We start from the raw sequence: 576,716 nt of genomic DNA, 5'->3' as shown, positions 1-576,716 counted from the left end.
CTGCGACTATACTTCGGTCCTTCTACGGTAGGCATCATCCTTGCAAGGGATGAGCTGGCATTTACTGCCTTCTCTTGCGCATAATCCAAGTGTCTCTTGAAACTTAGCTTGATTTTGAGACGATCTCACGATTACCAACCCGGATGGTAACCGTGTTGTTCTTCCTAGGGTTGTTAATGAGGACCGCCTCCGTCTTTTCGTCTGCCAGGTCTAGCTTGGCCATTCGTAACCATGACTTGATGGTATGAATGGCTTCATTTGCATAAAGTTCCACGTCCTCGGGATGCTTTGCAATTGCAACTACCGCCAGGTCGTCCGCAAAACCAATCACCGTTGTCTCCTCCGGCACGCGTAGGCCAAGCACTCCGTCGTATATTATGTTTCACAGCACGGGTCCCAATACAGAACCTTGAGGCACACCTGCTGTCACAATGTACTCCTTTGGCCCGGGGTTTCTATTGTCCTTCTATCTAACAAAGGGGACGCATGCAGGGTTTTTCTGTACATAAACTGGAGACAAATTATTTGCATTTCTGAATTGAGACCAGATTTTTAAATCCCTACACTCTATATTTTTTATTCATTTATGATATTAATGTGTAATTTCTACTCCATAGCAATAGATATTTATTAAAATCCCTGTTCGAACAACGTTTATTCTGCCCCGCCCTCTACAAAGAAAAGCGAGAAAAGGTGTTTGCAGGCCATTTAGAATATTTATCCAAGATTCAAAAAGAAGTTTCACAACGAAAGAAGGAACGTGAGAATCTGACACTCGGTAATTAAAGTGAATATGATATCCGAGTATAGTAATTAAAGCGAATCCTGCTTCGATTCAGTGAAACAACATCAAAATGTTCAACAGTTGGAAAGTAGCACTGCAGAGGATTTACAGCAACTTTCAACCGAACTCCAAAACGAAGAAAACAACGCCAAGATGAATCTGGACAAAATGGAGAAGAAAATAAGTAATATTATCCTTTCATTGGTTGTCAATCGCAAAAGGCTGAGTGAGAAGACGGATGAGGTTAATCTATGGAATTCCTTTCAGGTTCTTTCAAATAAATATTTTTGTTTGCAGACAACATGTGCGAAAAGCCTTCGTGAAAAGCTTCAAACAAACGGAGTGGTTTTAGTGAATTCCGACCAGATTTCACAGGTATGAATACGTTTCGCCTCTGCTTAAATTAATTCATTCCTCCATCAGCAGTTAATGACACAATCATCAGGCAAGCTGGAAAACTTTCATATACCAAAGATTTCCCCGGTTCCATCAACTTCCCAGGATGATATCGAGAATTCCAAAGAGAAAGTTGAAGCTATGTTGTCGCATTTGAAGAGAATAATTAATTCAACGAACAACGATTTGAGGTTTTCACCATCACCAGAAAACGTTCAGAAGAAAGACTCCAACTTTTCAGCATACACCCACACTGGATATATCGAACAGAAATCATACACAGTTTCGTCTTCAGTAACTGTTACTGAAATCAGAAATGGTGTATACGTTGAATCCCAGACACCAGTAGGAAATAACCCATTGAAGAAACTGTCTCCGATGGAAAATGGGATCATGGAAACTTCTGTTCAATCATTAAGAAAAATGTCCCCAATTGGAAAGGATAACATGGAAGCTATTCCGCGTCCACAGATCTGTCACAAAGTTGAACCATTTCCACAAAATAATTTGCCAAAATCTCTGCTCAGCTCGACATTAGTTGCCAATCAACCCCCATTGGTTAAAAGTTTCGCTCTGTCTGCATTGAATGAAAACTTAATAGGGGAGGGGCTAAAAGGCGACGAATCGAATCCTTCAAAATCCCCGCCGGTTGAAAGCCATGTGGAGATAGGCGAATCAAAAAAAGTTACCGTTTTGAGTAATGTCATATTAAAGCAAGCAGAAGATGGTGCGACCAAATCAGATCCAGCTCTATTAGAGCAGATACCTGTCCCAAATGAAGAAGGGATTGATACTACTGCTCAGAGACAATTATTAAGTAACGGACTCAAGAATGAATCTGATGGAATATCCAAATTTGTCGACATTGCTCCATTAAAATCTGTTGAGGATGTGAGTCATGGTGATATCTTAGATAAACAAGCCCTCAAACGTGTTGGGGATAAGCTGCCACCTGTTTTGGAAGTGAAACGACAGCGAATATCAAAACCTGTCCCTAATAAACTATCACCTCCGGCAATCATAGAAGGCATCAAAATAAGGCCGTCTGCGGAAACACCAATTGAACTGAACACCGAAATACCTTCTTCGCATATAACAATACAATCATCAAATGAAAATGCTTCATCTAACGCCCCAATCAACCCCATATCCGAGAATCCTAACAGTAGTCCTCCTCTAGAAAAAACCTATGATATCCTGAACATGTCTAATATATCCAAGTGTGCGTCTCCAGCTGGATCGGATTTCTACAAAGATATATTCAAAGATCTAAATGTGAGCATTACCTCAGCAGAGCCGAACGACAAAAAACGAAAAGCATCACCGAGTTCTACCGGCGGATTTGATTTTGGAGATTTCAATTGTGAGAAGAAACCAAAAGCTGGATCGAAATCTCCAGATGATAACTTCTTTGAGAACTTTCTAACAGAATTCAGTGGCAATGATGGTAAGAATAAGGAAGACGGTTTCATGGACTTTTCTGCTCTTATGGGTTAGAACCAAACGTAAAGGGGAGTCTGGAATCGTGAAGAATTGTTGTTTCCCCTAAGTGAATTCTTAATTATGATGATTTTTTGTCAATGAAGAGTTTAAGATTTTAGTTAAACAATTCAAGTTATTACAACGGATATTTTTCATTTATTTTTCCATTTTTGAATCTCTTATGCCTTTTTGCCCGTGCAATACAGTTATTTTCCAAGCAAAGAGGCATCCATCCATAGACAAGAAAACTATACACAGGAGAAGCAACTTCAGGGACGAAGGGGTGTGTGTGTGTTTGTGTGTGTATGGTGGGGGAGAAGCTTCAGCTTCTGAGCACTCAGGCCGTGATCTAATGCCTGACGCGTCCATAGGCGGGGCATTCACATAGGAAATGCTCCGTGGATTCCGCTTCCTCATTACAGGATCCTATTCTGAACATATGCCCAGCTAGTGAATTATGGCCTGTCAGAATGCCCAGAATACACCTGCAAGTCCTCCTGCTTTTCGACAGGATAAACTTTGCGGTACGTATGTTCGGTTCTGGCAGGAAAAGTTTGGTGTGTCGAGCAGCATTTAGGCTCTGCCACCTGTCATTATGGGAAACTTGTTCCCAGTTTTTGAAAACAGATTTAGCCAATGCTACTGATACTCCAATTGCTGGCTCCGGTCCCGGCATAGGGTAAATTGACCTCTCTTTCGCTAAAGCGTGCGAGATTTCATTTCCCTCTATGCCACAGTGACCAGGTACCCAGAGTAGTTCCACCGTATTGAATCTAGACATAGAGTTCAAACGGTTTCTGCATTCCTGAATGATTTTCGAGGTGATCAAAGGACTGCTCAATGCCCTCAGCGCAGCTTGACTGTCACTGCAGATTGCGATGCGCCTGCCCTTCAACCGCTCGTCAATCACCCAGTTTGCCACCCTTAGAGAATCGGAAGGCACTGTAAGAACTGTATTCAGTCCTCCCAGTAACTCTTCCAATGTTCTGTGCCCCCCACATCCGTTGTTTTTCCATAGATCTAATCGAATTAGCCTATGAGCTGCTCTCATTGCAGTGCTTTGAATAAATATATCCAGGGGCTGCAAATTGAGTAGTGCATTCAGAGCTGCGCCGGATGTCGTACTCATGGCACCAGTGATACCCAGACAAACAGTTCTTTGCAATGCGGCTAGTTTACGGTGAAAACCTTTTTGTCTCATCTTAACCCACCACACTACGGATGCATATACGAACATCGGCCTAATGATGGCAACGTATATCCACATTACCACATGAGGCCTGACTCCCCATGTCGAGGCAAAGGTCCGTCTGCACAGCCCATAAGCTGTGAGAACTCGTTTCATCTTTACCTCTACATGTTTGTTCCAAAGAAGTTTTTTATCTAGAGTGATTCCCAGATATTTCACTTCTTCGGAGAGTTGAAGGGTAGTATCCCTCATCTCAGGGAGACAAAGTCCATCCAGTTTTCTCTTTTTTGTGAATAAAACCATTGTGGTATTATTTGGATTAACTGACAGACCATGTCTAAGGCACCAGCTGTCTATCAAATCAACGGCACGTTGTATATTCCTACACACCGTTCCAAGATCCCGATCAACAGCAAGTACAGCCACGTCATCAGCATAAGCTTGAGCGTGTATTGGCAAATTTTGCAGTTCGCATAGCAGGAAGTCGATCAGCATACTCCACAGAAGTGGCGAAAGCACACCTCCTTGGGGGCAGCCCTTCGTTGCTTCCGTAGTCAGGTAGCGATCGACCCCTACATCAGCGCACAGCAATCTTTGCGTTAGCATAGCATGGATCCACTTAATTAAAGCATCATCAACACCATGCGCTCTGGCGGCATCACAAAGTTTTTGAAAAGGCGCACAGTCAAAAGCCCCTTCAATGTTCACGAACACCCCCATCGCGTACTCACCATTCAAAGTTGCATCCTCTATATTTGTGACCAAAAAATGAAGAGCAGACTCACAGGACTTTCCACGTTGGTAAGCATGTTGGTTTTCACTAAGTGGGTGTGACCTAAGTGCGTTTCCACGAATGTGACGCTCCACCAGTCTCTCCAAATCTTTCAGCAAGAATGAAGTCAAGCTGATCTGTCTGAAGTTCTTTGGATTAGAATAGTCATCTTTCCCAGGTTTCGGTATGAAAACTACCTTAACCTGTTGCCAAGAAGAAGGCACGTAGCCCAGAGCAAGACATCCTCGAAAAATATTTCTTAGAGGTCGCTCTAAATGCTCCATACCCTCCTTTAGCATTGCCGGATAGATGCCATCCATGCCAGGTGCTTTGAAATGTTCAAAGGACAGTATGGCAGCTCTCACCTTTTCATGGGTGATAACCGCTTTCGCAGTGTTCCAGTTCCCCTTGCAACGCTTGCGTGTTGAAGGGGTTGCAAGAACCGTCAAATCTCCCCCTACCACTTCTCTCACCCGTTCTCCCGGGTGGTGTACTTCCAGGAGGGTCTGTACTGAGTCCAGTCTGGAGCTCGTGAAAGTACCGTTGGGTTTTCTAAGAGAATCCAACTTGGCTGACTCATCCCTTTTGAGGACTCTGCACAGCCTTGAAGTCTCTCTTTCGCCTTCCAGTTCCTCACAGTACGCTCTAAAGGAGTCTCGTTTCGAACCCTAACGAGCCTCTTATATTCACGTTGTGAGTTCCTGAAATTTAATCAGTCTTCGTCTTGTTACTTTTGCAAGCACGATTTAGAAGTCGCCTGGTTGATTTCCTGAGTTTTTGCAGTTCTCGGTTCCACCAAGGAACCGTTTTACCGCTTTGGCCTCGGGAAATAGGACAAGCCTCTTCATAACACTCTAAAAGTGTGCAGTTCAGAGTTTTCAATTCATCTTCCAACAGTCCTTAGTTGCCTAGGGAACTGTACTTTATTGCCAAGAAGTTCATTGAACTTTGCCCAATCCGTTTTCCTAGGGTTCCGTCTTTGTATTGCAGACTGTACGCCCGTAATAGTCAGATTGAATTCTAGATATCGGATATCGGTGATCTGACAGTGAGACCTCGTCTAGCACTCGCCAGTGTGTAATCAACTCTAACAATTTTGGGGTACAGATTGTTAGGTCAATTACTTCGCTTCTTCTCGGTCCCACGAACGTAGGGGCGCACCCCACGTTTGCAGTCATAAGACCAGCTGAAGTGATGAAATCAAATAGCTTCTCTCCTCTTGGATTGCATTTGCTACTGCCCCAACAAATATGTTGAGCATTCGCATCGCAACCTATTAAGAGTTCGAGACCATTTGATTCTGCATACGCCACCAGATCCCTAAGCTCTTGTGTCGGTGGAGGATACAAAGAATCATAGGGTAAATAAGCGGAGGCAACTACGATATTTTTCCTCTCGCCAGTTATCTGGTATTATATGATGACCGTAGCTAAGTCCTGGGAACAATATTGTCTCAGCATAGTTGCCTCTAACCGTCTTGACATCAGGACGCAAGCTCTTGGTCTTATGGATCTTTCGTCGTAGAAGATCCTAGCCCCCTTTACTGATCCAATGCCACAGATTCTGTTAAATCAAACCCACGGTTCTTGCACCAGAAAGATATAGGGAAAATCCTGTAGCTTTGTCATTCTCGCTGCCAACAGGTAGGAGGGAGCTTTGGCATGCTGCAGGTTGATTTGACCAATCTTTATGTTTTTCGACATAAACTTAGTTTATTGTCTTATGGAAAACAGTTAGAAGCGTATGCGGCAGTCCGCGTATGACGGGGTTTCCCCCACACCGTACCGCCAGAGACTCGATCCCCTCGTGTTTGATTTCTCTGAGAAAAGCCGTACTTGGAAGTACCGCAATTCCCATGTTCTCATCCACGAAAGATCTCATCTCATCCCGCAGAGCATTCGTCCGTTTTCCACTTAGCACCTTAATTGGTTTGCGGTGTCCGGGTTGCATAGATTCGATCACTCGAACTGGCATCAAGTCAGTTCCGTTCACGTCTCTGGCTTCCCTTCCTTCCGCCTGTTCCTTGGAAGGTATAGGAAAAGTTACTAGCAGGTAGGATTCACTCTGTAGTCCCTTCCCCAGTGCGAGCCCCCATACGGGGGTTCCGCCCCTGTATGCACTATCTTCCGCGCACGTCTCCATTGTGGGAGAGCGCACCGAAGATGCTGCAATTCACCATTGTTCTTCGCTCTCAAAATGGAGATGATGCCCTACAGTTTGCTGATATGACTGAATTTCAGTCTATATAGGAAAAAGTGGAGCACCATATGGTGACTTCCCCTGAGCACATTTAGACTCTGTTGGTCCAGTTTGAATACCAAGTTGAAGCCCTCCACGTTTGTAGATTGGTCCTTCCTGGCATTCATGAACTTTACCCTCCAGTGTGCAAAGTCCATGCCCGGGTTCTGTTCACCCAGCAAGCGGATGATGTCCTCTGCCTTCCCTCGAGGGCCCGGTAGCCAACACCCGACATGTTCTGTCCTGCGTAGCTCACTGTTCACAATAGTGAACTTGGACCGACCGCCGGAACTCAAAGTTGGGATAACCTGCTGGAGCCACTTTAAGGCAGCCTCGTCAGCGCACTCCAAATGGAGAAGCCCATCACGAAAACCTTGATTGTTAAATCGTGGCTTCGTTCCAGGCTCCAGCATTTTTTTCCACAGGCATTCCCGGAGGATGGTAAATTGTCCCTCTGACATTTTGCCATCCTTGGAAGAAACTCCCACGGCAGCAGTCAGAACAGAGGCTGCAGCTTGCGCATACGTCCTCTTCTTTCCCGCCTTCGTGTTCGCATTCCTGTGGGAGGGACCAGCTTCATTGAGATCTCTCTCGCTGATTTGATCACCTCCCGGCACACCGGTCTTAATCCTCGCGAGACGCGTGGATATAAGCCCTGATGTGTTGGTCTTACGCGTCTCGCGCGCATTACCGCTGACAGAAGAGTCTGGAGCGTCCAGTGTGGATCTTACCGGGGTTTCCAGTTCATCCCCACCTTCCGCCGGAGATTCCGCTTCCTTGCGTCCGATTTCTCTGGGCGTTACCGCGCCTAGTGGTACAGCCACGTCCATGTCCTCATTCCCAAGGTGCTTCATCTTCCTTCGCAGTGCTCTCTTCTGCCGTCGGCTTAGGGCCTTTTCAGGTTCACGGTATCCGGACCGCTTGGATCCATTTCCACATACTGGCGTTAAACCAGTAGCGTCCACGTCACCAGCTTCCCTTTCTTCCGCTCTTCCCAGTAAGGATGAAGGAGAAGATACTGATAGGCAGGATTCAGCCTGTAGTTCCCCCTCCTTAGTGGCCGAAATTCCCTTCTGCCGGGCTGTAGTACCGCGGACGGGCCGGCCGTAGTCGGATTTCCAGTTTCTCCCAATTTGAGAGTTTCCGTACTTTCCTTTCCGGCTAACTTCGCCGTAGGCACTAAATGCAAACTTTCCACTGAGTTGGAAAGCATGCCTTCTACAGATTGATTTATCATCATCAGCATCCGCGCCTCGGCCGCGACCTGATTGCTCATGGTCGCGGGTGGATTCGAAGTCTGTGACTTCTTATCACTTGGAGAGTTTATATCCATCGTTTCCATATTCATATTTTGGACACCCTTAGCGTAGTAGTAAACTACTACAGGCTCCCCCACCACGACAAGGTGGTGTCCGAGGGGGAGGGAAGAAGGGCTACGGAATCTCATTGTTCATCTTTCGGCTTGGGACGAGGCAGGTAATATACCAACGTAGGGGCGGATCTACGCTCAATATATGTAATTAGTAGTCATGTTGTATTCTGCTTATATAATATAAAGGCTTAACATCTGCGAACCGCTTCGGTCACGCTGCTCCCAGGGCAGAGGTGAGGCAACGTCTGATGATTTGTCTCTGCCCTGGTAACAAAACCTTAAAGTCGTCTTCGCTTAATATTTTTGAAACTTTGGGTGCTAAGCCCTAAACGAGGGACCCATGGACCAAAAAAAAAGAGGAAGTAAGTTGCTCCCCATTTGGGCCGATCCGACATCAAGTGGATGCGGACTTAATATAATAATTGGATCAACCCCTTGAAGTGTGTGTTAGAGCACTTCATTCACACTGTAGGAGGCAATATGATCAGTACTGCGCTCGCCCAAGATTATTACCCTGATTTGACTCAGGTACTCATTCACAACTGAGTCGACTGGTATCCGACGTCAAAACACGATACAAATCCCACCGTCACTAGTGAAATTTGAACCTCGACCTTCCGTACGACAGCCTTGTGCTCTAACCACTCAGCTATGGGGACATAGCCTGTGTGGAGTTGCCAAATCTCCCATCAGGCGCGTCCCTTCGTGCGGATAAGGGAATGCTCGGCGAATGTGTCATGGCCATGCACATGCATGCATCCGGAGATGTGCGTGTATGGGCATGTTTATGCGCAGGCCGGGTAGGTGGGAAGTAAACGCCCACCCGTGGATAAAAATTGACTTTGGGAAGGATACCCAGAAATAAAACCAAACATGGAGGAGCAGAAGAAGAATGAAGTTACGGTGCAGGGCTTCGGAAACCCAGTGCCGGCGGTTTTTGGGAGTGAGCAAACGGGCTCCCGGCCGTCGATATCCAACGACCGCAGTGCCTCAGTAGTGGGAACCTTGGCTACTGTGGCATCTAATGTTACAAGCGTACGGGAGGAACTTGAACTGGCTCCAGTGATGGATCCGTTCAGAAGGAGCTCGATTTTTCGCAGATCCCCTCCCACACGGGCACAAGCCCCCACGATCGCTACCCCCAGTGGGAAGCGCATAGCGGGAGTCTTCGATGAGGAAGAATCGCTGACGCCGATTCACCCGAGCGATGTTTTGGGCAATGATCAGTCTGGAGCTACCTTTATTGCCCTCGGTAGAAAGATCATGGAGCTGTGTGAGTTTATAAAGGAGCGCAGGAACATCCACCAAAATATAAGGGCCATGATAAGAGGCATCCGTTTGACGTACGGCAAGGCCCAGGATGAACGAGTAGGGAAGTCGCCGATTGGAAAAGTGAACCAGGCAACTCAAGTAACGCCGGTTCAAAACACAAAAGGGGAGAAACCGGGGAAGAGGCTGCGCGAGAAGCTGAATGACTCAACAGGTCAGCAAACCCCGAAAAGAAAAAAAGACTCAACTCCCAAAAAGGCGGAGTTCATGAAAAGTACGTCTGAAGCTACCAGGGAAAATACTGCAGTGGCTACCTCGAGAAAAGGGATCGAACCTTCAAAGGTGGATGCGGAAGCTTGGAGGAAGGTAGAAACGCGGAAAAAAGTTATCGGAGGAAGATTAGACCGGAGGTGATTTTCATTTCCAAACGGGGCGAAGGGTCATACGCCGACATTCTCAGGAAAGTGAAGGCAGACCCCGAACTCACCAATTTGGGAGACAATGTCAGCCGCATTAGACGGTCCCAGAAGGGAGATCTTATGTTGGAACTTAAGAAATCCAAGGATGTAACCGCGGACAAATTCTTGAGCCAAATCGGGAAGACTTTGCAAAGGAAAGGAGGATGTGGACCATCGGCACATTGCAAGCAGCAGCAGGTGGCCGGAATACAGGAGAGCCCTTAGCACAAATCGCAGATGAGGTTAATACAAATCAACCTCAACCACTGCGTGGCGGCGCAGTATCTACTCGCGCAAACCATCCGCGAGAAAAACGTCGATGGGGCCATACTAAGTGAACCATACCGAAACCGCGGTGGTAGCGTTTGGGTCAAAGACCAAACGGGCCAAGCAGCGCTGTGGACTTGTGGAGAACAAGCCTTCCAGGAAATAATGGAGCACCCGGAGGAGGGCTTCATCAGAGCGAAGGTGAAGTGCATCCACATCTACAGCTGCTATGCTCCACCCAGCGCTACACTCGTCGAGTATGAGCGGATGCTTGCTGCTCTTGTTTTGGATGCAAGAGGACGTTGGCCGATCATAATAGGAGGCGATTTCAATGCGTGGGCTCTTGAATGGGGCAGCCGGATAACTAATGTGAGGGGACGTGTTCTCCTCGAAGCATTCGCGGAGCTGGACGTGGTACTGGCGAATGTTGGGTCTTCGTACACTTTCCGGGGAAGGGGCCTGGGGTCTATAGTGGACCTGACATACGTGAGTGCCACTTTAGCCAGTAGAATCGCTTGGCATGTCAGTGAGGACTATACTCACAGCGACCACCAGGCAATCTGCATAGAGATCAAGGGCGGATCGAGCTCGAAAAAGAGTTTTCGCAGAATGCCGGGTGGTATGCTTGGCTGGACAGTGAAAGCGTTCGAGGGGGACACGTTTTCTGCGGTGCTCAAATCCGACATATCCCTGAATGGTACGGCTGGAGAGAAAGCCACCAAGATCACTCGATGGGTGACGGAAGCATGCGATGCTACTATGCTCAGAAGGCGATTGCTCCCCAGTAGGCAACCCAACTACTGGTGGAACAATGAAATCGCAAGTTTGCGAGCCGCATGTTTTCGGGCAAGGAGGCTTTGCCAGAGGCTCAGGGGAAAACCCGGTGGCGACGGTCGAGAGGAGGTACACAAGCAATTGCGTGGCCGCCTAAAGGAAGCCGCCATTCGGAGGAGCAAAAAGAACTGCTTCAAACAGCTGTGCGACCATGCCGACATAAACCCTTGGGGCGAGGCTTACAGAGTGGTGATGAAAAGGCTGCGGAAATCACCCCAGGTGACCTATCCGCGCCTCCTGAAACAGATTGTTACCACTCTGTCCCCTCACCACGAAAATAGGGGAAGGCAAGTTTTTGTCCAGCCAAATGACGGCATAATACCGCCTGTAACTGTGGAGGAGCTGCGGGAAATATGTGGTAGGTTCGGTGATAACAAGGCCCCAGGTTTGGATGGCATCCCCAACCGAGCTTTGAAACTGGCAGTGGAGACTAGGCCCGACCTTTTCGCCAACACCTTCGAGGCGTGCCTAAAAGAAGGAATATTCCCTGCCCAGTGGAAAAAGCAAAAGTTGGTGTTGCTTCCGAAGCCTGGCAAGCAACCTGGAAACCCAGCGTCGTATCGTCCTATCTGCCTGTTGGATACAATGGGGAAGATGATGGAGAGAGTCATCTACAACAGACTCCTGCCCATCGTCGAAGCTAGCAATGGTTTGTCGGAATGCCAGTTTGGTTTCCGACGCGCCCACTCTACGGTGGACGCAATTGGCATGGTGGTAAACCTGGCAAAAGGTGCACTGATTTGTGGCGGCTGCTGTGCCGTGGTGGCGTTGGATGTCAAAAACGCATTCAACTCGCCCAACTGGAATAGAATTAAAGGGGCGTTGGCTGACATAGGTGTCCCCGGATACTTAGCGAATTTGGTGGAAAACTACCTCTCAGAGAGGGCTCTCTGGTACGGGACGGATGAGGGCCCCAAAGAGTACATTGTCATAGCCGGGGTACCACAGGGATCGGTACTTGGTCCCCTGTTGTGGAATATCATGTATAATGGGGTGCTTGCTCTTCCCGTCCCAGAGGGGACTACGATTGTCGGCTTTGCTGATGACCTAGCTGTGGTTGTTGCAGCAAAACACCCAGAAGATGTGGAGGTTTACGCAACAGAAACAGTGAGAGCGGTAAAGTCCTGGCTAGAAAAGGCCGGGCTGACCTTGGCGGACGCGAAAACGGAAGCGGTCTTAATAACGAAACGCAGGAAAAATAATACTGTAAAAGTGGAGGTCGGTGGACATACGGTCGTATCAAAGCCGGCTATCAAATACCTGGGGGTAATAATTGACACCAAATTGAGTTTTAGGGAACACCTAGAGTATGCATGCCAAAAGGCAGTCAGTGCCACCACGGCACTTGCAAAAATGTTGCCAAATATTGGTGGGCCGAAATATTGCCGGAGGTTGGTGCTAGCCGGAGTGGTGCGCTCCATCCTGCTCTACTCGTCGCCTGTGTGGGCAGAGGCGCTTGCAAACTCTCAGAGACGGAAGCAGGTGAACTCGGTTTACCGGCGGATGGCTTTGAGGGTTTGCAGTGCTTTTAGAACCACATCAGATGAGGCAGTATTGGTGGTGGCAGGCATGATCCCGGTTGACATTCTGGCCAAAGAAATGAGTGTCCTGTACAATGCACGACATATGGAGGGGCATGCACAGCGTCGAAATGCGGCACGGTCAGAGTCGCTTGATCTCTGGCAACGCAGATGGGACGAGTCTACGAAAGGTCAGTGGACGCACAGGCTCATTCCCAACATTGTGGCTTGAGCGAAAACATGGGGATACCAACTACCACATTACCCAGTTCCTCACGGGACACGGTGGATGCTACAGGCAGTATCTGCACCGCTTTGGGTTGGATGATTTTCCGAACTGTCCCAGATGCGATGGCATACCGGAGGATCCAGAGCATGTGATGTTTCACTGCCCACGATTTGCGATGGAGAGAAGGAGCTTAAACCAGGTGCTGGGCAGGAGCGGGACCCCGGAGAGCTTGGTTACTGAGATGCTGGAGTCCGAGGAGAAGTGGCTTGCGGTTAGCTCCGCAATCATCCAAATGCAGGAGGAGTTGCTTAAGGAACAAAGATGGAGGAAGGCCGCAAATAGGAGAAGGACGAGTGCCTAAGAGCAAACCTACCCCGCGAAGTAATACCTCAATGGTGGTCCCGCGGGGCTGGGGCTGGAGAGACCGGGGGTGGTTTTTAGTGGGTGTGAATCCCACACGCGCCCGCTGTTGTTCCGCCGTTCGGGCGGCCGAGCTGCGGCGGACGTGTCTTTCTAAGATTTTCCACCTCCGTGTCCGCACAAAAAAAAAAAAAAAAAAAAATGGGGACATAGGACTCCACAATCCTTAGAAAAGTATGTATTAACTGAGCATGACTAATTAAGTATGTAACGCTAACCTACGGAAATATCCAGCGTAGTTACATGATATAAAGTGGAAAAGTGAGAATAATTAAGAACTTATAACTAAACGAACATTTTATGTTGTAACTCGTACTTGAAAACGAGGAAATGAGAGTTTTAGGTACCGGTGGACAGGATTGAGCGACAGATTTGGAGTAAAGCGCAGTTCCTTCTCGTTGGCGATAGCAATCTGAGAAAGGATTTCCTTTTACTCGATTTGGGCTTGTGTAAAAACAGCGACCAAAGGGATGAAGAGGACTGTGGGATTGCAGGAGCATGGATTATTGAGCCTAATTGGTAGAAAAAGGGAATTTAATTCAGGGGAGAAGTTAATGTTTACAGATATCACATATTGTACGGATTAATTGATGTTGATTGACTTGATCTAGACTAGGTAAAAAATAATGAAATGTGATCTACACCTGCGTGAGCATTGACTGCTGGAACATTAGCCCGATGCGGTTAGTCTCTGTGAAAGTTTTTCTCCCCGGATTTGATAAAACGAGTGGTAAAAAAGGGAGAGGAGGCGTGATAGTTGAGAGCCAGCCAGCCAGCCTTGACAGGTAGTACCTCTGCTCGCGTAACGAAACATTACGCGTAGCGAGATTTTTTATCAGTGGGTTAGGGCGGGGCAGCCACAGTCAGTCTGACACGTGACAGTTTGATCATATGCGGAATTATGCTGGGTGGGTGACATGGTAGCCCATGCAGGGAAACAATAGGTCAGGATTGTTCGAATAAGAGTTTTGTATAAAATAGTTTTTTTTGTGGCAGGGAACAGGGCCCGAGATGAGAAGGGTTTTTGTTAAGACAGCTGAGGCATTGGAACCATTGACGTGAGAGCTGGATTAAATTTTGTTGTTGAGAGAGATTCCCAGGCTTGAGAATGTGGTTGGCAATGCTTATATGAAGGTTTTTACTTCCTGGGACTGTGCGCTAGTGGCACTTCCCGCCCGAGTTTCTGAAGCTATTTGCTTCAGACATAAGAGAATTAACGATGAGGGCCCACCCTATTCATTAGGCGTTTGAGAGAGAGAGGCAAGTGAGGGCCTGGGCCCGCTCACATATCGGAGTGTGTCGTCAGCGAAGAGAATCCCTTCTGATACGTTGGGGAGAAAGGGCGGGTGAAGGGCGCCTTATTTATGTTGAGGTAGCAAACACGTGTTTCGGACACAACATGTGTCCTTCTTCAGTGCTTATTTTGTATTTGTATTTTGTGATTATTGTGATTACAAAATAAGCACTGAAGAAGGACACATGTTGTGTCCGAAACACGTGTTTGCTAGCTCAACATAAATAAAATTCTATATATTTTAATCGGGAACCTTTCCTTTTAATAGTTTTCTTTTAAACGGAACTGTAGTAAACTAAGAAACTATTTTTATAAAACTTGTAGGGGCTAAGTTTACGGGAGGGAGAGGAATATCGCGGAGAGTTAAAAAGTTTGGGGCCTAGAATAAAGGTAAGACCCTTCCAAACTCAACCTTTTACCGTTGCTAGTAGTGACTACTGCTGAGTTCCAGGTGAGGTCCACGGGCTATTTAGTTCTGAAAAAGTGACTGAAGTAGTCTACGCAGGCGGATATTTTTTTATCAGGAGAGTGGAACTGGTTTGAGAGATTTGAGGAGTTTCTTGTAGGATGCATTCAGTTCGGACCGAATAACTCCATTGATTTTGCTGGACAGGTCTTTAATGATCTCGGAGAGGAAACGGTAGTCAGCGTTGGATTTGTTCCGTAGCCGTAGGTGAAATAATCGTTTCTGCGATGTTTTTATCTCGAATTAAGAGGAGGGTTGAGGGGGAAAGGCCCCGTATTTGTAGTAACCAGGCTCTTTAACTAAAGCGTGTTTGTCGATTGTAGTGTCGAAAGCAGAGTTGAATTTCCAGATGTGAGTGTCTGGCTCATTATTAGAGTGGATGCGCGATTTGTCCAGGGGAGGACCCAGCGCACTGGAAAAGTCGCGTTGAAAATCATCCCAGTTTGTCAAATTGAAGGAGGGAAAGAAGAATTCGGTGCAGGTGCAGAGCGGCTGTGGGCATGATGGTCGGAGTAGGTTGCCAAAGAGGAGCAGCTCGTGACACATGCTGAAATATTGGACGAAATTTTAAAGCCGTCTCGGAAGGGAGACCATCATGGAAAAGATGGCACTCCAGTGTTAATGATGTCCTCGCTATGGAATGGGCCTTACTGGAACCAATTGAAGAACACTTTGCCGTTTTCGTTGTTAATTTAGTCGCCACAAAATAGTTGCCTCGCGTCGAGGTCACCGCTGAGGATGAAGACATCAGAACTGGCCGCGGTTTTCCATAGTCCAGACAGAATGGGAGTGAGGTGATGACCTGTGCCGCCCGGGAAGTAGAGAGAGCCGATTAGGACACTCCTAACAGGTAGTCTGACTACTGCTAACATGCAGTTTGATGCCAGTGCAGTCGATGGGATGCTGTTTGCTTAACTCCCGATCTGACTAGGATGGTTGTGCCTCTGCCCGCGTCATTGCGAAAAGTAATGTAATCGGGAGCATGTAGTTTCACGTTGGGAGCTGATTGCGTTTAGCAGGGAAGATTGGGATCGGAATTCTCGGGGGGCTTGTGGAGAGCGAAACTTTTGTTGTTAGAAATGTGCGAATTAGTGCTGAGTTTGAGGACCTTCATTTTGGTTGTCTAACAATTTGAAAAGGAATTGTAAGTAGGCTTGGGGTTTGTCTTCATGGGGGAAACGGAAGTAGTTGTGGTAGAAGTCAAAGATTGTATTCCACAGGGAAAAGAAGGACATGTTGAATAGGGATCTGGCTCCCATGAAGAAACCCGTGGGAGTGCTGGATGCTTTTAGCTCTCTCTTTACGTTGGTTTGATTCCAGCTTACGGGGGCATTTGGAGAAGTCGGCTGGGTGACCCAGTTGGCCACAGTTTGTGCATTTGAGAGGCACTGCCGACTCGTTGTCGGCGTTGTCTTGTATAGTCGAACGGGGGCAGTGCCTAGAGGCATGTGATCCCGCACTCTTGACACATCTGGGGTGGTATCCGCAGTTTGAGGAAACGTTGTCAAATTGTTGGCAGTTAAAACGTTGGGTGACATCCCTTTTTCTGGGTTTCTCCCAGCTGATCCGCTGATGAAGTAGGGTATTTTGTTTAGTGACTATGTTGGCACTTGCCGCGGAATTGAGGGCTCGTGGCCACGCAGATCGGCGTAACCTGTGTTATCTCCTTGATTTCCGATGCCACGTCTTCGGGAGTGAATTCGTGAGGAGCGATTCCTCTGGGAATGAGGGTTGGTTTCCTCTTCTCCTTTCTTCAAGGAATGACCTTCCAGTTTGGTGATCTTGATTAGGTGGAGGAGTTTCTTATGGGTGTTGGAGAAATTGAACCGGACTTTGAGCCTGTCGGCCGGTATTTTCAAATTTGGCATTTTTGACGATATCCTTGCTAACAAGGCCTAGTGCCCTGGCAGTCAAACCATACAGAAAAATTGGGGGAAGAAAGTTAATTCTATTCTTATCTTTAACTATCGGCGAGTTGGCTGTGTTGGCAGATTTTGAAGTTCCGGGACGTGCCAGTGTCCCTTCGGGGCGATGCTCGTTGTTAGAGAAAAGATGGAAGCGGTTTTTGTTCGCTGGGGCCTCGGTGTCCGAAATGCCCGAAATCCTTGGGTGTAATTGATAGAGGAATTTACTTCACCGTTCCGAGCGTCAGGCTAGACCCTAGGAGGAAAGCTCTAGTCGTCGTCGATGATTATTGGAGGGCAGTCTATCGTTAATCATTTCTTCGGTCGTAACGGTCTTGGTGGCCGTTGTGGTTTAGTATTCCTCACGTAATGTATTCCACACTCGCGGCGAGAGGATTGTTCTGGCTTCCTGTTATGGAGAAGGCATGCGGATTAAATTCAAGCACAGGCGAGAACAATCGGCAGAACGCACCATTCGCTTAGGCGGACACAACCGAACTCCTCTGCAATATCTATTATGACAGATACTGCTATGTGCTCGTAATAATTTGCAGTCATGTACTCGTAACCACGTGGCCAACACACCAATGCACTGCATCATATACACGGCACTAACAGCAGCATTTATGCGCGGAATTTGCCTCACCCAACTCCCGGCGCGGTCGAACGACTGCTACAATTTTCCATCTCCATAAAATTTCTAAGAATGTGATGGGAGTTGAATTTCCTGTATATAGTCTTCTTAGGTATAGGCTGTGGACAGTTAGTATGACGCCTTAAAAGCTTCTCTCAATACATTCGGTGGCGGTAGAAATGCTAGTTGAAATCCGAGAATATAGAAACACGTTGGCTAACAATTTTAAAATCATTTTAATATAAAATCTCTAGAATTAACATGTAAAAAAATTAATCTGACAATATCATATCTATATCTATTCAAGATCTTCATATTTCTGTTGTCTTCAACAATACATAATTTGTCTTTATTTACCGCTATCAAATAAATAATAGAAGATATTTAAGAACTTTCCAAATCAATATTTAAGCATTTATGCCGGAAATTTTAAACTAGGCGCAATATTATTTTCTAATTCTCTGAATTTCACATATTACGTATGTAAAAAAAAAAACTATAATAAACGATCGCTTAACGGAGTTGCTCTTCCGGAGAATTTTCCTCAGAACGCTGTTCTACTATTCCCCAATCCACGTGCTGGAAGACTATTCGTTTTGGCCGTTGGATTATCACGTGCTTGCGAATGGGCCACTGCAATGCTGAGACATTGAACCCATTCTTCAGCATTTTTACCGTCTTTTGGCTTCAAGATTAATGTTTGATCGCCAGTGAAAATTTCAAACGCTTTAGGTATGTTACGTGCTCCTCGTGATACTTTCACAGAGCGTATTTGATTGACATCGATGCTTTCACCGCCACTCTGAGAAATTTTATATGAAAACATTAACTTGTGTTCAATGCCTGCTGATTCTATGATAACTCAATGAACTGTTGAATGCTACTTACCGATCCTTTACAGGACAAATGTGCTCCCGATAGTGTAAAATATCGAGTTCGCCACCTTCGGAATAACCTCCATTTGCCCTTCTTCTCCTTCAACTGGCCTTCGATCATCGGTTGATTGTTGCCTCGCAGAAAACCAACTGCTTTGTCGGGATGATTACATAAGAAGCATCCCCATTGATATTCAAGTTCATTTGCATTCGGCTTACTCTGATCAGTCTTAATTACTTCAAATACATCTAAAAAGCCTGAATGACGTAGTTCGTTTACGAGAATTTCTTGGTCCTATAAAGAAATGTTAGTGAATCCTGTTAGCTGATACCCCTATCATAGTGCTTATGCTCTCAATAAAATGAAAATTGATGCTAGGAATATAGTAAAAACATTGAAACAAAATTACTATAATAGATAAATCTTTGACTGACGAAAAATGTTATATCTATCGCATCGTTCAGAGGAGAAATAACTCAGGACCAGCATTCAGGAAACGCTTGTCAATGCTGAGAACTCCTCTGATGCCAAGGACATAAAAAAATAATAGTCCTAAGGAACTGAGCGAGAAAAATTGAGTTACCTAAGTTTAGCAGCAGGAAGGAAGGAAGGAACAAAATTACAAGAAAGGAAACCACTGTTCCCCACGAAAAATTCAAAAGGTGCAAAACAGGTTTATGTCGATTGTCGTAATAAAGCGCGTATTTATCGGTCCGAATGACGTTCGAATAATAATAATCATTGGCGCAACAATCCATATTGGATTAGGGCCTTGAAGTATGTTAGAGCACTTAATTCAAGACCGTAACGGTACAGGCTAGCCTGTAGGACGCAATGTGGTCAGCTTTATTATTACCCTGATTTGACTTAGGTACTCATTCACAGCTGAATCGACTGGTATCTGACGTCAAATCCCGATACAGATCCCACTGTCACCAGTGAGATTTGAACCGCGACCTTCCATACAATAGCCTTGTGCTCTAACCACTCAGCTATCCGGACACACGAATGATTTCGGTAAAATCATATCAATTGAAGCCAAGGCTTTACTTGTGTTTCTTCTAGAAACCTAAAGTTTAGGGACTAGGTATAGCAGAAATCGAAGAAGGTAATGGTGACTATTTGATGGTCTACAGCTGGAGTTATCCACTATTCTTTTTTGGCACCTGGAGAAACGATAAATGCACAGAAATGCTGTGCCCAACTCGAGGAAATGCACCAAAAATTGAGTATTCAACGAGCGAGATTAGTCAACAGAGATGGTGTGATACTCATTCGCGACAATGCACGACCTCATGTATCCAGAACAACGGTTCAAAAGTTGAACGAATTGCAGAATGAGACTCTGCCTCATCCACCATATTCACCGGACTATTCGCCAACCGACTACCACTTTTTTAAGCATTTGGATCATTTTTTGAATGGAAAACAATCTAGAAACGAAGAGGCTGCCAAAATTGCCTTCGACGAATTTATCAACACCCGACAGTTGGACTTCTACGAAACTGCCATATATGCTCTTGAATCTCGCTGGGAGAAGTATTTTGAATCGACTGGCATCTATTTTGATTAATTAAATAAATTTTTGTAAGTTTTACGGTCGTTTCAAATTTTAGTACCACATCGGCCATTTCATGTGCAACAACCATTAGGTGGTTTTTAAATGTGTTTTTGTCGAAACTGCATGTTGAAAATCGGCTGCCACCATAGCCCGAAAACTATGCAACGAAATTCTTTGAAATCTTCACGACTTATTCAAAATATACTTATACGGTCCGCAAACTAGGATAATTGCGATTCGTTCGGTAGTTTTTTTTTTATACATTAAAAAAGCCGCGAAAAAACATCAAAATTTACAAAAAAAAGTTTAACAAAGCATCAAAAATTTACCTTTCAATATTTTTTAATAATCCTAGTTCGCGGGCTGTGGTTAAAATGCAGTTTATATTTTTTGTTTAAAATGATCGCAGCGCCATCTAGCGTGGCAGCAGAAAAAAACTTTTTTTGGAGATGGGTATATAAGTTGCTCTGTATTTCAATAACGGACTATGCTATCGAGTTGAAAAATATGCATGCTCAAGAGACCAATAAATATAAGGTGAAAAATTCGTATTTGTACCTTTATCCAGTTCTTCACAAAAAATTTCTAAAAAAAGCGGAAAAAATGGCCTTCACACGGGATGACCCCCTTAAGTGCGCCCCACTTAATTTCTTCTAAGTCCGTTATTCTAATTTGAATTAACAAACGCTTTTCTTGTTGCATAAATACAGATGTGAAGAAGGTATTTGCATTGTTAGATTGTAGTTTCTGGCACTGGAAAGTTTTTGAAGTGCATTAATTAAAAAAAAAAATGGCAAAAACATGTAAAATGGGTGACATCGACAAAGGAGAAATAATTGCCATATTTCATGAAAAATATAGCACACGACAAATAGTGATCGTTGTGGATTTTAATCAGTCTTCTGTAGCTGACTTTTTAAAAAAATTCCAGGCCACTGGGTCTATGGCCCAGAAACGGAGTTCTGAAAGGCCGAGAAAGACTACATCAGCCGAAGACAGACTGATGCCGAAATTTTGCCTGCAGGATCGATTCAAAAGTTCATCGGACATTAAAAAAGAGCTCAAGGATGCCATTTAAGTGGAAGAATGCGAAAGCAACGCTATTTATGTGCAAAGGACCACGGAAATTGGGCCCAATTTAATATTTTTGGGTCGGATGGGATCCACCACGTATGGAGAAGATTAGGTGAGCGATTCAGTGGGGAGTGTATCCAGACCACAGTACGCCAGCCGGTGAGGAAGATGATGTGTGGCTGTTTTTCGTTTTATGGTGTGAAAGGACTGTCATTAATTGATGGAAAAGTCAATGGTACAGCCTATAAACGGATCTTGGAGGAGCATTTGATACCTTGCATTGAAGAGCTATATCAGTATTCAAGTGAGGTCATTTTTCAGGACGATTCTGCGCCCTGTCACAGGTCCCACATTATGTGTAATATTTTTTTTTATTTTCTCTAGCTATTTTATAAGAAATATTGAAGATTTTCCAATAATTTGAGCTTTTGTGCTTTGGAGGTGCGCAACTTTCTGGCCGAAAGATCAGTAAAGCAACTGATTTGGCATGGGAACAGCCCAGTTTTAAACCCCATACAAAACTTGTAGGTACTAATAAAGAAGCTGAACAGAAGCTGAAAAGTCAACATGAGCTGGATTTGATCCTCTTAAGGATGTTCGTGTCCTGCAGATTTTGCAGAATATTATTTCATCAATGCCAGCGACGATTAAAGCCGTAATTAAGACAAAAGGAGGAGTTATTAAGTAAACAAAAAAAAAATTATTGTGACACGACGAGCTTTGTGATTGATATGAAGCATAAACCAAATTTACCTATTTTTCGTAAAGTAAATTAATTTTGAATAAAAATTACTCCTGAAAAATTTGACATAGTTTTTTTTCTCCAAAAACAATTTTTCGTGCAAAATATTAATACAAAAAACCTTCATATTTACTTTTTTGATCAGCTCGATATTTTTTCTCAAAAATCAAATTTTCTTACTGATCGGATTTTTTTGCCCTGTACTGTGCATGCTTATATGATTACACTACATTATTCTCTCTAGTCATCCATTATGACTGACGAGAAATACTCTTTGCTCCACACTACTAAAAGAAGCCATCAACAGCACCAAGCATCGCAAAGCATCCTTCATATCACCTCCTCAAACTCATCGCAATTGTTATGAAGCCAAAGAAAAAGGTCCGCGAGTTCAAGGTCGTCACAATCCGACTTCTGTCATGGTATGGTGGGGCGTCTCATATCACGGAGTGACTAATATTAATTTCTGCGAGGCCGACGTCAAAACCAATGCGAGTGTGTATGAAAAGAGTTTAAAGGATATAGTCGAGCCATTGAGTGAATCTCTATTCGCTGGAAAACCGTGGTGCTTCCAGCAGGACTCGGACCCCGCTCACAAAGCCAAGATAATTCAGCATTGGTTAGCAGCGGATGAATGGGTCTCAGGCCGCCCAGATTTGAATCCTCTGAACTACAGCCTTTATGCTAAGTTAGAGGAGACTGCCTGAGATCGAACTTACACCGATTTTGAGAGTTTGAAGGTCAACATCGTGGGTGCAGCTCGAGAAATGGTGCTGCATATCGTGCGTGAAGTGATCGATGCATGGCCTCACAGACTTCGGGCCTGTATAGCTGCTGGCGGCGGCCATTTTGAATAACTTTTTTTTGTTTGAAAGCTCTATGTTTCCCTTTTGTAATGGTGTACTTTTCGATTGATTTGGAGTATTACTTCGTGAGAAATAAACATTTGTTTGATTGACAGAACTTATGGCTATACTATGTATATGATTATGATTGTATGATTATGTGATTACAACCATATTCACGAGAGCTTGATTATGATTACAATGACGTAATCATGTTTAAGATTTTGCCCCAATCTACCGTGATGCGATACTTTATGGCGGTTCTATTGAAGAGAAGGGACAGGTAGGGGTGGTTTTAGTGAATAAAAATCCCACAAACGCAAAGAGAAAGGCAATTAACCAATTTTAATAAGGTTTCGTTTTATATAAAAATTACAGTCAAACGTGTTAAAATATCATCATCAATGGTGCAACAACCGGTATCCGGTCTAGGCCTGCCTTAATAAGGAACTCCAGAATTCCCGGTTTTGCGCCGAGGTCCACCAATTCGATATCCCTAAAAGCTGTCTGGCGTCCTGACCTACGCCATCGCTCCATCTTAGGCAGGGTCTGCCTCGTCTTCGTTTTCTACCATAGATATTGACCTTATAGACTTTCCGGGTGGGATCATCCTCATCCATACGGATTAAGTGACCCGCCCACCGTAACCTATTGAGCCGGATTTTATCCACAACCGGACGGTCATGGTATCGCTCATAGATTTCGTCATTGTGTAGGCTACGGAATCGTTCATCGTCATTTAGGGGGCCAAAAATTCTTCGGAGGATTCTTCTCTCGAACGCGGCCAAGAGTTCGCAATTTTTCTTGCTAAGAACCCAAGTTTCCGAGGAATACATGAGGACTGAGCTTTGACCCTATGGTGAGACGTTTCGAGCGGAACAGTCTTTGTAAGCTGAAATAGGCTCTGTTGGCTGACAACAACCGTGCGCGGATTTCATCATCGTAGCTGTTATCGGTTGTGATTTTCGACCCTAGATAGGAGAAATTGCCAACGGTCTCAAAGTTGTATTCTCCTATCCTTATTCTTCCTGTTTGACCAGTGCGGTTTGATGTTGTTGGTTGGTTTCTTTTCGATGCTGACGTTCCCACCATCTACTTTGTCTTGCCTTCATTAATGTGCAGCCCAAGATCTCGCGTCTCAAGCCGCCTGCTCGATCTGGATGAAGGCAATTTGTACGTCTCGGGTCGTTCTTCCCATGATGTCGATATCGTCAGCATAGGCCAGTAGTTGGGTGGACTTGAAGAGGATCGTACCTCATGCATTTACCTCAGCATCACGGATCACTTTCTCGAGGGCCAGGTTAAAGAGGACGCATGATAGCGCATCCCCTTGTCGTAGACCGTTGTTGATGTCGAATGGTCTTGAGAGTGATCCTGCTGCTTTTATCTGGCCTCGCACATTGGTCAGGGTCAGCCTAGTCAGTCTTATTAATTTCGTCGGGATACCGAATTCTCCCTTGGCCGTGTACAATTTTACCCTGGCTATGCTATCATAGGCGGCTTTAAAGTCGATGAACAGATGGTGCAACTGTTGTCCATATCCCAACAGTTTTTCCATCGCTTGCCGCAGAGAGAAAATCTGATCTGCTGCTGCTTTGCCTGAAGTGAAGCCTCTTTGGTATGGGCCAATGATGTTCTGGGCGTATGGGGCTATCCGGCCCAGCAAGATAGTGGAGAATATCTTATAGATGCACTGTGTGATATCTCCCTTTTTATGTATGAGACATATAATGCCTTGTTGCCAATCGTCAGGCATTGATTCGCTGTCCCATACCGTGAGCACAAGTTGATGAACCACTTGGCGACCCCATATTTAACCAATTCGGCTGTAATTCCATCGGCTCCTGGCGACTTATGATTTTTTAGCCGATGAATTGCACGGACTGTTTCTCCTAAACTTGGTGGTGGCAGTATTTGTCCGTCGTTTTCAGTTGGCGGGACCTCCAACTCGCCGATGTTCTGGTTGTTCAGTAGCTCATCAAAGTACTCAGCCCATCGCTCTAATATGCCCATTCTGTCGGAAATCAGATTTCCCTCTTTGTCTCGGCAGGATGAGCATCGAGGTGTATAAGGAGGCTTCATCCTGCTGACTTGTTGGTAGAACTGCCGCGCCTGGTGCGGTTGCTCCCTGTACTTTTCTAGTTCACAGACTTGGTTCTCCCAGGCTTCCTTTTTCCGTTTGTGAATTCGCTTCTCCGCTCGACGGAGTTCGTGATAACTCTCTGCGCGTGCCCGCGTTCTTTGAGAATGCAACATTACTCGGTATGCGGCATTCTTCCGTTCTGTTGCTAGCTTACATTCATCGTCAAACCAGCCGTTCGGACTCCTTTTGCGGCTGGGGCCAAGTATATTTGTGGCCGTATCCATGATAACGTTCTTCAGGTGATTGTGAAGATCATTTGTTGATGCTTCATCTCCAGGTCCTCTGTTGACTGCGGTTATTGCAGCATCCATTTCCCTCTTATAGGTGTCGCGGAGGGTTGTGTTGTGGATGGCTTCAGTGTTCACTCTCACCTGATTGTCAGAGGGGATTCTAGGTTGTATTGTTATTCGAGCTCGGAACACCATGCCAACGAGATAGTGATCCGAGTCTATATTGGCCCCCCTATATGTTCTGACATTCATCAAGGCTGAAAGGTGGCGGCGTTCGATCAACACGTGGTCAATTTGGTTGAAAGTGGTCCCGTCTGGAGAGGCCCACGTATGTTTGTGGACTGCTTTCCGCGCAAACCAAGTACTTCCAACAACCATTTCGTGTGACCCTGCTAACTGAATAATCCGCAGTCCGTTATCATTTGTTTTTTCGTGTAAGCTATGGGAGCCAACGTATCGCCTGAATACGGGCTCCTTCCCTACTTGGCTGTTAAAATCCCCAAGTATGATTTTCATATCATATCTGGAACAGGCTTCGAGGGTTCGTTCTACTGCCTCGTAGAATCCTTCTCCGCCTCTGCAGTCTCCTCTGTAGGGGCGTGAACGTTTATGAGGCTTATATTTCTAAACTTGCCTCGCAAGCGCAGAGTGCATAGCCGTTCGCTTATGTTTTCAAAGCCGATAACAGCAGGTTTCATTTTTTGGCTGACTAAGAAACCTACTCCGAGCACATGGTTTACTGGATGACCGCTATAATATATGGTGTAGTGGCTCTTCTCCAGGAAACCGGTCCCTGTCCATCGCATCTCTTGTAACGCTGCTATATCAGCCCTATATTGGGCCAGGGTATCGGCTAGCTGCTCATCAGCTTCATCTCTGTACAGGGAGCGCACGTTCCATGAGAAAATGCGCAAATCGTTGATGCGTTGTCGTTGCCGGGTCCGTCGTTTTAAAGTCCGTCCTGTCCGAGGCTCCTGTTGTTGTGGCTTCGTAACAAGCTGTTTTCCGTGTAGGGTTGTCAGCCCTACTTAACCCCCAACCTGGAGGACCAGTTGGTACAATTTGTCCCGTTTTTAGGCGCGTTAAAATATAAATGGTAAATTGTCTCGTCATATTCCATAATCATAATCCCTAAAAATCGTATCCCGTTTTAGGGTAGAATTCCTAGGTAACAATTTCAGCAAACTCCGTACCATTAATCGCCTATGATGTCTATGGCGTGCAAGAGTACACTTTATATAATCCTTAAGGCGAATGGGATATTTTAAAACAAGTTCGAGCTATTAATTTCTGTCCTTCTTCAAAGGCCAACATTTCGGCCAGTGGGGCGGGCGTTAAAAACAACAACAGAGTTAAAATCAAACTCAAGCAAGAGTCAGAAACAATTTAGATGTTAAAATAGCAATAATAGTTCTAAATCTCACCTTCTGTGATGGAAAATGACTAGTCACTAGTTCTGTAAATGTTCGGTTCTCAAACTTAAGGATTTGCCAAATATTTTTTAAGTTGCTAATGCCCGGCTCCCTTGTACTAAGTACGCATTTCTCTTTCACCTGTAAATAAAAAATCGCTATAACTTCCCGTCAACTTCTACTCATTTAAAAACATCTTACATAATTTCTAACTTGAAAATCTAAAAACATTAAATGTATCCAAGTTTTTGGATTTCGGGTACGCATCGTAAAACATGTTTTTGAATATAAACAATGCGGTCCGCGTATTTGGCAGGCGAAATGTAGTTTTGCCACTTTTTTCGTACGACGTTCTGGAAGTAAAAATTAAAACAACATTTTTTCATTATGGACATATTTTAGTATGATGTCATGAGAACGAATATTCGTCATTGAAATTGATAATCGATTATCATTTCCAATCAGAAAAATATCTAACCAGGGAACAGATTTTATAAATAGCATTCTTATCTCAAGTTTTTTATGCGAAGCATAGTTAAGGTAAGTTTCCTGGAATTATGCTGCCGTCACTAGCTCGGTAATCAAAGCAAGAAAAATAAGATTGATATAGGAATGTATATACCGATCACATAATATTTAGATTATTTTTGCAATTTTCAAAAATAAAAGGGGCAACAAGTGCAGCCGACAAGCGATCTTTAAGGGAATAGAAGCTCTTCCTGATCTTAATATCAACCTTAATTTTTTTCCATAACTAAACTAGAAGGATTCCATACCTTCAATCCCACACCGTGTTGGTGGCGGCAAATGTTGCGACACTTGATCCATATATTTTTTTATCGACTGGAAGTTCTTCTCGCAAAACTGTTGCACAGGATCACGCATTATCTGATATGGTTCGAACGTACTCATGCGTTGATTAATGATGCTATTGTTGGCATTCAGTAAAGTCACACTTGTGTTATCATTTCGACGAGACGTTACTGTTGTGGGCCCGGATACAACGACTTCATTTTCAGCCTGAAAATTCATTATTTAAACACTCTTGTTGAAAATTGGTTCCCTATACTATATAATTAGGTATAATTTTAACACTCACAGCAATTGTAGAATTGATGGGAAGAGTCATCACAGATTTTTGTGTATTTGAATTTTGAAGGGGTGGCGATGCTGGAGAGGCATGATGAACTGATATGCTGTTCTGTTGTAATGCTATCGAACCTGAAAACCATTCCAATTAATTCAAAGTTAATAATAAGAAGGTCGACTCAAGACAAACCTGACGATTGATTCAATGCATCGGCACTGTATTTTCCTAGAGCCCCAGTCGAACCCAATAGTGTGATAGGTCCTTGGGAATGTGGCCTGACTTTAGTTGGGGACGTTGTTACTGTCACTCCACCCGATGTTATTTTCGTAGATGGTATACCCCATTTGTTATGACCCGTTATTATCACATTACTACTCAAAGGAGGCACGGGAGTAACATAAGTTGGACTTGATGGACTCCCTAGGACAGCAGCTACTTGCTGTGCTACATTTCCACTTGAATGACTATTTACATTATTCGAATTTGAACCGTTCTGATTGATTTGTTGCGAAGAACTTAATCGAGTCATACTCTTATGTAATCCACCCACTGAACCTCCTACAAATTGAAAGTGATGAATATTTCAATGTATAAATGCCATTCATGCAGTGAGCGTAGATATTTTGGATGCAAATTGGTTCACGTAACAAGTCAATTATAATCAAAACAGAGTTCGTGAAAAATGCGTGTATCGTACATCGACAAAGGATATACTTTGAAATTTCCAGGAATGCTATATATTGTTAAGAAAATCCTAAATATTAACCTACACAATCATTGCAAATAGAAGTGCTATAATGCCTCTGCTCCGTTGAAAGCAATCATTCTGTTCATAGTTGGGGTATGCAATCATCTTTCAGGTAGTGTTCAACGATTGAGAATCAATAAAATGAATAATTTCCATTTTAGTGTTTTTTTTAAATATTAGCTGTGATTTTATTCACTGAAACACATCTAAAAAAATCGGAAACCGAAGCAATAATTTGATGCTTTTTGGTGTTGAACTTCTAGATTGTCCTATATACAGGGTACGGCAGCATAACTTCCTTTTTTAAAATGCGCGCCACTCAGTTAGTTGATGTCATAGCGGAGCGCTAGTGGCCTCGTTCAAGAGGGGATACTGTAAAGTTTTCTCCCGACACGGTTCAGTCGCCATCATGCGTTGGAATAGTGAGGAGCGTGCCTTTGCCGTTGAGGTTTACTTTTCAAGCGGATGTTTGGTTATTGCAACACAGCGTGCATTTCGCAATCGCTTTAATTTAGCCCCGTTGGCTCCCGTCCCAGACCGCAAATCAATTGTTACATGGGTCACTACATTCAGACAAACTGCAAGTGCGACAAAAGGAAGAACTGGAGTCCCTTGGCCCGTTAGATCACCTGAGAACATTGAAGCAGTGAGAGCATCAATGTTGCGATCGCCACGGCGTTCTGCGCGCAAACACGCATCTGCCCTTGGACTATCCGATCGTTCTGTGAGAAGAATTCTTCGTGATGATCTTCATTTTCATCCCTATAAGATGGCGATAGTGCAGGAACTTTTAGAACGTGACTTCAATTCTCGGATGAACGCGTGTAAGCTTCTTCTTGATGTCGTTCCCGAGGGTGCTATTGTTTTTTAGCGATGAAGCCCATTTTCATTTGTGTGGGTCGGTTAACAAACAAAACATGCGCTATTGGGCTGACACCAACCCTCGAGAATTTCATCAAAAGCCTTTGCATTCACCCAAAGTCACAGTGTGGTGTGCAATTTCCTCAGCTGGAATTATTGGTCCCTGGTTTTTTGAGGAAAATGAAAACCTACACAATCATTGCAAATAGAAGTGCTATAATGCCTCTGCTCCGTTGAAAACAATCATTGCGTTCATAGTTAGGGTATGCAATCATCTTTTAAATAGTGTTCAACGATTGAGAATCAATAAAATGAATAATTTCCATTTTAGTGAAAAAACTGTAGTTCCCTTAACTACAGTTTTTTTTTTAATTTTAGCTGTGATTTTATTCACTGAAACACAACTAAAAAAATCGGAAACCGAAGCAATAATTTGATGTTTTTTGGTGCTGAACTTCTAGATTGTTCTATTGATTCATATTCATATATAATATGAATAAAATGCAGATTGTAAGCACTGAGGAAGGGAGAAACTGGTTCCCGAAGTATCTATACATATATGCAATTAAATATACAAGGGTCGTCCCTATTTAAAAAACAATTTACCCTTTTTGTTCAATCATTTGGTGGCTTTTGTTTTTAGCCAAAATACTTCTTATTTTATTATTTATATACCGTATTTCGGGAGCCAATTGTTCTCTGCTTTAGTATGTCTGAGCATGTGGTAGATTTTAAACCATGTATGTGCTAATTCCTGATTCTGCGGGTGCAGAACATCTCCGCCTTTCGGTGAGTTGCCTCGCGCCATAAGAAATATCATCGTTAACTTGTCAGCATCGCCTCTCTGCCGTCTTCGGATGTAGTATATTTAGAATTTCTTTTGCCTCAGATTTTTCACCATTTCGAGTCCTCACTTGTTGAATTAATCCAGGCTCAGAGTGAAATTATGCGGTGTTTCCAACGATTAATTAATTGAAGTAATAAAAACTTGTTGTTTCTTTTTCGTTGGTGTGGGTATTTATTCTTGCAAATATCGATATTTCGGGAACCACTTGTTCCCTTCATCAGTGCTAACAAGTTGATATTTCGGGAACCACTTGTTCCCTTCATCAAAGCTAACAAGGGAACAAGTGGTTCCCGAAATATCGGAATTTTTCGTTGGTGTGGGTATTTATTCTTGCAAATACCGATATTTCGGGAACCACTTGTTCCCTTCATCAGTGCTAACAAGTTGATATTTCGGGAACCACTTGTTCCCGAAATATCGGTTTTTGCAAGAATAAATACCCACACCAACGAAAAAGAAACAACAAGTTTTTATTACTTCAATTAATCCAGGCTATCTTTCTTTCCAGTTCAGTATCATCTAGTTTTCTAATTGCAGCCCAGGAAAACAATGGTAACTTTCATTACTAGCGCGGCAATATTGTATATATTCTCTTGAGTGATAATTAAATGGGCGCCATAAAAATATTATAGATGTATAGTTGCCTTGGTATGATGTGATCCGATCAGCAGTGCTGAAATTTGTCACGACATAGACACTTGTGACGAGCTGCTATGGGAGAAAAGGGCTTCCGCTGCAATCAGCGGAATATTATATGAAACTTCCCAGAAGTTGAAAGAGGAACCTGGTAGGAATAGACGCGTGTTCAGATGTAAAACAAAGAAATCGAGCTGTAGATTACTTCTTAGTTATGGTTCGCAATGATTACTGTGCAAAAGGAAAAAAAAACAAAGTTGTAACTGTGAAAAAAGGTGATGAAAGCCATTAACAATGCCTGGGTGCATACAGTTTGTCGATGGCGCTTAAGACCAATTAATTTTTCGTTAAAAGGAGGAAGGGGGAAATTTTAGGAAATCGATGATTTTATATAAAACAAAATCTTATTAAAATCGATTTGCCGTCTGTCTGTCACAAGCACTTTTCTCTAAAACGGCTAAAGCGATCCGGACGAAACTTGATGGACAGATGGGAACTATGAAATCCCACGCATACAGTGACCGACATAAATTTCCTCCCCATACATACAAAAGGGGTTTTTTTTCAACCGATATAGTCATGTGGGATATCGAATGAAAAGTCTCGGTTACTCACTTTCCGAAACTAACTCCGCCATGTTATTAACATAGTATGCTAGAGCCAAGCCCAGGTAAAGGAGGAAGGTTTGAGGCAACGTATCTTGTACTATCCTCAGTGAATTTTTGTTTCAAATGAGATCAGGGAAAGCGATAAATGGTGTATAGTTGTAATTATTCCACCATGATATTCCTACCTGATCCCTCTTGCTGGTAGGTCCCGCGACAGACCGACCAAGAAAATGCATACAATTTCGTTAGAAACAAGATGATCGGATTGAGTCACAAGCCTCGGAAAAATGCTAAGGCGTCCACCTCAGTCGACACGGCAGGACGGACCCGGTCCTATCGAGAAATGGGCAAGGATTCTTGACGCATGGACGGCGCCAGGACGTAAGCAAGTTAGTCCGAACAAAACACGCACGCACGCTAGATGTTGGTACCCTAATTGGAAAGACCGAGGAACGCATTGGCCCGCCGCGCATTAAATTGTGGCGATTTCGTGAGAAGAAAGAACAAATGATCTCACATACGCGATTACCAATCATTACGAATATGGAAGAATCGTGGAACCAAATGAAAAACACAATCCACAAAGAGCCTTTGCCTCTGCAAACCTCGGGGTCACCAAGCCGCGTAAGCCGTACATCAACCGAGATACTTGGCTTTGGAATGACGATGTTGAAATGAAGGTCCGTGACAAGAAACTACTCTACCACAAATTTATCGACGATGAAACACTGGTCAATTGGCAAATTTATAAGAATGCCAACCGGGAAGCAACGAAAGCAGTCGCTGTCACCCGAGCAGACCATTACAAAGATCTTTACGATAAACTGGACACTCGGGATGGCGAGAGAGATCTGCATCGACTTGCTAAAAGCCGTAACGAACGCACACAGGATATCGAACACTTCCATTGCGATAATGACAAGAACGGTAATTTCGTCGAGCCGCAACGGATAGATTGCGAGAATACTTCGAGCAAATTTCAACTGAAGAATTCGCTCATCCTCCACTTCCACAATCATTGCCGTCATTTGGATCAATTCCACCTGTCAGCGCAACTGAAGTCGAGGAGGCAATAAACAAATGAAATCGAAGAAATTCACAGGATCTGACGCCATCCCGTCTGAGCTCTGGAAAGCGAAGAGCTGGGAACCAACACTGTGGCTCAGTGAATTCTTTAATCGGGTTATTCAGGAAGGAAGAACACCATCCGACTGGCAAGAAAGTACCACTGTTCCAATATGGAAAAAGAAAGGTAGCCCAGCAGAATGTTCAAATTACCGTCCGATCCGGTTACTTTCCCATACCATGAAGATTTTTGAACGCATTCTTGACCACCGTATTCGCGAAATCGTTAAAATAACCGTGAATCAAACCGGATTTATCAAAAACTGTGGAACTTCGGACGCAATACACGCTACGCGGTTGCATTTCTGGATCTAGAGAAAGCGTTTGCCCGTGTGCCACACGAACTCATCTGGTATGCTTTAAGAGAACACTTAGTGCTAGAAAAACTATTGCGCTGGGTTCAATTGTTCTACCACGATTCGAAAAGTAAAGTTCGAAGTATGGCGGGTGTATCAAAACCGCTTCGTCACTCTGTTGGTGTTCATCAAGGAAGCGCCCTCCCAACACTCCTCTTTGTTCTTGCTATGGACACCGTCACATGGGACATCCAACGTTCAGCACCTTATACACTGCTTCATGCAGATGATGTTTTCCTAGTAGATGGATAGATTAGATAATAGCAAAAATGATCTCGAGCGACTCGCCAAAAAATGGAATGATCGCCTCATGCAACACGGTCTCAGATTGAATGTAAACAAAACTGAATTAGGCACAATAGGCACAATCACTGTCAGCGGCAGTGACCTGCCCAGAACTGAGCGATTTAAATACCTTGGGGCAACGTTGTTAGCCAATGGATAAACTGGCGTTCCACAACTGGTGTTCTTTGTGACCGTGACTTTGTGAATTTATCGCAATGTCGTCCGTCCTGTCGCCCTCTATGGTTCTGAGTGTTGGCCAACTATAAAAGACAATGAACGGCGTCTTGCGATAATGGAGACGAAAATGTTGCGTTGGACTAGTGGCGTGACATGTTTTGATTACATCCGAACTGAGGATATCCGCGATCGTTATGGGGTTGCACGGATCGTGGAAAAATTGCGAGAGACGCGTCTTCGATGGTGTGGTCATGCAATTCGCGCTAACGAGAATTCAGGCCTAAACAACGGTGACTTGATAAACTGGATGGGGATGTAAAAGCCTCAGGATGGTAGCCAGATCAGGCATTTGATAGAGCCAAATGACAAAACCGATCACGGCGAGCCGACCCCGCTGGTGAACGGGGGAAAGGCTGAAGAAAAAGAAGAAGACTTACTTTCCGAAACTGATATTAGTTTTGGCGTAGGTTGCGCGATTAACGAGACAAAATGTGTACACTTAGAGTGGGACATTTTCGGAAAATACCCAATGCAAAAATGTAAAAAAGTCAGGGTGGTGCACTTATACGAAATCCATTCCGATATCTGCCCAAATAAAGTTGTAGAAAGAAACGAGATAACCACGTAATCTTAAATACGAGAAAAGAACTGAATTTTTTAAATCAACGAATTTGCATCCAAAAATCTCAAACAAAAGCAAACATATAAAAGTATGTTAGTACCAGCTATATTAAGACGTGTCATGCTTCGATGCGTATTACTAGACGGATGTAACCGTCCCGTGCTTCTTGAATCGCCCAATTTCGCCCGGCGCGTATAGCCAGTATGCGGTGGTGTGGGCGGAACAGCAGCCGCACCACTATGCGTGCTAATTGCATTGTTATTAGTACTAGGGGTGGTAATAGTCGATGTATGAATGGTAAGAACATGGCCCCCCGACGGCGATATCGAAGCTGTTCCATTCACTTGCGTTCCCAAATGAGTTTGTGGTCCAGATGTTGTTGTAGTTCCTGCATTCGCACCTGATGTTGGTGAGTTCAGTTTAACGATAGTAACACCGCCTGATGTCTTATTACCATTGTTGATGTTAACTTGAGTGGAGGATGACTGTTGTTGGCTGAGTTAGTTTATCGATTTTAATATTTAAATTTTGTTTGTAGAATAAGATTGAATAAGGAATAGATAAAAATATGTAGAATGACTTTATAACGTCAAAAAGTTGGATTATAAAGAAAGTCTCAAATAAGATAATCAAATCCGAATAAATTAAATTCAAGTTTAAGGAAAATACTTTTGATTTGTCTACATAATAGTTGCACTGAACACTCTAAATAGTTTCGAGCTATATTGACGTCACAATTCTAAATATATCAACTTAATCTTATTCGGGTTTGATTATTGAATATATTATTTAAAATAAAATGATATTAAACCTCAGTGAGTTTTTCTGTCGAACACATGCCAGAACTTTATCAGTAAATAAGACCGGATACGATGAACATAACTTAGTTGCTTCATGCAGTAATACGGTTTGTGATGTACGGTCAACATGCGGTAAATGCTCAAGTACAAAATCTAATGCAAATTGTGCTTTGTCCTACATAAAACAAAATAAATGAAATGAATCAAAACAAATTTTACCAAAAAACAAATTGAGTGGAATATTTAGTGGCAATGCTAATAGCAGCAATTGTATTCAGAATGTTTAACCCAAATGAATATTGTAATATTAAATGTTTGACGTTGCCGGCTTAATAGATCGATACCTCCTCTCGGTACTCGAAGGAATACAAAATTTTGATCCATAAAAACGATAGATAATCTTAACTTAATATGTGCCAGCAACGTTCTTCGAAGTGACTTTCAAGTTATTACCAAGTCAAGTTCCTTATTCTAAACGAGCCTGCCATTTCTATCCTTTATATAAGGTTGAGGAAAAAGAAATGTCGTATTTTGTCAATAGATGGCGACACACAAACATATCTTGTAGAAACATGAAAAAGTATGTTTTTAAGGTTCTACCCATTTATTCAACAAGCACCGAGAACGTCGAGAGATAGAGTGTGTAAAAGAGTCGGATGGCGTCGAATTTATATCTTTGCCGATCCATATAGTGACGTTACTTTGTTGAGCATATCAGCTGTTGAAAGGCGTTGCCATGTTGGTGCTGTCATGTCATTACCATGTCGCTACACTGCTCCCTCCTGAGTAGTTTTGACGGTTAACGGCTGGAAAACTACGTATCGAATATTACTCGCCTCTCACTCGCTGGTTTCGCTCTTGGTCCTACATACGTTTTGGGAGCCAAACTTATTGGTCGTTGGGTTGCTTCCGTTGGATCAGATGTTACTTCGAAATAGGCAGGTTTTAGTCGCTCGACGCTGATATTTGTTGCTTTGCCCTGAATTTCCATTTTAAAAACGTTGTCGGAAAGTCTTTCTAACACCTTATATGGTCCTTCGTACGGATGCTCTAGCGGCTTCTTCACTCGATCAATCCGCACGAACACGTGTGAGCACGTAGAAAGATCCTTGTGGACGAACACCTTCTTTCTATCATGTCGAGAGATTGGCGTTGCACGAACTTGCGTCATATGGTAACGAAATTTCTCAACGAAAAATTTCGGATCGGGAGGCATTTCCTCGTGAAGAAAGAACTCTCCAGGAATGCGAATCGTTGTCCCATAGACTAGCTCAGCAGCTGTTGCGCCAATATCCTCCTTAACGCTTGTACGAAGACCGAGCAAAACCGTTGGCAACACTTCGACCCATTCACGGTTGTTGTAGCACATAATAGCTGCTTTCATCGATCGGTGCCATCGCTCAATCAATCCGTTAGAAGCAGGATGGTATGCAGTGGTTCGAATCTTTTTGCAACCCACTAAGTGCGTCAGCGACTGGAAGATCAAGGATTCGAACTGAGATCCTTGGTCCGATGTTAATATAGTAGGTGCTCAAAATCGTGAAATCCAGTTGGTGTAGAATGCGTCTGCGATAACATCTGCCGTAATTGATCGTATCGGAACCGCTTCAGGCCATCTCGTAAATCTATCGATCATAGTCAATACATACGAGTGACCTTGTGATTGCGTTAGCGGTCCGACAATATCGATATGTACGTGACTGAATCTCGTGTCCGGCATATCGATTTGGCCATGCGATGGTTTTGCATGTCGTCCAATCTTACTTCGTTGACACGCTAGACATGTTCGTGCCCACTCGAGAATATCCTTGGATATAGGCCAGACATATTTTCGGCAAATCAGCTTCTTCGTGACGCGTCCGCTTGGATGAGATAGTCGGTGAGTAATCTCAAATATTCTCCTCCTGAGAAGTATTGGGATATACGGCCGTATTTGGGAAGTTGACACGTCGCAGTACAACATTGTATCCTTGTCGTCAACTCGCAACTTTTTCAAATCCAAGGTCGTTTCAGAACGCAGTACATGTTGGAGTTCCTCATCGTTTCGTTGCGCTGTAGCTAATTTTTTGGGCGTTATGGTAACCGGCAATGTAACAGCACTAATTCGGGACAAGGCGTCTGCTGTAACGTTTTCCTCGCCATTGACGTATATGATATTGGTCGAGAATTGGCCGATATAGTCCAGTTGCCTTAATTGCCGTGGACTAGCTTTATCGGCTTTCTGTTGGAAGGCAAACGTTATCGGCTTATGATCGGTTTTGATTAATAACGGACGACCTTCGACCATGTAGCGAAAAAACTTGACTGCACTGTAGATTGCTTGGAGTTCTCGATCGTAAGTGCTGTACCTACGTTGTGTATCGGAGAACTTCTTCGAAAAGAACCCGAGCAGTTCCCAAACATCGTTGTTCCACTGTTCGAGAACTGCTCCCATAGCCGTGTCCGATGCGTCTGATTTGATGGCCAATGGTGCATTCTCAATGGGATGTCGTAGTAACGCAGCGTTGGCAATTTGCTGTTTGCACTTTTCAAATGAGACATCTGCTCGTGGATTCCATTCGATTTTGCGTTTATCCCGTTTCCTTGCACCAATGAGATACTCGTGAAGAGGTGCTTGAATTTCGGCTGCATTCTGCAACGATTTTCTATAGAAATTAACAGCTCCTAGAAATCGTCGCAAATCGGCAATTGTTGACGGTTTTCCGAAATTCAAAATGGTTTCCACTCGTCCTGGAAGGGGCTTGATGCCATTTTCGCTCACCAAATATCCTAAATATTCGGCAGAAGATGTTCCAAAGCTGCATTTATCGACATTGATGGATAATCCGTATTCACGAAGTCGATTAAATATCGTCAATAAGTGCTTCCGATGCTCCTCGTTCGATTTAGAAGCGATAAGAATGTCATCGATGTATGCATAGCAAAAGTCCAATCCGCGGAGTGCATGATCAATGTACCGCTGGAAAGTTTGTGCGGCATTACGTAGACCGAACGTCATTACTCGGAACTCAAAAAGCCCAAAAGGAGTAATGACAGCTGTTTTGGGAATGTCCTCGGGTGCTACAGGAATCTGGTGGTATGCTCTTGTCAGATCAATTGTGGAAAATACCTTGCATCCACTCAGTTTGTGCGCAAAGTCACTAATGTGAGCGATGGGGTACTTATCTGGGACGGTGATAGCGTTCAAACGCCGGTAATCTCCTCATGGTCTCCATTGTCCGTTTTTCTTCCGTACCAAGTGTAACGGGCTCGCCCATGGGCTACTCGATGGTTGGCAAACTCCCTGTTGTAGCATGTAGTCAAATTCGGCCTTTGCTTCGCGCAGTTTTTCGGGCGTTAATCGTCTGGGTCGGTCAAAAACAGGCGGTCCTTTAGTCAGGATATGGTGGTAGATATCATGAGCCATCACTTTCGCTCGGTCAGATGGAATTGTGATGTCGACAAAATCTCTCAGAATGTCATGATAACTTTCGCTAGACTTCAGTGTTGTCATACCACAAGTTATGGTGCCGGTGAGCTTTGCAATGCAGGATAAGTTGGTCTTTTCGTCGATTATCTTCCTCCTGCGTAGGTCCACTAATAAGCCATAATGGTGCAGCAAATCGACACCGATTATTGGTTGACGAACATCCGCTAAAACGAACCTCCAGGTAAACGGTCGTCGTAAGCCGAGGTCGAGCGTTATGATGCGATGTCCATATGTTTTGATCGGCGTATTGTTGGCGGCAAAAAGCTGAAATTGCATTGGCATGTGCTGATTTTTGTCTTTAGGTAAAACTGAAATATCAGCACCAGTATCCACCAGGAAATACATGCAGCTTTTCCGATCGGGTACTAATAATCGGCTGGGTTTACTGTGAGAGGGATCGTCCTCGACCGCCGAAATTCGGGACGACAAATTTAGTTTTCCGAAGTCGCGGCATTATTTTGCCACTTACATGGCGGTCGGCAATTACGCGCTTGTTTTCCAAACCGTTGATGAAAGAAGCAAAACCCTCGATTCCGTGAACCTGATCTTTGCCTTCTGGTGCTCCGTTGTTTGGATCGGGACCGGTTGCGTGTCGTGATTTCCAGTCGGTCAATTCGGCTCAATATTTGCTCCAAGACATCATTTTCCGTGGATGCCTTCTGAACGGTGGAAATGCAAGGCAGTTGTTGCATCTCGATCATTGAATCCGCCATTTTCGCCAATTTATCGACGTCTGCTTCGTTAGAAATCGCTAACACCATTCGAATGTTTTCGGGCAATTGCTCAAGTAGCAACGATCTTAGCATGGCGTCAGTTACCTGCTCTCCGCCAGTGTTTCGCAAGTCCTGCAGGTAATGCGATGGTCTCTTTCCTTCCAAATTCTTCCCTTGGAAAAGTCGTCGCAGCTTGGATTCGGCGGACTCTGCAAATGCTGCCAATATCCTCTCCTTCACGGCTTCGTACTTATTTGTTGCCGGAGGATTGCGTGCCATCGAGATCACATGCGGAAGGATTCCCGGCTCGGCAAATTGTATCACGTACTTAAATCTTGTTTTGTCCGACGTGATGTGATTAGTGTGGAACACAGCCTCTATCTGCTCAAACCAAAATGCCGGGTGGGGTCGATAAAATGACGGAAATTTTTGTATGCGTGCCACTTCCACGAATACGCCTGCTGGTCGATTAGCTATCGGCGGCCGGAAATCACTCTGAAGGGATGTTTTCGGCGTCCCTGGCGATTTGGATTCGGTGGCCATTTTGAAACTCGCGCTTGGTGTCGATTGAACGTATAGAAATTTAAGATCACTGCACTTTTTATTTTAACTCTAGTCGTCGGGGTCACCAATGTAGCAACATGAAAAAGTATGTTTTTAAGGTTCTACCCATTTATTCAACAAGCACCGAGAACGTCGAGAGATAGAGTGTGTAAAAGAGTCGGATGGCGTCGAATTTATATCCTTGCCGATCCATATAGTGACGTTACTTTGTTGAGCATATCAGCTGTTGAAAGGCGTTGCCATGTTGGTGCTGTCATGTCATTACCATGTCGCTACAATCTTGTGTTGTACTTATCACATGAGGCCATACTATACGGCGATTTGAAGACGACAATCTGTGCTATAAGTGTCTCTTTGACAGTGCTGTAATTGTACGTTTCAGTCTCAAGTTATAGCGCCTCAAAGATGGAGTCAACCAAGCAAGAAATTCGGCATATTTTACGTTTTTACTATCTGAGAGGTAAAAATGTAACGAAGGCGGCCGAAAAAATTTGTGAAGTTTATTTGCCCGATACTGTAACGATTCGCACAACACAGTGTTGGTTCGATCGATTTCGTTCTGGTGTAGTGGATGTCGAAGATACACCCCGTACTGGTAAGCCAATCGTCGTAGAAACCGATAAAATCGTCGAAATCATCCAAGTAGACCGACATGTGAGCATTCGCTCGATCGGCCAGGAACTGGGTATAGACCATAAAACCCTTTGGAACCCTTTACAGAATATTGGATTCCAAAAAAAAGCTGGACGTTTGGGTGCCACACGAGTTGACGCAAAAAAATCTCTTGGACCGAATCAACGCCAGCGATGTACTGCTAAAAAGGAACAAATTCGACCCATTTTTGAAGCGGATGGTGACTGATGATGAAAAATGGATCACGTACGACAACCTCAAACGAAAAAGATCGTGGTCGAAGCGCGGTGAGCCGGCCCAAACCATCGCCAAGCCCGGATTGACGGCCAGGAAGGTTTTGCTGTGTGTTTGGTGGGATTGGAAAAGACTCATCCACTATGAGCTGCTCAACTATAGCCAGACCCTCAATTCGGTTCTCTACTGTGAGCAACTCGACCGTTTGAAGCAGACAATTGATCAGAAGCGGCCAGAATTGGTGAATAAAAATGGTGTTGTGTTCCACCAGGACAACGCTCGGCCTCATACATCTTTGATGATCCGCCAGAAGCTACGGGAGCTCGGATGGGATGTCCTATCGCACCCACCGTATAGTCCGGACCTGGCACCAAGTGATTACCATCTCTTCCGGTCCTTGCAAAAGAGGCTTGCGAAAACTAGCTGTCTGAGTTTTTTGCAAGGAAGGGGGCGTGGGTGTTTTATAATAGGGGGATAATGGAGTTGCCTTCTAAATGGCAACAAGTTTGCGAACAAAACGGCGTATATTTGACTTAAATCGGATAATTCTAAGTATGTTAAATAAAGCGTCAAATTTCGAACACAAATACGACATTACTTTTCCCCAACCCAATATATTGTTGTAATTCACCGGCATACAACATGCAATACATCTTTTTTGTTTTCGCTACAATCAAAACGTGCAAAATTTCTCTTTAGATATAAATGCAATTACTGAACAACATCTAAGTTTCACATTCAAATTGAGCAGCTATCTATTGCTGAAAATAAGACATGATTGCATACTTTGCTAATTTTACCCGAGGTCGCTAGTATTTGAGCGGCCAATGATACCGTCGAAGGTGTTTCTTCAGCCGCCGCTTTGATCTTATCAAAATAATTTGCAATAAGATTGGGACGATTCTCAGCCAGTTTCAGGAGAACCGACATAGTTGCCGATGCAGTGGCTGCATCACACAAAAACTCACATAGTTGTGGTACACTAGATTCGAGGACCTGCGAAGAGAAATCGAAGAAAAATGAATAAATTGAAAATGTTAAAATAAAATTAATGTAAAAATTTCAATGCGTGCATGACTAATAATCGTTGGCGATCATGTTGCACTTACCGTTGGCTTTTTTTGTGCGATAAGCGTGAAAAGTTGTAAAAGAGATAATTTTTCTTGGCAATCACAACGAGGCAGGAGCGAAACAAGCAGCGATGCATGAGGTGCCAATTCATCTGGTGATACCTCATAAATTTGTGAAAGTACACGACATAAGCCATAGTTACCTGTAAAATTATGAAATTTGTAATGGACAGAAAATTAGGTTTTATTTATGTAAATTGAAACTAGTTTGCCTACAGAACATTCAAGTTATCAGGCTATTATCCAATAGCTTGAAAATATGGTTGGATTATCAACGAGCAGAACTGCAACCCTCGGGGTCACCAAGCCGGGTAAGCGGTACATCAACCGAGATACTTGGCTTTGGAATGATGATGTTGAAATGAAGGTCCGTGAAAAGAAACGCCTCTACCACAAATTTCTCGACGATAAAACGCCTGCTAATTGGCAAATTTATAAGAATGCCAACCGGGAAGCAAAGAAAGCGGTCGCTGTCACCCGAGCGAACCATTTCAAAAATCTTTACGATAAACTGGACACTCGGGATGGCGAGAGAGATCTGTATCGACTTGCTAAAAGCCGTGATGAACGTACACAGGATATCGAACACTTCTGTTGTGTTAATGACAAGAACGGTACTTTGCTTACTGATCGTCGAGCCGCGACGGATAGATGGCGAGAATACTTCGAGCAGATTTCAACTGAAGAATTTGCTCATCCTCCACTTCCACAATCATTGCCGACATTTGGAGCAGTTCCACCAGTCAGCGCAACTGAAGTCGAGGAGGCAATAAAACAAATGAAATCGGGGAAAGCAACAGGACCTGACGACATCGCATCTGAGCTCTGGAAAGCAAAGAGCTGGGACCCAACACCGTGGCTGAGTGAATTCTTTAACCGGGTTATTCAGGAAGGAGGAACACCATCTGACTGGCAAGAAAGTACCACTGTTCCAATATGGAAAAAGAAAGGTAGTCCAGCAGAATGTTCAAATTACCGTCCGATCCGGTTACTTTCCCATACCATGAAGATTTTTGAACGCATTCTTGACAACCGTATTCGCGAAATCGTTGAAATAACAGTGAATCAAGCCGGATTTGTCAAGAACTGCGGAACTACTGACGCAATACACGCTGCGCGGTTACTCATGGAGAAACACCGTGAGAAGCATCGCCCTCTTTACATTGCCTTTCTGGATCTAGAGAAAGCGTTTGACCGTGTACCACACGAACTTATCTGGTATGCTTTACGACAACACTTCGTGCCAGAAGAACTCGTGCGCTGGGTTCAATTGCTCTACCACGATCCGAAAAGTAAAGTTCGAAGTATGGCGGGTGTATCAAAACCGCTTCGTGTCTCTGTTGGAGTTCATCAAGGAAGTGCCCTCTCACCACTCCTCTTTGTCCTTGTTATGGACACCGTCACACGGGATATCCAACGTCCAGCGCCCTACACACTGCTTTATGCAGATGATGTTTTCCTAGCATCTGATAGCAAAAATGATCTCGAGCAACTTGTCCAAAAATGGAATGATCGCCTCATGCAACACGGTCTCAGATTGAATTTAAACGAAACTGAATTTTTGACGACCGATCCCCATGAAACAGGCACAATCACTGTCAGCGGCAGTGATCTGCCCAGAACTGAGCAATTTAAATACCTCGGGTCAACGCTATCAGCCAATGGAGAGCTGCGTTATGAAATTGCTTCACGCATTAACGCAACCTGGATGAAGTGGCGTTCCACAACTGGTGTCCTTTGTGATCGACGTATCAACGAACGTCTCAAATCTAAAATTTACCGCAATGTTGTCCGTCCAGTCGCTCTCTATGGTTCTGAGTGTTGGCCGACCATAAAAGACAATGAACGGCGTCTCGCGGTAATGGAGAAGAAGATGCTACGTTGGACTAGTGGCGTCACACGTTTACATCATATCCGAAATGAGGATATCCGCGATCGTTATGGGGTTGCACCGATCGTGGAAAAGTTGCGAGAGAGGCGTCTTCGATGGTATGGTCACGCAATTCATGCAAACGAGAATTCACTTGCCAAGATTGGTCTGAACATCGAAGTCGACGGTAAACGACCAAAAGGCAGACCTAAGCAACGGTGGCTTGATACGCTGGATGGGGATTTGAAAGCCTCGAGATTGCACCCAGATCAGGCATTCGATAGAGCCAAATGGCGAAACCGATCACGACGAGCCGACCCCGCTTGTGAACGGGACAAAGGCTGAAGAAAAAAGAACTAAATTATTATAGCATAAACTAAAAAAATCTAACAAAGACTAGTGATGATCCGTTGATATTTCCCGCGACCCAGTTACAAAGAATAAAGGTGAAAATTGCTGGAGATATTCGATTCGAAAAATCAGTACTGAACATTTTACTCAGAATACGAAGACGGCATATGTTCAGGGTGACGATGTCTTTCACTTTAATAGTAAAACAAAGTAATGCAAACGGAACTTAACTATTTGAGGGATAATACCAAATATGGACATTATTTTTCGATTCCCTTTCCAATTCTCGTTATGGCCGCTACTGGAGAAGTATGGTCAAATAGACATTTCCCAAAATTCATCGGAAAAAAAAAATAATTTTCCGAAATATTCCATTTCTCACTACATCAGGGGTGATAGTCGAGTTAATTGTGCGCCAGTCTCTCGATCTCGTTCCCCAGGCTCGAACCTCGGTTCGTCATGGATGTTTGTGTTGGTGTATAAATGCCGTATATTCCACAAAGACGCGAATAGGATACATACATCCAAAGCAAAAAAAGTTACATTGTAGTTTGGTAAAGGTTGAATTGCAACTCCATCCCCTGAGAGGGTGAGGAGGTTATGGAGTTGAATTGCGATGAACATTCGTACCAGTCACCCACCTTTAAAAGGGTTTTTTGTATATCATCATTGTAATTTGAATTTTCGACTCTGCATCATTAAGGATATATTCTCTCCTAAAAGTGAGAGGAGAAACTTTACCTTCTCTAACCCCCTTGAAACATTATGGCGCCCATCGTACCTTAAAACGTCGTGGGATATTCTCATGCCAAAACGGTAAGGCTTAACTTCGAACCCCATCCCCACAGGCATTAAGAGGGTATAAAGGTAGAAGAGAGATCTTCTTTGTCAAACTCCGGCGGTGACTAAAAAGTTATATCGATTCAAATTGGGGGTATTTTTGATATCATCATGATAAAGTTTAATTATTAGCGTCACCCTGAGAAAGAGAGTCGATAAACAGGGTATGCAAGAGGAACAAAAAGGTCCTCCCCTTCTAATGTCGTTGAAGAATTGTGGCGAACATTTTCCGAAAAGGAGCCTGTGCGGGAAAGACAAGGGACAGCGGTGATTGCCCTACCAATAAGCTTGATAATGATTGATATCCGGATGGCTCAGTGGTTAGAGCGCTAGGCGGTGGTGGGTCGCGGTTTAAATCTCACTGACAACAGAGGGATTTGTAGCGGGCCTGGTTGGCGGATACCAGTCGATTCAGCTGTGAATTAGTACATGAGTCAAATCAGGGTAATATTCAAGGGCGAGCGCAATGCTGACCACATTACCTCCTACAGTGTGCTGCAGTGTCCCATTAAGGTCTTGAATGCAATGCCCTAACACACTTCAAGGTACCAACGACCGCCACCAGTTTTCCCCCTTCTATAAGCTTTCACTTATAGTTTTGTTTTACTTTAAAAATATATTATATTTTGGAAAGCATCTGTGACAATTTTAATTGGAATTTGTTTTTTTGATCAATTTATAATAAAACCATATAAAAAAATTTGACAAAATTATATTTGATAATACATTCATACCGACTTAAAATCTCCCGCAGTCAATGTGTTAAGTGTAGGGAGCGGGGCAGGAGAACAAGGTACAAAATCATCATTAACAGCGCAACGACCGATATGGGTTCTAGGTCTGCCTTAATAAGGTACTCCAAACATTCCGATTTCCAATTCGTATCCCTAAAAGCTGTTTGGCGTCCTGGCCTACGCCATCGTTCCATCTCAGGCAGGGTTTGCCTCGGTTTTTTTTCTACCCTAGATATTGCCCCTATAGACTTTTCAGGCTGTATCATTCTCATTTATTCGAACCGCAACCCATTGAGCCGGATTTTATCCACAACCTGACGATCATGATATAATGAAAAAAAGTGAGTTTTTTATTCCTCATATATCGGTATTTCCTCAGTGAGTTTTTGACATAATAAAAAACTCACTATTCGGCATTAAACAATAAAATTTGTCTGCCGGAAAAACGACACACACAACCGAAGAAATGATCATGGTATCGCTCATAGATTTCGTCATTGTGTAGGCTACGGAATCGTCCATCCTCATGTAGGGGGCCAAAAATTCTTTGGAGGATTCTTCTCTCAAACGCGACCAAGAGTTCCCAATTTGTCTTGCTAGGAACCCAGGTGTCCGAGGAATGCATGAGAACTGGCAAGATCATTGTCTTCTACAGTAAGAGCCTTGACCCTATGGTCAGACGTTTCGAGCGGCAAAGTTTTTGTAAGCTGAAATAGGGTCTGTTGGCTGCGTGCACGTATTTCATCATCGTAGCTGTTATCGGTAGTGACTTTCGATCCTAGATAGGAAAAATTATCAACGGTCTCAAAGTTGTAGTCGCGTATCTTTATTCTTCCCGTTTGATTAGTGCGGTTTAATGTTGTTGGTTGGTTGGCTCTCGGTGCTGACATTGCCGCTATATATTTTGTCTTGTCTTCATTGATGTGCAACTCAAGATCTCGCGCCGCATGCTCGATCTGGATGAAGGCAGTTTGTACGTCTCGGGTCGTTCTTCCCATGATGTCGATATAGTCAGCATAGGCCAGTAGTTGCCTATGCATCCTGCTGCTTTTGTCTGGCCTCGCATATTCGTCAGGGTACGATTAGTCAGTCTTATCAATTTCGTCGGGATACAGAATTCTCTCATGGCCGTGTACAATTTTACCCTGGCTATGCTATCATAGGCGGCTTTAAAGTCGATAAACAGATGGTGCAACTGTTGTTCATATTCCAACAGTTTTTCCATCGCTTGTCGCAGAGACAAAATCTGATCTGTTGCTGATTTGCCTGGAGTGAAGCCTCTTTGGTATGGGCCAATGATGTTCTGAGCGTATGGGGCTATCCGGCCTAGCAAGATAGTGGAGAATATCTTATAGATGGTACTCAGCAACGTGATACCTCTATTATTGCTGTACTGTGTGATATCTCCCTTTTTATGTATGAGACAGATAATGCCTCGTTGCCAATCGTCAGACATTGATTCGCTGTCCCATACCTTGAACACAAGTTGATGAACCACTTGGTGTAACTGGTCGCCTCAATATTTAACCAATTCGGCTGTAATTCCATCGGCCCCAGGCGACTTATGATTTTTTAGCCGATGAATTGCACGGACTGTTTCTCCTAAACTTGGTGGTGGCAGTATTTGTCCGTCGTTCTCAGTTGGCGGGACCTCCAACTCGCCGATGTTCTGGTTGTTCAATAGCTCATCAAAGTACTCAACCCATCGATCCAATATGCCCATTCTGTCGGAAATTAGATTTCCCTCTTTGTCTCGGTAGGATGAGCATCGAGGTGTATAAGGCTTCATCCTGCTGACTTGTTGGTAAAACTTCCGCGACTGTTGCGGTTGCTCCCTGTAATTTTCGAGTTCACAGTCGTGTTGGTTCTCCCAGGCTTCCTTTTTCCGTCTGTGAAGTCGCTTCTCCGCTCGACGGAGTTCGTGATAAGTCTCTGCGCGTGCCCGCGTTGTTTGACAATGCAACATTACTCAGTATGCGGCATTTTTCCGTTCCGTTGCTAGCTTACATTCATCGTCAAACCAACCGTTCCGACTCCTTTTGCGGCTGGGGCCAAGTATTAATTATTATAGCGTGACCTAAAAAAATCGAATCCGTTGATATTTCCCGCGACCCAATTCTCGTTAAGTACGATCAAATAAACATTTCCAAAAATTCTTCCCAAAAACAAAAAAATAATTTCGCGAAATATCCCATTTCTCAATACATCCGACGTGATAGTCGAGTTAATTGTGCGCCAGTCTCTCGATCTCGTTCCCCCGGGTTCGAACCTCGGTTCGTCATGGATGTCTGCTATCGCTTTTGTACTGTGTGGGTTCGTCTTTGCACTGCTGTGGGCTCATTACCAAGGCAGTATTAAGTGTGATGACGTGAATAGTAGACATACATCCAACGCAAAAAAAGCACATCGCAGTTGGATAAAGGTTGAATTGCAAATCCATCCCCGGAGAGGGTGAGGAGTTGATGGAGTTCAAATGTGATGAAAATTCGTGGCAGTCATCCACCTTTAAAAAGGTATGGCTCCTCAAAGTGGGTTTTCTTATACCATCATTGTAATTTGAGTTTTCAACTCTACCCAATAAGGAGAGGATATGCAAGAGGAAGGAGAAAATTCACCTTCTCTAACCCCACTGAAAAAGATGTGGCGCCCATCCCACCTGAAACGTGGTGGGTTATTCTAATGTCAAAAAAGGTTTAACTTCGAACCCCATTCCCACAGGCGGTAAGAGGAGATGAAGCAGAAGCTAGAGATCTTCTTTGTTAAACTCCGGCGGTTACTCCCCACTCCTCCTTAAAAAGTTATAGCCCTTCAAATGGGGGGAGGGGGGCATGGTGAAGTTTAACTTGTCAGCGTTACCCTGGGAAGGAGAATCGATAAAAGGGATATGCAAGAGGAACAAGAAGGTCCTCCCCTTCTAACGCCGTTGAAGAGTTGTGGCGATCATTTCCCGAGAAGGGGCGTGTGCGGGAGGGACAAGGGACAGTGACAGACAATAAGCTTGTTAATGTTAATGATTGACATCCGGATGGCTCAGTGGTTAGATCGCTAGGCTATGATTGGTTGTGGTTCGAATTTTGTACCGGGACTGGTTGTCGGATACCGATCGATTTAGCTGTGAATCAGTACATGCGTCAAATCAGGATAATATTCAAGGGCGATCGCAATGCTGGTCACATTACCTTCTGCAGTCTGCTGGAGTGCCCCGTTAAGTGTCCTAACACACTTCAAGGCCCCGACGGCCGCCACGAGTTTTCCCCCTTCCATAAACCTTCACTCGTAGTTTTGTTTTACTTTTAATATACTACCTTGATCAAAAAGTTCCCGGAATGATCGCTGTGTGGCACTCTTAGCACTCGGTTGTCCTTGTTTTTGTGTGTGTGTGTATTGCTCAACTGTCACTGATATTGCCGTCGAAGTTTGGCGTTAATTCATCATCAGTGGTGAAAGTTACGTCTAGTCTGATTGTGTTCATGATTTTCCAGATTTGAATGAGCAAAAACGAGTTTGCATTAAATTTTGTGTTAAAAACGATTTCAACGGTACGCAAACCTTGCAAATGTTGGGAAAGTGCTTCGGTTACGATGCTTTAAAGAAAACAGCCTTTTTCAAGTGGCACGAACGGTTCAGAAAAGGCCGTGAGTGCATTGTTGATGATGAGCACAGCGGCAGGCCATCGACATCGAAATCCGAAGAAAACATTGATAAAGTTAAGGAAATGTTGGCCAAAAACAGCAAATTAACCATCAGAAAGATCGGAGGGGGGTTTGAGCATTTCATTTGGATCCGTTCAAAGCATTGTGGTGAACGATTTGTGTTTCCGTCGCGTTGCAGCCCAGTTGGTATCGAAATACTTAAATTTGATGCAAAAGAAGGACAGTGTGCACATCGCCAAAGACATGATTTTCATGGCTGCTTCTGACCCAACATTCATCAAACGCATCATTACTGGAGACGAGATGTGGATTTATGAGTACGAAACGCAGTCCAGACATCAGGCGAATGAATGGCGCGCGTCGAATGAGCCGATATCGAAGAAACCACGTCGTTTCCAGTCAAAGAAGAAAGCGATGCTCACGGTTTTCATCGATTACCACGCTGTGGTGCATAGTGAATTCTTGCCACAAGGTGAGACTGTCAACAAGGAATATTATTTGGATGTTTGAAAACGTTTGCATGAATCAGTGCGTCAAAAACGCAAGCATTTATGGGCGAACAACTCGTGGATCTTGCACCACCATAATGCACCGGCGCACAATGACATCACCATCACCACCATCCAACAACCACTGAATTCACCTGATTTGGCCCCATGTGATTTCTTTCTCTTCAATCGAAACAAAAAACTACTGAGAAGAAGGCGTTTCAGCAGCAGAGAGGAGATAATGGAAAAATCGGAGATGGCCTTAATGGAGATACCAAATACAGAGTTTCAAAAATGTTTCGAGAATTGGATCAAGCGTTGGCATAAGCTGCGATATTGTCTTTATGGACTTTTTGGACTGGATCATTTTCATCCATACGGATTAAGTGACCCGCCCACCCCAACCTATTACCAGATTTTATCCACAACCTGACGATCATGGTATCGCTCATAGATTTCGTCGTTATGTAGGCTATGGAATCGTCCATCCATGTAGGGGGCAAAAAATTATTCGGAGGATTCTTCTCTCGAACGCGGCCAAGAGTTCCCAATTTGTATCGCTAGGAACCCAGGTCTCCGAGGAATGCATGACTGGCAAGATCATTGTCTTGTACAGTAAGAGCCTTGACCTTATGATGAGACGTTTCGAGCGGAAAAGTTTTTATAAGCTCAAATAGGGTCTGTTGGCTGCCAATAACCGTGCGTGGATTTCATCGTCCTAGCTGTTATCGGTAGTGATTTTTGACCCTAGATAGGAGAAATTATCAACGGTCTCAAAGTTGTAGTCTCCTATCTTTACTCTTCCCGTTTGATTAGTGCGGTTGTTGTTGGTTGGTTGGGTCTCGGTGCTGACTTTGCCGCCATATATTTTGTCTTGTATTCATTGGTGTGCAACCCAAGATCTCGCAATATATGCTCGATCTGGATTAAGGCAGTTTGTATGTCTCGCGTCGTTCCTCCCATGATGTCGATATAGCCAGCATAGGTCAGTAGTTGGGTGGACTTCAAGAGGATTGTACCCCTCGCATTTACCTCAGCATCACGGATCACTTTCTCCAGGGCTAGGTTAAAGGGGATGATAGTACAAACCCTTGTCGTAGACCGTTGTTGAATTGTCTTGAGAGTGATCCTGCTGCTTTTATCTGGCCTCGCACATTGGTCAGGTTACGCCTAGTCAGTCTTATCAATTTCGTCGGGATACCGAATTCTTATAAATAGTACTCAGCAACGTGATAACTTTATAATTGCTGCACTGTGTGATATCTGCCTTTTTATGTATGAGACAGATAACGCCTATTTGTCAGTCGTCAGGCGTTGATTCGCTGTCGCACACCTTGAACATAAGTTGATGAACCACTTGGTGTAATTGGTCGCCTCCATACCTAACCAATTCGACTGTAATTCCATCGGCATCTGGCGACCGATGATTCTTAGGCCGATGAATTGCACGGACTGTTTCTTCTACACTTGGTGGTGGAAGTATTTGTTCGTCGTCTTCAGTTGACGGGACCTCCAACTCGCCGATGCTCTGGTTGTTCAATAGTTCATCAAAGTACTCAACCCATCGCTTCAATATGCCCATTCTGTCGGAAATCAGATTTCCTTCTTTGTCTCGGCAGGATGAGCAACGAGGTGTGTAAGGCTTCATCCTGCTGACTTGTTAGTAAAACTTGCGCGTTTTGTGCGGTTGCTCCCTGTACTTTTCGAGATAACAGACCTGTTGGTTCTCCCAGGCTTCCTTTTTCCGTCTGTGAAGTCGCTACTCCGCTCGCTGGAGTTCGTGATAAGTTTCTGCTCGTGCCCGGGGACAGGGGATCGGCTAGCTGCTTGGCAGCTCCATTCCTGTACAGGGAGCGCACGTTCCATGAGAAAATGTGCAAATCGTTATTCCGTTTTCGTTGCCGGGTTCATCGTTGTAAAATCCATCCTGCCCGAGGCTCCTATTGTGGCTTCGTAACAAGTTGTTTTCCGTGTAGAGTTGTCAGCCCCACCCTACCCCCAACCTGGAGGGCCAGTTGGTACAATTTGTCCCGTTTTTAGGCGCGGGAGACTCGCCTTCATCCAACTCCGTCTGCAGCTTTTCGTTAAGAAAGAGTTCCCAGCGGTCACCACGTGGAGGTGGAGATAGGGTTTGGTAGAGCTGTTGGTGTTGGTTTATCAGGCGTCTCCCAGCTTTTATGCTCCATCGTGGGTACCAATCCACGTTGCGCACCTGGGAGCTACGCAGTTTACTCGATCTGTTAAATTTAGACAAAAACACAATAGTACTCACCGGCGACAATAGACTCCAATATCGGATCAATATGAGGACTTAACAGATATGCATAATCTATGGCCGCCAGTGATAAGTAGCTTGCCAAGTTCGTAGAGAGTTCCTTGTTTCCTTTCGAAAGGAATTTCACAGCTACCGGTAATGCGATTTTCATCACTTCTTTTTTGTCGTAATTCTGTTTGGAAAAGAAAAGACGAAAAATATCAGTGCTTCTAAGGATATGAAAGGTTAACTGTTTGTCACGTAAATCCTGAATCAAGTTAAGTGAGTATTAGTCTGGTTCAGTATATTTAGCAATTCTAAAAATTATTCCATTTAATCTACAAACGCTTTGATAACACCATGGGCTACAGCGTTTCCATCTAGCTTAATTTGTAATTGTCTTAGATAGCCATGCATGATATAGCCCGAAAGTTAATAATTAAAATCTATTCTAATTTTAAATCAACTAGAATGTAAGTATGTCGCACATACCAAGAATATACTTGAGATGATATCAGCTGAGATTTTTGCATGTGGCGGATCATCTCGGCCGGCTCCTGTTGGCTGCAGATTGTAGTTGAGGCAAGTTTCTAGAAGGCCAACTAGCGCCGAGCAGTAACGTTCTGCGGTCTTTGTTTCGCGGATACATGATAGCACTCGTGTTACGCAGATCTCTACCACCGACTGATCATTGGTGTTCTTCAAGTAGTCCGCCTGTGAGATGATCGGTTCTATTTCTGTAAGCTAAGAAGAAAATCAACACTTTCAATAAAATACTCATGTCAAGATCATGCACCGCACTTAGAATGAAAAGTGGGTTTGAGAGACACTTGCAAATGGCTAGAGAACGCAGGGCGAACTTGAATTCCTACATCAACAGCAGTTTCCATGCATTCACTATTTTCAAGTCCTGGTACTATCCGAAACCACTCGTACATGATTCATCTTTATACAGAGTGCGGCAGCATAACTTCCTTTTTTAAAATGCGCGCCACTCAAGAGGGGATACTGTAAAGTCTTGTCCCGACACGGTCCAGTCGCCATCATGCGTTGGAATAGTGAGGAGCGTGCCTTTGCCGTTGAAGTTTACTTTTCAAGCGGATGTTCGGTTATTGCAACACAGCGTGCATTTCGGAATCGCAAATCAATTGTTACATGGGTCACTACATTCAGACAAACTGCAAGTGCGACAAAAGGAAGAACTGGAGTCGCTCGGCACGTTAGATCACCTGAGAACATTGAAGCAGTGAGAGCGTCAATGTTGCTAACAAGAGTCATGACAAACGCCAGAAATCGATTTACGCAATGTATGGAGAATGGGGGATGTCACCTAACAGATTTGATCTTCAAAACAATGTAAATAAAAACTTTAGACATGTACCTACATTATAAAAAATAAATAAATATTTTCCGATGCATACAATAGTTTTTATTGAGTTTTGAAAAAAGGAAGTTATGTTGCCGCACCCTGTAGAATGGTTTATTTCTATTTAGGTAAGCATCTTTTTATTCACAACAACACGGCTTGGTACGATTATTAACCAAAGGTAAGATTTTCTATGGGAATATCTACGAAGACCGCGAAACGAAATAATAAGAACCGGTTTCCACAGATTTAATATCTTTCACAATGAATGACAAATCATCCAGAAGAAATCGTTCCTCTCGTCTTCCAGAATAGACTCCAAATATGAGCAAGTTCACTTCAGGTTCTCTTCAGCCTCCATCAAACCAATCCACATTTACTTTTTGCTGATTTGAATGTTTTGAAATTCGAAGTAAAGTAAAAGTGAAAGTATGCCTGCAGGCTTTCAGTCCAAATACATTACGAACATAATTTCTGTTTCACTGAATTAAGATGACCTCCGAATATGGAAACTAAAACCAGATGCATACGAAATGGCCATTTGAACTCAATTCAGTGGAATGCATTTGTGAAACCTTGAAACAAGCAAGAAATAAAAGCACAATACCCTATTTTTAATGGGAAAAGCTATGACCAATCACAAGTCCTTCATATCCTAGGACGACACCTTTTTAATTCAATTTATTGTGCATATTTGCTTACAGGGAAAGTTTATCAACAAGAATATTTCTGCACTGGACAGAATACAAAAGGGACATTTCAAATGGTAAGGAAATCGACGGAAGTCATCATCATCATCAACGGCGCAACAACCGGTATCCGGTCTAGGTCTGTCTTAATAAGGAACTCCAGACATCCTGGTTTTGCGCCGAGGTCCACCAATTCGATATCCCCAAAAGCTGTCTGGCATCCTGGCTTACGCCATCGCTCCATCTTAGGCAGGGTCTGCCTCGTCTTCTTTTTCTACCATAGATATTGCCCTTATAGACCTTCCGGGTGGGATCATCCTCATCCATACGGATTAAGTGACCCGCCCACCGTAACCTATTGAGCCGGATTTTATCCACAATCGTTTAGCACGTTGCCAACTTATGCTGTTTCTCTCCTTCAAGTAATGAAGATTTTCAAATCTATTCTGAATATTTAAATTTTAATTTACTAATGAAGGGCGATACAAAACAGAACAAAGATCGGTATTAAAATTAATGTGTTCACCGCCGCGGTTGGAAACAGAAGAGACCGGCTTATTTCCATGCGGTCCTTACTGTCCCAACCAACGGCATTTTTCCGCCGCTAATTCTCCACTCCCTTGGTGCGTTCTAAAATGCGTGAGTGGAGAGTTCCGCGCCATCTACCCGTCCGCATCCGCAACATTCGAAATAAATTTCGAATGCTGCAGATCCTGCCGCGCCACATCACTCCGCCCCCAGACGAAACCTAGGGGGTTTCGGCGACGGATCCCGGAACTTCGTTCCCCGTTAATCCACAAAGCGGATACGACGCTGCTTCGGGGCGTACACGGGTTTCAGCCTGGACAAAGAGACCGCCTTTTTGTGTCCACCGATCCCGAGCTGGAAGAAATGTTCTCCCCTCTCGAGAACGCGATACGGGCCCTCATATGGAGGCTGCAGCGGCTTCCGGACGGCATCCGTCCTGATCAGCACGTGCGTGCATGTGTCCAGTTCCTTGGGCGAACAAGCAGGTATGGACGAGTGTCGAGTGGGTGGTGGCGCTTTGATGCGTCGGAGATTGTCCCTCAGAAGATGCACCAACCCCGACTCCGTGACACCCGATCTCTTGTCGAAGACCGGATCGCTTGGGAGTCTTGGGTTCTCCCCGTATACCAGCTCCGCGGGGCTGGCAGCAAATTCCTCTCGGCGGGTTGTACGAAGGCCGAGTAGGACGAGAGGCAAGACTTGAGTCCAGGACGGGTCGTCGTGTGCCATAATGGCGGCTTTCAGCGTCCGGTGCCAACGTTCTAGCATCCCATTGGATTGCGGGTGGTATGCAGTAGTCCGCTGGCGTTTAAAACCCAGGAGTTTACCTAACTCCGAGAAAAGGGTGGATTCAAATTGCATTCCCTGGTCAGTGATGACCACTGCAGGGACGCCAAAGCGTGGTATCCACTCTCGGCAGAGGGCTTCGGCACAAGATTGCGCCGTAATGTCTTTCAGAGGTATTGCCTCAGGCCACCGCGTGAACCTGTCGATGATTGTGAGGCAATACTTGTAACCGTGCGAGTCTCGCAAAGGCGATGTCGAGGTGTATCGTGTGGAAACGCTTGGTAGTGCGGGGGAATGAGCCCACTTCTTTCCTTACATGCCTGGAGACTTTACACTTTTGACATGCGATGCACTCTCTGGCCCAGGAATTGATATCCTTGTTCATGGAGGGCCAGAAGTATTTTCCGGTGACTAACAGGTTTGTTGTCCTGATGCCGGGATGCGCCAAGTCGTGCATGGAACACTTCTTTGCGAAATGTGGCCGTAATGTATGGCCGAGGTCCCTTTTCCGAGTCTTCGCAGCAGAGCGAGACGTTTGAGCTGAAGATGGGCAACTCCCGAAATTTGTATTTGGGGTTGGATTTGAGGCTCTGAAGTGCTGCGTCATCCTCCTGCGCCTTGGCAATAGCCGAGAAATCGAGTGAGGCGGGGATGTTAACCTCGGAGACACGAGACAAAGCGTCAGCAACTATGTTGTCCTTGCCGGACACGTGCTGGATGTCTGACCTAAACTGGTGTCAAAGCTGACGAGCGGACGCTTTGTCGGACTTTTGTTTCAAAGCATAAGTGAGAGGCTTATGGTCCGTGGACACTGTGAACGGCCTGCCTTCTAGGGAGAAACGGAAGTATTTGATGGACAAGTACGCGACGAGCAGTTCGCGATCGTAGGTACTGTAGTTCCGTTGAGCGGGATTCAACTGTTTCGAGAAGAAGCTCAACGGCTGCCAAACTTGATCCACCTTTTGGTGAAGGGCAGCACCTACTGCGATGTCAGAGGCATCAACAAAAACGGCTAGGGGTACATCTTGCTGAGGAAATGCCAAAAGTGTAGCATCAGCCAGTTGCTGTCGGGATTTATTGAACGCGCGGACAGCCTCTTCAGACTACACAATCTCTCGTGTGTCTTTTGTTTTGGGGCCAGACAAGTACGCGTTCAAAACGGACTGGTGATGGGCGGCCTTGGGCAGGAAACGACGGTAGAAGTTTAGCATGCCCAAGAACCTCCTCAACTCCCTCACTGTTTTTGGACGCGGGAAGCTTGTGATTGCTTGCACCTTGTCTGGGTCGGGCTGTATTCCTTCAGAGGAAATGGAGTGGCCGAGGAATCTCACCTGTTGTTGAAGGAATTTGCATTTCTCAACGTTTAGGACTAAACCGGCCTCAAGGACACGCTGAAAAATGCACTTGAGATGGGCTAAGTGCTCAGACTCAGTGGAAGAAGCGACCAAAACATCATCCAAATAGACGAAACAGAAATCGAGGTTTCGCAGGACTGAGTGAATGAACCTTTGAAAGGTTTGCGCCGCATTGCACAATCCGAAAGTCATTCGGGTGAACTCGAAGAGTCCAAAGGGTGTGCATATTGCCATCTTTGGAATGTCTTCAGGAGCTACTGGGATTTGGTGGTAAGCCTTGATTAAGTCCAAGGTCGAAAAGATGCGGCAATTCGCGAGGTGATGCGCAAAGTCGTGGATGAGTGGAATTGAATATCGGTCAGGAACAGTCTGTGCATTTAGCCTTCTGTAATCCCCACATGGGCGCCATTCGCCGTTTGGCTTAGGGACCATATGCAGTGGGGAAGACCAACAGCTGTTTGAGGGCCTGCAGATACCCTGTTGAACGAGTTGTTCAAACTCTTTCCGTGCAATAGCCAGTTTCTGGGATGGTAGAGGACACACCTTCAAGAAAATCGGGGAACCAGTAGTAATAATGTGGTGCTGCACATTGTGCTTCACTGGTTTGGAGAGACTACACTCGGTAGTAATCTGGCTGAACTTTTGGAGAAGTGCCCGAACACGAGAGTCGGTAATGTCTTCTAAAAGAACGGAAAGATTATTGCCTGGGTGAGATACCGTTTGTCCCGACGAATTAAGGTTGGTCGTGGAATCTATAAGAGACTTGTTTTGCAAGTCTACCAGCAATCCATAGTGACACAGGAAGTCTGCGCCTAGTATGGGCAAGCTGACATCCGCCAGGATGAAATGCCACGAAAACGTCCTACGCAAGCCAAGACTCATGTCCACTTGCCTATACCCGTATGTGTTTATGCGGGAGGAATTTGCTGCCGCCAGTTTGAGCGGTTGTGGAAATAGTTGATGTTGCCGAGGTACGGGAAGAACCGAAACCTCCGCACCAGTATCGATAAGGTAGTTGGGTAAATTGTTAGGCGACGTGGCGCTGCGTTCTGGGTGGCCGTCGCCAGGACCCCCCGCGGACCTAGTTTTTTGCGGCAGGCGTGAATTTGCAAGGGATAGTACACTTGGTGGCTTTATCGCCGAATCTGCGGTGGTACCAGCAAATCCCTTGGTCCGTGGACTGTCCTGACGACCTGCTACCTGATCACCCTTTTCGGGTGGCAGACCGCGAGTGAGCTCGTGATCTGGCGCCCGAACGCTGAGCGTCCAGCGTCGCCCGCATCTCAGCCACAGTGGCTGTTAAGGCGGCTATTTCGCGCCTTAAGTCGACAACCTCGTCCGATGGCTGTTGAACGGCCGCTATGGTCGGGCGTACGCGCACCTCGTGCACTTTGTCGGCCGCAGCTGCCAGTGCCTCCAAGGAACCTGCGACACACGCGAGGACCGCCTGGGTGCCTTCCAATTGGCTGGGAGTCCGATCTCCCAACGTTAGGCCTGCCAGCAAGTGATCCAGTTTTGCTGACTCACTTACTGACAGGCGCCTGATTAATTCCGTCTTGAGCAGTGAATATGAAGCCGATTTCACCACGTCAGACACGAGCACGATGGACTCCTCGTCCAGGCCGACCACCGCGTGATTAAAAACATTTTAAAACAACAAAATTTTAATAAAATTATAAATAATAATAGCGCGCCGTTGTTGATGATTGTGGCGGCGGCTACAACGTTGACGCTGGTCTTGACGGCGGCGGCTTCGAATCCCGCGGTGATGACGCTGGTCTTGAGGGCGGTGGCTTCGAAACCTGCGGCGATGACGCTAGTCTTGAGGGCGGCGGCTTCGAATCCTGCCTGCGGTGGCTTCTCACGCACTTTGGCGCATGTTCACGGGATCTTGCTGGCACCGTTTCCTCTTAAAGCTACACTTCTTCCTCCATCTTCGATAGACTTTCCATTTGAGAATTTATTCTGCGTTTTGTTGCTCGGTGGAACCTGGGACAGTTTGGTTCTAAACGTATTTTAATGCGGCGATGTTCGCTCCGGGGTCACCAATATAAGAGTTTCCAGTCAAATTTATGAGCTTGTATTTAACCTTTTATTCTATTATTATTCGAAATAGGTTTTTGACATATTTTTCGTATGTTGCAAAGTTCAATAGGGATTCCCGTATGTTTTCTTTCTGCACGAAAATCTTTCCTTTCACCGTGATTGCCAACCAAGTATTGTTTTTTCTATCTGACGTTTTTCGTCACCTACTCTGTTCTTCACTCTTGTAGCGAGTTCTGAACTGAGTAGAGCGCCGGTGATGTCATCTGTCCGCTGGTATTCACGACATTCGAAATAAATTTCAAATGCCGCGAATCCAGCCGCGCCACATCATCATCAACGGTGCAACAACCGGTATCCGGTCTAGGTTTGCCTTAATAAGGAACTCCAGAAATCCTGGTTTTGCGCCGAGGTCCACCAATTCGATATCCCCAAAAGCTGTCTGGCGTCCTGGCTTACGCCATCGCTCCATCTTAGGCAGGGTTTGCCTCGTCTTCTTTTTCTACCATAGATATAGACTTATAGACTTTCCGGGTGGGATCATCCTCATCCATACGAATTAAGTGACCCGCCCACCGTAACCCATTGAGCCGGATTTTATCCAAAACCAGACGGTCATGGTATCGCTCATAGATTTCGTCGTTATGTAGGCTACGGAATCGTCCATCCTCATGTAGGGGGCCAAAAATTCTTGGGAGGATTCTTCTCTCGAAGGAATACATGAGGAGTGGCAAGATCATTGTCTTGTACAGTAAGAGCTTTGACCCTATGGTGAGACGTTTCGAGCGGTGACTTTCATACGTAACTGAGGTGAGTAGAGTAACATTATACGTCCTTGCGATTAATAATTATGAACTCGCATGGCAGATAAAATTTGAAACCTTTGGTTACAATCTTAAGTTCCAAGTCGTCATAAAGTCCCACCAACTAGAAAACTAAGAAGGATGACATTCAGGAGAGAGGCAATTCAGCAGATGCTGCCTCACCTCTTCTCCATTGATGAGGTTTATCATTAAATTGATGTGGACCTAAAATTCCTCAAGATTTAAAAAATGGAAAAAAAATTCCGCTAAGGCCGGAACCAAAGAGTTTTTGTTCGTTCGAACACATTTCATGTTTGTGAATGAATGAAAGGGATCAAGCGAAACCTGGCTACTAATTTCGGTCACACTGCTTAAAGGGCAAAGGTAAAGTAAGAAACTCCATGATGGGGATAGCCGTGACCATGTCTGGGCACTGTCATAATGGAACAGCCACGTGTGTTCATTGGTAAATGGCACTGTGAAAAAATGGATACAGACTTCCTATAAGGACAAGGATTTAGGGAGACTAAATGCACCAGACACCCCAAGCTTGTTCTGCCAAAACCAAACAAACATGCTGGCAAATTTGTTCTGTTGAAAAAAAATAGCATATACAAAACTGTTGTAGGCAGCCTAAAGGACCGTCTCTGAAAGTAACACATGTTTATCCTGTAACTAGGAAGCGGAATCCACAGAACAATTACAAGTTAAGACTCTGTCTGTGGACATGATTTTCGTTTGCAGTAGGTAGTATCACATCCAACGAAAGTCCTGTGACATGCAACCAGAATTGCAATATTCCTTTAAGCGGGGTATCGGGGATAATAGATCGCCACCATCTGAGTGCTCCGGGGCTGAACGTCTCCTTCACCCTATACAACCCACACACAAGCCGGACTATTCACTTCAACGTGATGCTGACATTGCCTTATGATGAAGACAACTTTGGTTACTATAAATTTGTTAATAATAGTTAGATTTCCATAAAATTGTTCAATATTGTCCTGTATATTATGGTCTATATCCCAAATTTGTACCAGAATGAATGAATGAGGTTCCTATTATTAACTTTATTTGAACAGATATCGGAATGGATGAGGAGTCCTAGATCATATAGGGCGGCATTACAGATTTTCTCTGATTTTTCAGTTTGGTAATTTCTGAAGCCCTTAATTTAAGTTTTTCTGACTCCGTCTAGATAGTCACTTTTAACCCTAAACCCACAAAATTAAACAGTAGCGCACGTGGAGAGGTGGATGACTGTGCCGGAGAAATAGTGGACATTGCAGTGCCGACAAATCGTTTCATACGTTTTGACAATTCCAGGACACGTGAGACACAATTGCGTCAGAATAAGTTGGACCCAATTCGTCATGTCTGGAGCCTTTTTCAAAAATCTGTTTTTGTGCATTCATTGGAGCTCTGTGTCGATGAGCAGCTGTTGGTGACACAGAACAGATGCAGTTTTCGTCAGTATATTATAAAAATATTTGGGATAGTTGATGTAAAAATCAACTAAACACTCCCTGCTGAATTCTATGTGGACATACAGCCGGATGAGGCTCGGTCAACTGGCGTTGCACATGGTGCACATGGGGGCACCCACATCACAATGGATAATTTTTTCAACATTTATCCACTGTTGCGTTGAGTAATTCCCAGAATAAAACAAATTATAATATGAGCACTCTGATATTTGTAACCGCATCACAGGGTCGATGGGGATTCTCAGGTTCTCCCCGTATACCAGCTCTGAGGAACTTCCACCAAATTCTTTTCGATTGGCTGTCCGGAGGCCAAGTAGAACGAATGGCAGAATTTGCGACCAAGAAGGGTTGTCTTGAACCATTGCAGCGCCCTTCAGCATCCTGTACCACCTTTCGAGCATCCCATTGAATTGCGGGTGATAGTCGGTTGACCGGTGGCGTTTGAAGCCGAGGAGTTTGTCCAACTCTGAGAAAAGGGAGGTCGGTGATTGCAATTGCAGAGACACCAAAGCGTGCAATCCATTCTCGACAGAGGCCCTAAGCGCAAGATTGTATAGTAATTTCTCTCAGAGGAATCGCCTCAGGCCACTGTGTGAACCTATCGATGATTGTGAGGCAATACTTGCAACCGTGCGAGTCTCGGAAAGGGGCAATGATATCGAGGTGCATTGTGTAGAAACGCTTGGTGGACTGAGAGAACACGCCTATATCTTTCTTTACATGATTTATCGAATTGCCCTTCTGACATGCGATGAACTCTCTGGCCCAAAAATGAATGGCCAGAAATACTTTGCGGTGAATAACCGATTCGTCCGAATGCCTGGGTGCGCTAGATCGTGAAATACTTCATTTCGGGATCGGCCGGAATATATGGGGTGAGGTGGTATGAATTTGGTCTGAGGAACTGCGTCGTCCTTCTGCATCTCCAAATTTGCCGAAAAATCGATGGTGACGGAGATCTTGACCTCTGCAACACGTGAAAAATCGTCAGCAACTACGTTATCTTTACCAGACATGTGTTGAATGCCGGAAGCGAACTGGTTGATAATGCGCAAGTGCCGAAGTTGAAAGAGGAGACGCTTTGTCGGGCTTTTGTTTGAAAGCAAAAGTTAGTGACTTATGGTTCGTGAACACTATGAACGGCCTGCCTTCAAGGAAACACCAGAAATATTTAATTGCGAGGTACGCGGCTAATAACTTACGATCATATGTGCTGTAGTTTCGTTGAGCGGGACTCAGTTGTTTGGAGAAGTTCAGCAGTTACCAGATTTGGTTCATTTTCTGGTGAAGAGCAACACCTATGGCAATGTCTAAGGCATCGACGAATACGACAAGGGGTGCACCTTGCTGAGAGAATGTCAGAAGTGAAGCATCCATCAGCTGTTGCTTGGTAGTCTCAAACGCTTGAATAGCCTCTGGGGATTATACGATCAGACAGGAGTCCTTGGTTTTTTGGCTAAACAAGTAGGTGTTAAGGATCGACTGACCGTGGGCGGCCTTGAGCAAGAAACGACTATAGAAGTTTAAAATACCCAAAAATCTTCTCAGATCCTTTCGGAAGCTGGAAGTCCAAAATCTCTTGCATCTTGACAGGGTCCGGTTGGATGCCTCCAGGGGTAATTAGGTGGTCGGAGAATCTTACCTACGATTGCAAGGATTTGGTCCTCTTAATGTTCGGATTCAGAGGAAGACACGACCAGACCATCATCCAAATATACGAAACAGAAGTGCAGGTTCTGCAGCATAGAGGGGATGAATCTCTGAAAGATTTGCGCCGCGTTGCATAGTCGAAAAGTCATCCTAGTGAAGACCATTGAGGAAATTTGAAACGCGGTCCTTCACACTTGAAACAAAATACCAGAAGAACACCTGCAAGCATTAATTAGTTGCATGGTAACACGATGCAGAGCACTGATACCCATGAGTGATGGACTATTTATCTGCTAGTTGTTTTGTGGTAGTTTGTTTTAAAACATTATAATAACAACAGAGAATAGTGTAGTAACGCCTCTTTATCGGTTTTCCATTTATTTGTCTCGCCCTTTTGATAGTAGATATCATATTAAGCAAAACTTCCCTGGGTTAAATTACTCTACCTCGATACGAAAAGTCAAATTCGAAATATGGTGGGTGTATCAAAACCACTTCGTGTCTCTGTTGTTGTTCAACAAGGAAGTGTCATCTCACCAATCCTCTTTGTTCTTATTATGGATACACACAGGGCATCCAATGTTTGCAGATGATGCTTTTCTACCGTCTAATATCAAAAATGATCCCGAGCAACTTATCCAAAAATGGAATGATCGCCTCATGCAACACGGTTTCAGATTGAATCTAAATAAAACTTCTGACGACCGATCCCCATGAAACAGGCACAATCACTGTCAGCGGCAGTGATTTTCCCAGAACTGAACGATTTAAATATCTCGTCAGTCAATGGACAACTGCGTTATGAAATTGCTTCACACAGTAACGCAACCGGGATGAAGTGGCATTCAACAACTGATGTTCTTTGTGATCGATGTACCAACGAACGTCTCAATTCTAAAATTTACCTCAATGTCGTCCTTTATGGTTCTGAGTGTTGGGCGACTATAAAAGACAATGAACGGCGTCTTGCAGTAATGGAGACGAAGATGTTGTGTTGGACTGGTGGCGTGACACGTTTTGATCATATCCGCAATGAGGATATCGGCCATCGTTATGGGGTTGCACCGATCGTGAAAAAATTGCGAGAGAGGCGTCTTCAATGGTTGGTCACGCAATTCGTGCTAACGAGAATTCACTTGCCAAGATTGGTTTGAACATCGAGGTCGATGATAAACAGTAGCTTGATACGCTGGATGGAGATATGAAAGCCTCGCGATTGCATCCAGGTCGGGCTTTTAATAATGCAAGATGGCGCAACCGATCACAACAAGCCGACCCGTCTTGCGAACGAAACAAAGACTGAAGAAAAAGATGAATAAGAAAATCAATTTTTCTCTAATCTTTCGTCCATTTTTGTGATTATCCTCATCATCATCATCCGGAAATACGGAGCTAATGCGACTAAACCACCACAGGTTGTACTTTTGATTCAACAAAAAACTAGATTCACTGGGCGGTTTGGCCACGGCTACCCGGAGCCCAGTACCATGTAGCCTTACAATCTTCGACCCCCTCAGCAAACGTTGTTTCCTGGTCGACACGGGCGCTCCATGTACCCCGTCCGAATATCCTTATTCCGCAGAAGTTCTCAAAACTCAATAATTTTTGAGGATGTAGCCGATCATCGCATTTGAAAAAATAAAAACTTGTTGTTTCTTTTTCGTTGGTATGAATATTTGTTCTTGCAAATACCGATATTTCGGGAACCACTTGTTCCCTTCATCAGTGCTAACACGTTTGCTCATCTGTAAGCATTAAGGTTATATTGTTGTTAGCACTGATGAAGGGAACAAGTGGTTCCCGAAATATCGGAATTCACAAGAACAAATATTCATACCAACGAAAAAGAAACAACAGGTTTTTTATTTTTTCAAATAATTAATCGTTGGAAACACCGCATAATTTCACTCAGATCATCGCATTCCTGCACTCCTCCGAAAGTTTCACAACATTAACCAGTTGTTGGTCCTCTCCGCTCCATTTGGTCCCTAAGCCAAACGGCGAATGGCGGCCAATGGCAGATTATAGGCGTCTGAACGCTCAAACAATTCCAGACCGATATCTCATATCACTTATCCACGATTTTGCGCACTCACTAACGAACGTGTTTCTACGACCTTGGATCTAGGCAAGGCGTATCATCAAATGCCTGTACCTCCCGAAGATATTCCGGGAATGCTGCGTCTGCTTAAGGATGCGGTTTCCAAGATGCGGTCGACTCCACTGTCCCGACACGCGACATCGGAGGTCAACACTCCTAGGGATCTCGAGACGCGTGACCAGGTCCTCCTCAGCGTGGTCGCCCCTCGGAGGCCAATGCAACCACCATAAAGCCTCCTCTTTAAAGTGCTTGATCGAACCCAGCATTCATTCAAGCTTGACGTTGGGGGCGGATCCAAGTGGGCCTCCTGTCGAGACTAAAGGTGTTCGTTGGACCGGCGACCGTTCCGAATAAGCGCCCTCGAAGCGTCAGATTCGCCCGATGACCTGCATTGGCGGGGTCATGGGGACAGCTTGCTACGCTGAAACCGCGCGGGTTCAGGGGGCGCACCTGTGTATATACAAAACAGTATCTTCGGAGGCGGCCTAGATTCATGAAATGCGCGCAAGTACACCCACAAGGAAGCCCTCAGACATCCAAGAAAATTGAAAATTTCCACGAATCCCGGTCAACAAAACGGTCACAAAATGCACGGTCGTAGGACTGCGGTGTGGAATGCTTCAAGAATTTTATCACTACAACGTCGGGAAGGCAAGATATCGCGCGAAATGCACCCACGGGGAGGCCCTCGGAAATCCAAGGAAATTTAAAATTTCCCCGGCCAGCAAAAATGGCCAAAAATGCAAAATCGTCGGATTACGGGGCGGGATACCTCGTTCGAAAGGGGAGGCGGCCCACATTCAGGAAATATAAGAATTTTATCACCACAACGTCGGCAAACAAGACATCGAGGCGAATGCTCTTACAGGCAGGCGCTCAGAAACCCAGGAAAATTCAAAAACTTCCACGACCCCCGGCCGGCAAAACTGCCAAATCGTCGGATTACGATGCGGGATACCTCGTTCGAAAGGGGAGGCGGCCCACATTCAGGAAATGCAAGAATTTTATCACTACGGCGTCGGGAAGGCAAGATATCGAGGCAAATGGGGAGAGGGAGGCGCTCAGAAACCCAGGAAAATTGAAAAACTCCACGATCCCCGGCCGGCAAAATTGCCAAATCGTCGGATTACGATGCGGGATACCTCGTTCGAAAGGGGAGGCGGCCCACATTCAGGAAATATAAGAATTTTATCACCACAACGTCGGCAAACAAGACATCGAGGCGAATGCTCTTACAGGCAGGCGCTCAGAAACCCAGGAAAATTGAAAAACTTCCACGACCCCCGGCCGGCAAAACTGCCAAATCGTCGGATTACGGGGCGGGATACCTCGTTCGAAAGGGGAGGCGGCCCACATTCAGGAAATATAAGAATTTTATCACTACGGCGTCGGGAAGGCAAGATATCGAGGCAAATACTCTTACAGGGAGGCGCTCAGAAACCCAGGAAAATTGAAAAACTCCACGATCCCCGGCCAGCAAATATGGCCAAAAATGCAAAATCGTCGGATTACGATCCTTATCGTAATCCCTATGGTGTCAAGAGTTCATTGAGTCATGAATTGATTTCTCTTGGTCTGAATAAATACTGAAATCTTTTTTCCTTCTGAAGTCATCTATTTTATTATTTAAAAAAAACAAACATGAACACTTTAACCGCGGAGTAACCACACAGTTTTGCTAAAAAAGTGAATAGACTCACTTCCCCTTACAATTTATGACTCGATGAGAATAAAAGCATTCCACATTTTATATATTTTTGTTCCGTAATTAATGTGAATCTTGAGACCTCCTGAACAAGATCGCCATCATCTACAATATTCATGAAGATAAATACGTTCCGCAGACTGTACCTGCTCGGAACACATCTGTTGTGGCAATTTCTGCAGAATGACTTAACTAAAATAGTTGGCACTCAGCACCATCTCCTTCCAATGTAGAAATAACTTCACACTTATCTTAAGATACATGCATACATCACTTCGTAAATTGCATAATTTAATTTCATTTAGCTGAGAAAGAAGATATTCACTTACCACCTCGGTTAGGTCATTAACAATTTCCGAATCAGATACCGTAAATAAATCGCCGGCTCGAGAAAGATCACGTTTCGATAGAACTTTCGTGAAAAGTTCATGCATTTTTGGACTACCCCAATCTGATTTTGAAACAAAAAGTCTCGCCTGTTCCTAAGTAATACTAGCGACGATGATGAAAGATGACCTTTTCAGTATGTCTGACGAAATGTTGAGATTGCTTCAGCGTTATCTGCTTATCATCTATGTATCCGTGAGATTAGATGCTTAAACATGTTCCTGAAATAGAGATAAAGTAGCGAACCATTAGTCACAGCGTTAGATGCATCTGTATAAGTGTAGACTTTGAAGTAAATTTCAAAAGCATTAGGTCTAATTCTGCTTGAAGGCGGGGAAACTATTTTCGAAAATTTTGGCAACCAAGTCGCGGTTCATCAGACATGTTAATTACCCAAATTACGGCGGGACCGGGGTTCACTTCATTGCCGGAACATTTCTGGGAATCACAAAACGTCCTAACTCTTGGGCAACCACGTTTACCTAGCATCGAGATCTTTTCAGAGGAAAGAGGCTTGTCTAATGATTAAGTGATTAGGGCTAGACTTAAGTAGGTAATTAGGAAGGTCTTTAGAATGCGGTGACAATATTTTGGGCAATATTGTTTGCCTGTTGTCCACAGCTGGGTAGCAGTCTTTTGAATGTTTGGTATCTTAAAACAGACACTCAATTTCGACACTCGCAAACTCATAATGGAACTGGACGAACTTAGATAGTGCGTAAGTATAATAATTAGGGTGGTTAGTAAAGTCGGCACCGAATCCTAAAATAAAATCTTGAGTAATGAACAGCAGTTCACCTTCATTTTGGTAGGGTTTGGACAAAGTTAGTGAGGTTGCGAAATATTTGGAGCAACGAAAATGAATTCAATATTCAAGTGTGATGCGTCCATAGGCGGGGCATTCACATAGGAAATGCTCCGTGGATTCCGCTTCCTCATTACAGGAGGGACACGTATCATCTTCGGTAATTCCTATTCTGAACATATGCCCCCCTAGTGAATTATGGCCTGTCAGAATGCCCACAATACACCTGCAAGTCATCCTGCTTTTCGACAGGATAAACTTTGCGGTACGTATGTTGGGTTCTGGCAGGAAAAGTTTGGTTTGTCGAGCAGCATTTAAGTTCTGCCACCTGTCATTATGGGAAACTTGTTCCAAGTTTTTGAAAACAGATTTAGCCAATGCTATTGATACCCCAATTGCTGGCTCCGGTCCCGGCATAGGGGAAATTGACCCCTCTTTCGCTAAAGCGTCCGAGATTTCATTTCCCTCTACGCCGCAGTGACCAGGTACCCAGAGTAGTTCCACCGTATTGAATCTAGACATAGAGTTCAAACTATTTCTGCATTCCTGAACGATTTCGAGGTGATCAAAGGACTGCTCAATGCCCTCAGTGCAGCTTGACTGTCACTGTAGATTGCGATGCGCCTGCCCTTCAACCGCTTGCCAATCACCCCGTTTGCCACCCTTAGGATCGCATAAACTTCGGCTTGAAAAACCGTTGCATATTGTCCCAAAGGAAAAGCCCACTTCTCGTTTTATTCGAGAGGTAGACTCCAGCTCCAGAACCCTCTTCTGTTTTTGAGCCATCGGTGTAGAAGACTTCCGTGTATCCCGCCACGCATTCCTCTGGGTCTTCCCAGTCCTCTTTACGCTTCAGGGTAACTACATATCTTCTACCAAACAGATGTATGGGGACACGAGAATCGGAAGGCGTTGTAAGAACTGGATTCAGTCCTCCCAGTAACTCTTCCAATGCTCTGTGCCCCCCACATCCGTTGTTTTCCCATAGATCTAATCGAATTAGCCGATGAGCTGCTCTCATTGCAATGCTTTGAATAAATATATCCAGGGGCTGCAAATTGAGTAGTGCATTCAGAGCTGCGCGGGATGTCGTGCTCATGGCACCAGTGATACCCAGACAAACAGTTCTTTGCAGTGCGGCTAGTTTACGGTGAAAACCTTTTTGTCTCACCTTAACCCACCACACTACGGATGCATATACGAACATCGGCCTAATGATGACAACGTATATCCACATTACCACATGAGGCCTGAGTCCACATGTCGAGGCAAAGGTCCGTCTGCACAGCCCATAAGTTGTGAGAGCTCATTTCATCTTTACCTCTACATGTTTGTTCCAAAGAAGTTTTTTATCTAGAGTGACCCCCAGATATTTCACTTCTTCGGAGAGTTGAAGGGTAGCACCCCTCATCTCAGGGAGACAAAGTCCATCCAATTTTCTCCTTTTTGTGAATAAAATCATTGTGGTTTTATTTGGATTAACTGACAAACCATGTCTAAGGCACCAACTGTCTATCAAATCAACGGCACGCTGTATATTCCTACACACCGTTCCAAGATCCCGATCAACAGCAAGTACAGCCACGTCATCAGCATAAGCTTGAGCGTGTATTGGCAAATTTTGCAGTTCGCATAGCAGTGAGTCGATCAGCATACTCCACAGAAACGGCGAAAGCACACCTCCTTGGGGGCAGCCCTTCGTCGCTTCTGTAGTCAGGTAGCGATCGACCCCTACCTCAGCGCACAACAATCTTTGCGTTAGCATAGCATGGATCCACTTAATTAAAGCATCATCAACACCATGCGCTCTGGCGGCATCACAAAGTTTTTGAAAAGGCGCACAGTCAAAAGCCCCTTCAATGTCCACGAACACCCCCATCGCGTACTTACCATTTAAAGTTGCATCCTCTATCTTTGTGACCAAAGAATGAAGAGCAGACTCACAGGACTTTCCACGTTGGTAAGCATGTTGGTTTTCACTAAGTGGGTGTGACCTAAGTGCGTTTCCACGAATGTGACGCTCCACCAGTCTCTCCAAACCTTTCAGCAAGAATGAAGTCAAGCTGATCTGTCTGAAGTTCTTTGGATTAGAATAGTCATCTTTCCCAGGTTTCGGTATGAAAACTACTTTAACCTGTTGCCAAGAAGAAGGGACGTAGCCCAGAGCAAGACATCCTCGAAAAATATTTCTTAGAGGTCGCTCTAAATGCTCCATACCCTCCTTTAGCATTGCCGGATAGATGCCATCCATGCCAGGTGCTTTGAAATGTTCAAAGGACAGTATGGTAGCTCTCACCTTTTCATGGGTAACAACCGCTTTCGCAGTGTTCCAGTTCCTCTTGCAACGCAGCCGTGTTGAAGGGGTTGCAAGAACCGTCAACTCTACCCCTACCACTTCTCTCACCCGTTCTCCCGGGTGGTGTATTTCCAGCAGGGTTTGTACTGAGTCCAGTCTGGAGCTCGTGAAAGTACCGTCGGGTTTTCTAAGAGAATCCAACTTGGCCGACTCATCCCTTTTGAGGACTCTGCGCAGCCTTGAAGTCTCCCTTTCGCCTTCCAGTTCCTCACAGTACGCTCTAAAGGAGTCTCGTTTCGAGCACCTCACGAGCCTCTTATATTCACGTTGTGAGTTCCTGAAATTTAACCAGTCTTCGTTCTTGTTACTTTTGCAAGCACGATTTAGAAGTCGCCTGGTTGATTTCCTGAGTTTTTGCAGTTCTCGGTTCCACCAAGGAACCGTTTTACCGCTTTGGCCTCGGGAAATAGGACAAGCCTCTTCATAGCACTCTAAAAGTGTGCAGTTCAGAGTTTTCAATTCATCTTCCAGCACCAAAGGAGTCCTTAGTCGCCTAGGGAACTGTACTTTATTGCCAAGAAGTTCATTGAACTTTGCCCAATCCGTTTTCCTAGGGTTCCGTCTTTATATTGCAGACTGTTCGCCCGCAATAGTCAGATTGAATTCTAGATATCGGTGATCTGACAGTGAGACCTCGTCTAACACTCGGCAGTGTGTAATCAACTCTAACAATTTTGGGGTACAGATTGTTAGGTCAATTACTTCGTTTCTTCTCGGTCCCACGAACGTCCTACGTTTCCAGTCATAAGACCAGCTGAAGTGATGAAATCCAATAGCTTCTCTCCTCTTGGATTGCATTTGCTACTGCCCCAACAAATATGTTGAGCATTCGCATCGCAACCTATTAAGAGTTCGAGACCACTTGATTCTGCATACGCCACCAGATCCCTAAGTTCTTGCGTCGGATGAGGATACAAAGAATCATAAGGTAAATAAGCGGAGGCAACTATGATGTTTTTCCTCTCGCCACTTATTTGGTATTGTATGATGACCGTAGCTAAGTCCTGGGAACAATATTGTCTCAGCATAGTTGCCTCTAACCGTCTTGACATCAGGACGCAAGCTTTCGGTCTTATGGATCTTTCGTCGTAGAAGATCCTAGCCTCCTTTACTGATCTAATGCCACAGATTCTGTTAAATCGAACCCACGGTTCTTGCACCAGAAAGATATTGGGGAAATTCTGCAGCTTTGTCATTCTCGCTGCCAACAGGTAGGAGGGAGCTTTGGCATGCTGCAGGTGAGATTTGACCAATCTTTATGTTTTTCGACATAAACTTAGTCTATTGTCGCTGACAGAAGAGTCTGGTGCATCCAGTGTGGATCTTACCGGGGTTTCCAGTTTATCCCCACCTTCCGCCGGAGATTCCGCTTCCTTGTGTCCGATTTCTCTGGGCGTTACCGCGCCTAGTGGTACAGCCACGTCCATGTCGTCATTCCCAAGGTGCTTCATTTTCCTTCGCAGTGCTCTCTTCTGCCGTCGGCTTCGGGCCCTTCCAGGTTCACGGTGTCCGGACCGCCTGGATCCATTTCCACACACCGGCGTTAAACCAGTAGCGTCCACGTCACCAGCTTCCCGTTCTTCCGCTCTTCCTGGTAAGGATGAAGGAGAAGGTTCTGACAGGCAGAATTCAGCCGTAGTCGGATTTCCAGTTTCTCCCAATTTGAAAGTTTCCGTACTTTCCTTTCTGGCTAACTTCGCCGTAGGCACCAAGTGCAAACTTTCCACTGAGTCGGAAAGCATGCCTTCTACAGATTGATCTGTAGGCGAGTATGAATGTGGTGAGGCGTCCAAAATCCGCGCCTCGGCCGCAACATGATTGCTCACGGTCGCGGGTGGATTCGAAGTCTGTGACTTCTTACCACTTGGAGAGTTTAAATCCATCGTTTCTATATTCATATTTTTGGACACCCTTAGTGTAGTAGTAAACTACTACAGGCTCCCCCACCACGACAGTAGCTTAGTAGTATGGTATCTAACTACGCGACAGCCTCCAAAAGACAACGCTCTCTTACGTCAGTGAACTTCCTCATAAAATGGCCCATGCGTTGAAGTCATCGGCTATGACTTTTGGTTTCCGTCCTTTTGCATTCGAGACCAATCTATCCAATATGTCCCCGAACTCAGCCAACGTCAGGCTTGGAGGAGCACAACAGCTGTAGACATATATGCCATCCATTTTTGCCCATACGAACCCTCTTGTGGACCACAAGGTCGCTCCACCTGAGTGGTCTGCAAGAGCAGGTCTTGAGCAACCCTTCAGTGATTGAGGTTGATTTGGATTAACCTGAATACAATTTTGAGTAAAAATCAAAGAAAGAGTTTCTATTTTCCACAAATCTAGAAAAATCGAAAAAAAGACATCCTAACCTACGCAAGTTAGTATCAGGCTCAGAAAATAGCCTGACAAGTTAATATATTCATGAATGATGCAAACATCGATATTATTCAAAATAGCAATGGTGTCATGGCAAAAACGTTAACGAATAAATAATATAAGAATTTGAATCATCATATCATGAACATTTTTTGATAAAGCCCCTCTTGTTGCCTGTTTTCCAAGTTTAAAATGCCATTTTATATAAAAAAAGCCATTAATCAGAGTATCCGATAAACCAGTTTTCATGCAAACAGAAAAGAAATTATGATATCAAAGTGAGAAAATATTCTCCCATAAAATCGCCAGCAGAAAGTGAATCCATGACTTTTTTCTAAATTCTTTCGTCCCATGCCAGAAACCGTGCACCCATCGGCATGGCTCGTCTGATTGTGCAACAACTTGCTAAACTAGTTTGGAGCTGGAACTCCAAAAGGAGAGGTCAATTTCGCACATTAAACTGTTGGCTCTGAAATCTTAAACATTTTCGTCTCCACAGATACATAAAATCTGGTTCTACTTAGTTTTCTGAGTGTTTGAATTTTTGAAATAGTTGCGATATGGCCGAATATAGTTGGAGAAAAAAGTTTGCAGTAAGCTCGATAAAAGTTAGGGTAATAGCGTAATAGTTATATATAACGACTTACGACAGTTCAATTAAATTCAGCCATCCAAATTGTCACGCACCTGGAATTTGCACTTTAAACCGTGGAACTAGTACACAACCATCTATGCACATTCTTCTCGCGGTTTTGCTAATAAAGCGAATTCCTTCTCTTGAAGCTTCGAAGAAACAAGGCCAGTCCATCTGTTGCGAATCAAACGTGAGGTAACTATTCACAAAATCGCCTTATCGAGTGATAATCTGGCCGTTACTCGTTACTCGAGGCATAGATACATAGATTCACCCAACTCGTTCCCCTAAATCGGCAAAAAAAAACATCTATTTATGGTATTGGCTTGCACTAGGCAAAACGGGGAACAAATAAAAAAGATACATAGATAGCAGATAGAAGCAAAGGGAGATTCACTAACGGTTAATACCACTATACAATCGATGGAGGGTACAATGACGATGAAACGACATTTCTTCCAGCAATCCTTGCATGAAATTCTTTAACGGCTTTTTGCATTCTTGCGGTGTTCGCTTACGAGTCCGCACACTTACTAGATACACTACATAAGCTTCTCGGGGCTTTTGTGCAGTCAGTAAATTCCTTTGGGATTAGACGATTAGAAGCGTTAAGAATGTTAAGTTGCCCTGATATCTTGAAATCTTATAAAATCAACCGTAGGAATGCGATTGAAGCTTTGCATTGTTAAATCTTTTGAGAATAAATGCGAATCTCAGCTTCAGTTTGTGAATAACTAAGATTTCTTTAGAGGGAAGCGAACTTTATTTGCAAAACTAGAGGTCATTTGGCTGAAGTCATCATCATCATCATCAGCGGCACAACAACCGGTATCCGGTCTAGGCCTGCCTTAATAAGGAACTCCAGACATCCCGGTTTTGCGCCGAGGTCCACCAATTCGATATCCCTAAAAGCTGTCTGGCGTCCTGGCCTACGCCATCGCTCCATCTTAGGCAGGGTCTGCCTCGTCAAATTTTTGTACCATAGATAATGCCCTTATAGACTTTCCGGGTGGGATCATCCTCATCCATACGGATTAAGTGACCCGCCCATCGTAACCTATTGAGCCGGATTTTATCCACAACCGGACGGTCATGGTATCGCTCATAGATTTCGTCATTGTGTAGGCTACGGAATCGTCCATCCTCATGTAGGGAACCAAAAATTCTTCGGAGGATTCTTCTCTCGAACGCGGCCAAGAGTTTGCAATTTTTCTTGCTAAGAACCCAAGTTTCCGAGGAATACATGAGGACTGGCAAGATCATAGTCTTGTACAGTAAGAGCTTTGACCCTATGGTGAGACGTTTCGAGTGGAACAGTTTTTGTAAGCTGAAAAAGGCTCTGTTGACTGACAATAACCGTGCGCGGATTTCATGATCGTAGCTGTTATCGGTTGTGATTTTCGACCCTAGATAGGAGAAATTGTCAACGGTCTCAAAGTTGTATTTTCCTATCTTTATTCTTCCCGTTTGACCAGTGCGGTTTGATGTTGTTGGTTGGTTGGTTTTTGGTGCTGACGTTACCGCCATATATTTTGTCTTGCCTCCATTGATGTGCAGACGATGATCCCACGCCGCCTGCTCGATCTGAATGAAATCAGTTTGTATGTCTCGGATGGTTCTTCCCATGATGTCGATATAGTCAGCATAGGCCAGTAGTTGGGTGGACTTGAAGAGGATCGTATCTCTTGCATTTACCTCAGCATCACGGATCACTTTCTCGAGGGCCAGGTTAAAGAGGACGCATGATAGGACATCCCCTTGTCGTAGACCGTTGTTGATGTCGAATGGTCTTGAGTGTGATCCTGCTGCTTTTATCTGGCCTCACACATTGGTCAGGGTCAGCCTAGTCAGTCTTATCTATTTCGTCGGAATACCGAATTTTCTCATGGCCGTGTACAGTTTTACCCTGGCCATGCTATCATAGGCGGCTTTTAAGAACAATAATTTAAGTTAAAAGTATCTTTTGAAGCGATCAAATATTTATTATTACTTTTATATTTCTTTATTTGCCACTAAGGCCAAGTGAATTCTGTCGGGTTTTTGACCACTTCCCGACAACTTATTGTAAAATTAGATTTTCATTTCTTACTGTTTCTCTTCTCTGTCTGTAAATCGTTATTCAAAAATTTTGAGAGCCCACAGTGGCCATTAGATTTAAGTTATTTTTGTTATTTTAAAAAGATTGTTTTTTATTGTTCATTTTTCCAATCTATATACTATTGTTACCTATTTCTTAAAAATAAAAATGATTTTAAAAACAAAAACAAGCCCCCTCGAATCTATTCTTGCGAAACCTTCCAGCTGAGGTTATCTTTGAATTGCCTACATCGAAGCAGACAGGAAGTTGCCTTAAATGCAGCCAAAGCACAACACGTTATTACATATGGCCACCATGCACCACATAGGCAAGCAAGGGCATATCTTACGTACTGCGATAGTAAAGGTAGTAGATAGTAAATCAAAAAAGAAAATCAATAAAAATAAGAGCTTCGCTAGATAGTGGCCCTCAAATCAAAATAATTACAGATACCAGTGAAAAAATTGGGATTACAATGTATCAGGTACCCCATATATATTCGAGGTCTAGGTGGAGCATCGCAATAATCGCAGCAATTACACGTTTGCAAAGAAAATAGATGCTATAGCCTTGCCACGTATAACATCCTTTCAACCATCGCAAAGCCTTTCCTTATGGAAAGCTCCATTAATTTTTTAAACTATAATAGAAGGGGGGAGTAGTTCGAGGCCTAGATGTCATATAGGGACATCATGATTTCGTTTGGGTAGTTTCTGAAAATCGCTTCTAAATTTAACTGACATCTCTCTAGCTTCCCTCCCCCTCTTGTTTTTTCCAATGTCAAAATTCAAAGCTGTTTCGAAGAGAATCAAGCCGTTTAAAGTGATTGTTCACATGACTTCATTCGGTTAAAAACTTTGTGTAAGAAAGTATCAGCTTTTGGGAAAATTCCGCGTTAGACTGACGGACATTGATACAGTAAACCGGCTGATAAAATGGTGTTGACTTCGAACTCGAAAGAAATCACCATCTGATCGCCGGCTACATTCGCTAGTTTGTGACTTACGCATCTGCTTGCAAGGGAACGGCACAAACTAACTTTGCAATCGTCAGAGAAGCAGAAGTCATCGTAAATGCAAACGATTTCGTTATTGTATTCCCCTATGCTTACCAATAATCCCGTCAGACTTTACCAATAGACCTCTCAACCACGATGAAGGAGCAACTGAATAAGCTCAAATGGAATAAGGGCCTGGTCTCTCTGTCGATGGCTGGAGCATGATTCGAGCCCCAAGCGTAACATAGCCATTCTGACCGACAGCCAAACGGCCATCAAGGCCTTGTACTCAACGACGACATCTTCCCGGTTGGTGGGGCAGTGCAGAGACACGCTCAACCATCTGGGCGGCACGCTCAAGATAACTCTCCTCTGGGTTCCCGGGCATAGGAACATAGAAGGGAATGAGCGGGCTGACGGATTGGCCAGGCAAGGCTCTGCTCTTGGCAGTCCCTCGGGGAACACAGTCGGTGTTCCGCTGGCGGCTGTCGGGGGCCGAGTCTACTCGCACTACCTAGCAGCCGCGGGCCTGAGATGGCGAAGGCTTACAAGCTGTGCCAAATCAAGGAGAATTTGGCCCGCTTATAACATAGCCCGATCACGAGAGCTCCTGTGCCAGACGCGTGCAAATGCATTCAAGATTACGGCGGTCTGCACGGGGCACTGGCCCATAGGGGACCATGCCGCTAGGCTCGGCTTACCCTACAACTCGCATTGCCGAAGCTGCGGAGAAGGAAGCGAAACCCTCATGCACTTTCTCTGCGATTGCCCGGCTCTGGCTCGAGTCAGGCTGCGGACACTGGGTAAACCATTCTTTGGGGACCTCAGTGAGATTTCTAGTTACAGGGTCGGAGAGCTGCTTTCCTTCGTGAATGCTACGGGCTGGCTCTGAAGATCCGAGCCGGCTGAACTCCGCTTCCCTGTTCCTATAACAACAGTCACGGTCTAAGGAGTTTGTGGCATCAAAACGGCGCACCAAAGCGCTAATTGGGCTCCACGGAGCGGCCACTGATACCTACCTACCTACCCAAGGGCCTGGTGGTTTGACAGTCTTCCTGCAATACTGTTCATTCGTAAATCCTGGAAATCTAATATCTTTCCAGCGAATGTCTTGAATTGTATTGGAGTACTTCGTCCAAGACTGTAACTGTTCGTTGTGAGGGAATGAACGTTCTGCTAGCATGTGATTATTACCCTGTATTATCTTAGGTACTAATCAAGTCATAAGGTCTGGCCAAATAGCTTCGGATTTGGAGAAGGAAATAAGGAAAGTCGGACTAAAGATAAATACTGGTTCCGCCAATTTTTCTATTTCATATAATTAAGGGACTGCCGGTTTAGTACAAATTATCGGAATTACCAATTACCGGGACTACAAAATAAAGAAAATTAACTCTAGGGTTCGAGGAAATTTCTACGAATTAATCGAGGGTACGAATAATGGGGATACGAATTATCGGGATTCCACTGTATCATGAGCATCGAACAGTTTTTGTATGTAAGAGGCGGTGTTTTTGCCGAGGACAGCACTGAATTCCGTCTAAAATCTGAAAATGCAACTACTATAACACCAACACCTCTCAGCGCTGCTATTTGAGATGTGCTGCGGTGACCGGCACGGAAGTTCCAGACTTTCATTAATTCAAGCAAGTATATCGATCAGGAGATGGCTGAAGCCATCGAAAGAAGTTCGAACGAGATCGCTCGTATAACAGCAAAGGATGGCGTTAGCTGGAAATTTATCCCCGTAGCCACTCCTCATTTCGGGGGGCTATGGGAAGCCGGCGTGAAATCTGCAAAGAGGCATATAAAAGGTGTGTTCGACGAATGTAGAATCGTGCCAACTTTTGAAGACTTCTCAACAATTCTATGCCAGATAGAAGCATGTCTCAACTCGAGACCACTTGTACCACTATCGAATAGCCCAGACGATTTAGAAGCATTGACGCCGGCACATTTTTGGTTAGCAGACCACTGATGGCCCTTCCAGAAGTCGACATAACGAATGAATCACTACATGATCGCTGGCAACAGTTAAAACAAATTAATCAGATATTCTGGAAACGGTGGGTCTACGAATATCTTCATCTTCTTCAAAAGAGGGACAAATGGATAGCAGAATCACCTAACTTACGATGCGGTCAAATGGTATTAATCCGAGAAAGAGAAACTCCTCCCACGAAATGGCCATTGGCTCGCATTTTAGAGGTACACCCAGGACAAGATGGGAAGGTGCGAGTGGTCACTATACGATACCATGGTAACAAGTGTAAACAAATTGGTATCGTTAACCTTTGTCCGTTACCAGATAACATTCCTGCAGAACCCACTCCAGGACCATCCATCAGCGACAAACCAGCAACCGCCATCAGAAAACGTCCACCTGTTCCGCGAAGAGCTAACAATCCTCCAAAACCAACGTCCCCATCCACTGCTAACCGGAATCCGAGACGAGCGAAAAAACCCAAAATAGCACCATGCACTTGGGCGAAGGCACTGCTAAACATCGCCATTCTATTTTTTACCTTCGCAACGGCTTTCGCCCAGGATACATCCACAGAGTATTATAAAATCTGGAAACCTCAAGCTGGATACTACGTTGAGAAACTACAACCAGCAAAAATCATTAGAGGAAAACTGAGACTAGAAGTCGATCTTCCTCTGAAAAACGTCAACCAAGACCTAGACGGAATAGCTTCTACTTTGAACAAGAGCCAGGAGATGTGCCAGATGACCCAAGAATTACTTCAGTCCACTCATTGCGACGTATTACTACGACATTTAACCTCCAAGCGCAATGAACTCACCAGGCAAATCGACGAATTAACAGATATTCCAAGAGTTCTAAAACGAGACAGAAAAGGAGTCTTCGGAACAATCATGACAGCAATATTCGGGGTTAACGATGAAGTCTACAGAGATATTGAAACACTTCAAAGAAATCAAGAGATGACTCTAAAGACGGCAACTGAACAGAGTATCCTAATCAACGCTCGCATAGATGACATGAAATTTTCAACCACTCAAAAGCTGAGCGAATTTAACAAGAAACAAGCAGAGGTCATAGATTCTGTAAACTCAATGAAAAAATGGTTCTCGAAGGTGGACCATGCGGCTAGAGGCGTACAGGTGATATCAGCCTATTTAGCTGCTATAAATTACTACGACGAGTTGGCGGACAAATATTCAAAATTTAGTGACTGCCTCTATGGACATGGTAACATTCTTAGCTTCCTGACTATGGCGATGGTGACGAAGACGATCAGCGAGGTCTCAACACAAATTGGACCACAGTTCACTATTTACAAAAGACCTCAAAGCCGAACCGATCTTATTCGTACCCAAGAGGACATCATTGTATATGGGTACTTTTTTATTGTAGAGGTCCACAGCTATGAGCTTCTTCACGTCACAGCAGTTCCACAAAGGTTGCAACCGAACCAGTTCCTTTTTCCTCGAAGTTCCACATCGTTAGTTGCCGTAAATTTTAACCAAGAAGCGTATTTCGAGCTGGATAAAGAGGGACTTGACTCCTGCGAAATCATCGAAGAAGTTTACCTTTGTTCACCTACCTTGATAAAGAACATTAATCGTTTTCCTAATTGCATTATAGATGAAGTTTACAACCGACCGGGCAAATCCAGGTGTCCGCTACTGCCAACGATAGTCAATGAAACGCAATGGAGTGAGCTGACAGCGCCGAATACCTGGCTTTTCACTACAATTCAACCAATAACGGCCTCGATTTCCTGCGCTGGCGAAAGATTCGAAGTTCTACTGAAGGATGTCGGCATAATAAAAACAGCAGGAGGTTGCCTTACAACAGTCGAGGGCATGAATCTACGATCGAGCACCACGAAAACGAAGAAGGTTACGCAAACGTATATGAAGGAGGTTCCATGGTTAACTTCAAAGAATTTCACTAGTCATCCCGTCAATGATACGATCATAATGAAAGTTGCGGATGCAAGCTTGGAGCTACCGACACGAAATAAAACATCGCACGAGGTCCTTCTGGAAAAAATTCATCACCAGAACCTCATCACAATTGCTACAAGTGTGCTATTAGTGGCAGCGGTTATGCTGTTCCTATACCTCCTGATTAAAAGACGATTCAGTATAAGGCCGAGTCCACAATCATCAAACGAAAAGGAAACAGAGGAAGTACAAGACGACGTGCCGCTATCTGAACGATTTGAAGAGCTCATTGCCCGGCCCCCAATATGTTGAATCCATTCAACATTGTACCAATATTTTATAATATCAATATAAAATAATCGTATTCAAAATTTAATCGATAAATTTTCAAATATCTTTTTTTCTTCTTTTTCTTCAGCCTTTGTCCCGTTCACAAGCGGGGTCGGCTCGTCGTGATCGGCTTCGCCATTTGGCTCTATCGAATGCCTGATCTGGGTGCAATCTCGAGGCTTTCAAATCCCCATCCAGCGTATGAAGCCACCGTTGCTTAGGTCTGCCTTTTGGTCGTTTACCATCGACTTCGATGTTCAGACCAATCTTTGCAAGTGAATTCTCGTTTGCATGAATTGCGTGACCATACCATCGAAGACGCCTCTCTCGCAACTTTTCCACGATCGGTGCAACCCCATAACGATCGCGGATATCCTCATTTCGGATGTGATCTAAACGTGTGACGCCACTAGTCCAACGTAGCATCTTTGTCTCCATTACCGCGAGACGCCGTTCATTGTCTTTTATGGTCGGCCAACACTCAGAACCATAGAGAGCGACTGGACGGACGACATTGCGGTAAATTTTAGATTTGAGACGTTCGTTGATACGTCGATCACAAAGCACACCAGTTGTGGAACGCCACTTCATCCAGGTTGCGTTAATGCGTGAAGCAATTTCATAACGCAGCTCTCCATTGGCTGATAGCGTTGACCCGAGGTATTTAAATCGCTCAGATCTGGGCAGATCACTGCCGCTGACAGTGATTGTGCCTGTTTCATGGGGATCGGTCGTCAAAAATTCAGTTTTGTTTAAATTCAATCTGAGACCGTGTTGCATGAGGCGATCATTCCATTTTTGAACAAGTTGCTCGAGATCATTTTTACTATCAGATGCTAGGAAAACATCATCTGCATAAAGCAGTGTGTAGGGCGCTGGACGTTGGATATCCCGTGTGACGGTGTCCATAACAAGGGCACTTCCGTGATGAACTCCAACAGAGACGCGAAGCGGTTTTGATACACCCGCCATACTTCGAACTTTACTTTTCGGATCGTGGTAGAGCAATTGAACCCAGCGCACGAGTTCTTCTGGCACGAAGTGTTGTCGTAAAGCATACCAGATGAGTTTGTGTGGTACACGGTCAAACGCTTTCTCTAGATCCAGAAAGGCAATGTAAAGAGGGCGATGCTTCTGACGGTGTTTCTCCATGAGTAACCGCGCAGCGTGTATTGCGTCAGTAGTTCCGCAGTTCTTGACAAATCCGGCTTGATTCACGGTTATTTCAACGATTTCGCGAATACGATTGTCAAGAATGCGTTCAAAAATCTTCATGGTATGGGAAAGTAACCGGATCGGACGGTAATTTGAACATTCTGCTGGACTACCTTTCTTTTTCCATATTGGAACAGTGGTACTTTCTTGCCAGTCAGATGGTGTTCTTCCTTCCTGAATAACCCGGTTAAAGAATTCACTCAGCCACGGTGTTGGGTCCCAGCTCTTTGATTTCCAGAGCTCAGATGCGATGTCGTCAGGTCCTGTTGCTTTCCCCGATTTCATTTGTTTTATTGCCTCCTCGACTTCAGTTGCGCTGACTGGTGGAACTGCTCCAAATGTCGGCAATGATTGGGGAAGTGGAGGATGAGCAAATTCTTCAGTTGAAATCTGCTCGAAGTATTCTCGCCATCTATCCGTCGCGGCTCGACGATCAGTAAGCAAAGTACCGTTCTTGTCATTAACACAACAGAAGTGTTCGATATCCTGTGTGCGTTCATCACGGCTTTTAGCAAGTCGGTATAGATCTCTCTCGCCATCCCGAGTGTCCAGTTTATCGTAAAGATTTTTGAAATGGTTCGCTCGGGTGACAGCGACCGCTTTCTTTGCTTCCCGGTTGGCATTCTTATAAATTTGCCAATTAGCAGGCGTTTTATCGTCGAGAAATTTGTGGTAGAGGCGTTTCTTTTCACGGACCTTCATTTCAACATCATCATTCCAAAGCCAAGTATCTCGGTTGATGTACCGCTTACCCGGCTTGGTGACCCCGAGGGGTGCAGAGGCCGCTTTGTGGATCGTGTCTTTCATTTGGTTCCATGATTCTTCCACATTCGTAATGGTTGGCAATCGTATGAGTGAGACCGTTTCTTCGTTCTTCTCACCAAATCGCCACCATTTAATGCGCGGCGGGCCAGTGCGTTCCTCACGCCGTTTTATCGGTGGCTTAATTCGCAGGACAGCAATCAACGGCTGATGTTGAGGTGCGATGGTCTCATAGGGAACGACTTTGCAATCAATGACAGTGGTAAAATGTTGACGTCTTATGGGAATATAGTCGATTTGCGTTTGATTGTTCCCACTATAAAATGTGGGAAGATGAGACAATCGTTTGATGAACCATGTATTCATAAGTACAAGGTCATGGGTGTCCGCAAAATCGATTATACGCTCGCCACCTTCGTTGCGCGCTCCGAACCCCTTTCCCCCATGGCACCTGTTACCGTCTGCCTTTTCACCCACATGACCATTAAGGTCGCCGGCAATGATTATGTAATCGTCAGCAGGCACGTGACAAGTCTTTTCATCGAGGAGTTGCCAGAAGGCATCTTTCTCGGCATCAGGTCAATTGCAAGATTCCGGTTTCACATTTCGTCTAGAAAAAATTTAAAGTTAGCATATTTCAATTTATCATAACGTTCCGATCCAAATGTAATTTAATGTAATTGGATCGATCGTTCAATTTTTTCTTCAATCAATAGCTGACCCCATCAAAATCAATGCACATACCATGTAAATTTACAATGTAAACATTATCTATTTTTCACACAATTAATATTAAGATTATTTATGTATAAATACACTTTGTTAGGTTAAGAAAAACCAGTGAGATTATAACGTTGATATAGAAACAACAGTCTTTTCTATAATTCAAATATTAACACAAAGGTTCCTCACTCCCTTTACCCATAAGTGATTTGATCCTACTACAATTGGATCCTATCGCTTTCCTTAAGTTAGATTATACAACGACTGGAGCGGTCGTTCTATAAGCTACCCAACACTATGATTTGTGATAGGGGTACTCTGGCGAGAGACAATAACAAATTGGAAAATTCGACGGTGTTTCCGAATAGACGTATGGTCATACGCTTTAAAAGGGACTAATGATACCTTGTCTAAGTCCACCGTTAGCTCCATTTAATTTCACCTTCAAGGATATGAGAATAGATTCAGATTGGCTTGGAGTGCCGTGGTCCGCAAATTTCTCACTGCTCTGAGCTTCCTACTTTTAACAAAATTTAACCTCGATCTCAAGCCCATGTATGCATGCGACAAAAAAGGACTCTATTGTGGATACGCATAAATCCGCTCTCCTGCGCCACCAGAGTGAACTGGTGAAGGGCTTTTAACATTCACTCTTGAATGTAGTGTCTCCATGTTAATTCGAAGACACTGTCTTCCCAAATATGTGTTTAAACTAGTTAGTAGCTACTATCAGTAGTCGTAGTAGCATCTAGATACGATATTTGTTGTCCTTAGTAAACATATAATAATAATAATCGTCCAGTCACCACCGGCGTCGATAATTGCCTGGCATCTCCGAGGCATGCTTTCTACTAATTTGACGGCGTATTCTAGTGGCAAGGATCTCCAGATCCGACGAATTTCGTAAGACAACTGCTTGAAAGTGTATGTGCGTCTTCCACGAAGCTTCCGTTTAATATATGCCGACACATTTTCAATAGGGTTTGCATCGGGCGACTGCAACGGCCAATCCAATGTAACGATGCCAGATTGAGTCTTCCACTGAGTACAGACCTTGCTCCGGTGTTTAGAATCGTTGTCCTCCTGCAGAATCCAATCTTCATTTCATGTGATGAACCATCGTTTGGCAGATGGCAGTAAAGCCTTTTTGTAGATTTTTATCATTTTCTCGGCATTTAGGTTGCCAGTAAAGAGGTACAAAGTGCCGAATCCCTACTTTGAGAAGCAGCCCCAAAGATGCACCTTTATTCCATGTTTTACGGTCCGCTGAACAAGCCTATTGGTAGAAGTTGACCAGGCTCGCGTGAGGACAGAACGTACCCATATAGAACATTCATCAGTAAAAATGACATTTTCAAAATCTCTATCTCTATCTCATGCGCCCAAGCGAGTCGCCTTGTCACATGTTTTTCAGTCAACAGAGGCTTCGTCATTGTGTTGCGCCATTTCAGATCATGAGTACAAAGATGGGTTCGGATAGTTTTGTAGGATATATCTAAACCTTTTGCCATTAATTTTGCTTGTCCTTGCCGCAGTGTTAAAGCAGGATTCCGTGAAAACCGATTCACTATTCTTTTTTTATTTTTTTTCTTCATTTTTCCTATCGAGCCACGTTCTGGTAAATCATCGACATTTTTAGTCACTTTATATCGCTGTATCCACTTCTGTACAAATGCCTTCGACTTTCTCATATATTTAGCAGCCGCTGATTGCGAGATTTTGGGACCTTTCGGGTGGATGCAAAGGAACACAGCCTTGTAGCGCGACGCGTAATTAGCACTCATGGCGTTTAACGTGATTCTCTTTGAAAAGATCAACAACTGAATCTTTGTTGACAATGCATCAAGGACAAAGCTTCCCTCTATCGGCTCGCGAAGGAATTAGAGCGAAATCTTCCATTACCTATCGGTGAAGTCGACCACGCTCTTGACAGACTGTATATCCCTTATGAACCGATCTATTGATCTTTCCAGTCTAAATAGTAGTTTAGGAGAAAATAAGTTAGACTTATCGGTCTGGAAGTTTTAACATCTATGTGGGCGGATTTCCGAAGTTTGGGAGTAAATATCTTCACGTCCCGACGCAGAAATAATATCATCTGGATCTGAAGATTTGTATCTATGTAGCGAGTTAAATGCCCAAGACTAGTTTCTGGGTTACTTTCTTGTTTTCAATTTTCGTTGTATGGTTGGTTGCATCAAGTCCATAAATAGTCGTGGAAAAGGCGGTTTACCACTAATCTCTTCGACTAGACCAGTTTGCTGCAGGTCTACTCAGGCTATTGCACGTCAATTGGAACCAGACTGGTAACGTACCACTCTGCAGTCTTCTCGGTTCAAGTGAACTTCCGGGAAAGGAAATTTCAGCGACGCGGAGGAGTTTTATCTATTCGCCGCGCTGCCATGGAATCTTAGCCGCGAGCGCAGGCAAATAATAATCGGTGGCCACGGCTCGGCGGCACCGTCACTAATGGCAACAATAATAACAAAAATATCAAAAAGTGTACTGACCTCTCGCTCATATGAAAATCTACAAACACTGAACGCGCCGCGCCTCTGCAAGATTCGCGAATCGCGTTGGCCGCCAGCAAGCGTGAGTCCGAACGAAACGCGTTTGTTTCCCCGAGAGAGACGAGCGATATAACGGTACAGGCACGAAGGTGTCGAGACGAGACGAGATGTGAGCTGTGTGCGTTTTTATTACACCACACACGATTATACACGAGAAAGTTGACAGGTGGGTTTTGTGCAGCACAATTCTGGGTTTCACAGTTCCACGTTTTCCCAAGTCGCGTTGGTTTAGGGTGAGGTAATGCACTCTCCAACACACTGCACACTTGCGTCGTTCTAGCCCCAGACAAAGGGGAGGAGGCGCTGAACCACTTGAATCACTTCTTCAATCACATCAGCACCGAGAAAAATCTAGAGGTGACTCCTCTGGACACAATCTTATCCACTGCAGTGTTTTCGCCTTATCACTGTGGTTTATCACTTGAGCGTAAACTAGCGTGCACTTGCGGGATGTGTGAGCAATGACCTCCACAACAACTTTGAACCTCAATTGATAAAAGCCGCAGCACTTTCTTCACTTCTCAATTCAACTAAAACTCTTCAGATACAATTCAACGGCCTTCGGTCTCCGAAGCATCAACTTGGTACCGTCGCGGCCGAATTCCTACTTATGAATGGAAAATCTACTTTGGTTTACGTAGCGCTCACCCAACTAGCCAGCAATTGACTTCCCAGCCACTATTGCCCCTCAGAACAATCCGAAAGATACTGAACGACAGAAAAGATACACGCATCTATCCGTTGTATATGCATTTCACTCCATCCAATAAGATGCCAAGGAGTCTCGAGTTGAAAACAAACCCACACAGGCCGAGTGCTCTCTGTCACCAGGTGAGATGGGAAACGCACTATTTTCGATGATATCAACAGGTGATTCACGGATCGCCGGCGTCTTTAATTATTTAAATCAAATCTGGACTGGTTAGTATGCACTAAAGGAAACTAAAGTGATTGGCACCAACCCGCTGCACATCACTGAGATTTATATTCCATGGGATGCACTGTGACTCCGCCGCACCTTAACTTCGCCTTTCCCACGCTAATTAGTTACCTGTCTCCTTCGTTCTAGTTTCCAAATTCTTATAGATTGAAAACCCGTGGCAACACTAATGAAGCTCCAATAGCTACGAGTGTTCTCATATAGATGGTGCTACAAGTCGTGGTGCTTAGATTCTCTATCAGCTGATTGTGCCGTGCTAAACGTTATATGTTTTGTTGGAAGAGAGGTCTTCCACCGTTAGTTAAGAATAAAATAAGCTTTCTCCCCCCGATTTTCCTGTACGGTTTGACTGCCAGGGCACTGGGCCTCGTAATCAAAAACATAAACAAAAATGCTACTTTTGAAATCACCAACCTACTGGCAGACAGGCTCAAAGTCCGGCTCACTTGTCCTGTGTATAATATACACAGGAAACTAATACATTTAATTACGATCACCAAATTGGAAGGACATTCCTTCACTCTGAAAGTGGAGAGGAAGCCAACCCTCATCCTCAGAGGAATCTCCCCCCATGAGTTCACCCCCGAAGACATGGCTTCGGAAATCAAAGAACTAACGCAGATCACACCTGTACGAGTAACCAGGCTTTCCACCCCGTTGTCACGAGCCAACAACACTAATCTGAGCCTCTTCCGTGTGACTTTCAACTCTGACGCAGAGGCCAATATAGTCACAAAAAAAACACCCTCCTGCATCAACGGATTAGCTGGGAGAAGCCCCGAAAAGGGGAAGTCACTTGCTTCAATAGCCAACAATTTGGCCACGTATCCGCAAACTGGATACGACCCCAGATGCATGAAGTGCGCGGGCCCACACGCCTCCAAGGATTGCCCCCGCTCCAATGTAGAAGACAACGCCGAAAAGGAGTCGGCGGCACCACTAAAATGTGCAAATTGTGGACAATTGGGTCACCCTGCCAACTAAGTGCCCCCGCAGACTGGAATCTATCCAGCGCAAAGAAAGAGCAAAAAGCATCCCGCACTCTCGATCTGCTTCGTTCTTCCCCCACCTTGACAGACCTTCCCCTGCTCGTGTCTCGCAGCCTAACACTCTGCCTCACGCCAACTGGACCGCCCCTCCCTCACTGACCCCGTCTTTTGCCGCAGTAACCGGGGGCAAGCAAGACCCGAAACCCTTAGCCCTTTATCACCTACACATTCTTCCATTCCATTCTTCATGGAAGCGAGGTCTCTATTCAATATGTCTTTCTCCTCGCTGTGGAGCACAATTTCCGAATTCTATCACAACTATTTCCGTCTCCCCCCTGAAGACAAACCCGAAGCATACCTACAATTCCTCTTCAAATTGCTAGACAACCAAAATGAAGGTGCTTACACTCAACACTAATTCGCTCATTTCTAACGACAAAACTTTCCCTTTCCACAAGCTCTTCGAGGATTCCAATCCTAATCTCGCTCTCCTAAACGAAACCAGACTGGGGGAAGCCCCCAACGTAAAATTACATGCCCTCGGCTACGGTACCTTCCGCAACGACGCGGGGAGAGGCACAGCCATACTAGTCAAAGCGGGACTAAGGGCAAATAGTATCCCATCGGCTGCACTGGCGTCAAACTGCCTGTTAGCAGTAGTCAAACTTCCTGTCAGGGGTGGTGGCACCCTTCGAGTCCTAATCGGCTCTCTCTACTTCCCAGGCGGTACAGGTCGTCACCTCACTCCCATTCTGGACGAACTCTGGGAATTGGCGAGCAGTTTCGACGCCTTCATACTCGGCGGCGACCCCAACGCGAGGCACGTATCCTGGGGCGACTCAGTCAACAACGAAAACGGCAAAGTGCTCTTTGATTGGTTCCAATCAGGTCCATTCCTTAGCGCGGACATAATTAACGCGGGAGTGCCATCCTTTCCTCGTGGATCCTCTTTCCTAGACGGCTTCATAATCTCGTCCAATCTCTCAGCATGTGTCACTAGCTGCTCCTCTCTAGCAGCACACTCGGACCATCATGCATTCAGCCTCTCTCTACATCTACAGCAAAGTCTCCCTTCACTCCACCATTCGCACAAACGCAGATCTTTCAATCTGACAAACTGGGACGAATTCCAATGCTACTTAGACAGTGTGCTGGGCCCTCTCCTGGACAAATCGCGCATACACTCTAATGTTGAGTTAGATACATACATCCGGAAAGTGAACTCTGCCTTCGAATCAACAATCGACAAACACGCCCCAGTTAAAGAACCAGGGTACTACAAATACGGGTGTCTTTCCCCCTCAACCCTCCTCCTAGTCCGCGATAGAAACAGTCTACTGCAGCGCAGGAAACGTTTATTTCACCGATCACGGAACAGATGCAACGCTGACTACCGTCTCCTCTCCGAGATCATCAAAGACCTATCCGACAAAATCAATGGAGCTATTCGGTCCGAACTGAATGCGTCTTACAAGAAACTCCTCAAACCCGGCCCACAAGTTTTCTCAGTAATTAATCGATTGACCGAAAGAAAGAAAAAATATACTAACTTGCACCAAACCCCGATAAAAATAGGTAAACTCCAGTGTCACTCCCCCGAGGAAAAAATATCCGCCTGCGTAGACTATTTCAGCCACTTATTCAAAGCAAAATCGCCAGCGGACCCCATCTGGCACTCGGTGATCGCCAATGCTGTCAACGATAAAAAGTTGAGCTTGGAAGGGTCTTACCTTTGCCCTTTTCTCCCAGATGCCCGGCTGATGCAGTCAGAACAGGCCCGTTCGCCCCCATCTCTTACCTCCCTAGAAGAAGTCGAACTTGCAATCTCCCGGTGCAACAATAAAAAATCTTCGGGCCCCGATGGCATCTCGAACTTCGTTCTGCGGAAGTGTGCGCCTACCATCAGTGAACGGCTCGCCACCCTCTTCAACAACTGCCTGAACAACGGCCACTTCCCGGTATCTTGGAAATCCGCCCTCCTCATACCTATCCCTAAAAAGGGGTGCTCGGGCGATCTCAAAGATATGAGGCCCATCTCTCTTCTTTCCAATATCGGAAAAATCTTCGAACGTATCCTACTAAGTCACCTCAATAGACACTACTCCGCCATCATTCCACTTAACCAATTCGGCTTCGAAAACCTCAGATCCACTGAGCAGGCAATCATGTACCTGCAAGACCATATCCTCAATCAACTGGAAAACAGGCATTGCACCGTAGCCTGCGCCTTAGACCTCGAAAAGGCGTTTGATTCTGTTTGGAAAGAGGGATTGCTCTACAAACTAATCGAGTCCAATTGCCCCCTCCCCTTATTCAGAATCCTCGCAGATTTCATCTCCAACAGAACTTGCCACGTGCGTTTCGATGGACTACGCTCCAGCGACTTCCCGGTAAATTCAGGAGTCCCTCAGGGATTTATTCTAGGCCCCAAACTTTTTAATATCTTCCTCCACAATATTCCTCTTCCTCCCGTAAACTTATCCCTCACGACAACGACAACTCAGGCAGCCCTTCTCCCGCCCTCTTCCCCCAACGACAATGATCCTCCCGCGTCAGGAGGGATCCTCTTCGCCGATGACACCATCCTATATGCGAGTGGTCTCAGGCCCTCAATAGCCTCCCTCTCTCTCAATATCCTAACCAATAGGGTCATCGCTTATTTCAACCGGTGGGCCCTCACCGTTAATTCCCTTAAGTCTGAGGTTATTTGCTTCAGAAACCCCAGTGGGAAGTGCCACTGGCGCACAGTTCCAGAAAGCAAAAACCTGCAGTTACGCATTGCTAACCACACTCTCAAGCCGAAATCAAATATTAAATACCTGGGAATCTCCTTCAACAACAAACTCAAATCCAACCCTCACGTCAGATCTGCTATCGCCAAGGCCTCTAAGGCCTCAGCTGCCTTAAAAAACCTCCTCTCATCCCGGGCCCTGTACCCTGCGACCAAAACCCTTTTATACAAGACTCTCATTCGTCCAACCCTAACCTACGGTTTCCCAGCATGGGCTACCATGTCTCCGAACGTAGCAGAAGCCCTCCAACGCTTTGAAAGGACGATACTCAGGAAATGCACGGCCAAATACAGAAGGCCAAATCTAAAATTCCACCAAAACTCTCTTCTGTACGACCTTTCCGGGGTTTGCCCCATAATTCCGCACATGATCAAGTTGTCGCGCGTCAGACTGAAAAAGTGGCTGTCCCACCCTAACCCGCTGATAAAAAATCTCGCTAAACGCAATGCACTATTACGTGAGCAGAGGTACTACGTGTCAGGGCTGACTCTCCTCTCGGACAGTAACTCTTCTCTCAACCATCATGCCTCCCCTCCTTCCTTCATCCCCTCCTTTTATCAAAACTCCTCCCCGGACTTTCACAGAGGCTAACCGCGTAAGCCCATTGTTCTGGCAGTCAATCCCCCGCGCAGATGTAGATCACCTCCTATTATTTTTTCTCTTTACTTAGTACAGATTAAGACAATAGACACTAATTAGCCTATACATAATGTAATATCGCCAAGCATTAACTTCTTCCCTAAATTAAGGTCCCTCCTTCTACCAATTTAGCCCCACAATACATACCCCGCAATCCCACAGCCCTTTTCATCCCTCCCCCCTTGGGTCACGGTTTAAGCACATGCTATGTCAAATGAGCACTGACATGCACCACCTTCTCACTTTATAACATGTAACCGGCTAGGCCGGATATCTCCGTAGGTTAGCGTTACATACTTAATTAGTCACGCTTGAGCTTTTAAGTTATTATTCCTTTGTACAGCACATGTATTTCTTTTCTTTGCTCAATAAATAAATCTGACATCTGAAATCTTCCTTTCCAGTTTTTCTACTTGAATTATCTTTACCAAATAAAGTATACAACGAAGGATATCTGATTATAAGGAAGATCCTAGCAAAACTACTGAACGAAAGAACGGCACGTCGAACAGTACCAATGAATAATCAGAAGATAAAACACTGAAGGACCAACTGTCCCCGGTCCCCGAAATACGTATTTGTATAGATTAGATACTTTTAGCCAATAAAAAGGAAAACTATCTTCCAAAACAATCTTTCATTTTGAATAAAGAAGTTAAACAATTATACAAACTACTAATCCAGTCCGGGAAGTCTATGGGGGCAATATCTATGGTAGAAAAAGAGGAGCAATGAGATGGCCCAAAAGGCCCGGGATATTGTGCTGCTGAACCTCTGGACTGGGATGTTCTGGTAGCTTCTTATTAAGGAGCAATACCACCTTATGTTTTTTTTTTGACTACTTTTTTAGTCGCTAAAATACTTCCTTAACTTTTCAAAAATATCCAAAAGTATTTTTGTAAGGAACAGATATTTAATAGCCAAACAAGTCGGGAAACGAAGCTGGACGCATCAGGTATGAAAGGTTTTGTTTGCTTCTTTTGTGAGTATATTTGAGTGTAGAACTATCCTATTTGTATGTAGCCCGTTATGTATATGCATTTAGTACGTCAGATTTAGTACTTCGGTTTGTAAATTTGCACGGTAAAGACAATTTTGTGCTACTGTCATTTTGTTACAGGCCTGGGCACCATGTAGAGACAGCTTCATGATTTTTTTTTGAAATTTTTCGGTTGGGTAGTTTCTGAGAGTGCGTCCGTTAAAGAAATCATCAATCATCAAGTAGTAATTAAGACCTTTCTTCTGATACCCCACATGACTATATTCGGTGAAAAAAAATGTTACACCCTCCTTTTACATGTATGGGGACCCTCCCACCACCATTCAGGTATTACTTCGCGGGGTAGGTTCGCTCTTAGGCACTCATCCTTCTCCTATTTGCAGCCTTCCTCCTTCTTTGTTCCTTCAGCAACTCCTCCTGCATTTCGATGATAACGGAGCCAACCGCAAGCCACTTCTACTCGGACTCCAGCATCTCAGTAACCAAGCTCTCCGGGGTTCCGCTCCTGCCCAGCACCTGGTTTAAGCTCCTTCTCCCCATCGCAAATCGCGGGCAGTGAAACATCACATGCTCTGAATCCTCCGGTATGCCAACGCATCTGAAACAGTTCGGAAAATCATCCAACCCAAAGCGGTGCAGATACTGCTTGTAGCAACCACCGTGTCCCGTGAGGAACTGGGTAATATGGTAGTTGGTCTCCCCATGTTTTCGCTCAAGCCACACCCTAATGTTGGGAATGAGCCTGTGCGTCCACCGACCTTTCGCAGACTCGTCCCATCTGCGTTGCCAGAGATCAAGCGACTCTGAACTTGCCGCATTTCTACGCTGTGCATGCCCCTCCATATGTCTTGCATTGTACAGGACACTCATTTCTTTGGCCAGAATGTCAACCGGGATCATGCCTGCCACCACCAATACTGCCTCATCTGATGTGGTTCTAAAAGTACTGCAAACCCTCAAAGCCTCCGCCGGTAAACCGAGTTCCGAGCTTCCGTCTCTGAGAGTTTGCAAGCGCCTCTGTCCACACAGGCGACGAGTAGAGCAGGATGGAGCGCACCACTCCGGCTAGCACCAACCTCCAGCAATGTTTCGGCCCACCAATATTTGGCAACATTTTTGCAAGTGCCGTGGAGGCACTGGCTGCCTTTTGGCATGCATACTCTAGGTGTTCCCTAAAACTCAATTTGGTGTCAATTATTACCCCCAGGTATTTGATAGCCGGCTTTGATACGACCGTATGTCCACCGACCTCCACTTTTACAGTGTTATTTTTCCTGCGGTTCGTTATTAAGACCGCTTCCGTTTTCGCGTCCGCCAAGGTCAGCCCGGCCTTTTCTAGCCAGGACTTTACCGCTCTCACTGTTTCTGTTGCGCAAACCTCCACATCTTCTGGGTGTTTTGCTGCAACAACCACAGCTAGGTCATCAGCAAAGCCGACAATCGTAGTCCCCTCTGGGACGGGAAGAGCAAGCACCCCATTATACATGATATTCCACAACAGGGGACCAAGTACCGATCCCTGTGGTACCCCGGCTGTCACAATGTACTCTTTGGGGCCCTCATCCGTCCGGTACCAGAGAGTCCTCTCTGAGAGGTAGTTTTCCACCAAATTCGCTAAGTATCCGAGGACACCTATGTCAGCCAACGCCCCTTTAATTCTATTCCAGTTGGCCGAGTTGAATGCGTTTTTGACATCCAACGCCACCACGGCACAGCAGCCGCCAGAAATCAGTGCACCTTTTGCCAGGTTTACCACCATGCCAATTGCGTCCACCGTAGAGTGGGCGCGTCGGAAACCAAACTGGCGTTCCGACAAACCATTGCTGGCTTCGACGATGGGCAGGAGTCTGCTGTAGATGACTCTCTCCATCATCTTCCCCATTCTATCCAACAGGCATATAGGACGATACGACGCTGAGTTTCCAAGTGGCTTGCCAGCCTTCGGAAGCAACACCAACTTTTACTTTTTCCACTGGGCAGGGAATATTCCTTCTTTTAGGCACGCCTCGAAGGTATTGGCGAAAAGGTCGGGCCTAGTCTTCACTGCCAGTTTCAAAGCTCGGTTGGGGATGCCATCCAAACCTGGGGCCTTGTTGTCACCGAACCTACCACATATTTCCCGCAGCTCCTTACAGTTACAGGCGGTATTATGCCGTCATTTAGCTGGACAAAAATTTGCCTTCCCCTATTTTCGTGGTGAGGGAACAGAGTGGTAACAATCTGTTTCAAGAGGCGCGGACAGGTCACCTGGGGTGATTTCTGCAGCCTTTTCATCACCACTCTGTAAGCCTCGCCCCAAGGGTTTATGTCGGCATGGTCGCACAGCTGTTTGAAGCAGTTATTTTTGCTCCTCCGAATGGCTTCCTTTAGGCGGCCACGCAATTGCTTGTGTGCCTCCTCTTGACCGTCGCCACCGGGTTTTCCCCTGAGCCTCTGGCAAAGCCTCCTTGCCCGAAAACATGCGGCTCGCAAACTTGCCATTTCGTTGTTCCACCAGTAGTTGGGTTGCCTACTGGGGAGCAATCGCCTTCTGGGCATAGTAGCATCGCATGCTTCCGTCACCCATCGAGTGATCTGGGTGGCTTTCTCTCCAGCCGTACCATTCAGGGATATGTCGGATTTGATCACCGCGGAAAACGGGTCCCCCTCGAAAGCTTTCACTGTCCAGCCAAGCATAACACCCGGCATTCTGCGAAAACTCTTTTTCGAGCTCGATCCGCCCTTGATCTCTATGCAGATTGCCTGGTGGTCGCTGTGAGTATAGTCCTCACTGACATGCCAAGCGATTCTACTGGCTAAAGTGGCACTCACGTATGTCAGGTCCACTATAGACCCCAGGCCCCTTCCCCGGAAAGTCTACGAAGACCCAACATTCGCCAGTACCACGTCCAGCTCCGCGAATGCTTCGAGGAGAACACGTCCTCTGACATTAGTTATCCGGCTGCCCCATTCAAGAGCCCACGCATTGAAATCGGCTCCTATTATGATCGGCAAACGTCTTCCTGCATCCAAAACAAGAGCAGCAAGCATCCGCTCATACTCGACGAGTGTAGCGCTGGGTGGAGCATAGCAGTTGTAGATGTGGATGCCCTTCACCTTCGCTCTGATGAAGCCCTCCTCCGGGTGCTCCATTATTTCCTGGAAGGCTTGTTCTCCACAAGTCCACAGCGCTGCTTGGCCCGTTTGGTCTTTGACCCAAACATTACCACCGCGGTTTTGGTATGGTTCACTTAGTATGGTCACATCGATGTTTTTCTCGCGGATGGTTTGCGCGAGTAGATCCTGCGCCGCCTCGCAGTGGTTGAGGTTGATTTGTATCAACCTCTTCTGCGATTTGTGCTAAGGGCTCTCCTGTATTCCGGGCACCTGCTGCTGCCAGCAATGTGCCGATGGTCCACACCCTCCTTTCCTTTGCACAGTAGACAATTTGGGTCAGCTCCGCAGTCCTTGCTGATGTGGCCTTCCACTCCGCATCTCCTGCATTGCTTTGACCTGTCATTTGGGTTAGTGCATGACTTCGCAATGTGACCAAAGCTAGGGGATCTAAACCACCGTTTTAACGCCACCTGTTATCTAAGGCGACACATAACCCAGCCTATTCTCACTCTCCCTGCTGCTAACAGTTTGAGTGCGTTCTCCACTGGTAGGCTGATGATGGCGGTTTGTGTTCCCCCATAGGCTTTCCTTAGCGTTTTCACCACTGACTCTTGTAGTCCGGGAAGATCGAACTGTTTCTCCAACGCTTCGCGAACCTCCTCGTTCGTCGTGATTTCATCTATATCTTTCCAGATTATAGTGATCTCCGGCCTGCTAGCTCTTATGTCGGCTTCCTGCCCTAAAGTCTTCCCGATTTGGCTTAAGAATTTGTCCGCGGTTACATCCTTGGATTTCTTAAGTTCCAACATAATATCTCCCTTCTGCGACCGTCTAATACGGCTGACGTTGTCTTCCAAATTGGTGAGTTCGGGGTCTGTCTTCACTTTCCTGAGAATGTCGGCGTATGACCCTTCGCCCCGTTTGGAAATGAAAATCACCTCCGGTCTAATCTTCCTCCGATAATTTCTTTTCCGCGGTTCTACCTTCCTCCAAGCTTCCGCATCCGCCTTTGAAGGTTCGATCCCTTTCCTCGAGGTAGCCACTGCAGTATTTTCACTGGTAGCTTCAGACGTACTTTTCATGAACTCCGCCTTTTTGGGAGTTGAGCCCTTTTTTCTTTTCGGGGTTTGCTGGCCTGTTGAGTCATTCAGATTCTCGCGCAGCCTCTTCTCCGGTTTCTCCCCTTTTGTGTTTTGAACCGGCGTTACTTGAGTTGCCTGGTTCACTTTTCCAATCGGCGACTTCCCCACTCGTTCATCCTGGGCCTTGCCGTACGTCAAACGGATGCCTCTTATCATGGCCCTTATATTTTGGTGAATGTTCCTGCGCTCTTTTACAACCTCACACAGCTCCATGATCTTTTTACCGAGGGCAGTAAAGGCAGCTCCAGACTGATCATTGCCCAAAACATCGCTCGGGTGAATCGGCGTCAGTGATTCTTCCTCATCGAAGACTCCCGCTATACGCTTCCCACTGGGGGTAGCGATCGTGGGGGCTTGTGCCCGTGTGGGAGGGGATCTGCGAAAAATCGAGCTCCTTCTGAACGGATCCATCACTGGAGCCAGTTCAAGTTCCTCCCGTACGCTTGTAACAATAGATGCCACAGTAGCCAAGGTTCCCACTACTGAGGCACTGCGGTCGATGGATATCGACGGCCGGGAGCCCACTTGCTGACTCCCCAAAACCGCTGGCACTGGGTTTCCGAAGTCCTGCACCGTAACTTCATTCTTCTTCTGCTCCTCCATGTTTGGTTTTATTTCTGGGTATCCTTCCCATAGCCAATTTTTATCCACGGGTGGGCGTTTACTTCCCACCTACCCGCCTGCGCATAAACATGCCCGTACACGCACATCTCCGGATGCGTGCATGTGCATGGCCATGACACATTCGCCGAGCATTCTCTTATCCGCACGAAGGGACGCGCCTGATGGGAGATTTGGCAACTCCACACAGGGGGACCCCCCCCCCCCTAAATCTCAACGTAGGAGGATATCACTCCCTGTATTTTTTTTTTTATTATTGGAAGGTGGAAAGGTTCAAAACCTACTGCTGTCCTGTCATGCAGTTATGTGAGACTCCTACTCACTAAAACCACTTCCTTCTTCTTCCACTCTCTCCCCGGGACTGCTATAAGCATTGCATCGCGGGGCTGGATCAGTTGTTAACTGCGGCGCATTATTGTTCGCTCCCTTTCTTGATTTCTTCGCAGTTCTTCATGCCTTAGCTGTTGATGAATCATTTTCAGCTCAATTACCACTTGATTCCAAGCCTCTGTTGGGTCCAACATAACCTCCACTATATTAACAGGTGTTAAGCGCCTGTCTGCGATCCCCTCCAGCCTAGTTCGGTGTGCTGTAAACCTTGGGCACTCAAATACAATATGTTCCGCATTTTCAGGTGATTCGTCGTGTCCAAATCGATATAGGTAAGCCCGATATCCTCCATGTCCACTTAACAATAGACTCCCCAATTGCATACATTTTATCGTAGAGACGCCGACCTTCATCCGCCAAGATGTCTATGGGGATTGTCCCTGCCAGTACATATGTTGCTTCTCCTGATGTCGTTCGATAAGCACTGCATACCCGGAATGCACTTAGTCGATACACCATTCCTAGTTTTCTGCAGTTTGATTTGTTTTCCAGAACAGTTGCCTAAACTGGAGCTGCATAGAGTAGCATGGAACTAACTACCCTTGAAATAAGACGACGTCGACTTTGTCTTGGTCCACCAATGTTCGGTAGTATCCTCGAGATCGTTACAGCGATGGAAGATGCTTTAGTTGCAGCGCACTCAATGTGTTTTTTAAAGTTGAGTCTTTTGTCAATCATTACTCCCAAATATTTAGGCGACTCTTTTCACCAACTTTAATTTTCACGGTCGTGTCTTTCCTTCTTTTACTGATTAGCACTAGTTCCGTTTTATGTTCAGCAAGTGATAGACTGGACTTTTTCAACCAGGAATTGATCTCCCATCTTCATTTGCATAGATTTCGATCTCGTCTAAGCGTTTTGTCACTATTGTTACCCCGATATTGTCCGCAAAGCCAATAGTTGTCACGCCGTTAGGAAGGCGTACCGTCAGCACTCCATTGTACATAATTAACCACAGTAAGGGACCTAAGAAAGACCCCTGTGGTACGCCGCACGTCATTGTGAATAATTTCTGTCCATCGTCCGAGTCGCAATATAATCTTCTTCCAAGAAGAAATGCAACAACGATGCGTACAATGTACTTCGGAACCTGTAGTTTGGTTAGAGCCTCTACGATTTTCGTCCACTTTGCAGTGTTGAATGCATTTTTTACATCGAGTGTCCCCACTGCGCAGCATTTGTCATCTTGTATTGCAGCGCGAGTCAGGCCAGTCACCATGTTGATTGCATCGACGGTTGCTCTCCCTTTGCTTGTCGGATAGGTCTCCTTCCTTTTCCGCAACAGTGAGCAGCCTGTTGTATAATACTCGTTCAAATAGTTTACCAATGGTGTTGACCAAACATGGCGGTCGATATGATGAGGGGTCTCCGAATGGTTTACCTGGCTTCGAAATAAGTATTAACTCTTGCAGCTTCCATTGCTCGGAGAATTCTCCTTCTCTAAGGCATGCCGTAAAAACTTTGGCAAACAGACTTGGTGCTGACCTGGCTGCCACTTTCAGGGCGATATTCGGGATTCCATCTGGCCCTGGGGTCTTATTTTCAGCGAATTTCCTTGCTGCATCGAAAATTTCCTCTTCTTTAGGACTTTAGGCAGATTTGTGTAGTTCACATCCTCTGGGAAGAGAGTGTCCACTATGTTTTGTAGTAATTTCGGACAGGTAATCGGTGGGGAGCGCTTGCCTTTCAGTGATGACATTACAGACCTGTAGGCGCCACCCCATGGATCAGAATCAGCTTCAGTACACATCTGCTGGAAATGTTCGGAGTTGCTCTTCGTGATAGCTACTAGCAATTTTTTGCAAAAAAAAAAATCACTCTCTGCATGTCTGGGGGTCTACAGGTCCCATCTTCTCACTAAATTTTGTATCAATCGGTATAGCCGTTTCTGAGAAAAATGCCTGTGACAGACAGACAGATATTGAACCGAGGTAGGTTTTGTTTTGCAAACATACATAAACAGTCATAAACGCCAAAAAATTCTACCTAAATGCAAGTTCCTTCAGATTTATTTCAAATTGAATATAATGGAATCGAAGACGTACGGTAAACGTCGATAATGAAACTTGAAGAACATCATGTAAAGTCCTTTTTATCCTCAGCACGCGGCTGCGAGACATGGCATATTACCTCGCCGCTCAAAAAGCAACTAACGTTCTTAGCTTCTCTCAAATGATGCAAGAACATTAGGTAGGTAGGTGTCAGTGACCGCTCCGAAGAGCCTGATTATCGCTGTGGTGCGCCGTTTTGATGCCACAAACTCCTAACACTGTGACTGTTGCTATGAGGGCAGGGAGTCAGCCCATAGCATTCATGAAAAAAGCAGCTCTCCCACCCTGCAGCTAGAAATCTCACTGAGGTCCCCCAAAGAACGCTTTACCCCGTGTCCGTAACCTGACTCTAGCTGGGCAAAGGCAGACGAAGTGCGTGAGGATTTCTCCCCTTCTCCGCAACTTCGGGAATGCGAATTGTGCGGCATGGTCCCCTATGGATCAGTATCCCGTCCAGACCGCCGTAATCTTATATGCATTTGGACGCTCCTGGCACAGGAGTTGCCGAGCCGGGCTATGTTATAAGCGGGTCAAATTCTCCTTGACTTATCACAGGTGGTTAACCTTCGCCATCTAAGGCCACGACTGGTAAGTAGTCCGAGTGGATTCCGCCTTTGACAGTCGCCAGCGAGACACTGACTGTACCCGCCGAAGCACTGCCAAAAGCCTGGCCAATCCGTCGGCCGGCTCATTTCCCTCTATGTTCCTATGCCCGGAAACCCAGAGGAGGGTGACCTTGATCTGGCTCAACACTGCCACACCAGCCTGGAAAATGGCTGAGTACAAGGCCTTAATGGCTGCTTGATTGTCATACGGAATGGCTATGTTATGATTGGGGCTCGAATCATGCTCCAATCATCGACAAATTTTCGGTATCGCCACTGCTTCTGCTTGGAATACACTGGCGAAACCTGGGAGGCCATACGACTCGGATACACTATGGGGATTCAAGAAAACCGCCGCACAGACTCCACAGACAATCTTTGATCCATTGGTGAAGAATACTGTGTCATAACCTTGCAACACGCCGCCGGTCCTTCACTCTGCCCTGGTTGGAAAGTCCACAGGAAATTTTCTCGTGAAGTTCAGCTTGCGTATGGCATAGTCCGTGGGGAATGCCCAGATTTCCCGAGGAACTACGTCTAGGATGCTACTGTGGCCATAGTTCGTAGAGCCTCGCTGTCCAGCATCCGAACTCACGTAGTCTGACAACAGTGCCCGCAACAACGTATTTAATGTGGAGATCTATGGGGAGGAGATGCAGGACTACATTGAGATCATGTGCCGGGCAGGACTGCAGAGCCCCAGTAGCACCTGCACACTTGGTTCTTTGAATCCTATTAATCTTGCTTATATTGTACGTCTTGCTCAAACCCTGCTGCGGTGAATATCCAGAGAACCATCCTCGGCCGGAAACCCAATTTCTTTGCAAAGGCTCTCTTGCAGGCGTTCTCAGTTCTATGTTCAATCTCCAATTTAGTTTTGGATCAAGGATTACACCCAGATACTTTACATTGGAGGAGAGAACCAATCTTTGTTCATTCAGGCGTGGTAGGTGGAACTCAGGTACCCATGCCTTGGTGGTGAATAGCATCGATTCCATTTTGGTTGAGTTTATGCCGAGCCTGCATCTTGCAGTCCACAGGTACACCTTTCGCAACGCTTCTTCCATGATGTCGCTCATAATGGACGGAAACATCCCTAACACTAATATCACCAAGTCGTCGGTATACGCCACTACCTCTACTCCGCTGCTGACCAATATTCGTAAAGTTTCGCCCATCACTATTAACCAGAGCGCCAGAGAAATGGCGCCACCCTGGGGCATTCCTCTGTTCACAGCTCTGGTCAAGTGGTTGCCTCCTAGATACGAGTGGATTATGCTGGTACTTAGCATGGATATAATGCAAGGCGAAAGATACCCCTCTAATCCAATACCGGTCAAGGCTTCCTTGATGACGTTGGTAGTAACACTGTTGATTGCTCTCTATATATCCAAGAAGGCAGCTAGGGTACGAGTATATTGCTTGTACTGGAACAGCCGCCCAACCAAGCCAATTACTTCGCGGAGAGCGGTTTCTGTGGATTTGCCTTTGAGGTAGGTATGCTGGGAATTAGAGAAAGGCGTTCTCTCCATAATCGCCCTTAAGTGGATATCCAGCACGCGCTCTAGGGTCTTCAACACGCCTCGACCTTTGACTCCACTCTCCAGTTCTCCGCTCTAAGAATCCCATTGTCGGTTAGTAGGGTGATATCAAGGACCTCTTCCCAACCGTCAACTTCTCCGAGCTGGGGAAATGGAAGATTGGTGTACTGCCCCTGTTGCACAACGATAAGTTTGTAATAATAATAAAATCAAAGAATAACCCATCTCTTTCGTTGACTTCCGAGCTGCCCGAAAGCGTATGCTTTGCATTGGCATCGTAGCCTATCAACAGGTTGGCCTTCTTTGTTGCTATGGTGCTCGTCAAATGTTGTAGTTCTGCTAGCGAAGCTGATCGGTCATGAGGCATGTAAGCCGAGGAAATATACAAGTTCTCTGCCTCGCCTGCTCCGGTTTGACCACGACTAGATCACTGTAACTCAGGCCTGGACACAGAAAAGCGTGCAGACTCTTCTTTGCGAGGATACATGCTTTAGGTCTGTCCTATTTATAGTCGACCTTTTCCATTGTCTCCAGGCACTCTCTATTTATACACAGTAGAAAAGGTTGGCTGTGTGTCTGAAGTTAATCCTCCTTGATAACAACCCAGTCGTCCGTAGGAATCCTGGAGCTTTGAAGGCGCAGGGATTGGACGAGCTTGTCGTAATCCATGCGGATTTTCGGTAACCAGATCCGAACGACCGGTCTCCTGGGAATCCCGTTGTAAGGGATGACTTTGAACTTTACGTCCTCCCCGGTGAAACAGGAAGTGCCTGGCAAATTTGTTCTCGCATAATGTGAAACCCATGGAACACCTGATAGGAATCAAAGCAGGGGATGGACCCCGTGTGTTTGCCTTTGGCGTCCAGGAGATGCTCAATGCCCATCTCCGACAGCCTGGCTTCAACACTGGTCCACACCTCCGGCGTTAGTTTGCCGCTAGCGGAATTACCATCGGCCAGCGTCACACGTAAGTGGCCTGGCCACGTCGCTGAAGGGTTTCGCAGTTCGAGCTCGTCGGCTGGCTGCTGCTGCGTACTTTTCTCCAGATGTTGCTTAGCTTCCGAGCCCTTGCTCACTTTGCTCCGCTTGTGATCTTGTTTGGCCTCGTCTTGAGATCGATTGCATTTGAGAGCGGTGGGCTTCGCCTTCTGCTCGTCTGCCAGGCTCAGTAACCGCCTGGTATTTAGTGTGCGATTTGATGTTGTTCGTTCTTTGGTTTTTGGCGCTGACGTTGCCACCATGTACTTCATCTTGCCTTCATTAATGTGCAGCCCTAGAACTTGCGCTGCCTGCTCGATTTGGATGAAAGTAGACTGTACATCTAGGGTTGTTCTTTCCATAATGTCAATATCGTCAGCGGACTTGAAAAGAATGGTGCCTCTCGTGCTCACATCTGCATTTGCGAATCACTTTCTCCAGCGCCAGGTTATAGAGAGCGCATGATAGGACATTCCCTTGTCCAACTGTGATAGCACATCAAAAAAGGCCAAAGAACTTTGTCCGGGGTTGGGCTGTTAACATACTTCTCTCAATCGTAGGCTTACTCCGGGCGGAGTCGAGAGGTTTCAAATAACCATCTAGTTACACGAGGGAGGTTTTTCTTAGAGAAGAGGGAACGGGTGAATTTGCGGTCCACATTTTCAAGGGCAAGACAATCAGAGTTACAGGGGGGACTAGATCACCGAGCAGTAGTCGAAGGTACTCCTCAGGACGGTATCGGTACTACTTCCGCTTGGAATACACTGGCGAAACCTGGGAGGCAATACGACTCGGATACACTATGTGGATTCAAGAAAACCGCCGCACAGGCTCCACAGACAATCTTTGATCCATTGGTCAAGAATACTGTGTCATAACCTTGCAACACGCCACTGGTCCTTCACTCTGCCCTGGTTGAAAAGTCCACAGGAAATTTTCTCGTGAAATTCAGCTTGCGTATGGCATAGTCCGTGGGGAATGCCCAGATTTCCCGAGGAACTTCGTCTAGGATGTTACTGTGGCCATAAGCCGTAGGGCCTCGCTGTCCAGCATCCGAACTCACGTAGTCAGGACAACTCAGGGCGGAATTGAAGAGAGCTAAGGAGGGTTGGATGGAGTCAAAATCAACGAAGGAGCGAAGTATAAAACCTGGAAATTTTGGTGCTCCATTGGTGACTTCAAAGCAATGGGTGTCGAAGTGGAGCTTTTTGTCAAAAATAATTCCGAAGTCTTGAGTAGAATTTAGGTATTATAAGGAATGTCCGTTAAGAAAGTAGGGGAAGGAAGCGGGTGCGAGAGTTACAGTTTCTGATGTTTAGCGCTAAACGATTAGTCGAGCAACAACGAGACAGAGTGTCTAGGCTAGATTGAAGGGAAGCACAGTCCATATGAGACGATATAGCGGAAAACAGCTTAAGGTCGTCGGTATAGAGCAAACAGGGACAAGTAAGGAGGAGGGGGGGGGGAGTCGTTGATAAAAAATAAAAATAATAAAGGACCCCGAATAGACCCTGTGAAACGCCAGAGGAGGGGGAGAAAGAGCGGGATGTGCAGACGCAGCAGGATCGGCTGGAAAGGTAAGAAGCAAGCCATAAAACAAGTGGTATGGGAACGTTTGGATAGACATATCTTGTGATTTGCAATGTCAAAGGGTTTAGCAAAGTCTGTGTACATAGTATGCACTTCCTGCCATGAACTTCGCGATTTAGCGACAAAGTTGGTAAAGTCGAGCAAGTTGGAGGCACCCCTTAAAAAAGACGTGTTGCTCTTTCACTATGTGGTGGCGAAAGTGGGCGAAGGAGGGAAATGAGTCGGTAATTCTCGGCAAGCGTACGATCGCCACTTTTGTGAATAGGGATGATGTCTTTATACAAGCCGAGAAAATGATTCTCTTCCAGTCTCTTGTTGAAAATAAGGGATAGAGGAAGGGGAATGGACTGACCACTAAAGCAAAAAGAGGTTTGGAAGAATGAAACAAAAGTTTGCCAATGAGATACTCAACAAGGAGAAGGAAAAAGAGAGGAATGGTTGGCGATGCGAGGCAAGCTATAATACATCCACTAGCGGGAAAGAAGTGGAGGAAGGAGAGAGACCATAGACTATGGAAAAGTGGCGGCAAAGTAAATAATAAGATAGTTGGAGTGAGTTAGCTGAGGAGCCAGAGAATTGAATGGATGAAGGGGATGATCAACACTGATCATACGTATTAAGGATTTGACAGAAGAACGCGGAGTTTTGAAAAAAAAAATTAAGTCAGCATAGGTTCTAGAGGTTCTGACTTAATTTTTTTTCTTCCTCGCACTATGTTTTTGAAGAAGTTTTTTGTGGACTTAAGTGATGAGCCAGACAGGGTAAGAGCCGAGGAGGGTCGTTAGAGGGAGGAAGATCAAATAAAGTGGAATAGAAGGGGCTGGGCGCTTGGTCACACGTCAATGGAGAGAGGAAGGGAACCCAGTTGATAGTCAGTGTCATTTGTAAGTTCAGACCTTCGAAGTTCGCTTTACGAAAGTTAAACTTGGTAGGCTTGCACGCGACAAGGGAGTGGAGTTGGGATTTCTGAACATCACATTCCAGAAAGGGAAGGCCGGAAGTAGTAGGCCAGGAGAGCATAGGACGATTAAAGTCGCTAGAGAGGATGAAGGGAAGTGAGGGGAATAAAACGGTTAGGACTTCTGATAATCTGTGGAAAAAATTCTCGTACAAAGAAAGGGGGCTGAGGCCTGATAAATACCGTGCAGTGATTCCACTGGTCATTGTATGACAGGTCATTATATAGCAAAAATAATGGGTTAGGTGCCTTTGAATGTTAATAAAAACATTCCAAAAGAAATACAGCTTCCATCTATTTAATATAAATTTATTTTACAAAACAATTTCTCCTGTAAATCGCAATTAATATTGCTTTTCTTAGGAATTCAGCATTTTAAAAAATATATTTTTATGTGTAGGAGCTTGATATCTTTTCAACCAGTGCAATATAAGCTCGTTTGGCATCGTCCTGTGACATACCCTTCCGTCCGTTCCATGCTTCCCATTTGGCTTTTCCCTTGAGGTCTGTCATTCCCGGTTTGGATGTGTTATTATCACCAATGGTAGCTTGCTTGTATAATCCATACAGTTCCAGTAATTCACCATCAGTTGGGCGCTTAGTGTAGGTCTTTGTCTTTGCAGCTGCGGCTTCAAATTGCTGTGGATTAAGGTAAGGAATAAGTTGGTTTCAAAAATTGGTTATATTAAAAAAGTTACCTGGTCCAATGACATAATGATGAGGGTTTATTGTATACCTACAAATGAAACAGAATTTGTTATGAGATACTTGGGTATTGTATCAGTTTCCGTTTATCTTTTCTTTTCAGTCAATTAAAATTATATCTATTTATTACAAGGCAACTAATAATTCTATTTTAATTTGTCCATGCAACTTACTTTGGAACCTTTCCGGGAGGGTTCTAACTCTCAACAAAGTTACTTTGGTAATAGTTCGCTCTGTAGTAGAGCATGTTCTTAAGTACGGAATGATTCTATCTACTGATTGTAAATATAAGCGATAACGAAGTACACATGGGCACTAAAATGTTTTTAGATACCTATAATAATATTTTAATACCCTATTCTGAAAATATCATGGAAAAACGGTTACGTTTCTATGCACTTGGTAGCCGATTTCTGTATATTCGCATATGGCATATCCAATCAGGTACATATGTAACAACACCCTGAACCATAAACCCCGGTGGCTTCTTAAACCTACGATAAGCCGAGAAGAGTTAAACATTAAAATTGTAAATTATTTAGCGGTTTGTTTGGAATGCTATAAATTATGCAGAATAGTGCTAGGTCACGATAAGGTGTGGACGGAAGGCCATACTATGTGTGGCAATGTGCATTTCCACTTTTATTTTGCATAACTTTGCTAAATTCGAGGTCTATCCAAAGTATGCATTTCCATATCTTATAGGTAGCAAGAGTAGTCACCTTAGATTTGGATCTTATTCTATTCAATTAAGAATGGCCACAGGAGTATTTAAGGGAATTTACAGATTTCATATGATGCGTCTAAATTCTTCGTACTAAGTTCGGGCATCGAACTGGAGTGCTGCCTGAGCCTAAAGTATACCTTTTTCCAAGGCATGGCCTGAAACCCAAAGTATCCAGCCCTTGTTGAACGAGCCGAGTGTATTCAGTTTCTCAAGGCATTCCCATACCAGTTTAGAGTGCACCTGGTTGGATCTAAGTGCCTAGATCGCTGCTTGGCTATCGGTGAGAATAGCTATGTTCTGCCCCCAGTAGTTCCTTTCCAGATTAAAGGAGGCACATTTGTCTATGGCGTAAATTTCCGCCTGGAATATGCTAGTGTACCTGCCCATTGGCTCAAAGTACATTTTCCTGGGGCGCCCAAATAAAGAGGAAGCCTCATCAAGTGCCGCGACTGACCGTGCGGAGATGGCAACTCCATTACCTGCCCCTGTTCTGGAAGTAAGCTCAGTGAGAAACGCTAGTCCTGAGCAGATGGATTTGGACACAAATCGAGTGGAAGTGCATTCGACCGTCCTCGCTAGAGCCGAAGAGGAAAGGCTCATCAGAAAGTGCGCAGCAGTGGTGAAACGTATGCGGTCGGCAACGTTCCTTCAGAGAAACGTCAGCAAAGGCGTCAAAAACGGGCTGATGGAACTGGAGGAACTACTGGACCGCATTTCCTTTTATAGACGAACGTGGAGAGCAGCGGAAGACAATTGTAGAGCAGAAACAGTCGCACTCCCCGCTGAGAATGCTGCTTGCGTCAAACGGACCGCAGATAGCCCTCTGCAAAGTGAACTGGGGAAAAAACGGAAAGAGGACGACGTGCCTGAAGGAGACTTTATCGAAGTAGTCTCCAAGGCCCAAAAAAAGAAGGCGAAAAAGGATAAAAAGAAACAACGGACTCCGTCGCCAGAGACACGTCTGTCCAAAAACAAGGAGGCTGCCAACCAAAAGCCAGTAGTGGAAAAAACAAGGAAACGAAGAAGGACTAGACCGTCGGCTCTGCTCATTAAGCCGACGGAAGGCAAGACATTTGCGGAAGTCCTTAGTGAAATCCGCTACAGGATGAAACCCGAGGAGAACGGAGCAAAGGTGTCTTCGATACGGAAAACGAGGAGTGGTGGAGTTCTCGTCGAACTGGGCCCAAAGACGACCAACAAGAGCACGTTCTGCGAAGCGGTCAAGGGGCTATTGGGGGAGAAGGCTCTTGTTTCCAGCCTAGAACCCATGCGCCCTCTAGAAATACGGGATCTTGACTGCCTCACAGAAAAAGCCGAAGTAGAGGAGGCGCTAAAGCGTGAATATCCAGAGGTAACCAATGCCCGGATAGGCATTACCTCTGTAAATGCTCGAGGCCAAAAGCTCGCCGTGGTGGAAGTCCCCGAGCAATATGCGAGGAAACTCCTTAACAGCGGGAGAATCAAAATCGGATGGGTAGTATACAGGGTACGAATGCGGATAGTCCCCACCAGCGTGCAAGGGTCCGGACAGGAGGACAGCATGCCGGAGATGCGGCCAAGTGGGTCATCAAGCGAAGACTTGCAAGAAAAGCGAGAGTTGTGTTCTCTGCAGGGATCGTGGCGCGTCTGGCGAAAACGTCGCACACACTGCGAGCTCGGACGGTGTCCGATCTTCAGGGCGGAATTGGAGAGGGCTAGGGTGTGAACGCCATGATCCGCATTTTGCAAATTAACATGCACCGGAGTGCAACCGCTCACCAGTTGCTAGCACAGTTCCTGCGGAAGTAAATGCTGATCTAGTGCTGATTAGCGAGCAATACCAAAACAAGGACCCGTCCTCATGGTATCTCGACTTATCGGGCACCGCTGCCATCTGGGTTCGGGACAACGTTCGACTTCGTGTTCTTGCCGAAGGCCGGGGGACGGGTTCGTCTGGATCCGGTGTTTAGGGATAACGTTTTTTAGCATTTACTTGACGCCGAATGGGACGATGCCGGACTTTCGGCGCCGGCTTGATACTCTGGAGGACGCCGTTTCAAGCACGGAGGGACGATTCCTGGTTGGCGGTGATTTTAATGCCAGGGCTCTTGAATGGGGCATGCCTCAATCAAACTCCAGAGGGAAACGGATTCTGGAAATGGCGGCGAGAACCGGGCTCGTAGTTTTAAACACCGGATCCACGCCAACGTTTCGGCGCCCAGGTTGTGAAGGAAGCATTCCTGACATCACTTTTGCGTCAGAATCTCTGGCATCATCGGTGGACGGGTGGCGAGTCCTAGAAGACTTCTCGGCAAGTGATCATCAGTACATTGCGTTCGAAGTGTTTGACGCTACTTGCCGGCGAGCACCAACACGACGTTCCCCCTGCGTGTGGAATGTCGCAAGGGTGAACATCGGAAAGTTCGTCGAAGCTCTTGGAGCAGGTAGGGTCGCGCTGGGGGGCACTCCGGGGGGTGGTGGTGTCGCAGCTGACACCGTCGTAAATTCAGTGATGAATCTGATAACGACGGCGTGTGAGGCTTCCATGCCCCGGAGAATCCCCAGGCCCGACAAGCCTTATATGTACTGGTACACGGCAGAAATTGCCGACCTACGGAAGGAGTGTCATAAGCTCCGCCGTTTGGCACAACGTTTGTACGCCAACGAGGAGGCATGTGCCATAAAGGCACAATATAGAGCAGTAAAAAGGAGACTCCACAGCGCTATAAATAAAAGCAAAGCTCGCGGCTGGCAAAATCTTGTTAATAAGGTGAATGATGACCCGTGGGGGCTATAAGCTTGTCACTCGGAAAATCGGGGCTCTGCGGAAGCCCTGCATATTGAGCACCGACCAGATGGACCGCATTGTGCGGGCATTGTTCCCCAGACACCCTGTACGGGTTGATGTAAATAGCGCGGAAAGCGTCGTGGATTGCTCCCTTTTCACAATGGGAGAACTCGAAGAAGCGGTTCTCACTATGAAAAACAGGAAGGCGCCAGGTCCTGGTGGCATCCCGGCGGAAGTTTACAAACTGGTGTTCCGCCAACGGCCAGAATTGCTGCTTGAAGTGTTCAACGCGTGCTTGAAGGAGGGCATTTTTCCTTGTCGCTGGAAAGTGGCCAGACTCGCGTTGATCAGTAAGGGTAAAGGAGACCCGGAGCTCCCGTCTGCATACCGACCGCTGTGTATGCTTGACACGGCCGGAAAAGTGCTCGAGACTCGCTGAAGCGATCCGTGCTACCGGGGACTTATCCGCAAGGCAGTTCGGGTTTAGAACAGGGAAATCTACAGTGGATGCTGTTATGAAGATCGTAGATGCGTTTAATCGAGCCGGGGCACATAGTCGCCGATCTCGACGGATAGTGCTCCTCATAACGCTTGATGTCAGAAATACCTTTAATTCCGTAAGATGGACAGATATGCTAGGAACACTAGAGAACTCCTTTCACGTGCCAAACTATCTCTTGCGGATATTGAGGGATTATCTGAAAGACCGCTCCCTGCTCCATGAGACGCTAGAGGACCAGAGGAGGATGGAAATCACGTCGGGAGTAGCGCAGGGATCCATCCTAGGGCCGGACCTCTGGAACGCTTCCTACGATAGTCTGCTGAGACTCGATATGGCCGAAGAGTCGTGCCTGGTCGGTTATACAGACGACGTTGCGGCATTTGTTGCCGGACGCACTGTTGAACAGGCGCAAAGCAGACTTGGCATATTGATGCGACGGGTAAGCGGATGGAAGACTGCTCACGGTTTCAACCTTGCGCTGGAAAAAACCGAACTATTCATCCTGACCAGAAGGAGAATCCCGACCTTGCGTCCCATATCGATCGGACTATAGAATCAAAACCAGCGATTAAATACCTTGGTTTAATGCTCGACTCGAAGATGAGCTTCTTCGAGCAAATAAAAGCAGCCGCGGACAGGGCGGCAGCAGGAGTCGCGGCCTTGAGTCGCCTAATGGCGAATGTCGGGGTTCCCTGAACTAACAACAACTCCCTTCCTCCCCTCCCCTCCCGTTGGTGAAAGAAATTCCCTGACTTGAAGGTTCCCAAAGCCGGGAGACCGGGAGGGCTAGCCCGAAGTAATGTGTCAAACGGTTCCAGGCTAGTTCTCTGATGACAGGGAGGTGTTTAGTTGGTAGTCCGCCAGCGTGCTGTTGCGGGAGTCCAACACTCTGTGCGTAAATGCATTCACCTACCCTACTCTCAAAACAAAAAAAAAAGTACATATTCCGTGGACCAATGACACCGGCACTCACTCCCTCTGCTGTGAGAGATCCGTCAGTGTACCAAGTAATCAGTTGCTGGTTTAAGCCGTATGTCGCAGCCACGCTCTCCCAGTTTGCCTTGTTACTCCAACGTATTTCAAATTTCTTATCGAAGTGAAACCTCGTTGTCATGTTATCCCTTGGTATCAGTAATTCGGGATACCGCATAGAAAGAATATCAATCTTCCTTCGATTTAGGCAGCTCCCCGCCTCACTCATACCACCGGCCATCCTGAATATTAAATTGACCCTTGCCCTCCAGTTCACTAGGAAATAAAATAATTGACTCATTTTATCAAAGAGAAAACCTTTGTACTTTTGTCGTTCGATCTCATATTGATATCGCCTAATCATAAACTGATAACTGAGTTGACAACCGGCATAAATGCAAGTAGTAAATATCGTTATCAATTCGACTCAGTGCACCAAACAATTAAACCTATTAAGCATCTATCAAGTTCACCATGACCTAGATCGCATTATCTTCCATGTTAAAAAAATTAATCTTTATGGAAAAGGTGTACTTGTTGAGTCGACATTAGTCCAAGCTTTTAAGTTAAAAGATATGAAAGTGAATGTAGTTAAAAATGTGTAAGTCATTTTGATAGGATTGATTGATTTATTTCGGTACTAAAGGTGTTCACCCCTGTCGACAATTTTATCTATCACGGGGAAATTATTTAAGAGTATCTGAGAAAGTAAGTGCAAAAGCCAAAGTGCTGCAAGCGCTACAGTCAGAAGGTATCTGATTTGGCACCCTGTTTTCGTGGTACGTGGATTTCAGTTCTCAGTTTCACAGTAGTATTTTATGCTTGACAGTTAGGCATTTAGGCATCTAGGATTATACACCGACTTTCTCAGAATAGTCGAGGCAGACCTTGAACTAGCAATTTGAGAAAATTCATGTGTAACTGTATGGGAATCAAATTGAAAAGTCCTCATTGCAGGTGGCAGCCACAAGGACTGACAGACAAGAGATAAGATCCCTACGAAAAACACCATGAAGTGTCTTTCGTGGAACATAGACCATGTAGAAAACCAACTCCAATGAAGTTTTTTTTAAGTTTAACCACCGCATTTGCGTAGCGCTGTCATTGACATGAATTCCCACAGTCGGACCGCTTCACAATCTTGGCGCAAGTTACTTATTTCCAAAAGTGGAGACAATAATGAATTAGTGAAACGCGCTACAAATAGGGGACACCGAAAGCAACGAATTTTTGTTTCGATGACTAAATTCGAGCAGCGTCCTTTGTGTACACCCGTCGCAGGGCAATTTCCTGAGACTCATCAGACGTACTGAGCCTTATCGGGAAGCACACATCTAAGACGCCCCGAGGGGTAACCAGCTCAGGTCTTCAGGGTTGCTACGCCTTATAATAGCTTTTACAACCTCGAGTAAGGTAACAATTTTAATTAATACCTAAATTTTCGCGCGCATCTTGTCCCTGTCGCGATGATCGAGCCGTCTACAACAAATAGTCCTGACATGCAGCCGAGACCTCCGTCCAGCCCATTGACTTGCAGTCCATCGGTATCTCGGGATTATTTTTTACCTCCTATGGCGTATCAATCCGACGTGGATGACGTGGTCAACCTCAAATTATTGCTCAAGTGAAGGCACAATTCGCCACCAACCGTATGGCTACTGACATAAGCAAGTTGCACGTCGTCGTTGCCTCATTTGACTCTTTGATGCTAGGTCATGTGGCCGACCTGGTCCTATTCCGTGAGATGACATCTTTAGCAGGAGACCAAGTCTCTAGTGACGTCATTAAGTCTCTTTGGCCTCGGAGATTGCTGGCTTGAGTTCGAGCTATACTTACGGCTGCGGATCGGGTTGAAACAACAATCGAGACCGACATGGTTGACAAAATAGTGCCGGAATATAATTCCTGGCCCACAATTTCAACCGTTACTAGTAACGAACGACCGCAGGATAACGAAGTAAGGGCAATAGATACTTTCACAGAACGCTTCAAGGAGCTGGAACGTAGTTTCCACAACAGAAACCGTCGTAGATTTGACTCTCGCAATCAGTATACACAGCACAGAAGCAGAAGTAACGACAAATGGAAAATCTGTTTTTACCACGAACGTTTTGGTAGTAAGGCTTTTGCCAACCAAAAATGCCAATGTGACTTTCAGAACCAGCCGGAAAATTAGAATCGGCGTCGCCTAGTAGTGCAATAAGTGGCAACGACACGAAACCAATCCGCTGCAGACATACGGACATTGAGTTTCTAATCGACACAGGAGGAAGTGTTTCGGTTATTCCGCGCCCAAATGCCGGTAAATTGGAAAAGCCTGCCCAATTCAAACTTATTCGCCACCGAAAATGCAATAATAAATACATATGGTGAAAAACTTATAAACGTGGATTTCGGTCTGCGCAGTAGCATGCCCTGGTACTTTCATGTTGCCGATATGTCACAGCTGATAATTGGACCAGACTTTCTCAAAAAATTAAACCTGTTGGTCGGCGTCAAAAGGAAACACCTATTCGATGGTACTGCGCAATTTTGTGCAATGGCAGGCGTGTCCGTTCTACAAATTCTCCCAGTTATTGACGCAGTTCCCGCAATTAATTACTTCTGCCAACTTTTTAGAAGGACAACCACATAATAGTGTTCACCGTATTATCACGATAGGCAATCGGATTTCGGAGAAATACGCCACCTGAGAAATACGCTCTGGCAAAAGCGGAATTTGACTATATACTGCAACACGGGAAATTGTAGACCAGGCAGTCCTCGGTCCAGCCCATTCCATCTGGCTCCAAAGAAAGACCGAAAATGGAGACTATGTGGCGATTAACGCGGCCTAAACGCAGCAACAGTGCCCGATAAATACGTGGTCGTAAGTTTTCAGTAAAATTTATCTGGAGCGCGCTTATCACCAGGTACCAATTCATCCGGCCGATAGCGCCAAAACGGCCATTTGCCCACCATTTGGCTTTTATGAATTCAGTCGAATGTCCTTCGCACTTTGCAGTGCAGCACAGATTTTCCAGCACTTTCTGGATACGGTTCTCCCTGGCATACCTTTCTGTTACGCATACCTAGACGATGTTCTAGTTGCATCCGGAAACAAGAAAAAGCATTTAGGACACATTTTTGAACGTTTGTCAACGGATGGAATTGAAGTAAATCCTTCGAAATGTGTATTTAAAAAAAGGAGATAGACTACCTGGGCTATAATCGATCAAAATGGAACCAGGTCAATCCCAACAAGAGTAGAAGGAATCAAAAGTTTTAAACACCCGACAAACTTAGCCGAGTTGTGAAGATACCTGGGAATCGTAAATTTTTACCAGGAATTTCTGCCGAAAGCCGCTGCGCCTTTAAACTCACTTACAAAAAGCAAGCGAAAAAACGATAAAAGATCCATTGAATGGACAGAAGAAGCTCAGGCTGCTTTCGAGTTGAGCAAAAATTGAATTGCCAATGCAACACCTCTAGTGCATCCAAAGCCTGAGACGTCACTAACCTTGTCAACGGACGCATCGGACACAGCCAAAAGCGTAGTCCTGGAGCAATTCCAAGACGGAAATTGGAAGCCACTAGGTATTTTTCTCGGACTACAAACCGCTCACTTTCACCTTCAAGCAGCCCCCAGGCAAGCGCGGCAGCTGGAATATATTGCGCAATCCTTCACAAACATCGTCCACATCGATGGCACACAAAACATCATAGCAGACGCTCTATCGTGATAGGATGATATCAATGCCATTGCTAGGTCTATTACCATTTCCTCAGCTGACGTTGCTGATGCACAACACACTGATTCGGAATTATCATACAACAAATCCTTCGACAAAAACCCCAGAAACGGGGTATACAACCAATATACATCGAAAGGACGAAGATACTTTATTCTGCACTTAGGAGCAACATTTTTAACCAATTTCATGGACTGTCACCCCCAAGCAAATGGCTTCATCAGAAATACATTTGGCTTGGTATGCATGGTGGTCAAAAACTTGCATAGCATGCCCAGCGTCTAAAGTCGGCAGACACGTAAAAAACACCCCTCAACAGTTCTTAACACTTGACACACGCTTTCAACATATTCATTTTGACATCGTGGAATTACTCCCTTTTTTCCATGGATTTATCTACGCGCTCACAATTATTGACCGTTTCATACGTTGGCCAGAAGTCCTCCCTTTGGTCGACGCAACCGCCGAAATGATAGCCGTAGAGTTTTATACACAATGGGTTAGTCGTTTCGAAGCTCCGGTAACCATTACTACTGATCGTGGTTGACAGCTAGAATCAAGGGACGTACCCTGGTAGAACAGGAACCTAGCCAGAATGAGAGCAGAGGTATGAAAACTCTTCAACTGGGCTAAACAAACCGGAGACTGACCGTGGTACAAAAATGCACTGATTGCGTATATCAACGCTATCAGGGAAGCAAAACGAAACAGCTTCAGGGAATTCTGTGAAGGGATCGAATAAATCACAGAAGCAACCAGGCTTTACAAAGCGGTCTGTCTGTTTGAAGAAGGAATAAGGAGGGTAGAGTATACCTGCTTCTGAGAACTCATTTCCAGTGGTTCCACCCTACGGCGGCAGGCGACAACATTCTGTCTGATACCCCAAGAACGAATAAAAGGGGAAGAAAGGAGAACTGGAAACAAGAAAAAGAGGTATGCTAGGGTATGGTGACAGTGGGATCTTTTAAACCATTTAAATCATCCGGAGTAGATGACATCCTCCCAGCACTATTCCAGAGAGGTCTAGAAATCATTTTAGAGCCTCTTCTGAGGATATTAAGGGTCAGCATAAACTTGGCACCCCAAGCGCTAGAGGTGGGCAAAAGTGGTCTTTATTCCGAAAGCGGACCAATTTGCTTAATATCCTTCGTACCCAAAACGGCGGAGAAGGTTATAGACACTATATTAAAATTAACGTTCTAAAGCGTCATCCCCTACATTAGTGTCAACATGCTTATCGGGCAGGACGGTCAATGGAAACTGGTCTATATCAGCTGATGGATGTATTACTTGATGCCATAGAAACAAAAAGAAGTAGCTCTGTGAATATCGAAGGAGCATTCGATAACACATCGCACACAGATATAAAAAAAGGCCCTGAGCCGCAAGGAAGTGGGAAACACTCTGGCTTTCTGGATGGCTAAAATGTTAGAGAGTAGGCAAATAAAAGTTCAGACAGGTACAAATTCAAGGTCATGAATACTACTCAAGGTTGTCCACAGGGCGGGGTACTATCGCCGCTTATGTGGAGTATGATAGAATCCCAACTGGATTAAGGGTTACTAGTAACTGGTGCAGGAAAACGGGACTGCGTATCAATTCAACCAAAACCACCAGAGTACCATTCACTAGGAAACGTAAGCTTGATCACCTGAGAGCCATAAGGTTACATGACATGGAGGTGAAACGAGAAACAGAGGTTAACTTTTTGAGAATTACACTAGATCAAAAATTACTCTGGAAAGCGTATGTTGGAAAGCTACAAGGGCTCTGATGACTTTCAGGTCCATAGCAGGAAAGAAAATGGGGTTGCAGTCCGAAGATATTACTTTAGATATACACTGCAATAGTAGGGCCGGTGAGTCGCACAAACTCGAAAGACTGGCTTGCGTGTGTATCAGTGGAGCAATGAGGATATGTCCAACGGCATTCCTGGTGGTCCTTCTGGGACTAACCCCTCTCCATACGTATATATAGATGCAGGCAAGGAAGATTGATATTCTTTCCTGTGTGGAGTTGCCAAATCTCCCATCAGGCGCGTCCCTTCGTGCGGATAAGGGAATGCTCGGCGAATGTGTCATGGCCATGCACATGCACGCATCCGGAGATGTGCGTGTATGGGCATGTTTATGCGCAGGCCGGGTAGGTGGGAAGTAAACGCCCACCCGTGGATAAAAATTGGCTATGGGAAGGATACCCAGAAATAAAACAAAACATGGAGGAACAGAAGAAGAATGAAGTTACGGTGCAGGGCTTCGGAAACCCAGTGCCGGCGGTTTTTGGGAGTGAGCAAGCGGGCTCCCGGCCGTCGATATCCAGCGACCGCAGTGCCTCAGTAGTGGGAACCTTGGCTACTGTGGCATCTAATGTTACAAGCGTACGGGAGGAACTTGAACTGGCTCCAGTGATGGATCCGTTCAGAAGGAGCTCGATTTTTCGCAGATCCCCTCCCACACGGGCACAAGCCCCCACGATCGCTACCCCCAGTGGGAAGCGTATAGCGGGAGTCTTCGATGAAGAAGAATCGCTGACGCCGATTCACCCGAGCGATGTTGTGGGCAATGATCAGTCTGGAGCTGCCTTTACTGCCCTCGGTAAAAAGATCATGGAGCTGTGTGAGTTTATAAAGGAGCGCAGGAACATTCACCAAAATATAAAGGCCATGATAAGAGGCATCCGTTTGACGTACGGCAAGGCCCAGGATGAACAAGTAGGGAAGTTTCCGATTGGAAAAGTGAACCAGGCAACTCAAGTAACGCCGGTTCAAAACACAAAAGGGAGAAACCGGGGAAGAGACTGCGCAAGAAGCTGAATGACTCAACAGGCCAGCAAACCCCGAAAAGAAAAAAGGACTCAACTCCCAAAAAGGCGGAGTTCATGAAAAATACGTCCGAAGCTGCCAGTGAAAATACTGCAGTGGCTACCTCGAGAAAAGGGATCGAACCTTCAAAGGCGGATGCGGAAGCTTGGAGGAAGGTAGAACCGCGGAAAAGAAATTATCGGAGGAAGATTAGACCGGAGGTGATTTTCATTTCCAAACGGGCGAAGGGTCATACGCCGACATTCTCAGGAAAGTGAAGGCAGACCCCGAACTCACCAATTTGGGAGACAACGTCAGCCGCATTAGACGGTCCCAGAAGGGAGATCTTATGTTGGAACTTAAGAAATCCAAGGATGTAACCGCGGACAAATTCTTAAGCCAAATCGGGAAGACATTAGGGCAGGAAGCCGACATAAGAGCTAGCAGGCCGGAGATCACTATAATCTGCAAAGATATAGATGAAATCACGACGAAGGAGGAGGTTCGTGAAGCGTTGGAGAAACAGTTCGATCTTGCCGGACTACAAGAGTCAGTGGTGAAAACGCTAAGGAAAGCCTATGGGGGAACACAAACCGCCATCATCAGCCTACCAGTGGAGAACGCACTCAAACTGTTAGCAGCAGGGAGAGTGAGAATAGGCTGGGTTATGTGTCGCCTTAGGGAACAGGTGGCGTTAAAACGGTGGTTTAGATGCCTTGGCTTTGGTCACATTGCGAAGTCATGCACTAACCCAAATGATAGGTCAAAGCAATGCAGGAGATGCGGAGTGGAAGGCCACATCAGCAAGGACTGCGGAGCTGACCCAAATTGTCTACTGTGCAAAGGAAAGGAGGATGTGGACCATCGGCACATTGCAAGCAGCAGCAGGTGCCCGGAATACAGGAGAGCCCTTAGCACAAATCGCAGATGAGGTTAATACAAATCAAGCTCAACCACTGCGAGGCGGCGCAGGATCTACTCGCGCAAACCATCCGCGAGAAAAACATCGATGTGGCCATACTAAGTGAATCATAACGAAACCGCGGTGGTAGCGTTTCGGTCAAAGACCAAACGGGCCAAGCAGCGCTGTGGACTTGTGGAGAACAAGCCTTCCAGGAATTGATGGAGCACCCGGAGGAGGGGTTCATCAGAGCGAAGGTGAAGGGCATCCACATCTATAGCTGCTATGCTCCACCCAGCGCAACACTCGTCGAGTATGAGCGGATGCTTGCTGCTCTTGTTTTGGATGCAAGAGGATGTTGGCCGATCATAATAGGAGGCGATTTCAATGCGTGGGCTCTTGAATGGGGCAGCCGGATAACTAATGTGAGGGGACGTGTTCTCCTTGAAGCATTCGCGGAGCTGGACGTGGTACTGGCGAATGTTGGGTCTTCGTACACTTTCCGGGGAAGAGGCCTGGGGTCTATAGTGGACCTGACATACATGAGTGCCACTTTAGCCAGTAGAATCGCTTGGCATGTCAGTGAGGACTATACTCTCAGCGACCACCAGGCAATCTGCATAGAGATCAAGGGCGGATTGAGCTCGAAAAAGAGTTTTCGCAAAATGCCGGGTGGTATGTTTCGCTGGACAGTGAATGCGTTCGACGGGGACACGTTTTCCGCGGTGCTCAAATCCGACATATCCCTGAATGGTACGGCTGGAGAGAAAGCCACCCAGATCACTCGATGGGTGACGGAAGTATGCGATGCTACTATGCCCAGAAAGCGATTGCTCCCCAGTAGGCAACCCAACTACTGGTGGAACAACGAAATCGCAAGTTTGCGAGCCGCATGTTTTCGGGCAAGGAGGCTTTGCCAGAGGCTCAGGGGAAAACCCGGTGGCGACGGTCGAGAGGAGGCACACAGGCAATTGCGTAGCCGCCTAAAGCAAGCCATTCGGAGGAGCAAAAAGAACTGCTTCAAACAGCTGTGCGACCATGCCGACATAAACCCTTGGGGCGAGGCTTACAGAAACAGATTGTCACCACTCTGTTCCCTCACCACGAAAATAGGGGAAGGCAAATTTTTGTCCAGCTAAATGACGGCATAATGCCGTCTGTAACTGTGGAGGAGCTGCAGGAAATATGTGGTAGGTTCGGTGACAACAAGGCCCCAGGTTTGGATGGCATCCCCAACCGAGCTTTGAAACTGGCAGTGAAGACTAGGCCCGACCTTTTCGCCAACACCTTCGAGGCGTGCCTAAAAGAAGGAATATTCCCTGCCCAGTGGAAGAAGCAAAAGTTGGTGTTGCTTCCGAAGCCTGGCAAGCCACGTGGAAACCCAGCGTCGTATCGTCCTATCTGCCTGTTGGATACAATGGGGAAGATGATGGAGAGAGTCATCTACAACAGACTCCTGCCCATCGTCGAAGCCAGCAATGGTTTGTCGGAACGCCAGTTTGGTTTCCGACGCGCCCACTCTACGGTGGACGCAATTGGCATGGTGGTAAACCTGGCAAAAGGTGCACTGATTTCTGGCGGCTGCTGTGCCGTGGTGGCGTTGGATGTGAAAAACGCATTCAACTCGGCCAACTGGAATAGAATTAAGGGGGCGTTGGCTGACATGGGTGTCCCCGGATACTTAGCGAATTTGGTAGAAAACTACCTCTCAGAGAGGACTCTCTAGTACGGGACGGATGAGGGCCCCAAAGAGTACATTGTCACAGCCGGGGTACCACAGGGATCGGTACTTGGTCCCCTGTTGTGGAATATCATGTATAATGGGGTGCTTGCTCTTTCCGTCCAAGAGGGGACTACGATTGTCGGCTTTGCTGATGACCTAGCCGTGGTTGTTGCAGCAAAACACCCAGAAGATGTGGAGGTTTACGCAACAGAAACAGTGAGAGCGATAAAGTCCTGGCTGGAAAAGGCCGGGCTGACCTTGGCGGACGCGAAAACGGAAGCGGTCTTAATAACGAAACGCAGGAAAAATAACACTGTAAAAGTGGAGGTCGGTGGACATACGGTCGTATCAAAGCCGGCTATCAAATATCTGGGGGTAATAATTGACACCAAATTGAGTTTTAGGGAACACCTAGAGTATGCTTGCCAAAAAGCAGCCAGTGCCACCACGGCACTTGCAAAAATATTGCCAAATATTGGTGGGCCGAAACATTGCCGAAGGTTGGTGCTAGCCGGAGTGGTGCGCTCCATCCTGCTCTACTCGTCGCCTGTGTGGGCAGAGGCGCTTGCAAACTCTCAGAGACGGAAGCAGATGAACTCGGTTTACCGGCGGATGGTTTTGAGGGTTTGCAGTGCTTTTAGAACCACATCAGATGAGGTAGTATTGGTGGTGGCAGGCATGATCCCGGTTGACATTCTGGCCAAAGAAATGAGTGTCCTGTACAATGCAAGACATATGGAGGGGCATGCACAGCGTAGAAATGCGGCAAGGTCAGAGTCGCTTGATCTCTGGTAACGCAGATGGGACGAGTCTGCGAAAGGTCGGTGGACGCACAGGCTCATTCCCAACATTAGGGTGTGGCTTGAGCGAAAACATGGGGAGACCAACTACCACATTACCCAGTTCCTTACGGGATACGGTGGTTTTTACAGGCAGTATCTGCACCGCTTTGGGTTGGATGATTCTCCGAAATGTTCCAGATGCGATGGCATACCGGAGGATCCAGAGCATGTGATGTTTCACTGCCCACGATTTGCGATGGAGAGAAGGAGCTCAAAAACCAGGTGCTGGGCAGGAGCGGGACCTCGGAGAGCTTGGTTACTGAGATGCTGGAGTCCGAGCAGAAGTGGCTTGCGGTTAGCTCCGCAATCATCCAAATGCAGGAGGAGTTGCTGAAGGAACAGAGAAGGAGGAAAGCTGTAAATAGGTGAAGGATGAGTGCCTAAGAGCAAACCTACCCGGCGAAGTAATACCTGAATGGTGGTCCCGCAGGGCAGGAGCTGGAGAGACCGGGGGTAGTTATTAGTGGGTGTGAATCCCACACGCGCCCGCTGTAGTTCCGCCGTTCGGGCGGCGGAGCTGCGGCGGACGTGTCTTTCTAAGATTTTTCACCTCTGTGTACGCACAAAAAAAAAAAATATATAGATGCAGGCAAGGAGAGTAATAATCATGCTAGTCGGGATATCAATGAGGCATAGAGCTGACTAAATCGAAGGAAGATTGATATTCTTTCTAGGCGATACTCCGAATTATTGATACCAAAGGATAACATGACAACGAGGTTTCACTTCGATAAGATGTTTGAAACACGTTGGAGTAACGAAGTAAACTGGGAGAGGATGGCTGTGACATACGGCTTAAGCTAACAACTGATTACTTGGTACACAGAAGGATCCTTTACAGCAGGGGGAGCGGGTGCCGGGATCATTGGTCCAAGGAAAATGTACTTGGAGCCAACGGATAAGCACACTAGCATATTACAGGCAGAAATATGTGCCTTCTTTAATCTCCAAAGGAACTACAGGGGGCAGAACATTGCTATTCTGACTGACAGCCAAGCAGCGATCAAGGCACTTTGGTCCAACCAGGTGAACTCTAAACTGGTATGTGCATGCCTTGAGAGACTGAATACGCTCGGCTCGTTGAACAAGGTCTGGATACTCTGGGTTCCAAGCCATGTTGGGTTGGGAGGCAATGAGGTAGCCAAGGAGGGAGCAGGGACGTCTTCACACTTGCCAGAACTCTTCTGCGGAATCGGAAACGGGTAGGTAGTGGCAATTCGCACTGGTCACTGCCGGTTAAGCTGTCACTTAGGGAAGCTAGAGACTGCTGCAAGTTCTGCGCGGAGTGTGATGAAAGCTCTATACACGTTCTGGGACAGTGTCCGGCACTTGTGCAAAGTAGGTCGAGACATCTGGGAGAACACTTAATACCAGATGCAAATTTGAAAGATTTGGAAGTAGGGAATATACTAAAATTCCTAACAGTTATAGGCTTGCTTGAGATACTATGATTAATAGATACACTATAACCAGTAAAAAGGGCGTAATAGTTCTTTAAAGATGCGGTGCGACTTCCCCTTAGCAGAATAATAGTAATAAAAAGTTCGACTCTGAGAACACGGACTGAATAAATATTATATTTTTTTCTATTTCGGAATTTAAACTATTTTCCATAATAAGTTGTCTAAATTTGGTGGGATATAACAAGATTTGGATGTTATGAGATCAATATACCAGCAACCTGTTCACATTTTTTTTTTAGAAAAAGCTCATTTGACTTGAACTGTTACAGAATTAATAATCATGAGTCCATAATCTTGATTTTCTAAAAAGTATATAATCAGGGCACAACGGTGGGCGTAAACAAAATGCTCGATGTGAAAAACTAGATCTGACCATTCAGTGATTCATCACAGTTGAAAGATACTCTATCTCTTAATCAACCTAGAGTTCTGAGGTAGAAGATTTTCGATAGTATACTCCTCCTTCCCTATGAATGCTTCGAATTTAATGTGCTCAATCAAATAATTATGAAGAAAGCCACGCTGACTAAACACGTGTACATTGGATCCTACATTTTCTGCGTGGCCCAAAAGTATCCAGGATCCAGGCAAAAGATGCGAGGATCTTTTAACGATTCAGAAACTATTTAGCATAACAACCACATTTCTTTTAGAGTGAGTATTGTCACTTCCCCTTGCAACGTCAATACGTTTTTAAAAACCTAGTCATGGACATTTTATTACTCATAAAAGATTGGTAACAAAAGACTGCCATGTTAAGTTATTAAGCACACATTGCGAAAGTGTCCATCTCCAAAAGATGTAATCTTGGTCATTGTCACAAGGTCACTTCAATATTAAGCAAACAACTCAACACAAAATGCACAAAATGTTATAACGCTAACAATATTAGCGTCTTCATGCAGCCATTCACCATCACGAACACTCTAGAAGAACTAGCGTGGAAGCACAACCGACTTACCTGCTTATCACGCTAGAGCTGAAGTTCCAAGCGGTTACTGGCCGAATTGATGTCTTGATTGTAACTGAGGAATTGGATTCGAATTTTTACCTAGCAAAGTTCCGATTAATAAATTAACGTACGCTAGCACTCACACAAAGTACTAAGATCTTCCCCCGATCACGCCACGCGGTTCCACCTGCCTTCACACTGCCTTACAGGTGAGTTCGTTGGTTTGTTTTTTTGGAAATAAAGCCCACTAATCACATCTTATACTTTCAACTGGACTTCTCAATTAATGACGTGTATGAAGATTATAATGTATGCATGTGTATCTCAGTTATATTCAGAACAGGTACGCCGGTTTCGCATAATGTTTAATAATGAGGTCTATGAAGGCTGGATCCAAGTATACTTTGATTGTTATTACCGTGATACTAGCCGGTAGTGGTTGCTGGCAAATTTAGATATTGTATCGACCCTTAATCTTAGGGGGTGACGATTACCTAGCTTGTCGTGGTGAGGGAGCTTAGTAAGGAAGATCCTCCAGGAAACGGGAGGTGACACTTGAAGCTAAGCGGTAATCAAAACCCTAAGCCAAGGTGTGACTACCATGCCGAGGGCTGAATGGCCACAGGGGTTAAAATCTGGCCGTAAACGGTGAACTCTGGGTACCAGACGACCCGCAGTTTCAGCTAGCCTTGTCTCGGCAAAAAGAGGCTCTTCCGAGATCGACTTACTTTCCCCGATAAAATTGAGGCCATGGCAGCCAATTATGAAAAAACAAAAACATAAACCTGTTAAGCAAACACAATTAAACCTCGATCGTGACGATCCAACCCCGAGTGAAGGGGCAGCCCTAAGCTCATCGATGGAGAACCTGAGTCTAGACTCAATAGATGAGCTGCCACATTTCCCAAATAAATTTTCAACATGGTAAAGCGGCGACCGCATTTATCAGTCATCGGATGAATAGTTGCAAGACATTTATATACCTCATACAGGAACCGTGGATTGTTGGTGGGGCGGTCAGGGGCCTAAACTTCCAACATGCTGACCTGTTGTATGCCAATGGAAGCGATCGACCCCGCTCCTGCATGGTAGTCCCAAAGAAAGATTGGGTGATGTATAAAATAGAATTGAGCGCCTGAGTGACGATCCCTGGGAAGCGCATCAAATCCATTGCTGGAATTGAGAAGACAACCTAGATCATCATAACTAGCATGAGAGAAGCTTTCGAAGAAACCTGTCCACTCAAGATGCCAAAGAAGGGTAAAACGCCATGGTGGAACTCGGATTTGGCAAAACAGAGAAGAACGGCAAGGATGCTCCTCAATTGTGCTCTGAAGTGCGATTCAGATAATCCAGTTTTCCTTCGACTTCAACATCTCTTCCACCAGGTTGGAGGGCTCGATGTCCGCCCCTAAGATGCTGTTCAACCTCCTTTTCTGCTGCAGAAATCTGGAACATAACGTGCTCCGGGTCCTCGAGTGTAGCACCGCATTCAGGACAGTTGGGAGACTCGTCCAACTCGAAGCGATGCAAGTACTTCCTTTGGCCCCATGCCCCGTAAGGAACTCTGTCAGGTGATAATTCAATTCTCCGTGCTTTCGGTTGACCCATTTCTCGATACACGGGATCAATGTACGGGTCCACTGGTCCTTGTCGGAGTTATCCCATCGTTGTTGCCACTTGCCACACAACTCTCTCCTGATGGCTTTTCGGAAATCCACACTCACATCGGTTGGATTTGCCATCCGTTTTTCGTAGAGCCATTGTGCCTCGCTCGCTAGAAGATCTATAGGGATCATTCCTGCGATGACACACACTGCCTCCGTCGACGCCGTCCTAAATGCGCTACACACCCTTAGCGCAATTAGCCGGTATGCCGAACTTATCTTCCTCCGGTTCACAGGGTGGTTCAACGCTCCCGCCCAGACAGGGGCCGCGTATAGCAGGATCGACCTCACCACTCCCGCGATGAGTAGCCCGCGACTATACTTTGGCCCTCCCACGTTAGGCATCATCCTTGCAAGGGATGAGCTGGCATTTGCTGGCTTCTCTCGCGCATAATCCAAGTGTCCCTTGAAACTCAGCTTGGCATCGATCATCACCCCCAGGTATTTGACAACCGATTTTGAGACGACCTCACGATTACCAGCCCGGATGGTAACCGTGTTGTTCTTCCTACGGTTGGTAATGAGGACCGCCTCCGTCTTTTTGTCCACCAGGTTCAGCTTGGCCATTCGTAACCATGACTTGATGGTATGAATGGCTTCATTTGCATAAAGCTCCACGTCCTCGGGATGCTTTGCAATTGCAACTACCGCCAAGTCGTCCGCAAAACCAATCAGCGTTGTCTCCTCCGGCACGCGAAGGCCAAGCACTCCGTCGTACATTATGTTCCACAGCAGCGGTCCCAATACAGAACCTTGAGGCACACCTGCTGTCACAATGTACTCCTTCGGCCCGTCGTCCGTCTCGTACCAGAGAAGTCTGTCCGAAAAGTAACTCTCGATGAGCCGAACCAAGTAGCTAGGAACACCCAGTTTGGCCAAAGCGCCCTTAATCCAGCCCCAGTTGGCTGAGTTAAAAGCATTTTTGACGTCCAGCGTCACCAGAGCACAGCATTTGCCCATGGCCATTGCATCGACCGTAGAACGGGTTCGCCGAAATCCATATTGCCGCTCTGAAAGACCACCCGCAAGCTCGATGAACGGGAGCAGCCTCTTGTATATCACCCTCTCCAACATCTTCCCCATGGTGTCTAAGAGACAAATAGGGCGATATGAAGAGGGCACGCCGGGTGGTTTTCGAGGCTTCGGTAGCAAGACCAGCTTCTGCCTCTTCCACTGGGCGGGAAACACTCCTTCCGCTATGCACGATTCGAATGTGCTTGCGAACCACCTTGGTCTGGCCTTGACCGCCACCTTCAGAGCCCTGTTCGGAATTCCGTCCAATCCCGGAGCCTTGCTGTCCCCAATACGTCTGCAGATTTCCCAAAGTTCCTCTTCGGTAACATCAGGGATCGCGAAGACGTCCTGCTGAGCTGCCAGTTGGAGTTCTCTTTCGTCCTGCTCCTGCTGCGAGAAAAGAGTTGCAATTATTTGCAACAAGAGCCGTGGGCATGTCACCTGAGGTGATTTTCGCCCGCGAATCTACTTCATTACAACTTGGTAGGCTGTAACCCACGGATTCGTATTAGCCTCCATGCAGAGCTTCTGGTAGCATTCCCGCTTGCTTCTCCGAATGGCCTTCTTAAGGTTGCTTCGCATATCCCTGTATTCCTCCTCACGCTCCTGGTGCTCCGGCCTTCCCCTTGTCCTGTGGGAAAGTCTCCTCGCTCGGAGACAAGAGGATCTCAAGGCAGCGATCTCCGTGTTCCACCAGTAGTTTGGCCTCTTGCCGTGGTGCAAACGTCGTCGTGGCATCGTAGCGTCGCATGCTTCGGTTACACGCTGAGACAGCTGTGTGACCCTTTCCACTGCTGTTCCATCCGGATCATGGGCTCCCTCCAATGCGGCCAGGAATGTCTCCTCGTCGAAAGCTCCGATAGACCAGCCTACCGCCTTAGCCTTTCCACCTCCAGAGCGTCGTTGACTGGTTCCCCGGTTCCCAATGCAGAGGAAGATGGCCTGGTGGTCACTGTGGGTGTAGTGCTCACTCACTTGCCTGGCATGACTTCCTGAATGGCCTGTCTTCCGCACGCCCAGATTGCGGCGTTGCCAGATGCATCCACCGCCCAAGTCGCACCGCCGTGGTTTCTGTACGGCTCGCAAATAACGGCGACATCGACATTCGACACTCGAATGGTTTGCGAGAGCAGGTCCTGAGCTGCCTCACAGTGATTGAGATTGATTTGTATCAATCTCATTTGCCTGTGCGAACCGCGGTAATTAACTTAATAGCTGATTCCGCCAGCAAACTAATAATAGCGGTCTGTGTGCCGCCATATGCCTTCTTCATCCTTTTTATAGCACAGCAGGTCTATATCGCCAAGGTTGAACTGTTGCTTTAGCGCAGCACAGATGTCCTCCCGTGAGGTGACCTCATCTAGGTCCTTGCATTCAACCACTATGTCCTGTTTCCGAGCTCTTACCTCAGCTTCCTCTCCTAGTACACTTTCTACCTTCCCGCGGAAGTTATCGGCCGACTTGTCGGCGGATCTACTTAACTCCAGCATCAGATCCCCTCTCTGTGTTCGCCTGATACGGCTCACACTATCCCCCAAATCCTTCAATTCCGGGTCTGACTTCACCTTTCGGAGGATGTCGGCATAGGACATATTTCCCTTCTTGGAAATAATTATTATTTCCGGGCGGAGCTTCTTTTTGTCCTTTTTCCTCTTGTTGGTCACCTTAGTCCATTGTTCGGGCCTCCGGGCGTTGGTTTCTTCCACTTTTGTAGGTGTTGTGGCTACAATCGTGAGATTACCGACTTTCGCAGGTACTCTCGCCGGCTCCGCCTACTTTGGTGAAGAGGCTTTTTTCTTCTTCGGGACTTGCTGTGGTCCTAGAGGCTCGCTGGTACCGTCTCTAGCCCGTTTTTCTGTCTTTCCGCCTGCCTTATCATGGGGAGGCGTCACCTGCGTTTCCCTTGTGACCTTGCCAACTGACGCTTGGGAATTCTTTTCTTCGAGTGCCTTGATATAAGACAATTTAATGCCTCTTATCAAGGCTCGAATATTTTGGTGGATATTCCGCCTCTCCTTGATGAACTCGCACAGTTCATTTATTCGTTCCCCGAGTATAACGGACGCCATTCCGGTATGCTCCCCTTTGCTTTCGCGCCTTGCGCCACAAGGAATGATGTCGATCAAGGGACTATTCATGTTTTTTTCAGGGTCCTCGACGAATCTCGACTACCAAAAAGAACCATTGTTCTCGGTGGTGATCTCCCAAGCCTAAAAGGATCCGGTGTGGACCTAATTTCCACTCCACCATTATAGTTATAAACTAAACATACTAAACCTAAATAAGGTAGTTAGAAGCTAATCACATACTTAAATTTGAATTTACAATTTTGCTGAGAATTTATTTACTAAAGCAATATTGACCCCACTTTTCATTACTTGGAACTGATTTGCGATATTTACCTGTAATTATCCAACGTTTGCTTACACTTGTCCATCAATATCTCAGTAACGGCTTCCACACTTAGAAGACTTGTGAGTGCCTTCTTGGCCCCATCAATTTCAGCGAAGCTATGTATAAATTTGTTTATTCCACTCCAGGGTTAAAACATACCACTATTCGCTTTAGGCAGTTCATATTTAGATACGGATCAAAACAGATAAGCCTCATTCTGAAGTAAATTATTGTGAGTGTACCGAATAGACATTGTACACGCTCAGTTTCAACAACATCAATTAATCTCGACCAGTTCGACTTTCTTTCTTACGAAAATTTGGCATCTTCGCTTCGAAACAAACCAGTTACCTTTTAAGCGGATTTTTCCAGGTTGCTTAACATGCTCTGGCAGAAAATTCTGTTTACAAATTTTAGATCATGCATCGGATGTTGTAGCAAAAGCGCGAATTTTCAATGGAAGTTTCAAGCTCATGGTCACGGGCATTGGCGTGGTCAACTGTTTTCTAAGAAATGCTGAAGAGTACCTTTCCAGGTGTAATTACACAAGCGTCATTAAAACGCAATCACGGATTTTTACTGGTTCAGTTTTAGTAACATTTTTGTTTGCATTGCTTGGTTAACTTTGAAATTAGTTCTGTTGCAAGAAGAAGATTTGAATCTGGGAAGCAAAAGATTGGGAACCTTCTTTTTTAAGGTTTTGTGTAAAACAAAGCCTTATTAAAATCAAAAGACTCTGGCCTAGGCAAGCCAGACTGTGCTATTTTTACGCACTGAAACTGCCCCTGACTCCCCTTACCCCGTAGAACCACCTTTAGATATTACACCACAGGGTGGAGTTATCTTACTTTAGCTAGGCTTCCTTTCGACTTCCCGCGGGGTTCATAACCGCACCTTCCTCATTTCTTCCGCTTTTCCCAGTTTATTCTGGATTGCCGCGATCATGGAATTGACCGCATCCTCCTAATCCTCCTGGCAAGCTACGATTCTCCAGACAAAATTTTCTGATGATAGCACTTCACCTGGAGTTTCCTCTAGGTTCTTCCTTTCTTCCACGAATCGAGGACAATGGAAGAATGCATGCGCTGAGTCCTCTGGGACTCCGTCGCGGTTTGGATAATTAGGTGGCGTGTCCAATTTAAACCTGTACAGGTATTGACGATATTCTCCATGGACGGTGAGAAACTCGGTGAGATTATAATTGATCTCCCCATGCTTTCTCTTCAGCCACTGCCCAGTGGAAGCGTTCAACCTTTTCTGACTGGTCCCATCGCTGTTCTAATTTGTTAATGGATCTCTCCCTTTCGGCTTTTTAAAGTTTTGTGTGAAACAAAACCTTAGTAGAATCGATTCGATGTCTGTCTGTCTGTTTTTTTCGGCTTTAGAAGGCGGAAAGGTTCAAAACCTACTGCTGGCTCCTGCCACGGAGTTATGTGAGACTTCTACTCACTGAAACCACCTCCTTCTCATTCCAGTCTCCCCAAAGAACTCCTATAAAGTATTGCGTCGCGCGTTTTTCTCCCTTCCTTGTTTTCGTCCTAGTTCTTCCTGCTTAAGCTGTTGGTGAACAGCTTGTGGTTCCTTTACAACCTGGTTCCAAGCATCCGTTGACTCCAGCATGGATTCCACAATGTTTTCTAGTGTTAAGCCCCTGTCTGCGATCGTTCCATTCTTGTTCGGTGCGCGGTGAACCTGGGGCAATCAAATATGATATGCTCCGTATTCGCAGCTACGTCGCCTCATCGTGACCAAATCGATGTAAATAAGCATGATAACCTCCATGTCCACTTAAATAAATACAATATACAATATACAAATACAATAGCAATCCAACGAATGAAATTGGTGAAAACAACAGAACCTGACGCCACCACAGCTAAGTTTTGGCAAGCGAAAAGCTGGGACTCACTATTGTGGCTTAGTAACTTTCTCAATCGCCGTATTGAGGAGGGTAGAAAATCATCTAACTGCCAAGAAAGCGCAACCGTTCCAATATCTAAAAGAAAGGCAGCTGCCTAGAACTGAGCAAGTTAAGTACTATATCTCGGATCAATGCTATCAGTCAACGGTGAACTGAACTATGAAATTGCTTCACCCATCAACGAAACTCGGATGAAATAACATTCCCCAACTGCTGTTCCTTGTGCTCGGCACCTCCAACGAGCATTTCAAATGGAAAATTTCCTGCACTGCATGGTTCTGAGTGCTGACCGGCTACCAAAGGCAATGAACGGTGGTGCCACTCAGTAATAGAGATAGAGATGTTGTGTCGCATCTGAATTAAGAACATCCGGTATCGATGTGGGATTGTACCTATCGTGGAAAAATTGCAAGACAGGCGTCTTCGATGGTATGGAGATCTAATTCGCACTAACGAGAACTCAGTAGCTTAGATTGGTTTGAGCAACGAAGTCCATGGGAGATGACGAACAGACCGATCGAAACAACAACGATTTGACACCCTAGAAAATGACCTGAAAGTAAGGATATACGTTTTTGACATCACTTGCGAATGAAGAGTATCGTCCCTTTTTATGTTTAAGTAATTTTCTGGTTTTTCGCCTAATGTTATTGCCTTTATCTGTTTTGTCTGTAGTAGGTCGCAGGTTTGGCGAGGGGAATTGGAAAAAGGGGAATCCCTCCCGGACGCCCAGTTCTTTCAAAAGTCCCGGAATAGGAATTTCATTGGAAAAGGGATTCGCTTAATTTTGTCTCCATTTCCATATAATTAAAACCCCGGGCCCCATTTTTCTGTAAAATTTCATCCTCGGGCCCGAATTTTCTCTCCACCACCCTAGTAGGTAGTAGGTCGTGTATATTATCGCTGGGCCTCATTTTTCTGTTGAAGCGCTGTTTTGAATTCACTTTTTTGCGCATGGTGGTCGGTCATCATTTTTTATTGTGCCTCTAATTTTCGTCCAACAAGTGGTCAATTCGATAATCGGGAGATTTGATGTCGAAATAACAAGCATATTTTGTGCTAGATGGGACGTCTGCGGGGCGCCGTCTGGCCATCAGTGGCCTCTTTATTAAGACTATAGTCCCCCGTTGTTCCCTAGTTCATTATCTGGCAAGAGGTAGCTTCCTCCGAACTAGAATTTTTGGTTTTAAATGTGAATATATATTTCGGGACGGCAATAAGCTACCCCTTGTCTATCAATTTTAGACTAGGCTACAAGTAGCAGACGAAAATCTAATCTCGTGGTCGTGGAGTAGTGAGTCGTGAAGCCATGTGAAACTGGTCTAGGTGTCTATAAAAATTGTTTTTCATTGCCCTGTTTTTATCTTCCTTTGGAGCATGAACCTTGTTAAGTCCGGCGTAGAAAAACTATGTATTTATTGTTATCTCGTAGCTTAATTCCCCAAGGCTTCGTTCAAACAATCTCCGAATATCCGGAATGATGCGGCATGTCCAACGGCCAGTTTGTCACTCGTCCCATCGCTTTTGCCACTCTTCGATAGATTCGCACAGTGCCAGCTGCCGTCGAAATGCGCTAGACTCCGCAGCTGCATATGTTTTGTCGTAGAGTCGCCGGCCTTCATTCGCCAAGATGTCTATGGAGAACATTCCTGCTAGTACATATGCTGCTTCATCTGATGTTGCCCGATAGGCACTGGACAACCGGAGTGCACTTAGCTGATATGCCATTCCCAATTTTTGGCAGTTATATAGAAATCAGAAGACGTCGACTTTGTCTTGTACCACCAATGTTCGGTAGTATCCTCGAGATCGTTGCAGCGATGGAAGACGCTTTAGTTGCGGAACACTAAATGTGTCTTTTGAAGTTGAGTCCTCTGTCAATAATTACTCCCAAACATTTGAGCGATGGTTGGGAGTAAATTATTTGTTCGCCAACTTTGATTTTCAGGAACCGGATGGTTAAGTACTTCATTATACTTGGTGTTCCATAGTAGTGGGCCCAGTACAGAGCCCTGTAGGACACCCGCGGAGAAAATGTACTCCTTGGGTCCATCATTGATATTATACCAGAGCGTCCGCTCTTGTAAGTAGCTATCGACAATAGCAGCGAGGTAGGTGAGAACACCAATCGTCGCCGAAGACTTCCATATAAGGTTCTAATTGACCGAATTGAATGCATTCCTCACATCCAAGGTGGCCACCATGCAATATTTGCTGGTACAACCCCTTCCGTGAATTGCATTTTCGGTCAAGCCAGTAACCATTTTGATGGCATCAATGTTTGATCTGGCTTTACGGAACCCATACTGCCGAGTAATCTATTATAAATTACCCGCTCCAACATTTTCCACATTAAAACATTCCCTCTTACTCCGCTGGATGGCGAGCTTGAGGCTCTTGCGGGCTTCCCTACAGGCATGCTCCTTTCGCTCTTGATCGATTCTAGCTATTGCTCTCTGATCCATTTTTCTGGCTAGGTGGCAAATCGATCGAAGGCTTCCTTACTTCACCAATAATTGGGTATCCTAGTAGGAGTGAGCATCTCCTAGGCATCGATGGGTTGCATGCTTTAGAGATGCTTTGTGTGGCATGGAGGTGGCTGCTTTACTAGGCAGGTCTAACCACACCTCCATCGCTTTTGCAAACCATCCTGAGGTTCTTTTGGAATTCGGCTTCGGGGGTGTGTGTCTTCTGCTCTGTGGGTTCGTTCTTAGTTCAAAGGTGATTGCTTGGTGGTCGCTGTACGTTAAGTCCTCGCTTACTTTGCCAGGACATATCACGTGCCAGCGCAGGGCTGACAAAAGTCACCATTTAAAAAAATTCCCCCTTTCCGATAAGTGTTTACATCACCTTCGTTGGACAGAATTAAATTCAACTGAGCGAATGCTTTGAATAAGCACCGCCCCCAGTCTCTTGCTGCCTTACGCGATGCCCATGTATTAGAGTACCTAGAGGGAAGAGCTATCCCAAAACCTAAGAGAATTTGGCTAAGTGACCGTAAAGGTCTGCTTGCAAATACTAAAGCTCCATCAAAGTGTTCGGTTGACACGTTCTTCTTGTATTAATACACTAACTATAACCGGCCAATGATACAGCCCAGCCAACACACTTTCGCGAACTGTATTTCTACGGAATTGTACATCAATTCACAAAAATCGAAAAGAAAATCAACAAAAAAACCTTGGAGTCGAAATTAGCATAGCGTCTTCCCAAACAATAATAGAATAATTTCCACAAGTCTCTACCCTCGATGTCACACAATCTGAAGAGAAAAGGACGGCGGAAAGAAAATCAACACTGCCAATGGCCGTTTTTATTGCGATTCAAATTTCCCACTCGATAAAGTAAAAATTTCATTTTTTCCCTTTCATCCCGCTTGGTTATTAACTTTGAAAGTGTTCAGGCTTAAAAATCCACCAACAATCCGAGAAAACTGCACTAATCTCATGGAGAAGTCCTCCGAGCTACAATCTCCTCAAAATCTCCTTCTGCAGTAACTTAGCGGTGCCGCAGATGGATTCTGGACGATGTTCAACGAATCCCCCTAATTTTTTAGGAAATAGAAACAAAAAAGAAAATGCGCACGAAATGGCAAATTCACAACAAAATCTCCCATTTCGATCCATTACGGGCTTAAATGCTTCCTCCAAGTTGGTTGCACAAAGAAAAGCAGTGTCACTCACTTCGTACAGGACGGAAATCTCAACCGAAAATGATTTCCCCTGTCCATCAGCCGCCTCTCGATCAGCCGGTCCCGCTAAGTTTGGTCTTGAACTATTTGAGTTGAGTGAGTTGAGATGTGACAGATCATTCCCCTCTGCCACGATCAAAGTGCAATATGCTGCGAAATTTAATGTAATTGCACACTATGGAATGCATTATTTGATCAAACTAATCCCGAAAAAGGTGAATAAAATCCCGCTCCCGTCCCGAGGTCGCGGCCACTAGAAACTATTTACTGCTTTTCAAATTGGAAAGTTAAAATAGATTACAAATCGCTAGAAACAACTGAAAGCTTTTTTTTTCGTGTCAATTTTACTTTATAAAATACTCAAAACTTTTTTCCCATAACCACCTTTAAATGAGTAAAAACAACGACAGATGAATGCACGTAAATCATTTTTATTTACAGCGACATTTTGAACATTATCAGAAAAACTCGAAATTGTTTTCCATAAAAGTTACGATTCCATGGAAAGTGACGCTTCTGAGTACGAGTAGTGTCTACAAGATGGTGTTGATATCACTGCATTTTCTGAAAGCTCACACTTCCAATGGCGCCTCCGAGGCAGGCATAACTACAACAGCAGCTAACACCGGTTTCGACTGACCTGTTTTGAAGAGTATAACACGCACCATAGAGTTTTCCTCAGTCAAAGTCGGTGGTGGTAGATGCGTTTCAGGATCAAGTACTGCAATTACCTCAAAATCGATCTCCATTTTCATGCCGGCCTCCAAAATTGGTAGCTGATTAAAACAAAGGATTAGGGCGTGATTATGCTCTTAATTAATGATACAACCGAATACTTACTACAGCAGTTGGTTTTGGTAGCTCGTAGTGGTCCGTATCAGCATGCAAAAGAACACGCAAATTAGGGGCTTCATGTTCTGTCGATAGATTTTCCAAAGTGAGGAAAAGACGAAATTCCGGCCCCACCCCACAGACTTCGGCAGATAATTTCAGTTCTGCACTATTTAGACCACCAGCAATTGTACTTTCTGCGCTTCTCAGTGTTTCTACAGCTGCCCGGGCAACGGTTAAACGGAAATTCAAGAGTTCAGCTTGATTACTATTGAAGACAGCTGAGGAGAGAAAATGTGAAATGGATTGGGTTTAAAATCGAGCTGAAAACCCTAAAATGGAGTAACTACATCTCTGTATCGCGAAGAAAACGGAATTTGAATATATTAAACCAGTAAGTGATTACCTGGTACACTGACGGAGTGAACAGACGCAGGTTCCATTGGCCCTTGAACCAACGCCTAAGCATACTAGCATATTCCGCTTCCTTTAATCCCAAAAGGAACAACAGGGAAAGTCCTGGGGGGGTTTAACGTGAGTACCTGTCGTGAAGGCATAATCCCACGGTCCTATTCGCACACGGATTGATTTTGGGACCACAATCAGAGCCCCGCCATGCAAGCACAGCGGTCCTGGTTTATACTGAGTGCAAGCTCAGCATTCATACTAGTGGATGCGAGGTCTATCTAACACCTCTGCCGCAACTAAGGGCACCCGAGTTGTACAGCGCAACTCCACGCTTGAGCTCCGAGGAGTTCTGCCCGCGATGTAGGCATAACCACAACCACCATGCAACTCCCACTAGGGGGTCAACCGCAAATAACCGGGACGAGAACACATCCTCCAAGAATTCTCCTGGAGCATATGCTCTCAGAGGGCCATCCCGGTTCCCATGGTACCAGATAACCTCCGGTGAGCCTTCGTGGCAGAGCCACTTCAGATGAGTCCCTTGCAGACTCGGGTCTGATCGCCCTCCTCGAAGGAACAACAGGGAGCAAAACATTGCTGTTCTAACCGACAGCCTAGTGAAGTAAATTCCAAACTGGTATGGGAATGTCTTAGTAGGTTAAACAAGCTCGGCCCGGATAATAATGTCTGGACACTCTAGGTTCCAAGCCACATTTTGTTAGAAGGCATTGATGCAGCGCTGAACTGGCGAGGAAAGGAGCTGCACAGGCCAGAGCCATTTTGTTGAGTCGAAACTATGCTAAAAATCGGAGAGAAGCGGCTGGGGAGATTTACTGGGCCAACTTACCAAAAATATAACAGTCCAGGGTTCTCGCGTAGGGATATGAACCCAAGCGCTCGAAAGATTGTTTGAACCTTGCTAAGAAGAGCCTCTGGGTCATAGTAGGAATACTCACTGCTCAAGGTAGGCTAAATTATCACCTGGTGAAGCTATGGATATCTATGACGAGGGACTGCGGATTGTTCGTAGCAGTTTTCCACGCGTCTGACAATCAAGTGACAGTGAATACCAGGATGTTTGAAGTTCCTCACTAAGGCAGGCCTAGAACGAATCCTGGTTGTTGCGTTGTTGATGACGATGATGACCAGTAAAGGGGCACAGTAGTTCTTTTAAGAGGCAGTGCGACAAATGAAAGAGGGAAGGGGCTTTCGAGCAGTTTCCATTTTACTATCTGGATATTGGACCACCTACAAAAGTTTTTCTGTGGTTACTTACCTATAGCTTTTTCCTTATTTTTTATTGCCAAGACATTAAATTTTGGTGCTTTTTTTTGTTTCCTTGGCATTCGTTGATTATCCGGAGTTTTCGGTTTAATTTCTTGATTGAATTCAGCTGTCCGCTTCAGTATTTTAACGAGCAAATCGCCTTTCACTGTCACCAGAGATAAAACATGGTCTTCTTGTCCTAAGCGTCCGAAGATCATAGCCGATACATTATCTGTAAAAATAGAGAATTTAGGAAATTTGGAAGAGATTTTACCATGCGACCTTGATTCGTTTCAAACTAGAATGCAGCCCTGAAAACACCTCAGATCGCTTTGATACCTTTCACTTTCATCTCATCCACAAGCATGGTCTGTGAATAAAACTGGACCTTTTGGTTACCCAAAGCTACCGCAACCAGAGTTATACCCAAGTGCGGTAAGTAAATCGGCACTGTACACTTAGCATTGGTTTCCAGTTCGATCGTCCAAAGTTTTTTCCCTTTTTTAGAGTAGCAACTCAGTTCTTGCTCTTCCGTTGCAACAATGATAGTCTGATCCACTGGTAATAGCGTCAAACTGATAATTGGATACTCAGTTTGGAGGATTTCATGACCTTCTAACCAAGCCTTCCTTAGCAGGTAAACATATCCTTCAGATGTTGACGCGACGATGTTGAAATCTGTATCAAAGAGTCCGCTGACTGACATTAGGATTGGAGTAACTTCGTGTGAGTAGAGTTTGGCCTAGAGAAAGTTGACATTTCTTCAAATTTCTTGAAAAGTATTACTACTAATGGTCGTTTACGTGGTAGATGACTCTAAATAGTTGGGCATCAACCATAAAAATGTCTCCATTCTCTGTAGCTAAAATGAGACATGATGGAGGCTTTGAATCGGACGAGGTACGGTTAATGATTGTCATTGCGGTAATATTCGCCAAACGCTCAAGTTTCGCCTCTGCATGCTGCTTGATGAAATCCTGCCAATAGTGGGGTGAAATAATAATTTTTTATTTATTTAATTAACGGACAACAAACAGATAGAATTCCAATTAATTATTGTCCTCAGGAGGAGGAGGAGAAAGTAAAAAACTTATCCTACGTTTAAAATTACTTAAAGTAGGGAAGTTAAAAGGACCAAGCTGTTTTGCATTATAATTACGGCAAAGCCTGGGAATCGGGGAATGAAAATAGACTTCGAGCTCCGCGAAGGGCACGTTGAAAATATCTGCGTTACGTGTGTCATAAGACGCAGGACGGCAGGTGATCTCGTCAGCGGCTGAGCAGTCCATCAGGCCCGAGGAAAGTTTAAAGAATGTGCATAGATCCAGATAGGATCTACGCTGTTGTAGGAAGGGAAGGTTTAGAAAGCGGAGGCGGGAGGGATAATCCACACGAGGGAAGCTTTTCTTAAAGAAGAGAGAACGGGTGAATTTACGTTGCACATTTTCAAGGGCAAGACAATCACAGTTACGAGTGGGTGACCAGATCACGGAGCAATACTCGAGGGTATTCCTCACAAGGGAATTGAAGAGAGCTAAGGAGGGTTGGATGGAGTCAAAATCAGAGGAGGAGCGAAGAATAAAGCCTGACAATTTTGCTGCTCGATTGATGACATCGAGGCAATGGGTGTCAAAGCGGAGCTTATTGTCGAAAGTGACTCCGAGGTCTTGAGTGGAATTTAAGCAGGATAAGGAATGCCCGTCAAGCGAGTAGGAGAAAGAAGTGGGTGAGGATTTTAGGGAGTAGCACATAGAGTGACACTTTCTGACGTTTAACGCTAAACTATTAGTCGAGCACCAACGAACCAGAGTGTCCAGGTTATTCTGAAGGGAAACACAGTCCATAGGCGAGGATATAGCGGAAAACAGCTTAAGGTCGTCTGCATAGATCAAACAGGGACAAGTAAGGAGGGGAGGAAGGTCGTTAATAAAAAATAAAAATAGCAAAGGACCCAGAATAGACCCCTGTGGGACGCCAGAAGAGGGGGAGAAGGAGCGGGAAGTACAGCCGTCAAAAGAGACGCGGCAGGATCGGTTGGAAAGGTAAGAGGCAAGCCATAAAACAAGCGGTATGGGAACGTTTAGGGACGAGAGTTTGGATAGAAGTATCTTGTGATTTACAGTGTCGAAGGCTTTCGCGAAGTCAGTGTAAATGGTATGCACTTCTTGCCGTGAATTTAGACATTTGGCGACAAAGTTGGTAAAGTCAAGCAGGTTGGAGGCAGTGGACCTACGTTTAACGAAGCCGTGCTGTTCTTTCACTATGTGATTGCCAAAGTGGGCGGACAACCAGTCGCTGACATATCTTCCCAGGATTTTGGAACAGGAGGAGAGGAGGGAAATGGGACGGTAATTCTCGGCAAGCAAACGATCGCCACTTTTGTGAATGGGGATAATGAGAGCCTCTTTCCACAAGCTGGGAAAATGATTCTCTTCAAGGCTTTTGTTGAAAATAAGAGATAGGGGAAGGGAGATGGACTTACCAGTTTTGATCAAAAAGAGGTTTGGAAGACCATCGTGGCCAGGTCCGACCCTGGCATCAAGTTCGCCAATGAGGTATTCGACAAGGATAGGGGTAAGAAGGGGAATAGTAGGCGATGCGGGGCAGGCTACATCTACTATCGGGAGGGATTCGGAGGAAGGGGGAGGAACATAGACTGACGAAAAGTAGCGGCAGAGTAAATCACAAGATTGTTGGGGGGAGTTAGCTGAGAAGCCAGAGAATTTAATGGACGGAGGGGATAACTGGGCAGGGTAGCGGGAGTTGCGAATGTCGGACCACAAAGGTTTCAGGTTTCCGCGCTTTAGTGAGTCTTCCACGCTGGACAAATATTCGTGTCTGGACTTACGTATTAAGGATTTGACCGAGGAACGAAGGGATTTGAAAAAAGCTAAGTCAGCAACGTTTCTAGAAGACAGGAACTTCTTTCTCGCAGTCTGTTTTTGACGTAGTTTTTTGTGAATTTCAGTGGTGAACCAGACGAGGTAAGAGCGTAAGCACTTAGGAGAGGAAGGAACGTAACAAGGAAGAAGGTCAGATAAAATGGTATAGAAAGTGTTGAGTGCTTGGTCACATGTAAATGGAGAGAGCAGGGGGGCCCAGTTGATTGACGCCAGGGCTGAGTTCAGACCTTCGAAGTTCGCCTTTCGAAAGTTGAACTTGGTAGGCTTGCGAGCGACAGGAGAGTGGAGTCGGGATATCTGAACATCGAACTCGAGAGCAGGATGATGCGCGTCAGGGGCAACATAAGACGGAGCATGAAGGGATTGGGAAAGATAACGTACAGGAAGGTTAGAGAGGACAAGGTTAAGAGTACGATCTAAGTGATTTCAAGAGAGGTTAAATTGGAGGGCCCCACAGGTGTACATGAAAGTGGATAGAGGAAGGGAAGGGTGGGTCGAGTTATTAGGGAGAGAGGGAAGGCCAGGAGTAACGGGCCAGGAGAGTATAGGAAGATTAAAGTCACCAGAGAGGATGAAAGGAAGTGAGGGAAACAAAACGGTTAGGGCCTCTGATAATCTGTCGAAGAAATCCTCGTACAGAGAAGGCGGGCTTAGGCAGGGAAAATATACACACGACATGATAAAGGGACATACGTTTGGCGGAAGGACACGTATGGTAACGGAATCGTAGGAGGAGGAGGAGGAGGAGGAGGAGGAGGAAAAGATGATTTCGGCACGGAGAGGGGACTTAACAGCTATTAGGGCACCTCCGCCAGTTGTCTTGCCAAGCGCAGCGCAGTCTCTGTCACAACGAAAGACAGAGTAACCTTCGAGGAGCTCAGAATCTAAAATCCTGACATCCAGCCAGGTTTCAGAAATGCATATGACATGATGTTGGAATGCTAAGGCAGACAGTTTAAAATCCGACAGCTTGGTCCTTAGACCCCTTACATTTTGATAAAATAGCGTATAGTTATTGGAATCATTCAAGTTCGGCGAGGCAGGCGGGCGGGCCGGAAATTTTCGCGAATCTTAGACCTCTGATAAGGCTTAACGAAGACCCCCTGTGGCCAAAAGCAGGATTGGACGATAACATCGAAGCCATGGGGATATGTCACTTTGAAGGAAGCTATCACTCGGTCAGGAGAGCCATCCTTCGTCAGCTTCACACAGGAAAGAGGTGACAAAGTTGAGTTGCTTTTGCTTCTGATATAGGCCAGAATTTCGTCGGGCGTAGTGGAGTACGCTAGCCTTGACACGAACAGCTGTTTCGGTGGCGAGGCGACGTTCAATTGGGGGCCGCTCGGACGACATGAGGTCGGAAGGGCCTGCGGTTCAGCGGTGGCGGGCGTCGATGATACACAGGAGGAAGCGTGCGGTGGTGCTAATGTAGCGACTGTAGTATAAACGTCAGAACTTCGCAGCGCATCCGATGTTGCGTAGGGAACTTGCCCCTCGGATGGAGGATTTTTCAGTAGGCTAGCGGACGTCATCGGGTTGATACCATCTTTTATGGACACACCGGAATAGAGCGAGGCAGATGGAGGCAGAGAATTAGAATTAGTCGACCGGGGCGACTTAGGTATGGCGTCAGTTTTGTTGTAATTAGTACGAAGAAGAATAAGAACTTTGCATTTGAAATGTGAAGAACCAGTATACCGGTAAAATTTGGATAGAAAGGACGCTGGAAAACTTTGACAATAAATAAAAGCAAGGAACTGTTAAGATTTTAAGAGATTCTAAGCAACTTTCTAGGAGTTTGCCTCTAGTCCTAATTATTGAATGATATATTTATTTTTTATGAAGAAGCCGTCTTCCTGAACCGCCCCACGTCATTATTTTTTAGAAAAGCTATCTTTAGACCTTCCAAAATATCATAGTGACCTCAACACCGCCAATATGTCATGTACTTAGGAAACTCAAGATCAGTGACATTCTCGCACTTCAAATAAAGCCGCCTAGTTCTTCAGTCCTCTTAGTTGAATTTTCTAAATGTTTCGCTTTAACTTGACTTCAACTTATCCTCCCTATGCTTATCATATTTGGTCATTAAGAGAGCAATGCTAGAAAGAACTCCATAGCTTCATACCACAATTTTCAATTTTCGGAAAGTGGTCGTAATTATTCCTATTCACAAGGTCAGAGGAAGCACTTTTACCGATTATTATTATTCTAATTACTTTCGGAAAGTACTACTAAGTACTATTCTAATCGCCTTCGGAAAGTACTAAGAGAGACATTTCATTTGATATCCCACATGACTATATTTGGTAAAAAAAAATACACCCCCTTTTTGCATGTATGGGGACCCCCCCCCCCTCTTTAAATTCGACGTAAAAGGATGTAACTCACTGTATACGCAAGCGTTCATAGTTTCCACATTTGGTGTAAATCGCTATAACCGTCTCCGAGAAAAAAAGCGCGTGGCAGACAGACAGACAGACAGACAGTAAACCAATTTAATAAAGTTTTGTTTTACATAAAAGCTTAAAAACGTACGTTTCTAATTAATGTCACATTGGCCATGTTTTCCAGAGGTAGGTTTTAAGGTTTTGTGTGAGACAAAACCTTATTAGAATCGAGTCGATGTCTGTCTGCCTTTTTTTGCCGGTGGAAGGTGGAAAGCTTCAAAAGCTTCGGCAGGCTTGTGCCACATGGTTATGTTGGGCTCTTATACACTAAAACCACCTCCTTCTCCTTTCACTCGACTTCGGTCCATAACCGCTTTGCTTCCACCATATTTTCCATTATATTTTCGGGTGTAAAGCGCTCGCCGGTTGTAGTTTCCAATGGAGCCCTTTGGGCTCCGAATCCCGGACAATGGAAAAAAACGTGTCTTGCGTCCTCTGGCACCACTTGCTGTATGTAAATGGAACATCAGACCACATGCTCTTACCAAATTTACTGACAATCGGTCCAGCCGTTTCCAAATAAATTGGGTGTCTGTCACACCCCTACAAGATAGACAAAACAAAAACAGAGAAAACCTTAAAAAGAAGTTTTGGAGCACAACTCCAACGAGAAGTGACTATCACTGTTAGCGACAGCTACTCGCCAAGCACTAAGCAATTTAAATTTTTCGGAAAGATGTTCTTAGTCAGAGACGAACTATGCCATGAAATTCCTTAACACATTAACTCAATCTGCATGAAGTGGCGCTGTATACGATCACAACTCCTCCTTCACAACTCCGGGGCCTTGCCCAACGCCGCCCATCATGAGTTAGTTAATCCTTAACGCCTTCTTATCTGGGCCGAAAACCAGAGAGTTCCATCTGATTATGTGGTTTCCACAGGTTGTCCAGGCTTTTGAGACAACCAAGTAACAGCTGGTGGCTGCTACACTTCTGGCATGCCCTCAGCAAGATGCACTCCTAGCCGTATTCGTCGATGCCTCAGATATTGCCGTAGGTGCTACTCTTCACTAAAAAGTGAATCAAATCTGGCAGCCGTTGAGCTTCTTCTCCAAACAGTTCAATCCCCCTCAACGGAACTAAAGCACGTATGAGTTACTCCCCGCGTACCTTTCAATTTAATACTTCCGGTACTCCCTTGAAGGCAGGCCGTTCACATTGTTCACGGACCATAAGTCACTCACTTTTGCTTTAAAACAAAATTTTGGCACTTGGCTTTATCAACCACTTCACTTTTCACATTCAATACGTGTCTGGGAAAGATAACGTGGTTTCTGCCCCTTTGTCACGTGTTGCAGAGGTCAAGATCGGCGCCACTGTCGATTTTCCGGCAATCGTCGGGGCGCAGAAGGACGACGCAGTTCTTCAGAGCCTAAGGACCAACTTTAAATATATATTCAGGGACTTTCCTATCTTCGACTCATCATCAGGGGTCAAAGCCATATATTCCGGCCAATTTTAGAAAAGAAGTATTTCACAGTGTTTACGATCTGGTGCACCCAGGCATTCGGAGAGCGATTCGGTTAGTCACCGCGAAGTATTTTTGGCCCTCCATAAACAAGGACATTAATTCTTGGGCTAGACAGTGCATCGCATGCCAGAAGTGCAAAATTACAAAGCATATGAGGAAACAGTAGGAGTGTTCCTTCGGTCCTCCAAGCGTTTCCACACAATCCACCTCAACATCGTTGGGTCTCTGCGAGACTCGTAGGTTTTAAGATATTGCCTCACAATTATCGATAGGTTCACGCGGTAACCTAAGGTAATACCTCTGAAAGATATTTTTGTACTATCTTGAGCAGAAGCCCTCTGTCGAGAATGAACTTTGGTGGGAGGGCAATTATAATCACCAACCAGGGAATGCAGTTTTAGTCCTCCTTTTTCTCAGAGTTGGGCAAACTTCTTGGCTGTAAACGCCGCTGGACAACCGCAGTTCAATGGGATGCTCGAAAGGTTGCACAGGATGCTCAACGTCACTACAATGGAGCAAGACAACCTTTCTTAGTCGCAGGTCGTGTCACTCGTTTTTCTTGGCCTTCGAACAGCGAATCCCGGAGAGTTTGCTGGGTCCCGTGGAGCTGGTATGCAGGGAGAATCTGAGACTCCCCAGCGACCCTGTTCTCGACATCAGTTCGGGACTCAACGCTACCGGTTTGTTGCGTCTACTCAAGGACGCAATGCCGAAGCTGAAGGCACCACCATCCGTCAACCACGGAAAGACCATGACTGACATGCCCAACGATCCCGAATCCTGTGTAATTAGGATAGACACTCCTCGGAGCCGCTGCAGCTGTCAGTCCTCGCTTAGATTTTACATTTTAAAAGTTTTGAAACATTTCATTAAATAAAAAAATAAATGAATTAAATGAGTAAAATTAAAAATAATTTAAATTACTTATATTAAAGTGTCTAATTTACATGGGTCTCTGAAAGTCAAAGTGGTTGATGAAGTTTAGTTTCCTATAAAGCAGTTTTACTCTGCAAACCCTTTTACAGAGAGTTACACTTCTTTTTCAGTGATTGCGTTTTTTCTTAGGCTACCTCGTGTACCTGCTTATAACCTTCATACTGTTCACTTACGACTGGCGCGACTGACGAGAGCATTGCGCACACTGCGGAATCGGGGCGGTGTCCAGTTTTCAGAGCAGAACTGGAAAGAGCTAGGATACGGTCAACATGATTCGCATCCTACAAATCAATATGAACCGGAGTGCAACCGCTCACGAGTTGCTAGCGCAGTTCGCTGCGGAGACCAAAGCTGATTTAGTACTCATCAGTGAGCAGTACCGAAACAAGGGCCCAGTTTCATGGCACCCAGACATATCAGGTACAGCTGCCATCTGGGTTCGGGACGGCACCCTCCTGGGGGTTCTTGCCCAAGGCCGAGGAGACGGCTTTGTCTGGATTCGGTGTTCAGGGATAACGTTTTTTAGTGTCTAACTTACGCCGAATGAGACGATGCCGGACTTTCGTCGGAGGCTTGAAGCTTTGGAGGACGCTATCTTAAGCTCGGATGGGCGGATCCTGGTCGGGGGTGACTTCAATGCTAGGGCACTTGAATGGGGCATGCCTCACACAGATTCCAGACGGAAACGAATTCTGGAAATGGCGGCGAGAAGGCGAGAACAGGACTGGTTGTTCTAAACACCGGATCTACCCCAACGTTCCGGCGCCCGGGCTGCGAAGGAAGCATTCCAGACGTAACCTTCGCGCCGGAATCACTGGTGTCGCTGGTGGACGGGTGGCGAGTTCTGGAAGACTTCTCCGCAAGTGATCACCAATACATTGCTTTCGAAGTGGTGGACACAAAATCTCGGTGTGCGCCACCCCAGCGACCTACATGTACATGGAACGTCGCGAAGGTGAACACCGGGAAGTTTGTCGAAACTCTGGGAACGGGTGGGGCCACGCTGGAGGGTACTCCTGGGGGCGGCGGCGCCGCAGCTGACACTGTCGTAAATTCAGTTATGAACCTGATAACGACGGTCTGCGGGGCCTCCATGCCCAGGAAGGCATCGAGGCGCGGCAAACCTTCCATGTATTGGTGGACAGTGGAAATCGCAGAGCTCCGGAAGGAGTGTCACAGGCTCCGCCGCTTAACACAACGTCTAGGCGGCCGGGAGGAGGCATGTACCATAATGACGGAGTACAAATCAGCCAAAAGGAGACTCCGCAGCGCAATAAACAAGAGCAAAGCTCACTGCTGGCAAGATCTGGTCGACGAGGTGAATGGGGATCCGTGGGGACTCGGTTACAAACTGGTAACCCGAAAAATCGGAACTCTGCGGAAACCCTGTTCACTTAAGGCCGAGTAGATGGACCTCATTGTAAGGGCACTCTTCCCTGCCCACTCCGTATGGGATAGTGACGTCCGCGCGGAGAGTGCAGAGGACTGTCCACTTTTCTCTATAAAAGAGTTGGAACAGGTAGTCCTCTCTATGAAAAACAAGAAGGCGCCAGGACCCGATGGTATTCCAGCAGAGGTATACAAACTGATATTCCAACACCGGCCAGACCTACTGCTCGGCGCATTCAACGCTTGCCTGAAAGAGGGCATTTTCCCTGCTCGTTGGAAAGTTGCCAGGCTTGCGTTGATCCCTAAAGGGAAAGACGACCGCGAATTGCCGTCTTCATACCGCCTGCTATGTATGCTTGACACTGCTGGAAAGTGCTCGAAAAGCTCATCAGAAGTAGACTCGCTGAAGCGATACGCGCTGCCAGAGATTTATCTCCCCAGCAGTTTGGTTTTAGGGCAGGGAGATCGACAATTGATGCTGTCATGCAGGTCGTGGACGCCGTTCGACGAGCAGAGGCACATAGCCGCCGAACTCGACGGGTGGTGCTCCTCGTAACGCTTGACGTCAGAAACGCCTTCAATTCCGTAAGATGGAAAGACATTCTAGGCACACTAGACAATACCTTCAACGTGCCGAACTATCTCTTATGGATTTTGAGGGATTATCTGAGGAACCGCTGCCTGCTCTATGAAACACTAGAGGGTCAAAGGTGGATGGAGGTCACGTCGGGGGTAGCACAGGGATCCATCCTAAGGCCGGGCCTCTGGAACGCCACCTATGACAGTCTGCTTAAACTCGACATGCCAGAGGAGTCGCGCCTGGTCGGCTACGCAGATGATGTCGCAGCGCTTGTTGCTGGACACACTGTCGAACAGGCGCAAAGCAGACTCGGCATATTGATTCGACGGGTAAGCGGATGGATGACTACTCATGGTTTCAATCTTGCACTGGAAAAAATCGAAGTAGTCATCCTGACTAAAAAGAGAATTCCGACCCTGCGTCCCATATCGTTCGGCGAGTCGATAATCGAGTCGAAATCAGCGGTAAAGTACCTCGGGTTGGACTCTTGACTCAAAGATGAGCTTTTCTGAGCAAATCCAAGCAGCAGCGAACAAGGTTGCGGCTGGAGTTTCAGCGTTAAGTAGGCTAATGGCAAACATTGGGGGTCCTACGTCTAGTAGGCGACGTCTCCTGATGAGCTCAACGCAGTCTGTCCTGCTCTACGGCGCAGAGGTATGGGCTGGCGCTCTTAAAAAGGAGGTATATCGTAAACGCCTCGCGCAAGTACAGAGACGGGGAGCTTTACGGGTGGCGTCTGCGTACCGCACAGTCTCTGAACCGGCCGTGATGGTGATCGCGGGAGTTATCCCCGTTGCCCTTCTTGCTAGGGAGCGTCAGGCCATATACAAGCGCAAGGGAGGTGGTTGCTCGCGAAGAACGGCAACACACTCTAGACGAGTGGCAGCTCTCTTGGCAAAATGAAACTAGAGGCAGATGGACTACGCGGCTCATCGGCAACTTAGGTGCGTGGCTGAATCAGAAGCATGGTGAGACTGACTATTTCCTTACCCAATTTTTAAGTGGGCATGTAGGTTTTCAGTCTTACCTGCACAAGATTGGAAAGGCGCGTTCTCCGGATTGTGTGTTTTGCAATGGAGTTGTGGACGATGTCCACCACACTTTTTTTTCTTGTGGAAGGTGGGACGGGGTTCGTCAGCAGCTCTATTTAAACACAGGGGATTTCTCTCCAGACAACATTGTCGAAGAGATGCTGAAGACTGCTGACAGATGGAACCGTGTTGCCCATTACGTTCGGGGAATTCTCGTTGCTAAGAAGATAGAACTCGACCGGTGGAGGAGCCGGATGGCAGGGGGTTCCTTGAACTGACAGTTCCTTTCTTCCTCTCCCCTCCCGTTGGTGAAAGGAATTCCCTGATTTGAAGGCTCCGCAAAGCGGGAGCGCTCGGGGACTAGCCCGAAGTAATGTGACAAACGGTTCCAGGCTAGCTCTCTGACGATGGGGAGGTGTTTAGTTGGTAGTCCGACGACGTACCGAATCGGGAGTCCAACACTGTGTGCGTAAATGCATTCACCTACCCTACCCCAAAAAAAAAAAAATACTGTTCACTAAGTCCAATCAATGAATAACTTGAAATATCCTTTCGTATTATTAGAGGTTTTAGGAGCTTTTTACTTTATTATCTCTAAGGACAACAGCAGCCACGGCAGGTTATTCTCGCTGGAATTCAAAATATAAATAATACTTACATCCCGTTCTGATTCCGATATACCAAGGAGTTTCTGCGACTGTGGAGTAAGCTCTTCAAAGGGGATCGTTCCCAACTCTGTAATTAAGGCCCCTTGATTTTCCGGTACTTGAATAGGAAGCTAAAATATAATTTGAATACAAAAAGAGACCCCATTTTGGGTGAAAGCAAAATAAGTTACTTTTCTCCAAATATCTATTTCCAGTGGATTGATTGGTAAACTGGGTAGAGTGTATTTGAAGTAAGGTTTCATATTTCGATAAAAAAGTACGTCAGGTCCTATTGATGCTGCTATAACTAAGGGGGAAAGGAAGGAAATTTAGACCTCAATTGAGCCCAAGAAAATTAGCACTTTCTTACTCGGGGTTTTCGGAGTGGCTTCTTCAGTGTAGAAACTGACTAATGAGGTTGGTATTCCCGGCAAACTGTGTTCACTGACCATTCCAATTCCTTTAAAAACTTTCAATTTAGATTTGGTTTTCGTTTTATCCTCTGGAATTTCGGCCAATACGAGCTTATGGTAGTCATCATTTTTCAAATCGCAAAGGGTCATCAATTGGGAATGCGTTTTTTGTGCCAGTTTCTGGTTCGTTTGTACGTCCAGCCATTTTGATGGTTGCCCCAACCTAGATGCTGTGGAGTAAGGATGTTACGTTATCATCTGTTGACCTGCATTTCAAAGTGTTGAAGTTGTGATAAAGTTTTTGGTCCCCATAATGAGTACTAATTTGACCCAAATAAGAATATATTGAATAAACGAAATAACAAAATTCAACCGATATAACTACTCTCTCCATAAGATGTGGTTAACACTGATAAAAATCGATTATTTGTTATCTGTTTAACCCTCCACATTTATGGCACTAAACATGTTATTAATCCAGATATTTATAAAAATGTATAGTAAACTCACCAACTCTATTAGAATGATTTAACATCAGTGCAAATTCAAAGCAAATAATTATCTATTGTGATATATTCAACTATCAGCAAACTAAGAACTATCTTCGCGGAAGAATGGTATCTATGTTTGCATCTTTTTCAACGATGCATAGAGCGCATGGTTGGTTGCTATGCTAACTTCCACAACACAATGAATTCCTTTGATCCTGGGTCAACATATATTCGATTCTATTAAGTGAAGTGATAATTCCGGATAACTTATATCTTAAATTGAAATATTTGAGCGTACAAATAAAATTGTGGTTTGAAAATGTCCTTTTATTAGTTCTCTTTGATTCTTAGTGGCTAGAATTCGGAGGAATCGGGTGAGTGAGTCCAATTTCAATATATTTTATACATCATAATCATAATCAGGTTCGCAGGTTCGCACGTCAGTGCTCATTTTGTTCACCAGAATCATACTATTTGACAGGCAGAGTAGAGTGCATTTTCTAACAGCGGAAAATGCGATACTTTACTAAATTCAAAAAAATTTCCAAAATTGTGGAATGGAGTGAATGGAACCGTATCTAGAATCCTTTGTTAATTTGGTTTTGATAGCCCCCAAGTGGCCTTCTTACTCTATAATGACATTTTCCATGCCTCTGGTTCTCCTACAACCACCACCTATCCCCACCAAGCGAGGAGTTTCAAAGAGGCTGAGGATTTTGGGTTTTAAGATTGAACTCACGATTTGGCAGGGCCTTAAGTATGTGGTCAATGGGATGATTTTACCATGTTGGCAGTGATGCCGAATTAATAGGTTAGGTGGTCCTCCGTTCTTTCGAAGGACTTTTCCAGTAGCCTAAAATCATATTCTCGAAGTGGTTTCACTTTGGCTCGCCTATATACTTCAGCGTTTTTACCGACCTTTTTTCTTCCAGTTGTGAGACAAGCAGGTGCAGTGTCTAAGAATTCGACATTCGAATACCTCGCATTTTGCCATGGCATTGTTGGAGCATGTAATTCAAGTTGGTGGTCAGTTTGGTTTTGGTGTTGAGACCTACTGTCTTGCGAAGAAACTAGTAGATGCCACTCACTGTACTGCATGCCTTTATAGAGTATTGCGGGGAATAATAAGAAAAAACGATATCTTGATATTACGGACTATCTTCATTGAGATAATCAAAAATATATATAAAAACTGACTGCATCGGATGATGACAACTAACCCTGCCTGGCGGGTACGTCTTTCGAATGTCTGCAGGAGGGATGATTAATGAGCTTCCATGAAACTCGCCGCACTGATGTAGGTGAGTCCCTACAACTGCTCCCTTTCGGAAATTTGCTAAAACTCGCTTTTGAAGACGGGATCGGTATTTGCTTTTCCGCCACTATCGGCGATCGCGCTGATGTCCCGGATATCGAAGTATCGTGACCTCTATATTTTCTCATTCACTTTACTTGCACTTTACCGACCTCGCGGGTTCACTTTTTAATATCGACTTACTCTAACATTTCTTTATGCTTATTCTAGACCTACCATAACCTACTTTCCTATTCTTATTAGCCGACCCACGATTACTTTGAAACATGTTTAAAAGGTCAGTGCTGTTATGCAAACACTCAGCATTCCATAACACAATACTGACCGACAAGTATGTTCCGCATATTGTAATACAAAGCTTGCACTTTCCATCACAATTTCGGTTGCACACTTCCCGGTCGCGGCCAATGAGTCACCTCATCCCTACCACCTTAGATGAAGCTGACCCTGAGAGTGACCTCACAATTGCCCAGAGTCAATCTTGGCCTGCTAAATGATACTACTAACTTAATTTTACTGCAATTACTATATACTATCATTAATTACTCGTTACAATGCGTTTTCTTCTTCTTCTTCAGCCTTTGTCCCGTTCACAAGCGGGGTCGGCTCGTCGTGATTGGCTTCGCCATTTGGCTCTATCGAATGTCTGATCTGGGTGGAATCTCGAGGCTTTCAAATCGCCATCCAGCGTATCAAGCCACCGTTGTTTAGGTCTGCCCTTTCGTCGTTTACCATCGACGACAATGTTCAGACCAATCTTAGCAAGTGAATTCTCGTTTGCACGAATTGTGTGCCCATACCATCGAAGACGCCTCTCTCGCAACTTTTCCACGATCGGTGCAACCCCATAACGATCGCGGATATCCTCATTTCGGATGTGATCCAAACGTGGGACGCCACTAGTCCAACGTAGCATCTTCGTCTCCATTACCGCAAGACGCCGTTCATTGTCTTTTATGGTCGGCCAACACTCAGAACCATAGAGAGCGACTGGACGGACGACATTGCGGTAAATTTTAGATTTGAGACGTTCGTTGATACGTCGATCACAAAGGACACCAGTTGTGGAACGCCACTTCATCCAGGTTGCGTTAATGCGTGAAGCAATTTCATAACGCAGCTCTCCGTTGGCTGATAGCGTTGACCCGAGGTATTTAAATCGCTCAGTTCTGGGCAGATTACCGCCGCTGACAGTGATTGTGCCTGTTTCATGGGGATCGGTTGTCAAGAATGCGTTCAAAAATCTTCATGGTATAGGAAAGCAACCGGATCGGACGGTAATTTGAACATTCTGCTGGACTACCTTTCTTTTTCCATATAGGGACCGTGGTACTTTCTTGCCAGTCAGATGGTGTTCTTCCTTCCTGAATAACCCGGTTAAAGAATTCACTGAGCCACAGTGTTGGGTCCCAGCTCTTCGCTTTCCAGAGCTCAGATGCGATGTCGTCAGGTCCTGTTGCTTTCCCCGATTTCATTTGTTTTATTGCCTCCTCGACTTCAGTTGCGCTGACTGGTGGAACTGCTCCAAATGTCGGCAATGACTGTGGAAGTGGAGGATGAGCAAATTCTTCAGTTGAAATCTGCTTGAAGTATTCTCGCCCTATATCCGTTGCGGTTCGACGGTTGGTAAGCAAAGTACCGTTCTTGTCATTAATACAACAGAAGTGTTCGATATCCTGAATGCGTTCATCACGGCTTTTAGCAAGTCGATACAGATCTCTCTCGCCATCCCGAGTGACCAGTTTATCGTAAAGATTTTTGAAATGGTTCGCTCGGGTGACAGCGACCGCTTTCTTTGCTTCCCGGTTGGCATTCTTATAAATTTGCTAATTAGCAGGCGTTTTATCGTCGAGAAATTTGTTGTAGAGGCGTTTCTTTTCACGGACCTTCATTTCAACATCATCATTCCAAAGCCAAGTATCTCGGTTGATGTACCGCTTACCCGGCTTGGTGACCCCGACGGTTGCAGAGGCCGCTTTGTGGATTGTGTCTTTCATTTGGTTCCATGATTCTTCCACATCCGTAATGGTTGGCAATCGTATGAGTGAGACCGTTTCTTCTTTCTTCTCACCAAATCGCCACCATTTAATGCGCGGCGGGCCAGTGCGTTCCTCACGCTGTTTTATCGGTGGCTTAATTCGCAGGACGGCAATCAACGGCCGATGTTGAGGTGCGATGGTCTCATAGGGAACGACTTTGCAATCAGTGACAGTGGTAAAATGTTGGCGTTTTATCAGAATGTAGTCGATTTGCGTTTTATTGTTCCCACTATAAAATGTGGGAAGATGAGAAAATCGTTTGATGAACCATGTATTCATAAGTACAAGGTCATGGGTGTCCGCAAAATCGATTATACGCTCGCCACCTTCATTGCGTGCTCCAAACCCCTTTCCCCCATGGCACCTGTTGCCGTCTGCCTTTTCACCCACATGACCATTAAGGTCGCCGGCAATGATTATGTAATCGTCAGCAGGCACATGACAAGTCTTTTCATCGAGAAGTTGCCAGAAGACATCTTTCTCGGCATCAGGTCGACCTGTCTGTGGTGCATACGCGGTGAGGAAGTGAATAGTGCGATCAGCTGATATAATGGTGAGCTTCATCAGCCGATCATCAAATCGTTCGACTTCTTTAATGGCATCACGGAAACCCTCTGAGATGGCAATGCCAACACCATATTGAGTGTGTGGGTTACCAAAATAGAGAAGTTTGTAGCCATTTTTACCGCGTTCGCGTTCAATGTGGCAGCTTTTGGCACCAGACCATCGGGTTTCTTGCAGAGCGCAGATATCAATGCACCTTTTCCGAAGGGCTCTTGCGAGTTCCTCGGTCTTTCCAGTTAGGGTACCAACATTTAGCGTGCAGACACGTATTTGTTTTGTTCGTTGTGTGCGGACTAACGTGCTTACGTCTTGACGCTGTCCATGCGTCAAGAACCCTTGTCCATTTCTCGACAGGACCGGGGCCCGTCCTGCCGCGTTGACTGAGGTGGACGCCCTAGCATTTCTCCGAGGCTTGTGACTCAATCCGATCATCATGTTTGTAACGACATTGTATGCATTTTCTTGGTCGACCTGTCGCGGGGCCTGTTACCAAGAGAGATCAGGTAGGATTTAGCATAGTAGAATAACTCCAACTTTACTCTATTTATCTCTTTCCCTGATCTCGGCATTTTATTTTTGTTTTACTGAGGATAGTACAGAGTACGTTGTCTCAAACCCTCCTCCTTTACCTGGGCTTTGGACCAGCATACTATGTTAATAGCATGGCGGAGTTTCGTTACAATGCGTTTTACCCCAAACAATATATATAAAACAGATAGTTTTCCTATTAATATAATTACAATTCACTTAACTTAAACAATGATCGACATGCCGATGATTTCTGTGGATAGCGTCCATTATCGCTGGGTGAAGCTATTTCTCGTCGAGATGGATGTTACTGATATTCGGCACTATTCTTCCCTGATAAAGCCTGGCTCGAAAATGATGCTAACCCCTCTTGTTGTATGGTCCCCTTTACGTGTGTCCAATGGCAAAGGTAGTGGAATCGGAATTTTTACTGGACGGCTCCTCGGCAGGTTGCTGCTTGATAAGGGTGTTCCTTTTCTTAGTATACCCGTATTTTCTGTTTGTTGGCTGTCGACCGAATATGTCTCTTCTTCTGCATTTGACTGATGTCGTCCGACTTAATCGATTGATCTCGTCCTAATAACATAAGAACATATTGCCTAGTCTATTTACTGATGTGTACATATGCAGTCTCCCCGCTGTCTGATGTTGTCGATCGAATCCCTCCTCCTTAACTCGTCGTGCTAGCTCCTCTACTGCCCGACCTTCGCTGCGCCACCAGTCACCTAATCCTTCGGCGTTCAGTACGTCAGTACATCTTGTGATGTCAAGTGAAACCCATCCGCCCGCAAAACGCACCGCCCTCCAAGTACCAACATTTCCATTCAGCTGAGGGTGCTATCCTCTCCTTGCCCATCTGAGCAAAGGAGCGTAACTGCTACTACCTTCCTCAGGATAAAGAGCCAGTGGTTACGTGTGCTCATTTTAATTATCCCAAGGGCTAGCCCAACTGCCACGGCAGCCCTTATTACCAATTTTGGCAAAAATGCTGGTCATACACATCCTTTCAGCCGACATAATGATAGGGACTTTTTGTTCACATGCGAAGCGTGTCTCATCAGCTGCCAAGAACATCGGGGTACATTCGCTAATTCCCTTTTCACTCATCAGGGCGAAAAGTTGTTCGGCACTACTAACCGCCAAATAGTCGGCTTCCAAATGGTAGTAATGAATCCCTCCATCCAGGGCCGCCGGAATAGCATACGCTCGGACGAGTTGAAACAATCGCTTCTCTAGCAATGGCACATCAAGTCGAAGCAGCAGCTCGCGACCACTTTGCACCATTCGAACCTTCATCAGTTGTTCCAGCAATTGATGATCCAGACTCAAAGTCTCCACATTCAGAGGATCCCGAGTTGGTAGCTGTTTCAACAGTGCTAGGAGGTCTTGATTATGAAGTAGATCTGGGTGTAGCCTTTCATATTTCGCGCTCTCAATGATCCCTCTTAGAGTTCGTTGATGGTCCAGCAAAAACTGAATTTCCAACTGCGCTAATAAAAAGAGCTCGATTACATGACTGCGTCGCTCCTCGAAGTTCACCGTTGTATAATTCGTAATTGGACTTCATCACGCTCACCTGTTCCTACAGTAAATGGAAAGTCCGATTCTCCTTGGCATCCAACTCCCCCAGCCCGTCATTAATTCGCTTCTCATCTGTGGAATTCATAGTACCATCAAAGAAAGATCGCCTCCCACGCCAAGGGGTTTTTGTTACCACGTGGTTGTTGCCAGAACTCCACATCTTGCGTCAATTCCATTCGGCTGTGCACATAACCTGTCTGCATTCTTAGAGATGTTCGCCACTATTTCCCCACGATTCGCTTGTATCTTCTAGCTAGATTTGCCTAGTTGAGAAAACTGTTCGTTCACCTAGTTACGAAAATTACCTTATTCATTTGGCTTTCTAGGCATTAATAATTTTCACTCTGTTCACGTGAACTATTCGCAACTTCCCATTCACTAGAATGGATATATTTTCAGGAGAATGGACATTGACAACCTTGTATGGGCCTCAGAAGCTAGAATCCAGTTTGCTAAATCTTCGCGTATCTATCAATAGGACACCATCACCAATGTGTACCTGAATAGAATTCATCTTCCTATCGTACCTCCTCTTAGATACCCCCTTAGCGTTCTCAAATTTTCTTTCGCAGGCGGGAAAACAATTTGTTGATGATGGAAACAATGACTCGCTTTTCGAAAGGACATGCTTGCTTGATGACAATGGTCGGCTTCGTTTAAGGAGGTAGTTGCTTCGTTGGTTTGTTCTCGAAATAATCGGTTGGTATAAACGCCGAATGTTGATGTTGAAAAGGACCTGAATATGGTTGACAAAGTGTTTTTTTCACACCGTCTACACACAGAAATATAAGCGAGCACGATTTGAGTTCTTTAACAAGTCGGGAAACCGGAAGCTGGACGCTTCAGGTACGAAAGGTTTTGTGTATTTCTTAGTACGTAGCACGTAATATATCCATATATTATGTGAGAGTATCCACTTTCGGGTTATATTGACATTCATAGTCTTAAATTTTCAAAGAAGCAACAAATTTGAGGTATTATAACTTTGTTAGTAATAGTGCGATTTCCACCAAACATGGTAAGATCATGCTCTATATTATAGCCTATATCACTGCAAAATTTCATGGTACTAGGATGAACTTAAGGGGGGTTTCTAACCAATTACAAAAAATTATAGTAATATACTATCATTAACTTTATTTAAACAGATATCGGCATGGAAGGTATTTCAGAGCCCAAGCACCATATAGTGGCAGCCTCCTGATTTTTTTCAGATTTTTCGGTTTGGTAGTTTCTGAGAATGGCCCCCTTAAAGAAGTGATCACTTTCAACCCCCCGCGCTCCCCACGCTTCCAACGAATGTCAAAACTAAGATCGGCTTTGAAAAGTACTAATCGAGACCTTTAATTTGATACCCCAGATGACTATATTTGATGAAAAAAAATTTGACACCCCCCTTTTGCATGTATGGGGACCCCCCTTAAATCCGACGTAAAAGAATGTAATTCACTGTATGCGTGAGCGTTCACAGTTCCCATCTTTCTAAATTTGGTGTCAATCGCTATAACCGTCTCCGAGAAAAATGCGTGTGACGGGCAGACAGACTGACAGACAGACAGACAGACAGACGGACAGACAGACTCGTTTGCTGCCAGATAATAGGGAGTAGTCCTTGAACAGTTTCAGTCGAAGAGTTTTGTAAGCTCGGCGAAAAGTACCGATTCAAATTGAGTACCTTGATCAGTCGTTATTACCTTCGGAGTACCGAAACGCGAGACGCAGGTCCTGTAAAAGACTTGAGCTACAGTAGCCGCTGTCTGATCAGGAATAGGGACGGTCTCTGGCCATCACGAGAAACAGTCGATCATGGTTAAAATGTAACGGCAGCCATGGGATGGCATCAGGGGATCGACCAAATCTAGATAGACTTGTTGAGATCCCTGGTCAGGCACCGCAAATTGCTGGAACAAGTTACTAGTATGTTTGATAATCTTGGATCTCTGACATTGTAAACATGACCGAGTCCACTGTGCGACGTCGTTTGCCATTCCTGGTCAAACGAATTTGCGTGATATGACTCGTCTGCCGTATTCCTGGGTGTGAGCAACGATGTTGAAGTGACAACGTGCTGTCTTGTAACAACTTCCCCAGTTTGCTGTTGCTTCTCTATTCCTCGATGAACTTCTGAAGATCGGTATCGCTGGGTATTGTTAAAGAGGTAATTCTCGACAGTGCTGTTTGCCACTCTGTTCGAATCACAGCTGACGTGGACAATATCCGCAGAGAACTCGGAAATGAACGACAATTGTCTAATTCGACGCGCGGTAGTCTTGTTATCCTTTTTTAGGAGAGGCTACGCGAGTGGTTCTAACAAGTATCGTAAATGTTTCAAGCCGCAATAAATCGCCAACAACTCGCGTTCATATACACTATAGCCCTTTTCCGCAGATGACAGTTTTCTTGAAAAGAAAGTGAGGGGCACCACTGTCCATCGTGCAACTGCTCAAGGATAGTACCGATTGCCACATCGTATGCGTGGGTGGTTAATGCTACAGGTGTATTGCACTCGTAATGTCTAAGCAGCTTTGCGTTTTCAAGATTCCCCTTACACTCAGCAAAAGCTTTGAGGACCTCATCTGTCCATATAATTTTCGACTTGTCATTTTTAATGGCCCCACGTAATTATCCCGTCAACGGAACCTGAATAGATCCGGCATTTGGCAAGTGGCGTCTGTAGAAATTTAAAATTCCTAAGAATCGTCTTAAGTTTTTGATAGAGGTAAGTTGTCTGTACCCTCAAATTGCCTGGACACGAGCGAGCGAACTCCTTTTTCGCTGATCCTGTGCCCTAAGTATTCAATTTCCGTGACTTCAAACACACAAAGACACACCGTGTTTACCACCACTCCAGGATCCTTCATTCGCTTTGGACAAGGTACGAAGCTGTATTTCGTGGTCTGATTCGGCCTCAGAATAGACCAGAATGTCATCCAGATAACTCAAGCAAAAATCTAGGCCATGAATTACCCCATCATTGAACTTTTGGAAAGTTTGCGCCGCGTTTCGTAGGTCAAAGATCATCACCGTAAACTCATATAAGCCGAAGGGTATTATGCCTGTTTTCGGAATGTCTTCCTCAGATATCGAAATTTGATAATAGGCGCGGAGTGAGTCTACCTTTGAGAACACTCGCTTCTCATTCAAGCTCCCCACAATATCCTCAATATGTCTCATGGGATATTTATCGGGTTTTGTGACCGCGTTGAGCTTGTGATAATCACCGCACGGACGCCAAACCTTGTCGAAACGACGGGTATTTCGAGAAAATTCTCATGAAAGACTTCATTCCTCCTGAAACGTGCGTGCATCTGGATAGGAGAAATCTTGGTACTGGTAGCGGCACCTTGTTAAGTTCTACCACTTATCACTTGATGGAGTTATGTTGTTTTTTTTTTGTGGATAGGGAGGTGAAATGCATTTTCGCACAAATTAGCGAACATATGTCGAAGACAGACTACGGCTAAACACCTCCCTGTTGTATCTAGGATACTAACCTGGAATCATTTCGTACATTACTTCTGGGGAGGCGTATTAAGTGCAGGAGAACAACCCCGTGGTTCAGGTTCAGGCAGCCCCAGCTACCCTATGGGTCTCCATCTTTTTCGCCTTAAGAATACATTAAGTGTAAGGTGCTACTCTGCTCCACGTGTCCTCGCTCTGAAACATGGCCTAACTTATGGTCTCCGGACATATCGGGCATCCTTCCAACGACAGGTGATGGCGCTCTCATCTTCTACAGAGGAAAATAGGGGAGCAGGCATCATCCACCACATCCTTACAGTAGAGGCAGTCGGCTGACCGTGATTTCTCGATTCCATGCAAATAAGACTGAAAGTACCGACGTTCGTTGAGAAGCTGCGTTAGGTAATAGCTTTCCCGGGCAACATTTCTTGGTTGAGATGCGCGATCTATCTGCCATTCGCTGAAAGGGCGGCCTCTCTATTCGTAAGCGATGGCTTTCATATTTGGAACAACCTTCCTGACGTATACAAACCTCCGCTCAGCAGCATGGAGAGCGATCAGAATAACTGCTGATATTACCATTACTGCTGGCTAGGAGACGGTATGATAGACAGATGTAAGCCCCTCGCCGTTATACTTACGATAGGGACTTGTGGTACATCCCCTTACTGAGCGCTTTAGTCTATACTTCAGAACAATAAAGACTGAATCGCATCTATCAGAAAACGGCACCTGCTACATAAGCCACCTCTGGGATTGGTCATCAGCTGACAAATCACAAACATTCTAGCTGCAGCCTTGCTTGCGGTATTACGAATCTGCTTCTAGGAATTTATCTTCGGGGTCTATTATGACGCCGAGATATTTCACCGCCGACATCGAAAAGACCATGGCTTCACCAGCCTGAATAGGTATAACTGTGGGAACCCTATCTTTCGCCAGTATGATCAATACAGTTTTCTCCAGAACTAAGAAGAATCCATGCTGCATCACCTTTCCTAGTCTGCGCTGATCTTATTCAACTGTACTTGTGGTATCCAGAGCCGCAATGCAATGCGCTGGTTTTGAAAAACAATGAAAGATTGAGTTTTTAACTGTGGACAAGTAGAACTGTCGTGCACTCGAGATACTCCAGTTCAGCCCCCGGGTTCCCGACTTAGCTTTATTTTTTTCAAGAGCGTATTAATCCTAATCAACCCCTGCCATCGAGCCTGGCGCTACTATGTTCAAAAATAATTTATTATTTCATCTGAGATGAACAAAATCAACAATAAATTAATATAATTGAAAAGTAAACAATCACAATGAACTCCTCTAACTCAGCGGGCGATGACCACATTTTTTACGCTTTCAACACTGTGGTGATAGGCACCACGGATTCGGTAATCACATAGCCCCCTGGAAAATTTTGGTAGTTAGGTAGGTATCAATGGCCGTTCCGAGGAGCCCAATTAGCGCTTTGGTGCGCCGTTTTGATGCCACAAACTCGTAAGACCGTGACTGTTGTTATAGAAACAGGGAAGCAGAGTCCAGCTGGCTCGGATCTTCAGAGCCAGCCCGTAGCATTCACGAAGGAAAGCAGCTCTCCGACCCTGCAGCTAGCAATCTCACGGAGGTCCCCAAATAATGGTTTAACCAGTGTCCGCAGCCTGACTCGAGCCAGAGCTGGGCAATCGCAGAGAAAGTGCATGAGGGTTTCCCTTCCTTCTCCGCAGCTTCGGCAATGCGAGTTGTAGGGTAAGCCGAGCCTAGCGGCATGGTCCCCTATGGGCCAGTGTGATGTTGAAGATTTCTCTGGTCAGCTTCCTGAGACTAGAGAGATCTTCGTTCCACCACAGTGGTAGGGTCTTTTTGCTGTACTTAGTAGGGCACGAGACTTTGAAGGTGGTATCAAATGCCTTCTCCAGAGCCCCGACCTTTGACTCCAGTTCGTCTGTCGTGCCAATTTTACCAATTTGCGCACCGGAGAATTTGTTCTTAATTACCTGACCAAACTTTCTCCAGTCGATCCTCCTGGGGTCTCTTAAGGGCTTGGAGACCTCTGCGGCGAGATCTAGACTGAAGAGTATCCAACTGTGGTCAGAGAAGGATGTCTGGAGACTCTCCAGTCCTTCACCCTAAGAATCCTTGATATCACCCTAACCCGTTGTCGGTTATTAGGGTGATATCAAGGACCTCCTCCCAACCGTCACAGTTCTCCGAGCAGGTTGGTGTACTGCCCCTGTTACACACCGATAGATTTGAAGTAATAATAAAATCAAAGAATGACTCACCTCTTTCGTTGATTTCGGAGCTGCCCCAAAGCGTATGCCTTGCATTTGCGCCGCAGCCTATCAGCAGGTTGGCTTTCTTTGCTGTTATGGTGTTCGTCAGATGTTGTAGTTCTTCTGGCGGAGCTGATCGGTCGTGAGCCATGTACGCCGAGGAAATATACACGTTCTCTGCCCCCACCTGCTCCAGCTTGACCACAACTAGGTCACTGGAACTCAGGTCCGGGCACAGGAAAGCGTGCAGACTCTTCCTCGCAAGAATACATGCTCCAGGTTTAGCCTGATCAGCGTCTCCTGTACTGTGGAATAAATTTGCTTTGGAGCCCTTTGATGGTTTGGTCGCTTCCGACCCAGGGCTCCTGTATTAATGCAATGTCGATGTCTTCCTCTAAGAGGAAGACGAGCAGATTAGCCGAGGCGCACTTCGAGTGCTGCAGATTTATCTGCGTTACCCTCAGCATGATCTGCTTGCGTGGTGGGTTTGTCAGCCCCCTCGGACCGTCGATCGTCATCTCCTACAACAGCTCGTTGGCGGCAAGGGCGGCGTCGATTGGGTGAAGGTCGTCATCCGGTTTTGCAGAGCGGAACACTTTTACTTTGGCATTCCTGACTCCGAACCACACTTTATAATCAGCTTTTTTCAGTGCCTCCAGGCACTCCTCGTTTATGCGGAGTAGTACGAGCTGGCTGTTTATCTGAGGTTCCTCCTCCTTTATAACAACCCAGTCGTCCATGGGAATCCCGGGGTTGTGAAGGCGCAGGAAATGGACGAGCTTGTCCTTCTCCATGCGGATCTTCGACACCCAGATGCGAGCGACGGATCTCCTGGGAATCTCGCCGTAAGGGATAATCTTGAGCTTAACGCCCTCCCAGGCGTCGCTGATCTTAGCGACACACGAGCCGAGAAAGTCCTTAGAGAACTGGTCCATGCAAGCTATTACGTGGAACCCACGGACCACCTGAGATGAATCAAAGTGGGGAGTGCGTCCCGGGTGTTTGCCTTTGGTCTCCAGGAGATGTTTATAGACCATGCCCGACAGCCTAGCCTCAACACTGGTCCACACCTTCAGCGTTAGTTTGCCGCTAGCAGAATTGCCATCCGCCAGCGCCACACGTAAGTGACTCCTGGCCACGTCGCTGAAGGGCTGCGCAGTACGTGGCCCGCCGGCTGACGGTTGCTGTACAATTTCCATCGTATGTTGCTTGGCGTGTGCGCTCTTGCCCACTCTGCTCCGCTTCTTATCTTGTTCGACCTCGTCTTGAGATCGGTTGCGTTTTAGAGCGATAGGCTTCGCCTTTTGCTCGTCAGCCCGGCGTTTGCTGTTGTATTCATCAACAATCGCCTGGTATTTAGCAAGGTCTTTTTCATCCCGCTCGTCGACAGTACCGGCCTCCTTATTCTTGGCAATCTTGCCGAGAATATGCATGGCCTTCTGGTACTGGCTCTTGAGCAGGACACCCGTGGACCTTCGCTTCTTAGCCGGTTTCCGGCGACCGACATTCTTGTCGGTTTTCGCTGTCGAGGGATCCCCCGACGCTGAGGGCTTCGGGTCAGGAGTACTATGTCTGGTACTCGCTACACCCAGCTTGACGGCAGTGGGTTCCAGGCTGGAAGCCACTAGTCCGTTTGACGCCTCGCTCCGGGAGGTCCCTGCGGTTGGTTTCAGCACAACGGTGCTACGGCTGGCACCGAGTGTACTGCTCTCGATGGCCACTGTCTCCTGGCTGGAGGCCAGCAGCTCGTCCTCCGATGATGCGCCTGGCATCATCGCCTCATCTTCTATCGTCGTTTTAGTTTTTTTTTGTTAATTGAGTCCATGTCTTGGTCCCACGAGTAGTCCGGGAAGAATGTCCACCCTGGCTAGCCCGGCCACCAGGGTAAGGGTCTTATTTGAAACTGAAGGTGCCCAAGGTATTCAGAGTTCGCATACTAAAGACCAAGTTCCCCATTGGCCACGCAGCCCTCGGCGTATGCTGTTCCACCTTGGCTTGGGGTCCTATTAGCACCTTCTCCGGTGCAGGGAGGACGGACATCACATTTCCTAGTCTGGGCTGATCTTATTCAACTGCACTTATGGTAACCAGTGCCGCAATGCGTGGAACTGTCGTGCACTCGAGGTACTCCAGTTCAGCCCCCGATTTCCCGACTTAGCTTTATTTTTTTCAAGAGCGTATTAACCCTAATCAACCCCTGCCATCGAGCCTGGCGCTACTATGTTCAAAAAAAATTTATTATTTTATCTGACATGAACAAAATCAACAATAAATTAATATAATTGAAAAGTAAACAATCACAATGAACTCCTCTAACTCAGCGGGCGACGACCACATTTTTTACGCTTTCAACACTGTCGTGATAGGCACCACGGATTTGGTAATCACATAGCCCCCTGGAAAATTTTAGTAGAACAAAAAAAAAAGATATGGACTTATATTATTCTTTGAACGTTTAATAAGTCCATATTTAAGTGTACTAACAAATGTCGCAAAAGTTCTTCCAAATATTTATTAGCACAGCGAAAGCTCAAACGAATCAAGTTTGCCATACATCCGCGATATTATCACGTTCCTTATCTTCCCTTATTTCAACAAATTATGTCCATCTGGATCAAAATTTAGCTTAATTAAATTAATCCCAATCTCAGGGGTCTTTCAGAATTTCACACAAGCCATATATCAAGGTACATACGTTCCTTTGTATGATAACAATGATATGTGATTGGCGACAAGATGTACTCCGCAAATATTTGACTAAATCCATTGTGACCATAGTGAGCAAATGATAAAGTTACTATTAAAGTAACGCGAATCTCATCTAGAAATTAATAAGTCTAAGATCCAGATGCGACAGGGTCAGTTCCAATCGTCTCAACAAAATGGAAGTATTTGGTGAAATAAGTGCTCAAGAAGTAGACTCACTAGTGAAACGTTACTGTGATTATAAACTTCAACCGTTCAAGGACTTCGAAATCCTCAAACATACGGTTCGGACTCTGGGCGATAGTCCTCAAGGATTTCTTGGCGCTCACTACTATTTGGAGATCCACCTTGGCAAAGCATCGACATCACAAAACGAGAAAGTCAAATTAAAATATTTTGTAAAAAAGGTTCCAGGAAATGTTGAGTCCTTCATGCAATACATCGATGACATCCAGGTCTTCAAAAAGGAATGCACTCTTTTCAAAGAGCTTCTCCCCCGTCTACAGGATGTCAATTTAAAATATGGAAAATTTTGTCCAGAGTGCTACTTAGTGGATGAGAATCTCGTGATATTGGAAAACTTAGCAGATAAGAAGTTTCGAATGGGTTCACCACAAGGTCAACTTCTAGATTATCCACATCTTTTGTGTGCTATGAAGACATTGGCCAATATGCATTCGGCATGTGTTGTCCTTGAAGGAAAGTTACAGAGTCAATTGATAGACTTGTATCCTACATGTCTTACTGAAAATTCATTCCCTGGTTGGGATAAAAGTAGCCCCCGGAATACCTCTCTTCTAACCGCACTCAAAGCAATTTGCTCCCTCATTGAAGTAATCCCCAAATACAAGGACTCTCCAGAGTTACCTAAAATTTTAGAAGGATTTCAGAAAAAGTTCCTACAAATGCCTGAATTCGTCCGAACATCAACACGGTTTCGCAACGTCCTCCTTCATGGTGATCTTTGGGCGAATAACCTCATGTTCAAATATGACAGTACCGGATCTCCAGTTGATTGCAGAATAGTCGATTTTCAACTAAGTCGATACGGACCACCTGTCTTGGATATCCTTACTGTACTGAGCGCTGCCACGACCAGTGCCTTTCGCAAGATATATTTCGACGTCCTCATCGAAAACTACTATCACTTTGTCGATGACTTTCTTACCGCCCATGATATCAACGTGAATGATCTGTTTACGAAAATCGAATTTAAGGAAAGCGTCAATTACTACAGAATATTTGGACCACTAATGAGTTGCTATATATCACACGAAACTTTGCTGCCCAGTGAAATCACAAAGAGTTTATACACAAATTCGGAGATGTTCAAAGAATTTGCTACTGGAGACCGTGGCAAACTCTGTAGGAAGGCTTTTGAAATCGATCCTCTGTACAGGGAAAGGATGTCTGACATGATCATAGACATCGTTGACAACTTTATTTTGAAAGAATATTGTGAATATAACTATTAGAATTTAAGAAATAAATGAAAAGAAATGGAACATTACAAGGATTATTATTTAATTTTTAGAAGTTCCTTGATTTGTGTACTTGGCTTCAAGAAGCAGGTTTCTGCTTCATCCCACGTCAGTTCTGTCATACAAGTTATTTGGTGTCAAATATCAGTGTCATATAGTACGTTAGATCAACCAGAGCATACCACTCGACAGGTACCATATACGTTGTTTCATTGGGGGCAATTATTATTATTATTCTGTTAAGGGAAAGTCGCACCGCGTCCTTGAAGAACTATTGTGCCCCTTTTACTGGTTATAGTGTACCTGTTGATTATAGTATCTCAAGCAGGCCTGTAACCGTTAGGAACTTTATAATGTTCCCCACTTCCAGAAGTTTCAGCTTTGCATCTGGTATTAAGTGTTCTCCCAGATGTATCGACCTACTTTGCACAAGTGCCGGACACTGTCCCAGGACGTGTATAGAGGTTTCCTCCTCCTCCTCACAGAACCTGCAGGCAGTGTCCGTAGATATCCCTAGCTTCCCTAGGTGATAGTTCAGCCGACAATGACCAGTGAGAATTCCCGCTATGATTCGGAGGTTCTTTTTGGTGAGGTTTAAGTAATCCTTTGTACGCATGGGTTCGTATCCCCCAATAAGCACCCTGGACTGCTCCATTCCTGGTAGGTCCCCCCAATATAGTTCCCTCAACCGTTTCTCTTCGTTTCTTAGATTCATAGCCATGAAACCGTTTCCGATTCCACAGAAGGGTTCTGGCCCGTGTAAAGGCATCCCTGCTCCCTTCTTAGCTAGTTCATCCGCTGCCTCATTGCCTTCCAACCCAGCATGGCCTGGAACCCAAAGTATCCAGACCTTGTTGAACGAGCCAGTCTCTCAAGGCATTCCCATACCAGTTTAGAGTTCACCTGGTTGGACCAAAGTGCCTTGATCGCTGCTTGGCTATCGGTGAGAATAGCTATGTTCTGCCCCCTGTAGTTCCTTTGCAGATTAAAGGAGGCACATTTGTCTATGGCGTAAATTTCCGCCTGGAATACGCTAGTGTACCTGCCCATTGGCTCAAAGTACATTTTGCTTGGACCAATGACACCGGCACCCGCTCCCTCTGCTGTGAGGGATCCGTCAGTGTACCAAGTAATCAGTTGCTGGTTTAAGCCGTATGTCGCAGCCACGCTCTCCCAGTTTGCCTTGTTACTCCAACGTCCAAACTTCTTATCGAAGTGAAACTTCGTTGTCATGTTGTCCCTCGGTATCAGTAATTCGGGATACCGCCTAGAAAGGATATCAATCCTCCTTCGATTTAGGCAGCTCCCCGCCCCACTCATACTACCGGCCATCCTGAATATTGATCTCCTTGTCTGCATCTGTATGTGCAGATGGAGAGGGGTTAATCCCAGAAGGACCTCCAGGGATGCCGTTGGGCATGTCCTCATTGCCCCACTGATACACACGCAAGCCAGCCTTTGGAGCTTATGTAATTCCCTGGCTTGTGTGCTGAGTTGGGTTCTTTCTGCCCAGATTACCGCTCCATAGGTAATCATTGGTCTTACTATTGTAGTATATATCCAAAGTAGTATCTTCGAGCTGCAACCCCAATTTTTTCCTGCTATGGATCTGCAAGTCAACAGAGCCCTCGTGGCTTTTTGACAAGTGTTTCCGACATGTGTCTTCCAGAGTAATTTTTGGTCTAGCGTGATTGCCAAATATTTGACCTCTGTTTCTTGTTTCACCTCCATATCATGTAATGTTATGGCTTTCAGGTGATCCACCTTACGCCTCCTAGTGAATGGTACTATGGTGGTTTTGGTTGGACTGATCCGCAGTCCCACCTTCCTGCACCAGACACTAGTAACCCTTAATCCAGTTTGGATTCTATCACATAGGGTATCTTCATATTTGCCCCTACAGATTAGAACAATGTCGTCCGCGTAGTCCTGGACTTGTATTCCAGTATTAGTTAACACGTCCAGGAGTTCATCCAATACCATACTCCACATCAGCGGCGATAGTACTCCGCCCTGTGGACAGCCTTGAGTGGTGTTCATGATAATAGAATTTGTACCTGTTTGTACCTCTATTTGTCTGCTTTCTAGCATTTTGCCCATCCAGAGTGCCAGGGTGTTTCCCACTCCTTTGCGGCTCAGGGCATCTTGTATCTCTGTGTGCGATGTGTTGTCGAATGCTCCATCGATATCCAAAAACGCGTACAGTGCAATTTCTTTTGTTTTTATGGCGTCCCGTAGTACCTCTGTCAGCTGATACAGAGCAGTTTCAGTTGACCTTCCTGCCCGGTAAGCGTGTTGACAGTGATGTAGGGGATTACGCTTTAGAACGTTAGTTCTAATATAGTTGTCTATGACCTTCTCCACCGTTTTGAGTACGTACGATGTTAGGCAGATTGGTCTGAAAGATTTAGGGTGAAAAGGATCCTTTTTACCCGCTTTCGGAATAAAGACTACTTTTGCCCGTCTCCATGCCCTTGCTATGTAACCCAGTGCTATGCTCCCCCTTACCACCCTCAGAAGAGACTCTAAGATATTCCTAGGCCTCTCTGGATAAGTGCTGGGAAAATGCCATCTGCTCCGGGAGATTTCATTGGTTGAAAGGTTCCCACTGCCCATCTTATCCTAGCTTCTGAGCATACCTCTTTTGCTAGTTTCCAGCTCTCTTTCCTTCCCCTTTTATTCGTTATTGGGGTGTCAGGCAGATTATTGTCGCCTGCCGCCGAGGGGTAGGACCCCGGGAAATGAGTTCTGAGAAGCAGGTGTACCCTGTCCTCCTCATTCTCGGTGAATGTTCCATCTTCCTTTTTCAAGCAGACAGAGGATATTCCCCCGCTACAGCCTTGTACAGCCTGGTTGCTTCCGTGATCTGTTCAATCCCTTCACAGAATACCCTAAAGCTGTTCCGTTTCGCTTCCCTGATCGCGTTGCTATACGCAGTCAGTGCATTTTTATACCTCCGCCAGTCCCCGGTTTGTTTTGCCCGGTTAAAGAGTTTTCGTACCTCCGTTCTCATTCTGGCTAAGTTCCTGTTCCACCATGGTACATCCCTTGATGACTTGACTGTCTTGGCCGGACAGCTGGCCTCATATGCGTCAATGACGATTGTGTTGAGGTCTTCCACCACCGTTTCTAATTCTAATTCGCTCCTGATGTCAACGCTCCCTTGAAGGTGGACAATGTTGTTGCTCAGGTGCATTGTGTAGGATTCCCAATCCGTTCTCTTGGGATTCCTTATTATTCTTTTTATTTCGGAGTTACCCTCAATGTCGAATCTGATTATCCTGTGATCAGACATTGAGGGTTCATCCGACACCCTCCAATTCCTGACCATCCCATTCATTAGGGTATTATCCCGTGATCAGACATTGAGGGTTCATCCGACACCCTCCAATTCCTGACCATCCCGTTCATTAGGGTATTTCCTAGAGTTATATCTAGTACCTCTTGTCTGGTGCTGGTCACAAATGTTGGAGTGTTCCCTACGTTGTATATTTCTAACTTATTACTAAGAATAAATTCGTGAGTACCTTACCTCTACGATTAGTGTCGCTGCTTCCCCACACTTCGTGGTGGGCGTTGACATCGCCGCCGAGAAGAAGTGGTGACGCCCTCTCCTCACAATACTCCGTCAGCTTTGCGACTTGTTCCGGTGGAGCCCGGCTCTCGTCTCCTGGGAAGTATCTCGATGCTACAACTGCCCCTCGAGTGCTCCTCCCGGCTTCCAATGAGACTTGGATAGCCACAAGGTCCCCGGTTAAGAACTCTGAAAGACATATGTATTTTAAATTACGTTTGAGAATTATGCAAGCTCTTGGTTTTTTACAAGAGGAGTCCCAAATTACCTGCATGTCTCCTCCTTGCAGACCGCGAATCTGCCCCCGGTACACCCAGGGCTCCTGAGCCAGCACTATTCCAATGTTCTCCTTTGAATTTGCCCTTGCAATCACTGCAGATGCAGCTTTCGCATGGTGGAGGTTTATCTGGGCTATCCTAGTGCTGGCCATTGGCTCCGTTATTGTTTGGAGCTCTTTTCCACTGTCGGAGTGTCACCCTCCTCCTCCGACATGGCGCTTTCCTGCGCGTCGCTGTCTACTCCGAGCCCTAGGAGTCCTAGGTCTAGGTCGTCCAGCTTCCTGGTTGATCCAGTTCTTTCCGCCTCTATGGCTTCCGCGACTTCTTGAGGGACCTCGGTAAGTTTTCCACCCGATGCCTCCTCCGAGGTCTCTTTCCTTGACTTTTCCTTGTGCACATGCACGGGTATGTTGCCAAATCGGTAGTTGATATGACAACTCCGACGTTTAATTGCCTCCAGGGATCGGTCATCAACCCCGATCGTGAGGAGTTTTCCCTTTCCCTCCACCTTGCTTCTGAAGACTCTCCATAGTCGAGTATGGAGATCTTCATTCTGAGCAATTAGGAGTCTCATAAGGTCTTCTGTTTCTATTGCCGCGGCCTTTGGCAGAAAAACTGTCACCATGTGGGCTCCTGGTATATCATCCCCAGCACATGTTGACAGTTCTACCCCTTCCCAGCCTGGCAATCTAGGAATTATGATTCTAACCCATTCTGCGGTTCCATCCGTCGCGCAGTCCACCAGTATAAGGCCTGGTCGAAAGCGTATTCCGGTGAACACCAGTTTCGACGTCCAACCCTTGATCATTTGCTTGACGACAAGTTCCTCAATGATTTCCTGTTCCTCCCGAGTGAGTATTTGCTCGGGAAACCTTTTTGACCGCACTAGCATAGCTAATGCTGGGCTTCCTGGGTCCTGCCTTCACTCCTGACCTGCCCGGGTTTTCTCCTCCCGTGGGTTCAGGTCTGGATTTTTTGGGAGGATTCCCTTCATGCGGGCTGATCTCTGCTGCTCCCCGCTTTCTCGGCTCCGGTAGAGATGGCTTAGGTCTGTCCTGAGCCTTCTTAAGGGCCTCTTCTGCCTTCCTTCAGATAGCGCAGGTACCATTTAACCCCGGCGCCACTGAGACCTGTCTCCTTCCTGACGTCTGTTATATTTATCTCAGACGTGCTTTTGCTGGTCCCTGCTCTTTGAGCAGTGGTGTTCATTGGCTGTAGTCCACGCAGTATATCAATGCTCACCTTGGATCCACTGCTTGACGTCCCAACTTCTCCCTTCTTGGGTGTAGTCACCTGGCTCTCAGTAATTCGGAGACGTGCCTCCGCCTGATTAACCAGTTTTGGTGCGGTGCGGGGCCCCGCTTTTTTGGTTTTTGTTTTCTTTTCTAGTTTTGTACTCATTTGATTCCCACGAGTATGGGGGTTAAGAGGTCCGCCGTGCCATAGCCCCCCGTAGCACGATAAGGTCTAACTTACTCACTGAGGCGACCAGGTATCAGTGAGGCTCCGTTCGAATACAGTCAGTTACCCCCAACTGTAAACTATCCAATGGGCATGGTTCGCATGACACCCTGGATTGGAGGAGGTGTTTTTCGACTCCCCAGTCTAGATCCGTAGCGTTTTGTTAATAGTAAGGTCACGTCGTACAGGGTGTGGCTACCACCACTCACTAACGGTCTTGGTAGACGAGAGGTTTGGCCCCTGAAAAGGCACAGACCGTCCCAGAGGAGAGACAACTCATCCTTAGAGAGAGATAGGTTGGCCTCAGGGAGCTATGTTCCGCATCAGTTAATCCTGCAGTGCACTGCTTGACCCCATTGGGGGCAATACAACGATGGTCTTATTGTAACGGTAGACGTAACTGAATGGAGTAAAGACCAATGGATTTGTTGTGCCTTTTTGAATAAGTGGCTTATTCTATGTCAACCATATAATCAACACGCTTAAACGTTGTTGAATTCCCTTATTGGCAGTTCTGTTGTTAACGGTGGTCATGGTTCTGTGAGGCTGTCGAATCTTTTTTTAAAAAAAATGTAAACCTCTCTCAAGGGTTTCAGCGAGGATATCTTTCTGGAAAAGTAGAAAGAGGATTGTACCATTCCTTTACATCCACCTTTGGACACTTTATTATGAAGGGACAGCATGGATTTCTTTGAGTTTACTAACTCTGTCACGAAGTCCTTGAAGGATAGAAAAGATCCCCAAACAGTCTATACTGACTGCTCGAATGTTTTTGATTCCGTTGACCATTCTATATTTTTCAAAAAACTCGTACGGCCTTCCTTCAAATGTTTGTATAATCTTCTTCCTTCCTATAATGACAAATGAGAGGGCCAAAAGGGAGTGCTGACCCAAAAACCTACAACGATTGCGAAATTGACCTATTCTTCCCAATAGTGTCTAAAAGGTGTTTTTGGGGCTTCATTGGCAGAACCAACCTCTACCTCTTCCACTTAGCGGGAAAGACTCCTTCGACGATGCACAATTCAAATGTACTTATAAACCATATGGGCCTCATTTTAGCATACAGGCTTTGTTCGGAATTCCGTCCAATCCCGGAGCTTTTTTTTCCCAGTTCGTCTTCAGATCTCTCGTAGTTCCTCCTCGGTCACCCCGGGGATTGACAAGACGTCCTGTTGAACCACTGGATGAGGTCAACTTTCTTCTTGTTATGGGAAAAGGATAACGATTATTTTGAAAAAGAGTCGCGGGCACGTCACTTGAGATGATTTTTCTACGCGAATCTTATTCATTATAACATTGTAAGCACCGGCCCGCGGGTTCGGATTTGCCTCAAGGCACAACTGCATGTAGCAATTCTGTTTACTTTCCCGCATAGCCTTCTTAAGATCGCGGTACTCTTTCTTCGCCTGTCGATGTTCTGGCTTTGGCAAAGCCTTATCGCTCAAAGCCAAGATGTTCTCAACAGCGAGTTTTCTTGGATTCACCAGTAGTTTGGTTTCCTACTATGGTGGAACTTCCGTCGCGGCATTGTAGAGTCGCATGCCTCAGTTACCCATTGACATAACTTGCTCACTTTTCCAGCGCCGTTCTCTTCGGGTCGTGACATCCTTCTAAAGCTCCAATGGACCACCCAGCTATCCTGGTTTTTCCAATTTTGTTGCTCAATATACTTTCGACCTTAGATGGCCCGATGGTGACTGTGGGTGTAGTGTTCACTCACCCGTCAGACCATCACTCTCGGCAATGAGGTACTGAGATAAGTCAAATCGACGATCAAGCCAAGCCCTCTGCCTCACAAGGTGGGCACGCATTCAATGTTGGCTAGTACGATGTCCAGCTCCGCGAAGGTTGCAAGCAGAATTTGGCCCCTGGTGTTCGTCACTCTGGGGAAGTCCACGCGTTGAAATCACCGGGAATGATTTTGGGGCTGTCGATCTCTAGCGTCCAACACCAAGCTGTCTAACATCTCCTCATATTGTACTAATGTTGCGCTAGGAGAAGCGTAACAGCTGTAGATATGGACGCCGTATAAAGTCGGCTCTCGGGAATGCCATTTTTTCTTGAATGGCTTGCCGTCCACATGCCCATATCACCGCGTTTTCCGATGAATCCTTCACCCACGTAGCACTAATGTAATTTCGGTAACGTTCACATATTACCACCAACGTCGATGTTCGACTCCCGAATGGTTTGCGAGAGCAAGTCTTGAGCTGTCTCGTAATGGTTGAGGTTGATTTGTATCAACCCTCCTATATCCCGAGCACCTTCCACCACCTGCAACGTGCCGGTCATCTACTCTGTTTTTCCCTTTCCACAACATACATCGTGGATATTCCGTGCAGTCCTTGATAAGGTGGCCCTTTTCTCCACACTTCCTGCACCTTTTCGACCCATCATGCTCACTAGTACACGCTGCTGTAAAATGACCGAAATCAAGGCATCTGAAGCATTTCTTCTGAGATACTTGCTTCCTAAGTCTGCACACGACCCAACCAATTTTTACCTTGCCTGCGGTAATCACTTTAATCCCTGATTCAACCGGCAAGCTAATAATATCCGTCTGTGTGCCTCCATATGAGGCTCGGGCTCGGATCTCGGAAGTCACCTGGCTGGGATGGGATGACAGACGAGATGTGCATAGCTATCTGGAAGATCATCCCATTTCATGTCCAGTGTTTGTTTGAGTGTTGTTTTCGGGAGGGCTATTTCCCTGCATTCTGGAAGACTGCCAGGGTGGTTGTGCTCCTGAAGTCGCCAGAGAAGGATAATATCTCTTCTCCCGGCCCTTGGCAAGGTCCTGGAGAGGATTATGGTCCAGCGACTGGCGGTGAAATCATCCCATCTGACGTCTGACAGGCAGTATGGCTTCCGCACTGGGAGGTCCACCGACGACGCATTGATGCATGTTAGGAATTTTGTTGTCCGTTGTCCTCGCAAATACGTCCTTGGAATATTTGTTGATTTCAAAGGCGCATTTGACTACCTAAGTTGGTCCTCTGTGTTGTCCAAAATTCGTGAGTGTAACTGCCGGGAATTGGCTCTGTGGAAGAGCTACTTCCACGGTAGAAAGGCATTCGTCCAAGGTGTCAACGAGCGTGTGTGGGTGAATGTTGAGCGCGGCTGCCCGCAGGGATCTATCGCAGGTCCATTTATATGGAATCTGATGATGGACGAACTGTTGGATGAGCTTTCTTCCGTGGCTGAATGTGTTGCATACGCGGATGATCTCTTCATTCTTGTTGAGGGGAGCAGTCGCCTTAAGCTCGAGCAGCAGGCTGCCGAATACATGCGCATCGTTAACGCGTGGTCCTGTAAAGTCGGTGTCGCGATCTCAACGGAGAAGACCGTCGGGATGATGCATAAAGGCATCCTACGTCGTCCGCCTTGTGTGAAGTTGATCAAAGGGTCTTTAAAGATCCGGCAGAAAGTGACCTACTTGGGAGTCATGATCGCGGAACGCATGTGTTTGGTCGTGCACCTGCGCGAGCTCAGGCTACGCTTGACTAAATTGGTGGGCATGTTGAGGCGAGTGATGAGGTGTGAATGGGGTCTAAGCAGGAGAGCTGCTAGATCCATTTATGTGGGGCTCTTCCTTGTATGTTCTGCGTATGGGTCCCCCATGTTGTATGATTTGGCGCTGACGGTGAAGGGCAGGCAGCTACTCTACGCTTGTCAACGAGTGGCTTTGCTAGCGTGTCTTCCTGTGTGTCGTACGGTCTCGACCGACGCCATGCAGGTATTGTTGGGTGTTTCTTCTCTTGATCTGGAGGTAGTTCAGGATCAGGAGGGGCGTACCTTTGCTGCAAACAGATTTAGTAGCTGGTGATCAGGTTGAGGGGTTAGGACCGCTTGCGGTCCAGAAGTTGTTAGACGAGAGTGTAACATCTAAGTGGCAGCTTAGATGGAACGAATGTGGGAAAGGTCGGGTCACGTATAAGTACGTTAGGAATGTGTCTGCCAGAGGAAGTTCCGTTGTGGACTTCGGGCTAGAGATGGGCTTCCTCCTGACTGGGCATGGCAGCTTGAGTGAGTTCCTCTTCAAGCGCAACCTCGGAGGACTGGTTACATGTTCTCTGTGTCTGTCCAGCGTACAGTGACATCCGCAATCTAGACGACATGGGCGTTCACGTACTGAACGGTATCTACGATATTAGCCAGTGCCTTGCTAACAGTGGGATGCTTAAACGCGCTAATGCATTCGCGAGTGCTACCTTCTGACGAAGGAGGGAGCTCCTCGACGCTGCTTCGCTTGCAGTTGATAGGCGAATGGCCTAGTGGCCGTGGTGGACAGCCACCAGTTTTGTGTGTTTGGTGTTAGTGTTGTTTTGTGATGTCCTTTGTGTTGTGTTGTACGCAGAGCGGTAGTTAGCTGGTTAAAGGTTCCGTTGCAGTTCTCCGCCTCGGGCTGATTCCAGTTAACCCGTTGGGGAGTTCCGTCCCCACGTACTTGAGGAGGGCGATCAGACCCGAGTCTGCAAGGAACTCATCTGAAGTGGCTCTGCCACGAAGCCTCACCGGAGGTTATCTGGTACCATGGGAACCGGGATGGCCCTCTGAGAGCATATGCTCCAGGAGAAATCCTGGAGGATGTGCTCTCGGCCCGGTTATTTGCGGTTGGCCCCCTAGTGGGAGTTTCATGGTGGTTGTGGTTATGCCTACATCGCGGGCAGAGCTCCTCGGAGTTCAAGCGTGGAGTTGCGCTGTACCCCTTAGTTGCGGCAGAGGTGTTAGATAGGCCTCGCATCCACTGGTATGAATGCTGAGCCTGCACTCAGTATAAACCAGGACCGCTGTGCTTGCATGGCGGGGCTCTGATTGTAGTCCCAAAATCAATCCGTGTCCGAAGAGGACCGTGGGATTATGCCTTCACGGCAGGTACTCACGTTAAATCCCCAGGACTTTCGCCCACCTTTGCCCATTGTTCGGGTTTGCGAGCTGTGGGCTCTTCCTCTTTTGTCAAAGTTGGAGCCGCAATCGAAGAACTAACCGAAACTCTCGCCGGCTCAACTTTCTTTGGCGAAGAGACTTTTTTCTTCTTGGTCGCTTGTTGGGCACCAAGGGATTCACTTATTCAATCTGTATTCTCACTTATCTTGTGTCTCTCATGTGACTTTGCTACATGACGTTTGGGAGTTTTCCTCCTCCATGGCCCTAAAATAAGACAACTTAATACGGGTATCAAACTCCAAATGTTTTGGTGGATATTCCGCCTCTCATTGATGAACTCACAGAGTCCGTTTATGCGTTTTCCCAGCGAAACAAACGCTATTGCAGTTCGCTACCTTCCACGCATCAGTAATTACGTCAATTCGGGGACTATCCAAGTTTCTTTCCGAGTCCCGCAACGAATCCCGACTGCCTAGGGGTAATGTTACCCTCGGTGGTGCCCTTCCAAGCTTGGCGCTCTTGCAAAAAGGATTCGGTGTGTATCTCATTTCCGCTCCACTAAGATCTCTTGTAGCATTAGATGCTAAAGTAGCCAAGTTTCCCACTACTGAGGCACTGCGGTCGGTGGATATTGACGGTCGGGAGCCCGCTAATTCATTCCCAAAAACGGCCAGTACTGGATTTCCAAAATCTTGCACCGTGAAAAAACTGCCCTTCTTGTCTTCCATATTTGGTTTGATTTCTGGGTTTCCTTCCACTTCTCCACACAATAGGCCTAGTCGTCTCTCCAGCCTGGCGCTACTATGTCCAAAAATTATTTATTACTTTGGATGACGCGAGCATAGGAAACGAATATCACATTTTCTAATCATAAATTAAAAAATTAATATAATAAAATAGTAAACAACCTGGAAGAATGCTTGTTAAATACTAGATGCCAACTCCTATCACTCAGCGGATAATATTCTGACGTCTTCACCCCTTTCGTGCGCCGCAATCGGTAATCACAATAGCCCACTGGAAAATTTCAGTAGAACTAAGTAAAGGTGGTTAACTCCCATCATACTCTCAACGTTTAATAGGTCCATATTTAACTGTGCTAGCAAATGTCGCAAAAGTTCTTCCAAATATTTATTAGCATAGCGAAAATTCAAACGAATCAAGTTTGCCATACATCCGCGATATTATCACTCTTCTTATCTTCCCTTATTTCAACAAATTACGTCCATATGGATCAAAATTTTCCTTAATTAAATTAATCCCCTCTGCGGCCTTTCAGAATTTCACACTAAAGTCATATATCAAGGTACATACGTTCCGCTGTGTGATAAAAATGATTTGTGATCCGCGACAAGGTACACTCTGCCAATATTTGACTTAAGCCATTGTGCCTATACTGAAAAAGTTGCTACTAAATTAACGCGAAATTTAACTACAAACTTATAAGTTTAAGATCCAGATGCGATTGGGTCAGTTCCGATCATCCCAACAAGATGGAAGTATTTGGTGAAATAAGTGCTCAAGAAGTAGACTCACTAGTGAAACGTTACTGTGATTATAAACTTCAACCGCTGAAGGACTTCGACATCCTCAAACAAACGGGGGGGGGGGGGGGGGGACTACCATTTCGGTATTACGTCGCAGGATAGGATCAATTAGAGATTGTGGATCGCCCTCCAAGTTTTTCAGAGGCTAACATTTCATCCACGATGACAACTGCGTCCCGGGGTCAATTTTTGCCTCTGCTCTGTGTGCAGCGAACCTCGGGCAGTTAAAAACGTCTCGCATGATGAACAATATGGGGAGTCGCCACGACCGAAGCGATAAAGGTATGCACGGTATCCTCCCTGTCCGCTGAGGAATTGAGTTAGATCGTAATTAACTTCACCGTGCCTTCGATTGGTTTAGTTTGAAACATCTGGAATAATCCTATAAGTCCAGCGCCCTTAAGTTGACACATCCCAATTTTTTTTGCCACCCTAAAATCGTTTCACTTCGTGCTAATTGCCGACGATATGTGCAGGCCTCGTCGAGTGCATTTGATGTGTCATAGAGGCGTTGACCCTCGTTCGCCAAGATGTCGGTAGGGACTATGCCTGCTATCACACATCCTGCTCCGGCTGATGTTGTACGGTAAAGGCACGATGTTCGCAATGCAATCGGTATGGGACTAGGATTTTTCTTTTATTTGCTTCTAGTTTTAATGTCGATGCCCAGACTAGACCTGCATAAAGCCAGGTGAAGCTGACAACTTTCACCAACATTCGGTAACATTCTTGCCAACAATGTAGCAACCCCGGAAACCTTTGTTGCTACACTAAAGCTGGGGTTTGAATTTTAGTCAACCATGACCCCTAGGTATTCAAGCGTTGGCTGCGAACGTATGATGTGTGCGCCAATTCTGATCTTTATGGACTTTTGCTCCCTTCGCTTGGTGGTGAAAACTGCTTCGGCTTTATACTCTCCAAGTGTCCGACCAGTGTCTCTTAGTCGCGCAAGATTTATTGGCCACTGTTGCTTACTCAGCAATTTTCCTCTACGTACTGATCGCATTGACTGTAGACCTTGTCCTTGGGAATCTGAACTGTCTATCTAAGAGGCCACTCTCGGAGCTGGGATATGGGATCGTTGATAGACCTTACGTTTGTTAGCGATACATTATCTAAGGATCTCCAGTGGCAGGTGAGCGAGGAATATACGGACAGGCGTAAGGAATATATGTGATCAGTACAAGCCTATTGTAGATGGCCCGTTCAAAAAGTTTGCCAACACATTTTAGTAGGCATATATGCCTGTAAGACGAAGGATAACCCAATGGTTTATTTGGCTTCGGGATTAGGACAAGTTTCTGTTTCCCCCACTTTTCCGGGAAAATCCCTTCTTTGAAATACGTCGTAAATGCTTCAGCGAACCACCTTATTCGGAATGCCATCCAAGCCTGGCAATTTATTTTTGACAATCTTCTTCGCAGCTCGTAGGAGTTCTTCAATGGTTACCTCGGGAGGTTCATGCTAATGGTACTAAATCAGGGCTGGTGGCGAAAGTTTCCCACCTTCCCAAGGGTCGGAGTTGGCTTCCTTGCATAACTTCTTGAATTGTTCAGTTTTACTTCTAGGGAGGGCTGCTTCACGCCTTCTTATATCGGTTATGCAACTCTTCAGACCCAGGCTGGTTTCGGTAACATTGACTGTATCTCCTGGTTTTAAGGCAAACTATGCAAAGTTGATCGATTTCGGCATTCCACAAAAAGTTGGCCATTCTTGGTTTCTTGACGACAGTGTGGCGTGGTAAGGAAGCGTCACATGCTTTTTGTATCCTTTCAAGAACCAACGTCACCTTTTCTTCTGCGTTTCCCATCGACACCGCTTCCTGCAAAAGTATTTTCTCGAACATTTGCTTGTCAAGTTTCTAGGATGTCCAACCCGATACTAGAATTTCCTTGATTCGCTTTGCTCCTGTTGTTCGCTTCATCAGGAAGATGATAGCCTGATGTGTATATTCCTCACGCCTGTGCGTATATTCCTCGCTCACCTGCCATTGGAGATCCTTAGATAATGTATCGCTAACAAAGGTAAGGTCTATCACCGATCCCATATCCCGTCTCCGAAAAGTATTGACGCCACCAGTATTTTCCAGAACGACATTTAGACGTGAAAATACTTTGAACAATATGCGGTAAGGCTATTGTGGCCGCCTGAGTACCACCATATGCATTACGGAGCCTTATCACATTGGACTCAAGGATCGAATCTGTCTATCTGTCCGTCACAAGCATTTTTCTCGGAGATGGTTATAGCGATTGACACCAAATTCGGTGGAAAGGTGGAAACTGTGAACGCTCGCTCATACAGTAAGTTAGATCGTTCTATGTTGAATTTAAGGGGGGACCCCCTATACATGCAAAAGGGGAGTGTACATTTTTTTCACCAAATATAGTCATGTGGGGTATCAAATGAAAGGTATTGGTTACTACATTCCGAAGGCGGTCCCAATTTTGACATTTGCTGGAAAGGTGGGGAGTGCGGGGGATCGAAAGTGATCATTTCTTTAGCGGACCCATTCTCAGAAACTACCCAATCCAAAAATCTGAAAAAAATCAAGACGCCTAGGCTAGGCTACATACCGATATCTGTTCAAATAAAGTTAATAATAGTATATTACTATAATTTTTAATAATTGACTGCGAAACCCCCTTAAGTTCATCACGAAATTTTGCCGAAATGTAGGCTATAGTATGGAGCATGATCGCGCCAGTTGGTGGAAATCGCACTATTACTAACAAAGTTATAACAGTTCAAAGTTGTCGTTTCTGTGCAAATTTAAGACTTTGAATGTTAATATCACGCGAAAGTGGACATTCTCACATAATATATGGTTATATTACCCGCTAGGTTCTAATGGGATAAATGCATACTCAAATCGCTTTATAAAAGAAATATACAAAACCTTTCATACCTGAAGCGCCCAGTTTCCGGTTCCCCGACTTGTTTGTTTCGATATTGGTTAAATGGAGCATGAATTTTACGTAATTATTTTTGATTTGAAGACGTCCTTTCTCCGTTCTTTCTAGTCCCCCAAAACCCTATTTTTAATGAGAGACATTCTCTAATATAATGGCCTGATGATGTCATGGCATGGCGGAAACTTCAATGGCCGCGCCTCACAATACGTCTGAGGCAGGGGAACATCGATCGGGGATGTGATCCGTCGTGGATCCTCCTTTTCGATCGCAGCACTCGGGCCCAGAGTTCCATGCGCGCGGTGGAGTTGTTATTTTTTTTATTTTTACATTTCAGGTTTGGCTCGTGTATTGGTTATTTCGCGAATACCTCATTTGTTTATTTTTTTAGGATTCAATGTGGACTCACGCATCGGAAAGGACACGTGAGGGATCAAAGTGTTCGAGGGGCCAACTCCCCTCCCCTCACTTGGTTCATTGTGAGGATGGACGATGTATGGATTTTTAAAGACAGATTTTTGATATTGGCAACCATTTTCGGAGTCATCTTCGTTTTTCCTTTCAGGAGAATTTTTCGGCATTTCTGCAGGCTTAGGACTAGTTTCTACTTAGTGAAGTATCGGTAGAGCTCATCTAAATTTTGATTCAGATGAGCGTCGCCGCCTAGTATATATGTCGTTCGTGGTAGTGTAGCCGATAAGTTCGTCGGCATATTGGAGGATCTTGATAGGATTTGATGTGGAAGTAGATTTCGGGACATTCGCGGCAAAAAGTGGGAAAAGGATTGCAGAGGGTTCCAGCTAGATTGGTATAAGGGGATGATAATTCCTGCTGAACTTTTACTTGGGATTGCCATCCTTTAAGAAAGCTAAATATTAGTTTACATAGGTGAGGATGGACGTGTAATATGTCGTTTAGCTTATAAACGAGTCCGTATTGCCATACGGAGTCAAAAGCTTTCCATATGTCAAGGAGGTAAGCTATTGTCGGTGTTTTCCGACTAATTCCGAGCAAAATGTCGGTTTTCAGGACAAGGAAGGCATGTTCAACCGAAAGACTTCTTCGGCTGGCGAAATGGAATTCCGAGATAGAGTTGTTTCTATCGCAGTGCTCATTTATCATTAACATGATGGTCCGCTCGAAGATTTTGACGGAGGTTGAAAGGATAGAGATAGACCTGTATCTATCCGGGATGAAAGAACTTTCTTTTTTCTTTGGGATGGGTGCGATCTGAGCACACTTCCAGGTCAAGAGGAAATGAGCGTTTACCAAGTAGTGGTTGAATAATGTGGATAGGAACGGGCTAATGGAAGTAGAGCATTTTTTAAGGATTATGGAAGGAATCTTATCATCATCATCATCAACGGCGCAACAACCGGTATCCGGTCTAGGCCTGCCTTAATAAGGAACTCCAGACATCCCGGTTTTGCGCCGAGGTCCACCAATTCGATATCCCTAAAAGCTGTCTGGCGTCCTGGCCCACGCCATCGCTCCATCTTAGGCTGCCTCGTCTTCTTTTCCTACCATAGATATTGCCCTTATAGACTTTCCGGGTGGGATCATCCTCATCCATACGGATTAAGTGACCCGCCCACCGTAACCTATTGAGCCGGATTTTATCCACAACCGGACGGTCATGATATCGCTCATAGATTTCGTCATTGTGTAGGCTACGGAATCGTCCATCCTCATGTAGAGGGCCAAAAATTCTTCGGAGGATTCTTCTCTCGAACGCGGCCAAGAGTTCGCAATTTTTCTTGCTAAGAACCCAAGTTTGCATGATAGCGCATCCCCTTGTCGTAGACCGTTGTTGATGTCGAATGGTCTTGAGAGTGATCCTGCTGCTTTTATCTGGCCTCGCAGGGTCAGGGTCAGCCTAGTCAGTCTTATTAATTTCGTCGGGATACCGAATTCTCCCATGGCCGTGTACAGTTTTACCCTGGCTATGCTATCATAGGCGGCTTTAAAGTCGATGAACAGATGGTGCAACTGTTGTCCATATTCCATCAGTTTTTCCATCGCCTGCCGCAGAGAGAAAATCTGATCTGTTGCTGATTTGCCTGAAGTGAAGCCTCTTTGGTATGGGCCAATGATGTTCTGGGCGTATGGGGCTATCCGGCCTAGCAAGATAGTGGAGAATATCTTATAGATGGTACTCAGCAACGTGATACCTCTATAATTGCTGCACTGTGTGATATCTCCCTTTTTATGTATGAGACAGATTATGCCTCGCTGCCAATCGTCAGGCATTGATTCGCTGTCCCATACCTTGAGCACAAGTTGATGAACCACTTGGTGTAACTGGTCGCCTCCATATTTAACCAATTCGTCTGTAATTCCATCGGCTCCTGGCGACTTATGATTTTTTAACCGATGAATTGCACGGACTGTTTCTCCTGAACTTGGTGGTGGGAGTATTTGCCCGTCGTCTTCAGTTGGCGGGACCTCCAACTCGCCGATGTTCTGGTTGTTCAGTAGCTCATCAAAGTACTCAACCCATCGCTCTAATATGCCCATTCTGTCGGAAATCAGATTTCCCTCTTTGTCTCGGCAGGATGAGCATCGAGGTGTATAAGGCTTCATCCTGCTGACTTGTTGGTAAAACTTCCGCGCCTGGTGCGGTTGCTCCCTGTACTTTTCTAGTTCACAGACTTGTTGGTTCTCCCAGGCTTCCTTTTCCGTCTGTGAAGTCGCTTCTCCGCTCGACGGAGTTCGTGATAAGTTTCTGCGCGTGCCCGCGTTCTTTGAGAATGCAACATTACTCGGTATGCGGCATTCTTCCATTCCGTTGCTAGCTTACATTCATCGTCAAACCAGCCGTTCCGACTCCTTTTGCGGCTGGGGCCAAGTATATTTGTGGCCGTATCCATGATAACGTTCTTCAGGTGGTTGTGAAGATCATTAGTTGATGCTTCATCTCCAGGTCCTCTATTGACTGCGGTTATTGCGGCATCCATTTCCCTCTTATAGGTGTCGCGGAGGGTTGTGTTGTGGATGGCTTCAGTGTTCACTCTCACCTGATTGTCAGAGGGGATTCTAGGTGGTATTGGTATTCGAGCTCGGAGCACCATGCCAACGAGATAGTGATCCGAGTCTATATTGGCCCCCCTATATGTTCTGACATTCATGAAGGCTGAGAGGTGGCGGCGTTCGATCAACACGTGGTCAATTTGGTTGAAAGTGGTCCCGTTTGGAGAGGCCCACGTATGTTTGTGGACCGCTTTCCGCGCAAACCAGGTACTTCCAACAACCATTTCGTGTGACCCTGCTAATTGAATAGTCCACAGTCCGTTATCATTTGTTTTTTCGTGTAAGCTATGGGAGCCAACGTATCGCCTGAATACGGGCTCCTTCCCTACTTGGCTGTTAAAATCCCCAAGTATGATTTTGATATCATATCTGGGACAGGCTTCGAGTGTTCTTTCTACTGCCTCGTAGAAGGTATCCTTCTCCGACTCTGCAGTCTCCTCTGTAGGGGCGTGAACGTTTATGAGGCTTATATTTCTAAACTTGCCTCGCAAGCGCAGAGTGCATAGCCGTTCGCTTATACTTTCAAAGCCGATAACAGCAGGTTTCATTTTTTGGCTGACTAAGAAACCTACTCCGAGCACATGGTTTACTGGATGGCCGCTATAATATATGGTGTAGTGGTTCTTCTCCAGGAAACCGGTCCCTGTCCATCGCATCTCTTGCAACGCTGTTATATCAGCCCCATATTGGGACAGGGTATCGGCTAGCTGCTTATCAGCTTCATCTCCGTACAGGGAGCGCACGTTCCAGGAGAAAATGCGCAAATCGTTGTTCCTTTGTCGTTGCCGGGTCCGTCGTTTTAAAATCCGTCCTATCCGAGGCTCCTGTTGTGGCTTCGTAACAGGTTGTTTACCGTGTAGGGTTGTCAGCCCTACCCAACCCCCAACCTGGAGGACCAGTTGGTACAATTTGTCCCGTTTTTAGGCGCGGGAGACTCGCCTTCATCCTTCTCCGTCTGCAGCTTTTCGTCAAGAAAGAGCTCCCAGCGGTCACCACGTGGAGGTGGAGATAGGGTTTGGTAGTAGAGCTGTTGGTGTTGGTTCAGCAGGCATTTCCCAGGTTTTGTGCTCCATCGTGGATACCAATCCACGTTTCGCCTCGGGACCTATACTACCCTTTGACCACCATCACCATCTTATCAAGCCCGGTCGATTTTTGTTCTAGCTCTGCTTTATGAACATTGCGAGCATCTTGGGTTTAATGAAGTTAGTAGGTGGGATTGTACCAGTAAGACTGTTTGGGAGGAGTGGGTGTTTGAATACTCTCGCTGACTGTTTGGGTATAAGACTCTGAAGATCAAAGGGAGTTAATTGATCCTTAGCTTCAAAGCTTTAGTCAAGCATTTGAAGGGTAGATTAGTGGGCTTTCGAAAAATGGTTAGCATTCTACCATCGAATGTTTCCGGCAGCAACGGGTCTAGGGTCTCACTAGACAAAGATTTTCTTCCGGTAAGCCCGAAAGTGTTTATTTCGGGCCTCAGCCGCCTCTCACAGTAGGTTATTTCGCACCACGTGCTCGAGCCAGGCGATCAGGCCCGAGGGGGACTGATCTGATGTGGCTCTTACCACGAAGCTTACCGGAAGTTATCTGGCACCGTCGGAACTGGGGTGGCACCTGAAGCATATGCTTAAGAACAATTCTTGGGGGAGGGGCTCCCGGCTCGATTATTTGCTGCTTTGCTAATGTTTCAAAGTGGTAATGGTCCTGCCCATATTGCGAGCGGAGCTCCTTGTGGACTATATTGTGGAGTTGTGGTGTACAACTGGGGTGCCATCTTTTAGGTTTTTGGGAGTCTCCAGCCACTCAGGATTGTTTTTTGACTATATGAGCTTATAGTTATCATTACCGCAGACTTGCAAAAACGAACCTATAATAGTCGCTACCATCGTGGCCATTTGAATGTTACCTTCACTCCATCCTTCCATTTGTCATGGCTTAGCTTAGCTGAAAGTGGCATACTGGTATTTTTTCGCTCTCTATAAAGACAAATGATCAGGGTGTTGACCAAAACAACATTTCAGACAATTATTCAATTACGAAGATACGCCCCTTTTCTAAATTACTGTAATTCTTTTATAAATATTCTTGAAATTTCATCTTAGGGTATCAGTACCGTGAAAAGTTTTTGAAAATATTTTTTTTTTTTAATTTTTTAATTCTAATTTAAAAAAATTCAAAAAAAAAATCTTCGACTTTGAGGAGGTGTTAGCAGCTAGGGCATCGAAACACGAGAACTGCAACATAGAGTGGTGTAAATGTCTGTGGTCCATGAATGATATACGAGTACACAGGCCAGCTCTTAGTCTGGCGTCAGTTTGAATGACAAAATTATGGCAAACTGATCGTCTAGTGTATTTTTATGGCACTGGGACTGATAGACTGATGAAAATTTAAATTTTTAAATAAAATCTGCCAGACTGGCTGGACTGATGATAATTTGAATCTAGTGCAGTTGTCATCATCATCAACGGCGCAATAACCAGTATCTGGTCTAGGTCTACCTTAGTAAGGAACTCCAGACACCCCGGTTTTGCACCGAGGTCCATTAATTCGATATCCCTAAAAGCTGTCCAGCGTTCTGACCTACGCCATCGCTTCATCTTAAGCAGGGTCTGCCTCATCTTCTTTTTCTACCATAGATACTGACCTTATAGATTTTTCACGTGGGATCATCCTCATCGATATGGATTAAGTGACCCGCCCACTGTAAAGTATTGAGCCGGATTTTATCCACAAACAGACGGTCATGATACCGCTCATAGATTTCGTCGTTATGTAGACTACGGAATCGTCCTTCGTCATGTAGGGGGCTAAAAGTTCTTCGGAGGATTCTTCTCTCGAACACGGCCAAGTGTTCGCAATTTTTCTTAAAACACGTCAATCCATCAGTCATTTCATCAGTCCATTTTTGATGGGTTGACTTATGGCAGACTGATGAAATACTGATCGTGTTTTAAACTTGTTGTTCAAAAATTGATCGACGATGATTTACTCAAAAATTGTATGCCTATTTTACTGACCCGGTTCAATCAAGGACGGATAGCTCTGTTAAAAATTCCAGATATAATGGGTTGCCCAATTGGCTTTAAAACGATGGAGAGAAGATCGCAATGGACTAAAAAGCTACGACGAAGGAAGCCGCATTCGTACAAAAATGTAGCACAGCAAAAAGAGGAGTAGAAGTATATCGACTCAGGAGCACCTTTTATTATCCATGGATAGCAAATTGAGCAATTTTAAATATTGAAACCTAATTTTGGAAGAAATATTACTCAAACAAAAATTGAAAAACTTTAAAATTGTTTTCTTTCAATCCACATTTTTTAAGGTCTAAGGGCGTCTGCATGATATTTATGGCTGATCTTAGACGGTCAGTATTTCATCAGTCTGGCGTCAGACATAATTATGGCGAACTAGCCGTCAAAGGAATTTTTATGGCAATGATTGTCAGTCTGGGTGAACTGAGGATAAGTTAAATCTATAATAGTAGAGTTGTCATTGTGTTGTTAATCGAAACATGACCTCTGAATGATATGGATCTATATACTGAACATGTCAGCCCATCAGCCCACTTTTGATTGATTGACTTATGATAGATTCATAAAATATATATTTATATAAGTCACATCAGCTGCGTATAAAAGTTTCCAATAATCTTGAGGACGAATTGTTTTGCAAGTTAATTAAGAAGGTAAATTTTTTCTCTTCAAAATACGGTTTTATTTTAATGTAGATTCATAACTCGATAAAAAGCTGATGGTACATAAAAAAATGTAACGAGTTCTTCAGATAACTGTCTTTTTAAATTCGTGCAGTTGTTTGGTAGCAAACTAAATGATAAAATTCAGAATGCAGCTCTTATATCCAACAGCGACCATAAGCGCAATCCCTTCATTATGTTGCCACTTGCTCAAAATTATTTCTCTTCTAATATCCACCCATCTCAACAACCTTAATTGGAATAATGTATTTTGATCCGAGAATATTACAGCTGACCTTTCTTAACGTTTTATGTGAAACAAAACCTTATTAAAATCGATTTACGGTCTATCTGTCTGATTGTCGCACCTATTTTCTCAGAAACAGCTACTCCTATTGACATGAAATTTGCTTGCAACAATTTTCAACCAACGAATGTTTTCAAATATGATATCTTTTTTCCGCATACTGTATCTTATTTTCAATATTCGATAAGTTTGTATTTTACTCCCCCTTTGCCAGCATGGCGAGTGCACTCAATCTCATACTCCACCGGTCGTCAGCATGAGCGAGACCAACTGAGAAATGGAATCAGCTGTGGTTGACAAGCGGCATACAGTTATGAATGGAATGATGGAACTAGCAGCATTTTAACTGTGTTAGTAAATATGTGAGGCTTCTTACAGTCACTTTTTGAATGGATTTGTAGTATTGACAGTAGTGCCAGAACAACAAAATATAGTTGAACGAATATAACAATATTACCAAATGGAAAGATGTCGTTAAGTATAATTAATAATTTTCCGAAATTAGAATGTGGATAAACCATTAATTCTGCATATGGTTCTACAGAGGATTTCATCAAGGCTAGACTCAGGAGATGACTTTATATTACTGGTTATTTTGTTTATTAATAATTTTAGGTTGTAAGATGCACTGTGCCTGGGTAGAATGACAGTGCTAGTAGTTATTTATTCTTCGTTCAATCAAATATGGTTCCAATACCGTTTTTATCTCTGTCTTACCAATGGGATTTGGAACAGATCGTGCGTTGTTTTTGTTAGGGGCACATGTCCAGAAGCTGATTCTTCCTAGCCAGGTAATTTCAACTGGACTTCCATCAAATATTTGTTGATTCAGCGAAATCTCAAATTAGACTCGTTTCAAAGTTGTCACACTATCGTGTTTCTGCCACCTAAAGATATATAGAGGAAATGCTTATGTCCACATTGGTCAGAACTTAAACTCATCTCAACCCCAAAGAACTCCCAAAATTTAACAAAGCCGTATCCATATTTCGGTGGACAATAAAAGTGATATGTGATTGTCAACAACATGCAAGTTTACAAATGTTTAACTAAAGCCACTATGTACATTGAACAATTGATAACGTTTCCATTATCGCAGTGAACTACATGGAAATTACTGAGCTCAGCCCCCAATTCTGGTTGAGTCGTTTTCCATCATTTCAACGAAATGGAAGTATTTGGTGAAATAAGTTCCGAGGAAGTAAATTCACTAGTGAAGCGTTACTGTGATGATAAATCCCGGTCACTGGATGACTTCAAAATCGAAAGCTACATTGTTCGCACCTCGGGCGACAATCCTCAAGGATTTCTTGGCGTACACTACTTCCTGGAGATAAATCTTTGTGAAATATCGGACCCCCCAGATGGGCGAGTCAAATTGAAATATTTTGTGAAAAAGGTGCCAAAGAGTGTAGATTCATTCATTCAATATATAGATGACCTTGAAGTCTTCAAAAAAGAATGCAGCCTTTTCAAAGAAGTCCTTCCTCAACTATTGAATGTTAATTCAGAATATGGAAAATTTTGTCCGGAATGCTACCATGTGGACATGAACCTAGTGATATTGGAGGACTTAGCGGATCAGAAATTTCAGATAAGGTCGTCACCTGGTCAACTACTGGATTATCCATATCTTTTGTGTGCTATGAAGGCACTGGCTAATATGCATTCAGCATCCGTTGTCCTTGAACGAAAATTACAGAGTCGATTGATAGACTTGTACCCTACTTACCTTATAGAAAATGCATTCCCTGACTGGGATGCAAACAGTCCCCGAAGCAACTCCCTTTTAAACGCACTCAAGGTCATTTGCTCGCTGATTGAAATAATTCCCAAATACAAGGACTCACCTGAGTTACCTAAAATTGTGGAAACATACCAAAAAAGATTCCGACAAATGCCGGAGTTTGCACGAACATCAGCGCGGTTTCGCAACGTTTTTCTTCACGGAGACCTTTGGGCGAATAATCTCATGTTCAAATATGACAGCCAAGGTTCCCCCATTGAATGTAAATTAGTCGATTTCCAACTAAGTCGGTACGGCCCACCCGCCCTGGATATCGTCACTTTACTGAACGTCACCACGACTAGTGCCTTTCGCAAGGACTATTTTGATGTCCTTCTCGAAAATTACTATCAGTTTTTCGATGACTTTCTCAATGCACATGATATGAACGTAAATGATTTGTTCACGAAGGTAGAATTTAAAGAAAGTATTAATTATTATAGAATATTTGGATCATTGATAAGCTGCTTTTTATCACATGAAACTTTACTGCCTAGTGAAATAAAAGATAGTTTATATACAAATTCGGAGATATTCAAAGAATTCTCTACTGGAGATCGTGGTAAATTCTGCAGAAGAGCTTTTGAAGTCGATCCTCTTTATAGGGAAAGGATGTCGGACATGATAATGGACATGGTAGATAACTTTATTTTAACAGAGCACTGTGAAGTAGCTATTAGTAGTTAAAAATTAAATAAATCGAAATACAAAGTAAGTGGAATTTTCATTTCATCGGAGGAGGATCGACTGGAGAAAGTTTGGTCAGGTAATTAAGAACAAACTCTCCGGTGCGCAAATTGGTAGGATTGGCACGACAGACGAACTAGAGTCAAAGGTCGGGGCTCTGGAGAAGGCTTTTGATACTGCCTTCAAAGTCTCGTGCCCTGCTAAGTACAGCAAAAAGACCCTACCACCGTGGTGGAACGAAGATATCTCTAGTCTCAGGAAGCTGACCAGAGAAATCTTCAACATCTGCTACAGGCAAAAATACTGGCAGCCATACAAGGACTGCCTAAAGAAGTACAAGTCGGCCATCAGGACCGCCAAGAGGCGGTCTTGGCTAGACTATTGTCAGAACATTGAAAGTACTAGTGAATCCGCGAGGCTGAATAAGATTCTGTCCAAGGAACATAAGAGTCCATCCTTCCTTAAAAAGTCGGAAGGCTCCTGGACGGAATCTTCTAGTGAAACCTTGGAGCTGCTGGTGCAAACGCACTTTCCCTCCAGCGAGGAGGACTGTGAGTCAGAACCTCGCTCGGAGGGTTTGCGGCAACCCCAGCTGTGCGAGACTATCAAATCGGTAATTACCGGGGATAGGATCGGCTGGGCTATAAACAGCTTCTCCGCATACAAATCTCCAGGCCCAGATGGCATAATGCCAGTCATGCTACAGAAGCGGCAGGAAAGGGTTGTGCCGTGGCTTGTTGAAATTTACCGGAGCTGCATCACTTTAGGATATGTACCGCAGTCCTGGAGGCGCGCACGGGTGGTTTTCATACCGAAAGCGGGCAGGCGCAGTCATGAGTCCGCGAAGGACTTTCGGCCAATCAGCCTGACCTCTTTCGTGCTGAAGACCCTAGAACGCGTCCTGGACATTCACTTAAGGACGATTATGGAGAGAACGCCTTTCTCTAAGTCCCAGCATGCCTACCTCAAAGGAAAATCCACAGAAACCGCCCTCCACGAGGTAATTGGCACGGTTGAGCGGTCGCTGCAGTACAAGCAGTATACCCTTGCTGCTTTCTTGGATGTAGAAGGAGCTTTCAACAACGTCAGTACCAACGCCATCAAGGAGGCCCTGATCGGTATTGGACTGGAGGGGTATCTCACGCATTGGGTTATATCCATGCTGAGTACCAGGATAATCCAGTCCGATCTAGGAGGCAACCACTTGACCAGAGCTGTGAACAGAGGCACGCCCCAGGGTGGTACTATCTCACCGGTGCTCTGGTTAATTTTACGTACATTAGACGGCAGCGGGGTGAAGGTGGTGGCGTATGCCGGCGACTTGGTGATATTAGTATCAGGGATGTTTCTGTCCATTATGAGCGACATCATGGAAGGAGCGTTGCGAAAGGTGTGCCTGTGGGCCACAAGATGCGGACTCAGCATAAACCCAACCAAAACGCAACTGATGCTATTCACCACCAAGACAAGGATACCTGAATTCCATCTACCACGGCTGAATGAACAAAGATTGGTTCTTTCCTCTAATGTAAAGTATCTGGGTGTAATCCTGGATCCTAAGCTAAATTGGAGGTTGAACATAGAACTGAGGGTTAAGAAGGCCTGTATAGCCTTCTATGACTGTAAGAAAACCTTTGCGAAGAAATGGGGTCTCCGGCCGAGGATGGTTCTCTGGATGTACACCGCTGTAGTGCGTCCGATCCTGACGTACGGATCTATTGCATGGTGGCAGGCTTTGAAGAAGAAATACAATAGAATGAAGCTTAATAGGATTCAAAGAACCGCGTGTGCAGGTGCTACGGGGGCTCTGCAGTCTTGCCCGGCATATGCTCTCAATGTACTCCTGCATCTCCTCCCCTTGACCCCCACATCAAATATGTTGCAGCGTGCAGTGCCGTCAGATTAAGTGAGTCCGGATGCTGGGCAGCGAAGTCCTATGGCCACAGCAACATTCTAGATGAAATATCTCGAGAAATCTGGGCATCCCCCACGGACTATGTCACACGCAAGCTGAACTTCACGAGAAACTTTGCTGTGGATCTTCCAACTAGGGCAAAGTGGAAGACCGGCGGCGTGTTACAAAACTATGACACGGTATTCTTTACGGACGGATCAAAGATGGCCTGTGGAGTCGGCGCGGGGGTTTTCTCGAATACACACGGTGTATCCAAGTCGTATGGTCTCCCAGGTTTCACCAGTGTATTCCAGGCGGAAGTACTGGCGATATTGGAAGTCTGTCGATGGCTGGAGCGTGATTCGAGCCCCAAGCGTAACATAGCCATTCTGACCGACAGCCAAATGGCCATCAAGGGCTTGTACTCAACGACGACATCTTCCCGGTTGGTGGGGCAGTGCAGAGACACGGTCAACCATCTGGGCGGCACGCTCAAGATCACTCTCCTCTGGGCTCCCGGGCATAGGAACATAGAAGGGAATGAGCGGGCTGATGGATTGGCCAGGCAGGGCTCTGCTCTTGGCAGTCCCTCGGGGAATACAGTCGGTGTTCCGCTGGCGGCTGTCGGGGGCCGAGTCTACTCGCACTACCTAGCAGCCGCGGCCTGAGATGGCGAAGGCTTACAAGCTGTGCCAAATCAAGGAGAATTTGGCCCGCTTATAACATAGCCCGATCACGAGAGCTCCTGTGCCAGACGCGTGCAAATGCATTCAAGATTACGGCGGTCTGCACGGGGCACTGGCCCATAGAGGACCATGCCGCTAGGCTCGGCTTACCCTACAACTCGCATTGCCGAAGCTGCGGAGAAGGAAGGGAAACCCTCATGCACTTTCTCTGCGATTGCCCGGCTCTGGCTCGAGTCAGGCTGCGGACACTGGGTAAACCATTCTTTGGGGACTTCAGTGAGATTTCTAGTTACAGGGTCGGAGAGCTGCTTTCCTTCGTGAATGCTACGGACTGGCTCTGAAGATCCGAGCCAGCTGGACTTCGCTTCCCTGTTCCTATAACAACAGTCATGGTCTTAGGAGTTTGTGGCATCAAAACGGCGCACCAAAGCGCTAATTGGGTTCCTCGGAGCGGCCACTGATACCTACCTACCTACCCCCCTTCATTTCATCGTATTCAGGACCACGACCAGCAGAACAGACCCAACTCAACAGTTTTCCCCGCCCCAGGGAATGAAGTGACAGACAAATATCAGGGTCTGTATCAGATAAACATCTGTCCTTGATAAATATCTGTTTCAGACAAACATGTGCGTTGATTTTAAATAAAGATTGTCCTTAAATCGTCTGCATTCAGGAAAATTTCAGTACTATCAGAAACAAATTCCGTAGAAAAACGGAAACGTGACATTGTGTTACACAGAGTCGCAAGATCCACTTTCTCATAGGCAGTCTTTCCATCCAGCATCACAGCCAGAACCTACTGACCACTCCCTTTAGCTATCGATATGTGTAACAAAACGTCATTAATGCAAGCAGACGTAGATTTGCCTGCAGAGTCGGCGCGACAGTTGGCTGGCAAGACTTTGTATTCATCAATGAAATTATTGATACGAACTTTGATCATCGAATTTAATAGTTTGGCAACCACATTAATGAGGGCGATAGGGCGGTAACTCGTCAGAAATTCAGGGTCCAATCCTCCGGTGGGATCAAATTGCACCAGATGAGGTTAGGCCTCTATAGCAAAGCCGAGAGGGCTTCAGGGGCTAACCAGCGTACATATTGATAAGTGATGTTGTTAACACCAGGGGCAGAGGTACCCTTGTGCTTGAGGAAAACGACAGTAAGCTCTTCTGAAGAGAAGGGCAAAGACACTGTGGGATATCTAAGGACATCAGGAACACCGGGAAAGGGGGGGGGCTGTACTGCCCAGCTAGGTAGCCAACATATTCAACATTCTTCCTAGGATCCCAAGTTAGTGCCTGTCACTAAAATAGATACGGGATTTCACCATGTACCAGAGCTCCCTTTACTAGGAGGAGAGGAGAACACACTAACATTGAACTCAGCAGAGGGCCATAGTAGTTGTTAGACTCCCGAGCAACTTTTTCTTTCAACCACAGTTAAAACACTGCAACGCCCTTAACTTGAAATACGTAACCGTCAGTCTAGTGTAGGCATAAAAGATGTGATCGAGCAAGTCATTCCCCAGCAAAGTTACCCCGATAGTGGTCGAGGGCACTCTAACAACATGCGGCTCAGGACTATCACGAGATAGTTTTTCGGCATTGACAGTTTTAACCGACGATTCAGCATTCACAATCGTCTCCATGTCATAGCTGAGAGGTATATTTCTGATCACCTAATATCTATAGACGCATCCAAAGCGTATGAACCCTCTAAAGCCTAAGGGATGGAAAATGAGGGAAATGGAGCCCTCCTTGTCTTGGGGGCACCAGCAAATGGTTTGATTGTCTTGACAAGCCCAGCCAGAGCCTTACCAGACCGGAATTTTCAAAAAAAAAAAACTTATATAACCCCCTTTTACTACTATTTATAAATTATATTTATACGATCAGCGGAAGGGGCGGCGAGGGCTGACATACCCGATATGACACAGGGACGCCCAAATAAAGAGGAAGCCTTACCAAGTAACGCGACTGCTGGTGTGGGAACGGCAACTCCAATACCCAGTAAAGCACGTCAGCGTGCGGCTACGCCGCCAGAGACACGTCCGTCCAAAGACGAGGATGTTGCAAACCAAAAGCGAATAGCAGAAAAGACGAGGAAACGAAGGGGGACTAAACTGTCGGCTCTGCTCATTAAGCCGACGGAAGGCAAGACATTTGCGAAAGTCCAAATCTGCAACAGGATGAAACCCGAAAACAACAACTAGCTTGTGTACGATCTGTGAAGCGGTCAAGGGATTATTGGGGAAGAAAGCTCAAAATTGGATGGCTAGTATGCAGGGTACAAATACGGATAGTGCCCACCAAGTGCTACAGGTGTTTGGACTATGTACACACGTCAGTAGCTTGCAAGGGACAGGAGGGCAGGGACAACATGCCGGAGATGCGGCCCGGTAGGTCAGCAAGCGAAGATCTGCAATGAAAGCGAAAGTTGCGTTCATTGCAGGGATCGTGACGCGTTTGTTGAGAGTGTCGCACACACTGCGATCTCTGGACGGTGTCCAATCTTTAGGGCGGAACTGGAAAGGACTAGGGCGCGAATGCATGATCTGCATTTTACAAATTAACATGCACTGAAGTGGAACTGCTCACCAGTTACTAGCGCAGTTCGCTGCGGAGGTGAAGGCTGATATAGTGCAAATCAGCGAGCAATACGGAAACAAGGATCCGGCTTCATGGCATCTCGACTTATAGAGTACCGGTGCCACTTGAGTTCGGGACGACATTCGACTTCGTGTTCTTTCACTGGATCCGGTGTTTAGGGATAACGTTTTTTAGTGTTTACGTGATGCCGAATGAGACGATGCCGGACTTTCGGTGCCGGCTTGATGCTCTGGAGGGCGTTGTTTCGGGCATGGAGGGGCAAATCCTGGTAGGCGGTGATTTTAATGCCAGGGTCCTTGAATGGAACATGCCTCAGTCAGACTCCAGAGTGAAACGGATTCTGGAAATGACAGCGAGAACCGGGCTCCTAGTTTTAAACACCGGATCTACGCCAGCGTTTCAGCGATCAGGCTTCACTTTCGCGTGGGAATCTCTGGCACCACCAGTGGGCAGGTGGTAGTCCTGGAAGACTTCTCAGTAAGTCACCAGTACATCGCATTTGAAGTGATTGACGCTTCTTGCCGGCGTGCACCACCCCGGCGCTCCCCTTGCCTGTGTAAGGCCGCGAGGGTGAACATCGGGAAGTTTGTCGAAGTTCTTGGTTAGCAGAGCCGCGCTGGAGGGCGCCTCAGTGGGTGGTAGCGTCACGGTTTACGCCGTCGTAAATTCAGTGATGAACCTGACAACGACGATGTGTGGGACTTCCATGCCCCGGAGGGGTCTTAGCCGTAACAAGCCTTTTATGCACTGGTGGACGTCAGAAATTGCCGATACCAAATAGGCGATGACGGCTCTCTCTCTTCTTACCAGGGCAGAGACAAATCGTCAGACGCTACCTTAGCTTTGCCCTGGTAGCAGCGTGACCAAAGTGGCTCGCAGATGGTAAGTGCTCCCACAATTCTCAAAAAAAAAAAAGAAATTGCCAACTTACGGAGGGAGTGTCATAAGCTCCGTAGTTTGGCACAACACACGTCAACGAGTAGGCATGCGCCATAAAGGCACATTATAGATCAGCAAAAATGAGATTCCGCAACGCGGTAAATAAAAGCAAAGCTCGCGGCTGGCAGAACCTAGTCAACGAGGTGAATGAGGACCGGTGGGGGCTTGACTATAAGCTTGTCACCCGGAATAGCATCGAGGATTGTCCCCTTTTTAAAATGAGGTTCTCATCATGAAAAACAAGAAGGTGCCAGGTCCCGATGACATCCCGCGAAAGTTTACAAACTGATGTTCCGCCAACGGCCAGACTTGATGCTTGAGGCGTTTAACGCCTTCTTGAAAGAAGACATTTTTTCTTGCTCCTGGAAGGTGGCCCCACTCGCGCTGTTCAGCAAGGAAAAAGGAGATCCCGAGCTCCCGTTTGCATAAAGGCCGCTGTCACATTGGCACTTTCTCGACACGGCCGGGAAAATACTCGACAAGCTCATCAGGTGTAGACTCGCTGAAGGGATCCGCGCTGCTGGGGACAATGGGTGTTATTATGCATAGTCGCCGATTTCAATGGATAGTGCTCCTCATAACGCTTGATGTGCTTGATGCTGCAGCTGGAGTCTCGGCCTTGAGTCGGCTAATGCCGAATGTTGTTGGCCCTATATCTACTAGGAAACGTCTCCTTATGGGAGCAACGCAGTCGGTTCTGCGTTATGGCGCGGAGGTATGGGCTGATGCCCTTGACAAAGAGTTGCATCGTAAGTGCCTTGCTCAAGTGCAGAGACGGGGAGCTTTGCTAGTGGCTGATAACATTGAACACACTTTTTAAGGTTTTGTGTAAACACAAAACCTTATTAAAATCGGTTTACTGTCTGTCTGTCCGTCTGTCTGTCTTTTTTTTTTTTTTTTTTTTTTGAGGAGGTGGAAATCTTCAAAAGACACTGGTCTGGACACACCAGCGTGTGGGATTTTTACCCACTAAAACCACCCCCGACTCCCTCCCTGCCCCGCGGCACCACCATAAGGTATTACATCACGGGGCGGAGACAGCTCACTCTAGCTAAATCCCATTTCTTCTATACGCGGCGCACGTGACCGCGCTTTTCTGCTTTCCTCTGCCTTTCGCAACTTATCTTGAATCGATGCGATCATGGAGTTGACCGCATCCCAATTCTCTTGATGTGCTAGCATTTTCGGCACCAGATTTTCTGGTACCAGCACCTCTCCTAGAGTCTCCTCTAGGTTCCTCCTTTCTTCCACAAATCTCGGACAGTGGAAGAATACATGCTCTGGGTCCTCTGGGACTCCATCGCAATTTGGACAGTCGGGTGAGGTCTCCAATTTAAACCTGTGAAGGTATTGGAGATATCCTCCATGTCCCGTGAGAAACTGGGTGAGATTATAATTAACCTCACCGTGTCGTCTCTCCAACCACTCCCTGATGGCAGGAATGAGCCTGTGAGTCCACCGACCCTTTCCCGAGCGTTCCCATCGCTCTTGCCATCTATTTATGGATCTCTCCCTCTCAGCCTTCTTCGTCTGCAAAAGGGGAGAGATTGGCTTCGCATGGTATATATTCGCCATCTCATCTGCCAAGATGTCAATGGGCATCATTCCAGAGATGACGAATGCTGCATCATCTGAGACAGTCCTGAAGGCAGAGCATACCCTCAGGGCTGTCCTCCTGTAGACTGCATTCAGTTTGCTAGTGTTAACTGACATCCGCAACGCCTCGCTCCAAACTGGGGTCGCATAGAGCATAATTGAGGTCACCACCCTGGCTATAAGCAACCTAGAGGTATGCCGTGGCCCTCCCATGTTCGGCATCATCCTGGCCAGGGCCATACTGGCAGTGGATGATTTATCACAAACATACTGTACGTGTTGCTTATAGCTGAGCTTCCTGTCTATCACCACCCCCAAGTATTTGATGGCCGGCTTGGAAGTGATGATATGATTCCCGACTCTAACACAGGCGTAATTTCTCTTCCGGCGCTTCGTGATGAGGACCGCTTCCGTTTTTTCCTCCGCAAGCGTCAGACCAGAGCTCTCTAACCAGCATTTGACAGCACTGATTGCCTCGCTTGAGTATAACTCAGCATCTTCGAGATGCTTTGCGACAACAACCAGTGCAATGTCGTCAGCGTAACCCACCACTGTGGCTTCCTCCGGAAGGGGAAGATTAAGTACATCGTTGTACATGATGTTCCACAGTAGTGGGCCCAATACGGAGCCCTGCGGGACACCCGCGGAAACGACGTACTCCTGCGGTCCGTCATCAGTGTCGTACCAGAGTCTCCTTTCAGTTAAATAACTATCGACAATTGCGGCGAGGTAGGCGGGAATACCAACCTTCGCTAGGGATTTCCGGATTAGATTCCAATTGGCCGAATTGAATGCATTTTTCACGTCCAGGGTTACTACCACGCAATATTTGCTGGTACTACCCTTTCCGTGGATTGCATCTTCGGCCAAGCCAGTAACCAATTTGATGGCATCAATGGTTGATCTGGCTTTACGGAATCCATACTGCCGATGTGAAAGGCCGCCTTGGCTCTCAACTACTGGGAGTAATCTATTATAGATTACCCGCTCTAACATTTTCCCCACCCTGTCCAAAAGACATATGGGTCGGTATGAGGATGGTTCACCTGGAGGTTTACCAGGCTTAGGCAGAAGCACCAACTTCTGCCGCTTCCATACCGCTGGAAATATTCCCTCGGACATGCACGCTTCGAACAACTCAGCAAACATGTCCGGCCTGGATTTCACGGCAAGCTTAAGGGCCTTATTCGGTACTCCGTCCAGACCCGGTGCTTTATTGTCTCCTATTCTGCCGCAGATCTCGAGGAGCTCGTCTCTGGTGACTGGCGGGATTGCCGTCACATTCAGAGGTGGTTGGAATGTGTCGGTGTTCTCCTCTTGCTGGGGGAATAACCCCTGGATGATTTTCAACAAGAGGGCGGGGCACGTGATCTGCGGAGACGAACGGCCTCTAAATCGTCCCATCACGATTCCATAAGCTCTTCCCCACGGATTTACGTCCGCTTCTGAGCAGAGCTCCCTAAAGCATTTCCTCTTGCTTCGCTGGATGGCGAGCTTATAGACAACAAAGACTGGTTTTTCTCTAGCAAGTATTATGCCTAAAATTGGAGTACGAAAGAATAGTCGCCGGACGAAAAGTCACTAGGATGGAGCTGACAGCAACCGTGGGATAATTGCGGAAGGGACCACTAGTCTGGTCGTGTCAAAACACGGAGAATGGAATTACCACTCAATACAGTTGCTTATGGGGCAGAGTGGTTATAGGAAGTACTTACCCCGAAGCGGGGGAAGCGCGAAGGACGTATGACTTAATCGTGCTAATGCAGACTAGTGTCCCCCCGGCGAAATATTATCTCACGGAAGTCTCTCAGGGACATGGGCGGAGAAGCTGTGGTGGCTTTAATGGATGAGTATCTCCCACACTGCTGCAACCTGGTGCAGCAGTGTCTTTTAAAGATTTCCACCTCCATTCATAAATAAAAAAGTCTTAATTTCCAACTTATTAAGCATCAAAGAACTTTTACTCGTAAGTATTGCTCATATCCAATCCACTTCCTACCGTTGATCCCAATAACAACATTTTCGAGTACTCCTGAATTGGAACAAATCTGCATACAATTTGCGTAATTAGTTGGGTATCTTTAAAAAGTGTAACACGGTTTTATCATGCTGGCCATTTGCCCGGGATTTCGAAATGGGAAATATTTTCTTCATTTGAATGCAGTAATATGCATCAAAGTCTTTTCAAACATTTGGTAAGCAACAAAATTACACGAAATTTAGTTGAAATGGAGAAGAAAAGGTTGCGAAGTATCTAATTTTTCGAAAGTAATGCCCAATTGTTCTCCGCCGCAAGCGACGTGCCGAGAAGCTGAATTCACGCAGCAATTTCCACATCATTTGTAGATTAATTAATGGAGCAATACGCGTGACGTTGAAGTAATTATTATGTGACCACATAGTATCTGATATGTATACAGTGGGATAGATATATTTGGATTTTTTCAAGTTGCATCTTTTTTACGAAAACTACGTTTCCACCTATTCTAATCTATAATGGACCATAGGATGCTGAGTTTAATTCACTTATCAGCCTAAAAAGTGGTGAAAATGTGAGATAAAAGCAAGGCATGCTCTGCGAAAACCATTTCTTTCAAGAAAAATGTCTGAAATTGGACAAAGTAAGATTTGCGAAAAAGGCGGGTTAGGCATCCATACCAAATCGGCGGAATTGTTCTATTCAAGCCCCGAAACTGTTGCATGCAATATGAAAAAAAATCGTAACCAATTTATTTATTCAGAGAAGAAATGCCGAATTCTATTCACCACAAACATGCTCCAATCTGAATTGAAAGTTCGTGGCTCATTAGGAACGGCTAGTAGCCGATCGCTTAGAGACAGAATGTCAAACCCATAATACAAGAAAGTCAAAAGCCTACAGAAATAATTATCATTTCGTCAATATTAATAGAAATGTGATAGCGTGCGTATCAGATCATGTACGGGTAATTGTACCCTGACTGGGCAAGCAGCCAGACTAGTTTTTGTGGGATCAGTTGATCGTTGATATGAAGGAGTTGGTGACAAATTTTCGCGGGGAAATTTGGAATTTCAAATGGTTTCACTTTCGCTGAAATAAATTAGATTAAAGTGAAATCAAATCATTTATTATTCGAATTCCAATTTACAGCATTACAGCATCCGCTAACGAAAACATAGGCAAGTGATTTCAAAGAAAATGATAATCACCATTTAAGATTTTACTTGTTGAATTGAAAAATTATGAGCAGAAACGACAATAGTTTGAAATTAAAAACCATAGCATTGTCTTCTTTTGGTTGATTTCTTTTCCCATTTCCATATTCAACTATAAAAGCCACTTCAATAAAGCTTCAACATTGTATTCGTATCTTTACTAGATATACCTTCTTCGATTCCCAGCTTATGGATGCTTAACTGGGTTTTTATTTATTTATTTATTTATTTAATGAGGACAATACACAGAAAGCAAATTTCTTATTACATATTGTCCTCAGAGGGAGGAGCAAGAAAATGGCATATTTTGCGCTTAAAGCTAGAGAGGGACATAGAGTCAAATGAACCAAGCTGTAGGGCATTGTAGGACCGGCAAAACCTCGGGATCGGAGAGTGAAAGTAAATCTCGAGCTCGGCGAAGGGCACATCAAAAATGTCCGCATTACGTGTGTCATGAGACGAGGCGATACGGAGAGTAATATCCGAGTTGGCGGAGCAGTCCATCAGACCATTGCAGAGTTTGAAAAGAGTACACATATCAAGGAAGATACGGCGTTGCTGTAGGGAGAGGAGATTGAGGGTGCGGAGTCGTGACGGATAATCAACCCGTGGAAGGTTCTTTTTGTAAAAGAGGGTCCGGGTGAATTTGCGTTGTACAGCTTCAAGAGCGCGGCCGTCACGGATGCGGTAGGGGGACCAGACTACACAGCAATATTCAAGGATGTTTTTGACAAGGGAATTGAAGAGTGTTAAGGAGGGCTGGATTGAGGTAAAGTCGGACGAGGAACGTAGGATAAAACCAGACATTTTGGAAGCTCTATTAATGATGTCAACGAAGTGGGAATTGAAACGAAGTTTATCGTCGAATATTATACCCAGGTCTTTGAAGGAGGTCAGTAGTGAAAGGGGTTGACCACTGAGAGAATAGGAAAAGGATGATGGGGAGGGTTTAAGGGAATAGCGCATCCAGTGGCATTTGTTGACATTCAGTGTTAGCTTGTTGACCGAACACCAACGGACTAAATTATCAAGGTTGGATTGTAAGAGAGCACAGTCCAATGGAGACGAAACAGAGGCAAACAATTTAAGGTCGTCTGCGTAAAGCAAACACGGACAGGTGAGGATGGAGGCGAGGTCATTGATAAAAAAACAGGAAGAGTAGCGGACCAAGTATAGAGCCTTGGGGAACACCAGAGGAAGGAGAGAAGGAACAAGATGAGTGACCATGAAAAGAAACTATGCAGGAACGGTATGAGAGATAGGAGGAAAGCCAGGAGATGACTGAGGGAGGGAACTCTAGCGAAGAAAGTTTAGAGAGGAGAATGTTATGGTCAACGGTGTCAAAGGCTTTGGAGAAATCAGTATAAACAGCATGTACCTCCTGTCGTGAATTCAAGCGTTTAGCAACAAAGTTGGTAAAGACCAGAAGATTTGAAGCCGTTGATCTATGTTTCACGAAACCATGCTGCTCTTTGACAATGAGGTGACCGAAGTGCGCGGTCAACCAGTCGTTGATGTATCTTTCTAGGATTTTGGAGCAAGAGGAGAGAAGGGAAATGGGGCGGTAGTTCACAGCAAGGGAAGGGTCTCCGCTCTTGAGGATAGGAATGATAAGGGCCTCTTTCCAGAGACGCGGAAAGTAGCATTCGTCTAGACTTTTGTTGTTGATTATACACAGGGGGAGGGAAAATTGTTTTCTACAGTTGAGGAGGAAGAGATTAGGAAGCCCATCGGGGCCAGGTCCGACATTGGGGTCAAGGTTACCAATGAGGAACTCAACCAAGGAAGGCGTAAGGAGAGGAATGGCTAGTGATTCGGAGGAGTCTGTGGTTATGAAAGGTGTAGAGGGTGAAGGGCTCGAGGGAGAAAACACTGAAGAGAAGGTCGCAGGATTGTTGTGGGGAGTTGGCAGTGGAGTCAGCGAAGCTGATAGAAGAAGGGACAGAATGAGTTGGATTACGAGAGTTGCGAGCGTGAGACCAAAAGAGTTTTAAGTTACCGCGGGCAAGGGCGGCTTCGACGCTCAATAGGTACCTTTTACGCGCCTTTCTGACCATTGACTTCACAGTAGATCGTTTGGCTTTAAAGTGAGCAAGGTCGGCGTCATTTTTAGAAGCCCGAAACTTCTTCCTCAGTGTATGTTTCAAGCGAATGTTAATATGAAGTTCCGTTGTGAACCAAGTTGGGAAAGAACGTAGGCAGGGAGGGGAAGAAGGGACATAACAGGAGAGGAGATCAGAGAGGATATTGTAGAAGGTGTTAAGAGCTTGATCACCCGATGAATTACTTAATATATGAACCCAGTTGAAAGACGCTAAAGCTGAGTTCAGACCGTCAAAATTGGCTTTGCGGAAGTTAAACTTAGTGGGTTTACGCTTGGTTATGGGTTTTGAACGAGGGAGCTCCGCTTCAAATTCAACCGCGGGATGGTGAGCGTCGGTGAGAGGTGGCGCTCGGGGAGGTTGGAAAGGAAGAGATCGAGAGTGCGGCCCAAGGAGTTTTTGGTGGTGTTGAAATTCAGGGCAGAGCAAGTATACATAAAGGAAGAAAGTGGGAGGGAAGAATGGGAGAGGTTGTTGGAAGGAATTGGAAGACTAGGATGATTAGGCCAGTTGAGCATGGGGAGGTTGAAATCTCCACAAAGGAAGAAAGGGAGGGAAGGGAATCTGACGTTAAGGAGTTCAGACAAACTGTCAAACAATTCTTCATACAGGTGAGAAGGGCTAGCACAGGGAACATAAACACAAGAAACAATGAACGGGAGGAAGTTGGGTGGGGAGACACGAAGAGCAACACAATCAAAAGGAAAGCCAGAGGAGGAGAAGACGAGTTCAGCGGGGAGTGAATCTTTTATAGCAATTAGGACTCCACCGCCAGTGGACTTACGAGAAGCATCCCGGTCCCTGTCACAACGGAAAGTGGAGTACCCTTCGAGGAGCTCGGAGTATAATATGGCATCGTCTAGCCAGGTTTCGGAGATACAGATGGCATGGTGTTGCTGAGCCAGTGCGGATAAATTGAAGGCCCCCAGCTTGGTTCTTAAACCCCTGACGTTCTGATAAAACATACGGACAGTGAACATGGATCCAGTTATATAGCTCGGCGAGGCAGGCGGGTTGCCCTGAAATTTACCCGCGAATTGGGGCGCTTATACGGCTTTATGAATACACCTTCAGGCCAGAAAGAAGGGTTGCCGAGGACATCAACTTCGTGTGGGTAAGTAACCTTGAAAGATGCAATGACCCGGTCGGTGTTGTCGTCTTTTGTGAGTTTAATGCAGGACAGAGGAGAAAGTAAACCAACTTTGCTCCTTATATACTCCAGAACATCGTCCGTAGACGTTGTGAACGCTAGCCTGGAGATGAAGAGCTGTTTAGGTGGGGACGCCACCTTTAACTTGGGGCCAGTATATCATCAATATATCTAACACAAAAAGTGGGCCGTGCCTGCGGTGGTTTTGTAGTATTCATTCTGTAAGATGAAATAGTTTTCACCCATACATATTGACGCTAACTTTCTCCCTCTTTTCGTTGGTTGAGGTACGGTGTTTGTTGGGCTACGTATCGTAGTTGTGTAGGACCTGTTTGACGGGTACACTTGAAAAAAATGCTTTCACATCAAACGAAACTACGATTTCATGTTGCCTAATTTTAGCATCCTTCAGCTTCTGGACCATTTCGAAGTCGAAGTCACAGATAGCGTTGACTTCTTGTAGTAACCATTTCACAATGTTGTAGGTGGGGAAGTAGGTGTCCGCTATAATTTCTCATGTTTCGATACTATTTTTATGTACCTTAGATTGTATTCTGAACCTAAGTAAAGAAGGATTAGGCATGCGTAATGCGGCTATGTTCTTAACAGGGTCAAATATGTTGCAGCGTGCAGTGCCGTCAGACTACGTGAGTCCGGATGCTGGGCAGCGAAGTCCTATGGCCACAGCAACATTCTAGATGAAATACCTCGAGAAGTCTGGGCATCCCCCACGGACTATGTCACAAGCAAGCTGGACTTCACGAGAAACTTTGCTGTGGACCTTCCAACTAGGGCAAAGTGGAAGACCGGCGGCGTGTTGCAAGACTATGACACGGTATTCATTACGGACGGATCAAAGATGGCCTATGGAGTCGGTGCGGGGGTTTTCTCGAATACACACGGTGTATCCAAGTCGTATGGTCTCCCAGGTTTCACCAGTGTATTCCAGGCGGAAGTACTGGCGATATTGGAAGTCTGTCGATGGCTGGAGCGTGATTCGAGCCCCAAGCGTAACATAGCCATTCTGACCGACAGCCAAGCGGCCATCAAGGCCTTGTACTCAACGACGACATCTTCCCGGTTGGTGGAGCAGTGCAGAGACACGGTCAACCATCTGGGCGGCACGCTCAAGATCACTCTCCTCTGGGTTCCCGGGCATAGGAACATAGAGGGGAATGAGCGGGCTGACGAATTGGCCAGGTAAGGCTCTGCTCTTGGCAGTCCCTCGGGGAATGCAGTTGGTGTTCCGCTGGTGGCTGTCGGGGGCCGAGTCTACTCGCACTACCTAGCAGCCGCGGGTCTGAGATGGCGAAGGCTTACAAGCTGTGCCAAATCAAGGAGAATTTGGCCCGCTTATAACATAGCCCGATCACGAGAGCTCCTGTGCCAGACGCGTGCAAATGCATTCAAGATTACGGCGGTCTGCACGGGACACTGGCCCATAGAGGACCATGCCGCTAGGCTCGGCTTACCCTACAACTCGCATTGCCGAAGCTGCGGAGAAGGAAGGGAAACCCTCATGCACTTTCTCTGCGATTGCCCGGCTCTGGCTCGAGTCAGGCTGCGGACACTGGGTAAACCATTCTTTGGGGACCTCAGTGAGATTTCTAGCTGCAGGGTCGGAGAGCTGCTTTCCTTCGTGAATGCTACGGGCTGGCTCTGAAGATCCGAGCCAGCTGGACTCTGCTTCCCTGTTCCTATAACAGCAATCACGGTCTTAGGAGTTTGTGGCATCAAAACGGCGCACCAAAGTGCTAATTGGGTTCCTCGGAGCGGCCACTGATACCTACCTACCTACCCTAACAGGGTCAACACATTCCCTTAGTGTTTTCTCCGCTCTTTTAATCGAATCGAGAAATTGCCGTTATTAAGTTTTTGGAGTGCCAGGTCTTTGTAGGACGTTGGGTCTAGTATTGCCAGTTTGTTACCTTTATCTGCTCTGAGGTCAATGATCCGCTCTTTGCTATTGTGTCGCTTTGTGCCTTTGCTGCATTGTTGAAGAATATTTTTAACGAGAGACGTTGCCTTATCTCCATCTTTCTTTTCCAGAAACCTAATAGCTCCCTCGACATCCATAATCGTATCTTCGATATTCATCTTCTACTTTTTTAAAACTTTAAAACGAAAGTAATGGAAGTGTGAAAGGGAACTAAGAAGGAATAAGGAAAAATGTTTCATACCAGCAAATAAATTTCTAGGAAGCCCGTCACAAGACAAAGTCAACAAAATGATGCCCATGCCGCGAAGCTGCGAAAAATATGCTATAGCTTTCTCCCTCACGATTCCTTCAGGCAGGGTAAAATCTTCTGATGTAGATCTCAGCATTTTGTGTTCTTAAGGACGTGATTGTGGTGGCTGTGAATTCACACCCTGGTTTCTAATGTGTAATAGTTTGGTTGTCATTAAAGTTTTAGAGAGGCTAAAAGAAGCTTATCTCAACTTAGAAGTTGATCAGTAATTGGATCTATTTTTCGGAATGGTTGAGGGCATCTACCTTAATTTTCTGATCACCTGCCTCACCTCACCATCAGCGTCTGATGAGTTGCCTCTGCCCTGGACGAAACCGTCAGTCAACTTTTTGCCTTTTTTTGTAAACTTGGGTTTAACTCAAAAAAAGAGGATTCCGAGAACTACAAAAGACGGAGTAAGTTGCTCCCCATGTGGTTCGGTCCGTCACTAAGTGGGTGCGGACTTAGGACTCCCAGCATCCTCAACAAAAAATATTATGTACACACATATTTACGTAGTATAACAGTACAACAGATCGTCACACATGGTAGAAAATTTACTCATTTCAGCTCTCAATAAAAACAATCGTTGTTTAGCATCTATCTATCTTCTTTAGTGTATTCCAAGTTTGCCACCAAATTTAGCCTGTTTATATCTATTTTATATGCGTTCCATTTTGTAGTTGATTAAATAATGAATAAGAAAGATGCCCGTTCTCCAACATTACCTAATAAGCATTTTATAGTTATCTGATTACAATCACCCATAAGATAACCAAGAGTTCACTAAATTGCAATCAGTTTAGATTGTTTATATGCAATTTACGAGTATTTGGGAAACGCTTCCTCCTCACAACTTATCTAATATTCCCTCGAGGTTGCTTCGATTTCATGGCGTTTTCCCATCCATTTTCTCATAACATCTGCGGGCCTGAACTGGTCGGATTGAATTTATGGCGAGGCTTGAGTGCAGCTTTCACACGTACTACACTTAACCATTGTTCATCTACTGTGATTATCTGATAACCATGATTAAATTATGTATCAATTAAGTTCAAAATCGAAACACCTTTCATCATAACAGAATAATAGCAGATACGTCCTATTAAGATCACATTGACCTTATAAAAATGTGTTAACTATGTTAATAGGATGCTACATTAGATCCATTTAACAAAGTAGATGACTAATAATATCTGAAGATAGGAAAAAAGAAAAATGGAGAAATTCAAAGCTACCTATGACGGTAGAAAAACCAATAAAGCCAGGTTGAATACGTGTTGTACCACTTCTTAGTCAGGAGAGTATCCATTATTCACCTGAATGTGAATCATTCCTTTGGACTTTACTAGTAACGTAGAAGAAATGTGCAGCTACTGACCCAACAGGTTTTCACGATATCGGAATTTTCGTAAGGTACTAGCCAGGCATGGCACGCAATGGTCAGCAACTTTCGTTTATGTATCATAACGAGGAGACGATGTTGGTTGTTACAAGCAGAGCTAGTTCGGCATTAGACCAGTTTTGTGCGTAGAATCAGTCCCACAATTAAGGCAATTGACAATTTAATCTGCATAGTTAGGTAGTCACAACAAAATCCATAATTACGGATATTCAAATAAACAATGTGGATTTGTATAGTGAGGCATAATAAAAATGAAAATATTGTCTCGTTAAACATGAGGCTTCCAAAAGAAGCGCTATCTTGGTTTCAAGCCTGATATTTATGATTGTTCAAATAGATGATAGTTACATATTTGTTGTAATAGTAAAACGGTGGGAACCAAACGGTATCTAAACTTTAAATATAGTTATTCCAAGAATAGAAATCTGAGAGTTTTTCAACATATTTAAGCTTAACTACTATCATTAGGCAATATTTCAATTGGGAATTTATTACTGACGGAGTTTTCCTTGTCCTCAGACAATTACTACTAGCACCATCATTCATAACTATAATATAACTGACTCCTCCGAATCTCTAGCCATTCCTCTCCTTACGCCTTCCTTGGTTGAGTTCCTCATTGGTAATCTTGACACCAATGTCGGGCCTGGCCCCGATGGGCTTCCTAACCTCTTCCTCCTTAACTGTAGAAAACACATTTTCCTCCCCCTGTGTATAATTTACAACAAAAGTCTAGATGAAGGCTATTTTCCCCGTTTCTGGAAAGAGGCCCCTATCATTCCTATCCTCAAGAGCGGAGACCCTTCCCTTGCTGTGAACTACCGCCCCATTTCTCTTCTCCCCTCTTGCTCCAAAATCCTAGAAAGATACGTCAACAATTGGTTAACCGCTCATTTCGGTCATCTCATTGTCAAAGAGCAGCATGGTTTCGTGAAACATAGATCAACGGTTTCAAATCTTCTGGTCTTTACCAACTTTGTTGAATGTACATGCTATTTATACCGATTTCTCCAAAGCCTTTGACACCTTTGACCATCACATTCTCCTCTCTAAACTTTCATTACTAGACTTCCCTCCCTCAGTCATTTCCTGGCTTTGCTCCTATCTTTCATACCGTTCCTGGAAAGTTTATTTTCATGGTCATTCATCTCGTTCCTTCTCTCTTTCCTCTGGTGTTCCCCAAGGCTCTACACTTGACCCCTTACTCTTCCTGCTTTTTATCAATGACCTTGCCTCCATCCTCACCTGCCCGTATTTGCTTTATGCAGACGACCTTAAATTGTTTGCCTCTGTTTCGTCTCCGTTGGACTGTGCTCTCTTACAGTCCAACCTTGATAATTTAGCCCGTTGGTGTTCGGTCAACAAGCTAACACTGAATGTCAACAAATTCCACTGGATGCGCTATTCCCTTAAACCCTTCCCAACATCCTTTTCTTATTCTCTCAGTGGACAATCCCTTTCACTAGTGACCTCCTTCAAAGACCTGGGTGTAATATTCGACGATAAACTTCGTTTCAATTGCCACTTCGTTGACATCATCAATAGAGCTTCCAAAATGTCTGCTTTTATCCTACGTTCCTCTTCGGACTTTAGCTCAATCCAGCCCTCCTTAACACTCTTCAATTCCGTTGTCAGAAATATCCTTGAATATTGCTGTGTAGTCTGGTCCCCCTACCGCATCCGTGACTCCCGCGCTGTTGAAGCTGTACAACGCAAATTCACCGGGACCCTCTTTTACAAAAAGAACCTTCCACGGGTTGATTATCCGTCACGACTTCGCACCCTCAATCTCCCCTCCCTACAGCAAAGCCGTATTTTCCTTGATATGTGTACTCTTTTCAAACTCTGCAATTGTCTGATGGACTGCCCCCCCCCCCCCCCCCCAACTCGGATATTACTTCCCGTATCGCCTCGTCTCATAACACACGTAGTGCGGACATTTTTTATACACCCTTCGCGGAGCTCGAGATTTGCTTTCACTCTCCGATCCCGAGGTTTTGCCGGTCCTACAATGCCCTACAGCTTGGGTCCCTCTCCAGCTTTAAGCGTAAAATAAGCCATTTACTTGCTCCTCCCTCTGAGGACAATATGTAATAAGAAATTTGCTTTCTGTGTATTGTTTTCATTAAATAAATTAATAAATAAATAAATCACCATAATTAAAACACTATTCGAGACTTAAAGGTTATATTTTTTGGATGGCCTATCATCCAAATAAAAACCCAAAGCGCAGAAGACTGAGTGTTTTATCTTTTCATTTGGGGGACAGATGATCAGAAAAATAAACTAGATACCATCAACCATTCCGAAAAATAGATCCAATTAATGATCAACTTCTAAGTTTAGATAGGCTCCTTTTAGCCTATCTAAAACTGTAATGACTCTTACAAATTAGAAACCAGGGTATGAATCAACAATGCTGAGCTCTACATTAGAGGATTTTACCTTGCCTGAAGGAATCGTGAGGGACGAAGTTGGTATGAAGGATTTTTTCTCATTCCTTCTTAGTTCCCTTCCACACTTCCATTACTTTCATTTCAATTTTATACTTCTCATCTCGACATTCAATCATTTTAAAGTATTAATTTATAACTGTTAATTTTAACTTTCTTTTTACAGCATTAATTGCCTTTTAAAATTCCTGAAATTCCAAAATTCATTTTAATATTTTCAGTAACATCAAAGAAACTTTCAAAAATTTGAAACATGATCATTAACCTTTTTTTGTTGTTGTTTTCACCGAAAACCTGGTAATCCTGTATATTATTAAATGCCTCTTTAGCTTTTGTTTCCTGCATATGCAATTGCGGCAATTTTATTGGGATTTTGTTTTTGTATTTTGGCCGGTTTGGGGCATGATCGCTCGATGCAACATAGAAACAAGTCTTCAGTAATGGATACTGATATTCAAATAAATAACAAGCCGGGAAACCGGAAGCTAGACACTTCAGGTATGAAAGGTTTTGTGCATTCCTTTTATAAATATATTTGAGTGTGCATTTGTCCTATTAGTACTCAGCAGTTTATATATATTCTTCAGCTTTTGTCCCGTTCACAAACGAGGTCGGCTCGTCGTGATCGGTTTCGTCATTTGGCTCTATCGAATGCCTAGTTTCAGAGAATGGGTCCGTTAAAGAGATGCTCATTTTCGACCTCCGCACTCCCCACCTTCACAATAATTCTCAGAACTTAAACTAGCTTTCACAAATTTTGCGTGTATATGGACCTCCCCTTAAATTCGATGTGAAAGGATGTAACTAACTGTATGCGTGAGCGTTCACAGTTCCCACCTTTCCACCAAATTTGATGTCAATCGCTATAACCGTCTCCGAGAAAAATGCGTGTGACGAACAGACAGACAGACAGAGGAAGAGTTGCCAGATCTTCCTTGAGGCGTGACCCCAGTTGGCGGATAGGGGCATACTTATTGATGTGTAAATATGGGCTGTGTTTGCTCATCTCTGGTGCGTGGACAAAAATGACTATGGGAAGGATACCCAGAACATAAAACCACCATGGAAGACGAGAGAAGGAGGAAACTTACATTCCAGGGGCTCGGAAACCCAGTACCGGCGGCTTTTGGGAGTGAGCAAGCGGGCTTGTGGTCGTTGATATCCCTTGACCGCAGTGCCTCGGTGATGGGCAACTTGGCCACCTTGGCATATAATTCTCGAAGTGATTTGGATCTAGAGGTGTTCAAACGAAGTACGACCTTACCGACAACACCGGTCACAAAACCAAACAAAGATGAACTGAAGGCAAATCGTTGGACGACTAAAACTGTGATGACATTCACCGCATATGTTCAAGAGGCAGAACAACAGGAGGTGCTCCAGGACCAAAAAAGGATCCATTCAATGTCAAAAACGGTAAAGGATAAGCAAGCAAAAGTGCAAAATCGTTCAGATGCGATTGTTATCTCCAGTAAGGGCAATCTGTTCTACGCGGGGATACTGAGAAAGGTCAAAGCTGATCTCGACCCAAAAGATCTGAGCGGAAATGTGAACATAATCCGAAGAAAGCCGAAAGGGGATCTCATGTTCAAACTGGAAAGACTCTATGTAGGAAAAACTGATGACTTTTGCACTGAAGTCAAAAGCCTACTTAGGGAAAATGCCGCAGTGCGTGCCCAAAAACATGAAATCTACATACAATGTAAGGATCTTGAGGAAGTGACATCGAAAGGAGAAATTTGTGCTACTCTGAAGAAGCATTTCAAGTTGGAAGAACTTACCGAGGTGTCTGTTGTGGGTTCACGAAAAGTCTATCGTGGTACTCAAACGACCACACAATACGAGCATCAGCGGAGGCTGTGCAGATGTTGTTGGCGGCCGGCAAAATTCAGATTGGATGAGTTGTTTGACGTTTAAAAGAACAAACTTCACTAAAGAAGTGCCTTAAATGCCTCATATTTGGGCACTTCGCGAAGGTATGCAGCATTGATCGATCCGATCGATGCAGAAGGTGTGGGAAGAAAGACCATATTGGCAGGGAGTGCATTAGGGACCCCAGATGTCTGGAATTTAGAAAGGCGCTCACTGCGATGAGAAAATAAGGTTTATTCAAATAAACTTCAATCATTGCAGGGTCACTCAGGGATTTACTTGAGCAGGCCACGTGCGAATTTGAGATGGAAATCGCTATCATAAATGAACCGTATTGAAACCGTCACGGTGGCATATGGGTCACAGGTTCGACTGGTGGAGCGGCGATATGGGCTTGCGGTCGACAGGCCATATAATGTACTGTAAGTTAGGCAGCCAGTGTCTTTGTGTGGTTGAAAATAAATAGTGCATAGGTATCTACTACGTCCCACCAAGTTTAACATTGTTTGAATTCGAGGAAATGCTTGATAGTCTTGTTGTCGACGCAAGATGACGAGAGTGGCGTAGCAGAGAATCAAATGCCAGGGGGCGCAGTTTATTAGAAGCTTTTGCACAGATGGACATTATTTTGGCTAACGAAGGTGCTGTCATCATTTTTGAAAAAGGGAGGTCAGGTTCGTTTGTACACCTGACCTTTGTCAAGCCTTCGCTGGCGCGTGGTATGTCCTGGTGCGTCAGCGAGCGGTACACCCACAGTGATAACCAGGCTGGTCTGCAAAAGCTTTGGACGAGCAGATCTTAGAGCAGTTAGAGCAACCTGATAAAGCAGACGCGTCCATGCCTAGGGGGTGGAAGGCAGGGTAGAAGACTAAACTATTGATGGAATGGTATACTGGACAGCTTTTGATTACCTTGCCGCCGAACTAAAAGAGCGGCCCAGAGGGAGGTTGGTAGAGTCGATCAGGGCAAAAAGCATGCGTCTGTAAGGTAGCCCTCAAAACCCTCAAGCTCGGCATTTAGCGAAGCAAGAGGAAACGTTTTAAGAAGCTCTGCTTAGAAGCGGACGTAAACCCATGGTGCTTATAGAATCGTGATGGGACGATTCAGAGGCCGTTCATCTCCACAGATAACGTGTCATACCCTCTTGCTGAAAATCATTTAGGGGTTACTGTCCCTGCAAGACAAGGGTACCGACACATTCTAACCACCCCTGAATGTGACGGTAATTTCTCCAATCACCGAAGACGAGCTGCTAAAAATCTGCAGTAGAATAGGAGACAAAAACAGCGCCAGGCCTAGACGGAGTACGAATAAGGCCCATAAGCTTGGCGTGAAATCCAGACCGGATATGTTCGCTGAGTTGTTCGAACGGTGTATGTCCGACGGAATATTTCCAGCGGAATGGAAGACAGACAGACCCATTTGTGCTTTGGACACTGTGGGGAAAATGCTAGAGCGAGTAATCTACAATAGATTACTCCCGGTTGTTGAGAGCTTGGGAGGCCTCCGAGATCAGCAGTATAGGTTCCGTAAAGTCAGATCAACAATCAAAATCAAAAGTGTAGTACTAGCAAAATATTGCGTTGTGGTGACCCTGGATGTGAGAAATGCATTTAATTCGGCCAATTGGAACCTAATATGGGAATCTCTGGCGAAGATTGGTATTCCTACTTATCTTACGGCTATTGTCAACAGTTATTTACAAGAACGGAGGCTTTGGTATGACACTGATGACGAACCCCAGGACCCGGGTGTCCCACAGAGCTCCTTGCTGGGTCCACTGCTGTGGAAAACCATGTACAACGATGTACTTAATCTTCCCTTTCCGGAGGAAGCCACGATGGTGGGTTACGCCGTAGATATAGCGCTTGTGGTCGCAAAGGATTTCGAAGATGCTGAGTTATACTCATGCAAAGCGATCAGTACTGCTAAGAGTTGGCTGGAGAGGGCTGGTCTAATACTTGCGGAGGAAAAACGGAAGCGGCCCTCATCACCAAGCGCTGTAAAAGAAATTTTGCCTGTATTCAAATTAGGAATTATATCATCACTTCTAAGCCTGCGATCAAATACTTGGGAATGATGATAGATGAAAAGCTTAGCTATAAGGCACACGTGCAGTATGTCTATGACAAAGCATCCACTGCGAGTGTGGCCCTGGCAAGAATGATGCCGAACGTGGGAGGGCCACGGCATGCTTCCAGGTTGCTTATAACTAGGGTAGTGAGTTCGATCCTGCTCTATGTAGCTCCAGTTTGGGGAAAGGCATTGCGGGTTACATTTAACGGTAACAAACTGAGTTCAGTCTACAGAAGAACAGCCCTAAGAGTGTGCTCGGCATTCAGGACTGTCTCAGATGATGCAGCATTCGTCATTTCTGGAATGATGCCCATTGACATCTTAGCAGATGAGATGACGAATATATATAATGCGAAGTCTATCTCTCCTTTATCGCAGACGAAGAACGCCGAAAGGGAGAGGTTACTAAATAGATGGCACGAACGTTGGGAACGCTCGGGAAAGGGTCGGTGGACACAGGCTCATCCCTGCCATCAAGGAGTGGTTGGAGAGACGGCACGGTGAGATTAATTATAATCTTACCCAGTTTCTCACGGGGCGTGGAGGATATCGCCAGTACCTGTTCAGGTTTAAACTGGATACCTCACCCGACTGTCCAAACTGCGATGGAGTCCCAGAGGACCCAGAGCATGTATTCTTCCACTGTCCAAGGTTTGTGGATGAAAGGAAGAACCTAGAGGAGACTCTAGGAGAGGTGTTTGTACCAGAGAATCTGGTGCGAAGAATGCTAACATGTCAGGAAGACTGGAATACGATCAATTCCATGGTCTATCCAGAGCAAACTGCAAAAGGCAGAGGAGATCAGACAAGTGCGGTTACGTACGTCGCGTAGAGACAAAAGAGGACGAAGCTAAAATCAGCTGACTCCGCCCTGTGATGTAATACCGCACGGTGGTTCCACGGGGCTTGGAGGGAGTCGGGGCTGGTTTTAGTGGGTAAGAATCCCACACGCTGGCGTGTCCAGGCCAGTGTCTTTTGAAGATTTCCACCTCCTCAAAAAAAAAAAAGACAGACAGACAGATAGACAGACGGACAGACGGGCAGACGGGCAGACGGACAGACAGACACCGTCTCGATTCTAATAAGGTTTTGTTTCACACAAAACCTTAAAAATGAGCTGGAGAAGGAAGGAAGGAGGAGGAAAGCTCAGAGGACGAGAGTCGCGAGTGCTTAAAGGGAAACCCACCCTGCAAAGTAATACCAAAATGGTTATCCCGCGGGGCTGGAGCTGGAGAGACCGTGGGTGCTTTTTAGTGTGTGCGAATTCCACACGCGCGGCACAAACGGCGGAGTTGGAGTGGACATGTCTTTCTAAGATTTTCCAACTCTGTGTAACAACAGAACAGAAAACAAGTCGGGAAACCGGATGCTGGATTCTTCAGGTATGAAAGGTTTTGTGTATTTCTTTTATAATGACATTTGAGTCTGCATTTGGCCCGTTAGTACGTAGCACGTACGTGTACATATTAGCTGAGAATATCCACTTTCGCGTGTTGCTGATATTCAAAGTCTTGAATTTGCCACAAATTTGATCTATTATAACTTTATTAGTAATAGTGCTCTGTGTTGTAACCTGTATTGCTGCAGAATTTCGCGGGATGAACCTAAGGGGGGTTTCGCAGCCAATAACTAAAAAGTATAGTAATACACTATTATTAACTTTATTTGAAAGGATACCGATATGGTAGGTATTTCGAAGCCTAGGTACCATATAGTGGCAGCCTCTTGATTTTTTCAGATTATTCGGTTGGGTAATTTCTGAGAATGGTGGATCCATTAAGGAGATGATCACTTTCGACCCCTTGAAATCCCCAGCTTTCCAACAAATGTCAAAACTAAGACCGCCTTCGGAAAGTACTAATCGCGACCTTTCATATCATTTTGATTATATTTGGTGGAAAAAAATGTTTCCCCCTTTTGGCATGTATGTAACTCACTGTATGCGTGACCACCACCAAATTTCATGTCAATCGCTACAACCGTTTGACGTGTGACAGGCAGACCTATGAGGAGTGGCCAGACCTATCATCAGACGAGATCCCAACTAGCGGATTGGGACATACCTATGAATGTGTGTTTTGTTAGTGCTTGCTCATCTCTGGTGAGCCAGTTACACATGACTTGACCCATTCCTCACCTATCCATAGTTGCCAACGTCACCCTCTTATTCCAAGAGTAAACTCTTTCCTAATAACTTGCAACGTTGTATCAATTTCATATTCTTAATTAAAAACCTTGTTATATAAATATCCGTCCTCTCCAGACATTGATATCCCAAATTGCAAGCAAAGCGCTTTTCGCACCTTCATTTGTCTATCCGCCCAAATTCGATTAAGATCTTCTCATCGTGGGAAACTGATAAGAAACTAATAAACAGTATCCAGCAAGAGTATATAAAGAAGAGATCCAGACAGGACCCACGACCGCAGTGCTTCGGTGGTGGACAGCTTGGCCACCGTACCATCAAAAGCTGCAAGTGCTTTAGATTTGGAGTCCAGATCGCTGGACGACAAAAACGGCAACAACACCGATCGCACACATTCAAGACGAGCGACAATAAGAGTTACTCCAGAACAAGAAAAAGACCCTTTTAGAAGAAATTCATCAACTTGGAGATCTCCGCCAATGCCAACATCATAAAACATAAAACGGAGGGAATGAGGTCAATGAACGGCAAATGTGAAGGACTATGTAAAAGTAGTAATCCGGTTAGGACTCATGGAGGGCAGAGCCCTGATCCAGAGGAATTACCTTCACACAGGTTGGTGGGAAATAGTTGAGCTGTCTGAGTTTATCAAGGACAAGCACAACATGCACCAAGCTATAAAAAATGTGGTAGTTAGTTAGTTCAGTTTACTGGGGGAGCCGCAGTTCGGAGCATTCAGGCCATTGTTAGGCCCATCGTACTATCCCCGTAAATCGCCTATTCAAGGACTTCCCGCCTACGCCGTTCGCAGGCTTTAGCGAATCTGAGAACATTCTCCAGAGGCCAGGATCTGAGAACATTCTCCAGAGGCACCCTACTAGGGTTTTCATGTCCCACTTTTTAAGGGATTAAGGATTTTCGCTTGCCGCCAAGAGTTCAAATTTCTCCACTCGGCTGCGTGAATCCTTGCAATTTCACCCTTCAGAGTAGACTTGACAGTGGATAGCTGGATTCCAAAAGCAGGTTCTGGTCCCACCATTGTGGCGAACCAGTCTGTCAGCCTCCTCATTACCAGTTATGTTTGAGTGCCCCGGCACTCACATCAAGAATGTTTCGTTCAGTCGGCCAAGTTTCAGCAACACCTGTTGACAATTCCACACCAACTGGCTTGATTTGTCGTTGCTGTTTAGTGCTGCTAATGCCGCCCGACTGTCGGAACAGATTCGAATGGTGCGACCCTTTCATTTTTGTGGCAGACATTCTTCTGCTGCCAATGAAGTCTAGACTCAGGAGCTCCATCGATGAGCTTAGGGTTTAATTGCATTTGTTTAACAGGTCTCTGTTTTTGTTTTTTGTTTTTTCATAATTGGCGAGGCGAGGTCATGGCACTCAGTTTTATCGGCGAAAGAAAGTCGATCTCGGCGAAGCCTCTTTTTGCCGAGGCAAGGCTAGTTGAAATTGGGGGTCGTCTGGTACCCAGAGTTTACCGTTTACGGCCACATATTAACGTCTGTGACCATTCAGCCGTCGGCACGGTAGTCACACCTTGGCTTGGGGGTTTTGATTACCGCTTGGCTTCAGGTGCCGACTCCCGTTTCCTGGGGAATTTTCCTTACTGAGCTCTCTCACCACGACAAGGTAGCTAATCGGCGGGAGATCGTGGTGTAAGAACTGTTAGAGTGCTCTACAACATACCGCATCAAGAGGAATGAAATTCCAAGGACAAGTCGAAATCTGCTGCCCCAATGGTGTCACAAGGGACCCAAGTGACACCTAATCGTATGGCAATCAATCTGCCACCAAACAAAAGAGTGCGGGAAAAAGATGTGGATCTCCTGGGAAAGTCGCCTAAGAGGAAAAAGGCCTTATAGATAGCTTCAAAAAATAGACCTAAAAGCACCGAAGGGAGAAAACAGGTCTCCCAAGTGCGAGCTCCGAAAAAATGGATGGGTCAAGGTAGTTAATAAAAAGGCAAAAGTACGAATTCGCCCAGAAGCAATTGTGATCTCCAGGAAGGGAAATTTGCTCTACGCGAAGATACTGAAAAAGGTCAAAGTTGGCCCTGACCGAAAAGATCTAGACCCAGAAGGGTGACCTTATGTTTGAGCTGGAAAAATCCAGCTTGGGAAAAACTGATGAACTCACTTGGGAAAAATATCACAGAATGGACCCAAAAACATGAGGTCAAAGAAGAAATTTGCACTGCCTTGATAGAACAGTTCAAGTTGGAGGAGAGGTGCTCGTGCAAGAAAATCTGGTGCGAAGAATGCTAGCATGTCAGCAAGACTTGGATGCGATCAACTCCATGGTCATATCTATCCAGAGAAAACTGCGAAACGCAGAGGAGGCTAGAAAAGCGCGGTTACGTACGCCGTTTTGTTTTACACAAAACCTTAAAAATAGCATATTGCCCTTGGTTTTAATAGTTTGATCTACGAAAAGGAAATCTCCATCCGTATTGTGTGGACTGTATCTAATTTCCCTCAGTTTTAACTTTATCCAGCAAAGCACTCTGTAACAATGTTCATTTCCTAATCAATATCTTTCAGTATCTTTAGGCCTATAATTGCGTATCTCAAATGAACTACGGCTTTCACATCTTGGGGCATTTGGCATCATTCTAGTTACTTTAGCTCTTCTGGTTTTTACTGAATACGTCATACTTTCGGTACCGAGCCGGAATATGATGAAACAATTCCATAAGTAGTGGAGGCATTTAAGTGGCCGATTGATTGTCGACTTTCAACGACAGTCTCCTAAGATGATTGTCTGTATCAAAGAACCTCTGCTCAAATCTTTCACGTTGGTGTAGATACAATATAATCTCAACATTGGTCCAGAGTTTCCGCCTCATATTTTCCAGAGTAAGATGACTGTTTATATGGAATGGAACCTAAAGTTGGGAAGGAATTTGGTCAAAATTTTCAAATATGAATAATATCCGTTGAATTAATGTTTTTGTGATTATCTCAAGACTGAAGTAATTGAAATCCATTCATTAAATTATCTACTATAGACGGAAGGGAAAACTCAATCTTAATAACCAAGGAAAACACAGATAGTAAAACCGAAAGAAGGAGCATATAATTATAAGCTAATCTATATGAGTGTAATTATGCGGTGTTTCTAGCGATTAATTATTTGAAATAATAAAAAACTTGTTTTTTCTTATTCGCTGGTGGTTGATATTTTTATTTTTGCAAATACCGATATTTCGGGAACCACTTGTTCCCTTCATTAGTACTAACAAGAGACTTCTCTGATGAAGGGAATAAGTGGTTCCCGAAATATCGGTGTCAGTACTAACAAGAGACTTCTCTGATGAAGGGAATAAGTGGTTCCCGAAATATCGGTATCAGCACTAACAAGAGACTTCTCTGATGAAGGGAATAAGTGGTTCCCGAAATATCGGTATCAGCACTAACAAGAGACTTCTCTGATGAAGGGAATAAGTGGTTCCCGAAATATCGGTATTTCCAAAAATAAAAATATTAACACAGCGAATAAGAAAAAACAAGTTTTTTTACTATTTCAAAGTTGATCTAGTTCAATATTTGGAATTTGAATTTCATAAAATGCCGATAAAGATTTTTTGTTATTATATCTCAGCAAAAGTATCTTTAGTTGGAACAATTGTTTTTCCTGCTGAATGCGATGTAAAACGATCTCTTATTCTCTATCGTAGGGGGTTGTTATGCTATTTGAAACCATCTACTCTGCATATATCACCGAAGTTCTCTGCCTTCAGGCGCCTCTGCGCAGGTGGTATCCACATGATTTCATATCTTTATATGAGAAGCAGACCAAGCTTACAATGGAGTAACTCGAGCTCAGTTCGAAATTGCTGGTGTCGGTTTATACAACATCAGGTCGACCTCGTACTGTCCACCGTCGGACCAGCAGAAACATCCATTCAGGGGATTTCTATAATTAACACTCTGGAAATTGTGTTAATCGATTTGAAATATTTGGCACACCAAATCGTTGTTGACTGGCGAGTACTAATTTTTCCAAATTTGGAATGTGATCCCAGCATTATTCGTTACCGCGGACAGTGGAAAAAGTGCATTAGTGAATTCCAATTGTTGCTCAACGTCGGCCTTAGCCAATTAGTCTTACAAGGAGAGTGTGATCAGTGCAGAAAGTGGTCTATGTTCGAAGGAGTTCGTCGGAGTGATCGTGTAAATTTCAAATCAATTCAAAATGGAATACTGATGAATCGCTGGATAGTCATACGATAAATCATGGATAGCAAGCATCTCTTGCAACTTCAACGACATAGACAGGTTTTACTTATTCATACTGAAAAGCGTGGACACGTTCTGCAATATATGGAAGTGGATCTACTGAACGACTTTTGGTCTCCTCCGAACACCACACTTGATCCAACATGACTATCGCTTACTATCTCATTACTCGTTCGTAAGCGATGGGAAACCTAAGCTCATTGAATGTTACTTTCCACTTTTAGATGCATTCAATTAAAATTTTCTGCATCCACAAACAATATTGGGACTGGTATCAGCAAAACTTGCGAGAGGCACAAAAGACATCTTCTCACAGACTTTTACTTTCCGCAGCTATTGCTGCTGAGATGGTCTTATTATTTATTGTTTAGAAGAGTATCTGGACCAAGGTTTGACTATTTCCCAACATGGTTATAAGTTTTCGGCACGTATTTTGCTATGCGTTTCAATGTCTTGATTGTTCAATGTAATTTCCAGTTGGTTCTCTGTAAATCCAATCTCATTGCCAGCAAATATGCTTCACTGTGACTAATGGGGAATCGAATATCATGTTTTGATTATATAAAAGCTTCATTGGGATGGAATGTTTTACAGTGACTTCAAGTAATTGCAAAAGACGAACTCCATTTCATCATCATCAACGGCGTAACAACCGGTATCCGGTCTAAGCCTGCCTTAATAAGGAACTCCAGACATCCCGGTTTTGCGCCGAGGTCCACCAATTCGATATCCCTAAAAGCTGTTTGGCGTCCTGACCTACGTCATCGCTCCATCTTAGGCAGGGTCTTCCTCGTCCTCTTTTTCTACCATAGATATTGCCCTTATAGACTTTCCGGGTGGGATCATCCTCATCCATACGGATTAAGTGACCCACCCACCGTAACCTATTGAGCCGTATTTTATCTACAACCTGACGGTCATGGTATCGCTCATAGATTTCGTCATTGTGTAGGCTACGAAATCGTCCATCCTCATGTAGGGGACCAAACATTCTTGGGAGGATTCTTCTCTCGAACGCGGCCAAGAGTTCGCAGTTTTTCTTGCTGAGAATCCAAGTTTCCGAGGAATACATGAGGACTGGCAACATCATTGTCTTGTATAGTAAGAGCTTTGACCCTATGGTGAGACGTTTCGAGCGGAACAGTCTTTCTAAGCAGAAATAGGCTCTGTTAGCTGCCAACAACCGTGCGCGGATTTCATCATAGCAGCTGTTATCGGTTGTTATTTTCGACCCTAGATAGGAGAAATTGTCAACGGTCTCAAAGTTGTATTCTCCTATCCTTAGTCTTCCTGTTTGACCAGTGCGGTTTGATGTTGTTGGTTGATTCGTCTTCGGTGCTGACGTTGCCACCATATATTTTGTCTTGCCTTCATTGACGTGCAGCCCAAGATCTCGAGCTGATCGTCGCCTGCTCGATCTGGATGAAGGCAGTTTGTACATTTCGGGTGATTCTTCCCATGATGTCGATATCGTCAGCATAGGCCAGTAGTTGGGTGGACTTAAAGAGGATCGTACCTCTTGCATTTACCTCAGCATCACGGATCACTTTCTCGAGGGCCAGGTTAAAGAGGACGCATGATAGGGCATCCCCTTGTTGTATACCGTTGTTGATGTCGAATGGTCTTGGGAGTGATCCTGCCTGCCTGGGTCAGCCTAGTCAGTCTTATTAGTTTCGTCGGGATACCGAATTCTCTCATGGCCGTGTACAGTTTTACCCTGGCTATGCTATCATAGGCGGCTTTAAAGTTGATGAACAGATGGTGCAACTGTTGTCCATATTCCAACAGTTTTTCCATCGCTTACCGCAGAGAGAAAATGTGATCTGTTGCTGATTTGCCTAGCAAGATAGTGGAGAATATCTTATAGATGGTACTCAGCAACGTGATACCTCTATAATTGCTGCACTGTGTGATATCTCCCTTTTTATGTATGAGACAGATTATGCCTCGTTGCCAATCGTCCCATACCTTGAGCACAAGTTGATGAACCACTTGGTGCAACTGGTCGCCTCCATATTTAACCAATTCGGCTGTAATTCCATTGGCTCCTGGCGAATTATGATTTTTAAACCGATGAATTGCACGGACTGTTTCTCCTAAACTTGTTGGTAGCAGCATTTATCCGTCGTCTTCAGTTGGCGGGACCTCCAACTCGTCGATGTTCTGGTTGTTCAGTAGCTCGTCAAAGTACTCAACCCATCGCTCTAATATGCCCATTCTGTCGGAAATCAGATTTCCCTCTTTGTCTCAGCAGGATGAGCATCGAGGTGTATAGGGCTTCATCCTGCTGACTTGTTGGTAAAACTTTCGCGTCTGGTGCGGTTGCTCCCTGTACTTTTCTAGTTCACAGACTTGTTGGTTCTCCCAGGCTTCCTTTTTCCGTCTGTGAAGTCGCTTCTCCGCTCGACGGAGTTCGTGATAAGTCTCTGCGCGTGCCCGCGTTCTTTGAGAATGCAACATTACTCGGTATGCGGCATTCTTCCGTTCCGTTGCTAGCTTACATTCATCGTCAAACCAGCCGTTCCGACTCCTTTTGCGGCTGGGGCCAAGTATGTTTGTGGCCGTATCCATGATAACGTTCTGCAGGTGGTTCTGAAAATCATTTGTTGATGCTTCATCTCCAGTTCCTCTGTTGACTGCGGTTATTGCGGCATCCATTTCCCTCTTATAGATGCCGCGGAAGACTGGGTTGTGGATGGCTTCAGTGTTTACTCTCACCTGATTGTCAGAGGGGATTCTAGGTGGTATTGTTATTCGAGCTCGGAACACCATGCCAACGAGATAGTGATCCGAGTCTATGTTGGCCCCCCTATATGTTCTGGCATTCATCAAGGCTGAGAGGTGGCGGCGTTCGATCAACACGTGGTCAATTTGGTTGAAAGTGGTCCCGTCTGGAGAGGCCCACGTATGTTTGTGGCTGGTGAATATAGGCTCCTTCCCTACTTGGCTGTTAAAATCCCCAAGTATGATTTTGATATCATATCTGGGACAGGCTTCGAGGGTTCGTCCTACTGTCTCGTAGAAGGTATCCTTCTTCGACTCTGCGGCCTCCTCTGTAGGGGCGTGAACGTTAATGTGGCTTATATTTCTAAACTTGCCTCGCAAGCGTAGAGCGCATAGCCGTTCGCTTATGTCTTCAAAGCCGATAACAGCAGGTTTCATTTTTTGGCTGACTAAGAAACCTACTCCGAGCACATTCTGGATGACCGCTATAATACAGGGTGCGGCAGCATAACTTCCTTTTTTCAAAACTCAATAAAAACTATTGTATGCATCGGAAAATATTTATTTATTTTTTATAATGTAGGTACATGTCTAAAGTTTTTATTTACATTGTTTTGAAGATCAAATCTGTTAGGTGACGTCCCTCATTCTCCATACATTGCGTAAACCGATTTCTGGCGTTTGTCATGACTCTTATTGGCATAGCAGGTGTTATGTTGGCAATTTCTTCTTGGATGTTGGTCTTCAAATCTTGTAGGGTTCTTGGACGGTTCACATAAACACGGGATTTCAAAAAACCCCATAGAAAAAAATCACAAGGGGACAGATCGGGAGAGCGTGCCGGCCATTCCAAATCGCCTCTAATTGAGATAAGGCGCTCTGGAAAGTGTTCCCTCAAAACAGCCATCGATGCTCTTGAAGTGTGTGCTGTTGCACCATCTTGTTGGAACCAAGTGCCCCCAAATCCAAATTTTCTAGCCGTGGGAAAAAAAAATTCTGTATCATGTTTACATACCGGTCCGAATTCACTGTCACGGTAACCTCATTTTCCTCAAAAAACCAGGGACCAATAATTCCTCTTGTCGCGCTTGAAATTTGTCTGAATGTAGTGACCCACGTAAAAATTGATTTGCGGTCTGGGACGGGAGCCAACGGGGCTAAATTAAAGCGATTCCGAAATGCACGCTGTGTTGCAATAACCGAACATCCGCTTGAAAAGTAAACCTCAACGGCAAAGGCACACTCCTCACTATTCCAACGCATGATGGCGACTGAACCGTGCCGGGACAAAACTTTACAGTATCCCCTCTTGAACGAGACCACTAGCGCTCCGCTATGACATCAACTAACTGAGTGCCGCGCATTTTAAAGAAAGAAGTTATGTTGCCGCACCCTGTATATGGTGTAGCGGCTCACTGCGGCACTGTTGCTCATCAGCTTTATCTCTGTACAGGGAGCGCACGTTCCATGAGAAAATGCGCAAATCGTTAATCCGTTGTCGTTGCCGGGTCCGTCGTTTTAAAGTCTGTCCTGTCCGAGGCTCCTGTTGTGGCTTCGTAACATCGGTTTTCCGTGTAGGGTTGTCAGCCCTACCCAACCCCCAACCTGGAGGACCAGTTGGTACAATTTGTCCCGTTTTTAGGCGCGGAAGACTCGCCTTCATCCTTCTCCGTCTGCAGCTTTTTGTTATGAAAGAGCTCTCAGCGGTCACCACGTGGAGGTGGAGATAGGGTTTGGTAGTAGAGCTGTTGGTGTTGGTTCGGCAGGCATTTCCCAGGTTTTATGCTCCATCGTGGGTACCAATCCACGTTTCGCCCCGGGACCTAAACTACCCTTTGACCACCTTTTGTCAGCCTTAGTTTTTAGGAGGACTATCTGTGAAGAGTATAAGTCAATGAAAATATTTGTGAATTGCGAGTTCAGCGACTAAAGCTACCATCGTTTCAAGGATAACACAATCTATGATACTACAGTCTAAGCAACAACAAATGCAACAAATCCGGATACTGCGAAAAAATTAATACCTCAAACTCATTGTGGCTTTGTTTATTATTCACCTTCTTAAGCCACATACAACTATACCGTGTATATCTTGGATGCGTTTCCATCTTATGGATAATAGATTGTAAAGCAATCATTCAAGATGCTCTTGAAACTATAAACATCCCTTCTCGTTTATAGTCCAAATATTGGGTTGCGACTATAGAAAGCACTTGAAATTCAACTCCTTCCGATTATCTATCCATCTTATTCCCGTTCAGATAAATATACAAGATACCAATCCCAATCCCCGGCTGAAAACATTTGAAAAGTCTGATATAGTATCTTTTACGTCGACATGGAAACAAACATGTTGATATGGACTCTCTGGAAAACTTATACAAAATATTCGAAAACTTGATAAATACTATGATATATTCCTTCTGTATGTCTGGCATTGTTGTGATATCTTAGATGTGGACAACAAAAAAGCAATGCAGTATTGTCACTCTAAATAAGCTTCTGAACAATCCTTTTACCAGAAACATTGGGACAAAACCTTTCAACTATGCAAGACATTTAAAAAATCTCAATTGACGGTGTTTAGCTGCAATGTCTTCCAATACTCCTTTGACACCTGGCAAAAATTCTGCAATCTTCGGTTTAAACATTGATTCACCTTGCTGCTCCATTATCCTATTGATTTGTCTTTCAATTTGGGATTAGGGTACGTGAATGCATTTACGCACACAGTGTTGGACTCCCGATTCGGTACGTCGTCGGACTACCAACTAAACACCCCCCCATCGTCAGAGAGCTAGCCTGGAACCGTTTGTCACATTACTTCGGGCCAGCCCCCAAACTCTCCCGCCTTGCGGAGCCTTCAAATCAGGGAATTCCTTTCACCAACGAGAGGGGAGAGGAGGAAGGGAACTGTCAGTTCAAGGAATCCCCTGCTATCCGGCTCCTCCACCGGTCGAGTTCTATCTTCTTAGCAACGAGAAGGGCCCGAACGTAATGGGCAACACGGTTCCACCTGTCAGCAGTCCTCAGCATCTCTTCCACAATGTTGTCTGGAGAGAGATCCCCTGTGTTTAAATAGAGCTGCTGACGAACCCCATCCCACATTCCACAAGAAAAAAAAGTGTGGTGGGCATCGTCCACAACTCCATTGCAAAACACACAATCCGGAGAACGCACCTTTCCAATCTTGTGCAGGTAAGACTGAAAATTCAAAGCCCACTTAAAAATTGGGTAAGGAAATAGTCAGTCTCACCATGCTTCCGATTCAGCCACGCACCTAAGTTGCCGATGAGCCGCGCAGTCCATCTGCCTCTAGTTTCATTTTGCCAAGAGAGCTGCCACTCGTCTAGAGTGTGTAACCGTTCTTCGCGAGCAACCACCTCCCTTGGCTCATCTCCCTTGCGCTTGTATATGGCCTGACGCTCCCTAGCAAGAAGAGCAACGGGGATAACTCCCGCGATCACCATCACGGCCGGTTCAGAGACTGTGCGGTACGCAGACGCCACCCGTCTCTGCACTTGCGCGAGGCGTCTACGATATACCTCCTTGCCAAGAGCGCCAGCCCATACCTCTGCGCCGTAGAGCAGGGCAGACTGCGTTGAGCTCATCAAGAGACGTCGCCTACTAGACGTAGGACCCCCAATGTTTGCCATTAGCCTACGTAACGCCGAAACTCCAGCCGCAGCCTTGTTCGCTGCTGCTTGGATTTGCTCAGAAAAGCTCATCTTTGAGTCAAGAGTCAACCCGAGGTACTTTACCGCCGATTTTGACTCGATTATCGACTCGCCGGACGATATCGGACGCAGGGTTGGAATTCTCTTCTTAGTCAGAATGACTACTTCGGTTTTTTCCAGTGCAAGGTTGAAACCATGAGTAGTCATCCATCCGCTTACCCGTCGCATCAATATGCCGAGTCTGCTTTGCGCCTGTTCGACAGTGCGTCCAGCAACAAGCGCTGCGACATCATCTGCGTAGCCGACCAGGCACGACTCTTCTGGCATGTCGAGTTTAAGCAGACTGTCATAGGTAGCGTTCCAGAGGTCCGGCCCTAGGATGGACCCCTGTGCAACCCCTGATGTGACCTCCATCCATCTTTGACCCTCTAGTGTTTCATAGAGCAGGGAGCACTTCCTCAGATAGTCCCTCAAAATCCGTAAGAGATAGTTCGGCACGTTGAAGGTATTGTCTAGTGTGCTTAGAATGTCTTTCCATCTTACGGAATTGAAGGCGTTTCTGACGTCAAGCGTTACGAGGCGCAACACCCGTCGAGTTCGGCGGCTATGTGCCTCCGCTCGTCGAACGGCGTCCACGACCTGCATGACAGCATCAATTGTCGATCTCCCTGCCCTAAAACCAAACTGCCGGGGAGATGAATCTCCGGCAGCGCGTATCGCTTCAGCGAGTCTACTTCTGATGAGGTTTTCGAGCACTTTCCCTGCAGTATCAAGCATACATAGTGGGCGGTATGAAGACGGCAGTTCGGGATCGCCTTTCCCTTTAGGGATCAGCGCAAGCCTCGCAACTTTCCAACGAGCAGTGAAAATGCCCTCTTTCAGGCAAGCGTTGAATGCGCCGAGCAGTAGGTTTGGCCGGTGTTGGAATACCAGTTTGTACACCTCTGCTGGAATACCATCGGGTCCTGGCGCCTTCTTGTTTTTCATCGAGAGGACTGCCTGTTCCAACTCTTTTACAGAGAAAAGTGGACAGTCCTCTGCGCTCTCCGCGCCGACGTCACCATCCCATACGGGGTGTGCAGGGAAGAGTGCCCTCACAATGCGGTCCATCTGCTCGGCCTTAAGTGAACAGAGTTTCCGCAGAGCCCCGATTTTTCGGGTTACAAGTTTGTAACCGAGTCCCCACGGATCCCTATTCACCTCGTCGATCAGATCTTGCCAGCAGCGAGCTTTGCTCTTGTTTATTGCGCTGCGGAGTCTCCTTTTGGCTGATTTGTACTCCATCATTATGATACATGCCTCCTCCCGGCCGCCTAGACGTTGTGTTAAGCGGCGGAGCCTGTGACATTCCTTCCGGAGCTCTGCGATTTCCACTGTCGACCAATACATGGAAGGTTTGCCGCGCCTCGATGTCTTCCTGGGCATGGAGGCTCCGCAGACCGTCGTTATCAGATTCATAACTGAATTTACGACAGTGTCAGCAGCGGCGCCACCGCCCCCAGGAGTACCCTTCAGCGTGGCCCCACCTGTTCCCAGAGTTTCGACAAACTTCCCGGTGTTCACTTTCGCGACGTTCCATACACAGAAAGATCGCTGGGGTGGCGCACACCGAGAGTTTGTGTCCACCACTTCGAAAGCAATGTATTGGTGGTCACTTGCCGAAAAATCTTCCAGAACTCGCCACCCGTCCACCAGCGACACCAGTGATTCCGATGCGAAGGTTACGTCTGGAATGCTTCCTTCGCAGCTCGGGCGCCGGAACGTTGGGGTGGATCCGGTGTTTAGAACTACCTGTCCTGTTCTCGCCGCCATTTCCAGAATTCGTTTCCCTCTGGAATCTGTGTGAGGCATGCCCCATTCAAGTGCCCTAGCATTGAAGTCACCCCCGACCAGGATCCGCCCATCCGTGCTTAAGATAGCGTCCTTCAAAGCCTCAAGCCTCCGACGAAAGTCCGGCATCGTCTCATTCGGCGTAAGATAGACACTAAAAAACGTTATCCGTGAACATCGAATTCAGACAAAACCGTCCCCTCGGCCTTGGGTAAGAACCCCCAGGAGGGTGCCGTTCCGAACCCAGATGGCAGCGGTACCTGATATGTCTGGGTGCCATGAAACTGGGCCCTTGTTTCGGTACTGCTCACTGATGAGTACTAAATCAGCTTTGGTCTCCGCAGCGAACTGCGCTAGCAACTCGTGAGCGGTTGCACTCCGGTGCATATTGATTTGTAGGATGCGAATCATGTTGACCGTAACCTAGCTCTTTCCAGTTCTGCTCTGAAAACTGGACACCGCCCCGATCCCGCAGTGTGCGCAATGCTCTCATCAGTCGCGCCACGGTCCCTGCATAGGACGCAGCTTTCCTTTTCATTCCAGCTGTTCGCTTTATGGCCAGCCTGACCGCATTTACGGCATGTTGCCCTTCTGTCAGGTCCCCGACAGTTTGCAGATGTGTGCCCATATCCAAACATCTGTAACATTTGGTTGGGGTGGTCCGAATTCGTATCCTACACACTACCCAACCAATTCTTATTTTCCCGCTGTTTAGAAGCTTCCCCGCGTATTGCTCGGCAACTTCCACCACAGCGAGTTTTTGGCCTCGGGAGTTTGCGGAGGTGATACCAATCCGGACATTGGTTACCTCCGGGCATTCGCGTTTGATGGCCTCTTCTACCTCGTTCTTTTCCGTGAGACAGTCAAGGTCTCGGATTTCTAAAGCACACATGGGTTCCAGGCTAGAAACCAAAGCTTTTTCTCCCAGAAGCCCCTTGACTGCTTCACAGAACGTGACTTTATTTATAGTCTTCGGGCCTAGTTCGACTAAGAGTCCACCACCCTTCGTTTTACGTATGGAAGAAACCTCCGCTCCGTTGTCTTCGGGTTTGATTTTGTAACGGATTTCGCTGAGAACTTCCGCAAAAGTCTTGCCTTCCGTCGGCTTAATAAGCAAAGCCGGCGGTCTAGTCCTCCTTCGTCGCCCCACCTTTTCTTTTGGCACTCCGTCCTTCGTGTCCGCCTTAGTTTTTGGCAGAGGTTTTTCTGATGGCGCGACGTGTTGTTGTCTTTTGATCCTCTTCGCCTTCTTCTTTTCAGCCCTGGAGAGTACCTGAGTGAAGTCTCCTTCAGATGTCCCTTCCTCCTTTCGTTTTTTGCCAAGTTCGCTCTGCAATGGGCTGTCAGCGATCCGTTTGGTACTCGTGGTGTTCTCCTCGGGAAGCGCGGTTGTTTCTGCCTCCTGCGGATTTTGTCTTACGCAGAGTATTGGACTCCCGCAACAGTACGCTGTCGGACTACCAACTAAACACCTCCCTGTCATCAGAGAACTTGCCTGGAAACGTTCGACACATTACTTCGGGCTAACCCTCCCGCTCTCCTAGCTTTGGGAGCCTTCAAGTCAGGGAATTCGTTTCACCAACGGGGGGGGGGGGGGAGGAGAGGAAGGGAGTTGTTAGTTCAGGGAACCGCTTGCCATCCGATCCATTCGCCGGTCGAGTTCAATCTTCTTCGCAATAAGGCGCGACTCGTCGGCTTGGCTCGATGAACTGCATCCACGACTTCCATAACAGCATCCACTGTGGATCTCCCAGTTCTGAACCCGAATTGCCTTGGGGATAAGTCTCCGGCAGCGCGGATTGCTTCAACGAGTCTAGTCCCGATGAGCTTCTCGAGCACTTTCCCGGTGTGTCAAGCATACATAGCGGTCGATATGCAGACGGGAGCTCCGGGTCTCCTTTACCGTTGCTGATCAGAGCGAGCCTGGCAACCTTCCAGGGCCAAGGAAAAATGTCCTCCTTCAAGCAAGCGTTGAATCCTCAAGCAGCAAGTCTGGCCGTTGATGGAATTCTAGTTTGTAAACTTCCATCGGGATGCCACCAGGACCTGACGCCTTCTTGTTTTTCATAGTGGGAACCGCTTCTTCGAGCTCTCTCATTGTGAAAATTGGGCAATCCTCGACCTTTCGGCGCCATCGACATCAACCCGTACAGGATACTTGGGGCATAACGCCCGTACAATGTGGTCCATCTGGTCCATACTTAGTATGCAGGGCTTCCGCAGAGCCCTAATTTTCCGGGTGACAAGCCAGGTGACATAGCCAGGTTCTGCCAGCCGCGAGCTGTGCTTTCATTTATTGCGCTGCGTAGTCTCCTCATTGGCGTGTAAACGTTGTGCCAAATGTGCCCCCATAGGTCAGAAACTTGTGCCGTCCACCAGCACATAGAAGGCTTGTCGTGGCTAAGGCCCTTCCGGGGCATGGAAGCCTCATATGTCGAGTTGGTGCTCGCCGGTAAGTAGCGTCAACCACTTCAAACGCAAAAAAGTCTTCTAGGGCCTGCCAGCGACACCAGTTGTTCCGTCGCGAAGGTTGCATCTACAATGCTTCCCTCGCGGCCCATGTGCCGGAACGTTGGTTTGGAGCCGGTGTTTAAAACTACCAGCCATGTTCTCGACGTCATTTCGAGAATTCGTTCCCCTCTGGAGTCTGGGTGAGGCAGCGTCCTCCAGAGCATCAAGCCTGCATCGTCCAGCATCGTCTTATTCGGCGTTAGATAGACACTGAAAAACGTTATCCCTAAATACCGAATTCAGACAAAGCCGTCCCCTCGGCCTTGGGCAAAAACCCTTAGGAAGTTGCCGTTTCGAACTCAGATAGCAGCGGTACCTGATATGTCAGGGTGCTATGTAACTGGGTCCCTGTTTCGGTGTTGCTCATTGATGAGCACTAATTTAGCTTTGGTCTCCGCAGTGAATTCCACTACCAATTCCTGATCTGTTGAACTCCGGTGCATATTGATTTGTACGATGCGAATCAGGTTGACCGCCTCCTAGTCCTTTCCAGTTTTGCCCAAAACCAAAACCAAAAGGACGAACAATATCGAATCGTACTGGTCAAACGAAAACAATGAAGATAGGAGACTACAATTTTGAGACTGTTGAAAATTTCTCCTATCTAGGGTCGAAAATCACAACCGATAACAGTTTTGCCCTGAGGGGCGCAACTCTCCTTTTCGTTACAAGTGTTTGCCTTATGGCCTATCTGAATGTATTTGCGGTACATTGCCCCTTTGTCAGATCCCCGACAGGTTGCAGACGTGTTTTCCTAATCCAAAAATCTGTAATATTAGGTTGGGGCGTCCCGGATTCGTATCCTCACACTACCCAACCAATTCTAATTTTCCGCTTTTAGAAGCTTCTTGGCGTATTGCTCCGTAACTTCCACTACAGCGAAGTTTTGGCCTTGGGAGTTCGCAGAAGTGATCCCAATCCAGACATTGGTTGCCTCCGAATATCCACGATAGATGGCCTCTTCTACTTTGTTCTTTTCTGTGAGGCAGTCAAAATCTCGGATTTCCAGAGAGCACATCGGTTCCAGGTTGGAAACCGAAGCTTTCTCTCGCTGCTTCAGAGAACGTAATTTTATTTGTTGTCCTTCGGCCTAATTCAACTAGGACTCCACCTCTCTTCATTTTTCGAATTTTTGTACTCCGTTATCTTCGGGCTTGATCCTGCAACGGATTTCGCTGAGGACTTTCGCAAAATCTTGACTTTCGCCGGCTTAATAAGCAGATCGGGCGGTCTAGTTCTCCTTCGTCGTCACATTGTTTCTTTTGGTGCTCCATCCTTCGTGTCCGCCTTAATTTTAAGCACAAGTTTTTCTGATGAAGCGGCGTATTGTTCTTTTGAGTCCTGGAGAGTACCTGAATAATGTCTCCTTCAGATGCCCCTTCTTCCTTTTATTTTTTCCCCAGTTTGCTCTGCAACGGGCTGTCTGCGATTCGTTTAGCGTTCGCGGTGTTCTCATCGGGAGGCGCGGCTTTAATACGAAATTCTGTCCAGGACCTCCTCCAGCTCCATCAGCCGGTTTTCCACCCCTTTGCTGAAGTTTTTCTGGAGGAACGTTTTACCAACGCATTGTGTGCAAGAGAGGAGGCCGCAATAGTCAGGAAAGGGTATACCCTCGGGGCGAAGCCTCTACCGCAGTTCCCTGACCTATGATTAGCTGATTCCCGAACTCGCGGACGGATTAGCGCTCGGAGCAACGCGGTATACTGATACTGGTTTAATGCACCCTACCCGACCAGGGTCCCGAAGGAGCTGACTCCTGATACACGCCACAACTACCACCTTGGCAGAGCTAGGCGCATATCACTCCATCAGTGGCAAGGAGTTGTCGACGGCTCCAGGGACTCCTAGTGTGTCCCGGCGTGTATCGGTCATTAGTAGCTCACTCTTCACCGGGAAACTTTCTCAAGGCTACTACCTAGGTCGCAGGTATTATGCCAGCTTGGGGGTCAAAACTACTTGCTCGGTCACTTCGGGGACGCCACTCCCCTTATTGTAAGCGATTCGTTAAGGCTCGTTGACGACTCCTGAGGGGATGAATAGAGGTAATAGGACAGCCCATATAAGTGTCACCCCGAGCCCCCTATAAGTTCCCCTCTGCAACCGTGTCTCCCCCCAATATTTATACATATATATTTCGAATTGTTAATTATTATAAATGGCATTAAGTTAAACCAAGCCAAAAACAGAGACTCTCGGCCTTAGCAAAATCTCATAACAATTTCTCCGCCATGGTCGAACATGTGTATTTATACGAAGTACATGCTTCTGTAATGTGAAATATCTTAAACAAAAAAAGGTTGATTAAAGAAATTCAACAAGTACTGGTACAACTACTTTTGTAAATAATGCACTAACAATGAAGACAACAATTCTCTGCAGTAGTTACGACAAAACCCAGTGGATGAGCGTTTTAACAAAGCCAACGACAGGTGTTTTCATTGCTGATAGTTTTCTATTCCTCTCAAGGTGATACTCGTATGTATCTTGTTGAACTCACCGACATACATGTGGACACATTTTTACATATGCGCGTCATCCATTTGCAGATGCGATAACAAAATGTAGTTTTGATATTGGAAACCATTTTTTAAAAGAATAAGAAAAGTTATCGAGGAAAAGTATAAAATTTAGATTAGAAACTTTTATAGAAAACAACGTTGCTCTGTGGAATTTCCCTCAACGGACTTTCCGGGTGTGCATTTATTATATTATATGGTGAATGCTGCTCACGGTGTTTAACAAAATGAAGTCTGTTCTCTAAAATTTCTTGTTGTAATTTTCAATAGTCAGTTGCTTCCTTGCTAATACTTACTGGCATATCCTCGGTGCCCCGTGCGAAGCTGGGTGAGATTATAATTAATTTCGCCGTGTCGTCTCTCCAACCCCTCCTTGATGGCAGGGATGAGCCTGTGTGTCCACCGATCCTTATCGAACGTTCCCACCTCTCTTGTCATATATTTATGGGTCTCTCCCTCTCAGCGTTCTTCATTGGGGATAAAGGAGAAATTGGCTTGGCATTGTATATGTTGGCCATCTCATCTGCCAAGCTGTCAATGGGCATCATGCCCGAAGTGATGAATGCTGGATCATCTGAACAGTCCTGAATGACGAGCACACCCTCAAGGCTGTCCTCCTGTAAACTGCACTCAGTTTGTTAGCGTTAACTGACATTCGCAACGCCTCCCTCCAAACTGGGGCCCCATAGAGCATGATTGAGATCACCACCCTAGCTATAAGCAACCTAGAAGTAGCCAACTTTTAACAGCACTGATTGCCTCACCTGAGAATAACTCAGCATCTTCGAGATGCTTTGCGACTACAAGCAGCGTTATGCCGTCAGCGACTCCTATTCTACCGCATCTCCAGCAGTTCGTCACTGCTGACTGGAGATGTTGCCGTCACATTCGGAGGTGGCTGGAATGTGTCGGTGCCCTCTATTTCCTGGGGGAATAACTCCTAGATGATTTTCAGCAAGCGGGTAGGATACGTGATCTGCGGAGATGAACAGTCTCTGAATCATCTCATCATGATTCTATAAGCACTCTCTCATGGGTTTACGTCCGCTTCTGAGCAGAGCTCCTTAAAGCATTTCCTTTTGCTTCGCTGATGGCGAGCTTTAGGGTTTTGCGGGCTGCCTTATAGACGCACCCTTTTTGAACGACTCTACCTACCGCCCTCTGAGCAGCTCTTCTGGCTCGGTGGCAGGCTGATCGAAGGCTATCCAGTTCATCATTCCATCAGTAGTTTGGTCTTCTAATAGGGACTCTTCTGGCTCGGTGGCAGGCTGATCGAAGGCTGTCCAGTTCATCATTCCATCAGTAGTTTGGTTTTCTAATAGGGAATGAGCACCTAATAGGAATGGACGCGTCACAAGCTTTAGCGATGCATTTGTGATCACATGGACGGCTCTTTCCGTAGAGGCGCTTGTTTTGTCAGGTTTGTCAGGTCAACCACACCTCTATGAAATCTTTCTGGGTTTCGCGGGCATGATGAGTCTTTGCCCCATATACCTTAGAGAAGATTGCCTGGTGATCACTGTGGGTGTAGCGTTTGCTGAAGCACCAGGACATAACACGCGCCAGTGCAGGGCTGGCAAAGGTCACGTCTACAACCGAGCCTGACCCCCCCCCCCCCTTTTCTGAAAAATGTTTACACTTAAGCCAAAGCTATGTCCATCTACGCAAAAGCTTCTAATAAACTGCGGTCCCTTGCATTTGATTCTCGGCTACCCCACTCAAGGGCTCAAGGGTTAGACTTGGTGGGGCGTAGCAGCTGTATACACATACACCACTTATTTTCGCCCACATAAACCCATTGGCTGCCTGACATGCAGTACATTGTATGGCTTGTCGGCCGCAAGCCCCTATCGCCGCTCCACAATTCGAATCTGTGGCCTATATGCATCGTGACGGTTTCTATACGGTTCCCTTATAATAGCGATTTCTATCTCAGATCTGAACGTAGTCTGCTCAAGTAAATTCCTGAGCGACCCTGTAATGATTGAGGTTTATTTGAATAAACCTCAGCCAAGAGAGCCTATTTTAGCTTACAAAAACTGTTTCGCTCGAAACGCCTCACCATAGGGTCAAAGCCCTTACTGTACAAGACAATGATCTTGTCAGTCCTCATGTATTCCTCGGAGACTTCGGTTCTTAGCAAGAAAAATTGCGAACTCCTGGCCGCGTTCGAGAGAAGAATCCTCCGAAGAATTTTTTGCCCCCTACATGAGGATGGATGATTCCGTAGCTTACATGACTACGAAATCTATGGGCGATACCATGACCGTCAAGTTGTGGATAAAATTCGGCTCAACTGGTTACGGTGGGAGGGTCACTTAATTTGTATGGATGACGATGATTTAGCTCGGAAAGTCTATAAGGGCAATATCAATGGTAGAAAAAGAAGGCGAAGCAGACACTGCCTGACATGGAGCGATGGCATAGGTCAGGACGCCAGGCAGCTTTTTAAGGGTATCGAATTGGTGGACCACAGCGTAAAACCGGAGTGTCTGGAGTTCCTTTCTAAGGCAGGCCTAGACCGCATACCGGTTGTTGCGTCGTTGATGATGAAACTGCCGAGAGGAAAGAGAAACCCCCACGCACTTCCTTTGTGTAGTTATCGTTCCGATGCTTGTAGTTCTTCTAAAATCCGGTTCAATAGGTTGGGAAACACATTGAGCAAATACGCAATAAGGAACACGAGTGAACTCACTAGCAAGCTGAACAATAATTGATTGGAGGGCCAAAGTGAGAAAATACACTAAGTTGGCATCACTATGCATGAGTGAAAATTATTTGACATTTCGTGAAAAATTTTATAAAACCACAGCGGGAGTCTCCATGGGCAACCCAATGTCACCACTGGTGACGGAAATGTTTATGGCATACGTGGAAACAACCATCGAAGAAAAGGGGATAATGCCGAGGATTTGGTTCAGGTATGTCGATGATATATTTGCCATAGTTGAAAAGGACAGGGTCGATAACACGTTAACAGAAATCAATAGGATACACCCGAAGATCCAATTCACAATAGAAATAGAAGAACATGGATCGTTACCATTTTTGGACCTACGAGTAACAAACAATAGCGGAAAACTCGAATTCGAGATATATAGGAAGCCGACGGCAACCCAAAGAACGATACCAGCAACTTCGGCTCATACCGCAACACAAAAAATGGCTGCCTACAATTCAATGGTATACCGTCTCTGCACATACCCCCTAAACAAAGATGGCTTCCATAAAGAATCAAGAATGGTTACACGGTCGAAATAATCGAAAAACTGATTAAGAGAAAGCAAGACCAGATATGGAAGAACCAACATTCAACATTGGTCGTGGTCGGGTCCAGCAGAGACCCAACACTTAAAAGACGATTAGGAAGCGAAAAGGACCCATTAACGGAAGAGGAAAAAGTGGAATTTATAAAATCAACTGCAATGATTGCGAGATGTTCTACATTGGCCAAACAAAACGTCTCATCAGAACGAGGTTCCAAGAACACGTAAACGAAGAAGATAAGGGGAAAAGACGAGGAACCAACACGGTGCGATCATCGGTAGCTATGCACTTCATCGAAGAGGGTCCTTCTGGAGCTGGTACGACAAGTGAATAAGCCGCACACTTTTGACGCATGGGATAGCTTTGAAATATTGCGAAAGGATGTGACAAAATTGATGAAAACGGATGGGGGGAACTGTGTATCGAGGCTAATTAAAAAACTTGCTGACAAATATAGGGACCGCATCATCCACTAACTACTAATAATTGGTGGTCATTAACGCAAAAATTATAAAATCATCATCCCTACCTGCATGTGCATTTTCTCATTGCAGTCGCCATCTCCCTCAATTCCGAACATTTACCATTTCCCGCTTTTAATTCGTACAACAGGCATTTGGGATCCTTATTGCACTCCCTGGCAATATGGCCTTTCTTCCCACATCTTCTGCATCGATTGGATCGATTAATGCCGTTGGTGGTCCCTTTGCCAAAACATGAGGCATTTAAAGCACCTCTTTAGTGAAGTTAGTTGTCTTAAACAACAGACAACCCATGTAATCCGAACTTTTCGGCCGTTTGAGTACCGCCTTAGGTTCTCCGTAAACCCGCAACAGATTCCTGGCAAGCTATTTCAACTTTAATTGCTCCTTCAGAGCAATACGAATTCCTCCTTTCGATGTCACTTCATCAAAATCCTTACATTGTATATAGATCTCATGTTTTTGGACACACAGGGCGGCATTCTCCCTAAGGGAGTTTTTAACTTGAGTGCGAAAGTCGTCAGTTTTTCTCTTTCTGGGTTCTTCGAATTCTGCTCACCTTTCCGCTCAAATCTGTCAAGTCGGGATCAGTTTTGACCTTTCTGAGAATCTCGAACAGATTGCCCTTACTGGACGAATTCGTTCGTCTTGGGCTTCGCAACGCTAGTTGACTTCCCTGAATTCATTGCTTTCCTTCTTCTAAACTATTAGTGCTGGTTTTCACAATTCCGCCTTCTTCTCTTTTTTCGCGTATCCGTTTATTTCGGCGTGGTTCGGTGGCAGTGCGGTTAGACGTCACTTGGGCCGCTTGTGACACTTTTAGTACAGCAGGGTTCCTTAGAATTCTCTTACTCCTTCTGTGATCTATTATAAAGGGCTCTAATAACCCTCCGCTTATTCTTTATGGCTTGGTGCACGTTGTGCTTGTCCTTGATAAACTCGGACAGCTCAATTGTTTTTGCCCCAAGCTGGGTGAACGGTAATTCCTCCGGATGGGGACTCTGCTGAGATCCGACAGGGTTACTCCTTCTATACGCTCTTTCACTTTTGGCGGTTATTGACCTTGCATGTACCTTGCCTTTTACCGTCTTTGATATTGGTGGAAATCCTACAGTTGACGAGCTTCTTTTGAATGGGTCTCTTTCTTGGTCCTGGAGTACATCCTGCTGGCGCGTATTTTTAAAATATGCGGTAGGTGTTATCATGGTTTTTGTTGTTCAACGATCTACCTTCATTTCATCCCTGTTTGGTCTTGTTACCGGTGTTCTCGGTAGGGTCGTACTCCGCTTGAACATCTCTTTCTCTAGATCCAAATCACTTGTAGCATTAGATGCCACGGTGGCCAAGCTGTCCACCACCGGGGCACTGCGTTCAAGGGAATCCGACGACCAGGAGCCTGTTTGCTCACTCCCAAAAGCCTGTCTGTTGCTCTGTCTGTCTGTCTGTCATACACACTTTTCTCAGAAACGGCTATACTAATTGACACGAATTTGGTGAGAAGTTGGGAACTGTTAACGCGTAGACATCCTTCTACGTTGAGATTAAGGGATGGGGGTCCTCATACATGCAAAAGGGGGAGGTGTACATTTTTTTTCACCGAATATAGTCATATTGGGTATCAAATGAAAGGTCTTGATTAGTACTTTGCGATGATAGTCTTAGCTTTGATATCTGTTGGAAAGTCGGGGGGTACGAGAAATCGAAATTAATGATTTCTTTAATGAACACATCCTCAAAAACTACCCAACCGAAAAATCTGAAAGAAAATGAAGCTGCCTCTATACGTTATCCAGGCCTCAAAATACTCTCCATATCGATATCTGCTCAAATTAAGCTAATCATAGTATATTACTATATTTTTGGGGAAATCAACTGGAAACCTCCCTTAAGTTTATCCTAGAGTTACAACCTAATATAATTTATTGTATGGAGCATGCCCGGTTGCAGTCAGCCTACGTGAGTTTGGATGTTGTACAACGAAGACTAGCTTCACAAAGGGTTTTGCTGCTGGCAAGGTTTGGGAATATGACACAGTATTCTCCAGCGGATCAAGGGCAGTGGAGTCGGTGTGGGGGGTTTTCTTGGATACTCGCAGCGTTGTCTAGTCGTATGGCTTGTGCCAAACGCTTGTAAGTTCATACAAGATGACGACGGTTGGCACGAGCCACCGGCTTATAAGGGATCGCATCGCTATATTCAGCTTGCAATTCGCACTGCCGAAGCTGCCAACAAGAGAAAGAAATCCTCACGCACTTCGTTTGCGATTGCCCAACTCTAGCTATCCTACATATCCTAGCTCTAGCCAAGATACGAACATTAAGTAAATACTACTACTAGGACCTCAAGGGAAGTTCAAGTTGCAGGGTGGGAGAGCTACTATCCTTGACGAATGCTCCGGGTTGGCATTGAAATTCTGAACTAGCCAGACTTTGCCTGGCTTATTCCTACCATAGTAGTAGTCATGCTCTCGGAGCAAGCACTAATACATACCCTACCTTAGTATTAACAACGGTGAGGGTAGAAGCCGAACCTATTTCACGAAAATTAGCTACTAATGCCAACAGACGTGAGCTCATATGTATTAGCTAGTTTGATAATTTGGTCAAGGACCCTTGGGGCAATGATAGCCTACATCTCATTTTATAAAGTATCAGTATCTTATGGCTACCCAATATCAGCCAGAACCAAGATGACGTTCGGCTTGCAGGTCGGATACTGCACTCCAGAATCAAGAAAAGGATAAATCACGGCAGTTGTATTCTGGCTGGATGCTTCCTGTAGTCTTATATGAAGTCAAGATTCGGTTATTGAACCTCCGAACTTACGTCAGCAGTTGGAGATCTAACTACATATAAGGTGCCATATGATCTAATTACATATTATATCCTGGAAGCTAGCACGAGTATTAAGCTTACAATAAGTTTTCATACCTGAAATTATGACGTGTTGACGTAACTTTTGTCATCTACCTTCCAGGAAGTTCATTGTTTTTAATCGGCCGGAGAGCTTATGACGTAGTGAGGCCACTTCTTCGTTCGTATCGATGTAGACACTTGTTCAGTTTTGGGGTCGTCGGAGATCATTCGTAGTATACTGAATAAGGCACTCTTTAGCAGTTAGATATTGCCCCTAGAACTGGATCCTGTAAATCAGCGTTGACGATATGATATCTTTATAGAGCTGACGTTTATACTTGAGTCTTTGCTGAGAATTAAAAACTTTACATCCCTTTTGTCTTAAGCTTCAATTATATTGCTTCAGCGTCAATATGTTTCTTCAATATCAGTTGTCTGCAGAGAATTGACTTCCCTCTTGTAGCACTGTACTTCTGTATTCTGGAATCCGATGTCGGGCTGTTACTGATAGTTAAAGCAAGGTGCGCCCTTGTCACTTGTGGGCAGGTTTCTGACAGGATCTCTGCGAGACTCCCGTCCAGGTCAATAATGCACCAAAGGAGATTTCCAGTAAAGAGGGGAATAATGTTTTCTATGGGCAACTACACCCTGTTTATGAGAACCTTTTTAAAGATGTTTGAGCGTCATGGATTCTTTGAATGCCAAGGAAAGCTCTGATCTCCTGAAAGTGCGGTACAAACATACTTAGATCAACCTCGAAAAGGATCACCACCTGATGGTCTACTGTGCCTCCTTGCGCCTCCATATATCATATGGATGTCGTCCACGAGTGGGAAAACTTTCTTGTTACGCAAATGACACAAATTCTAAGCAATTCACCCGAGAATATTAATGACCACTGGCCCACCATCAAAGGTGCTTTTATCTCTAACGGAGGTCAAGTTATTGGTGGTATACCCCATCATGAAAGACTTTGTGGTGAATTTCTTCTTACACTTAACATCTACTTTAGGACCATTAAAAGACTCACGACTACCTGCGTGAGTCTTTTAATGGTCCTAAAGTAGATGTTAAGTGTAAGAAGAAATTCACCATGATTCTGAATCGAATAATATCCGGTGAAGTTTGGGGGAGCCGCCGCTCCAAGCTTCCAGTCCTTTATATGGGTCCCTAAAATCACCTATACAACGGTATCCCGCCTGCAAATCTGAAAATGTTTCCCAGAGCCAGACAAAACGCAGATTCTTCTTTTAAAAAATCCTATTTGAGGTATCTTCGTCTAATGTCTAAGAAGGCCGATTAGCTACATATCAAATTCAGAGCCGCCTCCTCCTCTTCTTTACATTTGCTGTATATATAGCCGAGAGAGCCACCCTGATTTTTCCATCTGGCAATTTAAAGTCAGCAATAAGCAGTGTCACTTTAAAAGGCTTACTAGGGTTTTTGGAAACCCCATCTTTATAGACATGAGAAATTTCCAGGAAAAGAGGAGGAGTTGACTGCACGTGCGTGAAGTTCTATCAAGAAAATGCCGCGCTCGACGCAGCACCCAACGAAAGAGGCACCGATGGTTGAAACACCTGACGAGACACCGGCATATCTGGTTGCCATTTATCCTACTAAGGATATAGCGCCTAAACCACGCCTACGCGCTATCGTTTGCAGTTGCTTGGCATGTGCTTAAGCATCCCTATGAGTTCCCGAGACGCTCGCACTTATCCCCTCCACTGTTCTGCGCCAAAAGCACTTGGACCGACCCTCGTCGGCCATCTTAGGAGAATTAATTCCACTGCATGGCGTAACCTGCAATGTAATTGTCGCCACTTTTTAAAGTGTGACCTATCCACTGCCACTTCCGTCTTCCTATCACAGTGCGTACGAGTGCCAGGCCTCTATGCCGACCAAATTCTTCATTTGAGATAGTGTCAGGTCAGCGTACTCCGATGACATGACGCAGACATTGATGAAAGCTCCTAGCTTTTGGGTAACAGTGGAATTCACTTTCCATGCGCTACTCCCATATAGCAACAAAGAAAGAACACTAGCACAGAACAGTCTCAACTTGATCCTGGTGTTGAGATAACTGCATTTCCAGATTTTGGACATGGCAGAGAAAGCGGATCTAGCGCTATTAATGCGTGGGGCAATATCCAGTTCGGTGCCACCGTCGGCAGAAACTACGCTTCCTAGATATACAAATTGATCGATGCCTTCGATGTTCTGTCCATTAATTAAGATAGCGAGGGTGCACGAACCTTGGTTTTGTTGGTATTTATCTTCAGTCCAGCTCTGCTTGCCTTTATTTTCAAATCCAGAGCCATTTGGCCAAGGTCCATGACCCGGTGAGAGATCAAACAGATCCCATCAGCATAATCAAGCTGTTTGAAGAAAAATGTCATCGTCTATTGAATTTCTCCACGTCCTCCGGACAAGGCAGCATGGAGAACGTCACCAATAACAAGAAGAAATAATATCGGTGACAGGATGCAACCTTCGCGAACTCCGCTTTGGACCTCAAAATCCTCCGAGCTTTTACCTCGTTGCAACACGTGACATTTTGCGCCCTCATACGTCGCTCTGATAACAATTATTAGTTTTTCCAGAATGTCCCTCCTGCGTAGAGATCTTCAGATACCTTCCCTCTCTATGCTATCGAAAGCTTTCTCGAAATCGATAAATAACAGGTGAAGCGAATACCTAAACTCCGCGCACTGTTCCAGAATAATCCGTAAAGTGCTGATGTAGTCAATGCAGGAAGATCTGAAGCAAAAACCAGCCTGCTCTCTGTCGATCAAGCTTTCGAGATGTTTTTTAATGTATTCCCGGATTATTTCAGCTATTATCTTTGCGATGGCAGGGAGCATGCAGATACCCCTCCAATTGTCACACTCAAAACGGGTTCGCCTCTTTGCGATGTTCACAATCATCCCCTTCTTCCGCTTTGGGAACATCTCGAATTACCAAGATTTCTGTACGAGTGGAAGCAGAAGATCTGAAGTAATTGCAGGTACTACGATAAATAACTGCTGTGAGACATCAAACCCAGCAGCTTTACTCCGTTTGAGTGCGTTGATGGCCGAAATTATTTCTCTTCTGCTTGGAGGAACAATCCTTATCCCCACGTTACGGTGACTAACCATTTCATCCACAAGAGGAGGAACTTCACCGGCTGGAATACGGTTAAATAGGGATAATATTGTGGCCATCTTAGTATGCCGAGTTGAACTGTTCCTCCAAACAGAAGTATCGCTCTCAAGCGGGGTAAAACCGCGGACCTTGACAGTCACTCTGTGGAACTCCCGCAGTGAACGGCTTCACATCGTGCAATGTGTGGAGTTAGATCTCCATTCTGCCTGCTCATCATTGACTTCCAAAAGGCTTTGGTTAGTGTTGACATGGAATATATCTAACATGCTATACTTAGGGGAGAAATTCTGGAGAAATTAATACATAGTTATCCCCAAGGCGACATATGACTGTAGAAAGTGCTACGTGTTGCATCAAGCTGATTCCTCAAAGGAATTTGAGGTACAAAACGGAGTCTGCCAGAGTTGAACTGTCTCTAAGGAAGTGCTAAAAGATTCAATGCAGTAATAGATATTGAAATCCCGGAAAATGGTATCTCAACGAAGAAACCACTTTTCGAACCCTTCCCTCTTTCGATGTCTGCCGAGTATAATGTACATTTAATAAAAAAACGGAAATACAATTCGCTATATATCTTACAATTGTGCGCATTTTAAGATCATAGCAAAAAAAAACGTTGATAAGAGTCGACCTCGGAAACATTCCACATAACACAATAATCTGGTTCTTAAGAATAAAAGTCTAACATCATTAGTAGTGTAAGTACGTATTGAAATGGTTATGATCTTGTCGTACTTAGTGCAACCACATTCTCATAAATCAGAGCAAGTGACGATTTGTATTATTTTTTTCAACAAACAACGCTAAATAATTAGATTTACATTTCAATTATTAGCTTATCTACATATGTATCTATGCCGAGTGACTTGATTTTCCCGAGAACGGTTTTGTTGAAAATAATGTCGTCTGACCGAGATGAGAAATCTTGCTCCGTCGCTTTGCATATTAGATGACTTTGATGACTAAGTTACAATTTAATGACGTATTTAGATAAGTATAAAGTTACAAGCATATGTACAGGATTTCTGTGTATTCATTTGCAAATATTTTTATTGGAAAATATTACAATCATGTGCACAGCCTTCACCAGAATAAATGTTATTACCAATTTTAACTAAACTCTACCAAATGACTGACAGATAAATGTTTTAGCTATAAGCTATACAAACGATGGACGCTTCAGGTATGAAAGGTTTTGCATATTTCTTATATATTTGAGTGAAAGTTTGTCTCATTTAGCGTGATCCTGACGGTCACAGTATTAGATTGCAATAAATAGGTACCAGAATGACAATTTTGCTCTATTACAACTTGGATAGTGTTAGTGTCATTTTCACCCAACATGGCAGTATCATGCTTTATGTTATAGTCCATTTTATTTCATTCTAGAATGAACTTTAGGGAGGTTTCCATTCAATTTCCAAAACGTATAGTAATATGCTGTCATTAGCTTTATTTGAGCAGATATCGGTATGGAAAATACTTTGAGCTCTAGCTCTGTCTCTAGCTCTAGCTCTATAAATTTTTTTTGAGAATTTTTGTTTGGGTAGTTTCTGAGAATGATGCCTTTACATAAATGGTCACTTTCCAGCCTCCACCCTTTCCCTTTTTAGAACTTATGTCAAAATTAATACCGGCTTTGGAAAGTACTAACCGAGACCCCTATTGAACTATATTTGATTATAAAAGAATTACATCTCTCTTTGGCATATGTGGGGACTGCCCTTAAACTCAACGTACAGCGACGTTATTTACTATGTGGTTCCCGTTCATAGCTTCCAAACTCTCACCAAATTTGGTGTCAATCGGTTCAGCAGTTTCTAAGAATAGTGCGTGTGACAGACAGACATTGCACCGATTTTAATAAGGTTTTCTTGTATCTTGCTATCTTGCAAGATATCGTTATGGAAACATGCCAAGTGGAAAACTATTATAAAAAGCGTGTGCGTCTTACAGACCTTTTTCTTCTTTTTTTTTTCAGCCTTTGTCCCGTTCACAAGCGGGGTCCGCTCGTCGTGATCGGCTTCTCCATTTGGCTCTATCGAATGCCTGATCTGGACATATTGAATCGAAGGCACTGAAAATCAGCTGCGGTGGCACAATCCTATCCACGAAAAGATGTTCGTGGTCCTCTATAGTACGAACTTTTGTCAACCAATAAAATGGGCTGATCATTGTACACTCAAGTTGATGCTGTTCCAATTCAATGTAGTAGTAAATATAGGCGGATCACTAATGTTAGTAGAAAGCTCTAAGTTTTCACTAATTCAAGTCTGGGTCATACCATCGAGATACTTTAATTTGAAGCAATAAGAAAGAACGTCACCGGCGAATAGGCTGGATGTGCTGATGAAAAGGCAACAGTTGAAAAAGGGCGACAACCAAATTACCGGTTATACCATGCAATGTAATCCACTATCCTAGAATGACCTACAGATGGATCGTCCGAGAAGTAAGCGGCGCAAAACAGTGGAGGGCAAATACAAACTCCTCAGAAAATTTTCTGCAAATTGACAGCGATGGTGCATACGTATGGCTGACGCACTAAACGTCACATAGGGGTTTATTGTCTTACAGGCAGTAGTGTACAATGAACAGAGATATCGACGACACTAAAAAAATTGAAGTGCCGAAAAATCATGGCATGATATTCCAAGACAATCAGACAAAGGCCAACATTAAAAATCGGGGCGAAATTTGAATGAAGCAAGCGACCCCAATGAAATCAGTAGCAACCCCACCTTTGATATATTTTTTTTTGGTTATACTTCGCGTTGAGCCTAATTGTCAACTTACGCAGAGATCATCATACAGACAGACCCATAACATATTCGGCGCTATCGGAAAAGTGCCCCCAAGAATAGGTCTACGAAAAAACTAAAGCACAAACAAGTACCTAAGAGTTCTAACGTTGAGAGCAAGCAGCATCTTGAAGTGCGCCGAGAGTATGTATGTGGGGGACAATTTGGACTAACTGAAAGTCCTTGCCTAAGGCACCAATTGTCTATCAGATCAACGGCACATTCTATATTTCTTCACGCAGTTCCAAGATCCCGATCAACAGCAAGCACAGGCATTTCATTACCATAAGTTAACAGTTCACTCCCCCGCCGCCCCCCCCCCCCCTACCCACTTCTCTCAGCCTTTCTCCCGGATGGTGTACTGGGGGGTCCATCCGGTTTTCTAAGAGAATCCAACTCATCCCTTTTAAGGACTCTGTATAGCCTCTTTCGCCTTCCAGTTCCCCACAGTACGCTCTAAAGGAGTCTAGTTTCGAACATCTAACGCACCTCGTATTTACGCCTTGAGTTAAGGGAGTTTAACCAGCCTTCGTTTTCTTTGCTTTTGTAAGCATGGTTCAAAAGTCGCCTGGTTGATTTCCTGAGTTCCCAGTTCCACCAAGGAACGAAATGAGTCCTTAGTCGCCTATGGCGCTTGAACTTCCGTCTTTGTATTACAGACGACAGGGCGAACAGCCCGCAATAGTCAGATTGAATTCTTGGTATCGGTAATCTGACAGTGAGATCTCGTCTAGCATCCGCCAGTATGTAATCAACTCTAACACTTTTGAAGTACAGATTGTTAGGTCAGTTGCTTTACTTTTTTCCGTTCCCACGATCATGGGGGCGCACCCTACGTTAGCAGTCATGAGACCAACTGAAGTGATGAAATCAAATAGCTTTCCTCCTCTTGGATTCCATTTCCTATTGCTCCAAGAAATATGTTGAGCATTCGCATCGCAACCTATGAAGAGCTCGAGACCACTTGATTTTGCATAGTTCTTGCGTCGGTGGAGGATACAAAGAATCATAGGGTAAATAAGCGGAGGCAACTATGATGTCTTTCTTCTCGCCAGTAATCGGGTATTGTACGATGACCGGGGAAGAGAACTGTCTCAGCATGGTTGCCCCTAACCGTCTTGACATGAAGACACAAGCTCTCGGTCTTTTGGATCTTTCATCGTCTAAAATATTTTAGCCCCATTTATTGGTCCAATACCCCAGATTCTATTAAATCGATTCCAAGGCTCTTGCACCAGAAAAATGTATGGCCAGCTTTGGCAGGCGGCAGGTTAATTTGACCAATCTTTATGTTTTTCAACATATACTTAGTCTAATATGTAATGGAAAACTGTTAGAAGCATCTGCGTGAGACGGGGTTTCCCCCACACCGTGCCGCCAGACAATCGATCCTCTCGTGTTTGATTTCTCTGAGAAAAGGCGCATTTGGAGGTACAGCAGTTCCCATGTCCTCATCCATGAAAGGTCTCATCTCATCCCGCAGACCATTGGTCTGTTTGCCACTTAACACCGTCACTGGTTTGCGGTGTCCAGTTTGCATAGGCTCGATCACTCGAACTTTTATTTAAATTAAACAGAAAAGCAAACGTTAATGTCAGATAAGATTTTGGTGCCCCTATTGTCAAATTTCGTCCAACCTTGTTAGTCGGAGGAGGAAATGCTTAGATTCTTTTTTGCCTTTTTTGATACTTTTGAATATTTACCCCGGCCTATGTGAATCTTTGCGATTTTATTGACCCATTATGTAAACATGTAGTTTTTATGGACTGGAATATACAACAGACACAGGAAACGAACAATTTAAATTGATTTCCTTCCACTGATACCCTTTGATCCAAATCAATTGAAAGGGTCACGACATCATCAACTCTCAATCAAGCAACGCAACCACCTCTTACGAAACGAAAATCTTAATAAATTTCATAATCGACTTAATCGCTCTTTTGTCTTCTGTTGCTTTTTGGTCTTTTGCACTCCCATCAAATTATGATTCAATTGAGGCAAATCGTCGCATACTAAAGCTGTGAATGCACTCGACTGAGTTGGCGAAATACCGAGTCAGCATCTGCAGCCAGCGAGCGAATGCACTACGTTGCATGCAACAACCACTCAAGTGGATACTAATTATGTTGACAATTCAAATCAAGAAGTTCAAATCTTTTTCTTGCTTCTATTCCGCCACTCGGCTAAGACAGATAGCTGAGTCGAGGCTAGGTTTCGTTTTTGATGATTAAGTAGGTTTATTGCCGCCACTCGTGCTCCGGTTTTCATAGTGATGTTTTTCCATCCCAAGGTAGTGCTTACATGAGTGCATTAGGTAATGTTATAGCGACAAAATGACGGCGGGAAAGCATAAACTATAATTTATAACAGACGGCGGACAATAGAGTTCTAGATCTGAGAGTTCCTCCTAGTTAATTGCGGCCATGGAAATCTGACTTCAAGAAAACTAAAATAAGCCAGCAGTCGCATACTACACTTTTGAATGGGGTGACATTATCTGGAAAATATGTTCAGAATGAATGATTCATTGGATAATTTAAAACTGTTATAATTGTATGCCATTAACAAACAGGCTAAGTAATTTCAAAATGATTTAAATACAATCAAATCTCTCTTTCGAATATTAGGTTGAATATGTTTCCTCAGATTTCAGAAAAGTTTCAAGAAAAGAACTTTTTCTCTCCTTTTCCTCTTTAGGAAGGAGTTCTCGTTTTTTTACTTGCCGTGCTTCAAAAACATTCTTTTTTAGTCTACTCTTCCAGCCCCCCAGGAACGTACCATACTTCAAATATCTGACTGAATAGAGCCAAAAGTCCATTTCTCAGTATAAACAGGAGAGAATGCAGTTCGTGTCCACATTTCGTGGTCATAACAGCCAAAATTACCATTTCGCGATTTAGTTATTCATTTAAATTGTGGAAGAAATTTGATATACTGTCCTGGTTTAGCATCAAATTTCACTGGTGGCTTATTCTATATCACATCATTACGAAAAGTGGCTTATTCCTCTTTGTCGTCCCATTTGTTCGCTATCTCTGACTTGCCGGAATGCCGGATCTATAATAGCAACCTGCCTTAACGTTTGGAATCGGGGTCGGATCGACGTGATCGATTGCGCCATTCTGTTCTGTGATTTGCTTCATCTAGACGCAGTCACCATTGAGCGTATCAAGTGACCATTATTTGGGCCAACCTTTTGGTTGTTGCCCATAGGCTTCGATCTGCAAATCAATCTTGACGAGTAAATTCTCGTTATTGCGAATTACGTGACCATACAATCGAAGACGCCACTCTCGTAATTTTTACACGATCGCTGCAACTCCATATCGATCATGAATATCCTCATTTCAGATGTGATCAAGGCGTGCTACTAGTCTGTCACTAGTCCAACGCAACATCTTCGTCTCCATTTCCGCGAGATGCCGTTCATTATCTTTTATAGTCGGCCAACGCCTAGAACTTTAAAGGTCGACTGGTCGGACGACATTGCGGTAAATTTCAGATTTGAGACATTCGTTGAAGCGTCGATCACAAAGAACGCCATTTTATCCAGGTTGCGCTAATGCGTCTAGCAATTTCATAATGCAGTTCTACATTGGTTCCATTGAAACTAATATTGCCTGTTTTATGGAGATCAGTCGTCAAAAATTCAGTTGTATTCAAATTCAATTTGGGACCGTGTTTCATGAGGCGATCATTCCATTTTTGGACAAGTTGCTCGAGATCATTTTTACTATTGGACGCCAGGAAAACATCACCTTCATAATGTGGTGTATTGGGTGCTGGACGTTGGATGTCCTGTGTGACCATAATAAGAGCAAAGAACAGCTGGGAGAGAGGGCTTCTTAAATAAACACCTACGGAGACACGAAACGGTTTTAATACACCCGCACATCCCGATGTTTACTTCCGGGATGGTGGTAAAGCAATCTAACCGAGCGCACAAGTTCTTCTGGCATTAGGTGTTGTCGTAGAGCACACCAGATCAGTTCCTATGATGTCAATACACAGTCAAACGCTGTCTCCAGATGCAGAAATACAATGTAAAGAGGGCGATGCTTCTGACGGTGTTCCTCCGTGAGTAACCGCTTATTGTGTCAGTAATTCCACAGGTCTTGAAAAACCCCGCTTAAGTTGCGGTTATTTGAACGATGTCGCGAATACGGTTCTCCCGAGTATCCAATTTATCGCCAAGATGTTTTGGACCACTCGGGCGACAGCGATCGATTACTTCGCTAAGCGATTGGCATTCTTATAAATTTACCCACTGTCCAGCGTTATCGTCGGGAAACTTGTAGTAGAGGCGTTTCTTTTCACGGACTTTCATTTGGACATCGTCAGTCCAAAGTCAAGTATCCTGGTTTGTGAACCATTTACCCGGCTTGGTAATCTCGAGAGTTGCACAGGCCACTTTGTGGATTGCGTTTTTAACTTGGTTCTACGATTCTTTCACATTCGTAATGGTTGGTAATCGCGTTAGTGAGAAACAGCAAATAAACGGCCAATGTTGAGGTGCGACGGTCACATAGGGAATGGCTTTGCAATCAGTGAAAGTGATAAAATCTCGGCGTCATATGAGACTATAGTCGATTTGCGTTTTACTGTTCCGACTATAAAATGTAGAAAGTCATGATGAACCGTATATTCCCAAGTGTAAGGTCATGAGTGTCTGCAAAATCGACTATACGCTCGTCATTGCGTACTCCAAACTCTTTTCCCCGGTTATGACATAGTATTCTTCAACGATCGTGTCTGGATTGCTCAAGTGGTTAGAGCACTGGGCTGGGTTAGAGCTGGGCTGGTGGCAGTGGAATTTGTATCGTGTTTCGACGCCGGATATCAGTCGACTCAGCTATCAATGAGTACCTGAGTCAAATCGGGGTAATAAACTCGGGCGAGCGCAATGCTGACCACGTTGCCTCCTACGGTGTACTGTAGTGTACCGTTACGGTCTTTAATTAAGTGCTCTAACACACTGCAAGGTCCTGATTCAATATGGATTGTTGCGCCAACGTTTATTATTATTATTATCGTAATTGATGACGATGACCAGGATGCATTAGAAGTTTTAGTATAAAAAAGGTGAGTTCTGGAGAAAAAAACAGGATGAATTTTAGAATCGCGGGCGGTTGAGGTCCAGACAACCAAGATTTAGTATTCGTTCGAGTGAAATAAAAGGTTGTTTGCATCCTCCATCCAAAAGGCCCCCAGCCCGGACCAGAAAGCCGTTAGCAATTTGACGCACAAATAAATAGAGGCTGCTCGGTAGTTTAAAGGTATCTGATACAATGTGAATCAGGTACTTCTCCGCAACTCTACCAACCGGTCCAAACCATTAAATCGCCGAGGAGCAATGATAGATCAATGGAAGAAAAAAAACGGGGATAGCAGGGAACGCCAAACCGCGAAGAAACTAGAAATATATGTATTATAATCTGACTCTAGTCTCCTTAAAAGGTCATCAATCATGCAAGGATCTCTACTTAAAAAGATTTGATAAAGGTTAAAAAATATATTATACCATCTACACTTAACTCGAAATCGGTCATAGTCCTTGCACTCGAAGATTATGTGTTCGTTAGTTTCTTTAACTATGCAAGTGTTATGTTTCCAAACCTTTTGAGAACACTTTTTTATATGTGTGCTTGGCCTCAAGACGATTCAGTAATTTTTTTTCGGAAGCTGTAAGCGTACGCGTAGCCTCCGGTTAAATTATGGGAATGTTAGAGAAAAATGGTCCTTTGCCACGTAGTGTTGTCAAAAAGTCATCTTCCCACTCTCTATAAGAGGGTTCCTGAATTGCCTTGAGAACATTTACAGGCGAGGGTTTGAGCAAACTTGTGGGACTAGAGCCCAGAGCCTTACGGGCCTCTACATGGGCGGATTCATTTAATGGGTGTCCAGCGGGCACCGAGAACCATAGAACTTTTAAAAACTTAAAAAGGGGGTCAGAAACAAGGGCATGTATTTTGCCCACTAGGTCATACGGTGGCGTAGTTTGTTTGAGTAATTAAAAGGATGGAGAAAGTCTGTAATTATAACAACCTTCTCCTTACCCATCCTGAAAGGAACCTCGATGGCCTGAAATACGGCAAAAAGTTCAGCCGCCAAAACCGAACTGATATCTCGTAGTAGTTTCATGTTAACTCACTTGAGGGTACCTCAGTGAGCCCACAGGACCACTTCTCTGCCTTAGAAATAGCACTATTTGCATTATGGTTTCATAATTTAGTTTGGACCACCATTCTTGTTTTCTAGGACTTAAGAAAAAATCCTAAGGTATTGTTTTATTCCATTTTATTTTTTTGATGAATTCGTCCTGAGTACAATTTTTTTTTTTCACAAATCTAATTAAATACAGTGAAAGCTCCAGTCGCAGACAGCTCACGAAGGCGAAAATCTTTAATGGCCCGACATATTTCTTAGCCCCAAATTTACGGTTTTGTGTGAAACAAAACCTTATTAGAATTGAGTGGATGTCTGTCTGTCCGTTTGCCACACCCGATTTATTCGGAAACGGCTGGACCGATTGTTACAAAAATTGGTGAGAGTGCGTGGTCTGTTGTTTCCTTAACATGCAACAAGTGGCGCTATTTTGTGTTTAATTCGAGGGAGGATACCGGAAGCTGGGAACTTCTGGTATAAAGGTTTTGTGTTCATCTTATCTATGTAGGATTTTCCATTCGTACATAGTTAAGAATAGAAAATATTCTGTCATATTTTGCCGAATTCCAAGATACACATATTTCCCTACATAGGAATGACATAAATACTGTGTTAATACTAAATAAACAAACATTGTCTATTACCGCATGACGATGCATCTAAATTGATCTAACGCATCTTCAGGAATTTCCACTTCCCTTTGTGTCCAAAAACGTACATATATGTTATGTGTGTATATTAAAAACCGCTGGTAACCAAGTACACACATATCTATTATATTGGTGACTACCCGCAAGCTTTATTAGTAAATAACTAAAAAAGTCAAAAAAGAAAAACTACCCCCTCCCTCCCGTTCATATAACTTCACTTCCAGAACTTTGCTAATGATAGTTCGATCGAGTTCAAACTTTCCAGAATTATGTCTTATATTATCGCCTTATCTGATGTCAATTTTTTTCTGGAATGAAACTTTCCGGTAAATTTCTAAAATATGATAATATACTATTATTATTTTTATTTGAACAAATATCGAAACAGGATGCATGTTTTGAAACCTAAATTTCATAGAGATGTATCACCGTGATTTTTTTCAGATTTTTCGGTTGGAGAGGATCTGAGACAGAGACCTGTTCATTTTTTGGGGCACACATTTTACGCCCTAATTCCTCTATGTTTCACCCAATTCCGAAATAAAATCAGTTTCGAAAAATACTAATCGAACCCTTTCATTAGATACCACATGACCAAATTCTGTTTTAAAAAACACACCTCCCTTTCGCATGTATGGGGAGCCCTCTTCAAACTCAACACAAAATGACGACACTCAGGACACACAAATCACATGTTCTCACCAGATTTCGTGAGAATCGGTTCAGCCGTTTCCGAGTAAATCGGGAAGGAAGGAAAAATGGACTGGTGGAAACCGGTCCCAGGAAAGACTCACTGTTCACTTTTGTGTAAATATAGCTGTGACAAAAGGAAGTGTTTTTGGAGCTAGCAAAAAGGCGTGGATACTGCATGATATAATAACTGAGTGGTTGCAAGAGTTAAACAGAAAAATGAGGTATCAGTAGAGGAAAAATCGTTGACGCCTTATGTTTCATCAAAGCCTCCTGGAGAAAGTTGAGAGGGATACTCATAGAAACTGACTCCAGATTTGGCACTGAAAAGTTTGATGCCGAGGATTATCAACAGCAAACTGTCACGGATTTAAACATTAATAGCATTGTTTATACCGAAGATGACGGCATCGAAATTCATTGTGAAACTCTGAATGAAACTAAGGATGTTGTAAGTGATTCTAAAAAACTGATTATCTTATCTTATTCATATGCTGAGGCATTGCAACAAATTGTTCGTTTGAAACAATTTGCGATATACGATTTTGCATCACTTCAACAGTCGACCAATTTACAAAGTCTGCCTTCACTTGATATCAGACAGGACCAAATAAAGAGCAACTTCCTCCCACTCTTTATAGTCCACGGACTCCTCTTTTTGGGTTTAACACTCAAAGTTCAAAAATCAAAAGAGAGACGAAGACGGTTACGGTTTCGTACCAGGGCAGAGGCGAGGCAGCGTCTAATGAGAGCAGCGTGACTAAAGCGACTTACAGGTATTATACACTCTCTTTTATAATTCGCAAAACGCAACAAGGGTGCGAATTATATCTAACATAAATCCGCCCAGATTTCGGACCAAAGATTGGCCGGAGCTAGACAATTTTTGTTTAGAAATTCTGCCTCCACTTGAGGTCGGACCGGACCAAATAAAGAGCAACTTGCTCCCACTCTTTATGGTCCAGGGACTCCTCTTTTTGGGTTTAACGCACAAAATTCAAAAATCAAAAGAGGGGCGAAGACGGTTATGGTTTCGCACACTTGTCGTGTTTTGCGAATTATAAAAAGAAGCGTATAACACCTGCGAGCCGTTTCAGTCACGCTGCTCCCATAGCAAAGGTGAGGCAGCATCTGATGAGTGGCCTCGGCCCTGATTCGAACCCGTAGCCGCCTCCCTCGCCTACGGGAAATGGCGGACATCTTCCTTAATCGGAGAATATCGCTGGATCGTTGAGTGTCCGCCCGCGGGAGCTTTCACTGTATTTCCACTTCATATATTATACGAGGCAATACATATCAATTGTGTTTTTCTAAACTTAACACTGATTTTCATCGCCAAAAGTCTTTTCTTCATAGCTCTATGTCAATATACTTTCTATATTATTTTCGCACATCAATTTTACTGCCATAAGTTGAATATTCCTATCAGAAATAACCTTGCCCCAAGCCAATTCAATTTTCCTAATAATAAACAAGTGATGTATATGTGTAGATCATTACCGAGTAATATATTCGGAAAAATTACAATTTGCTGTATAAGCTGTTGGATAGTAACATCTTTTCGACCATACAGTCACTTCGCTACATTTCTAGGTCTTTTCTCAATCTACATGCGAAACTCGCCCAATCTCCCATTCGACAACAAATCACCAATTCATTCAAAAATTCTGTGAAAGGCACACATCCATATGTATGACATTTTTGGGTCCATTATAACAATTCAAGTTCTCACATCTTTATCCCAAGAACTAAATACATACATTTTAGAGATGTTGGCCTAAGAAAACAGTAACTTGCGAAAACTGGAAATTTAAATATAGAAAATATGTATATGCGCGTGTATGTGTATCTTCATTCTCAAAGTAAAGCTAATATTTGCACATTAACATCGTAAGTGGGTTAGGCACAGCGAAGAAGGTAAAAATCAGATAAATAAAAGCGAAAAGCAAATAAATTTTAAAAACAAAATATTTCAAAGAATTTTCGCGGGGGAGTCATCAAAACCTTTTGTCTTTTATTTCGCAACAAAACGCTAAAACGGTCAACGTTTTCTTTTCCGTTTCATTTATGTCGCTTTCCTGATTTCCGAAAATTTTAACAATGTGGCCAGTGAAAGATTGTTAAATTTTCAAGTATGCACTTACATATGTTCTCCATCCGGAATTTGTAAACAAATTCTTCCGCGTTCAAGTTCATTGGCACAAATTTATAGGTTGGACTCTAAACTTTTACTACCACTATTGATATGATCCATTGCCTTTGAGTTCCCCTGGAAGAACCACAGCTCTAGCTTCAGGTCATAAAAGATGTTTTGCAACTGCTTTTGCAAAGATAAAATCGGGTTTGTCGCTTAAATCTTTCGTTTTATTTTCAGATCATTTCTCTGAACAGGTGAACAATGTGCTAAAATGTTTACCTTCCCGTCTAGTGATGTTAGTGTGCATGAAATGCGATATAATCAACTTTCTTTTGGTTTATCGTGCATTACTCTTGGACAGATACTCACTCAAGATATTCCAGTATGCGCACTGTGAAGAGTCTGATTTGTGGAGTTTTTGATGAGGAGCAAAATGATGAGATACCATTGCAAAATTAACGAACAAAAATTATTAATAAGATATTTCTCAGTTCTTCTCTTTGGTCCAAGTGATCCAAAAGATGAAAATATAACAATTAGCAATATTACATTCCATCATAAAGCGGCACCTTAATTGAATTCTGCCGGTGGCAAATTACGTCTGCGGCAGAGTTGAATGAAATCTTCATTAATTTTACCCGGAAAACTTTGCAGAGTTCTCAAAAGATCGGCAGAGAATCTTTGTCACGTTTTTATTGCCCAACAGAAAAGATGCTTGTCGAGCAAACAACTCCTCGTGCGTCAATGACTTTAACCTCTACTGTCCCCAATTCTTGCCGCATATTTTTAAAATATGTTTGCAGAATAGCCTTAGGTGGAAACCATATTCTGTGCTTATAATTGTCACTGTGGAGGGGCTAAGATGTAAATTATTTCATAAGCGTATGCTTGACTGTAATGGATATTGCTAAAATACGTCAGACTTAAGAGCAAACTTAAAATAGGTTTCTTCTAGCTTCCTTGCCTTCGTTCTTATCTAAGGGTTTTGTTAGCGTGGAATATGCGCAACAATATTAGGAGTATCAACTAAACATGACGGTTTGACGGAGATTTCATCTGATCAGTCGCTTGAACCATCCATGGTTGCCATGCTTTAACCTAAATCCGCATCACAATAAACAAAACAATCTATTTCGACCAGACCTCACAGTCAATCGTGAGTTGAATTACTTCACGCTATATTGGAAAAATTCCATGTGAAATATTATAGAAAATTGCGCTGGCTTACGTCCAGTATCGTATACGGATAATAAGCAAAATAACATAAAGAAAAACAGCCTCTCATTCCATACAATTACTAGTATCTGAACGACACGGGGTCCGCATAATAAATGCGTTAAATTGAAAGCCACAATTCAGAGAAGATGGCACCACGTTAGGCAGAAGGCAACTGTCTGCAGTCATCATTATTATGATGAACGCGAACTCTTTAAATGTTATGTGCGAAATGGCTACGAATAGAGACACATCTTTTATGGGCTAGTGCTGAATTTCTTTATTTACATCTCAAATTGTGATTCAATAAGGCAAGAGAACATTTGGATGTGTTTTGTGAAGGTGATTGAACCTAGTCAAGGCTGTACTATTTTTTTCGTGTAGTACATGGCCTAGATGTGGATTTATATGTGATGTGATTTCGATATTAGCACTACTAACAGGCAATACCATCCAAAAACCACAAGGACGGATAGATGTCATCAAAAAGTCACCGTTAACCTTGTTTGATAGTTGCTGAATTTGCGCTTTGCGGTGTCCATTGTTCATTTTAACAAAATTTATTTGTCCTCATTATCAGGTGCTCAGAGGCGAGGAAGATGGGGCGGCAACCCTATCGGCCAAACCAAAACCAAGTGGTCGAGGAGAACCTCCATAGTGGTGGCACCGGGAGACGCTGTAATTACTTTGGTTTGCCGGCCGTGATTCAGTAGGCGAATGCTCCAAAGACCTAATTAGGGCGATCAGACCCGAGTCTGCACGGGGACTCATCTGAAGTGGCAAATTGGTCACGAAACCTTACCAGGGGTATACTGGTACCATGACAACCGGGAAAGCCCCTGGACTCACATACTTCCGGTGAACTCTTGTTGTATGTGAGGACAGCTCGGTTATTTGCGGTTGGCCTCCCTAGTGGGAGTTTCATGGTGGTTGTGGTTATGCTCAAGCGAGAAGAGACCTTCGGGCTTCGACGTGGTGTTGCGTATCAACACGGGTGCGTACTCCATAGTTCGGTAGAGATTTAGGTAATTCTTGCATCCACCAGTATGAATGCTAAGCCATGCACTTGGTATAGACTGGTACCGTTGTTGCTTGTCTCAACGGGGCTCTGATTGTGGTCACAAAATCAATCCGTGTCTGAAGAGGACCGTAGGATTAAGTCTCACGACAGGTGCCTACGTAAAACACTATGGGCTTCACTGTCCTCATTATCAAATGCAAAGTCCCTTTATTATTATTCTGTTAAGGGGAAGTCGCACCGCACCGAACTAGTGTGTATCCCCAGGAAGCCTAAAACCGTTAGGAATTTTACTATATTCCTTGCTTCCAAATCTTTCAACTTTGCATCTGGTACTAAGTGTTCTCCCAGATGCCTCCACCTACTTTGTGCCGGGGATTGTCCCAGAACGTGTAAAGAAGTTTCATCGCATTCCGCATAGAACCTGCACAGTGCAGCCTTCCAACCCAGCATGGACTTCAGTCTCCCAAGGCATTCCTACACCAATTTAGAGTTCACTTGGTTGGACCTAAATACCTTGATCGCTGCTTGGCTGTCAGTCAGAATAGCAATATTCTGTCCCCTGTAGTTCCTTTAGAAATCGAAGGAGGCACATCTGTCTATGGGGTATATTTCCGCCTGGAATATATTAGTGTGCTTACCCATTGACTCCAAGTACATTTTCCTTGTACCTACTCCTTGTACCTCCCTCTGCTGTAAGGAATCCGTCAGTGTACCAAGTAATCAGTTATTGGTTTAAGCCGTATGTCATAGCCACGCTCTCCCAGTTTGCCTTGTTACTCCAACGTGTTTCAAACTTCTTATCGAAGTGAAACTTCCTTGTCATATTATCTCTCGGTATCGATAATTCGAGGTACCGCCTTGAAAGAATATCAATCTTCCTCCGATTTGGGCAGCTTCCCGCCTCACTGATACTCCCGGCCATCCTGAAGATTACTCTCCTTGCCTGCATCTGTATGCGTAGATGGAGAGGGGTTAATCCCTGAAGTCCCTCTACAGATGACGTTGGGCACATAGCCATTGCCCCAGTGAGACACACACAAGTCCCTTTTGGAGTTTCAATAACTCCCTGGATTGTGTGCTGAGTATAGTTCTTTCTGCCCAGATGACCGCCCCGGAGGTAATCATTGGCCTTGTTTTTGCAGTGCATATCCAAAGTGATATCTTCGGTCTGCAACCCCATTTTTTCCCTGTTTTGGACCTACAAGTCATCAGAGCCCTTGTTGTTTTCTGACAAGTGTTTCCGACATGCGTTTTCCAGAGTAAATTTTGGTTTAGCGTAATTCCCAAATATTTTACCTCTGTTTCTCGTTTCACCTGGGTGTCATCTAACCTTATGGCTCTCGGGTGAATAAGCTTACGTTTCCTAGTGAATACTATGGTGGTTTTGGCTGGATTGATATGCAGTTCCACCTTTCTGCACATGGCACTAGGCCCAGTTTGGATTCTATCACATAGGGTATCTTCACTGCCCCTACAGATTAAAACAATATCGTCCGCGTACGCCATACTTCACATAAGCGGCGATAGTACACCGCTCTGTGGACAACCTTGAGTAGTATGCATGAGGTGATACCATCTACTCCGGGTATTCTCAGTGGTTTAAAAATTCCTAATGCCCACCGTATTCTAGGTTTTTTCTAGTTCCCAGTTCTCCTTTTTTCCCCTTTAATTCGTTGTTGTGGTGTCAGGCAGAAAATTGTCGCCTGCTGCCGTAGGGTAGGACCCCGGGAAATGAGTTCTCAGAAGTAGGTATCATCTGTCCTCTTCACTCTCGGTAAGTGTCCCATCTTCTTTCTTCAAACAGACAAAAGATATTGCCCAATATTCACACAATTCCCTGGTGTTGTTGCGTTTTGCTTCCCTGCTTCCCGCGTTGCTATAGGTAGTCAGTGCACTTTAGTACCTTCGCCAATCTCCGATTTGTTTTGCCCGGTTGAAGAGTTTTCGTACCTCTCTTTTCATTCTGATTAGGTTCCTGTTCCACCGAGGTACATCTTTTGATGATATATATGCGTCAATGACGACTGTGTTGAGGTTTTCCACCACTGTTTCTAGTTCGAGTTCGCCCCACCTTGAAAGTGTACCAAGTTATTGCTCGGGTGCATTGAATAGAAATCCTAATCCGTTCCCCTAGGATTCCATATAGTTCTTTTTATCTCGGGGTTGTCCTCAATGTCGAAACTGATTATTCTATGATCAGACATATAGAGCTCATCAGACACCTTCTAACTCCTGATCAGCCCGTTCATTAGAGTATTTCCTAGAGTTATGTCTAGTACTTCTTGTCTAATGCTGGACATAAATGTTGGGGTGTTCCATATATTATATATTTCTAACTTATTGCTAAGAATAAATTCAAGAAGATACTCACCTCTTGATTGGTGTTGCTGCTTCCTCAGACTTTGTGATGGGCGTTGGCATCGCAGCCGAGTAGAAGTGATAACGTCCTCTTCACACAATACTTCACTAGTTTAGCAACTGAACCCGGACGTCGTTTCTTGGGAAATAGCCTGATGTCACGACTGTCTTTCGAGTGCTCCTCCCAACTTTCAATGACATATATATTTTAGGTTATATTTAATAATTATGGAAACTCTTGGTTTTTCGCAAGAGGACTCCCAAAATTCCTGCATACTTCCTCTTTGCAGACCGCGAATCTGCTTCCGGTACATCAAGGGCACTATTCCAATGTTCTCCTTAGAACTTGCCTTTGCAATTACCGCATATGCAGCTTTCGCATGGTGGAGGTTTATCTGAACTATCTTAGTGCTGGCCATTGACATTGACTCCGTTATTGTCACTGTCGGAGTATCACTTTCCTCCTCCAACCTGGCGCTTCTCTGCTCTTCACTGTTCACCTTAAATCTTAGAAGATTTACGTCTAGGTCGTCCAGCTTATGCTCTTCACTGGGCAGCAGGTCTACTTTCCTGGTTGATCCATTTCTTTCCGCCTCTGTGGCTTTCGAGAGTTCTGCGGGACTTCGGTAAACTTTCCACCCGGTGTCTCCTTCGAAATGTCTTTCCTCGTCTTTTCCCTGTGCACGTGCCCTGGTGTGTTACCAAATCGATAGTTTATATGCCGACTCTGACGTTTAATTGCCTTCAGGGACCCGATCGTGAGAAGTCTACCTGAGAGACCGGGGCTCTGCTCTTGGATGGCAGGGGGAATTTACCTGCATTATTTAGCTGCCGCTGGCTGTGAATGGTAAGGGTAGTCTCTAAAGATCTGAGCCGGCTGAACTCTGCTTTTCTTGCTCTTCCCACAACAGTCAAGGTTTTATGAGTTTTTGTCATTAAAACGGCGTACCACAGTGCTAACTGGGCTACCTGGTAAGACAGATTCCATATAGAGGTCTACAGTGACCACGTACTGTTTCCCTTTCTCGGCTAATAAGAATATTCCTCATTAACGTTGGGTAGATTAATGGAATACTAGATAAGGTTGAATTAGCAGGAAGAAAGTAACACAATTCCGTCAGTTTAGAAACAATTTTTTTTCATCGATACGATTCAAATTAAACGTTGGCCTCTTTGATACATAATTATCCAGCTCTTATCGTCCAGTTAGAGAATTTTAGGAGTGATTTTCAGCTGATCTTTACTATATCCTCCAAACGTTTCCTTGGCTTCTCTTGGCTGTATCTTTTACCATTCGTTTGTGTATCTTTATCTAGTTCATTCAAATAGATGAACCTATTAATATTCTACCTAGTGAAAGCATTCCTTTGAACACTTCATTCCCTAACGTGTCATTTAATTCCACGTGACCTTATTCCGATGCGTAGGTTCGCACTAGAAGGGTGGCCAATTGTTGATTACTTCGCCAACTTCCTTCGGTACTAAAATTTGACAAGTGGGATTATCAGGAAGAACTTACATTCTACAAAATGGCGAGGGTTCCAAGAACGAAGACGGTTGGGCGAAGTCCCACGCATGAACCTTTTTCCACTATGGGCCTACCTTTGGCTCGAAACTTCTACTCTCGGAACCCTGCAAACTCTTGAAAGCCACTGAAGCTTGCAGCAATAGATTAACCGGCGGACAGAATTAAAAGACAAAGACGGTACGCGTTCAAGAAAGAGAGCCAGCAGAATGCATGCAAGTGCTTAAGTACGTTGTGTCTTATAACTTATTTAATTTCTATTCTAAAAATTGTCCAGTTGCATTCATATTAACGACGATCTTTAGATTCTCGAAGACTCATGGCGTAACAAACACCCCAATTAGCAAATTTTTCGGAAAATGACTTCTATCGCATATATTTATAGTTAGATCGTCCTGACACGTATAAAATAAACTGAGCCCCACATTTTAAAGACTTTATATATATAATTTCAAATTTTTCTAAAAATGGCCGATCTCCCTCGAGCTGGCCTCCATGCAACTGTGGAACCGCTAGATCCCAGCATCCACATTCATAATATTTCGCTTTATTCAGAAACAAGCGTTTGTATTGCATTTCATAATGTGTAATATGATTCAATCTATGTGCAAAAAACATCGTTTTGCGAAATGGTGGGCTTTGTGAGAAGGTTTTTGGTAAATAAAGTCATCAAAAAGAATTTAAAAAATTAATATTTTCAAAATATTTCAAATTGAAAGTAGGGTAATGGAGTCGTTGAAGGGAGTTAAGTAGGAGAAAGAAGATATACCAGGAAATGAATCTCTCATCTGGCGAGAAGCCATAGACACTACACCTATGAAAATTTCCATTATGATTTTACTAAGGTTTTGAAATGTTTCATTCCTGGTAACTTTGTCCAATATATTTCCCTCTGCCTTTTCTCCTTCTCCTTTTAGCAATTAGGCGGCATATTTTCCGTTCCTGGCCAGGTCGTCGGCTGTCCTATTACCTTCTGACTCAATGCGGCCTTATTGATGTCTGGTGCTCCCTTGGAGATTACAATGAGCGCACCTATCTATGGCGTATATTTCCACCCGAAAGTTACTGACATACTTACCCATTGGTTCAAAATGTTTTCTCCTTGGACAAATGATCCCTGTGCCTCTCCCCCTGCTCTGAATGATCCAGCAATACACTGAGTAATTAGTTTTCGGTTTAAACCCTGCTACATTTCGCCAGTCCGCCTTGTTGCTTAATTATATTTCAAATTTCTTATTAAAGCAAAATTTTACTGTCATGCTATCCCAGGGTATCCATAATTTGGTATACTGCGTAGAAAATATGTCAGTCCCAGAAACATCGGACATTCTGAAGATTATTTTCTTTATCTACATCTGCATGTTAGGGCGTCCACCTCGGTCGACGCGGCAGGACGGGCCCCGGTCCTGTCGAGAAATGGGCAAGGGTTCTTGACGCATGGACGGCGTCAGGACGTAAGCAAGTTAGTCTGCACACGACGAACAAAACAAATACGTGTCTGCACGCTAAATGTTGGTACCCTAACTGGAAAGACCGAGCAACTCGCAAGAGCCCTTCGGAAAAGGTGCATTGACATCTGCGCTCTGCAAGAAACCCGATGGTCTGGTTCCAAAAGCTGCGACATTGAACGCGAACGCGGTAAAAATGGCTACAAACTTCTCTATTTTGGTAACCCACACACTCAATATGGTGTTGGCATTGCCATCTCAGAGGGTTTCCGTGATGTCATTAAAGAAGTTGAACGATTTGATGATCGGCTGATGAAGCTCACCATTATATCAGCTGATCGCACTATTCACTTCTTCACTGCGTATGCACCACAGACAGGCCGACCTGATGCCGAGAAAGATGCCTTCTGGCAACTTCTCGATGAAAAGACTTGTCACGTGCCTGCTGACGATTACATAATCATTGCCGGCGACCTTAATGGTCATGTGGGTGAAAAGGCAGACGGTAACAGGTGCCATGGGGGAAAGGGGTTCGGAGCGCGCAATGAAGGTGGTGAGCGTATAATCGATTTTGCGGACACACATGACCTTGTACTTATGAATACATGGTTCATTAAACGATTGTCTCATCTTCCCACATTTTATAGTGGGAACAATAAAACGCAAATCGACTATATTCTCATAAGACGCCAACATTTTACCACTGTCACTGATTGCAAAGTCGTTCCCTATCAGACCATCGCACCTCAACATCGGCCGTTGATTGCTGTCCTGCGAATTAAGCCACTGATAAAACGGCGTAAGGAACGCACTGGCCCGCCGCGCATTAAATGGTGGCGATTTGGTGAGAAGAAAGAAGAAACGGTCTCACTCATACGATTGCCAACCATTACGAATGAGGAAGAATCATGGAACCAAATGAAAGACACGATCCACAAAGCGGCCTCTGCAACCCTCGAGGTCACCAAGCCGGGTAAGCGGTACATCAACCGAGATACTTGGCTTTGGAATGATGATGTTGAAATGAAGGTCCGTGAAAAGAAACGCCCCTACCACAAATTTCTCGACGATAAAACGCCTGCTAATTGGCAAATTTATAAGAATGCCAACCGGGAAGCAAAGAAAGCGGTCGCTGTCACCCGACCGAACCATTTCAAAAATCTTTACGATAAACTGGACACTCGGGATGGCGAGAGAGATCTGTATCGACTTGCTAAAAGCCGTGATGAACGCACACAGGATATCGAACACTTGTGTTGTGTTAATGACAAGAACGGTACTTTGCTTACCAACCGTCGAGCCGCAACGGATAGATGGCGAGAATACTTCGAGCAGATTTCAACTGAAGAATTTGCTCATCCTCCACTTCCACAATGATTGCCGACATTTGGAGCAGTTCCACCTGTCAGCGCAACTTTCCGTCCCCACGTACTCGAGGAGGGCGATCAGACCCGAGTCTGCAAGGAACTCATCTGAAGTGGCTCTGCCACGAAGCCTCACCGGAGGTTATCTGGTACCATGGGAACCGGGATGGCCCTCTGAGGGCATATGCTCCAGGAGTATTCATGGAGGATGTGCTCTCGGCCCGGTTATTTGCGGTTGGCCCCCTAGTGGGAGTTTCATGGTGGTTGTGGTTATGCCTACATCGCGGGCAGAGCTCCCCGGAGCTCACGCGTGGAGTTGCGTTTTACAACTCGGGCGCCGTACCCCTTAGTTGCGGCAGAGGTGTTAGATAGGCCTCGCATCCACTGGTATGAATGCTGAGCCTGCACTCAGCATAAACCAGGACCGCTGTGCTTGCATGGCGGGGCTCTGATTGTAGTCCCAAAATCAATCCGTGTCCGAAGAGGACCGTGGGATTAAGCCTTCACGGCAGGTACTCACGTTAAACCCCCCAGGACTTTCGTGTCAGCGCAACTGAAGTCGAGGAGGCAATAAAACAAATGAAATCGGGGAAAGCAACAGGACCTGACGACATCGCATCTGAGCTCTGGAAAGCGAAGAGCTGGGACCCAACACTGTGGCTCAGTGAATTCTTTAACCGGGTTATTCAGGAAGGAAGAATACCATCTGACTGGCAAGAAAGTACCACTGTTCCAATATGGAAAAAGAAAGGTAGCCCAGCAGAATGTTCAAATTACCGTCCGATCCGGTTACTTTCCCATACCATGAAGATTTTTGAACGCATTCTTGACAACCGTATTCGCGAAATCGTTGAAATAACCGTGAATCAAGCCGGATTTGTCAAGAACTGCGGAACTACTGACGCAATACACGCTGCGCGGTTACTCATGGAGAAACACCGTGAGAAGCATCGCCCTCTTTACATTGCCTTTCTGGATCTAGAGAAAGCGTTTGACCGTGTACCACACGAACTCATCTGGTATGCTTTACGACAACACTTCGTGCCAGAAGAACTCGTGCGGTGGGTTCAATTGCTCTACCACGATCCGAAAAGTAAAGTTCGAAGTATGGCGGGTGTATCAAAACCGCTTAGTGTCTCTGTTGGAGTTCATCAAGGAAGTGCCCTCTCACCACTCCTCTTTGTCCTTGTTATGGACACCGTCACACGGGATATCCAACGTCCAGCGCCCTACACACTGCTTTATGCAGATGATGTTTTCCTAGCATCTGATAGCAAAAATGATCTCGAGCAACTTGTTCAAAAATGGAATGATCGCCTCATGCAACACGGTCTCAGATTGAATTTAAACAAAACTGAATTTTTGACGACCGATCCCCATGAAACAGGCACAATCACTGTCAGCGGCAGTGATCTGCCCAGAACTGAGCGATTTAAATACCTCGGGTCAACGCTATCAGCCAATGGAGAGCTACGTTATGAAATTGCTTCACGCATTAACGCAACCTGGATGAAGTGGCGTTCCACAACTGGTGTCCTTTGTGATCGACGTATCAACGAACGTCTCAAATTTAAAATTTACCGCAATGTCGTCCGTCCAGTCGCTCTCTATGGTTCTGAGTGTTGGCCGACCATAAAAGACAATGAACGGCGTCTTGCGGTAATGGAGACGAAGCTGCTACGTTGGACTAGTGGCGTCACACGTTTAGATCACATCAGAAATTAGGATATCCGCGATCGTTATGGGGTTGCACCGATCGTGGAAAAGTTGCGAGAGAGGCGTCTTCGATGGTATGGTCACGCAATTCGTGCAAACGAGAATTCACTTGCAAAGATTGGTCTGAACATCGAAGTCGATGGTAAACGACCAAAAGGCAGACCTAAGCAACGGTGGCTTGATACGCTGGATGGGGATTTGAAAGCCTTGAGATTGCACCCAGATCAGGCATTCGATAGAGCCAAATGGCGAAGCCGATCACGACGAGCCGACCCCGCTTGTGAACGGGACAAAGGCTGAAGAAAAAGAAGATCTACATCTGCATGTGAAGATGAAGAGGAGTTAATCCCAATGGTGGGACTACATAACCACATTGAAGGATACACAAACTGGTCTTTAAAGTTTGTATAACTGTTCCCATTGTTGTATCAAATTTGGTCCTGTCTGCCCAGATTACTGGCCCATTGGTACTCACTGGCGTTACTTCTGTAGAGGTTTTCCGACGTAGTTTTTTTGGGTTACTTTTGTAACAAAAACAGGCTTATTTGGAGGCTCTTTTGTCTTGAAGGTCACGGAAGTCAAAAAGTTTCCTACTTACCGCACTATAGATCAATAGATATTAGTGTTGATGAGAACCCTTTACATGAGTACATCGAGACGTGCCGATACGTACCTGCATTCAACATAATCCAATCTACTTGGGAAACTTTTCTATTTGGTGTCGCTATTTTTCCACACTTTCATTTTCAAGACTTCTACAGTTAGTACACAAACGAGACTTTCCCTTCTACATGGCACATTATAGGAAAATTATTACGCCATAAACTTCAGAATGATATCCGTGAAATTTGATTAAAAATCACTTAATGAGAACCGCACTTGACCCTAGGTTTCTCCCATAAATTTACCGCGAAAAGCAGACGGCAGACAGACAGGTGAATATCTCAGCAAAGTACCTCAATAAAATCTAATTCCATCACTTAATTTTTCTACATATTTCCATAAAGCATTGTCTGCAATTTTAGTCTTCTCAATATTGAATCCCTACGGAGGCTAAGGTGTCTCCGCCAAATAGCACAAATCATGAAAATATCAAGGGGAAAGACATAGAACAAGGTGGCACCGGGCATTACCTGGTGGTTATATTTATCGAATGCTCAGGTAGATGTTATTCGCCATCCGAAGATTACCATGCTGCCTTGTAGGCTGCACACAGGTACTCAAAACAAGTCTTCAGTAAATCCGCTTTTTAATACGTTGGCGTTTCTGAAAAGTACTTCATGACGTATGGCTTACCAAGCGATTTCTTAGGTATACAGTCTGAGTAATTTGTATGCAATCTGTTTCTGCTCCTTTCCAGCATTTTGTGTTGTTGTCACTACATTCTTTGAATATTGAAATTTTTCTTATTAAAAAATGTGTTTCAAAATATCTTTTGATTTTTTTCCAAAATAATCTAAACTGTGTTCATTGTTAGACTAATTCTGCTAAAAATCTGATTTTTGACATACTTTGGTAACTGGAATGAATCTTGGGAATGTATTTGCGCAAGAACTTTTGTATTCACCCAACATAAGAAAACAATTAATATAGATATAGATAAGTAGAAGCGGAAGTCAGTGATCCACTATCTATCCTGACATTTAGGATATTCATGCTAAAAATGGAATACTAGCCCATATTATCTTTCTATCTTCATCTGAAAAATTCATAGTGAATCCATACAAATCACTCAGACTGTGAGCATCTCAGATATCTGAAATGCTCATATGCGTTCATACACACATTACCCTTGACGTAGTAGTAGACAACATAAGTAATATCTTTTCGAATCTTTTGGAAAAATATCTTTTATCACAGATACATATTGCCATAGGTTCGATCAGGAGATAGCGACAACAAAGATAATTGAAATTTCGGAATAATTACAATGTGCCCCGTACTTTTTGCGCTGTACACGGACAGTGGAAAATGATCAATCACCTGGGGAGGTGAGAGTGGCGATAATCGCGTCCGGTTCGATAGTGGGTGCATGAAGATACGATAGTGAATGTGCAATGAATAATGTGAATTTTTTGGCAAGATCAATGAATATTTTCATGTGAAATTTCGAATTATCAGCAAAGAAGTGTTACAGTGACGTGAAATAAATTAATAATAAATGATTGGAAAGTGGTTCTTGTGGTGATATCAAAGTGTTTAGTTCATATACGTACATAGTTGCGCGGCAATCAATTTTATTTGGATAGCAGTTGTGGACAATATAGCCAAAATGTAAGTAGTTTCATATCAAAGATAAGCGGCTCCGTATTTGCAGACCTTTATCTAATAATGTGTATCCAAAAGTATACCGACATCAGTCTGTACTATACTGAACGTCATCGAATTTCTGAGTAGCTGCCCTTAATATCTAGGTTTGTTTAATGCTGTTTGGCGATAATATGTACTTCATATTATCTATATCAAAGCACACAATGAAGGGCCTATGAAAGTGATAACTTCTGAGCACTTCAGATAAAATATTATCTTAAAATTGGTTATTTACAATAAATACCTTTCTGTATACAATGAACAACGAACTCAGTCAAATTTCTGTTGACATCTCCACACAAGGTTATAAATTCACCTCAATATGATATCCTCGAAAATCTCATTGAGCGGTGCTGAAATAATCAACTTTTCAGGGATTATCTCGTTAAGTTTACGTATGATTTGTTGCTCGCGTTTTAATTACGAAATTATCGAAAGCTGTACAACTCAATATATGTAGATCACTTCACCCTTTCTCGCCATCATCATCAATGGCGCAGGAACTGGTATCCGGTCTAGATCTGCCTTAGTAAGGAATTACAGAGATCCCGGTTTATTATCGGGGGGATATCCCTAAACGCTGACTGGCATCCTGACCTGTGCTATTGCTCTATGTAAGGCATCTGATTTGGTCTGGATTATCCTCACTCATACGAATTAAGTGACCTGGCCACAGCAATCTATTGACCAGCATGTTATTCACAACTAGGCGGTCACGGCATAAATTTCGTAGTTATATAGGTTACTAAATTTTGCATTCTCCCGAAGGGGGCCAACAAATTGTCAGAAGATTTTCTTCCCCAACGCGGCTCGAAGCTTTTTTTACAAGATCTCATGTCCTCTCCAACATGCCTGAATGGCTCCTTTCTCAATCTTCTCTTGCTCTTCCCTATATTGCTCCTGATGCCCATCAACTCCCATACTATGCGCAAACCCTCTAAGCTCAACTTTCGTAGGGACAACTTTGAAGGTTTGAACGCAGCCCTGGCGTCAATCAACTGGGCTCCCATTCTCTCACCATTAAGCGGCGACCAAGCCTCCTTTTATTTCATTCTGTCTAATATCCTTACTATTTACGTTCCTTCCTCCCCCAAATCCCTGAGGTCCTACCTATTATGGTTTACCCCTGAAATCCACAAAAAAACTTCGTCTGAAGCAAGCTGCCAGGAATAAGCTTTTATCCACCGGATATTCTGAAGATTATTAGCCACAGTCAATGCTTAGGCCTTAATACCATGATCGCCACGCCTACCGGATCAGCGGATCAGCTTTACCCTGCGATAGTCCTCTGATCCCCTAAAATCGGAGAATCCTTTGATTTACTCGTATATGATAACGTCAAGTCTTGTCCAGCAGTTGATGGTGTTTCTGAAGATATGCACTCCGCTTTTAAATCTTGCAATAATCCACCAAGTTGATTATTTTAGTCACGTGGTATCTCGCCACGCTTATTGCAGGAAACTCAACTTTCGTACTCTCAACATGCTCCAAAAGCTTCCAGAGAGATTCTCTGCCGTTCTCTCGATCTTTTGGTGATTTATAGGAAATAGCTCCGTTAAAGAAATTTTTGGAATCGTAGTCATTCATATGCTTCAAGCTTATATTTGGAAAACTAAATACATTCAATTCGCCTGATGGCCCTGTCCACATTTATTACTAACATTGATTTTGAATTGCTTTCTCGGTCACTCACTGCAAGCGTTATTCCACTAATATCCAAATTTAAAAAAATTAAAAAACCGAAATCCCGCAATCTCAGTTGTCTTCGCAGCACATTTGCATAGGTAAACTCGTTGCAATTTCCAGACATAAATTCCAGAAACGCATTTTTAATTAGATATATTACAAAAGCAACAGCAAAAAAGGTTAATGATGATTTTGGATTATTAGAACATTTTTACATTAAAACTGAAAGTTTGAAATGGAGATCTTTTTCCTTCATTAGCCGTAAAATATGGCCATGATTCCCTATAGATTCGACGAATATGAACGTACGCTCAGCCCTCACCATCATCAACGAGGCGATCACTTTAACACTACTCGACAGTTACTACTGTTATAACTACATACTGCCACCGAGCTTTCTAAGGCCCGAATTTGCGTCCTTTTCTAAGAAACCTCCTCTTTTTAAGATCTTGTGTTCAGTTCGTTCTTAGCTGTTTATTCTAAATGAGCTACTACCACTTTGCGTGGTGTTAATTGCAGTTGCTTTCCTTCCATGCCTCCGCTGCGCTTTTGCTTCTTTTAGCTGGTAGTGGATATCTAACTCGTCTCACCGTGTTTTCGCATAGGCCACATACTTATGCCAGGGATAAGCCTTTGTGTCCACCGCCCATTCTCCGCCTGGTCCCATGCAGCCAATGACCTCATAAGCTCACTTTGCTTGTTTAGGCTTGTTTAGGATTCTCGTACCAACGACTTACCTCATCGGCTAGAATATCCACTAAGATCATCCCCGCTGTAGCTTGAAGCTGTCTGCGAATTTCTCCGATTTTTATCTTCAACGTTCACACTGGTGCCGCTTCATAAAGTATAATAGCTTCTGTTCTTGGAAGTAGTCGAAGATTATATTTAATGTATATTTTGGGGTTTGTGCCACCGTTGAGCCCTTCGTTGATATGATTCCATCTGGCAGAACTGAAAGCATTCTGGATATGGAGATTCGCCAATGCACAGCGTTTCCAATCGTCGTAGGCCTAGCCTGCCTAGCCCAAAAACCAGTTTGGTAACATCAACCGCTGACCGAGCTTCCTATTAGATAAAGAACTGCCACTAACAGTTATTGGATATAGCCGGTTATAGATTACCCGCTCGAGGACCTTGCCTATTGCGTTCAAAAGGCAGATAGGTCCGTAGGATATTGGTTCACCTATTGGCTTACTTGTCCTCGGTATCAATATAAGGGTTTGTATTTTCCCTTTGCAGGAAAGGACGCTACTTTTAGGCAGTCTGCAAATACCTGTGCGAACATGCTTGGTGTCATTCCAATTGCCAGTTACAGCACCTTGTGGGAGATTCGATCAACGTCATGGGCCGCTGTATCTCGGACCCTCCCACGGCGTCCAGGATTTCATCTGTGGTTACTGGAGAGATGACTTCGGCGCTCATTGGTTTGATTGGGAAGGTTGTTTCCGGATGCCGGGGAAGCAATATCGAAACTATCTCCCTAGATAATCTAGGACACATAATAGGCGGGGACTCTTGGTCTTTTATTGCCGACATAACCGACTTGTATTCTCATCCCCATGGATCGGAGTCTGCCTCATCACAGAGCCGCTTCAAGTTATAATTTTTACTTTTCGTGACGGGCTCACTTCAATTTTGTGCGTGATTGTTTATATATTCGAGGTAGTTTTGTGCATACTTCTTCGGCGTTGACTTCGTCTTCTGGTCAGCAGACATTCCGTACGAAACTTCCTTATTTCAGGATTCTACCAGTAGTTAGAATTGCGCTTCCGAGAATGTACACGTCTTGGGATGGAAACTGCGATGCTTTTTCTATGGCCATTCCAGTAAACTCGGTGTTCCACTGAAATACCTTCAGAAAGGTATTTTGCTCTTAATGACCAACCTGTTTCTGGTTTCTTCAGTGAATAACTAAGAGATTAGATATTTGTCTGGTATTTGTAGTTTAGCCTAAAATTGATAGACAAGTAGCTTCCTCTAAACTACAATTTTTAGTTTTCAATGTAGATAAAACTACCTCGTAGCTTTGTTCTGATGAAAGGGGTAAGTTGCTCCCGAAATATACATCTACACTAAAAACTATAAATTGTAGTTCTGGGAAGTTACTTATCTATCAATGAATAACTGATTTATTTAGAAATGTAATTAGCATCCGGCGCGGTTAGTCCAACTTTCTTCTAAATTCTCCCGCAACAAGTTACCACAACATGAGAATGAGAAATGAAATGTTATCACAATTAAGGTGCAGTTCATCGAGGAAGGATAGCTCCAAATTGAAGCTTGTTGCCTTGCCAATTTGGGGCTTCTTCTTTATTTTAATCACATTTTGAAATATGTGCAATTGGAATTAATTGAAGTGAAAGTTAAATAGTGACGGTTCTAATCAAATTTTCTTTTTTTTTGTGTCTAAACCTGACTTGATTTTTCATATACATAAGTATCATGAATTTCATTATATATGATCACCATCTTCAACTCAACACTCTCAAGGTAGCGCTACTGGCATCCCTGAAGAAAAGGTTGACTGTCTCTGGAAAAGCTTTTGCCTCCTAGTTGTATGCAACATAGAAACTAACTTTAGTTTGTTGCTGCACTTTAAGATTAAGTAATCGCTCCTCACCTGAAATCTACAGAAATAATAGATAATAAACCAGAGGACCAGATACTCAGTCGAGTTAGATGTTAAGATTCTTAGTCTGCTTCAAGCTACACTAGTTGCCAGTATTGAAGTTCTTCTCGATAGTACTCGAATCATCAATCTAAATTGCTTCTCCCTAAACCCACCCAAAGTCGATTCCAATCGAGGATAAACTTGGCTAATCCCTGGGCTCATTGACACCCCAGTGTACCCTTGTCGATGGATTGCCCCAATTTGAGGGTTTTCACTCACTTCAAGACTATCTTTTCCAAACAAACAAATCCGTGGAACAAATAGAGTAGAAGGTAATCGGCTGGTCATCCGAATAAGCTGTAATGACTGAACCTTGGATTATCTTGGAGCCAACAGAGACCCCCTCAAGCATAACGCGGGGCTCCGTCAATCACTGCAGATTTCGTTGGAGTGTGAAGGCACCATTTTTACGCTTTGCTATGACCATTAATTAGGTCCAATGGTGACAAAACAATTTTGTAATTTGCCTGAGTTTATCGATTTCGTGACGAGATGTGTTGAGCGTTTGGAGCTACACATAAATATCTAAAGATTGCGATCTGAGGAGCCGCTTGCAAACCGGAGGAGGAAATACTTCTTTTTCGATGCGTTTTGCTCATGCAATCGACGTGTGGGCGGCTGGCTTAGTGGCTAAATGTATTTTTAAACTCATGGAAATGAGATAATTTATGCTAAAAGGCATGTTGCTCGCCTTCAGCAAGAATCTTATAAATAAGCGGAACGTGATATTATCATTTGGGTAATGGAGATGGAAATAACATTGTTACACAAAATTGTAAAATATTGAGGTTTGGTTTTGGTGAGCAGAAATTATTATACGTAAATAGTTGATTAATAATAAAGACTCCTTCAAGAAGATGGCTTCATGTTTGAAAATGTGTAGCAGCAGTTTTGTGTGATGCCTTAATTGATGTATGTATATCCATTGGGATTGTCCAATCCATCCATTCAACCCATTTCCCAATTTATTGCTGGGTGAATACTGTAGTAGCCATAATATTATATTTAGTGCGGATATCGTTCCTTTTGAAAGCATTGAATTTTTTTATCTCGTATCTCGATATCTTTTGCAAACATTACAAGAAAGATTACCCTGAGTTTAGCCGGCTCAGCAAGTTACATCCTGAGTAGTCGAAGACGACCTAGAGGAAAAAGCTATCCCAAGGTCCGCCCGGAAATACTGAAGATCCATCGCGGAGTGCTCGGTCGACACGTGCTTGCACGCCTCTGTACTTACCAGGCTCAGAAATGTGAGGGAGGGGGGTGGGGTCCTTTTCGCGCTATGATCTCTCACGTGTCAGTATTCAAAATTCACGTGTCTATATCAACACGTGGGTCCCCACCGGATCTTGAAAATAATCGCACAAATATAGGGATTCGCGTAAGCCTAACGAGTTAAACCAAAATCCGATCGAGGAGGGGAGATCCACGACGAATCACAGCGTCGATCCCTGTTTCTTCTGCTTCAGATGATTATAGAGGCGTGGCCTTTTCCTTGACATCTTCATTCTGGAGAATGTCCCTAGTTTGTTAGAGTTTTGAAGGGTTAAGGAGGAGAAGAACAGAAGGAAGTCTTCAAATTGACGAGAGAGTTAATTCATAGTTAGAATTATATTCATGAGAAAGAATATACAATAAAAATATTAAATAAATCAATAGCCGAACAGTAGTCAGTCCCAAGCCCGGTTGTGAAAGGAGGAGGGATGGATAGCTTCAGTCTGAACGGCTGTAAGCCACCGCAGCGTCTCAGGGAGTAGGTGAGGAAAGTGCAGGAACTTTGCAGTCTTGCAGATTACTCACTGAGGAAGCTATTCCCACACCTGGCAGCTGGGGATAAAATGCACCACCAAAAGTGAGAAGAAGAAGAAATTTGAGGTCCGATACGGATAACCGGCGGGAGTCGTCCGATTTGGTGACTGGGTCGGGCTTCAGTAATGGATAGCACGGCGTCGAAATCGCTAGTCGTGGGGCAGTTCAACGTCTAGGCGCTACGACGATCAGGAGCATTGCTCCGCTTGCTGCAGCTGTTTCGCCACAATCTCTGGCGACCACTTCAGTAGGTTCACGTAGGCAGCGGATGAAGTAGATTGAGGGAATGAACCTCTTTATCATCGGCTCCTACTACGAAATAACGGCGGGGGCGGGTACAACATCTTACTGCCCCTTGTGGTACCAGAGATTGGTCGAGCGTTTCTCGCAGTTCGTGCACGTGACTGTTCAGCGAGTCGCAGACCAGTACGGCTTTATAACCCGCAGCGACCCAATCCCGGGCATCATCAGGGAGCGTGTTCGACTTGAGGTCATCGCGGAAACTGGTGACCGAGAGTCGATGGGGGCAGAGGCGGTGGAATCAACAACACCACGCCACACTGCAGGCAACAGTTTCAGTACTCGCCGAAGTACTCTTCTCCACCATCCAGCTGAGGTTTCCGCTGAGGTTCGGGATGAATTCCAAAGAGTGTGTACAGAATTCTCGAAAATGGATTCTTTGCATTGGCCAGGTATTCCCAAGCTCTATGCATCTCCAGCAACTCCGGGAATTCTATCTCAAATCCATGATGAGATTGCATTTCAACTGTGTGTTGATATGTCGCTGCTGCAACTACAATCACTTTTGTATTGTGGTACAGTTGCGGCTGTCAGATTGCACGGTCAGAAGATTCGCTTTCGTGTTATTGGTTTGAGTGACTGAAGAGATTCACCATGGAAAATTCGTCTGGAGCCTCGGCGGGACCCACTAAGGCAGGACATTGCCAGACTGATCCAGATCAGTACTGGCAATGCCAATAGACAGGTGAGAAATAAAGTGCAGAGGGTTTATAGAAACTATGCCATCCCCAGTGAGAAGCCCGTAGTTGAAATTTTGTACGCATTAAAGCAGAAACTTTCGGTCGTATGCAGTCGGTTACGATGGTTTAGTGAAAGTTACTCCAGATGTGTCCAGAATGCTATGCATGTGAGGAACCAGTGGTACTTTTTTAGATCATTCAACGAATCCAAACAGAGCGCCCAGACAGTGCATTTTTCGTTAACGGAAGCGAAAGAATATTGGCGTGGACTTTCAGGGTTACTCGCCCAGCATGCTGAGTGGATTACTGCCAAAGGCACCCACCATGCCACTACGCCTGGTATGAATTTTGCGAATGTTTCTGAAGAAAAGGTTCAGTGAGCCATTAACAGCTCGAAGAACTGGAGGAGCCCTGGGTCTGGATCGCGTTCAGAATTTCTGGTATACAAAATTTACCAGTATACAGTGGGCTGGCACATAGCATAAATCAAGCCATTAGTCGGCCTGTGAAATTTCCAGGCCACTGCGGGAATCATCTATCTTGTCCGGCGCAGGACCCCGCAGAAAGAAGCCCGATAATTTGCTTAAAAACCCTCTACAAATTCATAACCTCCATTTCAAGTGGGAGGATCAATGCACACCTCGAGACGTACAACATTCTGTCCGAGGAGCAGGAGAGCTGACGAATTGGGTCAAGGGGTTGCAAAGAGAAACTTATTATCAACTCTGTCGTTGTGGGACACACAACTGGAGACTAAAGAAACCTCTTTAGTTGCTATATCGATTATACCAAGGCTTTTGGAAGCATTCTGCACACCTAGGTAATCGATGTCCTACATTTGTACCGGATTAATCCGGAACTAATAATCTTTTTGGCGATAGTCATGGAAAAGTGGGATTCAATCTCATTAGTACATTAATCTGGGGGTATCAACGCCTCAGAACCTATCCGTATACGGAGGGGCATCTTCCGTGGGGATTCGTTAAGTCCCTTTTGGTTTTACAATGCAAAAATGAACCATTCTGCATATGTGTTCCCGATGAATTCTCATGAATTCTCCCATTAACCTTGCATTGGCCACCATCACCAGAGCATCTTTTTTTTAAGTAGGTAGGATCGTCCGAGCCTGAATGCCTGTCACTTTGCGCTAATATTAGGTAAAATCCATCATCAGCCAAAAATTAAAAAAAAAAATACTAAAGAATGAAATAAAAAAAATAAAAATACCCAAATACCCTACTCTTCTAGAAGTGCATACATTGAAGCTCTCAAAGGAAAGGTTCATACGGTTATATCTTATGTTTTTCAAACATTCCTTTTTCTTTCTGTTGTTTATCTAAAAAGTGCGCCAGTCGAGAGTTCAAGTTCCCTTCGCATATTAACCGAAGGCTGATGGAACTATATTGAGCGGGCCTGCCAGGAATGGTGCGGTCTATGGTGTTTATTGGGGGATTCAAACCCAAGGGCACAAAGGACTGTTTAAACCTCACGAAAAAGAACCTCCGAATCATAGTGGGAGCTCTCACTGGTCACTGTCGACTAAATTATTACCTAGGGAAGCCAGTTAGCTAGTGCGAATTCCCCTTGAGAGAATAATTATAATAACTAGAGGGAAGTTTCCTCAGTGACAGCCCAAGTTCTAACTTTGAGTCCACCTTCTCCACCAGTTTATTTCCCACAGATTCACTTGGAACATATTAAATTAAATAAAGTATAAACATCGATTGAAGTTTTATTGTGGGGATTGAGGTTTTATTGTGTGGACTACTGTCATTGGGCTTACTTACTGAGTGCTAAGAATTATCACACTTACCTACTTTCACAGATATTGAACTCTGTGTTTTCACATGATGAGCTGGATTTCTATTTTCTGATTCCGGATTCACACGGGGACTTTCCAATCACTCGCGAGCATGATTTAGGCTACACTTTAACGGAAAACCCCTCAGTCATCTTTCTGTTGACTATTTCCTTTCCACCTCCGGCGCTTTGGAAATTTTCTAATAATATTTTTCGCAATTTTTTTTTCTCTTCCATACCTGCACTCACGAATTGTCTCGTAAGTGGCGCGAAATCACATTCATCTATCTCAATTCTACTTGACAAAGTCGAAATTACCAATGCCGCGCCGTATTATTCCGGCAAAAGCTCCTCAGATAATCCTTCGACCCAGGCTCCTCAGCTGTGCCACGTCCCGCGGGGTTCCGTGGAGTTCCACAATCAAAAGTTTTTTATTGTACAAGTAGTATCTACTGCAAAGAGCTCCATTTCGAGTTCCTCTTCGTTTTGCTTTAACAGCAATTAATAGGTTTCGATTCAAGTTGAATTACTCCAAAACTGAAGAGTGGATCACGACACACGAAAACTCATCCGAATGGACGAAGAAGGCTAAACTGTATAAGAAACTGGCCGTCAGGTGCATGAGTGAATCCTATTTCACATTCAGGAATATATTTTATAAACAAACCCTCTCTTGCTGCTGCTATGTGAGGTATTTATGGAGTAACTGGAGAATGAACTCGAGGAGATTGGGGCACTTCCGAGATTCTGGATTAGATATGTGGACGATGTATTAGCAACCATCAAAAGAGAAGAAGCAGGAACGACCCTCGCGATAAAATCAACCGGGCACCCAAGAGCATCGACTTCACTATGGAGATCACAAAGGAAGAGGAGGTACCGTTCCTGGGCTTAAAAATAATCCGGGAAAGAGGATTTCGAATTCGACATCTACACGAAAGCGACCCAGACACAACTAATCATCACATACACCTCAAACCACGATTTCCACCTTAAGATGGCAGCATACAACTTTATGATTCACAGGATGGTCACAACATCGTTCAACGAGGAGAAAAGAAATAAAGAGGCGAACACAAGACCTAAGCAATGGATAACATGGCCCTGCTCGGGTCGGACGCAGAACATCAAATTCTGGATTCTGGGTCACCTCGATCAGCAGACGATACCTACTTAGGACCCGGTTACAATCAGTCAAGGACAAAAATGAGTGGATGGAAAAAAGCGGCCTGCGCAGACTGCGACAAGATTCATGTAGGGCAAACAAAACGGCTAGTCTACATCAGGGTATTAAAACACATAAAGGAGGCCGAATCCGCCAAAAATAAGAATAACCCACACATAAAGTCCGCGGGTGCCAGACATATAATAGAACAGGGACACCATATGTCGTTGGACAACGCCAATATCTTGAAGGAGGCGCACAACGTTAGGAGACTAGATTCCTAGGAGAGTCTCCACATCTCGAAAATTCTCCCCGAAAAAAGGCTAATCAGGGACATGGGCAACAATGTTTCTACCTTGGTAGAACTTTTAGGAAGGACTAAGAGACGAAAAGAACCATAATTAAGATATCATAAATATAGGAATAGCTACAGAAAACCCAAATTGTAAAGAAAGTTTTCTGAAAATAAAACACTGAAGAAGAGGACCCCCGAAGTGGCCCCTGAAATACTTATTTGTATACATTACAAATACATTAGTCAATAAAAAGGAAAATATCTTCAAATCTTTCACTCCAAAACTGTGTTATCCTTCGTAGAAATGAATCGCTTGAATTTTTCACTATAACCGAAATTTGTTTAAAGATCCAGTTTTAATTAACACGAGAGAAGAAGGATTCAAATTGTACTCATCCCTTTTGTGCTTTTGCTATAATTTCTATAAAAAATTCTGTTGTTAAAATGTCTTCATATGTATCTTCAACTTTTCAATATATTCGCTTATGATATCATTTTCTGTTTTAATTAAGCGTGAATATTTACAGTTTTTCAATCAATGATTTTTTCTTTTAACTGTAGACTCCATAGTACACTTCATATTACGGATATTAAATCCACAGACGAAAAGATAAATATATCTTGAAGCCGAGAGAAGACCAGATAACCGGTTTCATACATTCCATCACATAACCCATCCGTCTCAATCCTACCTCGGTTATAAATGAAGTAAGAATCTAATAATTCTCTGTGCCCATGCCCATGATAATCACGGAACCTCATCATCATCATCATCATCTCCTTGGCTGAGAATCTTCAGTCAGAGCAGACCAAATGAATTCAATTGAACAAACTTGGAAAGATAGATGAGAAGTACAAGACAGAGGCGTGTTCAGATACTTCCTTGCGAAAGACTTGAATTCGAATTCACTATATAAGAGTTACATACTTACTGGCAAGGTGAAGGTCACGAATGTTGAAAAGATATAAAAACGGACTACGGACAGGTAACAGTTGGATTTGTGGGGTTTGTTGATGGTATCTTTGTTGGTATGTTATTTAGGATGTTGAAATTCGACACGTGCTCTTCATTGAAGATGGAAGAAGAGACTACTTGAAGTGCAGAGTCTAGTCTTTTTTAAAATCCGATGAATGACTGAAGTGTAGTAACTTATCTTCCTGATTTATATCTACACGTAAGTAGGCCACTTCGCACAATAATTTTGCTAGATCTATGTAGTTACCCCAGATTCTAAATTTAACTGCGCAACATTGCGATGAATCTGAGCCAATCCCATAGAGATTGCTTCCTCCTACTCCTTGTTTTTATTCCGAAGGATTCGATGCAGACTAACTGGACCCTGAAGACCCTCCTTTTCTTACAAGTGGTATTAACTCCAACTAATAAAATCAACTCAAAATTGATTATAATTGTTCAATGAGTGGAACTCAAATTCAAGAAACCATCCCTCCCTCCCTCATTCCCAAATCCTCGACCGTCCCACCTGTAAATAATAACCACAAGGAAAGCACGAATTATAGAGGAAACCTGATACGTTGTGACTACTTTCACGCGTTGACCTGTGATGTATTTTCCTCTAATCTCATTTGAATGGCGCTGGATTGTATGTCACAGACCACATTATAGGTAATTGGGTTAGTGCTATTTCTTCAGACACTGTCTCCAACGGTTCAGTTACGAGGAGATATTGATTCATCAATGCCTGAACTGCACACCATATAAATCCATGCTTCAAGCTTCATTTTACCATAAATAATTTATGAAAAATTTTCCATTTATACCTAAACTATCTTTTTTGATTTGTTTCCCCGTTTGTATTCTTCAGATAAGTTTAGTGAGCATAAAATGTTTATTTATGTATCACTTTAGTATCTTTGGGTTTGCATTTATAATGTCCAAAATTTTAACAATTGAAATTACGATTATTGCTTTCGGTGGACTTATAACTCAGGAGTAAGGCCTGGCTGGTGCCTTTATTGATATGAATGTTGTCATTTGAGAGACATTAAATCTCGAAAGTAACAAATTTTAGTTTGTTGAGGAGCTTTATGGGCTATCTCCGTACTTTTTAAAAATTTGATATGAGAGTTTATTGCATAGTTCAAAGGAAATGTTAACCTTTGTTGTTGAGATTTCTATATCTAAAATTCCATAGCGATTCTTGCGAGATGCAACGAAAGTATATTTATAGTGATAAGCCATGACTAGGAAAATTCGTTGATATATTTACATACAACCTGATCACAGAAGGCAGAAAAAGTATACCATTAAGTTAGCCGTTGTACGCGACTGCAGGGATTCTGAAGCTGCATACCACAGGCTCTCGGTAACCTTCCGCACGCCGCATGATGCGAATCATTTTAGGTCCATAAATAGATACAGGACGCACGAAATCATGAAAAGAGGGACGCATACGGCTAGGGTTTCGTACCAGGGCAGAGGCAACTCATCAGATGCTGCCTCATCCAAAGTATATCTAATAAGCAATACCCACACTAAAATGCCCCGACTTGCAAATGTATTGCGGAAACTTATCTGTACATATGATCGGCGCTAAAGAAGGACAGCCCGTAATCTTCGTCACTTATCAGTCGTGGGATCAATAGTTGCAAAACATTTATATACCTCATACAAGAACCGTGGGTTGTTGGTGGGGCAGTCAGGGGCCTAAACTTCCAACATGCTGACCTATTGTATGCCAATGGAAGCGATCGACCCCGCACCTGCATGGTAGTCTCCAAAGTCTTCCAGGCTAACCTGGTTAACGACCTATGTGATGGCGACACCACATCGGTTAAGCTAACCATTAAAAGTCAACAGGGAGATAAAGATATACTATGGTGCTCTGCATATTTCCCCTACGACGCAGAAGACGTTCCCAGTGGAACATTCATCAGAGCTATCCAATATGCCAAAAGTAGAGGCATGGGGATAATAGCAGGATGTGATGTCAACGCTCACCACATATGCTGGGGAAGTTCGAACATCAATACAAGAGGATCGAGACTACTGGAGTATCTAGCAGGAACCGACTTCCAGATCCTAAATGTGGGTAATGAACCCACTTTCTTCAACGTGGTCAGGCGAGTGGTCATCGACATCACGGTGGCATCTCCTGACATCGCGGCTCTGATCGGAGAGTGGAGAGTATCAAACGATATCACACTCTCGGATCACAGACGCATTGATTTCGTTATGGGCATGGATCCACCTCCACCCACTCCATTTCGGAATCCGAGGAAGACAGATTGGGTAATGTATCAAACAGAATTGAGCGCCGAGTCATGATCCCTGGGAAGCGCATCAAATCCATTGCTGGAATTGAGAAGACAACCCAGATGATCACAACTAGCATGAGAGAAGCTTTCGAAGAAAGCTGTCCACTCAAGATGCCAAAGAAGGGTAAAACACCATGGTGGAACTCGGATTTGGCAAAACAGAGGAGAACGAAAAGGATGCTCCTCAATCGTGCTCTGAAGGGTGAATCAAGCACTAGCTGGAATCGCTATAAAGAGGCACAGAAGGCTCTAAAGAAGAGCATAAGATCGGCTAAACGATCATCTTGGAGACGCTTTTGCGAAGAGACTAACTCTCTTGAGGCAACCTCAAAGCTGAAGCGGATTCTGGTTAAAGAACGTAGCCAGAAACTCGGTTATTTACGTTTACAGAATGGGAAGTACACAGAAAGCGATGAAGAAACGGCAAATCATTTGCTTGAAGTACACTTCCCAGGCAGCATCCAAAATCTAATCTCGGGGCCAACAGGTGCATACAGCCCTCAACCGAGAGACTGGAATCTGGCATGCAAAGTAGTATCACTGGAGCGGGTGAAATGGGCATTTAACTCGTTCCATAGATACAAGTCTGCAGGTCCGGATGGCATCATCCCTGCGCTAGTAATAGAAGGAATGAATCCCATGGGTCTACATATTCGGAATATATATCGCGCATGCCTAGCACACGCTTATATTCCAATTAAATGGCGTGATGTGAAGGTATTGTTCATTCCCAAACCAGGAAAACCCACCTACACAGACGCAAAAAGCTTTCGACCGATCAGCCTAACATCCTTTCTGCTAAAAGGACTAGAAAGACTAGTAGATCGGTTCATAAGGGATACACACATTCCTAAATGGCCACTTCACCATAGGCAACACGCCTACCAGAAAGGCAAATCCACGGAGACAGCACTCCATGAAGTTACGGCAAAAATTGAAAAGACGATGTCCGAAAAAGTATACGCCTTAGGCGCATTCATGGACATCGAAGGTGCCTTCAATTATGTCTCATATGCGGCAATTTGTGATGCGGCAAGACAGCATGGAATCGAACCGCTGCTAATCAGTTGGATCCTTCACATGCTAGAGTGGAGAAAAATCCACATATCGGTCGGCCAGAAGTCTATTGAAGCAGGATGTCTCAGGGGCTGCCCACAGGGAGGGGTTCTCTCTCCACTGTTATGGCTCTTGGTGATGGATAGCCTGCTGTGGCTCCTGGAGGACAAAAAAGTCTTCGCGCAAGCATTTGCGGACGACCTAGCCGTAATAATTACCGGCAAGTTTGCGGACACAGTATGTGACCGCTTGAATGCAACTCTGCATGTAATCCACAGCTGGTGCCTCCGCAATGGACTCACGGTGAACGCTAGGAAGACTGAACTAGTTATGTTCACTAGGAACGTCAGGTGGGGTAGCTATACGCTACCCACCTTAGCAGGGGCGGAAATCCAGCTGGCGCAAACAGTCAAGTACTTAGGAGTACATTTCGACTCCAAGTTAACGTGGAAGCATCATATCCAGGAGCAATATCAGAAATCCTGCAGAATGCGATAGGTAGGACCTGGGGACTTTCACCTAAATTGATACACTGGATGTACACATCCATAATAAAACCCATTTTGATGTATGCATGCATCGTCTGGTGGCCAAGACTGAACTTTGCTAACAGTAGGAAACTGCTAACGCAGATTCAGAGACTTGGTTACCTAAGTATTACTGGAGCAATGAGTACTACGCCGACTGCAGCACTTGAAGCTATCCTTAATTTACCCCCAATTCACTTGTAGGTGAAACGGAAAGCGGCCAACGACGCATCTAGGCTCGATACCATTGGGGCGTGGAAAGGCGGCCAATCCAACGGGCATGCGTCTATCTGGAAATTCCTTGAGAAACATCCGGTAGCCCTGATGCCGACCGATCATATGGTTTCCAGATTCGTCTTTGAAAAGACATATACTGTCGTAATCACCGAAAGAGAAGAATGGTCGACAAGTGGCCATGAGTCTTTTCAGATTACAGACCTAATAATCTTCACCGACGGGTCAGTCATGGAGGATGGATCAGGTGCAGGTGTGTTCTCGGAGAATCCGATTATAGAACTGGCCCGACCTCTCGGAAAAATGACGACCATATTCCAGGCGGAGATATATGCCATTTCATTGGCAGCAGAAGAATGTCTGCGACAGAAGTGGAGGGGTCGCACCATTCGAATCTGTTCCGACAGTCGGGCGGCATTATCAGCGCTAAATGGCAATAACATATCAAGCAAGTTGGTGTGGAGTTGTCATCAGGTGCTGCTGAAACTTGGCCGACTGAACGAAACATTCCTGATGTGGGTGCCGGGGCACTCTAACATCGCCGGCAATGAGGAGGCTGACAGACTAGCTCGCCGAGGGTCTGGATCCACAATGGTGGGGCCAGAACCAGCTCTTGGAATCCGACCATCTACTGTCAAGTCTACTCTGAAGAGCGAAATTGCAAAGATTCACGCAACCGAGTGGAAAAATTTGGACTCTTGACGGCAAGCGAAAATCCTTGTGAAGGAGCCTAGAGCCACTAGAGCGGCATTTTTGTTGTCTCTTAAGAAGTCGGACATGAAAACCCTGGTAGGGCTTTTGACGGGACACTAGGCCTTAAACTACCATATGGAAAAGATTGGGGTAGTGGTTTCGGCTGTGTGCAGCCAATGTGATGAGGAGGAGGAGACGGCCCTGCACTTTTTATGCAGCTGCCCGGCATCCTCAGATCTCAGACGAAGACACCTTGGCAAGGTTTTCTTCAATGAAGAATCTGCACACTCTCTGCCTCTGGAGAATGTTCTCAGATTCGCTAAAGCCTGCGAACACCGTAGGCGGGAAGCCATTGAATAGGCAACTACGGGGATAGTACAATGGGCCTAATAATGGCCTGAGTGCTCGGGGCTGCGGCTCCCCCCAGTTAACTAAACTAACTAACTAACTTCTCCTCTATCTTGCTAGGCTCTATCTTGAAAATCGTGCTCGGCCGATCAAAGAGGAATATTTACTGAACAAATGAAAAAACAAGCCGAGAACCCGCAAGCTGGATGCTCTAGGTATGAAAGGTTTTGTGTATCTCTTTTATGAAGACATTTGAGTGTGCATTTGTCCTGTTACATTCTGTAGCACGTAATATATGCGTATATTACGTGAGAATATCCACCTTCAAGTGATACTGATATTCTAAGCCTAAATTTTGCAAGGAAGTGACAGCTTTGACCTATTATAATTTTGTTAGTAATAACGCGATTTCCACCAAACTTGGCAGGATCATGCTCCATATGCTAGCCTATGTTGGTGCAAAATGTGGTGCTAGAATCAACTTGAGGGGGGTTCTGCAGCCAGTTACTAAAAATAATAGTAATATACTATTATTTACTTCTACTATTTCGGAGCCTAAACACCATATAGCGGAAGCCTCTTGATTTTGCTTAGATAGGGTTCGATAGTTTCGGAGAATGGGTCCGTTAAAGAAATGATCAATTTCGACCCCTTCACTCCCAACTTTTCCAACAAATGTCAAATTTAAGACCGACCTCGGAAAGTAGTAGCCCCCTATGTTTGGTGAAAAAAATTGAGTCGATTCGATAAATATTTCTAGTGAAAGGTTACAAGCAAGTCCAAACAAGCCGGGAAACCGGAAGCTGGACGCTTCAGGTACGAAAGGTTTTGTGTATTTCTTAATACGTAGCACGTAATATATCCATATATTATGTGAAAGTATCTACTTTCGGGTGATATTGACATTCATAGTCTTCAATTTTCAAAGAAGCAACAAATTTGAGGTATTATAACTTTGTTAGTAATGGTGCGATTTCCACCAAACTTGGTAAGATCATGCTCTATATTATAGCCTATATCACTACAAAAGTTCATGGTACCAGGATGAACTTAAGGGGGGTTTCTAACCAATTACAAAAAATTGTAGTAATATACTATTATTAACTTTATTTAAACAGATATCGGCATGGAAGGTATTTCGGAGCCCAGGCACCATATAGTGGCAGCCTCCTGATTTTTTTCAGATTTTTCGGTTTAGTAGTTTCTGAGAATGCCCCCCTTAAAGAAGTGATCACTTTCAACCCCCCGCGCTCCCCACCCTTCCAACGAATGGCAAAACCAAGTACGGCTTGGAAAAGTACTAATCGAGACCTTCAATTTGATACCCCATATGACTATATTAGATGAAAAAAAATTTTACACCCCCCTTTTGCATGTATAGGGACCCCCCCTTAAATTCGATGTAAAAGGATGTAATTCACTGTATGCGTGAGCGTTCACAGTTCCCACCTTTCTATCAAATTTGGTGTCAATCGCTATAACCGTCTTCGAGAAAAATGCGTGTGACGGACAGACAGACAGACAGACAGACAGACGGACAGACATACAGACAGACAGTAAACCGATTTTAATAAGGTTTTGTGTTTACACAAAACCTTAAAAAGGTAACTTTTGGGAAATCACGTTTAAAAACAACTCGGGAAACTGGAAACAGGACGCTTCAGGTATGAAAGGTTTTGTGTATTTCCTTGAGTGTGCATTTTTCCCATTAGTACGTAGCACGTAATATATGCATACATCATATGAGAATGTCCAGTTTCGGGTGATATTTACATTTAAAATTTTGAATTTGCAATGGAACGACAACTTTCTACATTCGACTATGATATCTACTTTAGAAGTCGATTTAAAGACCTCTGGAAGCTCATTCTCATTATATTATCAAATAATAAATTGAGAAGGCGCGTTGGCATCACAAAAATAGACGCAGATGCGTATCTATATTCTCATGTGCTGGCTAATCCTGTAAGGTACCTTTGTAACCTCCTCTCTTTTTAACGCTTTGTTTGCAAAACAAAATCTTATTAAAATCTGTTCAATGTCTGTCTGTCCGTCTGTCTGTTTTTGTGAAAAGCATCGAAAGCCACAGTGTGGGACTTTAAACCACTAAAACCACCTTTCCTCACCCACTATGCCCCACGGAACTATCTAGAGACATTACATCGTGGGCGGGCTACAGCCCTATCGGCTACGTTGAGAATTGTTCGCTCCCTCCTGCTTTTTCGTAAGCGCTCTAGTCTTCGAAGCTCCTCCTGAATACAGCTGATGGTGCGTTTCACATTTCTTGAGACTCAAGCATTTGCAGAACGATCGTTAACACTTGTAATTGTCTTGTCAAGAGAAGTCGAAGCTGTATGTGCTCCGGGTCCTCGTATTCGTTTATACACTCAAGACAGAACGGAGAGTCATCATGCCCAACATGATGTAAATACCTGCGTATCTACCATGTCCAGTTAGAAATTGGGTCAGCTGATAGTGGGCATATCCATGGCTGCCCGTAATCCAACACTAGATAATGGGAATCAGCCTGTACGTCTACCTCCCCTTTCTTCTCGCGCTTTCCAATTTATAGTGTTTGGATCTCCTCAGCTAAAATACCAATGGACACCATTCCCGCGACTACGAAAGCTGCTTCTTTTGACGTTGTTCGGAATGCGGTAGCGACTCTTAACGCACTTAGGCGATATACTGAAGATAATTTTCTCCTATACGCCTGAACATTAAGGACTTTTGTCCAAACGGGTGCTGCATGTAGTAAAATGGACGAAGACACTCTGGCTAGCAACAGGCTCCTCGGTGGTTTGGGTCCTCCAATATTGGGCACCATCCCACTTAATACACCTAGAACTTTCGTTGCTTTCTCGCCCGCGTAGCTCAAGTGTTTCTTAAAGGTCAATCGATGATCCAGCATAACGCCGAAGTATTTGATGAAACCCTTGGACTCTTTCACATGCTGCCCCATACAAAACCGTAGAGTTTCTTTCAGTTTACGTCCTCTGACCAATACAGCCTCAGTTTTGTGTTCCGCTAAATCTAATCTATGTGATACCAACCAATCCTTAATGAGCCTAACCGATTTCTCACATGCCCAGATAACATCCTCCAGGTGTTTGTCCGCTACAACAATTGCGATGTCGTCTGCATAGCCGATAAGGGTAGCTTGTCGCGGAAGTTTGATTCGCAGTACATGGTCATACATCACGTTCCATAGTAGTGGGCGCAACACTGATCCTTGAGACACTCCGCGGGTTATCAAATATTCAACTGGGCCTACGTCGGTGTCGTAGAGGAGCTTTCTATCCACGAAATAATTCCTGATGATTAGCTGACTGATAGCAGGATACATTCAGTTGATTTGGATCTGCCCGTCTGTCCGTGTGCTCGTCTGTCTGTCTGTCACACCCAACTTACTCTGTCACACCGGGTCTGTCACACCCGATTGTCACGAAATTTGGTGAGAACCAGTGTTCTCTCTCGAATAGCACTTTCCGAAACTGATCTTATTTCTGATGTGCCCCAAAAAGTTAATGGGTATTGTATTCTTAGCTACATATGTACGATAGGAAAATCATGCATAAGGAGTTTCCCACAAAAGATGAATACAAAACCCTTATAACCTAAGCGCCCAGCTTCCGGTATGCTGACTTGTTTACCATGTTGACATATGCAATCTCTGGAGTCCACAGAAAGACTTCCTATTTCATTTAATTTTTTTACTAGTACATCAAGGTACACCTTTACGGTTTTGTGTAAATGACATCTACATTGAACTGAAAGTGAAGGTTTTCTCACCCACGCAAAAGAGGGGTGTACATTTTTTTCCACCAAATATAACCATACAGAGCCTCAAATGGAAAAGCTTGATTAGTACTCTGTGGAAGAAAGTTTTAATTTTTACAGCCGCTGTAGAGTGGTGGGGGGGGGCGGATTTGAAAGATTGTAATGATTAAATTTGATTTGGCTATGGTCAACTTCTATCTATTCATCGACTTTAAAGCCGCCTATAATAGCATAGCCAGGGTAAAACTGTACACGGCCATGAGAGAATTCGGTATCCCAACGAAATTAATAAGACTGACTAGGCTGACCCTGACCAATGTGCGAGGCCAGATAAAAGCAGCAGGATCAATCTCAAGACCATTCGACCTCAACAACGGTCTACGACAAGGGGATGCCCTATCATGCATCCTCTTTAACCTGGCCCTCGAGGAAGTGATCCGTGATGCTGAAGTAAATGCAAGAGGTACGATCCTCTTTAACTCCACCTAAATACTGACCTATGCTGACGATATCGACATCATGGGAAGAACCATCCATACAAACTGCCTTCATCCAGATTGAGCAGGCGGCGCGGGATCTTGGGCTGCACATGAATGAAGGCAAGACAAAATATATGATCAACTAACAACATCAAACCGCACTGGTAAACGGGAAGAATAAAGGTAGGAGAATACAACTTTGAGACCGTTGATAATTTTTCCTGTCTAGGGTCGAAAATCACAACCGATAACAGCTACAATGATGAAATCCGCGGACGGTTGTTGTCAGCCAACTGAGCCTATTTCAGCTTACAAAGACTGTTCCGCTCGAAAGTCTCACCATAGGATCAAAGCTCTTACTGTACAAGACAATGATCTTGCCAGTCCTCATGTATTCCTCGGAAACTTGGGTTCTTAGCAAGAAGAATTGCGAACTCTTAGCCGCATTCGAAAGAAGAATCCTCTGAAGAATTTTTGGGGAATTGATTGCAAAGGATCTAATAAAGATATCGGCACAGATTCTTCTTCTATTGAAAGACACGCCCTTCTACTTTCACACTATATTTTTGAACAATTGCAAAATTGAATTCCGCGACAGAGGTGTCACTTTTGTTTGACATCGACCATATGGGTTATCTGAAATAAAAAATAATGCAATTTTGAAAAAAAACCAACTTCGTATCGAATTTTCGGACTTTTGGGGGCTGTAAAAATGAAAAAAAAATTAAAAATCGTGCCGGGCCGATCAGAAGAGAATGTTCACTTATCAAATGGAAAAAAATGGGTCAATTCGATAAATTCTTATTATATTTGTAGTGAAAGGCATACAAGCAAATCTGAAAAAGTTAACTTTTGGGAAATCGCATTTAAAGATAAACAAGTCGGGAAACCGAAAGCTGGACGCTTCAGGTACGAAAGGTTTTGTGTACTTCTTAGTACGTAGCACGTAATATATCCATATATTATGTGAGGGTATCCACTTTCGGGTGATATTGACATTCATAGTCTTCAATTTTCAAAGAATCAACAAATGTGAGGTATTATAACTTTGTTAGCAAAAGTGCGATTTCCACCAAACTTGGTAAGATTTCGTGGTACTAGGATGAACTTAAGGGGGGTTTCTAACCAATTACAAAAAATTGTAGTAATATACTATTATTAACTTTATTTAAACAGATATCGGCATGGAAGGTATTTCGGAGCCCAGGCACCACATAGTGGCAGCCTCCTGATTTTTTTCAGATTTTTCGGTTTGGTAGTTTCTGAGAATGGCCCCCAGAAGAAGTGATCACTGTCAACCCGCCGCGCTCCCCACCCTTCCAACGAATGTCAAAACTAAGATCGGCTTTGAAAAGTACTAATCGAGACCTTTAATTTGATACCCGCACATGACTATATTTGATGAAAAAAAATTTTACATCCCCCTTTTGCATATATGAGGACCTCCCCCCCCCTTAAATTCGACGTAAAAGGATGTAATTCACTGTATGCGTGAGCGTTCACAGTTCCCACCTTTCTACCAAATTTGGTGTCAATCGCTATAATCGTCTCCGAGAAAAATGCGTGTGACGGACAGACAGACAGTAAACCGATTTTAATAAGGTTTTGTGTTTACACAAAACCTTAAAAAACGGTGTAAAACTTGATTGGGGTACTTACACATTAATCTGCTATATCAGAGCCATAAAGCTCACCCTCCTTATCCCAAATTTGCTCCGGGTTGTCCACATTCCTCTCTCTCTGGGCCCTTTTTGCTGCGTCACTGACTCTACGCTCGGAGTGGTCTATGCGGTTTTCGTCGAGTAGAGCGGCGTACGTTCCAGCGTGAGATCCCAATGTGAGGTGATCCCCATGATTTCCATGGTTTGATGAATCGATGAAAATCTTTGGTTGAAGATCATCACCGCCAGGAAAGCCGAAACTTCGATTACCTGTCTCCCCGAATGCAAATGTTTGCGAAACAAGCTCCAAAGCCTAAGCATCTTTCCAGTAAATCATCTTGAGAGACTTTCATAAATCGGTTCCAGTAGTTTGACTGATTATGGTGATGATTTATGGGCACTTTGTCATGATTGAAAATCTCTAAAGTTCCCTTGGTCTCGGCCTGACGCCACTTGCATCAACTATCTTTGCCGGGGGAGCATTTGGAATTTTGGGGGTTTTCATCTGATGAGGAGCAGTGCTCCAAAGAAGCCCAAATCGGCGGTTCTATGAATCGCAAGTCCATAGAATTTTGTGATCGGTCCAATAAGCTGATCAGTCAACTTCCCCTGACCATTTCCACCTTCTTTATATTCTTTTTTGTTCATTTTTCGTAGTCGTGACCCCATATGCTTCTCAACATGACTGAAGCACTATTTTTTTTACAATTACCTCGTGCTCATACGACCGTGAATCGAGAATTCCTTTGAAAGGCGTAGTGTCCAATTTCCAGTTTTCCCGAACTTCCTTCATGATTGATGGAACAATCTTCCTCGTGATCTGCGAACCACTCTTCAAATTCATCAGAATTTTCGTCCATCACTGCTTTTTGATTGCTGCACAATTGACCAATACTAGATTTGATAAGCGTGTCAAGTGCTTTCCCGCTGTAACTCCCAACAGTCGTAGCAACGCCAAACAACGAAACGGTGAGGTCCTCGGCCACGTTCCCGTGCGATGAATTGAGCTCCTTCTCCTCATTTACAACCATCCGTAACACGGCGCCATAAACTCGTCCAACTATATTGACATTCTCAAGGCACGCCTAATAAGTACCAATCGCGATTCCCCCACAAATGTTCATAAGCCCCAAAAATTTATTTAAACCCCCTTTGTCCACCGCCTGTTTTTCAACTTTCGCGCCGACGCGCTTGTATACTCTGTACGATTCTCAGTAAAAAAAAGGCTGTTATTTGCTTTCTTCTTCGTCCGCCCAGCCACGCAACTATAGCCCTTCTTGTCCTTGTATTTCGAATCCATATCAGGACAAAAAAACCCGGAAAAATAAAAATTTTACGAAATTGGACGAACACGAAACTCGTTTCAACACTGAATGTAGTTATAAGGATCTATAAATGGAGAAGGGACTGTGCGACCGCGTCCTTTTCAGACGCATGAAAAAGCCGGAGATGGGTACTTTCGAGACCCCAAAAACCTGGGAAGGAATATGTTGTGTAGAACCTCCCCTTAAGATATTCCACTATAAAAAATGTCATTTCGAGAGAGGGACTGAGGGTTTTTTTTTTCACACCAGCCTCCTGTCAGGTTGTGAGCTGTGTTCGCGGCCGTTCAACGCGTTGGCAGAGGCGAATTCACCATGCCAATGCGCTCGTGGTTCACGCCTTCCATGTGCCGCCACAATACTATTGCCTATTGTTGGCTATCCAGCATTCTCAGCACTCTACCTTCATTCAAATTTCAGAAATGGTATAATATTTTGAAATCCATAAATATATGTTTTCAGTCCAGTTTCCATCGAGAAGTACGTGAAGCCATAGACGACTCAGCTTGGCAATGATAAAGTCTCATGATCCGGTTTCAGTGCTAAAATCGTTGGAATGGTCTTACCTGGATTTATGTTGACCCTCTGAGTTTTCGTTGCTAAATTTTCAAAATGGGACTTGAATTTCATTCTTTGGTCAACCATGGCTCCTAGATATTTAAGCGTTGGCTGCAACTGCATGGTGTGTTCACCAATCCTGATCTCTATCCACGATTGCTTCCTTCGCTTGGTGATCAAAACTACATCGGCTTTATGCTCTGCGAGCGTCAGATCTGCTTCCTCTAGCCAAGATCTGATTTTAAAAATTGCCTGGTTTGTGATTACTTCGATTTCATTAATATCTTCTGCCACGATAGTCACTCTGATCTTGTCTGCGAAGCCAATGATTGTCACTCCTTCGGGAAGTTCCAACTCTAAAATTCTATCATACATTATTATAGACAGGAGAGAACCGAAGGATCGTTTTGGAACCCCGCAGGTTGTTCTATACATCTTAGGCCAATCGTGTGAAACGTAACACAATAGCCTCTTCCGGAGAAACTCCATAACTATGTATACCAGGTATTTAGGAGTGCCCAATTTCGCTAAAGCCGCAATTATATTGCTTCATTTTGCAGACTTATTGGCCTCCATTGCTTTTTTGACAAATTCCATAACCGCGCTGATCGCATTGACAGTAGATCTTGTCTTTCGGAATCCAAACTGCCTGTCCGAGAGACCACCCTCCTTTTCTGTGATAGACCTATTGAAGATGACCTGCTCGAAAAGTTTTGCCGATGCCGTTTAGCAGGCATATAGGCCTATAAGACGAAGGATCACCCAAAGGTTTATTTGGCTGCGCGGTTAGTACAAGCTCTGTCTGTCTATCAGTCTGTCACACCCGATTTACTCGGAAACAGCTCAACCGATTGTTACGAAATTTGATGAGAACATGTGGTCTGAGAACATGTGTTAAGTTTGAAGGGGCTCTCCATACATGCGAAAAGGGGGTGAAATTTTTTTTTAGCTGAATATGTTCATTTGGGATATCAAATGAAAGGACTACATCCGGTTCTGATATCTGCACAAATAAAGTTACTAATAGTATATTACCATGTTTTAGAAATTTACGGGGAAACCCCCCTTAAGTTCACTCCGAGGTACAAAATTTGGCACCAATTTAGGCGATAATATAAGACATAATTCTGAAAGGTTTGAAGACAATCCAACTATTATTAACAAAGTTATAGAAGTTAATTTTTTGCACCCTAAGACGTGTATGACGTCATCCTCATATAAAGAGAACTTATATGATCGGCGGGGTGTAATAAAGTTTGCGGGGAGTAACCAATATAATAGACTTGTATTATATTTACCTAGCTACTAGCGGTTTTTAATTTACGTATATGCTTTTGTCCACGGAGCAAAGTGAGGATACGTGCGTCAATTTATCAATGCGGTAATAGACAATGTTTGTTTATTAAGGATGAATACAATAGCTGGGGGGGGGGGGTTGCTCATCTATGCAAAGGGGGTGGGGTTTAAACATTTTTCCGCCAAATGTAACTGTACGGAGCATCAAAGGAAAAGGCTTGATTAGTACTTTGTGGCAGAAAGTTTTAATTTTTAAATCCCCTGAAAAAAGCGGATGAGGGGGGGGTTGGATTAGCGAGAGTGTAATAACTAAATTTGTCGCTGGAGACTAGCAAGAGGAGAGATCCATCCAAAAGACAAAAAAGTTGACGAAATTAACTGTGAATGTACTCCCGTAAATACTACTAAGTTCCATCGAAGTCTTCCGTCGACATGCACCTGCTTGCCTTTACCCTAGGCAGGCTCGGGAATGTGGGGGTGTCCGTTGAACACTCCGATGGAGCTTCAGTATTTGCGAGCGAATTTTCATGGTTCATTTCGCTAACTTCTTTTTGAGGTCTCGGGATAGCTCTTCTCTCTTGGTCATCTCCGGCCACACTTTGATCAACGCCAAAGCACATTTAGTCATATTTAGTCAAATGGCGCCCAACGTGGGGCTTCATTACCTGGGTTCCTCTCATCCGTAGCAATAGCGTTTTGACTAAACACGATGTTCATCGAATCGATTTCTCACTTTCACACAGTTTCAACAATCTCGCGAACTAACACCTTCCACCAGGGGAACCTGCAGCTGCCACTGATACCGTTCATAGCTGAAGAACTAATCTATTTCTTCGACCTTCCTTCTTGCCACTCCGGTGCCTCCTGCTTTGGATTCGCCAGGTGAGCTTATAGATTTTCGAGTTGTAGGACCAAGTACCGAAGTTGGTATGCAACCATAGCGGGAAAATGTAAAATTTACCTCTGGGTTAAAGGGAGTAGCCCACATCGGAAGGTTTCAACTAGTTCCGACTCGGACTTGTGTACCGTTTCAGAAAATCCATCGAAACCTTTGGCGGGTTTTTGGAGTCTTTTCCGCATTTGGTCACGCAGACCATAATCTGAACTCTGATCCTTTAAGCGGCAATTCAATCTACCCTGAGACTGGTAATATTGCCAGTGCCAATCAGCGCTCACATGGCTATGTAGCATGTGGGGGTGCTGGCACAACAATCCCAAATTGTCGCTCAGGGTGGATCGCGCTAATGCTTCCACCTGGGACAGGAATCGCTTTACTGTAATTTCGTTGCGTTTTCCCGTGAATTTCACGATTCACGAACTACCGGTCGGCAAATATTGTGCAGCGTGGACGAGGTGGCCATCCAGAGAAGGTTGGCAGCTAAACTGAGGACTGCAAGGGCATGTCAGAAAAATTTATCCCGCGGATGGAAAGGGGACTGGAGCAACCGACGAAGTACTGTGGAATACCGCGTCCTGATGCGGGAAAAAACACCCTTCATGCGAGTCCGGTGATCTCTGCTTCGTCATGGATGCCAGAAAATGCTGGGGTTGCAGCGATAAAGAAACTGTCACTCTGGGTTTAGCTCTCCGTACACTTTTCAGACTGGGACATGATTTTTTCTTGAGTATCATATTTAATCAAGGTGATTACGAAATATTAACAATTTTGTTACCCTTAGTATATGAAACTAGCAAAAGAGGTGCTCAGAAGCTAGGCTAAGGTGGGCAGTGGGAACTTTTAAACCAATGAAATCTCCCGGAGTAGATGGCATTTTCCCAGCACTTATCCAGAGAGGCCTAGGAATTATCTTAGAGTCTCTTCTGAGGGTGGTCAGGGGGAGCATAGCACTGGGTTACATACCAAGGGCATGGAGACGGGCAAAAGTGGTCTTTATTCCGAAAGCGGGTAAAAAGGATCCTTTTCACCCTAAATCTTTCAGACCAATCTGCCTAACATCGTTCGTACTCAAAACGGTGGAGAAGGTCATAGACAACTATATTAGAACTAACGTTCAAAAGCGTAATCCCCTACATCACTGTCAACACGCTTACCGGGCAGGAAGGTCAACTGAAACTGCTCTGTATCAGCTGACAGAGGTACTACGGGACGCCATAGAAGCAAAAGAAATTGCACTGTGCGCGTTTTTGGATATCGAAGGAGCATTCGACAACACATCGCACACAGAGATACAGGATGCCCTGAGCCGCAAAGGAGTGGGAAACACCCTGACACTCTGGATGGGCAAAATGCTAGAAAGCAGACAAATAGAGGTACAAACAGGTACAAATTCTATTATCATGAACACCACTCAAGGCTGTCCACAGGGTGGAGTACTATCGCCGCTGATGTGGAGTATGGTAGTGGATGAACTCCTGGACGTGGTAACTAATACTCGAATACAAGTCCAGGGCTACGCGGACGACATTGTTTTAATCTGTAGGAGCAAATATGAAGATACCCTATGTGATAGAATCCAAACTGGATTAAGGGTTACTAGTGCCTGGTGCAGGAAGATGGGACTGCGGATCAACCCAATCAAAACCACCATAGTACCATTCACTAGGAGGCGTAAGCTGGATCACCTGAAAGCCATAACATTACATGATATGAATGTGAAACGAGAAACTGAGGTCAAATATTTGGAAAATGACTCTGGAAGACACATGTCGGAAACACTTGTCGAAAAGCCACGAGGGCTCTGATGACTTGCAGATCCATAGCAGGAACAAAATGGGGTTGCAGCTCGAAGATACTACTTTGGATATATACTGCAATAGTAAGGCCAATGATTACCTATGGAGCGGTAATCTCGGCAGAAAGAACCCAACTCAGCACACAAGCCAGGGAATTACATAAGCTTCAAAGGTTGGCGTGCCCAACGGCATCCCTGGAGGTCCTTCTGGGATTAACCCCTCTCCATCTGCACATACAGATGCAGGCAAGGAGATCAATATTCAGGATGGCCGGTAGTATGAGTGAGGCGGGGAGCTGCCTAAATCGAAGGAAGATTGTTATCCTTTCTAGACGGTATCCCGAATTACTGATACCGAGGGACAACATGACAACGAGGTTTCACTTCGATAAGAAGTTTGAAACACGTTGGAGTAACAAGGCAAACTGGGAGAGCGTGGCTGCCACATACGGCTTAAACCAGCAACTGATTACTTGGTACACTGACGGATCCCCCACAGCAGAGGGAGTGGGTGCCGGTGTCATTAGTCCAAGGAAAATGTACTTTGAGCCAATGGACAGGTACGCTAGCATATTCCAGGCGGAAATATACGCCATAGACAAATGTGCCTCCTTTAATCTGCAAAGGAACTACAGGGGGCAGAACATAGGTGAGAACACCGATAGCCAAGCAGCGATCAAGGTACTTAGGTCCAACCAGGTGATCTCTAAACTGGTATGGGAATGCCTTGAGAGACTGAATACACTCGGCTCGTCCGTTTGGGTTCCAGGCATGCTGGGTTGGAAGGAAATGAGGCAGCGGATGAACTAGCCAAGAAGGGAGCAGGGATGCCTTTACACGGGTCAGAACCCTTCTGTGGAATCGGAAACGGTTTCATGGCTATGAATCTAAGAAACGAAGAGAAACGATTGGGGGAACTATATTGGGCGGGCCTACCAGGGATGGAGCAGTCCAGGGTGCTTATTGGGGGATACGAACCCATACGCACAAAGGATTGCTTGAACCTCACCAAAAAGAACCTCCGAATCATAGTGGGAATTCTCACTGGTCATTGTCGGCTGAACTATCACCTAGGGAAGCTAGGGATATCTACGGACACTGCCTGCAGGTTTTGTGAGGAGGAGGACGAAGCCTCTATATACGTCCTGGGACAGTGTCCGGCACTTGTGCTAAGTAGATCGAGACATCTGGGAGAACACTTAATACTAGATGCAAAGCTAAAACATCTGGAAGTGGGGAACATACTAAAGTTCCTAACGGTTACGGGCCTGCTTGAGATACTATGATCAATAGGTACACTATAACCAGTAAAAGGGGCACAATAGTTCTTCAAGGACGCGGTGCGACTTTCCCTTAACAGAATAATAATAATACCCTGAGTATAGTTCAAACAATAGCGTACCTCGTAGTACCTCGGTTATTCTAGCGAACCAGCTCGGATTTACCTGAAGACAACAAGTTACGGTTCAACCACAAAAAATACCTTCCAAAGAGTATCTACTCCATCAAGTGAATATGTAGACATTTAAAAGATAATATTATCCATTATCCATGTGCCGATAACGCTGGAATGCCGTCCATTTCTCATATGTGCAAAGTTTGGTATGCACAAAAGCGGCGACGTGATATTATATGAAACATCGCGAAATCCCCTTCGAGCGTGGATATATACTCACGTTCGCTTTATATGGAAACAACATTAAACAGAATTTTAATAAGATTTTGCTTATAGTGAGCGTGCCATGATTGTTATTTTTGCTATAAAATCAGTTGTTGGGCTACGTCTGGTGTTGCTTCCACAAAATTTGAACTGTGGTGGTTTCTTGTGCTCACGACTTATCGGGTTCGCGGCCTTTTTGGATTGTGAGCACATACGAGTATCATCTTCTTTTACGAGGACTGGAAAGATTGTGGATAAAACTGGTCGACGTATGGTTTCATGTTAATACTATGGGTAGGAATCACTATGGAATGCTTGATGGGTAGTAGAAGGAAAACATGCTAAGGTTGCGAAATCCGCACTTTGAAGCACGTGCAAGTCTAATCGTATGTACAGGAAATATTGTGGGCTTTTTCAATCTTCAATCTTCACGTAATATCTAAGAATCTAAAAGTTCGATAAATGCTATTTATCCGTTTGACTCCCTTAAGAATAGAGTAGCCAAGTATTTTGTATGAACATCGAAAGCAGATTCTCTCCACCAAAGTGTTAGCTTCTCCCATTTATCTGAGCCGAAGATACATATATCTGAAGTCTGTTTCTTCGTTTCTTCCATAATTTTTCCAATACGCTATCCATCGGCAGTTGGGGGCCTAGCCAGTTGCAAATTAGTATGTAGCGATAGTGGCCGGGGCCGTGGATACTTCGGTGTTGGAGCTGTGTAGAGTGGAATAGTCGCGGTTGTGGGGTACGTATGTCGACATCATATGTGATGTCGCGGTGGGAACGCAGTCGAGGCGATTTTCCGTACAAGTCCAGTAACGAAAACAATCTTCGCGTTGAATTTGAATCGCTGAGATATCACTGAGCTGAGGATCCATTGCGTAGCGTAGTGTGATAACGAAGTACACGATATGTGATTGGCCTTCAGATACTAACCGGCATGCCTGCAACTCAATTTCTCTAGAACTGGCCAAGAATTCCACCTAATTTTTGGGGACCAGCGTCGTCAAACTGAGCAGAAGAACCTCAAGATCAAGAAGTACGTGGAAAACTTGAATAAAAATCTTTCTTAGCGTCAGTCGGTTTCGTCGGTTTGATCGGGCAGCGATCTCTCTGAAAGCGCAATGCTCGCCATCGCGAACGCGTAGCCTCCTACCCAGTGCCTGTGTCGTAAAATGCCACATTTAAAAATAATTCCATTATGAATTTTTATCGCCACTATTGGTTGTGTTGTTTGTGTTGCTCATTGGGAAGCCATCAAAAAGTGATCGATGGAGAAATGTGTTGTAGAAATCTGATAAAAATATATGCGGCAGTGTTTATCGGGAAGTAACGCAAAAAAATCTAGATTCAATTAAGTTCAGTGCTGAAATAGTGTTTGCTCTGCAGAAGCATGAGAAATTGTTTCAATCTGAATAAATTTGGAAGCTGGTCAGCCATGGATAGCCGAAACAGACGCCTGCAGTAGCTCTAGCCAGAGATACCAGCGCTTACAGACAGATCTAAATCAACAATAACACTAAACATCTTCTACTCGGAAACGGTAAATATTCCTAGGAGGAATGGAATGAAGTGGGTTAATAGCATGATCACTACGGTATTAGCTTAACACTTAGCTCTGAGGCGATCTGGGTTCTTAAGAACAAAACGTTTTGTTTGGAACTCGAGGTTTCGTGGAATGCAATGGCCTCTCTTTGTAGCCACAATGGCGTGTTAGTCCCACAATGCAGCCAATGCAATCGTTGGAAAATCATTGTGCATGCACTCACTATGCAGTTTTGAATGACTGCATGGAGCTAGTGCTCATATAAATTTTTATTGAATGGAGTTTTTTGATAATAAATAAGTGAAGGGAAATCGATACGATCTGGGTTGCAAAGGTGTTTGAAACGATAAGTACTTCCATTGTTTGGATTGTTTGAGGCGAGTCTTTGCTGTTTTCAATTGCGTAAATATTGTTGTAATCGGCTAGACAAGGTTTCTGAATGGAAATTGCAGATTTAGTTTGTTAATTCTTGGATAAATTGCGTTCCCTGCTTGTGTCACGTGAAAGACACCTGACCCACCATTTACCTGAAACCTCGATTGACTGGTTTCTTTGGGGTTCCCAAGTAAAGAGTGGACGCAAATCAAAAGGAAGGTCAACCAATTTTTAGCTGTCGGACTACCAGCCAAACACCTCCCCTTTACCAGCTAAGCATCTCCTCTTTACCAGAGAACTAACTTGCAATTATTTGACAAATCCGTTCCGCTCACGAACTGATAGGGAGAGAAGCCACTGAATTTGTTAAATCGAAGAACCCTTTGCCATTTGGTCCCTCACCGGATGAGTTAAACTTTCTTCGCTAGAAAAAGAACCAGTGCTCCACAGAACCTCTTGAGGCTATTTTGAGAATGATGGGGTCCTAAGTCTGCATCAACTTAATGCTGGACCGGACCAAATGGGGAGCAACTTACTCCCTCTTTCCTGGTCCACGGACCCCTCGCTTAGGGCTTGCACCCAAACTTCACAGAAATGTCAAGCGATGACGGCTTTACGGTTTCTTACCAGGGCAGAGGCAAATCGTCAGACGCTGCCTCACCTCTGCCTTGGGAGCAGCGTGTTTGGATAAAGTTGTTGACGAATCTCATCACACATTCAATAGAAAATAAGGTTTGTTTAATCGGAATCCCCTGCTACCCCATTGCAAAACACACAGCTTGGAAATCGTCTTCTAAATTTTGTGTAGGTAATACTGAAAGGCTCCGTGCCCGCTTAGAAGTTGGGTTCAACCACGGACCTAGGTTTCTAATTTCTGGTTTCCCAAAGAATTGCCGCTTTTTCAATGCATTAATGCTGCCGCTTTTTACGGGCGAACAACTCTAATCCTCGTGCTTGCAAGTGGTCTTGTCTTCCTTAGGAAGAGGATCCTTCACACACAGTGACAACTTGTTTTGAGAGAGTACAGTAGGCAGGAGATTTCTTGGTACTCTGACTGCCTGTCCTCGTTGATCCTGTTTTGAAAGTGCCATATTATATTGTTCTCAACAAGTGTTCTTGTTAGATGGGACTCACTATACATGGCTCCTTGAATTGCATAGGGCGCCATTCTATTTAGGTGGATTCCACTTTTTGCCGGAACTCATATGGCTTTTATCTCTGGAATATTCGAACGCTCAATTTCGCTGATGGTCTTCCATATGATTGGATGGTTGGTCTTTTGATTTGTAGCCGTGAGCAGGCTTTTTGGGAGCCCGTTATAATGACTACTTTCTCCTCTATCTTTGGCCAGTCGTGTATCTTGCTTGATACCCAGAGACGACCGTCAGCACTCTCATTCTATAACCTACTTTTATACGTTGTTGTTGCTGCATTGGTGGCATAAACCGCGAAACCATTTCTTCTGGACCAGTTTAGTTTGTTTTGGACTTTTCCATCCATTCTTGTTTCGTTTCCCTAACTGTCCTGTTCGGCCCATTCCAAACTTCCAGCCTTCTAGTTGAGCAATGAGCCGTGAGATACCATAATGTCGAAAACTTCATTTATATACTTTTGAGGGGCAATTATTGCCAGACACGTTTTGTGTCTAGTTTTAGTTTATAAGAAGATCATCATCATCAACAGCGCAACAACCGGTATCCGGTCTAGGCCTGCCTTAATAAGGAACTCTAGACGAGTCCGAGGCTTCTGTTGTGGCTTCGTAACAAGTTGTTTTCCGTGTAGGGTTGTCAGCCCTACCCAACCCCTAACCTGGAGGACCAGTTGTACAATTTGTCCCGTTTTTAGGCGCGGGAGACTCGCCTTTATCCTTCTCTGTCTACAGCTTTTCGTTAAGAAAGAGGTCCCAGCGGTCACCACGTGGAAGTGGAGATAGGGTTTGGTAATAGAGCTGTTGCCGTTGGTTCAGCAGGCATTTCCCAGGTTTTATGCTCCATCGTGGGTACCAATCCATGTTTCGCCCTGAGACCTATACTACCCTTTGACCACCCTTCGAAAATGGTCAAGCCTAATAGCCGAGCTCGAATAATAATACCACCTAGAATCCCCTCTGACAATCAGGTGAGAGTGAACACTGAAGCCATCCACAACACAACCCTCCGCGACACCTATATGAGGAAAATGGATGCCGCAATAACTGCAGTCAACAGAGGACCTGGAGATGAAGCATCAACAAATGATCTTCACAATCACCTGAAGAACGTTATCATGGATACGGTCACAAATATACTTGGCGCCAGCCGCAAAAGGAGTCGGAATGGCTGGTTTGACGATGAATGTAAGCTAGCAACGGAACGGAAGAATCCCGCATACCGAGTAATGTTGCATTTTCAAAGAACGCGGGCACGGGCAGAGGCTTATCACGAACTCCGTCGAGCGGAGAAGCGACTTCACAGACGGAAAAAGGAAGCCTGGGATAACCAACAAGGCTGTGAACTAGGGAAGTACAGGGAGCAACCGCACCAGGCGCGGCAGTTTTACCAACAAGTCAGCAGGATGAAGCCTTATACACCTCGATGCACATCCTGCCGAGACAAAGAGGGAAATCTGATTTCCGACAGAATGGGCATATTAGAGCGTTGGGTTGAGTACTTTGATGAGCTACTGAACAACCAGAACATGGGCGAGTTGGAGGTCCCGTCAACTGAAGATGGCGGACAAATACTGCCACCACCAAGTTTAGGAGAAACAGTCCGTGCAATTCATCGGCTTAAAAACCATAAGTCGCTAGGAGCCGATGGAATTACACTCGAATTGGTTAATTATGGAGGCGACCAGTTACACTAAGTGGTTCATCAACTTGTGTTCAAGGTATGGGACAGCGACTCAATGCCTGATGATTGGCAACGAGGCATTATCTGTCTCTTTCATAAAAAAGGGGATATCATACAGTGCAGCAATTATAGAGGTATCACGTTGCTGAGTACTATCTATAAGATATTCTTCGCTATCTTGCTAGGCCGGATAGCCCCACACGCCCAGAACATCATTGACCCATACCAAAGAGGCTTCACTCCAGGTAAATCAGCAACAGATCAGATTTTCTCTGTGCGGCAAGCGATGGAAAAACTTGGAATATGGACAACAGTTGCACCATCTGTTCATCGACTTTAAAGTCGCCTATGATAGCATAGCCAGGGTAAAACTGTACACGGCCATGAGAGAATTCGGTATCCCGACGAAATTAATAACACTGACTAGGCTGACCCTAACCAATTTTCGAGGCAAGATAAAAGCAGCAGGATCACTCTCAAGACCATTCGACATGAACAACGGTCTACGACAAGGGGATGCCCTATCATGCATCCTCTTTAACCTGGCCCTTGAGAAAGTGATCCGTGATGCTGAGGTAAATGCAAGAGGTACGATCCTCTTCAAGTCCACCCAACTACTGGCCTGTGCTGACGATATCGACATCATGGGAAGAACCACCCGAGACGTACAAACTGCCTTCATCCAGGTCGAGCAGGCGGCGCGAGATCTTGGGCTGCACGTGAATGAAGGCAAGACAAAATATATGGTGGCAACGTCAGCACCGCAGACGAATCAACCAACAACATCAAACCGCACTGGTCAAACACAAACACGAAGAAGAATAAGGATAGGAGAATACAACTTTGAGACCGATGACAATTTCTCCTATTTAGGGTCGAAAATCACAACGATAACAGCTATGATGATGAAATCCGCGCACGGTTGTTGTCAGCCAAGAGAGCCTATTTCAGCTTACAAAGACTGTTCCGCTCGAAACGTCTCTCCATAGGGTCAAAGCTCTTACTGTACAAGACTATGATCTTGCCAGTCCTCATGTATTCCTCGGAAACTTGGGTTCTTAGCAAGAAAAATTGCGAACTCTTGGCCGCGTTCGAGAGAAGAATCCTCCGAAGAATTTTTGGCCCCCTTCATGAGGATGAACGATTCCGTAGCCTACACAATGACGAAATCTATGAGCGATACAATGAAGTTTCCGAGAAATACATGAAGACTGGCAAAATCATTGTCTTATACAGTAAGAGCTTCCTTATTATAGTGTCTATAATGCCGGTGCTGTTCCTGTTTTTTACGCGGTGTCTCTTATATAAGCGAATTCTTTGATATATCTCGATCAGGTTAGGGGAATATTTAGCATTCTATGAATGGAAAGAGCTGCTAGGAATGACTCGTTGGGTGGTTGTGGGCTTTCTAAATATATCGAACTCGAAGTTTTCCCCGTTTCTAATTATTTTGATGTCCAGGAATGGTATATCTCCCATTTTTTCAGTCTCCATGGTGAATATAATATTTTTATGGAGTTGGTTGATTTTTTCTAGCATTTGTACACGATGTACATCATCAACATATCTAACCCAAAAATTGGGCATTATCCCACGCTGTTCCATTAGTTCCTGTAGACCTGCCATAAACATTTCGCTTAGTAGAGGGGAAAGTAGGTTTCCAATTGCCGTGCCTGCGGTGGTTTTGTAGTATTCATTCCGGAAGGTGAAATAGTCTTCACTCATTCATATTGACGCCAGCTTTGTATATTGGCGATTCTCCCTCTTTTCGTTGGTTGAGGTGCAGTGTTTGTTGGGCCACGTTTCAAAGTTATGCAGGGCCTGTTTGACTAATTTTAGCATCCTTCAGCTTCTCGACCACCTGGAAGCTGTTTTTTACGGCATATTTGCTACTATGGTCATCCGCGATAAGTTCCCGTGTTTCGTTACCATTTTTATGTACCTTGGGTTGCACTCTGAATCGAGGCAAAAAGGGATTAGGCATGCGTAATGTGGCTATGTTCTTGACAAGGTCAACACATTCTCTTAGTGTTTTCTTCACTCTTTTGATCGACTCTGGTAGAAGATTTGTTCTTAGTTTAAAGGAGCTGATGTTATTTAGTTTCTGGAGTGCCAAGTCTTCGTAGGTCGTTCAGTTTAGTATTACCAGATTGATACCGTTATCTGCTCTTAGGTAAAAAACTGGTTTCTGGTTTAGTTTTCTGATGATCCGCTCTTCCTTATTGTGTTGTTTACTTGCCCCTTTCCTGCATTGTTGAATAATATTTTTAACGAGAGACCTTGCCTCCTCCCGATCATCGTTTTCCAAAACCCTAATAGCTCCCTCGACGTCTATAATCGTATCTTCGATGTGCATCTTCAAGCCCGGTGTTGCGTACTTCAATCTTTTATTCAATAAAATCAATTCATCTGTAAAAACTTCCTACGATTTGGTAACTACAAAGTCTTCTATGTATTCTGGTGACTTATTTTCTGTCCTATATGCTCCGCTTGCGTTTCTCAGGCACATTAGTTATGCGAAAGTATCTTCTTCTTTCGATCTTGCTGCCATTCGTATGCTAGGTGAAGTTTGAAAATTATGGGATATGTTGCGCTGACATCTCATGCGTTAATTTTAGATGGGTATGACATGCCAAAAGGGTGATCCTGTCCAATTTTGAGAACTTTCATTTAGTGCTTTCTTTGATGAGGCTTCTTTCGAGTGTTCTGGTATGTTTGCCGGTATGTCTATTGGGGAGTCCTGTCTTGATGGAAGCTTGGTGTGATTTCGGTACTACCCTATGTTTGTGTACCATGCTGTGGAAGTGTAGTAAACAAAGGAACTATTTTTATAAAACTTATTTAACTTGGAATCATTTGACAAATACATTGCGTTCACCAATGTATAGGGAGAGAAGCCACTGAATTTGTTAGATCGAAGAACCCTTTGCCATCTGTCCCTCACCGGCTGAGTTAAACCTTCTTCGCTAGAAAAAGAACCAGTGCTCCACAGAATCTCTCTGACACTGTTGTCTGGGGAAAACTTCCTTGTGTTTGCATAAACTTACTGACGAATCTCATCACACATTCAATAGAAAAGAAGGTTTGCGTAATCGGCGTCACCTACTACCCCATTGCAAAACACACGACCAGAAAATCGTGTCTTACAAATTTTGTGTAGGTAAGACTGAAAGGCTTCATTCCTGCTTAGAAGCTGGATATGGAAACAATCAATCTCACCAATATTTCGGTCTAACCATGGACCTAACTGATTGGTTTCGTCGAGCATTGCCGTTCTATCAATGCCTTAATGCTGGCATTTTTTACGAGTGAACACCTCTTATCCTTGCGCTTGTAAGTGATCTTGGCATCCTTAGGAAGAAGGGCGACAAGGATCCTTTACACATACAGTCACAGCCTGTTTTGAGAGAGTACGGTAGGTAGGTGCCACCTGCAAAGTTTGCTGTCTTTGTGCTTGCGGAAAGTTCTTACACTATACTTCTTAGCGAAGAGTATTAGCTCATACTCCCGAGCCATAGAGCAAAGCCCTTACTGCACCGCATTCATGAACTCATCTCCTGCTAAAGAAAGGGCTCCCAATGCTTGACATTAGCCATTTTAAGGCCAAAACTGATCCTATACTCCGTTGCTTTATAGAGTACATATAGGGCATCCAGACAGTGTCCTTGTTTTTATTGTTTTGCCCCTTCATTTTCATTGAAACTGTGCAAGTGATCAGCTTGCAGCAACAATGCAAACACAAAGCGAGCACAAACATCCATGACAATTGGGATTCGAACCCAGTGCAACAAGAAAAACTAGTTCTTCACCAAAAACTTATTTTTCCTATTCGCTAGTGTTAATTTATTGGTCTTGCAAATACCGATATTCGGGAACTACTTGTTCCCTGTATGTCCTTTATAAGTTTTTTAAATAACGGCGAATAGCAATTACCAGGATCTGAATTCAATCTAGTATCTACCGGCTGTTTGTTAATGAATAAGCTTTCGTAGGCGCCCAGCTGGTTAATTTTTCTTACCTGTTGTAACACTTTCAGATCGAAGGTGCTTATTTTATGGCCGCATTCCACCATATGCTTAGCCACCATAGATTTTGTGGGTTTTCGGGAGTACTTGATAACCAACTAAGCCTCCTTCGTATGCTCCCTAAATCTAGTGGTTACCAGCCTTTTGGTTTGTCCGATATACCCCTTCGGACAATCTGGGCAAGCAATTTTACATATACCGCTCATCTCCTCTACTGCTTTTCGGTCCTTTTCTCTACCCAGCTGAGATTTTAGCTGGTAGATACGACTTGATCCTATCAGTTGTATGTCAAACCTTTGAATGTCCGTTTTATATGCTTGGACAGTTTTGAGAAGGTAACGCGTAATCTTTTTAATGCGGTAGAAGTCGATTGTTGGCTTTACAATGTAGTGAGGTTACTACATTCTATCCTTCGTGCATGTCTCCTGATCATGCTGATCGTTTTTCCTTGGAATGTCCATAATGTAGTATGTTTTGCTCTCGTACTCTTCCTCTTTGAGTGGGATTGTTGGAAGGTGGTGGATCATCGTGCCATAAGCTGCCACTTTATGCTGGTAACTATGGAAAGAGGGTGCTGGAGGGTTTCCTGTAAATAGAAAAAAAATGTCTGTTTTGATGTTTGATTAATATATCTAAGATGGGCAATTTGTTATTAACTTCAATCTCATGAGTAAAGGTTATTTTAGGGTGTAGCGTGTTGATGTTATCCAACATATGATGCTTGTTTCTGGGATCACTGCCAAAATGTCGTCCACGTACCTCAACCATAACACATCGTTCAATAAGTCCCGGGACTAACTATGAAAACAACATTTTATCGGCAAAATTCTTTATTATTCATCAACATAATCTCCTTCAAGGGTTATATAATCATTCCAACGCTACTCTAACTTTTCAATACCATGTTTGTAGAACGATTTGTCTTTTGACTCAAAATGAGCCTCAGTAGCAGCGATCACCTCCTCATTTGAGCCAAATCTTTTTCCCTGGAGCATCTTTTTGAGATTCGCAAAGAGCTAGCAGTTGCTGGGGGCCAGATCCGGCGAGTACGGAGGATGATGAAGCGGTTGGAAGCCTAATTCGTTGAATTTGGTCATCGTTTTGATTAACTTGTGGCACGGTGCGTTGCCTTGATGAAAGGTGACTTTCTTCTTCTTCATGTGTGGGCGTTTTTTCGCTATTTCGGTCTTCAAATGATCCAATAACACCATGTAGTAGTCGCTATTGATGGTTTTTCCTTTTACGAGGTAGGCAATGAAAATTATACCATTCGCATCCCAGAATACGGACGCCATCACTTTGCTGGCCGACTGTTGTGTTTTTGGACGCTTCGGGCGGCTTTTACCGGTCGTATGCCATTCAGCTGACTGGCGACTTGACTCCGGAGTGAAATGGTGAATCCATGTTTCGTCCACTGTCACATATCGACGCAAAAAATCCTGTTTATTGCGAGTAAACAGTGCCAAACAGCTCTCCGAATCATTGATACGTTGTTGCTTTTGTTCCATTGTTAGCAAACGCGGCAGCCATTTGGATAAAACCTTTTTCATAGCCAATTTTTGGTGCAAAATAGTAAATGCACTACCAGTTGATATGTTCACCATCTTAGCTATCTCACGCACTTTCATTTTGCGGTCACCCATCACGATTTTCAATACTTGCTTGGTATTTTCGGGAGTTACTCCCTCATTTGGCCGACCCGAACGTTCCGCATCATTTGTATCAGCACGACCGCGTTTCACGTCGAAAACCACCGACAAATGGTTGTTTTCGACGCAGTAGAGTCCGGATAACGTTTTTCAAACCATTGCTGAGCTTGAACAGTGTTTTTTTCCCCATTAGAAAACAATGTTTTATCAACACACGAAACTCGTTTTGGCCCATTTTTGCACGATTGCAAAGGTAGCGTCAGTTTAACCACTATAGCTTTCTTGGTTATGTTTCGAATTACATCAAATTTTGACACATCTTATCTGAAGGTTGGTACTTCTGAACCTTGGTATATAAATGGCATTATTAGCGCCATTTCTACGCTAGTTCCGGGACTTATTGAACGATGTGTTATATTTGGCAGTAATCTATCCTGCTCCATTTTCGCCTCCAGGGATGCCATGAAAATTTGAGTTAGGAGTGGGGAGAGTGGATTGCTCATCACCATACCTGAAGTTGTCTTAAAGTATTTTCCCCTGAATGTGAAATAATTTCATGTGAACGGAAGTCAACCTCGCATATTGTTTTGCCTTTCTCTGCCTTTCTTTGCCTATTCTGGTGTCGAACCAGACCGTAGTAGCCACTCTGGAAATTTTATTATTACCTCTTTAACAGGCGTACTAGGAAATAAAACTTGGACATTAAATGACACTAGGCGTTCATTATCCGCCCAAGCCTCCACTACACTCAATCTTTCAATCGATTCTTTCGAATTTTTGACAGATTGTTTCCCGTTGATAGACGCCAATTTTTGGCATTTCTTTACCAACCACTTCGCGATGTTGTAAGTAGGGGAGTTAGATTCGGCAATAATCTCACTTATTTCATTGCCTGCTTCATGTATTTTTTCTTGGCATCGCATTCTGGGTAAAGAGGGGTTTGGTATCCGGAGCTTGGCTCGGTTACCAACCACCAGAGAGCGTTCTTTTAGGACCTTCTCTACTCGTCTTATGGATGCGGGTAGCGGGTCATTCCTTAATTCAAAGTAGTTTCCTTTGACCAACTTTTCCATTACTAGGTTTTCGTAGTGTTATTTATCCATAATTACTTTTGTCTGTCTTTAAGTAGTTTACTTATTCTGCAGTTCTCGTACGATATTGGTTCCCCGCCGGTTAGCAGACATTGGAATCTTAGTTTGGTAAGCAATGGCTTTGGATAATTCGTGCTGGATTTCCCCCTCCGCTTCGTTGCCCATAAATTTTATGGCTCCTTCCACATCTACAACAACGTGTTCAACTTTTCCTCATTGCTGAAATTATTAGATGATTTATTAATAACCTGATTAGGAATAGTACTTACCGTTGGTTTTCCCTGTTTAGTGCGCGGCGAGTGTTTTATCAACTGGTTGAGCGTTCGTAACCACGTTGAATTTTGAAGAAGGTAGATTCCGTACAGTTTTCTGTTGCAGCTGATTGCAAGTGTGCATTGTATGCCTTGAGTGTGGTAGATGCTAATTTTGCATCTAGCTTTTTACACTAGACCTAACTAAGGTTTCCTCCACTGATCTAGTAAGATTAGAGGGTATACTTATACCAGACTTAATACTAACTACATGGGACTTGGGCGGGACATCATACTTCAAACATAGTTTGAGAAATTTGATGTCTTCAAAAAGTGCAACCATTCTTTTTTTTAAATTTGGGCAGACTATTAAAAACCACTTGAGGGTTGACGGCCGAAATATCGGTATTTGCAAGACCAATAAATTAACACTAGCGAATATGAAAAACAAGTTATTATTATTTAAAATAGTTTAATCGCTAGAAATACCACGTAATTGCGCTCAGATAGTTTTTCACCTTCTTAACCATTGCGCTGTCAGCTATTAAGGTGATGCCGCGAGCATCGATCCAGGATACTTCTTAGACTTGACTCTATAAGATCTCGCTGATCGCCACGGGGTGGGGTGTTAAGATTCTCTCTTTAGTCAAGGTGGCTACTTCGGTTTTTTTTCTATGCGGGGCTGAAATCATGAGCTGTCATCCATATGCTTACCATGCACATTAATATGCCAAACTTACTTTGCGTCCGCTCAACAGTGCGCCTGACAAGTTCTGCAACATGGTCTACATAAGCAACTATGGATGACTTCCGTGGATATGGGTATAAGTAGACTATAGTAAGAAGCGCTCCAGGAATTCTTATGATTGATCCATTTGCTTCTGCAGACCTGATCTCTCTGGCCCACAAGTGCCTGACAGAACAGAAAGCGGTCTCTCAGATGGTTCCTGAGTATAAGGAGCAAATAGCTCACCTCATCGAAAGAAATTTCTATTGTGCCGAGCATTTATGAGACCTAGCGTTACGAGAGGTCAACATCGACGGATCTACAATTCAGCTCGATGAACCACAACTATCACCGCCACGATAGCATCCAATTGAATCTTTTGTTCTAAAAACGAACTGCCTTGCGAATAAGTCCTCGGAAGGACGTACCGGATGAGTACTTTCCTGCTTAGGTCCAATAAACAGAATGGTCAGTAGGCTACCGGTAGATCAGAATCTCCTTTGAGTTTGCTGATAATCCCGAGCCTCGCCACCTTTCAAGGACAGTAAAAATTCTGCGCCTCTTTATGTAAGTGCTAAATGCGCATCTGCATTTCTTTCATTACTCCATAGCCCCTGTAATTAGCTGATTGTTGGCCCTTACAATCTACACATTTTGTCGGGAAACCCTGTTGCTTGGACATTTTGAAGATTCATGGGCAATAGGACATTTCACACAGCTTGGGTTTCGATTACAATACCTTTGGGTGTAGTTGGATCCTTGGCATCTTTTTTACTGAGGTATTACGTCTATGAATTTTCTCAGTGCTTCTATTTTGACCTTCATATTAAAAAAAAACCCCTTTTCCTTTAGGTCTTTTACAAAGTCGTCTTTTTGGCACGTTGGAAGTCAGGCCTGTTGTTTTTGTCTTCATACGTATGCCATTGGAATTTATGACCTGAGTAAATTTTTTGAAGGATGACGAGAACCTCTTGTGTTGATGTCATTCTGCAGTGGTTGATACATACTTAAGTTTTCTGTCAACTTTTTTCCTATGAAAAACTACCAGTTCCTCTTTTGTGGTTGTTGTTATGTTTTTAGTTGCCCCACGATGTCCCGGTAAGTTACATCAGAGAGAGCTAAGTTCGTCCTCCTCCCTTCCTAAGACTCCTGATTCCTTAATGAAGTCTATTAAATCCTTAATGTGGTTCTTGCTTCCATTTCTAAGCAATGTGTTTACAGAAAGTTTTGCTTCAACTATAATTTTTCATATAAGCGGCAAAGGTTTAACATGAGAAATATACGTGGTCAACTTTTTTTTGAACGCCGCAGGTGTGACATAAGTCATTGCTTAGCCTACCAATTCTAAACAGAAAAGAATCGGAGTATACCTGACCCGAATAGAGTCTGTTTAGGGTTTTGATTGTGGGAGCTATTTGTGATTCAATGAATCCAGTAGTTTGACAGGCGGCGTGGGGAAGAAGCTAGCAAAAACCCTGCCTTTCCGTCTGAAGATTTTTTGGTACTCTATCTGCCAGTCCTTTTAAATCTTGTTTTGAATGTGTTATATCATTCTCAGCAAGTGTGGTTGTTGGTTGGGACCCACTATAGGTAGCCCCTTTAGCCGCATAGTGCGCCATTCTATTGATGTGGATTTCACTTTTTGCCAGAAACCGTATGACTTTTATCTCTTGGATGTTCGAACTCTCAATTTCGCTGATGATCTCCCATATGATTGGGTGGTTGGTCTTTTGGTTTTTGAGCAGGCTTTTTGAGAGTCCGTTATAATGACTACTTTCTCCTGAGCTCTATCTTTGGCCAGCAGTATAGCCTGCTTGATACCCATGAGCTTCGCAGAGAGGACCGTCATTGCTCTCATTCTATAGCCTACCTTTATACGGGAAGATGCTGAGACCACAGCACAACTTGTGGCTTCTTTTGTTGTTGCTGCATCGGTGGCATAAACCGCGAAAACATTTTTGCCGGACCAGTTTAGTTTATTTTGGACTTTTTCCATCCGTTCTTGTTTGATTTCCAGCCGACCTGTTCGACGCACTCCAGATTTCCAGCCTTCTAGTTGAACAATGACTCTCGAGAGATACCGTGAGGTCGAAAACTTCATTTATATACTTTCGAGAGTTCATTATTTTCAGACGGGTTTTCTGTCATTAGTTTATAAGAGGATTGGCTGCCAGGAGGTTTTTTTCTAAATTTGTGTGGGGGTTCACTAGCAAGGGCATGGGCAACGTGGAAGGGTGCTGATTTGGTTAGCCCCAGGCACCTTTTGAGCTGGGTGGGAACTAAAGAATCTACTTTATTGTCTAGATATTTGGGTGATCCAACAACAGAAGTGGCAGCGTAATCGAAACCCGATCTAACCACTGCTTGAAAACAGTTTAACCGCTTTTTTGGTTTTGAAGCCCCAGGAGAAGCCCGTAAAGGAGTTGACAATTCCTGCCGCTCGTATTGCCTTTTTAATAATTTTGGTGGTGTGATTTTTAATTGACGGAGAATCAGTTATTGTCATACCCAGAAAATTTCCTTATTTTGCCTAAGCATGGCTCGATTGACCAAAATGTGATATGGTTCGATTCTGCTTTTTTTTGAAAGTGATTAAGCTGGGCTTGTCAAGATTAACCGGTGAGCTAAGCGCACCAAAATTGTTAAGGAAGATGTTGACTTGGTTCTGTAGAAGTTTGTCGGCACGCCCGTTATCTTTATCTGCTGATAGATAGTAACAGAAAGTCATCAGCATATTGGTAGATATGTACTGATTCCTGTGTTTTCTTATCGAGATTGGCTGTGTATAAATTGGGCCTAGAACTCTTTCCAGGGGTAAGCTATCTATAACTACTTTGGCCTGATTTAGGTCTGAGCTTATGACGGATTTCACTTGAATAATTTCGTACCCATTACCTGTTTGCGATTATATTTAAATGGAGCGATTACCATCTGTCGTTACTTTCGGTCACACTGCTCCCAGGGAAGAGGTGAGGCAGCATCTGATGAGTTGCCTTTGCCCTGAATAAAACCGTCAGTCAACTTTTTCGTTCTTCTTTGAAAATTTGGGTGGTTAACCGAAAAAAGTGGAGTCCGTGGACTACAAGAGAGGAAGTAAGTTGCTTCGCAAGTGGTCTGCTCCGTCACCAGGTGCGTGCGGGCTCAGGACTCCCAGCATCCCCAATAAAAAACATTTCTAACTATTTCAGACTATTTGTCCAGCATCAGATACCTAACTTCAAGAAACCTCAACACCCACGTGTAGATGTCAGCTGGGAATTTATACGTTCTCATAATATTGGGCAAAATTCTGAGGTCAACTCTTTCATAGATCTGGCTTATGTGCAATGTAATAGCCTTCACTATTTTCCCTTAATTCTTAGCGATGGACACCTGAAGCAGAAACTCATTTAGCACGATGTGGTCGATCTACCTTTTCTGTAGGCACAGCAGTGTTTCGAGAGAGTACCCTCAGTTTTCGTAAAAAATATGAGTCTCGCCTTTACCAGGGATCCTTGCCTTTCTTGGGGACCGGTACAATTTTTATGTTCTTCCATTCCAGAGGTGCTTGGAAATTTGTCCAAATCTTATTAGATGAGTTGAGGAGGTGGAGTCTAGTAGGTAGAAGGGGGTAAGTTGCACCCGAAATATATAATTGCACTGAAAAATAAAAATTGTAGTTTGGAGTAAGTTACTGATCTATCAATTTTTGGAGTCTATGTTGTACAGAATTCGATCTGTTCCAGGAGCTGCTGATGATTTGTGTTTGTCCAAAATATCATTTGGGTTGTGCATTGCGAAATCTTCCTGTTGGTAAGAGGCGTAGGGCCTAGAATTCAGTCGTGATTTCCGATAAGAAATTCTGTTTCGTTTCCTTATCGTATGTTGTTAGCTGTTTGCTCTTTTTCTGAAAATTCGTGAAGTTCTTTATTTTATTCAAAAAGGCTTTAATGTCTGGTTTGTTAGACATTTCTCCCCACAACTGATCCCAATGTTCCTTTTTGACTTTCTTAATTTCTTTCCTCCAGTTTTCTAAGACGTTTCTTGTTCTAAGGAAGTTCCTGAAGTTAGGTACCCGCTTGAAATCTCTTAGGGCACTCATTTTTTCTAAGAGGTATGGTTTTAGGTCGCCATCCCATCAAGCTTTGGGTTTCGTGCCTCTTCGTGTCTTAATTTTCTTTTTAATACTATGGGTGAAGCCTTCAATGGTCCCCTGCGGGTGCATATTTCCAACTAGATTATTTAGTTTGTTTCTGGTAATTTTGAAACCTGGTTGGACTGTAAATGATTTGCTTTGTAGGAGAATTGGTTTGTGATGACTGTTTGAGTAGATGGCATCTAAGGCTTTCCAGTGCCGGGAGAGCACCTGACAGTTGGTAAGGGAGATATCGGAAGTAAGAACGTGAAACTCCCTGTTAGGGTTGTTACTTCATTTGAGGGGGAAAATAGACCGATGCCAGAGTCATGTTGGGTTGAAGGCCCCGTTTCCGCAATGATGACATCTTGGTCAGCATACATAGCCTCTTTAAATGTGATATCATTTTGAAGGCGATAGCCACCCCTCCAATACCATCTTCTATCTTTATGTGTATCAGGCAATAGCTTGTTGGCAGTTTGGATATCGGGTTGAAATGAATGGAAAATATTCCTCAGAACAAAGGACAACTAACAGCTTACAGTCCATGCTCATTCTTCCAGCTTTGCGTCGATCTCCTTTTTCAATTCATTTTGAAAATCGGCTGTCATTTCCCAGTATGATCTCTTACTATGTTTTCGTCACTAATTATTCACCTGAGTATGAAAGGTTTGAATACACCAGCAGTTATCATGGGAAGGTAAAGTTTAAGCTCCTTGAAGATACTTTATTTGACATATGAGGCTGCAGTTCAACCTAAATACAGCGCTTGCCAATGGCTTTTCTGATGGCTTAGTATTGACCCAATCAATAAAGCTGCTGTTAATCAACTTAGGTTTTTTTATGTGGATTTTGTAACCTAGTCAGTCATTTAGTCACACCCACAGTTAACAAACTGCTTTGAGTGACACTGACGAGTGAACTTAGTGGTCCGTTGTATCTTTTAACGACGTACATATTGTCAGGACCTCGGGTCGTAAAACTGCAAGCTTAGTACCTTGGTTAGTAATTTCGCTTCCTAAATTATTATATATGCACTATAGTATCTTATCTTTCTTAGTATATGAATTAAAAACAAACAACCACTTTAGGTCTCCCCGAAATCCTCTATCATCTGCACCGGATACTCTTTAAATCTTGTTTTAATGTTTGCCGTGCAATCTTGAGAGTGACTTTCTCAACCGGCGAACCGTTTTATCTTTAATTTGCAACTCGGTTTTAATTAGGAATAGTTCAGCGATGTTGGCTGCTTCCCATGTTTCTTCTCATGTTAAATGTGCATTTTTTGTAATTGTGTTGCTTCTATGGTACGAAGTGGTTCCATTATGTGTGCCAATGATCAGATTGAAGACAACGAGGCTAGGAACCATCTGTGATGAAAGCAATATTCAAATGCGGTCTAGAATTGGCTAAGTGGAAGGTAGAAACCGGCGTGAGATGGTCCAGCGTAATGTGAGTAGATGGGAATTCGGTCGCTTCGTCTGTGTTTATTGATGCCATTAGTGATGAAATTCAAATTTGCTCATTAACAGTTGGTAATTGGGGTTCTGATGAGTTTATAATGAGCTTCAAGGGGAATTTCAATTGAAAAAATTTGAGAACTCTATGAACATATGAGGGGTGTGTGTGTGGGGGGGGGGAGAAGCTACAGCTTCTGAGCACTCAGGCCGTGTTGGCCCATTGTACTCGCCTCCCTCGTCTAACGGAATATTCCGGATTCATTAACGTATCGCAGGATTTCCGCTAGTGGATGTGATGCCACCCGTCGCAATTGGAGGACATCGGCACCAAAGATCTGATGCCTGATTCGTCCATAGGCGGGGCATTCACATAGGAAATGCTCCGTGGATTCCGCTTCCTCATTACAGGAGGGACACGTATCATTTTCGGTAATTCCTATTCTGAACATATGCCCAGCTAGTGAATTATGGCCTGTCAGAATGCCCACAATACACCTGCAAGTCCTCCTGCTTTTCGACAGGATAAACTTTGCGGTACGTATGTTCGGTTCTGGCAGGAAAAGTTTGGTGTGTCGAGCAGCATTTAGGCTCTGCCACCTGTCATTATGGGAAACTTGTTCCCAGTTTTTGAAAACAGATTTAGCCAATGCTACTGATACCCCAATTGCTGGCTCCGATCCCGGCATAGGGGAGATTGACCCCTCTTTCGCTAAACCGTCCGAGATTTCATTTCCATCTATGCCACTGTGACCAGGTACCCAGAGTAGTTCCACCGTATTAAATCTAGACATAGAGTTTAAGCGGTTTCTGCACTCCAGAACGATTTCCGAGGTGATCAAAGGACTGCTCAATGCCCTCAATGCAGCTTGACTGTCACTGCAGATTGCGATGCGCCTGCCCTTCAACCGCTCGTCAATCACTCAGTTTGCCACCCTTAGGATCGCATAAACTTCGGATTGAAAACCCGTTGCATATTGTCCCAAAGGAAAAGCCCACTTCTCGTTTTTATTTGAGAGGTAGAATCCGGCTCCAGAACCCTCTTCTGTTTTTGAGCCATCGGTGTAGAAGATTTCCGTATATCGCGCCACGCATTCCTCTGGGTCTTCCCAGTCCTCTCTACGCTTCAGGGTAACTTCATATCTTCTACCAAACAGATGTATGGGGACACCAGAATCGGAAGGCATTGTAAGAACCGGATTCAGTCCTCCCAGTAACTCTTTCAATGCTCTGTGCCCCCACATCCGTTGTTTTCCCATAGATCTAATCGAATTAGTCCAGGCGTTACGTGTGTTATAAAACGTAGGACGGCAGGTGATCTCGTCAGCGGTGGAGCAGTCCATCAGACCCGAGGAAAGTTTAAAGAATGTGCATAGATCCAGATAGGATCTACGCTGTTGTAGGAAGGGAAGGTTCAGAAAGCGGAGGCAGGAGGGGTAATCCACACGAGGGAAGCTTTTCTTAAAGAAGAGGGAACGGGTGAATTTACGTTGGACATTATCAAGGGCAAGACAATCACAGTTACGGGAGGGTGACCAGATCACGGAGCAATACTCGAAGGTATTCCTCACGAGGGAATTGAAGAGAGCTAAGGAGGGTTGGATGGAGTCAAAGTCAGAGGAGGAGCGAAGAATAAAGCCTGACAATTTTGCTGCTCGATTGATGACATCGAGGCAATGGGTGTCAAAGCGGAGCTTATTGTCGAAAGTGACTCCGAGGTCTTGAGTGGAATTTAAGCAGGATAAAGAATGTCCGTCAAGCGAGTAGGAGAAAGAAGTGGGTGAGGATTTTAGGGAGTAGCACATAGAGTGACACTTTCTGACGTTTAGCGCTAAACCATTAGAACGAACCAGAGTGTCCAGGTTATTCTAAAGGGAAACACAGTCCATAGGCGACGATATAGCGGAAAACAGCTTAAAATAACAAAGGACCTAGAATAGACCCGTGTGGGACGCCAGAAGAGGGGGAGAAGGAGCGGGAAGTACAGCCGTTAAAAGAGACGCGGCAGGATCGGTTGGAAAGGTAAGAGGCAAACCATAAAACAAGTGGTATGGGAACGTTTAGGGACGAGAGTTTGGATAGAAGTATCTTGTAATTTACAGTGTCGAAGGCTTTCGGGAAGTCAGTGTAAATGGTATGCACTTCTTGCCGTGAATTTAGACATTTGGCGACAAAGTTGGTAAAGTCAAGCAGGTTGGAGGCAGTGGACCTACGTTTAACGAAGCCGTGTTGCGCTTTCACTATGTGTTGGCCAAAGTGGGCGGACAACCAGTCGCTGACATATCTTTCCAGGATTTTGGAACAGGAGGAGAGGAGGGAAATGGGACGGTAATTCTCGGCAAGCGAACGATCGCCACTTTTGTGAATGGGGATAATGAGAGCCTCTTTCCACAAGCTGGGAAAATGACTCTCTTCAAGGCTTTTGTTGAAAATAAGAGATAGGGGAAGGGAGATGGACTTACCAGTTTTGAGCAAAAAGAGGTTTGGAAGACCATCGTAGACAGGTCCGACCTTGGCATCAAGTTCGCCAATGAGGTATTCGACAAGGATAGGGGTAAGAAGGGGAATGGTAGGCGATGCGGGGCAGGCTACATCTACTATCGGGAGGGATTCGGAGGAAGGAGGAGGAACATAGACTGACGGAAAGTAGCGGCAGAGTAAATCATAAGATAGTTGGGGGGAGGGTAGCTGAGAAGCCAGAGAATTTAAAGGACGGAGGAGATAACTGGGCAGGGCAGCGGGAGTTGCGAATGTGGGACCAGAAAGGTTTCAGATTTCTGCACTTTAGTGAGTCTTCCACGCTGGGCAAATATTCGTTTGGGGACTTACGTACGAGTATTAAGAATTTGACCGAGGAACGAAGGGATTTGAAAAAAGCTAAGTCAGCAACGTTTCTAGAAGACAGGAACTTCTTTCTCGCAGTCTGTTTTTGACGTAGTTTTTTGTGAATTTCAGTGGTGAACCAGACGGAGTAAGAGCGTAAGCACTTAGGAGAGGAGGGAACGTAACAAGGAAGAAGGTCAGATAAAATGGTATAGAAAGTGTTGAGTGCTTGGTCACATGTTAGTGGAGAGAGTAGGGGACCCAGTTGATTGACGTCAGGGCTGAGTTCAGACCTTCGAAGTTCGTCTTACGAAAGTTGAACTTGGTAGGCTTGCGAGCGACAGGAGAGTGGAGTCGGGATATCTGAATATGAGGTACTTTATCGCATAAATGGGCTCAGATAAAAAGCTGAACTGAATTACCAATTACCATGTTTAGAGTGCGTCATTCAAAATGGGAAATAGTCACTTTCCAGGCAAATAAATCTTTAAAAAAAATTTCACTGAATCGAAAGCAAAAACCAAACTCTGCAAAGACTTTTCATTTCACTATCTGCTGGCACCGCTGAAACAGTTCTCATTTCTAGAGTGTCAGCGATCCTCGTTTTTGCTTATAAACCATGCAAACTTCATAGCAGTCATACGCACTAATAACGCTGGGTAAGATTCGCAAGGTAGATACCACAAAATATGTACATTGTAAGCGAATTACTCAATGAAAAAGCAAAGCAAAACCACTTGCCAACTCAAACAATTCATGAAAGTAGCTAAAATCTTAAAGTGAATATGATAATGACTTAACTAGCGTGAATGATTTGCGGAATAAATTCGGTAGGAATGCATTTTCGTTACGGCGTGGATAATTGAAATTGCTTTGGAGTAGTTTAATTAAACTTTTCCCATTTCAATTTCCCAGGTTGATGATGAGTATCGCAATTTTACTTTCAATCCTGAAGTTATCTATACCTTTTATAACAACTATGTATGCATATACTTATGGGAAAAATATGGTGAGATTGATTGGCGGTGTTTATTGAAAGTCAGGTATGGAAGCATATGGAAGCGCAGAAATTCTGATTAACTAGTTGTTATCAGTGCTGAGTCACGGACGACATATGCTCGGAAAATTTCTCTGAATGAGTTATGTGACTCATCGACGTTGTGTTTGAATATATCTTATCAACACTAGCATTTATTCCGAATAACCATTTTAGAAACTCCTCATTTAACTATTCAAGGCAATTAAAATCTGAAAATCCCTAGAGCCGAATATGACCACCTAGTCACCCAGCTGAGGCTGAAACACCACCCTTCTTACTACCTCTCCATAAGTTCGAGACAAAGGAAATCCAGCTACGGAAAGGAATGACGTATATCCAGACCTGATGAGAAGGGATGGAAAGGGCGTGGGTTTTCCCGGGCCAAGCACTCTCTCCCGGCTTCTTAATAGAAAAAGGGATAATAAGGAGGCCAAAATAATTTTCACCAGAGAACCATGTAATTTTCTTTACCATATAATTCGCAGGACTTTAACCAACACTGTCCGAAATGAGAGAAGGAGTGGAAGGAGGCAATATTCAGTAACTTAATTTTCTCTTTTGTTGGAAGTAAAATCGTAAAGCACAAAAAACTTTCGTGACTTCTGTTATGAGAGAAGAGTCCAGCCGGCTCGGATCTTCAAAGCTACACATTCACGAAGGAGAGCAGCTCTCCCACCCTGCAGCTAGAAATCTCTTTGAGGTCCCCAAAGAATGGTTTACCCAGTGTCCGTAGCCTGCCTCTAACTAGAGCTGGGCAATCCAGAGAAAGTGCATGAAGGTTTCTCTTCTTTCTCCGCTGTCTCGGCAATGGGAATTGTAGGGTATACCGACCCGGACATCATGGTTGCGTGGTACAGGAACTCTCGTGATTGGGTTATGTTATAAGCGGGCCAAACCCTTCTAGACTTCTGCGAGTGGACTCCGCTCCTGACAGCCGCCAGCGCAACACCGACTGTATTCACCGAAGAGCTGCGTAGAGCAAAGCCTCGCCTGGTAAATCCGTCAGCCCACTCATTCCCGTCTATGTTCCTATGCCCGCGAACCCAGAGGAGAGTGACCTTGAGCGTGCCGCCCAGACGGTTCAGTGCGTCTCTGCACTGCTCCACCAGCCTGGAGAATGTCTTCGCTGTGTACAAGTCCTTGATAGTCGCTTGGCTGACGGTCAGAATGGCTATGTTACACTTGGGGCTCGGATCTCGCTCCAGCCATACTTCCAATGTCGGCAGTACTTCCGCTTTGAATACACTGGCGAAACCTGGGAGACCATACGATTCGGATGCACTGTTTGTATTCGAGAAAACCCCCGCGTTGACTCCACAGCCCTTCTTTGATCCATCTGTAAAGAATAATGAGTCACAACCTTGCAACACGGCGCCGGTCTTCCACGTTCCCCTGGTTGGAAAGTCCACAGCAAAGTTTATCGTGAAGTTCAGCTTGCGGGTGGCATAGTCCGTGAGGAATGCCTAGATTTCCGGAGGTGCTTTGTCTAGCTTGTTACTGTGGCCGCAGGACCCAGCATCCAGATTCACGTAGTCTGACGGCACTGCACGCTGCAACGTATTTAATGTTGGGGTCTAGGGGGAGGAGATGCAGGAGTACTTTGAAAGTATCTGCCGGGTAGGAGTGCAGAGCCCCAGTAGCACCTGCAGACGCGGTTCTTCTATTAAGCTTCATTCTTTTGTATTTTTTGCTCAGAACTTGCCACCATACAATAGAGCCGTACGTTAGGTTCGGACACACTACAGCGGTGCACATTTAGAGAACCATCCTCGGCCGGAGACTCAATTTCTTTGCAAAGGTTCTCTTGCAGGCATAGAAGGCTATGCAGCCCTTCTTAACCTTCAGTTCTATGTTCAGTCTCCAACTTAGCTTTGGATCCAAGTTTACACCTAGATACTTTACATTAGAGGAAAAATCAATATTTGTGCATTCAGCCGTGGTAGGTGGAATTCAGATGTCCTTGTCTTGGTGGTGAATAGCATCAGTTCCGTTTTGGTTAGATTTTTTCCGAGTTGCATATTGCGGCCCACAAGTACACCTTTCGCAACGCTGCTTCCATGATGTCGCTCATAATGGACGGAAACATCCCTAACACTAATATCACCAAGTCGTCGGCATACGCCACCCTCTTCACGCCACCGTTGTCCAAAATTCGTAAAATTTCGTCCATTACTATTAACCAAAGCACAACTGTTCACAGCCCTGGTCAAGTAATTGCCGCCAGATCGGACCGGGTTATTCTGGTACTTAGCATGGATATAATCCAATGCGTAAGATACACCTTCAATCCAATACTGGTCAAGGCTTCCTTGATGGCGTTGGTACTAACGTTTTTGAAAGCTCCCTCTATATCCAAGAAGGTAGCTAAGGTGTACAGTGTATTACAGTGACCGCTCAACCGTGCCAATTATCTCGTGGAGGGCGGTTTCTGTGGATTTTCCTTTGAGGTAGGCATGCTGGGACTTGGAGAGAGGCTTTCCAGTTTTGCAGCCCCGGGTGGCCAGAAACCCTCGAAGGAAGACTCTACCTCACAGTCCTCTTCGCTGCTGAGAAAATGCGTTTGAACCAGCAGCTCCAAAGTTTCACTAGAAGATTCCGTCTAGAAGCCTTCCGACGTTTTAAGAAAGGATGGGCTCTTATGTTCCTTGAACAGAATCTTACTGAGCCTCGCGGATTCACTGGTGCTTTCGATATTCTGACAATAGTCCAACCGCCTTTTGGCGGTTTCGATGACCGACTTGTTCTTCTTCAAGCAGTCCTTGTATGGCTGCCAATATTTATGCCTGTAGCAGAGGTTGAAGATTTCTCTGGTCAACTTCTTGAGGCTGGAGAGGTCTTCATTCCACCACGATGGCAGTGTCGTTTTGATGTACTTAGTAGGGCACGAGACTTTAAAGGCGGTATCGAATGCCTTTTCCAGAGCCCCGACCTTTGCCTCCAGTTCGTCTGTTGTGTCAATCCAGCCAGTGTGTTTTTAATTACTTGACCAAACTTTCTCCCGTCGATCCTTCTGGGGTCTGTGAAGGGGAAAGTTTCCAACTGTGATCTGAGAAAGATCTCTGGTCAGGCAGTCTCCAGGCCTCTACCCTAAGAATCCCATTGTCGGTTATTAGGGTAATATCAAGAACCTCCTCTCAACCACCACAGTTCTCTGAGCTGGGGAAAACGAAGGTTGGTGTACTGCCCCTGTTAAGGGTCGAAGGCGACAAGTAGTCGCCAAAATATGCATATTTACAAATTAATAAATTTTTTTTAGTAAAGTAAAAGGAAACTATTCTGGATTTTCTATTCTTATCTATACAGCTTTACTCAAATGGTTGGCGGAAATTTTAAGCCATTTGTAATTCCTTTTCTTCAGTGTATAACTCCTCTCCTCCTCCCCGTCTGCTCTATTTCTATCTGCCGTGTGGTCCAGCGTATGCTGGTGCATAAGTCGGCACACGACCCACCCAGTTTAACCGCTGATTCCACCGGCAAGGTAAGAATATCGGTGTGTGTAACCCCATATGCCTTCCTCATTCTCTTTATCGTATTCTCTTCTATTCCACTAAAGTTAAATTTTTTCATTAATACAACATAGATACCCCCCTTGATGTAACCTCATCTAGGTACTTGGAGTCGATTTTTATCTCTCTCTTTCGAGATTTCTTTTGCGCATGCTCATCTAGCACCTTTTTCAGCCGACTGCGAAAACTATCCGCTTCCTTCTCGCTGGATTTATTCAGCTCCAATGTCATATCCCCTTCCTGCGTTCGGATGATACAATTTCCACTACCACCCAAGTCTGTCAATTTCGGATCTATTTTCTCCTTCCGAAGGATTTCGTCGTAAGACAAAACCTTATTAAAATCGGTTTACTGTCTCAGTTCTAACATCTAATGCACAAAAGAGGAGAGCAGGGACTGAAAAGTGGTCATATCTTTCACGGTCTATTCTCAACCGAAAAATCTGAAAAAAAAGCACGAAGTTGTCACTATACCGTCTCTAGGCTCTGAAATACCCTCAATACCGATGTCCTTGCAATTGATGTTAGTAGCAGCTGTCATTTTTAATATTTTTCTGTGAAACCCCCCTTAAGTTAGTAGTAGAATCATGAAATTTTGCAAAAAGAAGGAATATACAAAACCTTTCATACCTGAAGCGATTTTTCCGGCTCAACTTTGTCCTCTGCTCGGGTTTACGAACAGCCCACACCCCGCCTTTTGTCAATGATGAGGTCGTAGTCAAGGAACTTCTAACTTTCCTTGGAATTTACGCCAGTTCAGTTTTTGTGTAAAACAAAACCTTATTAAAATCGGTTTACTGTCTGTCCGTCACACGCAGTTTTATCAGAAATCGATTGACACGAAATTGGGTGGGAAGATGGAAATTGTGAAAACACGCACATCTAGTGCATTACATCGGTCTATGTGGAACTTTTGGGAGGGTCTCCATATATGCAAAATGGGGGGGTGTAAATTTTTTTTTATTAAATATAGTCATGTGGGGTATCAAATGAAAGATCTCGATTAATACTTTTCAGTGCTGGTCTCAGTTTTGATGAACTCATAGAGTTCGTTTATTCGTTCTCCTAGTAAAAAACGTTGTTTCAGTCTGTTGTCATCTGAGTTCATCTTTTGTTTCAGCAATCTTAATGTCGATTGGGGGACTGTTTGACCTTCCTGACTTCCTCAACGAATCTCATCCGCCGAGAAGTACCGTTCCCCTCTGGGGTGACCATTCGAGTTTCGAGCCCTCACTGTGCTATCAGCAAGCAAATCTTCATCCTAATGCATTGCCGGCATTTGGCAGCCTAAACGTTCTTGGGAAAAAATGTGGGAAATTAAATTTCGACAAGAAATTATAAAAACTCCCATAAATTATTTTTAAATCGTTAAATTTCGTTATAAACACCGACATGCAAGGAATTTTAATGAATAGCAATCTGGAAAGAGATCTGTATTTGGCATTTCGCGAGATATAGACATCCATTTATTTCAAGCCCCGTGCTCAGTGAATGTAAACCGGGTCAGTGTTACTATACCTTAAAACCTATCCCGCGCAAGTTACTATAACTTTTTCACTTGAGATACGAGTACAGGTAGATGTGAGGTCTGTACCCAGTTGGGAAACAAATCTTTTCCCTCTCAGTTTTCATCTAACTATAAACACTGAAAGGTGCAACAGATTGATCTTACGGAGCTTGATTTTGAGCGTCCATGCTGTGAAAATTGGACTTCTGTATGATTTTACCCAAATTTCAATTCACTATCTGTGCTAATATTAAAAAAATGTTAATTGATAATGAATAGATGGCCTGAATTGGAAATTAATTCACATTTGCAGAAGAAAAGTTCGAAGTATTCAATATTCCATTTGCCCCTCCTTGCAAATATTTTAAGCCATAGGAAAGCGGACCTTTAAATTGCCCAAACTAATTCCATTTTGTGCTGGGTGAGGTTACCATTTCTCCTAGTCTTACTGCGGTGGTGAAGCTGAATCTTTAGATGCAAACCATGTTTACCATGGCTGTAATCAATTACACCAGCTAAGTGGTTGCGGCCATAGAAAGACATAGTCAGAAACCAGTGTATCATTTGGAACACTCGATTCGCTCTCATCTTGGCGGAACCTCACTCACCTCGATTATAACCAGGCCTGATAAGCATAATTTCAAGCAAAAACTCATTCAGGTTGATGGATCGAAATGGATATTGATACATTCCATAGACGGAACCGATGGAAAAAGTTCAATATTCTACTTTCTCGTGGGCACCTAAACACTGTTGACCATTATTGGTAGTTACAGATTCCCATTACCGTGAGCTCCACTAGTTACCGTCGGGGGGACTTTTTTGAAGAGCTCTCTTTTTGTTTACGATTATAGTTTCAATTTAATGAGCAAGTTTGGATAATGGTTATTTTTTGCGCAAATATAAGAATGGGTGAGTGAAATTCGCGGGAGGAAATAGCTGTGAGGGCCATAAATGATGTGAATATGCCAACAGGGGTCCATGTGATTCAGTGATAGAAGTATACATAAATTTGCCATTTCTAATAGGTTTCTGGATTCACTTGAAGACGATATAAATACCAGATTTCCAATAAATCCTATGAACCTACGTCCTATGTCCTTTCCTTTTTTAAAGCCTCCCAGGGTGATTCAAAGGTCTGTCTGTCACGTCCCTTTGCTTTCATTGCTCCCGCAAATAACTCGCCAAGTGTGGATTAACAAAAATATGAGTGTATTGGATCTTTTCAGCACTTCTATCTCTCACGTGTGACAAAAATTCACGTATTCTTTCCGATGCCTTGATCCGGATGGGAGAGGGGGATTCGCGCGCTCCTACCGAATGACCAACACGCGCACTAAACTTGAGAATGAAAATACAAAAAAAAATAACAGCTTGAAAGCGCGCATGGAGGGGTAGAATTCCGGACCCGATCGAAAAGGAGAATCTAAGACGGATAATATCCTAGATCCATGTTCCTCCTGCATCATATGTATGATGAGGCGCGGCCTTCGAAGTTCCCTCCCTTCCTTGGCATCCGCAGTCCATTTTATGCTAACGAATAACAAAAATGGAATACTCTTCCAAGAACCAAATTGAACTCCTAAGAAAAACTGAGATCCGCCTCATACAGTGATCATATGTAATGCACAATGAATTTCTTATTCCGAAAACCTCTAAGCAAAAATCTTTACTCTTCCAAGGATCAAAAATTAAACTACCAAGAGAAACTGAGAGTTTCCTCAAACAACTTCGAAGCAACTGTCACTATTCCAATAACTAAAGTGAAATCCCTCGGCACGCAACTTCCAAATCCCATCTCCAGTTCATCAGCTATCCCTCCGATCAGCCGGTCCCGGTCCGGTTAATTTCTGATTCCACCGACCCTGGCTTTCAACTTCAAATTCAAATCGGCTCAGCGGAGAGCTGGAAAGCGTTTCTAGAACTGCTAAATTTCTTGATGTGTAATCGTTATTGGCACTTCCAAACACAGCTTCGACTTTCACTAGCAAAACCCATTTATTTTATTTTCTGAAGTTCGTCGGGACGTCACTTTCTTATTGGTATCTTATAAAGTAAATGAGGTAAGGATTCAAACAGCTAAAAAATTAGTTTAGGGTAATCATTTTTAATTTTCAGGAGTTAACGTAACTTCAAGGTTGACCATGAAGATTTCGCTGATGAACGGAGATGCCCCTGAAAGTGAAGTAGTTTTCCTCCAACCTGACTTGCTTCATATACTGTTTTGCCTTACCTTGCGATTGTTGAAAATTTTATTGTTGACGTTGCCAATATCTTACTAGAGCGGTCGCTGCTTTAACGTCAAAAGGCACAAAAATTTCGTCTTCCCTTCTTGTTCCCCAACCAAGTGCCTTTAGTAAAGCCAAGAAAAAGGGATTCGGATTTGTATTTTAGTTATTATATCTCTACTCAAACGCTCTATACAGGTTTTGTTTATGCTGAATAAACGAGATACTATACATCAATGCCCATAGGTGGACCTTACAGCGACAAGGAACAATTCTGCTTTGGTAGCTTCTTTGCTCTGTGAATTAAAGATCAACATGAGTGAATTTCTTTATTTACCCTTTGACTCGCTACTCTACCTTCTGGTGCTTTGTCATGCTCATTATTTCTCGGTTTTAAACAGTAGATTCGCGGTTTTTGGTGGCTCTTTTCTTTTTTGCGTGAACACTGACCCATCAATATTCCCACTACTAGGCTACATGAGTGGCATATATCAGTTTTTCAGCCGGAGCTTGCTCGCGTATCTTTAGAGTTCTTCGCCGCTTGCTATGTACACTTTAGAAGATCTGAGCCATTCATTATTACTATCTAAGAAGATGTTCTCTTGAGTAGTAAGGCGTTGCTTTCGTCCATAAAATCGGCCCATTGCTTTCAGGGTTTTCCCACCGGTCTTCGTACTTCTGTTCTCCTTTCGAATCCAAGTGTCATCTATACATGTTCAAATCATTGCAGCTTTAGATTTGATTATTTTGGAGATTTCAGGGTCGTCAAATATTTGATATAACTCATCGGTTGTATCTGATTCGCCACTGGTCGTCCTCTCATTTAGCTCCTATTATTCTTCTGAGGATCCTTCTCTCGAAGGTATTGACCAGTTTCTCGTGCGATGCGCAATTAAAGTTTGTTCGGAATCCAAGACCACTTCTGTCAAGTCGCCCTCACCTTTCACCAGAAAAGGCCAGGGCTGCTGGCGAGCTGAAGTGGCGGCTCGTGGCCGTGGAGGTTGCCACCGAGCCGCAGTCAACATCATTGTATTTCTCGTCGGTTACTCACTTGCTCTTGTCGAGTTTTGTTGGTTTGTCGGGCGCCACCAGTGGTAGCCTCAGTGCATTGCTGCTTGGGGCCACCCACGTTGGAAGAACCAAGAGCCTCAAAATGCAAATTTGGCAAATTTGCTTTGCGTTCCCTCGGTTAAACAACCGGCTCTTCGGGGCCAGTCAATTGCAGATGCATTTTCCTTGCTCAGGAAATTGGCATGAATTATCCCTCGCCTTTTTGAATATAGTTTTACACAAAACCTTATTAGAATCCATTTGATGTATGTCTGTCCGTCTGCCTGTCTGACTCACCCGATTTATTCGAAAATGGCTAACGCTATTGATACGAAATTTGGTGAAAATATGTGGTCTGTGAATCCCTTTACATACAGTAAGTGGGGCCATTTTGTGTTGAGTTTAAGGCTGGGCTGTACAATTTTTTTTCACAGAATAAGGTCATGTGGGATATCAAATGAAAGGTGGCAATTATTACTGATCTTATTTCTGACATCGCGTGTAACATGTGTGAGTGAGGGGTCAAAATTTAGGCTCCGAAAAGTGTAACAAGTCTCGTTCTCATCTATACATTAAAATACACTTCCTTTTCGATACCTACTCATTTTGAAAAGTTTGCAGTAAATCCAACTATTACTAACAAAGTTATAGATGGTCAAAATTTGTTATTTCACGTGAATTTATTTGATTATATACATTGAATTATTATTAAACGTGTTTCACGTCAATCATCAAGTCATATCATTATATGAGCGACGGGCTAGTATGGCGGGATAAAGGCTCGAAAATGGACAATAAGCAGTTGTCCCGTGACTTAACAGAGCTAATCATTAAATATTTCAATAATAATTTTAAAGAAAGTGTTTCTCGCAAGGCAGGTAGTGGCTGAACTGCGAAAATCCAGTCGCAACAAACAAAAAGACAAATTTCACGGAACATAAGGAACAATTCGGACACAACTGCGGTATCTTTTACACAGAATTTGGAGAACAAAGGCATAGTGACAATTCATTCTCAAACCGTCCGGCATGTACTCCGAGGAAGATGCCACTCCTTTCCCAAAAAAATATTAAAAAACTACTTGAATATGCTCAAGAGTTCGTTTATAAGCCAGAAGAGTTTTGGACAACAGTTATTTTTTTTTTTTCAACGAGTCGAAATTTAACATTTTCGGTTCCGATGGCCCGCATTTGGTGTGGAGAAGAGTAGGCACTGTCTTAGAAGACGGTAAAATTGTACCAGCAGTTAAACACGGCGGTGGCAGCATCATGGTGTGGGATACTATGGCATCCAAAAGACTAGGGTCCCTATATATAATTCAGGAAAACCTCACTAAAGTTGACTATCTTAACTTATTAAGGCAGCACATACCAGCTACGACAGCGAAGTTGTCAGATATCCGAGCCCGGTTTTAACTTCAATGGAGCACTTGTGGGCACACGTCGAAAAGGAGCTACGAAAAAGGGAGTAAAGGAACAAAAATGATTTAGAATAATACATAAAGGATGTTTGGAGCTCTATTCCTGCGGAAATCACCGAAAAACTTGTAGGGTCAATGAAAAGAAGACTTCTTCCAGTTTTAAGAGCTGATGGTCACCACACCAAATACTAATTTACCCAATTGTTGACATAACTCTATTTTCTCTTTATTAAATTTGAAGTGTCCAAGTTTTTGGTTTTATCACGATTCTATTTTCTATTTGCCTGTGAAAAGCCTGGTCTTATCAACGACTAAACTGACGCTTGTGCTTACTTTGCACTTCCTCGAATGCCAACCACTGTCGAATCCTCCATTATACATATTTGAAGCAGAAATTTATGGACAAGTTTGAACGCACAACGTCATTTACTATTCCCAAACAGGAATAATACTACACGAATATTGCAAAGAGAATCACGTGCTCAATTTAGACAAAATATTTGGGTGGAAATCTTAGAGAGACGCTGCTGCGCCAGGTTGCAGCAGTGTGTGGGATTTGCACCCACTAAAACCACCCCCACTCTTCCGCCCCTCCCCGCGGGATCACCGTGAAGTATTACCTCGCGGGGGAGGCTCTGGTTCGCTATACCAGCTCGTCCATCTCGCGTCTCCGTCGCGCCGTCTTCCGAGCTCGATGCAACTCCAGGAGTTTTGTTTGCACCACGGCTACTGCCTTATTTACCCAGCTTTCCTCCGACTTCAGCATCTCTTCCACCAGGTTGGAGGGCTCGATGTCCGCCCCCAAGATGCTGTTCGACCTCCTTTTCTGTTGCAGAAATCTGGGACAGTGGAACATAACGTGCTCCGGGTCCTCGGGTATACCACCACAGGACCCAGAGGGGACAGTTGGGAGACTCGTCCAACTCGAAGCGATACAAGTAGTTCGTATAACCACCGTGTCCCGTAAGGAACTGTGTTAGGTGGTAATTCAATTCTCCGTGCTTTCGGTCGACCCATTTCTCGATACACGGGATCAATGTATGGGTCCACCGACCCTTATCGGAGTTATCCCACCGTTGTTGCCACTTGCCACACAACTCTCTCCTGATGGCTTTTCAGAAATCCGCATTCACCTCGGCTGGATTTGCCTTCCGTTTTTCGTAGAGCCAGGGTGCCTCGCTCGCTAGAAGATCTATAGGGATCATTCCTGCGATGACACACATTGCCTCCGTCGACGCCGTCCTGAATGCGCTGCACACCCTTAGCGCAATTGGCCGGTATGCCGAACTTATCTTCCTCCGGTTGACAGCGTGGTTCAACGCTCCCGCCCAGACAGGGGCCGCGTATAGCGGGATCGACCTCACCACTCCCGCGATGAGTAGCCTGCGACTATACTTCGGCCCTCCCACGTTAGGCATCATCCTTGCAAGGGATGAGCTGGCATTTGCTACCTTCTCTCGCACATAATCCAAGTGTCCCTTGAAACTCAGCTTGGCATCGATCATCACCCCCAGGTATTTGATAACTGGTTTTGTGACGACCTCACGATTACCAACCCGGTTGGTAATGAGGACCGCCTCCGTCTTTCCGTCCACCAGGTCTAGCTTGGTCATTCGTAACCATGACTTGATGGTATGAATGGCTGCATTTGCATAAAGCTCCACATCCTCGGGATGCTTTGCAATTGCAACTACCGCCAGGTCGTCCGCAAAACCAATCAGCATTGTCTTCTCCGGCACGCGTAGGCCAAGCACTCCGTCGTACATTATGTTCCACAGCAGCGGTCCCAATACAGAGCCTTGAGGCACACCTGCTGTCATAATGTACTCCTTCGGCCGTACCAGAGAAGTCTGTCCGAAAGGTAACTCTCAGTTGGCTGAGTTAAAAGCATTTTTGACGTCCAGCCTCACCAGAGCACAGCATTTGTCCATGGCCATTGCATTTCGAGCCAGCTCCACGACCTTTGCTACTGCATCGACCGTAGAACGGGCTCGCCGAAACTCATATTGCCGCTCTGAAAGACCACCCGCAAGCTCGATGAACGGGAGCAGCCTACTGTATATCACCCTCTCCAACATCTTCCCCATGGTGTTTAAGAGATAAAAAGGGCGATATGAAGAGGGCACTCGGGTGGTTTTTGGGGCTTCGGTAGCAACACCAGCCTCTGTCTCTTCCACTGGACGGGAAATATTCCTTCCGCCATTCACGATTCGAATGTGCTTCCGAACCACCTTGGTCTGGCCTTGACCGCCACCTTCAGAGCCTTGTTCGGAATTCCGTCCAATCCCGAAGCCTTGCTATCCCCAATACGTCTGCAGATTTCCCGAAGTTCCTCTTCGGTAACTTCAGGGATCGAGAAGACGTCCTGCTGAGCTGCCAGTTGGGGTTCTTTTTCATCCTGCTCCTGTTGCGGGAAAAGAGTTGTGATTATTTGCAACAAGAGCCGTGGGCATGTCACTTGAGGTGATTTTTGCCCGCGGATCTTGTTCATTACAACTTGGTAGGCTGTACCCCACGGATTCATATTAGTCTCCATGCAGAGCTTCAGGTAGCATTCCCGCTTGCTTCTTCGTATTTTTAAGGTTGCTTCGCAGATCCCTGTATTCCTCCTCACGCTCCTGGTGCTCCGGCCTTCTCCTTGTCCTGTGGGAAAGTCTCCTCGCTCGGAGACAAGAGGATCTCAAGGCAGCGATCTCCATGTTCCACCAGTAGTTTGGCCTCTTGCCATGGTGCAAACGTCGTCGTGGCATCGTAGCGTCGCATGCTTCGGTTACACGCTGAGACAGCTGTGTGACCCTTTCCACCGCTGTTCCATCCGGATGATGGGCTCCCTCCAATGCCGCCAGGAATGTCTCCTCGTCGATAGACCAGCCAACCGCCTTCGCCTTTCCATCTCCAGAGCGTCGTTGACTGCTTCCCCGGTTCCCAATGCGGAGGAAGATGGCCTGGTGGTCACTGTGGGTGTAGTGCTCACTCACTTCCCAGGCCATCTCCCTCACCAGGGAAGTGCTAACAAATGTCAGGTCAACGATCGAACTCGACTCTCTTCTTCGAAAGGTGGGCACGCATCCTACGTTGGCCAGCACGATGTCCAGCTCCGCAAAAGACTCTAACGGAATTTGACCTCTGGTGTTCGTCGATCGGCTTCCCCACTCCGGGGCCCACGCGTTGAAATCGCCCGCAATGATTTTAGGGCTGCGGTCTCTAGCGTCCAACACCAGACTGTCTAACATCTCCTCATATTGTGCTAAGGTTGCACTAGAAGGAGCGTAGCAGCTGTAAATATGGACACCGTTGACCTTCGCCTTTATAAAACTGGCTGCCGGGAGGGCCACGACTTTCTGAATGGCCTGTCTTCCGCACGCCCAAATTGCGGCATTGCCAGACGCATCCACCGCCCAAGTCGCACTGCCATGGTTTCTGTACGGCTCGCAAATTACCACGACATCCACATTCGACTCTCGAATGGTTTGCGAGAGCTGCCTCACAGTGATTGAGATTGATTTGTATCTATCACATTTACCTGTGCGGTTCAGCTCCCTCCTATATACCGGACATCTGCTGCTTCCCGCAACATGCCGGTCGTCCACGCCCTCTTTCCCACTACACAGCATACACCGTGGATCTCCGGTGCAATCTTTTATGAGGTGGCCCTCTTCCCCACACTTCTTGCAACTTCTCGACCTATCATGTTGGCTAGTGCATGCCGCCGCAAAATGGCCGAAATCGAGGCATCTGAAGCATCTCTTTAGAGATATTTGCTCCCTGAGCCTGCACACGACCCAACCTACTCTTACCTTGCCCGCGGTAATTAACTTAATAGCTGATTCCGCCGGCAAACTAATAATAGCGGTCTGTGTGTCGCCATATGCCTTCTTCATCCTTTTTATGGCACTCTGGTCTATATCGCTAAGGTTAAACTGTTGCTTTAGCACAGCACAGATGTCCTCCCGTGAGGTGACCTCATCTAGGTCCTTACATTCAACCACTATCTCCTGTTTCCGAGCTCTTACCTCGCGGAAGTTATCGGTCGACTTGTCAGCGGATCTACTTAATTCCAGCATCAGATCCCCTCTCTGCGTTCGCCTGATACGGCTTACACTATCCCCCCCAATCCATCAGTTCCGGGACTGATTTCATTTTTCGAAGGATGTCGGCATAGGACATATTTCCCTTCTTGAAAATAATTATTATTTCCGGGCGGAGCTTCTTTTTGTCCTTTTTCCTCTTGTTGCTCACCTTAGTCCATTGTTCGGGCCTCCGGGCGTTGGTTTCTTCCACTTTTGTAAGTGTTGTGGCTACAATCGTGAGATTACCGACTTTCGCGGGTACTCTCGCCGGCTCCGCCTTCTTTGGTGAAGAGGCTTTTTTCTTCTTCGGGACTTGCTGTGGTCCTAGAGGCTCACTGGTACCGTCTCTAGCCCATTTTCCCGCCTGTCAAAATATGTAAATTTCGGAACTCAGAAGAGACAATGGAGTCTAAAATCATCCAAACTTAAATCAGCAGACAATATATCAGCTTACAACACTGTATTCTGACGAACACCTTCACAGGTGTAAGATTGACCCAAAAATATATCTGAGATTCTCGTTTCGTCCAGATTTATGTTTATATTTATCCGCTATTGTCAGTCCGTATTTTGTGATAGCACACTAAGACCCTGGCATACAACCACTGTCGATCATGGGAGCGAATCCTCATCATCTTATCAAGTTGCCAAATTTAGATAAGCCATAAAATAAAATCAACCCGTTCACTGTACCTCCTTTACCAGTTTAGCTTATTTTCGCGAAATTCCCTGCAACATTCTTCTAGCCCCGTGCTCGGGCTTCTAGATTTGCACTTGAATAGCCGCATTTTGGTGCCCCTCCGATCAGCGCTAATAGTATAAACCTCATTCCATACGCATTTCAAGTTCATCGTAATTTGAAACAGGTTTTCGCGAAACCTCTAAATTGAATTTATCGCTGATGTTGTCAGCTAGGAAACGAACTCATGGATATTGAGGTGTAATTGGAAACGTGTCTGTTTACGAGGTGGCTGACATGGGCCGCGCATGCATATGGAGATATGTATCTTTCCCAAAGATTGGTGCTACTCAACAGATGCCTGGGAACCTCTCAGAATCGCTAAAGACTAATGGAAAGTTAAAGGTTTGCTAGAAGTGTCAGCGATAATTTCTCCCAAAGGGGCAGAGGCTCAAATTTCCATGTTTGCCTCTTCTTTATGCGCGTTGAAAATGAGGTCATAGAATCGTTGAATATGCCGCGATGAAAATCCTACTTTTGATAAGATACGCGACCTCTTTCCCTAAGTCAGAAGATAGCAGAGAATTGCATTCTTGAAAAATCAAATATCTGACGAAAGGCCGCTTTCTGCCTATTAGCTATTAGCATAACAAAGCCCGCAGGCCCTGGAAATGTTACGTTGAACCACTTTTGTTCCATGGAAAATGCAAATTTCGCAGCATTGGAGAATGATTTAACCGTTGTGGCTGCTCCGTTTCAGCTTTTGTTGTATAATACTTTCTGCAAACTTTATTTAACTTGTATCTACCTTGATCCTCCACATGATGTCATGTGCGGAAGATGATTCCTCATGTACTTCACGTTTTCACTATTCCCATTATTGGCAAGTCAATCATGGGTGTCTTGCCAACGGTTATTCAGTCTTGCTTCGCGAGCTCTATCTGTTCCAGTCGTAGATGGGTGGATTTAGCGTATTCAAATGCGGAAAGCGTATCAAATACCATTTAAACCGTACAATGCAAATTATGCGTCTTACAAGCATTTATCATTCGCCGCAGAGCTCTAATTTCCTTTAAGCCCACGAGCTTCGAAACTTTTTTTCGCACAACCACAGGGAACACATGAAGGGTACGCCGGAAAATGATAATAGTAAAAGCCATTACAAGTGGAAGAAAGCACATGAAAATGTTATGAAATTGGTTAAATTCCATATTGCGTTCATATGCTCGGACAGGGTGATTTCGGTGCATATCAATTGGTCAAGGAGGGAGGGAGACTATGCAAAAAAGATTCCGATATGGTCGCCGACGGAATGAAAGTGAAATCGAAAGGTGTTCCGCAACTAGTAAATATTTGAATTACAACTCTATAAAGGTGTAATAAAATGAAAATCCAATAATTGTGTTTGTTGATAGGAGATATCACGCAACGAATTATAACATCGAACGTTCGCATACGTACGTGATCTTCCATTTGCCTTGCAACATCAGCGATTGGCAAACAAATTGAGCTGCAGTCTACTGTTCAGCCGAACCTGGGTAATGCGAATTCTAAGGAGAGAGAGATCTCCATCCGAACCTCTCCATAGCATAGATAGGCATAAAAATATAACATATCCCTTTTCGAAACACTGACGGGCCCTAGTATAGGAGCTTTTATTCTTTTCCTTTTGACAAATTGAAGAGCTTCTATTCTTCGAAATAGGTTTCTGACATGTTTTTCGTATTTTACAAAGTTCAATACACAATTTCAAGAAAATACTCTTATTGTAACTCCGAAATATTAGAAATTATACTGATTTCCGTCTGTAACTGTTTTCTTTCTGCACGAAACTCGTTCTTCTCACAATGATTGCCAACTGTCTCTTTTCTTATTTTTATTATTTTTCTATCTGACGTCTCTTGTCATCTACTCTGTTCTTCACTCTTGTAGCGAAATCTGAACTGAGTGGAGAGCGCCGGTGACGTCATCTGTCCGCTGGTATTCGCGACATTCGAAATAAATTTCGAATGCCACGCCACATCACTCCGCCCTTAGATGAAACCGAGGGGTTTCAGCTACCGAATCCGGAACTATGTTCCCCATCAGTCCTTGAAGCGAACGCGCCGTTGTTTAGGGATGCACACGGGCTTCAGCCTGGACAGGGAGATCGCCATTTTGTGCCGGCGGCATCCGTCCTGACCAGGACGTGCGTACACATGTCCAGTTCATTGGGAGCGCAGACAGGTGCCAACGTTCTAGCATCCCATTGGATTGCGGGTGGTATGGAGTAGTCCGCTGGCGTTTAAACCCTAGGAGTTTGCCTAACTCCGAGAAAAGGGTGGACTCAAATTGCATTCCCTGGTCAGTGATGACCACTGCAGGGACGCCAAAGCGAGGTATCCACTCTCGACAGAGGGCTTCGGCACAAGATTGCGCCGTAATGTCTTTCAGATTGTGAGGCAATACTTATAACCGTGCGAGTCTCGCAAAGGCCCTACTATGTCGAGGTGTATCGTGTGGAACCGCTTGGTAGTGCCGGGGAATGAGCCCACTTCTTTCCTCACATGCCTGTAGACTTTATACTTCTGGCATGCGATGCACTCTCTGGCCCAGGAATTGACATCCTTATTCATGGAGGACCAGAAGTATTTCTCGGTGACTAGCCGATTTGTTGTCCTGATGCCTGGATGCGCTAAGTCGTGAATTGCGTGGAACACTTCCTTGCGAAAGGTGGCCGGAATGTATGGCCGAGGTCCCTTTTCTGAGTCTTCGCAGCAGAGAGAGAGGTTTGAGCCGAAGATGGGCAACTCCAGAAATTTGTATTTGGGGTTGGATTTGAGTCTATTAAGTACTGTGTCATCCTCCTGCCCCTTGGCAATAGCCGAGAAGTCAAGTGAGGCGGGGATGTTAAAGCGTCAGCAACTATGTTGTCCTTGCCGTGCTGGATGTCTGACATAAACTGGCTTATAAAGCTCAGATGTCGAAGCTGACGAGGGGACGCTTTGTCGGGCTTTTGTTTCAAAGCATATGTGAGAGGCGCTCCATGAATACTGTGAACGGCCTGCCTTCTAGGGAGAAGCGGAAGTGTTTGATGCTCAAGTACGCGGCAAGCAGTTCACGATCGTAGGTACTGTAGGTTTCGGTTCTTCCCATACCTCGGCAACATCAACTTTTTCCACAACCGCTCAAACTGGCGGCAGCAAATTCCCCCCGCATTAACACATACAGATATAGGCAAGTGGACATGAGTCTTGGCTTGCGTAGGACGTTTTCGTGGTGTTTCATCCTGTCGGATGTCAGCTTCCCCATACTAGGCGCAGACTTCCTGTGTCGCTATGGATTGCTGGTAGACTTGCAAAACAAGTCTCTTATAGATTCCACGACCAACCTTAATTCGTCGGGCCAAATGGTATCTCACACTGACAATAACCTTTCCGTTCTTTTGGAAGACATCACCGACTCTCGTGTTCGGACACTCCTCCAAAAGTTCAGCCAAATTACTACCGAGTGTAGTCTCTCAAAACCAGTGAAGCACAATGTGCAGCATCACATTAACACTACTGATTCCCCGATTTTCTCGAAGGTGCGTCCTCTACCATCCCAGAAACTGGCTATTGCACGGAAGAGTTTGAACAACTCGTTCAACAGGGTATCTGCAGACCCTCAAACAGCTGTTGGCCTTCCCCACTGCACTGTCCCTAAGCCAAACGGCGAATGGCGCCTATGTGGGGATTACAGATGGCTAAATGCACAGACTGTTCTTGACCGATATCCAATTCCACTCATCCACGAGTTTGCGCATCACCTCGCGAATTGCCGCATCTTTTCGACCTTGGACTTAACCAAGGTTTATCATCAGATCCCTGTAGCTCCAGAAGACATTCCAAAGACGGTAATATGCACACTCTTTGGACTCTTCGAGTTCACCCGGATGACTTTCGGATTGTGCAATGCGGCGCAAACCTTTCAAAGGTTTTTCCACTCGGCCCTGTGAAACCTCGACTTCTGTTTCGTATATTTGGATGATGTTTTCGTCGCTTCTTCCACTGAGTCTGAGCACTTAGCCCATCTCGAGTGCATTTTTCAACGTGTCCTTGAGGCCGGTTTAGTCCTAAACGTTGAGAAGTGCAAATTCCTTCAAAAACAAGGGAGATTTCTCGGCCACTCCATTTTCCCTGAAGAAATACAGCCCGACCCAGACAAGGTGCAAGCGATAACAAGCTTCGCGCGTCCGAAAACTGTAAAGGATTTGCGGAGGTTCTTGGGCATGCTAAACTTCTATCGTCGTTTCCTGCCCAAGGCCGCCCAACACCAATCCGTTTTGAACGCGTACTTGTCTGGCCCCAAAACTAAGGACACACGAGAGATTGTGTGGTCTGAAGAGGCTGTCCGCGCGTTCAATAAATCCCGACAGCAACTGGCTGAAGCTGCACTCTTGACATTTCCTCTGCAAGATGCACCTCTAGCCGTTTTTGTTGATGCCTCTTACACCGCAGTAGGTGCCGCTCTTCACCAAAAGGGGAATCACGTAGGGGTCACCAATATAGGAGCTTTTATTCTTTCCTTTTGACAAATTTAAGAGCTTTTATTCTTCGAAATAGGTTTCTGACGCGAATCCTGCCGCGCCACACTAGTATGTGTAGAAAAAGAATGGAAGAAAGTACTAAACGACCGAAGACTTTCATTAGATCCATAGGATGACTCCAATCTACCTTCTTTCCCCTGAAATTATTTCGTCAGTTAAGCCTCTCAATCAATTGAAAACTCTGAATCGCACACTTTTAAAGTGCTTTGAAGAGGTTTGTCATATTTCCCAAGGCCAACGTGGTAAAACGGTTCCATGGTGGAACCGAGAACTGCAAAGATTCAGAAAACCAATCGTGCTTGCAAAAGCAACAAAGATGAAGATTGGCTAAACTTCCGGAATTCACAGCGTGAACATAAGAGTAAATGGAAGATGAAAGGGAGACTTCCAGGCTGTGTCTGCCAAGTTTGACTCTCTTAGAAAACCGGATGGTTCTTTCACGAACTCCAGAGCTGAGTCTATATAAACTCTCCAGGAAGTACACCACCCGGGAGAACAGGTCTCAGAAGTGGGAAGAAGAGAATTGGCGGTTTCTACAAACCCTTTAAGTCGAAGGTGTTGCAAAGGGAATTGGGACACTGCGAGAGTGGTTTTTATCAATGAAAAGGCGAGAGCTGCTATACTATCGTTTGAATATTTCGAAGCCCTTGGTATGGATAGCATCTATCCCGCAATGCTAAAGGAGGGTATAGAAAAATTAGAGCAATTTTTATAAAACATCTTTTTCGAGGATGTCTTGCTCTGGGCTAAGTTTTGGCAGAAGTTTTCATACCAAAGCCTGGGAAACATGACTATTCAAATCCAAAGAACTTCAGGGAAATCAACTTAACATCATTTTCGCTGGAATGTCTGCAGACACTGGTTGAGGATCACATTTGCGAGATGCCGTTAAGGTCGCACCCACTAAATGAAAACCAACATGCTTACCAACGTGGAAAGTCCTGTGAGTCTGCTCTTCATTCTTTGGTTTCAAATTTAGAGGACGCAATTCTGAAAGGCGAGCACGTGTTGGGGGTACTCGTGGACTTTGAAGGGGCGTTTGACTGTGCGCCCTTTCCAAAAGCTCTGAGTTGCCTTCAGAGAACATGGTGTTGATGAAACTCTAATAAAGTGGATCTAAGCTATGCCAACGCAGATGTTATTGTGTGCTGAAGTGGGTGTTGACCGCTACCTAAAAACGGAAGCGACGAAAGGCTGCCCTTAAGGAATTGTGATATCGGCACTTCTGTGGAGTATGCGATCAACTCACCACTATGCGAACTGCAAAATCTGCCAATACACGTTCAAGCTAATGCTGATGACGTGGCTGTGCTAGCTGTTGGTCGACATCTCGGAATGTTGTGTAGAAATGCACGACGCGCCGTTGATTTGGTTGACAATTGGTGCCTCAGGCATGGACTTTCAGTAAATCCAAATAAAACCACAATGGTATTATTTACAAAAAGGAGGAAACTCAATGCTCCTTGCCTTCTAGAGATGAGGGGTACAACCCTTAAACTCGTCGAAGAAGTGAAATATCTGAGAGTTATTCTATATAAGAAGCTTCTTTGGAATAAACATGCAGAGATAAAGATGAAACAACCTCTCACAGCTTATGGGCTGTGTAGGCGGACCTTTGCCTCAACATGAGGGCTTAGGCCTCAGGTAGTAGTGTGGATTATATATTGCTATCATTAGGCTGATGTTCGCTTATGCATCTGTAGTGTGGTAGGCTAAGGTGAAAGAAAGGTTCCGCTGTTTGACTGGGTATCACGACATCCGGCGCAGCTCTGTATACATTACTCAATTTGCAGCCCTTGGATTTGTTTATTCAGAACACTGCAATGGGTGCAGCTCATAGACTAATTCGATTAGATCTATGGGGGAACAATGAACATGAGAGGCACAGAGCATTGGAAGAGTCATTGGGAGAACTGAATCTAGTTTTTGCAATGCCTTTCGATTCTCGGATTCCCATACATTTGTTTGGTAACAGATATGATGTTATCTGAAACGAAAAGAAAACTGGGATGAACCAGAAGAATGTGCGTCAGGATATACTGACGTCTTCTACATCCATGGCTCAAAAACAGAAAATGGTTCTGCAGCAGGAGTCTACCTCTCGAATAAAAAAAAGAAATGGGCTTTTCACTTGGGACAATACAACGGTCTTTCATGTTGAAGTGTATGCGGTCCTAAGGGCGGCAACATGAATGATTGGCGAGCGGTTAAAGGGCAGGCGCATCACAATCTGTAGCGATAGTCAAGTTGCATTTGATCACTTCAAAAATCGTTCAGAAATGTAGAAATCGACTGAACTTTGTTTCTAGATTCAAGACGATGGAATTACCCTGGGTACCTAGTCATTGTGGTGTAGAGGGAAATTTCATGCCAATAGGGGCAGCCGTTTTTGAGATCTAAGGTGCGACAGACAGACAGAGAGGATGTAGGGAAGGTCCGTATTGGTTGCGTAGTCTGTCACCTTAGACAGCAAATCTCGTGGAAAAGGTGCCTCAAGTAACTCTTGTATGGACGTCTAACAGAGTGTGCACAAGAGCGACCAATGCAGACGTTGTGGAAGAACAGGTCACATTGCTCGGGAATGTAACAAGATCCCAAATGCATGTCGTGTAGTGAAAAGGAGAGCCTGGATATCAGGCATATTACCGAAAGCGGAAAGTGGCCCGAGTTCAAAAAGGCGCTAAATGCAGTGAGAAAATGATGTTAATCCAAATCTACTTCAATCCGTGTAGGGTGGCTCAAGGCCTACTCTTGCAGACAACCCAGAAATCAGAGGTCCAAGCCGCTATAATAAGCGAATCCTATAGAAACCCTAACGATAATGTATGGTTAGCCGATCCTACAGGTGGGCCATACAGCCAAATAGTTATAGAGGGATGTATGAAGCAATCCACAAGTGGATTCGTATGGGCAAAAATAGACGGCTACAGCGGCAATGCTCCTCCAAGCCTGACGTTGGCTGAATTCGAGGATATGTTGGACAGATTGGTCTTGAATGCAAAAGGACGGAAAAGAAAAGTCGTCGCAGGTGACTTCAGTCCATAGGCTACTTTATGGTGAAGTTCACTGACGAATGCAAGCGGGAATTGTCTCTTGGAGGCTTTCACGTAGTTAGACATCATATTGGCTAACGACGGCCAGTTTAATACTTACCGGAAAAGGGATCCGGTTTAGTTGTGGACCTAACCTTAGTTAGTCCTTCACTAGCTCATATGTCCTGAAACGTCTGTGAACGCTACACACACAGTGATTACCAGGCAATAGTCTTTGACTTTAACAACAAGTCAAGCGGTTGGAAATCTGCTCGTCCAAGAATGAGGAGAAGTTCAGGTTGGTCTGCGAAAGCAATTGACGAACAAACATTTATAGTTGTCTGCTTGGACCAGAACACTATACGAGGTCCACCCTCGGAAAGAGCCCTCCATATCATGGAGTGTATTGCGAAAGTGTGCGACTCATCGATGCCGAGAAGTTATACTTTCTTCAGATGTGTCATCGGGCCAGACGAGCGGCTCAGAGAGCAATGGGTAGGATTGACCAGGAGTTGAAGCAGCCAATTTCCAAGGAAACAAGAGAGGCTGCTTCAGGCAACTCTGCACGGAGACTGATATAAACATATGGGGAAGCGTCAACAGGATTGTAATGGGGAGATTGAGAAGTCAGGCAGCTTCACAAATTACATGCCCCAATATTCTACTGAACATCTTTCAAGGTTTATTCCCTCAGTAAAGGACAAGAAGTTACAGTCTACAAAGATCTTCATACGCGGCTATAATAACCCCCGTAACGACGAAAGAAGTACTGGAGGTTTGAGGTAGGCTGGGAGATAACAAAGCCCCACGCCTCGACGGCATAATAAACAAAGCCCTTAAGCTGGCGTTAAGTCGAGGCCAGACATATTCGTACAGTTGTTTGAAGCATACTCGGCGCATGGACACTTTCGCGAGACATGGAAAAGACCGGGGTTGGTGTTGTTGCCTAAACCTGGTAAGCCTCACTGCTATAGAAGTGACTGAAAAATATAGGTCTTGCACTCGGTGAGAATAAAACAGAAGTGATGCTTATGATGAAGCATCTTAAGAAAACTACTCTCCGTATCAGAATGGGGAAGCATATCATCACTTCAAAACCTGCAATTAAATACCTGGGAGTGATGATGGATGCGAGGCTGAATTTCAAACAGCGCTTGTAACATGTTTGCACCAACATGTCCAATGCTACCATGGCCCTGGCAAGGATGATACCAAATGTTGAGGGCTCGTAATGCTCTCGTAGATTGCTTATAGCTAGAGTGATAATCTCTGCTCTACTGCTCTACACAGTTTGGTCGGTTGCGTTGCATACCGCATGCAATGCTCAAAAGATGAGTCTGGCTTATAGAAAGACCGCCCTAAAAGTGTGCTGTGGTTATAGAACCATCTTGGAGGAAGCGGTCTATGCAGTAGCCTGAATGATGCCGATCGACACGTGAAAAATGTCTCAAGGGAGGAATCGTTAAGCAAATGACAACAACGATGTAAATGGCGGAGAAAGGCCGATGAACACACAGATCGATTCCCAGCATCAAGGTGTGAACGCAGAGAATGCATGGTGAGATAAACTAAACTTGCATGCCCAGATAACTGGAATGCGGTATGTGACACGGTAGGGGGGATTCGGTGCAGGTTGAGAGAGGCAGAGGAGGGAAGGGAGGCGCGATTGCAAAGGCTAGAACCATGTCCACCCCACGACGAAATACTTTGTGGTGTTTCCACGGAGACGAGGACAGTAGTTAGGGGGTGGTTTTAGCGGGTGAAAATTCCATACACTGGCATATGTCTACCAATGTCTTCGGAAGATTTTCACCTTCGGAAAAGGGACAGACAGACAAAAAGACGGACGAACGGTAGGACGGATGCCCAGAGAGAGACAGTAAACAGATTTTAATAAGGTTTTGTTTTACACCTTAAACCTTAAAAAGCCTGAAAATATTTTTGTTTTTGACAGTTTACAAGTTTCCCTCTCCTTAATGCAATTTCAACCATATCTTATTTCGATTTACAGCAATGTCGAGTTAATATAAAAATCGAACAACCCCGAGCTAGGCTTCTTTTTCTAAGGCTTGAATTTCAGTGAGTGGTGTTCATGGTCTTCCGGCCTCGGCCTTTTTTTATATTTATTATTATTCATATCCACTTGCATATGTAAAATCGGAATATTATCCCAAATGGAGGACGAGAGTCAGTTAGTGTTAATACTGTACTGCACATGTTTGTGAATATGACGAATGTAGTACGTATACGTACCCAATATATTGAATTTCATAACAACAAAGAGAAACTTGCTCACGCTTCGTTGTTGATAAACATGATAAAATCGCTGAAAAAAAAAAACGTAAACAGAAAACCTGTGAAATTTTATGGGCATTTCTTACTACTCTGACGTGATGGCTTTTTCTGTATAAATTCGTTATTTTTAAATTTAAATTTCGTGAAAACATGAGAATCAAAGAATTATCAGGTTCGTCAGCTGCCACTAGTTGGTCTACTGTTTTATTTACATCTACATTTCTTTGTAAAAAATAAGAAATAATAGAGAACAGGTAACCTCGTTATTACGTATCGTTCGCTAAATTGGGTTGAAAAGAAACGAACCCTCGGAATCCTATGTAACTCAATCAAATCAAATTAGTCCGAGATCTGAAAAAAAGCGACTCCAGTACGACAGATTAATGCTCCCTTCCTATCTATCATTGATGGACAGAATATTAAAAACATCTGTTTGCATATATAAGTAAGATTATCTCTTTAGAAAGTGCCTTTGGTACATCGAGCCTTAAAATATTGTCATCTGGCTCAAGATAGAATGGAGAACAAAATCTGAGTATGAATCAGACAGGCCAAGTGATTAGAAAATAAATGGGTCATTCATTAAAAAAGAGCAACTGACAGAATGAATGTCAACGATTGGACTATGAGCTGAGATGCCGAAAAGTTGAGAAAGAGAGTATATTTCTCAGAGAGGAGGAGCATATAACCAACAACCGTGTAATGACCATAACTGGTTTGCCGATGGTCACTTAGGATGGTCCTGTGACTATCTTCAAACGAATAGTTGTCATTACAAATAGCGCCCAACGTGGGGCCTAGCCGGGAACGAGATTGAGAAACCTTTGTTTTTCCTTCTGACACAACAAAACGAAGTTGTGAGCCGAAATAGGCTATCTTGTTTTGATTCAAGTAACCAGAACTTGGGTCCTGAATGTAGGAAATGTGGGGCTCCACGTTGGGCGCCATTTGTAATGACAATAACTGGTTTGTCGATGGTCACTTAGGATTACTTATTATGTCATTACAAATGACCCCACGTTGGGCGCCATTTGTATTGACATAATTGGTTTGTCGATGGCCAGGGGACCATTGTAAATAACCATCGACATACCAATTATTGTCATTACAAGGGGCTATAGTGTTATCAGTTCTTCACACTTCTTGAGAATCAATTGAAACAAATAATCCTTTGTTTCTGTAAGTGACGAAGTTGAATCACCGAGTTTGCAGTAACCTACCCTTAAGGTTGAAAATAGTCAATTTCCAAACTTTTATTCCAAAAATACAGAAATCACAAAAACTAATAGCAAACACAGAATCATTTACTCAAAGTAATTGTACCTTAGATAGGCCCAGTAAGACCCAGCAGTTATCACAGAAACTGGAAAAGATGGTGACCTACATTAAGACAAACCGTTGAATATCGCTCAGAATTCAATGTAGTTCATGATTTGTTACTTTGGAATGGTCGGAATTTAACGTTACTTGCATTAACTAAGAATGCGTATTTTCAAATCTTCATTGAAACGGTTCATTCCAAACAAAAGCACAATGTGGTAGACTAACGGGCTTCACTCTAATTGAAGGTTGTTTTTAGATATTTCAACTACACGCGCTTAGGTGTACATGGAAGTGATAACATATCTGGGTCCATGAAATCGGAAAATGAATAGAGAGCTTAATTTGGTATAAGAACGTGTTGCGTAACTGCTGCCGTTACAAAAATTATAGTTTCCTGCTTCCCTTCTATAAAGTGCATGTCAGATTGGTAATTTTTCTTGAATTAGTGACCGACATTACAACTGGCAAAATTAATTTATGAGAAGCGTAATATGTTCTTGAAGGTAACCTTTATATTTCGCATTCTTAAATTGGTTTTAAGTTAAATGATAATTTTTCTGTCGGGAAGACTGTCTTTGACGAACTTCTTGTTATCCTTTTCAGACCCCATAAGAAAGGGTGGAAATTCCTCCGGCCGACTAATGGCCTGATTTCTAAGTGTCAACAAGCTTTTAAATTTTTTATCCCAGAAATTCTGCACCCGATCCAGACCAATATCCCACCACTCTTTTGAGCTGTATACGGCTCGTCGAACCTCCTCTTCGGTAACATCCGCAAAATTCGTGCCAGGCGCAGTGGCATGGCGGGTGCCTTTGGTGGTAATCCACTCAGCATACTGGGAGAGTAACCCCCAGAGTCCAGAGTCCCAAAATTCTTTCGCCTATATTACCGAAAACTGTACTGCCTGGACGCTCTGTTGTAATTCGTTGAGATATCCGGAAAACTTCGCTGGTTCCGTGCTCTCCATCATCAAGTCAGACGACTCCCACCGGTTATCCGTATCGGACCTCGAATTTCTTTGCCTCATCATCTAATGCATTTGCATTTTATTCCTAATTGCCAGCTGCGGTCATAGTTTCCTCAGTAAGTAATCTGCAAGACTGCAATGTTCCTGCACTTTCCTCATCTACTCCTGAGACACAGATTGAAGGTATCTATCCACTTGAAATATATGTTGCAGACCAGGAATGACTTCTACAATTATCAAGACTTCAGGATTAGTTTCATTATCTTTTCAGATGCACTGAGATTAGTTCCAATGGAATAATAAGTCACGGAACCATACTCTTTTTGATGGCTGCCATCCACGAGAAGCGTTTGAAACCTCCAAAATGTGGTGCTATTATTAGGGATGAGACCTGTTTTGTCAGCAGCTATGAGGGTGTTTTTTGCTGTTTTATTATCCAGTTCCAGTTTTGGAAGGTCGACTATGAATTACACTAAAAAATTTTGTCTGTAATTTTTTTAAAGACAATATGGCAGCTCCCTACCTCATTTTTAAGGTTTTGTGTAAAAAAAAATTGTTCAAATCGGTTGCCAATTTTTGAAGAACGTTATCATGGATACGGCCACAAACATACTTGGCCCCAGCCGCAAAAGGAGTCGGAACGGCTGGTTTGACGATGAATGTAAGCTAGCAACGGAACGGAAGAATGCCGCATACCGAGTAATGTTGCATTCCCAAAGAACGCTGGCACGGGCAGAGACTTATCACGAACTCCGTCGACCGGAGAAGCGACTTCACAGACGGAAAAAGGAAGCCTGGGAGAACCAACAAGTCTGTGAACTAGAAAAGTGCAGGGAGCAACCGCACCAGGCGCGCAAGTTTTACCAACAAGTCAGCAGGATGAAGCCTTATACACCTCGATCCTCATCCTGCCGAGACAGAGAGGGAAATCTGATTTCCGACAGAATGGGCATATTAGAGCGATCGGTTGAGTACTTTGATGAGCTACTGAACAACCAGTACATCGGCGAGTTGGAGGTCCCGCCAACTGAAGACAACGGACAAATACTGCCATCACCAAGTTTAGGAGAAACAGTCCGTGCAATTCATCGGCTAAAAAATCATAAGTCGCCAGGAGCCGATGGAATTACAGCCGAATTGATTAAATATGGAGGCGACCAGTTACACCAAGTGGTTCATCAACTTGTGCTCAAGGTATGGGACAGCGAATCAATGCCTGACGATTGGCAACGAGGCATTATCTGTCTCATACATAAAAAGGGAGATATCACACAGTGCAGCAATTATAGAGATATCACGTTGCTGAGTACCATCTATAAGATATTCTCCACTATCTTGCTAGGCCGGATAGCCCCATATGCCCAGAACATCATTGGCCCATACCAAAGAGGCTTCACTTCAGGCAAATCAGCAACAGATCAGATTTTGTCTGTGCGGCAAGCGATGGAAAAACTGTTGGATTATGGACAACAGTTGCACCATCTGTTCATCGACTTTAAAGCCACCTATGATAGCATAGCCAGGGTAAAACTGTACACGGCCATGAGAGAATTCGGTATCCCAACGAAATTAATAAGACTGACTAGGCTGACCCTGACCAATGTGCGAGGCTAGATAAAAGCAGCAGGATCAACAACGGTCTAAGACAAGAGGATGCGCTATCATGCGTCCTCTTTAACCTGGCCCTCGAGAAAGTGGTCCGTGATGCTGAAGTAAATGCAAGAGGTACGATCCTCTTCATGTCCACCCAACTACTGGCCTATGCTGACGATATCGACATCATGGGAAGAAACTGCCTTCATCCAGATCGAGCAGGCGGCACGAGATCTTGGGCTGCACATCAATGAAGGCAAGACAAAATATATGGTGGCAACGTCAGCACCGAAGACGAATCAACCAACAACATCAAACTGCACTGGTCAAACACAAACACGAAGAAGAATAAGGATAGGAGAATACAACTTTGAGACCGTTGAAAATTTCTCCTATCTAGGGTCGAAAATCACAACCGATAACAACTACGATGATGAAATCCGCGCACGGTTGTTGTCAGCCAACAGAGCCTATTTCAGCTTACAAAGACTATTCCGCTCGAAACGTCTCACCATAGGGTCAAAGCTCTTACTGTACAAGACTATGATCTTGCCAGTCCTCATGTATTCCTCGGAAACTTGGGTTCTTAGCAAGAAAAATTGCGAACTCTTGGCCGCGTTCGAGAGAAGAATCCTCCGAAGAATTTTTGGCCCCCTACATGAGGATGGACGATTCCGTAGCCTACACAATGACGAAATCTATGAGCGATGCCATGACCGTCCGGTTGTGGATAAAATCCGGCTCAATAGGTTACTCTGGGCGGGTCACTTAATCCGTATGGATGAGGATGATCCCACCCGGAAAGTCTATAAGGGCAATATCTATGGTAGAAAAAGAAGACGAGGCAGACCCTGTCTGAGATGGAGCGATGGCGTAGGTCAGGACGCCAGACAGCTTTTAGGGATATCGAATTGGTGGACCTCGGCGCAAAACCGGGATGTCTGGAGTTCCTTATTAAGGCAGGCCTAGACCGGATACCGGTTGTTGCGCCGTTGATGATGATGATTATTAGGGATGAAACCTGTTTTGTCAGCAGCTATGAGGGTGTTTTTTGCTGTTTTATTAACCAGTTCCAGTTTTGGATGGTCGACTATAAATTACACTAAAAAATTTTGTCTGCAATTTTTTTAAAGGCAATATGGCAGCTCCCTACACCATTTTTAAGGTTTTATGTAAAAAAAAATTGTTCAAACCGGTTGCCAATTTTTGATAAGGGGGGACAGTCGAAGATGTCGTGCCTTATCAATTCCTGTCGAGGCCGATCTTCAGTGATTCATTCATCAGTTTTCACCCAGTTGATACCAACAGAGATAGAGCATAAGCTTCAGGGAATGTATATTTGATTTCGCTGACGGTGCTAGTGCACGTTTCGACTTACCCCACGATTTTTTCGTTTCGGATCATCACAAGGCTCCCTTCGCCACCAGTGACTTCCTTCCTTCCTGACTTTCATGTTTGATACGGTACCCAATTTCTTTGCTTTTGGATTATGCCCAGTGAATGTAAGCGCTTTGAAATGCCTTGGTGAGCAACTTCCAATGACAGTGCAACTTCTTCTTGACTTTGGCTCGAGTCTGCTCCCTGTGTCCATCCTTCTGGGTTCTAAGTAATTTTCAGACTTTAGGCCAGGTCTAATTTCCTTGTATTTCTTACGTGCTTCACTAACTTTACGTTCTCCTTGGAAACCATGTGGTTATTTAGGGTAGAATGTTTCGGTACCTTTGATCTGAAGACATCACACCCCTTTTTCTGCCAACTCTTCAAAATCGCTGCTATTTAACCGCGAGTGGCACCCTTAACATTTACTAATCGATGCAGCTCTTTCACCATAAGGTTTAGAGACTAAACGATTATTTTCGGTTGCATTTTTCTTTGTGCTAAAAAACTATAGTAACATTTCCCGCAACCCGTACTTCGGCGACTCATTATGACATAAGTAAAACACTGAAAATTTTCGCTTCAGCTACTGACGATGCACTGGGAGAATTAGGTTTCTGGTATTTTTGACATATGTATGCTCAATAAAGTTAATAGAAAAAGCTCGTTAAATTTATTCTAAACATACTACTACTAAAGTTTTGTAGTAATTAGGCCCAGCTCTCTCGATCCTCAACTAGAGGTGAGTTACCCAACTAAAGATGGTTTACTCGGCGTTTGCAGCCCGCCTCTATCTATTGCTATATAATAATCAAAAATGAAATGCCTGAGGGCTTCACCCTCCTCTATGCAGCATTGGCAACATCAATTATAGGGTATGCCGAGTCTGGTGAAATGGTTGCATATTGGCCGATACCTTGTACAAACCTTAGTAATTTTGTACTCTCTCTGTCTCTATTCAAAGGCAGGCCAAATCTTTGTTTACTTGAGGCATGTAAGGGACCTTCTATATCTGAAGCTAGCGGCTACTTAGAGGAGAAGAAATCTAGACTGAAAAGTATCCGATCTGAAAAAACCTCTGGTCATACACTATCCTCTCCAAAGTGACATCAAGGAACTTCTCCCTTGAAGTTGTCCAAGCTGGGAAATTGAAGGTTAGTGTACTGCCCCTGTTACCCTGTGGGATTGTGCTAATAATAATAAAATCAAAAAGAGATCCACCTTTTTCGTACGCTTCCGAGGTGGCCCAAAGCATATACTTTACATTGCCATCGCATCCTATCAACTGGTTGCTGCGGTGGTGGAGTCAAATGTTGTAGTTCTTCTCGTGGAGCTGAGCTGAGCTGAGAAGATATACATGCACTCCGCTTCCGCCTGTTACAGTCTAACCACGGTTGGGAACGATAGAACTCAACCCCGGATACGGAAAACATGTAGTCTGGTGCTGGCGAGAATGTATGCTCTAGATCTATCCCAAACTATGGAATAAGTTGTAATAATTATGGATAAAGAGAGCAGATTGATTTTCATTAAGGTACTCAGGACAACCTAAAAGTTCAACACCAAAAACGGCAATAGTTACTTTGGAGTCCTTTGATACTCCGTCCTTCTCTGGTCCACAGCTCCTGTATTAAGGCATCGTTGATGTCTTCCTCTCTGAGAAAGACCCGCAGCATGATTTCCTTGCGGGGGGTGTTCGTCAGTCCTTGTCGGATCATCGGATTTCGTCTCGACAAACAGCTCGTTGGTGGTGTCGACTGAATCCAGCTCAACGGCTGGTTCCACGGGGCAGACTATTTTCGTCTTTGGCATTCCTGACTTCCGACCGCAAGTTATAGTCCACATCCGGGGTTTGTTTTTAAGAGGCAAAGATTGGACGAGTTTTTCATTATGCATGCGGATCTTCGGCAACGAGATGCGGGTGACCAGTCTCCTGAAAACCTCGTTCGATGGAGTGACCTTGAGCATCACGTCCACCCAAGCGTTGCTTATTTCAGTCGCGCACGAAACAAGAAAATCTCTGGGGAATTGATGCTCACAAGCTTTGACGTGGATCCCACGGACCACCTGAGGGGAATCAAAGTACCACAATTGCACCATGCCATCCAGGTCTCAACACTGGTAGATACCTCCGACGTTAGTTTGCCGGTCTCGGAATTAGCATCCGCCAACACCACACGTAAGTGATTTCTGGCCATATCACTGAAGGGTTCTAACCGATTCTAGCTGCAATTTGTATCATCAGAGATATCGAAACAAGGTAGATTGTGCTTTTACCATTAGAGCGCTCCAAATTTGTTAAATCTGGATGAAGTGGCGTTCCACAACTGGTGTCCTTTGTGATCGACGTATCAACGAACGTCTCAAATCTAAAATTTACCGCAATGTGTCCAGTCGCTCTCTATGGTTCTGAGTGTTGGCCGACCATAAAAGACAATGAACAGCGTCTTGCGGTAATGGAGACGAAGATGCTACGTAGGACTAGTGGCGTCACACGTTTAGATCACATAAGTCGATGGTAAATGACCAAAAGGCAGACCTAAGCAACGGTGGCTTGATACGCTGGATGGGGATTTGAAAGCCTCGAGATGGCACCCAGATCAGGCATTCGATAGAGCCAAATGGCGAAGCCGATCACGACGAGCCGACCCCGCTTGTGAACGGGACAAAGGCTGAAGAAAAAGAAGAAGAAATTTGTTAAATCTGTGTGGACCTGTGTGAAAATGTGTGGACCTTATTTTCGCTCATATGAAACCATTGGCCGAATGACTCATGGAGGTCTGTATAGCTTGACAATCGCACACCTATTTCACCGCTCCACCAGCCGAGTCTGTGATCTATATACCACCATCACGATTTCTGTAAGGCTCACTTATGATGGCAATTTCCATCGGATCGATCAATGCCGCTAGTGCATGCCATCGCAAAGTATCCAAACATGAGGGACTTGAAACACCTCTTTAATGAAACCTGCTCTCGCTAGCGGCAGATAACTCATCCAATGCGAACCTTTCCTGCCGACAATAAATTCTGCGCTGCCTCCACTGGTCGTTTGTGTATTAACATACGCTTTCATCGAGCTAACGATCGATTCTTCTTCTAGTTTCGCCAACTTAAATTGTTTTTTATGACAGTGCATATTTCTTCGAACTGTGACATTTTCCTCAAGCGAGTTCTTCACTTGGGTGTGAAAATTGTCGGTTTTTCCCAAGCTCGATTTTTTAGTTCAAACATGAGATCGCTTTTCTGGCTCCCTCTGATCTTGCTAACATTTCCACCCAGAGCTTTTAAGTTGGGATCAGATTTCACCTTTTTTAGAATCGCCGCGTAAGACAAATTGCCCTTAGTGGAGATAATGATTGCTTCTTGGCGAATTGGCATTTTTGCTTTGTTCTTCATCTTTTTATTAACAAACTTCACCCATCCCCTACTTTCGTTCCCCTTAGGTATCCCTTCGATTGATGACGCTTGCACTTGGGCACAGCCTTTTTACCTTCCGTGCTTTTAGTTGCGTTCTTCGGAACTGCTTGTGTAATTTTTTTCTTCTTAAGCGCCTCCTGATTCCCTAGAGGATCACCGTCTTTCCCTCGGACTCTTTTCTTTGCTGGCAGGTCGCTAACACTACGGTTCGGTGCCACTTGGGTCGCATGTGACACTGTTGGAATGACAAGCTTTGGCTTTTCCTTGGGACCTCTTTATCCTGCGACCTATTATAGAGGACCCTAATGGTTGTCGTCATGTTCTTAATAGCTTGGTGCACGTTGTGCTTGTCCCTGATGAATTCGGATAGCTCAATTATTTTTGCTCCAAGCTGGGTGAAAGGTAGTTCCTCCGGGTCAGGTCTTTGTTCTCTATGAGTCTTGGCCGGATTACTCCTTCTGAACGCACGTTCCGCGGTAGCATTTAACGTGCTTTCCTGCGTTTTATGTTTTGCCGTCTGTGGCGTTGCCGTCTGTGGCTTCTTCTGAATGGGTTAATTTCTTGGTCTCGGAGCATCGCCTGTGTTCGTCCCTCTTGGAAAATTGCGGTGGGTGTGGCGGGGAACGATCTCCTTTCAACAAATCATTCTTTGCCTTCGCAATTAGTGTTCTTGGCAAGGTTTTGCTTCGCTTGAAGACCTTCTTCTCCAACTCTAAACCAATTGTAGCATTAGATGCCAAGTTGTCCACCACCGAGGCGCTGTCTGTGCATTTGTCACACTCGATTTATTCAGAAAGGGCTGGACCAATTGTCACGAAATTTGGTGAGAAGGTGTGGTCTGTAAATGCCTTCACATATTGCAAGTGGTGAATTTGAGGGGGTGCAAATTTTTTTTCACAGAATATGAAAGGGAAGGGCTCAATTGGAACGTTTCGAAATTGGTCCCATATTTAATAACATAGCGGAGTGAGCACCGGCTTCCGGTATTAAGACTTTTTTGTGTATATATTTGCCCGCACAACGGTTCCATGCAATATATACGCATTTTAGATAGAACTCAGTGTTTTGGATTGTAATAAATTTATACAAAAGGGATCATTTTGAGTTAATATAACTTTGTCAGAAATAGTGGGATTTGTACCAAACTTCGCGAGATCATGCTTTATATGAAGGCCTATAGTACTGAAATTTTATGATTTTAGGATGATGTTAAGTGAGGTTTCCATGGGATTTCTTAAAAATATGACAATACTCTATTATTAACTTCAATTGAGCAGATATCGGTATGGAAGTATTTTGATGCTAGTCGCAGCTTCGTGACTTTTGTCTGATTTTTCGGTTTGATAATTTCTAAGAACGACCCCATGAAATAAGTGATCAATCTCTAGTCACTTCAGAAAGTACTAATCAAGGACTTTTATTCGATATGACGCATGCTTTGATGGATAAAATTTTACACTCGCTCTTTTGCATCTATTGTATTTAGGGAATATAGTATATGAAGGGCATTTTTGTTAAGCTTTATATGACGCGATTATAGACATTAGATTTCATTTATCGGAGGCTGCAATTTGAATTCAAACCGGAACAGGGCACTGTGCCCAAGTGTAAGCTTATGTAACACATTTTTTTTTTGGGGTAGGGCAGGTGAATGCATTTACGCACACAGTGTTGGACTCCCGATTCGGTACGTCGTCAGACTACCAACTAAACACCTCCCCATCGTCAGAAAGCTAGCCTGGAACCGTTTATCACATTACTTCGGGCTAGTCACCGAACTCTCCCGCCTTGCGGAGCCTTCAAATCAGGGAATTCCTTTCACCAACGGGAGGGGAGAGGAGGAAGGGAACTGTCAGTTCAAGGAACCCCCTGCCATCCGGTTCCTCCACCGGTTAAGTTCTATCTTCTTAGCAACGAGAAGGGCCCGAACGTAATGGGCAACACGGTTCCACCTGTCAGCAGTCTTCAGCATTTCTTTGACAATGTTGTCTGGAGAGAGATCCCCTGTGTTAAAATAGAGCTGCTGACGAACCCCATCCTACCTTCCACAAGAAAAAAAAGTGTGATGGGCGTCGTCCACAACTCCATTGCAAAACACACAATCCGGAGAATGCGCCTTTCCAATCTTGTGCAGGTAAGACTGAAAACTTCCATGCCCACTTAAAAATTGGTTAAGGAAATAATCAGTCTCACCATGCTTCCGATTCAGCCATGAACCTAAGTTGCCGATGAGCCGCGCAAGTCCATCTGCCTCTAGTTTCATTTTGCCACGAGAGCTGCCACTCGTCTAGAGTGTGTTGCCATTCCTCGCGAGCAACCACCTCCCTTGCGTTTGTATATGGCCTGACGCTCCTTAGCAAGAAGGGCAACGGGGATCACTCCCGCGATCACCATCACGGCCGATTCAGAGACAGTGTGGTACGCAGACGCCACCCGCAAAACTTCCCGTCTTCGTACTTGCGCGAGGCGTTTACGATATACCTCCTTGTTAAGAGCGTCAGCCCATACCTCTGCGCCGTAGAGCAGGACAGACTGCGTTGAACTTATCAGGAGACGTTGCCTGCTAGACGTAGGACCTCCAATGTTTGCCATTAGCCTACTTAACGCCGAAACTCCAGCCGCAGCCTTGTTCGCTGCTGCTGTGATTTGCTCAGAAAAGCTTATCTTTGAGTCAAGAGTCAACCCGAGGTACTTTACCGCTGATTTTCACTCGACTATCGACTCGCCGATCGATATGGGACGCAGGGTCGGAATTCTCTTTTTAGTCAGGATGACTACTTCGGTTTTTTCCAGTGCAAGGTTAAAACCATGAGTAGTCATCCATCCGCTTATCCGTCGCATCAATATGCCGAGTCTGCTTCGCACCTGTTCGACAGTGCTTCCAGCAAGAAGCGCTGCTACATCATCTGCATAGCCTACCAGGCGCGACTCTTCTGGCATGTCGAGTTTAAGTAGACTGTCATAGGTAGCGTCCCAGAGGTCCGGCCCTAGGATGGATCCCTGTGCTACCCCCGACGTGACCTCCATCCACCTTTGACCCTCTAGTGTTTCATAGAGCAGGGAGCGGTTCCTCAGATAGTCCCTCAATATCCGTAAGAGATAGTTCGGCACGTATGTGCAAGTAACACAATAACGACGAATATACTGAACTCCGTTTTTTTTTCCTACAATAAAAGTAAACTTTACCAGAGGAATCACTAGAAATTATCTCAAAATCAAACAATTAATGAACCTAACTTGACTTCCTATTGTCAATGAACGTATTCAAAAATGCACCTTCCAAGTACACTCCGAATTGGTCTTCGGAATTCCCGACATTCTTTTGTACTAAGCAATTTAATATTCAAGGCACACTTGCAAGAAATAAATTAGTAAGTACTCGTGCAAATGATTCAATTATATGATCCAATGGAATCGTCACTAGCTATGAATAGAAAGCAATTGCATTTGACTTCAGGTGTTCCCGAACTGATGAGGTAAACAGCAAAGTGTGAACACGTAAGACCTCAAGATAATCACCTTCGTGTTTATTCCAGGGTCCGATTATTTTCATTTTGCCTTGGGAAAATCGTTGAATTCGTCTGAACTCTAAATCTAATAATCGATCCTGAATTCCCAAACAAAATATTTTTCCAGCCCCCAATCGAACCATGCTATACGATTTCGGTAAATTATGTTTTAAATCGGAGTTGAGCTTTGGGCAACGAGAAATATTTAAAAGCTTCTAATATCCTTTCTGGGAGTGTCCTTTTTGCTTCAGATATTTATTGGAAATACTCAATTAAACGTTCAATACATGAAACCAAAGACAGAAATTTGCCACGGAAAAACAATCTCATTCACGGAAAAAGGTTTTAGGGGAAGGTATCCTGTACACAGTCCAGAATTTTGGGGACCCCAGAATCAAGAAAGATGATTTTACCTGACATACTAAATGTTTTATTCATGGTATCGAATACGTGATTTTTTTTCATTCGATCGGAGGCGTAATTATCAATAAAAAGAAAATCATTCTTCGTCATTCATTACCATATGTACTCAGTATATATTACCGGTGCAAACTCATAGATTTTCCTTGAATTTCGCAATAAACAATTGCAAGAAGTGAAAAATATACGCATCCAGTAACATGCCTGTATCGGTCTGCATACATATGGTTTTCAATGAATTCTTAAAATAAAAAAAATAAATATTAACCCATCTGTGAGCAACAAGAGCGATATTACGTCCAGGGGTGAACGCTTATGACGGCGTAATTAAATAGGCCCACACGTAACAGCCAGATCCGTCGACAAAAGGAAGGGCAGACGACGGTTGATTCCCCAAAGGCCCTCAGTGTTCTTAGCCTGAACTGGAAGGACTCTATCAAAATTAGATTGTTTTTATAATTTCAGGAAGGGGGGGGCATAATTTCCATTCCGGAATCAGCTTTTCTTTTTACAAACTTGGTCGCAATGAGGACATGCCCAACGGCATCCCTGGAGGTCCTTCTAGGATTAACCCCTCTCCATCTGCACATACAGATGCAGGCAAGGAGATCAATATTCAGGATGGCCGGTAGCATGAGTGAGGCAGGGAGCTGCCTAAATCGAAGGAAGATTGATATCCTTTCCAGACGGTATCCCGAATTACTGATACCGAGGGACAACATGACAACGAGGTTTCACTTCGATAAGAAGTTTGAAACACGTTGGAGTAACAAGGCAAACTGGGAGAGCGTGGCTGCGACATACGGCTTAAACCAGCAACTAATTACTTGGTACACTGACGGATCCCTCACAGCAGAGGGAGCGGGTGCCGGTGTCATTGATCCAAGCAAAATGTACTTTGAGCCAATGGGCAGGTACACTAGCATATTCCAGGCGGAAATTTACGCCATAGACAAATGTGCCTCCTTTAATCTGCAAAGGAACTACAGGGGGCAGAACATAGCTATTCTCACCGATAGCCAAGCAGCGATCAAGGCACTTAGGTCCAACCAGGTGAACTCTAAACTGGTATGGGAATGCCTTGAGAGACTGAATACACTCGGCTCGTCCAACAAGGTCTGGATACTTTGGGTTTCAGGCCATGCTGGGCTGGAAGGCAATGAGGCAGCGGATGAACTAGCCAAGAAGGGTGCAGGAATGCCTTTACACGGGCCAGAACCCTTCTGTGGAATCGGAAACGGTTTCATGGCTATGAATCTAAGAAACGAAGAGAAACGGTTGAGGGAACTATATTGGGCGGGCCTACCAGGGATGGAGCAGTCCAGGGTGCTTATTGGGGGATACGAACCCATGCGCACAAAGGATTGCTTAAACCTCACCAAAAAGAACCTCCGAATCATAGTGGGAATTCTCACTGGTCATTGTCGGCTGAACTACCACCTAGGGAAGCTAGGGATATCTACGGACACTGCCTGCAGGTTCTGTGAGGAGGAGGACGAAACCTCTATGCACGTCCTGGGACAGTGTCCGGCACTTGTGCAAAGTAGGTCGATACATCTGGGAGAACACTTAATACCAGATGCAAAGCTGAAACATCTGAAAGTGGGGAACATATTAAAGTTCCTAACGGTTACTGGCCTGCTTGAGATACTATGATCAACAGGTACACTATAACCAGTAAAAGGGGCACAATAGTTCTTCAAAGACGCGGTGCGACTTTCCCTTAACAGAATAATAATAATACAAACTTGGTCACTAATATCGGCTTGGGTTGCTTCGTTCTCTGGAAGCTAGATTTTCTACGAATAACGCTGATTTGAGTCGTTGAGTTGATACGTTAACAGTGGCATTAGGCAACTGCTTAAATAATACATGGTGTTCCGAATCTTGCGACACGGTCGATACCATTTGACATTTCGCAACAGAAAGATATCCTTGTCTTGAACGTTTCTTGTGCGAGTCGATTATGTGTTTTTTTTCATATCTATGACTAGACCAAAGTCCCTGATAAAATCAGCTCCAAGAATAGGATGAGCTACGTTGCCAACCATAACCTTCCGAATTAATTCACGTCAATGTTTATAAAAAAATTAATATATGCAAGGTCGTCTCTAGTATAGAGACCTCCTCCTCCTCTTATTACCATTTTCGCGAACCAAACACGACAGTGTCAAATTTAGTTTCCTCTATCTCTGCGTGGAAATACCGACGAGCATGGAATCTGATACCTACGAGTCCTCTCGCTGAAAGAAACAAATGGTATTGGCATCGGAACAGTATCGTCTTTCTGATGACGAACTCCTTAAGTAAGTGACTTCTGCGACGAAACTTTGATCTTCCTGTGATCTTCCTTCCAACGATTAAGACGGCCATGAACCTCCTTCAAATTACTGTCGTGAATCAATGAAGTGATTGCCGATCGATAGACGATAAAACCGAATCTGTAGGATTCATTCGTTATTCTTGGACGTAATAGAACTTCTGATATAATCGTCGTCATTTGGTTTTCCTTTTGACTATCTGCGCAACAGAGCTTTGTCCTAACACTTTGGATAGATAAAGACCAGTTAGGCTTCTTTAATACTAACACTACGATTGGACAGAATTATTATTTCGACCTCTTCGAAGAGGCCCAAAATTGTCCGCATGGGTTGACACCAGTGAGCAAACCCAGGGCCCGTACTCCGCTTTATGTAATTACCTAGAAGACTATACCTAGGACGTATCCTTGTGGTATGCCGCTCTTGTTCAATATGATTTCAGCCTTTTATCTGAATGAGAGTAGTCTATCGATTAAAAAGCCGACAATGCTGCGTACCAAGTACTTCAGCCTGTCTAATTTGATTACGACTATAATATTGAATATTAAATGTTTTCTATCCAGCGGAATTGGAAGCATCCTTTACATCGAGTTTTATCATTGGGAAGCGTTTAGTGTGGTTAACCACCCAACTTCCCACAAGGTCGTAAGGCCCCTCTTTCAAACCCCAACTGATTCTCAGATAGACCACCTTCTTTTTCGGCAATCGGAATGTTAGCTTCTGCCATTCCACTATGTGAGAAACGCTTTTTTTAAGACATGCGGTGAATGCTTCGGCATACATACATATTTGGCGCTTTCTTAACTGCTGCTTTAGAACCTTCGTGGGGTGCTATCCACCACCATCGCATGTTTCCAGGAGCCAGTTTTACCATTAGAACTTCAATCGGGTCTACCTCAACAGTAAGAAGGTTGGCTGCATTTTAATGGGCAAAAGTTTGTCACTATTCTAATTGGTGGAGAATGGGTTGAAACTGTAAATCATAATTGAATTAGTTTGCTTTTGGAGTTAAGACCTACTTTTATTCCGAAGAATTTTTTAAATATCATTCAATCTATCGGATGGCTTGTCGATAGTGAGTTCAAGGTTGGATTTATTTAGTCTACTCTTGATCGATTTTGATCTGCTCACCTTGGTGTTCCGGGTTTTGGGCTTAAGGGGGAAACCATATTAAAAGGGCTTTTTTCACGTACTTTTTTGAGATGTATGAAAACAAAACCTTATTAAAATTGATTAACTGTCTGTCTGTCTGTCCGTCACACACATTTTTTTCGGAGACGGTTATAGCGATTGACACCAAGTTTGGTAGAAAGGTAGGATCTGTGAACGCTCACGCATACATCCTTTTACGTCGAATTTAAGGGGGGTCCCCATACATGCAAAAGGAGGGTGTAAATTTTTTTTTCATCAAATATAGTCATGTGGGGTAGGTAGGTCTCGATTAGTACTTTTCGAAGCCGGTCTTTTGACATTTATTAGAAAGGTGGGGAGTGCGAGGGGTTGAAAGTGGTCATTTCTTTAAGGGGGCCATTCTCAGAAGCTACTCAACTGAAAAATCCGAAAAAAACAGGAGGCTGCCACTGGTGCCTGGGCTCCGAAATACCTTCCATACCGATATCCGTTCAAATAAAGTTAATAGTATATTACTATAATTTTTAGCAATCGGCTGGCACCACATTGATGTAGGCTATAATATAGAGCATGATCTTACCAAGTTTGGTGGGAATCACACTATTGTTAACAAAGTTATAATACGTCAAAGTTGTACAAAAAACCTTTCGTACCTGAAGCGTGCAGCTTCCAGTTTCTCGACTTGTTTTGGTATGGACTGGACATGAGCAATTTAAGATACCCTGAGCATAAGACTAATGTGCGAGGCCAGATAAAAGCAGCATGATCACTCTCAAGACCATTCGACATCAACAACGATCTACGACAAGGGGATGCCCTATCATGCGTCCTCTTTAACCTGGCCCTCGAGAAAGTGATCCGTGATGCTGAGATAAATGCAAGAGGTACGATCCTCTTCACGTCCACCCAACTACTGGCTTATGTTGACGATATCGACATCATGGGAAGAACCACCCGAGAGGTACAAACTGCCTTCATCCAGATCGAGCAGGCAGTAATGGGGGCGAGATCTTTGGCTGCACATCAATGAAGGCAAGACAAAATATATGGTGGCAACGTCAGCACCGAAAACGAACCAGCCAACAACATCAAACCGCACTGGTCAAACAGGAAGAATAAGGATAGGAGAATACAACTTTGAGACCGTTGACAATTTCTCCTATCTAGGGTCGAAAATCACAACCGTTAACAGCTACGATGATGAAATCCGGGCACGGTTGTTGTCAGCCAACAGAGCCTATTTCAGCTTACAAAAACTGTTCCGCTCGAAACGTCTCATCGTATGATCAAAGCTCTTACTGTACAAGACTATGATCTTGCCAGTCCTCATGTATTCCTCGGAAACTTGGGTTCTTAGCAAACAAAATTGTGAACTCTTGGCCGCGTTCGAGAGAAGAATCCTCCGAAGAATTTTTGGCCCCCTACATGAGGATGGACGATTCTGTAGCCTACACAATGACGAAATCTATGAGCGATACCATGACCGTTCCGTTGTGGATAAAATCCGGCTCAATAGGTTACGGTGGGCGGGTCACTTAATCCGTATGGATGAGGATGATCCCACTCGGAAAGTCTATAAGGGCAATATCTATGGTAGAAAAAGATGACGAGGCAGACCCTGCCTAAGATAGAGCGGTGGCCTAGGTCAGGACGCCAGACAGCTTTCAGGGATATCGAATTGGTGGACCTCGGCGCAAAACCGGGATGTCTGGAGTTTCTTATTAAGGCAGGCCTAGACCGGATACCGGATACCGTCAAAATCTATCAGAGAGTACATAGTTGTATCCGTTTGTATGGGTTCTAAAGCGGCAAATTTTGAATTATGTATGGATCTTTGCCTTCCTGACTGCCTTCCAAAAGTTTATCAGCCGAAGAGGAGAACCGCATACAGTTCGCTCCGATAATGGAACAAATTTAGTGGGAAGGCAAAGGTTTTTGAAGAAGCTTGGCACCACTTAGCATTCGATATTGAAGGGGATATAGCCCCCAAAACGGATCGTGTGGTATCGCAACCTTGCCAGAACCAATCACTTTGGAGGGTTATACGAGGCAGCGGTCGGGAGCCGGAAGGAATATGTGAAGCAAGTGCCTTCCATATCCAATTTCACGTACGATAGCTTTCCATCGCTAATTCTTCGTGTAAGGCAATCCTGGACAGTTGGCCATTATATCCGTTAACTGATAATAGCCAGGACTTCAAGTATTAACGTTACCCCACTTTATTGTCAAGAGAAGCCTCTGGTCACCCTCATGTGGCCATGGGTTGCCAGAGGAGCTTCCGGCTACAAAAAGGTGGTTGGAAATTCAGGATTTACAAAGAGAGTTTCAGGTGAAATTTGGGAAGAACTAAGGCCTATTCATCGTTTGGCTCCACTCCCCATAGAAAGTACATCGCCGACCGTTTGTTTGGTAAACCTGTTCCCAGTGTCCTTTCCTCAGTAGAGTTTTGGTTGCATTGTAGACATTCATGTTCAGTTTTTGGGCTTGTCTCGCTTTTTAAATGTGATAATAATAAAAAGAACAGCCCCGCATTGAAGACGAAGGAAGAGGTTGTGTGAAGGAGTACATAAATAGGAGACATATTCCTTTTGGTCTTTGAATTTTAATATGAAAAATTGGGGTTTCTTCATCACAGCCTTCTGATCACTTCCATAATAGGAGCTCCCTGTTTGCCAGCCTTTTAGGGATATCGAATTGGTGGACCTCGCGCAAAACCGAGGTGTCTGGAGTTCCTTATTAAGGCAGGCCTATACCGGATACCGGTTGTTGCGCCGTTGATGATGATGTTTGCCAGTCTAGGATTTAGTGTTTCTGAATTGAATACATAATTTACAAATCGTAAATTTTATAAAAGGAAAGTATTTTGGGCGATGCAACTTTCCATTCCACGAACAAACCCACTTTCTTGAATTTATTGGCAGCAATAACTCTGCAAAATATAACATTAAAATTGTTAAGTTCACAATCCAGTTTATACTTTCTTCTGATAACATATGATCATGGCGACCTGCTTGACAAACATAAGGAACAATATCGGAAAGCTGCTATTATGCTCTTGCCCCTTATCTTTTCAGACAGAAATGACCATCTATATTTCATCGAGGTAAATAAACGACACCCATCGCAGCATGAGCCCCGAAGCTGCATTAATAGAAGAATGCATCGATAGCCGCTAAAGACAATATGCAACGAGTGCTAACCAATATAGCATGACAATTGCTGGGTTTTACCTTTGTTTCGTGCCTGGCTGACTCTCGTCTTTCGAATAGATACTAACTGCTTAGGCACTGAATCTGACTTCAAAAGAAGCAGAGTCAACAAGATACACGTATGCACCTCGTAAAAAACACCTGAAACCCATCTGGCACACATCAATGAAATTCCAGCATAATGCAACGCCATTAGTGCATGCTACGTGCATACCTCGTTGTCACCTTGGTGATGTTATGTTGCGTTGCATTAACCATAAGTCAAAGCCAATTAATTTCTTTGAATCAGCCAATAATTTCTCCTTGTTTCGATTATTTGTGTTTTTACGGTAGATATGCAGCAACAGGTTGATCCAGTCGCTTTTGTTGTTGCTGGAACACTCGACAAATGAAAAGTGAATTTCTCTTTTCTTTCTGCACCGAGGAAAGTCTTATGTTATCGTAAAGGCGAGACTACCTGATAGAAGGCTCGATATTTCTTATCTAAGGGGCAAGGTCAAAATTTGTTCAATTACAGTTGAAAAAGTGTTTGATTGCATTGATATGGTAATGAGAAAATTTGTCAGGTACTGTTGTCACTTTCACTTACTGGACCTTGGCTCATTATGCTTTCTTGCAGAAAGTAGTCAATGTTTGGAAATTGTCGCACCTCCTGATATATATGTATGGCTGCCGAAATCGATCACTAATATAGGATTTTTCATTTCAGGTGCGGACAAATCCGATTGAGTTCGGCCTGTAAGGCTGAAAGATCAGTCGACGGTCACCAGAATGTTGAACAGTGCGGATGGGACTCCACTGGGGTCCAACTCTAAGTGTTATGATTGCAAAGACCAGAAAACCTCACATCAGCCCCAATTTTCATTTGTCAAGTGGATTAACCTTTTTAGCAGTAATCCACCTGCGAAATCGAATAACTCTGAGTCAAACAGCGGTTCCAGTGATACTTCAGAAGAAGATACATATCGTGGAGTCGAAGGGCTAAGACAGTTTTGGGATAGTCAAGTTGCTGCCACCAAAGATAGCAAACAACGGAAAGCGGCTACATTAGGTGGAGCATACACGAAAAGATCTGCTTCCCAAGAACAGGCCAGTGAATGTGATTCCGACCTGACACCACCCAAACGGTCACAAAGTTTCTACGACGGCACGATTGAAGCACCTGAAAGTCACATAAATGACGACAACTTCTACAAATACAAAACTGCTTCGTCGAAAAAGCGGTCAACACTTAGTTCATTAAGCGATCTCAGGCAAGCCCATTCGTTCGGAGTGAATTTCCCCCGTGTTGCGGGTACTGCAAAGGGTGAGAAAATTCACTGGGTGAGAAGAGAGGACATTTTTGCCAATCGAAAGCGTAGAGATTCCAGAAATTCCAACTTAGATGACAAAGAATCCGGACCAGCATCTCCAGCAAAATTATCAAGTAAAACAGCCAGAACAGCAGCAACAACTCCGAACAAAAACACATGCATTATCAGTAAAGATAACGAGGAGGAGATAAAATCATCGAGTGGCACTGAAAATAAAGAAAACAACGAAATGGCGATAAAAAGCTCGTCAGTTGATAAGCGCGATAGCGCTGGCTTCGGTAGCGTCAGCAATGGAGGTCGAAGCCAAAGCGGCGGTTCCACTAATTCCCTTAGTAGCGAGTCACCTGTACGTAAAACAAACGCAACTTCGCGAAAGTGCAGTTTCAAAACGCATTCGAAAAACTACTACGCGCCGCGAAAAATGACAAGCGGTAGCAAGGTGGCCGCCCTGACGCATCGTTTCAATCAGTTAATTCAACAAGATGCCGCCATCTTGGAGGAGGTGAAACGAAATAATGGAATCCTCATAGCGACGTCAGGGCATGTATATAAAATCAAAGAAAGTGTGGGGGATACGAAAATGAAAAAGGCGGGCAAAGGAAGTGGCACTGATGACGAAATCTCATCAATAAAGAGTGGTAGTCGAAAGAAGTTAAGTTTTAAGAAGCGCGCAGGTACCCCAACAAAGCAACAGAAGGCGACAAGAGAAGTATCGAATAAGACTCCCAGAGAGACCAGTTCTGCGTCCGGTTCAATGACGGTTAAGGAGACAATTAGGAAATTCGAAACAAACAACCAGAGCACCCAAATCGAAACGAACAAACAAACAGACAGGACAGAAACGCTTTCGCACCAAAGTAAAACTTCCCAAAAACCTAAAGTTCCTTCAAAAAGCGAAATAGTTTTGCAGCGAACAAAAGAGGTAGCACTTAGAAATAGTTTACGTAAGAATAAGATGCACATAAGCACTGCCGAAATCCGCGTATCAGCCGCAAGTCAAGTTTTGGCTGAGATTCAAGAAGAGGAAAAACCAATCCCATTAGAACAATCTGCCCCAAAGACTGACGAAATAAGTGTAGTGCCATTACCGGAGGACCAATCGGTACCAGAAGCAACAATCTCTAAATCCTTCACGGAGGAGGTACTTGAGTTGGCATTTGAGGCAGTAGAGGCTACAGAGGCCATATCAGTTGCTACTGCTGAGGCTCCTCCTGTTCAAGCTTCTTCCTCTGCAGACGTTTCTGCCGTTCCGGCTGAGGTTTCAACTCCGATTCGTCAATCAACTCCCGAACGGGAAGAAAACCAGACAAAGAAGCGCAAATACGCTCGCCTATATGAAAAGTTCCGATTTAAATCACCGTTCTCTTCAAAGAAGTCGGCCCTTGTAATCTCACCCATCGCAACGTTGACTGATTCCTCCGAGGCAGCACCAGATCAGAAAATCGTGGATGCTTTAGAAACAGTCAATAAGAAATTGGAACATCTTTCAAAGAGTACGAATGACATCTGTCAACTGAGCGAGGAAGATCGTCTTTATCAACAGATGACCGCAAAAATGAAACCAAACGATTCTTTCCTGTTTCGGAATAATTTTAGAATGAATAATAGCTTTTTGGAGGCTATAAAAGATGGTGATCCTGAACGTTTGGTAGAAGCTGTGAATACTCGCCTCATTAACAAAACTCAGTCGATGGACGAGAGTAGGTTCCCTAGTATGAGGCTGAGACAAATTTCATTCGAAGAGCGGGACCTGTCGAGCATATTCCAGAAAACAGACGAACTTCTGTCTACAATAAAAAGCACTGAAGAGACAACGGATGAGTTATATGAACCAATAGCATCACCTGAGGATATTCATCCTTGTGAATTCGTTACGCCAAAGGTTGAACTTAAGGAACCAGTCATTGAAGTGAAGGAGGAGAATATATACCAAACATTGACCGAAGTGAAGAATGCGATAAACTTGAAAGACTGCGAAAGCATGCACAGTTACGAATCATACGCCAACTACGAATCTGTGGAAGATGATCCAAAGCCAGATGTTTCAGAAAACAGCTATGAAATATGTGATCCTCCTGAGCCGCCACCTCCACGTAAGCTAGAACCGGACATCCGAATAAGCAATGAGCCTGGTGGTCAAACCCCGGCGCTTCCTCTGCCCAAAAGAATAATCAGCAATGGGAACCTTACCCCTGCTGACATTGACTACTCCAGGATACCACCTCGACCACCAAAATCGCCTCGTGTCGAACATCCTGCCCTCCCTCAACCTCCGCCAGAGCGGTATCGCAGCGCAGACATTCCATTGTGCCTTCAAATGAATTTCGATTCTGAAGATGACGTTGTTAACGAAGAAGATGATCCTGAGGAAAACATCTACGATACCATCAAACATTCTGAGATCACTTCCCATTGCTATGAGAGTATCACATCCTCCTCGCCCACGTCATCCAGCAAAGTGCATGGTCAAAAGTCGCTTGATACCATATCAATGATGTCGAATTGTTACGAGAGTATAAGTTCGTTACGGCGCATTCCCGCGGGCCTTCATCATTCCGATTCGATTTCGACCTTGTCATCGGATCAGAAAACGAATAGTTTGTACGGCATGACCTTGGGTCAAACGGTCACACCGCCCAGTGAAGGGGCAAGTGATAATAGTGACGACTGGATAACCGATTTATCGGACGATGACGATGTGCAGACACAGAGTAGGATGCGGGGTGGAAGAATTAAACAACAGTTCATTGTGTAAGTATTCATAGTAATAAGATGACTTCACTTGGAAAAGTACAGTGATTCACAAAATTAAGAGCACAGGCTTAATATAAACGGAACCCTAATATCTAAGCCATCACAGCATAGTTTGATTTCTTTTTATTAAGGAAGTAAAAGTTCACCCTTTTCTTTCTCAGATGCTTTTGTATTCCTTGTTCAGAATTGCTTGTGGTCAACTGAGTATAACAACTCATCATTATCAACGGAACAACAACCGGTATCCGTTCTAGGCCTGCCATAGTAAGGAAATCCACACGTCTCGGTTTTGGGCCAAGGTCCACCAATTCGATATCCCTAAAAGGTATTTGGGGCCCTGACCTATGCCATCGCTCCATCTGAGTCAGGGTCTGCCACGTGTTATTTTTTCTACCATAGATATTGTCCTTATAGACTCGAGCCGGATCATCCTCACCCATAGGGATTAGGTGACCCCCCCACCAGCAAACGGTCGTGGTATCGCTCATAGATTTCATCGTTATAGACGCTGCGGAATCGTCCGTCTTCAGGTAACCTGCCAAAATTCTTCGGAGGATTCTTCTCTCGAACGCCGCTAAGAGTTCGCATTTTTTCTAGATGAAGGTAGACTGTTCATCTCGGGTTGAGCTTCCCATAATGACAATAATCGTCAGCGTAGGCCAGTAGTTGGGTGGACTTGAATAAGATGGTGTCTCTGGCATTAACATTTTCATCGCGGATCACTTTCTCGAGGACCAGGTTAAAGAGGACTTATGATAGGGCATCCCCTTGTCTTAGACCGTTGTTGATGTTGAATGATCTCGAGAGTGATCCTGCTTTTTTTATCTGGCCTCGCACATTGGTTAGAGTCAGCCTAATAACTCTTATCAGTTTCGTCGGGATACCAAATTCTCTCATGGCCGTGTACAATTTTACCCTGGCTATGCTATCATAGGCAGGCTTAAAGTCGATGAAAAGATAGTGCAACTGATGGTCATATTCCAAAAGTTTTCCCATCGCTTGCCGCAGAGAGAAAATCTGATTTTTCGCTGATTTGCCTGGAGTGAAGCCTCTTTGGTATGGGCCGATGAAAGAACTCATGTTGCTGTAAAATTATTCCCATCAGAAGCACAATTTGATTTCGAAATAATGGGTAGGATCGGGTTTTGATTAGAAGGAAATATCATAGCGTAAGGTATACGAGGGGTTTACCCGAAAAAACGGGACTATTTTTAAAGGCTAATTATTTTCAATTTTTTTTTTCAAAACTGCCTTATCCTCTTCAAAATAATCTCCATTATAACTAATATATTTGTCCTATTGATGCTTCCACTGTTCGGAAGATTTTTCTAGAAGTGTTGACAGTTCCTCCCTCTTCAGCCTTGTCAGATCGGTCCCCTTTCATACCCCTTTTCGTACGTGGAAATAAGAAAAGGTCGCACGGAGCCAGGTCAAGCGAGGAAGGTTGTAATGATATGAATGGGATAGGAGATCAAGTCGATCATCCTGAGTGGCCGATAACGACCTAGAGGGCAGAGCTATCCCAAAAAAAGCTAAACAAATTGGCAAAATTGACCGTGAAGGTCTGCCCACAAAGACTGAAACTCTATCAAAGTGCTCGGTCGACACGTTCTTGCACGCCTATGTGCTAGCCAGGCTCGGGAATGTGGGGGGGGGGGGGGGTCCTTTGAGCGCTTTGATCCCTCACGCTTCATTACTTAAAACAACGTGCCTTTTCCAATGCGTGGGCCCGCACCGGATTTTAACTTCGATTTTACAAGGGATTTCGCGACGGTCTATCGATGGACAAACAGCACGCGAGCTAAATTGGAAAATAAAAAAAAAAAACCGGCTCGACCGCGCGCGTGGAGCCGTAAGTCTCCGGACCCGAGTGCCGCGATTAAGGAGGGGAAGATCCACGACGGATCACCGTCTCAATTGCCGTCTCTTCCGCCTCAGATCTTGTACGAGGCACGGCCTCTGAGGTTCCCGCCCTTCCTCGACATCCTCCGGCCAGTGATTCGTTTAGAGGATGTCCCTTTTATAGGAATTCTGTGGGTGTAAGGAGGAACTAAGGGGAGGAAGTCCTCAAACTACTTCAGATTATTCAATCATTATTTATAAAATTCCATAATATTAATCATAAACACCAAAAATGAAAATAAAAATAAACAATTGTTCAAATACCAAAAAAAAAGAAAATAATAAAACAAAATGAAAAATAAATAAAAATAAAAAGAAAATAAAATAAAAGAAAATCCAAACAATAACTCACCCAGGTCGTCACGCCGAGCTCGGTTGGCGGCTGGTGTACCTATTTTTTTTGTTTTTAAAATTCAAAATATTAATTATTACAAGATATATAATCACACAGCGCGGGAATTCCGAACTCTACTTCTCCGCCAAATATTAACTTTAATTCATTTGATAATTCAGTTATCCGTCCCTTCAATTGTTTTTTCTATGTCTTTGCTTCAAATCACTGTGCCTTTATTATCTGCTAACGATTGAACTTATTCATTGCACCACAGCTTGAAAATCACTTGCGCTCCCGAACCCTCGTTCAACAAACACTTCCGTTCCTTTTTCCTCTTCTCCAAAACTTTTCCAATTCCTTTTTCTTCTTCTCCCAGACTTGTCCAATTCCTTTTTCTTCTTCTCCCAAACTTGTCCAATTCCTTTTTCTTCTTCTCCCAGACTTGTCCAATTCCTTTTTCTTCTTCTCCCAGACTTGTCCAATTCCTCTTTCTTCTTCTCCAGCCAGCAAACCAAAAAACCGCTCCTCTTTTCTTTTCTCCGTCCTCACTCCACCACCCAAAAAACCAAAACTCTTCTCCCCAGCAACATCCTCGCTGTCTTTGTTCGTGCACCGCTTCTATTCCCGCTACATAGCCTTTTTCACTCGGCAATGTTGCGGCAACATGCGCATGCGCCTGCAGATGCGGCAAATCATTCGCCTCCTGTCAAGATCAATTCGCTCGAATGCATTGAATAATGTGCAATCTGCGGCGAACATTAAGGCAATTGCACACTATTAAATGCATTGTTTAAGCAAATTAATTAAGAAAGAGCCGAATGAAATTCCGCTCCCGTCGCGCAGCCGCGGTCACTACAAGGTATGTGGGACAGCAAAACTATAACATTTTCAGCCAAAAACTCTTGAATAGAGACGGCTGTGTGTATGGGTGTATTATTGTGGTCTCCTATCTGTCAAAAACCAGCTCTTTCTTACGAATATGCAATTTGGTTGACGTCGGTCTAACCTGGAGGAACAAAGTCTGAATATACTACACCCTTAGCATAGAGAAATCAGCGATGCTTTGATGTTTAATTTGACTTGGGGGCGTTGTTTTTGGACGATGTGGCGATGGCGTCTTCCATTGGACTTCAACTTGAGGTTTTCTTACAGCGTCATCTTTGAAAGCCTGAAAACAATTTCATGTATTTTGCTCACTTAAATTGTGTGAGTGCAAAAGTGACAGGAGGCCCATCTTCCCGAGCTGCCTAGATTGTGGAATGCACAGGTACGGCGATTATCATTCCTGTGAAGCTAATCACAAATGGTAGCAAACCTGCACGGACACTGTCAATAAATTTTAGTTTTTTTTGTTGAGGAAGCTGGGAGTCCCCAATTGATGACGGACCGGACTACATGGGAAGCAACTTACTTCCTCTCTTGTGGTCCACGGATTCTTCTTCTTTGGATTAAACACCCAAGTTTATCAGAAAAGTTGACTGACGATTTCATCCAGGGCAGAGGCAACTCATCAGGCGCTGCGTCACCTTTGCCCTGGGAGCAGCGTGACCAAAAGTAGCGACAGGTGGTAATCCCTCCATTTTTATATAATCGCAAACATGGCACGTCGTAAGTTCAGATCAAACCTAGGCCGAAGTGATTTTTTTTTGTTGAGAATCTGCCGATTCACTTCAATATAATTCACACTCATGTCGTATTTTCGATTATCACCTGTCGCTACTTTCGATAACGCTGCTCCCAGGGCAGAGGTGAGGCAGCGTCTGATGAGTCCTAGACGAAATCGTCAGTCAACGTTTTTTGGAAATTTTAGTTGTTTGGAACTAGAATGTGCCTCATATATTACTTTTTCCATGGTCACCTTCTAGCTGTAAAATTGCTCAATGTTTTAACAGGGTTATCTAGTTTGGCCTGTCAATCAGTTTTACTGAAAGAAACCACCAACCAAAAACTCTAACTGTCATTCTAAGTTTTCATCTTGCATGCTTGGAAAGGCAGCAGATATTTTATTTATGGTCCTAATTTTCGAGTAAATATGTCAATAGCTGCACTTAGCGTGCACAATAGATGTACAGGTATAAGTGTAACCTCCGCTAGCAAAGCAGTCGTTTTGGGGCGATAGCTTCCAAAATCATGGTCAATTCACGGTGCAAAGGTAGTGGAATTAGATGGATTCTACATTTTAGATGCAACCCATGGAGTTCTCAAGGTATACAAACTCCTCAGTTTACAGTTAGGAAGCTCCCTGACTTTGCTAAAAATATTTAGTTTACTTAGAGCCCTTTGCCTGGGTCTAGCTAGATTTGGATAGTTGCAGAAGAAGCTCATGAAATAGTCATCCACGTCTCCATCTCCAGTGCACTGTGGGGATCGCTGCCATAATGTATGCATTCATACGGGCCTGGCTTATAAGGTGTCGTTCTTTAAAAAAGCTAGAGTAGAACCAGGGCACCCCACTTTACTCCTGTGTCTGGAAACCCCGGAAACTTTTCAATTCGTTCCTACAATGTCTCACTACCTTGGAAAAGGCACCGCCGACTCTACGGCTTCAATAATGGCTTACCTTCCAGTCAAATAGTTATATTTCGATTGTGATCCAGATCAACTACTGGTAAACCTCCATCTCACCAAAAACTCCGCCTAAAATACGCTGGATTGTTCATTTTGGTGGATTCGGTGTAGCTTCGCAATATATCGTTAGTCTTCTAGTCCGTCCTGGCTAGAAGTTTCCCCTGAACTCCAGCTTTCGTTTAAGGTAGTCTAGACCAAGTTCAGGATATGGCAATGACCGTATAGCCCCGTAATCCAGCGTTCTGATTTATGAAGCCTGACAGCATTACACGATAAAATATTTTAACCATGAGAATACGTTGAAGGTGTTTGAGAGGCAAAAACACATGGTCTTAATACTGCCCACATATGTGGTCCTTTCGATTCTGTTAAGTTTGAACCTATTGTATTCCATGCTTGAAGCAGGCTGTCCATACTTAGAACCACTTTCGGACAAAACCCCCATTTCTTATCAAGGTATCTTAGCAAGCACAGAAAGCAATGCTGACTTTCTTAACTCGTAGCTCTATGTCCGGTTTTCAACTTAGTTTTCAATCCAGGATCATACGAGGTACATTCTAAGGAACTGTTACTCTTTGTCCATTTAGCCGTGTGAGGTTACACTCATTCTTAGCAGAGATGGGGCTGCTTCCTACATTTGATTAGATTACTCTGATTCTTAGCAGAGATACTTAACTATTCATTACGCAATACATCCTTCTAATCCTATCCTGGTTGGAGCTATTTAGATGGCTTTGATACTCATATTATGGAAAGCATCTTTTTGTCCAGGTTCAGGTAGCTGAAGCATATTACTTATCGTGAAAAGGGGCGCTTTCTGTTGATTCACTTTTAAGGTAGATATTATCCTTAAATGGATGTCTGAAAGTTTATCGAAAGGACTTAAGATTGACAGACTTAAACTGCTTCATGGACAAGCCTTCACATCATTGAATAAGAACTACATGTACGCGTTTTCGGATGTGAGCCACGGAGCAACATTTTGCCGTGACTTCCTTAGCATAAATGGTATCATAACGTCTGGGTAAGGAAGTTTAAAGGCTGGAAAATTACCTATATCTCAGCTGATTTTTTCCCTCGTAATTATCAATCCAAACAGAACTTTAATTCGTACTTCTCCTCTCTTGCGGAGTAAGATTCGGGCCATGAACTCTACGATTTTTTAATACTTTCAATATTTTTTGGTCAGAATCTTGCAAAATCTCGCAAAGTCATTAATTTTTCCGATATTTTGGCAGTGGTCCAAAATCATCTTTTGAACACTTTCAGGTGGTCTTTATATCAGAGAGATTAGAGCGATCTTTCCTTCAGGGTTTAGCATGTGACTTCTACTGCATTTTGGAAGGCCTCAATGTTTGACTCTAGTTCGTCTATAGTGCAAATGCGTAGACAAGCGACCATCAGGGGATGATCCATTTCGAGATCGATGTCAGCACCACTCTTGTTACCTACATCCTAAATCTACGTGGTGAGACTCAACTGATTTACAATAGACCATGCTGATCATAACATGTGGGAGCAAGGTGTTGTCACAACATTCAACGTGGTCACAATGCCACCTTTAGGCCACCTCTCTCGGACTAAGTTCAGTTGTTTACAGAAACCCTCCTTCTCTTGTTTATTGGAAATCTCTGAAATTGGTCCGCAGATAGTCAAGATTAAGCTCGCGGTCGCTGAACCGTGATTTTCACTTATATACTTCCAGAAGATTTGCTGGAGCGCCAAAGCGAAACGAATGCTCCCCAGAGCCCTGCCATCTAATCCCCACGTAACCCCACATTGTCCAGCTTGTAACACTGAAAATCTCGTTCAACTTAGCCTTTGATACCGTCGTCGAGGAATCTGGGCGCATTCCAAAACCCAATACGAATCCTTTCTACTCCGTTTAGATATCATTTACGACAAGGAGAAAACACTTAATGTGGGGGAGGGGGGGGGGGGGGGGGGAGGAGATAGTTGCGTCAAGTTAACAGTGGCTAATATTAATAAAGACCCCGACCACTCCATGAGACGTTTGGATATTACACGGTGGTTCTGATTATGGAGACTCATGGCTCATTTTTTAAAAGAGCTTAGGGCCCTCTTTGGAAGAGTTCCCAAATTCAAGGTGCCAGTCTGATAAAAAGCAATTTTAGATGTAACAGCATATTTTTGAGGAAATTACTGCTATTTCAGGACCATCAATTGTTTCACTTGCACGTAACATTTCTCTAGCGTCTCGTAGCAAAGCTAATCTAAGGCAACTTGTTCAAAAATGGAATGATTGTCCCATGTAACACGATCACAGATTGAATCTGAATAAAACAGAATTTTTGAGGGCCGATCCTAATAAAATAGGCAATATGAGTAGGCAGTGACCTACTCATAGCTAAGTGGCTTGAATATCTCTAATTAACGCCATGAACCGAAAGTGAACTGCTTCACGCTTTAGCCCGAATTAAGTGGTCCTCTATGGTTCTGAGTATTGGACGACTATAAAAGGCACTGAACGGCGTCTCACGGTAATAGAGACGAAAATGTTGCGTTGGATTTGTGGCGTAACAAGCCATGACCACAGCCGAAATGAGGATACCCGTGATCTATATGGGGTTGCAACTGCATCCAGACCAAGCCTTTGACCGAGCAAAGCAACACAACCAATCAAAATAAGTCAATCGCCTCTGAACGGTCCAAAGGCCAAAGAAGAGATAGATATTTTAAATATACGCAACATAGATCTTTTTTATATAAAAAACCTAGAACTCTAACAATTATCCAATCCCGGTACGTGCATCGGATTGCCTGCAATGTGTTACCTTAATTTTAAGCAACACTTTACTTTCCAAGATGTATCTTTTCTAGTTCAGCTGACACTTAAGAGCACCTTATCTTATCGTTGCAGAAAAGTGTAATTCTATTGATAAGAAACGGACGTCTACGCTGTATAGTTTGTTTTTATTTTGTTTAATTATTTATTTATACATTTCAGGGTTCGAGAACGCGCTAAATACCATCGAAGTCCAGACTGGAGTAAAAAAGTACGAGATCAACGAACGAACCGTGTCTCAGAGGAAATAGACGGTAAGTTTCCCAGAATAATATCTTATCTCGGAAAACTGAAAAATGAGTAGATATTTTCTTTCTTTCAATATTCACTTTTCTTCAGTTATTAGTTTGCGCATTTCGCCATTGTAGAAAAATCTTGGAGCTTTCTCCCGCCTTCCAATTTCCGGCAGGTCGTAAAAACGCGCTGTAGTCAAGCACATTATTGCATGCATCATGGCCGGTATGACCATAAAAACGATTCACACCTACTTACAATAAATGCCGTTGGTGATATCGTCATTTTGCAGTTCTTTTTATTCTAATAGCGGACATTTTGCATAATGACCCACCAAAGATAGATAAAAAGACCTTACATGGCTGAGACGGGTCTTTGGCCACATTCTTGGCACATTTCTCCATTTAAGTATTGTTTTCTCAACCAATGTGTGTTTATTGAAACTTTTGCTGATTATAAATACAGATGCAGTCACATTGGATAGTTATTTTTGCTGGAAATTGGGTCAGTAGTCATATATTGCTTTAGATAATTGCTTGGCTGAATGGGATTTTCTTGCAATACGATAGAAATTGAATAATAATCGTTTACTCTGCTCCTCCAAAATACTTTAATGTTTTAACATTCGATTTAGATTTTTTTAATAATTCAACTCGTATCTTTAATTCCTTCGACTGACAATTATTCATACGTTCGTACATGTATACATTTTTTCTCATTCTACTATTGTATTTATACCATTTGCAAGTCAAATTAACGATCTTACAAACGAAATTAACGCTCTTACAGATGAAATTAACTCTTCAACAAATGAAATTAACGTTTTAACAAATGGAATTAATGCCCCAACAAATGAAATTAAGGTTTTAATAAATGAAATTCACGTTTTAAGAAGTGGAAAAAATGATATTTCCAGACAAATTAACTATTCTTCAAGGCAAGTTATGGAGCTGTTGAGTGAAATCCAAGGTCTGCCTAATGAAAATATCGCGAATAAAATACTAATTAACGATTATAAAAATGAGATAGACGTTCTTTGTAACTAATAACAACAATGTTTGTCCAAGTTCAAAAATTTATTTTATCTTATTTTTAAAAAAGTTTTATAAAAGGCCTACAAATAAGTTCTGTCGGTTTTTTTTTTAAATTTGAAGCTTTACTGTGAAAAATTGGTTATACATTCATTGTTCAAAGTATTGCCCATCGCTAGCCACAACTTTCTTCCATCTTTCAGGCAATTCATAGATACCATCGCGCTAAAAATTGGCCGGCTTGGCCGCTATCCACTCATCGAGTCATTTTTTGAGTTCGTCGTAATTGGAAAAGTGCTGGTCAGCCAGGCCATGCTGCATCGACCGGAACAAATAGTAATCAGAAGGAGCAATGTCTGGAGAGTACTGCGGGTGGGGTAGGACTTCCCATCTCAACGTTTCTAGATATGTTTTAACGGGCTGTGCAACATGTGGACGAGCATTGTCATGTTTCAAAATAACTTTATCATGCCTTTGCTGGTATTGCGGCCGTTTTAGGGCGGCCGGTAGAGTTTGCCCGTGACCGTTTCGTTCGGTTTTAGCAGTTCATAGTATACCACACCCAGCTGGTCCCACCATATACACAGCATGATCTTCTCACCATGAATATTCGCTTTGGCCGTCGATGATGAGGCATGGTCGGGATATCCCCACGTTGCCCAACGCTTGGGATTATCGTAATGGATCCACTTTTCATCGCCAGTAACTAGTCGATGCAGAAAACCCTTCCTTTCTTGTCGTTGGTGCAGTTGTTCGCACGTGACAAAACGGCGTTCGACGTCTCTTGGCTTCACTTCATACGGAAACCAATTTCCGATCTTTCGGATCATTCCCATTGCTTTTAAACGGTGGGGGTGTTTTTCCAAGTTCTTCTTGCGTTTGCGAAGGATTTTGGTCGAGCAATGCCTCTAATTCTTCATCTTCAAAAATTGTTGGCCGTCCGGCGCGCTCTACGTCTTCCAAGTCAAAATTGCCACTTTTAAACCGTCCAAACCACATCTGACACGTACCCTCAGATAGAGCATGGTCACCATAAACTTCCACCAAAATGCGATGACTTTCGGTGGCTTTTTTCTTCATATTGAAATAATGAAGTAGAACTTCCCGCAAAAACACATTATTTGGTACAAAATTGGCCATTTTCGTTGATGAAAAAAATATTGTTGTTTACACTTCAATTAAATAATTTATACTGACGTTTGTGCCTATTGACAGTAGCTTTCCGATGAATGTTTGGAAATGTGGATCAATGGAATAAAAAAACAAGCTACGCCATCTATTGTGAAAACCGACAGAACTTATTTGTAGGCCTTATAGTAACTCGTCAGCTGTCGCATTTGGTAGTTGTATCATCATATCCATATAAAAATCGCAATCTGACGACGATAGATTTCCAATTCCCAACCGAATCAGGTCCTGGAGTCTATATGTTTGTAGATCATCTGCCAAGCTTTCGCATGCATGTTCTTTTGCTCTCAAAGAAACCTTTTCCATTGGATTCAGCATTGGAGAGTCTTGAGGCAAAAATAAGATGAACAAACCGACAGTACGTATAACTTCAGCGACTTCCCAGCCTTTATACGTTTTTGCGTTATCTGTAATCATCAATGCCTCCTACTAAGCTTCCTCCCTAATAAAGCAGCAGAACCTTTCGCCATTGCAAGTTTCATTTATTAATATTATATTTTATGATGGATAATTTCTTCGCTCGTCATCGCGGCAACGAGTTTTACATTGCCGCCCCGTGCTGTCCGCAGTATTACTTGATCTTGAGTGTCCCTTTTGGATTGAGTCTGACCACGCCGAAGGTGTAAGTTAAAGCCACACTCATCAACGAAAATCATTTTCTGTCGCGTTTGCTGATATTTTCTCGACAACTCGATGGCATACCCTTTTCTAAGCTCGATAGCGCTCGGAGCAATAACCCTATCTAACTCGAAGTACCCAGCTTCAAGGTGATGCCAAATTTTGACGGTCGATATACTTACACTGAACCCTTTTAGAGAAAGCTGGCGCCTAATTTCCTTGATTGAAATTGCTAAGTTTCTTTCCACACCAGCTTCAAGTTGGGCTAGCACTTCGTCTGTCAGCTTTCTCTGGCGGCAACCACCCCGTTTCTGTTCCACCAAGGCATATCCGTTTTTTAAGGTTTTGTGTAAACACAAAACCTTATTAAAATCGGTTTACCGTCTGTCTGTCTGTCTGTCTGTCTTTTTTTTTTTTTTGGCGTTGGAAGGTGGAAAGGTTCAAAACCTACTGCTGGCTCCTGCCACGCAGTTATGTGAGACTTCTACTCACTAAAACCACCTCCTTCTCATTCCACTCTCCCCACGGAACTCCTATCAAGTATTGCATCGCGGGGCTGGATCAGCTTTTAACTGCGGCTCATTATGGTTCTCTCCCTTCTTTGTTTTCGTCGTAGTTCTTCCTGCCTAAGCTGTTGGTGAATAGCTTGCAGTTCCCTTACAACCTGGTTCCAGGCATCCGTTGACTCCAGCATAAACTCCACAATGTTTTCGGGTGTTAAACGCCTGTCTGCGACCGCTTCCATTCTTGTTCGGTGCGCGGTGAACCTGGGGCAATCAAATATGACATGCTCCGCATTTTCAGCCACGTTACCACATCTTGGGCAGCATGGTGATTCGTCGTGACCAAATCGATGTAAATAAGCACGATAACCTCCATGTCCACTCAATAGTTGTGAACTCGTAGCTTAATTCCCCATGGTTTCGTTCAAACCATCTCCGAATATCCGGAATGATGCGGTATGTCCAACAAACAGTTTGGGACTCGTCCCATCGCTGTTGCCACCGTTCGATAGATTCCCACCGTGCCAGCTGCCGTCGAAATGCGCTAGACTCTCGAGCTGCATACGTTTTGTTGTAGAGTCGCCAACTTTCCTTCGCCAAGATGTCTATGGGGAGCATCCCTGCTAGTACATATGCCGCTTCTCCTGATGTTGTCCGATATGCACTGCATACCCGGAGTGCACTTAACCGATACGCCATTCCCAATTTTCGGCAGTTCACTTTGTTATTCAGAGCAGTTGCCCAAACTGGAGCTGCGTAGAGTAGCACGGAGCTGTCTGTCTGTCTGTCTGTCCGTCTGTCTGTCTGTCTGTCTGTCTGTCTTATAGCGATTGACACCAAATTTGGTAGAAAGATGGGAACTGTGAACGCTCACACATACAGTGAGTTACATCCTTTTACGTTGAATTTAAGGGGGGGGGGGTCCCCATACATGCAAAAGGGGGGTGTAAATTTTTTTTCATCAAATATAGTCATATGGGGTATCAAATTAAAGGTCTCGATTAGTACTTTTCGAAACCGGTCTTAGTTTTGACATTTCTTGGAAACGTGGGGAGTGCGGGGGGTTGAATCATTTCTTTAAGGGGCCATTCTCAGAAACTACCAAACCGAAAAATCTGAAAAAAATCAGGAGACTGCCTTGGCTCCGAAATACCTTTCATACCGATATCTGTTCAAATAAAGTTAATAATAGTATATTACTATAATTTTTTGTAATTGGCTGGAAACCCCCCTTAAATTCATCCTAGCGGCACGAAATTCTGCAGTAATGTAGGCTATAATGTGGAGCATGATCATACCAAGTTTGGTGGAAATCGTACTATTACTAACAAATTTATAATACGTCGAAGTTGTTGCTTCTTTGAAAATTGAAGACTATCAATGCCAATATCACCCGAAAGCGGACATATGCATATATTACGTGCTACGTACTAAGAAATACACAAAACCTTTCGTACCTGAAGCGTCGAGCTTCCGGTTTCCCGACTTGTTTTATATTACTCTAGGATGTTGTTGCTGTCTCATATTTGATGTTGGTGGCAGTTGCTGCTTCCTTTATACTCATTCTGTACTCATACAATTTTATCAGGAGTTTTTTTTGGTGCCTGTTCTACGAAGTATAACGACCCCAGTTACTCCGTCTTCTTCAAACATTAGATGGAACCCAGACTTCATAAAGAGAACTACAAAATCTTGTCATTGATGAACTTATAGTGATAAAATTAAAAAACCCTGTATTTTATTTTCATTGGAAATCATTGAAAATTAATTTTTATTTTTTAACTTCATTTATTAAAGCGTTAATTTTATTTGTTCAAGCGTTAATTTCATTTGTTGAAGCGCTAATTTCATTTGTAAGAGCGTTAGCTTGACTTGCAAATGGTATATATATATTTTAAATGTGAAAGATTGGAAAAGTTTCCGCCCCTCAAAGATCAAAAAAATTAAATTAAAGGCCCATTCTGTATTGAAACAAATTGGAATTTTCTCGGGGCCCGGAATAGAAATTCCACTATAAGAAAAGGATAATATTGGGACCCGCGTAGTTTTCACCACAGGCCCGATTTTATTTGAGAATCAAGGGATTCCTAAATCCGCCATTCACTTAATTGCGGACCGAACCATTTGGAAAGCAACATACTTATTGGGTTGTGGTCTACGGAACCCTCATTCTCTTCTAAAGTATGGTATATGACTTGCGGTTTCGTTCAGAACAGAGGCGATGAGTTGCTGCGTCACCTCTGCCCCAGGAGCAGCGTGACCGCAGTGGTTACAAGGTGCTCCCTTATATTAATTTAAAAACACGACATGCGTAAGAATTATAATGAAGACAAAACCCGCCTTGTTCAGGCCTAAGCTGGTCGAGGTTAAACTAGAAGTTTGTTTGTGAAACAGCGTCTGATTAGTTGCCACTGCCCTGAACGAAACCGCAAGTCATATATTTTTTGAAACTATAGGCGCTTACCCAAGAGGAAGTATGTTGGTGGATGGCGGACTTAGGAATCCGTCGATTCTCAGACAAAATTCTAGTTTAGGGTCGGCCGACTTAAGTCTAAATTCTAGAAGGCGGTTTTATTTTTATTATTATTATACATAATACACAGGTCGTGTTTTTGAATTAATATAAAGGAGCAAATGTCACCTTGTAACCAATTCGGTCACGCTGTTTCCAGGGCAGAGGTGAGGCAGCGTCTGATGAGTTGCCTCTGCCCTGGACGAAACCGCAAGTCATATACAAATCCGCTGCATGGGGGCTGCATTCTGTTAATGCCATTTTTATTTTTCCTTTGCGCTCCCAGTCAGTCGGCTTTGTCTCCTTGAAGAGCCCAATGTCGATTGGTTTTGGCATAGAGTTTTTAAACAGACATACAAACAAAGAGATAATGTTTTAAAACTATAATAATGGTATTTATTGTCAATACACTAAGGTATAAGAAAATGAAGGTCATTACTCGAAGCGTCCACCTTTAGCCTTGTTATAAGCTTTGAGATGATTAGTCAGTCATCTATTGCGGTACATCTATGTCCATAGGAAAACTTTCTACGGCTCCATTTATTGCTTCCTTAAGCGAGTCAATATTTGGGTATCTTTTTGAGCACACTATGTTTTCTAAAACTGACCAGAATTTGTAGTCCAATAGATTAAGGTCTGGACTGGTAGAAGGATAATTCTCTGCAGAAATAAAGTAGGGACGTTGCTTTCGAGCCAATTGAGCGTGCCCTGTGTACCGGCGTGGACTCACAATGCTGATTTCTGAAAAGGGATTTACTATAGCCATAGCTTCCAAAATACTTGCTTTGTACACTGCTGCCGATGTTTTTGTTTTTTTTTTCCAGAAATGAATGTTTATAATACCGCCGTAGCTAACATCCCGGCAAACCATTACTGAGGCAAACCTCGTTAAACTCTCGTTACTATTTTTGTTTAGGGGGGGGCTGTACCAAGTCTGCAACCACTTGATGTGGGACCGGACCAACTAGAGAGCAACTTGCTCCCACATACAAACTAAAAAAGGGACAAAGACAGTTACGGTTTCGTACTAGGGCAAAGACAACTCATTAGACGCTGCCTCACTTCGGCCCTAGGGGCAGCGTGACCAAAGCGGCTCGCAGGTGTTACGCACTTCTTTTATAATTCGCAGTGTTAAACCCAAAAAGAGTAATCCAAGGACCATATAGAGTGGGAGCAAGTTGCTCTCCATTGGGTCCGTTCCGACACCAAGTGGATAGGAACTTAGGACTCTTATATCGCCAAACAAAAATTGTCTAGCTTCAGCCAAGCTTTGGTGCAAATTGTGGGCGGTTTTGCGTTGGATCGCACCCTCGTTGTGTTTTGCGAGTTATAAAAGGAAGCGCATAACACTTGCGAGCCACTTCGGCCACGCTGCTCCTCTTTCATCCCTCTTTTAAATCTTGTTATTAATTTGAAAACTTCTTATCATAATAGGGCTCTGCCATTTTGTTTATGGCTCGCCTGCGGTGAACATTTTTCGTCAGAAAAAGGGGATCGTTTAATGCTTGTTAACTGCGTACTCTTGCATTTTACAATACTAAACTATTTTTGATTAATCCCTCTGTCAGCAAATATTCCGTCCTCCTACATATGTGAAATTAATTTTTGTCCAATCATGGTCAATATTTTCTGAGAAAGATAGTGAGAGAGTTTTCTCACAGAACTGCGGCTGGAACTTGAAAGGACTTCTTATTGTTGAGTAGCTCGAAGATGTCTCATTCGTCAAATCTCTGAGAAGCCAAGATTGACTCCATTTCCTCTTTTTCGTGCAAGATCGTCAGGCTTTCTTGTTTGCTATTTTTCCTACTGTTACTTCATTCCCTAATTATATCCACATACTCCAACTGGATATAATGTCCTTCAACTACGACATGTCGCGCTATCATCGATTTCAGAGATATGTTCTTCTATTTATTTCTCTTGGCCCTTCCCGATTCTTCCGTGTGCTCACCTCAGCGTACCCAAAATATATCTTTTGATTTGTCCTATGTAATCATCCTTCCATTTAGACACTGCAACTTTTTCTAGGCGGTAGTGGTTTGGGCTTTCTGGAACTAGGTGGATTAGAACTGGAAGGTCAATATGCGTCCAAAGGAAAAGAACCACACCTGTTTTCTTACTTACTAAAAAATAGGCAAAAAAAGACCGGTTGACCACCGCTGAGTCCTTAAGTTTTGGTGGACTTTGCAATGTTCGTGGTATCTTGGCATCCGCATTATTTAGCTCTCTTTGTTCAGTCACGAGTGGATGAGAGATTCAATCCCTTGCACGCAGCATATTTTTCCTCCTTATAATTCCCTATTTACTATCCCGACATTCGCTCATTCTAAAATAATAACTTAATAATGATCATCTTTATTGGTCTTTTCCACAATTTAGCTCTAACTACATCATCTTGTTAACATAAAACCCAAAATTCATTTAAAAATTTCAAGGTTAATATAAAAAACAATGTCTAATATTTCGAAAGATATTCATTCACTTTTGTTGTTAGTGCTGTTTAGACATAATTCTAAATCTTATTGCATATTGCGAAATGCACTTCTAACGCTTGTTTCTGGCTAAAGCGAAATTTCGTGCATGCAAGTGAGAATGCTGGGATATAGCGGGATTGCTGCTGAATGGATGCCGGTTCTTGGAAAGACGTCTGAGTCGATGCTAGAGACTTGAAGTTGGAGTGACGACGAGTGAATGAAAGCTCGTTTAGAAACTGTACTTATGTGAAGTGAAAATATTCGAGGATTTATGTGGTTGTGTTTTACCTGAAACATGCCAACATGTAATTTTGCCCTTTGTGTATTTGTGTTGTTGGTCTTATGTCAATTCCTATCAATCTCTTAAGGACTATTTAAATGTAACATTATAAATTCATGATTTTCATTAACCTCATTTTGGACTAGTTATCAAGTTAGCTTAGCACTGAAGAAGGAGTAAGTAGCTCCCGAAATAAGGGCTTATTTGCTGAAATAAAATCTACCTGTAAAAAGGAGAGGCTATGTTATGTCCTCAAGTTCTGGCCCGTTTTGGAGTTTTGGATCCTTGAACGGATAGCCACTTCAAGTTCTAAGCAAGATCAACTGTCAATCTCATTTGCCAATTCTCAGCGCTACACCAGTATTGCAAATATGATATATTAGATGTTGCTGGAACTACACTTATTAAGCAAAAATGGGGCTATGAACCTCTTTAAAAGTTTGGGTGCGAGCCCTAAGCGAGGGGTCCGTGGACCAGGAAAGAGGGAGTAAGTTGCTCCCCATTTGGTCCGGTCCAGCATTAAGTTGATGCGGACTTAGGACCCCATCATTCTAAAAACGAACTCTTTCCAGTGTTTATTTATCCTTATGTGTTCATCACTAAATTTTGCAGATTTCCAACCCGGACAATCCTCCTCGTTGACACAATCAAAATAATTCCAGAGAACAAACTAACCAGTGATAGTTGTTGATAGTATCAAATGTCCACAACAATAATACGTGTTGGTACATCCTTGATTTTCCAGACATACTATATATCACGGAACTTGTTCCGGACTAATGGTTTGCTAGTGATCTTGTTTCGCCGTATTAGCGATAATACATATGAGTGTTGATCTCGACTCAAATGTACACAACTTATATCGACTTTATCCACATTGAGGGCTCGTCTGACTAAAGATAAGAACACAAAGCAAAGAAAGAGTAAATGTAAAATGACACTCAAGACATTATGTGGATTCTATGGCTGTGAAATATTACGAGGCTATTGCCCCTCTGATGGTCGGTTGGCTTGTAGAGAAAATTATTATCGTTTGCAAGTACAATTCCAATTCCTCATTTTTCCAGACAGTAATGTACGCAATGAAAATTGCCTATATATGTTCGTGTAATGCATACATGGATGCAGTATTTTATATTCTTTTATGATATTTGCTCGACGCTGTATATCGGTAACCAAGATGTCAGAGTTGGCATAATTGAGAGCCAGCCTGCTTCAACCATGTTTTTGTAATCTTGTCAATAACTCCCAACCCGTCTCAATTTAATCTTTGAGTGAAGTCATAATCTTCCTTGCAGGTCTTTGGATCTTCTTCTTCGATGGCGGGACAGGCCAAATCGGTGACCGGCACATTGGAATTTTCGTAGATTTACCACCACCGATGATGCTGGATTCTTATAGAGCTGATACAACTCATGGTTGTAGCACCTAACTCCAGTTTTCGGATAAAATTTTCCAGGGCTAGGTTGAAAATAGGGGGGGGGGGATGTGAGTCCACCTCTTTAATTCGCAGTTCGTTTTGAAGCTCGCCAAGCACCTTTACATGGAATTCAGTCTAAGGTATCATCAGTTCGATCACTCGTACCAGTTTTTCTGGTAGGGCGGAACCTGATGCATGAATTCATAGCACTTTTCCAGTAGTTGTTTGACAGCGAAAATTTGGTCCATCGTGGATCGTCCTTTTCGAAAGTCACATTGGTATTCAGCAATTAATGTGTCTGTATATGACTCTAACCTAGCTTGGATGATTTTCGTCAGGATGTTGTAGGAGGTCCAGAGCGAAGCCTCTGTAGTTGTCACAGGCAAGTTTATCTCCCTTTTTGTGTATAGGGCAAATTACGCTCTTGCGCCAGTCATCAGGTTTTTTTCAGTTGTCCAATTTTTAAAATAAGTTCTTGGAAGAGATTATCTGGGGAATTTCCTCCCTTTTGTAATAGTTCAGCTGAAATATCATTGAATCCGGGGGCCTTGTTCACTTTTTGGTAGCACAGGGCTGCTTTCACCTTATCAATAGAAGAAGGTTCGACTTGTATGTTGTTTATAACTTGCGTGTTCGTCAAAGCTGTACTTTTCGCTGGCGCTTCCATTGGATTGAGCAACCTCTTAAAGTATTCCTTTTTTTATATCGTTGGGGATAGCTAGGATGTTTCCTTGGTCACCCTTACAGAAACTTGCCTGTGGCCTATAGCCCCGTACGAAATCTTTCACCGCGACGTAGAAGGATGTAGCTCACTACATGCGTGAGCGTTCATGTTGTGCTTATTTAATGTGGCTTTCATGCTCTTTTGGATTCCTTGTGCCTGTCTGGCAGAAAGCACGACATTAAATTTAAGGTGAAATCTTATCTCACTGCATCAATCCAAAAGAGGATGCTAAGAAATAGACAAATGGATTATCTAATGCCTGCTCAGAAAACACTAACGCATTTGCAAACGTGTGGATGGCGATTTTTGGTCCCCAAAATCTAGCAAACGAAGGGTTTGGATTTTGGGGCAAGTGCCAAACTTGTGGAGCTACCATTTTTGGAAAAAAAATTTTCCGATTGCATTCTAAGGAGATGTTTGAATTAGGTTTGATCTGGAGATAATTTTTCCGTGGTAGTTTTTAAACAGACGTTTTCCTTTAACCTTTTTTCCAACACTTTCTGAATTACAAACGACAACACGATCTTTACTGATTATTTTCTCAGATGTTTCCACGTTCCTGAAGGATACTTATATCTCACTCAATATGTAAATTGAAACTTGTGGTGTACATGAGCCCCGTATGGGATAAGATCGCACGCATTGCCCGGCTCCCAGAGTCATGGTTGCACCGCAACGGGAAGATTCGATTACTTGGTCCGCACTAGAAGCAATCTAAATATGCATTATGATGAAACTCATCTCTTCCTTTTTGCCTCAATGGATCGCATTGAGATTAATTAACTGGGAGCACAATGCAAGACCCTAAGCCAGCGAAACCACTAGAGCGTTTAAGCCACGCCATATTCTGGTGTTCAATGAACTTCGTCAAGATCGTATGGTGTTTGGATATTTTGCATATTATCACAATCGGAAAAGAGAAGAAAAGAAAAGTGTATGCAGTGCGAATTCAAACAGAACGCCGACCGCCGTATTCAGTGGCAAGATGGAAAACAGTCGGACAATAATCCGCAGCGATAAGTTTTCCTGTGCAGTGTTACAAGCGAAATTGCTAACAAATGTGCTTTGATGGGAAAATGTACTCATGCATTCCTGCCACTAAGGGTAGTTTATGGATATCGCGCTGAACAATCTTCGGCTCCAAAGTGTGGTATTGTTGACTTAGTTTGGAATAAAATTGGCTCCAACTGTAATAGTGAGGCTCTGACCGTGGAAAACTAAAATCCTGAAAATTTATTGGGCTTTTGACCGTGGAGTGGAGGTCTTCAATCAGTTCACGAAGAATCAAGGCAAAAACAGTCTCGCTGTTCAGAGAAAGGGTCTTACTACATATACCACATATACAATGGACAGTATCATTTAAATTTAAAGAAAATATTTAATTGATTGGATCGCATTCTCCTATCGGGCAATGGACCCCCAAAAATTACTTGGCACTATTTTACTTAGCCCGCCATTCTTCTTCTTCGATGACGCTATGGCTCAAATTGCAAGCGTCGACACATCGCACATTAAGAAATCTTAGAAGCGATCTGCAATCCGCCTTAACTAAAACCTTCCAACTTTTCCTAGTTTCCCTTTTGGTCTGTTATCATAGACTTGGACCACAGGCTTTTAGCACTGGTTCGAGTATCCTTTCCTCCTACATTCCTTTCCAGGAAGCATCAATTAACGAGGAGTATCCCAGTTGCTCACATATGCAAGCAATTGAGCGGACTTTGTCAGTAGTGTACATTTTGTATCAACTGAAGGCAGAAGACGTATGCGAAGACCTAGCTGAAGAGCGCGAGACCCTCCGCCGTACAAGTGCAGCCTTCGTTGGGAAGCTTTGCGGTACTTCATTTCATATTTTTACTTGTCATTATGCTCCCTCATCTTTCGTAACTTAATTGTCATCCCGGACGATATCCTTCAAGCCATCAATTACAAGAAAAACCCTACATCTCCACCCTGTATATTAACACCTCCCCAATATTCACCTAAATTCAAACACATACATGGAGTTGAGGTAAATATCCCCGCGACTTGGTAAAACTGCCAACCGTAAGGATATGCTTCCACAAAACATATCCCCTTTCGAAGAAGCCAATGTCCTAACTAACCATTTTGGGGAAGCCAATGCATCAATTAATTCCCTGCGATCCTCAGAGTCCTACACCCAAACAGTCAGCTAGGTTGGATTACGCAAATACCTATTTCTCCAAAACAGCCTTACTGGTTCAATTCCGCCTACTAACTCCAATAGTCGCAATGTTTAGAACGCTGAGCAAGAAAAAAAGTCAATCGAGCTTGATAAAATCCCTTCCATAATCCTTAAAAATGCTCTATCTCCATCAACCCTTTCCTGTCAACATTATTCAACCACTGGTTGCTGAACGCTCATTTCCCCTTGAGCTAGAATTGTGATCAGCTTACACCCACCCCTACGAAAAACAAAAACCCTTTCATCCCGGATAGCTACAGGCCCATCTCTATCCTTTCAACCTCCGCCAACATCAACTCCATCCCGGGCTTCCAGTTCATCAACCGAACAGGTCACTCGATTGAATATGCCCTCTTTGCCGTGAAAATTGACGTCTTGTTGGGAATTAGTCGCAAGATACCTACAATGGTCTGTCGTTTTGAGATAAGGAAAGCTTTTGACTCCGTATGGCAACACAGAATCGTTTATAATTTTGATAATCTTCCAAACTTCCATCCCCTCCTCTGTGAACTAATATTAACTTTTTTGAAGGTTGGAAATTCCAAGTAAAAGTTCAGCAACAACTATCATCTCCTTACCCCAATCCAGTTGAAACCCCACAATGGTCAGTCTTCTATGCAATCCCTTTCCCCACTTTTTATCGCGGTTATCCCGAAACCTACTTCCACATCCACTCCTATCAAGATCCTCCAATATGCTGACGACCTTATTATCTACACCACCAAAAGGGACATAGTAGGCGGCGAAGCTCGTCTGAATTCATACTTAGATGAACTCTATGAATACTTTACTAAGTGGAAACTAGTCCTCAACCCGCAGAAATGCCAAGTAATCGTCCTGAAGGGAAAAATGTAGATGAACCGTTATTTCGGCCCTCAATCACTTTTGACTTCATCTTCTGGACTCCTTATCAGATGAAGAGCCTGCGCCTCAAGGGGTAGCAAATCCTCCGCGATTGTACCGGCATATTTAAAAACGACGATGGTTGTGGCTTCCAAAACACCACGAATCGATACCCTCCTGGATCAAATTCCTTGAATGATGTCCGCTTCCCCCCCCCGCTCGAATCGATTCCCACAGTCCCCTTTCCTACAGAAGTGATAACCGTCTTTTCGACAGGTAGAGTAGCCCTCTACATGGGACGCAACTCATCATCATCATCATCAACGGCGCAACAACCGGTATCCGGTCTAGGCCTGCCTTAATAAGGAACTCCAGACATCCCGGTTTTGCGCCGAGGTCCACCATGGGACGCAACTGCCACGCCGAAAACGGTCCTCCACCCAAACTTCCTTTCAATTCCTTTTCCATCCGTATCCTCCCATCTCTCCCTATTTCACAAGTACGGGCAATAACGATTGGAGGTTTCTGTTAACTTTTTTTCAGGTATCCATTCATCTACAATCAACAATATAATGAAATTTTATTAGATTTAGTTCCATAGTTTGAACTTTAGATTAAGCTAGCTGTTAAGGTTCCTACTAAGTTGTCCTATTTGATTCTGGTGTGAAATAATGCAGCCATGTTTCGTCCATTGTCAGCGGAAATGCGGTTTTTTTTATGGAGGAAGGGCTTCGTACACTGTTCAAAACCGTCAACTCGTTGTGTGTGCGAGCTCGCGCGGCACCCACTTTTAACAAAGCTTTTGCATACCGAAACATTCATGCACGATATGTCCAATACGTCCCCCTTTTGATATCTATGGAGCCTCAGCTATTTCGATCAACTTCACTTTGCGGTCATCCAACATTTTTTGTGGACTTTTTTGATGTTTTCGTGGGTAACAATTTCCTTGGGGCATCTGCTGTGTGCATCGTTCTCGGTGCCCATTTCGCTTTGTTTAAACTCAGCAAACCACTTTTCAATAGGTTATTTTCCTGATGTAAAGTCCGAATAATGTTTATCAAGCCAAGCCTTAGCTTTAACTGTATTTTTGCCAAAAAGCAATGCTTAATTAACACACGAAATTCCATTTTATCCGTTTTCTTCAAACTAACAAAAGTTGCTTCACTCGAAATAATAATAGTCGGACAGCTGTCAAATGTGTACACTCGACTTTTGAAGGTTATGGTTAACTACAAATCATATGGATTTCATACTAGTGGAGCCGTCTGTGTGTTAGCCTACGAACTCTTCAGCCCACCTAGTATGAGCTGAAATCGATATAAGGAATTTCGCTTAAGGAGTTTACTTCTAAAAATGCATATGTTATTAATGGTTATTTATATTCAAAGTCAACAAAAATAGGTTCTAAAATATTTGTGCCGGCAGAAAAGATTTCTACTAACAAAAATATCAGATACCGTTTCACCACATCCATTCACACCTGGAATTGTTGCTATAATCAATTTGTTTTACTAAAATAATTGTTGAACAGATATGTACGATGGAAAACATACAAACCTATACACATACTCCAGTTTCCGATGAAATAGTGTGCAGCTTTGTTTATGAACATGTCGAAGGCAATCTGCAAACTCAAACTTTATATTTATCTGGCATCTATTTTTGGTGTATCTAGTTGATTGATCACAACACCGATTTAGCAAATTGCAATATTGTTCTCAATACTGAGTGATCTTGATTCTACGCTGTGGAATGTGGCTGGAAGTCTAACCCATGAAACACAAATTGTAGCTCAAGAACGTATATACATAACTACATATACACGCAGGTAACGATCGGAACTATGAGCTAGTTTGCCATGATCTTACTAAAAAGTATTCAATGAAAAATTGTTGTAATTGTGCACTATTATTTATGTTCATGTTAAGATACGCATGGAAGTAAACACGGTTTATTCGCTCGGTTTATTATTGATTCACTTTCTTAAGATTCCAATCTAAATATCTGTGATGCCTTAAAAACCCGCTGCAAATGAAGCAAGTCATTCACGGGTTTTGAGGGCATGGTCCACAAGCACAAATAAGAGATTTGAAGGCAATGGCTAAGTAGTTTGAGTGTCAACCTCTCGATCTTGGGCCCTGGGTTCGAATTCTCATCCGTAGTCGATGTTCAGTGTTCACGTCCTGTTTCTGTAGGCTTATCTCTTGTGGAATGCTAAGGGTGAAGATAATGAAAGTAAAGTAAGGTCTCATTGAAAATGAAATGACAAAAAAGTCATCATCATCAACGGCGCAACAACCGGTATCCGGTCTAGGCCTGCCTTAATAAGGAACTCCAGACATCCCGGTTTTGCGCCGAGGTCCACCAATTCGATATCCCTAAAAGCTGTTTGGCGTCCTGACCTACGCCATCGCTCCATCTTAGGCAGGGTCTGCCTCGACTTCTTTTTCTAGCATAGATGTTGCCCTTATAGACTTTCCGGGTGGGATCATCCTCATCCATACGGATTAAGTGACCCGCCCACCGTAATCTATTGAGCCGGATTTTATCCACAACCGGACGGTCATGGTATCGCTCATAGATTTCGCCATTGTGTAGGCTACGGAATCGTCCATCCTCATGTAGGGGGTCAAAAATTCTTCGCAGGATTCTTCTCTCGAACGCGGCCAAGAGTTCGCAATTTTTCTTCCTAAGAATCCAAGTTTCCGAGGAACACATGAGGACTGGCAAGATCATAGTTTTGTGCAGTAAGAGCTTTGACCCTATGGTGACACGTTTCGAGCGGAACAGTCTTTGTAAGCTGAAATAGGCTCCGTTGGCTGACAACAACCGTGCGCGGATTTCATCATTGTAGCTGTTATCGGTTGTGATTTTCGACCCTAGATAGGAGAAATTGTCAACGGTCTCAAAGTTGTATTCTCCTATCCTTATTCTTCTTCGTGTTTGACCAGTGCGGTTTGATGTTGTTGGTTGATTCGTCTTCGGTGCTGACGTTGCCACCATATATTTTGTCTTGCCTTCATTGATGTGCAGCCCAAGATCTCGCGTCAATTGACGCCTGCTCGATCTGGATGAAGGCAGTTTGTACGTCTCGGGTGGTTCTTCCCATGATGTCGATATCGTCAGCACAGGCCAGTAGTTGGGTGGACTTGAAGAGGATCGTACCTCTTGCATTTACCTCAACATCACGGATCACTTTCTCGAGGGCCAGGTTAAAGAGGATGCATGATAGGGCGTCCCCTTGTCGTAGACCGTTGTTGATGTCGAATGTTCTTGAGAGTGATCCTGCTGCTTTTATCTGGCCTCACACATTGGTCAGGGTCAGCCTAGTCAGTCTTATTAATTTCGTCGGGATACCGAATTCTCCCATGGCCGTGTACAGTTTTACCCTGGCTATGCTATCATAGGCGGCTTTAAAGTCGATGAACAGATGGTGCAACTGTTGTCCATATTCCAACAGTTTTTCCATCGCTTACCGCAGAGAGAAAATCTGATCTGTTGCTGATTTGCCTGGAGTGAAGCCTCTTTGGTATGGGCCAATGACAAAAAGGTAAAAAGAGAGAGAAAATAGGTTTTTTGGATGTCCTACATTTGGCGAAAGAGTGAACAGCAGACTTCAAAGAATTTGAAGCCTTTAAGTTCAAAAAAGTGAGGTTTAGTACAGGGATCCCAAATGGTATACAAGTTTTCACCTTACGGGTATTTTATGACTTATTTTGAGGAGAGTTAACATAAAATTCTGGCGATGAGACCACGAAAGCTCCCCTAAAGTCAGTTGAGTTTTGGCTGACTAGCAATGAACATCTAATCAGATAGAGAAAACTATCATCTGATGGTTGCTTACCCTGCATTTCCTCTCGATTTGGCTATCATCAAGCAATGGGAGATGTTTCTTGCTACGCAAGTGAAACAAGCTCTAGAAAATCTTCTCAAAGTTTTAGAAGCTACTTGGCCGCTGTCAAAAGTGCCTTCATCTCTGGTGCGGATAAAATTATCGTCCAGATCCCAAAATGACGTTGCAACACATGGCGAACTGTGGCAATGTGGAGGCGGATTGATGAATATCAGGAGCTGGGAGAACCACATTTGGCTGCGAGCAGGAGTGACTGAAATGCGCCGAAGTTCCATTAAGGTGAAAAAGCATGAGTGGGGCATCTCAGTTCATGCGATGACAAAAGAAATTCCACTATTGCGTTGATCGAAAGGCTAGAAGGTGCTGTAAGTAGGTACGATTTTCTTACTGTAGATTGCATTTCGTGAGAGCTTTCAGGTGGTCGTAAGCCTTTCAATGTCAGAAACGGCAACGGTAGGCTTCTCATCCGCGATGACTAGCAACTGAAGGGGTAGAAACAGCACTTCACCGCGAATCTGAATCATATAACATCCGGTGAAGTTACACCTTTTGTGGATGATATGGCTAGCCATCGTAACATATGGCCGTTTCCCATACTATGTCTGGAGGACGTGAAGAGTTTTTATAGACTATAACGTCTTTCTTCATACACCTCGGCTACACTAATGACATCTTTTGGAGTTGAATTGCGAATCTTGGCATGGGTCTGGATTTGTCAGTCAGTGACAGTCAATAGGTCATATTTTAAGAAAGGGTGAAGAGTCCATTGCAGGCTATGCTATGCATTCAAATCTGCTATCCTATGGTGACCGACGATAAGGTTACCCTTAAATAGCTTCTCGGGAAGGGAACATCTCGAGAGATCTAAACCCTGTTTCGGCGAACCCGTAACGATGGTCCGTAATAGTTACAGTTGCTGACTATAACTATGCCCCAGTGAGAGGATGTGAGGGATGTTCGTCGCGTAAAATAATAGGTTAGACATGAAATTTGTCAATTGGCCAAAGCGGTTTCGAAAGAAGTATGTAATGGTTAAATAAATTGGCGATGGTCAAAGATCGGCCGGAGTCGACGTGAAGGGGAGAACTATCTCAGAACCCTAAAATGTTGGCTAAATTGATTGTGAAGGGTCTACCCGCAAATATTGAAGCTACACCGAAGTTTCAAGTCAAAACGCGCTTCCAAGCACCTGTACTAGTGAGGCTCGAGAATGTAGGGGCCGTTTGGACACTTTAGTTTCTCCCGTGTTGTTTTACCAAATGTCACGTGTCCTTAAACTGATACGTCAGGTAGCACCGGGATATGAAACACGAAACAAACATCGGAATATCTTATGAAGCTAGTGGAACACGCAAGCTCAAAAACTGGAAAAAGATCTAGACCCGAGTGCTGTGATCGAGAGGGAAGAGCCACGACGGATTCCATCCTCAATCTGTTTCTCCTGCCTCACTCAAATGTTCATGAGGTGCAACTTTTGGTGTTCCCAACCTGCCTTGGCATCTTCGGGTCATAAAAATGGAAGATGCGTCTTTGTTATCGCGGGTAGTTAGGGAGGAGAAGGAGAAGAGGGGGTTCTCAAATCAAAGATTTACGTTTTTCTTGATTTATGTTTATTTATTATTGATAACGTTTTTAATTCGTTTTATATTACATGTACTTACTACTTCCCCGCAAGTTGGACGGTCAACTCCTACCGACTTCTTCTACGACTACCCGTCCGCCATTACCGTTGTTTGGCCTGAACCGTCTTTCTTTCCACTTCCACTCTTGTCGTGATCAACGGCCACCAAATCACATGAGAATCTTCGCATGGTGTCCATGAACGAGCTACGTGCTACGTCCTGGAAATTTAAAGTGAGCATACGCCATGTCGGTCTAATCCCACAGCCTTCTTAGGACACGGAATGATTTTGTGACCACAATCAAAGTCCACCCAACAAACAGTTTATACTGACTGCAGGCTCTTCATTCTCCATATTGTTGGGTGCAAGAACTACCTAAAGCATCTACCATATTAAGGACTATGGCACCCGGGTTGTACAGCGCAACTCAATGCTTGAGCTCCGAAGAAGTCTAACTATCATATGGACATAGCCAGAATCCCCACGAAACTCCCCAACTCCCCCCAAGCGCAAATAACTAGGAAAACATATGCCCCAGGAATTCTCCCGAGACGTACCTAGTCAAAGTTACTTCAGATGACTCCCCGTGCAGACTCGGGTTTGATTGCCCAAGGCCTTGGCGCATTCGCCTACTGTATATCGATCGCTAGGAACGCATTTAATAATACGCAATAACTGTAAAAAAGGTTAATGATCATTTTTGGAATATAAGTAAATTTTCATGAATTTAAATTGAAAATATTTAAATGGATATTAGGGTTTTGGGGAAGTATAAAAGGTGATCGGGGGCTTTATGACTAAAGTTGTCAACAAGATTTATTCTTATAACGTCGAAAATTGTACTGAGTAAAGGGTCATACAATTCTTTAAAAATGTTAATGAGGATTTGGTTGCAATTGTGCTCAATTGCTTCGGAAAATTCGTTTTCATTCGCTTATAGCTTCCCATTTCCATAGATCTTCATTTGGAAACCAACCCCATAAGTTTTTTGTCATAATCATATCCAGCGAGGCAGGAGGCTACTCTAAAACTCTAATATTTTCTAAAGACAAAATTGCGACCGCCTCCTTGAATATTTTAGGGGAAAGACTACTTCGATAGAATAAAAGTAATGAATGCAGTTAAGTACTGTTTCTTGTTCACTCTTTAGTGGAGTATAGGGCATGCACACAGTCATCTTGTACTTCAGTTTCCTTATCATCACACCTAACGCTCTACAAGCAATAGGCCCACGACAGCGAAACCACAGGAAGAAAACAGACACTCATTACGACTGAGATCCGCATCCAGAGCAGAGAGATTGAGACGCTGACACTCTACCCACTCAAATATCGCGCCGCGCGGTAGGCCTCTGATAGTTAATTACTGACGCCTGAACTTTGTACCTTTGGGAAGTCCTCTCAATTATCAATGAACTTCATTAAGTTCTATACGAAATAGCGGAATAAATTGCAGTCACAAGATACAATTTTATATCTAGACGTCATGAAAAAAAAGGCAAACATTGAGGAGATTACATTTTCTTCCAGACCGAATACCATGGCCCATTGAAACAAGAATCGCAGCTCGGCTCGGTTTATAGTAAAATATTGGATAAATTCTAAATTTGAAATAGAAGACTTATGTCCACAGCAGTTCGGTTTTAGAGCAGGGAGATCCACAGTTGATGCAAACCGTGGATGCTGTTCGACGAGCGAAGGCACATAGCCATTGAATTCGACGGGTGGTGCTCCTTGTAACGTTTGACGTCAGATCTTAATTCCGTAAGAGGGAAAGATATTTTAGGCCCACTATACAATACTTTCCATGTCCCGAACTATCTCTTGCAGGTATTGAGGGACTATCTGAGGAACCGCTCCTTGCTTCATGAAACGCTAGAGGATCAGAGGGGGATGGAGGTCACGTCGAGGGTAACGCAGAGATCCATCTTAGGGCCGGACCTCCGGGACGCTACCTATGATAGTCTACTTAAACTGAACATGCCAGAAGAGTCGCGCCTGGTCAGTTATGCAGATGATGTCGCGGCGAAGCAACTTAATGACTGCTCATGGTTCCAGCCTTGCGCTAGAAAAAATCGAAGTTGTCACCTTGACCAGAAAGGGGCGTCCCATATCAATCGTGAGTTGACTATAGAGTCAAAACCAGCTGCACCTTGGTTTAACGCTCGACTCGATGAACTTCTTCGAGCAACAGCGGACAAGGCTGCAGATGGAGTCTCGGCGTTGAGTCGGCTAATGGCGGATACTGGGGGCAACGCAGTCCGTTCTCCTCTATGGCGCGGAGCTATTGGATGACGCCCATAACAAGAAACTGCATCGTAAGCGCCTTGCTCAAGTTCAGAGACGGGGAGCTTGACGACTGGCATCTGCTTATCGTACTGTCTCAGAACCGGCCGTGATTGTGATGGCGGGAGTGATCCCCGGTACCCTTCTCGCTAAGGAGCGTCAACCTATATGCAAGCACAAGGGAGAAGGGCGGAGGGAGGAGGTTGCTCGTGAAGAACGGCAACGCACCCTAGATTAGTGACAACTCTCTTGGCAAAATGAAACTAGAGGCAGATGGAGTGCGCGGCTCATTGGCAACTTAGGTGCGTGGCTATATCGCAAGCATGGTGAGGCTGACTATTTCCTTAACCAATTCTTAAGTGGGCATGGAGGTTTTCACTCTTACCTGCACAAGATTGGAAAGGCACGATCTCCGGATTGTGTGTTTTGCAATGGAGTTGTGGACGACGCCGATCACACTTTTTTTCCTGTGGAAGGTGGGTTAGCAGCTCTATTTAAACAGAGGGGATCTCTCCCCAGGCAACATTGTCGAGCAGCGCTGACAGGTGCAGCCGTGTTACCCATTGCGTTATGGTCTTTCTGGTTGCAAAAGAGATGGAGCTGGACTGGTGGAGGAACCGGATGGCAGGGGGTTCCTTGAACTGACAGTTCCTCTTCCTCCTCTTCTCTAATTTGAAGGTTCCGAAAGGCGGGAGAGTTCGGGGACTAGCCCGAAGTAATGTAACAAACGATTTCAGGCTAGGTCTCTGACGATGGGGTGGTATTTAGTTGATAGTCCGACGACGTACCCTTGCGGGAGTCCAACACTCTGTGCGTAAATACATTCACCTACCCCACCCCACAAAAAAAAAAACCACGCATATGTTACATCCAAGCCCAAATTGCAGAAAAATGCTTCTTTCTGAAGCATGAATGAAACGCTTTTTAGTAAACTAATTATGAAAGCTATGATATCTCCGAGGAAAATATTACTAAACATGATTGTTCGCCTGCATAACGTTTTAATTAAAAGCGGACGTGCTCGAAAGCATACGCTAATATACCTTTATCTGGTTACAATTAAATCCATTGCATTACAGCCGGACATTCTGCTCGAATGAATGTTATCGCTTGTGTGAAAGTGGATGATAAATTGGCACGCATTGATAAGAAAGCCAATCATGAAAATTAATCTTTTATCTTTTGAGTCATTTGCAAAAATCTCATGGGCGCCCCAGAAAGCTGTTAAAATGTAAATTTGAATAATTACCTGAGCCGTTTCGATGATGTAATTTTCTGCCACACTCAGCAGGTGCAAATGTTTGAAGAGTGCTTATCACGCTGGGGCCTAAGTCGGAAGTTTTTCGGGTTCAACAATTATTCATCACAATGAAGACGATGCTGGCTGACCTTGGCATTCTTAGTTGGTAACAATCAATCAGTTCGTTTTGTTGTCTTATTAGAACTCTAAATTTTGAATAAACATGATATACTGAATTGACTTGCAAGGATATGGTGGTGGTAGCAGGATAAAGGATCTGTTAAATTTGTCAGGATACTAAAGATCCGGTAGTAGATGCACAGATAGTGCAGTTCCATCAAATTAGAATCACTTCTTTCAAATGATAAAAATTCAGTGAAATTCATACTTATTTGACAGTATTACGTCCTTGTGGCGCGGCAGGATTCGCGGCATTCGAAATTTATTTCGAATGTCGCGAATACCAGCGGACAGATGACGTCACCGGCACTCTTCACTCAGTTCAGACCTCGCTACAAGAGTGAAGAACAGAGTAGGTGACGAGAAACGTCAGATGAAAAAAATAATAATAATAAGAAAAAGACAGTTCGCAGTCATTGTGAGAAGAACGAGTTTCGTGCGGAAAGAAAACAGTTACAGACGGAAATCAGTATAATTTCTAATATCTCGGAGTTATAATAAGAGTACTTTCTTGAAATTGTGTATTGAACTTTGTAAAATACGAAAAACATGTCAGGAACCTATTTCGAAGAATAAAAGCTCTTAAATTTGTCAGAAACCTATTTCGAAGAATACAAGCTCCTAAATCCTTTTACAACATCTAAGTTGCTTACTTTTCTCAGGTATTTAAACTGGATCTCAACTCAAAGACTCCATTATCTAATGGACAATGCACTTATTATTAACCATTTCTGCTGGTTGCATGTAGTACACCAATTTTCAGTTTGCATACATATTGGGTGGCTCATCTGAAACAAACTGGAAACTTTTAATTTGTTAACAAAGTTTCCGTTATGAACGCTTTTTATAGCAAGTTATTGTCAGCTTTCTTATAACCCCAAGCAACATCAAAGACATCTTGCTCCAGAAGTATACCGTAAAGTTAACTAGATAGCTAGCTTGAATTATTTCAATTTTACTGGAAAAGCTTCATTTTAGCTTTCGGAAGATAGGAAGCCTGGAGAAAAATTTCTGTGGATAAATTCGATCTTTCGTAGATGTTATGCACTTGCATCTTCACACGTATCTATGGAATGAGGAAGATACATTTCAAGTGCTATATGGACCTGGTTTTATATAAATTTATAACAGCTTGGCTTGGCTGGATGAAGACTCGAATTCAAGGCCAGGGATCTTACAGGTCTAGAGTATTCAAACAACAAGGAACTGTCTGCCCATGAATTAAGGGAAATTATATCTTTTATACATATATACACATGGCCGAAATATTAGGTTGTTGCACATGAAATGGCCGATTTGGCAATCAAGTAAAGTTAATTGCAATTTTGCTGTATCAAACCACCGCGAGTTGGCGCTGGTTGGTGTCGGATAATAAAGTATAAAGACTCCTACATTTGATCAAGGAGTCATTCCAGTTTTGACCATCGTTGTGATAACAGTGAATGAAAAGGGGAAAAGAATGGGAAAGGACCAAAAACGTACACTTTTTCTGTATGAGTTCAAACTCGGTCATAAAGCAGCGGAGACGACCAGGAGCATTAACAGCGCATTTGGAGCTGATACGGTAAGCGAACGAACTATACAGCGGTGGTTCGACAAATTCCGGTCAGGCGACGTAAACCTTCATAGTGAGCCACGTGGACATCCAGGACCATCGATTGACAATGACGAGCTGCGTTCGATAGTCGAATCCGACACACGTCAGTCTGTGAGAGACATTGCAGAGAAACTGGGCGTATACTATTCGACAGTTTCCCGGCACTTGCAACAACTTGGAAAGGTGAAAAAGCTCGACAAATGGGTTCTACATGCCCTTACGGAGCAAAACATGGTACATCGACTGGAAATTTGCAGTTATTTACTCTCTCGCAACTGAAGCGATCCCTTTTTGCACAGGATAGTGACATATGATGAAAAGTGGATATTATACGACAATCGGCGCCGATCAGCACAATGGCTAGATCGTGATGAGCCACCGAAGCATATGCTCAAACCAAGCCCCCATCCGAAGTAGGTAATGGTAACAGTTTGCTGGTCTACAGCTGGAGTTATCCAATATTCTTTTTTGACACCTAGCGAAATGATAAATGCACAGAAATACTGTGCTCAACTCGAGGGAATGCCCCAAAAGTTGAGTATTCAACGGCCAAAATTAGTCAACAGCGATGGTGTGATACTCTTTCACGACAATGCACGACCTCATGTATCTAGCATAACGGTTAAAAAGTTGAACGAGTTGCAGTATAAGACTCTGCCTCATCCACCACATTCACGGGACCATTCGCCAACCGACTACCAATTTTTTAAGCATTTAGATCATTTTTTGGCGGAAAAACAATTTAGGAATGATGAGGCCATCATAATTTCCTTCAGCGAGTTTATCAGCCTACACAATGACGAAATCTATGAGCGATACCATGACCGTCCGGTTGTGGATAAAATCCGGCTCAATAGGTTACGGTGGGCGGGTCACTTAATCCGTATGGATGAAGATGATCCCACCCGGAAAGTCTATAAGGGCAATATCTATGGTAGGAAAAGAAGACGAGGCAGACCCTGCCTAAGATGGAGGGATGACGTAGGCCAGGACGCCAGATAGCTTTTAGGGATATCGAATTGGTGGACCTCCGCGCAAAACCGGGATGTCTGGAGTTCCTTATTAAGGCAGGCCTAGACCGGATACCGGTTGTTGCGCCGTTGATGATGATGATGATGATGAGTTTATCAGCACCCGAAAATTGGACTTCTAGGAAATTGGCATACATGCTCTTGTATCTCGCTGAGAGAAGTGTTTTGAATTGAGTGGCACCTATTTTGATTAATTAAATAAATTTTTGTAAGCTTTACATTCGTTTCAAATTTTAGTACCAAATCGGCCATTTCATGTGCAACAACCTAATATCTAATGACCAGTGTATCCTTGGATCACTTTTCTAATTCCATTTAGCTTACGATTGGGGAAGCTGGTTGTTAACGGCAATTCGTTGGGTTATCAAGGTACATGGGTGCCCTTAACATCACTTTATGATATCATATCGCTTTTTGATTGCCGAGAAATCGACCGTGGCAGGGATTTTAACCTCTAAAACGCATGGCAAGCATCTACAACTACATTGTCTTTGGCGGACCCATGCTGGATATCCGAAGTAAACTGACTTATGAATTTTAGGTGCCGGATTTGGCGAGAGCACGCTTGTGGTCCGTGAACATAGTGAACGGCCTGCGGCTAATAGCTCACGATCGTAGGAGCTGTAGTTCTATTGAGCTCTATTCAATTCCTTAGAAAAGAAGCTCAACGGCTGCCAAATTTGGTTCACCTTTTGGTGAATGGCAGCATCCTCCACGATGTCTGTGGTCTGAGTGTAGCGTCCACCACCTGTCGTTTGACTAGCTCAAATGCCTGGACGGCCTCTGTAGACCACGCGACGACGGGTAAGACCTTGATCTTGGGTCTAGACAAGTAGGCATTGAGGATCGTTTGATTCTGAGCATTGGACTTTTAGACCATGTGTAGTGCAGAAAACGAGCAGCTATTTGATGGTCTCCAAATACCCTGCTTTAAATACGAAGGTCTGCTACTTCTTCAGAAACGATTGAAAGACTGACAGAGGAAAAGGTGGCAAGTTTTCCTGAAGATCTGAGCGAAGTTACGGGATCTATAAGGGACCTATTTTTCAGATCCTCTGTGGATTGCTAGTGGATCTGAAGAATAGGTCTAGTGGTCTAGAAAGTATGTACCTAATATGCGAGTATTGATATCGCTTCAACAAAGTTTGTGTTTCCGCGATCCCGGGAGAACTGAGACATCTGCACCTGTGTCGACCAGGTAATGATGCTTGTTCAAGGGATCGTATATTGTTAAGTGGCATGAAGTTGCGTAACCGCCGTTGGAGCTTCCAATAAGTTCAGTTTTTTTAAGCCAAAAACATGCACGAGCTGGTCCACCTCTTTGCTTTGTCGCCAAAAATACGGTGATATCAGCAAATTGCAGGACTCATGGGGGTCCTCAATGTGCGGTTACTCGATCGCCCTTCTCGGGTGGCGGACCGTGAACGAATTCGGGACCTATCTCGCGAACGCAAAGCTCCCAATGTAACCGCTAGCTTAGAGACGGTAGCCGCGATGGATGCCACCGTCTGCTGCAGCTCGTAAATTTGGCCTGTGGCTTCCCGCAACACTGCACTGACCACGGGCACGTATGCGCCTCGTGGATTTTACCTGCGGCGTTTGCCAACACCTTCAAAGGTCCGGATTCCGAACAGGCCAATATCGCAGTAATTTCCGCGAATGCGAACTGCGCCTTCAGTTGTAGGAACTAAATAAAATATGTTACTCGACTACAGACTTCAGCGGAATTGGCTCAATTTGATGTGATTTTGAATCGTTTGATATTCTCCCGAAATTTCAGGTTCAGATGATGGTCCTTGGGAATGCTGGCTGTCACGTGAACACGACAGCACTGTCGATGTTGTTGAAAAGCTTGTGTTCTCTAAGGTTGATAGAGATTTTGAGTAGGCACGTATGTATGTTGATGGGGATCGATCTGAACATGCGTAGGCTGGGGTTGGGTCAACATGCGGTCGAGCAACACACTGAAGTAGAGTTAAAAACCTTGTCACCAAGTGAGAAAATTATCAAAATTTCCAATGGCCCACAGTGGCTGCCCTACTCACAAACTGCACGCCACAGAACAAAACAAAATAGTTCAACCGGCGATGACGCGGAGCAAGACCAGCGCAATCGCACTGATGGGTTGATTTTCTTACGCTTCTTACACTCCCCTGTCCTCTGTCCTCTCTCCTCAATCTTCTTTCTTCTCTCTTCTCTCTTCTCTCTTCTCTCTCTCTCTTCTCTCTTCTCTCTTCTCTCTTCTCTCTTCTCTCTCCTCTCTCCTGTCTCCTCTCTCCTGTCTCCTCTCTCCTCTCCTATTTACTAATTTTCACTCGATTTTCGAGTTAATTCGTATTGCTGATAATATTGGAGGTCATCGGCTTTTCTTTGTAGGCTGACTTGAGGACCTATATCAGGTTCCCGCTGTGTCTGCGAATCAGAAACGACGGAGCGATCGCACTTAGCTTCTGTCGTTTGCAGGTCAGGAACGACGGTGCACTTGTACTTGGTTTCTGGCTGCTGACTGGCTGCACGGTCTGCCTGGTCAGCTCTCGTCTTTCAAATGAATTTGTACTACTTCGCTCCGTTGCAGAAAACTTGGCTCTAGTGAAGTAATTAAACATTAATCTGCATTTTTTTCTGGGGATCTATTTTTCTTGGCAGACCCAGGCAAACTATTTATTCTACCTGGTTGCTCCGCCGGCCTCGCGGCTGTCAACCTGCCGTCAACAGGTAGGCAAGTCATTCAGGCGGGTGAGTTTCGCTAATCTGGTGTGGAGCTCGGACGAATCTGCGCTAAACGGCTCAACACTACAGCGCCTCCACAAACAAAACGTAGGTGCGAATTATATTGAACGAAAAAACATCTAGCTGTTTCAGGTCCTCGCCGACCGGAACAGGTCTAGATTTTTGTTTCAGGATTTCGGAAGTCCTGTGACTAGCATTCATTTGATAGAAGTAGTCAAGAAAGTAAAATCTTCTGGCGAATCATTCTATAAACAGAAATCTAATGTAGGTAGTTAGCGTTATTTTTACCGTGGAAAAACGTGCTACACTCGCACAGTTAGTGTGCCTGTCCGCCCGCCCCCAGGTCAGGAAAAAAAGGTAAAAGATAAACATAGATTTCTTTAGGTCATACTCATTTATACATTTAGAGTACAACATTCCTCTACAATAAGTATTCCATATGAGATGATAGCTGGGGTACATGGGACAGAGGACCTTTGGAACGCAAGGCTCAAACCTAAAAGGAGTTTAAGTTGGATGGATAGTTATTGTCCATTATTTTATCTGACTCGCCTGTGGATAGGGTCTTCTAATCCATGTCCATCCCAGGGGGTTTCCAAAATGGTCGTTTTCCTTAAATATTGATCTCTACCTTAGGAAGAAATGCTCCTCATCCACTTTGGCATGGACCAGCAAAGGACGTTTCTTAGCATACTTCTTTTTGAACCTTTATCTCAGGGAACTATTAACAACATAAGCTAGTAAATGGTACACATGGCAAAGTTTTCCCGTATAAATCATGTATGCTTTACTTTATTGTAATTGCTTGGATTGATCGATAACACTGGTAGTCTGCCATACAACCCACACTCCCCTGATCTGGAAAAACAGATGTACATGTCGATCCAGGTATGATGTTCTACTGGAGTGTCATAGGAATTTGGATAAATTCTATAATGTGATCTAAACTGAATGGTTATGGAGGATGGACGTAGGACAGTCTGGGGAATTTTAAATACCTGAGAGTTGTTAGTGGGGAGAGAGAGTTCATTGATGGTTGTGTCTTAGATGAGAATCGTTGTGGTTCTAATCGTCTCTCGTTCTTCTGTCTGACAATAATTAGAGTCCAAAAGTTCGAATGTTTTCCAGGGCAGTGAATTTGCATCATCGGGGGGGGGGGGGATTTGTTCCCCCGGGGTACTCCAATATAATACCGAGAGTTCATTCTCCCTTATTACCTTTTTATGGCAATAGACTTCCCCATTATAGCATGGTAGATCCCGGTTATGTTAGCCAAACGTCTGACTTCTAAGTTTATGCTTTAACGGCAATCTCCCCCCTCTCACATTTGATAGCTAACTGGGAATCGTGATGAACATTTCTACGGGTTGTCAGTTTGGATCTCAATGTAAGATCAATCTTTTGAACTTTTTTACATCCCTCCACTCATAGTAGGGAAATCGTAGTCATGAAGTTGAATGAAGCAACTAATAATTTATGATTATTTATTTATTTCCTTTTAAATGACTCTTCCGTTATAGTTTAAAAAATATTTGAAGGAAAGGGACTCAAATTTGTGCAAATTTTGTTAATATCATTCTTTGGTGCATTCATTTTTAAACAATTTTTTCCCAAAAAATACCAGATATCCTTTTCTAGAAAGACTATTTTTTATTTTTTTTAGAATAATGCCAAAAGGTTGGTTTCATTACGCTACTTACAACCGGAAATATGTTATTTGAAAAATCAAAAGTTTAAATCGCGTCTATTTTTCAGGTCTAACTTACCTTAAAATCCACTATAGATAAGCGCCATTGTTACTTCATGGTTTATCTTTTTATAGTCTACATTTTTCAATTTGACCTACATTATGTGATTGAGTGGTTTTTATATATTGTACGCATTCAACAATAGAAATTGTTATTCTATTGGATATGGATATGACAACTGTTTAGTAATTCCATAATAAATATAAACAGAATAAATCATCACTGCATGATATTCAAGTTTGATATTTAATGGAGATAAATTCCGATTGAAATATTTTAACCTACCAACCCACATGAATTTATTTGCACTTAGTAAATATAAAATAGACGAGAATTGCACATATAGCATCGAAAATGATAGTCTTCACCTCTGCTATTTATTTGCATCATAATTCGTGGATTTAAAAAGATAAATATCTGAAGTTTCCATGTTGCTCGTGCAATTTTTGATCATTATTTGAAATTTTGTAATACATTAGCTGGTTTCCCGTCTAGTTTCTAGAGGGAAAATCTTTCCTGCTTGAGCGTAATAGCTTTTCTCTCGTTTTATTTTACCATTGAAAGTAAGTTACTAAAAATGAAACCCCTTTAAAAAATACAAAATTTGATATTTCCCCTAAGTAGCATAACTGAGACGATTCACCCCCACCAAGAGCTAAAATCTTTGGAGTACCATCATGCTAACGATGTCTGTATGAAATGAACTTACAGTAATAGCATAACGAAAGCAGCAATTGAAATTTTCGATACTGAGAAAAATGTAAAGTTTGGCCTAACTCTGTAGTCGAGCATGTGCCTTGAGCAAGGAAATGTTCAAAAAAATTCACTTGGTATGTCTGCATTTGGCGTTAGGCAATTCACTGTCAATTCTAAGTTTCAAGATTTCAGCCAGCCTAGAGGAGAAATTCGAACTCTGGTCAACATCAATGCCGCAATAGCCGGTATCCAGCCTACTCTTGCCTTAGTAAGGAACTCCAGACACTCCGGTTTTGCGCCAAGGTCCACCACGCTAAAAGCTGCCTAGCGTCCTGACCTACCCCATCCTTCCATCTCAAGCAGGGTCTGCCTCGTCTTCTTTTTCTACCAAAGATATTGCCCTTCTAGACTTCCCGAACTGGATGCTCCTCATCCTTACAGATTCTTGTCGGTAAGTGAAAGTTTTGGAGAAAGAACCCGAAACCTATGGGACGGATTTTTTTGCCCCTCTGACCCTACTCCTCAAACTACAATCTAGAAAAAGATGGGTTGTTGGTCTATATGTACTCAATATGGGGGAGAGGGGACGTCTTTGCATTTCATAACCAACTCCCCGCATCCTTAGATCTTAGACGAAGATACCTCAGAAAAGTCTTCTTAATGAATGAATCTGTGCGCTCCCTGCCTCTGGGGGCTAAGAATGCTGCAGGCAGGAGGCATTCAGTAGACGATTTCAACGGAAAGGTACAGTAGACCCACTAATATAGTTTAGCGATGTAAGGTATTAAATCTACGTTTAGTATCTCTAGGACTAGATGTTAGTTTTCCACGTCGGGTGCGAAAATTTGCAGTGAGGTGTCAGTAAATTCAGGCTAGGTTTCAAAATACAACGATAAGTTCGGTAATTCGTCCATCTTGAGTACCGCCGTTTTTTTTACATATCGCTTTTCATAGCCTTTTTGTAAATCTTCTTTCACTGCGAACCAATCTGTTCATCTTTTACGCGTTTGTATTCTTTTTTGTTGGCAATTTGGCAATGGTCAACCAGTTAAAATATTCCCGCAGTTTGTCAAGATTTTCCCTTAACCAAACCTGTCGGAGCAGAACTTTCCTTAAATTTATTGAGGACGGTTTCTGTCAATTATTTTCTAATTTCATGGCTTCGGTGTTTCTCGGATGCATCATTTTTTCACTCTTTATTACTTACTTTATTATTTAGTAACAGTGGATGGAGCTGAGAGACTCTCAAATCACCGTCTAGCATATCAAGCTACCGTTGTTTGGGTCGACCTTTTAGTAGTTTTCTATCAACTTTAATGCTCGGATCAATCTTAGTAATTTTAGTTCTCGAATGTTTGCATCAATTTTATCTACCATACTTGCTTCTTTAAGGTCTGGTAATATGACCATACTCCAACAATCTAAAGCAAATAGCGCAAGCCATTTTCCTAGGATTGAACGGCCAACTCATCCGATATTAACTTTGCCAACTTTCTGCTTCTATAGGAAGTTCAGTTCCCTTAGTCTTTTGGAATTGTTTGCTTATTAAACCACAAATAGCGGCATAGGTCACCAGAGTTAGTTTCCCCTGTACATCCCCTGTATTGGGTGAACTAACTTTGGTGTTTCCCTCCATCCTTGTCTTAAGGTAGCAGCCCGCGGGAAAATTCAAAAGAAACCGACTGATCAGATGACCTACAGATCAGCAACTAATACACGAATATGTACCAAGGACGTAATCATTGCCAATCAGTTTTCAACAACACAATGATGAAAGATCTTGCAACTCCACATAAGAATCTGTCTGCCTGCCTCAAGCAGTTTATACTGTAGCGGTTTCACCGACTGACGTGGAACTTTTTGAAGACGTTGGAGCTATGAGTCCCCGTGGATGCAATGTTTTTTGCTTTTAGGGGGGTCTTCATGCAAAAGGGGTGTAGACGTTTTTCTCCCAAATATAGCCTTATGGAGTAGAGCGCATCTTAGTTTCGAAATTAAGTTGAAAAAGCCCGATGCAATAAGAAAACCATACATAAGAAAACCATGAAAACGTTCATATCTGGCGCATCTACCATCCATTTTCCGACTTATTTATTATTTGTAATATTGTGGTTCGTTCTTAAGATTTTATAAAATAAAATTAAGACTTTAGCCACTTCTCTGGCTAGGAGTTGGATAGTTGTAAAAGTACTAAACTAGGAGTTCGTCCTTACTTGCTTTATCCTTACTTTCGGATTGTGAATTTGAAATAATAAAATTTGTTTTTTTTCTTACGCGCTAGTGTTGACTTTTATTCTGCAAATACCAATATTTCGGGAACCACTTGTTCTTTTCATAAGTGCTAACAGGTCTGCTCATCAGGGGGTTTATTAGCTATATTCATACTAATCTAAAACTATAATACTATTCTAATTTTGGCTAAATTAGTGGGGCTTATATCTAAATCCTATAAAAGAAGAATATTTAATTACATTTTAAGGACTTATCTGTCCATCCTCAAAGAACAAGAGGTTTTTAATTACTTTTTTAAAAGTTTTTTAAATAATGGTGAATAGCAATTACCTAGATCGGAATTCAATCTGGTGTCTACCGGCTGTTTGCTAATGAATAAGGTTTCGTTGAGGTCCAGCTGGTTAATTTTCCTTACCTGGACTCACCCGTGCGAGGTCGAGAATTGTCGTGTAGCAGACCGATTCATTTTGTCAGCATGCCCCTCCTTTTATTTTGAATTGCTCTTTTAATATTATTGCGTGTTGCACAAGAACTTGTTAGCATTGATGAAGGGAACAAGTTGTTCCCGAAATATCGGTATTTTCAAGAATAAATATCCACACCAACGAAAAAGAAACAAGTTTTTTATTATTTCAAATAATTAATCGTTGGAAACACCGCATAATTTCACTCAGCTGATTTTATATTTGCTAATCTCTCCCTTGTGATGCTTTGGACATCTATATTGTCTGTTTTCATATGGTTATTGTTTTCCTATTTAATTTTCAAAGAGACTGCTTCAGTTTCATCATACTTAATACTTGCAAGCGATAAGCTTACAAAAACAGGATTCAAACTCGGAGCAGCGAGATTGAGACGTCGACGCTCAATCAACTCGGACATAACATCTTCTGATTGCATGTTGTTATTTCATACATGAATCTACAGTGGAGGGAATGTAGACGCTGGATTTTTAGCCCTGACGCGACAGACTTCGTACTGCCTCAATCGATAAATAACAGACCTAAACTTTTGTGTAAAATAATTTTAAAACAAACAAAACGAATCCGTATTTAATAAAAAAGCATATTGTGAAGCATTCCGTCTGCGGATTCGATCAATTTCATTATGCCGTGATTGCTGTTGTTGTGTTTTATGTGCACGAACTCGTTGCATTCTAAGCCTACCTACTTCATTATCACTTACTAAATAACGCAATTCTGACATATCAATACGACTATTTTCTTGATCTGTCTCTCTCTGGTCATCAGTGCGGTTAGCACGTGAGGTAGCTCTTCGCACATTTGATTGACTGCGACGACCTAAGTCAGGTCGTCTTCTCCTCGGCATCGTAAATTTTGAATAATGAAAGTGAGAAAATTTTTCGCTCACTTAGCAGTAAAGTGTCACAATCACAAAATATCAAAAAAAAAAAAGGTCATTACCTGGAATGTCACTATCACAAAGGATCGCTAAAGTAAAGAAAGTTCTCGCGCACTCATAGATATCGTAACGTAATATCGGAATATTTCTTTCCGTGCTCTAAAGTGCAACAGGATGGATTGACATATTAGTTGGTTGTCAAATCTAATGTCAAATATTATCGTTGCGTTCAGAAATTTAATTTGTAACAAAACTTAATATCTAGTCTAGGTCTAGGTAGTCTAGTTTGGTCTTGAAATATTTATGGGAATTCAGAGAAGGTTGAACCGATGAGAAACCAAAAAGCTAAAAACAGAAATTCTATTTTCCAATGCAACATGCTCTGAGCTGCGAAACATTTGATGTCTTTTGTCTTTTTAGAAATAAAAGATTGTCACTTGGCTGTCAAATATTTCTAGTTGCGTTAAAAAATATGCCCGTTTCATAGCTGTAATATGAGGTCCGATGAACACAGTGAGTGATTCAACTTTATTGAATATCAATAAAGTTCAAATTGACTCTAAATTTTATTTAGAAAAAAACGTTTATATGGGAAGAAGAAAAGTGCTGTTTTTAGGGTTTTACCGGCAATTATTCGAATTTTTCTCACCTTTTAAATCTTCCCTAGACCTCCACGGACATTTCAAAACCAAGATAAGATAAATCCGTTCAGCCGTTCTCGAGTTTTAGCGAGACTAACGAACCGCAATTGATTTTTATATATAAGATTGCGTGGAGTTTGTATGGTCCTATTTACTCCATCGTTATATTATACATACTGGATCCGATATATTTTATATATTATCTCTTCCTTTTTTTATATATTATCTCTTCCTTACAACATTTAGTGGGGAGAAAAGGGCTGCAAAATGATGTATAGGTTAGGGACCCCTCAGTCAGATTGTCCATGTCCGTTTACTACATAGTTTGAAGTCCATGACGAGGAATTCAAATTTGTTGCCCCGATTTCCAATTTGGTATTTTTGCTAAATACGAGCGCGGTTAAATATGTGCCTGTGTTTGAGGACAGAGGGCGTTCCCCAGGAAAGTGGGTATCATCACCGTCTGCTACCATCTATCGGCAAAACAAATTTCAGACTGATTGATAGGTTACTTTGGATTTCGCAGCCATTCGAGTAAGACGTGTTTCGTGATTTTGCCTAAGATGGAAAAGAGCAGTATCTTTCGGTAATTTGCCTTGAATGGGAAAAAATGCGAGGAGATAGAAGGAAAATTGGATGCTGTCTATGGAGACACTTCGCCGAGAAGAGGCAATAATTTTATCAAACAAAAATGTGCCTGGAATTTCGAATTTTGCATCTTCCCCATCGTTCAATGCATTTATTTCCCCATGATATGAAGCAAATTTAAAATGTATTGACTTTTTTTGCATGCAAATAAGTAATATTTCTTGTTTTCTTCTTTTACAGGTAAGTGGAAAAGATAGAGATACATACATTTCTGGATGAATTGAGTATGAGGGAGAAATGGTAAGGTAAATTTCTTTACAGAAGCAGAATTCTATCCGAAAAAGTACAAATTGCCTGGAACGTAGTTCCGAAAACATATGTTACTGACGTTCCATTCTCGTAGTTCGTTTAGCTCCCCAAAGATTGTATATTTTATCGTGAAATTACATCACTGGTCACGAAACTAACGAGATGATTTGAATTCACTTCACCTGTGTATGCGCAGGTATTTTCTAACGCCACTTGGCGTAACACGGTACTACTTGTTACGCTATCTTTAATAAGATCACACTAATTTATGCTTGCGATCTGCTTAACCATTCAGCATACGATCCACATATTCCACCGTACATAATACGTATATGGGATATTGAACATCTTCCCAGAGTTTTTTGGAATCGAAAGAAAAGCATTAACCTCGGATTTCCGTCTTTTACCATTGTTGGGGGTATAGAAAGAAGATGTAACCATTTTTTCGTAAGTTGCTTGATTTGGCTGTTTTTGTTTGGTACTGTGATTTCGAACTCATATATTTCTTGCCATCGTGAAATGCAGTTTTCACAGCGTCTTCCCACGCCTCTCCATAAAAGGAGCACAACTATGACCGCTTCAACGCTGAACTCCAGAGTAAATATTTGAATAAGATTATGGCAAAAGATGGGCGGTTGGATACACAGTCACTGCTTCTGTACAAAGCACTTGTAATACCTGTACAGTTTTGAGTGGCTACCATTACAAGGTAACTAGTCCAGAAGCAGGTTTTTTGCTACTTGGGTTGTAACTATCTTCGCGGAGACTTCTTGCTCTATTTTCAGTTATTTTAAGATATCTTTTCTGTTCTATCCGGAGTGTTGTCTTCTGGGAGCACAAAGCCACTTAATTATCCCGGCGGATATCAAGCTTCCATACAAGGTTTCGCAAGTCTCTTACTCATGGTGGACAAAGCCTTTTTAGGCTTTTGGACTGGATAAGAAATATTGAAAAGTGGTTTGGCATTTGGTGACAATACACAACGGGAGTGTAAAAGATAGCCCATACAAGCGAACATCCGAACAATATATGCGTTCTGTACGAAATAACCATCGGAAAAGCAAAATAATACGAACGAATCTAGATACTTTTGCATATCTTTTGTTGTAGCCACAAGTCCGAGGGGCTTTTAGACTGCAAACTCGTTTTTTCAATACACAGTCACGAATCGTTGATCCACTGAAGCAGATGTATGAGCAACTTCTGCGCAAACCTAGCATCTGTACTTAAACGGCTGCTTGCCAGCCCTGTACTACCTGAATACCTTTACCTATAAATCCTATCTGATAGTGTTAAAAATTCTGTCGTTCCGGTAGGTGGTTTCTCAGTTAGTACAAGAATGACCATAAGAGTAGGAGTCGAAATTGGTAGCGAAATTCGCCAGTCTCACTCTTGATCACTTATTTACATACATCTGTATATGTTTAATACTGTGCGCAAATCGTGAGTAAGCATAGATACACAAGTATCTATAAGATAATGCTCATATATACCTGTACTAATAGCTGTTGCATTTGTGAACGTATAGCTATGGTGAATCAGCGGTTGCTAATCTTTAGTTTGTGACTGAAAAGTTACTGGAATTATATTTCTTCTTTAAAGTCTTTTGAGTTTCGCTGTAGACACGGAAGAGGCAAAAATCTTATTGCCAAAATATGATATCTACAAAAACAAATCACAAAAAATCAACCCCTGAAGCCGACATTTTTTTCGTGCTTTTTGGCTTGACACCTTTTGATCAACAGCTCCTTGGCAATAAGAATATTATTTGTGTAGCTAATATGGATAAAAAGGTTAACAGCCAATAAGACCACTTTCTCAATTTGGCTCGAGTTCTTACCGGATTTTATGGTTAAAGAATTTTGGCAGATTTTCAAACATATAATTTCAAAGTTGTTTTCATTTTTATTAAAATCGATTCACTGTCTGTCTGTCTGTCACACGCACTTTTTTCCTCATAACGGCTACACCGATTCAAACGAAATTTGGTGACCATATGCGGACTATGAAATCCCACGCTGAGTCCTGTGGTACTCCTGCGGTTACGGTGTACTGCTTCATCCTTCATCCGTATCATACCAAAGTGTCCTCTCAGAAAGGTAACTTTCGAGGAGCTGTTTCAATAACTAGGGACACCCGTTTTATCCCGTGAGCTTTTTATCCACTTCCAGTTGGCTGAATTGAAGGCATTTTTGACATCCAACGTCACTACGCTACAGCATTTATTAAACGACATCACGTCTTGAGCCAGCTTCAAAACAATGTCTATTGAGTCGATCGTTGAGTAGGCTTGTTGAAATCCAAATTGTCGCTCCGATAATCCATCCTTATATTCAATGATAGGCAGATCTATTGTAGATGACCCTTTCGGGCATCTTTCCTACCGTCTCGATGAGGCAAATCAGGCTTTATGACGATGGATGTCCTCGATGCTTATTCGGCTTCGGGAACAAAACCAGTTTCTGTCTCTTTACGCCTGTCGGGGAAAACTCTTTCTACCATCCATGTTTCGAATACGCTGATAAACCAGCCGGGTGTGGTCTTAACAGCGAGTTTAAAGGCTCTATTGGGAACAACATACAGACCGGGAGCTTTGCTATCACCAATTCTCCGGCAAATTTGTACAAGTTTCTCCTACTCAGAAGCTGCAGGCAGGTCAGCTGTGGTGTTCGCCCACTCATCTTCTTCATAACCGCCTTGTAGAGCGCTCCCCAAGGGCTTTGGTCTGCCTATGCGCAAAGTTCCTTGAAGAATTTTCGCTTATTGGTCCGTATAGCCTGCTTAAGCCTACTTCGAAGGGTCACATATAGTTGCCTTTTCTCGTCGAAGTCCGGTCTTTCTCGAGATCGTTGGCAGATCCTTCTACTTCCAAAACATGCAGCCCGCAACTCCGCAATCTCTTAATTCCACCAATAGTTTGACGGCCTTTTTGCGAGGACTCGCCGCCCCGACGTCGCATGCTCTCGTTATGCGTCTCATCATTTGCTCTAGCTTTACTGAAGCCGCACCATCGGGATGGTGGCCTTCCAATAACATTTCTATGAATTCATCTCCTTCAAAAGCTTTCACGGACCAGCCCCGGTTTCCAGCTCCGCGGGAACGTACATTGCCGCATGGCCCACATTCGATCTGGAGGAAAATTGTCTGGTGGTCGCTATGAGTATAATGCTCACTGACGGACCATGTCATTCTCCTCGCAATTGTGGTACTTACATAAATCAGTTCGACTATTGAGCCCTCCCCTGTCGCACGAAAAGTGAAAACATTTCCCGTATTAGCAAGCAGCAAGTCTAACTCCACGGAAGCCTCGAGCATGATTCGGCCCCTGGTATTCGTAGAGCGACTGCTCTAATCCACGATCCACGCGTTGAAATCACCCGCTATGATCTTTGGGTTTCGACTTCTTGCATCCGAGACTAGCGTGACCCGTTGGGGAGTTCCGTCCCCACGTACTCAAGGAGGGCGATCAGATCCGAGTCTGCAAGGGACTCATCTGAAGTGGCTCTGCCACGAAGCCTCACCGGAGGTTATCTGGTACCATGGGAACCGGGATGGCCCTCTGAGGGCATATGCTCCAGGAGAATTCTTGGAGGATGTGTTCTCGGCCCGGTTATTTGCGATTGGCCCCTTAGTGGGAGTTTCAAGGTGGTTGTGGTTATGCCTACATCGCGGGCAGAGCTCCTCGGAGCTCGAGCGTGGAGTCGCGCTGTACAACTCGGGTGCCGTACTCCTTAGTTGCGGCAGAGGTGTTAGATAGGCCTCGCATGCACTGGTATGAATGCTGAGCCTGCACTCAGTATAAACCAGGACCGCTGAGCTTGTATAGCGGGGCTCTGATTGTGGTCCCAAAATCAATCCGTGTCCGAAGAGGACCGTGGGATTATGCCCAGGACTTTCATCCGAGACTAGCATACCTAATATTTCTTCGGATTCTGCTATCGTCGCACTTGGTGGAGCACAACAACTATATATGTAGATGCCACCTATTTTTGCCCTGACGAATTCAACTTCTGGAAACCCCATCACTTTTTGAATGGCCTAATTTCCACATGTCCATATTGGCGTCTCGCCAGTTACATCTGCAGTCCAGGGATCGCTCTTATTATTGCGTGGGGCTCGCTGATTATGGCAGCTTCGATTTCCTTCTCATAGATGGTCTGCGAGAGAAGGTCTTGCGCTGCCTCACAATGGTTGAGGTTGATTTGTATCAACCTTATTTCTTTGCTGCATCCAAAGCTCTCCTAAACGCTGGGCATCTGCTGCTGCTTGCAACGAGCCGACAGTCGACAGTCTTTTCCCTTTTGCAAAGCAATCATTCAGGCTCAGCTTTGCACTCAGTGAATATATGATCTCCTCCCCAATATTTTTTGCATGTTTTTGGCCTGTCATAGTTACCGGTGCATTTCGCCGCTATGTGGCCAAATTCAAGGCATCTAAAGTAACGCTTGAGGGTCACCTGCTCCCAGAGCCGGCAAACGACCCAATTTATTTTTACTTTACCAGACGCCAACAGTTTGGAGGCTGCTTCAGTTGGGAAGCTTATAGTTGCCATCGGCGTGCCTCCGTATGCGTTCCTCAGTCCTCTGATGGTGGAATCTTGCAAACCAAGTGGTCAGACTTGCTCTTGCTTTTCTAAGGCGTTGCGGATATCCTTCTTGGTCGTGATTTCATCAATGGCCTTACATTGTATAACAATCTTCTGCTTTCTGGCCCGTCCTTGTGTCTCTTCTCCTAAGGACTTCTCCACCTTGCCGAGGAAATTTTCAACCGTCTTTCCCGGAGACCTCTTCAGCTGCAGCATCAAATCTACTTTTTGGGAACATCTGATTTGGCTGAAATTTTCTCCAAGGTCCATCAGCCTATGATCGGATTTGTCCTTCCTGAGGATATCGGCAAAAGTCATATCACTTTTTTCAAGATGATAATCAATTCGGGCCGTAATCGGTTTTTACGTGTTGCATTTTTCTTTCCGCCAACCTCGGCCCTTACTTCCTTGGTTTCTTTTTAGGGCTTTACCTCCCTTGTGTGCCGATTGGTTCCGACGCCGCTGTTTCCACGTTTTTCTTTCTCGCTTTATTTGCCTTCCCCTTTGCCGGTGAGGGGCCTTTTTGGGCTTTCGCGTCCTGCGACCATCCGAAAGAATCGTTCCAGTCCTCTCTACTCCTCTTTTCAAGCTTACCGCCCTTTGGATTTTCAGGGAGTGTCACTTGTGTTGGGAAACGCTTGGTTTCTTCGAGGCATTTTTTTCGTCCTTGACACTATTGTGCAATACATGTTTTTGGTGGCCTGGCGTACATTGTGTTTGTCCTTTATGAATTCGGACAACTCTATTATTTTTCCTCTTCGTCCGTATTCTGACACTGTTCCTCTGCTTGGTTTTTCCACTGGACACTTCCGTATTTATTAGACTTCCGGGAACTTCCCTGATTTCCTTCCTTCATAAAGATTTGATTGATTGATTTTATTGGAGATCGCAGAATCCGCGAGCTTCTCCTAGATGAACCAAATACTAAATTCTGCGACATGTTTCGGCCATGTGTAGCCACCCCACTATGGGCTAATGAATGACCAACTTATGAGGCATCTTTCCGTGTTTTTTGAACAGGCGTTCTGGGGAGTGATGTAGTTCTTTGAAATGTTTCTTTCTTGTAGAATTCGATGCAACGGTGGCCAAGTAATCCACCACCGAGGCGCCTTCGTCGAGGGATATCAACGGCCGGGAGCCTGCTTGCCTATTCCCAAAAGCTGCCGGTACTGGGTTTCCGAGTTCCTGCACCGTAAATTTTTCTTTCCTTTCTTCTTCTATATTAGTTTCTCGTTTTGGGTGTCTTTTCCATAGTCATTCGTGTCGTCCACGGATGAGTGTTTTTCTCCGACCTACCCGACCTGCGCATAAATTTGCCCATGCACGCACACCTCCAAAGGCGTTCAAGTCCATATTCCGACACACCCGTCGAGCATTCCCTTATCCGCACGAAGGGTCGCAATGGGAGATCTGCCAAATCCGGACAGAACTGTCTGTCTGTCTGTCACACGCATTTTCTATCGAAGACGATTGTAGCGATTCATACCAAATTTGGTAGGAAAGGTGGGAATTGTGAACGCCCACGCATACGGTGGGTTACATAACTCTACGTCGACTTTAAGGTGGGTGTAATTTTTTTTCATCAAATATAGTCATGTGGGCTATCAAATGAAAGGAGTACTTTTCGGGGTTTGGGTTTCTCGACTTGTTTCTATCTGTTTGCATCTCCTCCTCCTTTTATGCACTCATCGATCCTCACAAACACAAAACCTTTTATACCTGAGGCAGCCAGCTTCATGTTTCCCGACTTGTTTTTGCCTAAAACATCGAAAAATGGGACTTATTGTCAACGATTCTGGGAAATCCTAGTTCGGATCGTAATATGTGACCTTAACAAGTACTTCCAACACGGAATACAACCAAATCTTAATTGCACAAAAACCTGTAGATAGTGTCGGAAAATATATTTTCATCCTTGTTAGCCATTCTAGCAAGGATTTTAGAAGGTCCCTTTTTAAAAACAAAGCGTTTCATTTAGCTTAGATTACAATGAAAGGTTAAATTCGCCAAATGGGTCCTATAGTTAGCACTATTATGCACCATATACGAACGAAATAGTTTTTTGTTTTGGTAAATAGATAGTCTTCCGTGCGTAAAAGGCTAGGAGTTGTAGTATCGATCTACTCTGTTGTTACCAAAATGTCACTGAAGTTCCTTAAATTATTACAAGTTCTTATTCGTAGCCGTGGAAACCCAAATATTGTGGAAGATTGCCTTGGAAGATATTTTTCCTTTTTATTGGCTAAAAGTATCTAATCTATACAAATACGTGTTTCGGGGACCAAATATTGTGTTTTAATTTCTGAGCTTTATTTGAGTGTTACTTAGGCACCACACTGGAAGCAACTTATTCAAGTTGCTTGAACACTGCAGATCGTCGGCTCAGGGCTATGATCACCCCCGATCCGTGAAACTGGTTCAGCCGCACCAGGTCTTGCAAAGTCTTTTGAGTTTTTCGTCGGAAAAACCAATAGCGTTTCAGTTATCTCCGAGCTTCAGTGAGTAGACACAGCGAGCTCATCTGATATTGGTGAATGTCGCGTAGCTTTAGCCAAGCTTACTCTAAACAATGACCACTAGTAAGTGACCACAGTGCTTTGTGCGAATTAAATAGGAAAATCGCCGCGACATTAGTGCGCAAATGATACTTTTCGTCAACTCATAATTATATAAAAATCTGTGTGCAATCGGCTATTTTATAATAAGTTATGAGTCGTGGATTTGAAAAATGTTTCTGAAAAGATATGAAGGAAATGTAAATGTGTGTGTATGTTTCAAAAAAAAAAGTTTGTGAGATAATATTAGCAAGAAAATGTTGATCATATGAGTGCCTCCGCCTTAGTAAAGTGTATCTGCATCTTGTACTATACCATGTTGAGAGGAAACCGCTGCCTGCCTTATTTGGATTAAAGTCTAAGCGCATATAAAAAATTTGGTATATTTTCGGACTACATCTGAATCAACTACTACTTTGACGGATTGAAATCCATACTTATTTTAGCGATGGATTGAATCACTCAACCTTGCTGTAGAATTAGAGTCTAGTGTCGTCTAGTGAACATTGCATGCGACGAAGCTCCATGCAAATGCCGTCATTGATTTATCACAACAACAGGTTAGAGATCAGCAGATTAACAAAGGCAGAGCAACCTAATCTGTCAGCTAAGCCAAGGTCGCCGTGAAAGATACAGCGCTCTAGACTGATCATCGGATTATTAGTTTGTTTCGCGTTCATGATCAACACTACCCTAATGAGATGGTTGTGGAACATGATAGCCCCTAGCATCCGTTACCTATCACATACTAACATTTAGAGCAAGCTTGCTTGGAATCCAATTAACAAACGACCTCCAGCAATTCAAGCTCTGAATTTCGCGTCTATTTTATATCAATTCATAGCCATATACTTGTATAACAAAAGGTTGCCAATATATAGAATAGTAAGAACTAGCATTGGTGCAATTCGGCGATCAGGCAATCTTGGTATATATATTTTGGTGGTAGAACTGGTATTACGGGTTTGAAAAAGAGAACGGACATTTCTAAATGCCACCTTAAATGTATGACCGGCGAGAATATTATTTACGATGACGTTATTCTTGACAATAAAAGAGATTAATTCCAATACCCGCCTTCCACCCTTGCAGCATCACTCCGAGCGCCGGAAGCTCATTTCGATTGATTTGGATTTGCATAATCAAGTGGCATTTTGGATTCCTTCAAAGTCAACCTTTTTTTTAATACCAAGCATAATAATTGTTGAGATACTTGAGCTACCGCCTACTATCAAGCGTGGTTGAAATCGTGGAAAATTGCCTGGCAGATAACATTTTGATCCACATTAAAATGAGTGGTGGAGCGAACTCAGATTTGATTGCTGTTTTGCATGAATCAGCAATTAGACCTATTTGAGTGTGTTTTCATACCGTAAGAATGAATTGATCCGCTTCAAACTACTCAAAGATAGTCATTATTTCCTCTCAGAGCAAAACAACAATTTTTTTTCGCAAAACAACAATTTTTTTTCGCAAAACAACAATTTTTATTTTCTATCATAGGTGAATATAAACTTATAGCTAACTTAGGGACTACCTTAACAGTTAAACTTAATCTAAGGTATAACATAAAGCTTAAACTAACTTATTATTAACAAGGTTATGTGAAAATACATTGATATTTTATTTTGGAGGAAAATCGGAAAAAACCTCCACTCGTTGAGCATATATAAAAACGGGATGGGACTAGGAGGGAACAGGACTGGGGTAGGATGGGATGCGTGCGGGAGAGGGATGGGAATTAAAAGCTAGGAGGGGTGCTAATGATGGGAAGGTTTAAAAAATTGGGAGTCGGAGAAATTGCCTGTGTAGAAGACTACTCTACCTAGGGAATCGAACAGACGGATCTGGGACTGGAGAGATAGAAGGATCTGAGGGAACAGATGAGTTCGGAGAAGGTTATCTTCAACGATCTCGATCTGCATGGCATTGGCTACAAGAGGATTGGGATGGGCTTGGCACTTGGCTAGGAAATTGAGGGCAAGACGAGCAAGGAAGGCGTCGATGCGTGGGGTTTGGCAGGATTCATAGAGGATCTGATTGGAAATGTACTTGGAGCGGTCCTCGTTCTTGAAGATGTTGGCGCAGTGGCGAAAGATCCTGCGCTCTCTGAGGCGGAGTCGCTCCATTTGGGATGGGGAGCAATCGGACCAGAAAATGAAGCCGAAGATGAGGAGTGGGCGGATAAGCTGTTTATAGCAAAACAGCTTAACCTTTCTTGGAGTCGGGATGTTGTATTTGAGGATAGGATATAGGGACCGAAAGGCACCAGTTGCACGGCCTAGTGCCTTCGTTATGTGAGGTACGTGGGAGAGGCGGGAGTTCATTGTCACCCCGAGGTAGGTGACTTCTTTAACCGTGGGAATGGGCTGGTCATGGATTGTGAGTGATAGTGATCTTGTGTCACTCCACATCTTCGGAGTCATCCTCATGTCTCCATGGAAGACGATGGTCTCACATTTGTCGGGATTTAGGGAAAGTTTCCAACGGGTGAAGTAGTGGTAAAGTTCGTCTAAATAAGCATTCAGACGCGCTACACCACGGGAGATGTCTTTGGTGGTCGTGTAGATGATTAGGTCATCCGCGTATTGGAGGATCTGGATGGGACACGGGTGTGGAGGTGGTTTGGGGATGTCTGCGGTGAACAGCGAGAAAAGGGTTGCAGATAAGACTGAACCCTGGGGAATGCCGGCTGGGCAAGTAGATGACGAGGAAAGGTGCTGTTGGATGCTCACTAAGGCTTTCCGCCCATCTAGAAAGCTAAGTATTAGCTTACAGAGGTGCGGATGGAAGTTGAGGATTTCGGAAAGCTTGTACGTGAGTCCGTATTGCCATACGGAGTCGAAAGCTTTCCTTAGGTCAAGGAGACAGGCTATGGTGGGTGTCCTCCGATTGATACCCAGGAGGATATCAGTCTTGAGGACAAGTAGCGCGTGCTCAACCGAGTGTTTAGTTCGGTTGGCGAATTGGAACTCCGGTATAGTGTTGTTGGAGGTGCAATGCTCGTCTATGAGGGATTTGATAATCCGCTCGAAGATTTTGGTGGAAGAAGAAAGGATAGAGATAGGCCTGTAGCTATCGGGATTGAGTGGATTCAGGTCCTTTTTTGGGACGGGAACTATGCGAGCATTTTTCCATTCGGTGGGGAAGTGAGCGTTGAGGATACAGTGGTTGATGATCGAGGAGAGGGTGGTGGAAATATTGGGAGCGCACTTTTTTAGGACTATAGAGGGGATTTTGTCGAGACCCACTGATTTTTTGTTCTTGGAGGCTGCAATTGCAACTTCCACTGAACTTGGGCTGACAAAGTGGATGGGAGAAACATTATCATGTTCATCGGGATGGATAAGGGGTTGAGTGAATAGGGTTGGGTTGGGACTGGGTTGGTAGAAAGTTGGAGTGGATTCTAGTTTTCCTATGGATTCGCTCACAACACTTTCGAAGTGTTGATCGCGAATGTGGAAGGTGCAATGGTGCGCTTGAAGGAAGTGATCGGCAAGGATGTTCACCTTTTCAGGGGTTGAAATGTTCTGTGGGAGGATGGTGGTTTGCTGGGAGGGCTCGCCTAGACGGGGGCAAGTTTTTCTGATTTCCCTGAAGGTCTCAGGGTTCAGTTCGATGTTGGAGAGGCGTTTGTGTAGGTGGTTGGTGTAGAGGGTTAAAATTCTGTTGCGGATTGACCTGTCAAGGGAAAGGATTTCGTTACGGAGAGGAGAGGATTGCGGAGAGTATCTATTCCTAGCCTCCGCCTTAGGGTACGTTTGTATTTGATATCTGCGAGGATATCGTCAGGGAGAGAAATAAGGTTGCGGTAGTTAAGGGACCGAGAAGGTATCAGCTCGTCACATACTTTCTGAATCGCTTCAGTGTACTGACGGACTGTCCAATCTATGGTGTCGTTGGAGACTGTTTCGTTGGTAGGGAGGAGGAGAAGTTCGAGTCTGGATTTAAGGGTGCGATTGATGAGTTTCCAGTTCGCCTTCTGGAAGTCAGGGACTAAAGCGGGTGAGGGCTTGGTGGCTCTGTCGGGGAGTGAAACTTCTAAGACCACGGCATCATGGTCACTGATACCGGGGGGCTGTTTCTAGGAAGGGATAGGTATTGGGATTGGGTTTGATGGTGAGGCTGCTGCTGATTAGGAAGTGGTCAAGGTAGGAATGGTAGTACCCTTTATTAAATGAAGGGAGGGCAGGGCTGAAGTGGGAGAGGTTAATATTGGGATTAGAGGTGGTTAGGAAACGGTGGAGTTTTTCCCCGTTCTGGTTCGACCGTACATCGAACCAAGACGGGTGCCTGGCGTTGAGGTCTCCCCCTATAATTATGTACCAGGACTTGTTTGCTCTCGGTTGAGCGGCACAGTAGGCTAGGATCGAACGGATGTCTTGGGTATCAAAGGATTGATCGGGACAGTAGACAGCAGCTACGAAGACCAGGGATGATTGTGTTTCGAAGGAAATAAGGGTAACCTCAATAGATTTGAAGCTATTGGGCGGTGGGAACAGTTGTTTGGAAAGGAATTTATCGGAAATAAGGATGGCCGTTCCACCACAGGTGTCTCGGCCTAGTGGATTGGACTGTGGACGGTCGGTTCTGTACAGGTTGAAATTTGGGAAAATGGGTCTATGTCTATAGTTCAGCCTGGTTTCACACAGGAGAACTATGTTGGGCTTATGCTCGCCAAGAAATAGCTCGAGTTCGTGCCTGCGGGCACGGCCGATGATCGAGTTAATGTTCAACTCGATGATCTTAACATCCATTATTGGACGTTAAAATACCCACCATCGCGTTGAACATTTGCAGGAATTGCTGCGATTTCCTGGCGAACTCGAGGAAATCGGGGTTGGAGATGTTCGTAGGCTTTGGGTGTTGGGATGCTGGGGCGGACGGGTGTCTGCTCCGCACGGTGTCTGCGAAGGACACAGATGGCCGTGTGAAAGCAGGGTTTTCGATTTTCCTGGGAGTCGGCATGGGACGGGTGGGTGGTGCTCGTTTTTGAGCATTCCGCCTCGCCACAACTCGGACGAACATTGGGCAGTTTCTATAATTTGCGGGGTGGTCATTGCCCCCGCAGTTCACACACTTTGGTGCCTGCTCAGGTGTTTTTGAGCACTCGCCCGGACCATGAACTACGTCACACTTCACGCAGCGGCACGTGAGGTGGCAGTTTGTCGCTGCGTGACCCACTCGTTGGCAGTTCTTGCATTGCAAGACCTGCTTGTTATTAATTTGCTCGAAGCGCACCAGGGTATGTTGTATCGCCCTGATGCTGGAGATCTGTTGCTCCGAGAACGAGGAGTCGAATGTGACCCGCCACAGATCTAGCTGCACATTCATGGTTTTCGCCCAAGTTGTGACGAAAGGCTTCACACTCATGGCACTGGAGGCTCCTTGCGCCTTCAGTTCATCTAAAATCTCGGCAGGCGAGAAAGAAGCGTCCAGGCCCCTGAGGATGAGGCTCGTGGTTTTTTCTGAGGGAAGGGTGTAAGTAAAGAACTTGTTCTTATTCTCTACTAGGATTTTTTTGGCTACAGAATAGTTTTCAGGCGTTTGAGTGATGATTTGGTGGGAGTTACCTGATTTTTTAATCAGGTAACTGTTAGGTAGGGCACGCGCAATTGAGTCTTTAATGGATTTGAATGTAGATAGCGGCTCAACTACAACTAGTGGAGGAATCTTTCGACTTACCTCCTTTTTGGATGGCACTGCAGCAGATGGTCTCGGATGCTGTTGTCTGGACGTCGGTATTTTAGCTGCACTGGCTGGCTGGTGTTTCCTTGCTTCATTCAGGGCAGGGAAGGCTTCGGGTTGCGTCCCGGATGGTAGGGCGAGCGGCGCCGGCGATATCTGCTCGGTATGGACAGTGGTGTCCATCACCTCAGCTGTTGTTGTTGGTGCCGTTGGCGTGGTTGTTGGCTGCGTAGCGGCTGATGGCCCGAACGTCCGGGTGATGGTGGCTTCCAGCGACTTGATGACGGTCGCCAGATGCCGGTTCTCTGCGCGAGCTTCCTTGAGCTGCTTCAGAAGCAGCTTGTTCTGCTTGCGCAGAGCGACCGACTCGCGGATCTCGGTGACGGATACGGCACTTCGGACCGTCCCGTCTGAGCTAGTCTGCGAGTCGGACTCGCAGTCACTGGAGAGCGTAACTTCCGACGCGGTCTCCATTCCGTCGTCGGAGTTCAGTGGCTGGTTTTCACTGGTCGGGCTGTCTGTAACCTTGCGCCTCTTCTTCCGAGTCACCTTGGTGAACCCGTCAGTTTCCGGCGCACTCATTGTCTTTTCACTTTTAATTTCACTTTTGGTTGGTTTTTTTATTTTTTAACTTCAATTGTTTTTTTATATTTTTTTTTTTCCACTTCAATTGTTTTTAGTATTCTGGACTTGAATTGTTCTCCACAAACTTCGCACACTTGGCTGTCTCGCACTGATTTCCTCAACGGATACTCGCGAACGCGCGCACTGACAAAATCACCCGTCCGTCACGGTCGGGCGTTGAGAGTGAACTGTCTTGGAACTATTTCCTCTCAGAGAGCTCACAAGTATTACATTTATATGGCATGCCACAGAATACTCGTTTCTGGCCATGTACTTTAACTATCCGGAGATGTATAGTATTCCTCCTCAACGTGCCTGCGCCGGAAGTAACTACATCGCGACCCAATAGTAAGCCTTATTATAGTAGTGGGCTGTACTATTTGGAATAAACAATAATTAAATTGTCGCAATTTGTTGATGTTTGATCTATCCACTGCCACTTTTACCAACATTACTGGGGCCTATGGTTTGACTTAACTTCAAACTTCGAAGCGACATATTTTACAGCATCTAATATTTTACACAGTCTTCCCCGGATTAGTTTTTTAAAATCGTTTATTCAATATAAATTTACAAATCGTCCAGAACTTTTCAAAATATTGTGTCTCTGATTCGATGCACCATTGCCAATGCTTCACTCAATCATTGAAGTCGTCCTGGAAACCGAGAGCTGGAACCAGTGGGTACGTCTCAGCTAGTTTTACCGCCTCCAATGTCACATGCCAAGTTCCTTTAAAGAGCATTTTAATCCTTGGGAAGAAAAAGGAGTCCATTGGAGCCAGATTGGGGCTGTACAGCGGCTGGGGCATCATTGCCGCACATACTTTGGGGAGCAACTCGGAGACGGTAAGTGCGATGTAGCTTGGCGCGATGTCATAGTGCAACACCTAATTGTCATACATTGCTGGTCAGACTCGTTGAAAACAGTTGCGCAATCGTTTGAATATTTCACAGTAAAATTTTTCATTGACGGTTTTTCCTAATGATGAAAATTCACTGTGAACCACAGCTTTTCGATCAAAGAACACAATGAGCATCGTCTTGATTCGCGATTTGCTCATCCTTGCCTTCCTCGGGCGGGTCTCTTCCCTTTAGTGTGCCACTCACTCCTTTCTAATGCTCTGATTTAGGATCATACTAAAAAATCCACGTCTCGTCTCCTTGTATCAGTCTATTCAAAGCTTCTAGATCCGTTTCGTAGCGTTGATGAAACTCCTAGCACTTCAATAAACGGTACTCCTTCATCGTCAGAGCTTTCGGTACCATTTTCGCGTAGACTTTCCTCATTTGAAGATCATCTGTTAAAATGTGATGAACGATTGTTTTGGGTATCTCGCACTCCTCTTCAACCATCTGAACACTTAATTTTTCCAAAACTTGTCGAAGGGTGTCTCGAGCGATGTCGTCATTGACCGCTCCCGATCTTCCCGAAACCTCTTGTGCCACAAGAAGGTTTGGCTCTTTTTCATCGCCCTGCCACCATAGGCTTTCCGCAATATTTTGAGCATCTTCGACCCGTTTTTATCCAGTTTCCAAACGATGTTCCAAAAATCATTGCGGAAGCTGCTGAAAAGCAGGAAATGCGATCCTAACAACTGGTAAATCCTACATCATCATTAAAAAGGAAGTTTATTTTAATGCTTCACGAGAAAAGGGGGGGGGGGGGGGTGATTCTCCTTCGGCCCGTAATGGACATTTGCGTTAAATAACAGGAGTCCGCTTAATTTTCACCTCGGGCTCTGATTTCTTCCCTACAACACTTGTGCTTTCTACCGTTCCAAACCATCAAAATATATTTTTGTGTTCTTCGTCTAAGGATGCAATCAGTCGAATCCTATATTACCTTTGCATAATCTCCCAGAACCTTACTTCGCTCCTTGTTTTATCAAATATTTAAACTTTGTCCAGAACAATTTCTGTTAACTTCGAAGATATTTTTGTAATTGGAAAAGCTTCTATTCATCCACCTACGTTAACTTTTCCAAAATTCCAAATAAACGTGTGTCTGCAAATTTATAATTTCAGCAAGGATTCACTAGATTTTGGATGTTGTCAGGAGTTTGTATGCCTCTAACTGGCTCAACATGGCATGCCTCGAAATTTCCCAGGCAAGAGAAAGAAATCCGTTGTATGCGCTGGGTATGCTGAGTAACAAATTTGCCTGTGGTATGGGGTGTTTTTCTCCTTCATGTGTACTCAACATATCACATTAGTTGGAAATTTTTAATTATCCTGGAAGACGGTGTGTTGATGGTCACTGATTATTCTATTATACTAGGATTTTTGGCACCTATCTGACACCTCAGATGTAATCTCTCACCGCAACCGCCTTGTTCCTTGGCTTCTTCAAAAATCAGACTTGCAAATTTTTTTCTACTCAAAATCCGCCCATCCTCTTCTAGAACCGGAAGCTTACACCACAAAACCGATAAAGCCATTTTATTAAGTACTTGTGTGCCACGAGAAAGCTCATTCAAGGAAAATTAAAATCAAGGATGTAAGTTATGAGCACTGCCTTCGACCTCTTTTTCTTTTTCTTAAGCCTTTGTCCCGTTCACAAGTGGGCTCGGCTCGTCGTGATCGGTTTCGCTATTTGGTTCTATCAAATGCCTGCTTTGGATGCAATCGCGAGACTTTTTAAATCCCCATCCAGCGTAGTAAGCCACAGTTGTTTCGGGCAAACTTTTAGTCACCATCGACTTCGATGTTCAGGCCAATCTTGTATGTGTGAAGTGAATTCTCGTTAGGGCGAATTATGTGACTATGCCATCGAAGACACCTCTCTTTTCCACGATCGATGCAATCCCATATCAATCGCTGACATCATCAAAACGTGTCACTCCACTTGTTCAACACGACATCTTCGTCTCCTGTACCGCAAAACGGCTTTCATTGTCTTTTATAGTCGGCCAACACTCAGAACCATAGAGAGCGACTGGACGAACGACATTGTGGTAAACTTTAGATTTCAGACGTTCGTTGATACGTGGATCACAAAGAACACCAGTTGTGGAACGCCACTTCATCCAGGTTGCGTTAATACGTGAAGCAATTTCATAACGCAGTTCTCCATTGGCTGATAGCGTTGACCCGAGATATTTAAATCGCTCAGTTCTGGGCAGATCACTGCCGCTGACAGTGATTGTACCTGTTTCATGGGGATCGGTCGTCAAAAATTCAGTTTTGTTTAAATTCAATCTGAGACCGTGTTGCATGAGGCGATCATTCCATTTTTGAACAAGTTGCGCGAGATTATTTTTGTTATCAGATGCTAGGAAAACATCATCTGCATAAAGCAGTGTGTAGGGCGCTGGACGCTGGATATCCCGTGTGACGGGAGAACAAAGAGGAGTGGTGAGAGGGCGCTTCCTTGATGAACACCAACAGAGACACCAAGCGGTTTTGATACACCCACCATACTTCGAACTTTACTTTTCGGATCATGGTAGAGCAATTGAACTCAGCGCACGAGTTCCTCTGGCACGAAGTGTTGTCGTAAAGCATAACAGATGAGTTCGTGTGGTGCACGGTCAAACGCTTTCTCTAGATCCAGAAAGGTAATGTAAAGAGGGCGATGCTTCTCACGGTGTTTCTCCATGAGTAACCGCTCAGCGTATATTGCGTCAGTAGTTCCGCAGTTCTTGACAAATCCGGCTTGATTCACGGTTATTTCAACGATGTCGCGAATACGGTTGTCAAGAATGCGTTCAAAAATCTTCATGGTGTGGGAAAGTAACCGGATCGGACGGTAATTTGAACATTCTGCTGGACTACCTTTCTTTTTCCATATTGGAACAGTGGTACTTTCTTGCCAGTCAGATGGTGTTCTTCCTTCCTGAATAACCCGGTTAAAGAATTCACTGAGCCACAGTGTTGGGTCCCAGCTCTTCGCTTTCCAGAGCTCAGATGCGATGTCGTCAGGTCCTGTTGCTTTTCCCAATTTCATTTGTTTTATTGCCCCCTCGACCTCAGTTGCGCTGACTGGTGGAAATTCTTCAGTTGAAATCTGCTCGAAGTATTCTCGCCATCTATCCGTTGCAGCTCGACGGTTGGTAAGCAAAGTACCGTTCTTGTCCTTAACACAACAGAAGTGTTCGATATCCTGTGTGCGTTCATTACGGCTTTTAGCAAGTCGATACAGATCTCTCTCGCCATCCCGAGTGTCCAGTTTATCGTAAAGATTTTTGGAATGGTTCGCTCGGGTGACAGCGACCGTTTTCTTTGCTTCCCGGTTGGCATTCTTATAAATTTGCCAATTAGCAGGCGTTTTATCGTCGAGAAATTTGTGGTAGAGGCGTTTCTTTTCACGGACCTTCATTTCAACATCATCATTCCAAAGCCAAGTATCTCGGTTGATGTACCGCTTACTCGGCTTGGTGACCCCGAGGGTTGCAGAGGCCGCTTTGTGGATCGTGTCTTTCATTTGGTTCCATGATTCTTCCACATTAGTAATGGTTGGCAATCGTATGAGTGATACCGTATCACCATTCTTTTTTCTTCTCACCAAATCGCCACCATTTAATGCGCGGCGGGCCAGTGCGTTCCTCACGCTGTTTTATCGGTGGCTTAATTCGCAGGACGGCAATCAACGGTCGATGTTGAGGTGCGATGGTCTCATAGGGAACGACTTTGCAATCAGTGACAATGGTAAAATGTTGGCGTCTTACGAGGATATAGTCGATTTGCGTTTTACTGTTCCCACTAGAAAATTCAGTGTAGTCGTCGTAGCTACTTTTACAGTTTTCAATGTCACATGCCGAGTTCCTTTCAGAGTTCTTTAAAGCCTTTGGAACAAAAGGAAACCCAGTGGAGCCAACCAGCATTGGTTGATTTGATTTTTCATCTACAACCGCTTTGCGCTTTTTATAATAAGGGTGTGTTTTGTCGAACCCTATATAGCCTTTGCGTAATCTTACCGAACCTAACTTCGCTTCTGGGGTTATAAAACGTTTCAATTTTGTTCAGGATAATTTCTTTTAACTACGTCATAGTGGAACATTTTTCTAATTGGAAATATCTAGATGATCCCTTTTATAAAAGCTTTGATCCATCTAAAATTGATAGACCAGTAGCTTACTCCAAACCACAATTTTGTTTTACAGTGTATATATATTTCGGGAGCAACTTACCCCCTTCATCAGTACAACGCTGGAGTAGCTACTGGTCTATCAATTTTAGACTCAACTACAAATAGAAGACAATATCTAACCTCTTTGATCCATCTGCCTCCGGTAATCTTTCCAAAATTTCAGATAAACGTCCGTAGCACGGCAGTGAAACCTTCTTCTACCTGAAAATTTAAAAAAGCAGAAAGAAATCACTAGAATTTGGATGACACCTTGCAAGCTGTCAGGAGTTTGTATACACCTCTAACAGGCTCAGCATGACATGACTTAAGGCTTGGCACCCAAATAGAAAAATATACATTGCCTGCGCTGAGTATGCTGAACAACGGATTGGGCTGGGATATGGTGTGTTCTTCTCCATCAAGTATTTCAACATATCAGGGCGTTAGGAATTTTCAGTTATCCTGGAAAACAGTGCGCTGATGGTCACTGGCTATTCTCTTTGGATTTTTTTGCTTCTATCTGATGGCCACTCACCCCTGAGCTTTTCAATGCTAGCCATTGGACAAACCCAGGCGATTTTTCTATTTTCCCATCTAAACGAATCTGAGTTGCGAAGAAAATTAACAAAGAGATTTGTAGGAAAACAACTGAAAAACAGTTGAGGTCCTCAGTTCCAGGCTTAATCTATTGGGCTCACCTTCGCAACCGGATATGTGTAACGCAAGTGGAACATAATGTGTCTAAAGGAGGTGATTTTGGCCTTTGTGAGCGGAGGTATGTTTTGAGAGAGGTCGATGGTTGACTTTTTTGGTTTACCTAATTTCGGTCCTACGTACCTGAGTTTGCAGTAAGTGTTACCTTATAGTTCAGAGTTAGAAATATGGTTGTTAAATTGCGGTGATAGAATTCTAGAATATGAAATCCGATTAACAAGTCAAGATTGTAAGTTTCTGAAAGGTTAGTTATTGTGGCAAGAACCTACTTTAAGTGTTTTCTTGTAGTCGATATCCTTGAGGTAAACGTTTGGAAAGGATGAATTGTGATAGTTTAGGATGCGGTCTGGGATCATCTTCTCTCAAACACTTTGCAGGAGCCACGTGAACTGCTTAACATGCTCATGGTATATGATGATGGTATCTGTTGTAGAGGATTCCATCTGGAAAAGCTCTGCGGTGAAATGTGGGAGCGATGGAGGAGGAGGGAGAATAATTCTTCTGGGCGATGACGATAGATTATTGTGGCCTCATGGTCGCCTATGCCAGGGACTATTTCCAAAAAGGAAAAAGGCGTTTAACTTGGGCATTACTTAAATGTTAGAATTCATATTAAAGTGACCTAGGTTGATTGAGGTTGCTGTCAGACGATGGCAATCCACTTCTTCCAAAAATGTCCTTTCGGAACAGTCAAAAGCTTTCTGCGGGGTTTTTGTGTAGTTATTTGTGCAGCAAACGGTTTTTGAGAGTTTTGTTAGAATGCACCATAGAAGGCTAGCTCTCCAGGAGCCATACCAAGTCACTGGATGGATTACCAGGAGCCATAACAGAGGAGAGAGGACCCCTCCCTGTGGGCAACCCCTAAGATACCCTGCTTCAGTAGACTTCTGTAGTAGTTCTGAAGTATCCAAATGATTAACAGCGGATCGATTCAATGCTGTCTTGCCGCGTTAAAAATCGCCACGAATGAAGCATATTCTTTATCGGATATTGCCCTCTCAATTTTTGCAATTTTGCATACAGTGAAGTGTCCACTTAGCGATATATGTATCCCTTATGCAGCGATCTACTAGCGATCTTTTCAGTCCTTTTAGTAAAAAGGAAGTTAGACTGATAGGTCGTAAGATTTTGGGTCTGTGTAGATGAGTTTCCCTGATTTGGGAATAAATATTACCTTCACATCACGCCAGCTGGTTGGAATATTTTTTTCACCTAATTGTGCGACTGTCAGTGACGAACATGGCGAAAGGTTCCATCAAGACATTTCCGTGATGGAACGGAGATATCAGAGTCGCTGGAACGAAGCCATGCTTGCGGGTTACTGCTGGCTGAGTTAGTTAGTTAGTTAATTTAGTTAGATGGGGGGAGTCGCAGCTCCGAGCACTCAGGCCATTATTAGGCCCATTGTACTATTCCCGTAAGTTGCCTATTCAATGGCTTCCCGCCTACGGTGTTCGCAGGCTTTAGCGAATCTGAGAACATTCTCAAGAGGCAGAGAGTGTGCAGATTCCTCATTGAAGAAAACCTTGCCAAGGTGTCTTCGTCTGAGATCTGAGGGTGCCGGGCAGCTGCATAAAAAGTGCAGGGCTGTCTCCTCCTCCTCCTCACATTGGCTGCACACAGCCGAAACCACTACCCCAATCTTTTCCATATGGTAGTTTAGGTTGTCCCGTCAAAAACCCTACTAGGGTTTTCATGTCCCACTTCTTAAGGGACAACAAAAATGCCGCTCTAGTGGCCCTAGGCTCCTTCACAAGGATTTTCGCTTGCCGGCAAGAGTCCAAATTTCTCCACTCGGTTGCGTGAATCCTTGCAATTTCACCCTTCAGAGTAGACTTGACAGTAGATGGTCGGATTCCAAGAGCTGGTTCTGGCCCCACCATTGTGGATCCAGACCCTCGGCGAGCCAGTCTATCAGCCCCCTCATTACCGGCGATGTTAGAGTGCCCCGGCACCCACATCAGGAATGTTTCGTTCAGTCGGCCAAGTTTCAGCAGCACCTGATGACAACTCCACACCAACTGGCTTGATATGTTGTTGCCATTTAGTGCTGATAATGCCGCCTGACTACCGGAACAGATTCGAATGGTGCGACCCCTCCATTTTTGTCGCAGACATTCTTCTGCTGCCAATGAAATGGCATGTATCTCCGTCTGGAATATGGTCGTCATTTTTCCGAGGGGTCGTGCCAGTTCTATAATCGGATTCTCCGAGAACACACCTGCACCCGATCCATCCTCCGTGACTGACCCGTCGGTGAAGATTATTAGGTCTGTAATCTGAAAAGACTCATGGCCACTTGTCGACCATTCTTCTCTTTCGGTGATTACGACAGTGTATGTCTTTTCAAAGACGAATCTAGAAACCATATGATCGGTCGGCATCAGGGCTACCGGATGTTTTCCAAGGAATTTCCAGATAGACGCATGCCCGTTGGATTGGTCGCCTTTCCACGCCCCAATGGTATCGAGCCTATATGCGTCGTTGGCTGCTTTCCGTTTCACCTCCAAGTGAATGGAGGGTAAATTTAGGATAGCTTCAAGTGCCGCAGTCGGCGTAGTACTCATTGCTCCAGTAATACTTAGGCAACCAAGTCCCTGAATCTGCGTTAGCAGCTTCCTGCTGTTAGCAAAGTTCAGTCTTGGCCACCAGACGATGCATGCATACATAAAAATGGGTTTTATTATGGATGTATGCATCCAATATATCCGTCTAGGTGAAAGTCCCCAGGTCTTACCTATCGCATTCCTCCAGCACCAGAGCAATCTGCAGGATTTCTGGTATTGTTCCTGGATATGATGCTTCCACATTAACTTGGAGTCGAAATGTACTCCTAAGTACTTGACTGATTGTGCCAGCTGGATTTCCGCCCCTGCTAAGGTGGGTAGCGCGGACATCGCCTTTTCAATTTTTGCCGTAAGTTCATGGAGTGCTGTCTCCGTGGATTTGCCTTTCTGGTAGGCGTGTTGCCTATGGTGAAGTGGCCATTTAGGAATGCGTGTATCCCTTATGAACCGATCTACTAATCTTTCTAGTCCTTTTAGCAGAAAGGACGTTAGGCTGATCGGTCGAAAGCTTTTTGCGTCTGTGTAGGTGGGTTTTCCTGGTTTGGGAATGAACAACACCTTCACATCCCGCCATTTAGTTGGAATATAACCGTGTGCTAGGCATGCACGATATATATTCCGAATGTGTAGACCCAGGGCATCCATTCCTTTTATTACTAGCGCAGGGATGATGCCATCCGGACCTGCAGACTTGTATCTATGGAACGAGTTAAATGCCCATTTCACTCGCTCCAGTGATACTACTTTGCATGCCAGATTCCAGTCTCTCGGTTGAGGGCTGTATGCACCTGTTGGCCCCGAGATTAGATTTTGGATGCTGCTTGGGAAATGTACTTGCCGTTTCTTCATCGCTCTCTGTGTACTTCCCATTCTGTAAACGTAAATAACCCAGTTTCTGGCTACGTTCTTTGACCACAATCCGCTTCAGCTTTGAGGTTGCCTCAAGAGAATTAGTCTCTTCGCAAAAGCGTCTCCAAGATGATCGTTTGGCCGATCTTATGCTCTTCTTTAGAGCCTTCTGTGCCTCTTTACAGCGATTCCAGCTAGTGCTTGATTCACCCTTCAGAGCACGATTAAGAAGCATCCTTGTCGTTCTCCTCTGTTTTGCCAAATCCGAGTTCCACCATGGTGTTTTACCCTTCTTTGGCATCTTGAGTGGACAGCTTTCTTCGAAAGCTTCTCTCATGCTAGTTGTGATCATTTGGGTTGTCTTCTCAATTCCAGCAATGGATTTGATGCGCCTCCCAGGGATCGTGACTCGGGCGCTCAATTCTGTTTGATACATTACCCAATTTGTCTTCCTCGGATTCCGAAATGGAGTGGGTGGAGGTAGATCCATGCCCATAACGAAATCAATGCGTCTGTGATCCGAGAGTGTGATATCGTTTGATACTCTCCACTCTCCGATCAGAGCCGCGATGTCAGGAGATGCCACCGTGATGTCGATGACCTCTCGCCTGACCACGTTGAAGAAAGTGGGTTCATTACCCACATTTAGGATCTGCAAATCGGTTCCTACTAGATATTCCAGTAGTCTCGATCCTCTTGCATTGATGTTCGAACTTCCCCAGCATATGTGGTGAGCGTTGACATCACATCCTGCTATTACCCCCATGCCTCTACTTTTGGCATATTGGATAGCTCTGATGAATGTTCCACTGGGAACGTCTTCTGCGTCGTAGGGGAAATATGCAGAGCACCATAGTAACTCTTTATCTCCCTGTTGACTTTTTATGGTTAGCTTAGTCGATGTGGTGTCGCCATCACATAGGTCGTTAACCAGGTTAGCCTGGAAGTCTTTGAAGACTACCATGCAGGTGCGGGGTCGATCACTTCCATTGGCATACAATAGGTCAGCATGTTGGAAGTTTAGGCCCCTGACTGCCCCACCAACAACCCACGGTTCTTGTATGAGGTATATAAATGTCTTGCAGCTATTGATCCGACGACTGATAAGTGCAGTCGCCGCTTTACAATGCTGCAAATGCTGGCTTAAATGTTAGGATGCTCCAGAGGTCATTTACAAGAGAAAGGCCAAAAGATAGCGATCTCATAAGCCTGCTCATGATTTTTTGTAAATTCCAACCTATTATGTTTATTTTAACAATTGAGAATCTAAAATTAACCAAACAAAGAATTGCAGTTAATTTATTATATCATAAAAACTAGAGCTAATAAATTTTTTTCTGGGTTATATCTGTTTTTCTTAATCTGAAATTAATAGGAACTTACTCATCCAGTAAAGGAAACGTTAATTTAGGACAGGGGGCAATTACGGTATGAGGACTCCCTATGCTGATACGCACTTTTGACCATCATAATTATCATCAGGTTTTCGACTCGACTCCGGGTGCTCGAGGAGGGCGATCAGACCCGAGTCTGCAAGGGACTCATCTGAAGTGGCTCTTGCAACGAAGCCTCACCTGAGATTATTTGGCACCATGGGAACCGGGATGGCCCTCTTAGAGCATGTGTTTTAGAAGAATTCCTGAAGAATGTGCTCTCTACACAGTTATTCGTGGTTGGCCAGGGAGAGTCATAGCGGCCACATCACGGGCAGGGCTCCTCGTTTCCGCAAACGTGCAGTTTCCCTGTACGGGCACCGTAGCCCTTAGTTGCGACAGAGGTCTTAGATAAGTCTCACATTCACTGGTATGAATACTGAACCAAAACCAGTACAACTCTGCCAGTCACGGCGGGCTCTGATTGTGGTCTCCAAAAAAAGTCCGTGTCCGAAGAGGATCGTGGAATTCTTCCTACATGGCAGGTACACGTCAGGACCTTCACCTGCTATTGGTGAACATTTTCGAGCGGCATGGGTGTTATCATCCGTGAGACATGATCTTGACTGACAATCATGAGTTTGATTTTCTAGACTTTCTTCTCTCGGTGAATATATTCATCAAATGGGAATGAATGGAATTTAACTAAACTCGTCTGTGGAGTTTTCCTTTAGGGCTTTTTCTATTCAATATACAAAGGTTGAAAGATTGTCCACTGAAAGTGCAGAATGTTTGCAAGTTTAAAAGTGGGCTCAGATCTTTGGTGTAAATCTTCATCCGAGTAATACACTCATTGGGACGTCACTGTATCGCAGGAAAATCTCCACATCTGCCTAGTCCAAGAACTTATAAGTGCTTAATTGACTGACTAACACAGAAAGCCTCCAAAATTTCTAATTAATCTCGAACCAAGAAATACCAAGCGGCAACCTTCGCCAATTGGAGAGTTATCTGTACTTCCTATTATCACCGTCATAGCCAACAAATTTCAAAAATTTGAACCATTCAAATTGGCTTTGAAGCTTTCTCGTTATTGATAATGTGATAATCCATAATTGAATCTGGTCAAAAAGTCTAGTGTTTACTTGGCATTTCACTGGGAACAAAGTACGAGATGCGGTACTGGAACCACAACATTCTATAATTACTTCGATACTCAGATACTTAGTTTGTTCTAGTTTATTTATATGTAGCGTTTGTAGATACTTATGCGTATCTTGTTGTGAAGTACAGTCATAGTAATTAGCAGTAACGCTAGGAGGAACCGGAAGAATATCGTTTTTTTGGAGGTGATATTTTCTGCCTCAAGGTAAACAAGTTTCGATTAATTGATATATAAGAAGATTGGAGGAAATCTGGTGAACGCTCAGTGATAGATAGCGTGTTTTATAGCCGTAATTTATTGGATCATTTGAAATCTTTTTTGCTTATTTTCATAGGGAAAATGAAAGTTATGATTCGCTGGACAGATTCAATCAAATCAATGATATGAAAGTGAATGCAAGAGACACATAGATTGAAGCGAACTTCATACAAATTTGGAAAGACCTGCATGGTTCTAACTTCGAATGGTGCTTGAGGTATTCAGGAATGAAAGGGATTCTTTGTGAACACAGAAGCAAAGAGCATTTTTCTTTGTTACAGAAAATTGTCTGATTGCGTGTACTATTACAATTCTTTGTTGTATCTTATCCAGTTCTTCGGCTAAGCTTTCTCACAACATTACTATCAAGGATTGTGCATGTGCATATGCAATCCCGAAAATATGCTCATTTTCCAGTTTCTGTGTTAAAAAAATTGCATAACGTCCATTCCTACATTAATGCGGAAACATAACATAATTTTAATGTTTTTTGGTCACTTTACATCAGCATGAATCACACGTAGCGCGCTAATGTATCTGTTCATTGTAAGATTGCGTAAGCGTGGGGTCGAAACTTTATGCAAATTTGTGAATTTTACACTTTTCGTGGATATCCAAAAAGCCCCGAGTGTGATGTCAGTGTATCGTTGAAATTGTGTGAAGCAGCAGCAGAATTTCCATAAATGATTACTTTTATTGTATTACACCTGGTCGTGGTCTACGTTTGACTGGTCATTCATGGAGACTTGTTTACCTTGTACCGGCGGCAGAGCATAGGCCAACAAGTAGTTGGTGCAGTCATCATTCGAATTCAGACCCCCTCTTACAATGGAATGGAGGAAATAAATGGACGTATAGGTGTGCTGTTGGGAAAAACTTGCATAGATACAAATGAATCTATCTGAAATTAGGAAATTTTACATGAGCATAAAAGTTAGCCATTGAATTGGGTAAAACACGCTAGGATAGGTAGCATTATGTTGTAGGAGTTGTTTGAATTTGAGATAAGCGTGTGTTGATAGAGGTGGATTTATGTGGTCATTTCGGCTTTCATTGGAGTCAGATTAACGCATCGACGGGTGGCTGATTTTGTATAATAAACTTCCGAATTGTTCGCCTCTGACATACAATGGCAATGTATGAAATATGAGTACAGTCTGGTTGTCAATGAAAATGTGAGATACATTGTGGCAGCGGCCAAGCTAAATTCGAGGCCAAAGCAAATAAACTTATATTAAACGGTTCAATATTTGGATGGCATGCTCATTCCACTGTTACCTTAATACAGGGTGCGGCAGCATAACTTCCTTTTTTAAAATGCGCGCCACTCAGTTAGTTGATGTCATAGCGGAGCGCTAGTGGTCTCGTTCAAGAGGGGATACTGTAAAGTTTTGTCCCGACACGGTTCAGTCGCCATCATGCGTTGGAATAGTGAGGAGCGTGCCTTTGCCGTTGAGGTTTACTTTTCAAGCAGATATTCGGTTATTGCAACACAGCGTGCATTTCGGAATCGCTTTAATTTAGCCCCATTGGCTCCCGTTCCAGACCGTAAATCAATTGTTACATGGGTCACTACATTCAGACAAACTACAAGTGCGACAAAAGGAAGAACTGGAGTCCCTCGGCCCGTTAGATCACCTGAGAACATTGAAGCAGTGAGAGCGTCAATGTTGCGATCGCCACGGCGTTCTGCGCGCAAACACACATCTGCCCTTGGACTATCCGATCGTTCTGTAAGAAGAATTCTTCGTGATGATCTTCATTTTCATCCCTATAAGATGGCGATAGTGCAGGAACTTTCAGAACGTGACTTCAATTCTCGGATGAACGCGTGTGAGCTTCTTCTTGATGTCGTTCCCGAGGGTGCTATTGTTTTTTTTAGCGATGAAGCCCATTTTCATTTGTGTGGGTCGGTTAACAAACAAAACATGCGCTACTGGACGTTGCATCATGCCATGAGAGGGAGGTGGCCAAATATGCCTGGAACCACCCGATTGAGTCAATGTATTGTTGTAGGACACGATATGCTCCATTGGGGTGGATTACAGGAAGGTGGTACGTGAAGGTCCTTCAACTATTGTTTTCCTGCATCTAAGAGAAAATAGCCCTGTGGGAACCTTTATTTCTTTAAAAATTGTAAATAACACGGAAAACCTTGAAAAGTTAAAATTAAATTTGCGTTCTAGCAAAATTGAAGCAGAACCTGGAATTCCATAAAAAAAGTAAATTTAAGGAACCCTCCCTCCTCCACTACAATCGATCTACTTTAAAGGGGGGAGGGGGGTTGTTGCGGTCTGTACGGCGGAAAAAGGACACTTTTTCAAATTATCTTTTTACTATAGACTTCAACAAAATCATCGATACTAGGCCGGTACAGCAAACAGCCATCATTCAACATGTGCAAGCGTCTTTTTGTTCTTGTCTTTGGTGAATCCGCCTTTCTCTGCTCTCGTTTGCAGTTTGTTCGTCCACTCCACTTAAGCGTCGACTTCACGTGCCCATTCGTGACAGCTTGGTCCACTTTCAACACCCATCTCTTGCATGGTCGTTGGTAGAACAAAACAGCCTTCATTAAAGTGCATGCTGCCACATTAGCTGCAATTTCCACTAAACTGAGATACCACTGGCTAGGCTCCGAAATACCTTCAAATAAAGTTAATAGTAGTATATTACTATAATTTTTAGTAATTGTCTGCGAAACCCCCCTTAAGTTCATCCTAGCACCACGCAGCAATATAAGCTATAATATAGAGCTTGATCCTGCCAAGTTTGGCGGAAATCACACTATTATTAACAAAGTTATAATAGGTCAAAGTTGTCACTTTTTTGGAAATTCTAGATTTTGAATGTCAATGTCACCCTAAAGTGAATATTCTCACATAATATATGCGTATATTCCGTGTTACGTACTAATGGGACAAATTCACATTCAAATGTCTTCATAAAAGAAATACACAAAACCTTTCATATCTGGAGCGTTCAGATTCCGGTTTCCCGACTTGTTTAGTATATCTCAGCAAAAATACTGCCCATGATAGAAATGATAATTGAACCTGGACAAATCTTCATTTCATATACTTTTTGAATCAACCTTAATCACATTTTCGGTTGAACCAGAACTCGCTTGCTGACGCTAGCGTTTTAAGCACTATCCTCCCTCACTCAGGAGACTATTTGAACAATTGTTGGTTGCCTTGATTTTCTTCATATCCTCGCACCCTTTTGTTCCTTCGTATATTTGCGTCATCCTTAGGTGCATTGACATCGGAGGAGTAGCCCTGATGGCTCATCCCATACTGGGTTTGCATTGAGTTTAAATACCTCTTTTTCTAAGCTGGTTACGGCATTAGTAGTCATGATTGCTTAGTTACGCACCACCGAGGCAGCGCGATCGAAGGATATCAATGACCGAAAGCCCGCTTGGTGACTACTAAAAGCCACGAACTGAAGTTCGGAATTGGCATCGCAAACTTACTCCTCTTCGTTCATATTGGTTTATTGGGTGACCTTTAGGGCGATTCTACACGGGATGACCCCCTTAAGGTTCCCTACCGCTGAATCAAACGACTGGATTGAGTCAATGTCTTGTTCTAGAACACGCTCAATTGGGGTGGATTACAGGAAGGTGGTACGTGAAGGTCTTTCAACTACTATTTTTCTGCATCTGAGAGAAAATAGTTTTCTGGGAACCTTTATTTCTTAAAAAATTGTAAATAATACGGCAAACCTTGAAAAGTTAAAATTAAATTTGCGTTCTAGCAGAATTGAAACAGAGCCAGAAATTCCATAAAAAACGTAAATTCAGGGGACCCTCCCTCCTCCACTACAAACGATTTACTTTAAGGGGCGGGGGGGGGGGGGGGGTTGTTAGGGTTTATACGGTGGAAAAAGGGCACTATGTTAAGAGCATTTTCTAAAAACTTCAGTGAAAAATATTAAACGCTAAGCCGTTGATAGCAAATCTCCCGAGACATCTCTTTTTGCTCTTGTCTTTGGCGAATGCGATCTTCTTTGCTCTCGTTTGCAGCTTGTTCCTCCGCTCGACTTACGCGAGAATGGAAAGATATCCAGGTGACTTTAGTGAAAAAAAGCCTCATGACTTCAGTACATTCATGTATATTGCATATATCGGCCATTCGGAAGTGACTTACTGTCTTTCGACAAAGCAGATGCTCAACACTGAGAAAGGAGAAATAAATTCTCGAATATAAACACTTCATAGGTTCGCATTCCATATGAGCCTGTCAAGTGTTGCTAGGTCTCCCAATAGACACGTCCCCTCGAGCGCATAAGTGAAAACTGGAGGATATGTTTATGCAGATATTTATGAACAGGTCATGTAAATGGAAGAAAAACAGTCACCCCGCAGATAAAAAGGACTGCGGGGAGATCACCCAATAAACAAATATGGACGAAGAGTAGTAAGTTTGCGATGTCAACTCCGAGCCCCAATCCGTGGCTTTTAGTAGTGACCAGGTGGGCTTCCGGTCATTGATATCCTAAAAAAGAGGTATTCAAACTCAATACAAACCCAGTATGGGATGAGGCACCAGGGCCTTAAGACTACTCCTTCGATGTTAATGCGATGTTAGTGCCTAAAACGCTAGCGTCAGAAAGCGAGGTTTTCGATCAACCGAAAATGTGATTAAGGTTGATTCAAAGAGGATATGAAATGAAGATTTGTCCAGGTTCAATTATCATTTCTATCATGGGCAGTATTTTTGCAGAGGCATACTAAAAAAGGTGAACATGACTCTAATTATATAGACCTGGGGTATCTCATGATGGAGGTAAAGCTTCCGCAGCCAAATGAAAAAAATTTTGGAGAAAGCGCTTCTTGAGAATAGGCAAATATTTGGTTAGGTAAAGCTACAAGGGGTACTTAATATTAACGTATGCTTGGTCGTCCCTAATACTCCTATCCTCGGATAAAGTAGATTGAACTTCCCTCTCTGAATAAGGGATATTTTCTCCCGTTAAAAAAGGGAGGAGAAGCTTGGTTAGTGATAGGTATCCCGAAGCTATGCCTGATTCTTCCCAATACTTGAGACACAGCACAGCATCTCAAAAATGCTGTGTCAAAGTTTTAGAGCGATTAGAGCAAAACTAACGGAGATATGAAGTTTTAATCAGTCTAACACAACGCGTTGTTGTAGGCAGTTGTGTGTGTACCTCAACAAGTTTCGTCTAAGTTTTCGTTCGATAGTCACAGTGCTGTGTCACCTTATCGAGAGAAACTCCGACGGAAATTACCAGAGAGGACAGGAGAAGAAGGATTTGAGCAAGTAGGCCCTTCTTCTTCTGTCTCGGCGAGTTTACCCAAAACAGCAATCAACTTGTCTGGAAAATTCCTCCGAATTCTTTGAGTGGTACCGCAGTCTTGGTGGAAATTGCAGCTAATATGGCAGCATACACTTTAATGAATGAATGTTTGAAGGCTCTGCTAACAACCATGCAAGAGATGGGTATTAAAAGTGGACCCAAACTAGCCGATTGTATGTGTTTTATCGTAGGGCTGAGAGACTTCTTTTGCCAAGATGTCTATGGGGAGATCAGATCTGAAAACTTGTTTTTTCTGTTCACCAAGGAATAAACCGGAATCTTTCAAACTGCAATTGGTCTCCTATATCCGTTCGTTTGCATAAATCTCGATCTCGTCTAGGCTACTATTGATTATCTGTTGGTAAGTTGCCATGCTGTTAGGAAGGCGTACCGTCAATATTTTCTCATACATAATTAACCACAGTAAGGAACCTAGGACAGAACCTTATGGTACACCGCAAATTGTCGAAAACATTTTCCATCCATCATCTAAGTAATAGTACAGTCTTTTCTCCTTCTTCACAATAAGGAGCAGTCTGTTGTGCATTGCTCGTTCAAATACTTTGCCAATGGAATTGAACGGACATATCTACCTGTCTATATGCGAAAAGGCTACTTGATGGTATTGACTGTCACATTCAGGGCGACATTCGGAATTCTATGTGGCCCTGGAGTTTTATTTTTAACGAGTTTGAACTTCGTCGGGTTATACATGTAGTGTAGGAAGTCTCTTATCGTTGAGATCTCCTGAAGAGAGTATTCACTATATTTTGCAACAACTTAGGACAACAAACTTAGGAACATAACATATGCATATAGGTCATAATATTGAGCATGATACGCGGAAATTTGGTGGAAATCCTTCTATTATTAACAAAGTTAGTAATAAGTCAAAGTTGGTCCTTTCGAATGCAATTACTACACCCTAAGACAAAATTATTATTCTTGCATAGGTGCGCCGAGCTCCCAGTTTCCGACTTGTTATTTTCTCTGAGCAAATAATAAATTTACCCGTCTTGTTTGGAGTTGTCCAATTGTCTACTAGTGAAATGTTGGACGATCAAGTGTGTCCACATTTTTCGAAAGGATTTCGATAGATTAAGTGAATTCGTTACGTTAAAAGTAAGTTAAATTCTACCGATTATTACAAGTCTTTTGGAATGGCCCAAAGTAATTTTGATTCTTCTTTCTTCTTTTTTCTTCTTTTTCTTCAGCCTTTGTCCCGTTCACAAGCGGGGTCGGCTCGTCGTGATCGGCTTCGCCATTTGGCTCTATCGAATGCCTGATCTGGGTGCAATCTCGAGGCTTTCAAATCCCTATCCAGCGTATCAAGCCACCGTTGCTTAGGTCTGCCCTTTGGTCGTTTACCATCGACGACGATGTTCAGACCAATCTTGGCAAGTGAATTCTCGTTTGCACGAATTGCGTGACCATACCATCGAAGACGCCTCTCTCGCAACTTCTCCACGATCGGTGCAACCCCATAGCGATCGCGGATATCCTCATTTTGGATGTGATCTAAACGCGTGACGCCATTAGTCCAACGTAGCATCTTCGTCTCCATTACAGCACGACGCCGTTCATTGTCTTTTATGGTCGGCCAACACTTAGAACCATATAGAGCGACTGGACGGACGACATTGCGGTAAATTTTAGATTTGAGACGTTCGTTGATACGCCGATCACAAAGGACACCAGTTGTGGAACGCCACTTCATTCAGGTTGCGTTAATGCGTGAAGCAATTTCATAACGCAGTTCTCCATTGGCTGATAGCGTTGACCCGAAGTATTTAAATTGCTCAGTTCTGGGCAGATCACTGCCGCTGACAGTGATTGTGCCTGTTTCATGGGGATCGGTCGTCAAAAATTCAGTTTTGTTTAAATTCAATCTGAGACCGTGTTGCATGAGGCGATCATTCCATTTTTAAACAAGTTGCTCGAGATCATTTTTGCTATCAGATGCTAGGAAAACATCATCTGCATAAAGCAGTGTGTAGGGCGCTGGACGTTGGATATCCCGTGTGACGGTGTCCATAACAAGGACAAAGAGGAGTGGTGAGAGGGCACTTCCTTGATGAACTCCAACAGAGACACGAAGCGGTTTTGATACACCCGCCATACTTCGAACTTTACTTTTCGAATCGTGGTAGAGCAATTGAACCCACCGCACGAGTTCTTCTGGCACGAAGTGTTGTCGTAAAGCATACCAGATGAGTTCGTGTGGTACACGGTCAAACGCTTTCTCTAGATCCAGAAAGGCAATGTAAAGAGGGCGATGCTTCTCACGGTGTTTCTCCATGAGTAACCGCGCAGCGTGTATTGCGTCAGTAGTTCCGCAGTTCTTGACAAATCCGGCTTGATTCACGGTTATTTCAACGATTTCGCGAATACGGTTGTCAAGAATGCGTTCAAAAATCTTCGTGGTATGGGAAAGTAACCGGATCGGACGGTAATTTGAACATTCTGCTGGACTACCTTTCTTTTTCCATATTGGAACAGTGGTACTTTCTTGCCAGTCAGATGGTGTTCTTCCTTCCTGAATAACCCGGTTAAAGAATTCACTCAGCCACGGTGTTGGGTCCCAGCTCTTTGCTTTCCAGAGCTCAGATGCGATGTCGTCAGGTCCTGTTGCTTTCCTCGATTTCATTTGTTTTATTCCCTCCTCGACTTCAGTTGCGCTGACTGGTGGAACTGCTCCAAATGTCGGCAATGATTGTGGAAGTGGAGGATGAGCAAATTCTTCAGTTGAAATCTGCTCGAAGTATTCTCGCCATCTATCCGTCGCGGCTCGACGATCAGTAAGCAAAGTACCGTTCTTGTCATTAACACAACAGAAGTGTTCGATATCCTGTGTGCGTTCATCACGGCTTTTAGCAAGTCGGTACAGATCTCTCTCGCCATCCCGAGTGTCCAGTTTATCGTAAAGATTTTTGAAATGGTTCGTTCGGGTGACAGCGACCGCTTTCTTTGCTTCCCGGTTGGCATTCTTATAAATTTGCCAATTAGCAGGCGTTTTATCGTCGAGAAATTTGTGGTAGAGGCGTTTCTTTTCACGGACCTTCATTTCAACATCATCATTCCAAAGCCAAGTATCTCGGTTGATGTACCGCTTACCCGGCTTGGTGACCCCGAGGGTTGCAGAGGCCGCTTTGTGTATCGCGTCTTTCATTTGGTTCCATGATTCTTCCACATTCGTAATGGTTGGCAATCGTATGAGTGAGACCGTTTCTTCGTTCTTCTCACCAAATCGCCACCATTTAATGCGCGGCGGGCCAGTGCGTTCCTCACGCCGTTTTATCGGTGGCTTAATTCGTAGGACGGCAATCAACGGCCGATGTTGAGGTGCGATGGTCTCATAGGGAACGACTTTGCAATCAGTGACAGTGGTAAAATGTTGACGTCTTATGAGAATATAGTCGATTTGCGTTTTATTGTTCCCACTATAAAATGTGGGAAGATGAGACAATCGTTTGATGAACCATGTATTCATAAGTACAAGGTCATGGGTGTCCGCAAAATCGATTATACGCTCGCCACCTTCATTGCGCGCTCCGAACCCCTTTCCCCCATGGCACCTGTTACCGTCTGCCTTTTCACCCACATGACCATTAAGGTCGCCGGCAATGATTATCTAATCGTCAGCAGGCACGTGACAAGTCTTTTCATCGAGAAGTTGCCAGAAGGCCTCTTTCTCGGCATCAGGTCGACCTGTCTGTGGTGCATACGCGGTGAAGAAGTGAATGGTGCGATCAGCTGATATAATGGTGAGCTTCATCAGCGCAATGCTGACCACATTGCCTCCTAGTGTACCGTTACGGTCTTGAATGAAGTGCTCTAACACACTTCAAGGCCCTGATCCAATATGGATTGTTGCGCCAACGATTATTATTCATCAGCCGATCATCAAATCGTTCGACTTCTTGAATGGCATCACGAAAACCCTCTGAGATGGCAATGCCAACACCATATTGAGTGTGTGGGTTATCAAAATAGAGAAGTTTGTAGCCATTTTTACCGCGTTCGCGTTCAATGTCGCAGCTTTTGGAACCAGACCATCGGGTTTCTTGCAGAGCGCAGATGTCAATGCACCTTTTCCGAAGGGCTCTTGCGAGTTCCTCCGTCTTTCCAGTTAGGGTACCAACATTTAGCGTGCAGACACGTATTTGTTTTGTTCGTTGTGTGCGGACTAACTTGCTTACGTCCTGACGCCGTCCATGCGTCAAGAACCCTTGCCCATTTCTCGACAGGACCGGGGCCCGTCCTGCCACGTCGACTGAGGTGGACGCCCTAGCATTTCTCGGAGGCCTCTGACTTAATCCGATCATCATGTTTGTAACGACATTCTATGCATTTTCTTGGTCGACCTGTCGCGGGGCCTGTCACCAAGAGAGATCAGGTAGGATTTAGCATAGTAGAATAACTCCAACTATACTCTACTTATCTCTTTCCCTGATCTCAGCATTTTATTTTTGTTTTACTGAGGATAGTACAGAGTACGTTGCCTCAAACCCTCCTCCTTTACCTGGGCTTGGGACCAGCATACTATGGCATGGCGGAGTTCCTAGTTCACCTGTAGGTAAGGCAGAGAATAATCTTGCTGCCAAAACCTCAGAGGTTACCAGGAATGCTGCCATTACATTGGTCGCTCTTTGGGATTCGATGGGGAATGAGCATAAAATATAAACACTCAAGGGAAAGGGGCATAATATGCTTTGATGAGCTCAATTTACAGTCAAAGCGATAAAAGTAGATGACTTAGCATTGGTTGCAATTGTAAACCATAAAAGGGTATCACAGCTGCAAATGGTTAAACTAGACTCGCACTGTCAATATCCACATTACAAAACAAGGAGTTGAGTATTAAATGTCTGGGAGTTATAGTCAATGTCAGGCTCTCTCATTTCAAAGGGAGCAGGACATTATTGTCGTCAGACAGATTTTCAAGAGATGAAATGCGAAGTTCGCCATGTGCTCGAGATGGTACACCAGGGGCACATATGGTGACAGTGTTTCTATCAAATGGAGAAGTTACGGACTGGAAGGGGAGGATGGAGGTAGGGAATATATTAAAATACCTGTCGATTATAGGCTTGTTGGCGTACGATAGTTAAAAGGTATACTATAACCAGTAAAAGACGCTATTGTGCGTTCTTCACAATGTAATTTCTCTTGAGGACAAAGTTAAGAAACTGTAAGAAAGTGTCACGCTTAGAGAGTGAAGCAGGCCGGTGACATGGGCCATATTAATTTTTCGGGTCTTTTCCCCTTCCCCCTCTGGATAGTATGAGAATAAAGATGATTTTAGTAGATTTCGTAAATTATTTAACTAAATCCTTCAAAAATGCCTCCTTAGCAGCAGCTTCTTCGGATCTAAAGGCTCAGGTACCGTACGCCCATCATTCTCCAATCGAGGGATCCTTGTGCGATTTTATTATTGGTATTCTAGGAATCAACATACTGAGTTTGAACGATCACCTCCTTTCCTAAGCTGCCTGTAGCATCATATACCACGGTGGAGAAGCTGTCCACCACTGAGGCCCTGTAATCAAAGAATATTGATATTCGAAAGCCTACTTGGTCACTCTTAAAGTCTACTGGACTGCGGTTCCCAGTCCCTGCACCATGGTTTATTGTACTGGGTGAACTCCCCATAACCATTTTTGTCGACTGGTGCCCGTTTTCCTGCAATCAACCTGACCTACACACTTCAATCTTGTCCGGTGAGTAGTAAACCTGGGGCAATGAATAGAATGTAATTTCCCGTGGCTTCTTTCAATTCATCCTCGAATACAAATGCGGTATGTTCAGTGACCAGTCTGTCTCTCCTTCCATCTGCTTTGCCATTCTGTGATAGTTTCCACCACGTCAGCTGCCGTCAAAATGCGCTAAAGTACCCGCACCCCGCTAATACTTATGCTGCTTATCTGGAGTGCACTTAGCCGATACGCCGTTTCTAGTTTCCTACAGTTTAATTTGTTCACCAGCACAGTTGCCTAAAGGTGGATTAGTACGGAGCTAACTAGCTAACGCTATTGCTGCAGTCTCAATGGGTTTTTGGAAGAGAACCCTTCCGTCAATCATTACTTCCAGAGTATTATTTGTTCGCCAACTTCAAAGCCAATGGTTGTCACATTGTTAGGAAGGCGGAGCGTCTTTGTCATACATAATTGACCACAGTAACAGTATACGTAGTGTCCGGATAGCCGAGTGGTTGGAGCACGAGATTGTCGTACGAAAGGTCGCGGTTCAAATCTCACTAGTGGCAGTGTATTTCCGGGCCTCCAGTTTGATTAGGTACTCGATGACTTTATTCTATTTTGCTGAGTTGAATGCATTCTCCATATCTAGGGCTACTGGTTCACAGTATTTGCCTTTTTTAATTGTAACCTGATTTCACAAGGCTAGATCAACTGGCGATAACTGAGTTGCTTGTCAGAATGGCCTCCTTCCTTCTCCCCAACAGGTAGAAGGCTGTTGAATATTACTCGTTCAAATACCTTGCCATATGGAGAGGGGTCACCCAATGGTTTTTTACCTGACCTCTGAAAGTGTATCAGCTTTTGTAGCTTCTATTAGTGCAAGTGGTGGACCTAGTGCTGTCCTAGCTGTTACTTTCAGGATGGTATTCAAGGTTCGTCATTTTCAACGAGTTTCTTTGCGTTATCTAGAACTTCTTCATTTAACACAACAGGATTTTCGTTGGGGTTACATGTATTACAGGTAGCTTCGTAGTTCACAACTTTCGGGAAGAGAGTGTTCACTACATTCTGCAATAACTTAGGACAACTAATTGGTTGGCAACCTTTTCCTTTTAGTGATGACGTCACCAACCTATATGCGAACCCCTTGGATTAAAGTCGGCTTCGGCACATATCCACTGGTCTGTTTATCACACCCATTTTTCTATAAAATGATTATATTTATTGATACGAAATTGGTGAAAAAGATCGAAATGTGAGCCTCCATAGGTCTAGGGTATGACATTGTTCTCTTCTTTGTGGGGTACCAAACGAGAAGGCTCGAATAGTACTTCCCGAACTAAATCTTAGTTTTGGGATCAGTGGAGAAAGGGTAGAGTGGATAAGCTAAAAAACTCACCAAACCATTTTCAGAAGTCATTCAAGTGAGTATCTCTTGTGATTTGAATTGGAATTCTGCTTCCTGTCTAATCACTGTTGAAGAATGTCGAACGATCAATTGCGACTAAGATTACATTTTTCCAAAGAATTTATATAAATTAAATGAATTCTTTCCGTTAAAAGCAAGTTAAATTCAACCCATTATTACAAGTTTTATCTGAAGGGACCAAAATACTTTGGATTATTGTCAGAAGGCTTAGAATGTTGAAAGGTTGAGACGTCACATGACTTTATTGTTACACTTTTTGCGTGGAAATTCTTGTCAACAACTCCCATATTCGATTTTATGCTAAATAAACCCCCAGACCAAATAATATAGTTGAAGCGCTGATTTTTCGTAGATATGAGCAGCCGCTTCTATTTTGGCAAACCTGTTTGCTGCTATTTGTGTTTGAATTAGAAGACAATGCTTGTCCACGCAATCTACCTTACACAGGTCATCATTGCTTACCTGAAAACCACAAAGCCCACGCAGTCAGGTAGCTTCTCCTTGGATTCCAGTCTTAGTCAGCACCGAACCAGATCTTTATCACCAGCCTAAAAGTCATTGCGCACTTATACGAAAATCAACACTCAAAGTCGACATATTCATGTGTTTGTTTGCCGGAGAGACTACTATTATTCTGTATTTTGGAACTACCAAACTACTTGTGATGCAACTTGACCTTCCCATATGAGCTCAATTGTGCCAGTGGTTTGGGGTCAATGGAGGCTAAACACAATTCATACATTAAGACAAAACATGGTGTCCATATGAAGGAATGAGCGCTCCCTCTTCATTTTACTTTGCGGTCATTGCATCTGTTCGTTTTCAACGATGCGTGTCTTTTGCAGTTTTATTAAGCTCAAGAAAAAATATAAGAATAAGAAAAAAAACTACAATTTGTTTAAGTAATGCCAATTTCCACGAGCACCACATGCCAGCTTCTTGCTTACTACGAGCGTAACTGTATGGGAATTACTGTTTCCCAAAGAAATTAAATCAGGGGGTAAGGCTGAGTTTTAATTATGGTTTAATTAAGAGTGAAAACGCGAATATCACCAACTGGCAAAGTGCAATTGAACTTTCTTTATAAATAATATTCAACGGTCGTCACGACGGCTCATCAAAGTTGATATTGTTTTGCATACAATGATGGAGAACGTATTGAGTAATTAACGTGAACAAGGGATTCAAGGGAAATCTCACATTTGACGTGGAATGTAGCATTTTTTATTATGCCAACATAGGAAAAGTTATGTTGGATATTTGCACGATTGGAGTATTCCTGAAGTTACATTAAGATTTTGTAAATTTCTCCAAAGTTGAGTGCAAAGTGAGGAAAAGCTACAGCTTCTGAGTACTCAGCCCGTGGTGACCCATTGTACTCGACACCCCCATCTACCGGAATATCCCAGATTCTATAATGAACTTAGGTGGGTAGAATGATCAGAGCGATCATCCTAAGTGGCCGACAGCGACCTAACGGGCAGAGCTATCCCAGAAACCTAAAAAAATGACTAAGTTGACCGTGAAGGTCCGCCCGCAAAGATTGAAGCTCCATCGAACTGCTCGGTCGACACGTTCCTGCACGCCTCTGTGTTAGCCAGGCTCGGGAATGTGGGGGGGTCCTTTGAGCACTTTGATCCCTCACGCTTCATTACTACAAAAGCAACGTGTCTTTTCCGATGCGTGGGTTCGCACCGGATTCCAAAATAGACAATAATAGGGAATTCGCAACGGCCTATTGAATAGCAGCCAGAATGCGAACTAAAATTTGAAAAATAAAAAAAAAGGCTCGACCGCGCGCGATGGGCCGTAAGTCTCCGGACCCGAGTGCCGCGATCAAGGAGGGGAAGATCTACGACGGATCACAGTCCCAATTATTGCCTCTTCTGCCTCAGATCTTGAATGAGGCGCGGCCCCTGAGGCTCCCACCCTTCCTTGACATCCTGAGGCCAGTTTGTCCTTTTTGAGAATGTCCTTTTATACAGGTTCTGCGGGAGCAAGGAGGAAAAGAGAGGGAGGAAGTCCTCAAATTACGCCAGAATTAGTCACAATTCATATTGTATTAAGTATAAAAAAACAAATATATAAATATATAATAAACAAAATAAAAAAAATTAAATTAAATTAAAGAAATGAAAAAGGAAAAAAAAAACTAAAAGGAAAAAATTTACTGCAAATCAAAAAAAAATTTAAAAAAACTTACTCAGGCCGTCACTCCGAGCTCGAAGGATAATTCTCTGGTACAATGAATTTCGTGACAGTACAATATAAAAAATTCTAAAATATAATTTATGATTGATTAGTTCATTTGTTGCTTTTTTTCTGTTCTTATTTTTCTTTTGTTCAACTAAAAACGAAAACCATGTCGTGTTCGCTGGCTTCTGTATATGCTGCGAAAACAACTCTACCAAATCCGCTAGGCGAAGGTGTTGTTGCGGGCAAGCCTCCCTGAAAATTTCACATCCACTGGAGCCGCCTCTTCGCCCTTCTTCTGCTGTTTTCTGATGTAACACTTTATTTCCACGAATGTTATAATTTTCGATTGTTAATATTAATTTAAACCACGTCACGGTTAGTCTTCGAAGCAGTCCCGGAGGCTTCCTTTGTTCGGAACAGAGACGACAAAGGGTTCGTTCCGTTCACATGCCTTTAAAATTTCTCTTTAATTCCTCCACAGTTCCAAATACTCTTAATTACCCGCCAACAGTTCACAAAAACTCCATTCACCCGCCAACAGTTCACCCAAAATACTTCCTTCACCCGCCAACAGTTCACCCCAAAAAACTTCTTTCATCCGCCAATAGTTCACAAAAAAACAGCCTCCCTGGTCTTCGGCCCCTCGCCTTTTTTCCGCCCAGCACCGCTTCACCTCCCGCTACCATCCTTGAACTCTCTCTAGTCAGTGTTGCGGCAATATGCCCATGCGCCTGCAGATGCGGCAAATCATTCGCCTCTGTCAAGATCAATTCGCCCGAATGCATTCAATAATGTGCAATGTTCGGCGAACATTAGGGTAATTGCATATTATTAAATGCATTATTTAAGCAAATTAATTAACAAAGAGCCGAATGAGATTCCGCTCCCGTAGCGCAGCCGCGGTCACTACAATTCGTTAACATATCGCAGGATTTCCGTGAGTAGATGTGATGCTACCCGTCGCAACTGGAGAACGTCAACACGGAAGATCTGATATCCGATCTTGAATAATTCCTATTCGGAACATATGTCCAGCTGGTGGATTATGTCCGGTCAACACGATAATCTTTGCGGTACGCATGTTCTCTGTTACTTCAATTACTGGTTCCGGTCCTGGCATGGGAGAGATTGAACCCTCTTTAGCTAAAGCATCCGAGATTTCATTTCCCACAGTGACCAGATACCCAAAGTAGTTCCCCCGTATTAAATGTAGAGATAGAGTTGAAACGGTTTCTGCAATCCCGAGCGATCTTCGAGATTCGAGATCAGAGAATTACTCAACGCCCTCAATGCAGCCTGGCTAAACTACAGATTGCGATGCACCTGCCCTTTAATCGCTCATCAATCGCCCAGTTTGTCGTCCTTAGGATTGCATATACTTCAGCTTGAAAAATCGTTGCATATTGTCCCAAAGGAAAAGCCCACTTCGCGTTTTTATGCGAGATGCAGACTCTAATTCCAGAATCCTTTTCTGTTTTTGAGCCATCGGTGTAGAAGATTTCCGTATATCCAGTCACGCATTCCTCTGGGACTTCCCAGTTCTCTCTACGTTTCAGGATAACTTCATATCTTCTATCAAACTGATGTATGGGTACCCGAGAATTGAAAGGCGTTGTAAGAACGGGATACTGAATCCCTTCCCAGTAACTCTTCAAATGCTCTGTGCCCTCCACATCCGTTGTTTCAAGTTGTTGTTCCAAGGAAGCTTTTTATCGAGAGCAAATCCCAGATACTTCACTTCTTCAAAGAGTTGAAGGGTTGTAAGCTTTATCACTGGGAGGCAAACTCCATCCAGTTTTATCTTTTTCATGATTAATCCCATTGTGGTTTTATTTACATTAACTGAACGTCCATGCTTGAGGCACCAACTGTTTATTAGGTCAACGGCACATTGTATATTTCTACACACCATTCCAAAATCTCGATATACTCCGCAGAAGCGCGGACAGCACACTTCCTTGGGGGCAGCCTTTCGTTGCTTCTGCTACCTAGCAGCTAGCATTGATCCACTTAGCTCTGCCCACATCACACAGTTTTTGAAACAGTACACAGTCGCGCACACCCCCATCGCGTACTCACCCTTCAGAGTTGCACCTTGCCACTCTGGTAAGCATGTTGGTTTCCATTAAGTGGATACGACCTAAGTGCCTTCCCACGAATGTGACACTCAACCAGTCTCTCCAAACCTTTTAACAAGAATGAAGTGAAGTTGATCTGTCTGAAGTTCTTTGGATTAGAATAGTCATCTTTCCCAGGCTTCGGTATGAAAACTATCTTAACTTTCTGCCAAGAGGTAGACACATAGCCCAAACTAAGGCTTGCTAGAAAAATATTAATAATTGCTCCATGCTGGGTAGATGCCATCCATGCCAGGTGCTTTGAAATAATCAAAGGACAGTATACCAGCTCCCACCTTTTCATCAAATCGAGCTCATGGCTCTTGCACCAGAAAAATGTAGGGGCAATCATGCAGCTTTGTCAGCCTCACTGCCAGCAGATAGGAGGAGGCTTTGACATGCTGCAGGTTAATTTGATCAATCTTGTTTTTCGACATAAAGCCTAATGTGTAATGGAAAGCTGTTAAAAGTGCATGCCGCGGTCCGCGTGTGACGGGTTTCCTCCCATACCGTATCGCCTGAGACTTGATCCCTTGGTGTTTAATTTCTCTGAGAAAAGCCGCACTTGAAGGTGCAGCAGTTCCCACGTCCTTATTCATGAAAGGTCTCATCTCATTCCGCAGAGCATTTGTGTGTTTTCCACTTAACACCTTCACTGGTTTGCGTTGTCCGGTTTGCATAGATTCGATCACTCAAACTGGCATCCAGTCAAGTTTCGTTCATGTCACTGGCTTCCTTTTCTTCCGCCTGTTCCGTGAATGGTGTCGGAGAATATACTAACAGGTAGGATTCACCCTGTAGTCCCTTCACCAGTGCGAACCTCCATACAGGGGTTCAGTCACTGGGCATGTCCACTGTGGAGGAGTGCATCCAAGATGCTGCAATTTGCTCTATATTACGTGAGTCGAAGACCATCATTGTTCTTCGCTCTCAAAATGGAGATGATGCTCTACAGTATCCTGATATTATTGAAATTTAATCTATCTAGAAAAAAGTGGAGCACCATATGGTGATTTCCCCTGACCACATTTAGACTTTTGGTCCAGTTCGAATACCAAGCTGAAACCCTCCATGTTTATAAATTTGTCTTTCCTGGCATTTATGAACTTTACCCTCCAGTGTCTGAAGTCTATGCCCGGGTTCTATTTTCCCAACATGCGGATGAAGTCCTCTGCCTTCCTTCAGGGCCCGGTAACCAACATCCGACATGTTCTGTCCTGCGTGGCGTCACAATATTGAATTTGGGCTGACCGCCAGAACTTAAAGCCGGGATTACCTGCTGGAGCCACTTTAAAGCAGCCTCATCAGTGGACTTCAAGTGGAGAAGTCCATCGCGGAAACCTTGATTGTTAAATCTTGGCTTCGTTCCAGGCTCCAGCATTTTTTTCCACAGGCATTCCCGGAGAATGGTAAATTATCCCTCTGACATTTTGCCTTTCTTGGAGGAAACTCCCACGGTAGCAGTCAAAATTGAGGCTGCAGCTTGCGTATACGTCCTCTTTCTTCACGCCTTCGTATTCTTATTCCTATGGAAGGGACCTGCTTCATTGAAATCTCTCTCACTGATTTGATCACCTCCTGGCACAATTATAAATAAATGGTACAACAAATGCAGCTTAAGTGCAGACACAACAAGCTATCGTCAGCTTGGTTTGCAATTGCAATACCCCATCGAAGTGCTACGAACATCTGTGCTACCAGCCGACAACATAAACAAAGTTATATAGCAAACCGCACTCTATGACCGGCACAAGCAGGCATTTCTCATAAACTCTCTTCGCTCCGGTCTCCGCTGAGTGATTTTCCGCATAGCGAGATTTCACTTTGCTTCTGTTGTTTCGCTTAAGTCGTTTGGTTCGGTTCCGGTATTCCGCTCCATCTTCACCCATTAGCTGTCATGTCGCGAGAAAATAAAACCGCGGGAGGAGCGACCCCCCCCCCCCCCCTCCCTACGTTAGGTTAAGGGACCAGCTCATATGCCGGCTGTCAGTGAGTGAGGAAGCGAAGATGAATCACTTACAGAACGAACTATCACTAAACGATCCTACCCCCAGCAGCTGCTTCGAGAAATGAGCAGCTGGGTGGGGATAAGGTCGGCTCAGAACTGTTGAAGCCCTTTTGGTTGCAGCGGCTCCTGGAGAGCACCCACGCCATCTTGGCCTGCGCGGACTCGGGGTCGTTGGAGGTGTTATCCACCACGGCCGATAAAGTCCGCGAGGTATACGCACTCCCCGTGGTCACGGAAGTCTCTAGAGACAAACGTCGGGAGGTGACCTCAAAGAAATGGTAACGACACTGGCGGACGCAGTCTCGAGGCTTACGGCAACAATAAGTACTTTGCATTCGGGAGGTAGATCTCGATCGCAGTAACGGTCGAGGTCTGCTTTTTAAACAGGGCGTTCGGGTAATCGCACCCCGAGATCCTCATCGGCCTCGACGGCTTGCTGGTACCATCGTAAATTCGGAGCTCAAGCGACTAAGTGTACCACCGGACGGACTTTAATGTAACAAAAAACTAGGCACGTTGGGTGCCTCGGCGACGCCTACCCGAAGCGTAGTACCACGTCGCCTTACAATATTCGTACCCCGTCCAAACACGTTGATTCCGCAGAACTTGCGACTGGCTGCCGCGAACTCCTTTCCCATCTTTACTTACAGCTAACGGCGTGGTGACGTGAGTCTCGGACTGTCCCGAACGTTTTCGTGGCGATTCGTTTTAGCGGACATTAGGACCACCATTTTAAGCGCAGACTTCCTGTGTCACTATGGGCTATTGGTAGACTTACAGAACAAGGCATTAATAGACCTCGCAGCCAAGTCGTCACGAAAAATTCTAACTGCGAAAATGACACTCTGTCGATTATTTTCGAGGACGTTGCCGTCAATCGCGTTCGCGCACTCCTCAGAAAATACCGCAACATCACTACTGAAAGCAGTTTCTCTTAGCTGGTTAAGCATGATATGCAGCACCCCATGAACATTACCGGCTTCCCAATGTTTTCAAAGGTGCGACTTCTTTCACCCCAGAAGCTTACTGTTGCAAAGAAAAAGTTCAACGATTTAATGAAACAGGGTATTTGCAGAACCTCCAATAGCTGTTGGTCACCTTCACCTCATTTGGTCCCTAAGCCAAACGGCGGATGGTGACCTTGCGGAGATTACAGCTGTCTGAACACTCAGACAATTCCCTACCGTACCCTATTCCACTCATCCATGGCGTATTTTTGCGACCTTGGAGCTAGCCAAGGCGTTTCATCAAATCCCTGTCGGCTATTTCCACACCTTTTGGACTCTTCGAGTTCACCAGGATGACTTTCGGTTTGTGCAACACTGCATAGACATTTCAGAAATTCGTCCACTCTATCCTGCGAAACTTAAAATTTTGTTTCGTACACATGGATGATGTCGCTTCTTCTTCCGAATCTCAACACTTGGACCATCTCGAGTACATTTTTCAAAGTCTCCTTGAGGCCGGAGTCGTTCTAAACATTGAAAAATGTAGATTCCTGACCGAATTCAGCCTGACCCAGACAAAGTTGAAGCGATTCAGAACTTTCCTCTGCCAAGCACGATGAAGGATCTGCGGAGGTTTGTGGGCATGTTAAACTTCTATCGTCGTTTCTTGCCCAAGGCCGCCCAGCACCAAGCGACCCTGAACACCTACTTGTCTTGACCCAAAGTTAAAGATTCCCAGGAGGTTGCGTGGTCTGCTGAGGGCGTCCACACGTTTGAGTCGGTCAAACAACAGCTTGTTGACGCAACACTGCTGACGTTTCCTCAGCCAGATGCACTCCTAGCTGTGTTCGTCGATGCATCAGATACAGCGGTAGGCGCCCGTCTTCACCAACGGATGAATCAAATCTGGCAACCATTGGGCTTCTTTTCAAAACAGCTCACCCAGCTCAACACAACTACAGTGCCTACGATCGTGAGCTACTCGCCTGGTATCTCGCTATAAAATACTTCCGTTTCTCACCTGTGTTCACGCACCACAAGCCCCTTACTTTTCGCCCTTAGACAAAAGCCCGAGACAAAGCGTACCCTCGCCAACTTCGGCACTTGAGTTATGTACGAGTATGTACCTGGTGGTAGGGCCACGTCCATGCCCTCATTCCCAAAATGCTTCATCTTCTTTCGCAGTGCCTACTTCTACCGTCGGCTTGGGGCCTTTCCAGGTTCACGGTGTCCGGGCTGCCTTCCAGCTTTCGTTTCTTCCGCTCCTTGCGGTAAGGGTGAAGGAGAAGGTTCTGACAGGCAGGATTCAGCAAGGTGTCCGAGGGGAAATCCTAATACTTAAGAGCGTAACAGATTCCTGGAAAATTGCAAGTGTAATAATCATTACTAATGCGCTTTTCATATATGAATCGTAATACCACGTTCTTTTCCACTGATCAAGCTCTATCAAGATAGTGAATAATTCATGCTGCACTACTCAGCCGCATCTAGATTCACCAACACGGGGAAATGTGTATGTTTATGCATTCTGAGAGGCGCTTGATCCAGTTTGAGGTAGGTTGCTGGCCACTGATTGAATGCATAAAGCTATTATGTATTGCATTAGCGCAACCATCGAATTGGGAGTAGACCGGACTGTATCTTGCTGATATTCCGAGTATATCCCATACAGATACAATACTGTTCGCTCTGAACTAAATATTTTAAGACCCTCACTTTTAAGACCTTAATAAAATGCACACAGCATGCGCTCGTGTTCATAGTGAAGACCACATGAATCAATCGTTTCAATGCTGAACTGCTTGATGCAATGATTGCTTCTGGTTAAGGAGGAGGGTTGGGCTAAACTATAAATTCGTATCTAAACTGTTTCCATTAACGATTTGGGATTTTCCGCTATAAATTCCATTCCTTAAATATTGCAGAAACCGCTTGGAACCTGCGGCTGCATGAAAAATGAGAAGTGACTGTATCTCTCCACTAATAAAAGCTGCTGGACCCAGGTACCCCCCTTTAAGAGTCATATTTCGTCAGTCTCGTAAAAGATTCCAGTATTCATGCTCATCTTGCAGTTATTACTAATCTACTAAGTCCACTTAAGTTTTCTCGTTAGTCTGGTGGCTTCCAAGTTGCTGCACTGAAATTTTCCCGGCGTCGTTCCAAGTTTCCAAAGCCATCGATCCAAGTGATCTTTAATGTTGCGGGAAAAATTTAATCGCCTCAACTATCTTAAGTTAAAAGTTTTAAGAAAAAATTAGTAATTCAATCCGCTAACTGCTAACTGGTTGCAAATTGAGAATATTCGTGTAAGTGACTGTGTATCGTGACTGGAATGGGAATCGAAATTGTGTTAATTGCTTGGTCAATGGAGTTGTTTTTCTTTTCCTTTCGGCACCATCGAAATTTATACAAATCACAATAATTGAGACTTGAAATTACATAAGTGCATGGTTGTGGTGGATTTTGTGTTAGAGCAAATGCAATAAGTGCCGCCAGCATATATGTAAAGCGGCACTAACTATGCGTAATGCGAGTTTGTGTTAACTTGGACAGTGCAAAACGAGGTACCAAAAGTGAAAGTTTTCAAAATCAGCAGTTCTTGTGGAGTGCATTTGAGGAAATGTCATTGATTCAGAGGACACATGTGGTTGTGAGTTGAGGACAACAAATATCTGGACTGGGTACACAGGCGTGATAGCCTCACGCATGACCTTATGTCGGCTTCTTCAGAAGTAGGAAAACTCGGGTTCAAATCATAAGAAATTCAGGAGTCCAAATTTTTACAGAACGTTCAGAGTATCAGGAGGAAATTTCGGGCCCGGGCGAACATTATACGGGCTCCCTACCCCCTGCCCTAGAAAACGTGGGGTTTGATGAATTCACCCTCTTCCTCGATGGGTTTGAATGTCAAATCATCATCATCATCACAACGGGCAACAACCGGTATCCGGTCTAGGTCTGCCTTAATAAGGAACTCCTGTGCCGAGGTCAACCAATTCGATATCTCTAAAAGCTCTCTGGCGTCTTGTGGCGTCTTGACCTACGCCCATCTCAGGCAGGGTCTGCCCCGTCTTTTTTTTCTACCATAGATATTGCCCTTATAAACTTTGCGAGCTGGATCATCCTCATCCATACGGATTAAGTGACCCGCCCACCATAACCTGTTGAGCCGGATTTTATCCACAACCAGACGGTCGTGGTATCGCTAATAGGTTTTGTCGTTATGTAGGCTCTTCTTCTTCTTCTCAAATGTCAAATGTTATTTTATTTGGAATTTTTTTTAACCATTTGCTGACACCCAGGTCGCCTATACCTCCTCCACATAATCCCGAAACTTTGTCAATTTCTAGTATTGGGGGTACAACTATGTCCTGCTCAGAGGAATTTCTCGATCAACGGTATTGAACTCTCGGGCACAGTTACGTTTTCCGTGGCCCCGGGGTTTGATGACGGATTCTGGTACAATGACCCAAAATAATACTAAAATACAGCGAAGAAAATTTCGAAATCTCCTTTCGTTTTCGAAATATCGAAGGTTGAAGTTTCTGAATTGACCTTAAAATATGTACTTCGTCACGTTTCTGGTAGCCACGGGTTTTAATGATGGATACAGAAAGGTGTACCTAGATAAGTATAAAGATGATGCAGTTCTTGCTGAATATAAAGCAAACTATCGAGCGGTGGTAGACGGAAATTTGCAGGATGGCCTCAAATTAAATGAGATAGATCCACCCCCATTCTCTCCGGAAGAGGAAAAACGGCATTTGCCCCTCGCGAAGCGACCTTGCCTCAATGAATGTTCAGATGACACAGAAGATGACATTGACAGGGCAATTGCTGAAGATACTTCCGAGTCGGATTTTACCGGCCAGGAAGTATTTTAAGACTCCTCCGAGGCACTACACACCAAGAGAGTGACGAACCGAGGGGTCTCCTCTTCGGTGGAGATGAAATACATTAGACAATACTTTCCCGGGATGCATTTCGAGTATAAAGGAGCAATAAATGTTTTTTTATAGCTAAATTTGTCTAAAAGTTGTGAGGAAACCAGAAGCTGGGTGTTTTGGCTAGGACCCAATTTGACAACTTCAACCTTCGATATTTCGAAAAGAGTGGTGGATATCGACAATTTCTTCTTTTTATTTTAATCCTATTTTAGGCCGTTGTACATCCGTCATCAAATCGGAGGTCATGGAAACCGCAATCCCCTCAACACTCTGGTTGGCTAAGCAGATCAAGGATTTTTCGTAGGAGGTGTTTTGAGTAGACGAGATTTTCTTAGATGATTATCAGGGATTGTTATTAAACATCGAACAAATGTACATTTCGAGAGATCTGTTACGACATCGCAGTTCAAACACGTTACATTCGCTCTCATTCGTAACTATCATTAGAGCTCTCAGTTTACAATCCACTCCTCGACCGGTTTCTATGCTCTCGAACTCAAATAGATCTTATAACCGTCAACCGTTGTTGAGAATTCGTATTAACCAGTAAATTAAAAGCCCACAAGTTTCATCTTTTAAATAGGGAATCCGACTCACAGGGGTGTTACTATGTCAATTGGGCATAAGATACTTTGAATTAATAGATCTGATTATTAATAACATGTGAAATCTCGACATCTACTCCCTAAGACACCTGTCCTCCTTTTAGAAAAGAGCTTGGGAGCATCTGTGACAATGCCTTTCTGGGTATTCACTTTAGGTCCACGTCTTGTGCGAGAAAGTTCCGGTCATTCGTTGTTGCAGTAAGATACATTTCTGAGTCTGGCACACAGGTTTGTCTTTTTTACGCAGTGAACCTCAATTTTACTGTAAGCCAATATCATCATTATGAATGGTTCGGCAAATATTACCCTGTCTAGACCTACTGCTATGTAAAATTTCTGTCACTCTGGTCTTTTGCCAAGGTCATCTAGTTTGTTACTCCCTACAAGTACTTGGCATCTTGGCATACATACTTCACTGCTCCACTAAAGGCAAGGTCTACTTTTTCGTCTCCTACTATGGATATTTCCTTTATAGCCAAGGTCTTTCTCTTCCAACATAATCAAGTACTCGTCCATCGTAGTTTGTCAAACCTGCTTTTATCCGCACACATTGTCCATTGAAAGAAACATGTGTCTTTCAAAAAAAGTCAAGCGATGACGGCTTTTCGGTTTCTTACCAGGGTAGACGCAAATCGTCAGACGCTGTCTCACCTCTGCCCTGGGAGCAGCGTGACCGTAGCGGCTCGCAGATGTTGAATGCTCCGTAGAACACGGCATGACTACGAATTATATTGAGCGCAAATCCGCCTTATTGACCAGAGCTTGGCCAGAGCTGAAATATTCGTTTTGAGAATGATGCGGTCCTAAGTCCGCATCAACTTAATGCTGGACCGGACCAAATGGGGAGCAACTTACTTCTCAAAACGAATATTTCAGCTCTGGCCAAGCTCTGGTCAATAAGGCGGATTTCGCTTAATATAATTCGTAGTCATGTCGTGAGGGCAGAGGTGAGGCAGCATCTGACGACTTGCCTCTGCCCTGGTAAGAAACCGTAAAGCCGTCATCGCTTGACTTTTTTTGAAAAGTTTGGATGCAAGCCCTGAGCGAGGGGTCCGTGGACCAGGAAAGAGGGAGTAAGTTGCTTCCCATTTGGTCCGGTCCAGAATTAAGTTGATGCGGACTTAGGACCCCATCATTCTCAAAACGAATATGTCTTTCATTCTCGGTTTAAGCGCGAAGATTCTCCGAAAGATCTTCGTCTTGAACGCGACTAAGCGTTCGTAGTTTTGCTTGCTTATCTGTTTTACTATAGCCTTAGACAAAGAGCAAAAATTTTTCCATGAATTGCAAATGGAGTGAATACCTTATCGGTTGCTTATTCCCTTGGGGTGCAGTCTTGTTGATACGAACAATTCTGGGCATATGAAGCCTACCCTTTCAAATCAGTTAGCGAAGAATATTCTATAGATGCCAATCAAAAAGCAACTTTTTTTTAATATGCGCTAGATGAGTCAGTGGATCACCATGCCGGCTATTCCCTTTTTTCAGTTGCTTTTAAACTTTGTTCCAATTCAATCCAAGGCTCCGTTATAAACAACTCGTTAAACATATGTTTGCAGTAATATCAAGTTTGGTATATACGGTGAAACCTTCCAACGAGTATATGTCACTTTTATCGCCTTTGAACTACTATTCATTACGAAGTTAATGATGACTGAAAAGTATTAGCAGAGGATCGGAACCATTAGGTACCTGATTTTTTCTTGGTAGGATGGCGAAACGCATTTACGCAAAGAGTGCCAGACTTCTATTTCTGGAGACACATTACCAGCTAAAATACCTGACTATTGTCTCTAGAGCACTAAGCAGGAAGCGACTAAAACATTACATCGGACTAGGCCTATTTATTGTAATTTATGAGCCCACAATTTGCGGTTCAGGCGAACCTCAGTTACTTTAAGGTCCCTCCTACTCATCAGTTGAAACACAATCCCAAGTCTCTAATAAGTTGTATGATTTGTCTGTTCTATCTTTACAAACGACAAATTCCGGATTCCCAGAGCCCAGGGATCCATCGCATCACCATTCCTAATGTGCACTGAGGTTGTTTTTCCGAGCATGTATTGACCAGTCCTACAATATCGGCTCGGTTTTCCTTAATCTGATATCTCTGCAATTGGAAGATTTGGACTGACATGTTTTTCCAAACTTTGTAATGGCTTAATAGATAACATCATTATCATCAACGGCGCAACAACCGGTATCCGGTCTAGGCCTGCCTTAATAAGGAACTCCAGACATCCCGGTTTTGCGCCGAGATCCACCAATTCGATATCCCTAAAAGCTGTCTGGCGTCCTGACCCACGCCATCGCTCCATCTTAGGCAGGGTCTGCCTCGTCTTCTTTTTCTACCATAGATATTGCCCTTATAGACTTTCCGGGTGGGATCATCCTCATCCATACGGATTAAGTGACCCGCCCACCGTAACCTATTGAGCCGGATTTTATCCACAACCGGACGGTCGTGGTATCGCTCATAGATTTCGTCATTGTGTAGGCTACGGAATCGTCCATCCTCATGTAGGGGGCCAAAAATTCTTCGGAGGATTCTTCTCTCGAACGCGGCCATGAGTTCACAATTTTTCTTGCTAAGAACCCAAGTTTCCGAGGAATACATGAGGACTGGCAAGATCATAGTCTTGTACAGTAAGAGCTTTGATCCTATGGTGAGACGTTTCGAGCGGAACAGTCTTTGTAAGCTGAAATAGGCTCTGTTGGCTGACAACAACCGTGCGCGGATTTCATCATCGTAGTTGTTATCGGTTGTGATTTTTGACCCTAGATAGGAGAAATTGTCAACGGTCTCAAAGTTGTATTCTCCTATCCTTATTCTTCCTGTTTGACCAGTGCGGTTTGATGTTGTTGGTTGGTTGGTTGCCACCATATATTTTGTCTTGCCTTCATTGATGTGCAGCCCAAGATCTCGCGCCAATTGACGCCTGCTCAATCTGGATGAAGGCAGTTTGTACATCTCGGGTGGTTCTTCAAATGATGTCGATATCGTCAGCATAGGCCAGTAGTTGGGTGGACTTGAAGAGGATCGTACCTCTTGCATTTACCTCAGCATCACGGGTCACTTTCTCGAGGGCCAGGTTAAAGAGGACGCGTGATAGGGCATCCCCTTGTCGTAGGCCGTTGTTGATGCCGAATGTTCTTGAGAGTGATCCTGATGCTTTTATCTGGCCTCGCACATTGGTCAGGGTCAGCCTAGTCAATCTTATTAATTTCGTCGGGATATCGAATTCTCTCATGGCCGTGTACAGTTTTACCCTGGCTACGCTATCATAGGCGGCTTTGAAGTCGATGAACAGATGGTGCAACTGTTGTCCATATTCCAACAGTTTTCCCATCGCTTGCCGCAGAGAGAAAATCTGATCTGTTGCTGATTTGCCTGGAGGGAAGCCTCTTTGGTATGGACCAATGATGTTCTGGGCATATGGGGCTATCCGGCCTAGCAAGATAGTGGAGAATATCTTATAGATGGTACTCAGCAACGTGATACCTCTATAATTGCTGCACTGTGTGATATCTTCTTTTTTATGTATGAGACAGATAATACCTCGTTGTCAATCGTCAGGCATTGATTCGCTGTCCCATACCTTGAGCACAAGTTGATGAACCACTTGGTGTAACTGGCCGCCTCCATATTTAACCAATTCGGCTGTAATTCCATCGGCTCCTGGCGACTTATGATTTTTTAGCCGATAAATTGCACGGACAATTTCTCCTAAACTTGGTGGTGGCAGTATTTGTCCGTCGTCTTCACTTGGCGGGACCTCCAACTCGCCGATGTTCTGGTTGTTCAGTAGCTCATCAAAGTACTCAACCCATCGCTCCAAAATGCCCATTCTGTCGGAAATCAGATTTCCCTCGTTCAGAGTATCAGGAGAAAATTTCGGGCCCGGGCGAATATTATGCGGGCTTCCTACCCCCTCTCCTAGAAAATATTGGGCTTATTGAATCCACCTTCTTCGTCGATGGGTTTGAATGTGAATTGCGAGGAGGCCATCTGTACCTCCTCCAGATGATCCCGAAACCTTGTCAATTATTAGTATTGAGACTACAACTAGGTTCTGCTCTGAGCCAACGGTATTGAACACTGAGGCAGGATAAGCAGATCAAGGATTTTTCGTAGGAGTTGTTTTGGGTAGACGAGATTCTCTTCGATGCGTTCGATTGTCAAACATCGAACAAATGATTACATTGTGCATTTCCAGAGATTTGCCCTGACATCAGAGTTAAAACACATTATATTCGTCCCCAATCGTAGCTATCATTAGATTTCTATGCTCTCGGGAATACTTGGTAAATTCTTCATCTGCAACTGACAGGGGTATTACTACTTCAATTGGGCATAAGATGTAGTGGATTAATAGTGCTTATTATTAATAACATTTGAAATTTCGACAACTACTACCTAAGAAACCTTTGTGTCTTTCGATCATGTTATACTCCTCCTTTTTGAAGAGTGCTTGGGAGCATCTGTGACAATACTTTTCTGGGTATTCTCTTGGGGTTCATGTGCTGTACGAGACAGAGCCGGTCATTCGTTGTTGCAGTGACATACCTTTCTGCTTCTCGCAGCCAGGTTGATCCTTCGAAGGATCTTTGTCTTGAACGCGGCTAAGAGTTCACAGTTTTGCTTGCTTTTCAGTTTCCAAAAACTACGCGACCGCTGCCAAGATCATGGGCTTGAACATAAGGATTTTGATTCATCTCCTCATTGTAATCCAGAAATTTTTATATCGACTACCATAGGGAGAGTATCTCATCGGTTGCTGATTTTCCCCCAGCCTTGTTTATAAGGGCTTATGAGGTCCTGGACATAAGAAGGCTTCTCTTTCAAAAGATTTAGGGGAGAAAATTTTATAGATACGTACCAATCAAAAAGCACCTTTTTTTTCTTCTCATGTGCGTTAGATGATCTAGCGGATCACCAAGCTCGCTATGTCCTTCTCTCCAGTTGCTTGTAAACTTTGCTAGAATTCAATCCAATCTTCAATTATACAACAATTTGTTTAACAACATGTTTTTACAGTGACAGATAGTTTAGGTACATACGGTGAAACCTATCAACGAGTATATATCACTTTTATCGCCCTGAACCGCTCATTACCCTCGAAGCACTACTTACTATGAAGTTGGTGGTTCATTCAAAGATATGAGCAGAGAACTAAAAGTTTTGGGTATCTAGTAAAAGAAGGCTTTCTTGATTATTCTTAGTAGGAAGGCGTAATGTATTTACGCACAGAACGCCAGAATCCTTTTGTGTGACGACTACTAGCTTAACATCCCACGGTTGCTTCTAATAGCACTAAACCAGAGCCGTACAAGACATTACATTTAAACCTGCGCTTCAGGCAAATTTAGTTACCTGGCCGTTCCTCCTACCTATCTTTTTAAGACTTTGTATAGAACAAAATATTATTAAAATCGGTTTACTGTCTGTCTGCCTGTCTTTTTTTTCAGCAGTCTTCCAATCTTCCAAAGACACTGGTGCACATATGCTAGCGTTTGGGATTTTTGCCTACTAAAACCACCCCCTAACTCTTGTCCTCTTCCTCGCGGAGCCACCACAAAATATTCCGTCGCAAGTAGATATGGCTCTAGCTTCTCCCTTTTCTCATCGATTGCACTCGCAACCGCGCCTTTCATGCTTCCTCTGCCTCTTCAAACCTGCACTGAATACGCTATACTATGTCGTTCACTGCATTTCAGCTGTCCTGGCACGCCAGCATTTTCTCAATTATATTTTCCGGTGCTACTGTTCCTCCCAATGTCTCCTCTAAACGTTCATTTTTTGAGCATTGAATGCGATACGCAAGGCAGTTGACCAAGTTGGCGCTGCGTAGAGCAGTATAGAACTCACCACTCTAGTTATAAGCAGTCTACAATCATCTTTGCCGGGACCATGCTAACATTGAACGCCTTGGTACAAACATGTTACAAGTGCTGCTTGAAATTCAGCCTCGCATCTATCATCACTCCAAGGTATTTAATTGCTGATTTTAAACTGATGATATGCTTCCTCATCCTGATACGGGCAGTGGTTTCTTTACCCCGCTTCTTGATAAGCACGGTCTCTGTTTTATCCTTTGTGGATACATGCCCTGCATCTTTCAGACACTCCTTTATAACAGTGATTGCTTCAGGTGAATATAATTTCACATCTGCCAGATCTTCTACAGTAACAATTACCGCTTTGTCATCGGTTTAACCCACTATTGTGCCCTCGCTATCAGCTGGAACGTTGAGAACAAAATTATATATGGTGTACCATAATAGCAGTCCCAGAACAGAGTCCTGTGGAGCACTCGCGGAGATAATGTATTCTTTGGTTCTATTGTCTGTGTCATATCAGGGTCTTCTATCTGTTAAATAGCTATCGACCAGCACAGTTAAGTAACTGGGTACACCAATCGTCGCCAATAAGGTCGTCCTTATAAGGTTCCAACTGGCAGAGTTGAACGCATTTTGCACCTTAATGGTAATCACAGCAGAATACTTGCTGGTATCACTCTTTCCCAGCGTCGTATTTTTAGATATCTGGCCATACGGATGCCGAATTGTCGGCCTGATAAGCCTCCCACACTCTCTACAGCCGAGAACATTCGGTTGTAGGTTATTCGCTCAAACATATTCCCCATAGTATCCAATAAACATATAGGTCTGTAGGAAAATGGTTCACTAGGAGGCTTACCAGGTTTAGGCAACAACAATAATCTTTGTTTTTCCATGTCTCGAGAAAGATCCCATGCGAGAGGCATGCTTCAAACAACTCTGCGACCAGCTTAAGGGCTTTGTTTGGTATGCTACCGAGGCGTTTTGTTGTCTCTCAGCCTACCGAAAATCTCCAGTACTTCTTTTGTCGTTACTGGGGATATTACATCCACATCTAAAGATGTCTGTAGATTGTAACCGCTTGTGCTGTCCTATGGGAACAAACCGTGAATGATTTTCAGTAGGAGGTGGGGACGTGTTATTTGCGGAGCTGTCTGACCCCTAAATCTCTCTACCACGACCTTGTAGGCGCTTCCCCATTGGTCTATATCCGCCTAAGCGCAAAGTTACTTCAAGCAGTCCCTCTTGCTTCGCTGTGTAAGCTCGCTAATTCACCTCCTGGTTAATCCTACCCATGCTCTCTGAGCCGCTTGTCTAGCCCGATGACACGCCGACCGAAGATCTGACATTTTAATATTCTACCAGCAGTTGGACATTTTATTGGGGACAGTACAACGTCTCGGCATCGATGGGTCGCATGCCTTTGCGATTTATGGAGGGCTCTTTTCGAGGGTGTACTTAGTATAGTGTTCTGATTCAACTACACATCTATTAATCCGTCTGTCTACCTGTGGGTCTGTCACACGCATTTTTCTCGGAGACGGTTATAGCATTCAGACCATGTGCACGTTCATTTAACTAACTGCCTAAATACCATTCGCCATTTATGTTCTGCGCTGAGCTTGTATGACCGAACATGTATTGGCTAGTGCCATAATATCATCTGCACCCGAGCAAAGGATTGATCTCTGAGTGTTGATTTGACCTTCGTTCTCGGCTGTCCTTTCTGAGTTTCAGTAATTTAGGACACGGCCCATTAAGCAGTCCATAAATATCCGCTATAAATATCCCGGAATGCGAAAAGGATTTGTTAAAGCTTCAGAGTTCATATTGCAATCACGATGTCGGAATGTTAGCAATTCCGTGTCCCATTCTCTTGCATAACTACCAGGACTCATTCTGCTCTATTTAGAACCTCATCGTCCAAGCTGACGCATTTTTTGCAAAAACCGGGCGTGTTCGTTTGGTATAAGGTTAACGCTGACAAGTATAATTCCTTCATAATAAACTTGATCAGGATCTCATGCTCGCAAGTTGACAATATCTTGAATCTAGATGTCATTGTTTTGAGCCACCACCTCGAAACTCACTCACTATACACTGAGGAGCAACTCTTCATTCTCATTCCTCATGCTCAGTTTGTCAACAGTTGCAGTATCATGCATATTCGCTCGGAGGGTGTTTGTCAACCTGCCTTGCTATTCGTTTCCCGCGGGCTGAGTGTCCTTTCTACCAATTGCACTTTTCCAAAAAGACAATATTCATGCGACGAGCAAGTTTTGACTTTTTATTCAATCTGCCAACAATACGAAGCACTTCTGTCTTGTCGCTTACAGACCTCCTAATGGTTGCATCTAATTTCTAAAGGTTGATTTCAGCAGCATCTCCCAAAGAATAATGATTGGGCAGAGGATTAATGGACAATTTTTAAGTCATAGGTTGGTTCAAATTGTATAGGTTGGTGTTGGTAGATGAAAAAGTGCCTATTTCGACGTATTCTCAACACTAGCCATTGAATAATGTAGGTCACACGGAAATGATTTGGTAACCCACCGAGCTCAAATGAGCAAATAAATTCGTCTCCAACGGGAAGCCATAACTCAGTCATGCAAAGATACAGGGTACTATAGACTACTGTATGGTTTCCTTAGGACTCGTCGAGGATATGGCTGACTTCCAAGTGATCAAATGCCTGCTGCTGTGGTTTCCACCAGGATAGCCCTGTATTTTCAATATGACTTAGGGTTTGATAACATTAATGTTTCGGGAGCTGATACCACTGATAGTTCACTCTTCTGAAGCCTATAAACTACTCATTCTGCATTAGTCCAGAGTCAACCAAACTTAAGATTGAAAAAGGACTTGGATTGGACTGGGTTTTATGGTCAAAGTTCTTATAACCAGTCAAGTATTAAACTGATATTGTAAGAGGGAAGAAACTGGGAAAATTTCTAATAAATTTTTCTCCCACAATAATACCAAGAATGCAGTGACAATATCTTATCTCAAAGAAAATTTTTTTCCTATATGAGATCTTAATAAAAGATACATTTAATATCGAACACATTAAGAATCTAAACTTATATACCAGGAATATATGTTTGAAACTATTTTGACTCACCAATGTCACAATTTAGTCGGAACGAGATGAAACGCACTTCATCAGTCTGAGATGGCCATGGTCCCCAGCTGACTTCCTGTTTGAACATCAGGAAAAGAAGGTACATCTGAATGATGAGCAAGCTAACCAGCTGCATTTGGCATTCATATGGATATAAAATTAGTACATAAATAAGACAGCGGAGAAAACGAAAACACACATGTTGCTGATCATCAGCATTTCTCACAATTCATAAATGCTGATATGGCACATCCAAACGAAATGAAGATGCCTGCAAAAGATCTTGTATCTTTAATTCGTCTCATTAGTCTAATTCAGATAATTTCCGGAATTTATTCGCTGAACAGGCAGAATATGATATCGAAATGCTTTTGGAATTTTTTATTATGCCCCTACTGGCGTTGGTGTGACCAAATGGACACGGTCAAATGGGGCAATAGTATCTTTTCCATTAAAGTATTTCTCTGAGTTTTTTTCGAGTGAACTTGAAATTGGTCAACATTTTGACCTTGTTGGTTAGCAGAAATACAGTTGGCAGACAAGTTTTGTGAATAATTGGTAGTGGAGGAAAAAAGAATTGATAATGTGGGACGCTGTTAAGCAAGCAACCAGGATAATACTTAGTGTGGGTAAGCCAAAATAGACTTAAAAGGAGGAAATGTCTTACAAATGAGCAAATGGTTAGCCATCGAGTTGCACTCCTCATCTCTATGTTGGTGACCACATTATGCATTAATTGAGGTGAAACCGACTCTATGTGTGTCAAGTCCAAAAACTGAATTAATGTGGGTTGACTAAAATAAACAAAATTAAACAAAAAACCACAAATGTAAATCAAAGTTTTTCTTTAAATATATTTGTTGGTTTCCTGAGTGCCTCGTTCCGTAATTTGATTCATTTAAGCTCTTGAACATTTATTTTGGCATTATTAAAGTTTTCTAGGAAAACATCTTATTAAAGACTGGAATTGGTCTAGAGCACGATAATGGGAAATTTGGTAGAAATAACGCTCATTCTATAACATCCAAGGATTTGACATTCAGCTAGTCAGCCTATAGCCCCGGGGGATTTTACGCAAGTTTTCTGATAATTTCCGTCACTATTCCAATTTTACGGGGTATGACAATTCCTTGTATGTTTTCTAATCACTATTTTGTGGAATATACGAGGGCGGTCCGATAAGTACTTAGCCTTACCGCCCGTCGGCGCCACTATCGAAAGAGAAATTTACTATCGTGTAGTACACTCTCGTAGACGCGGGTGAGCCCTCGGATTTTAGAAAAATGGAAAAGGAGCGATATCAGTCGGTGATTCGATTCGTGTTTTTGGAAGGGAAATCGCGCAACGAAATCAAAGAGCACTTGGATCCTGTATACGGTGACTCCGCTTTTGCGATGTCGACCGTAAAAAATTGGTTTAACGAGTTGCGCCCAGGTGTCTCGAAAAAGACTACCATGGAGGATAACGTGGCAAAAATCCAGAATTTCGTATCTACAGATTACTGATTGAAGGTGTGGGAGATAGCTGGGACAGTAGGCATCTCAAAAAATCGTGCGGGTCATATCCTGCATGAAATTTTAGACAACTTCAGAGCAATGTTTTACGCTGTTTAAGCGCAATCCGAAGAAGTTTCTGCGTCGTTTCATGACAGTCGACGAAACATGGGTGGTCCATTGGTACACCAGAAGCCAAGGAGCAGTGGAAACAGTGGACTTCACCTAGCTAATGTGGTCCGAAGAAGGTGAAGACTGTCCTATCGACCGGAAAGGTGATGGCCACGGTTTTCTGAGACTCACAATGTGTATTCTGAATCGACAACCAGTGGAAGGGCGAAATTATCCCAGGGCTTTACTATGCCGAATCATTGGACCGATTTGACGCCAAATTGCAGAAACAAACCCGATTTGATGGAGAAAAAAGTGCTTTTCCACCCTGGCAACGCACCTGCTCACACCTCCGCCGCCGCCACGTTCCAATTGGATTACGAACTGCTACTCCATCCACCGTATTTTCCGGATTTGGCACCGTGCGATATCTTTTTGTTTCCAAACTTTAAAAAGTCACTTGGGCAGAGTCGGATGAAGGGGTCATGGATGCCACGGAGGCCTATTTTGCAGACCCCGAGAAAACATATTTTTCAGACGGGTTAAAAAAATTGGAGCATCGTTGAGACTATGTTGAGAAATAAATCGCCAATTTTCAAAAATTTTCGTTTTCCTTTGGTAGGCTAAGTACTTATCGGGCCGCCTTCGTCAGTCATCGGAACAGTCTCTTTTTTAGTATTCTTACTTTCATTATCATTATACATCTAATTGAAGCTGTGGCGGCACATTGGAAGCGCAAACCTAGGCGGCAATATAAATTCGCCTCCATCTCTGCGCAGACTCTCTAGAGGTCCACCCACTCTGTTTTACGAAGCTTAAACTTGTGTTTCGTATATATGGATGATGTTTCCGTCACTTCCGCTTCCGAATCTAAGCACTTAGATCATCTCAATTGCATGTTCCAACATCTTCTTGAGGCCGGACTTGTCCTAAATGTTGAAAAATGCAAATTTCTACAGAAGCAGGTGACATTTTTCGGCTTCCGAATCTGAGCACTTAGAGCATGTCGAGTGCATTTTTCAACGTCTCCTTGAGGCCAAACTTGTCCTAAACGTTAAAAAATGCAGATTTCTACAGAAGCAGGTGAAATTTTTCGGCCACTTAATTACCCCTGACGGTATCCAAACCGACCCAAACAAGGTTGAGGCGATTAAGAGTTTCCCATTACCAACCACGGTGGAGGATCTGCGAAGGTTCTTGGGTATGTTAAACTGCTGTCGTCGTTTCTTACCCAAAGCCGCTGATCACCAAGCCATCCTGAACGCCTACTTGTCTGGGCCCAAAATTAAAGACTCCCACGAGATTGCGTGGTCTGCCGAGGATGTCCATGCGATTGAGACAGTCAAACAACAGCTTGTTGAGGCAACAGTGCTGGCAGATACACACTTAGTTCTGTTCGTCGGTGCCTCAGATACTGCGGTAGGTACTGCACTTCACAAACGGGGGAATCAAATCTGGCAACCGTTGACCTTCTTTTCAAAACAGCTCAACGCAACTACAGCGCATACGATCGTGAGCTACTCGCCGCGTACCTCGCTATAAAATAGTTCCGTTTCTTCCTTGAGGGCAGGCCGTTCACTGTGTTCACCAACCACAAGCCCCTTACATTCGTGCTTAGACAAAAGCCCGACTAAGCGTCCCCTCGCCAACTTAGGCACTTGAGTTATATCAGCCAGTTTACTTCTGATATCCAACATGTGCCTGGTAAAGACAATGTTATTGTAGACGCCTTGTCTCGAACTTCGAAGGTCACAGTCCCCGCCTCGGTCGATTACAGGGCAATCGCCGAGTCACAGAAAGACCACGCGGAGCTTCAGAGCCTGAAGGCAAATTCTAAATATTAAAAAGGAGTTTTCCATTTTTCGCTCCAACTCTTACTTACTCTGCGAGACCCAAGCCAGGGACCCAGGCTAATCATTCCGGCCGATTTTCGCAGAGAAGCATTCCACGCGACTCACGATCTTACACACCAAGACGACGAACCGATTAGTCACTGAAAAATATTTCTGGCCGTCCATGAATAAGAACGTAAATTCTTGGGCCAGATATTGCATCGCGTACCAGAAGTGCAATATCAACAAGGACGTTCGAAAAGAAGTAGGCGTGTTCCATCGCTCAACCAAGCGCTTTCACACCATCGATCTCAACATCATCGGCCTTTTGCGAGATTCTCATTCAATTATTGCCTCACAATCATCGATAGGTTTACGCGGTGGCCTGAAGCAATACCTTTGTCTGACATTACGGCGCGATCATGTGCCACGGTTCTCTGTCGAGAATGGATTCCGTGCTTTGGTGTTCCAGCCGTGATCATCACGGACCAAGGAATGCAATTTTAATCTACTCTTTTCGGGGCGTTGGCTTTAAATGGCATAGGACTACTGCATACCATCCACAGTCCAATGGCATGCTGGAACGGTGGCACCGGACGCTGAACGTCGCTCTAATGGCTCGGGACGATCCATCGTGGTCGCAGTCCTTGCCTTTCGGCCTCCTCTGCCTTCGTAGAGCCCAGCGAAAGGAGTTCGCGGCCCGCCCAGCGGAGATGGTTTACGGGGAGAATCTTCGGCTCCCCGCCGATCCTGTTCTGGACATCAGAGCAAGGTTAATCGACTCGGGAATGCTGCGTCTGCTTAGGGACCAGACACGTATTTCCCACACGCGACATTGAAGGTTAACACTCCCAGGGGTCTCGAGGCGTGTGACTAGGTCCTAATGAGGGTGGACGCCTCTCGGAAGCCGCTGTAACCACCATACGAGGGCCCCTTTAAAGTTCTGGAACGAGGTGAGCACTCGCTCAAAGTCGACGTCCGAGGCGGGCCCAAGTGGGTATCCTTGTCGAGGCTGAAGGCCTTCGACGAGCCAGCGGCTGTTTTGAAAAAGCGCCCGCGAAGCATCAAGATTCGCCCGGTGACCCCCATTGGCGGGATCACGTGGACGGTTTGCCTCACTGAATTCGTGCGGTTTCAGTTGGAGGCGGAGTGATGTGGCGGCGCATAGGAGACGCTAAAAAGTGATACAGCAGCGAGACAACACAAAACCAAACACAATCATCCACGACTCGAACTCAAAACAACGAGATCGAGCGGCCAACGCTTAACCAACTCGACATTAGCACTGGAATGTAGGGCATCTACAACCTTTCTCTTTCTCAATATTTTTTATTTCCAATTACTTCCATTATCATTACTATTCATATTGTGTTGTGATAACAACTGCAGCAGTGATGATAGTACAAAAACCAGCGAACATTCATGACAGTATCAGGATTTGAACCCCGGGGTATGGAAACAACAGCCAGATGTTGAACAACTTTTTTATCTTTAATATCGCAGAAGTTGCACTGTTAACGTAAACGTAAATTATCGACAACAGTTCAACGGAAATATCGGAACAACCTTAGAAATATTATTCCGAATTTATCTAATCAAAATCAAACGTAATTTGTTTCGATAAAAGCAATCCATAATAACGAAATGCTCGTGACAAATCATACAATTGCTAACCACAATCAAAGGCATTTAGTATAATATTTGAGATAAAAATATCTTTTGTTATGAATTATAATTGGATTGTCTTTTTTGACTCCAATACAATACTAATGGATTCAGTGTTGTGTAATCCATTTTTGGGAATGAGATTCGATTCAGTATGGGGACTTTCGCAATCGAATGCCGGTTTGCAAAAAAAAAACCTAAAAATAGATGCAAATATTAATATTTTATTTAGCATTGGAGTTGATCTATGAGCAACGTTAATCGCTTATTTAGCACTTATACAATAAGTTGTATATTTCAATTGTGTTTATGGTAATTATTGCTGAAGCAGTAAAGAGCAGGTGCTGATTTCCAATATTATGTTCGAGAGAGATGATTTATGATCAACAGTTTCTTGTGATATTGTCTATTCCGCCTACAGTCAGCCCCCTGATGTTTTTCAATTGAAAAATTCTGTATTACAGTGTAGCGGAGCCCCTACTACAAAATATGCATAATGCAAAATATCGTGAAACCATTCTCCTCTATCCAAATTAAGAAGTTCCCGCAATGGACCCTTCGCAAGTAACAACAGTTCCGCGGAAAAGACGCCCTCGTGCTGCGGGTGAAGTCTCCATAGCGTCCAGTTCAACAATATATTTCCGGGACCCTAATGAACCCCCCGATCCCAATGCCGGAAGGAATCAAGAGTTTAGTGAACATCTTTATCAAAACACGGAAGGAGTACTTAAGGAAAAATCATCATTAGTGGAAAATGATAAAAAGAAAAATTCAAGTGAAGTGAAAGTGAGATTTAACACATTTTGTGCTCTTCGGCAGAAGTGTAATGATCGTGACGGTGATGTGGAAAATCAACTAGTCTCGGTGTATATTGGTGAGATTTTTATTATATTAGTAACAATTTATTGGTTAGTTGAGGTAAATGTGCAATAGTGAAACGATTGGTTTTGCTGGTTGGGAAATTATGACTGGTAGCGTGCAGTTGCGCGGCTATCACGTATTTCTTAGAGGATTCAATGTGGAAATATATTGGAAAATTAACCGCTTAATGAGGGTTTTATGTACAATACATATCATCTACCAAATGCTTCATTAAATTATTTAATTAATTAATCGTTAAAATCCATTCGAAAGATTCGCATTAAGTAAATCAAGTTCCCAATTAAATGATCCCGACCAAGTATTCGTACCTATGCACTTCGAGGAACCTCGCGCTTATTGTACAACGTAAAAGTGTGACAAAGTTGCAATAGAATAAGAAAACAGTGCAAAATTGATTGGACTCGGTAATAGTTTGCTCTGAACTATCCTAAAGCAATGATTGAAAATCTTTCGGGAAATCTCCAAAAACTTTGGTAGAAGTCGCTCTATTTTATCCAAGCCACAAAAAGGCCTAAAGAGCTAAACAGGCTCAGACAGACAGGGCGAAGTTGCTGAATGGCAACTGTCCTTGTGTTCGAGAAACGCTTCAAAAACAATGTCTGAAAAACGCGTTCTCAGAAAATACTGGGACCGGACTTCTTTCTACATTCAACCAAACTCACAGTTGGGTGAGAACGAAATGATATCAACAACAAAACGAAAGATTAATTTTGATTAATTTTATTGCCCGCACAAAGCAGGATGAGAAGAAAGGAAACGAAAACGAAAACGAGAAAACAGTAAACAGTGAATTGCGCGTGACAAAAATGTGATAAACGTCAAGCGGAGATGTAGAAAGAGAACCGCTGTAAATTTACACAAACAGTCAGCCCTGACGCAGAGATGAGATGAGATGAGAAGCGGGAGATTTGAACACTTTGCTATTTCTGAAACAAGTCGACTCACACTTCCCACTTGGTAGCCCCGGATAACCACTAGTCAACCTGGTGGTGTACACGCGGGAGCGGCAACAACAACGACGACCTAGCATGGTATTGACTCACAATTTGGCATGCCTCCGTTCCGATATTAACCTGCAGCCCTGCCAACAAGTACGCTCAAAGCTATGACACCATTAAGTTGACAATGCGGGCTAAGTTAAGATGGACTACTGGCTAGCGCCTGATCCCGGCTCTGAACACAACCCATAAGGATTTTGTGTCAACCCATGCATGACTTCCCTGCTCGCATAGGGCTCACAGGGATCATTTAAGGCGACTGCACTTTCTAGCGGCTTGCAGCTGAGATCCAAATTAAAATGACAGCAAGCAACAGCAAAAACAAACACGACGACACAACCTTCAATAGCCGACATTTTAAGAAGGAGCAGCAATACACCACACTCATCGCTTCTGACAGCTAAAATGGGAGATCCCACTATAAACCCCTTTACAACAAGTTACGATGTTCATCTATTGAAAAAGTAAAAAGGCCCACGATGAAGGCGAATGAAAGTGGAAAAGAGAGTGACCCGGAAAGGCTAAGAGTCCTAGCGACCAAAAAGGAGAGACATCATCGAATTCAACTTTGGAAAAGAGCCACGAGAAAAGGTGGCAAACTTCGAGCTGCTTGACACCCCTTTGCCCGGAAAAAAGGTGACGAATTCTCCAATCAGGCGAAAGAAATGCTACTCAAGGAGTGCAGGGTGGTCCTACGGGAAATGAAGGCTGCTACCATCTTAGAGCGGAATATCCTCATGGATGTCAAAAAAAGCATAATGGATATGGAAGAATTACTAGACCTTATTGCTCACCCGCGAAACTCCTGGATAAAAGTCGAAGAGGAGCTGAGGAAAAAGCACATCGCTAGTGCAACCTCTATTTGTGCAAAGGGCAGTGCCCTCAGCCCACCAGAAGGAAAACAAAAAAATCGATAAAAGAAATGAGGGAAAAACGAAAGGGATCTGCTGACGGAGACGTAGCAGGAAGAATTCCGTAAGCAAAAATGCATAGGAGAGCAACTGCTCAAGACCTGGTGGGACAGATGGTGCAAGAAAGAAAAGTTGACTTGTTGCTTCTCAGCGAACAGTACCGAGATAGGAAGATAGGCGCCCACCATCGTGGAATGCCTATATATATATATATAGCACTGCTGCCATCTGGGGGAAGAGACATGGATAACTGCCCATGGGCGAGGAGACCGCTCCGTTTGGGTTCATTGTGCGGAAGTAACGTTTTTCAGCGTTTACTTCACACCGACCGAATCTATACAAGTTTTTCGGAATAGACTCGCTGCCTTGGAGGGCGAGATTAGAAATGCAGAAGGGAGAATTCTAGTCGAAGGAGACTTTAAGGTCAGAGGCCTCGAATGGGGCATGCCTCAACCAGATTCTCGGGGCACACTGATTTTGAAGATGGTCGGAGAGGCCAGAATTCATTGTCCTAAATACCAGTAGCACTTCAACGTTCCGACGCCCTGGTTGCAAGGATACTATCCCTGACTTAACTTTTGCTACGGAGTCAGCGTTCCAACTGAAGTATTGATTTTACGGCCAGTGATCACCAATACATTTCCTAGGAAGTGACAAATGGCTCTTTCAATGTTCTCCCATCTGGCAAACACCTACCGGGTGGAACATCGGAAAAATCGACGTGGCAAAATTCGTCGAAGCTCTCTCAAGAGGGGTAAATCTGCGACAAGATCTAGGTGCAAACAGAAGAATTGCAACTGAATCGCTAGTTCATTCAACCTGCGCCTCATTAACGCAGTTTGCAATGCATCGGCTCCCAAAAGGAAACTGCTTCCCGGGAAATTACCCGTGTACTGGTGGACGGCTAAATTTGCAACCCTACAAAGGAATTGCAGCAGACTTCGGCGGATTGTTTAGCGCGCAAAAGGCCAAGACGAGATGATGCTTGGAACCGCAACGTATAAAAGTGGGAAAAAGGAACTGCACTACGAAATCAACAAGCAGAGGGCACACTACTAGCAGGAACCAATCAACGACGTAAACAGAAAGTCATGGGCCTTGGTTATAAGCTGGTTTCCAAAAACTCGGTGTCCAACCCGTCGCCCTGTTTCATAGTAACAGTGAAGATGGAAGTTCAAGTCCTCTTTCCTTTCCGCCCCATTCGAACTGACACTCAGGATGAAGGAGTGGGTACTGAGAAATGTCCACTCTTCACTGCAAAGAAACTAGAGGAGACGGTCCTGCCCATGAAGGACAAAATGACTTCCTTAGTCTCGCCAATGTGTAATGTGTATGTAGAGTGTATTTTTGGCTACTAGTTAAGCTTTTAGTCACTTTTGAGGATTGTTCGGCACCCAACGATCTTCGTGTTCTCAGGGCTCTTAACGATTTTCCAAGCACTATATATTATCATTAGAGACAAGGCTACCAATTCCCTCCCCCCCCCCCCCCTCTCCATTCCATCCATTAGCGTTAGATCTGAAATACTTTGGGAAAAGGATATTTTGAGAGGTGGTCTGCGAATGTCGCTGACCCAATCGGTTATTACCCTGATCTACGGCTACGATTTGAATTCCGTCGTCATTAAGATTTTCAACGTCATTTTTTGCATTGGACATGTTAGGAACGATTTCTATTTAATTAAAGATCTTATCGGAATGGCCTGTATATACCCTTCGCGGATGATCGTAGGGTCACTTAAGTGGTGCATTATAACAATGAATCTGATTTGTTCGTGTCGTCAAGGACGTTTGGATTAGTTCGATCGTGCTTTTATGCCAGGCTGATGTACAAATGTCGTTTGTGAGAATTATTATACTTCCGTTTCGAGTGCCTTTGTCAACGATTCCTCAAAAATGTATTCACGTTCAAAGTTTTTTAAAAACGGACGGACGGTGACGAATACACCCTCCAGGGTCCTTGGGTCAAATTTCCCTTTGCCGATTTCCAATTTGAATTTTCGAGTGCTTATGCCTCGTAGCTGACGATTGGAGATTCTCGAAAACCTTTCCTTTTCCAACTTTCTTAAATCAGATCGGTGAATGCGCACCCATTTCTGTGTTACTTGCAGGATCCGGACATTGAAGTGACCAAGTCACCCGCCCAAATTTGATTTTGATGTATCGGCCGCACTCAAATCCTCCAATTTGGATCAAAACAGATCAGTTTAATTTACGGGATGAGTTCCTCTTGTCTTAGGGATTGCCGCAGTGTACATCAAATAAGTTTTTATCTTGTGCAGTCAAAGGCCTTTTTTAGTTCGGGGAAGACAATGTGGAGAGGATGATGTTCCTCAATGAATAGCCAGATGTATGGTATATTGTACATGATATTTCACAACAGTGAGTGCTCTGACTTAAGTTATGGGACTATCGCGGAGACCACGTTTTCCTTTGAGCTGTCATTGGTGTCATTTCAGAGTCGTTTTCTTCTAAGTAGTTGACGACAATCAATGGGGATACCAACTGTCACCAGGCACTGTTGTATTAAGCTCCGAATTGCCGAATTAACTGAATTTCTCACGTTTTGAAGGACCACCAATAAATATTTTAAATATTTGGTGACACCACTCTTGTCGCGAGTCGCCGAAGTAGTAGGTCTAGCAGACATTAGAAGACATACCTACGTCTATTTTAGGAGGTCTGCCAACTTTAGGTATTAGTCCCAACTTGTGCCATTTCCATGATACAGGAAATATTTTCTCCGAAATGCATGTCTTGAACAACTCAGCGCACAGTCTGGCCTAGATTTTATAGCGAGCTTAAGTGCCGTACTCTGTATGAAATCTAGGTCCGGAGCTTTTTTCTCTATTCCACCATGGATTTCCACAGCCTCATATACATATGACGACTGTGGGAAGTTACTATTGAACCTAAATGTCTCAGAAAGCAGTTAGGGTCCCTCTGTCCTAATTAATATTCACTAAGAGAGTGCGGTATATGATATATGAAACGGCTTCTGAGTCGGCATTTCACAGGTCTTTAGCTACTTCTTCACGGCTTCGCGTCCGTTTCTAGTAAAACAGTTCCTTAAAGCGTTCTATCTTTTTTCGCTGGATATTCAGCTTGGGGTTTCTATGTGCTTTTTTAAAGGGCTACTCTCTCACCTCATCTTGATTAGTCCTCACTGCGTTCCTCTGCCTTGGTGACAACTAGTTCACTGCCCCAGCATTATATGGGTGTTTTCCTGGCTAACGTGCATTTGCATGACCTGGACGTATGGTGTATAGTTTTGCGCAAAAGCTCCTAATAAACTGAGGAATAGTAGCAGCTGTACACATATATGCTGTTTATCTTTGTCCATACAACGACATTGGGCGGCTAATTCATAGTGGATACCGTAGCTTGACGACTGCACGCCTATATCACAGGTTTAGTCGAATCAGTGACTCCTACATTGCCCATAAGGGTTCGCAAAGGTTCACTTAAAATGCCGATGTCTACCTCAGTTTCATAGGTGAGCTGTATCACCAAATTGACTTTCCAATGATCAAGGTTTATTTGAATTTTATTGAAGCACAATAAATTTTTAAAATATAGTAATGCACTATTATTGTCACTTTTTTTAAGCAGTAGTGGGGTTTTCGAAATCTAAATGTCAGATGGGACCATTATGGTTTTTTTTAGACTTTTCAATGTGGCAGCTGACGAGGATTGATTCTGTCTTTAAGTTTGCAATTGTGGACTGTCGACTTCCCTTTGCTTTACAACCAATTGCATTGTAAAGTACTAATCTCCATCCCTCATAAAATGCTACAGAGTTCCAACATTCCCACCAACTTGTTCGTCAACTATCTATCTAGGTTTTACATAAAAGCTTAATAGGAAGGGATGCTAATGCAATTCTGGCTTTTTTGCATTATTGAATGTAATCAACATTGATGATAAAATCTGAAGCATGTGAGCCTCTTACATATCTACCGCTTCAGCTTTCTTCCCGATAGTGATGTTGCACTTTTGTGATTCTTCTTTTGTTGCACCAATCTCAGATCAGCATTGCTGATGTACTATCTTCGTTATTTCCAACTATTGTATAATGACATGCAATAATTACAGACCAACTATTATTTTTCTTCTTTCCTCATTCGCTGACCACCTTGTGTGGTATCCCACAAGGTACCCGCCTAGATGCACTATTGTTTTCTTAATCGACCGGTACTGAAGTGTTAACATTGTACATTGTTGGTGAGCGACGGTCATCTCCGAAGATGAAATATGGCAGATAATTGAATTTATCTTTATTATGAGTAATGGATAGATCTAATGGATGTTTGGTATTTGCTCAAACGTTTATCGGGGTGAGGTAAGACAATCTATTATACGTTTCACCGTGGATTTTTGGATAGTGGGCTTTACGAGTAGATTCACTGTAAATTTGGGAGAGCTAACAACAGCTATGCAGACTTTCTTGGTTGATTGCAGTTTCATTATGACTCAACCTAAATCTTATGTACACAGATATCTTACTAATACTGCGTTTTTTTAAATCTGCGCACAACTACAGTTCTCGGATTGAAATACATTGGGTTCTCTAACGTGAACGTTTGATATTTAGGTAGCTCCATTTATCCTGCAAATATTTATCCATTCAACCTATTCAATAGCTTTTCTTCTCTTTTACAGATGATTCAGACCATCTCTATGAACCTCTTTGCCACATAGGTCACGACGATGAAAACGTCTCGGTTGGGTCGCGTCAAAATGGCAAAGTACCACCGGCAGCAAACTCGCGAGCAATGCAGTCAGAAAACAATAACTCCGGCAATTGTTATTCAGATGAATACGATGACTCCTTCAGCGACGAAGACACCGACGAAGAAGTGAAGAAGGTAATGTTAGCGTAACGCTATGTAACGTAACCATAATTTCGCTTTCATAATGGAAATCTCACTTTTATTACTCAACGCAATCAGATTAACTGACCATGACCTCGTGGTTAACGTCTTTGCTAGTTTGTTCTGTGCGAGCAGTTATGGGCTAGTGCTTGGCATAATTGGGTATTTCGTTAGAACTTCTATCATTTTATAGAACTATTACATGTGAGGCCCAAAATCTGAAGCTGGCTGTAAAACGCGATTTCATGCTTCAACACAACTTTAAAATTAAGCCCTATTTTTTTTATCTAATAATGCCATAAAATTCCATTGATTTACTTGAAGTTATAGGACGAAGCCAAAATACACAGCAATGAGAAGTTTGAAAATTTGTTAAATCAATCAAGAGATTCGAAAAGATGTCGATATTTTCATAAAATACTGGAGTAGGGTAGACGCCCCGCCCTGTTTTCAGCAATGAAATCATTTCTGGAGGACAATATAACAGAGCTTACAATAACAAGTTTAAAAAAAAATAATTATCATTTTCAATCTAGAAGACGACCTAGAGGAAAGAGCTATCCCAAAACCGAAGACGACCTAAAGGAAAGAGCTATCCAAAAACCTAAAAGATATTGGCTAAGTGACTGTGAAGGTCAGCCCGCAAATACTGAAGTTCGGTTGACAGGTTCTTGCACGACTCTGTGCTAGCCAGGCTCGGGAATGTGGGTGGGTCATTTGAGCACTTTGATCCCTCACATGTCATTTGTACAAAATCAACGTGTCTATATCGATGCGTGGAATCTAAAATAACGCGACGGCCTAAACCTGGAAAATAAAAAAAAAACGATCTCCGGGCCCGAATGCCGCGATCGGGAGGGAAGATTCACGACGGATAACAGTCTCGATCCTTGCTTCTCGTGCCTCAGATGGTTATTGAGGCGCGGCCCCTGAGGTTCCCTCCCATCCTTGATATCCTCAGGTCATTATTTGGAAGATGTCCTTAATAAGATTTTGCGGGGTCAAGGACGAGGAGAAAAGGAGGAAGTCTTCAAATTAAAACAAAAAAAAGTGGAATTCATATTATCGCTATATTATCATCCCATCATCAAAGAAAAATCTGGATAAAAATAAGAAAAAAATAAGGATTAGGAAAGAAAAACCAAATTACACCTTTTCACTCCTAGCTTCCGAGCTCGTAGGTAGTTTAGTTTAGTTTACTTGGGGGAACCGTAGCTGCGAGCACTCAAGCCATTGTTAGGCCCATTGTACTATCCCTGTAAATGACTTCCCACCTACGGCGTTCGCAGGCTTTAGCGAATCTGAAAACATTTTCCAGAGGCAGAGAGTGCTTCAGATTCTTCATTGAAGTAAACCTTACCAAGGCGTCTTCGTCTGAGATCTGAGGAAGCTGGGCAGCTGCATAAAAAGTGCAGGGCCGTCTCCTCCTCCTCCTCCTCACATTGGCTGCACATAACCGAAACCACCACACCAATCTTTTGCATATGGTATTATAGTTTAAAAGCCCTACCAGAGTTTTCATGTCCTACCTCTTAAAGAACAACAAAAATGCCACTCTGACGACCCCAGGTTCTTTCACAAAGATTTTTGCCTGCTGGCAAGAATTCAAATTTCTCCACTCAGCTGCGTGAGTCCTTGCAATTTCACCCTTCAGAGGAGATTTGACAGTGAATGGCTAGATTGCAAAAGTTGGTTCTGGCCCCACCATTGTGGATTCAGATCCAGCCAGTCTGTCAGCCTCCTCATCACCAGCGATGTTTAAGTGCCCCGGCGTTCATTTCAAGAATGTTTCGTTCAGTCGGCCAAGTTTCAGCAGCACCTGATAACAACTCCACACCAATTGGCTTGATATCTCGTTGCTGTTCAGTGCTGATAATAATGCCTGACTGTCGGAACAGATTCGAATGGTGCGACCTCATCATTTTTGTCGCAAACATTCTTCTACTGCCAATGAAATGGCATATATCTCCGCCTGGAATATGATCGTCATTTTTTCGAGGGGTTGGGCCAGTTCCATAATCGGATTCTCCGAGAACACCCCTGCCCCCGATCTACCCTCCATTACCGACCCGTTGGTGAAGATTGTTAAGTCTGCAATCTGAAAAGACTCATGGCCATTTATCGACCGCTCTTCTCTTTTGGTGATTACGACAGTCTCTGTGTTTTCAAAGGCGAATATGGAAACCATATGATCGGCCGGCATCAGAGCTACCGGATGTTTGTCAAGGAATTTCCAGACGCAAGACGGTATGATTGACCGCCTTTCTACGCGTTTCACCTCTAAATAAATAAGGGGTAAATTTAGAATAGTTTTGAGTCCTTTAGTCGCCGCTCCGGTAATACTTAGGCAAACGAGCCTCTGAATCTGCGTGAGGAGCTTCCTGTTGTTAACAAAGTTCTGTCTAGGCGACCAGACGATGCATGCATACATCAAAATGGGTTTTATTATGGATATTTACATTCAATCAATCCGTTTTGGCGAAAGTCCCTAGGTCTTACCTATCGCATTTCTACAGCACCAGAGCAATCTGCAGGGATTTCTGATATTGTTCCTAGATATAGTGCTTCCACGTTAACTTAGAGTCGAAATGCACTCCTAAATACTTACTGTTTGTGCCAGCTGGATTTCCGGCCCTGCTAAAGTGGGTAGCGTATAGCCCTACCTAACGTTCCTAGTGAACGTAACTAGTCCTTCCTAGCGTTCACCGTGAGTCAATTGCGGAGGCACCAATACGCCTAAGGCGTATTCTTTTTCAGACATCGCCTTTTCAATTTTTCAGTTCATGAAGTGCGCTCTCCGTGGATCTGTTTTTCTGGTAGGCTGCCTATGGTGAAGTGGCCACTTAGAAATGTGTGTATCCCTTATGAACCGATCTACTAGTCTTTCTAGTCCTTTTATTAGAAAAGACGTTAGACTGATCGGTCGGAAGCTTTTGCGCCTGTGTAGGTGAGTTTCCCTGGTTGGGGAATAAATCTCACTTTCACATCACGCCAATTAATAGGAATATAAGCGTGTGCTAGGCATTTACGATATATATTCTGAATATGTAGACCCTGGGTATATCCATTCCCTTTATTAATGGCGCAGGAATAATGCCTTCCGGACCTGCAGGTTTGTATTTATGGAACAAGTTAAATGCCCATTTTACTCGCTTCAGTGATAATACTTTGCATGCCAGATTCCAGTCTATCTGTTGAGGACTGTATACACCTGTCGGCCTCAAGATTAGATTTTGGATGCTGCCTGGGAAGTGCACTTGAAGCAAATGGTTTGCCATTTTTTCATCGCTTACTGTGCACCTCCCCTTCAGTAAACGTAAATAACCCAGCTTCTGGCTACTTTATTTAACAAGAAACCGCTTCAGCTTTGAGATTGTCTCGCAAAAGCGTCTCTATTATTATCGTTTGGCCAATCTTATGCTCTTCTTTAGAGCCTTCTTTGCCTCTTTATAGCGATTCGACTGAGGAGCAAACTTGTGGTTCTCCTCTGTTTTGCCAAATCCGAGTTCCACAAGGTGGTTTACCCTTCTTTCGCATCTTGATTATCTGGGTTGTCTTCTTAATTCTAGCAATGGATTTGATGCGCTTCCTAGGGATCATGACTCGGGCGCTCAATCTATCTTCCGCGGATTCCGAAATAGAGTGGGTGGAGGTGGATCCATGCCCATTACGAAATCAATATGTCTATGATCGGAGAGTGTGATGTCGTTTCACACTCTCCGCAAAGTCAACGGTTTCCACTGTGATGTCGATGACCTCTCGCTTGACCACGTTGAAGGAAGTGGTTCATTACCCAAATTAAGGATCTGCAAATCGGTTCCTACTAGATACTCCAGTAGCCTTGATCCTCTTGCATTGATGTTGGAACTTCTCCAGCATATGTGGTTGACATCACATCCTGCTATTACCCTCACGCTTTTACCTTTGGCATATTGGATAGCTCTGATGAATGTTCCACTGGAAATTTCTTCTCCGTCATAGGGGAAATATGCAGAGCACCATAGTATCTCTTTATCTCCCTGTTGACTTTTTATGGTTAGTTTAGACGATGTGGTGCCGATATCACATAGGTCATTAACCAACTTAGTAGCATCCAGGTGAAGGTGTTGAGGTTATTCTGCAAGACAAGCCAAAGGAAGCACTTTTTTAGCGATGGCAGCTCAGAGACCCTTTTCAGGGTTAGTCGCGCACCCTCCCACACTTTGTTGAGGAAGGAACAGTACTGCCGAAGCCACTCGTTCGTGTCTTCGCCGGCAAAGTTTAGCCGTAACATTTACGGTATACACCTACCCACTCAAAGCAAAGCTTAATACTTTGCGAGGAAGCAGTCCTTACAGCTAGGAAGAGTTTCCTCCTAAGCTGTTCGCAGTGCTCAGTATCGTAGCCGGATGGATTAGAGTCGTCATACATACCCATCCATCGACTTCGATAATCTTGGCTGCAAATGAAGGCCTAGCCGTTGCCGGTCGAGTCTTCTTTACTGCCTTTTGTGTTGAAGAGTTAAGATCGTCCGAGGACCACTGCCGCTTCGGTTTCACCCTAGCCGCAGGTGCCCCGAACGATTGGTTCCCTTCAACCTTGGCACAGCCCATGGGTTGCAATTTGCTGGAAGGCGGTTTGTCCAAATACTGTTTGCTGTCCATATACAGGTGTCTACCCACGGCCTCAGCAGGTGGTATCGATTGGAGCCTGGGATCAGGAGTGCTGACAGGAGGGGCCTGCATCGGCTCGTCCGTTAAGAACTGAGTCCCAATTAAATTGGTTCCCACTTGAGTAAATAGAGAATCTGATCTGATCTCGGGTTCTTTATCGATGAGCTTAGGGTTGCCCCTTCACTCGCGGTTGGATCATCACGTAATGCAGTTTTTTAAAACGCTTTTGTTTTTTTTTTGTTTTCTCATAATCGGCTACCATGGCCATCGGGGAAAGTAAGTCGATCTCGTCAGAACCACTTTTTGCAGAGACAATGCTAGTTGAAACTACTACTGGTACCCAGACTTTATAGTTTACGGCCACACCTGTGACCATTCAGTCTTCAGCACGGTAGTCACACCTTGGGGTTTTGATTACCACTTGGCTTCAGGTGTCACTTTACGTATCCTGGAGAATCTTCCTTACTGAGCTCGAGGGAGTTCCACGTAGGTGGCAAAAATAAAGTTTTTCCTTTTCCTTGTTTTCTTTCCGGGAAAATGCCTCGCATACACTCCAATCAGAAATTCTCGGAAGCTACAAGTGCGATATTCTCTGTATGCCGCACAATCAATGGGAAAGGAGTCCCCGCAGCTTCACGAAACTAAAACTTCACCACAAATCATTACAAGATTTTTCGAGCGAGAGACTGGGAAAATTTACGATGTCAATGGCAACAAAGCAAGCTTCTCTTTGACAAACATTTTGTCTTCCCGACAGACTACGTTTTCTTTCGCACACAGTAGAAACGATCGCCCGTCGTCACACAATTGAAAGCTATCCAGCGATAACTAAAAAAAAAACCAATTTCACCGACTTTCGAACTACGCCTCCACGACATCCTCGCCTCGCCTCGCTCGCCAACCTTCTTTCCACTTCCCTTCTTTTTCGCCCTTTATAGCCGGGAAAGATCATTCTTTATCCTCGAAGGCGGATCGCGGCCCATATAAAAAGAACTTTTATCACCTGACGACTCCGTCTCCAATGCATCAAGCGGACGTATTCCTCCTTCTTCCACGACAAATCTAAATCTCCTCCCTGAATCCGCACGTTTTGCAACAGTCCACCCACGAACCGGTCCGCATCCCGCTACGCTCGCCTTGAACTCCGATTGAACTTCGAGAGTAATGTTGCAGCAACATACGCATGCGCCTACGAATTCGGCAAATCGTTCCTCTCTGTCAAGATCAATTCGCCCGAATGCATTCAATAATGTGCAATCTGCGGCGAAACATACATTATAGAATGCATTATTTGAGCATATTGATTCAGAAAAAGGCGAATGAGATTCCTCTCCAGTCGCGAAGCCCCGGCCACTACAAACGTGCTGAAAGTCGCAATAATTCGACGGCTTACGTTTGCACTCGTCTGCTGAATCACCTCCATAACTTTCACGTTTAGCTCTGTAAATTATTTGACCCAGCTTAGATTCAAACCACTGGTCCAGTGGCGTCACTAGACGCTTCAATCGAGCTCCGCATTTTCCCCATCTTGTTAGAATTCAAACTTTAAAAAAATCAACGCTTCAGATTTTTTTCAATCTATGTGCATGTTAACAGGACGAACCAATCCGTTATTTTGCCAAGCAACAGATATTTTTGCAATTAAAGCTATTATAAATAATAAAAAAGTTTTTGGCAAAATTTTATTTCTCTATACTCGAAATACTTGAAATTTTGCCAGAAACGGAACAATATTTTATCTAAAAGACTGAGTAAAAAACGGGCTCCGTAAGCAACTGTGATGAAGCTACTATGTTTGCAGCAATTTACTTGTAAAATATACATATTTATTTATCTGCATAATTCTCATTTACAGAATGACAGCGGAGTGGATATAAGCAATACACGACTGCCAGACCCACCATCGACAACTAATCAAGTCTATGCGTTTGTGAAGAAAATCAAAAACTTTGGTTCATTATCGAAAAGTCTCAGTAAAATTTCAATGAGAAAATCGACCCCCAGTCCAAAGGCTGCCCCAACCACGCCAAACAACAAATATGAAAATACTCAATTCTATGTAGACAATGATTATCAAAATACCAGTTTCGATGGTCAACAAAAGACGCCGAAACAAAAAACCCCAAAGACACAAAAGAAGGGCCTAAAACTACCGAAAACACCAAACGATGATCCCTACGAAAATACCGAATTCCATACGCCAATAACGCCGAAAATTCACACCAGCCAGTCATCCCCGGATGCCCAATCTAGTCCCCTTATAACACCAGCGAATCTAAGTCAGTCCGACAAATCTTTGTCTGAAACGGCAAACTCATCAACCGACACTTTAACGCTAAATCGGAAGAAATCGAAATCTGGAAAAAGTTTCAAATCGAAATTCCGAAAAAGTCTGGCAGGCACCACAGAATCTAGTCTCACGGTTCCAAATGCATTCAACGCCACTCGAAGTACGTTTTACATTTCGGATTCGGTCGATGTAGACTCTGGCATCTTCGAAAAGACCAGTCCTAATAGTGAACCAAATCTAGTGACCACCAACGAAGAAAAGCCTTTGGTTGAAAAAACATCCACGGTTGTTCGAAAGACTAAGAAATCCCTAAGCAGTCCTGAACTTAATCGAAGACGAACTACAATAGGAATTCGACCTCCAAATCCCCCACCTCCGCCCCCAGTCGATAAGAAGTCGTCCAAGCAAAAACATGCATCGACAACATCATGGTACACAGAATGCGGTGTTTTTAAGCCGCCAACTTTAGGGGATGAACTCTTGCTGAAAGATTCACGATCGGATCGGAACAGTAACACATCCTGGTATGCAGAGGCTGGACTCTATCATACAAGCGGAGCATCGGTGGCAAGTTCGAGTGGAAGTTCGGGTGTTTCGACAGGCGGAGAAGGTGGACCTGGTGATGATCACTCACATAGCATGTTCTTAAATGAACCCCTGTACCAAATATATTCGGCGGCTAAACTTCAGGTGAGTCCTTTTCTATCATAATACTTATTTAATTTCAGTTAGGTTGACCTTTGTCCCACTTTCTCCTTATTTATCCAATAATATTGGTTTATCCAATTTATCTACAGTCGACGATTGCAAGTATTTTCTACTAATTAAACATATTTCCCACTATCCTTTAGTCCTGGTTTAACCGGGCAATTATTATTATTAATCAATAGGATTCCACTGCGTCCTAAAGCATTATACCTATCTCAATTATAGCAAGTCATTAGGTCCTAAAATAAATAGAAATGTTAGGGTTTCATGTGCTTCTAAGTATTTCAAAGATCTGCCTGGTATTCGATACCCTCGCAAGTATGTTATAATTTCCTGCTCTGCACGAAAGTTGGACATTGCTAAAGGTCTCATTGCTCTGCTCTCTTTGCAGACAATGTGTTTAACCTTCAGTGACCTGTGAGCGTATCGACATTAAACTCATGAAATCCATCTCTTGTTTAGGTTTAGACCATCTCGACACCGCTTTGGTTATATGTTTCTAGAAGCTTGATTGTTTCATTTCTGGCAGACTCACTCAATATGCTTCCCTCCACTGTTGTCCCTTTTCCCTGAGTTTCTCAAATCCGCAGAACTAACTTTCTAACCCAATGTGGCCTAACTGATCAGACCTTATTATGCAGGCCGATCGTATCAAGTTAATTTATTTCCCATACCAGTTTAGAGTGTACCTAATTGGATTTGAGTGACTTGATGGCCGCCCGACAGTTCCTTTGGAGGTTGAAGTAAATCAACCCATGGGAGGCAAATATTTCCCCCCGAAAAATACTCTTCTTTTTCTTCAGCCTTTGTCCCGTTCACAAGCGGGGTCGGCTCGTCGTGATCGGTTTCGCCATTTGGCTCTATCGAATGCCTGATCTGGGTGCAATCTCGAGGCTTTCAAATCTCCAATTAGCGTATCAAGCCACCGTTGTTTAGGTCTGCCTTTTGGTCGTTTACCATCGACTTCGATGCTCAGACCAATCTTGGCAAGTGAATTCTCTTTTGCACGAATTGCGTGACCACACCATCGAAGACACCTCTCTCGCAACTTTTCCACATCGGTGCAACCCCATAACGATCGCGGATATCCTCATTTCGGATGTGATCTAAACGTGTGACGCCACTAGTCCAACGTAGCATCTTCGTCTCCATTACCGCAAGACGCCGTTCATTGTCTTTTATAGTCGGCCAACGCTCAGAACCATAGAGAGCAACTGGACGGACGACATTGCGGTAAATTTTAAATTTGAGACGTTCGTTAATACGTCGATCACAAAGAACACCAGTTGTGGAACGCCACTTCATCCAGGTTGCGTTAATGCGTGAAGCAATTTCATAACGCAGTTCTCCATTGGCTGATAGCGTTGACCCGAGGTATTTAAATCGCTCCGTTCTGGGCAGATCACTGGTGTGCCCAAAGGCGTTTCTGCAAGGGTATGGGTAGCAGGTTGTCTGTCATCTCTTAGTTTAGGTTGTATCCAATGAATCTAAATGGCTCTTCCAGAAGCTCGTCTACTAAGATGCTCCACATTAGTGGTGTTCATGACAATAGTGTTGGGTCCTGTTAATGTTAAATGTGAACAATTCAGTCACCGCACATCGACCTGGACAATTTAGGAACTAAGTCTATAAGCCTTTCTGCCAAGACATCTGTCACACGATCTACCACTATCAGTCCTAGTCAAGCGCATATGACGTCAAATATAAACTTGATCTTCCATCCCTTAGATTTTTGTCCGACAACGAGGTTTTAATCCTTGCTCGTCACATGTGAGTATTTACTCCGCTAATTTTAACTCTAGGTCGGTATCCTATGCGCCGTTGTAGTCTCATTTCTTCCCGACGTCTGCTAATCCTACTTCATAAGTGGCCTTATCTGTCTCTATAGCTTATCGCTACTCTTTTCGGTGGGCCAATATTATTCTTCGCGATGGGCCAATGTTGAGCTTCACCCCGATGCCTAACTGTCTAGTTTTCGTCCTTCGCTCTATCTTATTGTTCTAATTATCGGTGTTATAGAGATGTGACTCAATCTGATGCTTGCTAGGATTGTTTGTTAGTATTAGTACACCTCATACAAGAACCGTGGGTTGTTGGTGGGGCAGTCAGGGGCCTAAACTTCCAAGCTATCCAATATGCCAAAAGTAGAGGCATGGGGGTAATAGCAGGATGTGATGTCAACGCTCACCACATATGCTGGGGAAGTTCGCAAGAGGATCGAGACTACTGGAGTATCTAGTAGGAACCGATTTTCAGATCCTAAATGTGGGTAATGAACCCACTTTCTTCAACGTGGTCAGGCGAGAGGTCAGCGACATCACGATGGCATCTCCTGACATCGCGGATCTGATCGGAGAGTGGAGGGTATCAAACGATATCACACTTTCAGATCACAGACGCATTGATTTCGTTATGGGCATGGATCCACCTCCACCCACTCCATTTTGGAATCCGAGGAAGACAGATTGGGTAATGTATCAAACATAATTGAGCCCCCGAGTCATGATCCCTGGGAAGCGCATCAAATCCATTGCTGGAATTGAGAAGACAACCCAGATGATCACAACTAGCATGAGAGAAGCTTTCGAAGAAAACTGTCCACTCAAGATGCCAAAGAAGGGTAAAACACCATGGTGGAACTCGGATTTGGCAAAACAGAGGAGAACGACAAGGATGCTCCTTAATCGTGCTCTGAAGGGTGAATCAAGCACTAGCTGGAATCGCTATAAAGAGGCACAGAAGGCTCTAAAGAAGAGCATAAGATCGGCTAAACGATCATCTTGAAGACGCTTTTGCGAAGAGACTAACTCCCTTGAGGCAACCTCAAAGCTGAAGCGGATTCTGGTCAAAGAACATAGCCAGAAACTGGGTTATTTACGTTTACAGAATGGGAAGTACACAGAAAGCGATGAAGAAACGGCAAATCATTTGCTTGAAGTACACTTCCCAGGCAGCATCCAAAATCTAATCTCGGGGCCAACAGGTGTATACAGCCCTCAACCGAGAGACTGGAATCTGGCATGCAAAGTAGTATCACTGGAGCGAGTGAAATGGGCATTTAACTCGTTCCATAGATACAAGTCTGCAGGTCCGGATGGCATCATCCCTGCGCTAGTAATAGAAGGAATGTATGCCCTGGGTCTACACATTCGGAATATATATCGTCCATGCCTAGCACACGCTTATATTTCAATTAAATGGCGAGATGTGAAGGTGTTGTTCATTCCCAAACCAGGAAAACCCACCTACACAGACGCAAAAAGCTTTCGACCAATCAGCCTAACGTCCTTTCTGCTAAAAGGACTAGAAAGACTAGTAGATCGGTTAAGGGATACACACATTCCTAAATGGCCACTTCACCATAGGCAACACGCCTACCAGAAAGGCAAATCCACGGAGACAGCACTGCATGAACTTACGGCAAAAATTGAAAAGGCGATGTCCTTAGGCGCATTCATGGACATCGAAGGTGCCTTCAATTATGCCTCATTTGCGGCAATTTGTGATGCAGCAAGACAGCATGGAATCGAACCGCTGCTAATCAGTTGGATCCTTCACATGCTAGAGTGGAGAAAAATCCACATATCGGTCGACCAGAAGTCTGTTGAAGCAGGATGTCTCAGGAGCTGCCCACAGGGAGGGGTTCTCTCTCCACTGTTATGGCTCTTGGTGATGGATACCCTGCTGTGGCTCCTGGAGGAGAAAAAAGTCTTCGCGCAAGCATTTGCGGACGACCTAGCCGTAATAATTACCGGCAAGTTTGCGGACACAGTATGTGACCGCTTGAATGCAACTCTGCATGTAATTCACAGCTGGTGCCTCCGCAATGGACTCACGGTGAACGCTAGGAAGACTGGACTAGTTATGTTCACTAGGAACGTCAGGTGGGGCATAATAAAACCCATTTTGATGTATGCATGCATCGTCTGGTGGCCAAGACTGAACTTTGCTAACAGCAGGAAGCTGCTAACGCAGATTCAAAGACTTGGTTGCCTAAGTATTATTGGAGCAATGAGTACTACGCCGACTGCGGCACTTGAAGCTATCCTAAATTTACCCCCCATGCACTTGGAGGTGAAACGGAAAGCAGCCAACTAAGCATATAGGCTCGATACCATTGGGACGTGGAAAGGCGGCCAATCCAACGGGCATGCGTCTATCTGGAAATTCCTTGAAAAACATCCGGTAGCCCTGATGCCGACTGATCGTATGGTTTCCAGATTCGTCTTTGAAAAGACATACACTGTCGTAATCACCGAAAGAGAAGAAAGGTCGACAAGTGGCCATGAGTCTTTTCAGATTACAGACCTAATAATCTTCACCGACGGGTCAGTCACGGAGGATGGATCGGGTGCAGGTGTGTTCTCGGAGAATCCGATTATAGAACTGGCCCGACCCCTCGGAAAAATGACGACCATATTCCAGGCGGAGATATATGCCATTTCATTGGCAGCAGAAGAATGTCTGCGACAAAAATGGAGGGGTCGCACCATTCGAATCTGTTCCGACAGTCGGGCGGCATTATCAGCACTAAATGGCAACAACATATCAAGCCAGTTGGTGTGGAGTTGTCATCAGGTGCTGCTGAAACTTGGCCGACTGAACGAAACATTCCTGATGTGGGTGCCGGGGCACTCTAACATCGCCGGTAATGAGGAGGTTGATAGACTGGCTCGCCGGGGGTCTAGATCCACAATGGTAGGGCCAGAACCAGCTCTTGGAATCCGACCATCTACTATCAAGTCTACTCTGAAGGGTGAAATTGCAAGGATTCACGCAACCGAGTGAAGAAATTTGGACTCTTGCCGGCAAGCGAAAATCCTTGTGAAGGAGCCTAGGGCCACTAGAGCGGCATTTTTGTTGTCCCTTAAGAAGTGGGACATGAAAACCCTAGTAGGGCTTTTGACGGGACACTGCCCCTTAAACTACCATATGGAAAAGATTGGGGTAGTGGTTTCGGCTATGTGCAGCCAATGTGAGGAGGAGGAGACGGCCCTGCACTTTTTATGCAGCTGCCCGGCATCCTCAGATCTCAGACGAAGACACCTTGGCAAGGTTTTCTTCAATGAAGAATCTGCACATTCTCTGCCTCTGGAGAATGTTCTCAGATTCGCTAAAGCCTGCGAACACCATTGAATAGGCAACTTATGGGGATAGTACAATGGGCCTAATAATGGCCTGAGTGCTCGGAGCTGCGGCTCCCCCCAGTTAACTAAACTAACTAACTAGTATTAGTACTCGGTTATTAGGAAGAACCGGAGTGGGATAAAAAAAAATCACTCGTTCGTAGCCCTCAGTAACACAGTAACGTCAGGTTTACTTATTGAGGGGATTAGGTGTCAATGAATTTTCATTCGAATACAGTCAGTTGCCCCCGGATACAAACGCGTAACACCTTAAATTGATAATGGTATTTTTCGACTCCCCAGTCCAGATTGATAGCGATCTCCAGAATTCTAAAGCAGACCCCGAATGAGGACCTGCCTAGACGTCTCAAGGGGCTGTTGACTTCTGCTGCCGCGCGTCGGGGCGGTGGAGTTGGCCGCATCTTCGAAACTACGTCCCTGAGCAGACGCAGCATTCCTGAATCGCTTAACACTACTTGGATGTCCAGCACAAGGGTGGCACAGATTTTCTCCGTACTCCATCTCCGTACACTATCTCTGCGGTGCTGTCTGTGAATTCCTCTCGTCGGGTTGTACGAAAGCCGAGGAGGACAAAAGGCAAGGACCGCAGTCACGACGGATCGTCGCAAGTCATTAAAGCGGCCTTCAGCGTTCGGTGTCAACGTTCCAGCATACCATTGAACTGTGTATGGTATGCAGTAGTCCTATGCGGTTTGAAGTCAAGGAGCTTTCCCCACTCCATAGAAAGAGTAGAGAATGATTATGGCTGGAACACCAAAACGCGAAATCGATTCTTGACAGAGGGGTTCGGCAGATGATTGTGCCTTAATGTCAGACAGCGGTATTGCTTCAGGCCAACACGAAAACCTGGCGATAATTGTCAGGAAATACTTGAATCCGTGCTAGCCTCGCAACAGGCTGATGATGTCGAGATGGATGGTGTGGTGTGGTGGACTTGGTTGTCCTAGGAAATAGACCTACTTTCTTTCGAACGTACTTGTTGACCTTGCACTTCTGGCACACAATGTCCTGTCGGGCCCAAGAATTTACGTCGTTGTTCATGGACGGCCAGAAATATTTTTCGGTGACTAACCGGTTCATCGTCCTGATGCCTGGGTGCGGAAAATCGTGTAATGCGTGAAATACTTCTCTGTGAAAATCGACTGGAACGAATGGCCTGGGTCCTTTATCTGAGATCTCGCAGAGTAAATAAAAGTTTGAGCCGAAAACGGGAAACTCCTTGAATTTGTACTGGGAGTTTGCTTTCATGCTTTGAAGCTCTGCGTTGTCTTTTTATGCCTCAACGATTGCCATATAATCGACCGCGGCGGGAATTGTGACCTCCGAGATTCGAGACAAAGCGTTTGCAACAACATTATCTTTTACAGACACATGTTGGATATCAAAATTAAACTGGCTGATATAACTCAAGTACCGAAGTTGGCGAGGGGACGCTTTGTCGGGCTTTTGTCTAAGCACGAAAGTGAGGGACTTGTGGTCCATGAGCACGGTGAACGGCCGGTCCTCAAGGGAAAAACCGAAGTATTTTGCAGCGAGTACGCGGCGAGTAGCTCACGATTGTAGGCGCTGTATTTGCGTTGAGCTGGGTTGGGCTGATTTGAAAAGAAGCTCAACGATTGCCAGATGTGATTCACCCGTTGGTGAAGAGCGGTGCCCTGATCTGAGGCATCAACGAACACAGCTAGGAGTGCATCTGGCTGAGGAAATGCCAGTGGTGTTGCATCGACAAGCTGCTGTTTGACTGTCTCAAACGCATGGACGGCCTCAGCAGATCGCGCAACCTCGCGGGAGTCTTTAGTTTTGGGCCCAGACAAATAAACATTCAGAATCGCTTGGTGATGAGCGGCCTTCTGCGAGAAACGACGATAGAAGTTTAACATGCCCAAGAACCTTTGCAGATCCTCAACTGTGGCTGGTAGAAAAAAGCCCTTTATCGCCTCAACCGAGATGTTCCAAGTGCTCAGATTCTGAAGAAAAAGGGACCAAAACATCTTCCATGTAGACGAAACAAAAGTTCAAGATTTGCAAGATAGAGTGGATAAACCTCTAGAAAGTCTTCCCAGCGTTGCACAAGCCGGAAGTCATCCTAGCGAATGCGGAAGGTGTGCTGATAATCATTGCTGGAATGCCTTCGGAAGCGACAGGGATTTGGTGATACGCCTTAGCTAGATGCAAGGTCGTAAAAACACGGCAGTTCGTGGGCGACTATGCAAAATTATGGATGAGTGGAGTGGGGTATCGATCTGAAACTTGAGAAGTAGAATATGACCAACGACCAACCGAAAGCTTTGGAGAAGGAGGTATAAATTGTGGGCACGTCGGTCTTTTGGTCATTTCCCATCGACTTTGATGTTCAGACCATTCTTGGAAAATGAATTCTCGTCAGTGCAAATTGCATAGCCACATCATCGAAGACCCCTCCCTAACAATTTTTCTGCGATCGGTGCAACTCCATATCGATTGCGGATATCCTCAATTCGGATGTGACTATGGCGTGTCACACCATTAGTCTAACGCAATATTTTCATCTCCATTACCGCGAGGCACCGCTCATTGTCCTTTATAGCCGGCCAACACTCAGAACTAAGAAGTACGACGATACAGACGACACTTCACTTTTTTTCCGCTGTCAGTTTTGATCTGCCTAATCGTCTCTTCAGGTCTCGCTTGTTAGGCGATATTAGTTCAATCTAACATTTCTTGAGGAGATTTTTGATCTGGTAACTGATTTTGAAGTAGATGATAATATCAGTACCCCCGAAGCCATAAGCTGCGTGATGGTTGCAAGCTTCCAAAATACCGTACCATATTTCCTAGCTTCGATGGTACAGAGCCATGAAAACACTAGGTGTGCCAGAAAATTAATGAGGCTAGCGATCAGTGCCCTTCTATCGCTCAGTGCGAGTTTCAACTCCTTCTGTTAACTATGTAATTTTCGTGACTGCTGGTGTTTTGACTGTGCGTCATGCAAAATGGAACAATGAAATTTTGAGCAAGGTTGTGCTATTAAATTTTGTGTTAGGCTTGCAGAATCGGCAAGTGTATCCTTTGGATAGTGAAAACAGGCTCATGGGGAATCCCGAGCTTGTCAGTGGCACAAATAATTTTTGAAAGACAGAGAACACTTTGAAGACGAAGGCTATTCAGGAAGTCCTTTAATTTCGTAAACCAATGAAACCGAACGTGTCGAGACTCTTGTGACATTAGACTGTTGTGTAACATTAAGAATGTTGATTAAACAGTTAAATTTGAACAGATTTATCGTTCATCAAAATTTGACTGAACAATTGACAGGAGAAGAATCGTCCACAAAGAATTTGTTCCTCCAAGGGAAACTGTAAATCAATATAGATATTCTTGGAAGGTTCCGAAAAAGGGCATTCACATTTTTCTGGTTATCCACCTCCCCTAATTACCTGACATCAATCCCTGTGATTTTTTCCTCCCCTGAAAATGTCCTAATTTTAGGACTTCAGAAAATATCCAAATAGTAATAGACATGCTGACAACCACATCGGCTGAAGGGTTCCGGCGCTGCTACCAACAATGGGGGTAAGGTCTTCATTGCTACCCCAAAGAGCAGCTTTAGCTTTGGTAAAAAAAAGCGGTCTCCTTACTTTTTTGCTCGTCTGCAGTCTGGATACTTCAATTGAACTGCACTCAATTGCTGGGAAGCCTATATACTAAGTTTTTGCCACTTTTTCTAGTTTTTCAGATAGCTCACTCTGGTAATTGGCCACACCCAACCCGGATAGCCTCCTTGACTACCGCTAACTCCACAACCCGATACATCCTTCTGCGACCAGCTGGAGTATCTGCTTTGTGTGAGACAAAAACTTATGAAAATAGGTTTACTATCTGTCTGTCTGTCTCTCTGTCTCTCTGTCTGTCTGTCCGTCACACACCTTTTTTCTCAGAAACGATTATAGGCGCCTCACTCTACTCTGGAGTTTCACTGCCTGACCTTCTGCTCACAGTTCACTTTGATTACTCCAAACAGAAATGAGAATGAGAAGTCAGCCATCTATTTTCTCCCACGGAGCAAAATCACTGACTTTGGCAGTAGGCATTAATTGGCAGAACATCGAAGGCGTTGATCAATTTGTACATCTAAGTAGCGTTGTTTCTGCTGATTGCGGCCCCGCACTTGATATTCCCCGACACAATAACAGTACTAAATCCGCCTTGGCTGTTTTGTCCAAAATCTGGAAGTGCATCTATCTCAACGTTAAGATCAAGTTGAGGTTGTTCCGGCTCAGTTTTTTCTCCGTGCTATTATCTGGGAGAAGTATATAGAAAGTGACCACCACCGTTATTCAGAAGCTCCAAGTTTTGAATTAATTCATGGCTCCGGAAGTGGCAATGGATATATCACACATGGGGGCTACTCAATTGCGGGTTAGCCCATGGAATGGAACCCATTATCCCAGGATGGTCAATGAGTGGGTCCCCTAAAACTACGTGGTGCACAATAGCGGAGGAAGAATGCAAGCTTCTTGGAAAATTGTGGGGGCAGTTGAGGCACATTTCCGGGAGCTGACTGGCGATGGTGTGTAAGTGTGGTCGACCCGCTACACTGCACATAGAGGAGCATGGTAACCATAAAGAATATTGCGAAACTAATATCTTTCCTAGAGGTGGAAGTAACAGATAAAGAATGGCATCCTTGGATTTCTTGGAGAGGTATTTGCACGCTCCATTCCGTAGAAAAGATAATAGCCCAATCATCATTGGAACACGTCAGGGAATATCTCCAAATATAACAGGCGCGTTTCCGTTCTGGATCTTCTTATTAAGGCAGGCCTAAACCGGATACCGGCTGTTGCCCCGTTGATGATAATGATTATGAACATCGTAATTCTTAACCAATTTACAGAGGACCGTTCTCCACCTCCGATGTACTGTCTTCATTCACTCTACTTCCGGGAGTAGGGTTGAAAATTCGGACTTTATTATGATAATAAAAAAACACTTTGAGACACGATAGGCTTTCAAGAGGAATCGCCACAAGTATTCAAGTTGGGGATTGGAATAGACCATCCTGAGTGGCCAAAGCTGACCTAGAGGGAAGAGCTATCCCAAAACCTAAAAGAAATTAGCTAAGTGACCGTGAACGTCTGCTCGCAAACACTGAAGCTCCGTCAAAGCGCTCGGTTGACACTTTCTTGCACGCTTCTTTGCTAGCTAGGCTCGGGAATGTAGGGAGTTCGGTCCTTTCAGTGTTTCGGTCTCTTACGTGTCATTTTTACAAAATCAACCTGTCTATACCCTTGCGTGGGTCTGCACAGGATTTTAAAAGTAACTAAACGAAAAAGGGAGTTTGCGATGATCTAACGAGATAAACCAGAACGTGAGCTAAACTAGCTAAAAAAGGCTTGACCGCGTGCGTGGGGCCACGAGTCTCCGGACTCGCGATCGAGCTCAGTAGCTAACTTTACACATTTTAGGCTATTCAATCCACGAAAATTCAAATAAAGCTGCACCAAGCAATTAAATGCGGAGAATTCTCCGAGCTACAATTTTTTTAGATAAGTCCTCCTTGATTGAAAAAAAAAGAAAATCATGGAAAACCATAGGCACTCCTCTCATTCGATGTGAATCCGTTTTTACCGGACGTTAACGGCTCCAATCCGTCTAGACAACGTCCTCCGCAAGCAGTCCTTCTATCCAGTAAAAATCAGAGTGCATCTCCACGAAAAAAATCATCAAGCAAGGATTCCATCTTATTTTTCATAGTGAGAACCGCTTCTTCGAACTCTCTTATTGCGAAAAGAGGGCAATCCTCGATGCTTTCCGCGTTATTGACATCAACCCGTACAGGATGTCTGGACAACAATGCCCGTACAATGCGGTGCATCTGGTCGGTACTTAGTATTTAGGGCCTCCACAGAGCCCCGATTTTCCGGATGACAAGCTTATAGCCAAGTCCCCACGGGTCCTCATTCACCTCGTTGACAAGGTTCTGCCAGCCGCGAGCTTTGCTTTTATTTATCGCGCTGCGGAGTCTCGTTTTTGTTGATTTATACTGTGCCTTTATGGCGCATGCCTCCTCATTGAAGTGCAAACGTTCTGCCAAACGGCGGAGCCTATGACACTCCCTCCGTAGGTCGGCAATTTCTGCCGTCCACCAATACATAGAAGGCTTGTCACGGCTGGGGCGCCTCCGGGGCATAGGAGCCTCGCATGCCGTCGTTAAAAGGTTCATCAATGAATTTACGACGGTGTTAGCTGCGGCACTACCACCCGCCGGAACGTCCTCCACTGCGGCTCTGCCTGCTCCAAGAGCTTCGACAAACTTACCGATGTTCACCCTCGCGATATTCCACAGACAGGTGGAGCGTCGCGTTGGTGTTCGTCGGCAAGTAGCGTTAACAATTTTGAACGCGATGTACTGGTGATCACTCACCGAGAAATCTTCTAGGACTCGCCACCCATCCACCGATGATGCCAGAGATTTCGACGCAAAAGTGATGTCAGGAGTGCTTCCTTCACAGCCTGTATGCCGAAACGTTGGCGTGGATTCGGTTTTTAAAACTACTAGCCCGGTTCTCGACGCCATTTCCAGAATCCATTTCTCTCTGGAGTCTGACTGATGCATGTCCCATTTAAAGGTTCTGGCATTAAAATCACCGCCTACCAGGATTCGTCCCTCCGTGCTCGAAACGGCGTCTTTAAGAGCATCAAGCCGGCGCCGAAAGTCTGGCATCGTCTCTTTCGGCGTCTGGTAAACGCTAAAAAATGCATTATCTCTAAACACCGGATCCTGACAAATCCGTCTCCTCGGCCTTTGGCAAGAACACGAAGGCGAACGTCGTTCCGAACCCAGATGGCAGCGGTGCCCGAGACCATGAGACCGGGTCCTTGTTTCGGTATTGCTGGTTAATTAACACATGATCAACATTTACTTCCGCAGCAAATTGCGCTAGCAACTGGTGAGCAGTTGCACTCCGGCGCATGTTAATTTGTAAAATGCGGATCATGCCGTTGGTACCCTAGCCCTTTCCAATTCCAAGATTGGACACCGTCCCGAGCCCGCAGTGTGTGCAACGCTCTTACCAGACGCGCCACGATCCCTGTAGAGAACGCAACCGTCGCTTTCATTGCAGGTGTTCGCTTGATAACCTACTTGGTCGCATCTCCGGCATGCTGTCCTCCCATCCGGTCCCTTGCAAGCTGCTAACGTGTGTCCATAGTCCAGACACCTGTAGTACTTGGTGGGGACTATCCGCATTCCTACCCTGCATACTACCCATCCAATTTTGATTCGCTCGCTGCTAAGGAGTTTCCTCGCATATTGCTCGGGGACTTCCACCACAACGAGTTTTTGGCCTCGAGCATTTACAAAGGTGACACCTATCCGCGCTTTATCGCCTCCTCTACTTTTCTGTGAGGCAGTCAAGATCCCGGATTTCTAGACAGACTGAAAACAAGAGCCTTCTCCTCCAATAACCCCTTGACCGCTTCGCAGAACGTACTCTTGCTAGTCGCCTTCAGATGCAGTTCAACGAGGACTCCGTCACTTGTCGTTTTTCGTATGAAAGACACTTTTGCACCGTTGTCCTCGGGTTTCATCCTGTAGCGGATTTCACTAAAGCCTCCCGCACATGTCTTGCCTTCCGTCGCCTCAATGAGCAGAGCGACGATCTACTCCTTCTTCTTTTTCTCATCTTTTCTGCTTCTGGCTTTTGGCGTTGTAGTCAGTTGTTTCCTTTTTTCTTTTTGCGCCTTCTTTTTCTGGGCCCTGGAAACTACTTCGATAGAGTCTCCTTCAGGTACGTCGTCCTCTTCCCGCTTTTTTCCCAGTTTGCTTTGCAGTGGGCTATCTGCGGTCCGTTTGACGCAAGCAGCGTTGTCAGCGGGGAGTTCCACGTTTCCTCGTTCGCCTATAGAAGGAGATGCGGTCTAATAGTCGGTCTCCAGTTGCGTTAGCCCGTTTTTGGCACCTTTGCTGACGTTCTTCTGGAGGAAGGTTGCCGACCGCATATGCTTCACCACTGCTGCGCATTTCCGTATGAGCCCTTCCTTTTCGGCTCTAGTTAGGACGTTCGACTGCACTTGCACTCGGTTTGTGTCCGAATCTATCTGCTCAGGACTAAGGATTCTGACTGGGCTTTCTTTCGGAACAGGGGAACTACAAGGTGTTGGAGTTGCCATCTCCGCACGATCAGCCGCGGCACTTGATAAGGCTTCGTCTTTATTTAGGCGGCCCGGTACCGGGTATGTCAGCCCTCGCTGCCTTTTTCGCTGATCGCTGCGGTGAACGACGCATTTTTGTGCTGCACCCAAACGCAATCAGCTCTTCCTTGTTGTATCGTCGATTTTTAAGGTTTTGTGTAAAACAAAACCTTATTAAAATCGATTCACTGTCTGTCTGTCTGTCTGTCTGTCTGTCTGTCTGTCTGTCACACGCATTTTTCTCCAAAACGGCTAAACCGATCCAAACGAAATTCGGTGGACAGATGGGAACTATGAAATCTCACGCATACAGCGAGTGACATAAATTTAGGTGGAGTTTAAAGGGGGGCTCCCCATACATGCAAAGGGGGGATTCAAAAACTTTTTTCACCGGATATAGTTGTGTAGGGTAAGGTCTCGATTTGTACTTTCCGAAACTGATATTAATTTTGGCATAAATTACAAAGTGCGTGAGTAATGAGTCAAAATGTACGCATTTGAAGTGAGACAGGACTCATTTTCGGAAACTACCCAACCTAAAAATCCGAAAAAAATCAGGGTGGTGCGCCTAGATGAAATCTAGGCCTCAAAATATGTCCCATTCCGATATCTGATCAAATAAACTTACTAATAGTATATTACTACTTTTTAGAAATTTACTGAAAAACCCCCCTTAAATTCATCCTAGGACTTCCGAATTTTGTACCAGCATTGGGGACAATATTTTGTATATATGTACTAAATTTTATGGAAATCAGGCAATTAACGCCAAAGTTGTAGCAGTTCAAACTTAGCAATTTCGCGTGAGTTTACTGCTTCCAAAGCCATGCAAATCAGATGCTGACGTCATAATTACCCGGAAAAATTGACATTCGCGTGGAATATTAAAGTCACATTTATGAAGAATCTATTTATCTGCAGCCCTTTTTAAGGTTTCACCAGTGTCACGCCACCAGTGCAATGCAACATCTTCGTCCCCATTACCGCAAGACGCCGTTCATTACCCTTTATAGTCGGCCAACACTCAGAACTATAGAGAGTGGCAGACGGACGACATTGCAGTAAATTTTAGATTTGGGACGTGCGCTGATACGTCGATCACAAAGAACACCAGTTGGGGAATGCCACTTCATCCAGGTTGCATTAATGCGTGAAACAATTTCATTACGCAGTTACCCATTGGCTGATCGCGTTGACTCGAGATTTTTAAATCGCTTAGTTCTGGGAATGGCAGTAACCTGCTCTTCGAGATATTTAAATCGCTCAGTTCTGGCAATGGCAGTAACCTGCCCAGAACTGAACGATTTCAATATCTCGGGTCAATGCTATAAGTCAATGGAGAACTACGTTATGCTCCTCACATAGGGAAACACAAAACCTTTTATACCTGAAGCGTCAAGCTTCCGGTTTCCCGACTTGTTTTTATTAATTTATGTGTATTGTCCATGGAAAATTCACAAGTGCATCGTGTGCAAAGGAGCGAACTGCAATAGTCAGGAACGGGTGTACCCTCGAGGACGCAGCCACTACTCCAGTTCCCTGAGGCCTGACCTACGCTTAGCTGATCCCGGAAATCACAGACGAATCAGCGCTCGCTCGAGGCAACAGGGTCAATGTACACTACCCGACCAGGATCCCTAAGGGGCTGGCTCCTGGTACACGTCATAACTACCATCTTGGCAGAGCTACGCTCACATCATCCCATCGAGCTGTCGGAGACTCCCAGTGTGTCCCAACGTGTACCGGTCATTCGTGGTTCGCTCTTCACCAAGAAGCTTTCTCGAGGCTACTACCTAGGACGCAGGTATACTGCCAGCTAGGGGGTCAGAACTAATTACTCGGGCACCTCGGGGACATCACACTCCGTATCTTAAGCGACCCGTTAAAGGTCGCTGACGAGAACTCTTGCGAATACGTAGGAGTTTTGAAGCTTCTATAAATCTTCTTGGAAGTGGAGCGTCAGTAGCTTGTAAATTTTGATCGTTATATGTACGGTCAATTGTTTCTCTACTTTCTTATCTATATATCTATTGGAAGGCACTTTGCTTCCCATTTGTTAATAACGCCACATTAGGATTAGCTTAAGTGTCGGTATCGCATACCGGACTCTATGGCGTTATATATGAATTTACGCACGCATGCGATTGCTCTAAGAAGTTCATTGTGATTCCAGTCACGCCTGATTCAGCTACATAGTTTTATATAGAGCCGAGGAAGGACTTGAATTATACAACTTCAGCGTGTATTAAGTAATTTTCAAAATAAACCATGTGCAACGCTACCTCACAAGTTTCCATCCAAACATTTTTACATTTACTGACTACTAACAACGGAAAGGTGGTAACGGTCGTTAATCACATCAAATCACGAATGCGAACATGGTTACAATTTGCGGTGAATGTATTTGTATTGAAAGTATCCAATTAACACTTGTAGGAAATAGTTTTTGATTTTCTTTGCAGCCTAGCGTGAGTACTCTTCAACTTGCCTTGTAACTGAACATGTCTTCCGCTTCTAACATACCAAAAATAATCACTTTTCAGTCTATAACCGACATTGAGGATCAGGAGTCAACTGATGGCTACGAAGAGATCGGGTTGAATCGATCATCCACCGATGGAAGGAAATCAAAGCGGCCTTCCGCCTTCCAACTGATCGGACCCCGCCAGGGACCTTCACGGACATTGTGGAGTGAGATACCCGAAGTGCAAACGAGCGGTATTTTGGGTGAGTTGGGGGTTGTTGTTTGATGAGAAGATGTCGGAGCTAACATGGAATTTTTCTTTCAGCCACGTTGAGTTCAGTGGAGAAGCGTCTTCAGGAAGCCAAATTTGAAATTCTCACGTCCGAAGCAAGTTACCTGAAATCTCTGAATCTCCTCAAGAAGCACTTTATGGGACACCCAGCATTCCGTGATACCGCGATTCTCAGTGGGAGCGATCGCAAGACCCTTTTCTATAGCATCTTGCCCGTTCAGGAGTGCTCCGACAGACTGTTATGTGATTTAGAAAATTGTTGGCAAGATAACATAATGTTACTAGGCTTAAGTAAAAGTATCTATAAACATGCCGAAAAGTATTTCCATGTCTACGTTTCATACTGTGAAAACCAAGGAAAAATGGATAGAACGTTGAGGCGACTAAAGGAGGAGAAGGGAGTATTCAGTCAGGAACTGGAGGTGTTGGAGAGTGATCCGGAGTGTTGCAGTAAGTTACTAGTGTGACCCCGTCCTTTAGAGCATTTTCAACCCTCCGCTTTTCCGTTTCAGGTTTAAATCTGCACTCGTTCTTAATGTTACCAATGCAGCGAATAACTCGGCTTCCACTTCTCATCGACGCCGTCTTTACTAAGCTTAAACCAGACGATGAAGAGTATGAGGATTGGAAGCTAACACTAGGAATCCTAAATAAAATCGTAACACAGTGCAATGAAGCAGCGAATCGCTGCGAGCAAGCTTATGAGATTGAAAGGATATCACGACAGATTGAGTTCCCGTCGAATATCCGATCCTTGGCCATAGCCCCGGCTGGCATATCTGCTCCAGGTGCAAAGCCACGATCACTGGTGAGGAAAGGAGAACTTGTACAACTGATTTGGCGTGGTGACGATGGCAAGCTCACGTTCGGGAAGAAATTCATCAAATCAAATATTTTCGCATTTCTTTTCACGGATCTTCTGGTGCTCACCAAACGAAAGGGCGAACAGCAATTTGTGGTATTTGATTATTGCTTGCGTTCGATGTTGACCGTTTCGTCGGGCGATGTGATCCCTCAGCTACCAACCAAAGAAGTAGCCCAAGCAGGAAAGAATCTCATTTTGATGACTTTATTGGAGAATCATGACGGGAAGACTGTTGAATTGGTAAGTTATCTGTCCGTCTGTTAAGCCCCGCGTTACTTATCTTTATTTTGCAGATATTATCGTGTTCATCAGTTTCCGAGCGACAGCGCTGGCTTGAGGCAACCAAGCCCTTAGAGTCCGAGGATCCCAACGAGACACTCTACGAACAATGGGACTGTCCGCAAGTATTGGTTAAACATGAATTCACAGCGACTGAACCAGATATGTTGAGTCTGCAGCTCGGCGACGTTATCAATGTGAACCGTAAAATGGTCGACGGTAATATCTTTGTTGAAACTGGTGTTTGAATATTCTTAAATCTTAATGAAACCATTTGAAAAAAGTCGCAGTTTGCGCCCCATATGAGCGCGAATCATGCACTTCGATCATCCAAGAAAATCAGCTAAACTTCTTGGTCCAACCTTATCAACTTTTGGTCTTCTCTCATATACCCAGGTTTGTCCCAACAAGCTTCCGTAGCCTTTTAATTGTCAGCCATCTTAGACCACACTCGCCACCATACGCTAGGTGTGCCATCCGTTAACACGTCCATTTTATTTTTAAAAAACATTTTGTTTTACTTGCCGTCACCCGTTACAACTTTGAATTTTTACTAGGTTCCGCCAGGCAGCGGCATTTTTGGATATTTTGCTTATCATACGCTTTTTTTGCGCTTGTCACACACGATCCTCATGTTCATTTGATTGTTAATATTAAACGTAAAAAAAATACTAATTTAGTGATATAAATTAACGCTTCAGGTACCAGATTTGAATGGGATCACCAGCTTATACCCCGTTTCTTGCACATCATGAACAAACTAATCTTAAAGTTGTTTTTCGAATTTATCAGTTGCACAACGGCAATTGGACGTTTGTTATATATTGTACGTAGGCAATAAGCTATGAAATCACGGATGACGAAAAGTGAGTACCCTTTGAATGCGATCTTTGGAGCATGTTGCCACAGTTTACCTTTTGTCGAAGCTCCCGGGAAAGTATTGTTCAACTTTGATAGAGTCCCTGCAGTGTCAGGTGTTATGTTCCATCTCCGTGTCCTCCTGACTTCATCAGGAAAGCAGGGAAAAAGAAATGTCGTATTTGTGATCGAAATTTGACGCTTTATTTAACATACTTAGAATTATCCGATTTAAGTCAAATATGCGCCGTTTTGTTCGAGAACTTGTCATTTAGAAGACCCCCCTTATAAAACCCCCCCTCCTTATTTACAAAAAACACAGATAGCCAATTTTCGCAAGCCTCTTTTGGGGCCAAGTTAGTAGCACTAGTTAGATGATAATCACTTGGTGCCAAGTTCGGACTATACGGTGGATGCGATAGGACATCGCATTTGAGCTTCCGTAGCTTCTGGCGGGTCATCAAAGATGTGTGAGGCCGAGCGTTGTCCTGGTGCAACACAACACCAATCCTATTGACCAATTCTGGCCGCTTCTGGTCAATCGCCTGCTTCAAATGGTCGAGTTGCTCACAGTAGAGGACCGAATTGAGGGTCTGGCCATAGTTGAGCATCACATAGTGGATGATTCCCTCCCAATATCACCAAACACACAGCAAAACCTTCCTGGCTGTCAATCTGGGCTTGGCAATGGTTTGGGCCCGCTCGCCGCGCTTCGATCACGATCTTTTTCGCTTGCGGTTGTCGTACGTCATCCACTTTTCATCAGCAATCACCATCCGCTTCAAAAATGGATCGAATTCGTTCCGTTTCAGCAGTGCATCGCAGGCGTTGATTCGGTCCAAGAGATTTTTTTGCGTCAACTCGTGTGGCATGCAAACATTCAGCTTTTCTTGAAATCCAATCTTCTGTAAATGGTTCCAAACGGTTTTATGGTCTATACCCAGTTCCTGCAATGCAAGAGGTACGATCCTCTTTAAGTCCACCCAACTACTGGCCTATGCTGACGATATCGACATCATGGGAAGAACCACCCCAGACGTACAAACTGCCTTCATCCAGATCGAGCAGGGGGCGCGAGATCTTGGGCTGCACATCAATGAAGGCAAGACGAAATATATGGTGGCAACGTCAGCACCGAAGACGAACCAACCAACAACATCAAACCGCACTGGATGAAGAATAAGGATAGGAGAATGCAACTTTGAGACCGTTAAAAATTTCTCCTATCTAGGGTCGAAAATCACAACCGATAACAGCTACGATGATGAAACCCGCGTACGGTTGTTGTCAGCCAACAGAGCCTATTTCAGCTTACAAAAACTGTTCCGCTCAAAACGTCTCACCATAGGGTCAAAGCTCTTACTGTACAACACTATGATCTTGCCAGTCCTCATGTATTCCTCGGAAACTTGGGTTCTTAGCAAGAAAAATTACAAACTCTTGGCCGCGTTCGAGAGAAGAATCCTCCGAAGAATTTTTGGCCCCCTACTTGAGGATGGACGATTCTATAGCCTACATAACGACGAAATCTATGAGCGATACCATGACCGTCCGGTTGTGGATAAAATTCTGCTCAATAGATGACGGTGGGCGGGTCACTTAATCCGTATGGATGAGGATGATCCCACCCGGAAAGTCTATAAGGGCAATATCTATGGTAGAAAAAGAAGACGAGACAGACCCTGCCTTAGATGGAGCGATGGCGAGCAGGACGCCAGACAGCTTTTAGGTATATCGAATTGGTGGTCGCAAAACCGGGATGTCTGGAGTTCCTTATTGAGGCAGGCCTAGACCGGATACCGGTTGTTGCGCCGTTGATGATGATGATGATACGCAGTTCCTGGCCAATCGAGCGAATGCTCACATGCCGGTCTACTTGGATGATTTCGACGATTTTATCGATTTCTACGACGATTGGCCTACCAGTACGGGGTGTATCTTCGACATCCACTACACCAGAACGAAATCGATCTAACCAACGCTGTGCTCTTCGAACCTTTCCCTCATCGGGCCCATAAACTTCACAAATTTTTTCGGCCGCCTTCGTTACATTTTTACCTCTCAGGTAGTAAAAACGTAAAATATGACGAATTTCTTGCTTGGTGGACTCCATCTTTTACGCGCTATAACTTGAGACTGAAACGTACGATCACAACACCGTCAAAGAGACACTTGTAGTACAGATTGCCGTATAGTATGACCCGATGCGATAAGTACAACACAAGATATGTTTAAGTGTCGCCATCTATTGACAAAATTTGACATTTCTTTTTCCCCAACCCAATATTAAACAAAAATTGTAGTGAATTGGTTACTCGATGTCACAAAGCAACCTAGAAACGGCTCAATTTTGAAGAGAGAGGGTCGAAAGGCACGGCTTCCACACTAAAACTCTAGGTCTCGGGGTCACTTGAAGTTTTGAGTTTCCGAGATAACTAAAAAATACGAATACGAATTCCTCGAGTAAAAATACGGTTGTGACCTTAGACAGTCAACTAATGAATTAGTTACTACCTATCTGTGAACGGCTAATATAGTGGACACTCAATAACGCAGAATGTTTTCTCTTCAAACCGTACAAAACATAAACAACATTTACTAATTGTATCCTTCATATTTCCACAGGTTGGTACCAAGGCGAGAGGATACGAGACGGTGCGACGGGCTGGTTCCCTGGTAATTTTACCGAAGAGATCAACTCTGCACATGTACGAGCAAGAAATCTCAAGCAACGCTACAGATTGCTAACCCTAACTGCATCTTACATAGAATCACAAAGAAAAAAGTCTTAGATAACCTTAGGTAACCAGACATTCCCTTTTTGATATTCGATTCATCAAATCGAAGTTGCTATATTGCAACGGCAGCCTTTGGACCTATCTTCAACATGGCCGGTAACATGTAGTATTCTAACAAATTAACGAATATTGGGAAAACAGAAATTGGTTTTGTGATAGAAGTGAAGGATGGCGTTAGGTGCCGGAAGGCACGACCAATTGGTGCCCTTACTACTTATGAAAACTTACTTTCAACTTATCACTGTTAACGAGGAATATCAAGGGTAGGCCGGATTGCTGCCCGGATCTATTAAATGGAATATTAACCATTAAAATTCACTTAATTTCTTTATGAATATTTGTTCGTGTTTAAATTATGTCTTAGATTTATCAAGAAAGTGTATATAATTAGTTTGTTTCGAAATCGTCCTAGGATTATAGATTTCAATTTTTTGTAGATGAAATATGTTTACGTTATTTTAGAGTAGTTTCGTTCGAATTAGTTTTTATGTTATTTATATAGCGCTAAAATACAATTGCAAATATTTAGATGTAATCTTAAAACAAAGAGAAAAGTGAAGTGAATAGAAATCTTTATTTTGTTTTTGTTTTTGAAAGTGTTGATAATGTACCATAATATGGAGATGTGAATAAACAACAGAGCAAATAATGGAATTATGTTCATTAGTTTGATCGGAATTTTATATTTCAGCCCCATGACATTATAGTTCACCTGGTTGTCCGTAGTAGAGCTCTTTTTTCCCTAGTTGTACACTTTTTGCTCACTTGGACAACCTAAGTGATATCTCGCCTCACTTTACAGTCAAAACAAAGGACTGAAAAAGAGGAACATGCTCTCGGGAATCAGGAGGGAAAAAAATATATTGGCAGCTCCGAAAAATTGAACTAAAACTTCGGAAGAGGGTTGGTAATTGTTCCTGGTGGGAGCGTCACGCGAAACAAAACCCTCTCACCACTCCTCTTTATTTTTGTCATGGATACTGTCACGCGAAACATCCTCCTTCCAGCATCCAACATATTGTTCTTTGTATATGATGCTTCCCTGATTGACTGGCCCTAATGGAGCAGACACCATCACTGTTAGTAGCAGAAACTTGCCGAGAACTAAGCGATTCAAATAATTTCAATGAATGCTCTCAGCCAATGGTGACCCATCAACACATCAACGTAACTTGGATAAAGTGACGTTCCACAATTGATACCCTTTGCGATATTGCGATATTTCAAATCCAAAATCGGCCGTATGCTCTGTGGTTCCGCAAGCTGGTCAGCCGCCAAAAAAAAAAAACAAGTCGGGAAATTGGAAGCTAGACGCTTCAGGCATAAAAGATTTTCTGTGTCCCCTATGAGTGCATGACAGTATATTGATAATAGTCAACTTTATAGGCTTCACACTAGGAGTTCAATATTATTCACAAATGTGACGAAGTTAACCTACAAAAGATACGAACAAATCGAGATACCGGAAGTTGGACGCTTCGGGTGTAAAGGTTTTGTGTTCATATTATGTGAGAAACTCTCTATGCACGATCTTCCGTTCGTACATAGCTAAGGGGGTCAAGCAGTGTACTGCAGGATAGACTGTTGCGGAACATAGCTCCCTGAGGCCAACCTATCTTTCTCTAAGGATGAGTTGTCTCTCCTCTGGGACGGTCTGTGCCTTTTCAGGGGCCAAGCCTCTCGTCTACCAAGACCGTTAGTGAGTGGTGATAGCCACACCCTGTACGAGGTGACCCTACTATTAACAAAACGCTACGGATCTAGACTGGGGAGTCGAAAAACACCTCCCCCAATCCAGGGTGTCATGCGAACCGTGCCCATTGGATAGTTTGCAGTCGAGGGTAACTGACTGTATTCGAACGGAGCCTCACTGATACCTGGTCGCCTCAGTGAGTAAGTTAGATCTTACCGTGCTACGGGGGGCTATGGCACGGCGGACCTCTTAACCCCCATACTCGTGGGAATCAAATGAGTACAAAGCTGGAAAAAAAAAACAAAAACCAAAAAAGCGGGGCCCCGTACCGCACCAAAACTGGTTAATCAGGCGGAGGCACGTCTCCGAATTACTGAAAGCCAGGTGACTACACCCAAGAAGGGAGAAGTTGGGACGTCAAGCAGTGGATCCAAGGTGAGCATTGGTATACTGCGTGGACTACAGCCAACGAACACCACTGCTCAAAGAGCAGGGACCAGCAAAAGCACGTCTGAGATAAATATAACAGACGTCAGGAAGGAGACAGGTCTCAGTGGCGCCGGGGTTAAATGGTACCTGCGCTATCTGAAGGAAGGCCTGAAACCAGAAGAGACCCTTAAGAAGGCTCAGGACAGACCTAAGCCATCTCTACCGGAGCCGAGAAAGCGGGGAGCAGCAGAGATCAGCCCGCATGAAGGGAATGCTCCCAAAAAACCCAGACCTGAACCCACGGGAGGAGAAAACCCGGGCAGGTCAGGAGTGAAGGCAGGACCCAGGAAGCCCGGCATTAGCTATGCTAGTGCGGTCAAGGGCATTCGACTGGCCATACTGCCAAAAAGGTTTCCCGAGCAAATACTCACTCGGGAGGAACAGGAAATCATGGAGGAACTTGAAATCAAGCAGATGATCAAGGGTTGGACGTCGAAATTGGTGTTCACCGGGATACGCTTTCGACCAGGCCTTATACTGGTGGACTGCGCGACGGAAGGCAATGGGTTAGAACCATAATTCCTAGATTGCCAGGCTGGGAAGGGGTAGAACTGTCAACATGTGCTGGAGATGATATACCAGGAGCCCACATGGTGACAGTTTTTCTCCCAAAGGCCGCGGCAATAGTAACAGAAGACCTTATGAGACTCCTAATTGCTCAGAACGAAGATCTCCATACTCGACTATGGAGAGTCTTCAGAAGCAAGGTGGAGGGAAAGGGTAAACTCCTCACGATCGGGGTAGATGACCGATCCCTAGAGGCAATTAAACGTCGGAGTTGTCATATCAACTATCGATTTGGCAACATACCCGTGCATGTGCACAAGGAAAAGCCAAGGAAAGAGACCTCGGAGGAGGCATCGGGTGGAAAACTTACCGAGGTCCCTGAAGAAGTCGCGGAAGCCATAGAGGCGGAAAGAACTGGATCAACCAGGGAAATAGACCTGCTGCCCAGTGAAGAGCAGAAGCTGGACGACCTAGACCTAAGACTGCTAGGGCTCGGGGTGGACAGCGACGCGCAGGAAAGCGCCATGTCGGAGGAGGAGGGTGACACTCCGACAGTGGAGAAGAGCTCCAAACAATAACGGAGCCAATGGCCAGCACTAGGATAGCCCAGATAAACCTCCACCATGCAAGAGCTGCATCTGCAGTGATTGCAAGGCAAATTCCAAGGAGAACATTGGAATAGTGCTGGCTCAGGAGCCCTGGGTGTACCGGGGGCAGATTCGCGGTCTGCAAGGAGGACACATGCAAGTAATTTGGGACTCCTCTTGTGAAAAACCAAGAGCTTGCATAATTCTCAAACGTAATCTAAAATACATATGTCTTTCAGAGTTCTTAACCGGGGACCTTGTGGCTATCCAAGTCTCATTGGAAGCCGGGAGGAGCACTCGAGAGGTAGTTGTAGCATCGGGATACTTCCCAGGAGACGAGAGCCGGGCTCCACCGGAACAAGTCGCAAAGCTGACGGAGTATTGCGAGGAGAGGGCGTTACTACTTCTTCTCGGCTGCGATGCCAACGCCCACCACGAAGTGTGGGGAAGCAGCGACACTAATCGTAGAGGTGAGTACCTTCTCGAATTTATTCTTAGTAATAAGTTAGAAATATACAACGTAGGGAACACTTCAACATTTATGACCAGCACCAGACAAGAGATACTAGATATAACTCTAGGAAATACCCTAATGAACGGGATGGTCAGGAATTGGAGGGTGTCGGATGAACCCTCAATGTCTGATCACAGGATAATCAGATTCGACATTGAGGGTAACTCCGAAATAAAAAGAATAATAAGGAATCCCAAGAGAACGGATTGGGAATCCTACACAATGCACCTGAGCAACAACATTGCTCACCTTCAAAGGAGCGGTGACATCAGGAGCGAATTAGAATTAGAAACGGTGGTGGAAGACCTCAACACAATCGTCATTGACGCATATGAGGCCAGCTGTCCGGCCAAGACAGTCAAGTCATCAAGGGATGTACCATGGTGGAACAGGAACTTAGCCAGAATGAGAACGGAGGTACGAAAACTCTTTAACCGGGCAAAACGAACCGGGGACTGGCGGAGGTATAAAAATGCACTGACCGCGTATAGCAACGCCATCAGGGAAGCGAAACGGAACAGCTTTAGGGAATTCTGTGAAGGGATTGAACAGATCACAGAAGCAACCAGGCTGTACAAGGCTGTAGCCAAAGACGGGGGAATATCCTCTGTCTGCTTGAAAAAGGAAGATGGGGCATTCACCGAGAATGAGGACAGGGTACACCTGCTTCTCAGAACTCATTTCCCGGGGTCCTACCCCTCGGCGGCAGGCGACAATAATCTGCCTGACACCCCAACAACGAATAAAAGGGGAAGGAAAGAGAGCTGGAAACTAGCAAAAGAGGTATGCTCAGAAGCTGGGCTAAGATGGGCAGTGGGAACCTTTCAACGAATGAAATTTCCCGGAGCAACTTGCATTTTCCCAGCACTTATCCAGAGAGGCCTGGGAATTATCTTAGAGTCTCTTCTGAGGGTGGTAAGGGGGATCATAGCACTGGGTTACATACCAAGGGCATGGAGACGGGCAAAAGTGGTCTTTATTCCGAAGGCGGGTAAAAAGGATCCTTTTCACCCTAAACCTTTCAGACCAATCTGCCTAACATCGTTCGTACTCAAAACGGTGGAGAAGGTCATAGACAACTATATTAGAACTAACGTTCTAAAGCGCAATCCCTTACATCACTGTCAACACGCTTACCGGGCAGGAAGGTCAACTGAAACTGCTCTGTATCAGCTGACAGAGGTACTACGGGACGCCATAGAAACAAAAGAAATTGCACTGTGCGCGTTTTTGAATATCGAAGGAGCATTCGACAACACATCGCACACAGAGATACAGGATGCCCTGAGCCGCAAAGGAGTGGGAAACACCCTGGCACTCTGGATGGGCAAAATGCTAGAAAGCAGACAAATAGAGGTACAAACAGGTACAAATTCTATTATCATGAACACCACTCAAGGCTGTCCACAGGGCGGAGTACTATCGCCGCTGATGTGGAGTATGGTAGTGGATGAACTCCTGGACGTGTTAACTAATACTGGAATACAAGTCCAGGGCTACGCGGACGACATTGTTCTAATCTGTAGGGGCAAATATGAAGATACCCTATGTGATAGAATCCAAACTGGATTAAGGGTTACTAGTGCCTGGTGCAGGAAGGTGGGACTGCGGATCAACCCAACCAAAACCACCATAGTACCATTCACTAGGAGGCGTAAGCTGGATCACCTGAAAGCCATAACATTACATGATATGGAGGTGAAACGAGAAACAAAGGTCAAATATTTGGGAATCACGCTAGACCAAAAATTACTCTGTAAGACACATGTCGGAAACACTTGTCGGAAAGCCACGAGGGCTCTGATGACTTGCAGATCCATAGCAGGAAAAAAATGGGGTTGTAGCCCGAAAATACTACTTTGGATATATACTGCAATAGTAAGACCAATGATTACCTATGGAGCGGTAATCTGGGCAGAAAGAACCCAACTCAGCACACAAGCCAGGGAATTACATAAGCTCCAAAGGCTGGCTTGCCTGTGTATCAGTGGGGCAATGAGAACATGCTCAACGGCATCCCTAGAGGCCCTTCTGGGATTAACCCCTCTCCATCTGCACATACAGATACAGGCAAGGAGATCAATATTCAGGATGGCCGGTAGTATGAGTGAGGCGGGGAGCTGCCTAAATCGAAGGAAGATTGATATCCTTTCTAGGCGGTATCCCGAATTACTGATATCGAGGGACAACATGACAACGAGGTTTCACTTCGATAAGAAGTTTGAAACACGTTAGAGTAACAAGGCAAACTGGGAGAGCGTGGCTGCGACATACGGCTTAAACCAGCAACTGATTACTTGGTACACTGACGGATCCCTCACAGCAGAGGGAGCGGGTGCCGGTGTCGTTGGTCCAAGGAAAATGTACTTTGAGTCAATTGGCAGGTACACTAGCATATTCCAGGCGGAAATTTACGCCATAGACAAATGTGCCTCCTTTAATCTGCAAAGGAACTACAGGGGGCAGAACATAGCTATTCTCACCGATAGCCAAGCAGCGATCAAGGCACTTAGGTACAACCAGGTGAACTCTAAACTGGTATGGGAATGCCTTGAGAGACTGAATACACTCGGCTCGTCCAACAAGGTCTGGATACTTTGGGTTCCAGGCGATGCTGGGCTGGAAGGCAATAAGGCAGCGGATGAACCAGCCAAGAAGGGAGCAGGGACGCCTTTACACGGGCCAGAACCCTTCTGTGGAATCGGAAACGGTTTCATGGCTATGAATCTAAGAAACGAAGAGAAACGGTTGAGGGAACTATATTAGGCGGACCTACCAGGGATGGAGTAGTCCAGGGTGCTTATTGGGGGATACGAACCCATGCGTACAAAGGATTGCTTAAACATCAGCAAAAAGAACCTCCGAATTATAGTGGGAATTCTCACTGGTCATTGTCGGCTGAACTATCACCTAGGGAAGCTAGGGATATCTACGGACACTGCCTGCAGGTTCTGTGAGGAGGAGGACGAAACCTCTATGCACGTCCTGGGACAGTGTCCGGCACTTGTGCAAAGTAGGTCGATACATCTGGGAGAACACTTAATACCAGATGCAAAGCTGAAACTTCTGGAAGTGGGGAACATACTAAAGTTCTTAACGGTTACTGGCCTGCTTGAGATACTATGATCAACAGGTACACTATAACCAGTAAAAGGGGCACAATAGTTCTTCAAGGACGCGGTGCGACTTTCCCTTAACAGAATAATAATAATAATAATAGCTAAGAATACAAAACATTCCATCATATTTTGCCAAACTACAAGATACACATCTGTACATACATATCAACGACATAAATACCTAGATTTCATATAGATGCATCACTGTGATTTTTTTTCAGATTTTTCGGTTGGATAGGTTCTGAGAACGAGCCCTATTTCTCTTTTCGTGTTACACATTTTGAGCCCTATTTCCCCTATGTTTCATCCAATATCAGAAATAAGATCAGTTTCGAAAAGTTCTATTTGAACCCCACATGACCATATCCTGTGCAAAAAAAAAACAATTTACATGCCCCTTTCGCATGTATGGGAAGGCCCCTTCAAAAGTGACACAAAATCGCGCCACTCGCTGTATGTAAAGGGACACATAGACTACATGTTCTCACTAAATTTCGTGATAATCGGTTCAGCGGTTTCCGAGTAAATCGGGTGTGACAGACTGACAGACAAATAGGTTTTGTTTCACACAAAACCTTAAAAAGGGCTGGGGAGAAGTAGATTCTTCATGAAAGGAATTTCAATATTTCACTCGAATGTCAATTATTCTCGTTAATTATGACGTCTTGTATGGCTTAGGATGCAGTTAATTCGCTCAAAATTGAACTGCCAAAACTTTGACACTAATAGCCCGATTTCCATGAAACTTGGCGTATGCGCGATACTGTTGGCAATATACTATCAGTAAGTTTATTTGAACAGATATCGGAATAGAAGATATTTTGAGGCCTAATTTGTATATAAACGCACCTTCCTGATTTTTTTTTCGGATTTTTGGGTTGGGTAGTTTTCGAAAATGAGTCCTGTCTCACTTGAAGTGTGAACATTTTGACTTCTTACTCCTGCACTTTTAATACACGCTAAAACTAACATCAGATTCGAAAAGTACTAATCGAGACCTTTCATTTGATACCCGACATGACTATATTCAATGAAAAGAATTTCACATCCCCCTTTAAACTGCACGTAAATTTATGTCACTCACCGTATGCGTGGGATTTCATAATTCCCATCTATCTAACAAAGTGCGTGTGATAGACAGACAGACATCGATTTGATTCTAATAAGGTTTTGTGTAAAAATGGACGCCGCCTAGCGATAAAGAAGAATAAGATGCTGTGTTCGATCATTGGCGTAACACGTTCTGATCACATCCGAAATAAGGATATCCACGATTTATAAGGAATTGTGGAAAAATTGCGAGAGAGGTGTCTTCGATGTATCATGAGTTATGTATATGTAATTCACTGGTTAAGATTGGCCTGAACATTGAAGGCGATGAAAAACGACCGAAAGGCCGACCAAAGTAGCGGTAGCTGATAATCTGAGAGAAGAAGAAGAAAGTGTCACAAGGGGGTTTATTTTCGACTGCTTTAGATTATCAGAACGGATTTTATGTAATTTCATTGCTAGAGCCCAAACCATGATGATTCGGGTCTGTACTGTCTTAAAATTTTTAACACCTATAGTGCAAAGCCAAAAAAAACAGGTCTACTCTTTAAGGCCATCCTCTTTTGAGTAGGTCACACTCCCAGGCCAGGAAAGTTTTTTTATTTCTCTATACTGTTGAGGAACTCCAGACATCCCGGTTTTGCGCCGAGGTCTTCTTTTTCTGTAGATATTGCCCTTATAGACTTTCCGGGTGAGATCATCCTCATCCATACGGATTAAGTGACCCGCCCACCGTAACCTATTGAGCCGGACCAAGAGTTCAAATTGATACATACGTGTTAAGGATGAGAAGTGGCAGCGTCTGATAAGCATGTGGTCAGTTTGGTTGAAAGTGTGACGCAAGAGGTCATCGACATCACAGTGGCATCACCTGAAATTGCGGCTCTTGTCGAAGAGGGCAGAGTATCAAACAATGTCACGCTCTGGTATCACAGGCGCATTGATTTCATAATGGGCATGTATCCACCTCCACCCACTAAATGTTGGAATCCACGTTAGACAGATAAGGCGTCGTACAAAACAGAACTGAGCGCCCGAGTTACGATCCCTGGGAGACGCATCAATTCCATTGCTGGAATTGAGAAAACAACCCAGATGATCACAATTAGCATTAGGAAAAGTTAAAACATCATGGTAAAACTCGGATTTGGAGAAACAGAGGAAAACGACAAGGGTGCTCTTCAACCGAACTCTAAAGTCTGATTCTGCTGCTGCTGGCTGGATTCATTACAAAGAGGCTCAGAAAGCTCTAAAGAAGGGCATAAGGTCGACCAAACGATCATCATGGAGACGCTTTTGCGAAGAGATCAACTCTTTACCTCAAAACTAAAACGGATCCTTGTAAAAGAGCGTAGCCAACAGTTGGGTTATCTACGTTTACAAAGCGGGAGGTGCACAGAAAGCGATGAAGAAACGATCTACCGAGACTGCAGAATGTTCTCAGATTTGCGAAAGCCTGCGAACGCGGTAGGCGAGAGGCCGATGAATAGGCGATCACCGGGGATAGTACAATGGGTCTAACAATGGCCTGAGTGCAAAATAGTACAATGCCAAACTGGACCAGAAGTATGTCAAAGCAAAGGACAGCATGTTTCTGGCTGACGCGAATGGAAATTTGTTTTTATAATGAGTTAGCTATTGCCATCGCGGACAATGAATTTGATCGGGGAAAGCAAAGTTAGTCGAATTTGGGCCGGTGAACAGCTGAACTCAATGAGTCTGTTGAAAACAGTTAAAGACCGCTGGGGAGAAGATCCGCGCGAAATATTGAAGGTATAGGCAGGCTAACGTCAACTTATGTTAGTGGATTGATAGCGAAAAGTACCAAAGAAGAGTTAATTTTAAATGAATTACGGCTGCTGGAAGTGCGTGAGTGACTATTAAGAAACCTAAAGTGACTATAGCGTGAAAGTAGATAGTTAGCGATTATCTAAAATGCGCTTCAGCTCCTCCCACGCAGATAGGTGTTGACGAGGGCTTGGAGTTTTTGAGTAACAGTGGGGTTTACTTTCAATACGCTACTCTTATATAGCAGCGTACAAAGAACACTAGCACAGAAGAGTTTCAACTTGAGCTTGGTGTTGAGATAACTGCATTTCCAGAATTTAGACAAGGCAGAGAAAACGGATCTAGCGCTGTTAATGCAACATTCAGCTTGATGCTATCGTTGGCAGAAACCACGCTTTCGATGCTTTGCCCATTAGTGAACGAGAGTGTGCGAAAACCCGTCAAACTGAGAACCTTGGTTTTGCTGGCGTTTGTTTTCAGTATAACTCTATTTGCTCTTTATCCAAATCCACAGCTATTTTGACGAGGTCCATTATTCGGTGAAAGACCAAACAGATGTCATCTGTGTAGTCGAGGGGTTTCAGGAAAGATGCCATAGTCCATCCTCGGGCAAAGTAGCATGGAGAACGTCGCCGATAACGCTTTGGACCTCATAATTCTTTCAGATTCGACCTCAGTTCAGCATGTGGCACTTTGCGCTATTATATGTCGCTCTGATAATAGCCATTAGTTCCTCCGGAATGCTCCTCCTGCGTAAAGCACACCAGATACATTTGCTCTTCACACTATCGAAAATTTCCTCGAAATCTATGAAGAGGATAATTTGAAATAATCAAGACTGGCTTTTTTTCTATTCGCTAGCGATATTTATCAATCTTGCAAATACCAATATTTTGAGGAGGGCATGCAGCGAAGATCTAAATTTCGTACACTGTTCCAAAATGATCCGTAGGATGTTTATGTGGTCAGTGCTTGAGGATTCGGTGCAGAATCTAGTTTGCTCTCTGCCGATCAAGCTTTCGAGAAGTTTTTTAATGCATTCAGGATAGTTGTATTATCTTTGCAACTGCAGGGAGCATGCAATTACTCCTCTAATTGTCACACTCAAAACGAGTGTCCTTTTTAGTAATCTGAACGATCACCCCCTCTTCCACTCTGTGGGAAAGGTCTAGAACTACCAAAATTTCCTAATGAACGGAAGCAACAGATCTGCAGTAACTGCAGACCCAGCGATAAATAATTCTGTCGGGAGACCGTCAAGAAGGGGTTGGATTCCACACTGATTCAGAAGATCGTTGAAAGCTACATACTTAAACGGAACGCCATTGTCGGGGGATCTCTAACACATGAAATATTCTTTTTTCCAAGTATTCTGTTAGCACGTTCACAGTAAACCGTTTAATTGACATCACAAATGAAAACTTCGAGAAAGAATCAGCGGCGGCTATTGCACCGACGTTTCCGGCGGAAGATCAGAGGTATGGGCCGATTAGATCGATATACAAGCTGCAACACGGATCGGAGATGAACGTTTTTCCTATTGGAGGTCGGAGCGTTTGGGTGGGAACTATTGACGTCTTGCACGTTTTCAGCGAGTAGACAAAACACGTCAACTTACTTCTAAATAGGCCCTCTTGGGAAGAAGCGATTTTTGTTTTAAAATTTTACAATTATCCCACAACATATATTAATTCCGTTGTCGTTGCCGGGTTCGTCGTTGTATAATCCGTCTAGTCCGAGGCTCCTGTTGTGGCTTCGTAACAAGTTGTTTTCCGTGTAGGATTGTTAGCCCTACCCAACCCCCAATCTGGAGGACCAGTTGGTACAATTTGTCCCGTTTTTAGGCGCGGGAGACTCTCCTTCATCCTTCTCCGTCTGCAGCTTTTCGTTACGAAAGAGCTCCCAGCGGTCGCCACGTGGAGGTGGAGATAGGGTTTGGTAGTAGAGCTGTTGGTGTTGGTTCAGCAGGCATTTCCCAGGTTTTATGCTCCATCGTGGGTACCAATCCACGTTTCGCCCTGGGACCTATACTACCCTTTGACCACCCTGAAGAACGTGATCAGGGATACACAAACATACTTGGCCCCAGCCGCAAAAGGAGTCGGAACGGCTGGTTTGACGATGAATGTAAGCTAGCAACGGAACGGAAGAATGCTGCATACCGAGTAATGTTGCATTCTCAAAGAACGCGGGCACGCGCAGAGACTTATCACGAACTCTGTCGAGTGGAGAAGCGACTTCACAGACGGAAAAAGGAAGCCTGGAAGAACCAACAAGTCTGTAAACTAGAAAAGTACAGGGAGCAACCGCACCAGGCGCGCAAGTTTTACCAACAAGTCAGCAGGATGAAGCCTTATACACCTCGATGCTCATCCTGCCGAGACAAAGAGGGAAATCTGATTTCCGACAGAATGGGCATATTGGAGCGATGAGTTGAGTACTTTGATGAGCTACCGAACAACTCGAACTTCGGCGAGTTGGAGGTCCCGCCAACTGAAGACGACGGACAAATATTGCCACCACCAAGTATAAGAGAAACAGTCCGTGCAATTCATCGGCTTAAAAATCATAAGTCGCCAGGATCCAATGGAATTACAGCCGAATTGATTAAATATGGAGGCGATCAGTTACACCAAGTGGTTCATCAACTTGTGCTCAAGGTATGTGACAGCGAATCAATGCTTAACGATTGGCAACGAGGCATTATCTGTCTCATACATAAAAAGGGAGATATCACACAGTGCAGCAATTATAGAGGTATCACGTTGCTGAGTACCATCTATAAGATATTCTCCACTATCTTGCTAGGCCGGATAGTCCCATACGCCCAGAACATCATTGGCCCATACCAAAGAGGCTTCACTCCAGGCAAATCAGCAACAGATCAGATTTTCTCTCTGCGGAAAGCGATGGAAAAACTGTTGGAATATGGATATCAATTGCACCATCTTTTTATCGAATCGAATTAAAAGCCGCCTATGATTGCATAGCCAGGGTAAAAGTGTACACGGCCATGAGGAAATTTGGTATCCCGACGAAATTAATAAGACTGACTAGACTGACCCTGATCAATGTACGAGGCCAGATAAAAGCAACAGGATCACTCTCAAGACCTTTCGACATCAACAATTGTCTACGACAAGGGGATGCGCTATCATGCGTCCTCTTTAACCTGGCCCTCGAGAAAGTGATCCGTGATGTTGAGGTAAATGCAAGAGATACGATCCTCTTCAAGTCCACCCAACTACTGGCCTATGTTGACGATATCGACATCATGGGAAGAACCACCCGAGACATACAAACTGCTTTCATCCAGATCGAGCAGGCGGCGCGAGATCTTGGGCTGCATATCAATGAAGGCAAGACAAAATATATGGTGGCAACGTCAACACCGAAAACGAATCAACCAACAACATCAAACCGCACTGGTCAAACATGAAGAAGAATAAGGATAGGAGAATATAACTTTGAGACCGTTGACAATTTCTCCTCTCCTAGGGTCGAAAATCACAACCGATAACAGCTACGATGATGAAATCCGCGCACGGTTGTTGTCAGCCAACAGAGCCTATTTCAGCTTAGAAAAACTGTTCCGCTCGAAACGTCTCACCACAGGGTCAAAGCTCTTACTGTACAAGACTATGATCTTGGCAGTCCTCATGTATTCCTCGGAAACTTGGGTTCTTAGCAAGAAAAATTGCGAACTCTTGGCCGCGTTCGAGAGAAGAATCCTTCGAAGAATTTTTGGCCCCCTACATGAGGATGGACGATTCTGTATCCTACACAATGATGAAATCTATGAGCGATACCATGACCGTCCGGTTGTGGTTAAAATCCGGCTCAATAGGTTACGGTGGGCGGGTCACTTAATCCGTACGGATGAGGATGATCCCACCCGGAAAGTCTATAAGGGCAATATCCACGGTAGAAAAATTTGACGATGCAGACCCTGCCTAAAATGGAGCGATGGCGTAGGTCAGGACGCCAGACAGCTTTTAGGAATATCGAATTGGTGGACCTCGGCGCAAAACCGGGATGTCTGGAGTTCCTTATTAAGGCAGGCCTAGACCGGATACCGGTTGTTGCGCCGTTGATGATGATGATGGTTTTAGCTCCGTATCCCAGCAAGCTTTGGGTTTCGTGCCTCTCCGTGTCTTATGTTTTGCAAGCTTGATTTTCTCTTGAATACTATGAGTGAAGCCTTCAATGGTGTCCTGTGTTTGCATATTTTCAAACCTGAAACCTGGTTGGACTGTAAATTATTTGCTTTGTAGGAGAATTGGTTTGTGATGATTGTTTGAGTAGGTGTCTTCTAAAGTTTTCTAGTGCCAGGAGAACACCTGAGAGCACCTGGTAAGGGAGATATTATATTGAGCCCATCTAGGACATTCTTTATTTCGAGCATTCTGCTCTGTGCTATTGCATAGTATGCATTTTTTAAGCATGTTGTGCCATCGCAGTTTTTATTGTTTCCACAGTTCAGGCATTTCGGTTTTGTAGTTTTGCATAATTTGGCAATGTGCCCGGGGTACCCGCAGTTGTAGCACTGTCGTTCTCGCTGTTCAAAATGATCATTTTTATGTAACTTTTTCCTATGATTACATGCGAAGGGAGGGTTTCCCCCAGAAAGGTCAGCTTAACCGTGCGGTATCTCTACCGATTAATTATTTGAAATAATAAAAACTTGTTTTTCCTATTCGCTAGTGTTGAATTTTGTTTGCAAATACCGATATTTCGGGAACCACTTGTTTCTTTCATCAGTGCTAACAAGCACTGGAAAAACAAGTTTTTATTATTTCTTACTCTTTTGTCCGCTACGAAGCGGTTTGTTGCTTGTGCGGTTTTGAAGATGGCCGTCGCCCTCGCTTAGCCTAATCTAATATTAATGATATCATTGTCGTACCTTAGGCATTCCAGATGTGTGAACATCTAATGGGTGAAATCAACACGGTCAATTAGGACCGAATAATTCACATATTTTGTTTTGGTGTCGTATAAGCCTATTTAGGGGGCTGATATCGTCCCACTAGCATAAAGGGAATTTGGGGAAAGATTAGTAGGGGCAACGCTCGGGGCTGCTGTAAGAGGCGTACTAATAGTTGGGTCACTGTGGGGCATGTGTTAGTTTTGGGTACTTTTTTTTATGGACATGGTAGAGGGTAAACTTGTGAGCTGCGTAGCGATCTTTTTTCTATTCTAATGACTCGTTTCCCGGACAGTGCTTTAGAAGTCACACTCACTTCCATACACGCCTCCTTTTCCAAGATGTTGTCTACAACTACGATAATTATTGTCGGACCCCTATCCGGGAGCTCTCTTTCTTCGTTTTCATTCTAATAGCACTTTCGATTTTGCACCAGGGTATGAAAAGCACGTGCCCCAAAAACTAACCAATAGTTCAGAGATTAGGAGAAGAATAATCGCAGAAAATAGGCACACTAAATCAGTACAAGCGAAAAACTATAAAAAAAACCTTACAGAAGCAACCGCTTGGTTGCGAACTTTTGACGGCTTGGAAGTTTCACAATTGCGAATGTAGTCCTTGCCCGGTAAAATTATTTTAGGCTAATAGAACCGCAACAACATTTTGCACTTTGTCAAATCCTGGGTTCAGCGACTAGACAAACACGTCTATTTCTAAATAGGCCTTCTTGGGAAGAAGCTGTTGATGCGCTGACTTTTGTTTTAAAAATTTACAACTATCCTGACAACATGTATTAATTGATCTCGTTTTTCTTAATAAATGTTTATTATGAAGTCGAAAAAATCAGCAAAATATCATCATCTTACGGGCTGCACCTGGATATAACTCCTTAAATAAGAAAGACAGTCTCTGGCCAACATAACGTTTATTAACCTTATATAAATTATCACAGTGATGTTAATATTTGACATAAATTCTCAATTCTAAGACGATTGTTTTAACCCGAAAATCATACTAAAATATTGTACAAACTCCAGACATTGATCACCTTTAAAGGAACAGTGTTCGTTAATAAAAGTCACAAAGGAAACGTTTAAGCATTTACCTCGAATAAACTCGGGGGATCCGCGTAGCCGATAGTTCCTCTGTTGGAAGTACAAGAACACAGAATAGAAAATGGCCGGGTCGCCCGTTTTTTTAGCTGCCTCTAAATATTTCCTAGCAGATATAGTATCACAATCCGGTAAACTTTTGGCAACACGGAGCGCATCGATAACTTTTCCTTGACTAAGAAGTATTTCTAGAATTAACTGAAAGAAAATCTCTGTGAAATTAAGCCATCTTTCAATAGAGTCACATTCAATACTTCATATGCTTTGAGCCTATCCAAAATATCCATAGCTGTTTGCGTGATTGTCGAGTTGATTTGAGAATGAGAGAGAAGGAAACAGGCTAACAGTTTTGAGTCCTTCAGAAGGGCGTAATCAACTAGTTTTTGCAGCGTATCGAAGTGCTCGTTACGTATTAGTTCGGCGGCAATCATTTTACTAAGATCTGGCTGGGCATCGATATTGTGACGGGCCAGGGATTGGAGGTAAAGTATTAGAATCTGCAAAGTAACGTATAAGTCTGCGTAATTTCTCAAGATAGCGATGAGGTGAAACCTTTTCAGTATAGGCACGCTCTGCGATAGGTGTGAAAACTTCCGCGTACATGTCATTCTGGTCAATTAGGACTTTGGGAGGAGTTGGCAATTTCGGAAGGTTTTTCGCAGATGATGGTTGCGCGGTTTGAGATTGTAATTGCGCCGAAAGCCAATTTCTGCAACCGTTAAACACAAACATGGAAAATATTGAAATGAGATGTACTCGATTATTGCTTGCCATTTGGTAATTTGTAGAAATTTTGAAAACTTACGAGTATACAACGTTTAGTTTGTCGAAAACATTCTCCATTATTGGCAAAAGCATTCCATTGTATTGGCTGTCAACCATTTCTTGTAAGACATTTAACAAAATCCTTTTGCCGTTCGTCCGATTGAGCAAGAACTCTACTAATCGCACCCGGTCAGTTATCAAGGTACATAACGGCTCCATTTGCAGATAAAGGTACCACATTCGTCCCACAGAGGCGTCAATGACAATGTTCGGTTGGAACAACACCCAATGCTTCGAATCTAGAAGAAACACATAATCAATATTGAACCCCCTTCGCTGGCGAGCCAGGTCTTACATAATTCGCAATACTTTGTTTGCTCCCCTAGCGAAGGTACTTTCAGCAAAAATGGTTTGATAGCTCTTCCAGGAGTGATTGGCGCGTGATACGTTATGCCATTAGTGTCCACTTCTCCACTCAAGGCAATATCGAAAAGAAGTGAGGTAGCCGAGGCCTGGTGGTGAACTACAATCAAATTATCTACAATATTCATAGCGAATCGACCGCTGTGACCCAGTCGTAGGACATGTTGTTTTCTCGGGGCTAGACCAGGTCCATTTAGCATGTAAATGACAATTTCACCTAGGCCGCTACTGTTCTGCAGAAGGATGAGCACAGCAAATGTACCGTAAATTTGACCGAGGGTGACATCGCGTTCAGGTACAGGTCCTTCTCGAGGAGTTTCCACTGGAAATGAGATTAAGTTCAGTTCATAGTTTGCTATGGGGATTAGAAGAAAATATGGAGTTTTTCGTTTGGGCACGAAGATCAAACACGATTGGCAGAAATAACGATCTTTTTTAAATGACGTGATCATAAAATTGTACAAGGTGTCTCAAAAGAACAGTAAAATTATTTATGACGTCTCGGCAGGTGGACTCAGGGATAGCTGCCATTTCGTGACGGATATTTTCTTTCAAATGCCCCAGTGAAGTTGATTTATTGGCGTAAACTTTAGATTTAAGATAACCCCATAGGAAAAAGTCCATAGAGGTTAAATCTGAACTGCGTGGAGGCCAATTTATGTCGTCTCTCCGGTAGATCAATTTGCCTGAGAAAATTTTACGAACACGTGGCAGAGACATATTGGACGTGTGTGAAGTTGCTCCGTCCTGTTGGAACCATGTTCTTTGGTTATAACCAGGAAAGTTTTGCAGTTCAGGTACCAAGAAGTTGTCTAACATCCCCACATAACGCTCTGAATTCACTGTATCTGTACGTTGCCTTTCGTCTTCAAAAAAGTAAAGGCCAACAATTCCTCGCGCCGATATCGCAGCCCATACGGTCACTTTAGGCGAATGTAAGGGTTTCTGATGTTTGCGTTTCGGATTCGTTGCAGTAGCGGCAGTTCTGCTTATTTACGTGGTTATTAAGATGAAAATGGGCTTCATCCGAAAACAAAATGTTGGTAAACGTTGAAACGTTGACCAAACATTACTCTGGAAGACAGATGTCGGAAACACTTGTCGGAAGCCACGAGGGCTCTGATGACTTGCAGATCCATAGCAGGAAAAAAATGGGGTTGCAGCCCGAAGATACTACTTTGGATATATACTGCAATAGTAAGGCCAATGATTACCTATGGAGCGGTAATCTGGGCAGAAAGAACCGAACTCAGCACGCAAGCCAGGGAATTACATAAGCTCCAAAGGCTGGCTTGCGTGTGTATCAGTGGGGCAATGAGGACATGCCCAACGACATCCCTGGAGGTCCTTCTGGGATTTTTTTTTTTCTTTTTTTTTTTTAGGGTAGGGGTGCATTTACGCACACAGTGTTGGACTCCCGATTCGGTACGTCGTCGGACTACCAACTAAACACCTCCCCATCGTCCGAGAGTTAGCCTGGAACCGTTTGTCACATTACTTCGGGCTAGTCCCCGAACTCTCCCGCCTTGCGGAGCCTTCAAATCAAGGAATTCCTTTCACCAACGGGAGGGGAGAGGAGGAAGGGAACTGTCAGTTCAAGGAACTCCCTGCTATCAGGCTCCTCTACCGGTCGAGTTCTATCTTCTTAGCAACGAGAAGGGCCCGAACGTAATGGGCAACACGGTTCCCCCTGTCAGCAGTCCTCAGCATCTCTTCAACAATGTTGTCTGAAGAGAGATCCCCTGTGTTTAAATAGAGCTGCCGACGAACCCCATCCCACCTTCCACAAGAAAAAAAAGTGTGGTGGGCGTCGTCTACAACTCCATTGCAAAACACACAATCCGGATAACGCGCCTTTCCAATCTTGTGCAGGTAAGACTGAAAACTTCCATGCCCACTTAAAAATTGGGTAAGGAAATAGTCAGTCTCACCATGCTTCCGATTCAACCACGTACCTAAGTTGCCGATGAGCCGCGCAGTCCATCTGCCTCTAGTTTCATTTTGCGAAGGGAGCTGCCACTCGTCTAGAGTGTGTTGCCGTTCTTCGCGAGCAACCACCTCCCTTGCACTTTGTATATGGCCTGACGCTCCCTAGCAAGGGCAACGGGGATAACTCCCGCGATCACCATCACGGCCGGTTCAGAGACTGTGCGGTACGCAGACGCCACCCGTAAAGTTCTCCGTCTCTGTACTTGCGCGAGGTGTCTACGATATACCTCCTTGTTAAGAGCGCCAGCCCATACCTCTGCGCCGTAGAGCAGGACAGACTGCGTTGAGCTCATCAGGAGACGTCGCCTACTAGACGTAGGACCCCCTATGTTTGCCATTAGTCTACTTAACACCGAAACTCCAGCCGCAGCCTTGTTCGCTGCTGCTTGGATTTGCTCAGAAAAGCTCATCTTTGAGTCAAGAGTCAACCCGAGGTACTTGACCGCTGATTTTGACTCGATTATCGACTCGCCGAACGATATGGGACGCAGGGTCGGAATTCTCTTTTTAATCAGGATGACTACTTCGGTTTTTTCCAATACAGGATTGAAACCATGAGTAGTCATCCATCCGCTTACCCGTCGTATCAAAATGCCCAGTCTGCTTTGCGCCTGTTCGACAGTGTGTCCAGCAACAAGCGCTGCGACATCATCTGCGTAGCCGACCAGGCGTGACTCCTCTGGCATGTCGAGTTTAAGCAGACTGTCATAGGTAGCGTTCCAGAGGTCCATCCCTAGGATGGATCCCTGTGCTACCCCCGACGTGACCTACATCCACCCTTGACCCTCTAGTTTTTCATAGAGCAGGGAGCGGTTCCTCAGATAGTCCCTCAAAATCCGTAAGAGGTAGTTCGGCACGTTGAAGGTATTGTCTAGTGTGCCTAGAATGTCTTTCCATCTTACGGAATTGAAGGCGTTTCTGACGTCAAGTGTTACGAGGAGCACCACCCGTCGAGTTCGGTGGCCATGTGCCTCTGCTCGTCGAACGGCGTCCACGACTTGCATGGCAGCATCAATTGTCGATCTCCCAGCCCTAAAATCAAACTGCCGGGGAGATAAATCTCCGGCAGCGCGTATCGCTTCAGCGAGTCTACTTCTGATGAGCTTTTCGAGCACTTTCCCAGCAGTGTCAAGCATACATAGTGGGCGGTATAAAGACGGCAATTCAGGGTCGCTTTTCCCTTTAGGGATCAGCGCAAGCCTCGCTACTTTCCAACGAGCAGGGAAAGTGCCCTCTTTCAGGCAAGCGTTGAATGCGCCGAGCAGTAGGTCTGGCCGGTGTTGGAATACCAGTTTGTATACCTCTGCTGGAATACCATCGGGTCCTGGCGCCTTCTTGTTTTTTATAGAGAGGACTGCCTGTTCCAACTCTTTTATAGAGAAAAGTGGACAGTCCTCTGCGCTCTCCGTGCCGACGTCATCATCCCATACGGGGTGCACAGGGAAGAGTGCCCTTACAATGCGGTCCATCTGCTCGGCCTTAAGTGAACAGAGTGTCCGCAGAGCCCCAATTTTTCGGGTTACTAGTTTGTAACCGAGTCCCCACGGATCCCCATTCACCTCGTCGACCAGATCTTGCCAAACTTGCGCTAACAACTCGTGAGCGGTTGCACTCCGGTGCATATTGATTTGTAGGATGCGAATCCTGTTGACCGTATCCAAGCTCTTTCCAGTTTTGCTCTGAAAACTGGACACCGCCCCGATCCCGCAGTGTGCGCAATGCTCTCATCAGTCGCGCCACGGTCCCTGCATAGGACGCAGCTTTCCTTTTCATTGCAGGTGTTCGCTTTATGGCCTGTCTGACCGCATTTACGGCATGTTGGCCTTCTGTCAGGTCCCCGACAGTTTGCAGATGTGTGCCCATAATCCAAACATCTGTAACATTTGGTTGGGGCGGCCCGAATTCGTATCCTACACACTACCCAACCAATTCTTATTTTCCCACTGTTTAGAAGTTTCCTCGCGTATTGCTCGGCAACTTCCATCACAGCGAGTTTTTGGCCTCGAGAGTTCGCGGAGGTGATACCAATCCGGACATTGGTTACCTCCGGGCGTTCGCGTTTGATGGCCTTTTCTACCTCGTTCTTTTCCGTGAGACAGTTAAGGTCTCGGATTTCCAAAGCACACATAGGTTCCAGGCTGTAAACCGAAGCTTTTTCTCCTAGAAACCACTTGACTGCTTCACAGAACGTGACTTTATTTATAGTCTTCGGGCCTAGTTCGACTAAGACTCCACCACCCTCCGTTTTACGTATGGAAGACACTTCCGCTCCGTTGTCTTCGGGTTTGATTTTGTAACGGATTTCGCTGAGCACATCCGCAAAAGTCTTGCCTTCCGTCGGTCCTTCTGGGATTAACCCTCTCATCTGCACATATAGATGCAGGCAAGGAGATCAATATTCAGGATGGCCGGTAGTATGAGTGAGGCGGGGAGCTGCCTAAATCGAAGGAAGATTGATATTCTTTCTAGGAGGTATCCCGAATTACTGATACCAAGGGATAACATGACAACGAGGTTTCACTTCGATAAGAAGTTTGAAACACGTTGGAGTAACAAGGCAAACTGGGAGAGCGTGGCTGCGACATACGGCTTAAACCAGCAACTGATTACTTGGTACACTGACGGATCCCTCACAGCAGAGGGAGCGGGTGCCAGTGTCATTGGTCCAAGGAAAATGTATTTTGAGCCAATGGGTATATTCTAGGCGGAAATATACGCCATAGACAAATGTGCCTCCTTTAATCTGCAAAGGAACTACAGGCGGCAGAACATAGCTATTCTCACCGATAGCCAAGCAGCGATCAAGACACTTAGGTCCAACCAGGTGAACTCTAAACTGGTATGGGAATGCCTTGAGAGACTGAATACACTCGGCTCGTCCAACAAGGTCTGCATACTTTGGGTTCCAGGCCATGCTGGGTTGGAAGGCAACGAGGCAGCGGACGAACTAGCCAAGAAGGGAACAGGGACGCCTTTACACGGGCCAGAACCCTTCTGTGGACTCGGAAACGGTTTCATGGCTATGAATCTAAGAAATGAAGAGGAACGGTTGAGGGAACTGTTCTGGGCGGGCCTACCAGGGATGGGGCAGTCCAGGATGCTTATTGGGGGATACGAACCCATGCGCACAAACGATTGCTTAAACCTCACCAAAAAGAACCTCCGAATCATAGTGGGAATTCTCACTGGTCATTGTCGGCTGAACTATCACCTAGGAAAGCTAGGGATATCTACGGACACTGCCTGCAGGTTTTGTGAGGAGGAGGACGAAACCTCTATACATGTCCTGGGACAGTGTCCGGCACTTGTGCAAAGTAGGTCGAGACATCTGCGAGAACACTTAATATCAGATGCAAAGCTGAAAGATCTGGAAGTAGGGAACATACTAAAGTTCCTAACGGTTACAGACCTGCTTAAGATACTACGATCAATAGGTACACTATAACCAGTAAAAGAGGCACAATAGTTCTTCAAGGACGCGATGCGACTTTCCCTTAACAGAATAAAAATAATAATAAACGTTGAAAATCGCTCAATCACCTGATTTACGAAATTAAGCCTCTGAATGGCATCTTGGGGCTTTAATTCTTGCACCAATTGAATTTTGTAGGGGTGCAGTTTTAGGTCTTTGTGTATAATACGATGTAATGATGATCTATGCACATTTAAAGCACTTGCGCGCTTTCGAATTGAAAGGTTCGGGTCGTCACGAACAGACTGATTAACATTCTCCACGTTTTCTACCGTTCTTGATGACCTAGGTCGCCCGGATTTTGATTTATCCAGCGCTGTACCAGTCTATTCAAACTTTTGAACCCAATGTCGAATGAGAGGAATACTTGGCGCATCATTTAAGTAGCGAAAACCTCGAATACCGCAGAATTTTCTACGCGCTACAGTTGCCGAATGGCCGTTTTTATAAAACTCTCGCACGCACAACGCGCGGTCTGCTTCCGAGAAACGCTCCATAGCGACTGAATTCCCAAGACCCAGGCTACCGATTGACATAACCCCCGCTCCCCTCGGATACGTTGCGTTCACGCAGTAAGCTAAATAAATATAAAATTTCTTTTGAGACACGTTGTAGTTAATTTGGACAAGATTTCGGGTTAATTTTATGTGGGATGAAAATATAAATCAATTTGCCTTCGAACTTACGGTCCAATTTTGGAAGTCTGGTAATTGTTTTCTGCTTCAATATCACCGGGTTCAATGTCATTCCATTATTAGTTGCCAGAACTGCAAAATTACCCTCCGGACACCAAGCAAACCATTTTATTGTTAACGTTATTGATTTCATAGATTTCACTTGCTTCTTGTCGATCGCTACAAGGAAAATCTCGACACCACTACTCGAAATGATGGCAATCTCTCGTTCATGTACCCAGACAAAACCGAAGATTGTTAGGCTCTTCGCAGTATAGACGACGATTTCATTCAACAGAGGCTGATTGTCCTGGAACGGGATGAATTCAACCGAGTTTTCAACTCGCTGCACTGCTAAGATTTTATTATCCGGTGCGAATTTAATCGAGCGTATTATTTCTTTGTCTTTGTTATCCATGCAGAACGAAATCACGTTGTTGTTTGTCGGCCCTTTGACAACTATACCGGTAGCGCCGCCCGAACGGACAGCGAAAATCTGAGGGAAGAATGTGGTGAAAGTGCAGGAATTTTTGTTTCTAATAAATTTCAGATTAACGGGTAGAATTACTTGTCTATTGGAGTCATCGAAAAATACATTTGTGAGCTGGCTGACACTATCAAATGTGATTGGATCTTTTGATAGTTCTATGTAATGCAGAGCGTTTTCCATTGTTCTTGTTCCATATAATATCCTAGAAAGATGGAGATAAGAATTTAATTTCAGTTTGGATAAGGAAGGATTTTATTTTTAACGTTTCACAAGGAAATTTATACTACTGCTCTCCAAGGAGGAGGAAGAGGGAGTGAGTGGTCTGGGACTTCATTGGATGTTCCCCTTTTTCTAAATTTAAGAAAGAGATTCCTCAGATTTAAGAGGAAGGTACTTACGAAAAATCTGCAAGCTCACTGCCTTTGGGAGACCTCCTTCACAAACCTTGCAAGCGCTGCAGGTTAGGCACACTCAATAGATGTAACACAGCCTGAGTGCTTGGAGCTAGGATTCACCCTGGCTCCATAATATAATCTAGGTATCTTGTTCGTTCTGTGTATTTATTTGAAATTTTGCCTAGAGACGGAATGCGCCGCCAGAGAACTCTAGGTAAGTGAAAGTTTTAGCGGCATAACTCTGTAGACGCCCACATTCCTCAAAAAGTGTTACACTCGTAGTGTAGGCGGATGTCTTTGGTAACGAAAAATATCCTTCCGGGGTCAATTTGACCAAATAATGCGCTCAATAGTGAGTAATAGGCCCTTTATCCTCATATTTGTTCTATCCCTTTGGTTTTACCGATTATCCCTCTTTATGTCACAATTCGCATCCCGTCCTTTATTTAATTACAATACTTAATACTTCAACTAATTAAATTTTCTTAATAACTATCCAACAACTGGTTCCTCTCCCTTAAATTTCACAGTCCAACTTCAATTAACCCATCTCAAATTCTATTTTTTCATAAACTTGGTCATATTAGGTGCAGGCAGGTGATTGATCGTGTCTGAGAGGAATGATCTGCCGCAGTTCAAGACCATGCACTGGGAACGAGATTAGCGGGACCAGAGATCTGCAGATTAGAGGGACAGCTGGTGAGCTGGACCGGCACTTTTTAATTTTTAAGCGGGTCCCGATAATTTTTAAGCGGGTCCCGATAAAAATCGTTAATTACCGAATTACGAGTTTGTACTGTAGAAATAGCAGAGAGTTCTCAGTTCATTGAGTTGCATTTTGGCTTGTTTATTGCCTGTGATTCGTGAACATCAGATGTTATCTAAGGGAGACTCATTGAAGGGGATTGCGTGCGCTGCGCATTGATGAGTTCGTTTTGACATTTTCTGCTTTTCTCGTAACGGAATTTAGTGGAAAGTAAAAGTGCAGATTCGAGTAGTTTTCCAAACTCGAGAGTGTGCAATAGGAAAAGTTGCGCCTTCCCCTGCTTATACCTGAATTGTGTTTGCTGTGCTGTTCCGTGGCCAGTACATTTCGCCCTTGGCTTACTCCAGGACCAGGTTAGCCGCAAGTAGCGCGAACTCGATACTTGCGCATTGGTCTCAGAAGAAATCATAGTAACGGAAGGACTCGCGAGGAACACTTTAGTGCCTCTAACCCCACGCAACTGTTGCAACGAGTTCGCCAAACCTCGGGATTACACATTACAGTCTCTGAAAATTGTTTTTTTAACGTGTTTCGTACTGAATTCACCTTTTTAAAGGAATTCCACAAAGAAGCGAAAAGAAAATATTGAAACATCTTCCGAGAGTGTAACCGCAACGATTCAGATTGAAATATCCAAGTTGGAGAATTAACAAATTTAAGTGTTTTATTAACAGAAAAGGCCAAAAGTAATTATAGAAACATTTGGGATAATATTTGCGTCACAAAAGTCAACTTTTGCTATTCATTTTTTTTATTGTATATAGAATTTGAAGAGAATCCTTGATTAATTTTTTTTGAAGCAAAGTTTTGACTGGATTTTATTATTTTATTCGATTATTGAACATGTTTCAATCCGCATGTGGGAAATTATTGGAAAAGCAATGTGATCACACAGAGCTCTTGGTGAGGTATATTGTTTTTCTACCAAATTTTACCTAATACTAGCACGTAGTGCCAAACATTTAGGCTCGGACGATCCTACCTACTTAAAATATAAAGGGGCGCTGGTGGTGGTTAATGGGAGAATCCGCAGAGAACTCTCCGCAACATGGAGCACGTATGCAAAATGGTGTACTTCACGGTTTGGACCAGACTGTGTGAGAGCCTCAGGACATCGAGGGAAATCGTGAGGGATTTAGGTACAACACTTGTAGCTGACAATATTATGAGAACTATAACCACTTTCTGGAGACGAAAAATTATGCGGTATGTAGCGATCAGTTAGAACTTGCCGGTTCCAATACATGCTGTAAGCAGGACTTGCGGCTCATATCGGTAAACCACACATGTTTCCGTGATTAGCCCATGCTTGTGTGCAAGGTTTTGATGGATGACCTTATATACAGCATAATGCCTGTTCGTGTATTGCACCGGTGCCATAAAAGTGCAGCCAGAAATGAGATGATCCAACGTCTCTAACGTCGAACTACACATTCTGCATTGGTCGTCCTCCACCCGCTCTTTCATTGTGAACTTTTTATAAGCTAAGTGGCAACCATGCCGTCCTGAATGGTCCACATAAATCCCTCCGTCTCAGCAAAGATCTTTCCAACACACAACCATCTGTTCGACAAACGGTTGCCAAAGGCAATTCACGTGTTTAATGCGCATTGCCATGGAGTCGCTTTTGGTCTGACTTCACCCCACTCAGAAAATTGAAAGATCGGTCCTTCAAGTGGAGTCAGCTTTGCAAACAGCTGTATGCACGGGCCTCGCCTCCTCTTAACTGTAAAAATAAGCGCGCAGCGAGTCGACTTGACAATGACGCGGTGTCGTCACGTCCACCAGGTCCCTACCTCAGATGTCACGGGGCAGGTGCATCCGTTCTACGGCAGAGTTTGGATGGTGCATTCGGAATTTGGACATAGCAGTCCGTATCCGCCACTGGACATTTTCCAGATCGATCTTCGTCGACGCCAGCATTCCGAATGCATATGTCAGTGAAGGGAGAGTGAATATGTTCAGTGCGCCTATTTTATTCTTGGCTGAGGGATGCGATTTCAGCACCAGCTTTACACGTCGGAGGAATTCAGACAGCAGAGCATCCTTCAGATCACCTACTCGAGCATGGGCTCCTTGCAGAATTTCTAGGTACTTGTGGATGTGGAGGTCACCAATGTTATGTCCGGCATGCGGCTCGTGTTAACTTTTGCGGATGGCTTCGATTCGACACTTGTTTAATCCAAACTCCATCCGAATATTACGGCTGAACATCTTCGTCTACTATTCGCAAAATATTTCTAAGATGGTCGTCCGTACCAGCATACAGCTTGATGTCATCTAAGTACATCAAGTGTGTCAGCTGGTACTTAGCATGTAGGCTATATTTTATTACAAAATCATGCCCTCTAGCATCATTCAGCAGCCATGACAGGGGTTCAGTGCCATGCAAAAACCAGAGGGGATTCGAAAACTCCCCCTCAGTATATGGATAGGCTCTAAAGTATTAGCACCCTTAGATGTACGTTCTGATAAGGTCGTATGCCACCCTTCCATGACTGTCGCCTAAAACTTTATTAGTTTCGGATCAATGCAATACAAATGTAGGACATCGATTAGCCAGGTATGCGGAACGCTGTCAAACGGCTTGCCATAATCGATAAAGCAACTAAAGAGGTTTCTTTGAGCTCTAGTTAATTGTGCTGGAACTATCGAGTCGATAATGGGTTGCTCTTGGCAACCCTACTGCGCGGTGCTCATTCAATCAATCAATTTGTAGAAGGTTAGTAAGCAAGTAATCGGTCTTGTGTCTGCGGAGTCCTAGACCGTGTCCTTCTTAGGGATAAGGTAGGTAATCCTGGCAGAGGGAAGAGTGAAAACTCCTCCGGCCGACTAATGACCTAATTTATGCTCTGTGCCAATCGACCATGTATACTGGTAAACTTTTTGTACTTAAGATAGAATTCTCGGAGTTGCTGGAGATGCATAGAGCTTGCGAATACCTGGTCTATGCAAAGGATCCATTTCCGAGAATTATATACACGCACTTTGGAATTCGTCCCGAACCTCAGCTGGACAGTGGAGAAGAGTGCTTCGGCGAGTACTGAAACTGTTGCCTGCAGTGTGGCGTTGTGTTGTGGAGCGAATGGTATTTTTCAGGAATAAATTCGATAGAGCTTCAAAATTTGTGGGCGGACCTTCACGGTCAATTTTGTCATTTATTTTTAGGTTGTGGTGTCGAGTGTTTCCGGGGAATTAATTCAGTGAGATACCTTAGAAACACGAAGATTAGGAATAGCATCCTCAGACCGCAAGTAAATTGCGAAAATTGCCTTTCAGTGGATGGTTGCCACTGATAAGTTTCTGGTTCTATGAAGATTTCATCAGAGTTTTTGTTGAGCAGATCGGATTGTGTGAGCATATAGTCATCGACTTCGTAAAATCAAAGGCGTAGTTTATTCGGAAAACCGAAAAAATGTAATGAGAAAGTGGAAAGCAATCAGACAGTGATTCACACTTCCAACTCCGATATCTAATCGCGAACAATACTCATATTTTTGATAAAGAGAAAAAAACAACCCAGAAAACCGCTCATGCAAATGGACTTGTCTGTTCGCCTGAGAGCTCATTTCAAAGAAAGAATCCTTTTAGCAACTGCTGAGTGGCGTCCTTTGTGGGCATCTGAACTTCACCAGGGATTGGTGTTGGCCAAACGGTCGCACAGGCATCACTAAACGTGAAAGCACGGCAATTACACTTTTTAGTGTTTCCTCTCAATTATAATCGAAATGCGAAGAGCTCCACACAATAGTAGGGATCAGGGGCAACTGGGCACCTGTCCAGTTGCTCCTTTTAAGAAGTGGTTCTTATGACTGAGGGCACTAAAGTTGGTTTTTCCAAATATTGAAAAACTCAGTTTTAAGGGAGTGCGCAATGGACATGTCCTGGCCAACATCCTGAACTGCGTTATTCAGCCTGGAAAACTCTTTACCAAAAACGCTGGGACGCTTCTTCTTGAAGGACACGCATGTTTAAATTGAACTCATTAAGCTCGAACGCTTCTGAATCACTCAACAATTTAATTAAGACTTTCGTCGATGGTTCTTTAGAGAAAGTTGCCCGAGGCATGCAGAGAACAAAAAAATTATCTTGGGTCGCAGTCTTCATCGGACTCGCAACTTTTAATCACTCACCAATTAATTGACTGCGGATTGCCACCAAGCGGAAGTACTAACACTAGCTCTCCAGGATTCCCTTAATTCACATTAATTTCCAACGGGCAATAGGCGGAAAAACCTTGTTGCTCTTCTGCCATCAACACGCAGTGACACAAAACATCTGTTTCTGACATGTGTGATTGGTCTCGGCATTGGTCGACATATTTCTCCTCCTGATTTGGTCGAGAATCTACGTAGGGTTGTCTGTTACTAAGGCGATGTAGTTTATGAGCGACTTCAATGTAGAATAAGAAGAAGACTCAATATGGATTGTTGCGTCAACGATTATTATTATTATTAAAGTCGAAATAATGATGCCACTGGGGCTTGCAGTTGGAATTAATGAGTATGAGAGCTTTGGGGATTCCTGCCTTCGATTTTCTCATTATTCAAACAAACGGACGGAGAGCTAACTACTTGAAAATTTACATGATTCGACGCACGAAAAATTCTAACGGAAAGTGGTTGAAATGTTCTCGGTGAAGCAGTCAGAAAGTCTACTGGAAGATTAAGGCATGGGCGGGCTGTCGAACCTGTCAAATTTTGGTCAGAAACAGACTCCTGCACGGTTGGATTTTTGCATATATATAGAGCGAAAACAAACAAATACAGGACAATTATTGTCAGAAGGCTGGGTGGAAGGCAAAAGGCTTACATAAATTCCTCATGTAATTCTAAGCAAAAAATACTAAGTGTTTTTTTCAACTTTTTAACCCTTTAACTGCCACATGCATTTTAATTAGTAAAAAACGCCGTCTTTACACCACCAAAATCATTATAACTTAAAAACTACGACAGCTAGAGTATTAAAACAGACGTTGAATCGCAGCTGTGGTCAAAGGGTAGTATAGGTCCCAGGGCGAAACGTGGATTGGTACCCACGATGGAGCATAAAACCTGGGAAATGCCTGCTGAACCAACACCAACAGCTCTACTACCAAATCCTATCTCCACCTCCACGTGGTGACCGCTGGGAGCTCTTTCTTAACGAAAAGTTTCAGACGGAGAAGGATGAAGGCGAGTCTCCCGCGCCTAAAAACGGGACAAATTGTACCAACTGGTCCTCCAGGTTGGGGGTTGGGTAGGGCTGACAACCCTACACGGAAAACAACTCGTTACGAAGCCACAACAGGAGCCTCGGACAGGACGGATTTTAAAACGACGGACCCGGCAACGAACACGGAATAAAGATTTGCGCATTTTCTCATGGAACGTGCGCTCCCTGTACAGAGATGAAGCTGACCAGCAGCTAGCCGATACCCTGTCCCAATATATGGCTTATTTAACAGCGTTGCAGGAAATGTGTTGGACAGGGACCGGTTTCCCGGAGAAGAGCCACTACACCATATATTATAGCGGTCATCCAGTAAACCATGTGCTCGGAGTAGGTTTCTTAGTCAGCCAAAAAATGAAACCTGCTGTTATCGGCTTTGAAAGCATAAGCGAACGGCTATGCACTCTGCGCTTGCGAGGCAAGTTTAGAAATATAAGCCTCATAAACGTTCACGCCCTTATAGAGGAGACTGCAGAGTCGGAGAAGGATACCTTCTACGAGGCAGTAGAAAGAACCCTCGAAGCCTGTCCCAGATATGATATCAAAATCATACTTGGGGATTTTAACAGCCAAATAGGGAAGGAGCCCGTATTCAGGCGATACGTTGGCTCCCATAGCTTACATGAAAAAACAAATGATAACGGACTGCGGACTATTCAATTAGCAGGGTCACACGAAATGGTTGTTGGAAGTACCTGGTTTGCGCGGAAAGCGGTCCACAAACATACGTGGGCCTCTCCAGACGGGACCACTTTCAACCAAATTGACCACGTGTTGATCGAACGCCGCCACCTCTCAGCCTTGATGAATGCCAGAACATATAGGGGGGCCAATATAGACTCGGATCACTATCTCGTTGGCATGGGGCTCCGAACTCAAATAACAATACCACCTAGAATCCCCTCTGACAATCAGGTGAGAGTGAACACTGAAGCCATCCACAACACAACCTTCCGCGACACCTATAAGAGGGAAATGGATGCCGCAATAACCGCAGTCAACAGAGGACCTGGAGATGAAGCATCAACTAATGATCTTCACAACCACCTGAAGGACGTTATCATGGATACGGCCACAAATATACTTGGCCCCAGCCGCAAAAGGAGTCGGAACGGCTGGTTTGACGATGAATGTAAGCTAGCAACGGAACGGAAGAATGCCGCATACCGAGTAATGTTGCATTCTCAAAGAACGCGGGCACGCGCAGAAACTTATCACGAACTCCGTCGAGCGGAGAAGCGACTTCACAGACGGAAAAAGGAAGCCTGGGAGAACCAACAAGTCTGTGAACTAGAAAAGTACAGGGAGCAACCGCACCAGGCGCGCAAGTTTTACCAACAAGTCAGCAGGATGAAGCCTTATACACCCGGATGCTCATCCTGCCGAGACAAAGAGGAAAATCTGATTTCCGACAGAATGGGCATATTAGAGCGGTGGGTTGAGTACTTTGATGAGCTACTGAACAATCAGAACATCGGCGAGTCGGAGGTCCCGCCAACTGAAGACGACGGACAAATACTGCCACCACCAAGTTTAGGAGAAACAGTCCGTGCAATTCATCGGCTAAAAAATCATAAGTCGCCAGGAGCCGATGGAATTACAGCCGAATTGGTTAAATATGGAGGCGACCAGTTACACCAAGTGGTTCATCAACTTGTGCTCAAGGTATGGGACAGCGAATCAATGCCTGACGATTGGCAACGAGGCATAATCTGTCTCATACATAAAAAGGGAGATATCACACAGTGCAGCAATTATAGAGGTATCACGTTGCTGAGTACCATCTATAAGATATTCTCCACTATCTTGCTAGGCCGGATAGCCCCATATGCCCAGAACATCATTGGCCCATACCAAAGAGGCTTTACTCCAGGCAAATCAGCAATAGATCAGATTTTCTCTCTGCGCCAGGCGATGGAAAAACTGTTGGAATATGGACAACAGTTGCACCATCTGTTCATCGACTTTAAAGCCGCCTATGATAGCATAGCCAGGGTAAAACTGTACACGGCCATGAGAGAATTCATACCGAACATACCCGACGAAATTAATAAGACTGACTAGGCTGACCCTGACCAATGTGCGAGACCAGATAAAAGCAGCAGGATCACTCTCAAGACCATTCGACATCAACAACGGTCTACGACATGGGGATGCGCTATCATGCGTCCTCTTTAACCTGGCCCTCGAGAAAGTGATCCGTGATGCTGAGGGGAATGCAAGAGGTACGATCCTCTTCAAGTCCACCCAACTACTGGCCTATGCTGACGATATCGACATCATGGGAAGAACGACCCGAGACGTACAAACTGCCTTCGTCCAGATCGAGCAGGCGGCTATTGGGGCGAGATCTTGGGCTGCACATTAATGAAGGCAAGACAAAATATTTGGTGGCAACGTCAGCACCGAAGACGAATCAACCAACAACATCAAATCGCACTGGTCAAACACAAACACGAACAAGAATAAGGATAGGAGAATACAACTTTGAGACCGTTGACAATTTCTCCTATCTAGGGTCGAAAATCACAACCGATAACAACTACGATGATGAAATCCGCGCACGGTTGTTGTCAGCCAACAGAGCCTATTTCAGCTTACAAAAACTGTTCCGCTCGAAACGTCTCACCATAGGGTCAAAGCTTTTACTGTACAAGACTATGATCTTGCCAGTCCTCATGTATTCCTCGGAAACTTGGGTTCTTAGCAAGAAAAATTGCGAACTCTTGGGCGCGTTCGAGAGAAGAATCCTCCGAAGAATTTTTGGCCCCCTGCATGAGGATGGACAATTCCGTAGCCTACACAATGACGAAATCTATGAGCGATACCATGACCGTCCGGTTGTGGATAAAATCCGGCTCAATAGGTTACGGTGGGCGGGTCACTTAATCCGTATGGATGAAGTAATCCGTATGGATGAAGATGATCCCACCCGGAAAGTCTATAAGGGCAATATCTATGGTAGGAAAAGAAGACGAGGCAGACCCTGCCTAAGATGGAGCGATGGCGTGGGCCAGGACGCCAGACAGCTTTTAGGGATATCGAATTGGTGGACCTCGGCGCAAAACCGGGATGTCTGGAGTTCCTTATTAAGGCAGGCCTAGACCGGATACCGGTTGTTGCGCCGTTGATGATGATGATTATTTTGCCAAAGAAAAATTATTTTGCTTATTCTTTCGATTAATTACAAGATTACTTAAATTAAGCACGTTTGGTTTTTTTCAATTTTGATGATTAAGTTCAGAGATATCGTGCACACCGCAAGACAAGTTTTTTTAGAGGAACTTCCAAAGATCGGCTGCAGCAGCTTCCAAAATATTTTTTTTTTACAAATAAAATTTTTTAAAATACTGTTAAAACTATGCCAAATATATGCACATATTTTCACATTAATAAATGAAAAGGTCTTTTCAGAAAATGAAATCTTGAAAAATCGGTTTCGACTGACCATACTGTTAAAAACGTCTGCCGAATAAACACCCACTCGAGAGGAGCAAGAAACTATCGAAGACCTTGTCGTCAGGCAGATTTGTCGACATGTGCTGGGGATGATATACCAGGAGCACACATGGTGACAGCTTTTTTTCGGAAAGATACAACAATAGAGGCGGAAGATCTCATGGGCCTCCTAATCGTTCAGAATGAGGATTTCCATACGCGATTTTGAAGACTCTTCAGATGCAAGGCGGAGGGCAAGGGTAGACTTCTCGCCATCGGGATGGATAATCAATCCCTGAAGGCAATCAAACATCGGACTTACTATATTAACTATTTGGCAATATATCTGTGCACGTGCACAGGGAAAAGCCGGGGAAAGACCCTTCGGAGGAGACTTTGGGTGGAAAACTTACCTACCTATCTCGGAGGCCGTGGATATAGAAGGAAGTAGATCAGTCAAGGAGGTAAACCTGCTGCCCAGTGAAGAACAGAAGCCGAACGACCTAGACCTAGACCTTCTACGGATTAGAGTGGATAGCGACGTACAGGAAAGCGTGCCAGGAACCCTGGCAACCAAGAGCTTGCATCATTCTTAAATGCAATTTAAATAATATATGTATTTCAGAGTTCCTGGCCGGGGACCAAGTCTTCATGGAAGCTGGGAGAGTACTCGAGAGGCAATTGTGGCAACAGGCAACTTCCCAGGAGATGAAATTCGGGTCCTATCGAAGCTAGATGCTAAACTGGTGAAGTACTGTGAGGGCCACTCCTCCTCGGCTGTAATGTCAACGCCCATCACGAAGTCTGGAGAATCAGCGACACCAATCGAAGAGGTGAGTACCTTCTTGAATTTACTCTTGGCAATAAGTTAGAAATATGTAACACAGGAAACACTCCAACATTCGTGACCAATACTAGACAAGAGATAATAAACATAACTCTAGGAAATACTCTGATGAACGGGCTGGTCGGAAATTGGAGGGTGTCGGATAAGCCGTCTATGTCTGATCACAGAATAATCGGATTCGACATTGAGGGCAATTTCGAAATGAAAAGAATAATAAGGAATCCCAGGATAACGGATTAAGACAAGACGGATTAAGGCAACACAGCTGAATAACAACATGGCTCACCTCCAAGTGGGTAGTGACATTAAGAGCGAACGGGAGCTAGAAACAGTAATGAAAAATTCCAACAAAGTTGTCCTTGACGCATGTCCTTGTTAAAATATTCTTCACGGAGCTAATTTTTAAGGTTTTGTGTAAAACAAAACCTTATTAAAATCGATTTAATGTCTGTCTGTCTGTCTGTTTGTCACATGCATTTTTCTCCAAAATGGCTAAACCGATCCGAACGAAATTTGGTGGACAGATGGGAACTATGAAATCCCACGCATACAGTGAGTGGCATAAATTTAGGTGGAGTTTAAAGGGGGGCTCCCCATACATGCAAAGGGGGGATTAAAAAAATTTTTTTCACCGGATATAGTTGTGTAGGGTATCAATGGATGGAAGGTCTCGATTTGTAAACTGATATTAGTTTTGGCAGAAATTGCAAAGTGCGTGAGTAATGAGTCAAAATGTACGCACTTGAAGTGAGACAGGACTCATTTTTGGAAACTACCCAACCTAAAAATCCGGGAAAAATCAGGGTGGTGCGCCTAGATGAAATCTAGGCCTCAAAATATGTCCCATTCCGATATCTGCTCAAATAAACTTACTAATAGTATATTACTACTTTTTAGAAATTTACTGAAAAACCCCCCTTAAGTTCATCCTAGGACTTCGGAATTTTGTACCAGTATAGAGAACAATATTCTGTGTATATTTGCAAAATTTCGTAGAAATCTGGCAATTAACGCCAAAGTTATAGCAGTTCAAACTTAGCAATTTCGCGCGATTTTACCGCTTCCAAAGCCATGCAAATCAGATGCTGGCGTCATAATTACCCGGAATAATTGACATTCGCGTGAAATATTAAATCGCATTTATGAAGAATCTATTTATCTGCAGCACTTTTTAAGATTTTGTGTAAAACACTTATGTGAAATCTAACCTTCGAGAGATGTCCTATTCCGGTATCTGCTCAAAAAATTTACTAATATAATAGTATATTATCAACTTTTAGAAATTGACTAAAAAACTCTCCTTAAGTTCATCCTAAGTGTACTAAATTTTGCACCGACATAGAGGACAGCCTCGTGCATACACGTGCCAAGTTTGATGAAAATCCAACTATTATTGGGAAAGTTTTAGCAGTTCAAACTTATCAATTTCGTGCTAATTAACAGCATCCTAAGCCATACAAATAAGATGCCGACGTCATAATTAACGAGAATAATTGAAATTCGAGTGAAATATTAAAATTCCATTCAAGAAGAATCTAATTCTCTCTAGCCCTTTTTAAGGTTTTGTTTGTAAAACAAAACCTTATTAAAATCGGTTTACTGTCTGTCTGTCTGTCCGTCTGTCTGTGTCCGTCCGTCACACGCATTTTTCTCGGAGACGGTTATGGCGATTGACACCAAATTTGGTAAAAAGGTGGGAACTATGAACGCTCACGCATATAGTGAGTTACATCCTCTTACGACGAATTTAAGGGGGGGTCCCCATACATGCAAAAGGAGGGTGTAATTTTATTTTTCATCAAATATAGTCATGTGGGGTATCAAATTAAAGGTCTCGGTTAGTACTTTTCGAAGCCGGTATTAGTTTTGACTTTTGCTGAAAAGGTGGGGAGTGCGGGGGGTTGAAAGTGGTCATTTTTTTAACGAACCCATTCTCAGGAACTACCCAACCGAAAAATCTGGAAAAAATCAGGGGGCTGCCCTCCATATCGATACCTGTTCAAATAACGTTAATAATAGTATATTAAAATAATCTTTAGTAATTGACAGGAAAACCCACCTTAGGTTCACCCTAGAATTACAAAATTTTGCAGCAATGTAGGCTACAGTATAGATCATAATCCTGCCAAATTTGGTGAAAATCGCACTATTACTAACAAAGTTATACTAGGTGAAATCTGCGCTCCTCTGCAAATTCAAGACTATGAATGTCAATATCACTTGAAAGTGGCTATTTTCACATAATATATGCATATTTTACGTGCTACATGCTAATGGGACAAATGCATACAAATCTCTTTATAAAAGAAATACACAAAACTTTTCATACCTGAAGCGTCTAGCTTCCGGTTTCCCGACTTGTTTTTACTTATTGGTGTCTGATTTCCCAGCTATTCTGCAATAAAAACCATATTTCCCATTTTCAACAGGTTCGGCACAAACATCCTTTTTCAAATTGTTTTGGGCTATATTTTTCAATTCATTTGCTGTTAAGAAATATTTTTATGAACTTCTTTTAGAATATGCCGCTCATCATGATTGTCGAGTTCTTCCCCTTGAGCAGTCCTGCTCTTATTTGGAATATGTAAATTATTGTTTATAACCTTTTATAACGTCTAAACAGTGAAGTGGCTCCCACAATCACTTTTTTCCGAAGGTTCGGACAGTTTTATCACTTCCATGCAGCTTTATTATTAGGTGATGTATTTCAAGAGTTGTTTGTTTTAGCAACGACAGCCATTGCTTCTATATTCTTTCCATTTCGAAGAAAACTTGAATAACGCTTTTAAATTTCAACTCATGCATATTTTAATGATCATATAACATCTGGGGAGGGGGAGGCGATGTTTATGTTTCCTCATAATTTTTTGTAATAATAATATTTGGTAAGTCTGCATTTAAAAATCTTAGCGTGAAGAACAGATATTGTTGCGCGTCAGACTGAAAAAATGGCTGCCCTACCCCAACCCGCTGATAAAAAATCTCGCTAAGCGCAATGAATTGTTACGTGAGCAGAGGTACTACGTGTCAAGGCTGGGTCTCCTTTCGGACAGTCATTCTCCCCTCAACCATCACGCCTCCCCTCCCTCCTTCATCCCCTAATTTTATCGAAGCTCCTCCCCGGACTTTCACAGAGGCCAACCGCGTAAGTCCAATGTTCCCGCAGTCAATCCCCACGTAGGTGTAGAACACCTTTCATTATTTTTCTTTATTTAGTCTAGATTAAGACAGTAGACATTAATTAGCCAGTACAATATGTGAGCCCTTACTGTACAAAACTATGATCTTGCCAGTCCTCATGTATTCCTCGGAAACTTGGGTTCTTAGCAAGAAAAATTGTGAACTCTTGGTCGCGTTCGAGAGAAGAATCCTTCGAAGAATTTTTGGCCCCCTACATGAGGATGGACGATTCCGTAGCCTACACAATGACGCTGGAGCAAAGTCGAAGCCAACAAAAACATCAGCGCTAAAGGAAAAGGAAAGGGACAAACCGCGGTCAGAGGCCATTCTCATTAAGTCGACCGAAGGGAGACCTTTCGTGGAAATTCTCCGAGAAGTCCGAAACAATGCCGAACCAGAAGCCGCTGGGGTAGATGTTAAATCTATCTGGCGGACTCGAACTGGGTTGAAGTACGAAAAGAAGAGTACATTCTGCGAGACAACCCACAGCATTCTAGGCACGAAAGCAGTAGTTTCCAGCCTAGAACCTATTTCCACTGATGAAATAAGAGATCTGGATTGTCACTAATACGGAAGAGATGAAAGATAAAAAGGGTTAACCCAGATATGGGCAACTTGAAGGTGCGAGTCACGATTGTCAACTCTAGAGGACAAAAATTGGCCATTGTCACTGTCCCTGAGATTCAACTACTCCTTTGCGGGAAAATGAAGATCGGGTGGATTATTTGCAGAAAAAGACGAAGGGTTCCAACCGTAGCGTTTAAAATAAAAAATGCAAAAAGGACCAACGGTTTCGTCCAGGGCAGAGGCAACTCTTCAAACGCACTAGGCAAGAGGTGGGAAAACGCTCTTTTATATAATCGCAAAAACACGACAAGGTTGCGAATTATATTGAAGGAGCTTGGGGGAGCGTTTTTCCATCTGTTGCCACTTTCGGTCTGGTGGTGGGGAGGCAGCGTCTGAAAAGCTGCCTCTACCTTGGACGAAACCGTTAGTCCTCTTGTTTTTTGAATGCTTGGGTGTTATGCCCCAAACGAGGAGTCTGTGGGCTAAAAAACGTGAGAGTATGTTGCTCTCCATTTGGTCCGGTCCAATATCATGTGGATGTGGACTTAGGATCCTCCATATCCTAAACAATAAAAATTGTAGTTTGGAGAAAGGTACCCTTTGTCTATTAATTCTCCGAATAGGCTCGATGCCTTGGAGGACGAGATTAGAAACACGGAAGGGAGAATGCCAGTCAGAGGAGACTTCAAAGCCAGAGCCCTCGAATGGGGCATGCCTCAACCTGATTCTCGAGGTACACAGATTTTGGAGATGGCCGCCAAGACAGGACTCATTGTCCTAAATACCGGTAGGACTCCGACATTCCCACACTCTAGTTGCCAGGGCACGATCCGTGACGTAACTTTTGCTACTGAGTCCTTAGTGTCAGCGGTCCAACGATGGAAGGTAATGGAGGATTTCACGGCCAATCATCACCAGTACATTTCCTTCGAAGGGACAAACGGCTCTTCGCAATATTCTGTCTTCCGGCAAACACCTACCGGGTGGAGCATCGGATAAATCGAGGTGTCAAAATTTTTTCAAGCTCTCTCAACAGGGGCAAATCAGTGACAAGGCCCAAGTGGAGATAGAAGAACTGCAACAGAATCGCTAGATCTGTTAATAATCAGCCTTATTACCCCAGCTTGCAATGCATCGGCTCCAAAAAGGAAAACGCGTCCCGGGAAATTACCCCAGTGCCGGGAGACGGCTGAAATCACAAGCCTACGAAGGAATTACTTTAGACTACGGCGGATTGCTCAGCGCACCAGAAGCCAAGACGAGCTGACGCTTACAACCGCTGAGTATAACAGTGGGAAAAAGGAACTCCGCCACAAAATCGACACTGCTGGCAGGAGGTAATCAAAGACGTAAACAGAGAGCTATAGGACTTCGGGTATAAGCTGGTTTAGATAAAACTCGGCGCCCATCTGTCGATCTGTTCTATGGAAGCAGCGAAGATGGAAGAAGTCGTGCAGGCCCTTTTTCCTGTGCACCCTGTCCAAACTGACGGTATCGATGAAGGAGTGAGTACTGAGGAATGCCCACTCTTCACTACAAAGGAACTAGAGGAGGCGGTTCTGTTTATGAACAATGACAACGAAGGACCGGACGCATTTCCGGCGAAGTATTGACAAAGAGATAGAGAGGGGCGATCCACAACTGTTACCATTGAGGAAGGGGTCCAAGCGGTAAAGCTACCTTAGGCACACAGTCGCCACTGTCGGCAAGTGGTGCTCCTCAACGTAAGAAACGCCTTTAATTCTGCGAGGTGGTGAAACATGTTTGAGGCATTGAGAAATCGTTTCCATACTCCAGGCTACCTATTGCCGATGTTGAGGGACTATTTAAAAGACCATACCCTACTCTATAAGACCCAGGAAGGACCACGCAGAATGAAGGAAACATCGAACCGCATCTGCTCGAATATGCGGACGATGTTGCGGCACGAGTTACCGCACGCACGGTTAAGCAAGTTCAGTGCACACTGGAAATAGTGATGGATGGCTGAGCATAGTTTCTCCCTCGCTCTGGAAAAAAAATTGAAGTTGTTGTGCTAACCAAGAAGAAGGCGCCCACAGTCCTCTCTACTCTGCGAGTTGCGTCCGCCTATCGTACCGTCTCGGAAACAGGTGTAATGGTGATAGCGTGAGTTAGGTTTTGTGTCTGGGCTATTTCGGAAAAAAAAATACCTGCATGCACTTTTTTTTCTAAACGCGAGCCTGTTCCGTAAATGGTGTAGGAGAAGTTACTAGCAGGTAGGATTCACTCTGTACTTTCTCCGCTAGTGCGAATCCTCACACGGGGGTTGCACCACTATATGCACCATCCTCCGCGCGCAGTTCTATTGTGGGAAAGCGCAGTGAAGATGCTGCATTTTTTAAGGTTTTGTGTAAACACAAAACCTTATTAAAATCGGTTTACTGTCTGTCTGTCTGTCTTTTTTTTTTTTTTTTTTTGAGGAGGTGGAAATCTTTAAAAGACTCTGGCCTGGGCACGCCAGAGTGTGGGATTTTTACCCACTAAAACCACCCCCGACTCCCCCCCTACCCCGTGGAACCACCTTTAGGTATTATATTACATCACGGGGCGGAGTTAGCTTACTTTAGCTAGGTCTCCTTCCGTCTACCCGCGGGGTTCGTAACCGCGTCTTCCTCACTTCTTCTGTTTTTCGCAGTTTTTCCTGGATTACAGCGATCATGGAATTGATCGCATCCCAGTCTTCCTGACAGGCTACCATTCTTCGGACAAAATTTTCCGGTGATAGCACTTCACCTAGAGTTTCCTCCAGGTTCCTCCTTTCTTCCACGAACCTAGGACACTGGAAGAAAACGTGTGCCGGGTCCTCTGGGACCCCGCAGTTTGGACAATTAGGCGAGGTGTCCAATTTAAACCTGTACAGGTATTGACGGTATTCTCCATGGCCGGTGAGAAACTGGGTGAGATTATAATTGATCTCCCCATGCTTTCTCTCCAGCCACTCCCCGATGGAAGGGATCAACCTGTAAGTCCAACGACCCTTTTCTGACTGGTTCCATAGCTGTTGCCACCTGCTTATGGATCTCTCCCTTTCGGCTTTTTTCACCTGAGATAAGGGAGAGATGAACCTGGTGTTATAAATGTTCATCATTTCGGTTGCCAGGATGTCAATCGGCATCATTCCCGAGATGGCGAACGCTGCATCGTCTGAGACGGTCCTGAAGGCAGAACACACCCTGAGGGATGTTCTTCTGTAGACCCAACTCAGTTTATGTGTATTGCCTAAAATCTGCAGCGTGTTTCCCCAAACTGGGACTGCATACAGCATGATAGAGCTCACCACCCTGGCTATGAGCAGCCTGCAAGTATGCCGCGGGCCTCCTACGTTCGGCATCATCCTTGCCAGAGAAATACTCGTGGTGGATGCTCGTTTACAAGTATGCTCTATGTGCTGCTTAAAATTAAGTCCTCCGTCTATCATCACCCCCAAGTATTTGATGGCCGGCTTGGAAGTGATGATACGATTCCCGATTCTAATGCAGGCGTAATTTCTTTTGCGGCGCTTAGTGATGAGGACCGCTTCCGTCTTTTCCTCCGCGACTGCCAGTCCAGCACTCTCTAACCAAGCCTTAATAACACTGATTGCTTCGGTTGAGTACAACTCAGCATCCTCGAGATGCTTTGCAACCACAACCAGTGCTATATCATCGGCGTAACCCACCACCGTAGCCTCCTCCGGAACCGGAAGGTTGAGCACATCATTATACATGATGTTCCACAGTAGTGGGCCCAGTACAGAGCCCTGGGGGACACCCGCGGAGATAACGTACTCTTTGGATCCGTCATCGGTATCATACCAGAGTGTCCGCTCTTTCAAGTAGCTATCGATAATAGCGGCGAGGTAGGTGGGAACACCAATTGTCGCCAGAGATTTTCGTATAAGGTTCCAATTGGCCGAGTTAAATGCATTCCTCACATCCAGGGTCACCACCACGCAATATTTGCTGGTACAACCCCTTCCGTGAATTACATTTTCGGCCAAGCCAGTAACCATTTTGATAGCATCAATGGTTGATCTGGCTTTACGGAACCCATACTGCCTATCTGAAAGGCCCCCTTGGCTCTCGACGACTGGAAGTAATCTATTATAAATGGCCCGCTCCAACATTTTCCCCATAGTGTCTAGAAGACATATGGGTCTATAGGAGGACGGTTCACCTGGAGGTTTGCCAGCCTTAGGCAACAGTACCAGCTTCTGCCGCTTCCATGGTGCAGGAAAAATACCCTCCGACATGCACGTTTCAAACAGCTGTCTGTCTGTCTGTCTTTTTCTTTTTTTTTTTTTTTTGTTGAGGAGGTGGAAATCTTCAAAAAGACACTGGTCTGGACACACCAGCGTGTGGGATTTTTACCCACTAAAACCACCCCCGACTCCCTCCCTACCCCGCGGAACTACCATAGGGTATTACATCACGGGGCGGAGTCAGCTCACTCTAGCTTTGTCACCTTTCTTCTATACGCGGCGCACGTGACCGCGTTTTTCTCCTCTCCTCTGCTTTTTGCAGTTTATTTTGGATAGATGCGATCATGGAGTTTACCGCATCCCAATTCTCTTGATGTGCTAGCATTTTCAGCACCAGATTTTCTGGTACCAGCACCTCCCCTAGAGTCTCCTCTAGATTCCTCCTTTCTTCCACAAATCTCGGACAGTGGAAGAATACATGCTCTGGGTCCTCTGGGACTCCATTGCAATTTGGACAATCGGGTGAGGTCTCCAATTTAAAGCTGTGAAGGTATTGGAGATATCCTCCGTGCCCCGTGAGAAACTGGGTGAGATTATAATTAATCTCATCGTGTCGTCTCTCCAACCACTCCTTGATGGCAGGAATGAGCCTGTGGGTCCACCGGCCCTTTCCCGAGCGTTCCCACCGCTCTTGCCATCTATTTATGGATATCTCCCTTTCCGTCTTCCTCGTCCGCGATGAGGAAGAGGTTGGCTTTGCATTGTATATGTTCGCCATCTCATCTGCCAAGATGTCAATCGGCATCATTCCAGAGATGACGAATGCTGCATCATCTGAGACAGTCCTGAAGGCAGAGCATACCCTCAGGGCTGTCCTCCTGTAGACTGAACTCAGTTTGGTAGCGTTCCCTGACATCCACAACGCCTCCTTCCAAACTGGGGTTGCATAGAGCATGATCGAGGTCACCACCCTGGCTATAAGCAACCTAGAGGTATGCCGTGGCCCTCCAATGTTCGGCACCATCCTTGCCAGGGCCATACTTGCAGTGGATGATTTGTCGCAAACATACCGCACATGTTGCTTATAGCTAAGCTTCCTGTCTATCACCACTCCCAAGTATTTGATGGCCGGCTTGGAAGTGACGATATGATTCCCGATTCTAATACAGGCGTAATTTCTCTTCCGGCGCTTAGTGATGAGGACCGCTTCCGTTTTTTCCTCCGCAAGTGTCAGACCAGAGCTCTTTAGCCAACTTTTAACAGCACCGATTGCCTCACTTGAGTATAACTCAGCATCTTCGAGATGCTTTGCGACAACAACCAGCGCTATGTCGTCAGCGTAACCCACCACTGTGGCTTCCCCCGGAAGGGGAAGATTAAATACATCGTTGTACATGATGTTCCACAGTAGTGGGCCTAATACGGAGCCCTGCGGGGCACCCGCGGAAACAACGTACTCCTGGGGTCCGTCATCGGTGTCATACCAGAGCCTCCTTTCAGTTAAATAACTATCGACGATAGCAGCGAGATAGGCGGGAATACCAACCTTCGCTAAAGATTTCCGTATTAGATTCCAATTGGCCGAATTGAATGCATTTTTCACATCCAGGGTTACTACCATGCAATATTTGCTGGTACTACCCTTTCCGTGAATTGCATCTTCGGCCAAGCCAGTAACCAATTTGATGGCATCAATGGTTAATCTGGCTTTACGGAACCCATACTGCCGATCCGAAAGGCCGCCTTGGCTCTCAACAACCGGGAGTAATCTATTATAGATTACCCGCTCTAGCATTTTCCCCACGGTGTCCAGGAGACATATGGGTCGATATGACGATGGTTCACCTGGAGGTTTACCTGGTTTAGGCAAAAGTACCAACTTTTGCCGCTTCCATGCCACTGGAAATATCCCCTCGGACATGCACGCTTCGAACAACTCAGCGAACATGTCCGGTCTGGATTTCACGGCAAGCTTAAGGGCCTTATTCGGTACTCCGTCCAGGCCCGGCGCTTTGTTGTCTCCTATTCTACCGCAGATATCCAACAGCTCGTCTCTGGGGACTGGCGGAATTGCCGCCACATTCAGAGGTGGTTGGAATGTGTCGGTGCCCTCCTCTTGCTGGGGGAATAACCCCTGGATGATTTTTAGCAAGAGGGTGGGACATGTGATCTGCGGAGTTGAACGGCCTCTGAATCGTCCCATCACGATTCTGTAGGCATTCCCCCACGGGTTTATGTTCGCTTCTGAGCAGAGCTCCTTAAAGCACTCCCTCTTGCTTCGCTGGATGGCGAGCTTGAGGTTTTTGCGGGCTACCTTATAGGCGCGCTCTTTTTGTCCCTGTTCGACTCTACCTATCGCCCTCTGAACCACTCTTCTGGCTCGGTGGCAGGCTGATCGAAGGCCAGTCAGTTCATCATTCCACCAGTAGTTTGGTCTTCTACTGGGGAATGAACACCTTCTAGGCATGGACGCGTCACACGCTTTGGCAATGTAGTGAGCCAGATGGACGGCTCTTTCCGTAGAGGTGCCTGCTTTATCAGGCTGATCTAACCACACCTCTATGAAGGTCTCCTCATCCAAAGATTTTGCAGACCAGCCTGAAATCTTTTTCGGTTTCGGGCATGATAGCTCTTTGGCCTGTGGCTCGACACATGTCTCAAAGAAGATTGCCTGGTGATCGCTGTGGGTGTAGCGTTCACTGACGCACCAGGACATACAACGCGCCAGCGAAGGGCTGACAAAGGCCAAGTCTACAACCGAGCCTGACCCCCCTTTCTGGAAGGTGTTTACAGCACCTTCGTTGGCCAAAACTATGTCCATCTGCGCAAAAGCTTCTAATAAACTGCGCCCGCTAGCATTTGATTCCCTACTACCCCACTCTAGGGCCCAAGCATTGAAATCACCAGCAATCACCTTTGGACTACGTCCCCTCGCGTCGAGAACAAGATTATCAAGCATTTGCTCGAATTCAGCCAGTGTCAAACTTGGCGGGGCGTAGCAGCTGTATACATATACACCACTTATTTTCGCCCACACGAAGCCACTGCCTGCTTGACTTGCAGAACATTGTATGGCCTGTCGACCACAAGCCCATATCGCCGCTCCACCAGTCGAATCTTTGACCCATATGCCACCGTGACGGTGTCTATACGGTTCGCTTATGATGGCAATTTCCATCTCAGATTCGAACGTGGCCTGCTCAAGTATATCCTGAGCGACCCTGCAATGATTGAGGTTTATTTGGATAAACCTCATTTTCTCATTGTAGTGAGCGCCTTCCTAAATTCCGGACATTTACCACTTCTGGCAATATGCCGGTTATCCTGTCCCTCTTTTACTTCGCACAATAGGCATTTGGGGTCCCTATTGCACTCTCTGGCAATATGGCCTTTCTCCCCACACCTTCTGCATCGATCGGATCGATCAATGCTGCTGGTACATAATTTCGCGAAGTGCCCAAACATAAGGCATTTAAAGCACCTCTTCAGTGAAATTTGTTCCCTTAAACGGCAGACAACCCATCCAATCCGAACCTTTCCGGCAGCCAACAACATCTGTGCTGCCTCCGCTGGTACTCGTATTGTGGCCGTTTGAGTACCACCATAGGCTTTTCGCAAGCCCACAACTGACTCCTCGGTGAGTTCTTTCAACTTGAATTGCTCCTTCAGAGCAGTACAAATTTCTTCTTTCGATGTTACTTCATCGAGATCCTTACATTATATATAGATCTCATGTTTTTGGGCACGCACTGCGGCATTCTCCCCAAGTGAGTTTTTCACTTGAGTGCGAAAGTCATCAGTTTTGCCCACGCTGGATCTTTTCAGCTCGAACATGAGATCCCCTTTCTGGGTTCTTCGGATTCGGTTTACGTTTCCGCTCAGATCTTTTAGGTCGGGATCCGCTTTGACCTTTTTGACTATCTCCGCGTAGGACAGATTGCCCTTACTGGAGATAACAATTACATCTGGACGAGTTCGCACTTTTGCTTTTCGTTTCGCTTTTTTGTTGGTGACTTTAGTCCATCTATCGTTTTCGCTGGTCTTGGCCTTCGCAACGCTGTTCGAGTTTCCTACATTCGCTGTACGGTTTCCTCCTTCTGGCCTGTTGGTGTTGGTTTTCAGGATGTCCTGTCCGCCTTTTTTCTCTTAGGCGCCTGCTGATTATTTACATGATCCCCCTCTCTTTCACGTACTCGCTTATTTCGCTGGAATTCCATGGTAGTGCGGTTAGGCGTCACTTGGGTCGCTTGTGATACTGTTGGCACAGCGGGGTTCGGCGTGTCCTTATTATTCTTTTCCTCCCGTGATCTATTGTAGAGCACTCTAATAGCCCTCACCATATTCTTTATGGCTTGGTGCACGTTGTGCTTGTCCTTGATAAACTCGGACAGCTCAACTATTTTTGCCCCAAGCTGGGTGAAGGGCAATTCGTCCAGATCGGGACTCTGTTCTCTATAAGTCCCGGCAGGGTTACCCCTTTTACACGGTCCTTCACTTTTGGCGTTTATTGACCTTGCCTGTACCTTGTCCTTCATCGTCTTTGGCATTGGTGGAGATCTCAAAGTTGATGAACTTCTTTTGAATGGGTCTCTTCCTTGTTCCTGGAGCACCTCCTGCTGTCGAGCATCTTGAACATATGCGGTGGGTGTTGTCACGGTTTTTATCGTCCAAGGATCTGCCTTCAGTTCATCTTTGTTTGGTCTTGTTATTGGTGTTCTCGGTAAGGTCGTACTTCGCTTGAATACTTCCTTCTCCAGATCCAAATCACTTGTAGCATTATATGCCAAGGTGGCCAAGTTGTCCACCACCGAGGCACTGCGATCGAGGGATATCAACGACCGGGAGCCCGCTTGCCCACTTCCAAAAGCCGCCGGTACTGGGGTTCCGAGCCCCTGCACCGTAAGTTTCCTCCTTCTTTCGTCTTCCATGGTGGTTTTATGTTCTGGGTATCCTTCCCATAGCCATTTTGGTCCGCGCACTAGAGATGAGCAAACACTAGCCCATGCACAGTCAGAAAAGAAAAGTGCATGAACACATATTTACACATCAATAGGTATGCCCCAATCCGCCAGCTGGGGTCGCGCCTGATGGGAGATCTGGCCACTCCTCACAGGTCCGTTTGTCTGTCTGTTTGTCTGTCTGTCTGTCTGTCCGTCACACGCATTTTTCTCGGAGACGGTTATAGCGATTGACACCAAATTTGGTAGAAAGGTGGGAACTGTGAACGCTCACGCATACAGTGAATTACATCCTTTTACGTCGAATTTACGGGGGGGGGGATCCCCATACATGCAGGTTAAATATCCGCTTGGGTCGCCAAGGGAGATATCCCATTTACAGTTAATTCCCAAACATTGTAAACATTATTAAGTGCACCTGCATAACGGATGCACAAACTAATAGAATCATAAACATTATTAAGTGCACCTGCATAACGGATGCACAAACTAATAGAATCATAAACATTATTAAGTGCACCTGCATAACGGATGCACAAACGAGCGAGCATCATAGGTATTTAAGGTAGCACTAAGGATTAGAAAAGGGGAGTCGAGTTGCAACTGTAGAAGGATGAAGAGCAAATAAAGATATTAAATAAATAACTACGAGTCTAGTTGGAACTGTACGAGGGGGAGTCTAGTTGAATCTGTACGATGATTAAGATCAATAAAATATATTAAATTAATAATAATATAAAAGTGTTATTAATTTTAGTGGCGCAGTCGGTAGGATTCATGCATCGAGCAGGATCCAGTGATACGCGAAGTTACGTGCTTTAAATTCGTCCAAGAACCGGCGCAATTTTTTAGAAACAAAGTTGTTTTAACTAAAAAAATCAAGTGTCGCGATTCGTTTAATAATATAAAAAAAAAAATATTAACTAAAATAAATACAAAGCTAGGAGGCGGAGTAACAAGCATAAATCCGTCTTAAAACACATTCTGAGGCTGGTTTGGAATCCTAGCAATAAAAAAAAAAAAATCTAATATAAAAGTGCAGTGAAATAGACTCACCTCAAGACTCAACGTAGAGACAGACTAGCTATTTACCATCGACGCATCCTTCAAGCCGAAATGGATAACGTATTAGCGCAACGATTGATAGCAGCTTTGGAGAATTTAGCTAATTTGCAGCGGCCAAATCGAGCAGAAACAATAATAAAACAAATTGCCTACATAAAAGAGTTTTCGGGAGACAGGAAGCAGCTAACGCAGTTTCTAACAACCGTTGGTGGTCATCTTAGTGCTATTGATGAGGAATCACGGGAAGAAGCCTGGCAGGTAATTTATAACATAAAGATTACAGGAGCGGCAAAGGAACTTTTGTTAAATAATCGTCCGGAAAACTGGGAGTCGGCTAGAAATTTACTCAAACAACATTTTCGACCATCTACGAACTACAAGGACCTTTCGAAAAGAATAACGCAACTCAAAGTATGTTCTATCTCCGATCTTAACTCTAAAATTGAATATATTATAGAAGAAATCAATACATTCGCCACTTATGAATCGAATACAGCGGAAACTCGCCAAACTTTCTACGCGTTATTAGTGAATAGAATTAAGCAAATAGTTAGTGGTAATTTGTCACGTGATATAAGAAATTTGTTTGATTTACATGAAGTAAAAGAAATTTTATACTCGTACGTGGGATACGATCAAGATAATTTAGACCGAGAAACACTATATCAGGAAAGAAAGAATTATAACAGTCAGGACTATAGAAAACACCATAACAAACAGGACAATAGACAGAAACAATCCGGTAATCATGGACAATACAATTCAAATTTTAGTAGACCAAATAGGGTAGAATCAAATCAATACAGACGTAGCTCGGGACATTTTTGGCAAGATCGACGAAATAACTTCCGAGATTCTGGGTTTAGAAGTAATAATAATCCTACTCAACATAGACAACATTCCTGGAATCGTTCTGACCAGGTTAGGCGATCACCACCTGAACCTATGGAGATAGGTACCGTGACCCATAGAAGATCAAACCAAAATAGAAATGACCCATCACCCGGGTCTAATTCAGTAAACGAGGAAGTTCATAATATTGAACCAGAGTTTTTTTATGAATTAGGCCTCGGAAACAAAATCTTTGCTAATCTTACCATTGATAATAAACTGTACAAGTGCTTGATAGATACAGGTTCAACAATGAGCATTGTGAACTCTGCTAGAGTAGATTGTAGCAAGTTTAAAATCTTCGATAAGACTAACATCCGTTTGCAGACTATAAACCATACAACCACGGAAAGCGTTGAACGAGTAATTACAAATATTCCAACAGAATTTAACTTTGATCCAAAAGGTGGAATCAAATGGTATAAGAGGGATTTATTAGGGAAGTCGTATGACTTTTTAATCGGAATGGACATATTATCCAAAATTGTGAAAATCTTCAATTTTGAGAATAAATGTCTCATCCTAAATAATGGTAGTAAAATATCTTTAGATTCTTCAGAAAATGAAGAAAACCTCAAGTGCTTTGAACTTAATGCCGAACAAGGGGAAGTTGACTTAAGTCATTTAAATAAAGAAGAAAAAAGTGAAATGGAAAAATTATTTAAGGAATTTAGTGGGTTAATTTACAAGGAAGGGGATCCTTTAACTAACACCGACACAATTATGCACGAAATAAAAACAAAAACGGATCAGTCAATCCATTCGAGGCTATACCGTCTTCCTCCAAAACACGAGGAGGAAGTCCGCCGGCAAGTGAGGGAGTTTGAGAAAATGGGGATAATTCGGAAATCACACAGCCGATATGCCTCACCTATTGTAATCGTACCAAAAAAATTAGATAAATCAGGTAAACAAAAATTTCGCATGTGCGTAGATTACAGGGCGTTAAACGAAATCACAGAGGATGATCAATTCCCCCTACCTAACATAGAGAGTCTATTAGATAAGCTCGGACGAGCACAATATTTTTCAGCCGTAGACTTGGTTCATGGATATCATCAAATAAAAGTACATCCGAGGGATATCCACAAAACTGCCTTCGTTACACCCGACGGCCTATACGAATTCCTTAGAATGCCCTTTGGGCTAAAGAATGCCCCAAGGACCTTCCAACGATTTATGAACTATATACTTCGAGACTGTGTAGGCGTAATCTGCATCGTCTACTTAGACGATATTCTCATATTCTCCACTAGCCTAAAAGAGCATATTAAGGCATTAAGAAAAATATTCCAAATTTTATCTGACCATAATTTAAAAATTCGTTTTGACAAATGTTCTTTTATGCAAAAACACACCGAATTTCTTGGACATATCCTTACAGCTGAGGGTATGCAGCCTAACCCAAATAAGGTAAAGTGTATACAAGAGTATCCACTACCGTCAACAATTAAACAATTAAGGGGATTTTTAGGTGCTACAGGCTATTATAGAAAATTTGTAAAAGACTATGCAAAAATTGCACACCCGATGATCAAATACCTGAAAAAGGACAAAAAAATTAATGTTAGGGATCCAGAATATATTCAAGCATTCGAACAACTAAAATTAGTTTTGACTAAACAACCGATTTTAAAATTTCCCGAGTTCGATAAACCTTTTACACTCACTACCGACGCGAGCAATTATGCGATAGGGGCCGTGTTAACACAGAATAATCAACCTGTGTGTTATGCCTCTCGATCGCTAAATGATCATGAGAAAAATTACTCTGTTACCGATAAAGAATTTTTAGCAGTTGTCTGGGCTGTAACATATTTCCGTCCCTACTTGTGGGGTAATCGATTCAAACTTATAACAGACCACTTACCAGTAAAGTATATGACAAAGAAGTATAAGGGGAAAGAATTTAGTCAACGTAATCAACGGTGGTTACTGAAACTACAAGAGTATCAGTTTGATATAGAGTATATCAAAGGTAAGGAAAACAAGGTTGCAGACTTCTTGAGTCGCATTCCAGAAGCCACTAATAAAAAAGAAAATTCCACTGATAACCAATCGATCAATGATTTGTCAGATAACGCTACAGTTCATTCACAAGATGAACAACAGTTGGATCACATTCCTATTAAAGAGACCATAGTAAATAAATATAAAACGCAGTTAATACTAGCATATGACGTAGATCAGGAAATAGAAATATTGCATAACCGTAGAATAATATATATGGATATGACTAGGGATAGGGACCATTGGGTTGACCTTTTAAGAAGGTATATTCGACCAGGTATAACAGGAATCTACACCGAACTTTCATACCATCAGTTTAATAAAATTCAGCAAGTATTAATTGAACTATTTGGAGACGATAGGAACATAAAGTTTATCAAAGCTACAATGAGGGCTCGAGAGATAAAAACAGCAGAGGAAATCCATAGACAGATATCCTTATATCACACAGTTGAGAGTATGCACAGTGGGATTATAGAAATCTTTAATAGTCTAAAAAATAAATTGTATTACCCGAAGTTAGTCGAGGAGATAACCAAAGTTATTAATAATTGTAAAACGTGTTTGGAAACCAAATACGAACGTAAGCCTTTCAGAGTTAAATACAAAATTAGTGAAACTCCCACTAGTATAAACGAAATTTTGCATATGGATATATACTATTTCATGAAGCAGGCATTTCTAACGCTAATTGATAAGCTGACGAAAAAAGCTTATATTTATCATTTGCAAAATAGAAATTGGAATAGGAAGATCGAAGTGTTGGAAGAACACTTCTCTAAATTTGGTAAACCGCAGAAGATTATTACCGATAATGAGTTCGCCAGTATTAATATCAAGGACTTCTTTAGAACGCAAGGTATAGCATTACATTTCACGAAACCTAATACCCATACAGGGAATAGTGATATCGAAAGGTTTCACTCAACATTACAGGAAAAACTAGTATCTATGAGGAAATTAGATCTAACTTTATTACAGAAAATACATAGGGCAGTAAGTAATTATAATGATAGATATCACTCTTCTATCAAAATGACTCCGAATCAAGCAGTACGGGCTGATCCTGCAATGCTTGAAAAGACTTTGAAGGAGTACAAGAATAAATATATAAATAAGCTTAATAAGAAAAGAGAAGATTATAGGGAGACTAGGAGAATTATTCCAGTTAAGAACTATAAACGTAATTACTATAAGAACGAACCGAGATATAGGATTAAAGAATTAGGTAGAGAACATCCCATTAATATAAAACGTCCTCGTAAATTTGCAGGTGATGACCTCAGTTTGGGTAGTTGCACTGCAACTTCTACTATTAGCAACACCACAGATAGACAGGAAATAGTAGAACATATCCAACTAATAGAAGAGAATTGTGAAAATGCAGTTCAAAACAAAATAAATTGAACTCAATTCTCATTTTAATAACTCGATTAAATACCTTAAAAATCTGATAGAGTCAGACCGAAACGCAATTAGTAAAACCTTTCAACAACTCACAGAAAACGAAAAATTATTAGTAAAAAAAAAAACAACTGAAAACAGACCAAATTTTAAAAACTCCGAATTTTGGAAGAGAAGTTAAATCAGATTATTGACAACATAGTAATGATGAAACATGGATTGATTCACTCTAGTATGCTAACAGCAACCGAAATTTTGACGACTAAACTGGACTTTTATAAACTCAAAAACGTACGAACCGGACTACTGAAGTATAAGGAAAACACATTAATTTTGTCCCTTAAAATTCCAAATTCTTACAAAATTGAAGAGTACAAATTAATTACATCGTTACCCACTACGAATAATTTACAAGCAATGTTAGAAGATCAGTATTTTATAGAAAAAATGGAACAAAATATGTTTATGATGAAAACTTGAATTATGAAAGGGAATTGAAATCCTTGAATAAGAGTATTACAAGAAATAATTGCGTACTTGTAGAAAATAATGGAACAGAAATTGTGAAGGTTGATGATAACACTATAATCTGTAAGAATCTTAAACAAACTAATATTGTTAATTATTGTGACGACAGAAACATACACCTAAATGGTAACTATTTAATCAACATCAATAACTGTACAATCCAGATACTAAATCAAACCTTTGGTAACACAAATGTAAAATTTATTGACAGGTTCTTTTATAATGAAAATACGGATTATAATTTCACCAAAAACATTGATTTCAAAGAGATAGTTTTAGAAAATAAGAGAAACTTGGAACATATCAATATTTTAAAATTTCATAAAAAAATAAATTACCTATCTGGTTCAATTGTAAGCGCATTTCTGTTAATACTATTTATCATAATACTTACCCTATATCATGGACACAAAAAAATTGAAAATTGTTGTAAAAAGCTCGCAATCCAGTAAAATTCCGGAGAATTTCAAGTTAAATAGGGGAGAGGTTAAATATCCGCTTGGGTCGCCAAGGGAGATATCCCATTTACAGTTAATTCCCAAACATTGTAAACATTATTAAGTGCACCTGCATAACGGATGCACAAACTAATAGAATCATAAACATTATTAAGTGCACCTGCATAACGGATGCACAAACTAATAGAATCATAAACATTATTAAGTGCACCTGCATAACGGATGCACAAACGAGCGAGCATCATAGGTATTTAAGGTAGCACTAAGGATTAGAAAAGGGGAGTCGAGTTGCAACTGTAGAAGGATGAAGAGCAAATAAAGATATTAAATAAATAACTACGAGTCTAGTTGGAACTGTACGAGGGGGAGTCTAGTTGAATCTGTACGATGATTAAGATCAATAAAATATATTAAATTAATAATAATATAAAAGTGTTATTAATTTTAGTTGCAAAAGTGGGGTGTACAATTTTTTTTCATCAAATATAGTCATGTGGGGTATCAAATTAAAGGTCTCGATTAGTACTTTCCAAAGCCGATCTTAGTTTTGACATTTGTTGGAAGGGTGGGGAGCGCGGGGGGTTGAAAGTGATCATTTCTTTAAGGGGGCCATTCTCAGAAACTACCAGACCGAAAAATCTGAAAAAAATCAGGAGGCTGCCACTATATGGTGTCTGGGCTCCGAAATACTTTCCATGCCGATATATGTTTAAATAAAGTTAATAATAGTATATTACTACAATTTTTTGTAACATTTTGTGAATATAAAGCATGATCCTACCAAGTTTGGTGGAAATTGCACTATTACTAACAAAGTTATAATACCTCAAATTTGTTGCTTCTTTGAAAATTGAAGACTATGACTGTCAATATCACCCGAAAGTGGATACTCTCACATAATATATGGATATATTACGTGCTACGTACTAAGAAATACACAAAACCTTTTGTACCTGAAGCGTCCAGCTTCCGGTTTCCCGACTTGTTTCTATCTTGTGTGAGTCGAAGACCGTCATTTTTCTTCGCTCTCAAAATGAAGAGATGAGGAGTACTTGAGTGGAAAGACAACCATATATTCATCAAATCCATTCTAAAAGTCGCTTCCATCAAAAGACTTCTATCGAATTTTAGAGTATGAAATGGGAATTTCCGATTCCAGAATAATCTTCGGGAGCCAATAAAAATGGGGACGCATAGCTCTTGTGTCATTATATGCGACCTCGATTAATTCATCTTGACATAAATGAGGTGGAATTCTTTAACCAGCCACCAGCCATGAACTCAGCTAAATTGGATAGGTTTAAAATATCCCGCAAACCATAATTGGTATTCCGTCCCTAATTTTGTGGCCTATGGCGCGACCTCAGAGATATAAATTGTCACCCATAAACCCATCGATAAAGCTAAAGGACATGACAATAGAAATGCAATTAATTAATTGGAAATTTTATTACCTCTCGAGAATAATCCAGCTCCTAACCTATCCAATTCCATTCCTCTCTCTGTGAAACCACATCCTTTAATCCTCTGCCCTCGGCCGTGAGCTCAATGTCTTCTCCTTGAAAGGATAACCTTAATTTCATTTCCACATAAGTGCCATGAATACATATTCGAGGTGTTCGCATTGATGATGACTTCTAACATCGCATCGCATAACTGAAAACGAATTCCGATATATCCTTGAACTCCGAGACGCAGAAAAAGAATAGACTTCGTGGAGGATATTTATCTCCGAATGAAGAATGTTTGGCTTTCTCTTATACAGGTGTAACGCTATATTAGGATCCGTTCGTATGTATTCCGCCTCCTCGTGGCTGCATGCATTTCGTATCCTGGCTCAGGCTCTGATCCGATCATTTTATTTCGAACCTCCATAAATTACGGATGGAGATGGAGGACGAATAAACGAGCATAACCGAATAAGTGGAAGACGAAACGCATAAGTAGATAGTAGACGGATATTTAAGGGAATTTACGGATGCCTTATGCCTTTCGGAAGAAATATGGTTGAGGGTGTTGTTTCGAGAGGATTTTATCGAATCTGTTTTCGGATTCGAACACTCCACTCTAGTGACATTCGACTGAATATATTATTGCCAAAAAAAAAAGGAAATGTAATGTCGTCGTTTTCTTCCTTGCATCAAAGCTGCGGGCACACAAGAGAGCAGATAAATGGATGTGAGGAAGTTTCCTGAGGACGTTGCAGAAGGATAAGGAGACGACACCTATGAATTGCAAATCAGATCACGTGCAATATGAAAATAAAATCGAAATTTCTTAAAAGTCGTAACCATTTTATTCGGGTTTATATTTCAAAAGTGACACAGTTTGACTGATATGTGCTCGTTTCGCCGGGAGAAGTGACGAAATAAAGTTTGATGGAAGAAGATTGTCTTCTTTCCCAATTTTCATGAATATAAACTATGTTAGCTGGTGGAAGGCATGTCTGCAAATATTGATATGCTCTAAAAATTAGAGAAGTATTTGGCCAACTATTGTCATACTAATATTGTATTGTACTGCGGGACGCCATAGAAACAAAAGAAATTGCACTGTGCGCGTTTTTGGATATCGAAGGAGCATTCGACAACACATCGCACACAGAGATACAGGATGCCCTGAGCCGCAAAGGAGTGGGAAACACCCTGGCACTCTGGATGGGCAAAATGCTAGAAAGCAGACAAATAGAGGTACAAACAGGTACAAATTCTATTATCATGAACACCACTCAAGGCTGTCCACAGGGCGGAGTACTATCGCCGCTGATGTGGAGTATGGTAGTGGATGAACTCCTGGACGTGTTAACTAATACTGGAATACAAGTCCAGGGCTACGCGGACGACATTGTTCTAATCTGTAGGGGCAAATATGAAGATACCCTATGTGATAGAATCCAAACTGGATTAAGGGTTACTAGTGCCTGGTGCAGGAAGGTGGGACTGCGGATCAACCCAACCAAAACCACCATAGTACCATTCACTAGGAGGCGTAAGCTGGATCACCTGAAAGCCATAACATTACAAAATATGGAGGTGAAACGAGAAACAGAGGTCTAATATTTGGGAATCATGCTAGACCAAAAATTACTCTGGAAGACACATGTCGGAAACACTTGTCGGAAAGCCACGAGGGCTCTGATGACTTGCAGATCCATAGCAGGAAAAAAAATGGGGTTGCAGCCCGAAGATACTACTTTGGATATATACTGCAATAGTAAGGCCAATGATTACCTATGGAGCGGTAATCTGGGCAGAAAGAACCCAACTCAGCACACAAGCCAGGGAATTACATAAGCTCCAAAGGCTGGCTTGCGTGTGTATCAGTGGGGCAATGGGGACATGCCCAACGGCATCTCTGGAGGTCCTTCTGCGATTAACCCCTCTCCATCTGCACATACAGATACAGGCAAGAAGGGGAAAATATTCAAGATGGCCGGGAGTATCACTGCGGTGGGGAGTACGCCTAAATCAAAGGCATATTGATTCTAGACGGTATCCCGAATTACTGATAGCAAGGGATAACATGACAACGAGGTTTCACTCCGATAAGAAGTTTGAAACACGTTGGAGTAACAAGACAAACTGGGAGAGCGTGGCTTCGACATACGGCTTAAACCAGGAACTGATTACTTGGTACACTGACGGATCCCTCACAGCAGAGGGAGTGGGTGCCAGTGTCATTGGTCCAAGGAAAATGTACTTTGAGCCAATGGGCAGGTACACTAGCATATTCCAGGCGGAAATATACGCTATAGACAAATGTGCCTCCTTTAATCTGCATAGGAACTACAGGGGGCAGAACATAGCTATTTTCAGCGAAAGCTAAGCACCGATCAAGGCACTTAGGTTCAACCAGGTGAACTTTAAACTGATATGGGAATGCCTTGAGAGACTGAATACACTCGGCTCGTCCAACAAGGTCTGGATACTTTCGGTTCCAGGCCACGCTGGGTTGGAAGGCAACGAGGCAGCGGATGAACTAGCCAAGAAGGGAGCAGGGATGCCTTTACACGGGCCAGAACCCTTCTGTGGAATCGGAAACGGTTTCATGGCTATGAATATAAGAAACGAAGAGAAACGGTTGAGGGAACTATATTGGGCGGGCCTATAGGGGATGGAGCAGTCCAGGGCCCTTATTGGGGGATACGAACCTATGCGTACAAAGGATTGCTTAAACCTCACCAAAAAGAACCTCCGAATCATAGTGGGAATTCTCGCTGGTCATTGTGGGCTGAACTATCACCTAGGGAAGCTAGGGATATCTACGGACACTGCCTGCAGGTTTTGTGAGGAGGAGGACGAAACCTCTATGCACGTCCTGGGACAGTGTCCGGCACTTGTGCAAAGTAGGTCGATACATCTGGGAGAACACTTAATACCAGATGCAAAGTTGAAACATCTGGAAGTGGAGAACATACTAAAGTTCCTAACGGTTACAGGCCTGCTTGAGATACTATGATCAATAGGTACACTATAACCAGTAAAAGGGGCACAATAGTTCTTCAAGGACGCGGTGCGACTTTCCCTTAACAGAATAATAATAATATTGTATTGAATGTGAATTCTAATGATCTCACCTCCACTTTATCTATGAAATCGATGATCCATTCTCAGGAAATAGCTGGCAAGGCCTCTCAAGATTCATTGAAATACTTTTTTTTTATCTTAGCTGCGTAAATGGCGGAACTAGAACGCGGCCACTAAAAACCACCTTCGGCTTTTCCAGCCAAAAGTGTAACCAGCAATGAAATTGTCGCTTGTCCTTAATGTGTGGACAATTCATTGCCACTTCCGCCTTCCGATCATATCGCGTTTGAAATAGTTCTTCTTCGTTTGAAATAGTACAAGCCAGCCTTTACCGAAGATTCGTCGTAGACATATGTTCACGAAAGCTTGGAGCTTCCGCGTAACCGTGGTGAACACTTTCCATGTGTTATTCCCATATAGGAAGGCAGAAAGCACACTACAACAGAACAGTCTCAAATTGATCCTGGTGTTGAGGTAACTGCTTTTCCAGATTTAAGGCATTAATGGGTCGAGCGACTCGGTGCCAACGTCGGTTGGAACGACACTTCGTAGGTATATAAATTGATCCACGCCTTCGATGCTTTGCCCATTAATGAAAGGGAGAGTGCGATGACCCGTCAAGCTGAAAACCTTGGTTTTGTTGGTGATTATCTTCAGTGTAACTTTACTGGCCACTCCTTCTAAATCCAAAGCCATTTGGCCAAGGGGCATGACCCGGTGAGAGAGCAAATATATGTCATTAGCGTGGTTGAGGTGTTTGAGGAAAGATGTCTTCGTCCATCCTCACCAATGTCACCGATAATAAGAGGAAATAATATCGGGGCAAGATGTAACCTTGGCGGACTTTACTTTGGATTCCAAATTTTTACCTCGATACAGTATGTGACATTTGATGCCGTCATTTGCCGCTCTGATAACAAGCTAATGGTTTCTATTGAAGGTCCTTACTACGTAAAAATTGTCAGATACACTTCGTGCTCACGATGTCGAAAGTCCTTCCAAGGTCGATGAAGCTGTAGTCGCCCCAGATTCGTGACGAGAGCGGGATCTTATTCGCCTTTTTCGGGATTAGTTTGATCAAATAATGCATTTCATTGTGTGCAATTACCTTAAATTTCCCCACATATTGCCCATTCGGGCGAATTGATCGTGACAGAGGGGAATGATTCGCCGCATCCGTCAACGTACAGCGTATGTTGCTGGCAACATGAACTCTAGAAGTTCAAGGCGATGCTAGCAGCAACCGGGACCGGCTCATGGAGACAGCAGATTAACGGCCGGAGAAATGCCAGCTTGATTAGCGATGGGTAGATGGAGGTATTTTGAAAATGCTGGGTGAAAATTCAAAGGAAGGGTTTGGTTCAATTGTTCGCGAGTGCATATAATTCTATTTTAGTTGACGAGTTGGGAATTTATAAGAGCGAAAGTTGTAAAGGGATTTAGGGCTTGTGATGGATAAACAAAGAGTCGGTTCATCAACTGATACTCAAGGTCTGTGACATCGAATCAATACTTGACGACTGGTAACGAGGTATTATCTATCCCATATATAAAAGGGGGATATCACGCAGTGCAGCAATTAAAGAGGTATCACCTTGTTGAGTACCATTTATAAAATATTCTTCGCTATTCTGCTAGGCCGGATAGCCCCATATGCCCAGAACATCGTTGACCTATACCAAAGGATCAGATTTTGGCTGTGCGGGAAGCCATGAAAAAACTGTAGGAATATGGCCATCAGTTGCACTATTTTTTCATCGAGTTTTAAGCCACCTATAACAGGATAGCCAGAGTAAAACGGCGAAATTAATAAGGTTGACTTGGCTGACCCTGACGAATATGTGACACCAGATAAAAGCAACAGGATCACTCTCGAGGCCGACGATAACGATATTGACATTCTGGGAAAAACAACCCGAGATATATAGCCTACCTTCATCCAGATCGAGCAGGCGGCGCGAGCTCTCGAGATGCACATTAATGAAGGCAAGACGAAGTACATGGTGGAAACGTTAGCGTCAAAAACCAAAGAACCAACAACATCGAATCGCACTGATCAAACGAAAACCATAAAGATAATAGACTGCAACTTTCAGACCGTCTCCTACCTAGGGTCGCAAATCACAACCGATAACAGCTATGACGATGAAATCCGCCCACGGTTGTTGGCAGTCAACAGAGCCTATCTCAGTTTACAAAAACTGTTTCGCTCGAAGCGTTTCACCATAAGGTCAAAGGTCTTACTGTACAAGACTATGATCTTGGCAGTTGTTATGTATTCCTCGCAGACCTAGGTTCTTAGCCGCGTTCGAGAGAGGAATCCTCTAAAAAATGATTAGCCCCTTACATGAGGACGGAGATTACCTAGCCTACATAATGGCGAAATCTATGAGCGATATCACTACCGTCTGGTTGTGGATAAAATCCGGCTTAACCGGGTCACCTAATCCGTATGGATGAGAATGGTCCTGCTCGGATAGTCTATAAGGGCAATATCTATGGTAGAAAAATAAGACGAGGCAGACAAAGCCTGAGATGGAGTGATGGCGTAGGGCAGGACATCAGACAGCTTTTAGGGATATGGAATTAGTGGACCTTGGCACAAAACCAGGTTGTTCGGAGTTCCTTATTAAGGCAGGCCTAGACCGGATACCGGTTGTTGCGCTGTTGATGATGATGATTTTGGTTTCATATCTGGGACAGGCTTCAAGGGGTCATTCTACTGCCTCGTAGAAGATATCCTTCTTCGACTCTGCAGTTTCCTCTGTAGGGTCGTGAACGTTAATGAGGCTTATATTTCTAAATTTGCCCGTTTGCTTATATTTTGAAAACCGGTAATAGCAGGTTTCATTTTTTAACTGACATGTGGAGATATGCAAATCGTTTTTTTGTTTACGTTGTCGACGTCGTCGTTGTGTTGTCAGTCCACTCCGAGGGTCCTTCCGTGGCTTCGTAACAATTTGTTTCCCATGTAGGATTGCCAGTCCTAACCAACCCCCAACCCCCAACCTGGAGGACCAGCTGGTACAATTTGTACCGTTTTAGGCGCGGGAGACTCACCGTCATCCTTCTCCGTCTGTAGCTTTTCGTTAAGAAAGAGCTCCCAGCGGTTACCACGTAGAGGTGGAGGTAGGGTGGTAATAGAGCTGTTGGTGTTGGTTCAGTGGGCGTTTTTCAGGTTTTATGCTCCATCGTGGATATCAATCCACGTTTCCCCCTGGGACCTACTACCACCCTTTGACCACCCTCATTTACTACTCATTTACCTTACTCTTTTCTATCATAGATAAAAAGGATTTTGGAGTATTCATGTAGTGTATGCATATGGCGAACTACGGCTATAACGACCGAATTTCTCGGGTCCCTTCAAGGTCGTTATAAAAAGTTATATACTGTATTTCAAATTGATAAGAGAGAAAGTTGATAAAAGGAACATTTTTTAAAAGTAAACTTAAAGAAATAAGAAGAGAAATAAAATTAATTGAAATGTTTTTGTTCTAACCCCTCTAGGAAGGCAACAGTCCTCCCATTTATCTAGGGTCTCCCCCCAATTATGTTTGAAGTGGCAGGTGGTAAACGTTTAGGTTAGGGCGGGCCGCCACAGGGCCACGATGTCATCTGGCCCCCCATGAAGAGGAAAAGAAAACGAGGGCCACTCGTCGCGTAGATGTCAGAGTCAGCTCAGAGCTAATCCTTCCCGTTCCTCTCGCGCGCGTTAGGGTTTTTCTTAGTGATTGTGTTCCCCCCTTTATTAGGCCGTTGGACAGTGTAGCTCCTTTGGGATTAAAATCTTCGGTGGTATCAATCCGCCTCAAACTTCAGGTCTCTATTAGAGTAGTTTACCCCGGGTGGGATTAGTTTTGTTGACTATTTAGTCAAGGCAGGTGATAAAATCTCTGTGTCGTGACAGGGAGATGGTATTCGGGAACCAAGAACCTCGGCCCTCATCTCGCCGAATTGTTAGCATTCGGGTTGGCTCTAGCACGTGCCGTCCGATTCCTCACATTACTTAACGCAGTCGGTTTTCACGACAGGCAAACCTGTCAGGGGAGTTTGGTTGGTTGACAGTCTTGGTGACCGTGTTGGTGCCAAGGTGGTGCAATGCTGGACTCTCATCGTAACACCATTTTAGTCGCTTCTTATGACAACTAGGCAAGATTTGAGTATATTTTTAAGACCTAAATCACAGGACTACGCAACTATCGGTGGAATAGGGAACTGTCAGACCGACGACGACAGTAGGTAAGACATCAAGAAAGTGTTTTAAAAAATATTAAGTTTTTATTAGAATAGGGAATACCATCGCCACTTTTAAATTGGTCGAAATAGACGAAGTAGCGCAGAAACTTACTATAGGGGAATAATAGAAGGGCCCCCATAATTTTCACCTTATGTCCCGTTTTTCTTTTTCAAACGCGTATCGATACAGGATACATGCATGGACTCGTTTTTGGTACTGAGTTGCTGCATGCGATTTCTGCATCTTGATGGTCTCCACAGGGAATATTTAGCCAACTAATAATTCATGTTGGATTACGTTCTAATTTTTTGGAACAGAGCAAATCGCAATGACTGACTCGAATCTGAAGATTCTTCAAAAATGGAAGATTTGTTCAATAGACGCTACATAGATATTTCCATTCACATGGCAGGAAGTGCCTAGAACAGAATGTGTTCCATATAATCTCTCCTCAGTCCCTCTGCACACTTTCTGGTGAATATGTAATTACCGACTTTCCTGGCACTTATTTACTTTCATGTTTGATACAAGCCTATAATTTACGGGAAATGAAAGGACAACTTCAGAAGGTCTGAGCGTTTCAAACTCACGGAAGTTTTGGTCAGTCGACGTCAACGTTGTCATCTTGTCTTCCTCGCTCTAGCTTTCAGGACTCCACTTAATAGTAATTTACTGAGCGCGTCCTTTATAATTCAACAGAGACTACATAGTCAAGGATTATAAGAAAAATCTTCCTCGTAACGTCTTCCCATCGCCGAGTTCGTCCTTGATGCTCTCAACTTTTTCTTTACTTGGTTTGTTTTGTTGCTGGAGAAAAGGAGCCTTAATTTAAGCTTTGTACGACAAAAAAAAAACTCATGAAAATGGAGGGAGCTACGATGTTTTACCCATGCAAAAAGTTCCTTTTAAGTCCTAAATAAAAATCAAGCGCTCTCCGTTAATTGTAAAACTCGGAGGACTTAGATTGAAGTGAAGATGGCTGTTGGTCGCAGATGTACATGAAAGCAGTAATGACGATATTTCTTTTTACTTTACTAAGCTTTACTCTTACTGCAGCGCTGGAGCGTACATCGAATCCTGGTTGAGATGCGGACGATGCATAATTCCTGGGAGTTACAGGACCGGGGAGATTGCTGAAAGTTGCTATTGGACATAAGTTTTCCTCAAAGATTCTCGCGAAGATGAGGCGTGTATCCAGGATAAATAGAAGGAGAAAATTTGTTTCGTAATTCTCATTAAATGAGATGGTTTCTGGTGAGTGGTCCGTTGTGCTTTGAACAACGAAGGGAAATGTTTTTCCGCTAAAGTCTTCTTTGCAATGATGTAGATGGATTTAAATTAGAGATTTATGCCAATTGCAGATAGTCTTCTGTATGTATTTTGTTTCCTTTCTTTGGGAGAGTTTTCATAGTTTCATTAAACTTTTTAAGTTAAATATACTTTTATGGAGTTTCTGGCACTGTGGGATGAGGTCGCCATTGGAATACCAAGAAAAGTCCAAGAATTACAATGACTCCACCGAAAAAATAGCCTTAATCGAAAGGTGAAATTCATTGTTTGAAATTCCTTATTTAAAAATAGGGACCAACGATTTCGTCCAGGGCAGAGGCAACTCATCAGACGCTGTCTCACTTCTGTCCTGGGAACAGCGTGGCCCAAAGTGTCAACTGGTGGAAAACGCTCCTTTATAGATTGGCAAAAACACAAGGAGGGTACGAATTATATCCATGCTCCCAGGGCAAAGGTGAGATAGAGCAACCACCAGGAGAGTAGGAGAGAGGTATGGGAGAGGTTTTGAGGGAGTAACACATCGAGTGGCATCTGTTGACATTGGGGGCCAACTTATCAACTGTGCACTAATGGACCAAGGTATCCAGATTTCCCCGCAAGGAAGCGCAATCCAATGGGGACGAAGCAGAAGAAACCGCTTGGGGTCATCGGCGTGTAACAAGCAAGGACAAGTGAGGATAGAGGGAGGCCGTTCATAAAGATTAAAAATAAAACAGGTCCTAGAATGGATCCCTGTGGCATAACAGAGGATGGGAAAAAAGGACTAGAAGTGCAACCATCAAAGGAAACGCTACAGGATGGGAAGGAGAGATAGGAAGTAAGCCATGTAATAAGTGATGAAGGAATGTTGAGAGAGGTGAGTTTGTACAATAGTATCTTGTTGTTAACGGAATCGAAGGCCTTAGAAAAGTCCGTGTAAATGACGTGGACTCCCTGCCGAGAGTTAAGCCATTTGGCCAGAAAGTTGAGTCCAGGAGATTGGTAGCAGTGGATCGACGTTTTATGAAGCCGTGCCGCTCCTTAGCTATAAGGTGGCCGAAGTAGGAGGTCAACCAGTCATTGACATACCTTTCGAGGATCTTGCAACAGGATAAGAGGAGCGAAATAAGGCGGTAATTCTCAGCAAGAGTATGGCCACCGCCTTTGTGTATGGGAAAAATAAGGGCTTCTTTCCGTTAGCTTGAAAAATGACACTCTTCCAGGCTGTTATTGAAAATAATGCAAACAGGAAGGGAATGAGCTTAGAGGTTTTAATCAGGAATAGGTTGAGGAGATCATCAGGGCCGGGTCCGACATTGGCATCAAGGTTGTCAATGAGGTACTCCACGAGTGAGGAGGCAGGAGATTCAGAAAGGGGAGAGAGGAAAAACAGGGAGAGGAATTATGCACCGAGGAGAAGTTACTGCAAAGTAAATCACAGGATAGCTGAGGAGAGGTTGCAGTGAAGCCAGAGAATTTGATGAAAGTGGGGGGGGGGGGGGGGGGAGCAGGGGACTGGTAGCGATTGCGGTCATTACGGGTGTGAGACCAAAAAGGCTTCAAGTTACCACGCGTCAATTCGACTTCAACTGTTAGCGACTTAAGTGAAGTTCGCAGAGCGCTGAAACGTTCAAAGTCTGTACGGCTTCCGGTGGATAAAAATTTTTTCCTCGCAGGTTGCTTCAGACGAAGTTTTCTATGAATTTCAGTGGTGAACCAAAATAGGTAGGAGCTCAAGGATTTGGAGGAGGAAGGAATGCAACTAGGAAGGAGGTCAGATAGAATGGAATAAAAGGAGAGCAGGGCTTGGTTGCAGGTTAATGGTGAGGAAATGGGAGCCCAGTTAATTGACGCCGGAGCTAAGTTCATACCCTAAAAGTTGCCCTTACGAAAGTTGAGCTTAGAGGGCTTGCGCATAGTATCGGAGTTGAGGCGTGGCAGTGGTACCTCGAACTCAAGAGCAAGATGATGGCCATCAGGAACAACATAGGGAGCGAGAGAAGATTGAGAAAGGAGCCGTTCACGCATCTTGGAGAGGAGGAGGAGAGGACTAGATCGGGAGTGGGATTCAGATGATTTGTGGTATCGTTGAACTGAAGAACAGCATAGGTATTCATGAAAGTAAATAAAGGGAGAGATGGATTAGAGGAACAATTTGGAAGTTGTGGCGGGCTGGAAATGATATGCCAGGAGAGCAAAGGGCAACAGATGACTTACCTGAAGCTACGCGATCTCTATCGCAGTGAAAGACTGAGAATCCCTCCAGGAGCTCAGAGCTTAAAATCCGATCATCCAACCACGTTGCAGTGATACAGATGAGATGGTGTTGGAAAGTCAGGGCAGAAAGATAGAAACACGACAGCTTGGTACGTAGGCTTCTCACATTTTGATAATAAAGACTTAAGCTGCTTACACTGGGCGGTGAGGCAGGCGGGCGACACGGATAGTTTGTGCATAATTTATTTCGTTGGCTTAATGAATACTCCTTGTGGCCAAAAGGAGGGTTGGGCGACGGCATCGAAGTCGTGACTTTGAAGGATGCAATTACGGTCGGAGGAGCCTTCAGGAGAGAAACCAGCTTTATTTCTGATGTAATTAAGAACTTCATCAGAA

At 44.2% G+C, this 576,716-nt stretch overlaps 8 protein-coding genes across 13 annotated transcripts; 3 read left to right on the top strand and 5 right to left on the bottom strand.

Annotated features, from left to right (window-relative positions):
* Positions 1-17,745: 17,745 nt before the first annotated feature.
* Positions 17,746-86,218, bottom strand: LOC119648973 (protein melted). The gene is made up of 15 exons (XM_038050895.1): positions 85,103-86,218; positions 66,342-66,620; positions 51,992-52,243; positions 51,518-51,692; positions 41,289-41,452; positions 40,966-41,175; positions 34,578-34,741; positions 33,867-34,261; positions 27,691-28,059; positions 27,511-27,632; positions 27,188-27,431; positions 26,613-26,764; positions 26,424-26,552; positions 18,417-18,698; positions 17,746-18,330 (listed from the first exon to the last, which is right to left on the bottom strand). Exons 2-15 carry the CDS (start codon positions 66,444-66,446, stop codon positions 18,073-18,075), a joined length of 3,021 nt encoding a protein of 1,006 aa, XP_037906823.1. The 5' UTR covers positions 66,447-66,620; positions 85,103-86,218; the 3' UTR covers positions 17,746-18,072.
* Positions 86,219-104,787: 18,569 nt separating this feature from the next.
* LOC119650071 (acyl-CoA-binding protein homolog) lies at positions 104,788-122,711 on the bottom strand. Of its 2 annotated transcripts, none has more exons than XM_038052567.1 (3): positions 122,589-122,711; positions 105,193-105,230; positions 104,788-105,133 (listed from the first exon to the last, which is right to left on the bottom strand). In XM_038052567.1, the coding sequence occupies exons 2-3, from the start codon at positions 105,205-105,207 to the stop codon at positions 104,885-104,887; spliced, it is 264 nt and encodes an 87-aa protein (XP_037908495.1). In that variant the 5' UTR covers positions 105,208-105,230; positions 122,589-122,711; the 3' UTR covers positions 104,788-104,884. The 2 variants fall into 2 exon arrangements, with proteins under 2 accessions (XP_037908495.1, XP_037908496.1); XM_038052568.1 differs by lacking the exon at positions 122,589-122,711 and adding an exon at positions 105,373-105,457.
* Positions 122,712-133,679: 10,968 nt separating this feature from the next.
* LOC119648923 (Bardet-Biedl syndrome 1 protein homolog) lies at positions 133,680-148,241 on the bottom strand. Its single transcript, XM_038050828.1, has 9 exons — positions 148,104-148,241; positions 147,551-147,823; positions 147,372-147,487; positions 147,192-147,311; positions 136,575-136,748; positions 136,111-136,513; positions 135,782-136,003; positions 134,107-134,378; positions 133,680-134,042 (listed from the first exon to the last, which is right to left on the bottom strand). The coding sequence occupies exons 1-9, from the start codon at positions 148,126-148,128 to the stop codon at positions 133,839-133,841; spliced, it is 1,809 nt and encodes a 602-aa protein (XP_037906756.1). The 5' UTR covers positions 148,129-148,241; the 3' UTR covers positions 133,680-133,838.
* Positions 148,242-148,337: 96 nt separating this feature from the next.
* LOC119648164 lies at positions 148,338-511,204 on the top strand. Of its 5 annotated transcripts, none has more exons than XM_038049740.1 (11): positions 218,409-218,734; positions 266,779-267,176; positions 363,468-366,822; positions 374,598-374,689; positions 481,814-482,019; positions 488,533-489,657; positions 505,541-505,724; positions 505,787-506,203; positions 506,266-506,858; positions 506,912-507,116; positions 510,381-511,204. In XM_038049740.1, the coding sequence occupies exons 3-11, from the start codon at positions 363,530-363,532 to the stop codon at positions 510,545-510,547; spliced, it is 6,282 nt and encodes a 2,093-aa protein (XP_037905668.1). In that variant the 5' UTR covers positions 218,409-218,734; positions 266,779-267,176; positions 363,468-363,529; the 3' UTR covers positions 510,548-511,204. The 5 variants fall into 5 exon arrangements, with proteins under 5 accessions (XP_037905671.1, XP_037905668.1, XP_037905667.1 ...); XM_038049739.1 differs by having other exon boundaries at positions 266,763-267,176; XM_038049743.1 differs by lacking the exons at positions 218,409-218,734; positions 266,779-267,176 and adding an exon at positions 148,338-148,458.
* On the top strand, positions 162,670-164,047 carry LOC119648166. Its single transcript, XM_038049745.1, has one exon. The coding sequence runs from the start codon at positions 162,720-162,722 to the stop codon at positions 164,016-164,018; it is 1,299 nt and encodes a 432-aa protein (XP_037905673.1). The 5' UTR covers positions 162,670-162,719; the 3' UTR covers positions 164,019-164,047.
* On the top strand, positions 186,501-188,224 carry LOC119648165. Its single transcript, XM_038049744.1, has one exon. It carries the CDS (start codon positions 186,892-186,894, stop codon positions 188,194-188,196), a length of 1,305 nt encoding a protein of 434 aa, XP_037905672.1. The 5' UTR covers positions 186,501-186,891; the 3' UTR covers positions 188,197-188,224.
* Positions 286,322-286,954, bottom strand: LOC119648629. Its single transcript, XM_038050398.1, has one exon. It carries the CDS (start codon positions 286,952-286,954, stop codon positions 286,322-286,324), a length of 633 nt encoding a protein of 210 aa, XP_037906326.1.
* Positions 511,205-526,130: 14,926 nt separating the features above from the next.
* Positions 526,131-539,582, bottom strand: LOC119649931 (regulator of MON1-CCZ1 complex). Its single transcript, XM_038052349.1, has 9 exons — positions 539,444-539,582; positions 534,228-534,351; positions 533,672-534,155; positions 527,457-527,846; positions 527,142-527,400; positions 526,889-527,045; positions 526,591-526,833; positions 526,330-526,534; positions 526,131-526,272 (listed from the first exon to the last, which is right to left on the bottom strand). The coding sequence occupies exons 2-9, from the start codon at positions 534,327-534,329 to the stop codon at positions 526,208-526,210; spliced, it is 1,905 nt and encodes a 634-aa protein (XP_037908277.1). The 5' UTR covers positions 534,330-534,351; positions 539,444-539,582; the 3' UTR covers positions 526,131-526,207.
* Between the last annotated feature and the right edge of the window lie 37,134 nt (positions 539,583-576,716).

This window comes from Hermetia illucens, chromosome 2 (assembly GCF_905115235.1).
Source record: "Hermetia illucens chromosome 2, iHerIll2.2.curated.20191125, whole genome shotgun sequence".
Classification (NCBI taxonomy): Eukaryota; Metazoa; Arthropoda; class Insecta; order Diptera; family Stratiomyidae; genus Hermetia; species Hermetia illucens.
Note: the sequence above shows the minus strand (reverse complement) of the source record. Positions and strands in the feature narration are given on the sequence as shown.

Coding starts and splice junctions, on each gene's coding strand:
- LOC119648973 (XM_038050895.1), bottom strand. CDS start 66,446: ATGCATGAACTTTTCACGAAAGTTCTATCGAAACGTGATCTTTCTCGA. Junction 18,699..26,423: donor GTCATTTTCCATCACAGAAG/GTGAGATTTAGA, acceptor ATTTCTTTATAG/GACCAAGAAATTCTCGTAAA. Junction 18,331..18,416: donor ATTTGTCCTGTAAAGGATCG/GTAAGTAGCATT, acceptor AAAATTTCTCAG/AGTGGCGGTGAAAGCATCGA.
- LOC119648923 (XM_038050828.1), bottom strand. CDS start 148,128: ATGTTAAATCATTCTAATAGAGTTG. Junction 147,312..147,371: donor AAATAGATATTTGGAGAAAA/GTAACTTATTTT, acceptor ATTATATTTTAG/CTTCCTATTCAAGTACCGGA. Junction 136,004..136,110: donor GGATGAGATGAAAGTGAAAG/GTATCAAAGCGA, acceptor CTATTTTTACAG/ATAATGTATCGGCTATGATC.
- LOC119648166 (XM_038049745.1), top strand. CDS start 162,720: ATGGAAGTATTTGGTGAAATAAGTGCTCAAGAAGTAGACTCACTAGTG.
- LOC119648165 (XM_038049744.1), top strand. CDS start 186,892: ATGGAAGTATTTGGTGAAATAAGTTCCGAGGAAGTAAATTCACTAGTG.
- LOC119648629 (XM_038050398.1), bottom strand. CDS start 286,954: ATGTATGACCATGTACTGCGAATCAAACTTCCGCGACAAGCTACCCTT.
- LOC119648164 (XM_038049743.1), top strand. CDS start 363,530: ATGTTGAACAGTGCGGATGGGACTCCACTGGGGTCCAACTCTAAGTGT. Junction 489,658..505,540: donor ATTCGGCGGCTAAACTTCAG/GTGAGTCCTTTT, acceptor ATCACTTTTCAG/TCTATAACCGACATTGAGGA. Junction 506,204..506,265: donor GAGTGATCCGGAGTGTTGCA/GTAAGTTACTAG, acceptor TTTCCGTTTCAG/GTTTAAATCTGCACTCGTTC.
- LOC119649931 (XM_038052349.1), bottom strand. CDS start 534,329: ATGGAAAACGCTCTGCATTACATAGAACTATCAAAAGATCCAATCACA. Junction 534,156..534,227: donor TCGATGACTCCAATAGACAA/GTAATTCTACCC, acceptor TTCTTCCCTCAG/ATTTTCGCTGTCCGTTCGGG. Junction 527,046..527,141: donor AAACTAAACGTTGTATACTC/GTAAGTTTTCAA, acceptor TAACGGTTGCAG/AAATTGGCTTTCGGCGCAAT.